Source organism: Lathamus discolor, chromosome 12, assembly GCF_037157495.1.
Source record: "Lathamus discolor isolate bLatDis1 chromosome 12, bLatDis1.hap1, whole genome shotgun sequence".
Lineage (NCBI taxonomy): Eukaryota > Metazoa > Chordata > Aves > Psittaciformes > Psittacidae > Lathamus > Lathamus discolor.
In genome coordinates, this window is record NC_088895.1 from 11,608,868 (window position 1) to 12,096,454 (window position 487,587).

Sequence of the window (487,587 nt, forward strand, 5' to 3'; positions counted from 1 at the left end):
TCATTAAAGGCAATGAGAATCTTGGAATGAGATCGAGCTATCACTAAACACATGAGTACAAAACTGGTGAAATTGTTTCTTTTTAGCAGTATAGTTGTATAATGCATCTGTCCTGAAATGTGTTCTTAGTTGTGGGATTGTGGTTTGTCTTTGGTTGTGCTGTATATTTTTAAAGAGGAATTGAAGCCAATGGTATATACTTTGTCTCATGTGTATTCTGGATTTATGTGGAATGGATTTGAGAAAACATGACAGATGGGAAATGGATGGTTTTTTCCATGCAGGTTGGCAGTTCTTTTACCTAACAGCTTAAATAATGGAGTCTGGGTGTTGACCAGGCATTAACACTTTCTGGCGCTCTGAGTGCTTTCCAAGTAGTCAGTACTAGCATTCAGAATCTAAGTCCTAGCTCAGGTTAGTTTTGGTCAGCCATTTTCAGCCTACAGGCCATCTGCAGTCATGCTTCTTGATGATCCAGACCTAGTTTCTGCACACTGGTACATACAAGCTCTTCTGCTCTGTTTGTAAATGGAGCTGGGTTTTGATTTTTGGTCCACAATATGAGAGCAGTAAGTTCAGGTTCTAAGTGTGTCTGGAGTATTCGGGCAGTGGTTACTGTGTGTTAATGCTGTAGCTGAACATCAGGAACTGGAACCACTCTTGTAGCCCTACAAGATGTAGTGATAGGACAGGTTCAAACTTAAACAGGGGAAGTTTAGATTGGAGGTAAGGAAGAAGTTCTTTACCATTAGGGTGGTGAGGCACTGGAATGGGTTGCCCAGGGAAGTTGTGAATGCTCCATCCCTGGCAGTGTTCAAGGCCAGGTTGGACAGAGCCTTGGGTGGGATGGTTTACTGGGAGGTGTCCCTGCCCATGGCAGGGGGGTTGGAACTGGATGATCTTAAGGTCCTTTCCAACCCTAACTATTCTATGATTCTATGTATTTGGCCTCTGCATGGGAATGAGAACCTCTATTGCCCCAACAGACATGTGAGCTATTACAGGTGGGGCTAAATGAAGAGGGACTCGGACTCCTCTCCATCCACAGTGGACATAGGTCATTGGATGCTTTGAGGGGATCCAACTCGCTGGGAAATGCAGAATGATACAGATTTTATACAATTTCCCTGTTGAAATCTCCTGCCTTCTCCAGCCTCTTTCCAGGCCCCTGTGATGCGGCTGGAATTCTGTTCTGGGAGGCAGAGGAAGAAAGGAATTTCCAGAAATCTGACACCATCCTTTAAGGAGAAGAGAGAAGTTGGAGGTAACACTAGAACCTTCCAGTGCCCCAGCATGAGGCTTTCATCACAATCAAGGTAGGTTTTACAGAGCCACTGTACCTGCGGGACACTGGGGGGATACCATGGCAGCATCCTTGTTTGCATTTTATCTTGGCACCTCTTCCCAAGGATCCAGGTGCCCTGGAAATCTCCTACAATGTCTCTGGAGGCAGGTCTATACCATGTTTCGTGGTATTGTTTGCACAGCTGCACATGCAGGGCAGACAGTTACTGCTTATTGAGCAGTATGAACTGTATTGATAAGGCACATGATACACTGGGAGACATCTCCAAACAACCAGCAGCACAGGGGAGGAGTTCAAAGAGGAGGTCGTATGAATCCTGGACTGGTGCCTTTGTTGCATGCAAGATGTGCTGTTGAAAGACATGATGCTGACAGAGATGTCTGCAGTTCCCTGCATGCTTCCAGGATATTTGAGTTGAATTCTGCCAAGGAGGACTTTTCATCCTGCAAGCTTGGGCTCTTCTTGGGGCTGTTGGCAGTTATTAAAGCACAAACCCCTTCTTGCCTACAAATCCATGTGCTTGGTCTTTCCAGCCCAAATCCTACAAGTAACATGCACTTGTCCCCAGGGCAGCTTGCTCAAATAACCACAGCTCTGCCGGAAAAAGGGCTGTTTGAGCCTCAGGGAATTGGAAGGAGAGGTTGAATTATTCCCAGCATCCAAAGACCAAGAGGTTCCTCCTTCTTCAGCAAATGTTTTCAGTTCCCACTTGGTGAATTATTGCTAGGGATTTTTTTCCCTTCAGTGTTTCCATGAATGTGGTTGAGGCTCTGATCCAGGAAATGGGGTAGGGGTGTTGGGGGGGGGACCTCTGAAAAATGTATCGCACCATTTCAAAACTCAAGTGGAATTAATTAAATCCAAATTTCAACAGTGTGTCCAAAGCAGAGCTGGGCTCAAGACACACTTCAGAAGGTTTGATTTCAAAACAATCCCTTTGCACACAGGCACAGAATTTAGGGAGGTTTCTGTGTCTCCAGTACAAGGCAGGAACACGGAGCTGCTGGGTACCTGAGCTGAGAGGGAAAAGGTGGTATCTGCAGCCCAGCATGGAGAAAACCTTCCTCTGCCTGGTTCGGTGAATCCTAATCCTCTGCTCAGCAAGCTGCAGACTGGAAAAAGAGTCAGGAAATAGTGTTGCAGAAAGGAGAGCCAAACCATTTGAAATGGAGATGCTGTGGCTGGTACACTCACAGTTCTGCTTGCTGAAGTGAAATCAAGTCAAAAGAGCTAAAAGACAGTAGAGAAAGCATTCAGGACATCAGGCTTGGGCTGAAGCAAAATAGTTTGGCAATGAAAACTCTTCAGAACTGTGGGGGATGCAGGTCTTTTCCCAGTTCCACCAATGAAGTGGGGTTACCTTGGGGCTATGAGTGCTCCCATCCCTCCATCTGTTAAATGAAGATAATGTAATTTACTGCCCCAGGGAAAACCTGATGGATTTTAAAAACTAATGCTAGTAGGGTGGAGCTTTCTCAGATGTTTTTCAAAGCCCAAATGCCAAATTCTTTCCTCATTTTCATGCATGTGTCCCAGCTAGCTGTAGGAGAGTTACACATGGGTCAGTGAGGAGCAGAGCTGGCTCTTTTGTGTAGTAGTATTTAACAAATTCTTTCTGTCATGCCTGTTCCCTGGTTTGTCACTCCTTGGGGAGGAAATCAGCATCTTTCATTTGCTTTTGCCGTGTAGGAGTGACCTGGAAGGAAGTTGAGGGGAAGGACTCCTACGTGAAACATCAGCTGTGCTTATTCAGTTTCTGCAAATGGGTAGACTTTGCATTTAGAGCCTGGGAGCAGGGGTGGTTCTACCTCGTTTCTGCCCAGCAGCAGCACATGTTGCCAACATTTTTCCTGTGGATCTTCTGCCTGGGCAGGGATTCTGTGGGTGAAGGTTCCGATGTTGCTAGAGACCAAAATATCTCTTTTTCTATGGAAGCTCAGGTGCACTGTGAGATGATAAACTGTTGCAGGAGATGAGAGCTAAGGAACTTCTACCAGCCACTGTCTGAGAGAAGGGAAGCAGTAGATCTGTGCTGTGCAATCAGTTTTACAGCCTTTAACTTCCCCACTGCAAGAACAGCTTCATCTGTAAATATAAGTCATCGCTACACATACTGCACAGCAGCAGCTGTACCTTTGGGGTTTATTGGATGGGGATTACACATTGCCGGAGCAGGCTCAGCATCCCAAAGTCATGCTTGAACCTTGGAATTAAAAGGACTGAATTCAGGGCTCTGACAGGTCTGGGAATGTGTCTTGTTGAACTCAATAGCAGTGAGACCCTAGACAGGGATATTGAAGGATGAGATGAATGCACTTGTTCCAAAGGCCTCCCAGCCAGATGTTACCTCTGCTATATTGCAAGTGGCTTTCTTCAGGCAGAGTTAAAACTAAACACGAGCCAATTGATTACAAGGGCAGGCAAGTGCTAGCTGGGTCTGGGTGGCATTACCCATCCCCTTTTCCGGGCAGCTTCAACACTGGGAACATGTGACTGTGGTTCAGTAGAAGCTAAGGAGCTCTTTTCCCTCTGAAATGGCGACTGACAGCCCGTTTGATGCTCCAAGCCTTTGGTGGGTGATTAACATATCAGAAATTCATTTCCTCCCACTTCCTTCTGTACTGCATCAGCAGTGTTGCAAGTCATGTTGCCTGATACCACAGCTTGACCTGTAACAGCATGATGAAATTGCCTGGACACTTTGTTTTCAAGCTGAAGAAAACTACTTTCTTCCAGCTCTTTCATCAATAGCTCAGGGAGATTAGGCTTTGATTTCATAGTGTGGACTTCTCTGGAGTGGGACCCTACAGCACCCTGGCACACAAACGTGTCAGCACCTGCAGCCAAACCCAGGCTGCACGTCTCCCAGCTGAGCCAGTGCCATTGGCCAGGTAGGAGGGAGCAGAGAGCTTTTGCCAAGGTGGATAGGCAGGGAGGGCTGTGCAGGTCGCTGCTGGGGCCAGTGGTGTGGAGTAAGATGCCTGTCTTTCGTCTCCCTTTTCTGTGCCTCTCAACAGAGCTGAAATGGCCCAGCATTTCCTAGAAAACCCTGAGTGTCTTGTCCACATCTCCCCTCCAGCTCTGTTTGTGGAGGGCACAATTCAGTTGCAAACCACATTATCCTGTTCTTCTTCTCTTTTTTGCCTCTTATCAAACAAGTATCGCTTCCTTCCTCATCCCCAGAGGAGAGCATGTGCTGGTATTACCTCAGGAGCAAACGCAATGTCAGCTCTTGCTCTCCCCACCAAGTCACTTCAAGGCACTGCCATGTCCCCTGGCACAGCTGCTACCCCTGCTTTCCATTGGGACCTGCTGGGCTCCTAGTTGCTGAGGCCTCTCCTATCAGTCAGCTGGCATGTGTCCTCTTGTCACCCTGCCCATGTACCCTGCACCCTGTTTCCTTGCAGGTTTTTACTGGTTTTCAGAGGTAAAAAGGAAAGGGAGGAAATTATATTAGTATAAAAATACAATAGCTTCATCTTACTGTTTGACTGCTCCTGGGATGCTTTCACATGTGGCAAACATACCCAGACAATTAATCTTGTGCACCCACGGGGTGTAACTGTAAAACAGTGCATGACAGATAAAGATGTATCTTCCTTCTCTATTGTGCTGTGTTTTGGGGATTTTTTGGAACTCCTGCTTTTGCTGTGTCAGGGCCAGTTTCCCCACCTGGACCCCCAGGCATACTCTAATAAAAGCAGATGCTCTATATCTTATAAAAGTTACATATTAGGATCTTCTTTTTCCCTGCTGTTCCTCTTTGGAGCATGGAGGTGGCCAAAGTCAACAGAAACTCATAGACATGGAAGAAGGGTGGGAAAGAAATGGCTCCCAGCACACTTGTTCTAACAGAGCCTAAGCTGAAGTGGATCAGGCTATGTGTCACAAGGTGTGAGCAAGCAGGGAACAACCAGCCCCTGTGAGAGTGCTCTCTGAAGCAGGGCTGCTCAACAGGTCCTGCTTTCTGCGAGTAGAAGGTGGGGAGCACTGTGGAAAACTCCTATAACCAGCACAGGCTGCTGCTTCAAGAGCTGGTGGCAGGAAACCTTTAAGTCTAGGAGAAGTGACTGCTCCTTTATGGGTGTCTCTCACTACTGCCCTGCAGTTCTGGAATCTTGTTATCCAGCTCAGGGACTCCCTGTCCTCTCTGCCATTCTTTGTGCATCTTGCATCTTTCTTCATTCTTTCCATTATCCTCTATTTCTCTGTGCCAGCTTTCTGTTATGAGCCCATATGCTTCTTTCCATGCTTATTATTTACATGGATGGGGTTCAGCCTCTATGCAAAAGCTCTTATGGACATTAATCCTTAGGGACCTTCAAGAGGACACACTAGACAGTCACTCCAATATGCTGGGCACAGCAGCTCACTTTCGCTCAAGCTGCTTTACACAGTTTCATAGACCTGTAACATGGGGTACATTAGCTGTGTAGGGGCTGTGGGCAAAGGAAGGGAGCAACCTGATGGGTTGGGGTTTGTTTAACATGTCTGTCCATATGGTTGTAGTTAAGTTTATGCCCAGTGCAGTCCATGTATGTGTGCAGTCCCCCAGCATTTGTATCTTTCTCACACACGTGCACACTGATCTAGGGTCTTCCAGACCTACCTCCCTAATGCACAGCCAGCCTGAGAGGAAGGACCTCAGCATGCAGTGAGGATCCAGGCACTTCTGCTTATGCAATAGGCAAACATTGTAGTAAATAACATGTGTAGCTTTGTTATTAAGCATGATCTTGTGAGGGGGGCAATAAATGTTCTCTGTGATCATTTGTCTTGTAGAATATCAACACAGGATAAAATAGTGGCTCTGGCTTTGCTCTTCCTGCGCATTAGAACTCCATGCTGCTCCATGCCATGGCCTCAATGTGTTGCTGTTTGCCATGACAGCTGCATGACCCCCACTTCCTTCAGACTCATTTTGCACATGATACGTGCTGGCAGTTCTTGGGGTTTTCTTGTCCCTTCTCCCCTTCCCCTTCTCACTTTTACAAAACTAACTTTGCAGCAAATTGTGTTTAATTTAAAAGATACCTGTTTGCTGGAAAGCAGAGTCAGGGACATCTGGCATTCATTGACTTTTAAAGTCAGAGAAATGACACAACTAGAATGCAGATACAGAGGATTTCCGACTACTTGGGGGTGGCGTTATTTTAGTAAATTGAACTCTGATAGATTTGTTCTACTCACTCCTAGCCATAGCTCTGGATGTAGTCTGGACTGAGCCTCTTGTTTAATTATATACCACTAACAAACCAGCTTTGCTTCACAGAAAACTTGTTTGTTTGGCGTTTCTTGTCTCTGTTTGTCCGCTTTTGTCTTCTCTGCACAGGATGGCTGCTTTACAGCCTGAAGACACTTCTAGAACCCTCCTGAGTCACCAATCTCCATGTTTCTGACAGACAAAGCTGTTGTATCACATCCAGAGACAGGTATGTACACTGTGCCTGGGGGAAGTTGAGCTGGGGACAGAAAAGCATACACCTAACCCCCAGTTTCTAGGCTGATTTACAACAGGTAGCCCAGTGAATCACTTGTCTGGTTATCTAGGCATACAGGTGGGAGTGAGAGAGATGCTTCCCAGAGCTGTCCTTGCTGTGAGATGCAGAGTTGGGTGATGCCCTCATAGCCTGGAGTTGTGAGGCAGCTCAAGCAATCCCATCTAATCAGTAGTTCTAGAACAAAAGCCAGCCCTTTCTAACACTTCACAACAGTGGAGCTTTATTTAAACTTAAAGAGAATAAATGAGTCTTTGGCATTATGTAGGGAGAGGAGACTGCTTCTAGCTGCCAGTAGCACATACTTTATAATTCAAGAAGGCAGATCCCATCGGCAGCATCAGGCACAAACCCAAAAAATCCTGGCTTTGCCCATGGAGAGACTGAGAAGTTGGATCCTCTAAAACAGAGGCTACTTTATGAGTAGTCAAACTCGGCCACACACAAACTGGGTAGTGAGGGTAGGAGGGCACTGCTCTACTTCTTCTGCTGAAGGATCTCCAGGCAGGACAGCCTGGGCCATAACAAACCTCTGCCCCAGCAAGCAATAGATCACTCTACAATGACTCCCTCATCCGTGTACAACAGGTTTCATGTCAGCTGCCTTAAACTTCCCAGTTCCCCCCACTGCTGGCAGTGGTGGAGTCCAGATGATAGTGAAACTGGAATGTTATGCAGGGCAGAATAACCCCTCCATGTTCCTCTGACTCCTGCCATTTCTGGCTGAATCCTTCACTCCGGCTGGATCTTCCCCTGGGAACTGACTGAAAGAGCCTTAATAGTTTAATCCAAATTGCCCTCCAGTTCCCTGGTGATGCAATTAATTGAAAGCAGGATTTTTACCTCTGTGTTCTGCTTAAAAATACCCCTGGCCATCAGGCTTTCCTGCTATGAGATTTAAAAGTCACTGTGCAGGCAGCCGATGGGCTGTATTAGCTTGGCTATCTAAGGGGATAATCCCGCATGACATCAGCTACCCCAGTGTGGCAGCCCCAGCCTCAAGCAGTCTCTCACAGTCATGGGCTATTGCAGTTTAGGATCAGGAGTTGTTTCCTCCAGCACTGAAGCTTGAAGTAGCAAACTTAAATGGCTTTTCCCCACAGTAATCTGCAGTGGGAGAGGCCCAAGTGCCTCCCCATGACAGATCTTCTGTTGAGAATGTCTATGGATCTGCTCTCCTTGCCACAGAATTAATCGAAATTAGAGGTAGAAGAGAGTCAGGGCTTTTGTAGAGGCTTTTGTCCAATTTACTCAAATGTGCTCAAATGCAGTGAATTCCATGTGAAAATAATACACAGCCAAAGTAAGTCTGAGGAGACAAAACTTGAGCTGACAAAATTCTGAGAGCTGGGTGAACTAGGCAGAACAGTGTGAGCCTGGGATGAAGAGTGAGAAAGACTATGGCATAGTGCACCTCAATTTACCCCTTTGCCAGATAAGTAAGGCGAGGACAAAGGCTGGAGAGCTTAGGGCTCTGATTCCTGTTCCCTGTCAGAGTTAGTTGTGAACAAAACAGGGAGAGGTTTTAAGAATTAGGTGCTGTTGCCATAAGTTCTGCCTGACAGCCTCTCTCTGTGATCTGTGACAGGTGCCAGCCCCTTCCAATGCCTTTTCCCAGGGAGCTGAATAACTCTACTTCCTTCAACCTGTCTCTCAAAGTAGCATTCTCAGGTATGACAGGGCATATTCTGCTGCCCTGCTGTCTGCTGCAGACAGTCTCATCTTTCTGCTTATCCCTGCTCCAATTTATACATAGCCTTTGGGACATTAGAGATGCCACAGGGACCTGGGGATAAGAAGAAACAACTCTTGCTGAGAGCATTGGAGTCTATTACAGAGTTGTAATTCCCACAGCACTAGGATGCATCTCAGACGGCTCCTAGGCACATTAATTTAATTTAGCTTCCAAACTTTCCTTGGTATTGGAGCACAGCACGTGCCATAGCCAGGTTTTACCTGAGGTGGGAGACCCCATCCTTTTAGACTCCCTGAAAATGGTGAATTTATGCAGGCTCTGAAGCAGATGTCATCACAGACCTTCCTTCTCTGTTTAGCTGCTGACTCCTAGCAAAGCAGCCTCCTGAGCATGAGTGCATTAGCCCATTGGAATGGTGCTTCCTTAGCTCCTGACTCCCCTCCAAGGCTCTGGCAGCCAGACACCACCTCTGTTGCCAAGCTAAACCTTGCCATGCTGTATGATGGGACAGGCTGCTCAGTGCACAGCCAGAGATGGGCCTGTTCTCACTCAGCTATTGAGCATCCCTGCAGACACACTGGTTATGCCAGCCTCCATCCTACACAGCCTTCTGTACAGGCTCATATTTCCCTTCTAGAACTATTTCACCCTTTCATCCACACTCTCTCCCTATAAAAAGAGGCAAACCCTTTTTTTCCCCATCCTTCCCTTCCAAAAAGATGTGTCTGGACTGCTGATGCCCTATAGAGAAATTTGACCCGTTGAAGAGCCTGGCTGCTGGGTAAACAACCTGGCTCAGTCCAATGTAGAGCAAATTTGGCTGGTTTGGCCTCTTGCAGACTCTCCAAAAGACATCTCCCCCTCCCTCCTTTGTGCTCCTGCCAAGTGAGCTCTGCTGCACTGCATCCCTGATCTGTCCTGACATTAATTACCCTTTCCTGGCTCTGACTGCCCTGTCTGTGGCCAGGAAACCAAACTCACTTGCGCCTGGAATGAAAGCAAGCGCTGGAATTAGGAGGGAAGAGAGGGTGTCTGCCTCCTTGGATGACCGACTAGAATAAGCAGGTGCCTCTGAGCCCTTCCTGCCCTGGGGAAAGCTCCTAGAAGGCTTTGCCCATTGCAGCCTAGGCTGTATCCAGCCAACTGCTGAGCACCTGCTATGCCTGCTGGAGTGGCCAGCTTTGAATCTGTGCCCAGCATCTTCAGAAATGTACCAAACAGACCCAGCACAAGTGTGATTAGAAGCAATGATAGGAGTAAACCCTGGCGGTAGCCCATCTCCTTTCACATGTGACTTTTTAGGCCACTAATTTCAAAGGTTTCTGCCTTCACCTGATGCTCACCTTCTTGTCACTTCTGAACAGCCACAGGGCAAGTGACAATGCTTCCAGCAGGGAGTTATGGGGGCCCAGCACCTCACATCATGCAGCCTGTGGGCAGTGTGACAATCCAATGGATGCTACTCTAAAAGCACCACTGAAGTCTTTACTGGCACCAACTATATGCCCAGTGCCACCCACTTCCCCAGAGTGAGAGTGCTCCTGTGGAGGCCAGAGCTTTGCTGGCAGAGTTGAATACTCTGAGCCTATATTGAGGGAGCAGTTTTGCTGCTGGGCATTTGGGGAAAGAGGGTAAATCAGAGAAGGATAAACATGGACACAGCATTGTTCCTGACACTGTTTTTACGGCGCCCTGAAGTTCCCATCACACACCCAAGGAAAACAGCAGCACTTGGAGAGTTTAACTGGGAAACCATCAGTTACAAATCCATATTCTGTATTAACTCCTATGTTATAAACACACAGAAAGGAAAATCCATACCTTCCTTGGAGGGAGCAGTGATGTTTCTTAAAAGGAGCATCTGTGTTTGCTACATCTCTGAGCCTGCATTCAATAGAAAAGGAGCCAGGATCCAATATAACGGCTGTTATTTCTAAAATACAGCACCATCTAGTGCTGCATTGCAGCACCTCACACAGGCAGCCTCATGTCCCCTCCTCAGCACCCCACAGCACTGGGGGTCCACTTCTCACTTTCCCTCCCTGGTGTAAGCCTATGTGCCTTTTGGAGTGGGCTTTGATTTGGTTCATGTGTCAGATGGCAGTGTGTTGTCTGAAGGCTGCTTGAACAAGTCTCTTTGTGCCTCTGTGTACTTGCAGCGTTCCAGCAGCCTCTTGCATAATTCATGGAGAAATTCTGTCAAAACCTCATCCAAACCCCAAATCATATGTGAAATGCAGCTGCAAACCATCTTTGTGGATTAGAGCCATTGCAAACATCCCTTCCCCCTGCTCCACCACACCTTGTGTTCCTTTGTTAAAGGCACGGAAAAGTCCTAGCTGTGCAGAAATCCTGGTGACACAAATACAGCCAGTTATCTGAGCAGTGGCTGTATCCCTGTGCTCTGGAGAAGCACAGGAGGTGATGGACTATTGCTGGGGGTCTGTGAGAGGTAAGAAAATATCAGCAGGTCAAATTTCACAATTTAAAGCCTTGTGTTTGCGCTGGAGGGTTGAAAACTGCTGATCTGAAGTAACTGTGAAACAGGGATTAAAAGTGCTGCAAACACCGCTTACTAGGTATAGAGGTCATTTAGCCAACAGAAGAACTGGCTGATTATTATAGTTAATTTCATCTACCTTTCCACCATCCCATCATAAAAAACAACCTGAAAATGCATGGCTGTTTTCCATATACAAAATTCAAGGTTTCAGATTAAACCCCAGTTCTCTTGAAGTTATATCCAAGATTCATGCACTTGGTTAAGCTGCGTAACATGGTGCTAAGAGCCCCTGTAAATCAGAGCAATCTTTAAATCAAAGCAACTTTACACTCCTCTCCCCTTCCAAGCCCAGGCGCTATGAGGTGAAACCCTTAAGTTGTGGGAGCACAGAAGGAGAAACTAGTAGGCCAGGAAATGCTTGCAGTGGTGCTATGTGATTGACTCTTGCTGTATAGGCAGGTTTCCTCCTGCTTTTCCAGGGAGAAGGAATGTTGTGTGAAGACAACATAGTCCAGCAGTAGCTTTGTCTGATGTAATTATGGGTAGTTTTGGGGATGGAAGAAGTTTGTTCTGTGGAAACCAGTGCTACAATATGGAAGAGGATGATGTCTGAGAAAACTGTTTCTTCCACAAGCAAGTCCATGACACCTTTTCCCACATCTATTTGACCATTTAGCCTGAAGGAAAACATATTATTTCTTGGCACCAGGCTTTGTTATTTTCCTTTCTTCAAGCAGATGAGGCCAATATCAGCATGAAGGTGTGAGAATGTGGAAGCAGAACTGCTTGCTGTGTGCAAAAGGGGACATTTTCTTTGTGATACCAACAAAATCAAAACTACAATATTTATATTTTGGAGTTAGCCCCAGTGGTAGTAAAAGTTAAATTGTCCATTTAGATTCTTTTGTTTACTGAGACACAAAAGCCAGCAGTGCAGGAACTTGCTCTCCATGGCTCACAGCAAAGGTAGGGTTGGAAGACTGGTATGAGCTAATGCTCAGACACAGCTGTGCCTGAGACCCCACGAGGTTCTCCTCCAGAGACCTAGGCCACAGTCACAAATGGTGCTGCCTTGTAAATCCAGCTAACCAAAGTGTTCTGCTACTCAGCCATCAGGAAAGACGTTTTGTAGGTGCTATGACACATGCATGTCTCTTTGGTCTCACCTCCACATAGCAAATGGGCCTTTTTTTGCTGATGTTTTCATCTGCACCAGAGCAGATTGGACTTTAGTGTCTTATGAACGCGGTGTCTGCCCTGCAATATCCTGCCCTGAAGGAAAGAAGTTTCTGAGCCCTACCAAACACCAAGAACGTGTCCCATGGAGACAAGGCCACACAGCAGCTTCTATGTGCAGGTGCTCCCATTGACTCCTTCCTACAAGCAGTCAGAATTCAGCTGTTCACACACACAGAGTTGTTGTAAGCTAATATTCCAATAAAAAGCATTGGTAAGGCGTACCTCTATGTCCCTCCCCTTAGCACTGCCTTGGCCTTTCCTGGTTCAGCAGGGATTATTCCTGTGTTTGCCCCTAGAGCTTTCATTTCTACCCCTGCCAGCCTAATTATGAATGTCCTAGCTGAGAGAGAGGGCTTTCCATTTCCTTCACTTGCTAGGCAACCAAATGTCTGCACGTTTCCATAGGGGTCTGTAACTACCCCATGGTACATTCTCCTAATTAGAAAACAATGTCTGTGGTTGTGTTTACATTGCTATGCTTATTAGGAATTAAAATGCCAGGTTGGATTTGTGCTATGTGCAACCTGAGATTGTCCATTTGTGTGCTGTTTGGAGGAGGTTTTAATTGGTTTTTGAAGAAATGTATCTTGGGGGTTTCTTGGTTTCTGAATCAACACAGACAGAGGGTTTACAGCTAGCTATTGTATGAAGTTACAGATCACATGTTCCCTGTGAACTTTGCCTATGTTTATTCAACTCCAAAAATGCAAGTTGAGTTAAAGAGGAAAAAAATTGCATGGGTTCAGCAATGAACCACCACCTTGGGAGGCATTACTGGGATCAGGCAGTAAATTTCAGGTCAGGCAGGCAGAGCTAGTAACAAGTATCTTAAAGTCAATGAATATCTGTAATAAAGGGGAATCAGGTTTCCCACACTTCTAGGAATATTCATGGTATTCTAGAAGCATAAAGGGAATCCTTGAGTTCATCAGTTCTCATCTTTCATATAATGCAGACCATAGTAATCAAAATCAATTCCAGATCAATGTCTTTTGAACTGAATATGAGAAACTGAACTTGAGAGAGGAGTCCAACCTTACTTCAAAGGTTTACAGTAGTGAAGAGTTGATTGGTACCCGAGTAAATTGTTCCAGTTGTTAGAAATACTCACTTTACTGCTACTCTAAATTCTCACTTCAGTCCCCAGCCACCAAATCTCATTATACCTTTTGTCTGCCAGAATGAAAAGCCTATGGTCAGTTTTGTTCCCATATTGCTGCTTCTACAGAATGCAAGATCACTATGTAACAAAGAGAATAAATTGCAGTATTGGATGCTTCTGCTTAAAATCTGTTTTGTAACCTTTTAATTCAACTCATGGATCTTGTCTGAACCTTTTCCAGTCTATCAACGTGCTGTGAATGGAGACCCCAGGCCCAGGCACTGTATACCGCCAAATGCATCAGTACCAAACGCAAAGGTGGTGGAGCTGCTCTTCATTACTGAATTACTGATGTTCTGCCACAAAATCACACACATGTTGGTTGGAAGCACCATCTGTTGTCTTACAGAGTAAGGCAGATCTTAACTCCTTTTGACAATCTGGATCTGGCTTCTTTCTTTACTCTCCACCCTAACAAAAGGCTGAAGGCTGTAGCATGGAGGATCAGCAGTACCACAAGGTCTTTAGGAGTCCCCATGGTTTTAGTCAAGGCTGCAGACATACAACCTCTCTGCCTGGCTGCAACAGAAAGAGCCCAATTCAGTGCTAACCCTTAAGGAAACAGTGTGCTGACCTCCCAGTTAATAGAGCAGCCCTTCTTGCTTATTTTATTCCTGGTATTTGAACTGCAGCGCATTCCAGTCGGGTAAAAAGACTTTGCTGTTTGGAGTATGCTGGAGTCAGGTGGTGAGCATACCAACAGCCAGACAGGATACTGTGCTTCCTGTGAGAGTAAATACTGAAAGTCATGCAAAGCATCTTTCATTCTCCCTTGGCTGCAACAGCCAGTATAGCCGCTGGAAAGGAAGGGACTTCACAGAGACAGATTATTCTCTTCTGGCTTAGAGACTACCTGGCCTGTTAATCATATTTGAAAGCCTTATTCTTAAAGGCTGCTCATTCTGTTGGTAGAATGTGTGCCCCCAAATCTCCATCTGCTGGGAGCTGTCAGTGTCACTTGGGGATCTGCCGTGCAGGAATACAACCCGCGTGTGGGTGCTCTGTACCTCTTTAAGTTGTGTCTAAGGCTACAGAATGGGATGACTGAGGGAGCTCTTGGACTTAACCCTAAGTCTGTGTTCAAATATAAACTGAGAGAGGAATGTGCAATTAAGAAACAGGCAAGATTTGCCTTGAATAATCATACCTCTGGATAGTCTCTATGAAGGTCTGTAAGCACTATGATGAACAGGAGAGTGACACTGGGTTTGTCTTGAGGTGTTTGTTCTTTTTAAAGAGCAATCCAGAAAGCCATCAAGGGAATGTCCAAATGTTTCAGCAAGCTCCATACAGAGCAGAGGGAGAGCTCCTTTGGCAGAAACTCCCTATTCTATTAAGTTATCTTCCAAGTTCACAAGGACTAACCTAATAAGCTAGATTCCTCCCCAAAACTACACAGAAACCATTTGCTAGACACTAAAGACACCTTCCCATGTGGTGTGGCTGCTGACACATGAATGGACTGGAGCAGATGTTGATGGCATCCTTATTGTTGCATTTTACAAGCTGCATTGTTCAGTCTGGAGGCCAGAGTGAATTGCAGCCGTTCTACGCAGTTAGCTGATGACTCCAGATCACAGTGAGGATGAGCACAGCAAAGCCATTGCGATCACAGTAGCCAGCAGATTCTACAATACATCATTCTAACCTTTCATCATAACATTCAGGTGTTGCATTTTATGCTGTTTAGGAGCCTCCCATTGGAGTGAGCTGGAAGGAAATCAGACCCTGTCTAGGCATGTTTGAGCTGTGTTTCAACAAATCCTTTAATTTCCATAAACAAGTGCAGTTAGAAATCTGGCCGTTTCCTCTGCCTTTGTTCCCATCTGTACAATAGAAATGGCAGCACAGTCTGGCTCACAGGGGTATCTGAGGAGAAGAATATCAGTTGAAAGAAGTCACAAGAGCAAATCAATCCCAGTATCCATAGCTAGGTCCCAACAGGGTTTTTTCATCACTTTGGAAGGAACTTTTCAGTTTTCTGACAATCAGTAAAAATGAGATTATATCCTTAAAAAATCTTGCCCTTCATCCTGATATCCACAAAGTTCATGGTGTTCAAAGAGATTTTCCCAAGCTGGTCTATTATATGTGTTTTCCTAATGGAGAACTCAATATTTCACTTTTACTTGCACAACTGTATTCACATCAAACTTTGTTTTGATTTTATAGACTCTAACACTATTTTTAGGGGTTATGTTATTCATTGAGGCTTAAAGCCAGTGGAGTCATCTTGGTATGTCAGACTGTATGGTTATTTTCATGAGATCAGATGTAACATCAGTGGGCTTGTGGAAGGAAATGGCTTTCAGGGCTGCCAGTCAACTTGTGAAAAGATACTGCAAGATATTTTCTTCCCATTGTGTGTTTCTTCCCTAATAAAACTACGGCATGTTCTAATACTTGAATGTCTGAAAGGGTTTTAATATCTCTTCCCTTTTGTCTAGCAGCATTTTAGGTAAAAAGGCAGATATGATTACTTTCTAACAGGAAACACAATAGCTTAAAAGCACTGTGATTTTTGCGGGGAGTGTTTCCAGCTGATGTGTTGGTCTGTACATTGGCAGTTGGCTTTAGTTATTGACCATGCAGCATTTACAAAGTATTTTATTGCTTCTACATCATCAGCAGAGACTTTAGGAGAAAAGGAGGCTTGATGGGGATGTTCTAAGGATTGTCCCCTTCAATGTAAGCTCTGCCTACTGAGGTTTTCATCATACATCCTGATGATACAACTCCGTTCATTAGAAATGTTCTTCTGCAGATTCAGAGGGGTTTTAACAACATCACTTGTCTTCAGTATCCCAGTGAGAAGTGTATTCACATGGCAGTTTCAGCATGGGAAAATGGGGTCCTGGAGGAAGGCTGACATGCACACAGTCTATAAGGCATCAGTAATAGACACAGATTTTCCTGAAGTGATTCCTTCAGGAAGAAGGACTCACAAATGGGTTGGTTCTAGCATCTTAGATGCTGGTTTGTGTTCTTTTTTTCTTTTGCAGCATACTCCGTTTTCCAGGATCTTCCACCTTTTTTCCCTGAGGCAGTAGACTTGTAGTGATGGTCCCACCTCCTCTACAGCACACTTGTAAGTTAGATTTGTCATGCACCCCTATGAAACACCAACAGCTGTAGCACAGCTACAGCTCCCCCCCCCCCGATCTCCTATTTTGGCAAGCCCCTCACTTCACAGATCTGACCATTCCTTGCAGGCTGTTTCATTTTCCAACTTGGCCTGATGTTCTTCCCATGGTGCCTAAGCTGGACTGAAGATCTGGAGAAATTCAGAGTCTTACATGGTCAGCTGTGCCAGTAACAACTGATACTGCCTGAGCTGGTTTTGACATCTATTCCAAAATGCAAAGCTGTTTTTCCTTCAGAATCTATCACATTACTCCAAGTAGCCACATCCTGTCAAAACATGCTCCTGTGTTGTTCATACCCTTCTCTGGAAAACACTCTGCTCAACTGCTATTTTTCATGGTCATAGGCAATTTTCCACTTCCTGATTTCTACTTGCTCACAGCTGTTGTCCTCTTCCACAGCAGGAAAATGACCAGCAGCTTCATACTTTATATACATCACCTGCAAGATAGCCATGGAGCTGTACAGAAATGGGATAGCTGCTGTTCTGTCAGGAATATCTGCAGAGAACAACCATTCCTCCAAGGAAACCCACCTATATCATTGTTGTGCAACGGATGACATGTTTAAGAATATGGATGGAGGCCGAAGGGATTCCAAGGTTACACTCTACCCTATGCAAAAGGTACCCACAGGATCTTGGATAAAGCTTTGAACCTCCGTTACACTTCACCTCATGAAATGCAAAGATTGCTTCTGCCTTTCGTCCTTTTGTCTGTAAGGACAGTAAAAGCTTTAGTGCAAGCACTCTATGGAGAGGCCCCAGTTGTGTTTGGGATTTCTATTACACCAACATTTATTGAAAAGATAATTAGAAAGGTGAGTCTTAAAAAGTCACAAAATACACTTTTGAACCCCATTCTTCTCGTTTGAAGGACAAACCAAGGAATGTAATCAAGCATTTGGTAGAAGCAGTAATAAATGCATGCTCAACAACTTCTGAATCCTATTCTCTTTATACCATACTGAGAAAAAAGCCTTCTAAACACTGCAAAAATTCAAGGACTAGAAGTTTTACTTTCTTATAAATTACAGTGCTATCATAACACAGATTTATGTTAATGTTTCTTTAGTGCTTCAAAAAACCCTACCTGTCCTCAAATGAAACATGTGAAATTAATCTATTACAATTCCTTTTGCATTATTCTCTCTATAAGCTGGAAACCTAGCTTATCTGTATCTGATCAAGTGCCAATAATGATAGTCCTTAAGCAAAAACTTACCCAAATTCCTCTGGTGGTTTAGTTTCTAGATAACCAAGTACAGATCTCCAGGGTGTTTCTGTAACTAATTTTGTATTGCGTGTGTATTTACAGGAGATTTCTGTCGTATGAGAGAAGATAGGGTCATTCAGAGTTTGCCTTTGCAACCTGAGTTACTGGTGTTGCTATTTACTTCCTAATCATTTTCTTCCAGTTATGGGAAGATTCATTAGCAGTCTATTACAAGCACTTGGACAAGCATCATACCTGGAAACAAGGACATTCCCATGTCTTGGTTCTGTATGGAATTAAACTACATGTAGTGTACATTAGGGTGTGCATTACTGTATGACAGTATTCCCTACTGCTATGCTTGGGGCTCTTGCCCCTTTGCAGTCAAAGGATTTCCAGGCTCAGCACCACGGAACGACTCTCACATCAGCCTTGCCAGGCAGGCGTGTGTTTCCTGTCCACAAAGCACATGGGTGACATGTCCATGCCAAAGCCAGAAATGCAAGTCCAGATCAGAGACTGGAACTCTTACGATCTCTGTCTGTGTTATTGCACTGAAGCACCTTCCAGCAATGTGAATGACAGTTCAGAACTGTCCTTTACAAGTGCAGATCAGAAAGGTTATTATTGCCCCCAAAAAAATTCACTCCATGCGCAGCTTGAGAGAGGCTGGTGCACACCAAGTAGTATGGAAAAGAGCTGGATCATGCCCAGTAAGGAAATCTTAAGGCCCACATACCTTCGTGCTGGCACATCTGTACAAGGATTTGCTGTGCCCTTCAGCCCTTCCCACCATGGCCTGGATTCAGCCATTTATACTTTCATCTTGCTCATTTCTTTTTCTTTTGGGTCAATCCTAAAATGAAACTTGCCCAAAACTCAATGAAACTGACTATTTTCTAGACAGCTGCCATGTCCAATCACACTTATTTGGGTTTAAATTTTGACGTATGGATCCCATTTCTGGGACAACATCATGCCATCTGATGGACACATCATTACTTTAAATCTGTGGACCTAGGCAGAAATGCTGCTTGACATTAGAGTGATTCTGAAATAAGGTAACCCTATTTAGAGTTAATTATGACCCCTTGAGGGGAGCTGGCATAAGAAGCCATGAGAACGTTTACACAATTGGGATGTTAGTCTGAGGAACATTTATTGGGCTTGAAATAAGCCCACAACTTTTTTTCTCTCTTTTCTCTTTATTTTTTTCAGTTTGAGAGGAACAAGTATAATTGAATTGGCAAAGCGTTCCCTTTGACATTGATTTTTACAACAACTTCACCTTTTAGACAAAGCCTCACATGTTATTCATTTGAAAATTCATTGTGAATATTTTAAGATCTGGTTTCTGTCTGCTCTGGGGAGGAGAAAGAACAACACGCAAAATAGTGCAGTGTAAAGTATAGGTCAGAAGCAGAACAATCCAGGTGAGAGTTTCCTGCTTATAAACCCAGCGTTTGGCTGTGTGTGTTTCCAGAGTTGTTTGTTCCTGTTGCCTTATTTCTCTCTGCAACTATAACAGTTACAACAGGGGCACAAGTACCTCTAGACTATGTGTGTGCCTGTGTAGAGCTCTGCACTTTAGATGTCAGATAACTCTCTTAAGGGAGGAAAAATAGCAAGTTGTCATTGGAAAATATTCTCTTTTGGTTTTAATTGGTGGTGCTCAATCACGCAAGGGCATTTTCATTGTATCAGCAGAAAGACCCCCTCTGACTCTTTTGAGGTCTCGAGTATCACCTTGTGCCAGGGGAAACCACATCTATGTGGCAGCAATCTTTCCCAAGAGACTAAGAGCACTTGGCTGTCAGAGATTTACACTTTGTCTCTCTTGTGTATTTCTTACCTGTGGTGCCTTATTTCTCCTCTGTGTTTTTTTTTTCCCCCAGGCAATGTTAGATGGCACAGGGCTGGATATAGAGCTGGTATATACATTGGACAGATACTGTTCAGGTAAGCATTAGGATATGGCCTGCATGCTATGCAGTAATTCCTGAATTTAATTCATTCATAACACGTCTCTATGCAGTGAATCATTTGTGAGTCTACCATTGCGACTGGGACCTCAGGATGGACCAACTCAGAGATGCTACAGCCTACTCAGACCTTCCTAAGTAACCCAGGCTAGTCACATTCCCATTGCCTCCCTATTCATATTTGTGGTATCTCACAGCTCTGTTATATTGTGGTGGCAATCAAGGGACAATGCAATCGAAAATGAGTCTTTGTGCATTGAAGAGGTGTGACATTATGAGATAGTTTTTCCAATATAGAGCAAGAATTGATCAGCACATGTGGATACTGGAAGGAGACACCTGAGCTTGGAGAAATCCCTTCAGGCTATATGTATACAAAGGCAATGCCATGCAATTGCCAGGCCTCTCAGGGTTCACATTGTATGGCATTTATACATACATCCCAAGTTTATTCACATTCTGGAAAGCTGCCCCAGGAATGTCTGCAGTCTGGCATGTAGCATATTGCAGCCGCGTTGCTGAAGTGCTCTTCAGCCAGCAAATCCCACCTCATTCCTGTACAGACTCCTCTCTGTAGCTGCAGGCTCAGTTGGGGCATAGTGTCCTGCAGTTCAGATGTTTGCTCACCCTGTGTCTTCATCCCAGCAAGAGTAGCATCGGGCAGGCTCTGCAGTTTGTTAGACTGGGGGTGTTTGGACCCCACCTGCATCACCTCCAGCATCCTCTGTGATGGAGCAAAGACCCAGCAGATGAAGAGCTCATCTCAACACTCCATAGGAATCCTTCTTTCCCTCTGTTCCTTAGGCTCTCTTGGGAAATAGGAGAGCTGGTAGCTAGTACTCAAAGCTGATATGAAGCCAGACCACGTTTCCTAGGTGACTCTTTGAAAGGAGGACCTGGTGCACTGACCTGCCTCAGTTGGCAGTGTCCCTAAGAAGTATAGTGGAAACAAACTGAACAATGAGAAGAAACAGAGGAAAATGGAGTAATGCAGCCTTCCTAATTCACACATCTGCCCAGATGCCCAGAAGCTAACTTAAGTCCAAAGGCCTGCAGTGGTTTATTTAAGCTGAATAGTTCTTCTCATTAGAGACCAAGGTAATTAATTGCCTCAGTGAAGAATGACATGTACCGCACCGCATTGCTTGCAGAAGTTGCTGATGCCCAGAAGCAAAGATAATACCACATTCCCCCTACACTCCAGCTTCTCCCCTGAGAATTCACATCAGTAACAACCCATTAGATCTTAACGCTGTTTCCAAGAAATGTGGCTAAACCAGCATTTCTTTGGAGGTAACAAAAATAAATGGGACTCAAAAGAAAAGCAATTTACCCAGGAAACTCTGAGAGCGCCAAACATCAGCTTATCTCAGCTTTCTTGGGATATTTTATTTTCATTCTGCATTTTTGCAATGGCATGGATTCAGTCCCTGTAGATGGGCCGTGACGGTGCACATCTGGTTTTATGGTTAAGGAAATAGCTGATGGAATCGATACACTCAACACAGCTGACTTGAGTAAATAAAAGAGGATTTGAAGGAAGCCTTGTTTTCCCCTAGATGGATGAGTCTTCCTTCAGTGCTGTTGCAGTTGCCCTGGAGTCAGTGGAGTGACACAAGGGGGTAAGAGTGGTCAGTGATTTCTTCATGAACTGACCTTGCTGCTTCTCTGTCGATCATAACTTTGGGTTTGTGGGAACATAGCCCTTAAAATCAGCCACATTTTCTGCCCAACTCATCACAGTCAGTCGTAGAGAAAGCCTGCAGGCTGAGCACTGCAGAGAAGTGGGACTGACCCATTGGGTGCATTGTTTCTATCACTGGACTCCACCATCTCACCTAGTGAATCTGCAAGGAGCAATTGTCAGACATGAGCTGCTTTGTTCTCACAAGCCCAAGGGAAAGGATGGAGGAAATGTTAGGAGAAAGCTGCATGTCCAAAATGGTTGGGGGTTCAAACCTTGCAGCAAATCCTGCCTCAGTATAAATTTGCTGTGAAGCCCCAGGGTTTTGGAGGCCACTGGTTCATGTTTCTCTGCTCCAACCTTTCAGGCATAATACAACTGTAAAAATTCTCTATGAGGCCATTTTGGCCACAGAAAAAGCCCAAATCACCTTTTGAGTGAAGGGGCAGCCAGAGAATGGCACCTGAAGAGTTTGGAATGCACGGTGGACCCGACCTGCAAGCATGATCCCTTGAGTGAGCAAAAGACTACAAGCATCTGTTTACGGCTCCCTGTGTTTGCCAAGTGTGTATGAGATTCCCACAGAGCAATTGGGTGGCTGTAACCATTCCAGCAATTTCTCTTTAAGCTGATAATTGAAGGTAAGACACAGACCTTTAAAAACAACCTCAGTTTTATTTGTTGTCTTTGTTCTCTTTGTTCAGACCATACAGAGTCTTTCAGGCCCCTGTTTTCTTTCAAAGCCTGTATTGATCCCAGCTGTGAAGTTATCATCTTAGGAGTGGGTTTTCCCAGGCAGTGGGAAAGTTATTTTCTTAGGCACTTCATTGTCACTTCATATTCTTGGGAACTACTTAAGAATGGGATCTGTTCGCTTTATGACAAATCCCTTTATTTACATGGAGGGATGGCAGGTTTCAGTTTATCCCACTAAAACATTGTGAAGAACAGGCCTGAAAACATAAATGTTGGTGCAAGGTTCACTCCAAGCCATCCCCAGGGCTGTTTATCTCCCAGCTCTCAATCTGGACCACTTCCTACAGATGCAACTTGCACCTTGGGTTTTATCTTCTTTCTTTTCTGCAGCCAGGTCACTGTCTCACTATAAAATCCAATCAAAGACAAGGTAGGTGGGGTGTTTTCATTAATGCCTATGAGCTGTTGTTGTTCTGTGGCCCTAAACTAGCACAGCTGGGCCTCATTTATCTAAATTAGACCTCTCTAGAGAGGCTTCTTGAACAGTCTCTCATAGGTAATTCTAGTGCAAAGCTGTAGGTGCTCTCCACAGTCAGGAAGAGCAAGAGCTTCCTCACGTGTATAATTACACTCCATTTACAAAGAAGAAATGAAGATACAACTTGGTTTGGACACATAATGATGTCTCTAGCTTCTGCTTGAAGAGCTTTTGGCTTGCACATCATTTAAATCTGTGTCACCTGAAGCTCCTGGCAGTCCCCCAGCAAAGAAAACATCTACCTGCCTGATAAAGGCAGCTGTGCTCCACTCTGAGAGCTTATGTTCTGCAGGTGTGAAGCAAAGGTGTTGTTGGGAGTTGGGCTCCTGTGTGGAAGGTACTTGCTGTGTGCTCTTTGGGTTTGAAGGTGAATCTCTTAGGTATTGCTTTTAAGGCTTACATTTAATAGCTGAGTGTTTAGGGGGGGGTGATAGAGATTATCTGGAAGCTCAGCAGAAGAGGATTTTGTGCCTTGTGGCTGCCTCAGGTAAGAGTCCCCCTGGAACATGTGCTTTTTGGTAGTAATCAGACTGGTTTGTTTTCTCTCAGCTCCACCAGCCCTAGAGACTGGGCTTAATTAGACCTCATCTCTGGGACTGTGAGAGGGGTAAATAATGTTCTTAAAGAGTATTAAAAACTCCAGAAATAATGGACCTAATAATCTAAAAAAGAAAGGATGGGCCTGAGCAATGGGCTGCCATTCCTTCTGGAGGAGTCAGGATTGTATGGAAGTGTGCAGTTTGCTGTATAATGTCTGAGAAAACAAGACTGACTTGATGCCATTTAACAGTACTTTTTCTCCTCTGGAAGATATTTGGCTCTGGGAAGAGATGTGGAAGAAATGTCTGACAGATTTGCACCACGGAGAGCACTTTGCTGCTTGGTAAGTGAACTCAGCAAGGGAAGAGTGATGGGTGTCCCCATTGTGGCTGGTTTTGAGGAGGTTAATTTCTCTTTGCTTCCTATGGCTTACTTGCTACTGAGTTTGCTCTCTTCTGTGAGCATTTGGCCCAGCATTAAGAGAATGTATCTGCTGTTACTGGAAGTCGTGTTTCTGAGTGACTACCGAGGAGGGATAAGGAAGGAGTTTTCCAAACTCTCCTAGTATTTCAGTGCGTGATCTGGAGCAAACCAGACTGCCTCTCCCTGCTTCAATTGATTACTCTTGAACAAAGTGGACTCTTGATGCCTGTCCACAGGGGCGTTAAAAAATGTAAAGAGTATTTGTAAATGAAAATGCTTGAATGAAAGGCTCTGGTATGTGTAATCACAGAGTATCATGTTAAATAGGAAGGCAAACTGTCAGGGGAGTTCCTGGCGTTACATGCAGCCTAGCTTGTCTCACTCAAATAGATTTAATAAGCTCTGCTAGAATTGAAGAAAGGTTGCATTTAAAAATATGTATTTGAATTTACATAAGCATACATCAAAGAGAAAATAATCCAGGCTCTTGGTTACTTCAGTCTAGTTTTTGATAGTTAATACTTCATCCCTTCCAGCATATCATAAAGTTTCTTTTCATGGTCTCAAAAGAGCATAAGGAGTTGAGTGAAAGGAGCTGAGCCTGTTACTCTGTATGACTGTCTGGAAGCTCAAGGTAGACCTCTGTCTGTGTTTCATTGGTTTTTCCATGTTCATGTTATGTCTAGCTCTCCAGTACCCTTCGTAAGACAAATGACAAAGCCTAACATAACAGCAATACATTACTTGGCCTCCCCCTTAAGAACTTGAAGTATCAAGCAGTAACATTGATGAAGGTGGAGGAAACTGACACTTTCAGAATAGGTGATTATTCAGTGGTCAGTGTGGGGCTAACTGACCATCCTGCCCCTTTGAGCTGCATTTTATGCTCTTGGTATGTTTGAGAGGAGAAGACGTGTTATGTACTCAAGGAGCTGGGAGGTATTAATGAGCAGGAGATGATGTAGGCTTCCTAGTGTCTGAGGGAACCTGGGTGCCAAACTGACCCTGGAGCGCAGATATCTGTACGATTACCATCCTCAACAGCACGAGATTCAGTCCAACAGCCTTGCCTGGTTGGACTTACTGTGCTGATGAGTGGTGTGTAAATAAGGCTTGCATATTGGCCTGCTTTAATTAGAGCGTTTCCCTCAGAAAGGCATATGTGTGTGTCTTTCTTTCACTTGGAAATGGCCAGAGGCCAATAATTTAATCTTCTTGTTTCAGTTTCCCAGCTAATAAAATGGGGCTGCTCATCCTGTTCCCCTCAACTTACACAAGCTTTATCCCTCCTGACAGCAAGCCTTATACTACAAGAACCAACTGTTAACACAGCCAACTTGTACATCTTCGACTTATGAGACCACATCACCGAAGAAGAGCCTTTGGCAGTCACAGTCAGAACTTAAAGGCCAGTCTGTGGTCAGAAACAAGAGTGTGTTTTGTTAATACAAGCTACAGCCAACTCTGCCAGCTGTTTCCATGCTTTAGCAAGTGTTTCCTACTCAAATAGAGAGAATGGTTGGTGGGAACTGAACCAGATACAGCCATTGTAGCTAATAGTGAAGAGTTACACCCACAGAGAAGTTGAAAAAGACACTAGATGTCTCCAATGCAGTATGAACCAAACTGCCAGATGTTTAGGATCCCTTAAGTCATCTAACAGGCCTTTACAAGGCGATGTTACTCTTGAGTATCCTGACTCTCCTGAAAAAGCACTAAAGTGAGCTAATTTTAGCTTTGAGTTATGAGGTTTTGCTCCAACAGAAGGTGTCCCTGAGGACATGAGGGTAGATTTTTATATCCAAAACGTTGCCTTTGTATGTTTTGAACGGATCATCTGGATGAAGTTCTAATGGTTGGTTCAGACTGTCTGATTTATAGCAACAGCTGTTCACCTTTGGAGATGGGGAGATGCTTGGAGATACAGAGCACATTTATGAACTTGTTATTCTACACCAAGGCTTGGGTTTTCTTGCCTCATTTTTACACAGGTGTAAATCCAAATAGGCTCCTGTGAAGTCAATGAAATTGTTCCATGAAAGGCATGGAAATCAGAGTTGCAGGAAGTGGCAGATGGGTTATTTCTTTCTCCAGCAGACCAAATGTTGGAACCCACAGCAACTGGAGGTGATTAAGGTTGAGAAATGTGTGTAAGTAGTTGATAGGGTGTTCCTGCTGAGTGATGGGGAAAATGCTGCTTCTTGCATGGTGCCTGGGAGGCTGCTTCTTCATATGGCTATAAAAGATGGCAGTCAGAGAGCCCAAAATTAGGAAGCAGAAAAATGAAAGAGTAATGAGGGGGGAGATACCTTGGGTGTCCTATTGTAGCTCTTCAATATTTTAACCCTGTATTTCAAAAGGTAGAGTTCCTACTGCTGAAACTGCAAATATTCCTGTAATTTTCAGTGTTAAGCATGGAAAAAGAGTTGACCACTCTAAAAATCCAAACTGATTTCAGACACTTGTATCAGCATTTTTTTAATCTTCAGATCTTTTTATTACTTATTTAAACTTTGAAGGAATAGAGAGCTTCGGAATTCCTCGTGACATTTTCTTGTTTTAGTTGAACAGATCCTTTTTTTCCTAAATAATAAATACTTTACAAAAGGAAAAGAAGTGCCTCCAGATTCTACACAAGCTCCAACCCAAGCTTATCTTTGGAGACTTACTTATTATGCTTTCTTAAGACAAAGTGCTGCTGGAGAGTTAGTATCCAAAGAACAATCGAGGCCATTTAACTTTATTATCACCAAATCTGCTATATTTCACACATTCACACTCTCTTCTCTTCCAACTACTCAGTCCACCTCTGTTTTCCATAAAATGCTCTTAGAGCTGAGCTGTTGGTGCTAGCTCTGATCTTAAATGCTTCAATGATTAAGTGTTCTCCATACTCCACTAAATGGAATAAATAACATTATTAATTCAGTATGTGATTGTCTGGCTTACTACCCTGAGCTTAATATTTAATGTAAGGGAGCTTTATTTGCAGCTACTGCAGACCTTCCTTTAACTTGCCTCCTCAGTCATCAGGCTGCAATACCTTTGCTTAAAATGTTGTTCCACTTGAAGTGCAGAGAGGAAATTCCCCACTAAAACTGAGGCAGAGATTAGACACAAGCAGCTGGTTTGGGCTCCCAAGGGAGGCTCACAGGACTCCAGACTGTGTTAAGAATACAGGTGTGGACTGTGCTGATGTCGAATTATAACTATGGTAGCTCAGGCTTGCTCCTGAGTGTGTTGTAAAGTGGTGTTGTTCATTTGCCTCATGGTGGCCACGTGCTCCTGGAGGAGAAACAAGGACAGAAGGTGCTTGAACTCCACTGACATTAATGAAAACTCCCAAAGGATCTGCTAGAGGTAATGCTGTTGTTTTGGATGGTATTTGTCTGGCAGAGTTACAATGTGCAATCAAAAAATGGAGATCAATCGGAGACCTGGGATTCTTCCCAAACAAAAATCAATGGGATGAATTCACCCTGGTATCTCTTAAGCGGTCTGGATACAAAGCAAATTGTTTGGAGCTGGCTACTGCCTGCCAAAACCTGCAGCTTTATTCATCTCAAATATTCCAGCATAAGAAAAGGCAGTTTAGGACTGTTCTCTGCTTTGTCTGGTTTAGATCTTAAACTCCTGAGGACAGGGTCTGCCTTGCGAGACCTGACACTGGGGCTTTAATGTTGACCCAACCTATTCAGTGCAGTGATAATGAAGTGAGGTCCTTGCAGTAGTTTTGTCTTGTTCTGTAGGTCTGGGCAATAAGCAGTCATTTTGTATAAGGTTTCAGAGATTTGGCTCACAAAGAACCTGATGATGGAGTTTTATAGCCAGTTTTACAGCTAGTGAGCTGCTGTTAGCAGGGAGCTAATCTGAATGCATGTATATGTGGAAAACATAGTTTGTGTCACCTGGCAAATGCATGTTTGAGCTTCTTATCCAATCCAGGGCTAGAAGAAGGATGATTTTGTATGATCTCCCTGGCCAGTCACAAGCATTTTATTGGAAAGCTTCACAATTCCATCTAAAATCACCATGAAATGCTATTAAAAATGCCAGGAAGTTATTTTCAGAGTTGACCTGGATTGGCACAGAACTAGTAATGCAAAGGCAAAAACCAGCTGGAAGTGTAAGTGGGAAAAGAACAGAGAAGGTTTCTCAAGGGGATTTTTGTCTTGGAAACAGAAGAGGAATGAGATGATGTTGCTTCAAATACCTGATGAACAAAGAAGGAAAGCATGAACCTGGGAGCTGGCAAGACAGCCAGGTCAAGTGTCTGCTGGCATTAGTGTGATCCAAACCACTGGGCCTGCTGCAAAAAGGATTTTGTCACTGATTATCCTGGGACCAGGTTGTAATTAAATGTCCTAGGTAAAGTTCTTTATGATCAAACCCCAATTCCTAGAGAAATCTATAGGTTCAGTAGGATTGTTCATGGACTATCCCTGAGCAGAATGCTTAAGGCTACTTCAGACTAGCCCTTGATTCTGCTACACAGAGAATAGAAAGATCATAACAAGATGCATGTTCACAGCCATATCCTTTCCATAAAGTGAAATAGTTCCTTGAAAATTGTTATGTTTTTAATTGTGCCAGAGACTGTGTTTCCTGCTGCTGTATTGCAAGGTATCTTAATAACGCTATTCTCTCAGAAGGTGAGAGAACTGCTGTTCTCTACAAATAGAAGAAAACCTGCCCTGCAACCAGCACTAAGGGGCACTAAAATCCATTTGAATTTCAATCCAGGGCATACACTGGAAGTGTGAGCATGATGCAGTGTTCCTTGTGCATGGCTTGTTCCTTGTAGCAGCTACATTGGACTCTGGAAAAAATAGCATCCCTCATTACTGCCAGCTTTCCCCTACTCTTCTCATGTACCCTTCTCTACTCTGTCTGCATTTATAGCCCCAAAATGAAACTGGAGCCAGAATTGTTCCAGAAGTACAATATGTTCGTGTATTGCTTTGGAAGAGGGATGATAGAATGGTGCCACTATTTTCCCAAGTATTGAGAGCTTTCCAGCAAGTTCTGGCTGGTTGCTGTGGCAAGGTCAAAGCATTGGCAGAGACAAACTCGGCGATGTCTTGCGCTGTGTCTCAGTGAGTGTGGTTGGTAGGTTGTCTTCAAAGTATCAGCACTTCCTGCAGAAAGGAAGCAACAAGGTTTTGTCTACAGAACATCCAAATGCCTTTTCATTTCAGCCTTTGTGAAACCTTTTGAAGTCTTCCAGCTGAAAAAAGAGTCCCCCAGGCTTGATTGTGTGTATTTGTCATTACTTCACAACTGAGGGCTAAAGTGTAAAAGAAAGTCTTGGGATCTGTGCTAGGAGGATGCAGTTTTAGCTGAACGTGCAGCAGCACGTTGCTTTGAGCCCTCCCAAAGAACTTGGTTGCAAATTTGTCTTTCCAGCCACAAGAGAAAATGCACTGCTTCGTGTTGCCTGTACTTCATAGGAATTTCACTGTAGCTGGTCAGGTTAATTCATCTTGGTCTTTAGTGCTGCCGGGCACATATTCTTCTCAGAGGAAGAATTACCTGTTCTTCTGATCTGCTCCTATCTCTATATTTGAAGAGAGGGGAGCATCATATAAAGTCCTGCTCCTGTTCTGAATTGCCCCCTATACCAGGATGCCAGTTTTGTACCATGTTCCAACCAGCTCATTTCTCTTATGGACAGAAACTACAAGAAAGTCCCTTGAGTGGCCGTTTGGTGAGAGCTTTTCTACTACGAGGGTTCCATTATAAGGCATTTGTACACTGCTTTTGTCTGCGCTCATAGTGATCCCCATGGAAAGCTGGAAAAGGGAAAATCCCAGGCCAGCTGGGCTGAAGGAGCTTTTTGTACCTGCAAGGCTAAACAGGAGGGAGGGAAGAACTGGATGAACTGGAACTGAGGTTGTGCTTTAAAGACTTTCTCGCGTAATAAAAGCTTTCAGACCTAATTGGAGGGCAGGACACAGCACCATGAGATGTGCTCCTAGTACATTGTGGCTTGGCCTTTTTGAAAGGCAGCAAGAGCAAGTTACTTTGGGTCTCAGGGTATTCCTAGACATGTGGAGCTCTTTAACTCCACACAAGCAGCTGCTTTGAAGTTTGCTGCCTAACAGACTGCACATGACAAGGCAGTTCCATTGGCCTGTGGTGCTACTGGGTTCCTAGGCCATTTTATGAGCCACAGGAACAAAAAGCTCTGTGCCACACAGGTCACTGGAGTTGATTGTGTCAGCTACCTATCTCAAATAAGAGCAGGAACAGATGACATTCCAGAGGAAACTTCTTTGCAAGGAAATACTTCAGATTCCAGATCTTTGGGATTTTTTTTTTTTTGCCTGCATATTTTAACATTAAAACGGTCCTTTAGGATTTGGTCAGCATCATTATCAGTACTAGATTTTAGCTCTTAAACCGTATTTGAAGTGTTGTGAATGCTGTGTGACTTGTGTGCTAGTTGGTCATTCTCTGCACCACAGCCCAGAAGCCCTTGCCAGTGACAGGAGAAACTGAACAAGGCAATCTGAGAATGTGTTGGTAGCAGTTTAAGTGATTTGTGTACTACTATTAACCCAGTGACAGAGCCAGTATTTCTCTTCCCCTGCCCTCCAACTGAATCATAGCTTACACTGAAAAACTTGACTGTTTTGCCCCTGAGCTGGCTGGAAAAAAGGGTTTGTGCGTCTGCTTGCTAATTGGGAAAAGGTTTTTTATGTGGCTCCTTGAACTTGCTGTCCTTATTACATGGGTTATTCTCTAGATTTGAGAGCATCCTCTGAGCAGTGAGTCAGAACGCACATGAGACTTCCCTGGGGAGCCAGATACAGACAGCCTTATCCAAAGCATCAGCTGTGCCTTCTCATTCCACAGTCAAAGCAAAGGCCCAAAGGGGCATCATGCCTCTCTGCAACGAACAAGCTTTGCCTTCCGAGATCCTTTCTTCCTGCAGACCCTGTCCATTTCTGACTTAAAGCAATTGCTGGTACTCCACTGCATGACCTAAAGCTTTACTGTCCATTTCAGCAGACAGTTCCCCGTCTCCTTTTCTGTCTATGGTACCAATATCCAACTTCTACACTTTGTTGCTTTGGTAGGTGCTGTGAGTCTGCCCTGGTGGACAAGTGGTGCATAGTGCAGAGTCTGAGGGGCTGGAGAAATTTGAGCAGCACCAGAACTCAGACATCCTTTCTCTTGGCTTAGTACGTTTGCCAGGGTACAGCAGCCAGACACAACTTCTTCCTGCACACAGACCCAGAGCATTAGCACAAACATGTCAGGAAATCTCATTCCTTGCACAGCAGTTCAAAAGTATCCTTAATGCTACGGGAAATTGGCCCTTCATGTGTCCAGAAGGGGATGGTTCAGCCTAGATCGCACATTCAGCCCTTGGATTTACTCATCTGTGCTGGCTTCAGATGGGCTTTGTTAAGCTGCTCAGTTCCCACCCTCACAGCGCCCTTCTCTTGGGCTGGGGGGACAACAGGATTAGGAGAGACTGGTTCCTTTGGGGTGGGCTGGAGTTCAAAATGAACAGCCCATACCCCCTCCTGACCAGAAGTACTGCATTCAGGAAGGCTTCTCTCTCCACAGGAGCTGGTCTGCTCTCTTTATCCACCCTCTGACACGATCCTATATCCAGGCACTTAAGAAGAAGAAAAAAGAAACAAAACTGAAAGCTGCTATTTTTAAACTCTGCCTTTGGCTCTCTGCGGCACTCTGCTTTCCTCCCTGTGATTCAGTGTTCTTTTGAGAACTAGGCACCAGGGCCCTGCGGTTTCCTGGTACTTGGCACATAAACTATCCTAATTCTTCTCTCGCAGCAAGCTTCAGAGGCTGGGGAGTGACTGATATTTTCTATCGCTTCATTAATAGTCACGGCACAGTAGTTTCCCAATCTGTTTTTGCACTGCTTTTTACTTTGAATAGTTTGTCTCCCAAAGTTCCTCAGCCCTCTATGTCACACAAAGCTAATGCTGTCTGCTTCCCTCCTGCCTTTTTAACCAGTGGGTTGGGACCTTCAGGAGGTGGTAAGGCAGAGGTGGGAAGTGGGGGACCTGCCTCAAGGGGCTTCCTCCTGTTTGTTTTAACAAGCTTGACAAATACCCTGAGGGTATGCCCCAAAGAATGATTTATTGCTGGGATAAAGTGGGAGTAACTACTGCAAGGGGAAGTCTCCTCCGATTGCTCTGCTGGCTGATGTTGGCGCCCATGGTGTAAGTGTCAGAATGCTGTCTTGAACACCAGAAGGTAAAAGATAAGCCATACCCAAGAGAACCTGAAATCTGTGCAGGCAAATGGGAAGAGAAGTGAAGGCAGAAGGTATTTGAGTCTCAGATACCACTACAGTAGGCACCTATCACCAGTAGGGACCTACCGCAGCCCCACTGTGAAATTAGGGATGCTGATTTTGGAGGTGATGAAGGGCCTGGAAAATGCTCTGGATCCTGAAAGAGCAGTGGGGCATTGAAGTCTAGTACACTTCTCTGCAATGGTGACAGCCACTCGGAGCTACGCAGCAACTTGGAAGACCACTGCTTCAGGCCCTGCTGTTTGTTCTTTTTGGTTCATGTGGTTTTTAAGCAGCATTTTCCACTCTTGCATGTAAAATGTGAGGAAATGAATTTGTCTCAGCTGGTAACCCACAACGGTAATTCCCCTGCAGGCTGAGGGCTGTGTGTTGCTGTGTATGTACTAAGTGGATAGCACTCTGGGTGCGTTCCACAACTCGGTGTGGAGGGTACATGGGGCTGTGGGCTGGAGGTCTGCAACAGCCAAACTAAAATGAAATCAAACTGCTGGGGTCTTTTGGGGAAAGGAGAACTCACTGGGCCAGTGAGAAAGCTTGTGCCAGAGTCCATTTTTCCAGCTTCATGTCCACCCTTGGCTCTCCCCTTCTCCAAATAGGACCTGCTTTGGAGTCCTTAAAAGACAACTGCCTCGCCCATTAAGGGCAACAGGATTAAGCTACTTGGCAACCAGTGTGGAGAATCTGCAGTGTCCCAACTGTTTCCCCATGCCCCTTGCACAGCTCCACCTATCAATTCCAGTCCAGGGGATTATGAGTTTAAAACCTCAATATTAGACCTATTTCTGGTGGTAAATGAGGTGATGAGGGCACAGGAACTAAGCAAATCCCTGGCGGAGAAACGGGGCCAGGGAAAACCTGGGATGTCTCCTGCTGACCATGACCTTCCCCATCATGTCTTCAGGGATAAAGCTATCCCAGACAAAGGCAGTGTGGATCCATCTGCCAAGAGGCTTGGGTATCAGCACATGAGATGGGGGCAAACAGTGCTAAGGGCTAGCTGTTGTGAGCCCCAACTCCTTGCTACTGCAGTGTTCAAGCTATGGGTCCTCATTGCCTTGTAAACACCTGGACCCTTTACCTGTAATTGAGCTGGCTTTCCCAGGTTAAACAGCTTGCTGTGCAGCTGAGACTCTGGCATGTCTGCAGGAATCCTGAACTCTCTGTAAACTGCTTTTTCGTTCAACCCAACTTGGAAAAAGGCAGACACGCTGTAGTCTAAACACCCCAAGAGTCTGTATTTGCTTTGTTCCTTATGTGTTCCAGCACACTCTGCTCCCCTGTGATTTTAAACAATGTGCCTTTGTGCTTATCTTCTGGGTTTGGCAAGGCAGTTTTTACCTCTTGGTTTTTGTCTCAACAGGAGAAATTGCTGTCTAACTGATCCTTTGTGGACTTCCGACCAAAACCATTCAGTGCAACATATGGTATGTCATTCAATGTTTCATAACTGAGACCCTCAACTGTAGCTATTTATGGGTGGAAACTGGCATATCAGTAGTTTCTTTTTGGTTACAAGGGTAATGAATTCTGGCTTATGTTATTATGACATCTCAGTTTGGGTTTCTTCAGCCTTTTCTTAGATTATAATGCCTTTGACTTTACGTTTGTTGCTTCTGGTGCCTGCTGCAGCAGTTTAGCACTGCGGTGTGTCAGCAAGGGAAGAATCTCAGCCACATCCCCCTTGCTCCAAAAAGTACAGACCTTTATTACTTACGTTAAAGGAGATTTGTGCCCTGATGTTACACGTGGCAGCAGGGTGTGAGGACGTGCCTTTGGATGATCCTATCTGTTACTGCAGTGTCATACCATCCTCTGAAGAAATAAAGGGGTGAGACAGAAGATAAATGAGAGTGACTTGTGGGATGGCTTTGTTTCAGTTCTCTTGACTCCAGCCATCAGCAATTGACTGAGGAGAGTAGTTGGGACTTATTGCAACCTCAGCAAGCATGAGAGATACACTGCAGTGGTGGAGAGAAACTGTGCTGGCAACGTCCATGCTAGTGCAGAGAGCAGGACTGGGTTTCCTACACCAGCATATTTCTGTCACTGCAGTTAGGCAGCTTTCAGCCTGTGCTGTTGCTCTGTGCTAGCATCATTTAAGGCATTTATGTGCCCTGATTCCAGCCGGTTTAGGAGGTAAAACCTTTCATAGTTGTTTGGATCATATGGATTTCCTCTGTGTATCTACTTCTGGCATCTCAGAAATGGTTGTCATGCATTGCAGGGGTCAGCTGGAAACTGGGTTGACTCTGAAAGGTGAAACAATGCCTGTGCTTAGGAGACTGTACCTTCTTCCCTGAGAAGGTCCTTCCAGGCCACTACTGGGAGAGGATTTCTGGGTTTGAACTCACATTGACAAAAGCTCCCAGCCTGTTGGACTTGTCCAGCACCTCCTGCTAGCACTGAATGCACCATGCATGTTATGCAAATGGTTTTTATTACTTCCAGACATGAGCTCTTCTTGAGTTTCCTTTGTGGTTAATGCAGCCCATCTGTAGTTTAAAAAAAGCAATGTTCAACTCTCTCGCTTTTGGTATTTAGTATAATGCTACACTAAGGTAATTGTAGTAAATGTGTTGCTCTTGCTTTGCACCTGATTTTTTTCAAAGTCTGGAACTTTGGACCCTCTTAGTTGTTCCAATATGCACTTACTTACCCAAGGGTCTTCACTTTGGGTGCAGGGAGAAAGAATGAATAGAAGAGATTCAAAGGGAAGGAGTAAGATGGAGCGGAACAGTCTATACAAGTAGCAGTGTGGCTTGGAGCAATTCTGACTTCAAGGGCCACCTGCTGCAGGGACACAGAAGGAACTCTGGACCAGGTGAAGTGAGGAGGGCTCACTTCCAAGGAGGCTGATGTGTTACACTGTGTTAAAATGCATCAAATGTCAGTCTAATAGCCATCTTTACAAATGCTTCCTCACTCCAGCCAAGAACAGATCTAGAGGGAGATGTCCAAATGCGGCTGCTATGGCTGATAGTTTTCCTTGTTTAGATACAGCTTTTTGCAGGAATAACTCTAAAGAGCGATTGCTTTTCACCCCAGGATTTCTTATACAGTGAGGAGCTATAAGGAACTAAGTAATTCTTACCCCACCATTACACCCTGCAATGGGCTGGAGAGCTCAGAGCCAGCTCGGAGGAGGAATGCCAGGACAGGAGCAAGAAAGATGGTCCCTTGCTCCTTGACCAGCTTTCTGACTTTGTTTCCGGTGTAGTATTCTGTGTGCATCTCTGTGAAGTATGATGGCAAAAGCCACAAAGCTTAAAGTGTGCAGCCCAATCTCAAGAATTACCATCTTCAATGAACGTGACAGTGATAGAAAAGTCTGCTCCCCCTCCTTCCCTTTTCTTGGAGGGTCAGAATATGCCAGGTCAGCATTTAGCCTTAAATACTGACACACTAACATCAAACATGAGCTGTCTCTTAAAAGCAGAATGTGGAATTATCAGAGACAAAACAAGACTCGGACACTGACAAGGAAGCTCTCTCCATGCCAGTCTGAGCTAACGTTTCCTAATTGCAACCAGAGAGCTTACTCTGTGTAAGAGATTAAAAACTTCACCTTTTTTACAAATCAGAGTGGTTTGCCCCTGTGAAAGCCATTTCCCTTATTGTTCATTTTTCAGAATAATCACCAACCAGCAGCATTTAACGTTTCTCCTCCTCTTTTTTTTTTTCTTTTCTGCTTTTTCTTTTTGGATGTGTGTCACCATTTCAGCTCTGCAGCCATCCTGCTCTCGGGTTAACCAAGCAGAGATGGCCAGAATTCTGCAGTGCCAGGGAGAAGGGGGTTACCCTGGCCTGGAGTTGCCTTTAACGTGTGGCCTTCATCTTTTCTGTTGGTCTTTGGGCTTTGACTCCCACAGCCAAAGAAATGTGTACTGGAGTCCAGATTTAGTGTTTCACATCTGGGACAAAACCCTTGCCTCTAACTTTCACATTCTTGCATTTCTGAGTTCTGCCTAGGAACAGAATTAGAATGAGCAAAATACCACAGGAAAGAGGATGCCGAAAGAAGTATTTATTAACTGTCTTACCAGATGCAGAATGGTAGAGAGCAAATCCAGCCCAGAAATATCTAGCAAACTCAACTGAAGGACATGAATCTGCAGAAGTCCAGCAGAGCTTTTCTAACTACCTCCCCAACAGACATGCTCTTGCTTGACCATATCCTGCCAAGCTGCACTTTGGGACATGCAGTGGTCTACAGTCCAAAGTCAAACTCTCCTGGATGTGTGTGGCAATTTGCCCAAGAACAGGGATGTGCAGCTTCTCAGGCCTATGATTTCAAAAGGTAGCAAAACCAGCATGACCAGATTAAGAGTATGTCACATCCCACTGGTCTGTGTGCGTGCTTATCTTTAATGATGTGCTTCCAAAGGATCTTGGATAAGAACCAAATGGATAGCTTTGAAAAGTCACTCATGCAGAATAATTGTATTTAACCTCTGCTGTCAGTTCACACTGTATCATCTTTAAGAATAATAAATAAGCAGTCAGCATTCTTACAGCAACCTTTCCCTGCTCAGTACCAGGAGGTGAGGGGACATGTGCCTTCCCAGACATCAGGTATGCCGTGGTGTGGTGGGAGTGTTTAGCTTTGCTTTTAAACTTGACAGTAACAGTGGGGGGATGAAGTTAAAATGTCATCATTCCGAGTCAGACTGTAAGGCCTAGGAAAACAGATGTGGGGTGTGTGCCATGAGCCAAGATCAACTTCACAAAACTCAAAAGATTAGTTCTACAAAAACTGGGGAGGGGGGGGAAATACCCAGTCAGTGTTGTGATAGATGGGAGCAAGGAAATAGCTCAAAAAAAGTCGAACAAAACTAGAGCTTTCTGCACAAAAATGTTATCATTTCTGGTGCCATCGAATTCTCTCCATAGTACCTGAAGGGTATTCATTGCTATCTTCCTCTGACATGAAACTGGGGGACAGAGGCTTTTATTTCTCCAACTTCTTCTGCACTCATCTTCAGGCAGAATCACCCCCCTGTTTAAAATCCTGAGCATATTGGGCTAATCTTCGTCTCCTCTTTTCCTGGGACTTTTTGTTGTTGTAGCAACTTTTGCTTGGAGCAGTTTTTTTAAGGCTTCCTCAAGCTAAACCAAGACAAAGGTTCCCTGGCTGAAAATCATCAATAACATTGAGCTGCTGCTCACACTCTGCTGTCCTTAGATGATTTGACAGCTCTTCCCTTCCGGGGAAGATAACATCTTTGCTCTAAAAAGATGAGGTTTGGTCTTCCTGCCTTTTTGATGATTTTCAGAGAAGCGAGGGAAGGTGCTGGTATATTGTCCTGAGTCATTAACACAGCATGTGATTTGGAGCTTCTTTTTTATCAATTGTATATCGCTCCTTTCAGTTTTCTTGTACTTAGATGTCATCATCCCACAAAGCTTGTGTTTGCTGCAGTGCAGGACTAGAGAGAAAGCTTCTAGGGGACTGAAACTAGAATTTAGACCCGATTTGGTCTTTGCAGCTGGTCACTAGCACCAACCAGTGCTTGTAGGGTTGTTATAGGAGTAAGTACCACCATGATAGAACTTGGCCTTGCAGCTCTGAGGAAGGACTTTCACAGATGCCATGGAGATAAAGCTCTTCCCAGCCTCAGCCATAAGCACACAATCCTGGTTGCTGCATCTTCTTGTCCTGGGTGAGATCCCTGTGCATCTCTAAGCCTTGTGCTGACAGGGCTTCAGGCAACAGGCTCAGAATGAGTCTTGCCTCCTCTCATGAGCTTTTACCCCACAGAGAAGAGCAGCTAAACCCTGGAGCCTAGAAATCATCTGGTCTTTGCTGTAGGCTGCAAAGCAGGCTGGAGAGACGCTTGCCTCTAGTTGTTTGTCTGCAGAGGTAAACCACTGCTCATGTAGTCCCAGCCTCTAGTTCTAAGCATGAAATTCCTTTTCCGTGCCAGAAAAGCAGCAGCTCCAGCCTCCGGAAAACTCATTTGCCATGCTTGTGCTGTGCGCTTCTTTTCCTCCACAGCAGCACCCAGCATCTGACTGCAAAGCATGGCAGATGATGCTTGGCAGGCTCAGTCCCTCACCAGGATGGAGGGAGCTGCATCTCTAATGGAGGGCTCAGGCTCATATCTCTCTCTGAGGAGAACCATTACAAAAATATTTCCCAGATATTTGGCTGGGCATCTCACAAAACTATCCAGTTTCATGATGCTCATTTTCCCATTGTCTAGACAGCTGCAAATCCAGACAGCATTATCAGTATGAATCTATTGCACACACACACAAAACCCCATTTTTCTGCCCATGTGTTTACAGGTATGTTCTTACCCATGAGCTGCCTTCTGAATTGCTCTGAAGTGCCTGTATAAATCTCTTGGGGTTCCCATTCCCTTGGCAGGGCTCACATTTGATGCAAGCAACACTGAACTGTGTAGCTGCTCTGAACTGGAGGATCTAGCCCCTCACTGCCTACCTTCTCCTGCACCCAAAAGGAAAACAAGCTGAACAGAGTTGAACACCACTGAGAGCCAAGCCCGGATGTCCCTCCTCGGGACAGAGCCTCCTGCCACAGTGGTGTTCCAAGGATGAAAATGTTCTTTAGCGGTTTGCATGCTGGAAATGTTCATGGAAAGGTACTCTGGGGCTGTAGGCATGCAGATGAGGTCCTGCCAGTCTCTCCTGATGGTCTGTGGGCATTTTTTTCCCTCTGTCTGGCTTGAAATGTTAAGACCTGTGTGGAGGAACAGCACATTCTTGTTCTGCACATCAGGGTTGCCAGCCCACATTTTAAGACAGGCTGTAGCACCTTCCCCAGTCTTTGGCACGATCAATAGCTTTTCTGTGATGCCAAGGGGCACAAATACAGTAAGAGCAGGAGCTGTATTTACAAAGTAATAACTTCTGAATGAAGATATGTGGCCAGCAGCAGCATTTCCCCTCTTTTGTGTTCTCTAACTTGACAAATCCTCTGCTTTATTCCCAGAACCTCTTTCCATATGTGCATGGCTTTGCTGTCCCACTACGATGTGAATCATGCCAAGCAGCTCTTGGTTCTGCACAGGATTATCTGAGTGAATCCCTGTAACCAAGGCAGCAATATTGTTCTCCTAATGAGAGTCCAGGACTTGTGGTGGTGGAACAACAACCCACTTTGGTCTTTCCCTAGTGAGGACCAGGCTGGGTGAGCTGTTTCCAGGAGCCTCTACTGGCTCCTGGAGGCAAACAAAAGGGAAGGAACTGAAATAACCACAATGTGGAGGGTTCATCTGCCTCAGAGATATCTGTTACCAGAGCCTGGGAGTTGTGGGCAAAGAGAACCTAGTGGGACCTGAGCTGAGATAATGTCCCAGACAGGCAGTCCACGTGGGAATGGAGGAGGAAGGAGGCAGTTCTAGTCCAAAATCTGTGAGGCTTTGCAGTGAAAGTGCTGGGAGGGGAGAGCTGGAAAAGTTCTCTCTTCCTCCAAGATAACTGTGGTCTGTTCACCAGCTGGACTCTCACTTTGCTCTAATCCACATCTTCCCTCTACCACCCGGGTTTGTTTTGCAAACTCAGGTCTGATCTCCTTAGCTTGTCCTGTGTCTTGCTCAGTTTCAGAACTCCAAGTTTCTGCCATATTATCTTTACCGTAAAGCATCCTACTTGCCTTCCTGTAACTGAAAAATGGAAAGGGGAAGTACTGTAGCTCTAGTAATAGCAGACAGTCCCCAAAAGCCTTCAAGTACAAAGTATTTTGCAGGAGGCTGGATATCAACGACTTCATTGCCACAAGTCTCATTGTGAGATTTGACTCAATAAAAACTGAAAGGTTTAGCCCTATTAAAGTTTTATGTCCATGAAACACACCCAGCTCTAAGGAGGTGGCCATGTCTGTCAGAATGATATGTAATATGAAAGGAGAGGGTGTCTCTGAAGCTCCACACGTTAGATTTGATATGCCCTTTCATAGTTTGCTTAAATGTTAACTCTGGATCCATCCTCACTCACTCACAGAGCCAGAAGCTAGTGAAGAATGAACATAAGAGAATAAAACCCCCTGGAAACTAAAGGAATGTGATTCTTTACACTGACTGAAATGTAGGACCCTTTTAGGGTAAGCCAATGTACAAAGGATACAAACACAGGCAAAGTGAGTTCATATTTTGAATTGGGTGTGCTCGGGTATTCAGTCTTTCAAATCACACAATGCAGAGGTGCAGAAAGTGACAAGGTTGGTTATAACAACCTAATCATTAAGTGTGATGTCTAGGAAATGCACATACTTGGTTATTCTGTGCTTTTCTAATACACATAATGAGAGCAGACAGCTACTTAAATTTCCCTGAAACAGGATTCTGTAGATGAGTCTCTGATGCAGTTCTGTGCTGTGGGGTTATGAGCAGACACTTGCTTCAGTCTGTACACTTGACAGCACTACCACCTGCTGATGGACACATCTGAGCACAGATGTGCTTTGATCTGCACAAAGTCATTCCCAGGTAGGTCTCCCTGCCTGTGGATACATTTACTCAACAAGGAACTCTGTGCACAGAGCTGCTAAGAAAGAGCTATTGCCCTTTAATCCCATGATTGAATCCACTTGAAACCACACTAGCATCACTCCATAGGCGCAATATCAAGCCCTGAGGTTTGTGGTGGTTATCCTACTCCAGTGACATCTCTCCTGTACGCTGTTTCTTTGGCTTCAGTGGAGTGAGGAATTACCCAAGACTGGCTGCGTTGGGAAGATGTGAACCTGACCAGTGTTTAACTAACAGGTGCCCAACAAAGGCCATCAGAAAGACAGGTCCAAGGAAGGCAAAGGCAAGGCTTTAGCAGGTGTGTAGGACCACTGTTGAAAGACATTGTAATAACCATTTTTAAGGCTATGAAGATCCCTGTGGAAAACCCATTTTGGCAGCAGCCTGGCCTTCTGTTTCCCATCAATTTAGCTTTGTCTCTTTTGAAGCTCCCTGCTGCAAATGAGCAAACACCTGGCTGAGAAAAGATGAATGGAAAACACTGCCTGTGCTAGAGATGTAATGGCAAATCCCATGCCAGAAGGAATAATAAACAGGAGATTATTGGTATAACTGTGCTAGTCTCCAATAGGTTTTCCACCAGGCACGTAGAAGTACCTACAAAAGAGGCATTGTCTCTACTGTCATTGCAAGAGAAATGGGAGAAATGAGTTGTGCCTTGCCTCAAGCCCAGTGCAGGAAGGATGCGTTTGTGTCTGGTGAACAGGATTGATCAGTATCAGCAGAACAGGGAAGGAGGGGTAAGAAATCACGGGGCTGTGAGTTCTGAGGATCAAAAGGTAGTGTCCAACAGGCTGTTGTTAGTTAGCCAGTCTCCTGCTCTAAATCCCAGGTGATAGGCTGGGAATTGAACTGCAGGTTTGAGTCTGATGGCAGGAGGAATCTGTATCAAGATGTTGTAAGGATATAAGGAAGAAGTCTGGATATGAGGAAGAAGTTCTTTACTGTAAGGGTGGTGAGGCACTGGAATGGGTTGCCCAGGGAATTAGTGAATGCTCCATCCCTGGCAGTGTTCAAGGCCAGGTTGGACAGAGCCTTGGGTGGGATGGTTTAGTGTGAGGTGTCCTTGCCCATGGCAGGGGGGTTGGAACTGGATGATCTTAAGGTCCTTTCCAACCCTAACTATTCTATGATTCTGTGGTTGGTACAGCTCAGGCATGCAGAGATTTTAAGAGCATTGCACTGATTGAATGTGTTTCTAACAGGAACACAGAGTTAGGTCTGTATTTGAGTGCTGTTGCAAATGTCCAGCTCTGCAAGTGGTACAATGCAGAAGAGATTCCTTGAGGGCAGGTCACTGTGCTCCTTCCCTGAGATCTTTCTGTGACATTATTAGGGAAGAAGGCAGGGCAGCTTCCATGGGTATGAACATACTGTCTCTAAGGATTTCACAGAAGCTTCTTCTGACACCCTATTTGCAATCTCAACCTGATCAAAAGGACAGAGAAAAGTGTGTCTCACCAATACATACACTAAAGTTTTGAGCAATTGCAGACAGGAACACCTCTTCTCCAGCCTTTCTTGCTTCCCTTCCTTGGTTGCAGATAACTGGAACACTTTGGTTCCAGTTTGACTGCCTGATTCTTGGAAACCTGAGGCAGACAGCAGACTGCTCTTCCAATGTGCTGCAGAAAAAAGAAAGGTGGGTGGGAGGGAGAACAACTATTTCCTGCAGTGAAACTCAATCCTTTTCAACTTAAAAATAGGAGGAAAGCAAATTCCTGTGGGACCAGCTATAAAAGGGTTTGACAGTTGCCTACTCTCCACCCCACCTCCCAGAGCTCCCTGTTTGTCTGATGCTTTGGTAAGAGCCCTCTTGAACACAAACACAGATGTCTCCTGCAGTCCCGCTGCTGGGGAAGGCAGCTCTGCTGCATGCTGGGGGTCAGCTGAAGGGGAGTGCAATGCACTGTGATAGGTAGCAAGCCCAGGATTAACTGTTCGTTGTGTGGACCTACCACACAAACAGGTTTTCCTGGGCCTTTTTGCTGTAAATTTTGTCGAGGTCATTATAAAGGTGCTTGCGATTTCTGAGCATTTTTGCAGGCTCTGTCAAGGCAGGAGCCCCACAGGAGGAGAGATCACACAAATAGCAGCTAGAGCCCCTATATGTGTTTGCATCCCCTCATGGTGGTCCTCTCAGCTGTAAGCCACAGCTTGTGTGTGTGGCACTAGAAGGAGGGGAAGCTCTGGGCACAGCTTAATCAGGCTTGACTGCATGATCAGGCTTAACTGTCTTGTAGCCACAACCATCTCCTTGCTCAGCACTGCTGCTGGACTCTGATCTCCTCTCTCTTCCCACCTATCCTCTTCTTGCTGCATCAGTGCCTGATTTCAGTGCTGAGCATTGGTGCTGCAGACGCCAGCATAGCAGCCCAATTGCTCTCTTCCCTTTAAGTCCTGCTTCTTTGCTTTGCTTTCTCTCTCCTGCTCTCTTCTCCCTTTCTCCTTTCCACATCCTCCCTCTGTCAAAACTCAGCATTGACAGGGCAGGGTTGAAGGCAGCTGGACAGGCAGGTTTTCAAGAAGCTTCTGTTCCTCTGTAGGGAAGAGAAAATAAAGCTTTAGGAGGCAGAAGAAACGGCCAGAAAGACCGTTTAAGTAATGAGCAAACAACATTGGCAATGGCAGCCTCAGCAAGAATGCTGCTGCCTGCAGTTCTCCTGCCCTGGGGGTGCTATCAGACCTGATGTGGCCTGGCCCCATGACAGGCATTGATTAGGGCTGTGCCATCCTCTGTCTGTCTCCCACCATCAGCTGATGCTGCTACCATGAGTCACTTCAGCTCTTGGCTGCAGTCACTGCTCAAAGAGGGAACCGCTCCTAACAGGAGTGATTCACCATGCCTGGCCAGTCTCCTTTAATCTGCTTCCAGTCACATCACCTCGGGGTTGGTGAAGCAGCTCCAGTGCTTTCCCATGGCCTCACTGCAGAGCTGCTGTCCTCCTTGCTGACCTCCTGCAGACCTCCCAGGTTTGTGCTGTTAACGATTCACTGCGTTCTTACCATTCTTCCCTCCTGAGTCAGTAATAAACTGCTTCTGGTGCAGAAGGAGGGACTGTGCTGTTGATGGAGGTTCAGAGCTTGCTGGAACAGGACTGCACGTCTGAGTCAGGAGCCACCCTCAGTCCTCATGGAGGAAGATCACTGTGCTCTGGAGCCAGATAAGCTGTTACAGCCAACCTGCCGGAGCCAATTAACATGACTAGGTACATTTCCAAAAGTAAAGACGTTTTAACCTATGGGTTCAGGCCAGCTTCTGCTCTGGGTAACCACATTATGCCTCACTGTGCTTGAAATTAGCCGTGAGCTAGCACATTGTACTTTGTGTGTCCGACAGGCAGAGTCAGTTACCACAGCTCCGCTGACGAGCAAGTAATTCATTAAGCCTCTGTAACTCAATCACTGCAATCATCTTTCCCGTCTTAACAAGGCCAAACATATTCCCACTGTGATGTCACAAGAGTACAAAACTCCTAAAGACAACACTGTCTACTGTTGCTCAGCCCTGATAAAGCTCCAGCTCTTTGTCATCTATCTAGGCCAGCAACCTACCTTTCCAAAGGCTGATTCCACCTGCATAGCCCAGAGTTGTACCTACATAAGGAAAACAGGTGACTTAGATTCTCTCTTGTACAGACATGTGATCAAATGCAATTAAATTATGATTGCTCAACAAGTAATTGCCCTTCAGCTGAAGCATCACCGTTGTGTACATGCTCATGACTTGCCCAGCTCTTTCACTTAACTTATGCAATGTGATAGCCTTAGTAAGAAACTGATGCCTGCTGAACTAATCTAAACCAGCTAGAGCTCCTGAGCCTCTGCTTGGACAACTGCTGCTGGGCAGTTCGATGTCTTACTTGTACTGCATCTTCTTTCCTCCTCTGTATCCAAAATGTCAGCTTAGTTCATTTCTTGCAGGCTGTTTAAGTGTAATCCTCTGGCTTTGCCCTGGCATGGTCAAAGCACATGCACTGGACCCCTTTAACCAGCTCTTTCTCATCCCAAGCAGCAGCCCTTTTTGTAGCAAACTAACTTTAACTGCTGTAAATGTGCATGTACAATGACCTATGTGGATGTGTTGCAAGAAACCCTGCAGAAGGCAAGCAATCCATACCTTTGATACAGGAAGCATGCATGCTTTATGGCAGGCTGTGATCCAACTGCATGGAAGGCTTTAGAGAGAAATGTGTTGGGTTTGCTGGTTCTTTTTTCTTTTCTGTTGAGTTGGCATGGAAGAAAAGAGAGGATATTTTCCAACAGGGAGGATAAAACAGTACAAATTAAATCCATTCTCTGGCCAGTGTAACAATTGCAATTTCCTGCTATTCCTTGGAAGCTATACAGCCCAAGAGAGAGATATTTCAAGACCGGTGTGTCAGGGATAGAAGCACATGCATCTGGTTATTTTTAATGGCAGCTCTGTCCCTAATTTTCAGTGCTGGCCTTGATGAAATGCCAGCTCTGTTTCATTAACCTTTTGTCAGCATGGCAAAGAATAAAAGGTAGCTCACACCTAGCTCCTGAGTTAAAGCTCCTTTCCCCAACAAGCTATGGGAGCTCATCCTTAGCTATACCAGGCAGAGTCTTGGGTAGAGAAGGGAAAGAAGAAGGAAAAAAGCCCTCTGTGAAGGTTTGTGTAAAAGTTTGTGTACAAGTCTCATATCTGCAGTCTTCATTACTGTCTGAAACGTGTGTTTGAACCAAGTTTCAATCAAGGTAACCATTTCCCTCTATAATCCAAGAAAAATATTGGGTTTCTTTTCAGATCATTAGGAATAGTCTCTCGGAACAGCCCTGGTCTCCCTACTTCATATGGGCTGCTTGAAATAGGAAAAGAAAGGAAAGAAAAAGCACAATTTCACAACCATGGCAGCTGTGAGCTGCACATGGGTTAGACCCTGGCAAACACCATTTTCACTGTGCCTTGGAAAAGCTTGCTCAGGGCCCGAGACTTAATCCACTGCCACAGCCAAAAGATTAGTGCTCCAGTGGTAGAGCTGGGCAAGAGATAAGGGTTTTGTTCTGTGAGAAATGCTGAGAGTGGGAAGGAGGGGGAAAACAAAGCCCAATTTCCTCCAAAGCTCTGGTTTTCAGGGGTGTCAGCCCTGATGAAGCAGTACAATGAAGCTCCAGCCCTCTCCTCCCTCCAACCCCTGCTTTGCAGCTATGACCAGTTTACCAACCACAGTCACAGCTGCCACCTCCTCCGTCAGCTTTTTATAAAGCATCATCCATCACTGTAAGCCCTGATGTGAGGCAGCAGTCTGAACAATGCATTCAGTCTGGCTGGTGGCTGCTGGTTATGGGAAGTCTTGGTTATGCTGTAGCTGTTGCATAGCTCAGCACAGCACTTGTACACCCAGAAGGCTGCTTTCAGAGCCTCAGTTTCCAAGTGGTGAAAGACGAAGCTGTTTGCTCTCTGGGCTGCAGCCTCAGGAGGTTTGGGTTTAGCTTATCATGCAAGATCAGGATCGCTGCTCTTAAAATGTCAGCAGTGAGCTGTGGAGCAAGAAGAGAAGGGGGAGGAACCTTGCCTAAAATTCAGGCTATGCTGGTAAATGTCAGGTATTTGCACAGAAGAAAGTCTTGGGGCTGGGAGATTTGCCGAGGGGTGGCCTCTCTCTGAAAGCATCTCAGTTCTCTGCTAGGTCCCTGTCATCTTGTGCTGTGGTCCCTGAGGCCTCTTGCCAAGGCTCACCCAAGGCAGTGCTGGGGGGGCTAAGGGGCTGCCACAGTATCTCCTGCAGGCTGGTACCACCAGAGCAGGAGGTGCAGGTAGAGCCATGCCTGCCATCAGGCAAGATAGAGCATCATTCCTGGAAGCCTGTAGTCTCCAGCAGCTTCACTTTGTTGGTGTGGTTGAGGCAAATCAGGGATGAATATCACTGGTGAGAGGCCACCATACAGCAGGACCTTCATCTGAGGGGAGAATTTATGCTCTATAACCACAGGGGAGAAGTGAGGGCAGAGATCTCCAAAGCCTTTGCTGGTCAGGGTGAGCAGGGGCACAGGCCTGGTGCGCTCCTGAGCCAGACTTGCAATGTGAAGCAGAGCTCTGCCAGGCTGAGGGCTGGCTCATCAGGGCATGCACCCAGATGGCCAGAAGAAAGGGCTCTTCTTTCCAGGCAGTGATTGTGACTCTTTGCAGGGGATGGAGCCCCATTTGCTCCAGGCACTTCCAGCACATACAGAGCAGCTCAGGACAGCACAGCCCCTTTGGCAGAGGGCTCTGGTTTGGTACCTCCCCAGGGCTGTGGCACTGCAGCACACATGATTGCCAGGCCACCAGCTCCAAGCCACTTGCAGAGAGCATCCCAGGAACAGCATAGCAGTGAGCTGAGCCGTAGGCTGCTTTCACAGCTAGACAGAGGGCTTGTTAGAAATAAGCCAAGCGTTTTCGCAAAGGAGGCAATTCAGGGGAAAGTGAATTGCATTAAGAGCTAAGACTGGAGATGCTGGATTCTCAAAGCAGTGGTACAATCCTAAATTCAGCTTCTGGCATGTTCCACATCTAAACGCTCCCACGCTAACTGCAGGAAGCAGCTCTGCTGCATGCCCAGGTCAGGGTAGACAGAACAAATGGCTTCCACTTAAGTGCTGTCACCTCCAGAAGGAGCTCTGGGGTGCCCAGTACTTTGCATAGGAATAAGTATCCCGACTGGTGTCTGGTATGCCTAGGAGGGAGCCTGGGAAAATCCTTGGAGTCCCATCTGCTTGCACCATAGCTCAGTGCATACAGTTCTTGTGATTTGTCTTGTCACACTGAAACAGGGACAAGTGCAGAGGTGGGTACTGATTTATTAGATGATCCACAAAGTAACTGGCTGGAAGCTTTATAGCAAACCAGAACACTTCTTGTCTACAGTGTTTAGCACATTCAAAGGCAATGCCACACAAAAGGCAGAAACTAGAGACCTGTAATTTGCCTTTGCCATCTCTGGGTTACTGGGGTTGAGTGAATGTTTCATAAGTTTCATTATGGTCTCAAAGTGCAGGCCAGGCTCTCCAGGACATCCACTGCAGGCAGTGATTTGGGCAAGGGGAAAGAGAGAGAAGGTCTCGTTTGCAGCCTGGTCTGGGTCTTGGGTTGAGGATTGAGTGAACCTGGGCCATTTGGGTGGGACCCACTGAAGCTAACAGGCTGTGTGTGGTGTGGAATCAAACCCTGGCTAAATTAAGCTCCAGCCTGAAGAGCACATCTTGCTCCATGAGCCTGGAGAACCTTCCTGAAGAAACACTGCGCAGTACAGTGAAGGGATGGTCAATGAGGGGAAGCCATGGCTGTTGTTCCAAGCTCGCCTTTCCTTATGCTTGTGGCAGATATCGGCTTAGGAAGTTATACGCAGAAATGTGGGATTATTCTCACAGAGATACGGGGTTTCTTCCCAGCTCCTAGAGAGGGAATAGTTTCTTCCTACTCAATGTACACCAAGGCAGCAAACTTGGGCTTCTGTGTGGGGTGGGATTTAATCACAAGGGTGGATCATGGTGTTACCTTGCAGCAAAACGCTAAAGCTGCAGCAACAGGGTCTCATCAGAGCTGGCACATTAGGGCAGACAGAGACATAACAGTAAATGTGGGATTATACAAACCATGGCAAGCTCCCACCAGAGCATTCTTCAAGGCTGAAATGACCAGCTGCAAAAAGCATCCATCTAGCAAGGGATGCACATGTGAAGATGTGCACATCAGTTTGGCTTGGGATAGGCTGGAGGGATGTTTTTCTCATAGGTTGAGAGTAACAAAAAGGATTAATCTTTGAAAAAAATATAAATGGGGCACTCTGTTGAAGTGGGTTTTCATCAGCCTTGTGCTATTGTGTGTGTATCTCGGGTTTGTTAATGATTCGAATGAGAAGTAATCAGGAGAAGTACTTGGAGAAGGAGATTTTCCTGTATTTATTTTGGATGCATGTCCAGTGGAAAAATATCTTCCCAAGCATTTAGCTTGGCGATGTGGTGTGTTTCGTTTGGAGAACAATTGATGGCGATGATGAGTGGTGTTGGATGTGATGGCTGTTCGACAGCTTTTTGACTTGCTTGCGAGTCAAAGCAGCAAATTCCATGTGACTGCACACGTGTGCTCAGGGTAGGGTGGGGAGACAGGGGCCATGGACAAGCTGCTTGACGTGTTCAATCAGGTCTTCGCCAAGCTCTTTACCAGGCACAGCACAGCTTGTTTAACCCATCGTCTGTTTCTGCAGTGTCTTGCTGTGCTAATCCTAAGTGATTTGTTGGCTGTGTACTCTGCGATTTGGTGAGATACCACTGGATAAACACTGTCCTCACGTTGAGGGTGCACTGCAGAGATTGGTTTAACCTGATAGTAGAGAATTTGCCAGTGCATGGTGCATTACATGTTTATATCCTAGGACCACCATATTCACCCCTTCCCAATTGTACCAGCCATAGCCCTGCCCATCCCTCTCCTCCTTCAGGTCCAGAAAGGATGAAGGGAGTGATGCACACAAAACCATCCTCTCCTTACATTCCCTGCATTGGCCACTGGCAATTCAGCAGAGGGGCCAGAGCAAGGTTAAATCAGTGAATACCATTTGTCTGTCTTAATTTCTGTAAAAGGAACATCCATCTCTTGCATTCATTCCTTCCCTTCTTGTCTTCCTCAAGCAATGGAGGCACAAGGGATAAATCCAAAGCAACTTTGCCAAAGCCTTCAGAATTGCTCGCAGGATAACTGAGAGCAGAGCAGGGGCCCCGAGAGTTTCCTAAGCTTCACAGCCATCGCCGCAAGGCAAATGAAATGAGATTAACCAATTACAATTAAAATGAGAGAGAACTGCTTTTGACAGTGATTTTGAATTTCCCCTAAAAGCACTTCCAGCTGTGACCTCTGCCTCGCGCAGCGCTCGCCCGAGAGCTGCCCCTGGTTGTTTGTTATAACTGGAGCTTTCAAGGACGTTCAGCCCGGTCTAACAGGAGGTTTCCTAAGCAAAAAAAAAAAGTGGAAAATGGAAGAGGAACTAACACAGGGCATCCCTGCAGCGAGGCCCAGACACAAGAGCCCTTCTAGCAGGCAGACAAGAACAGCCAGGCAGTCCCCAGGGTCCCCCCCCTCCCATACTGCTGTGTTGATATCATGAAACTGGGAATATCCTAATTCATATCAGTGGAAAACAGATCTCTGGTCCCACAAAGAAGCTGGCTGTGTGTGCCCTTGCTTTTGGAAGAGAGCAAAGCTGTATCTACAAGATTGGAATTATCATTATTCTGATCTAGAGATTTCAAAAGGTTTGTTATGCAGCAGTGCTACACAACCAGCTCTCATCTTCAGAGCATCCAATCCTTTCAGACTGCTTAATTCATTCAAATGAGTGTTTTTGACTCAGTCTTTGGCCTGTGATACCATCCTCTAGCACAATTTCTCCAGGTGCTGTTCAAAAAACAACCCTGGAGGAGACTTTGGAGGGAGGAATAATGTAACTGGGTGTGGGGTTTCACCTGAATACTATCAGCAACCCGCAATCTTCTCTCAGCCAAAATGCTGCTGCTTCTTCCCATCAGGAAACTGGAACTTCCCTTTGGACACAATCAGAGAACAGCACTTCCAGCAAATCCTCTTCTCATTTCAAAACGACTCTGCCAACAGAACTCATAAGATTCAAGGCTGGCTCTCTGGGCAAAGATGTCTGTATTTAATAAGAGATGGGGTGTTGCAAAAGGAGTTGGGTTGTTTGTTAGGAGATGCCTGCAGATTTCTGCATGGGCTGATAAGTGAATAGCCTGTCGCTTGTGTCTGCAGACACATTCACTGGCCATGAACCATCTATATTGTGCCATTCCAGCATTTCTACACCCAGTCCAGGAGGAGGTGGTGCCTTGCAGGAGGTGGATGGAATGTGAGGTTACACACTTGAACTGTCACCATCCTGCAGTGCAGCAGGATCGATTTCCCATCCTGCACGGAGACAGGGCTGCGAGAGCAGTGACTTGGGCCAGTGATTAGAAGTGTAAAAATACATATAAAGTTGCTATTTTTACTTGTCAGGCACAGAAGGTGAGAGGAAGAACAGACAGAGATGAAGTGCATCCACTTAAGGCTGCATTACCTGAGTCAGACTATGTGTTAGACTATTTATACTGTGATCTGCTAGCTTTGACAGCCTTCCAGTGCTGTGCAACTCTATTGTTGAGGTCAGTGTCACAGCCACCTTTCTTTGTCATTTCCTTTGTCATTTGTGCTTTTTAAGAAATGCAGGTTTGGAGACAGAAGCTGTTTGTTACCCCCACACCAGTTCTATTTATTTCATTTGGAATTAATCCCCTGGCATTCAGTGCTGTCACACCTGGGTGACTTTCAAAACAGGTTTGTGTAAGCAGCAGTCTGCCCACACTCCACCTGTCTGGTATCTGCATCTGCAAACACCATTGTTTGTTTTGTAAAGTACCTAAGTTTGCATCTCAATGGCTATAGTCTGTTCTTAAAACTTTCCCACAATGGACATTTCCCATTTCCCATCCCAGAGCTTTTTAGTTGTGCTTGGCTTTTCCTACAGTGCTGTCTAAAACTTCCTTGCTATATATTAAGCTGATTTTTTCTTGCTCTTCCCAAGATTCAGGAGAACAGTTGCTATCCCTTTTGCAAATATCGGAAAATCATTATCGTGTTCCCCTCATTCTTCGCTCTTCCAGACTAAACAAATCCACTTCCTTCCACCTTTCCTTACAGGTCATGTTTTCAAAGCCTCTTTATCATTCACTTTATTCTCGTTGCACACATTCCAGTTAATTTATTATCTTCCTTAAGATGTATGGCCCCAAACTGGGTGGATGGAGTCTCGCACTACAGGACAAATGTTTTCTGAACCCTTATCAACTTTGTGGCATCCTACTTGGAGTTGTAACCTACACAGCGAAAGCATTCCCAAAATCATTTACTTTTTCAGCTCTGTCTTCTTTGGTGATACCCAGGCCAAATCTTAGCACACCAATAGATGTGCTCTTTGTCTTCGGTTCAGAGTCCCTCCACTAAGTCACAGTCAGGGGTATTGAAGGTACTCTTGGTTTAGTTTTCACTAAGCAAATCAGCATGGCTGAAACCAAACCAAAAAAGGCCATGTATCTTAGTCCCTCTGTCTGACTGAGTTATTCCCATCTGTGGGAAAAAAATATATATCCTGGATGTACTAAACAGCCCCATACCTGCCTTATAAGATCTTACAGCCCTTCAAAATATTTGCTTAATCTCCCAGTATCTTGGCAGGGTACACAGGTATTAGCACTCCCAGGTGTTCTTATCCATTGATCTCAAAATATTCTCCTCCTTGTTTTAAACATGGGGAGACTGAAGTGTTTGGAGGCTCAGTTTTCATAGGCAACAACAATCCCCTGCTCCATTTAAAGTCAGTGGAAAATGTAGGGTGCAAGCCAAGTGGAGAATTGGGCTTTAAGTGACATGCTGAGGTCTCCTTGAAAGCTAATACCACAGCCAGGTGTTAGAGCCCAGGTTTCCTGAGTCTGTCTAAAGCACAACCAGGCTGGCTCCCACTCAGTCCTATGACCAGACCTAGCACAGCCACATGGTCAAACCAGGCTGTAATTCCCTAAGTGAAACCCACCTGGTCATGGCAAACATCAGAGCATTCTAGAGAAGAGTCAGGTTGATCACAACGTCCTCACTAACTACAAATCTCCTTGTTCATCCAGTACTTGGTTGCAAGTTACACAGCTCAGAAGCCTGTTAAAGAAAGCAAATAGCACCTGCGCCAAGCCCTGCCATCCTCCAGCAGTAAAAGATATTAATAGTTTCCAGCTCTGCAGTTTGCATGGTGGCTTGCCAAAGCTCACCTGCTCTGTGTGAAACGGGAGGCTGCTCACTGCTGGTCACTGAATAAAAGGCTGGTTTGTAAGAGACAAATCTGGGGGAATTTTTTGAATTCCAAAAATAGACAAGGTGGGGGGGGGGGGAAGTGTGCCAGCAAGATGGATCTCATTTCACTTCCCAAATCCCTCTGGTCTCCAGTGTTCATTCTTTGCTCTTAATGTTTCATGCTATGGCTTATTTTAGTCTCCTTAGTGGAAAGTTGAAAACATTTACTTAAAGGCAAAGCTTCAGCTGGCATAAAGTGTCACAGCTCCCTTGGCTTTGGTTGCCCTCTGCAGATGAGCTGCCCTTTAGCATTTAAATTGCTTATTAGAAAGTGGAAAACTGCTTTACTTGAAATCATCTGCAGAGACTGAGGAGAAAGGAATACAAAGGAAGGGCCCTCAGTGTGGATTTCCCCATAGACACATACAAGTACACAGCGCTCCTGGCACACACACTGCTCTTCAAGTCTTTCCTCAGATACCCTCCAAAGCAGCCCTGAGGGGCTGGTAATGCCCTGTCTTGCTGGGCAGAAGGAATGGAGGCTGCAAGCATCTCTTGCAGGGCAGTACAGGCTGCTGAGCACCAGCAGTCTGGAACCACATTAAATGGCCGTGCCCAAATGATGCTCCTTTGTACCAGATTCCTGCTTTGCTGCGTTGTTTTCTTGGCCTTCAGAAAAACTTCACGTTAGGGCATGGTGGGGTGGTCCAGGTCTCAAAAGTATCAGTGGTCCCTAACATGCAAGTCCCTCTTCCTCTTCTTGCCTTGCACAGCAGATTTAGCTCTTGTGCTTCGGACCTCCTGCTCTAGCACAGCCCTGGCATCACACAGGGGTAAAACAATGCTGTCACAGCTGCTATTCAGCTCAGTGTTTTTACAAGGAACATCTGCAGCCTCTTCTTTTTATTCAGCACATCCTGAAGGGGGAAAAAGAAATCGGCAAAGGTGCAATGTGTTTTTCTTTACTGTCAAGTTTAACAAACAACAGTCATCTGAGCTTCCACCAGTTTACGATGTTGGGTTCCTGCACTCGTCCCTCTGTCTTGTATGTCCTGACTTAAATGGAACCAACCTCACTCACTCTCCGGTAAACCACTTCAGCAGGGCTTTTCCAGATTGACACCAGCCTGACTAAGACCAGAAGAGACTGCCAGAGCCCAAAGGATGGGAACAGTTATTTTGCCAGCACCCTGGCTGGATCTGTGTCCCCGTAGGAATGCGTACACTTCCCTTCGCTGTTGCAATGGCACCAGCGTGTTGATGAACTGCAGTGCTGGTATTTATCCCTTAATTACTCCCATGACTCTCATTAAAGTAACAATTTTCCATGGAAACAAACACAAGCAAAGCTGACACCACTCAAACTGCTTTTACTCTGAAACACATCCTGAACTTTGGGGTTTGAGGGTGGCAACTCTGGAGGCTGCTCCACGTTCCTGGTGCCAAGGGTTGCCAGAGTTAGGAGGAATAAGACTCACTGGGCACTTGCTTGGTCTGGCATAGGGAGGAAGGGTTCTAGTTGCCTGTGTGGGGCTGAGGATCACTCAGCACACTGTGATTTTGGGGGAGATGGATGCTAAGCATAGCTCAGGACAGGGCAGTTCCTGTCCGTGACAGTTCCTGGTTGTTCTTATGACATGTTCACCTGTGGATGTTCTTGCCAGGACACTCCCTCTGTTTGATTCCCCATGGGCATCTCAAGCTGGGCTGCTGCTCGCTGTTTTTACTTGTCTCAAGAGGCTCAGTCAGGGAGAGCAGCATGAGTACCATTCCTGGATCTTATCTGGAGGCATTCATCCTGTTCCATGCATCGTATCAATTGCAGGTGTCACGGTTGGGTGGGATCATCCTTGGCTGAGTCAGTTGTTTAAATAACTAACAAAATAATTAGCTGGCAGGTCTCAGCTGCATCCTTGAGGCTAACCTGGCATCGGTTCTTACATGGAGTCCTCATGAACATCAATCCTCTGAAGCTCTTTCACTGTCCTTTACCCTCATAAAGCAGTATCCATATGGATGACCACTGGATGGTCAGGAGGCAATTTTTAATTTCACAAACCTGCACTGCCTTGCACTGGATTTGTCAACAATCACCCTGGTTTTGTTCATCTGTGGAGCCAAGAGAAACCAGGCAGAGAAAAAGCTCTTTGTCTGATTCCTCTGCTTGCAGATGCCATTATTCACAGCAATGAGATGTCTTTGGTGATGGCATCCCAGTGCCTTCTCATCCTGCAGAGTAGGAGCAGGAATTCCTCATTCCTCAGAGCTGTATTAAACCCATCCAGCAAGGGGAGTCCTTCCCAAGGCTTTGCCATAGGCAGTGCCCCAGTGGCAAAGCGAATGCATCCGCATTGGAAGCTATTGCTTAGCCTGCCCACAGCCTAAGGAGAGGGAGAATGGCCACGCACTATCTCTTCCCAGGGCAGAGAATTGCTGTGTCCAGTACAGATGTAGATACAGGAGTGTTCGGAGCCCTCAGCCAGGAAACTGCTACACAGTCATGTAACCCAGACCATTCCTGCTCCAAGCAGATGGATGGAGAGAGGAAGGATGTGGAAGTACAAGGTGATGAGAGCAGTGGCACTGTCACAGCACCCAGGGCCAGGAGGCACCTGCTTTGCTTTGCTCTGGGTTTCGCTTCACACCATGCGGAAAGCACAGGATGATGGAGCTGAGGGAGCAGAGCTGTGGGAAGCTTGAGCAAGCCTGGCCGCAGACAGGCAGTGTGATGCTACTGCCGCTGCATGTTTTAGAGGGCTGTATGATTTGATGTGGAGTCTGATAGAGCTGGCTGGTAACTTGCTTACACTTTGTGCAGACAAAGTTGCCTCTGTATTATACTTCTGCGCTCCCCAAACACCCCCCTTTGATTCTGCAAAGTGGTGTAAATAGTATAAAAAATGCAACTTTGCCTGTGCAGCATTCCCAGGAAATGCCTACAGAGACTGTGTCTGCACAGGAAACATCGGCAAAGGGAAGACAGGGAGGGAGGCGAACCCAACAGACCTGGATTCCTCGAGCCCATGTGCAGCTTCTTCCTCTCCAGTTCCTCGGGGCTGTTGGCTGGCTCTTCCCAGGCCCCACACATTACAAATAGCTTTCATGAGGGCTTGTCAGCCTCCCACCATGCCGGAGCCCCATCAGGCTCCTCTCCTCTGAAGAAACTTGTAAAGGCTCAGTAGCCACGACTGAAGCCAGAAACAGGGCCAGCACTCAGTAACTGCTGGGCTTTTCTGACAGCCAGGCCCTGAGGAAACCCTTTTCCTTTTTTCTTTTTGCCCTACACAGCGTAGTAGAACTAGGACTGAGTCAGCGATATAATATTAGGCTGAATAGGCTGCATATTTCTTCCCTAGAGGACTTCTGTCTGTGTCTGCCTTCTTTATCTCTGCCAAGGTGCTGATAACCAATGTGTGCCTCGTGGAACTGTCTCCCATAGGATTGATGGAACCTCATTCCACAGGGATTTTCAACCCAGGCTGCAGAAAAGACTGGGGGGGAGAGAGTCAGAAACAAGCCTTCCCTGGCAGAGAAAGAGTTCTTCCAGCAGGCAGGGCTACTACCTTGGACAGACTGCAGCCTCCCTTGTACCAGGAGGTGGCTCTGCCCAATGTCCTTGTCCTCCCAGGATGCAGAAACATCAGCTAACTAACACCTACCTAAGTTTTCTTTTCCCTGCAGGTTGGTGAGTGGTGACACCAGCAAGTGACTTGTGTTTTCACAGGCAGGGGCTCCAATCTTGCTCCAGAAAAAGAGCTTAATTGCCTCTTGCTTCTCCTGAATCAGGGACATCTCTTGAGCCCAGCAGCTTCAAAGACACGTCCCCCACACTCTATCATAATAACATTTAGAAAGCAGTTTGAATGTCTTCCAGCTGGTCTCATGTTACAGAGATCCGTATCAGCACCCGGGAGGAAAGAATTAGCAAGAAAAACAAGTGTGTCTTTAAACTTCAGAAGGAAAAAGAAAGCGGTAAAGAGAAAGGCCACGTGAAAAGCACTGATGGAGCCCAGCGCCTTCCAGACAATGTGCTCTTTTCTGAGGGTTGTTTGAGGTAGAAAAGAGTCTAATTATTGGGTTTTCTTGTGTCAGCTTAGGGCTTTGAACACTAATGGCAGATTGTATCAAAGCCAGATGAATTTGCACAGGTACTGTCTACATGACCTCCCTCCTGGCCATTGGAAATGAGCACCTAATGTGAGCATTAATAGGTAGGAGCATGTGCCTGTGGAAGCAAGGAGTTCCCAGAGCAGGCAAGCCAACACACATGGAGCTTCAAACGTATCTGCTTAGCTCTTCATGGCAAACTCCTCTCATGCCCCTCCCAAGGGATTTGTGTGACTCCCTCTTTCTCCAGAAAAGCAGCACAGTTGCAGCCTTTTCCCTTTTACCAGGAGATCAAGTCAGGCTCGGGTAAGCAGTGGGAACGCTTGGAGCAGGCAGCTCCCTTGGTAGCACAGAGCTTCCCATACCCAAGGCACTCCTCAAATCTCAGCCAGTCCTTTTTGTTGTGGTTATTGCTGAGCTGCCTCCCCTGGTGTCACTGTCCTGCACCCCAGCCCAAGCCCTGCAGCCATCCTCAGCATCTTCCCTTTGGTACACAGGCCGACTTGCTGACATGTGAGCAGCTTCTTTTCAAGAACAGATATCCTCCGTTTCAAAGAGCAAAGTCCCTAGGGCAGCTGGGGAAAACTGGCAAAGGACACAGACTCAATTTGGTTTTGCTTTGCGATCCCTGTGGTTCTTCACATGAAAAAGCCAGTGGCATGAGACGAGCCTTGGGGACCAGAAGTTGGTGTCTTTGCATGTTAGAAACCATTTCCGTTAGCAAGCCTTACAAGCACTGTCTGTTCCTGTATTTGTGATTCCCACAGTGCTGTTTTTCTGCCTTTCCCAATACTTTCTCTTCCTTTGTATTTGAGTCTGCTGATGGGCCCAGACTCTTAGCTGGCTCTCATCAAAGGAGGGCATTATGTGATGCCAGCACTTCTCACACAGTTCTTTTCTCCATGAAATTTCCATTATGACTGGAAAAAAGCCTGGCAGCTACTCCCTCAGCTCTCTGATGGCCTTTGGTTGGTTATCGAGCTATTAATCATAATTTAATTGTCTTTGCTTGCTCTAAGTGAAAAGATGGATAGATACATAGCAAGATATAAGTATGAAAAGGGGGGAACAATTTGTGCTGATTATTGGCCCAAGGCGAGTTGGAAGGGGTGGGAAATTGCATTGAGCTGCACCGATTTACACCTTCCAAGATACTGACTTGCTCTGTCAGTGAAACATTTCTCACTACCAGAACCTAGTCTATTGTCTGCCTGGGCTGAGTGTGCAGCTAAAGGAAAGTTCACAAGATGCAATTAGAGCAAAAGTTACAGATAGATGTTTCAGCATCTAAGAGTCAAAAAAGAAGCGAACTTGAGCATATGTAACTTCAGAGACCAACTTAATCTTCCCCTCTTGCCAAGAAGATTCACATAGCAACAGTGAATGGGGCTTTCTTCAATTTGCTTTATCCTGTGTGTATTTAAGATAACCTTTTTTTTCCCCAGAATTTCATTTAGCTACTCATACTACAAACACAAGGACAGATGGTCACCAGATCAACCTTAATCAGCATTCTGTATGCTGGATTTGGAGCTTAGAAATTCATCTGGTTCTAGTAAAGCATAGTCTGAAACCTGCCCGATGTTTAACTGAACCACAGAATTGTATTACATTTCTAAGCCTCCCCATCCTCACAAGAGATTGAGAAGGGAACCACTGGCCATTTTTAAAAGGGGTTGATTAAGAGTTTAATTATGAGAGATCAAAATCTGCTGTTACTTGTGCTTCAGTGGAGAACAGTGTTTTTACCAGCAGACTGCAGCCCAGTCTTACCCATTTGTTTCTTCCTGAAATTCACCACAGGGCTAAATCCAGCCCTGGGATAAGAGGATACAGGATAAGAATAAGGATAAGAGGATGCAGTTGTGTTTACATCCCCATACACCAAGCTGAATTCAAGGTCTAGACCTTGGCAGTGCACCCTCAGTCAAGGCAATTTGAACTATTTTCCCATGGCTTCTTCTCATTCCTCTTCTCTTCAAGCTCTTCCTTTTTCTGCCTCTCATTGCTGTTAATTGTTACCCACATGTCTGAATTCCACGAGTGCCTCCATGCCAAGGAGTTGATGTTACATAGACAGGACATGCAACCAGCTCCCCAAGGCCTGCAGAGAAGGGCTTTCAGGCTTCATCAGCCTTTTAGGCTTCTACACGCTCATGAGCACAAAGGTATCCAGGTGCATCAAAAGCCTCTTTTGCCTGAAGTGAACACAAGGTTTGACCCCATGTCCTTAAATCCTCTGTCCTTGAAGCTGCTGTGGTGATCCTTTTGTCCTCTTCAAAAACACTCGGCTATTTTATCCCTCATTGCCACAGTCTGTTAGAGATGTGTATACCGCTGCATTGAACTTTGCTGCTTTTATTTGCATAACTGTGGCATGGGGCTGACTGGCTAGAAACCAAAACCCACTCCAAACGGCACAGAGGCGACAGCCATCTGTGTCTTTTTCACGTTGGGTTTCATTGTTTTAGGATCAAATCCAACCGCTGCAACCTACAGTAACTCTAGACTTTGCCGAGCTTTCCATACAGCACGGTCTGCGGTTTCACTGTGGAGAAGCAAACCTGGAAAAAAACTTGTTGGACTGGATCAGAGGTATTTTAGTTAGTGCTGCAGGAGCTGCCAGTGGTGAACATAGCACTCCCAGAGCATGAATGACCGAGTGGTGTTTCATTCTGCGCACGTTAGACTGTTTAATCCTAACTCGGCGTTATGGTTGCGCTGGGCAATTTGCTGCTGAGATGTATTTCCATTGCCGTGTAATAAATAGGAATGTTCTTTATGAGCTACTCGTGGATGGAAGGCATCTAGTGGTTGCTAAAGGTTATTCTGGTGATGTATATTCAAAGCCCTCTTGTTTGGCATTAATTAGCACAATGTACTATTTTGCAATTTCCCAGCACAGACACATCCAGATTCCTGTTAGGAATTGGAAGCAGCATCACCCACCACCCATTCCTCCACCCAAACCAGACAGATACAATCCCTCCCTCACATGAAGCTTGTGTATCCCCCACAACCCTATGGCAGGGAGCATTGAGCAGTGGTTTGGAGAATGCAGGGGATTTTTGCATCATAAAAGCCAACCATTTCCAACAGGCCTGAGGCTGGGATCTTCCTGAAGGTCTCTCTTATGGGTCCCAAAAGCCCAGTGCCCTTAGCTGGGGGCAAGCAGAAGCCCTTGATTTGCCATGTGGGCTGGTGTATTGCTGATGTCCAGGTTGAAGATTGCTGGTTGCAGGAAGTTGATGCCCACAGGAGCTCAAACCCCTTAAAGGACTGATGGGAGCTGGTGACCCACACACTGACTTGAACTCTATGTCACAGCACTGGGAGGAACTGGTGTAAACCTTATGTGTTTCCCATTTCTCTGGGCTTCATTGCTCCAAGCCTACTACAGCTCCTTCCTAATGCAATACATAAGAGGCAAATGCATAAGAAATATTACGGGGCTGGATTCTGCCCTTGCTAAAGGCCAAGAGAGAACGGGATACTTGCACTTCTACTTATTTTATCCCTGTTAGGTATCTGAAAAGCATCTGCTGCCAGCCCCAAGCTGCAGGGATAATTAAATGCTGCACCAGCCAAGCTGCCAAAAGATGAAAACATAGCTATAAGCAGATGCTGTAATTAGGAAAGTACCAACTCATATCCTCCTTCTGCTTAGGCATCCCACCACGGGTAGGCTGCCCTGCTGTTCATAGATTCTGAGTTCCTTGCCCTAAGCTGAGGGTTCTTTTTCCCCTGTCTTTGATGCACTGCTATTCTGTGTCCTCAGTACAAAGGCTCTTTTTTGCTTCTTTCTCATTAGTGGTTGTATCTTGCCTCATGTAAGGAGTACTGGCCTTAGAGTACTCCTGGAGTACTGTTTCTTCTCCCTTAATCTCTTACACAAGAGCCATTCTCTCTACACGGTGTGAAGTAGGTCCTTTCCTGAACTAATGAATAGCTGGGACAGCTTGAAGCACTGATGGAGCAGTTATAGTCCTGCAGCTATAACCCACTGCACCCACTGTAAGGAACAGCCACTGTTGGAGCCTGCCTCCAGCATCACCATCCCCATGACATCAAAGCTTAACTGCAACTCAGCCTTGCTCAGCACCATGGTTTCTGCACACTTTCCCCAGTGCTGTAACAGGCAGGCTTCTATGCACCAGTTAATTCTGTTTCTGACGCCTCCAGCCTCCCTCCAGATACATTTATTTAACTCAGACATGCTGCAAGTCGGATGCCAACAGCTCCCAAGCCAAGAAGATGCAGCACTCCTTCTGCTTGCTCTGTTATCCTGTGAACTTTGTCAGTTTTTGCTTGTTTCTCTGTGACCTTTGGATCCTGTTCAAAGTCATCTGCCTTTTGCTTTGATTTAATTTCAGCCTAGTGCACGTTGCCAGCTGATTTGTTGCCTGCTTTTACACATCGCCAGCAAATCACCACCTCTTCATATTGTTTAGGCAGTCATCAAATCTCGGCTTGCCAGCTCCTTTTGTTAATGGGCTAGGAGGGATTGTTACATCTAGCTGATGTGACCAGGAAGGGACCAGAAAGCTGCTTAATTCCAGCTAACAAATCTTTAAAGCCCAGTGTGGGTCTTTTATGGTTGGAGCAGGGTCTGGCCTATGCTATGGACCCTGGCCTATATATATATCTGCTCTACCTCATCCTCCCAGTGGTAAGCAGGGAACTTCAGCTTGCTTCAGTGGAGCAAGCACTGGCTCCATTGTGCTGGAAATGTTGCACCAAAGATTTGGCTTGTGCTGGTTCTGGGATGGAGGCAGTTTTATTGTGGACCTCCTGGGTCATCTCCTACAGTAGATCCTGGTTACAGGCAGTCTGGGATCAATGGGAGGTGAAGGAGCCTGATGGCTTACAGCTATGGTTACTCCTGCAATGTCAGCAAGAGCTGGGGTGGACATGGGAGCCTCAGGTGAGGTGTAGAGTCCACAGGCCATGTTCAGGCTCAGCTCCAGCACCACACAGCCCACAAAGTGCTGCTTCCACACCTGGAAGGCTCTACCTTTTTCATGTGATCCTCAGGAGAGCTATACTGAGCCTCATTTGTGGTGAAAGGCAAGAGTACTGTATGTTTTTCTGCACAGTTGTCTGTGTTGCCTTTACAGCTCCAGGTATTGTGCTCAATGGCTCATTTAAGACCAAGATTTCCTTTGTGGTCCAGGAGTAAAATCCGTATTTCCCTCCAATACAGAGGATAGCCAGAAGGGGAAATGAGAGCACAGCTGACCAAAACACAGACTCATCTGGGCACCATGGGCATCTACAACTGCATCATTCGGGACCTGTGGTATGTATTCATAGACACAGTGTACATAGCTTTAAGCTATTCTGACTCCATTTTCTCTGTATGGGTCCCCAAGTCCCTAAATAGGTGATTTAAAGAAGTAAGTGCTTACTGGTTAGATGTAACTGTGATGATTTTACACAGCGTAGTGGGTCTGTGGGCCACGTGGGCTCCCTTGAGAAGGGCTAAGCTGCACTGGGTGCTTCTCATCCTGCTGATCCACTGCCACGAAACTGCTCACAGCCTATGTGTTAGCAACAGTGGGGCTGTGGGCTCCAACCCTGCCTTGTTCTGCATGGCTCAGTCACCCCAGGTGTGCACAGCCAAATAGCGAGGGGACTTTAATGTTCCTCCAGGCCATCAGCACAGCCAGTGAGGCTGCAGAGGTCAGGGATTAGTCCTGGCTTGGCTTCGCTGTGCTCTCTTGAGCTCAATCTGAATCTCAAATGTGCCATGCCTGCAGTTACACATCTGATCCAGACTGAATCTCATTTGCTTGCACGCCCTTGCAACAGCGAGCTCAGTTCAAGCTTGGTAACCTCATGTTTGCCAAAGTTTTGCCTTTCGCACTGAGATCTCGGCTGCTACCATTGCCCATGACACCAAGCCAGCCCATATGTCCTCCAGCCGCTCATGGAGTCATGCACTCCAAAGCAATACATCTGGGGGGTCACAGGTTCCACTGAGGACAGCCACTTACCCGTCCCAGGGACCCCAGCACAGCCAGCCTGCAGGATTTACAGCGTGTTGCAGGCATATCCCAAACATCTCAGGAAAGGCCAAGGAAAAAGGCACCACCAGAGAGCCCTGGGGCTAGAAAGCAGCGTGGGACAGGCCCATCTCTTGCTGCTCCAGTGCCCACGTGTGGCCAAGCCCTGAATCTTTCCCTCTTTGGCTTTGATGCATCCAAATGCAACGCAAGCTCTTTACAAAGAAAGCAAGTGTCCTCTGCTGGCTGCAAGCACAAAATGCATGTGGTGATACCCTGGCTAGGGATAGTATTGGAGCAGGGATGTGTTCTGTGGAGTTTGTGACCTGAATTTGTTTTAAAGGTGCACGATAAACCAGCTGTGAGATGGAGCTACAAGCTGGCTGCTTGCAGCATGGACAAAGGAAGAGGGTTAGGGTCTGTGTGCCTTTGGGATGTGGATGTAGGGCAGGGTGCAGCCCTTCTCCCTCACAGCCCCATTTCTGGGGTGGGAACCCCAAATAGGTCCCCAGGTAAGGTGTGAGATGGTGGAGGCTGGAAGGGGGCTGCCCACTAGAGGGGCAGGAGATCAGAGGTGCCCAAGGCAAAGGAGCAGAGGAATCCTTGATCAGCACAAGCACATTTTGGGCAGTGCCTGCAGAAAAGACGTAAGAGCAGGGGCCAGAATCCAGCTTGAGTTTGTTCTCTGTGTTTCTGAAATAATCCCTCAGAGATCAACGGGGTTTCACGTCTTTCCCCATCTGTTCTTAATCTGTTCACTTGACAGATGCCAAACCACCATACCCCGTATGGAAAAACACAAAACAAAATACAAAGCCTTCTATCTCCTCTGGTTTTATTCAGAAATGTTCCCCGCAGCCTGGCTCTGTTCATGCCCCAGACATATGTGGAGGCCCAAGGAAGAGCCTGCACCAGGGACAGATCTGCTGTCAGCAGGGTATTCACAGGAAGGGGTGGTCAGGGCAGAGACTGTATCTGATGGAGCAGCTTTGTGTTCATGCAAACCTGATGACTCAGGTTGGTGACTATCTGCTACTGGCATCTCCCTGCTGCCAAGAAGCCTCTACCAGCATCCTGGTCCTGCTGTTCCAGGCACTGCAGACTTGTACAGCTGGAGAGTCCTGGCCAGGCTGGAGTTGGGCAGAGAGAAGGGAACTGCCCTGCTAAAGGTCACAGAGCAGACAGGCCCAGAAAGAAAATCAGTACCCCAAACCCCCCAAAGGCTCCAGTCAGTTGGTCAAGCAGCCTCTCATGCCAGTGTTATATCAGAGTTCATCCCTGCAAAATCCATTGAGGATGTGAGTAACAGCCTTTTAATGGTACCCATGAATACTTTATTTAAAGCTGAGACTGAGTGACTACAGCACTGTCATTACCAGTGCTTGAACCAAGTCATCTCTGATAATAAATAATACAGGATAACTCCCAACATCTAAAATTATTCTATCCTAAGCTGTTCCCATCCTCATCCTATCGATCAGAAGGTCTGAGTGTTTGCAACAGCTCATACAGGAAATGGTCTTTAACTGTCTTCTTTCCAGATACTGAAACTGGCTCTTTTCAGGACACTACCATGTAATTTACAGCTCTATCACTAGTTCCTTAATAGTTCCCAGGTTCTTTGGAGTCCTTTGAAAGTGAACATGATAAAAAGATATGAGCTGAGACTGACCACAAGTTTCTCGTCTGCAGGTTCCTACGTGCCTTTTCTGGTCTTTTCAGCAAGCTAATGGAAACAATTCTGCATCTTCAAGGCAAGATGATGAAGTTTTCAAGTTTCCCTGACTAGTAACAACAGAGAACTGACACAGCTCTACAGCAGCCAAATGCCAGGCATCTCCACATCTCAGCTTTACCATTAGCCTCAGGTAAGAGAGGGGAAAGATTTCCTCTTCGCATATCATTTGCTTAATCAATCTGAAACACAGTCCTGCCAGTCTGAAACCAGGTTTGAAACAGTGACAGCTAAACATCTGCGCAATCTGTCCATCACCCCAAGGATGGGGTATTTCATAAGGTTTGGATGAGCAAACAGGAAGGATGGGAAAAGATTCAGCAGCTCTGATAGGAAAGGGAAAAAGGCACTGGTGTGGGCTGTTCACATCACAGCACACCCTGCTCTATTCAGATACTGCTTCACACCAACACAAACTTATGTTAATTTAATAAATGAAAACATCCTGTGTCTCCCCAGTTTGGCAAAGGTAGGATGTGGGGTGAAGGAGATCTCCTTTGCTTACTCTGCATGTTTTACCAGTTATCCCCAAACTCCCTGAAATGTCAAGAGAAAGATCAACAGAACGAAACATAATCTCAAAGAGAAACATGATCTTTTCTAAAATGTCCTCACAGCAGCAATCGTCATAAAAACACGAACCCGAGGTTTGTAAAAATCTAGCGATAAAACCACAGACATCTTTACAACTCCTAGACAGACAAGCAGAAAACCCCTCCCAGATACAGGGAGAAAAACTGTAACTGGGGAACATCTAATTGGCTTACAGCATGCAGAAAGGAAAAGAAGCCACACGTGACACCAATTTGCAGGCCATTAACAATCACCATCAGGGAAGATAAAATCAAATCCCTTCATTTTTCTTCACATAGAGACCGTGGAGGAGCTGAGCTGTACGGAGGTGGAATGCTGCACTGAGGGGTAACTATGTGATTAAGGTTCATAAAGCAAGCTCAGGTCTTTGTGCTGCTTCCTGGTCATTTAAAGGCTTTTTCTTTGCAAGACAATTATAGGCATCTGTACTTCCCTAGCTAACAGCATGTTCTGTTCCACAGGAGTAGAGATCATCTCTCTTAAAATATGAGGCAGGCCCTCAGGCAATGTAGCTCAGCATCCCAGTGTGCTCTGGCAGGTTATTTAATATTTTCATGCCTTGACTCTTCCATCAGCAAAAGGAATCTTGTATTTCTCCACTCTGTTCAACCAGGTTTAAAGCTCTTCACATGAGTACTGCTTATTATTAGGAGGCACTAGAGGACCTGTGGCAGTGGAGGTCTGGTTGTGTGCAAGGTAATCAGACTCATCTGAGTATAGAGCAGGATTATAAAGCACAGCTGGTTTGGTGGAGGACTTTCTGCAACCCTGCAATCATTTAGCCTGGTACTTTCTTACGTGCTTGACTTTACTCTTTGGTACATTTGAATTGCCCCCCTGTTTGCCTGGAGCAGGCAGGCATTAGCTTGCTGAGATTATGATACTGATCCAGCTATTGACAACTGCAGTGACTTGTCTTTTCCTCTTGTCTGCCATGGAAATAAACCTACATGATAGCAATGATGGGAAATTACTCAGAGGAAAAAGAAGTTCAATGTAGGCAGAGTAAACACAGCCTCAGCCTAGTACCATACAACTGTCAACTCACATTGCAGTAGGCTTCTTGATGCTGATAATTTAACGATTCTTTGGCCCAAGGGTACATCTCCCAGTGCAAATCTGCTTCTCCAAAGCCGCTTTATCACTGACCTGAAAGGAAGCAGTCATGGCTCGGGTGTACATGTATGTGACGAGACCTAATGCACGGTAACAGCTACAGCACATCTAGCAGGTCTGACAAAACAGACAAGGCTCTGTAGGAGTATTTTGCTCCCTGAACATAAAGGTCACTGGCCTTTTTCTTGATGATACTGGATGCAATACAGTAGGCAGAGCCTGGGTATACATATATAAACCTGTCAGTGATTACTTACATACATTAGATTTTTATTTATATATATATATATACACATATAAATCCTTATAAATAAAACAAAATGCAGATGTCAGGTCTTCTTTCACCCTAGAAAAAAAATAGGCTATTTACAACTTGCACTTTTTCCTTTGTGGACTGATAGTCTATGTTCAGCTGCCTAGTTGAAGAGCTTTTTGAAAGCTGTTCTGGGCCTTGATCACACCCTTTCTGATTGAAATGGGAACCCTTACTCCCCAGGTTCCTGGGAAAGGCCCATATATGATTGAAAGGTCGGGACTGCTTTTGCCCTTGTTTGTACAATCTAAGAATTCTGGCTAACAGCCATCTCATGAATTAATGCTGAAAAATAATGGATTTTCTAAGAGACTGGTTGGTAAAGTGGAGATAAGGGAGCTGAGTAAGGGGCTGATGCCTTCTCCCAGCCAGCAGCTGTAGCAATGTTTTAGTTTAGGGACTAGGGCAATTCGCTTGCACATTTAATGGATGAGATAAGAACAGCTTGCACTAAATTAGCTTTCTGGGCAATGTATGATATCAGGGATGCAAAACCCTTCTGGCTGCCTGCCTCCTGTGCTGAAAACACCCACTGATGCTCCTGAGCATCCCACTATAAAGTAAATGACCACTAAGGCAATGCAGGCCAAAGTGTCACCTTTGGGATACAGCTGACCACGCTCTGCTCAGCACTGCAGCATTAAAGGTCAACCACACTGCAGCAGAGTTGCAAGGAGGTTCTTTGTGTTCTGCACTCCAAGTGCAGAGACCTGTACATCTCTTAACAGCCTGCTCCTACCTTCTGTTCCTCCAGCCATGGATGTCAGGCTGGATCAGGCATCTCCTGGATCCTGACCAGCCTCCTCCAGTTCTGCTCCTGAATAGAAGTCTGAGCCTCAGTTTCAGCACTTGTCATCAGATGTTACTTGTTCTGCAGCAGGAGGCCTCCTCTTGTACCAGCAACCCCACTGGCCTAAGTTTTGTGCAAACAAAGGGAAAACAATAAATAAACCCAGTCTCTGCCTTAAGGAGCTGACAGCATCTCCCTTATTTCTCCCAGCTTCTGTAAATAAATCTTTGGTAATGTCACTGTTTTTCAGAGGACGATAACAGGAACTGTCGTCACTCCCTGACACTGATTTTTCCTGCCATTCACTGAGCTCTCCCCTCCCTCTCCAGTGCAGGGAGAAGTTTGTTAAGAACTAGGTCTCATCTGATGGCTGCTAATTATCCTAGAGCTTGTTGGTAAGATGCAGTGAAGGGACCAAAGAGAGCACTCAGGAACAGCCCTATGGGAGGAACGCTGGCTTGGCCCATGCCACTGAGCAGAATTAGGCCTTGAGTATTTTAACTGATGCTTTTCCAATCGGGTATCTGATAGCAGAGGTACTCAAGAAGGATCAGTATAGAAGTCTCTATATACACACGTATGTACATTTGGTTCCCATCACCCTTCAGATTTTAACATTTTGGTTGAATTTCATCCTGGCTGTTGCCCACTCTGTGCCGAGCTCTGGGAAAGACTCTGCACTGTAACTTTCCCTTGCCCAGCCCTCAGCACACTGCTATCAGGGCAGAGGACTTCCACAACAACCTGCAGGCTGCCTGCTTGCAAGGAGAGACAGCCACTCCCGCCCTGTCTCCTTCCTGATGGGGTCAATGAGAAGGTAATCCCAGATTCTCATCTCAGCCACACTGATCTAATTAATAGTAACTCTTTGGGCTTTATGGAATGGAGGGTGTCTGCATTTAGACCTGCATTACCAGAAACAAAACCACGCCAGCTGTGCATGTTGATATTGCGGATGCACGGCAAAGAGGAATAACATCCATGTGCAGTGACACAGAAAGGTGATTAAACTTTTCTATTCTCAGCTCTGCAGCTCTTTTCTGTCCCCTTAATCTGTGCTCTTTAACAAACAAAACAAGCAAAGGAGCCTTAAAAGCAAAGAGCCAGCAAGAGTGGGAAGATGCACTGCCTCTAATATGCTGGAAAATCCCTCTCCCAGCTCCTAGCAGAGCCTGGGAGCACACCCAATACCACATAAAGAAGGGGTAGGAGGCAGGTCATCCGAGACAGACAGGACAGGATCAGCCTTGCCCTAACCTCTTCCTGACATCTTCCTGCATGCATCTCCTATTAACTAATTAGCATGGGCCTTTTAAAATATATGGCCCCTACACCAAGTACACACCAACTGCCACTCATCCTCTTACCTGGTCCCTTTCTCCATCCCCTGGTGGCACAGAAAGCAGAAGAGCCAGAGCTGGTGCTGCTGCTGTCAGCGCTGCTGGGAGCCCTCATTCCTCCACGCTGGGTCACACTGTCTGCCCAGGCTTTGCAGGCATTTGATTTATTCCTATATATAAACTCTGGAGATTCTTCGTGCCAGCAACGTGGCACATTTCCAGTGCAGCCAGGCCAGCCTGTGGATGGCATGGAGGGCTGTGCAGCAGGGATCAGAGCAGGTCCTGAGACAGACTGGCCAACCTGCGACTCTCCGCTTAGCAACGAGGTCCTGGCAGTCCCTGCAGATGATATCATCCCATCAAATCCAGGCAAATCCACCTGTGTAAGGTGTTCCCCACTCTGCAGAGCTTGACCATATGGCTGAAGAACAAGATGTGAAGGGACAGAGTCTCTGAACTGAAGTCCAGGGCTCAGGTCCTCAGATCTGGAGCTTCCTTGCTGGATTTTCTGCCTTATCCTGTCAAATCACAGGAGTCAAGAAATCTGGATTTTATCTCGGTTTCTCCATGGATTTTCTGTCTGACCCTGGGATGGTTGCTTAGGGCCAGTCTTTGACAGGATGCCTGCACTTTGACAGGAATTTGTAACTGCATGAAGCATTGATAATTCCCCTATGGAAGTACAACCCACAGCAACATAGGGCCTAAGGACTGCTACATGTAATGGTACAGCTTTTTGTGATCTCTGATTCTGGTGGAGCAGAAACAATGTGAGATTTTACTGCAAAATGCTCGTATCTCAGAGCCCTTCATTTGTACTTTGATGGACTGGGGATTTGAAATTCTGGGGGAAATCCCTTGGCCATCTCCAGAGGAGTTGTGGTTGGGGCCTTCCTCCAGCCCCACTCTTTGCACAGAGGAGATGCTGAGTTATAATCAACTGCATTACACAGCACCCTCCAGGACTTCTAAAGAGTTTTGCAGATACTGATGACACATAATTACCATGCTCGCAGCACCCTGCAACACCAAGATACTCCCATTTTAAACATGAAGGAACTGGGTCAGATCAGTGGGCCACTCACCTGGAGAGGGGCAGCAGATGCTGCTGCTGAAATGGAGCAGGCTTGGAAAGGGTGACAGACGGGGGTGGCATTTGCAGGCTGAAACATCACAGAACTGAAAACTTCAGAGAAATCGGGGGGACATGGAAAAATGCTTAGGGACTATTTCAATTTATTTCTGAATGAATATATTTCCACCCCTTTGTTTCCAACACATTTTCCTTACATGAGGTACAGGGATGTGTTTCTGTTGTAAGAATGTCACATCTTATGCCCTGTTAATATAAAGCACTTTGTTTCCAACAACAGTGGGGGTTTTCCTTCATCTGTGTGATGTTATTAGGGATCCATATTGAATGTAACATCCTCCTGTGATTCAATGGCAAATGCATTTCTCTTTTGACACAGGTCCTCACTGAATCAACTTCTCAGTCTGGTTCATGACCTAATGGGATCACACGATCCTGAATTAAGAGTCCACATTTTATATAATAAGGTGGAGAGATAAAATGCAAGGAAAACCACGAACAGGAGGTGGTTTGTTCTCTGGGTCTGTGTCTGCCTGGTGCTGCAAACCAGCATGTGAGTTCAGCCTGGCTTTGGCCAGCTCCTGTATAGAGACATCCCAAGGGTGGGAATCACAGCACTGGGAATTGCCAAGGACCACTGCATCCCAGGCTGAGGGCACTGCTCACATCACCACTGTGGTGAAACAGAGCAGCAGGCTCCTTCACACCATAGGACCTTTCTCCATCACTGTAAGTACGCTTGAATCTCATTTTCACTTCCAAATGCCCATTCAAAACCGGACATCTTTGGTTTTAGCTTTGACTAAGAACTAATAAGCTTTCTTTAAAACATTTCCCTCTAGGCTACGTTGTGCTTCATCTTCCCTGGCTCGAGGTGGGAAGCATGTGTGGATCCATCCTCCAGTTTCCTCACAACAGCATCACTTTGAAGGTAGGCAGAGCCACAGCTCGCAGCTTAGCACTGAATTTGATTGTGGTGAAGGTGTGAAATAGTTATCTGTGTTGTGGATGATACTTTCCTTTCCTGGGAAAATTATTATCTCTAACTTTTAGAACCTTTAATCAGCTTTTTCTGTTGGCTGCTTGAAGAAATCAAGCTTCTCTCAATTTTGAAGTCTTTCATAATGAAGCATTTTCTTTCTGTTATAAACACAGAAAAGACACTGTGTGCAAATCTGCATGCAGTTGGGCTGTTCTTATGTGTGCAATGTCCTTGTGATGGGCAAATCCCAACTGTACCAACCCTTCTGTGCTCATTAGCAGTATGGGAATTCCTGTGCATGTCAGGCAGCACACACACTGTTCATCTGAACTTGTGTGCGCCTGCCAGCACTATAATCGCAGTGACTAGGGTATGTGGCATAATCTTCCACGTGGTTTTATGCAGAAAATACAGATGTGCAAGGAGTATCTGGTATCATATGGCTCCACATTCAGGGCTTAACCTAGCTGATGTGCAGTCTAAGGTCGCATGCATGTGTTCATGCAGAAATGATATTGCAGAGCCAAAGTGAATAGAATCATGGAATGTTTTGTGTTGGAAGGGACCTCAAAGCCATGGGCAGGGACACCTTCCACTAGAGCAGCTTGCCCCAAGCCCCTGTGTCCAACCTGGCCTTGAGCACGGCCAGGGATGGGGCAGCCACAGCTTCTCTGGGCACCCTGTGCCACGTGCAGAGATGGGCACACCACGAATTGCCGCCCTTGGCAGCTTGCTCCACTTGGACCTGCCCTCATTTCACAGAGCTTGCAGCGGGGTTAGAACTAAACGTTCTTAAGGTCCTCTCCATTCTATGATTTTACATATGTACCAGTTTCCAGGCACTGGAGCAGGCTGCCAGGGAAGTGCTGGACTCACCATCCCTGGAAGTGTTCAAATAATGCATAGAAGAGGCCCTTGGTGACACGGTTTAGTGATGGCCTTGGCAGTGCTGGGGAATGCTTGGAGCTGACGAGCTTAATGGTGTTTCCAACCTGGCTGATTCTGTGCGGCCACTCTGCACATGACACGACCCTGCACATGACTGTGCACACCACCATGCACATGACATGACTGTGCACATGACAAGATAGTGCACACGATAGTGCACAGTGTTGTGCACACAACACGACAGTGCATGACATAGCGCACATGATGCAATTGTGCACGATAGTGCACACCATAGTGCACAACACAATAGCACACATCATAGTGCACGACACAATAGCACACATCATAGTGCACGACACAATAGCACACATCATAGTGCACACAACACGATAGCGCACACCATAGTGCACCCTATAGCACGCACTGTTGTGCACACGACACAACTGTGCACACGGTAGTGCACAGTGTTGTGCACACAACAGTGCACACCATAGTGCACGACACAGTTGTGCACACAATTGTTGCACACGATAGCGCACACCATAGTGCACACTATAGCGCACACTGTTGTGCACACGACACGACTGCACACGATAGTGCACACGATAGTGCACACAGTGCACACGACACGACTGTGCACACTATAGCGCACACCGTTGTGCACACGACACGACTGTGCACACTATAGCACACACTGTTGTGCACACGACACGACTATGCACACGATAGTGCACACGACACGACTGTGCACACTATAGCGCACACCGTTGTGCACACGACACGCTACTCCCCTCCCCCGTGCACCACACCGTGCCCGCGCCGGCCGGTGTCCGCGCGCGCCCCGCCCTTGGGCGGGGACAAGGCCGCTACCGGTGACAGCGCTGACACCCCCCGTTGCCATAGCGACGGGCCGGGCTGCCGCAGCCGTACCTGCGCCTGCGCCGCCGCCCCCGGTCCCCGCCGCGGCCGGTAAGTGCGGCCCCGCGGGGCTGCTGCGCGCTGGTGGCGGCGGCGGCGGCGGCGACTCGGCACGGCCGCGGAGCGCCGAGCAGGTGAGGCGCGGCCCCGGGGCCCGGGCGGCGCACGGCAGCCTCCGCTCCCCTCCGCTCCCCTCCCCGCCCCTCCCCGCCGCGCCGCGTCAGCCCCGCGGCGGTAGCGGCACCGCGACCCCCGGGGCTGGGCGCGGGGCAGGAGGGGGCTGAGGCCTCACCTCCTCACGCACCCGCCGCCCGTCTCCTGCGCGGCCCCGAGGGGGATCGGGCAAGGGATCGGGGTCCCCGCCGGCCCCTCTCCGCGGTCGGTCGCGGTGCTGGCTCGTAGAGGGGAAGAGCGGCCGGTGCGGCGGGGCGGGGCGGGGGCAGCCCGGGCGGGCCGCCCGCGGTACTGCAGCGGCTGAGATGCGGGCCGGGCTGCTGCTGCCCGCGGCGCGCTGGCGCTGCACCAGAGTGCCTCCTTCCCTCTTCTGACAGCATCACGGGCCCTTTCTCTGGTCGCTGAAGCCCCACAGGAGGAAAGGGGTTATCCCCTTCTCTTCGCCCGCACCCGCCCGTTGTGCCGGCTCAGGGCGTTCCTTTGGGCTCTGGTTGTGAATGTTTGCCCGCTCAGGAGGGAGCGCTCCGCCCGGCCGCCTCCCTCCCGCGGCCGTCTGCGCAGGCAGGCGGGCGGGCATCAGCATCGCTGCTGACCCCACCACACCCGCTGGGGCAGGGTGAGCATCGCATCCTTCACCGCTGCCTTCTGTAGGGTACGTGTTCACTCGAGAAAGTGACAACAGTGCTGTTTGCATGAGCTGGTCTGCATCTCTCTGCAAGAGAAGGGTGGATGGATGGGTTTTGTACGTTTTGGGGTGGGTAGGGAGTAGTCCTCATTTGAGACGAGGTTTTTCCTTCTGAGGAGAATGTCGCTTGGGGCTATGGCAGCAAAGAAGTGCAGGGCGTCCTCAGACATGGAGGTTCTTCCAGCCGCATAGATGTTCTGTTTCCGTACGCAGGACTTGGGGTGGGACAGCAAGGAGGAAGGAGGGGCCGTTCCCACTGTGGACAGCAGTGGTATGCGGTTTTGCCTTATTAAATCCTGTAAAGCTGAGACAGTGAAGGTGAATAAAGCACAGGAGCTGAGGCAGTGCTGAGGTTGGAATTGTCTGTTTTGATCTGCATTGCAGGTGCATAAGAAGCATCCAGTGTACTTGTTGGCTTTGTCTACATGGGAAGGTGCTTAAGCTTAAAAAGCTTTATTGATGCTTTTGAAATACAAATTATGAAATTAAATTTAAAAAGACAAAAGGACGTGACTGTAAATGCAGTCCCTTTTTCCATGTAACTTACTCATTAGTGAACGTAATTTTGTGGTGCTTTATTATGACTGAACCTGTGGGAGACATTTATGCTCTTAAACTGCACCTTGCCTTTTGATTTGTTCTATTTAAAGCAAGTGCTTTGTAAGCAGATACTGGCAGACTTGTGATGTTGGGTTTTTTTCAGGCTTTTGGTTGTACTGATGTTCCAGCAGTTATTTTCAGTGAAACAACAAAGATCAGGCGGTCACAACAGGTACGCGTCAGCTGCTTCAATAGGAAAGATGAATATTGGCTAAACAAGCCTATTTGCTTGTTTTCATCCTATTACCATACTTCTCCTTAGTGTAACTGTAAAGTTTCCTTTCCCCATCCCTCTAGGAAAGATGGAAGTCTCATGACCAATCCAAATGCTATATGTAGTTTTCAGTCCAGAAGTTGTTTCAGACTCTAGAACAGCATCTTATTTCATTCCTTGAGGCTGTTTTCCCTTAGTGCAGCTTTCAGGTATAACTGCACACTGTCAGGGCTTTTAAATTCTTTCTGTAAATGTATTTTTGTCATTTATAAATAAAAAAATACATTTGTCACTTGTAAATCAAACTGTTCCTCTGTGTGCCCTAATTTAGGAGGCTGTAGGTATTAAATACAATATGTTTGTTCATCCAGATCTACTACATTAGTCAATCCTTTAACAGCAATTGGCAGGAGAAAAGCTTCCCAATGCTATTATTCCAGAATGTGCACTGTAATGTAAAGTAAAATATCTTTTACCATTATTAACAGTATAACAGAAGGAATACAGTTATGATAAACTGGTTTGCAAGTTTACTTTTGCTACTGTCTCATTTTGAAGTGTCTCATTCCTTTTCTATGGCTTAAAAAATGGTGTTTTAAAATGGCAAAACTTTGAAGGATTGCTTTTATAGCCTCAGGATTCACAATGCGTTGGAATACTTGGGTAAACAGAACACTGTCATGGAATTCATCTTCTTACTCATCTTGAACCTCGCTTCTCATAGTGAAGTTTGAAGAAATGTAGCAAATTGTGATTTACTTTGCACAGGGAACAAACACGTTCATCTTTCTGAAACTGTGTATAATGCTTAAGAATTGGTTTTGCTGGTGAGAGACACTTTCTGTGTATATTTGTGCATCTGTATGTATCTGTGTGTCTGTTAGTAACTAACAGTGGTGGCTTTTGATGAGCAGTGATTTACCAAAAAATGAGCATTTCGGATAACCTGATGCTGTCAGGGAAAATAAGTATGTTCTTACTAACCAAGGACATGGCTTTTCCTAGTGCTGGCTTAGGAAACAAAGCAACATATGAGGAAAGGAAAAAAATCTAAGGATATTTGTGTTGAATGAAGATAGTTGCATGAAAGGTCTCAGCTCTGGCTTTCTGCAGCCTCTTTGCTGTCTGCTGCAGCACAATAAAACATTGTGAGTAGCTGTGAAACAAGAGAAGCACAGACCTAAGTCCATGTCTTACTGCAGCTTCCACACTGTTGTTACTGGTAGGAATATGCTGCAATAAGCTGTTATCGTGTAACCATAAGCAGCATTGTCAGAACAGTCTCTGGCAGAGCCTGTGTGTCCCTGGGAAGAAGGTACCAAGTGCTGCTGCCCAGAGCCCGTGGAGCTGCGGTGGGGAGGGTGCCCTTTGTTCAGGCAGAAATGTTACCACCACAGCTCTGGTTTCCTTTGCATCTGCAGCAGCCGAAACAATCTCTCTGCTCCCTTCTGGTGCACTAATGCGATATCTGGAAAAGGAAATTAGGATCATGAATAGTGAGCCAAGTCTGAATGTAACCCCTTACCCCACTTCCTCCCTGCTGTACCTCGCCTCTGATTCCTTCACTCACTTGTGAAGGGCCTGGTATCCTTTATATATCCTGTGTATACCCTATGGTTGTAGCATCTTCCATGGATGTGTGCCTGATTAGTCTCTGCTTGTTGTTAAGTGATACAAAAATTGGCTTCCTGTAAACAGGGATGTCTGGCAGTGTGATGATGGGTGTTATTCAGTATCTCCATGTGATCAGTGAATAATTGCATCTAATAGTGTTTTATGGTGATCTACCAACTCATTTCTTATTGTATTAAAGGGCATGGTACTACAAATGGAAGCAATGCATTTGTTTGCTACTATGACAAAATACCGGTGGAAACAATGTCCTCGGAGTGCCTCAGATCTTCCCAAGCTGTTTGTGCAGGTGCTTTTAAATAACCCTTGGAAAAAAAAGGCCTTTTATTTCGATCGCTGTTTCTTGCCTGCTGTTGAGAAGCGTGTTTGCTCTCATTTCACTCCCAGAAAACCTTTGGTTTATGCTTAATGTTAAAATATGTTGCTGCTTGTTGGTCTTAATTATTTGGATGAGACAGGATTTCAAATCAATGTTATTTAATGACATTGCTTGGCTGAAAACTGTTAAACTTTATGCTTCTCCCTGAACAGAACAATAGGTGCCTCTAGAAAGGCTGGAAAGGCGCCAGGAACAGTAGCTCCCCGTAATCTGAGTCAGTGCCCCGAGGGAGGGCACAAAAGGCGCAGAGTATTGTGGTTTTGTGGAGCAGAGGTGTGGAGCTCAGGAAGTGTCCATCTGCCTGGAAAAATTCGTGTGAGTGATGCCATTAGCAGCAGGTTGCTGAGTAATAAAGTACCTGTGCTGGTTTGCTTTGCAAAGCTTGATTCAAGCTGTGTACAGTTCTGTTGTCTCCATCTGAGGTACCTGGGTTATGTAAGTAAGAGTACAAAGAGCCTCCTTGAAATTCTTTGTCTTGGCATCCTATTTACTTAAAAAATATGTTACATTTGCTTAAGGAAGGACTTAACCATAGGTCATCACCACTACTACATTTCCTCTGTCGTCAGCTCTCAGAACATTTACTTTAGCAAAGTGGAGAGCAATTTTTCTATGTTTGATTGTAGTTGCTGTTCTAAAATCAATGGCTTATGAAACAGCAGCACAGAATAATGCGTTAGAGAAAAGCGTACTCCTCAGCCTGGTAAACTTGCCTGCAGAACCGTTGTGCTGCTCTGCAGAGCTGCTGTTACAGTAGCTGTTCTCTGTAGATGGCTCTCTCCTAGGAGAACAGATGTATTTAGCTGTAAGGCTTTGGTGCCTTTTGCTGTGTTTCACAAGTACTCCAGGTAAGCTCTGGAAGTCACCTCTCCCGCAGGAGCTGCAGCTCAGGTGAGCCTGGTGCTGGTGCAGGGAGCAGTTCTGCCTCTTCCTCCCCTGCCCACCTTACAGTCATTATTTATTGGTTTTCCACTTTTTTCCTAGTGCTGCCTGAGCCCAGCACCTGAAAAACAGCCAGTGGGAAAACGGGTTCGCTTTCAGCAGCACCCACTTCCCTGACCTGGCTCACTGAGTGACCAGGAAGGTGGTTTTGGAGCATTTCAGGAATGCAACAGTAAGTTCATGCTCAGAGCATGCAAGTGGAATGGGTGAGACAAAGTCACATCTAGGCTGGCTGGCTGAATGTGTGCTCGCAGGTTATTTGCCTGTTATGGGGGAAAGAAATGCTCAAGGCTCTCATGTGAAAGCAGTGTAGTAGTTTGCTTGGTTTGTGTTTCAGCAAGCCTGCAGAACTGGCAATTGGTTTTACTCAACTCACATGTTACTCATCATAGAGAATAAAATTAAAAGAGAACATGAAGTGTTCATCGTGAATATTTGATATCTGATAAAAACTCTGGGACTTTTCCATAGTGTAGCATATGTGTAAGCATGCCTTTGGAGTTACACTTAACATACCCTCATACAAAACCCTCTCACAGCCACCTTACTAGCTTAAGTCCTGATTCAGCTTTAGCTGAAGCTGGAGAACTTTCTTAATGACTTTGAAAAATACATAGTCAGGCTCGGTTAGTTTTGTATGTAACACTGATGCTGTGCTAGTCAGGGAACTGAATATTATTCTGACAAAAGCAGTTGGCTTCGCCAAAAAGACTAAATATGCCTTTGCAATAGTGTAACCGACTGGATGTTACTGGGGCGTAGTCTGTGTTCTATGTCTTTGATGGAGGTTTGTATTAAAATATTAACCTATTTTATCTTCAGAATGGAGGAGCGAATAAAATAAAGGCCATTCATGAGGACTGTGTATGAGAAAGCAGAAGAGAACCAGCCTGTTCCTCTAAATTACGAAGTAGCCTCGCCCATGAGGGTCAGAGTAACTGCCTCTGTGTAAGGTGCCACTGCAGGACCATCTGATTTGCTTCTCAGAAGTCTCCATCCCAGTAGTGATCTTAGCATCTCAAGCCTGGCGTTGGGTGGTCTCAAGGACAGGGAAAACTCCATGTGAATCATTCCTGTTAGTCCTTGTGATTTCAGGTAGACAAACAGTAAGTGAACAGCAATTTCAGTGCAAAGTACCAGCATGTTCATTTAGAGCATCTAGAAGAATTAATCACTGCTACCAGGAGTGTCCACTTAATTGTTCTTCCTGCTGCCATGTCAATTGCTGGAGGAGTAACAAAAAGTAGTTTTCTTTCTAAAATACTAAACCCTGTGCTTCCGCAGGGACATTCCGAGATTAACTGTGAAGAGTCTGCAGGATCCCTGAGCAGAAAACAAAGGGGAAGCCAGGCAGAGAAACAAGGGAGTAAAATAGCATCAAAAAGGAGCTGAGAAAGCAAAATCATCCCCTTCCTCTGGGAGGAGAGTGGCACGTTTCCTTTTCCCCTCAGCTGTCTCCAGGAAAGAACTGCTAATTTTGCTTGGCTTAAAACACACAAACTAAAAGAATATGAAAACAGTAATTACACAATCACTCCACGTCAGCATTGTTATACTTGAACACTGAAGGCGGGGAAAGAGGGGGTAGTGCTGTTGCTGGAAGATGTACTCATTTATGGTAAGGGAGCACTGGAGGAGGGGAAAGACCTTGTGAAGGTGGTTGTGTAGGCCTAGCACACACTAAAGCGTGACTTCAAGAAATACTGAACTAGTTTAAGTGGTTTAGTCTAATGCACAGATGCATGAGGGGGGAACATAAATCTGTGGCTGTGATTAAACTGTGGTGTTGCTGGATCGACAGCAGTAGAAGTATAATGGTGTGAGGTTGAGGGAACTGAGAGCAAATGTCTGAGCAGAAGGGTAGCAAAGCCCTCGAGTTGGTGTGGAGGCTACAGGGTTTCCTTTACTGTGTCCTTTGGAATAAACTGAACCCGCACTTCGGGGATGGCATGCCTCTGGAGGTGGAGAGCTGATCTAAGCAAAGAACAGCCATGTGTCCGTCAGATGGGCATTTTATTATCAGAGCTACGTTATTTGGAAGCTTTTGGTCAGTTCAGTGACAGCCATTAAAACAGGGACTGGCTGAAACCTTGAAGGTTTTTGTATTTTGTATGGCATGCAGAAATCATTTGGGCAGCTTTTGACATATTTTGAGGGGACACTGCCTAAATACCAGTCGAGAGGAAAATGCCTGCCTGCCCGTACATGTTTCAAGAAGACTTGGATATGTGTTAGCAGGGAGGTAACGCAGCTTCTCAGGTGATAGTCACCCCATCCATGTAAAAGGAGGCTATTCTGTTTTGTTGAGTGCATACCAAGCAGGAATGAAAATGTTAAATAACTGTGGTTGTCTGGGCTTTGTTCCAGTAGCTTCCTTTGGACTGTCTCTAAAGTCATAGATTAGCATCTCCCTGCTCTTCTCTCGCAGTGGGTTACAGAGATGCTCTGATTCTGTGCAAAGGCACCTAACACACAGCCAGATGCTCACTGCCTTGGAATATTTTGAACTCTCTCCAAGCACTTAGGATCAGAACAGGCCTGGGGCCTGCACATCCTCTGCAAGGCGAAATTTGGTGTTAAAATGGTGGCAGCTTTTTACGGTGAGCATGAAATGAAGTTGCATTTTGGGAACACTTGTTCAGTATTTTTCATTTTCAATTTAAGATTGATTTTTGTTCCCTTCTTAACGGAATAATGCACTTTTAGAGGAGACTGAGCAGTTCCTTTTTAAAGTGAGCTTGCAAGAATGTTCTGTTACTTTCTCCGCTTCACTGGAAGATGAGGGCTTAGGTAGGTGCAGCAAGGATTAAAGTGTTGCATTTAATGTTCCCAAGAGAATGCTCTTTAACTCACTCCATTTGTTCTTCCTAGACTATATTAAAGAGAGATTTTGAATCCGTTGTTTGGAGGACTCAAGGCTCAGTCTTTGAGCTATATCTAGAAACATTTGGTGGTGGTGAAATGAGAAGGTTTGCATGTTGTAGGGGTTGAATGCAGCATCCCATCAGGATAAAACGTGAGTAGCTGCTTGGACGCTGCTGGTGTTCAGCACAAGTCTTCCTGCAGAAGAGGAGGTGTGTTACCGTCATGGCACTGAAGAGTGCACGTCCATTTTAATGTTTTATCATGCTTATCAAATACCATCTGCATTCCTCGTGGGAGTGTGCCAGCTTGGCATTGCACAGTTCCTGTTGTGTGAGCAGAGCAAACTTTGGATTTGGATTTTGATTTTTAAAGTTGCTTTGGAGACAAGGGAGAAAGGAGGGTGGAGCCATAGTGATCCAACTGCTCTGTGGTCTATGCAGTTACAGCTTGCTTCCCAGCATTGGCTTAATTTATCTGTAGGAATCCAGCCAGAGACTGGTTGCTTGGAGAGCTGTCCCATGGATTTCCATAGTGAGGGAGCAAAGATTGCTCATCGAGGCTGTTAAGGGCTACTTGACTTCTGCATTTTGCTCTTTCTCTTGCACTTTTGGCTGCACGTTCTGCCTTGTTTCCGAGAGCAGGAGGTGAAATCAATTCAGCGCAATCCCAGAACTGTTTTATGGGCAGCTTTAGATACAATCTGTGGCTGTGCATGCTACACACCAAAAACCAGCAGGTTAGGGATTGTTAAGGAGCTTGGAGTAGCTGTAAATCCCACTAAGCAGCCTTCCTGGAACTAAGTCAAAGCATCTGCGTAGGGAAGTGGTGGGGAAATGTTCACTGACTTGTATTGAAAGCAACTATTATTTCATTTTAATTATATTTGGGTTTGGGGTTTACTGCTGAGTCTTCCCATTTGAGAACTTATGAGACTGTGGGTCAGTAGGTCTCATCGTATCCTATGAGCTGTGGACAGATTTGAGACTGACGTTAGACGGTTTCTGTAATTCATAGCTTTCACTAATGGTCTACTTGAGGATGCAGAATTAAAGGGTGGCTGTTAATCTAGAATGGCTTTTTCAAGTCCCAGTGCATGGTTTAACTTTGTGACAGTTGTGAATGTTTTGGCTTTAAAAACTAGGTTGTAGTTTTTCCATGGCGTCTTTGATCTTCACCCGACCTAAATAAACAAGGAAGACGATCCTAGGTTTAATTTTGTGGTTCAAGATTTGATGTAAAATAGGTATAAATTGACTTGGGGCTGGGAATGTGTTATTGTTAATACTGATTTGTGCAGTTCTAAGCAGGTTTTGTAGCAGAAGCATCTGTCTACGTAAGACAATTTCCCCTTTCCCTGTGTTTATGGCAGATGGTTTTGGCTGTTCCCCAGAGCACACATGCAGGGATTACACAGTGCTCATATGGCCTCATAAAAAGGATGTAACATATAAAAAGGTATAAAAAGCCATGGCTGGGCAGGGTAGAGTCAGTGTGAACTGAAGCTGCTGCCTGCAAACTGTGGAAGCTGTGACCTCCTTCCCTTGAAGGAAAGGCAGGAGGTGGGCAGACAACGAGGCTGCAGCAGCACAGGGAGCTGCGGGAGACTTGTGGCAAAGTCAGCCCCTGATCCTGTATCCTCAGAGGAGAGAAACTGCGTGATGCAGAGGGGCTGCAGGTAGAATTCCTAGTGAGCTGATTTAGTTGCTCTCACTCATTAACCTACCGGATGCTCTGGTGCTGGTAGTTCTTGTTTTCTTCCTAAGCCTGGAAAACCAGCCTGGTTCTGATTGTTTCCTTCTTTTTCCCTTCGGAGCAGGCTGTTCCTAGTGTGCTCTTTGAGATGCAAGAGATCACAGTGAAGTACCAATAGAGGAGATTCACAGTGACAGCCTTGGTTTGCTTTTTCTAACACTTAGAAACTGGTTTTTAAACAACACTTTTATTTGCAAGGACTGAGTTGCAAACACTGCTTGTTGCTGGTGGTGAAGCCTTTATCTGCTCAGATGATAGTTACAGGCATAAAGCCACCGTTAGTAACCACTGTGAGCGTAAAGGCTTTGGCATACCAGGCATAGGCTGTTCTTTCACCTGGCACTGCCAGTGCTCAGAGTTTCATGTGGCAAATACATTTCTTGATGAAACCTCCCCTCGGAGCCTCATTGTGCCCGACAGTGTGAGCTCAGCAATGGGGGCGGGCATGGCCTCCTGCGGGGTTTACTCTGCTCTCGTACTCAGCGGGTAAGAGTAGAACGATCACGTAAGAAAAGTGGATGATTCAGTAAAGCTTGTGTCTGAAATCAGCTTTGGGAACAAGGTGATGTCACTTTGAGAATGTAACACAGTTAAAATAGCGCCAGTACTTACAGTTAATGGTGCCCCGCAGTAATTGCTACGGACTCTGAGGTCCATCTTCAGGTGGTCCTTAATGTATGGGCAGTGAGGGGGTACCACAGTGGCAGTGATGGAGCCGCTCTCAACAAGTCATAGAGCGGAAGCCTGTGGCACAACTCGTTTATTGCTGATTTAGCCAGAAACCTCCTTTGAGAATATTTCAAGGCCAGGTTGGATGAAGCCTTGTGTGGGATGGTTTAGTGTGAGGTGTCCCTGCCCATGGCAGGGGGGCTGGAACTGGATGATCTTGAGGTCCTTTCCAACCCGAACTATTCTATGATTCTATGGTTCTATGATTTTTGCTTGTTTGCGAACGATGGTGACTGCAAAGTGATGTGTTCCACGTGACAAAGCACACGTTGGCACCGGTGCCCTCATTCTTCTTGAGCACTGGATTTAATCTTTGATCTCTGTTATAAAGTAACTGAGTGCTCTGGTTCGCCCCTTGTGCACAAGCGGATTCCTTGAAAGTCTCTTACACCTTCACTTGGTTTTTTTACAGTTCAATACATGTAGGGATAAGTCTGGTGTTGTTTTGGGGGTAGAAAGTATGAACACAGCACTGAGAGCAGTGTGTTACTGTGAGTGTGCGCTCTACCCATTTTAAACTGGTAGAATCAGACGCTTGTCATAAAACTAGGTACCAGAAAGAGCCCAAAGGATAACACTTGTCATGGTGAGACGAGCCTGTTAAGGGCAGCCATGGGACAGAATTAAGCTCTCTTATGCACAACGCGTGGTCCCATGGTTACAGACCATGGCTGCAATGCCATCACAGACGGTTGCCCAGGCAACAGGAGTCCTGATTCTTATCTGTGTAACCTAAATACTGTGATTGTTCTTACAGAACTACAGTGGTAACTGAATTTAGCCTTTCCACCCTAGCCATAGGTGCCTTATCAGGAGCAGCAGAGGCCTTGCAGCACAGAGACCCCTCAGCATCCTGCACTTTACCATTCCTGTCTTTATATGAGTGCGAGCCCTGCCTTAGCCAAGGCCCAGTTTTATAAGGCTGTTCTGCAAGGAAACTCCTCTGGCCTGGAGTATAAATGAGGCTCTCTATGAACTTAGAGCACTTTTAATTGTAATAGTCATGCAAGAGAAAAACCTTTCGTGGTATTTGCTTGATTGCCTCCCAGTGCATTAATAGTGGAGTGCAGCTATTCCTGCTGACCCTGGCAATAGAGAGAGGATCTTCATATATGCAAGATGACCCACTGATGCAGTTCTGCATCTGTTCACTGGCAGGGTGACTGCATGTCAGGATGGCGACTTCCAACCTGGAGAACCAGCTGCAGAGCGCCCAGAAGAACCTGCTGTTTCTCCAGCGAGAACACGCCAACACACTGAAGGGCCTCCACGCCGAGATCCGGCGCCTGCAGCAGCACTGCACAGGTACCGGGGAGAGGACTCAGCCCATTCAGTGCTTAATTCTGCTCACAGGAATGGGGTGACTGCTCCCTCCTCCAGCTGTGACACCTCAGCAACAGCACCCACCACCAGCATGCGTTTAGGGTGATGGGCGTGTATCTCGAGAATGATCATGATCGTGAAGTAAAGATTTATGTATTTATTTTCAAAGCTGGTAGTTCCACTTGTTCGACAGACTTGATGAAGTGCAGTGGCTCTCCTGCTGTTGCTTCAAGTGGGGGGAAGAGTTTCCTGTGTTTTTATTGAAGTGTGCCGTTGTAAATGTGCTCTCCAGGTGGTGCATGGGGTAATGATGATGTTCTAATGAAAAACCCCAACTTTTCTCCTCAGATTTAACCTATGAGCTGACTGTAAAGAGTGCAGACCTGTCAGGTAAGGAACACACAGCACTTTTCTTCTAATGTTCGTGTTAAACTTCCTCCTCTTCTTCAGTGTCTGTATTTTCTCCATCACAAGTAGGTGAGAATACTTTGCGCTTGGGATGTTGACTGTATAAATTCCAAAGGTATAACAGTAGTTTTCTACTTTCCAGACTTACTGTTATTTATGAAGTAAATGTCACAAGTTCTTTACCAAGGTCACACAGGAAATCTTTGAGAGAGCCAGGAACAGAGTGTAGAACTGCTGACTCCCCTCTCTTACCAGACTAGTGAGCTCCCTGCATGCTGTATGGGAACCTAGGATGTTCATTTAGGGGCAGAAGAGGGATACCGTTATTAGCTGGTACTGTAACTACACCCTGTGTGTCAGCCTGCCTGTTCCTGATGTGTCCTCAGTGTCAGCCTGAGTGAGAAGTCTTAGCCTTAGAGTCACAGCTTGCAGCTGCCTGTGGAGAGGTGGAGCCAAAGCCTGAGCTCCTCTTCCTGGTGAGCCGTGGCCGCAGCTCCACCACCCTTTCCAGCCAGTCTGACACTGGCAGGGGCAGAGGTTCCTCTTTAATAAGCAAAGGATTTGCAAAATAGCTCAGATTTTGATCAAGCTCAGGCATGGTTTCTGTAATCCCTGTTCCCCAGAACACGTGCAGCATCTCCACTTGGTATCAACGCCGTTAAACCGTGGTGAGTGGCACCATTTCCTTAAAAGCTGTCCTGTTGCCTCTGAAGAGGCAGTATTTTCAGAGCGTTAGCTGAAGTTACTCTTTGGGATGGCAAAAGGAACCCTACTGCACTGTTTTTCCTGTTCCTGTGGCTGTTGTTAACTGGAAACACTTCTGCTTTTCCTGTTCCTCTAGAAAATGGCAGTTCAAGAAGCGATGAACTCAAAAGTAAGTGCAAAGATTTGGAAGCCCAGCTGAAAGCCAAAGAGGCTGAAAACAGTGAATTACTGAAAGAACTCGAACAAAAGAACGCGATGATAATGGTGCTGGAAAACACCATTAAAGAGAGAGAAAAGAAGTATTTGGAAGAGTTGAAAATGAAAAGCCATAAGCTCAATATGTTGTCGAGTGAACTAGAGCAGAGAGCCAGCACTATTGCCTACTTAACTTCCCAGCTGCATGCGACTAAGAAGAAGCTGATGAGCTCAAGTGGGACTTCAGAGGGGACCCCTTCTGGCAGTCCCGTGCTGTCCAGCTATAAGCCGTCCCCTCCCAAAGACAAACTGCCGGAGACCCCGCGGCGCAGAATGAAGAAGAGTCTGTCGACACCACTGAACCCTGAGTTCGAAGAGGCCTACAGAATAGGGTCGGATAGCCGGAAGCTGCTGTTGAGAGAGCCCGTGGATGCCATGCCGGATCCCACCCCGTTCCTGTTGGCCAGGGAGACGGCAGAGGTGCATCTCATCAAGGAGAGGCCCTTGGTTATTCCACCCATCGCTTCAGACCGTGCGCCGGGTGAGTCGCACAGCCCAGCCCGAGAGAAGCCGCACAAGGCCCACATTGGGGTGGCACATCGCATCCACCACGCCGCGCCAGCCCAGCCCCAGCCGGAGGTGGAAACACTGGCCGTGGATCAGGTCCATGGAAGCAAAGTGGTCAGGAAGCACTCAGGGACAGACAGAACTGTTTGAGTAAAACCACTGCAATGCTCTGTTCTGTTGCTGTTTATGCACTGTGATCCTGTAGGATAATTAGCACCTGCAGTAAAGTTTCTTTTGATGCCCCATGCATGCCAAACTTCTTCCAGATCCATCATTAATAGATTACTGTCCTCTAATGAAACCTAATAGAACTGTGTTCACATGGCAAGGTGTATAACTACTACATGCTGTGGCCAAATCAGGGGTACCTGACCGCTTGCTTCTGCGCACCGCTCCATCTGTTGTAACCACTCGTGTGGACGAAGGCGCGGGCTGCGCTGTGAATCACTATTAGTGCAAACAAACCTAACTAGAACGGCTGCCAGCGTTCCAGCTGCCGGGGGCTCCTTTGGCTTCACATAAACACTTCGCACCAACCTCCATGACAAAGCCTTTCTCACACGAGTGTTGAAGAGAGTGCAGAAGCACATTAAAGTGAGCGAAGGACATCGTCTTCTTCACGTGCACCTGGCTGCAAACTGTGTTCTTAGTTTCTCTGTCTCAAAGTCCTGAGTGTCCCAGTGAGCATTACTTGATTAATCCCAAATACTTTGGTTTGTGGCTTTGTTTAACACTGGGGGGGTGAGGGTAAAGCACTCTTTTAAAGGGTTAATGATCTCAGAGTATGAACACGGGGTGTTTGGGGGGCGTTTTTGGTTTGTTTCAGTTTTTAACTGAATGGCTCCATTCACATTTCACACTGTCAGCACACTGCACTTGTAGCACCTTCCATACTGGCTCAGAGCTCCTTTTCCAGGGAGAGAACGTACCTGGCTGTCCAATATGGAAATGGGTCTTGATGCTCTAACCTGCACTTTTTTTCTAAAGGGATGATTTTTGTTTCCCAAAAACCTGAGTCTTGTTTGGGCAATGTCAGCCAGTGCTGGCTTCTGCCAGCCTGGAAACTGAGCTGTCCCCCTTGAACGTGTGTCTTAATTTTAACAGTTAAGTGATGTATCCAGTTCCTACAGGAGGAGAACCGGCCATCCTGCAGTTCTGTCCTTGTGGATTGGGATGGACTTGCCTTGCACTTGCCCCCATTCCCCTACTCCTTTCTAGTGAGCAACAGGTAGACCCAGTGGCTGTTAAGACTACTTGATTCTTTTTTATCACGTATTTCCTAGGAAAGAAAGGCATAGCGGGAGCTGTGGAGCTGTGGTTTGAGGAAAGGAGCACAAATGACCATTCTTCTTAAATTGTGATCAGCACCTCCAGCTCACCTCTGCTTCACTCTTGTCTGCAGCCTCTGAGCAGGAGCAGCAGGAAACGATGGCTCCCAAATGCTGCTAAGCTTATGATGTGCCTTTAAATATTTGGAACGCATAATCCCAGTGAAAGCTGATGAAGGATCCCTGCCTGCCCTCTGTCCTTCCCCGTCCCAGCTCTAGTCTGCCCCTGTAAGCTTTCCTGCAGCTGTGTGTTGGTGTGTGTCCCTCAGGAGCTGTGGATCCCTGCCTGTCGGCTCTCCAAAGGCACGAGCAGGATGACAGTGGCGCTGTCCATGAGCCCGCGCAGGCAGAGGTGGAGCCCCAGGCCTCCTGGGCCCACCCCACGCTCCCTTGTGACTTGGGCTCTTGCTGTTCTGAAGCCCGAGAGACTCCTCAGTGTTGTGCCTGGCTGGTTGTGTGGCGGGAATTGTTCTGGGAGTGGTGGGGAGGGATAGGGAAAAGCAGTGTCACTGGAAAAGGGTTGGTTCAGGAGTGGTGCTCTGTGTTACTATTGTGCGTGTATTGCGTTGCCCAGCAGTGGGGTTGGGTTTTCTGGCTGTTGTTGCCGTATTTTTATGGCCGTGTCTTGTATGACTGATCTACCCTGCTGCTTGTTCAAGGATGATGGACGGCACCGCTTCGAAGCACAGCAGAAGTGATGCTTTGGGCAATTAAAAACATTTCTTACAACCCTACAGGCCTTTGTGTGTGCGAGACTGAACTCATTACCTCTCCTGGACACAGCCCAGCGTGGAGCCTTTCTGAAAGGAAATGCAAATGGTGAAAATCACTTTCCTCTTCAAATGCATTTATTGACAGTAAGAGCCCTTTTCTGTTGTACTAAAGTCATGTGGGCTGAACACACACACACACCGTGGGGAGGAACCTCTGCCTCGTTTCATAATTACCTTTTCTGGCCCCCTAAGGGACTGGATGCTGTGGGGACGATCTCGTGCCGCTTCGTGCTGTCAGTCTGCGTTCAGGGTGAGACAGACGCCCTGCAGCACCCAGTGGGAAATGTGCCTTGTGGTGTAAAGGTCGGCTTCAAAAACCAGGCCGAAGCCCATGGCGTTCCGTCTCAGGGAGGTTGTGTACACGGGGGTCCGGAGCGTGTTCTGAAAGAGCATGGAGGGAGGAGGGCACTGAGCAGGGTGTGAAGTCCAGGGTGAGCCTGGGCACGAGGAGGGCATCAGGGGAAGGCGACTGTCCTCAGAAATTCGTTCTTTTTGGTTTAAGCCGTAAACAGCTGACAGGCAGGTCATGGCCTCTGTGTCACTGACAGGGACCGGGGAATAATGAAGAGCACAGTGGGGGTCCCAGTCCCTGAGAGCCTGAATGGAAAAAAGGCAGCAAATGTAGGAACCCCCTTGAGTGTGACTAAGAAAAGACAACCAGTGACAGCTAACACAGGGAGATGTGTTCGGCTGTGTGCGAAGGACAAGCTACGGCTGCCTGTGCTAAGGGGGAGGGAAGGGAAGGCACTGCCCATCAGCCATTGTGCCCCTGGAGGAAGGCACCTGGAGCCGGAGCCTGTGAGCTTCCGTGGGGATGATCTTCAGAATGGGCAGCTCCACCACCAGGACTCGGGGCTTGCTCTTGACAAGGCAGCCGTGCTCCATGTCCCAGTCCGCTCCCTCCAGGAACAGCCCAGAAACAAAGCAGCCTGCAAGGACAGAAGTGCAACACCTTGTGTAAATGGAACCAGGTGCCTTTAACTGACAGTGTGGGGGTTGCTTTGGCTCAAACTATCAGGTTGGGATTTTTAACTCCTCTGTTCCAATCAGGTCTAGCACCCAGCAGCAGTGCCTGGTTGGCCTCGTTAGCCAGAGTTTGTTATAGTTAGCAATTAGAGCATTGCTAGTCATAGAGGTTTCATAAAGATATATTTATGCATGTCATACCTAATTGTGTTTGCATTCTGTTTAAACACATTTCAATACATTATTTGTGGTGTAACTAGAACTTTGTACACCTGCTATGGCTGGTGATGTCCTAGCCCTTACAAAGAAAGAGACAGAGAGCAAGGAAGGGAGAGGTTGCAGGTTCAGATACCTGCACATGGGTGGAAAGAGTTGGGAAGGGAAACAGTGCTGGGTGCCTGCAGAGGCCCTGCAGGAAAATGGAAACCAGAGCCCAGCTTGTGAGATGTAAACCCAAGAGTATTGTCTGGGGAGGTGTGAGCTGAGTGACTCAGTGGGCCAAGCAAGTTCTATCTCACCTATCAACTACTTTATTATGTTTGCCAAATAATCATAACAACACCAACCTTGAGTAGGCCCTTCACTGATGTCCTGTGCACTCTTGTACTTGGTTACCTCGGTGTAGAGGGTGGAGTGATCCAAGGGCCACTTGTTTTTCCTGCAGGTAGCTTGAACAAGAGCGGTCAGGTAGGATTCAGGAACGTGCAGGCCAGAGAGCCACATCACCTTTGGCTCACACTCGTTAACCTGCAATCACAGAGACAATCTGTGGTCCTCCCACCACAACTCATGCCCAGCGCAGGGGCCGAGGCTCTCACAGGCCAGTCTGTGCTGAAACAATTCACTATGGTGCTTGGCGGTGACTGCCATTAGTTCAGGTAACTTACCTAAAGCAGTGTGTACAGCTTATCATGCAGATGAACACAACAAAAGGCTTTCTGCAGGCGCTCACTTACCCAGGTGCTGTACTGCTTATACCGATCTATACAGAAAATAATCCAGTTTCCAAGTGTTTTGAGTGTCTCCGGGGCCAGCCGCCGCCAGATGCCAGGAATCTGCCCATTAAAGAGAGCCCGAGCCACATCATCCAGTTCACTGCTCATCCCAACTTCCCCAGCCAAGGCCTGGAAAGACAGGGAGAGGCTGAGGCCTGACTGACTGCAGCTGCTGTGTGCAGCAGTAGCTGTGTCCTTACTTACACGCTGTAGCTCAGCCAGCGACTTTGCCATGCAAACAATCAGCTTATTAAAACGTTCCAGCTCCTGCAGCAGCACCACGGTCGTAGGGGAAAGGTCTCGTCCAAAATGTCTCCGTATGCAGTCAAGATCGAACACTTGTGGCATTTTGTTCTCTATATCCTTAGCAACATTTGCAATGTATTCATCTCGACTGATTCCCCTACCAGTTTCACCTGAAACCACAACGGTTCAGTGAGACTAAACCTGCACAGGCTCCCCCTCCCGCTGTTAACTCCCTAGGGGAACTTTGAGAGCTGACTCCCCTTCTGGCATTCAGAGCTTCACGCTCTGCTGCAGCAGCCTCCCTTGGGCATGCTGTGACCTGCTCCTGTGCCAGACCTTCCCTCCGTGCCCCCATGATCCTCCCCATGGAGGGTGCACCCTGAGGCGGGCTCTGACACGCTGGCACCAGCCCCCTCCTGTTTCTCGGTTACACAACCACTCATAGAGAACTCACCCGTTTGAGGCTGCAGCTCAAGGAGGTGACTCCACATATCCCGCACTGCTTGTGTGTAGTACCCAATCTCGGCATTGGCATGAAGACCAAACACCTCCGGAGTGTTGGCCAGTGGCAGCGATTCGATTGCCTCTGCAAGACAAAGACATGCTCCTAAAGACATGATAATTAAACCACAGGACCAGGCAAGAGAACAGTGCAGGGACTTCTGTTGCTGCTCTGCCTGGGGAAGTGTTACAGCTGGGACTGAAGCACTGCAAGGATCAAATAAACATTTTTAACCCTTTGGAAGGGTATCAAACAAAATTAACCTGCTGTTAATTGGGGGTTTTATTTCTTTTAAAGACACGAGGAGCTCACTGGTAAGCTCGCATTATAGGGGCTGCTCACATAAAGCAAGAACAGTCTCACCAGTGGGCTAGAACACCACAACACGTACACACGCACTGCCTGAAGTTCCTTCAGCTTCTCATAGGCAGCAATGTCATACGGAGAGAATGTATAGTGGAAATAGACTTTATGGTTTTATTTATGCTAACGGATGTGGCAGAAAAAGCATTTCTTACCAACAAAGTCATCCTTCACAGTCCCTTGCGGAATCTTATAACCAACCTGGTCGTTTTTATAAAAATGGAACACTTGGAATGTGTCAAATATGAAGTCCCCGAGGTACTCGTCCATGTAGACGGTCAGAATGCGGCGATCGAAGCTGTCGATTGCGCGCCCACCGTACATCACCTAGAGATGAATCGCAGCAGTGTTCCAGTGCTGGCTTTTGGAGCAGCAAATACAGTTAAAGCCCAAAATGCTCCCTGCCTTTGCAGCGACTGCATGGTGTGACGCTGTGTCCCCCATAGGACACCAAGTACATCTCCTCTACCCCCTGTCAAGTTTTTGGTCTTAGTCCGGAGAGCACAGCTCCAGGCACTTCTGATGGCCCTTCTCTGAGCTTTATGTGCAGTGGCACCTTCCTCGGGTGCTGGCTCACACTCAGCTGTGACAGAAAGTGACTAAAATAACAGCTTTCTGCAGGATTTCACGTACATGAACCAACACTGCATATACAATACACAATACAGTCACACAGTGCATGGCAAGAGCTTTGGGAACACATGTACAGCTCCCATCAGCAGCACACACTGAACTAATACACTGGGAGGCTGTGCTGTTCGGTGCCTTTCAGTAGGATCCCAAGGGCTCTCTCATTCAAAATTAATTAAGTGCCAGAAGTCCCCTGGGGTGCAGCTACACACAGTGGCCCTTTTTCATTGAGGCAATGAGATTAAGTGCCTTGCTCAGGGCTACACGGGAGTTTCAACACTGCCCAGGAGGGATGCTCAGCTTTACTTGAGGATACAGCACCTGCAGAAAGGAAACGTCATTTATTTGCATTCTTTCACCATCAAGTGCTCCTCGGTGACAGTGCAGGCACTCACCTCACCAATGAGGTATTTGAGACTGCTCCAGGGGATTTTGTCGTCATTTTGCTGGAAAGCTTTTGTCAAGTATGTGTTAAGAATTTCCATGCAGACCTAAGGAAGTTGTTGGAATACGCAAGACAAGAAGATTCATAAATGTATAGGTATGTAAATGTATACCCGTATATAGGTTTTATTTAACACAGTGCTTGTTTTAAAACTAACTAACTTCTCAACTCATTAAAAAGCATAAATACTCTTAAGAAAAGAGTCCCATGAGAGAGGTAATATAAATCTGAGGGATTTGGAATCTGATGGATTTTTAGTGGCCAAAACTGGTATTACAGAACATCAGGTGTCTGCATAACTCCACAGCAGCAGAAAAAAACATGAAGCAAAATGTTCCTGTGAGAAGGGGTCAGAGCTGGACAGATTCCGTGTCTGCAGAAGCAATCGGAGCAACTCAAAGAGTGTAAGAACCATTGTAATCATTGTCTTACCTGGAAATCAGATTCATTAAAATCATACGGAACGTTCCAGCCAACTTTCCCAAACTTCCTTCTCTCCTGAACCACAGCGTGGAAAAACGCCAAGACGTAGACTAAGGATTTAAAGGCAGGATGTGGGCACTGCTGTAAGGCATCCTCAGGAATTCTGAAGTAGGTGGCTCTCATATTCAGCTTCAGACCATTCGGTGGTTCTGTCACAACCTAGCAGAATGATTCGGGAAGCCGTCAATCCCTGGAGAGCCTCAGGAAAATGAGCTGTAAATGCACCATGCTCCCCAAGCTCTGCAGTGCAAGGGTGGAAATTTTGAGCAGCTTCCCAAAGTAGTATCAATATGGGTATTTTTTAACTACAGACATGAAATAGAACCCTCTATAATCACAGAATCTGTTAACAGAATTTATCAAGGAAAACACACATCTGTAAAGAGAAACTCACTACTGTTTTAGAACTACTCATGCTATTGGAAAGACCTTATTATTTATCATAGTCCAGGATCTAATTTACTGTCATATCAGTACTTTACACATTCTGCTGTCTCCTACCTGCCACTAACAGTCTGTAACAGGGCTTTGCTGATGATCAAACTGAGGCAGAGCCAGCTTCCTGGCAGCCTTTTTCTAAGTGCTATGAAACCTTTGTTCTCACTGCTCACAGTGAGACCTACAAAGTGTGCATATGCAGTCTTGAAAGAGAGGTTCATGCTCACTCCTCCCCACTGCAGCACTAAGCACTGCTGGAGGTGAACATTCCAGTACACTCCGCTGACACACAGAGCACGTACTGGCTGGATCTCTCATGCCACTGCTTTCAAACCTGTGAAATAAAGTAATGGTGTTTCCAGGACTGGTTCACCGCAACAGAGTCGAAGCAGCCACAGAACTGAGCATTAGGACAGCATCATGGCTTGGGCCTTCAAAGTAATCAGCTCAGCTGCTTGTGATGAATGCTGCAGCCTGGAGGAGCAGCTGGAAACCATTATCCTATTAGAACGTCTGCTCCACTGGCACTATTGCCAGGCGAGACAGAGCTCAGCTGCACTTCAGCATCAGGGCTGACGGGGCTGTTTCTGTCTCTCCACGTATTTCTCACTTGTGGCAGCAGTTGACCCTAAAGAGCATTTGTCACATTTCCAGGTTTACTCACAAACCTCTACTCTGAAACAACTGCTTCAGAATAAACCTGCCGAGCAGCCTTCACCCAAAGGAAAGATCACCATAAGATAAAGAGGATGGTGAAAAAGGATTTGGCTTATAAACAGCCAGTGTAAATACAGCCCAAGTCAACATGCTGCATTCAGGTCATACACCTCCCAAAACCACTCTGTTTTGCTCAGTAAGAGCAGCAGACATGTCCTCCTGCCCATGGTTTTCCCACTGCACTGTACCTTCAAGGACTTCTGCAGTATTCCAATCGGGAAGCCCTCGGTGGGGTCAGTAGTCAGCCAGAGGCGAAAGTCATTGTGAGGTTTTGTAATGTTTTCCAGGGCCTTTTCCAGATTGACGAGCCACTTCACCAAGAGGTGACAGTTCTGCAACATCAGCCACTCTCCACTGACCACTGCATCCTCCAGCATCTGCAAAGCAATCTGAAGAGGGGGAAAGAATCACCTGTGAGTAACCCTCCCTTTATCCTGTGAGCAGACTGACTCTGATGGGTGAGTGGATTTCTTCCAGCTAGCAAGCACTCAGCCTTTCAGTTAGCTTTAGCAGATGTACCAGAATGCTCCTTGCTGAGAACAGGCCTTTTGCAACACCACAAGAAGTTGCTCTGAGATGCTTTCTTTATTTCATTAATTAAGTTTGAAATTAAAAGTCATGCAGAGCATTGAAGCATTTCACAACAGTGCAGGAGGGTGCATGGCCCAGAAGAGGGTGAAGATCAGAGCCCAGGAAGCAATGACTTAAATGAGTCTAACAGAGTTCTCCCACTGACAAAATCACAGCAAATTCAGTCAGCTGCTACGCTAAGACCATCCCTGCTGTAGTGTCCATGGCAAAAAGGAAAAGCTACAGGCAAGACAGAAAAGCAGCAGGATATCTTTCTGGTACCAAACACTGACTTCCAGTCAGCTAACTCATGTCCCTACAGAGACACAAGGTCACTGAGTAACCTCTGAAAGGCTGCACAGTAACACCTCCTCAGCAAACCTGTTTTTTAACAGACAACAATATCATTTGGAATCTATCCTTACCCAAACCGTAAAATCAGCCAACCAGCCAAATGCCCCCTTTCACATTGCAGGGAAGCATTATTCCCAGGCAGGCAAATCATACAGTGTCTGAACCACAAAGTAATTCCCTTTAAAATGGAGCAGACCCCTTTGGAAAGGAGATGTGAGCAGGCCCACAACATTAAGAGCAGGATTTGCAACTCAGAGACCAGCCTCCTGCACGCAGCATGGCCCTACCCTCTTGCTGAGGTTACCTTTTCTTGGCCTTGTCCCATGGCCAGGAATTTGAGTCTATCCCCTCCAAATCCTGTCCTCTCGGCCAGTTTCATGAGGTCACTGATAGGATCAGAGCCAGGACTTAAGATAAAAACAACTGGTGAGGAAGGACTGCTCTGCTCAAAGATAGCTTCAAAGCTGATCACTGGGGGCTGCACGTACCTGATAGGAAAAGAAGCTCAATAAACTGAGGATTTGGATGAGAGCAGCAGTGACTTTAACACAAACATCAAAGCTCATTGCAAACTGTGCGTGGAAACAATACAGAGATCACCCATGCTCTGTTGCTTAGGGAGATTACAGAATCATTTACAGTTTCTGTGTGAAATACCTGACCAGTGTGATCTGGATGTGGAAGAAGAGAGTGACTTACTTCTCACCCATTGTCAGAGTAACGTAGTCCGTGACTGCCCGATAGAGCCGGTCCACCCGGAAACACCGTAAAAGTAGGAGCTTCTGGAAGTCTGAGAGCTCATCCTGGTACTGCATGGGGAATGGGATCTGCTCCACAGCATTTGTGTCATACCACTGGCAAGAAAAGACAGGATACAATGCAAATGAATCCAGTGGCTTTATCAATGAAAGCACCAGGAAAGTGGAGAAAAGCAGTTTGATGAATGAGAAACAAGAGACATGAGGTCAAAGAAGAAAGTCAGTCAGCTGCAAAGAAATATTAAAAGATAAAGTGAATATAAAAAGCATTAAGTGAATATAACGTTAAACATTTTCAGTACAAAACATTCAAGTCCAGAAACACATCTGTCCTTCCCCTTTATGTTAAATAATTCTCTTAAGATACAAAAAAAGAGTATCGAAAGCAAAAAACATTACCAGGTTGCTCACAGAAAGACTTCTTGTAAAACAAGAAGACATGAAATGAAACTAAAGGTAGAACAAAGGCAAGTCTGTGTTTGTAACCAGCCTATAGAACTCACTGCCACGAGATCAAAGTACACTTCTGCAGCACAAAAATGAGTGAAATGTTGACTGTTGAAATCAACAGCAAAAATTCCACTGACTTCAATAGCACAAACAACTAAGGCATTTGACTGGAAAATAAAACATCTCCAGTGTACCAGGGAAGATTTTTGGGGGCTGTTTTTGAAATAATAAGGGCCTTAATTCTTCTGGAAATAAATCAATCACTAACTGAGGTCAAGAAGAAAAGCAAGGCCTTAACAGCAAAAGCCAGTGGTGATATGCCTCCTGCTGAGTGCAATGGCACATTGCATCATACTTGCACATTTAATACCAGACAAAAAACAAGAGAAGAGGATTGCAAAAAAAGCACGTACATTTTTCCATACATCTGCATTGTCTTCCACATCATCTGGAAGAGATTCAAATTTCTCAGGAAACAGTTCAGACAAGCGCATTAGGTCTTCCCAGCCTTGATCTGGGAGCCAAGCATACGGCTTCTTCCGCTCATTCTTCTCCAGGGAAACACTGCCTAGTCACATGCAGAAACCAGAGTGAATGCCCATGTCATAAATCCTCCACTGCATGACCACACATACAGTCCCACTGCACGGAGGAGCCAACTGGGAATTTGTTTCTGGAAGCACTGTAAGATGAAACTGATCTGCTGAAGAAAAGATGGCATCGTACAAGTGCTTGCAAAAGCCAGAGTTTTAGCTCTGCAGATGTTTCTAAAATGATTTATACATAGTCAGAAAATAACTAAAGATTATATTCTCAGGTAACATCCTAATAATTAACTAATGTGAGATTTGTCAGCATCTGCAAAGAAAGATGAGCCTCTCTGCTGATTAACAAAGTGAACAAAATATAAGTAGTAGAATGCAGAATTTGTGTAAACCAACACAGTTCTCGCTGGTTTCTCTAGGTGCTATAGCTCTTAACAGCAAACCGTATCTACTCAAAACCCCATCATCTTCAAAAGATCTTTTAGCTGTTGCTCCACATAGCTCTAGATTTATATATAAATATTGACTTTACCTTTCAAAAAGAACTCAAATTCTTCTTGTGGAACTCTGCCATCGGCTTGTTCTATCTTGACAGTCATATTAAAGGAGAACAGTAACTTGTGCCTCTCAAACAAGCCTATGTTAAAAGGACAACATTTTCAGAAATCAGATGCTAAAACTTGTGGAATTGGAGCAATCTTTAAATACACATCAGGGTGATCAAACACAGGGCTTTGGATCAGGCTTACAGAGTCAAAACAGCATCTGTGAGCTACATCCAGGGATGTAAGATCCATAGCAGTGATTTACTATAACTGTATTAAGAAAAACACTTCTTTACAAGTTACATGGTAATATGTAGAGTCAAACAGTAAATAGCAGGGAGCAAAGTGCATAACTGAGAACTAAACATTTGTGAATTCACTGTTTGGTAACTTGCCTCTAACATAAATCATCTGAAGAGATGGCTTTTAAGAAGCATTTTCACAACACATTATCAGCCCATCACTAAATCATACTAACCTGTGCAGACATAGTTATAGGTGTTGAAAGTCAGTGTATCCATGATGTTTTTTAACCTCTCTGGGAGAGCAGGACTGGGCATGGATTTCCGAAGAGAGAATCCAAAAACCTCCAAGAAGGAGGCCAGTGAGTACTGATACATTATGTTGACAAGTGCCATTTCGGACAAAACAGAGAATAAAATGGCCCCTCTCCTGGCAGCCGGTCTGTAGCCATCGCGAAGACAATCAATATCCGCTGCTGTTGTCTCAGCCAGACTCAGTTTTTCAATCACCTAGCCATACATTGATTTTATACACACGGAATTACTGCACTCATATACAGTATGTATATTATAACAAGCAGTACTATTCAGTGCCTGCCTCTCTATGTGGCCTATATAGGGAATCTGGACAGGTAACCCAAAAGAAGCAGTATGAATTGTAAAAATAGAAAGTTGGATAAAATTAATCCCACTCTGCATATCTAAGGCAAAGATTTACACATAATCAAGGAAATAGTGTGGGAAGGGTCCTCTGGGGTTCTTTAGTTCAAACTTCCACCCAAAGCTGGACTATGACCACCACTAGATCAGGTCAGCCATGGCTTTGCCCACCTACAGCCTGAAAACCTCCAAGGATGGAGGTTCAACATCCTCCAAGTAACAAACACCTTAATTTTTCATTTCAGATCTAATACAAGACAAAGATTCTTTCAGAAATGAAATAAATGTATCATATGCTCTTTGCTTTAGAACTGAAAACATCCACTACTTTGCTCCTGATCAGGACTTTCCTGCTTTGGTTTGGTTCTTTGTCCAGGACTGAAAGATGCAACATACTCATGAGAAAACTCTCAATTTCCTTTCAAACTAATTCCTAGCTTCAAAGGTGAAAGATGGAACACAATTAAAAAGGAAAGACAGCACTCTATTAACAGATAGCCTTTCAAGAAGCCTAGAGCTGGTACCTCGGTAGCTTTGGTTTTTGTCTCTTCCAGGGTTTGCACTAAGTCAAAGTTGTCCAACATGTTTCCTGTGGAAGATGTCAGTTCCCGAAGGAGAGAGTCTTCGAGAAACTGCAGCAAGTTTTTGTTGTCACTTGTCTCCTGGATGAGCTGTTCTCTCTGTTCTTCCAGTTCCTTTCTTTCAAAACTCGTAATGACGCTGAGCAACTGATCCTCCAGACCCTTTAGTGTAACTGCAGACACAACACACACACAGACAAGCTTTCGTCTCGATCACCCCATAAAACTACAGCAATGCAACAGAGTGACTTGGTTAACAACTCTGTATCTTAATTATACCAAAGCATCCTAACCTGACTGGTGCAAGAAGAGATATTTGGCTCATGTTCAGATTAGAAGAGAGGAGTGAGAAGGATTTTCTATTAAATCAGATGCTAAGGTAGACTTATCAATTCTTTACTTTCATTTTGTTTCAGACAACCACCTAGGCCCTCAATTTGCACTACAGCATAATCACTACTTTGTTACTAAATGCACACTTTTGCTTACCTGTGTAATTGATAACCATAGCTTTGCCAAACACAGAGGGAGAGTATTTTGGGTTCGATAATTTCGTGTTCAGGTAGAATCTAAAATTACTGTCATAGTCAACCTCTTTGTCACCCAGGACAACGAATGTCCGCCCCTGTACAACTTTGATATTCTTCTCTAAGACATTGTCTATCACAGGATCAATGTATTCATCGACACCATGCAACAAGAAAGGATGCCCATACTTTATGGCCAGTTCTAGTTGTTTAAGGAAATCTGGGTCACTAAAGGAAGCCATCTGCAAGAGAATAATAGGAAGATATGAAAAGAGAACTGATATTCAATTTGATGAACATTATTATTTTAACGAGAGTTGCCAGCGCTAATAAAGTTTGCTCTTTGTTGCTTTTAGTCTTTCCTTTTACAGATGATACAAACTGCACTGGTACCAAAGAGCAGAGGTGCTTTTTTATCCTGATTAGTCCAGAATCGTAGAATAGTTAGGGTTGGAAAGGACCTTAAGATCATCTAATTCCAACCCCCCTGTCATGGGCAGGAAAATAATTTCCAGCTGGAGAACTATTCTTCAAAGTTCCAACTGTGCCTCTGCCTGTGTTAATTGTCCTACAAGAAAACTCCATCCTGGAGCTGAGATAAAACAAAATTTGCACCAGGCTTTTGGTTATACTAATGTATAGTATATATAGTGTATAGCAATGTATAGCATGTAGTAAGGCTAATCAAGATCCCCCAAAAAACATCCATCCCACAGAACTGAAGGTTGCGTGAACAGTGATGCTCACTATCTGGTTTAGAGACACAACAAACAGCACATTTGTCAGTACATCATCAGTTCCCCACTCAAGGTGACATTTATGCAGCTTTTAGAACAACCAGTAGAGGCAAAATGATCATTTATCTTTACCCTCAGGTTATTCTTTTCTTCTTTCTTCTTAATCCAATGCAATGCCTGTTGTTGTGGGTCAATACAGAGTGGGAAGCGGCTTGCATATGTAGTCAGGATGCCATTCTGGACAGAGAGCTCATCTGGAGGCAATCCTTGGGAAACCCATCTGGGAACGGAATGGATCAAAGATCGGGCTGGGATGAATGGATGAATTTGATGACAGAGAAGCACATTTCATTTATGAGTAAAATTATGCTATTCATTGAGCACACTATTAGACACACAAGGAAGCATATAGTGTATGTGATTGTGAGAACACTGTCAAAGCTCAGACTTAAGACACTGTCTTAGTCATTTGTAACTACACTACTCAAAACACTTGCATTTGGTGAGTACCCCTGAAGTAGTTGAAATTTGGGCTATTTGGGCATGCATTTAATTACAAATTCATTGAAGTCAATCAAAAGACTCCTGCTTGGCTGTGGGAACACGTATTTTAGATAACTCCTTAAAAGTTTCCTAAAAAGGGATTATATGTGTCTAAGTTCAGTCCATGTCCTTGGGGTGCAAAGTACAACAGTTTGTTATAACAGATACCTCTGTTAACCAGAAGAAGAATCATTTGTCTCCTTGCCATCTTTGAGACACAAACACAAAAGGGGCTCTCTCTGTGCACCTCCACCCACAATGCCAAGTCTATGCTACAGATTCAGAGTCAAACTCCCACTTCACAGTGTCACATGCAGTGGTCAGTGGGTTTCTTGTCAGGACGTACCTGCTAACCTCCACCTCGTTAGTCAGGAGGCTTTCTAACTTAAATGGCTGACTGAGTGGAATCTCTCGTGAGCGAATATCTTCTTGCCACACTTGATACACCATTTCATTACGAAAATCCCAGCTAAACGCTCCTTCGTAGCTCAGAAAGGCAGCACAGAGTAGACAGTCTCCAAGCAACTTCACCTTACGTATTTCATAGTCCTCATATTCCTTTTTCCACCTGAATTATAAGGAATTCTGGGTCAGTCTGTACCTGGGAGATAGGGTTTATGTGCAGAACGTGCAGCTGCTGCCTCTTTAGATGTAGGTTGAGACAGACCCCAAAATTTACAGTCAATTGTTCTCTCACTGTTATGATGACCACAGATACTGAATTAATCTGAACCATCTTCCTTTTAATCTGAATTAATCCTTTTCTTCCACACCAAATACTGTTACTACTTTTCAAGAGCTAATTGAGTTTAGCTTAGAACAGATATTAGCTGTTCTCAGAAACAAACATCTCAGTCTGAGTCAGTTTTATCCCTGGCATATGATCCTCTGATGTCAAAATATTCCTCTCTGAATCCAGACTTACCTCTCGTTCTCAGATCCCAAGCCAGAGATGAGCTTGCCAGCAGCATATAATCTTCTCTGCATAATCTCTGCCTCTTCTTGTAACTGTTGCTTTTCAGTTATTGCCGCTTGGTATTTGTCCCCCAAAGTTTTAAGTTCCTCCTGAATTCTGGTCAGCTCTGCCTTTATCCTTTCCAGTTCCCGCTTACTTAAGAAATAGTTTCGTTCTAGTCTAGCCACCTACATTACATGAGGAAGGAACATAAGAGTATCAGAGGAAAGAAGGGCTTTGGAGAGAAGTCTGAAGTTCTCAGCTTTCTTTTGCCTATTTCATGTATTTCAAAGTGTCCTGGTAGTAAAGAGTGTAAACCGAAATAACTGGCACTGTCTCTCACTCACCTCTCCCTATCACAAATATATACATCAAGGTCTGATACTACAGTTCCAAAGCAGATAAATCTCTTAGAGTTTTGTGCCCACAAGGTTTATTAAAGCATGTGACAGTCCTGTTGACATTGGAGGTCAGTGGGACTGTCATCCTGTGACAAAAGGGGAGGTTTGTCTGCTTAATAACGACAGTATTAAGGCCTCAAAAAATAGTCAGGCTCATCATCTAGTGAATATACTTTCTCAGCAGTCAGTTGTATGTAACAACCTTTTCTTGAAGAAAGTTTCCCAGCATCATCTGTTGCACATTAGATTTCCTCTAACAATACAGCTGACTTCCCAGTCAGTCTAAAAAATCAAACAGTCTGCTTAAGGGACATGGATGTTGTATACTACTGAGCTCTGCTCTCTTCAAATGCCATGTGTTTTCAAGTCTATTTTCAATAGGCAGCTCTAAACTGTGCTTTTGTAAGCACGTTAAATTATGAAATTCCAAATGAACATGTTCTTCCCTCCTCCTTCAAGCAGTGGCATGGACAGGAAACCACGTCCCAGCATCATGACACAACAAACACAGCAATTTATAACTGAGTACCTGCCTCACTCCTACTGCAATAGCTCTCCTAAACACCTCTTTTTAAGCACTTCAAAGAAAAAGCAGTCTGAGAACTGGTATTATTTTTCTCATGAGCATCATGCTTCATTCTCCTCTGAGTCTGACTCCACACTTTACCTTTTCTCTCTTTGGCTTGACTTCTTTAACTACATCACAGTAGCTCATCACAGCATCAACAAACTTTAACATCCCCAGTCCTGCTCTGCTAACTTGTTCCATGTCATTGAAGGTAGTATTAAGACTCTTTAACACACCTAAAACCACAAAAATACTGCAAGTGAGTTGAATTATAGTGTCGAAATCCTCAGAGAATCCACTTTCCCTATGAGTGATATCAAGCAATGCTGTAACAGACAATAAGAAATACTTGTTAGAATATTAGAGACTCTGACCTTAAGATAAAGCTACAGGGCTGTGGCAATACAAGCACAAAATTGCTAGTGATTGCTCAAGTTCTTTCTCCATGAAGGGAGTGCATCCAGGAGTTGTTCAGCAAGTCTGAGGATCGTGGGGTTTTTAATCTGCAGCAGTCAGATGCAATATTTTCCAAAGAAAGAGCAAAATGCCCTTCTCTGTAGAACTACTCTGGATTAGACCCTTGTGAGCACATGCAAAGTCTGCCCCATAAGCTTTAGATAGAGCTGATCTTCTTTCCGCTCTGTATTTACCACATTTTAACTGCCACCACATAGATGAAGTCACAATTCTACTAAACCTACTAAGTCAGACAGCAGGCCTGCTCAGCTACCCATCCTGTTTGTTTCTTGCCTGCTGTAAAACCAGAGTGTGTAAGACCCTAGCTAAGGTATAAACTGGATGTAACCACAACAGAAGGTCTTCGACCTCTGAGAAGTGCAGTCATCCCAACAGCGCAACACCTGCAGCATCGCAGACAGTGCTGTCCCTTTACACAAAGTGAATCCCACCCTCCCAAACAACACTGGAAGGATTGCCACTGACATAGCTAATCATATGAACAAGATCCAAAGTTCATTCCAAGTCTACAGATCAGTAATTCACCTCGGACAGCTTTCACTTGGCTCTGTGTAATTCCATCAAAATCAATCTCCATCAGGGATCGCAGGAAATTTGCCTCAGACATCATTCCTTTGGCTGTTTTCCAGTTTAATTCTTTGTAACCTCTTATTATAAGAACACATTCCAAAACAGCCTGCACCTGGACAGGAGGTTTTGCAAAGGATCTAGAAAACAGATGAAAGAGACAGTGGAAGAGAAAAAGGAGACAAAGCATCTGATGCCAGATACGGGTACTTCCAGTTAAGAGAGTCATTGCAATACAGGAGCTATACGTAAGACAACCCACACAACATGAAAAAGATAACCCAGGCCACACAAGAAATTATTACCCAGTCAAAAGCTCAGAACAGATTCCTGTATTCAGACAATTTGATCAATGAAATTCTAAAGGATTTCAACAGTGGAAGGCCTAAAATCCCGAGCCATTATATTCTTCCCCAGGGTGGTGAAGCAGCTCTCCACCAGGAGAAGCAGTACAGGAAGAATCCAGAGCTCTAAGAGAGAAATAAAGCTAAACAAATGTGACAGGGAAGGAAGAGTTGCTGCTATTTCAGGGAGAGCCAGGTACTGGATGTGCTTTTACATCTATCCCCAAATACCAGCTTCATTATAGGGAGAAGTTAATTCAGCATAGAAATACATTTTAATGCTATCAAAGCATCCCTGAAAAGTAACTGGTATATGTTCCTATTCACACAGAATAAACACAGAGGATAAATGAGGGGGGTTGGCAGCCACTGCTCAGGCAAAAGCCATAGCAGTTTCTAGTGCCTCAGACACTGCGTACAGAAATATGGGAAATACACCAAAGAACTGGAAGAACAGGCTTGAGGGGAAGTCCTGGGCTAGGAATCAGAGGATTATGTTGTGACCTCAGCACCTGGACAACTGATGTCCCGACCTTCACATGCAGGTGACAAACATGAGGCCAATGCTCAGACCCTGCAAATAAGGGTCTCTCAGTGTATTTCCAGGAACTTATGCTACTGTACATCCAAATGAGTCACCTGATCTCAGTAACATCAGACTTGTCAAGCTTCTGAAGCTCCAGTTTGGCAGCATCTAAAATAGGTATGACTTCAGCCAAAGCTGACTCAGCAGCTGCCTTTTCCACAGCAATAATCTTATTCTGTTCTTCCATCTCCACAGCTTTCTCTTCAGCCTGTTTTTTCTTCTCCTCAGCTAGGAATTGTAAAGGCAGGACCATAAATGGATTATTCAGATACATATATACAGAACATATACTAATATACCAATATAGATTTGCTTTTGGCTGAAAATCAGGAATCGCCATCAACTCAGTCCCTTTTTGTGCTAGCTTGCCAATATCTACAACTCCATTATGGGGTCAGGAACACAGCATACACATCTCTTTTCTCCCATGCTCCCCTCTGTTTTTCCTTTAATAGTAATTTTCAGAATCAGAAGGTCCTTCTTTCCCATGTTATACCCGACACCTTGGAAAGGGAACAGAAGGCAAACATAGTACTGAGTTGTGTAAAGTCCTGTAGAGCAAATATACAGCAAAGATGGCAACCTGAGCAAGACAGGGGACCTACTCTTCTAGCATGACATGAGATCAGCACAGAGAGAACAAAAGTATTACCTCTAAAAGCAGCTGGAGCTCACAGAGGGTTTTCCAACCCAACTAAACCCAGATTAGGAGAGTCTTGCTTAGCCTGTGAAACACTGCAGTAGTTGTAAACCACCTACCTATTTCTGTGTTTTCTGATATCTCCCGTAACAAAGCCTCACAAGCAGCTGATTTTTCTGCTAGCACAATCTCTTGCTCAGCAAGTTTCTTGTTCAGCTCAACCAGCTGTACACTAGCTTCCTTCAGTTTAATTAATCCCCCATCCAGCCGTTTACAATGTGCTAGGTAGGAAAAAAGGAAAGAATTATAGTGATTCATTGATTATGTACTAGCACACAGCAACAGACAAGGAAAATATGCTTAAAGGTGCATTCTGCAGCAAGGCAAACCTTGGTTATGAAAGGAAAATGACTCTTGGAGATCTTTCCTTTCCTAAGCCTCCCACACAAGATGTTGTTAATGTCTCTTAAGCTGCCACACAGTGGCCCTGTGCCACAGGTCGCTTTCCATATTGCACTGTTCATGTTTTATCCTCTTCAGATATTTCAGTGCCCACTGAAGTATGAATAAGAACTGCTGCTTGAGGAAGAATGTCAAGCTTTGAGCTAGGCTGAGCTGGTATTAGATTTAACCAGACTCCTCCCCAGGCAGAGGACTGTCTGGTTTGCGGATTCTGGCTCAGGTTCACGCATAGAAGAATCTGAGGAGAACCCACCATTTGACAGAGTCTGAACACTCACATTCAGGATATTGGTCCAATGTCAAAGCTAGATGCCAGCACAGCATTTGAGATAGTACTGAGAAAACAATTTTTGCATGATGTGGGTCATATGTGGGGTTCTCACCCCAATTTCTTTTCTTGCTTAAGTATTTCAATCAATCACTTGATAAAGAGCAGAAAACATCTACCTAACCTTACCTGAAATGAACTCGTTTTTCTCCTCCAGCAATTTTGCGTAAGTATTGATAAAATCAAGGTAATTCTTTGGTGTAACATGGTTCGTACGTCTGAGTTTCTGCAGAAACCTCTTGCTGAAATCCCCTACAGATTCATGCACCAGAACCATGTGCTCAATCACTGCCTTGGAGCAACCTGATGGGATGCGTGAGCTATTTCCTACAGTGGAGCAGAATAAATAACAAATTTCAAAGGTTTGTTTGGGGTTTGGTTTGGTATTCTTTTACGAGTATGCCAATTACCATCTTTCTTATCTACATCTAAGCTAAGCAAAAAAAAGTCGGCTTTTAGGGGCAAAAAGCACAATCACAGCAGAGTCAGAAGTGAACGTGGTCCTCCTGGTAGGCCACACTGTCTGCAGTGCTGGGAACTTGAAGGTTAAGCAAGTGAGAAACTAACCCAAAAGCACTTTTTGCCTGGGATTTTGCACGTAGCCAATTAGACTCAGGGTAACAGGCACAACGGGAAATCAAATCATGAAATCTACAATAACTGCAAAGTAAAGAATCTCTTTCTTAGGCTATCCAAAGGGTTAATGGCTTAAAATACTGACGTTTTACATACCAACAAAGGATTGTGCAACTGCATGCAAGGCCTGTGGGGGCCAGGGCAAGAACCAGTCAATACCAGTGTTGTTGACAAGGCCTTAAAATAAAAGGATAGTGTTATGACAAAAACTCCTTTGTAAATCTGGACTCTAATAGGCAGTCCTGTTCCTAACTTTATTTGCATCAAGAATCTACAGGATCTATCTTATTTGATTCCTGCTTAGCAAGAAAATTTACCACAAAGTCAATACTTTGATAGTAAACAACCAACTTTTCACCTGTGTCCTTCCAACCCCATTGTATTATTCCTTAGGCTGTACCATCCTACAGGATGCAGTCAAGAGCTGCAACAAGGTATTTTAATGGCTTCCCACCCATACCCTTTCATGTGTCTTCAGTTTCCCAGGCCTCCTTTCAGCCACCTGCTGAAGTGCACCTCAGGTCGCTCAGGTGTTTTTGCTCTCAGTGAGTGTCCCTCTCACCATTCCCTTTTCTTGGCTTTCTGTAATGTTTCTCTTACCACCATCCTCGCTTCACAAGGATTTAATGCCACACGTTCTTCTGTAAACTGCAGAAGAAAGGCTGCAGACTTAGGCTGTGTATTTCCAGTTCAGAGGATGACCAATTGATTTCTAGCTGTTCAGCTGGAAAATGAACTGATCTGGTAAATGCTAATCAATAATGCTTACTGGTATGTGGTAATTAACTGGAAAAAAAACCAGGCAGTGCTAATCCTTATTCATGGAACATGCTCTGCTTAGCTTTATCTGCCAGGCATCTCCCAGTGTCCACTGAAGATTTGCTCTTGCCTGCAAACCTGAATTTCACAGGGAAGGGACTAAGCAGTGTGTACAATTCATACCTGGGAAATTCCTGCACCATGTTCTCAGACTTTCCCCAACTGGGGACATTCCCAGGACAATGTGAAGGTTGTTTGCACATTTGTTTAGGAAATATTGCCAGACACTCTCTTTAGCTGGGCTCGCGCCAGCTTTAGCAGCTTCATCTCCAATCTGATTTAGTATGCTGTCTTTTTCATCATCTGGAAAAAGGGCTGGCACCATTCCTGCAACGTAAGGACAAGAGAATGCTTGTGAGAACAACCAGTAAGAGAAAACCGTATGGCTGGCCAGAGTCACAAATTTTAAACCTAGCTCTGCAAAAATGATTCTGGGAGTCTGAATGACCCTATTAATTGCTCTATGATTCTCCCCCTCCCTTAAGCTCCCATGGAAAATAGTGAGATAGTATTTAGGATTATGCAAGGCAATTTAGAGGAATTCATTCATTTATGTTTGGGCTTCAGGAACATACACCAAGTGTCACAAGAAACTAGAGTGCTTTTAACTCCCCAAACCATCAGTTCACATTTTCTTTCTCTCAATCATGTGGCAAATATTGTGTAAGTTACTTTATGATAGACATAAGCAAACCAGGAACAGGAAAAACTAGTCTAAGGAAATGGATGAGATTTAACACAGCTGTTCTCAAATCAGACTGTGTAGGAACTTCTGGAGAGAGGGTGGTCACACACTGCCAGCTGCTGCTCATTTCAGCTGCTGCATGCAGTAAAAGCTACCAAAGTACGTTTTAGGACATATATATAAATAGTAGCTAGAGTTCAGGTGAAAGCTATTCAAAAGCCAATAGGACAAAAGGGTGCAGCTGAAGCTATACCTAAGTCTTAGAAGAAATTTGACTCCTGCAACATCATGATCAGCACGAATTAACCCTATCACCTTCCCAGACACATATTAATGACTGTAAGAAGATGCCCAAAAGCCATTCTTAAGGCTAAGATCACTTCAGGTAGTACTGAAAAGTGAAACTAAAGCAGCAGAGGACACTGGGTGAAACAGTAATAGCTGGATCGAAAGTACATTTGAGATTACGAGTCACAAGCAGATACTGATGGAGAGTAATTGAGGCTGCTTGAGTCACCTGAGGTTAACATGTTGTTGATGAGTTCCAGGAAGCTCTCTTCTGCTACATGACCATCTGTGAACAAGAAGACCACTGACTTGTTCTCAGTACCCAGCTTCTGGTACAAACTCTTCAAATCTTCTCGGAAATTACTTTCTCCATATCCTCGACTCAAGGTGATCTCAAATACCTACAAATGCAATATCTACTGAGAAGAATCAGATGGACCCAAGATATGATGCTAACTGAATTTCAATTGGACTGGCTCAGGGATTTGGGTTTTGCCCCTATCACCAGAAAATGTAGAAGTATCAGAAAAATAAAGCAGTACATTAAAAATTATATTTGTGCATCCCTGCAGGATTGCATTTTCAAAGTTGCTTTGTGTCCAGACTCCTTTTTTGTCCTTCCCTTCCAAGCCTCTGTAATATACTGAAAGTATCTCTGAGAGAGGAACATTTCCTATCTAAAACATTACAGCACAAATCATGACAAGGTTCCTCAAGCAGCACTGGAGTGCTGCTCTAATACAAGTAAGTAGCAAAAGCAGTAGTTAGGGACTATTATTCAGTAGGGACTATAATATTCAGGGACTATTATTATTCTAAATAAAAAATTCAGTGCCAGACCCATCCTTGTTTTCTGCCCCAGTGCCAATACCCAGATTCAGGCATTGATAGGTTCCTGCCCAGATCACCCACACTCATCAGTTTAGACATCCTGGCAATCATCTCCCCCTGTTTTTTTTCTCCAAAGGGAAGAGACGCCAGCCTGGTCTTATCTTGATTGACTTCCATCCTCCCAGCCAATTAAATCTTGATCACACCATTGCTTTCCTTATCTTCTTTCACTGCAGAGATGCAGGGTCACTAACCTCACATCCAGCTGTATAGGCGGCCAGTCTCGTCAGAGACTGCTTTCCTGAGCCTCCGACTCCTATGAGCAGGGCATGTCCCTGATCCATCCGTATGATGCGATGTACATGGATTAAATGCTCCAAAGCATCATCAAAAAGAACCAGATTCATGTGAACATTAACTTCATTATATTCCTCCAAAATCTCCTGCAGAGAAAGGTGGACAGAATGTTACTAGGAGACCAATGAACCAGTAACATTAATAAAATAAGAACCCATTTAGCAGAATCATTCCTTTCCCCTTCCTCAGGGAAAATAAACTATTGGAAAACACTGCTGACTCTGCAGCTGATTTTCAATTTTCGTTACTGCAGACCCCTAATGGGTAACAGTGCACATAAAATACTATGTGCACACAGAAAGTGAACAGGTTTCCTACAGCTTAAGGCAGGCTTGTGTCCATTCCTCAGGCACAGAGACAGAATGAGGCACAGTTCCAAGCTGATGCATACTACCTGAAAGAGAGCTTTTGCTGCATCATAGTCTTGGATATCTTCATAAATACGAGGTTCTTCTTCACTCAGGGCCATTCTGAAATCTCCAAAAAGAACGGGATCCCTCATGGCTTGCTCCAAGGAATCTTTGAAATGCTCTTCAATCAGGTTTTTTATATGACCTTGTACCTTCAAGGATATGAAATGAGTCAGGCAACATGATAAAGCAGATGATTCTGAATCCAGTAACACTTGAAGGTGATAATGCAGATTCTTGCCCAAATACTGACTGATTTCAAGAAGATACTTGTCACTAAAAGATCTAAAGACCACAGCCTCCTATTGTGTTCTATGTATGATTTCTAAAACTATCTAATAGGCAGTTCAAGAGCCATTCAAGCCAAGAGTCTGCAGAAGTTTCCGACAGAAAAAGAGAAGCCTGTCAAAAAAAACCACCAACTTCTCATATATTGGTGTAAAAATTATATTAATAAACCTTCCTTCTCAGCATTCAAGGATGTCTCACCACCAAGATTTGTCACAAATCTTGTAAGATTGAATGAATGTACAAATACAGAAAAGTTGCAATATATTCTGAGCTGTGAGAATTGAGCTGGAAATGTATCTTTATTAAAGAAGAAAGCATTTAGCAGAAAAACCTGCAGCCATCTTAATCTACCTCTTTTCATCTAAGCAACTTGTGAAGAAACTTGCTTCCATATAGGTAAACTTTACCCCAATTCCTCCCCTAATTCCCAAGGTATAAACCTGGCATCATTCTCTCTTGTGTTTTTAGATACAATTCAGAGCATTTTCCAATTTGCCCAACAGTCAAAACTGAATCCACTGTTCAAGGACTCAGCTCTTCTCCCTCTTATTCCTACTTCATTGTAGAGTCACATTCTGATATAACCTTCCTAAAGTAAAATACTGACTTGAAGTGATTTCCTTAGTTTTCCCCTACACTGCTCTCTCTCACTTGTGCCACTGCTAACCGCTTTCCCTGGACAGGCAAGCTGAGTGACATTTTCCATTCCTTCAGCAGATCTACTTGCTTAGTCTGCCATAGTCACTTTATTTTAGAAAAGAGAACTCCATGAGCCATGTTTTAGATTAATGGAGCAACACAGTGGTTGGACTAGTCTGCAGTCTGACTGGAGACTCGAGTCCAACAGTTGGTAATGTTGCTGTTGCAAATCAGTTGCCATAGTAATAGCCAGAGTCTACTGAAAACTAAATGAAATTACTCACCAATTCTTTGTCTGCTTCATTAATCAGCCTGTCATGGAAAACCCTGAGGCACTCGTTTCTCCAGACTCTCACCATCTGGGTCACTGTTTGAAACCTGAATTAACATTGAAATATCAGACTGCACCAAATGAGCTGACATGATTCCTAAGGCCATATGGTTAATCATACTGACCAAACTCTGGATCGACTTTATTACTCTCTTCCTGGGGGTTGTGCTTTTCATAATAACTTATTTGCTTGCATTTTTACCTTTGAATATCTTATTTAAGAAAGTGTTTATCTAAAAGCAAGATCACGATTTAAGATGTTTCTGAACATTTTCTTATTGTGGCAAAGGTATAATGAAAAGTGACTAAATGTGACTGATCTCATGTACCAAATTACCTCATCTTAGCTCTTAGTCACCCAATGTAAATAGGTTTAAGACCACTGAAGACAATTTTTCTCTTCTTACCTCTCTGGAGTCATAAGAACGAGTCCATTATAGACCCTGGAGAGATCCCGCAGGTTAAAAATATAATGGAATTTGGAAGGAGTAGGAGGTAGGTCACGGATAATCATTTTATAAAGCTCCAAAGTACATGCAGTAATCTTGTCAGAGATGCTTGATATAGATTCATTAAATACCTGCAAACATGAAAAAAAAAGAGGTGTTTTCATGAGACTGCCGGGAGAGAACTCAGTGCTATTAAACATATTCTGCTTTCCAGCTTTTAAACCTGCTTGGTGTATGGCAAACTGAGGGCAAACATTCACAGATTCATATTCCTGTATACTTCGAACATTCTGCAGTTCAATGTTTTGGGCAGCCTCCATCTTCATTCCCAAGCTTGCACAGTGCTGAAGAGAATATCAATGACTGGAATTTCCACAGTACTTCTAGAGCAAAAGATAAACTGCTCTTTTCTAACTGTTGCAAACTATTTGCTAGTAATGCAGTGTGCTGCATTACACTACATTTTTCCCTGTCATTCAGGGCAGAGTTTGCTGACCTTTGCATATTTGGTTACAAGAGCCATAGCCAAATCATTCACAGGTTTCAACCTATGAAAATCACCAGGTTTATAAATCATCAAGTGACTTTAATGTTTAGATATTACTCAAGAATTCATCAAAACAGTGTAAACCTTGAGCAAGAGAAGAGGAAAGGGAAAGTTTGCATGAAGTTCTAAATATAAGAAAGTCTGATAACGGAAGATTTCAGGTCTTGTGAAACCACAGAAATACCTGTCTATTTAAAACCAGAAAACCTGTTGAGCAATACTTTAAAAACAGTGAAATTACCGCAGTGTGGCCTTTCAGGATGGAGGCATAGATCAGATTCAGCGATTGCTCAGAAGGAAAAGTTATGTTAAAAACACTGAAGAGTGAGATGAATCGAGGGTCAACTTCATTCCGACCACCTCCAGCTTTCCCCATGGCAGCAATAAAACCCAGGTCTCGAAGAAATTTACAGTTCATCTCCTTACCACGGTCATACATGTAACCTTTTTCTAGCAGCAGCTTCAACAGGGCAATGGGTTGCTGTGTGCCATACTCATCAACCTTCATGATACAAAAGAGTCAAGATATTTAGAGCGGAGTGCATCAGCATGCCAATTACTGCTATAAATGTAGAAATATAGTGCTCCATACTCAGGAGAACATTACAAGGACACTTTGAAAAGCTCTAGCACTGATTGTGAACTTTCATTCCAATGTCTCATACGGGCAAAGCACCTCCAAGGTAAACTAAATGTGCGTCTACTCTTTCACCACATTTGTAAAGAGAAAAGCATAGTTTCTACAATACATAACTTGCAGCCAGTATCAGGCCACAGAAACATGATTTTAATGGCATAAACAAATGACCCAACAGTATCTCTCTTTCATACGGGACAAATATTGTTACAGACAGAAACACCCCCTACTGCACACAAATCCAACTGTTCTGAAGGTCCTAAGCTGAAATTCAGGTATGTACATACCACGAATCTCATCTGATCTGAGTATGAAGGGACCATGTCAATGCCACCCCAAGTGTCTCTACACTTCCTTGCAAACTACTGGCAGCTTACCCTTGGCATATTCATATCATCCATGAAAACAATGAGACGTTTTCCCATTGGAGGGCCATAAGTGTCTTTAGTTCGTTTCTCTACATTTGTCTCCAGGTTTCTCTGAATGTCCAATGATGATGTACGAGAAGAGAAGTTAATTGTTAGCAGTAGCTGCAAAGGGGGGGAAATGGATAAGAATGGATTTTTTTCCTGTTCTTTTCTTTTTAGCTAGAGCATTCAAAAATATTCTTTATATTACACAGGAAACACTTGTCCGTTTATTCACTTGAATTATGGATGACAAGGAAAAGTAATTCCAATCTTAGCACTTCAGTAATGTACATTTCCTTTCTAAAACTGAATCTGTATGTGTTAGAAGAGAATAAAGCATCTTTGTTCCTGAAGGATTCTCAAATGAATCATGTACTTTGGGTCTGGAGCTTGCAGTCATGTTACCAAAGTCAATATTGCTACCCACAGATTCAGGCCTTCCAATGCAAATGTAACACACAAAGAATGAAAAGGAAGCTTTACAAACAAGACAAACTGCCTCATACATACATAAAGGTCTTTGTCCAGATTGCTTAGGAAGTTTTGTGTAGTTGCTGTTTTAGATGTACCCGATTCACCTACAAGAACAACTGGGCATTTTATTTTTACCATCTGTTCTAGTAACCAAGTAGTGCGTGTTGTATCCACTGTAGGCACTGAAAAAGATCATGAATAGGGCACCAGGTTAAATTAAAATGCAGTACAGCTGGGGGATTTATATTTATAGAATAGTGCTGGATGAGACTCTCAAGTTATTAACATGCAGTTGCACAAAGACATGATCTGAAATATCAACTCACTAACAATGTGGAAAGAAATTTTTAATTGCTCATCCATCTTTTCATCTTTTATCGTTGGGATCTTTTCTCCTATAGATATATTAAAAAAGAAGTTACCTTCCATAAAGGAGGGTTATGGATTGGTTAAGCTACATTTAATCCCTATTTCAAGGATATAATCAGGATTTATATGGATCATAAGCATTTTCCCAGAACTCCACCGAGATTAATTTCTTTCTATGTGAATAGCCTGCCATTTGGAGCAACTTCAGAGATCACGTAATTATTTGTGTCAGTGAAGTTAACCTGATCTTACTGAAGTATTACGATAAAGTAACTTGCCTCAATTTGTCTTTAACTGTGAAAAGCAACTGTCACCATTATACATTGCTTGAAGTAACAACCAATAATAGGCTTATGAATGTAATTTTTATCTACTTGAACCATGGAGCTGACATTTTTCCAAGAGTTTCTGCTAGCTCAGACTGTGAATCTGGTGCTATTCATGCTTGTAAAAGGCATTGATAGCTCCTAATAAGCCTTATTAACTGAAACAAGTTTTTTATTCTTTCCTCATTTCTTCATTACACAGTGCTGTAAATATCAACTCTATTCCTGCTGAACTACTATTGCAAGATCATTAAAGAAATTGATTTGTGTCATCACGAGAAACTGAACCTGAGCAGATGACCTTCACTACAGAAAGAGGGTGTCTCATGTTAAGTGCCATGCACTCAGTGGGAGCACATAATAAATTACAGGCATATCTTCAGTGTATTTTATCTTACACTCACCTAGAATGTCACGAAATCTCACTTCAGGGTTATGAATATATTCAGGAACAAGATTCATCCACGGTACCCATTGCTTTTTAGATGCATCAAAATGAAAGTCATACAAAGTTGGCAGCTGACCTGCAAACCATTAAGCAACTGGAAGTTTTCTAGGACACTGAAATATTTCATAAGAAAATAATGTGATTGAGATAAAAGTGCAGGGTAAGATTCTGGACCAAGCTGGGTAACACTGTGTTCTGTTTACTTGTCATTTAACTCAGTAAAACATCAACCAAAATTCTCCTAGTCCAGCACTTGGATCATGCTACTGCTTTTTAAGCATCTTCCACTGGCTTTCCTTTCACATTTTATTTTTCCTATCAGTGTTTATTTTTTCAGCTTGGCATAGAAAATTACTGTTCTGTGAGGACAGATGAGTAACTGAGATGCATCTAGCATCAGTATCTCTATGTAGTTTTCACTGATAGTCCTTCAGAAAGCATATTTTGCAGCCAGGATAACTTAGCTGGAAGGAAGAACGATGTTCTGCCTCCATGGAAACTAATACTTTTCTAATGTAAGTAATCACTGGGATTCAGAATAAATTATGACAAGATCCTACCTGGCAGCTCCCCTGGCTTAGCCAGGGTGTTGTCATCATTAACAGTAGACAAGCAGGAAATACGTTTAACGTTTTCATCAAACTTAATTCTCCCAGCTTCAAGAAGAGAAGCACCTAAGGAGGAGTACAAAGCTTCCAAGAAAAAACATTCCAGAACATCAGGATCATCATGCTGTACCACAATTAGAGCTTCAAGCATCATAACCAGCTGCACCACCTGTCGTAAAACAAGACAAAACTCTAAATAGAATTGTCACTTAGATGCATGAAAACTCTTGATATGTTTTCAGCTGTTTGAGTGTTTGCTGATCATTTCTCCCTGCAGGTGGATCTATTGATATGCTTATTAATGTCAGTAGAAAAGCACTGGTAGGAACTGACTGCTTCTTTAGTCTCTCGGTTATTACTGCTTATCACTAGCAAATGACATATCACCAGAGACACTCCTGTACTTTCTTTGGGAGATTTTTACTCTATCCATCTTTCCATTTCTCTGTTTAGATAAACTTTTTCAACCTTTATTCTCTCTTCCTCACCATATTTAAATCTGTTTGAGGAACAATGGTCTTCAGCTTTGCTCCTGGTCTGCCGTCCACAATTCCCTCTATAATCATATCAATAAGGCAGGGCACGTATTTTTCAAAGAGATGATTCAAATAATTTTTCTCTTGCTGAGGAACAAAAAGGACAATAATTCAGCACACAGAAACCTCGAAAGCAGATTTTTGACAGAAGAGCTTCCCATCAATACCTGGCTGATCAAGTATGACTGTTCTTGAAGGGATCACTTCTACCAAAGACAGGGTTTGGTCACATGAAGAAATGTGACAATGTTGTATGGGCTGGGTTTTCAGCAGGTGAGGATCTGCATTCATCAGGTGCTAGCAACTAAGCTGTCTTCAATTCCCTTTGGACTTGAGTTTTTAAACCAAATTTAAGAAACAGGGACTTAAGCAATCTCACTGTTAGCTCTTGGGCAAGCAGGTAAACTGTTTTCTTGGTTCTCAGAAACAATCAGAAGTTATAAAGGCTGGGAACTGTCTTCAGCCCTCTGCTGCATTCCTAGTGATTAGATTTGTTGTCAGAAAATCAGACTGCCTTTACAAAGGTTTTCTTTCACAGCTGTCTACAGTTCAGTATTTAATTCTTTCTGAACAAGGATAGAAATTCTCACCTCATTTTCTCTTTTTTGGACCCACTTCTGCCAGTAGGGCATGTATCTTAGATTTTTTGGATCTACAAAGACCATTCCACAGCGGGATACCGTGGCAGGAGATGCATACTGCAAGTCACCAACCTAGAAAATAATCGTACAAAATAATCATACACTTAAACAAAGAAGAGCTACAGTACCAGCTTGTCAGGCTTTGTAGACCCATCTGTTTCTAACCCTTCCCGTGTATTAAGCAGTACAGTCATTACTTACCTCAAACAACAAAGCACAGTGTGACTGAAGTCTAATCCGCTCCCCATTTGCCAGGGTCAATAACTTGTTGTCATCCATGACAGAATTCATGTTTTCAACCCAGAGAGCATCCACATCTCCATCAAACAGGATGTACCTGTGGATACAGGAGCCAAGAGGCACTGACTAATCTCTGATTTTACTAACATGTTTCAGAATTCAGATGTGCCATCAGTGGTGACAATGTCAGTCCAGCTGTTTTGAAGCCTCCCATATGTTTTTTATAAGCCATCTCACTGAGGAACTCACAGAAGGCAGAAAGAACCCTGGATACTTACTATTTATTTAGCATTTGCTTTTTAAATAGTGGTATCAAATATTTAAAAAATAAAATAAAAGCTTTAAAATTCAGTATCTAAAACCCATCACTCCGGTTTCCAGCTGCTCACCTTCGCTCTTTCTTGTCAGTAGGCCTGTTGATCTCCCGAAATATGTTTGACAGGACTCCGTCTTTCCAGTCTCGGGTGGTAGGGTCAAGGATCCCATAAAGCTCAATCACACTCATAGCTTTAGGGTTCAGTGTGTAAAGCTTTGTCAATAATCCCAGCCTAAAGATACAGCAAGAAAAGCAATATTAAAATGACAAAATACCATGTTGTATTCTTAACCCAAGTAAATATTATGGTCAGCTACTGATCCTGTCATGACTACACAGGGCTGAATAATGCAGTCTATACCATCTTAGAACCTGATTTCCATGCACCAAATTCTATACTCACTTGTTTTGGGCCTGGCACAAAGCATTGATGACAACTGACTTGCCACCTCCAGTAGGTCCAACTACCATTGTAGTGTGACGAGTTAACATTGTCTCATACATCTGAACTACTTTATCCACCTGAAAAATAAATATGGGTTCAATAGACTGCTGTCCATAATTCTTCTATGGACAAGATCAGCAGGTCTACACCAGACAAGCTTTCCTGGAGCCATTCCAGCAGTGCATATGCAGCTTAATGCTTACAACAAAAACTCAAGCAATTAATACTTCTTGTACCTGGACTGGTAAAACAATATAACCCCCTTCCTCCAGCACTTGTTCTACAGCATCATTAAAGTTAGGGTAGCGGACTCGAGGGCAATCCAGGCCAGGAAACAGGTCAGAGATTAGGCCAAGGAAGAGAGGTACATCTTCAAATACAAATTTAGGAAGATTCATATCTCGTAGAGCTCTCATCAATACAACTTCCTAGACAAAACATAGCAAAATCAATTTTTACTAAATAGCTAACCAATTAGCTAATAAGTAGTAACATCAAACAGCTCTTACAACTATTGCCTGATTACTTCAGTACAGCTTTGAGAATGTTTTCTTGGCATCAGTTACTAGTGGAAACACTGGTTATTTCATGAGGATTAAGCAGACCAATAGCAAAGAGTAATACACTGCCTTTTTCTACCATATTAACTAAATGCCAAATGGCTGGAGTGACTCAGACCACAGATTCCCTGATTTGATGTTTAAATAACATTAAATGTTATTGAGTGTGAATATACCCAAATTCTGTGGTCCTCTTGAGAGCATCATTTAGACCCCAATTTCCTGCCAACCTGCAATGTGCATCTGTACATAGTTTTACAGAGGAGTTTCCTTCATCTGTCTCCAAGTTTTGAAGAAATTTGAGTTAAAAATTTCCCTAGGCATCTGGGTGTCTCAACCATACATATAGAAATAGCACATAGGGAAAGCCATAAAAAGCAATGAAGTAGTGAAAACCTTTCATTTATAAGTTTACTGTACTACTTGAGCTTCATAGTTAACAACTGGAGCACTCACTGCTCAAAAACCAGCTTTTGCTATTCATCCAGAAATACTCATCTGGCTATTTGCATCCTGGACTTAACAGGAAATAAAATACTTCTTTTTCTATAGATTTCCCTACTTTGAGTTCTGATGGTATCTTGCTGGCAGAGGGCATAATAAAACTCAGTAAGAACAGAGAAATAAGATGACACCACCAATGTGCCTCTTTCCAATGCAAACAAACTGCAGCCGATGTGTAAACACATCCTCTTCCTAATGAAAAGGACGATCTGCCCAGGGCACCTAAAGCAGCAAATCTACCTCACTGAGGTCTCCTGATCCTCTTTTCAGTTCTCCAGCCATCACCAATACTGACTTAAGGGCCCGCAGTCCAAAATCATAATGATGTTGTTTAGAAAGCTGTTCCCTTGCTAGCTTGTATAGCACTGTCATCTTTTTGGCAAGGACCTGTTTGAGATTAAAGTCAGATAATCACAAGTGTGTAAGTGACAGCCAAACAATGCATACCTTGATGTGTACATGGGTATGGGTAGCAATAAAATCTTCCTACCTTCGCCATAAGGAACCCCTCAGAAAAGAGCATGATTTCACAGATTTGCTGAAGATCTGGTACAATAACAACCACAGGCCTGAACAAAGCTTTTACAGACTCAGGGAGCTCGGTCCGACCAGCATAACCAGGATTCATAGTAATGAAAATGCCCACGTGGCTATCAAGGCTAATTTCTTGTCCTTCAAACTAAAGGCACAAGATAATGTTAGAACAAATTTATTTGGAATAAAATAAATAGTTCTATTTGCCTAAAGAGAAAACCAGCAATTCTCATGCACCCACTTAGAACAGTATGTTAAAGTATTTAGTTTGAGATAGTCATCCAGATAGAAACAGTGGGATGAATGTATCTTCCATATAAACTTCAAGACATTTCACACTTCTCAGTCCAATTTTCTGTTTGAGAGTTCTGAATTCCAATAAACATCAAATTCAGTTACTCCTCTCCCTAATTACTAGTATACCATTACCCCATTTACTTCCTATTATCCTGTTTATCTTACTTTTATCCCACTACCTAAGGAAGAACCTAGCAAAGGACTAGGAAATCAGCAAGGATTTAACGTCTCTGAAACAGAGAGTACACACTCTGGAGTTTGACATGTCCAGCACAAAAGAATTACAGAAGCAGCAACCCTTTGATCTAATGATGGGGTCTAAGCCTGAATCTTGGCCTCAAAAACAAGATCAGCCTTCACAGTTACTCTTCTCTGTTAATGTTTACCTGAAATATTTTTGACTGATTCATTAAAGCATTTCGAATAGTCTGAATCTGAGAAGAAATGACTGAAAGCACGGAAGCATCGATACGATTGAATTCATCAAAGCAGCCCCATGCTCCACACTGGGCGAGACCAGACAAAATTTTACCAACTGCCTAAACAAGAGCAACAAGACAAAATTCTCAGCAATGAATATAGAAAACATTCAGCATCAACAAGTATGATAAAACTCTAATGACTAGGTAATGATTCTGGATATTTATACATGCAGCAATCTGTTACAATATCTTCCAATAATTATTTGCCAACTGCAGATTGCCTGTGATGAGATTAAACACATACCATCTAGTCATTGTTCCCCTGCTTGAAAGCACTTGAAGCTCCTTCAGGAATTTATTAAAAACAGACAATTTTTATTTCGTATTATTTTATTATTAAGCAGCATGGTATCAGTAAGGGAGGTACTTATGCTGAAGTTCAGAATATGCCCTTATCCTGGGCACTGAAAAAAAGCAGTAACTGGCACCTTATCAGAGAACACAGATCTTTAACTCTTACTTTGAAATCCATGCCTTCTCCACAGTTTGTCACTACACACAGCAAGCCCAGTGCTTTGGCCAGATCCTTGGTTGTTTCTGTTTTCCCTGTACCTGCTGGCCCTGCTGGTGCTCCTCCCAGATACATTGACAATGCCTTTGGAAACAGATTACATTTATATTAGGTTGGCTGCAAAATCACAAATGAACCCTTAGGTACAAGAAGCCTTAAATTTTACCTATGAAGGCATTCTACGTTATCTTTGAATAACCCAAAATAATGAGAACTCAAATCTGTTTAGAAGGATATCACAATTGATTTCAAACACATTAGCATTCAGGTTGGAGAAAATCAGAAGTGGCAATAAAACAGTTACAGAATTGCCTAGAAGTACATTTTAAAAGGGCTTCCTGGTAAAAACTCTTCTCTAGAAATATACCTGTGTGAGTGTGAGATAAATACGGTCTGTAAGTGGGGTGATCACAAGACGTCCATTCAAACCCATATATTCATAGCCATAGGAAAACGTGCCGGTGCACTGCCGCACGTTGAGCTCATCTGGCTCCCGGTCCCAGTAAAAACGCAGCTGGCTTTCCCACTCAAACTCCTGAGCCTGCAGGATGCTACACAAGAGAGACTTGCTCACATGAGGTTAAAGGATGGGACTACAATTCATGCCTTTCGTATTTTCTCAGTAGGTAGGGGAGTGTTTACCTGTCTCTTACGAACGTATCGACAATGTCTCTGGCATGAACATCAATAATGAGAACAGTGTTGTATTTTTTCCTGTCATTTTTGCTCAAAGGCATTGTAATGCGGGCAACCAGCTCATCAATCTGCTTGTGCATTTTTTGAGCATAAAGTTTCATCGCCTGTTTTTCTCCCCTCTTCACTTTCCGAAACACATCCTCTACTTCCCAAGTCCACCACACCTGATTAGCAGCCAGCACCATCATGCCTTGGAAGAGCAACATCCAATCAACTCTATGGAAAATACATGGAGAGAGGCAGTTGAGCTACTGTTTATTCTAAGCAACTCATTGGGACATCAAAAAACACCTCTAAGGACTACAACACGAGCCAAACTTTAGAGGTATGTACACAATGCTGTCAAGGTTTACTGTAGTATTTCAAAAGCCTAGGAAATGCTCTAATAGAAAAGTTGCCTATTCCATGTGCAAAGATGGCCAAGTGGAATTCATCGTGAGAAAAACATACTGTGCACACAACACCAAAAATAACTCAAGACTTAGGAAATCATATAAGACAGATACCACAGTTCTTTCTGGTCAGCTAAAATACTGCATTTGCATGTATCCATCCCCCTCCACACACAGAAATACAGGCTAAATTGTTTAAACATTGAAAAATTAAGTCTTGATTCTTCTTGATTGCTACAGGCTCATAGTAACACAATGTATTTGCGTTATTCTTACTGATTGTTTCACCTGCTTCTGTCTTCACAGTATCGAAAAATTAAGTCTTGATTCTTCTTTATTGCTACAGGCTCATAGTAACACAATGTATTTGCGCTATTCTTACTGATTGCTTCACCTGCTTCTGTCTTCACAGTATCGAAAAATAGCTTCCTTAGTCAGGCGTTTGTTCGTTCGTCTCATCTCTTCCAGCACTGCTGTCATCCAGTTCTCCACTCTGCCTTCAGCAGGTACAACCTTCCAGAACTCCATCACCTCCCCCTCAGCAGAAATCATGGCTGCTGCAATTTTCTTATCATTATCACCATCCTCAAACCTCAGAGAGGCTATGTTATCGTACATCTGAAATGTACCAACAAAGAAATTCACTGGCATTTTAGAAACAAAGCTTCAAAGATGTGTGTCTAGTCCATGTTCCATTGTGAAAGAAAATTTCCATGGACTCTAAAGAGAAATGACTCCTAAGTAATCAAATATAAATGCTGATATATCAACTGCAGAGTAAACAAGATGGCTTGGCCCGTTGATTTTTTTCCCCAGGAAGGTTCTATAATGACTGATCATTTGGGTGCATCTTGAATGCACCTCTACCAACGTTCCTCTTCCATAACTGCTACTGTGCATTATCAGAGCAAGAAGAGTCAATCAATCACATTTGATTCAGCTACTCAAAACCTCATTCAAGATGCTGCCAGGATGCTCAGCCACGAGGATGATGAGAGACTGGAGTACCTCCTGTATGAAGATAGGCTGAGAAAGTTGGGGCTGTTCAGCCTGGAGATGAAAAGGCTGCGTGGAGACCTCATAGCAGCCTTCCAGTATCTGAAGGGGGCCTATAGGGATGCTAGGGAGGGACTCTTCATTAGGGACTGTAGTGACAGGACAAGAGCAACAGGTTAAAACTTAAACAGGGAAAGTTTGGATTGGATATAAGGAGGAAGCTCTTTCCCGTTAGGGTGGTGAGGCACTGGAATAGGTTGCCCAGGGAGGTTGTGAATGCTCCATCCCTGGCAGTGTTCAAGGCCAGGTTGGACAGAGCCTTGGGTGGGATGGTTTAGTGTGAGGTGTCCCTGCCCGTGGCAGGGGGGTTGGAACTGGATGATCTTAAGGTCTTTTCCAACCCTAACTATTCTATGATTCTACTCTACGATTCTATGCTCTCTGTATTCAATAAATATTAGCACACCCTTAACAGCATGGACAGTATAGTTTGTTAAACTTTTTAAAGCACCACAAGGCACTGTGAGCAGACAGACTTTGTACCTTTATCATGTGTTCCTGGACACAAAGCGGGTTACTGCTGCCAAGGATACTAAGCAACTCCTCATCAGATATAAAGAAAAATCTTGGGAAAGCATTTCGCTTGGAATCCAAATAATCGTTCAAGCCTTTCTGACATTTTTCCAGCACATCATTTATATGATAGAGGTCTGACAGACGATCTGGGGCTTCACAGCATGTTTTTATTGTTGGGTCTTTTACAGTTTCATCCATTATCTACATAGAGAGAAAAGAAAGTTTAGAAAATACTGAACAGCAACAGATTATACTAAATCATATTTAACTAGTGAAAAAGGACACAAGCTGCACAAGCAGTGTAGGTTCTTACAGAAGTGAAATAGAGTTTTAAACATGTTTTCCCATTGCTGCTCTGTTGCATGCAAACATGGCGATAGTATGCTTTCAAAGCTGAGAGCATGGAGATGCTACTGTAAAAGCAACAGCCTCTATCCCAAGTCATGCAAGCATAAGCCTATATCTGAGTTCCCCAAACTCATATTCAATTCATTATAACATACCATTCTCAGTGTTACAAATGACACAGAAGACTACAGCAAACTATGGAAGTGGAAGCAAAATGCACTAAATAGTAATGCTGATCACAAGTCAAGTCAGTTACTTGCCTTTTTAAACAGGCTGTCTACGCTGTCAAATATTTTGGATTCCTCTTGAAGCTGTGATCTGATATCGCCACCAATAAAGATGCTCTCCAGGTACATCCATTTTCTCTGAATCACTGTCCAGATCTAAGAATCAAATGTTGCCATCAGAGAAGAAAATGCAGTAGAAAACCCTGATTATAAGTAACACACATCCCTTACTTAGTCCATCATTTTCTTCCCTACCTCAATTACTTCACCAATCAATGATAGAGTTTTTTCCCAGCGGTGAATGGTTGAAAAAAAAGGAGCCACAAATCGACTGCCCAAAATACTCTGAAGATTGACATTGTTGTCATCAAGAGTCTCTAAAATTTCCTCTACAGAGCCCAGAATAAAGCCTCGCTTCTCCGTGCCTTTGAAGTACTCTTGTACAGTGAATTTCATGTTTTCCCATGTTTCTGTTATTTCCTTCACACCCTGCATGTGAGCATAAAAAGACGCATGTTTCAGTCTCCAAAACCTACAGAAGTTTAATCTTAGCATAAAAATTAAACGATTCAGCAACACTTTCACCCAGATTTTCTAACTCTGATTTATAAAAAGAAGGGTCTATTTCAAAACATGATGGTGGCAACAGAATGGATCCTTCTTCAGATCCTTTTTCACAAGCCAAACTTGCTTATTGTGATAACAGAAATCAGATATACTGGTGCCAAAGGCAAGACAGCTACAAGTCTGTGCCATATGGGAGCTTACTAACAGAGCTATTGATCTTAGTTGTCATCAGTTACATCATAGCAGCTCCCTGAAGATAGCTGAACATGCTGCCATGTCAATATAAAAATCTCAAAGATTTTTGAGGCTGTTGTCATCTATGTCTTTTTCAGTTTTATTCTCGTTTCTCACATTACCTTCTCAATGCCAAGTTCCTTAACAGCAGTTCCGACTATTTCACTGATAACATCTGAGTATCTGTGAAGTTCCATAGCAAACATGTTCTCCAAAGTGAATGTTTCTGTTGTCATTTCAAAATGTATTCCTGTTTGCTCCATAAGTTCTTGCCAATGCCTGTTTTAAATTGACACATCAACAACTGTACCAACCACCATGATACAGCAAAAATGAAAAAAAATGTAATTTAATATAGAATAATGAAACCACGTTTAGCACACTGCTGTTTAAACAAGAACCAGTATCTTGAATACACAAAGAATCTTAGTCATTGTAGTCACTTTGCATGCTATGACACAAGTTCATAATGCAGGAAGTGAAGTTTCAAGCTACAGGACATGGTATGACCACAGTGACTGAAATTAAAAGTTCTAACAGAAGAAAAAAATATTCCTATATATACAAAATGAGTTAAATAAATCAAAGCAAACCTTTCTCTTAAGGCTTCATTTTTCAAATCAAGCAACAAAGGAACAGAGTCTCGAAATGCCTTCATTCTGGTTTCCAAGTGAAAGGCCACTGGCATACCACGTACTTGTCTGGGCAGCTTTCGAAAGGCTTTAAGAAATCCTTCAATTCCTTCCTGAAGAATCTGGACATTGAGATCTACCCAGAGTGTCTGAGACCATTCATCTTTAGCTGCCTGGGAACAAGGTCATTAGGAGTTAAAAAATTGTATTTCCTTTTAGTTCTGACCAGAAAAAATAGTCTTTCCACTACAGTAAGATCTAGAGTCCACAGTCAGGATGTAGATGTAATTGCATTAACATTTATAGAGGAAGAGACAGGTTCCTGTCCAAGACAGATTCATAGCCAAACACACCCAGTTGTATAAGAAACAATCAAAAGGAGATACAGAGAAGAGGAAAAGCATACTTAAGAGCACACTTTAGAGGGCATTTTAATTTTGGAAAAATAAAACTCATTAGAAATAGTTAAGATGAGTTAAAGCCTGAGGTACCCACTGTCACCTGTACACATCCTGTATCCAAATGTAGTTCCACTGAAATGATGAGGAGACTCATGCACCCAACAATTATTAGGGGCAGGGGGAGGTCTGTTCCTATCTGATAAGAGTCTGTGTTTGATCCACTATGAGACATTATTAGTCCTGTACTAACATCATCACAATCATTTCATGGTGACAGTCAATTACAGGTCACAGCTAATTTCGTGCAAAGGCTTAGGACAAGGTTGATCAAAAATAGAGGACAATGCAGCCTCTTCTTCTCTTCCCCACCTTTTCTGTATGTTTGCTCCTGTCTGCACCTGTGTATTCAGAGTGCAATACTTACTTTTTGTAATGCATAAATTTCATAGATCTGCTTTAGACCTTTCACATCATTCTGTGCTTTCATTAGCTCAGGGTACATTGTAACTGGCAAGTCAAAAAGTTTCTCGATACTGCCCAGTTCCTGACATCTATCTTCCAGTTTTTCCAGTTCTTTTTCAAAACTGGCCATGAGTTCCAATCCTGGGAAAGCAGAGGAATTTTTTTAGACAAACAATCCCATGGATCATGAGGAATAAATAAGACAGGATTTGAATATAGTCTGTACAAGTTATAGCACTAAAGATTACACATTCCTGGTTGATCAGTTTGTACATTAATCAGGAAAGCACAATTTCCTCGATTTAGATAACATTTGAAGAATTGTCTGAAGACTAGTAGTATCTTTAAGACACCACTTTTCACACATTAATCAATTTACCTTTATCAAGATCTTCCCCAACAGAACCAGGCCCCTCAGTCACGAATTTATGGAAGAAATCTTCTGTCTCTTTGCTGAAGTCCTCAACTTGTTGCTGTGTAATCTGAAGAGAAAGGTGTTTAAATGGTTTTCCTTTCCATTTCTAAATTTCCTCAAGATTAATTACAAAAGTTACCTTTGTGAATGCTTTTTTTATGCCTCCAAGGTTGTGATCAACTACTGATGATTCATAGAAGAGGGTATCCCACTTTTCCTTAATCTCGTTGGCCATGTCTTGCTCTTCTTTAGCTACCTAAAACAAAACAGGTAACATATCTCACAAGAAATACTTTGCCACCAAAAACAGAGGAATAGGTGGTCACATTATAAATGTGCAAAACACAAAATCAGCATTGAAGTGATCTGAATCAGATTTAAACTCATGCAATGTGTCCATTTTACAGTGGAGATACTGTTTGGAGAAGGAGAACTGGACCGGACATTCTCCAGACATCCCTTCTAACCTCAACAATACTGTGATTCTGTGACATGTCTTTAGAGGAAAACAATTATTCATTCACATGAGAGGCATCTGTGCCTCTAGCTCACATCTGAAACGGTTTAACAGACATGCGCTTACTGGAATATTGTACATTGCAAGAGTTCGGTATCTCTCCCAGATGTCCAAATATTTCACTTCCACTTTGAAGGACATGCTTTTGATGTTGGCAATCGCACCAAGGACAATTTTGAAATCTTCCAGGGAATCAGGAGGTCTCTGAAGATTCTCTGTTAATCTCTGCAAAAAGTAAAAACAGTTTCCAGAAGCAACACTGACAAAGCAATTAGGCAGAATCATAACGATGAGTCAAATACAAGTAAATAACTTGCAGATTCATTTTCAGTCCATGTGATAAAGATAATAAAACCAAGCTGAAAACGCCTACCTGAATCTCCTCCTGAAGACTGAAGAGTTCCTGTCTTGCAGACTCATTAAGCAACTTTCCAAGTGACATCACCCAGCCTCTAGCATTCTCCTCCACTGCGCAGGCCAAAGGAGCCAGCTGAAGCCTGATGCATTGTTCATCTTTATTCATGGGCTGTTGAGTCACTTCTTGAGCTATCTTCAAATAGTACTGAAAATGGTCATCAAAGGTGACACAAGCAGCCTTTTCTGCAGCTAACTTCTCCATGGCTACATCTTTGTCCACCTTCCACAACAGGTGGTACCTCTTCCATTGGTTCAAATACTTGTTGAGAGAAGACAGGAGTTTGCGGACATTCTGAATTATGAGAACAGCCTGTTCAATTATCAGAGGGTTCTGGGAGATGTCGGTGTAAAAGCTAAAAGTGATAACTTCATCTTCCTCAACGTGCTGAGGAGGGCATTCAATACATGTACCATGCATCCATCGTACAAAGTGCTGGAGTTTTCAAGACAGGGTTGAAAAAAAGTTACTTTGTAAGGAGTCATTTTTATCAATCACCCATAGAGTCACAGAATCCTTTACATTGGAAAAGACCTTTTAAAATCATTGAATCCAACAGTAAACCTAACACTGCCAAGTCTACCATTAAATCATGTCCCTGCGTGCCACATCACTCAACCACTTTCCTGGGCAGGCTGTCCCAATGCTTGACAACCTTTTCAGTGAAGAAATTCACCATTATTTAAGAGACTACGTAGGAAGTGGTGTAAATGATTTCCCAAATCAACTGTTTTTCTGGCAGCGAAAAAAGAGATTACATTTCCCATAAACTTAAGAGTTAATTTAATCCTAACAAAACCTTTCCATGCATTACTCAGTCTGCTTTTAAAATCTCTGCAGAGCAGCAAGATAGCATGACACAGAGAAATAGGTATTAGATTAAAAAGGCTGGATGCAACAGTGGAGCAGGACAGCAAATTTGAGCATAGGAGAGACACTTAAATCTAAATTTACTGGTTTCAGATGACATGTGGAATCATTTCTCCATCAGCACAAGGCAGGAACACTGCCACAATATTTGGCTTCTTTTCTGGAAAGCAGTTCAATGTGAACATATTTATGCAGGCGAATACTGCTACATCTTTGCCAGCAAGCCAGATATTTCATCTGTTGTAAACCTGCTGTCCCAGCTGTGTCCTGGATGCCCTTCTCCCAACACTTCTGATTTGGTTTTCTGCTGCTTTCGAGAAGAGCTGTGATATACTGAAGGCTACTCACATTCCTTATTCCACCATCTTATACATACACCAGAAAGAAACACTAGATTCAGACTGCAGTGCAATCTGAAAAGTATTTCCTTCTGATGTATGCTGATTTATAGAACCAAATCATGCCCTTACAGTGGCAAAACTGCTGCAAAGTAACAAATAATCTTGCCTGAGTAAAAATTGCACTTACGGCAATTTTTTTTCCTTTGTCATCAGTTTGCAAAATTAGGACAGTCTGTAAATTAGAACAATGTACCGGATCTCAAGATAAAGCGATATGAATCTTCCCTTGACATTTATGCTTGCCCAAACATAAAGCAAGATTAATTCATTTCACAAGCAAACTCTGGCAACAAGTAAATCTTTGTCAAAAATCACCTTAGTGACCTCAACACAGTCTCGGATACACTTTATGGTTATTTTGTCAATCTCACTGGCATTAGGTTCTAAGGTTATCTCAGGAACAGATAAAATAGCTTCTGTTTGGAACAGTGGCACATTTGCAAGAACAGCTGCATTGAAAGATTGCAGATTCCTGGGAAAAGAAAAGAAAGATCATGTCGAAGTCTGTAATAACCAGGTGCTGCCCCCAGTGGAAATGCTCAACACAGACTGCAATTACCAGGTATGGGCTTAGATATGTAAGCAGAACTGTCTGAAGTCAGTTACCACTGATTTCAGCTGGAAACACTGATATGTATCGTAGCAAAATTGTCCCACTAATACTGATTTAACGCAAAAGCTGGACTAGTTAAATGAAGCTATTGGAAGGAAGGAATGAGGATACCCTGGTGCAAAAGGACCCTGAGACTATGGTCAACTCTATTGGAAGAGCCAGCTAACAAAGCACAGTGAAGTCAGCTGAGCATGGACCAGATTATAAAGACACAGATCATAAGAAGAAATGGTTGAAAGCTTTAGGTTTCTCCTCTACCTTGTTATCAGTTCTACATTCTTCACAGGGGAAAACAATACAAATACAAATCTATCTCCAACTGCAAATCACAGAGGTGTTCAAACAGAGTTATCAATATACATACTGATCAACACATCCAGAAAAACCTGAAGATGGAAGACTGAAAATCCATTAAAGCAAACGACTGACTTACTTCACAATTAACTGTGTCAACGCCTGATAAATCCTGTTTTCCCAGTACGCATAATAGGAAGTTAATTTTGGAGATTTGCCACTGTTTGTGTTGGTGACTCGTCCTTCCACTTTTATTAGCAATTGTGAGATTGCAGAATACTTTCTAACCATGTGTGCCACATCTTTTGCTCTTTCACACATAACATACTCAAAAAATTCTCTTGCTTCTGCAAAAGATACAAAAAATAGCTTTATTAACTGCAAAAGACCTAAGTGACATGCATGCTGGAATAATGAGCTGGGCTTGACTTGTGAATAGGAAAGTGATCTTGTATACTAATAAAAAATATTTTCACTTATTAATGCTTAATTTATTAATATTTCAGCCCTCTGATTTAAAATAGATTCAATCATTTAATAACAGCCACTAGATGTGAAAGTAACCTTTGTAAGACTTAAAAACCATTGAAAGAAATCTGAATCATCACCTGCTCACTCAAGTGACAGAGAGACCTGGGGGGCAATCAGGTCACTGCAATTTCCATCTGAAGAACTCAGTTTGGTTCAGACAGCCCAGAGGGAGCTGGCACTCCATGCACATTGCAGCTCTAAGACTACACTACTGCATACAAGAAGGATATGAAATCAAAGGAAAACTAAGGGGGAAGTGACCAAAAGCAAGGGAGACACAAATCAAATTATCTTACTTTATACTCATCTTTACATTTCTCTCATTGACACCATCAGCTTTAGGGTACTGAAGCTCTGCTTGCGCTTCCCCTGTCACACTATGAAATGCTGCTGTAACTAGTTTTGGCAACACTTAAAAAAGGTTCATTGTAGCAACTAAAAATACAAATTAGCTGACAGCAAAACGGAGCTTGGAAATGAAAATAGAAAGACTTACCAGGAAGCTTATCACCATTTTTTGGAAGTGGGAACTTAAAAAGACTGGTTGATTCTATGAACAGAAGTCTGCTGCTTATGTCTTCAGAAATATTATGAATCTGATGGACAAGTGATTCAAACATCCTGACAGCTTGTGTACATCGGAAAATAAAGTCGCCAATCCCTTGAAATAAATCACAACCTTTCTTTTAACAAATATTTCACCAATGCATCAAAATTGTCACAACCTGATGTGGTTTTATGTCTAAGAATGGACTGATGCTCTGCAGAAACATAGATTAGATGATCTCTCATCTAATCCTTCATCTAGATCCCTTACAGCTATTACCTAAGGGTCTCTGTCCCTTTCCACTCAGGTTTTTAAATACAATAAAAACGTAAGAAGGAGGGTTTGTCTAACCTACTATTCTGACTCTGACCGTGGCAATAGGATGCATCATTTAGGGATACACTGCTGTCACACAGCATAAAGAATAGACTGCAGAACTGAAGAGATTTTTAAACTGAAAATCAGTACCCACAGCCATTTAAAAATAGTATCTCCATTACCTAAGGAGTTCCAATTGAGTCTGCTGTGCCCTGATTTGAATACTTCCCAGAGTTTTTTAATATGGTCATCAAGCAGCTCAATTTCTGCTTCGTTCAGTGTTTCCATTAATTTGTGATACTGATCCAGCACGTTTTGCAATCTGTCTGTACACCTAAGGAGTGCAGCAACAACAACAAAACAAAAATCATGATTTTCTGGAAATACAGCTCTGAATTCAGATCAAAGAGCAGATCACTTCCATCATTCCAGACTCCACATGGAGCAAAATCTGCAGAAATAAACACTGAACATGTATTGACTATAAATGCAATTAATTTTCTATTAAGAACAAAAGGAAAATTTCATATGGCTCCTATGGCAACCAGACAAACCTCTCCTGCACCAACTCAGAAGAAGCTTTTAAGACAGCTTCACTTTGAAGCACAGAAGTGAACTCAATAGGTGAACTTTAAAATCCAGTTAGGGCTCTTATCAGCACACCTGTGTGCTAACTGCCTGTAAGAATGGGGACAAAAGTGACTTATCTAAGGCTATACAAGAAGAAAGCAGCAGTAAATTTATGTGGGAGCTGAAATCAAAATTATGTTAACAATTCATCACAAAACAAATTACTTTCCTTGGTTTTCCTCTGATTTTGATGAGAGGTTAATTTGTATAACATAGTCCTGCAGGGTAAAGGATGCAGACAGTGCCGGAGAAAAGCTTATTAGTCTAACATGCTCATTAGTAATTTTACCCTTTAAAAAGTCACTAAGAGCTCTCATAGTTCCAAACTTGAAGTCTCAGAGCCCATTCGGATTTGGAGTAAAATCACTTGAAACACTGCCATAAGTCTGCATGTGAGCAAATTCTCTGTAAAAGCCTTACCTAAGGTACTTGTCTTCCTGTAATGCCACGTATCTTGCTGTTTCTGGGACTGGAAGCCCTAGTTGTTCCATGTACTTTGTTTCAATGATAATCTCTTGGATTAACGGAGAAAAATTCACTATGAAGCGGACACTTTTCTTTGTGACAGGCTCCTCTTTTACAGAGCTCTGCAATACAAGAAAAAGCAGCAGAAAGGAGAGGAACACCAAACTGTTACAACGCAAGAAGAAGATCAGCTCTTGGAGACATCCGATAAGGTGGTATGTAAAAGTCACCATGGCTGACATTCAGAGCTTGTGGAAATGCCTTTATGTTTCAATAGCAGCCTTAGCATTCTAGTTTCAGAAACAGTACACAGCTACCTCTTAAGTGAAAGCTCACCACAAGAAAGAAACCAAATCACCTGTTTACGTACTGCTGCAACCAGCTACAACAGAAATCCCAGTGGAAGTTCATAGTCAGACAGAAGTTTGAACAGGATTCTGCATGATCTCTGCTGGGAAACTACCACTACCTACCTACCTACCTCTGACTAACTTCGGTCCCAAGTTTTGTTGTAATGTCCCAAAGATGTTGCACCAAACCCCAAAATTAACAGTAATTACAGCACAAAAGAGCACATAGGGAAACAACATCATCCATTTGCCAGGTCATTCAGCGACTACGTCTTATAAAGGACCACACATAATTTTGAGCTCAGGACTTTTGAGGTTTTCCTTTCAAAAACTGTATTTAAAACATTATTCTTAGAACAATCTCACTGACCATCAGACAAGTTTCAGTTCTCCCCTGCAGAGAAGTCTGGTTTACTGTCTTCCTGTATCTCACCTGCTCAGAAGTCTCTGGATTAATATTGGTTGCAGCTCCATCAATGCTGACAGTCAGCAGAGAACTTTTTAGTAAGGGTGGGAGTACATGTTGTATCCCATCTCTCCACTGACTGTATTTTTGATCTTCATACTCTTTCATTTTCTTGGCCACTCGAAGATATATTTGTTTCACCTAGAAAGGAAAGACTCATTTTAAAGACCAAGAGAAATGTTCAAGTAAACTGTCTTAATATGGTGTCTCAAGATGGTTTCTACTTTTTATTAAATAAGAGGGCAAGTAATGTTGGTAATTAATGCTGGCAATGGAGAATTTAGGCTCTTGAATTCTGTCACTGTCTCTCTGGGAAACAGTGGGAAGGTCCCAATCATCTTTCCACATCCAACATGTCTTGCTGTGTGCAAAGATATTCTTGAAACTCCACCCCACTAAGAGCACTTTCACATCTTTAGAAGAAATGTATGAAGAAAGGATTTCTTCCTTCATTAAATCTCAAAAGAACCAACATACCTCCTTCCCATGTTCACTAGCAAGCAACTCCTCTACTTCTTGAAATCGAATAATAGTGTGTTTGATTCGATAGAAAAGGGACCGGGACCAGTATATTGCTCCAGCCACTGGAGGATGATTCTTGTACAAAGGTGGGTCCTTGAGGTTCTCAACAAAGATTCGGTTAATGCTTTCAACCTAGAAGAGAATAAAACACTGCAAAGAATCATTTCTCCACTTGCTTGTCCATGGTCAGTACACAATCTGCACAAGCTGCTAATTCCAGCAGCAGGATAAAAACAATTCCTTTTTCTTTCTTTTCATGCATCTCTTGTTTGTATTAATTGTATTACCGAGAATGTCTTCCTTTCTGCACCTTGTGGAACTGCTATTGTGGCAGTGTTTTCTGTAAGATTATATTTTATTAACTCCATGTTCTTTGAAATATCAAGAAAAACGGTATGACATGAAAAGCTTTCCAACATACAGGCTTCAACATGACTTAAATGATTTCTGCCTTCATGGTTATCGCTGACACCTTTTGGTCATGCTATGGACTTGTCCATCACAAGAAAACTGTAGGGTGTAAAAGATCTGTTTCCTCAGGAAGGACAACTGTGGAACTGCTGTGCACAAGTAAGGGAAGAGCCCCAAGCCTTGCTGCATTCAGAGTAATGTACATATCTCTTGGCTCCCATACACAGATATGCACATCCATTTCAGCAAATTAACCACACTGTTTCTCCAACAGGCTCCCAAAAGTGAAAGCAATTACGTTTCTTTTGTAAACCTTTCAGTCTTTCTGATAGTAAATGACACTATACAGTTACTTAGACATATACACAGATTTCTCATTTTCACTAGGTAAAAGGCTGAATGTACTACATAAGAAATCTTCAAATTCAATACCTCTTTACAGTATTGGTCCAAAATATCATTGAACTTCATCATCATCTGCTTACTGATGGCTTCACGAGACCGGATGTGTTTCAAGTTTAACAGTACGTCAAATGCAGCTTCTGCTGATCGAAGGGTCTTAAAAGATTCATCAATAAAGTATTTAGTCTCTTCTTCAATAACCTAAACAAGAAGGCCAAGAAATCCTATTACATAGAGATTCTTCTTGCAAAACCAAGAAAGGAAGGCAAAATAAAAATACGTGTCTATAAGAGTGGTCAAGCATATCATTACTATGTTTTGTTTTATAAATTACTAATAAACTGATGGCTTTCCAGTAAGCTGCAGGAAATGAATGTTAATCAGTGTGTTTGCTGGGAAGGTATATAAATCACAAAAAACAATGTAATAATTTATACACTGTGGGTATTCCTGGCTGAGGGGTGAAGGACTGAATGAATCCAGAAAAGAAAGTTTTACTTCTTTGTAGGACATGACTGAGAACACGTCAGCATATGAATAAAGGGGGTCATATGGAGCCTCTGTTCATGCTGCAGCAACTCTGCCAATAAACAGACGTCTCCTTCACCATTTTCAAGATGAAGTGAAACTATAAACAAAACTACTTTGGAAACAGGACACTGACTTAAAAAATCGGGCAAATTCCTCACATTTTCACCTATGCATGAGTCTTTTCCCTTGCAAACTTACATTCTCTTTAAATGAAAATGTTGCTATTCTAGAAGGAATGTGTAGATAGGAATTAACGGGGGGAACCACAGTACATGGTACTTACTGTAACTTCTTCTCTAAAATCTTCCATAACTGATTTCCAGCCACGTGCACTTTTGATGCTAAAAGGGTCAAAAGACAGTTCTTCAATAGGCCTAGTTAGCTCATTTACCCTCATCAGCAGATCATCAACATGGTTTGGATTCCCTGTGGCAGCTTTCAGTTCAGGACCAAATACATTGTAAAACTCTTCAGTGACCTGTTAATTCAGAAGAACATACCAGAAAGGTTCTCTTTAATGGTGGTGGTTTTTCTGCCATTTAATACATCTTTCTGATACTATTTCCCTAAAATAAACCAAACCAGCTCAGAGAATGATCAATTCCTGCTGTGACCTACATTTCGTAAAGACTTAAATGACCCTAAACATGGCAGCTCTCCATTCATATGTTATCCTGCAACTGATGTACTGATTCATATAGGTCAAATTTTATATTGTAGTATATATAAATGCTTATTTTATCTAAAATTATACCATTAAACCAGCACACCATCAAAACTGCGAATCTGTGAAACAATTGTTACAAGTCTCTATGTCAGTAACAGCAACATACACAGTAGCATCTTTCCTCAACCAGTAGCTTGAGAAGAGTTATTCTGACTCAAGCATTAAGCACAGCTTTGCTGGAATCTAAGGCACTGCTCAGGTCTTAATCACAAAACTAAAGGCCGTTAAAATTTCAACAACTACAGTACAAAAGAATCTCCTCTACAGAGTAAGACAGTGATCACACAATCTCTATTGTCTATATTACTACCTGCAAAATATCAATCAGATCTTGACAGACTGAAGCCATATAATCTGTTTTTCCAAATAAACGTTTCTGGTCAAACTCCCAGTGTGGTTCTCTTCCTGACGCTTCAATTTGGGCACGAACAGCAAAATAACATTTCCTCCATTGTTGAAGAGTGCTTTTGGCATCTGCTATTTTCTTTTTTGCAGCAGCTATATCTTCTCTATTAATCAAATCAGAACAGTTAAGATACTATAGATAGAAAGACTATAGATAGAAAATGGTAACTCTACTGGATGAATATACCCTGGTTTAGCAGCTTCTAATTATATAAGATCCAGGAAAAACTTACAACTGTGAGGTCTTAATTTTCAGTGTGACTGATTTTGAAAGGAGGTATTATTTCAGGACTGATTTTGATGACATTTATGCCACTTTTTTACCACTGTAATTCTACTGGGTTTATTGACTTATCTATCTCCTTTTGAAACAAAGGAGGACAAGCACCTATTTCTTCAGGGATGATTCAGTAATTTAGGAAAATTACAAAATAAATCCACTTTTGATCTTCTAATACAACTTCAGATAGTGAAAAACACTGAGACCTATTTGATGAAAGTGTTATCTACTGCACTTTGTGTAGAACAGGCAAAGCTTTTAATAAATACCTCCTAGCTAAACAGGAATCCAGTACTTACTTAAACAGTGTGTGTAAATCCACAGCTCTGTTCACTCTTTCTGCAATTTCCCATGCAATTCGCTCCATGAAGGAAACCATATGCTCATCCTTGCTGTAATGCCGTGAGATAATCCACACTGCTCTCAGGCCACTCATCAGGGAAGGAATTGTGTCCAAGACAATATTAAAACCAGTGCCATATGTTAAGTTCTGTTAAATGCATTATCAATACTGTGAATAAGATGTCATGAAAATATACAAATCCATATTCAATAAACAACATTTATTCTACAGATACCTGAAGTCAGGAAAGTGGGACATTATTAAATGAACAACCCAGTCAAGGAAACACCCTGGTGCCTAAGTAACACACATGGTTAAGGATGCGCAAATTTGCATTTATTGCTCTAAATGCTTTTTAGATCCTGTCTCATTAATACTCTCTTCTCTGTAAAAGATGTCCCAAAATCAGTTTTGGCTCAACTCTTCATTTAGATGTTTGGATTATCTTCAATTAAACTTAAAAACTGAGACACCAGCTGTAATCCATGACAAATGCTACCTCAAAAATGGAGCAGAGAAATCTTTGTTCTACCCAGTTCAGCTACGCTATCAAATTCTCCCAAGGCTTTGATTTACAAACCAAGCTGCTCACAGCTCTGGGATTCAAATATTAGATCAACTGTAACTCAAACACAACAAGCAAGCTTTTTTTCTATTAAATATAAAAAGCTAGAGTGTATCTTTATTGCTGATAAACAGTAAAAATTAAACAAGAGGTGATCATATCATCAGAGAAACCAAACTCAGGTAATTACACTTAAATTCCACGAAGTTTTCTTCAGGGTACATACCTTCAAATGGCGTTCAAGAGTTGCAAGGAACTTAAAGTTATCTAGAGCTTCTGTATGATATTTTCTGAGGTCACTTAAGACTATCTGTAAATCTCCAATATGCTCAGACTCAGCTTCCTGTAACACTTGCAAGGCTTTTTGCATTTCTGGAAGCTTTGTCTGTTCACCAAGAGCTCTTAGAGTATCATTTCTTTCACGCCAGAAGTCAACTTCTGCAAGAGGACCATTGCCCTAAAAGTAATGTGAAATAAAATATAAATTCTAAATCACCATTACGTCAGAGTGAAATCCTCTAACCAGGACTTTTGTTCCTTCTTTTCAATATGCTGTATGATGAGAAAAAAACTGACATGATTCAACCATGCAAAAAACACAGACCAAAGATCCTTGAAATCAAGAGTCAGAAGGGAAATGCTCATGGGAGGTGTATCCGTGAGTTGGAGCTGGAGAGTCCATGCCTGCAAAAAGCTTATGCACAAGTAACTTTGTAGACATAAAATCCCTGAGTATTTGTAATGGCATTAGTCATAAGTGTTTGTAGAATCAGAACCTCACAACTGGAATTTTTTTTGAGGGATATGATTTTTTTCCAAGCAAAAATATAGTTGTCTATTTAAAAAACTAATAATCACTGCAGATCTTAATATTTCATGGCTCTTTAGAAGAGTGCAGATAGAAGTGCTTTTACCTACAGTTACCCTGTATGGGTAGGATCTGCCTTGAGTTACTTCATATTCTATTTATATTCTATTTCCCAGAGTCACACAGTTCCTCACTAGTTTTGTTCCACTTCACATCAATTAGAAAATGGCTTCCTAACAGACATAAAGATGGATAAGAAATAAGCACCAATCATTCAAAGAGATTATGATGGGGAAATGAAGTAATGACTCTGGGAATAAAGGAAGCTTGGTGTTATAGGCAATATTACAATGCTATAGGCAACATTACCTGCGGAACCTTTGCCAGCTGTTCCTCCAGAGCTGCAGATATTAATTTCTGCCAGGTCACTGCACAACTTTCTAGAGATCTAACAACTTCTGGAATTGTGGCAAGGACAGTCACTTCCCTAGTCAGATTTACAGTTGGCATCTCCAGTTTCATAGCTCCTACTGGAAGAAAAGGCACATAGATTTAACTGTCTTGTTCTGTCAGCATTGATAAAGTAACAGTACTGAAACCATTTATGCCTTCCATTTTGTTGGCTAATTGAGGATAGGTAACATACCTCCTGCTCTGCCTCCTTCAGAATATAGTAAAATACAGCCAATTGCTTGACAGTTAACACAGAGCAAGCTAAAATATATTTCTCAAAATACATGAAAAGCTCTCAGCTTTCAAACCTTAAGCCATTTTCTAACTCTTAAGAACCAAGATTAGCATTTTGCTGAAGATTATCAATCTGCCTATTGTTGGCCACTACTCTCCTTAATGGCATGACAGTAGCCCCTGTCAGAGAGGGGATGATAAACAACATGTGAAGGTCTCATTCTCTCCAACTTTTTGTACCCTGCTATGGCCTGAGTTCCTGCAACATTGGTAAGCAATGAGGCATATTTACCCTCTCTACTATTCTACTCCAGACTGTTTGGAAAATTATCACTGACTTCATCCACTTCTCCATACTGCATGCTATTCTTGAGGGCAGTAAAAATATTGCTGTTATCAGCAAAAAGAAACTTTAATCAGGTCTGGAGCTTCCCCAGAAACTGTAGGTATTTGTTATTCTCTGTAAAGCCATTCCTAAGTGAACCTCTTTCTACTGTCTTGTACTCTGAAGACCAGAGTGCTGGCACAGGCAGAACACTCACCTGCAATATGTTGTATAGTCTGCTGCTCATCCATTTGAATCTTGTTCCTCATCTGAGTTTTATAGTATTCCATAGCCTGCTCTTTCTTTTCTGCAAACTCAGTCTCATGTAAATGCCTTTTTTCAGAATCTGTGTTTTCACTATCTGGACGAAATGAAGTTTCCCCAGTCTGCTGCTGACCATAGGAGAGAGCTGCTGAAAACATCTATAATTCAAACAGGTAACACAGATTAGATGGTTCATATTAAAAAATACTCTTAAATGTTTCTCATATAGGACCAGGCAATGAAATAATGCCCATCTCCACATTTTTACAAAAATTTGGGAACAAAATATCAAACAAGGATTAACAAAAACTATCTGGCATATGAGAGTCACTCATTAAATGTTCGTATTTCTTATGCATAGTTCATCTGGTCTGCAGAATAATAAACAGGCAAATCACTCAGAAACACTCCATATATAAAAGCTGTAACACACTTACCTGTGGGACTACATTCTTTAGCATCAAAAGAGAATCACTGGTCAATACACCAAACTGTATCACTTCAGGGAGAACTTCATTAGCTTCAGACAGGTCACTAGGTTCAGTAACACTTTCTAAACAGTATACAAACAATTAGCATAAATCTGATTACTTGATACAGAAAGCATAATGTCCTTTCCATAGCCTCAAACCACTCATACTGCTGCTTGGTGAGCCCCCTTAAATGTTTATGCTGGAACCAGTCACCAGCACTACATTAAAGTTAACATACTGTTGAGAGTTCCCGGAGATAGGTGTGGAAATGCCTGTTTGCTTTAGCGTAGAAGCTGTTTCCTATGGGGCTGGAGCTAGATACTGAGGTCTGACTGAGACCAGAAACAGAGCTACTCCAGATGCTGGAATAACTATTGTCATTCAGTTTATGAACTACCAGAACAGAACACACTGCTGCTGTGTATCAGAATTTGAGTCAGGCACATACCATTTGTGTTCCTCAGAAAATACACACTAGAATCAGACACAAATTCTTCAGGAATTTCATCAAGAGCCACAAAAAAACGCACTTTGCCATCCTTTTTTAGCTGAAACAGAAAATAAAAAGGAATTCTGGCTATTCCTGTTCGCTGCCACATTTCTTAACAGTAAGAAGTTGTTTGCCTGCTGTAAGCCAAAGGACAGAATCATTAGTTTAAATCATCAGCTTTAGAAACAATGTTGACTTCCAAACCAAGAGAACTAAAAGCTTTAGTGCTTGAAACATAGGAAACCAAAAAGCACTTAAATGCTTGCCCCTCCATACCTTCCTGAGAATGTACAAGCACTTATTCCCCTTCCACCTGCATCTCAGTCATACACCAAACCTAGTTACAAACTCCATCCTGACCAGCTAATTGCATAAAAGAGGTAAAAAAGTTTCCATTCACAGTTCCTTACATGCTCCTCTCATGATGTCTTTATCTAGCAGTAATTTTAACTGAAACTTTTCTTTTACAAGCAGCTCTGGGAATAGCAAATGTGACACCTGAATAATTCACTGCTGCATTTTCTCACCAAAAGTCTGACTTTGGCTAAGTAAATTACCTTTGCAACACCTTGTCAGCCATGTCAGAGGTTACCTTACAGGGTATTGGTTTTGAATGGAAATTCCTGTTCTTTCAAAATGTTCTGTTCTGCACTGAGTTGCTCTGCACTGCACCTCCAGTACAACGTGCCCACCAGTTTCATTTGTGTCAGAAAGCCAGCATCTTACCCACAAAGGAACAGAGTGAAATGCAACACTTACTTGAGGTGCATGCTCCACACTGTCAGTTGTAGATCTTTGCTCCAGTTCAGACTCATTAGAGACAGCTGATCCACTTTCTTTGCCTGTAGATTGCAGAGATGCCTTGCCTTTCCGAGTCACCTCTAACAAAGAATAGCATGAGAGAATTGTTTAAGAACAGATATTCCACACATACAAGATGAATCCTTCCAATTTCCTTCTCAAACTGACAGCATTTTCTTCCATCTTCGGCATCAGCTTTCAACAACCAGCCATCCAAACTTGGTGTTAATTGTACATTTTACCACAGGACAGCACTTTTGCTGAAGAACTGAATCCAAATAAGCAAGTGACTCTACTGCATTCCACAGGTAATTGGTCTTTATTTAGAATATCCCTACCAGCATTTTCCAACACAAATTTGATCGTTTATGACCAAATAAGTAGATTAACACATTTCAAAACCACTTTGCAAAAGGAAATACAAATAATTATGGGGTTTGTCATGCCAGATCTATGATGTAGAAAACGCGTATAGTTAAGTCATGCCTAAGGAGTGACAGTGAAGACGCTGTAACACAGGAGCGCCAGCATGAATCCCAGAGCCAGTCAAGAATTTTGAACTTTATTTTATGCTCTTTCAGAAGATGCATCATGTCTTCCTCCCCTTTCAGCACAGGCTTCTGGATACTGAAGAGAAGTGGAAAAGGCATAACTGCATCCCCAACTGGATCCTTTGTGTGCTGATACCATTATCAAGCAATAAATAATTCTCCCTGTCTTACTGCTTTTGCGTGTTAAGCTGCAGCATTGCAGCTGCCTCCATTCAGAGGTGCAGAGGAGGAAGTTGAACTGTACCATTCTTTCAGTCTACTTACACCCACCCCAGGCTTCAGCAGCTCATTTCTGCAGTCCTACCCTTTCGGCACAGTACGAACAAAATGATTTTATGGCTGTAAAATACAAGGCCATGCCTCTTTGCTTCTGCAAGTACCAAGTTTCAGAAGCTTGCGGGAGTTACACCAGGTACAGCAGAACACTGAATCTCTCAGCCACAGAACATCTCCTGACACCCTTTCTACCCCTTTGCCTTTATTCTTTTCCAGTTTTTTGTGAGAGGCTTATCTGCAATACTGTGGTTACAGCACTGGACCAACCTTCATGCTTTACAGGATGACCACTTTCAACTGCATCAGAGGAAAGAAGAGCTTGCAGCTCTCAAGCAAGGGGGATTAATTCATTCCTACTAAAGGCAATGTATTCATTCTAGTTATTTAAATAAAACTAATCTCTAAAACTCTTGAAATTCTAAAGCCAGTAAAAGAGGTCACAGACAACGACTGGATGGGAGATGTGTCTTTGTGAGTTGACTTGGTTCTTCCCAACCAGCCTCTTTCTCCCCATCTGTTTGGAAAGAGCCAAACCAGGATAGCATTCTTTCAAAGGAGCATCCTGAGGCAGAAACCTTAGAAAACACAAAGTCAGATCTGCTGCCTAGCACAAGGAGCTGTTTACGTTACAGATACGGCCAGATCTGCCTTAGAGAGCCACATTAGCTACTCGCATTCAGCCCCTGTGGCAACATGGCCGCCAACAACTGCGCCCTGGCTGCTCAAAACACCCATTTCCTTCCAGCACCACTGAGGACGCCATTTCAGCGACCTGCTCAGGAACGAGGTGACCTGAGCCTTCCTCCTGCAAAGCGGTCTGTGTCCCCCGTACTGCGCGCACACAAAACGGGGGGAAGGCAGGATAAAACTGCTCTGCAGCGGGGATGGCGCAAATCCCACCAGGGCACAAACAGAAAGGTCTGGAAAAGGGTGGAATGCGAGATCGGGCCTGGACGCAGCCCAAGGGATGGAAAGCGGTGAGGACAAGGATAATGTCTCCATTATGTGCTGGGGGCTCAGCACACGGGACAAACAGGGGCCCAAGGGGGGCCATGGAGCTGGGCAGGGAAGGACAGGTACCTCACCCGCTCCCTCCTCACCGGCCCCGCCGCGCCGCTCGGCCCGCAGCAGCAGCAGCGCCGCGCCCGCCTCCCTCTCCTCGTCCCTGCGCTCGGGGGTGCCCCGGTCGAAAAACCGCAGCACCGTGCGCGCCTCCTCGCCACGGCCGCGGCTCAGCAGCTCCTCGAACGGCGCCGGATGGGTCAGCCCCAGGGCGGCGAGCGCTCGGTCCCGCACCCACTGCAGCCGCACATCGTCCGCGCTCATGGCGGCGACCCCCGGGGCCCTGCCGACGCCTCCCGGTAGCCACAGCAACAGGGCAGGGAGGAGCGATGGCAGCGCCCGCCCGCCCGCCCGCCTCAGGAGGCCGCCCCGCGAGGGCGCCCGTTTACCTCAGGCGTGGCGGCCGAGCGGGCGGCCCGGGACACGTTTGCTCATGGCAGCGCTGCCCGGCGCAGGGGACAGGCAAGGCGCAGAGAGCGCAGATGGGGTTTTATTCGGAATTCGTGTGGAGCAAACGGCTGTTGGTATGGCACAGGCACCGTGGAAACACCCCCACGCTCACAGTGGTACAAATACTACAGAATGAGTCCTTGCCACCTACTCGGTATAAACTTTGGTTCAACAGCACGAGGTAACGCTGAAAGTACGTCCTTACATGGGGGAGAGGCTCATCCTTCAGTCGGTGCACAAAAGTTAGTCCTAGGAGTAGGAATGCTGCATGGGACCCACTAAAGATACAACCTGGGATAAAAATTCCTAGTGGGCAGCGGGATTCTTTTATTCGGGCCCACAGCTGACAGTTTAAAAGCCTTGGTCCGTGCCTTTTAACCACCAAGGGCACTGCAAGTGATGCACTGCACACAACGGGCTTTGGGGAACAGCATGTAAGAGCTTCTCTACCCAGGGAAGTAAGGGTTTTGCTTCCAGCCTCCACTTCCAATCCTGCCTTCTTCCACAACACATTGCTGTGAGGTTATTAAAGTAAGAACTGGGCAGAACTCAGAACAAAAGTTAACATTTTCAGTGTAATTTTAAATAGGGGCAGAGGGCAGTGTGTGTATAAATTTGCGTTCCATAATCCTGATACTGAAAACACGGCGTTGTTCCTTAAGTATATGAGATGGCATCTTGCTTAAATAAGCGAGTAGCAACGAATGTTTAATGTGATGAAGAGTATGTCAGATAATGTAAAAGTAGCCATTTGAGAAAACAGCCTCAACAAAAAAAAAGACACATCCACACTGGGTTTAGGACAAGCAGTAACAACTTTTCTTTTTTTCCAAGAATAAAATTAATTTACAACATTAGTTTATCAAGAAAAATGTACATTTTATATCTATATACTTTACAAGATGCTCCAGCTCTGCTATGTATTCCTATGGGAGGTATGTATTACCGAAGTATTTGGCTGCATTATAAGGCAATCAGTGGAAAAACACTTTGTCCTACAAGAAACCATTCAGAGGTGAGATCCAATCACATGATTATTTGCAGACAATTCCAACCATTTCTGCTGACAGCAGCCAAACTATGCCGTATCATCTTTATTAAAATGTGAAGAAATGTGCTTGAAAGAGAAAGGCGTAAACTTGTATCCTCCACCAGAGTAGAATTTGTTCTGAAATTCCACCCTGAAACGAGAAAAAAAGCCTCTGATTAATCCAAAAAGACTGGTTGTCAAGGGACAGAACTGCAACGCAAGAAGCTGAACAAAACCAATCCTAATCCTGTCACTTACACTTTCTGTGCAGCTACTTAAGCTTCCTAGCACAGTCCCAGGCAAATTTCAGCTTGCTCAGAGACCCAAACACACCAACATTGTGCTGTAACAGTTTGTTTCTTATTTCTTACTAATTTGTATTCTAGTTAACTGCAGCTAAGTGCTTTACAAATACACAGTATCATTAGGACAATACTCAATAATGCATATAGCTCTGCTTTTTCCCATCCCGTAGATTTCATTAGGTTTCAAACTAAATATTCTCTGAATCCACTCGGATGTGCAGCTCATGAATTTAAGACCAAGAAAGGATTAAAACACTTAAGGATTGGCAGGCCCACTTTGGCAAAAGTCTTGCTGACTAATATATGTAAGTGTTCTGTTGAACCAAATGAAACGGACTGAAGCCATTCTGTGATATAAGCAAACTGAAATTAAAAATACCCACATTACTAATATTCTGTAGTGCAAAAAACTGCAATAGTATATATCAAATGCACTCACAGTTTGCACCAAAATGAACTCTAAATGTGGTTGGGGTTAATATGCATCATAAGCCAATATAATATTTGAATTTACTGAAAATATTCCAGAGGAACGATCATATTGAACTAACAAGCTGTTTATTTAATATAATTAAACAAACATATTACAATAGCATGAGGCTGTTCAAATTTATGTTTTTATTTTTAACAAGGCCCCTAATATTGACACAAAAATCCCTCCTAAACAAGCCAGTATATGCTAAAGTGGTATAAGCAGAAAATGAACTTACCAGTGAAGTCGTATAGCATGGAGAAAAGCAGAAAGCCCCTCCATGACCAGAAGAATAAAAACTGTTAGCACAGCAAAAAAGGCCAGAACAGGGACTAGCAGTAAGACACCATAGGTCGTATCCACACGGAGACCCACTCTCATCACCATCTGCCATAGAACTTCTGATAACTCTATAAAATAAAAGATTTCCTAGCTAGTGTTGATACTGGATACACACACACAGTGAGCTACTCTGACCTGCACTCTAGTTCAAACAGTACTACAGGATCTGTTGAACATGGAACTGCAAGCACGTCATCCCCTTTTCCCCACAGCCAAGTTAGTTGCCCCTCTCTTTCCCTCCCCTGAAATACTTAAAGGTACATCTCAGTTTCAAAATGAGATTCACTGCTGGCAACATTTTAAACCATGACACTAAGACACCATAAATACTTCCAAGCTAGTCAATCAGTGGAAAACAGGAAATCGTACTGTGACTACTGGTTCACCATTATGTGAGGAAACACTGTGCTCTGATAATGGGCCTCTTGACAACACAGAGCAATAAATGAAGAAAATCACTGCATTCCAAACAGTGTCACAAATATAGCTTGGGGGCTTTCCATAGATCATTATTAGTTTAAAGAGGGAATATTTATAAATTAAGAAAAAGATAATGTTATAGATAATTTCACTTGAACAGGCCAGCCTCCCTGCAACCAGCATTAAAAATCAAGACGTGAAAAAACCCCAACCAACTACCAAGCAACCAAAATAATAAAGCCCCCAACTTACGTGCATGAGCAAGACTTAATGCCCAGAGTCTCAGATATGAGGCTGTATTAGAAATACATCCTAGACAGTATTCAATGGTATGAATTGCTTGATTCATAAAAATATCTGCAAAATTAAACTAAAACATAAAAATACATTTATACCCATTTAAACAACATCGTACAACATGACAGAACAAAAACACTGATCTGCAAATCTTAATATACATGGAAGAAAATTTCCATTACGGGGTAATACACTGATTTCATATCAAGTAAAAAAAGATCAGCTATGTTTGAGATGCCAACTACCCAAGCAACATTAAAAAATTACATGCTATGGTTTTCCAGTTAGTTTCCCCAGTAACTTTATGAACAGACAAAATGAATGCAATTTATGTTTTTCACTAGGAATATGATCTAATACTTGAAAACTCTAAATAGTAAAACCAGCCATGGTTCTAATTCCCATTCTATTGAGATCGTAAGTTTACCATGTCAATTTTGGCATCTTTAAAACCAGGATTAATCATTAGCAGTGCTACTGACAGAAAAATAACTACAAATAGTACTGTAAACTCATACTTGTTCGAGTATGAACAAGTATATTCAATACTTGGTGCTAACAAAGAGTTCCAAGATTAATAATACTGCAAATTTCAATGCTTACTTTGTAGGGAACAATGACACGTTTTATTTAAGCAAACTGTTCTTGTATTTTCTATAATAAGAAGCACAAGCTTACTACCCCAGTGAAGCAAGTCCCATACATAGTCTGCATATTGGGAAACTGAAGCCATTTTTTGTCCTTCAGTTCACATGGACTCAGTGGAATCAGTTAAGACCTTTAAAACTTTGCTCAAACTAAACAACAGCAATAGCTGTGGAATGTCACCCATGTCTCCCAATCCCCTGGAGCAGTAATCCTCATCACAAGATGTTATTTGCAGACATAGAAAGACTTTTGTCTGGATGAAAAGCCAAGATTAATTAACAGGGAGCTGGGCAGCCGTCCTCTTGCCTTACTTTTAAGAACCCATAAAACCATACAAACCCCATGATTTTTACCCCACTCTTTAAGTTAAGAAAAGGGGCCTTAGATGCAAAGCCTACAGATACAAATAAACCACTCCTCTGTTCTCCACTTCAGACAGATTGTGGTTTACTGTAGCAATCTGAATATACCACGAAATAATGAGAAAACAGCACACACAAAACAAAATAAATTGCATTCAGGCATTAAGGTCTTTGTAAAAGCTCAGCTGATTTTCTTGAAAACTTCCAGGGACTCAGTATACAGGTTATCTTCTTGATTTCCCACTTCTAATTTGCTTTTAAGGACACACAAAATAGAGATTCAGTAAAAACATTACCTCCTCTCCTTCCACCTCTCTGTGCCCACTGTCTGAATGACTGCTTCCTTCTTCTACATCGTGACATCTCAACAGAGAAAGTTCTTCTTCGCTTTCTTTACGAACGAGCTTGTAGCCACTCTACAAAATGGAAACGTGTCATGTCTTCAAATGGACTGCCAGTGTTGTGTTTGAAATTTAAAGTAGTTATGGGCAAAGGCAAAAAGAGAGCTAAAGGACTAAAGTTGTATTATTTGTTACAGTCAAAAACTTTCCAAGTTGAGTAGAACTATATCTATTAAGGACATCCCATGCAATACAACACCAGCTGAATTCTTCTACACTGAAGAAACGCCAAGTGTCTCTCAATACTTACCCTGTACATTCTAATGCCTCGGCCTCCACTGTGCAACCAATATAAATAAAGTGGTTTGCCAAAAAGCATTACAGGAACAGAAAGAAAAGCAACAGTAAGTAAAAACCTCTGCAGAGCAACCTGTTGGAGGGGGGAAAGAAAAAATGAGATTAGATCACAGATTCAAAAGTTGGAAAAGCCTTCCCATTTTCCTTTAAAGGCCTGTTTGAACATAAGAAAATGCTACTGATTTCAGTGAGCATGTGCTCCAAACTGAACATGCATGTAAATGTTTTACTTAATCAGACTCTTTAATTAGGGTACTCTTCAGGACTGGGTTCTATATTAAGGCATTACTCATATTCAGTTTAGTAAGATTATTTACAGCAAATAGAAAAGCAACAGAATTACAAGTGTGAGACTCTGTTCTCTAACCTTAATTTTAACCTGGAAGATTTTGTTCTAGAAACAGATGTTTTCACAAATCACTATATAAAATTGTACAATCAGTTAAAGAGTATAAATATGTTGCTGAATCATAATGTGTATTCAATTTCCCCTTAGGCTGATAACACTCCCCTTCCCAGGAGACACTCAGCCTTTCATAACTGGCAAAGTGTTATCTGCACAGGGGACATGCAGTCTTCAGAAGCTTGTAATAACACTGCTAACCTGTCCAGTGTAGAAGGGCTCTGTTTCACCACCAGTAAACAGGAACATGTTAATAAATTGAATTAGAATACTAGGAGCAGATGTAGAGTTCTCTGCAGAGTATGCCAACCATTTGAAGAAGATCATAAACACAAGGTAGCCAAAGATGCACATCATGAATAAAAGTTCAGGAAGAAAAACCAAATAAATATTATACTTCTTCTCAAAATGCCTGCAATGATAAATGGGGATGGGGGGAATGAAAAATGAGTTTTACAAACATGATTTCAATAAAACAGAAGAGTACCCAGCACTTTTAAACAGCAGGACTGAAATTACAATCCAGAACTGATTTCTTCATATTCAGTGAAATTTTAATCAAGTATTTCAGTGGAAATCAAGACCACCAGAGGCATGGATCTCAATTTAGCAATAAGTGAAATAGAATCTTGTATTAGTTAATGTCTTCAGATTCTCTGGCATAACACTGACCCATCATCTTATTTATGTGAAGGACGACATCATAAATACTATTATGCCAGCTTTAAAGTTGTTTCAGTTTCTCTTACCAGATCAACTGTTATAATCCAAGACTTGACAAAAACTACAATGTTAATATCTTAACTTCGTGTACTTACAAGTGGTTAAATACCCCCAATACAACTCCAAACGTCATGTGAGTAACTCCAAAAATCACAGACATTTTCATCTTGAAAGAGTTTAAAAAACTGAGACGGTTGCTTGCCAAATTCCAGATCTGAGGAAGAGAAGACAAAACCAGCACTAAAGAACAGTGTAATAGGAGGAATAAAACTGTGTCCTTTCTCTATTGGACACCAGAATTCTACCTCAAATGGGGATCACAACTGAGATTTAAGTTTTGTGAAAGCAGTTACATCTTGGACTTGTGAAAGGAAAAGCTCTTTTGGACTGCAGAATGCAAGCAGAAATGTATGTTTTCCATAGTTTGATTTATCCTCCTCATACACATAACACAGCCTAATTTACAAATGGCTGATCACCACAGATGGATAATTTAAATAAACAGAACTAACCGGATCAATTCCAAAGGGATAAGCTCCATTGTATACACCAGAAACATTTGGATCCAGTGCCAAATAATGATTAGACTTCAGATCCTCAAGACTGCAGAGAAAGAAAAACACCATCAGACCTGACATGTTTCAACATAGTGACGACATGTACTTTCAGTCAGCACGACACTGCTCCTGCTTTCCTTGATATGACTTGCTCACCCACTGTAAGACTTTCAAGAGAATAAAAGGATTTCTAGGCACAGAGGGCCCAGCTAATAAAAACAATAGATTCTAGAAATCCTTAGAAACTCACAGTCTGGGCTTAATTCCCACTAACTGTCTTTGAAAGGGAAGTTTCTGGATTTTGTTCCTCATTCCCCTAGAATGGAAAGTTTCATTTAAAAAGCTCACAATTTAGTTTCATATAAAATTCACTAACACTCAAAAATAATTGGCATCTTCTTTCCCTTTCCATTTGGATGCGTTTCCACTCTAATAACAAAGCACTCACGACCTGTTCACATTTTAACCAAAGTTGGCGGTTTTGAACCACTTCCTGGTTTTGAGGCAAAATGAGATGCAAGCTGTGAACACTTAAATACCAAAGGGTCATGATACCTCACAACGCTGAGGTTATCCTACTTCATGAAAAAGGAGGTTTGAAAATTCACATAGCCTACTTTCTTCTTAACTATCAAGAAAAACTGCAGAGATTAATGATTGATGGGTAATTTCATTATGAATTGTTGATTTCTTTACAGTAAATGCTAAAGCTGTTCGGTTGCTTATTCAAGAAACACGACCTAGGATAAACTTCTCCAAAACTAGCCCTGTGTCTTCTATTCCTTTCACAGTCTGATACATACAAACCTCTCCTGGAAAATACAGGTTTTGTTTTGGAAACAGAACCATCAGCATAAAGACAAACCATAGGGCAGGAGGCAGTGCACTTTTTATGAATAAAAAGAATAACAAAACAAAGTCTTATTGCCTTCTGTTAGGATTTTTCAATACTACTGAAGTGTGCAGCCATTCATACGAACACCTTTGTGAGACCACAAAAAACAAGATGCAAAACACACCCAAGATGATTTAGAGACTAAAAAACCCACAAAATACCACTTCATAAAGTAAGCTGCAAGTTCTTACTACCCATTAAAAGATCCCGTCCCAGCTGCAGTTTTTAATCACTATATAGCTAGCATATAACATTATTTGTTCCAGAGAAGACTTATTGTCAGGTATACTAAATGATAATACCCTAGAAAATGTTCCAGGTGACATGTAAATGCAGTAAAGCAGCACTGATAAATACAAGACTGACCCAATACACTGACTGAATTAAATATTCAAATTCTAATACTGGTTTTTGCAAGAAATTGTGCTCTCTATGGACTGCCCAATTTAAAATAATGGGAAATTTGATTTTTTTTAAATGACTATTCCTGCCTTTTTTTATTCGAAGCTCAGATCTATCACTTGGCCCTTAATGCACAAAAACTCGCTACCTTACTACTCACAATATAAGGATGGTTAAAATGGTTGAGTCTAAGGATTAAACTGTTGCAGGAAGTACATTTTTGGTTTAATGGTACAGCACACAGAGGCTGCTACTCACCGCCAAACCCTCTGTTCAAACATCGCAGAAACATTCCATCCAGAACCAAATAGATTTACTGACTTTGAAAAACAGTCATTATAGATCAATCCAGTGTATACAGAAAACAGACCCATCAATAAAAGAACGTATCGGCCTTCAAATAACATTCTCATTATCTGTAAGTATTGGAAAGAAGATAAAAGGAGAGATCATCATCTGCCATGTGAACAACTGTTATCTGAACATTTCTAAAAGAAACACATTTTTGCCATAGAAAGACTTCTAAAAACTCTTGTGAACAGTCATTAAGGAATATGAAGAGGCCAACCAAAATGTAACACAGAATTCTGCTTTATGCACATGAATATGCAATTTACAATGTCAGCCACCAAATGAGCACACTTCAGCTCCCCACATTCACAGCTTTTTATGACAGTGATTTACACATAAAGGTTTACATGTGTTAGAAAACAGAACAAGCAGCAAGTATATTCTGAAAGACAATTGTGGTTAAATTGAATGCAGAGAACTGAAGTCCCCAGGCAAGCTCCCATGACAAACTGAGACTTTCCTCATTGGCACCATTACACTTTTTAATCCATGTTTCCTCCCTGGAAAGTGTTTTCGCTGGAAACTAGTTTTCAAGAAGTTAAGACATCTGCAGCCATTCTTAATTAAATATAATTCTAACGAGAGATGCAGGTGCTCCTCCATTCCAACCCCGTATGATTCAAAAATTACTTAAATATATTTCAAACTACAACAAAAAAATGAAATTTGAATAATTATTTTATCCTCAGGATTAGTCACTGTAATCACATGCTATAAAACACACACATCACTGAGCAGCCCTAACAGAAGGAAAGATAAGCCCAACAGTATCTACTAATCTTTGTCAGTCTTTCATTGCAACTTGATTATTACTGCCCTTTCAAAGAAAAGTGAATAGTTTGTTAAGGTATCACACTGATCTTGAGCAATCAAACACAGGAAATCCTGCAACAAAGGAAAAACCAGTCTAATACATGTGCTATAAACAGTATTTTTCAAAAACACAGTAACTATTCAGTTGAAGTTATCTTGCTGGATGGGAAGTAAATTATTTGTAATTCCTTTTACCTCATCTTGTGATCTTTGTAATCGAGGGTGGTTTTCATATAGTATTGTCAGGAGTGCAAATATGAACATTAGCAGGCCATGCCCAAAGTCTCCAAACATAACAGCAAACAGGAAGGGAAAAGTGATGATAGTGTAGAGAGCTGGAATGACAAAAGAACAGATTTCAGGTGTATAGCACAGCAGATGACATTGCTCTCTGAATTATGCCCAAGCAATTCAACTACTTCAACCTCACAAACACCTCTCAGCTTTAAGTTTGAAAGAGATTTCACCCTCTACTAATAGACCTTTTCTCACACTATAAATATAACTCGGTTTAAAGCTTACTTATTGTGTATCCCTTAGTAACAGGAACTCTGCAGTGGAGCATTAGCTGGCAATTCTGAGGACGGCAATATGAGCCCAGGAAATAAGCCCCAAACAAACAGCTCTGTATTATAATGTACATTCTTGTACAGTATGACAGAGTCAACATAGCTACAAAATTACATAAGGACATTAAACTAACTGGGCTGTATAAGTTGCATCTTTTCAAGCGATAAGCTCCATGCTTCAGTAAGATCAAAAGCCATTACCAACGCTTTTTTTCCTCCTAAGTAGCTTATCTCACCCCAAGTAAAATATATAAAGGAACACTATACAGCTATTACCAGTACCTTTAGTGCTAAAATAACTAATCAAAATAGAATCCTGTCTAACTTTTTAGAGGACCATTTGTACTTCTGATGAGCCACTTTCATTTTAAAACAGCTACTCATAAGTAGCATGGTGGTCACCATTTTGCCTTTACTAGTGTCTAACTCAGCAAGGTATTTAAACACTTAACAAGGGGAGCAGTTCCCATTTCAGAAGGACTAACCTGGATTAACTTCCCCATAGTTTCCAACTCCATAAGCATCAACAATGTTTTGGAACCCTGAGGTGAATTTATTGGTGCGTATCAAAGTTGGAGGAGGCTGTGTCGTTGGGATGGTATTCATGAATGAAGAAACTGTAGCTCCACTCTTCCTCTAGTTACAGACAGAAAGAAGATACTTATATAAAAGCTCAGTGGATGCTTAATCTAACCAAAATGAACACACTTCCTCTATCAGCAGTTGCACTGATCCTGTAACATCCTTAAATTAAGCCCCAAGTTTAACATTTATATCTTTGTGCCTAAAAACTTATCTTAATCTTTTCCTCTGATAACACTGTTTATGCAGTTCTAATCCTTACTTTATATGAAACATCAGATGGGACTCATCACTCAGTATTATAAAACAAAGATTTGTTACTAAAAATTCTCTCCTATAAAACAAGACAACAGAGGTTGCACTCAACACAAGGGAATTTGCACCTCTGACTTGACTCCAAATAGCACTGCAAGCCCAGTCACACTTGGTTCCAACACAGAAGTTATTCAAGGGAAAAAAATACTAAAACCACACGCCACTCCCAACCCCTATGACTTACTTTTAGCCCATTTTAAGTAACTCTACAGATAGGGAAAGAAAATAAATTCGTTCAAGCCAACAGTTTTAACACCAGCAAGCATTCAGCTGACTTACTGAGCCTTCCTCCAATGCATGTCGCAGACTTTGCAGATCAGCCACTGGACACCAAACCTCAGCAATTAAACATTTATTTGTGACATCAAAACTGCACAGGTTGAGTACATGATATATGGCTTTCATCTTCTTCACTTGGATAACCCATGTATAGACGGATTCAGATGCTTTACACAGGACTTGGCGTAAGTAATCCTCAGTTTTATGCAGCACCTTTGTCCAAGAAAAAAACAAAAGGATTTAACTGAAAATATAACAGTGGTTTTGTGAAAGGTGCACAGAAAGAGCACCTACTATTTGTCCAGTGACAGATTACGTTTGTAAAAGAACACACTAACCACTGCTTAAAACAGAAGGCAAGGTCAAGTACCCTGAACTTCAACAGATACATGCAACACCAGACCAGGGACATGACATAGAGTCATATGCAGACCCAAAGCCGATGTATTTTAGAACCATATTCATATATTTAATGAATATATTATTTTCTGTGTTGCAGTAAGTACAGCAAAAGGAACACTTATTTACTCACAATATGAAGATCCTGAATACGAACATTTAGTCCCTCAATAACTGCCCCGCGCTCCTCCATGCTGTTTGGGTAGGGGTACACATGACAGTGATAGCTACAGGAAAACAAGATTGTGTTAAATAACCAGACTAAACCAGAACAAATCACCCAGCCCCTTGCCCTAATCAAATCTACAACATGCCACTTAATAACCATGGAACAGATTCCACTGAGAGAGTCAGTATTTTGCCTGTGCTTAATAAGGACTGCAGCTAAAATGAGTCATGCATTTATTTCTACATTGCATAATGATAAAGCTAGATACAAGGAAAGGGGCAACGAATTTAACTTCAGAAAGTTTGCCTAAAAATCAACACTAAAAATCAAGGAAGGGGAGAAACTAAAAAGAAAGTAATTCAGGTATAAAGAAATTACACATATGAAGTTTCACTTCTTACCAGTCACAAATCTTCTTAACTTTCTGGCCAATCTGTTCACCCCAATAGGATACTAAAAAAACAAACCATTTTGTGGTTTCACCCTAAAAAAACCCAAAGAAGTTGTTTTGATGAGGTTTGTATTTAACCAACTCTAACGTCATACAGAGCAAAATAACCAATGTGAATAATTAGAAAAAGTTGTGTAAGTAGCATTAACTTTCCACCAAGTTACTGAAGATCAAGATAAAAAATTGGAAGTGTGCAAACATCTTGGGTTTTGCTATATCAAAGAAAAACAGAAACCGTTTTCAGGGAAAATAAGAGATTATATTTTATCATCTCAGAATTATTAGCAACAGAAAAGTCTTTAAAAGTTAAAATGTTACAAATTAGGCTTGAAGTGTTTAGAAGTGTCAGATTAGGCAGCCCTAACTGCTGCCTCACAGAAAGCAAATTCCTGAAGTTCAGAGAGGAAACTTCATAGAAGACCAAATCTACTCAACCTTTTTTCCTGAACTACTGAATGAACAAGTAAAATGACTATTAAAAGGTCTGTACAGACCTAGTTAATAAATATCCAAGCAGCCATTTTTGCCATGTATTTTGATCAAGGTAGCCAGCCATAAAGTCACTTCTATTCCACGGTAAAGTTCTGCACTCATCAAGCCGAACCTTGATAAATTTAATTGCCATTCCAATAGTTATGGTGGCATCAAGACCTCTAATTTTGAGGTCTGACAAGTTCTAATACTTCAAAATAGTTTTCCCTCCAAGGGCACTGGGAAATAATTCACATTCAGTACAGGCAAAGCTGAGCACAGCTCTCCCAAATCTTATGAAAAGCACAAACAAAATAATACTGGTAGTTGTAACATTTACTCACGGTATCTGGATCTTCCAGACACTCATCCAACTCTGCGTATGTAAGAATAGTGTAGCCTTTACAGACTCTCCACAGCATTTTTTCGAATGCTTCCACTTTTGCCATGTGAACTAAGCCAGATATGAACCTATGGAAAAAGAAAATTGGAAAATAACCTAAAACCCACAAGAAGAATAAAAAACCCAAGAGTATACGGTCACTCAGGATCATATAGTCACTAGTTTAACATCTGCCATCTCTAGGGAAGGAAGCATCACCTTAAACGGGAAGCAACTCGTATATAAAATAGACTCAATTTCTATTTGGAAACAGACTGTAAAACTGAGCACAGAACTAGAATCATATTTATTTCTTTCTGTGATAGTCAGGTTCTTAAATTTTTCTGGGTAAGATACTCTCTCAACAGTGCTGTAGACAGCAGTATCCATACATCATTTTAAAGGCAAGTAGGCAATACCATTAATCATGAAATCATAGAATAGTTAGGGTTGGAAAGGACCTTAAGAACATCCAGTTCCAACCCTCCTGCCATGGGCAGGGACACCTCACACTGCACTATGCCACCCAGGGCTCTGTCCAACCTGGTCTTGAACACTGCCAGGGATGGATAACATTACATTTACAGCTGCCACTGCAAAGTGATTAAAACACTGTTTTTTATAGAACAGAGTTTGAACAGCAGCAGAACTGACTTAGGTATTTTCCTTATCAAACATACTTGGTTTGATGGAAGTTTTGTGACAGTGTTTTTGGCGCTCTCCTATACTAATCTCTTCAAATAATCCAATTTTGTTACAGAAGTACATTTGGGTCAGATTTTTACCCTGTCTAAAATGGTCTGGCTCATGTGAAATCACAACACTCACACTACAGTCCATCTTTTAGAAAACAGCCCATTATTTCCAGCAGCGCATCAAGCAGGTTTGGAACAGCCCACACTGACAACCTGCTGTATGCAGCCTGGCCCGTACCTACCCCAGCTTTGCACCCAGTCTGTGCATGCAGTTGTAATCCACCAATGGCTCATTCTCCACAGAGGGAAATTCTTCATAATTGATATGTAACTGGGATTCATACTAGCAAAAGAAAGAAAGATCATTCATAGCTTTCAGAAAGAAAACAAGCAACAACTTCATTCATTTATTATTCCAAAGGAGAAAAGAAGTAAGTTATTTCAATTAAGAAAAAACATAAAACTCTTTCCTGTGTTCAGTTTAGACAACAGAGAGATTTTGGGATCTCAAGTGCACTGCTCTTAGCAATGATAGAGCTGCAGAAGTTACATGGTTAATTTCTTAGCACAGCTTATGCAGCAAAATAACACAAATACACTTTCATATGCAATTGGCATCAGCAGGAACATTCAGATGATTCATCAGAGAAATGACAAAGCCCCTCTGCTTCGCTATGTACATGAGCACATTGTAACCCAGGAGCTTGTCATCTCTAGGTACTGAGCACAAATAACAAATGAGGTAGACCATTGTAAAGCCCCACATCAAGCCACACAATTAGCTACTAACAGTAGGCAACAGAAATGCCACGACACACGATCCTTGCCAAACAGGAGCAGTACCTCAGATGTTCTCCTGACAAACCGCTGTGTGACCTCTAACATGCACATGTATTCTGTCAGTTCGAGCAGGTTTTTCCTCAACTTTTCTTTGTTTTTAGTCACTTCCCTCAATTCTGTCTCCAGTTTCTGCAACTGTTCCTAAGACATGGACAAAAAATGACACAGAATCAGTTCCACTGTTTTGGAAATTGGGGGAGAATTAATTTTAAGTACATGTTAATTTGTCTCAATGATGGGTGTTTAAGCTCCATAGGTTTTATTCCTCAATCTGCCAAAGACTGCTTCGTATTGAGTACAGTTAATCCTCCACTGGCATCTGTTAAGTCTTCTCTTCTGCCCCTAATTTGTGTCTACGCTCAGTAATTCAGACTTGGAGTTAGAACTTCAGATAGTACAGGGTGGAAGACACCTAACTATTATTTTAATGGAAATACAGCAAAAGAAGAATATCAGTTGAAATTATATCTGCTTTTTACAAGCTTCTACTTCTAACATAATACCAGAAAAAGCACTCAGAGAAAACAGCCCCAGGTTTTGCAATGCAGCAGAACATGCAGAGCCCTGGATACACAGACCTCCCACACACCCTGGAAATTCTGGATGCATGAAAAAAGTCTTAGGTAAGTCCCAGAGCAATAAATGAGGCGGAAGGACTGCATCTACAGACAGCAACAGTGTGATACACCAATCCATCAAAAAGAGACACAACTGCAAACCCCCCAAGTCAGCTTTGACCCTTTCACAGGAGCTTTGTGTCAGCATCAAACCCTCACTGGTAGTCTTTGCAGTAACACTGGCAGAAAGAAAGGAAATTGGACAAAGAGGAAAGCAAATGCTCCTGTACCCCCCCTTTAACTTAAGTTGTAAGATAGAAAGCAATTAAGTTTGAAATAAAGTTCCAAGATGCAGAGCTACACTTTTGGCATCTGTTGCGTGGAAAAGTTACCTGGATTTCTAGAATGTGCTTCAGCAAAGGGGCAGGAGGAGCAACATCTCCTTCAGGAAGTGGTATATCCGCTTTTTTAATTTCTTGTACTAAATAGCCTGGAGCAAGAAGAAAAACAGAATCAGAAAGGAAACTGTACTGCCCTGTGCTACCTAGAATGCTGCAGAGCTGACCTTCAGCTGTTCTCAATGGTGCTGATGGTACTGCAGCATCAGGAGCAAGCTATTTAATTCATTTATTTTAGCAACAACGCACACTGTGGTCTTCAAAAGAAAGGGGCCAAGAATAAAACACACAGCACATCTCTGTCTTGGAAGTCTGCAGAAGTAAGCAATCTTCAGAGTCTTCTGACTGAAGTTTTCCAACCACAAGTACTTTTTAAGAAGCTTTTACCATTTCAGTGTCTTTTTTGCTGCAAGATAGCACTTTCTGTTAACCACCTGCCAGAGACTGACATTTTGCTCATTGAACCATGTTTGGAATAAAAAGCGATCAAACAAGGCAGCTTAAGCAACCTTGACAACAAATGCAGCTCCCACTGGGCATGTAGCAACTAGCTACTGGGATGGTTTGGCGTGACCAGCACATGCCTCTGACGAGAGATTCCAACAAAAAGAATCCTTCAGTGGTAACTTTTCCTCAGGATATATTAAAGAAATCTGCATCTTGGCTGTAATGTTCCACATCCTCTTCTCTATTCATTAACTACCATGTGAATGCAATCATTAATAACTTTTGAGGGTGCTTGGAAGTTCAACAGTATTGTGTTACAGAACATGAAAACCAGACTTTATCTTATAGTCAAGGAAATATCCACAGTAAAGCTTCCCTTTTCCCAGTAGAGTTTTAAGCAGTCAATACTGAAATGGTCTCAATTATTTATTAGCAGCACTATTAGCACCTCTTCTTCACCTCTGAGCTTAAAAATCACCCCAGTCTGTATTCAGCACATGCATGCTGTGCTGTAAATCAGTTTTACAGCTCACAAACCCAAAAAACAGGGATCAGTGGGAAAACATTGGAACAGGCTGCCCAGAGCTGTGGGGTCTCCATGTTCAAAATCCCACCAGACATAGCCCTGAACAACCTGCTCCAGCTGGAGGTTCATGAAGTGATCCCAAGAGATCACTTCCAACCTAAACAACTCGAGATACACTCAAAACTGCTGCAGCAGATCAAGACAAGTTAAGGAATATATTGTCATGTTCTGATCCAATTCAGTATTACAGACAAGTCATCTCCAGCTCCAAAAAGCTACATAAAGGCTATATTTGAGCATAGTTTATGTATTTTTTCATACACATGAAAACTTGATCAGATTCTAGAGTATGCAGATCATGAATACTGGGAAGATTAAAAACCTGTAGCTGAAACCTTCACTGTAGTTCCACTCTAGTAACGTAAACTTTAATAATGCCAGAGATGAGAAAGGGCAGACATGGAAATCAAGCTCACCAAGTATTCTTTCCATTTCTTCACACTTCTTTACTTCATTCACAAATTTTCTCTGAAATACACTTACATTTGGATTAAGCTGAAGGAGAAGGAAAAAATGCTTATTAGGTATTAAAACCCCACAGCTATTTCTGTGGCTTTGTGGAGCCAATTCTGCAGGTATTCTATGTGCTCTGTGTCTACAGGGTGCTTTTCAGCTAAGAAGGTATGATAACCTAAAAAGATTAAGAAGCCTCCAAGTAGCCAGGTTGGTTTTATCAAAGCAGAATTATCAATGCCTTTGCTAGCTTTACTCAAATATGAGAGTAATGAGATCTACTGCAAACACCATTCCTAATCTTCTCCCTGCAGTTTTAAAATACCATTTGACAACTTCGAAGTAACAAAACACCTTTCTACAAGCAAATTTTACAACATATTTCCACAGAATCTATTTGAAATGTTAAGTTTTATAAGCCTCTTTCTATGCACATTCCCCATATCACAAGCATGGAATGTCCCCAACTACTTATTTAGCTTGTAAATCAGAACCACTAATAAATACATTATTTCTGGAATAAACGTTGTATCAGGTACCTGAAATAGCATCAAAATCTTACACGTAACCCCCACGTAACGAGTCTTACACATCCATCTCTTCCTACCTGCCATATTTACTAACTAGCTGGTTCTCCCTGCTTTCCCTACAATGATTTTGCAACCTATTCTGAAGATAACTTGTATGAAATTCCAAAGTCTCAGTCAGCAGGCAAAGATCATATAATTACGATGAGACAATGCAGTAACAATAACTACCCGACCCAATTTTATGTTAGTCAGGCACGTAGTTTCCTCCCAGGTGAATTGCTCCTCCGGGAACAGACATGGTTTACAAACCAGCAACCTGCGATGTTGAATTAAAACCTACAGAGAGCCAAGATACCTCTATCGAGCTGTCAGTGGGGTGGACGTATCTATTGGCTGTGCACACACACATGCAGCCTAAAGTCAGCTGTGGCTTCAAGTGGGTAATGGGGTCTCCCATGGGATCCTACTGCAAAAACCCACCCAAGTTTAAGCTACTTCTGGGAGAAAGGTGCGATCCAGCATGCCCAAACAACCCTGTCTACAGCCTCCGGGCGGCTGGGGCTCCACGTTGACTTTCCATCACCCGAATGCAGTACCAGGATTAGCCCCAACGCCTGCAAGTCAGACGGGAACGGAGCATCGGGCCACGGGAATGAGACCTTCACCGACCCAACCGCGCCTCTCCCGGCTCGGCTTCCCCCGCACCGCTGGGCCCTTCAGCGCCCTTTTACCCCCCTCATCCACCCAGAGAGCCCCGCCGGGCGCCCGGGCCGCGCCGCGCCGCCGGTACTCACGTCTCGGAACTCGGCCAGGCCACGCTCGCCCACCTCGCTGAGGCACTCGTAGGCCGAGCCGCTCTGCAGGAAGAGCTGCGCCAGGCACATCGGCTCCCCGCGGAACAGCGAGCCCATGGCGGGCTGCGGCGGGGGCCGGGGGCCCCGGGGCTCGGCTCGGCTCAGCGCGGCGGCGCGGAGCGGCGTGGGGCGGCAGCCCGCGGCCCGGCGGCCATGGCGGAGCGCAGCGGCCCTGCCCGCCGCCGGCAGCGCGGACAGCTGCTTCCGGGGGGCGGGGCCGCCGCGGCGGCCAACCGGCGGCGGGGCTGGGGCGGCCGGAGCCCGGCCTCCTGCCGTACAGGAGGAGGGAAGGTGGTGGGGTGAAAGCGGGCTTGGGGCAGGGGCTCCTCCCCGTGAGGGTGCTGGGGCGCTGGGACAGGGTGCCCAGAGCAGCTGTGGCTGCCCCATCCCTGGCAGTGCTCAAGGCCGGGCTGGACACAGGGGCTCCAGTGGAAGGGGTCCCTGCCCATGGAAAGGGAATGGAACTGGGTGAGCTTGGAGGTCCCCTCCGACCCAAACCTGTCTGTGATTCTGAGATGTTTTCTTACCCTGTATAGCCCAGATCACACAAGGATTGCCAATGCAAAGCACTAACTGGAACAGAGAGTTACAGATCAATACATGAAAACATCTAAGACATTATTACTCTTCAGAAGTGTAAACAATCCGTCCACTGCTCCCAAACCAGGTGGCACGAGGGGTTTACTGTGGAAGGGACTGCCACCTTGACCCACTAACACCCACAGAAGAGAACAAGCTTGAGCGGACAGAGATCCACGCGTGAGGAGGACCCTGGACTCTGAGCTCACCGTGCTGCTGTCACCACCACTGTCCTCCAGACTTGGAGTCTAGAGCTTAAACATCATCCTGTGACTTTTTGTTTTAAATAACACATCCATCTTCTGTACCCCGTACGAGTATTCATTTTATGTATCTTTACATATTTATATGAAATGTCTACAACATTCAAGAATATTTCTCCATAAATTTTACCCAGAAGTACTTAAAATATTAACAAAAGTGGTTCTCTTTACATCAACATTTTTAAACCAAGCAACTGTTACAAAATCGTGAAAACCAAGGGTTACTCGTAATTGCTGCAAGTAAAACAAGGAATGCCAATGACAGGCCTTTAGCAAGACACTGGGAATATGGTTCTCCTGCAAAATAGAAAGGAAAAAGAAGTATGAACATAAGAGTGCTACATTTTAAACAACAACCCAAATGAAACAGGTTAAAGTATGTGTAGAACCTGAACACAATAATGCAGCATAAAGCAAGAAGTAAGACACTTCATACTTCTCAAACTTCCTACTTTGTGTAACTTTAGTCCCTAAAGTCATGCAGATAATAAGCATGTCAGTTGCCTCAATCCATGTAGCCCCCAGTACAGAGTCCACGTGCTTTGAGGCCCTTTGAAAGGCCAGACATTAAACCTACAGTCTCCCACAAGACACAATCCCAGCACAGTTTTACACTTCCAGTAATTACCTTTTCCAGGAGTCTAACTAAGAAATTAATGTGTTATCAAGGAAAAAATAAAACTGGCTTCTTGGACCATGCTTTCTAAAAGGGAAATTTTAACTCCCCGCCACAAAGCATCCTTTCAGACTGAACTCCACACATCTAGCAGCCAGTTCATGGCATTCCATATGGGTTATTATTTTTACCTGTGTAAAACCGTGTCACTGGATAAAAAAGTTGGGGCCAGCACACATCATCTCGATTGCAGTCAAATTCTGTCCAATAATTAGACTGAGATCTAGAAGAAAAAAACACCACCCGTAAAAGCACGTGTATTAACACCACCAACATAAAACCCAGCTGTATTAACTACAGCACCAAAGAACAGCACAAGTAGGGAAAACAAGAGAGAAAGTATCCAGGTTACAGGAAAAACAAAACTAAACCACAAACCTCTCGTTATTCTTTTGACTTTTCTCTAACAAAACCAGGAGCTTCCCTCTATTCCATTTCAGTCATTTTTAGTCATTTTGTGATGAGCATTTTCAGACAATGGATACTTTAGGAGCTGCACTCAGCACCCTTTTTCCCACTCAAGTAAACAGAAGAAGCAGAAGCTTTTCTGCTAAAACCAAACTGCAGCTTCCCAGAGTGATTTACAGCTCTTTATGTTCTTCATGTTCCTGGGGAAGACTGTCATTATCAGAAGTTTTATCTAATAAATCATTGAACCAGCCCTTCTTGCTCTCTTTATTCCACCCAGCCAAAGTAAGCAACCTTTTGATCGCTAATAACATTAAATCTGCTTAACGCAATGGGAAGTATCAGTGCTGTTACAGAAATTACCTTGTCATTGGAATGGGTGGTTGAGCTGGCACCTTAATAAACTGAACAGCAGCAGTGATGGGAAGAAGGCTGGTGTTTTCACAGGTAAGCCCACACTGGAATTGCCATATCACTGTTGAGTAACTGTAAGAATATGCATGACTATTACTTGAGGGCTGTAAATGGAAATTTAGAGCCTAAAAAGGACAAAATGAAAGGACAAAACACACAGTGTTTAAGAGGAGATTGATGATCTCTGGGTCTACATCACCATACAGGGGGAGAACTTGCCAAGTCTGGAAATGAAGTAAAATGGAACAAAGTCTTGTTTATTGGACTGGGGAGAAAGTGAAGTCTTTGTAAAGCAAAAATTGTCTGTTTCAGGAAAGAATAAAGCATTTACCACAGCCTCCAAGAGCTCTGCATTAGGGTAAGCCAGAACACAGGCCAATGCTGTCACTTCCAACATATGACAAGAAATTAAAATGTTCCGATGGAATGCCTTGCATGTATCTACTACTGGCAGGTTCTAGATTTTATTCAATACTTTGAGGTAGAAAGATTATCCACTTTGCAGTATTAATATTTTCTTCAATTTTCATTTCAGAGGAAGAAAGGCAAACCTGGTGTGATAAAGGAATCTGGGCTGCACAAATAAAAGGTGCGTAAAAAATCAGAGACAACAAAATAACGCTTTTGTTTCTAAAATTTAACCTGGATATGTGAGGCAAGCAAGGCTCAGAATGAAGCATTCACCTGTCAAATAGCCAGAGACATAACTCTACCTGATCTGCACAGCAAGAATCTCTTGCTGGGGAACCCCTTGCACTGCACCCACTTCAGCGAAGATTATGCGAATATTCAGGTTTGCAGGAATATCTGCACAAATGCCTTTGAAGATTCCAGTGCTCACATTGGTATCAGAATTAAATGGATCAAGACCTATGGAGGAGAATGGAGTTATTTAAATGCATGTATTATGGAAAACATATTTTCCATAATATTATTGCTATAGTCCAGTGAAATACTGGTAACTGTCAAACAGGAACACATACAGAAAATGTTTTCTCTCTGTAAAATGCACATAAAAGAGTATTTTATTAACAGAGAACAAAGTCATATGTGTACAGGTTCCTAGCAGAATACACATTAGTGCATTATCCGTGTACATACTGAGTTACATGTGTGCGTGTGTGCACATATATGGATGGATGAATGGATGCAGACACAAAAAAACAGTATCTTTAGGCATTTGAAGTTACAGTTTGGTTTTGAGATGCTCTATTCATCATGTGTACATATTTAGACTATCAAAAAACGCACAGACCTCACTTACGTATAATTTCCACCCAGTCATTTGGATCACTGTGACTTGAATTGTCTCTTTTTCCAATATGAGTAGCTTGTATTAATGAATTCAATTTCTCAGTCACATTTCCTCTGCGAAATGAGAATGTGAGATTAGACAAAAAAGCATATCTGTACTGTTGACCACTCTGTGTCCCAATATTATTGTACCATAAGGTCAGTTTCCTCTGAAAGATGTTATCATTCAACAAAACCAAACTTGAACTATTGAGTCATCTGTTAGGGGGAAGAAAGAGCAAAGCATTCCACCCCAACATAATCCTCATTTGAATACAGAGAGATCCAAATGAAGCCGTTATTATAATTTCCCTTTTAAAATGTGGAGAAAAACAATTCAACCTACATAGCTCACCTTAAAAGGCTGCAATCTTCATCAATTCCAACTTCTAGAGTGCACCCAGAGAGTGAATCCAGCCCAAATATAACTGGTGTATGAGTTGCTGATGTACATAAACCTCTGCCAGCTATGAAATGAAGACATCTTACTGAGCTTTCCTCTGTCAACCTTTCAATTTCTAGCTTTCAATTTTGTGCAAAAATATCAAGCAGGAGAATGCAAAACGCAGGTTGTATAATTCAAAGACGGACACAAGTTCAACTTAAACATCCCAAGAAAGCATTAGAGGCTTACCACTGACTTTCGAACAAAGGCTAGGGAATAGTCTAGAAGGAATAGTCCAGAAAAGTAATATTTGGCAGAGATTCTTAACTGAAATAAGTGAAAAAGAAAACAACCAAACAAAAAACCACGCAACAAACCAAAGCCAAAAGAAAACACCCACAACATTTTAGCATTAACTACAGCTGAAGTTGCAATCTCACAAGCCAGTACCTGGCTGCCAAATGTTTAGGCTTCCAGAAGTATCAGAAGCATTCAGATTTGCAGCTCTCACTGGCTTTCCAACTTGATAACCTAAACATAGAAGGGTAAATCCTGAGCACTGTATAAGAATCTATAAGCATTAGCATTGTTTTAATAATAAATGTCATTACTTCTGAAGTAGATGAACAGCCATTTCCATTACAGTAGAAATACGTTCACTTTAAGTAATCAATATCTATACAAAAAAAGCCTCAGAACCAACCCCAGTTATTACAATGACAATGCATTGAGACAGGAAGGTCAGGGCTAGCAACATAACATATAAACCAGATACAGCACAGTCACTGATAATAATCTGGACCGTATGAGTTCTTTTCACTTGTAAGAGGCAAAGTAAAATATCAATACCTGGATTCCCAGACAGTTCTGTTGTATTAGTGCTCTCTAAACTTAGAAATTGGACTGTGAATCTCTGGGTCAGTATTTCTGGTAAAACAAAAAATATTACTTTACTTTTAAATAAGTAAATAAGCAAAAATATGCAGTAACTTGGCATAAATTATGCTGTAAATTGGAGTAAAGTATGCTCTATGTAGGATGTAAACGTTCATCCTTCATTAGTAACACAAATAATACAAATTAATGAAAATCAGCCCCTTAAATTTTCTTTCCAGAGTCCAGGGGGAATCCTTTTGAAGTATTATAGTAAATAAGAGATTCTATCATAGAACTTTCATGCTGAAGAAAAATACCCATCAAAAACTCAGAGAAAGTTCATGATACCTCCATCACATAAGCTTCCGAGGAAGACTGTGACATTTACTTGCTCTATGTTCTTGTCTTTCCAAATGAATGCATAATGCTCCGCAAATGTTACATTTTGACATAAAACCTCAGCAGTAGGAAGACTTTCTGTCAGAAGAAAAGAAAAGGCCATAATGAAAAGCATAGAAAGCTGTGTTACTGGAGCTGAAAAAGAACATATTAAAAAGCTGCGGGAAAGCTTGGGAATTAAAATATTCCTCTTCTTGAGAATTTATTTCACTGTTAAAGTCCCATCTCATCAGGACAGTGCAACAGTACAATCCCTCAGCTTCTCAATGCTTTAACATCAGTGATTCCAGGTCCTTGTGTAGCTAAACCTCTCCAGAAGAGCCCAGCACTGGACTTCACCAGCTGATGCAGCTCTCTGCTCTCTCCCTGCTTTCATCTCATCCCTCCCAGGCAGCCCTCACTGCCCAGAAAAATGCATTAGCTTGGATTCCATTAGTTTAATTTGTGCTGCATTATCCTCCCACTGAGTGGGAACCACTGTTCTACATCAAATAATTGCTTCACTGGCTGACAAAGGCCCTTCAAAAGGCCTTTTTTGTAACAAGAGGTTACAAACCAGACACATGTCTATCTGCTTACACTGTCCATCCCACTTCTGTGTTATTCTTTGGGATTTTCTTTTTAAAGCTTTGTGTCTTTGGGGTTTTGTTTGTTTAGACTTTTTTCTTCTCAATAATTACTTTAATATAAGCTAAAGGATCTTATTTCTTAACCAACTTTAAATGAAGTTAGGGTAAATTAAGTACTTGCTGCTTCAGAGTAAGCAAAACAGTTTACTTCTTGAGTATACAATAACACATAAGATACCTCCTAATTGCAGCAGACATTCTAGGCATCAAAATAATCTATTTCTTACACAGTCCAGGTTAGGTAAGAAACATTAAATGGAAGACACATACCGCTTTCAGTGATGAATTTGCCAGTGTCAGTGATGTTCCTATAGACAACATTTTGTTGGATGAAGTCTGAGAATGAAAAACAAATGCTACAGTATTCCTGACTAATGAGACAGACACACTGTTTTCACATCCCAAGTGGAATCCTTGTTATAACAATGAGTAGAAAACTATCTAGAAAATTAATACTGGTAAAAGACCAAGGCAGCTCTGTATTTTGAGAGCACAGTTATCTCTGTGACTACAAAGGTAATAGAGATGAACAAAATCAGACAATGACATCAAATACATTATTTTCATGCTGGTAATCATCTCAAACTGCAGAATGACACTTCATAAGTATATGCTTTCATAATGTAGACAGTAACCACTTCTCACTAATTCTAAAATGATGATACTGCACCCTCTTGACAGGAAAAGGGCTCTGCAACAGTCTGAAAATAGCGGGAGGGATGCTGTTCTGTCACCTCAGACCATAACCAGTATGAGTCACCAGAAACAGATAAATGGAAAACAAAAGCCAATCCCACTATTTCTTATATCCTAAATCTTCAGAAACAGAGTGACAGCTGATAGATGGTCATCAGAAACAGACCATCCCCAAATGCTGAACTACAGCCACCAAGTAACAGAGATACGTAGCTACCATGTCAAGCCCTTGGGTTTGCTCTGTTCTAGCAGCTCTGAGAAACATAAACCCCATTTCTGTTCAGGTTTATGCAGCATACCTCCAGTACCACTGTTTATCCTCACGTCATGGGGCAGTCCTTCCTCATAAGATGCTAGACTGGTAAGGCATCTGACATCAAAGTCCTGGAGGTATGCCACAGGGGCATTTACAACACACTGTCCAGCCATGGATTGCTGCAGGTGGTTCAACAGAAATAAGGACATTGGACATTGCTCCAGCCTCTTGCTTTTCATTTGAAGACTGTTAGTGAAATGATAAGTCATAAACTATTAATTGGGATGCTAAGCTTGCTGTTACCTCTTGCAGTAATTAAGACATGATTTTGGGAGATGAACAGGGAGATCAGGAAGGATAATGTTTACTTTCAATAATGATTTTGGGCCTTTTTAGGTTTAAAGAAATATATTCCTCCACTTGAAACAGCAAGTTGCAGAATCTGGTTACAAAGCCATAAGGAGTGTGATATACAGAGAGTATCAAACAAAGAGAAATCAAAATATCATAAACACAAAGAGATTACCTGGGGAATGGTAAAATACTCATTTTCTTCTGCCATAATTGGATCTCCTTGACTGTAACCAGTGAAAAGTTTCCCAGGAGAAGTTTGCAACGGGATCTTAAATGAAGGAACTTTGGGTGCAGAACTGCAAGCAAGTTAAAAAATTAAACCTCTATCTCACACCAATAAATATACATCTGCTTTCATGTCCCATGTTTTCATACAGTACCAATGATATTTCTCCATTTGCATTTAAAGTTCACGTCCTAACATTCTAATTTCAAAGTAACTTTCATTATAAAACCAGCTTCTATTTTCAGTAACATGCTTAATGCATGTGTTGAGAAAATAAATTCCTTCAGACTTACACAGAGCCATGATAGAAGTAGCCAAGAAATGGTGTGTTGTTAAGAGAAGACTGTACACAAAGGAATGGAAACCAATCAGGGATGTATTCCATTGACTGAGAAGAGCACAGCTGATCAAAAGGTGGGTTTACATCCCCACCAAACACTCCAGTGAAACATGATTCACTGAATAACTGCTTCAAGTCTGGTGAACACTCCTGAAAGGGAAAAGGAAGGTCACTGTAGCACAGTAACTGCATTACCATAGGCACTATAGCCATACTTGAAGGTGAATCAAACCAATTTTGAAGAGAAAGGTCATATTTACTGTTAGAAACACTGGAATAGCCAAAACAAGCCCTCTAGCCCTATCTAGTCTGAATCCCATTCAGAACCTCTCTCCCCCCCCAGGCTATAGAAAGAACCTAGAAATTTTAAACACTTCAAAGTTTAATATGAAATAAGTACCAGGTCACAGCAACAACGAACATCACAAGCTCCAGCTGTCAAGTCACAAGGACAAGAGCCCAAGGGCTGGAACACCTGGTTTGGGATGATAATGGCATTTTCTGTAAAAGAATTAAAAAAGAAGAAGATAAAATCAGATTAGATGGACAGAAATCCAAATAGACCACGTGCACTGCAATTTATTCTGTGTACAAACCTTCTGTTGAATTCCATTGATGATTATTCACCATCTCTTACTGCCGCCCAAAATCAAATGTATTCTTTTTTTTTCATATTTAGAGGAAAAGAACAACCAAAATGCCATTTCTCCTTTAGCACATCTAAACACTCACCTGACACGCTTCCTGTAAAGGAAGAGTTGGCATATATTTCAGCTTGAACCAGGAGATGCGCCAATATCACTGAGTCACGGCAAGCTAAAACCTGGAGCGTTTCGACCACACAAAGAGGTGCTGTGCAGCAGTCAGTGGCATTTGGCAAACACAGCTGCAGATTTCTAGACAAGCTGATAGTCAGTTTGGAAATGCTCTGGAAGAAATGCAAAATCAGGTTTGACAGCTTTGGTGGCTTGTATTCAATTACTCTTATTTAGACCACTCTTTAGCTTCTGAAAGAGAAGTTTTCACTTCACTGGGGTTTGTCAGCACTACAACGCAATGATATGCTTCCTATACAAAATTGGATATTGAGAGCGGACTGACAAAGGGTCTGCTACTGAGATATGCAAATAGAGAGAGGATATGAACTGTGCACAGAACTTTGAGGCACGCACAGAGATTGTTACCACAGAAATCACATGTTCTAAAGAACAGAACAAATACTGAAAAGTGAGTTTCAGTTTTTACAGCCTCCTTCAGCTGAAAACTAGATAACTACAGAGCTGATAAAATCCCTACGGAATTATATACAACATAACACTGAAGACAAGCCTAATCAATACAGATGTTCCAGAGCTCATGCTGTTTAAAAGGATTGCTTTTTATTTCTATTATCTCTTTCCAGCAGATCTGAAACAGTCTCAAATGCTACAGACAACCAGGAAGTACAGGCAATTCCGGAGACAAGGAAGGCAAGAAGAAACCAGCACCAAAGCGGCACCTCAGCAAACTACAGGAAGGGCACACACACAGAGGCAAGACATTCAAACTGAGTTGTTGGTACGTTAACATTTTGCCAGTGGTTCATTAGCCCCTTACTATATAATAGTCCAGTCCTTCCCATTTTAGGCAAGAATCGGTATTTTACATACCATACCACGTGTTACGTTCAAATTCCAGTCACCAGCGCTTTCACTTCCATTGCAATTGGCGAGTTGCAATATTCCTATATCAAAATGAAAAGCATTCCACTGTCATTTTGACCAGGCTGGGCAATCAGTAGCACATTTAAACTCTTCTTGTGCCTTCAAGTAGGCAGATTCTCAGGCCCAGCTGACAAGGAGTCAACAGAAGACTAAGGGCTTCATCAGCAAAGTCCTTTGGAGTTCCTATTTCAGTAAGTATCAAAGCACTCAAGTGCATTTCTCCAGTAATTTTAGTGTCAGGAGATATGAATAAGTCAAACATTTATTTACACACTGCTGGGGGAGGGGTGTTCTTACCTGTCTCTTCATCTCTAGGGCTTAAATATATGGAAAAATTAACAGCTGAAGAATTTCCAAGAAATAACAAACTGACTCTGGGCCCTGACATATGGATAAATGAAGGCTGAAAGACTGAAAGAAGAGAGAGAGAAGCAAGTCTTTACACATGTTAAGTGAAAAAGGTAACATTTGCAAAACATATTTACATCTTACCTCCTATACTGTATATTGTCACAAATAGAACAAAACTATCTCGTGATGCTCAATGCAGGCCTGTATCTGCATTCATAGAACAAAACTATCTCGTGATGCTCAATGCAGGCCTGTATCTGCATTCATAGAACAAAACTATCTCGTGATGCTCAATGCAGGCCTGTATCTGCATTCACACAACAAAACTATCTCGTGCTGCCCAGTGCAGGCCTGTATCTGCATTCATGCAGTGCCAGAGCACTGGGCTCACTGTAGCTTTCTGTCCCACAAGTTCACAACTGCCAAGATGCTCAGTAAATCCTCATTAGAACAACTTTACGGCAGGAGGCTGCAGCTCTTCCCGGCCCACACAGATACACACGGGACAGACAACACTGTATTTAGCATTTCTTGCTGACTTCAGTTTACACTTTCGATCCTTGCAGCTATGAACGGTATGGGGGCTGTACCTCTATTAGGTGTGATGGGCTTGCTGCACACTAATGCCCTCCGCACGTGGGCAGTTTCACGCGCAGGGCTCCAAGCTGAGTTCCACTACAATCTCCTTTACAGGCCGTACCAGGGCTGACAGGGCCAGCATGAACGGCTCCATCTTCCCCCCCCCCCCGACCCCTTCCCCACACCCTGCCCGCCCTTTTACCCCCCTTCCCTCAGCAGTTCCGCGGCCCTGACGCGCTGCACCCACCGGGGTCCCCAGCGCGCTGCCCGGTGCGGGGCTCCGCCAGCAGCGCCAGCAGCGCCGAGAGCAAAGCAGCCTCCATGGCGCCTAAGGAGGGCCCCTCCACGGCGCCGGCTCCCTCCCGGCCGCCATCTTGCGGCGCCCGCGCGGCTCCATGGCAACGGACGGGGCGGGACGGGGCCACCGGCGGAGCGCATTGGGCGGGCGGGGGCACGGCTCGCCCCTCACGGCAGGGAATTTCTGGTAGAATGGCACCAGCTGGGAGTGGCTAAAAAACCTTCCCAGGGAGCGCGGCGAACAGAGCCGGCAAACAGAGAGCGTCGAGGCAGAGGGTCGAGGCAGTTTGCGCGGCAGTTCGAGCGGGCAGGCGAGCGGGCAGGGAAGCGTTCCAACCGCCTCATCGAGAGGACTCGCCTGGAGTACAGGAGGGGGAAGGAGTGCTGAGGGACGTAGACGGATTGATTGACCAGATAGATCATGGTTACAACACGATCGAAAGCTGTAGTGAGCACTAATGTGGGTATCCAGACTGAGCCTTCCTGCACACATGCAGCTGTGCAGGTCTCTGGCTGCAGCGAATGCCTGAGCCTGGCACTTGTATTGGAGGGAGCCAGTGACACTGCTTGTGTTCGCTGTGAGCAAATAAATGACCTGCTCAGGCAGGTGGCTGAACTGAGGGAGGAGGTAGAAAGGTTGAGAGCCATTAGAGAGTGTGAAAGTGAAATAGATTGGTGGAACCACACCCTAAGGCAAGGGCAGAGGGAAGTGGTTCAACAAGATATGGATCCCCTTCCCTCCTACCATCAGACAGAAGGAGAGAGCTTAATGGACAAGGATGGATGGAGGGAGGTTCCTCCTCGGAGAGGTAAGCGAAAACCCTCACAATCCCTTCCTCCCTCCCAGTTGCCCTTGAATAACAGGTATGAGGTCTTGGAAATTCAGGGCCAGGTGAATGGAGATGGTGAGGCAAATCTATCTAGTGAGTCACCCAGGGCTAGTCACTCACCCACATGCCTCAGAACTTCCCCAACCAAGAAGAAAAGAAGAGTAATTGTGGTGGGTGACTCCCTTCTGAGGGGAACAGAAGGGCCCATTTGTCGACCGGATCCACCACACAGGGAGGTCTGCTGCCTGCCTGGGGCTCGGATTAGAGATGTTAAAAAGAAGCTCTCTGAACTGGTGCAGCCGTCTGACTACTACCCACTGCTGGTTTTTCAGGTTGGCAGTGACGAAATTATTACGAGGAACGTAAGGGCAATGAAGAGAGACTACAGGGCCCTGGGACGGCTGGTTAAAGGGTCTGGAGCGCAAGTGGTGTTTGCCTCCATACCTGTTGCAAGCGAGGGTGAAGGGATATATAAGAAGACTCTGCAGGTTAATGTATGGCTACGTGACTGGTGCCAAAGGCAGGGGTTTGGGTTTTTCAGTCACGGGCTGCTGTATGGGACACCTGGTTTGCTGGTGACAGGCGGGATACACCAGTCCCAGAGAAAAAAAAGGGTTTTGGGGCAGGAGTTAGCAGGGCTTATTGACAGGGCTTTAAACTAGTTAGGAAGGGGGGAGGGGATTTAACTGGGCCTGTTGGGGACAAGCCCAAGAGGAACATGCTAGGGATTGAAGGATGGCGGGCTAAGGAGGACTATCAATCTCTTGTTTCACTTGTGGGAAAGGATAGCTCCTTAGACCCTGTCCCGCAGGGGAAAAAGAGTACTAGGACTGGCTCCCTGAAATGCCTGTACACCAATGCACGCAGCATGGGGAATAAACAGGAGGAGTTAGAAGTCTGTGTGCGGGCTAAAGGTTATGATCTAGTGGCGATTACAGAGACATGGTGGGACAGTTCACATGACTGGAATGTGGTCATGGATGGCTATGTCCTTTTTAGGAAAGATAGGTCAGCGAAGCGAGGTGGTGGAGTTGCTCTTTACGTGAGAGAGCAACTAGAATGTATTGAGTTCTGTCCGGGGTCGGATGAGGAGCAAGTGGAATGTCTGTGGGTACGAATCAAGGGGCTGACTGGCACGGGTGATACAGTTGTGGGGGTCTATTACAGACCTCCTGATCAGCACGAAGGAGTTGATGAGGCTTTCTACAGGCAACTGGAAGTAGCCTCGCGACTACATGCCTTAGTCGTCGTGGGGGACTTTAATTACCCCGATATTTGCTGGAAGACTCACACAGCCAGTCATTCACAGTCTAGGAGGTTCCTCGAGTGCATTGATGATAATTTCTTAATGCAAATGGTGGACGTACCAACTAGGGGAGCAGCGCTGCTAGATTTAGTACTCGCCAACAAGGAGGGTTTGGTCGAAGTGGTGACGGTCAATGGCAGCCTTGGCTGCAGTGACCATGAGATGGTGGAGTTTAGGATCCTGTGTGGGAGGAATAGAATACCTAGCAAAGCCACAGTTCTGGATTTCCGAAGGGCCAACTTTGGCCTCTTCAGTCAACTGCTAAGGGAAGTCTCATGGGAAAGTGTACTAGGCGGTAAAGGGGCTCAAGATAGTTGGTTAGCATTCAAGGACCGCTTCTTCCAAGCTCAGGATCGGAGCGTCCCAATGAGTAGGAAGTCAAGTAAGGGATCTAGGAGACCGGCGTGGTTAAACAAGGAGCTGCTGGGCAAACTCAAGTGGAAAAGGAGAATCTATGGATTATGGAAGGAGGGGCTGGCCGCTTGGGAGGAATATAGGACAGTTGTTAGAGGATGTAGGGAGGCAATTAGGACAGCTAAGGCCTCCTTGGAACTCAATCTTGCTAGTCGGGTTAAAGACAATAGAAAGGGCTTCTTCAAATACATAGCAAATAAAACTAAAACAAGAGGCAATATAGGCCCACTGCTGAACGAAGTGGGTACCCTGGAGACAGAGGATATAAAGAAGGCAGAGGTGCTGAATGCCTTCTTTGCCTCTGTCTTTACTCCTGCAGACTCTCCCCGAGGGCCCCGGATTTCTATAGCCCCAGAAGGAGTCAGGACAAAGGAGGAGTTTGCTTTGGTAGATGAGGATTGGGTTAGGGATCAGCTGTGCAAACTGGACATCTGTAAATCGATGGGTCCGGATGGAATGCACCCACGGGTGCTGAGGGAGCTGGCGGAGGTCATTGCTAGGCCACTTTCCATCATCTTTGGTAAGTCGTGGGAAATGGGCGAGGTGCCTGAGGATTGGCGGATGGCAAAGGTCACACCAATCTATAAGAAGGGCAAGAAGGAGGACCCGGGTAATTATAGACCGGTCAGCCTTACCTCCATCCCTGGAAAGATGATGGAACAACTTATTCTTGACTCCATCACTAGGCATATCAAGGATGAGGGGGTCATTAAGAACAGCCAACATGGTTTTATGAGGGGGAAGTCATGTATGACCAACCTTATAGCCTTCTATGAGGAAGTGACTAGGTGGAGGGATGATGGTAGAGCGGTAGATGTGGTTTTTCTTGATTTCAGTAAGGCATTTGATACTGTCTCCCACAGCATCCTCATAGATAAGCTAAGGAAGTGTGGGCTTGATGATCAAGTAGTGAGGTGGATCGAGAACTGGTTGAAAGGAAGAAGGCAGAGAGTTGTGGTCAATGGCGCAGAATCTAGCTGGAGGTCTGTGACTAGTGGAGTTCCTCAGGGGTCGGTGCTGGGACCGGTGCTGTTCAATATTTTCATCAATGACCTGGATGAGGGAACTGAGTGCACCCTCAGCAAGTTTGCTGATGACACAAAACTGGGAGGAGTGGCTGACACACCAGAGGACTGTGCTGCCATTCAGCGAGACCTGGACAGGCTGGAGAGTTGGGCGGGGAGAAACTTGATGAAATTTAACAAGGGCAAGTGTAGAGTCTTGCATCTGGGGAAGAACAACCCCATGTACCAGTACAGGTTGGGGGTTGACCTGCTGGAAAGTAGTGAAGGGGAAAGGGACCTGGGGGTCCTGGTGGATAGGAGGATGACCATGAGCCAGCAATGTGCTCTTGTGGCCAAGAAGGCAAATGGCATCTTAGGGTGCATTAGAAAGGGAGTGGTTAGTAGGTCAAGAGAGGTTCTCCTCCCCCTCTACTCAGCCTTGGTGAGGCCGCATCTGGAATATTGCGTCCAGTTCTGGGCCCCTCTGTTCAAGAAGGACAGGGAATTGCTTGAAGGAGTCCAGCGCAGAGCCACAAAGATGATTAAGGGAATGGAACATCTCCCTTATGAGGAGAGGCTGAGGGAGCTGGGTCTCTTTAGCTTGGAGAAGAGGAGACTGAGGGGTGACCTCATCAATGTTTACAAATATGTGAAGGGTAGGTGTCAGGATGATGGAGCTAGGCTTTTTTCAGTGATATCCAGTGATAGGACAAGGGGCAATGGGTGTAAACTGGAACATAGGAAGTTCCACGTTAACATCAGGAAGAACTTCTTTACTGTAAGAGTGACAGAGCACTGGAACAGGCTGCCCAGGGGGGTTGTGGAGTCTCCTACACTGGAGATATTCAAGGCCCGCCTGGACAAGTTCCTGTGTGATGTACTGTAGGTTACCCTGCTCTTGCAGGGGGGTTGGACTAGATGATCTTTTTAGGTCCCTTCCAACCCTTGGGATTCTGTGATTCTGTGATTCTGGTACAAAATGAATTATAATACAGCCGCCAACCAAAACAAGCCAGGAAAAGTCCGGCATGGCAGTCGTTACACTGATAAACACCGATGCAAGGATCAAGACATGACATAAATTCCTCTATAGACCTCAGGGGAAAAAAATATCTGTGGTTTTCAATGTAGGAAACAGTTACAGTGTTCCTTTATACAGGAATACAGCAGGAACAGTATTCCTTTCAGGAGAACATCAGTTGCAAGCAACAGGTTCAAACACCCAACCGTACAGTTGCTTTTTACACAGGGGGGAGAAAGTTTAAATCAAAGTCCAGTTTCAAAACACAACCTTAAAGACCAACCAGCCAGCCTGACGTTACTGCGGTTCCTTTAAACAAACGGAGGCCTTTTTATTCAGAAGAGATACCCAGTTAGGAAAGTCAATACCACAGAGACAGTACAGCCAAAGGAACGTGAGCACACGTCAGCGCACAGGTAGGGCAGGCCAAACGTTGCCAGCAAAACGCAGCAGGAGGTTGAAGTCCCTCAACAGCACAGTGCTCAGGGTCTGATCCTACGCACTAGAAATGGTCATTCTTATCTTCACACCAGTGCACAAAAAGAATCAAGTTTTCCTGTCTTTGAATATAACTTGGAGGAGTGAAACGCTGGCAATGGCCAGGATACCTTCTTCTTCCCAGGGTATGTGTCTTAACAGGCTGTAACTCCCAGCTCCTCTCACATTTAAACCAGCACAGGTTACGTGGCAATATAGTGATTTGTTACTTAGAGGGCTGTGTAGAACACACACGATTTGAGTATTCATCCCCTAAAAACCAAGCAATAGCTCAAATCTAGTACCACCAATTCCTCTCAAATCCAATATCACCAATTCCTCAAGTATGTTCCCTCTTACGCAATTCCTGGAGGAGGTAATGACGTCTTTACATAACGTAGTTACGCAGCCACCTTTAATTTCTTCTTCTTAGCTTTCATGACAGGCGGCAATGATATTTTGAAAGCAGTCCTGAAAAAAAGCATTAGAAAAAGGAGCTGTCAGATCCACTGAACGTATTTCCACACCCACCCTTGGGACAAGAGGAAGAAACACTTACTCGCATGTACTACAAATAGGACTGAAGTTGCAGAATACTGGAAAAGAAAAGAATGGGCTTTCACTAGAACAGTTCACTTGAATGTAAGGAATCAGACCCTTCACTATTTATAAGCTTACTTGACAAGCACACGGAGCACACGTAACCGATTTCAATGAGATTTCGGTGACAGAAGCATGCAGCTCTGTAGTCAACATGAACTGGAGGTGGAAGGACAAGCTGTGATCTTTGCTCTTGATCAGGGAGAAACACCCACTGCATGAAAAGAGAAGGTGCTGCTGTATTTCCTTGTCAATGAAGTCAGTAAGATTCACATCTGACACAGGAAAAAGCACTTAAGTGTTTTCTAAATGACTTACCAACAAATACTGCAGAAGGGATGGCATGTGGAGCACTTTCAGATACATGCCACCCGTAATGTCACAAGCCTGGAAAGCAGAGAATGATCAGCTTGCTTTGGTTTATAATTACCAGGATATTTAGAATACCCACACACTGCACAAGGCTTGCATGTTGGAACTGTCAGACCCACTGAACATATTTCCACACCCACTCTTGAAACAAATGAAAGAAGAGAGCTTAGGAACATCTCAAACTATCTAGCATCAAGTATCTGTGAATTAACATGAACAGCAAATGAGAATAGGGAGTGGAGTCTGTACCTGTTGTAGGAGACCTGAATCAGAGTCCAACACACAAGCATCAATCAAAACACTCTGCAAGAAAAGAGATGCAATGCATAAGAGAAATGAACAATCTTTTTTATCTGTGGATATTAATACAATATAATACATATGAGAAAGAAGCCAGCTTCACCTGTTTCTGTGCTGCAAAGATCACATTCATGAAGTTCATATATTGCAATGCACTGTTTTCCGCTGCTTTTATGACCTAAATAAAACAATTCAAACTTGTTGGCCTACATAATATCACTGGATTTCAAGACTGAAATAAAACTGTCAGCAAAAGTCCTTACCAAAATCCTTGATTTCATTTCTTGATTGCCTAAATATTAAAAAGAAACACATGAGCACATTGTTTCTATTGCCTGCAGTTTGCCCTTTTAATTCTGTAGCACCTAACATCCCAGTTACCTATCTAACATCCAAGATGTTAGATCTAACATCTCAATTAAAATACCTATAAGAAACTCTTTTATAGTCCCAGTGACAAGCATCTGTGGACTAATTCAGGCTTGTCATGAAAGCAGACCCATTTCACTTATTGTCCAAAAGCACCAAGATGTTGATCAGGGAAGGAGGTGGTCCCTGTGGAATGATCAGGATAAACATGTACCTAATCTTGCCAATTTTGGAAACGGGGACATGTCAAACCATATGTATATTTGTTTGTATGTACATATGTACTTAATGTCCGATTCAAATATTTACGTAAGTATTCAAAACAGGAGAAGAGGCTTTACCTTTCACATCTTTGCTCATCTTGTTGATATCTAATTAGCTGACATGAAGGAATCTACATTCAATTCTTGAAAATAACCCCAGTATCCATGCCACGTGCTCACCACCTTAACCAACGAGCATTTTAATAAGCCTGACCCACAGCTATTAGGCAAACGTTTCAGTTTTAAGTATTATTACAAGAAAGGAATAGTAAAACTTAACTAGTATTATAAGAAACAGTCTTGAAAACACACAAAAGCTTTGAAGATTCTGTTACTGAAAGGATACAACAAAGGGCTTTAGAGAGTGATCCTACTAACAGAGTTTCTGTTTGCTGGCCCCTCATGTCACCTGCAATACAGGGAAAGTTGCAGAAGTTACTTTTAGATATGAAAACAGTTGGTGAACCCGACCACAGCAAATACTACAAGTTTTATCTTTGGCAAATAGCATCGATGCAGAGGCCTGAAGTGTCACACATTATAAACTCATCTGCTTGAAACGTATTCAAATTCGCATGATAAAAATAAAGGAAACTCCCACAACTCCTTGGGAGTGCAAGTGTTTTGCAATTCTGCATATTAAGCCTAGAATTTTCTTTTCCTTACTTTTTGTCATGAGGTCTTTAATCTCTTCTGCAATTGCATCATTGATTGCTGTTAACAACTCATATTTTCCATCCTTGCTGCCAGAGCAATTAGATTCCATGGAACTACCACCATCTCCAGAGAGCTCTGCAGCAGCCCAACCCTTCCCAGGGTACAAGAAACGGCTGAAACACAGGAAAGTCAAAGTATATATGGTTTAACCTTGTAAGAAAAAAACCCATAAACTACTCAGCTGTAGACAACAATACTTTGCAGTATAATATCAATTAATCTTAATACTTTGGACACTAAAGCAGGTAATCCTTAAACTCAAAATGGAGTAAAACCCATTCACCTCCCTCCTTTTGAGGCCCCTCTTAAGAGAGATGGCAAATAGATGCCATGTCTGCACTTAGGGGCAGATCTTTAAGACAATGACGTATTATGCATTTTAAACCTGATTGCAATTATGTACTTCAGAAGAAAATCAGGAGATAGATACAGGCAAGCGTGCTCTAAATCTTCACCCTGTTAAGAAGCAACTCTACCTTTCTTGTGTGTGACTTGCTATCACAGCAAGTCTGTTGTTGCGGTTCATAAGTAAGTGTGAGTTTCCCAGCACCATGACTGCGTCGATGCATTTTGATAGGGTGAACTGCTGAAAAAAAGGAAGAAGAAAGCAGACACAGGGCAGTAACATTTACAGTGAAGTAATTTAGACGAAATCTCTCAAATCACTGCAGTTAAAAGAATTCGACGATGCCAAAAGTTTCCTAATAGGAAGATTTTAGAAAAAAGCTTTGACCACGCGATGCTGGATAGCTACTTTAAAGAATATTCTAATAATCATAAATTCTGTTCTAGCAGACAATGTCAACAGAGTTTAGAACTCAAAGACTTATCTGTTGCCTGCTTACTAACATTAAACAAGCAATATCCCCCGCCGAATGGCCCCCAGCAGCACCCACACCCAGCAGAACGTACCTCCGCTTCTCCTAGCGCCTTCTTCCCCCACCAGATGGGGTTGGTGTCAATGACTACCACCAGCAGCCTCAGGTCATCATCTGGAACAGAGAGAACACCGCAGCGTCACCCCAGGCTCCGCGCGGACGCCGAGCACAGCAGCGACCGAAGGCCCCCGAGCAGAGGGGGCTGCCCCAGCGCACGGGTGGCAACACCGCGACCCCCGCGCCCAGCCTCTCCCGGAGGAGCCCGGGCACCGGAGCCTCACCCGCGCTCATAGCGCCGGCCGCGGGCCCAGCTGCTCGCGGCGCACGGAGATGATGCCGCGGTACGGCATTACGTCACCCAAACGTGTGCCGTCATTCGGGCGGCGCCACGCCCAGGCGGGTAGGGGAACTGGAGCTGGGCGACCATGAGCACGGACGGTAACGGTAACGGGAGCGGGGTGCGGGCGGTGCGGGGCAGGGCAGGGCAAGGCGGGGGGGAATCACTGACGCGCCCCGCTCCCTGCAGACTTGATCGAGACCTTCAGGGCGCAGCTGAGGGACGACCCCGATGTCGCCTCGGCCGTGGCCGCCATCCGCGCACTGCTGGGCTTCCTCAAGCAGGACCGAGGTGGGTCCGGCTCCCCCCACCCCAGATCCGGGGCTCCCGCTCTGCCCCGAGTCTCCCCGCAGCGAGGCCCGTGTCGGTGGGGTTCTTACCGTGCATCTCTGCTTGTCCGCAGGGGAGACCATCCAGGGCCTGAGGAGCAGCCTCCTGGCTGCCATCGACACCCTGTCCCGGGTGGACTCCTCGGTCGCCGTGTCCTCCGGCGGGGAGCTCTTCCTGCGCTTCATCAGCCTCACCTCCTTGGAGTATTCGGTAAGGGCGGCTGCCGCCTGCCCCGCCGTGCTGCCTGCAGGGGGGACCGCAGCCCCGCAGCAGCCAGAGCTGTGTTTTCCAGGACTACTCCAAGTGCAAGGAAATCATGATCGAGCGCGGGGAGATCTTCCTGAGAAAAGTGTCTCTCTGTCGGAATAAAATCGCCAATCTGTGTCATCCTTTCATCAGAGACGGTGCTGTGAGTAGGCAGAGCCAGGGTCACTCTTGTTTTGGTGTTCTACTTCTTACAGCAATGGAAAACAAAAGGGGAGGGGAGTGAAGATTATTAATGTTCACAGCAGCATTGTCTAGTGGTGGCTTCTGCATATAGATAGGTGTGATATCATCCATCCCTGGCAGTGTCCCAGGTTGGACAGGGCTTGGAGCAACCTGGTTTAGTGAAAGGTGGCCCTGCTTGTGACAGGTGGTTGGAAATGGATGAGCTTTAAGGTCCCTTCCAACCTAAACACTGCTGTGATTCTATGATCTTTCCCCTGCCCCTTCCCTTTCCATGCAATCCAGGTCTATCTCATGTTCTACCTCTTAAGAGGTGCTGAGGAGTCACAGCTTCACGTTTCCATTTAAAACACTAAATCATCACCCCATCAGGGCTAGCCACATACAGTCCAGCTCATAGGGTAGTTTTCTATCCTATGACTTGTAGAATACACGCGACAGGCATTATTATTTAACACTGATGGACACCTGTGTGAAGTAAAAGCCATGCCACCGTTAGCACAAGTAACGGGCTTCTCAAAGCTCAACAGAAAGTGATGTCTTTGTGTTTTCTGACAGCGAATATTGACACATGCCTACTCCAGAGTGGTCCTCAGAGTGTTAGGAGCAGCTGTTGAGGCAAAGAAGCGATTCAGTGTTTATGTCACTGAATCACAGCCAGATCAAGCAGGGTGAGTACTCATTCTTTTGGGTTTTATCTTGGTTAACAGCTACCATCAAGTCTGCTAGACCTTAAGCTGCTAGGCCTGTTTGCAGCATTTTGAATGGTAACCATCACCAGTATCACATTAATCTGGATAAGTGAAAACAACCCCATACTAAATGTTCCAATTACATCATCTGGGTTTTCTTCAGAGGCTTGCAAACTTTCAGTCAATACCAGGCAACCTCCTTGGGAGATGGGAGACAACTGATTTCTAGTGGTCTGCTTCAAAAGTAGGCTAAAATAATCAGCATTATCATAGCAAAGTAAAACATTCAGCTAGCAATGTCATTTGAAGATCCTAAATAAAGTATATTACTGATAGCAAGAGAACAGGCCTTCCCTCTTCAAAGCACACATGGTTGTGTGAGTGAAGTAGTAAATCCTGCATGCTGGGTAATGCATGTTGCAAACAAGGATGTTCAGTCAAAGTACATATGACTCTCCGGCTTCACTGAAACAGCTCCTAGCACTGCAGCCCATGCTTTATTTCTTGTTTCTTAAATACCCTGTTGATGGACAAGCTGAGGCAGTTCAGGTACTCTTGTCATCTTAATAGCTCACTGACTCATCTTCCTGGAGCTGTAACTCCTGACTGGTAAAACAAACGTTCTTTACTTTTAGTGGGTTCGTTCTAATCTGTTTGTTTCAATTTCTACACAATAACTGATTTTTTGTTAGAAGGTACATCATAAACCAAAACTACCAGCAAGAGAACATGGGCAGTCAAGGGTTTCAGGCCTTCAGACAATATTTTTCTAGCATTGTCTTTAAAGAAAAGGCTTCTAAGCTTCAAACATGTCTTTTTCATAGGCAAAAAATGGCAAAAGCCCTGAGGAAGCTGAACATTCCCGTGACTGTGATTCTGGATGCTGCAGTTGGGTAAAGTCTGATCATTAAATCTTAGTATTTTTCAGCATAATTTTGAGACTGTTAGATGTAGGTTTCCTAGAAGCTTGTCCAAATCATAGAAGTGATGACTTGGTTTGTCACAGTCATCAAACAAGTTGAACAAGTTACACCTTTAGGTGCACCATTAGGAGAACGCGTCTGCTGCAAAACAAGCATCTGATGTTTGTATGTCAGAGTGACAAAAGGAGTCAGACCTGAGTGTAGAACTTGTGGACACTTGTAAAAAACAAACTGAGGTCCTACTTTTCCCCTCACTTATACACGTTATCATTTGAGGGTTTCTTAAGCTATTTGTTAAATGACCACTGCTCAGTATAAGTCCAAAACATAAGAAAGAACTACAATAAATCTGAAGGTCAATTCAGTGAGTCACTTGTCGTATTACCCAGTAAGTATTGGATTTCTTTCCTCCCTTTGAACAGCTACATTATGGAGAAAGTGGACCTGGTGTTAGTTGGTGCTGAAGGAGTAGTTGAAAGTGGTGGCATTATCAACAAGGTAGGAGGTTGTGGGTTTATTACATTGTTCTGTAAACTCCAGACTTTTAAAGTTTGATTTCTTTGAAGAATTCAGGGCTTTCTGAAAAAAAAAAAAAAACCAACAAAAAACCAACAAAAACTTCTGTTTGGACATTATCCAGAACCATCTATTTATGGGTGGAAACTGGGCACTATTATGTCACACTAGAACTGAGCCTGCAGTGTCATTTTCCCTCTGTCTCCACAGATTGGCACTAATCAAATTGCTGTGTGTGCCAAAGCACAGAATAAGCCGTTTTATGTGGTAGCTGAAAGTTTCAAGTTTGTGAGGCTTTTCCCTCTGAATCAGCAGGACGTCCCAGATAAGTTTAAGGTAAGAGAAATCCAAATTACTTCTTAGCCAAGGGGCTAAAAAACAGTTAACACTCTTCAGAACTACCAGTTGTTCTTTATACGTAAGATACAACAGCTGAGATCAAGGTGGCACCAGCCTGTACCTCATTTTAAAGCAACTGACTTCCTTCAGTTTTACCACAAACATCTGCTTGGGACTACAGCACCACTCTTGCCCCAGAGAGGTTTTAATTTCCAATTGTCTCCATTTCCTTCTAGTACAAAGCAGACACTCTGAAAACAAATCAGAATCTAACAGAGGAGCATCCCTGGATTGACTACACATCACCATCGCTCATTACATTACTGTTTACAGACCTCGGTGTGTTAACTCCCTCAGCTGTCAGTGATGAACTTATTAAACTCTATCTGTAACAAAGAGGACTCTGTGTACAGGATGCATCATCTTCAGTGACTGTCACAGGTGTAAGAACTGGGAGGATGATACAAGTTAAATGGACATGGTAAGGAGAGGACATCATAAGGAGTAATGTAATTATTGGCCTTCTTGAGTTTTTAAAGCAACATGTTATATACGGATGGACCACTGTTAAAAAAGAAAGTTACTACAGCTTCTAAAGATCTAAAATAAATTATTTTAAAGATGGGTGGAGTATTTTGATATTGTAAAATAAAACACCTTAAGGTGTATTCAGCCTCATTCTGAGGTGTGCTGCTGCTTACTGCTCTGGGGTACATACCTGAAAAAAGCAAAGTGAAAACAGGCACGAGGCTGCTAATGGCAACCTGCAGCTTTGGCCACACCATGGGAGAGCAGTTCTCTTAGCTGTGTTCTTAACTACAGGCTTCTCTGTTTGTCCTTGTGGGCTCCACGTCTCTTATGAAGAACTTAGATCAATTCTGTTCTCTGCATCATTGTTTTGTTATAAAAATCCAGTTTTATTGAAATAGGCAGTATTTTAATGTAAAAGCGTGGTTAGAGTAACTGTCAACCTTCAGACTCTAAGTCAGCAACAGTTCCTGCTTTGAGCCTACTCTGGCTGCTTGTTAGTCTCTTCTCAAATTCTTCTTCACTGATTTTTCCCTTTTTTAATCTTTTCAAGAGTCTTGTGTCATTCAGCAACTCTTCCATATCCTCATCTTCAATATCAGAGCCCTGTTGGCAGGTGAAAACAAATTAAGCACAACACTAATTAAACACACACCAAAAGGTTTTCATTCCATACAGCGGAACACAAGAGAAGTTTACAACTCTTGATATGCCAGAACTATCCAAGTCGGAAATAATACTTGATTTATACCTAGGAAACCACCTAACTCTCAGTTGTTCTTGTTGAGAATTGAAAAAAAACAAAACCCCAAACCAAGTACTGTCCACCATTGTGCCATACTGCTGGGCCTTACAGAAAGGAAAAGCTATGCTACCTCTGCAGGCAGCATTACTGATCGGCATCAGAGTGCTGAGAAGTTGTTTTAGTGTCTGGCTTTAAAAAGCTCTGGTTTTTTCAAGCTTTGCCTGTCAAGGTCCTAAAAAGTTACTTTACATTCTTCAGCTACATCAAACTAAGATCCCCGGGTGTTCTGCCATCAGAGGTATGTCCCTATGCAGCAGGAATCACAGGCAGTTCAATAGGATGGACACAGTTTACCTCTTCATGCTTCCTTTTAGCTGTTACTTTCTTTTTCTTCTCCTTCTTGGCTTTCTGCTTTGACCAGGCTTTGTTCTTTATGAATTTCTTTTTCCCTCCATTTTCCTCTCTGTCTTTTCTTTGTTGTTCTAATTGCTTTTGTCTCTGTTTTTCTCTGTTTTTATCCTTAAATGAAATGGAGTCTGTATTAACAGTGACTGGAGTAAAGTCTGGAAAACATTTTCCTCTTAGTTCAGGCATCTTTGGCATTTTTAACAATGCAAAACCTTTGGCAAGACTTGCGAAATCCAGATCTGTGAAAGTAAGGATTATAAAGTCAGTTTCCCACTGAATAAAAAGACAGTTTAACTTAGTAAGTCACAATTAGAAAACCCCAAACATTATCTTATTGTATTGTTGCTACTATCAAGTCTAGAACGCAAACAATACTAAATCACTTTTATTTATGCTTATGTCATAAATTATGTCTGTTTAAAAGAAGAGAAACAAGTTGCTTGGGAAAATGGGAGTTTTGCCAGAATCTGATGCTGCAGGAAGTAAATCTGACACCAGGAATCAAGAGCTGAGGCTTGTGGACAGTAACACTGTGTTCTTTCCCAAACCGAATACTGTTCTGAAAAGAGCAGGAGCAGATGCCAGCCCCTGATGGGAATTACCTTTTATTCGGAAGATGAGATTACATTCGTGTTTGGCATAAGCCTGAACGTACGACACAAACGCTTTCATCCCCTTCTCAAACACTGCCCTGTCAGCAAGAGCCATTGACTTCAGTTTTGGGAGAAGATCTAACACGTTTGTCTGTGGTTTCATTTCCTGCATGGGACACTGAAAATCAGACAAGAAACACAAAACCAAAGGAAGAGTTCAGTGGAATGATTTAAAATGTGCTGTGAAGCTTTGAACACATGCTTCTTCCCCTGCTGATCTTCAGTCAGCTCTAAGCCCCCTTCTATGTGGTCACTTCAACACAAGTTCAGCATTCAGCCCCACACCCCCTTGTCTTATCCTAGCAGGGCAGTTCACACACCACAGCTGGAGACAGCCCACAAGCTCATCTCACCCTTATCAAGCTCTGTTCTCATTAGCAAGCTCCAGAGAATGTTTACATCCCACAAACACATGAAATTATCAGAGTTAAACAGTGTGGAGGGTGCAGTGTATACACTGCTGGGGGCAGGAGTGTTTAACCAGTGCTGTCCTTCTGAAGTGCTCAATCTACACACCCTTTGAAATGAAAAGCCTTTTCTATCTATCCTACTTCTATGGTAACACTGGGAGCAGTCCTGTTCTAACAGGTATTTGACAATCTTCTATTGAACTAATTAACTTTGACAGAAAGAGAAAAGGGACATCAAAGCTTATTTGTTAAAGTGTTTTAAGCCATTCTCATGTGTAAATAATGATAATCTAGAATAGAGCATATGCTGAAATACATCAGAAAAGCAACTCTTGTCTTTTCTTAATTGTGTGTTACCTATGCATATCCCCCTAAGTTCTACAATTCTGAACCTAAACTCCTATCAGTGAGCCTGTCCCCTTGCTCTTTCCTGCCTTGGATTAGAATAAGTCTACTAACCTTTTGGTTGATTGAGAGGAAGTTAACATAAGACTCTTCCATGGGAAGCAAAAACACAAGCGCGCTGCCGACATTGCCGATCCGTGCTGTTCGACCACACCGATGCACGAAGGCACTGAAACAGCACAGAGAGGACTTTACAGGAGGGCCTCAGCCTGGTTTTGAAGTGATAGGCAGCAAAAAGGCAAATCTTGTGGAATTAAAATACAGAGTGCTGTATACTTTTGCCTTAAACCAAGAGGAAGAAGTAAAAAATGGTAAGAGAGACATGCAGCAGTCCCACTGGATTGTTAGGGCTAAAGCAAGGGGGATCTGCATTAGTGTCAAGCTTTAAGCATGTTGTAGGGAGAATTACGACAATGGAAGTTTAAATACGTGGAAAAGAGCCTTTTGTTGCATGTACCCAATTTATATCCAAACAAGACAGTAACATGACCACAAGATGAGTGAAGGTTCTTAAGACCCAAAGTTGTACCTTGCACTGCTAGGTGGGTCGTACTGTAAAACCCAGTGTACTTCTGGAATGTCTATGCCACGGGCCATCACGTCAGTGCACACTAAAATGCCGCTAGGAAGAAGAAAGAGCATGGTTTCATTAAACTGTCATTTGAAAAGAGCCAGCCCACCCCCAGCTGCGTGTTCTGCATCTGCACTGGAGAATGAGCAACCATACATGGGTTTTGAAGAGACAAAACATCTAAGGTATCTGCAGCTTTCACCAACTAGAATTCTACACAATGGTGTGAAAAGGAATGGGATTTACACCACCAGGAAAAATCAATGCGCTGTTACAAGTCCTATTATTAAATCACCATTGTGTCCACCACAGCTGAAAGTCATTTCAATAAAAGACTTCAGAGACTGACAGTTTCCACATGTTACTTGAAGCAGTTCTGCTGCTGCTGGGAATTACGTTTCTTGCTCATTTTCTTACCCCGGGAGCTTCCGGAACTCAGTAAAAATCTTGTTCCGTTTGTGCTTCATCTTCCCGTGAATGCTCATTATTTTCACTTGTTTAATTAAGGATTCCAAAGCCTTCCCATAGTATTCCACACAGGCACACGTGCTGTGTTGATACAGACAGATGTAAAGGTGAGAGATTATGCTGCATTTTCAAGGCTCAGAGACCTATATACTAATATATATTATATATTTTATATATATATATATATTATATATATACTACATACTATATATACTATGGCTTATTTTTATTTACAATATACATGCATTGCTTTTATAATCAACATATAATCATCTCTAATGCTTTCCTTTAAAAATGCATATCAAATTCATGTTTTGCTTAATAAAATTCAACCAAATCCTGACATGAAGCAATGATCAACCTCTTTTAAGGCACCATATTGTACAAGACAGCCATTAAAATTAATCACTTCTTAAACAGTTGTGTCCTTGCAAACACAAAGCACAGCTCTGGAATTTAAGTACTGAAACACCAAAGGGTTCTCACAATGAGACCCAGAATTACCTGAAAAAGACCAGATGTTTTTCCTGTTTGTGCTGCCGCAGAAAATGCACCAACTGATTAAATTTTTCATCTGCTTTGCAGATCTGCACAGGTCAAAAGAAAAAAGAGGTAAATAAATGGACTCGATACAAAGCAATCTGCCCATTTCGTCCATTCACTGTGCACTGATAGATGACTACAGGTGTAATTTCTTAACAGTGATTGTCTCTCCCATAGTTCCTCCTGCAGAATATTACTCTTACGTATCTTGTTCTAAATATATGCAGATACTTAGCTCCCAGTCTTCCCATCCCCAGCCACAACACCCCTTCCGCAGCAGTATCTCAAATATCCCTCAGCAATTGTCAAAATCTCTCCCCATTCCTTAGGAGTAGGTCAAGGAACTACAGTGCTGCAGCTAGTTTGGAGTTACAACAGCCAAACAAAACTCACAGAGCAGAAAACACCACAGTTGTTAATTTAGATCCTTCTCCTTAGCTTGGTGATTGATCTTTGGAGAACCTATAAAAGCTTTGTATCTTGGAGACTTCCAATTCCTCTACTAATGTGATCCTATCTGGGACAGACTTACAGATAGAGCCAGGAGAAAAAGAAAGGCACCAAGACACCATCACAAAGCAGAGGTTCGCACCATGTAGTAGTTCTCCAGGCGTGTTGGAGTTTTCTGTGTGTTGCTTGCTGCCACTCCCTTCTCCTTCACCGAGATGCGGACAGGATTCCGGAGACCTGCCCTCACCAGGTTCTCCACCTCTTGAGTCTGAGTTGCTGAGAACAGACCTGTCCGTCTCTGCTTGGGCAAAAAGTCCAGAATGGCATTTAAACTGCAAGTAAGCACACGTAGAACATAATTGTCCCAAGATTTCCCTCAAAAAAGAAGTTTAATCACTGGAAATAAGAGTTTACAAACAAAGTAAGATTTCCTTATCAAGTGCCAATCTTCTATTGAGCTAACTTTGAGAGAAGGATCAAAGGGACATCAAAGCTTACTTGTTAAAGCATTTTAAGGCATTCTGATGTGTAAGTAATGATAATCAAGCTAACATACATCAGAAAAGAACTTTTAAACTCTGTATTCATCAAAGATCTGCTCCTTCTGATTCTCTTTCCCCCCCAGCAATTGCTTTATGGTGTCTATGGAGCAAAGAGAGAGAAAAGAACAAAACTGAACATATTTAACTTTAGAGGTCATCACAGGCCATGCTCACATCAATCATATATGAACTCATCTAAAACTTCAAAAGCATTGCTGGAATGTATGATTTCAATACCTTGCTTCAAAGCCCATATCCAGAAGTCTGTCTGCTTCATCTAATACCAACACATCCAGAGACTTCACACAACTTGCTAGATCCAGCCCATCAGCTTTTCTTCTGAACAGATCCTCCAGGCGGCCCGGGGTAGCTACAATGATGTTCCCACTGTTGGTGAACAAGACACACAGCAGTTTTGTAACTTTGCAAGGCGAAGACTTTGGGGAGCTGCCAACAGCATTATCAATCACAGCACAAACCTGTGCAAAAGTTGACTGCATTCTTCAATAAAACAATTTCATTTGTCGCTTCTAACTGTATTCAGATGTCAGTGCCTTTCAGGCAGTAAGTTGAGAGGAAACAATGCTCAAGTGAAAGCAGACCATTTGTGGTAATAGAAGTTTAGAATATAACCAGTAACTATGGAAAGGAACCGTCAGCTAGGAGAAATCTTTGATTCCTCTGTGCAAAAAGCTTCATCATAGAAAATACAATTGCTCCAAAACATCTTCAGTATCAGCACCAGCTTCAGAAACATTCACCAGCAGAGACTCCCACCTCACCGGAGCCTACTGCTAGTATGACACTGACAGGAAAGAAGGAACTGAAATATTTAGTGAAGACAGTTTTCAGCTCACCACACTGCATGCTGTCCTTCACCCAAACAACACATAAATGGCCCTGATTTCACATACGAGCCTTTCCTATTGTCTCAGGATGGCACATCTCCTTCGAGGGAAAGAATCCATCATTTCCTCAGCATACTTAAGCAGTACCTTCAAATTTTAGCACCAGCAGGACCAAAACCCTAAATGAAAACCCTACAGACAAGGAGAAAGCCACATCTGCAAGGCAATGACAAAAATGACTGACAAGCAACTCACCCGTGTTCTTTAAACTTTTCAACATCCTCCATGGGATTCCTACCACCAATTAAAAGGATCTGACTAAAACAAGAAAACAGAAAGACTTTGGTAATTTTTCACTGGTTTATGAATGACAGAAGCCGAAAGGAAAAAGGAACAGTGGTTGTGACAAGCCTCAAGTTCACTCACCTGAACCTGGGGAAGTGCTTTGTGAAATGCGACAGCACCTCATCAATCTGAATAGCCAATTCTCGTGTTGGTGTGATAATTACAGCCCCAACCTGCACGTAAAACCAACAGGAATGCATGGAAAATAACAGCCGAGAAGAAAGTTTTAGGCAAAATTCTCCCTTTCAAGCAAACATGAGCCCCGATTATGATCCCAGTTTTAGACAAAACATTTTCATAGGAATACAATAAACTATTCAGAACAACACAAAATATACATGAAAAAGGCATTACAGCAATGTCCAAAATGCCTTTGCACCAAGAGCAGAATCCAGTACTGATATTTAACAGCAAACACCAGTGCAAGTTCTCTATACACTAAAATTAATGGACGCTCAAAAGCATTCAGACTTGCTTGCAGTACCTCGCTGTACTCGATATTTTAAGCCATTTTCCTAACGGCTCAGAAAAGTGTTTTGATAGTCATGTTGATGTTCTGATAATGTCAGATAAGCAGCGAAGTGCCAAGAAAGCAGCCCAATATTCAAGTTTTAAGCAGTTCATTGTTGCTGTTATACCCAGGTGCTGAACACACCATCACTTTACGTGCGTGCAGTCTTCCATAGTGATACCTTCCCTGAAAGCCTCCAGTCTTACTGGCACACCACTAAAACACACCCAGGACAGCGCACCTTCATCTTACCTGCATTTTCTTTAGCTTTTCTTCCCGTCTGAGGAGGATTTCCAGTATGGGGATTACAAACGCCAATGTTTTGCCACTGCCCGTGACCTGTGAGGGGGAAAGCAGTGTCAGTCTTCCCTCAGCCCAATGCAAGCTCCGACAAACAGCGAATCGACCAGGAAAAATCACCCACCGCTTCTGCAGCAACATCCTTATTGCTCATGAAGAGTGGAATGGTCGCGGACTGAAACAGAGAACGCAGAGGCGCCACATGAGCAGCTGAACGGCGGCAGTAGGTCTCGCAAGGCTGAATCCCCACAGCGCTACGGGTTACCTCAGCCGAGCCACAGGCGGGAAACCCGCGGCCGAACGCCCCTCCCTCAGGCCCTGCCGCCCGGTTTCCCCTTTCCCCGGGGGGAGCGGCCGCTCACCTGCACCGGGGTCATGCGGCCGAAGCCGAGCTCCCGCAGCGCCCGCAGCACGCCCGGGCTCAGCGCCACCGGCAGCGTCTCCCAGCTCCCCTCAGTCACCGCCTCCATCTTTGGCGGTCGCCGGCGCCGTGTCCGCCGCACGGCCGCTCCCTCTACAGCCCCGGGGGCCGGCTCTGCCGGGGCCGCCCGGAAACACGCTCCGCAGCGCCTTGGTTCCGCTGCCAGGCGCCTTAAGCGGCCGGGACAGGGGAGTTTTACCTCAGCGAGAGCCCCGTCCGAGCCAGGAGGGGATGGAGGGGATTCTCCCCTCTGCTGCGCTCTGGGCAGGTCCCGGTTGGACGTGGAGCTGCTGGAGTGAGGCCAGAGGAGGCCATGGAGCTGCTGCGAGGGCTGGAGCAGCTCTGCTCTGGAGCCAGGCTGAGAGGGCTGGGCTGGGGCAGCCTGGACAAGAGAAGGCTCCTGAAGGGGAGACCTGAGAGCAGCTCCAGTGCCTAAAGGGGCTGCAGGAAACCTGGAGAGGGGCTTGGGACAAGGGTGTGTAGGGACAGGCCAAGGGGAATGGCTTGAACCTGCCCGAGGGGAGACTGAGCTGAGCTCTTAGGCAGAAGCTCTTCCCTGTGAGGGTGCTGAGGCGCTGGCACAGGGTGCCCAGAGAAGCTGTGGCTGCCCCATCCCTGGCAGTGCTCAAGGCCAGGTTGGACACAGGGGCTTGGAGCAAGCTGCTCCAGTGGAAGGGGTCCCTGCCCGTGGCAGGGGTTGGAACTGGATGAGCATTAAAGCCCCTTCATCCCGAGCCAATCTGGGATGCTACGAATCGTTGCTGCCAGAGATCAGAAGGGCTGTGACAACAGCCTGAAGTCCAGCAGCAGAGCAGTTGATCCAGAATCAGCTGCCATTTCTTCTTCCTGCCCACAACACAGGATGGAATTTGACTGAATTCCTGATAACCTCAGAAATACTTAATAAAAGCTTTGTGGTAAAAAGGTACTTCTTTAAATGAAATTAAATTAAAAAAAGTTTTTTTTTAAAGAATTTGTTTATTCTCGAACCTGGGTCAGATTTCCCTTCACGAGCCATTTTTAAATGTACACCTTTGAATTCAATTTGACGCGTTCTACACAAAAAATATTGGCACACAACAGTCGCGCTAAGGTGTCAGAGCCACCTTCTCTGAGGAACTGCTGCAAGTGTTTGCCCGAGGTTGGAAAAGCTTTACCTGGAACATGAAAACCTGTAACAAATCTTAAATTAATCGTACAAAACTGCTGTGTGTTACTTGTAGAGGCTCCCCCCTGGAAAAGACCCCAGCCCGCCCCCCCCCAAAATGATTACAACTAATATACATCAGTCACAACGTAATCCTGGCTCAGCACCCACGGCAGACGCTGCTTTACGTTTGAAACCAATCATCAGATAACGAGGAAAGAAACTTTGTACAAAACCAAATCTACACGTGCCTGGAAAAGAAAACACGCCGGTAGTTATAGCATCAGAGTGAGAGAAGGGCAGAGGCTGCCTTAACTTAAAGACAAGGGCTGCATAGCATCGCAATAGACTCCCAGAATCATTAACCCTTTCGCACCAGGAATCCAGGTTTCCTGAACAAGAACGCGTTCCTCATTGGCGCCAACCATCTAAGCTTTGGGCCTGCAAAAACCAAAGGGTTAACCATGGTCTGCCAAGACACTGCACACAATTGGCTTTGACATAAAACCTGTGAAAGAGTAAAACAAAACCGTCTGATGAACATGTGATCATGAGAGGATAAAATATCTTTACATATTGACTAGTTAATTTAGAACTTTGGGAACAGCCTGATGTAATGATTACATCAAGAGTGGTTACTGAAGACTCTTTTAAATAGCAACTAGGCATGAATACTAGATTGAAGTGGTTATCCGTCCTCTATTCATTATCAGAATAAAGTTCCAATCACTCTTCTTGGCAGTTTACATAGGCAAAAAAGGGATTATTCCCATTTTTAACACCTATTACAGGGTTGGAGATGTCAAAATTGCAAAACAGTCATGTTAGGGCCTTGTACCGTTTCCTTAGAACTGCAAGTGCTCATGAAAACAGGGCAAAGAGTTAGAAAAGACATCAATGGTGCTTGTTACTACAGTGGATTACAGCATTTGCAGCTTGCTTGGACCTTGCTTAGCACACAGAGTAGGCAGATTTGAAGTGAAAAAAGTTATGCCAATTAAGTGACAAGATTTCAGCACAGCTTATGCTACAGAAGATATATAAAACCAATTCTTTTTTAACTAGGAAGGAACAAAAGCAAGTTTTACAGTTCAGTAAAGAGGGTTCAGAAAGTAAATGACTCTTTTTGTGACCAGGATGTTTGGTAGACAGTGAACTGAAATCCGGGACCAGAAAAGTACTCTTAAACAACCCTTCGGACTTCAAAAAACCTCTTCAGATAGTAGATTTGTCCCAGTGTCATGGCAACTAGTACAAGAGCTTCAAAGAATGACCAGAGAACCACTCTGCTGTTTGTGTTGTCATTAACTGTGGGGAGAAAAGAAAGAAAAAAAGCAGTAAGTAACAAAGCATTTAAAACAAATTTCAAACACATTTTGTCATCAGAACGCTGCACATAAACCACAGGTATTTGTATCACATCACTGCAAGTGGCCTAGAAAGACTCTGCAGACTTAGAGATGAGATTTGAAACTGAGGGTGTTTTTCCAAAGAGTTTACTATGCAAGCAGATGTTTTAACCAACCTCAGCTTTGGATACAGGCGGCAGCACCTCTACTCTGCCCACCTTCAAAGAGGTCAGACAGAAGCTTGTAGCTTCCAAACAGATATCTGTAGGTTCAAAAAGTTGAGGGGCCAACGCTTTAGGATAATGTCGTGTGTTCATATTACAAATATTTGCCCTTTATTCTCATTGGGCTTCCCCTAACGCGCCACTTGGTGCTCTCAGTCCCACTTTACAGCTGTATTTCAGACTGTGGGAGTTGTGACTGGAGTTCATCACACCTTACTTGGAAAGAACAGTAGCTCTGCTCTGCCTCAATGAAATATTTAACACAGATTTTGGCTCAGTTATTAAGCCACACCTACTTCAAGGATGAAGTAGTAGTTCAACCAAAGTCTATCCCTGGGAGCCAGCACTGCCCACATCTGCATGAACATGCCATTCAAAGAACCGGAGAACCTGCACTAATTAGGCAAAGATATTGTGCACAACAATCTTCATTACATGAGGGGTTAGCCAACTTACAGATGATTGCAACACCAGCTACATTCAGTATTGTAGGGGCAGGGCTTTCAGAACTTGGTCTAAGTGTTTTTCCTGGAACAGCTTTCATGGACTTGCTTTAAGCCACATTCTATAAATTCACTTGAGAGTGGAGAAAGCATTTAAATCAAAGACACGTACTTGCTCTATGTATTCTTTCACGAACTTCCATGTACTCCTGTTCATGCTTTACAGCCGTCATGGCCACTGCTAACTCATTAATCATCTCTTCTAGCTTGTTCTGATGAGCTGCAGAATAATTTCAGAAGCATCAGAAAATGTGTTACTGACACAGAAAAGCAGTTTGTTAGGATTTATGAACAGGTAATACTTCATTTCCTGTGGCAGAAAAATGCAGTCTGTACAGCTGAAACTTTTTATCCTTACAGCAAAGGAACAGTTTAGTTTTCATAGCATCACTTCTCCTAACGGGTCCCTATGGTATTTAGTAAGTGGGGAAGCATCTTCCTCCACATCTGACCAGAAAACACAAGACACGATTTAGAATCAGTACAGACCACTGATTTCCAGTATGGGCATACTCTTCCAAAAAAATGGAACACAAGAACACATAAAATCAATACCACACACTAGTATCAATTTTGCCAAGATTGTCCAACATATTCCAAGCAAATTATCTGAACATCACAGCTTTTCCTAGTTGTTAAGCTTGCAAAAAAAATGGAACGACAGAGTTTAGCTTAAGATCATGATGCTGGCAAAACGAGATCACTTTTTGAAGCAACATATCACATCTTGTGATCTTCCAGTCTAGCTGAAGCACAGCATTCAGCAGAAACGATGCCAAAGGGGCCTGGCAGAGGGCAGGACTGGCTTCAGGTTCTGGTGTGTTGTGAAAGCAGAAGAGGAGGAAAACATCAAACCGATAACAGAAAACTAGCTTGAGAGAAGCTCAGCAAATAGAAGGATCAGAGAGCTAGGATTTAGTGATTTGCCTGTCAATCACAGGATCTTTTAAGTACATTCATGCTCACAGAACTGTCCCCTTTTAAGTTATTCAAGTCACTTCCAAAGTTTTCTAGCACCAAGAGAAGTTCAAGATGTCATCCCACCAACATGCCCTGGGCCATCAGCTCTTAAAATGAAGTCACAAAACCCAACACGTTTCCCACTGAAGGGACATACCTGACTTTGAAGCTGCTTTATTACATTGTTAGTTATAAATTGTTTCAGATCACAATCTGAAAACAAAGCTCTTCAAAATACACACCTCATGGGGACCAGTCAAAAAGAGGAGCAGAAAACATCACCCATACAAGTTATAGTTAAACCCTAAATAGTTGTACGAACCACATTCACTTTGCTAACATCATCAACCCCTTATTTTCATGGTCATTGCAGTAAGTGCAGTTTATTAGTAAGAAAAAATTACACTCACAAGGACTGCTCAAACCCACTCTGAAAAATACACTCCAGAAGTGCCTTGAAAATGAAAGCTGCATTCATATTCTTTGCAACAGCTCAATCCAGACTCAGTAACAGCTATAACCGAGTCTTTAAAGGAATAAATCAAAAGTTAGGGATTTATTATTTTTTAAGTGATATCAAGCACTGACTGCACAGTTATTTACTTGCCAAAACAGACAACAGGACTTTACTGCCTTCCTAGCTAGTGATTGCTAAATAAACCCTTGTAACTTGTTACCCACATTCATTTCTTTTACAGCAAATGGCAAGTTTCAAGTGTTTCCCCTTGTAACGTTACTGATAATTCATAACCTAAAAGAAGGTTACTGCTTCCAGAAGTCCTTGATTACTCAACATCCACTTTTGCAACATAAAGCAAGCACAGTCTAAAATATCCAATGTTCTTGGATGTTCAGTGTCTAATTTCACCTAAAACTCCCACCTCCTTAAGACTTACTGTCAGAGACAGTTCAAGGACCTGATCCCAAGTGTTGCTAAGTATATAAACCTCTCGATGGAAGCTTGCAGGTGCTCAGCATTGCTCAGAATCAGACCTTCTATGTAGTTTATTAAAGACATTCTCATGCTACAAACCGATGTTACAGAGAAAAGCAAACGTTAGCTGTTAGTGAATAAACATATGCCAAAGACAAGATGCTAATGAGCTTTCAAAAAGCAGTACACATACCATCCCAGGTATCTCCACCACCTAGAGGAAAGTGTAAGAGATGAACACAAGTGCAGGACAAAAGGCTGCAGATAAAACACTCATTTATACAGCTAAGACAAAAAATTTATATTAGCACATTTATCAAAGAGCTCAACTAAGGCATGTAGGAGCCTATGTACTGCTGAGCAAACTAGAAACAGGAGAATGAAACTAATGAAAAGACTAAAGGAGGTGGGCATTAGTTTCTGCAGATGGCCAAGTGATTCTCTGGTGATTTTTTGCATTAAACCACGTAAAGAGGTCTAAAACCACCCAAATTTTAGCTGTGCAAGAGAACAGCTAACTAGAGAGTCTGAAGAAACAGCAATTCTGAGATTCGTACTCAAGTTCAGAAGCCATGCATGTAGGGAATAGCTCTCAAGCCAGAGCTAATTCCTTTCCAGAAGTCTTCCTCACCTTCTGTCTCCATGTCCTGCCCCTTTGGAGCTTCTCCAATATCAATAGTGAACATCACTATCTTGGGAGTCATGGTAGACATTCTGTTGCTAAAGCAAAACTTGTAAGTTCCATCCATGTGGGCAGCAAACGTGTATTTTCCACTGGACTCTCGATCACCTTTATAAATTCCTTTATTATCAGGCCCTGTGATCTGGGGAAAACAAAGTGTCATATGTTTGAATTGAAATACAGTGGGTTCAAATAGACCCTTACAACACTGCATGCATGTGCCAAAGTTATTCAGTCAGAATGACCAACACCATGTGTAATCTGGTTTGGCACTCTTCATACTTTCCCTCCCACAACTCAAAGGCAGTGATGTATTTTCCTGCACATAGATCTTTGTAATAAACTTCTTGGTAAAGAAAGTCACACAAAAGCCTCTCTCCTTGTCCAAGATTACACAGGCAAGATAAGAAGCATTCAGGAACAAGCAAACCACAAGTTACGTACAGCCCTGGCTGTTTGCTACATGAACAACTGCAGAAGGATCCTCACTGCTGATGTCTGAAGGAAAAGACGTTCTCCCACACATCAGTGCTACTTCAGGCACGCACCTGTGCACTGCTGCAGTGACCACTCCAAACGGGCTATCGCATTGAGTATCAGCGCTCAGCATCACTGTGATTCTGAGGCTTCCACTTCATCAGGCCAAACTCTGCTGCCGAGTTTCCACCGAAGCCATTTGAATGGGATTTCGGTTTCCTCTTCCCGACTGCCCCGTGTTAGAGCCATGTGTCGTTTTAAGTCATTATACTCACTCCCAGCAACAACTCTCTCAGGTTTAAGTTACCCCAAACGAACAACTCTCCGCTCCTCACCAAGACGAAAGGAATCCTTATTTACTCTTCTCCTGATCTGATGCCTCGCCGAGGAAAAGGCCTTACCTACACCTCTCAAGATGGCAATCACCCCGATTAAAGACAACGCCTTTCGACTCGAGGGGAGACACGCGGCTCCCGGAACAAGCAACGCACTTTTATACAGAGCAATCCTGCTCGTTCCTCCCGCCGCAGCGTTCAACGTGACAAGTCTACACCGAGCCGGGCAAGGCAGGAAACCTCCCGAGAACAGCCCTGGGGGCAGGAACGGCACAAGCGGCCGTAGGAAACGCATCCCGTCGAGGCGGCTCCTCTTCCGCTCCGAGACCGCCCGCACCACCGCGGGGGGGGCCCGGTCAGCACGCACGGAGCCCCCGCAACGAGCCGGGACCGCACGGAACTCCAACCCACACCGGGCACTGCCCCGGCCTCCCCACCTCACAGGCGGCGGGGAGCGAGCGCGGCCCAGCCGCGGCGCTCGGCCCTCACCTCCACGTCGATGTCCAGGAAGCCCCCCTCGGCCACCTCGAAGATGAGCCCCATCTTCGTGCCGGACGGCACCCGCTCCAGGAAGCACTCCTCGGCGTGCGCGTCGATGCTGACGAAGTAGGCGGCAGCCGGGGCCGCGATGGCGGCCAGCAGCGCCAGCACCGCCCGCACCGGCGACATGGCGGAGCCCAGCGGCAGCGGGCACCGAGCGGCGCGACGGCAGCGGCAGGGGAGGGGGAGCTTCCGGCTCTCGGCACGCCCCTTCCGGGGCACGGGGCCGCCGCTCATAGGCCAGCACAGCCCCGCTGCCACGTACGGGCTGTGCTACGGCGGCCGCTGAAGGACCAACCGCAGAGGGACCGCCTAACCCCTGAGGCACGCACGGCGCGGCGCGGGGGGCGGAGCCCCTGTAACGGAACAACCAATGAGCATGGAGCGGGGGCGGGGCCGTGAGGGCCTGAAGCCAATCAGAACGGGGTGGGGAGAGCTGGCCTCTCAGAGAGCGCGCCATTGGCTGCACGCTGTCTGTCAAGCGGGGCAGTGCCGGGTCCCGGCGGCAGCCGCCGCTGTCCTGTGCGGCCGGGCAGGGACTGGGGAAGGAGCTGACCATCGAGGGGGTGACGGGGAAGCCCAGCTTGTGGGTGCGCAGCGAACGCAGTCCGGGCTCAGGGCAGGCTCCTGCATCCCGGTGTGAAAGCCCTCTCTGCGTTGTCATGCTTAAATGCTGCTTGTCAGTTAACACTTGCAGTCGGCAGTACAGAAGGCAGTGCTGGAGCTGAAGAGAGTCTGTTTTCATGACTAGCTGGTTTAATTAAAGATTTAAAGACTCAAACACAGTCTGGCTTTCCGGTGCAATATTTATGCGCCTGAGCTTGCCAAGTGAGCGCCAGTTGTTGTAGTCCTGGTTATAATGCTCAGACGTTGTGTTTGTGTGACAAATGGAGTCCAATTACTTGATTAACATAAGTGAGTTTGCTCATCTCAAGCTGCTAGGTCCAAGCGGCAGAGCTGGATGTGCCAGTGCAGGCTCCGGGCATGGAAAGGAAAGATGCTGGCAAGAGGAAGGTGAACTTGAAGAGCTACAGGTCACGTATGCGAGTGGCAAGAGCCCTCTCCTGTCCAGGCGCTGAAAACTTCCATGGTTTCCAATGAGTCTGGATTGAGCCAAGCTTGAACCTGCTGCTTCCCACAGCATGAACTGCTGTGCTGGTTTTCCATCTGTCTCAGTAGGGATTTTACTCTTCCCACCAGCACATTCTCCGCGTCATTACTTTTTCCCTCTATGTACATTTACACTTAATGATGAGAACCCGTTTATACTGAAGTCTGGTGGTGTGAACTCTTTCTCTCATCTCTGACTTGGACAAAAGGATGATTTCACAGCGTATCTGTCCCCTGAGGTACTGCAGAGTGTTCTCCAGATGTTCTGCTCATGCTGCTGCCCCTTCCTGCGCTCCCATAAGTGCTGTTTGCCAGGGAAGGATAACTGTTACAGGGATGGATGGGCTGTTATTCATCCTACTGCTCTCTCTGGAACTTTGTGCAATACCCTGCAGCGATCAATTTTGGCAGTAAATTTCATGAGGGATGTTAGATACATGTGCACAGGCTGTCATTGATTATTATTAAAGTTAGGCAACTGAACATCAAACTCTGATGCTTGGAGGCTGGCGTGTCACTCTGGCTGCCCAGCTCCAGGAATGTGAGCACTGGGCAGTATGGGAGGAAGGCTGAAGTTTTGTAACCTGTGGCCTAAGGAGATGTTAACAGTATTGCCTGAGAAAGTTTGAGTGTCACAGTGTTGCATTTCCTGTCATTCGCTCCTCCCATTCCCTTGTATTGGTGTTTTGCCCTCCCTTGTGTGACAAACAGAGGATGAATGCCACATCCACAACATGCAGCACCTATCAGTCAAAGCTTGGCTTTTGCAACTTCAGTTTTATTTCTTCTGACTAGCTGTTATCCATAGTATCTTGTCCAAACTATAATGCATTGTTTCTATACTGCAGGCAGCAAGTGGCAGGATTGGAACCTACAATTATTTCGGGGTACATTTAATGTGTCCATAATGGCCCATCTGGAGCACCCGGTACTAAGCACCACGAAAACATTTAAGAATGCAGTCACACCTGAAGGAAAAATACTGAAATAAAACCCCTAGAAAAGATACATTTGGCTTTAGTTTAAATTCCCCTGTAAGTGGACCTGTGCAGCAAACCACTTGTATGCACCTCCACTGACACTCTAAACAGGCGTAAGGACTCTATTGCTCTGCTCTTGCAGAGCGAGTGCCTAAAAACCCCTAACGATGAGCGAGCTGCTGTGTGCAGGACCCATGCTTGTCCCGCAGAATGACTTCTTCCCCCCACGACGTTAGCCTGCAGCCATCTGTTTGCCTTCCTCCTCGTTTGGAGCTGGGGGCCATCTTCCCCGCTCCCGTCCTGGCAGCTCCGGTGCTGCGTCTGCCCTTGGGTGCCGCGGCACCACGGAACCCCGGTACATCCCTGTGCGCCCGCCCCAGGGACGGGTACCATCGATCCCGAACCCTCGATGACTTCTGCCCCGCTCAAACGCGTGGCTGCCGCCCCGCACGATGGAGCGGTACGAGAGCCCGGCACCACGGCTCATCCCGCGGCTGACGGAGCTCGGCGCAGGCACCAGCCGGCAGCACCCGCAGAGCCGCGGCTTCCACGCCGGCTCCTCCCGTCCAGAACCACCGCGGCCACCGGCGCGGCCGCACATCCCGCAGCCCGGCGAGGCACGGCGGTGGCCGCGGGCATGCGCGGGGCCTCCCCCGGCCCGGCCCGCCCGGTGCCTGCCATTGGCCCCGAGCGGCGGTGGCGGGGCGGCCGCGCCCGCCCTCCCTCGGTCCCTCCTTCCCGTCGCCCGGCCAAGTTTAAGCACCCCCCGCCCCGCAGGGCCAGCCCGAGTTCGCGGGAGTTGCGCGGGGCCGCGGCCCGGGTGCGGGGTTCGGCTGCCGGGGGGTGCCCCGCGACGAGGACGCCCCGGTGCTGCCTATGAGGGTGCCGCGGGGCCGGGCGAGCCATGGACGGCGGCGGCGGCGGGGTGCCGCCCGCCCTGGAGAAGAACGCGGCGGAGCTGACGGTCATGGACGTGTACGACATCGCCTCGGCCGTGGGGCAGGAGTTTGAGCGGGTGATCGACCAACACGGCTGCGAGGCCATCGCCCGCCTCATGCCCAAGGTGGTGCGGGTGCTGGAGATCCTGGAGGTGCTGGTGAGCCGCAACCACATCAACCCCGAGATGGAGGAGCTGCGCCTGGAGCTCGACCGCCTGCGCCTGGAGAGGATGGACCGCATCGAGAAGGAGCGGAAGCACCAGAAGGTGCGGGATAAGGCGGGGGGGGGACGGACGCGGCGGGGCAGGGCTGCAGCCGCTGGGGACAACAAAGCGGGCGGCTGGTGCGCGCCGGGATGCGCGGAGCCGCTGGGAGCAGGCGGGGCACGCGGTGGGCACGGCCGGGGCAGGCTCATGGCTCTGTGTGGATGCTGCCTTAGCGTCGCTGAGGGTTCGGGTGTGTTGTTGTTTTCCTTCCCTCCTGCAAGTTTTCTTCCTCCTTCCCTTTCTCCACCCTTTTCCCAACCTCTGCGCTTCCTTCCCCTTGAGCCTCCCTGATCAGGACTCCTGCGCCATCCCCCTCCCCTGATGAGCGGATAGTGCTGCTTCTGCTAGGCCAGGAAAAGTCACTGACCGTGACACACTTTTCCTAGAGCTGTGAATGATTTGGCAGTCCAGTTTTCCTGGCACACTCATCGGGTAGGCAAATCACAGGAGAGAGATGGAGGACCGAGTGATTTCAGAGCAGTGTTAAAGCTGAAGAATAGGGAAGAACACTCTCCCAGATTCCTGCTCCATCCTCTGATGCATTTTGTCCCTTGGCTTCATCCGAAGCGGTCACAGTGTTCCCTGACCCTATTCCTGTGAAAGCCCAAGATCATTTCCCATATCCTGTTACCCTCATGTGTCAGGACAGCATGAGCTGCTCCACTTACTGCAGGGAAAGTGTCAGATCTACTCCTTAAACCATCCAGAGAACTGATTTGAAGAAGTGGTTCTAGTAACTGTGCTAACTCGTCACTTCTGCCTCATGCCATTCCTGCTTGCACACGCAGATTCGGGATAAAGAGGAGATAGAGAATTGCTGGAAGAGAGACCTCAAACTTTGAGAGTTGGCTTTAACTTGAATCAAGTTGTATGTGTTTTAAAAAGAGCCAGCTGGGAGACTTTCATTTAGCATATGGGAAATCCAGGATAATTCCTGCAACATTTTGCAGAGGAAATCGCAGGGTAGTGTCTCTGAAAAGGATGGTAGAAGACCTTTAATGTAGAAGAACCTTCAGAGTATGAAGAGGAAAGGTCTGGAGAACAGGTACAAATACTTGTACCCAATCTGCCTTTGTCCTTCTGATGGATCTGACTTGGAGGCAAGTGGGTGTCTGTTGCGCTGGTCCCTTGCTGTGTCTGGAGTTAAATCAGCTCTTCCCAAGCCTTTGCTGCCAGGTTTTTTGAAGGCACTTCACCTCTGGGAAGAATCTCCCTGCTGAGATCTCTGCATTGCCAGTCAGCAGGAACTCTTTACCTCAGTTATTTACAGAATGCTGCATGGTGAAGTGGGTACCAACCTGCGTCCAGTAGCAACACCCAGTGTCATTGCACAGCTGATGTTCTACGTAGATGCTTCTGAAGTTCATTTATGTTTAAAAGTTTCCTGAGCACGTCAGCTGCATAATACTGTGCTCGCCAGCTTCAGCTGATCTCCCTGCAGTTAACCACCTCTACTCTGCCAGCTTCTCTGATAGCCCTGAAACAGCTCAAAGAGGGCTTAGACAACCCAGATGAAACTTTGGTGCCAACATATTTTAACAGGGAAGACCAAGTACATGATACATAGGTATTTTTTCAGTCAAGTTGATTCCCAGTGCACTAAGTCCCTATAGAGCAATAGCGTCACATCACCTGTGTTCCAGTGCGAGGGTTTGATGACTGACTCTTTTGCAGGGCATGTACTGGTAAGCAGAAAAAGCCAGAGAATGAGAAATAGCTGTGACCCAAAAGTCATCCAGACAAGCTTTTAGTGGTCCTTGCAGGCATCAGTTTATGAGGATTTTAGCACTTAAACTTTACCTGTAAATCTGTTTTGCCTATAAAACTGGCTTAGCACTCTCTGGAGTTTCCCGAGCTGCCTGGCACCTACTGGCCCATTGATCTGCCTTCTCTGCTTCACATTTCTACTAAAGAGGGATCAGAAGTGAATTTCTGCTCCAATTCATGGGCTCTTAAATAGCAAGAAACAGGAAAGCTTGCCCAGGCACACTGTTGTCTAGCTGTGTGTTTACATTGCAGCCACACATGAGCAATAGAAGTTTAGCTAGTTCGGGTTTCTGTGTTGGTTCTATTTTGGTTTTATCAGAATGCTCATAACTGATGAATGTGCTGTTTTCTTAGCTGAAGTAGGTCACTGCGTTATTCTAGCTACAGAGTTGTAATAGGCAGCAGCACGGTAAATAGCTATTTGGCAATATACATTTCCTTACAGATTTGCTTTTATATTCTGTAGATAGAGAGTTTGAAGTAAAATAAAGGTTTTCTTCTTGATAATTAAGCTGACAGCATATACAGTGCTACAGTGTTTTCTGCATAACTCTTAAAGAAGTGTTCTAAAATCACAGCAATGCAGTAATAAATGCCACAATAAAATGGCACTTGGACCCCAAAGTCAACAGGAACATGATTTCCCATTATCAGAGCATACATTCAGAGCAGAAAGCTACCCTTTAATCTCTCAGCAGAGCTTATTTTAGCTGAGAGCTGTGCCTGGCAGGGTTGTTGTCTGCATGTGTTTTGTTGTTAGGTAGGAGAGGACATGCTGGCTGGATGCACAAGTCAGCAAGTGACTCAGCCTGGCTCCAGTGATCTTCATGCAGCTTTTGTGTTTGAAGCACATACATGAAAATGGAGCAGAGAATGCCCCTCACTGCACAAGTATGATTTATAGCAAAGGCTTTTGGAACACGTAAAGCTCTAAATAGAACGCTTTTTCCTTGAGGACTGTATACTTTTTGTCCTTATTTGACCTTTACAGGGATTGGTGACAGCTGCTCTTGACACACAGTGTCCCGACACATGGGAGCTGTTTTGACTGGTCTCACTGCTGCTAACACAGATGCCACTCAAGGCATTCCATGTAGAACAGTTTACATAAGAAGCAGCAGCTTTGTGTTTATGATGTGGACTGGGAGCTCTGGGTTTGCTGCTCTCATTATTTTACACTTGTGTTTCATAACACAGCGCTAGAGTAGAGATGCAGCTCTTTCAAAAGGAGCAGCACTGGCTCTCCTGGGCCGTGCTGTGTGATGTTTCTGGGGCATTTATAACAGCTTTTGTGCTACTTCCTGGGATGCAGGAGGTAATGGTTGCTCACATTCAGTTACTTTTGTAACACAGCAGTCCCCTTAACCTGGCCCTCGCAGCAAAATGGGGCCTAAGAAATCATTCTGTGGGTAATGTGCATGTCAAAAATGTTTGCATGAGGAATTGTCTCCTCATGTGTGGATGCCTTGATGCTGGCATTAGAAAAGTAGATGTCTTCTAAGGAATTCTAGTCTCCTTTAACTGTTTTCTATATGAATCACAGTAGGACTGTGACTAGTTTGATCTGTAAATAGTCAAGTCAAAGACTATTCATGTGTTTAGAAGTATAAATGTGTTGTCCTGATCTACCCTTTAGGAATTAGAACTGGTGGAGGATGTCTGGAGAGGGGAGGCGCAGGACCTTCTTACCCAGATTGCGCAGCTGCAGGAGGAGAATAAACAACTGATGACAAACTTATCTCACAAAGACATTAATTTCACAGAAGAGGAATTTCAGAAGCATGAAGGCAAGTCTGACACTTCAAATGCAATACTTGCTTTTGTTATAAAAAGCAATACTTGATCAGAATGTTTTGACTGGATATTCTGGCTCTTTTGCTATAGATTAATGCAGGTCTGGGTTTGGGGGGGTTGTTTGGGTTTTTGGTTTGTAGTTTTGGGGTCTTTTTACCTAATAGAACATCTCTGATGACATGGTGACACCAAAGACATGATAAGAGGTGGAGATAGGAGGGAAAGAAAAGCCTGAACAAGTTTTTATTTGGCAGAGGAGCATCTCTGAAAATAAGTCTAGCTTCAGTTTTCAGTCTATCACTTTTTGTTTCTTTTTAGCTTATACTTTGCAAAACCCATTTTTAAGCCCTCCCTGTGATTTCTAATGCAAATGGAATAATCCATTCAGCAGTTCAGTTCACACCATTATACACAAAAGTGAGTGCAAATGTTGATCTATTCAGGGTAACTGTAAAGCAACAAATCAAGATTCTTAGTCTGAATTATGTCAGTCTTCCATAGGGAGATATTCTAGGACAATTCTCCTATAACAGGAGTGATTGGTTTTATTTGGTTTACCTGCCTTTAGTGTTCCATCACTTGTTTGGTACTTAAAGGCAATTTAGAGTAAGTGAAGAGATTTATAATTCTTCATCCTTTATAATGGATGAATCCAGAACAGTTGAAACAGCCACTTTGTGAGCGTCTTCTTTCTTGAGGCAGAATGAAGTTCAAGATACAAGATTCTGAGTTGGAAGTACAGGTAGAGTTCACTGCAGCAATTCAAGCTTCCACCCAGGTCAGCAAATAGCCCTTTCCCCAGAGCAGGTGAACAGATGTCTACTTGCTCCACAGTTCTTAGCACATAATTTAGGCTGCTAGATACCAAGTCTGTTTCATCATACTTTGCTGAGATTTAAGCTGAGGTGTTGTGCAGGTTTGGGGATGAGGCAGCCCTGAGCCCAGAGATGGGGCAGACAGCTGAGAATGCTAACAGCAAAACATGCTTGTGATGGTGAGTCAGTGTGGAAGTGGGTGTGCATGGACATGACCGTGGTCCATCGCTTCAAGCCACAGCTCCACTTTCAGTAGGTTCCGATGGTCAGTAAAGTCCTAGTTCCCTCCAAAGTGTAGCACCCTGTGTGTAGTGTGCAAAGTCGCTGGCTGGGCTGGAAACAAGAGCACACAGCTGAGCCATTGTAGCTCTCCAGTAAAGTGTTAGGAACAAAGTGTTAGGTGTCCTTGTCCGGATGCCAGAGGTTGGGATTAGATGGAGGCTTGCTGCAGGTGGATGAAACCCTATCCAGCACTGCAGAGGTTGCACTTGCTTTCTCCCAGAGGCTGAGCACTTGCCCTGGGGAGGAGTGTAATGGAATCTTCAAAAAGCTAAAATTGTCAAACCTCAAAATCTCCACTTTTTTTAAAAGCAAATGCAACACTTTGAATTTAGGAGTCGGTTATCGACAAAGAGCTCAGCATCAGCCTCACAAACTCCATGCAGCATTTTAGGATGGCAGCGTTGAGTCATGGAGCATGAAGACTGACATCTCATTATAAAGAACCAGCTTCCCCTTTGGTTTGTCTTTGGGTTTTTTTCCTTCCAGTGGGTATCTTGCTCACTGCAGCTCATGTGCTTGTATTTAAATATAGCCATACTCTTCACATCCAGCCAGCCAAGCAAATGCCAGGCATGCTTTTCCTGTTATTTTTACTGTCTACCCAAGTATGATAACACAAACAAAACCTATAAACCCATTCCAGAGATCATGTTCTGGGTTCACTGATATTCTTTGGACAACTTTATCAGTTTCAATCAAATCACATTAACTTATAGCAACCTCACGTTATTATTGGAGCCTGTGATATCAAACCCAACTGTTTTCCTTTTAGGCAATTTTGTCATTAATGAATGGGGATAATTTGTCCCAGGTGACTCGTTTGGATAATGTCAAAAGCAGTCACGCTGCCTTTTACAGTCTCCCTCATTTGATCTGATACACGTAGAGGCAGAGGCAGGCTTTCAAGCTAAATACTTTGCTAGCTGTGCTAACTGTGACCAGACTCCAGTCTTCCTATCTCAGCATGATTTAGTATTGTGATCATGTCTCCCCTCAGTGGCTAGCCCCTGGGATTAACAGCTTGCTGCTTACTCACCAGACAGCTAAAGGAGTTATTTTTAGCACAGGCAACAGAGGCCAGTGATTGAATGTGCAAGACTTTGAGATCCAATCTAGTGAATTAACAGTCACGTCAGTTCACAGAGCCTGGCTGTAGCATAATGAGGGTGTTTAGGAGAGAGGCAGAGGCAATCCTATCTAAACAGGAGTGTTCTGCACTGCGCAGAGCAGGGTTCGTGTGAAAGGACATGTAGCAGAATACAAAACACACAGCTGGGGTGAAAGATGAATCTGCAACCTCCATTAATGCTGCTCCTCCCAAGCTCAAACTGATGGTGCTGACTGATTGGAATATCCCAGTAAATTGCCACAAGTTAACTTGACCCAGTGTGTGCCAAACAGGACAAGCAGGCTGCTGTTCCACTGCAGCGAGGGGAGCTGCTGCCTCAGGCTGGCTGTGGCAGTGCAGACAGGCAGCAGGATGTCAATGGTTGCATGAACCTCTTGTGCTGGGCTGCTGAGGAACCTACAACTCCCTTTCAGAAGTGCAGGCAAGCTTCTAGTCTGAGTATTTAAGTAGTGGTACAGTGCCACAGGCCCTGACTGGCACTTTGGCCTGTTGGGATAGATGTGACACAACAGTAAATGGGTCTCTAAACATAAAAGATGTTATTTTTCCTTCTTTTTTTAGTCTTTTAACTTTTCCTCTCCCCCAGCTGCTTTCCTTTCTCTTGCTTGAACAATGCTGCGATCACAGCAGTGCACAGGAAGCTGCTCATGGGATATGCCAGAGGAAGCCAGCTGGGTGTGCCATTTCAGATCTTGCAGTTGCTAGAGTTTGAATCATTTAGAGATAATGACTTTACATTTAGGGCACTTAGTGATTTCCCTCCCTCTTACCCAGTGCCTGAGGAAATGGAAGAAGATGTGACTGATTCACAAACACTTCCCACCTTTCCTTTCCCCTCCTCTTGAAAGGAAAATGATAATGTAGTGATCCATGAACACAGTTGAAGGCTTTTGGGTTCACCAAATGTTAAGGAGAAAAAATGAGCACAGTGGGAGGAAAAGCAGGCAGCACTGAAACGGTACTTTATTCTTTAAATAGCACCTGCTCTCCAGAGATCTCAAAACATCTCCCAAGTACTAATGAATATAGCTGCACTCACTATTCCTAGCTCCTGCTGGGGTGACACCACCAGTCTAAAGTTTCACTGCAGTCCCTCTGTACTTCAAGGCAGAATTTTGGGGTCTTTATTTGTTTTTAAATACAGCTTTAGGCCCCAGCAGAGGGTGCATCCAGGAACCTGTAGGTGAGATTTGTGCATACAGTGAGATACCAGACCTGTGTTGAGTTAAGCAGCAGCAGTGTCAGTGTCTACTTGTCCTCCCTGGTGGCTATTGAGCTGTCACCACAATGAAGAACTAAATTTACCCTGCAAAGAACGAGAACCTAGAGCAGAGAGGTGATAAGGACCAGGGTCCCAAAACAGAGCACTCAAACTGGCCACTGAATTAAAAGAGATGAGAATGTAATACTAGCACATGAACAGCATGTCTCTCAACTAAGCTCTTTTCTGGGGTTCGAGAGCAACACTGAATTCCCAGCCATTGTGATCACCAGTTCTTTTTCCAGCAGTGGTTTCCTGTTCTCTGCTCTAACATAGCTCTGGTCCTTCAGCAGTGAGGGATCAGAGCTACTGTTCCCCTTGTTTGCAGTGCTGTGCTTTTTTTATGCCTGCATGGCAACCCACAGCTGGTGCAGGAGTGCACATCCACCGAAGAGTTACTGCCTTTCTCTCTCCTTCTCTCAAGTCTGTCTTGCTTTACTGTCTTATGCATCAGTTCCAGCTGTAGGTGATCTGTAAGCTGGAGTTCCTCAAGGCTTGCAGCCTACATTCTCTTAGGGAGCAATTTTTGATATCTCTGATGAAGGGAAGAACGTAACCAGAAAGTCTGAGGAGCTGATGTTAGAAAGCAGAGGCTTGACTGGCTGGATACATTTGATGTGTATGCAGCATATTTCTGAGGTGGGAACTGCTTTAATATATTAAAAAGAAAGTGGCTTTCCAGCCACCCCAGAGGGGTGAGCAAAGTCACCACCTGCAGTTCGTAAATGGAGGAAGCTGAGGACCCACATAACTAACTAGTTTGCCAAAGGTTATAGAATCAGACAGCAACAGACCCTGTATCTGAGCTCCTGCTTGGACTGAACTTAGGGCAGAGCCACCACACACTGCCCTGGTCACAGGCTTTCATTTTAAAGCCATCCTATGGGATGCTGTGGTACATGATTTTATGTGATAGTTTAGGACCACCAAACTGTGTGTCTGTGCAGGTATCAGGAAAGGTCAGCGTAGTACATTTATCATCTCACCAAGTTAAATCATCTGAGTTTGCTCTGAGGAGCCCATCACTGCAGTGCCAGTTCCCATAACAAATAACAGAAGAATTCAATAGTGTTGCGAAATATGAGGAGAAAATGTGCGACCATAATTCAGATTAAATGTCTGTTCTAGATTCAGGGTAGAGGTACGCTCTGAAGGTGCTGCTTCGTCTCCCTTTCACCCAACACAGAACTGGGTTTTAACATAGAATCATTCTAGTCCAGCACTCCTTAGCTGGTTTGGACCTAAGTGCAATCCACAGCTGTGACATGTTGGTTAGAGCTTGCTGAGGATCCAGACCATCCTTTTTACCACGTCAGGGTCCTGGCCAGCTGATTCTACAGATCATCACACAATAACCGAGCTCCTCGGGGCATAGTGCGAACACTGATGTCAAACTGCAGAGGCACAAGAGGTATCCGTGTCACTCCACTGTTATAAATATTTCTGAGGACTGTCAGTTCCTTCTTTAAGGACTTCCTGTGCAGTGGCTTTATGGATTGTGTTATCTGTGTTCCCTGTTACCCTTGAAGTAACCCTTAAAGCATCTTCCAGCAGCATCTCTGTAATTCTACCAGCAGGCAACTTCCAGGGTCTTTACCTAAATATTTCTCGCTATTGTTCCAGTCTCAGCAGCTCCTCGTTGTCCTCAGTTTTTTTCCTTTGTTCTTTTTTTAACCAGGAATGTCAGAGAGAGAGCGGCAAGTCATGAAGAAGCTGAAGGAAGTGGTAGATAAACAGAGGGATGAAATCAGAGCAAAGGACCGGGAACTCGGACTTAAAAATGAGGATGTAGAGGCTGTAAGTGGCTCTTAGTCTTCCTATTGCTCTTCTTTCTCACCCATACTTCCATAGCCTGGGTTTGGTTTTAAATCAGTGTAGGATTTGTAAGCAATGCCAGATGATTAGTCCAGTAACTGAAGTGTCCAGCATAACTATGGAGTGTCCAAAACCATTAGGCAGCAGACACACACCCTCTGCTGAGTCCAGAAGGACCAGTCACACTTGGAAGTGACTGGAACCAGTGTAACAAGAGAGGAAGACGGGGGAAGGACAGCTTGTTTTGTTTGTTTCCTTAAGGACCTCATAGCTCTCCCCTTCCATGGGAACAGGACAGGTAACCTACCCTGGTTTCTTGTACCTCTCTCTGCTTTGGCAGTGCAAACCTCCTCAGCACCACCAAGGCATCCCTGCTGAGGTGAGTGAGCTGCTGTATGTTTTACGCGTACTCTCTGCAGAGTTTGGCAGCTGGACTCCACACACACACACTCCCACACCAGGGCTGCAATGTGGATTACCTCTTTGCACAGGAAGGGAGAGGAGGAAGGGCCTGAGCCCAGCCCAGGTCACTTACTTTGGCCAGAAGGTCACTGAGAGAGGATGGATGTCCCTGGGGACCATAGCACAAGAGATCCGGCTTTAGTCTTGATGAATCACAGACTCCACTGTGACTGTGGGAATCACACGGCTCTTTCTGTGTCGGGAGGAATGACCTCCTTACCCATATTTTGCTTCCCATCCTCACGCTGCCTCATCTCCTGAGGCCATGGGACTTCTCCGTGCTAGTGAGGGCCAGACCTACACAATCCCTGTTCCAGCCAAGTGCCTCTGGCAAGTGCTGTGGCCTCTTGCACTGGTGCTGCCCATGCAGTGGCCCGCAGGTCATAGCCTGCCTTATGAGAGCCTAAGAGCAAAAAGCAAAGTTGGAGTATGAAGTACTCATATATTGAATATAAGGATTCCTCTGTTTTGTCTTTCTCTCTTGTACTCTGGGTTAAGATTTGATTCAGAATTCCATAATCCCTATAGCTGAACTTTGCTCTTTTGAAACATATTTATCAGAAGTGATGGATTAGCTGGAGGAAAATGCCTCTTTACTCTAGAAACCAGTTAAGTTTTGGTGACTGTAACTGTAGTAGATAATTAGATATTAAAAAGTAATGGGAGTAAGGAAGGAGGAGAATTTTCCAGATGAAATTCAACAGGAACCCACTAGTTTTCCTTTAACATGATGTTTGGGACTTGGCCATCATGAGTGAATAGATGCTGACTTATTGCATTCATATTTTGCAGCTTCAGCAGCAACAGAACAGGTTAATGAAGATCAACCACGACCTGCGGCACCGCATCACTGTTGTTGAGGCTCAGGGGAAGGCGCTGATCGAGCAGAAGGTGGAGTTAGAAGCTTATCTTCAAACGAAGGAGCAGGAGATGGGCAACCTGCGAGCAGAGCTGGGGAGACTGAGAGAAAAACTGCAGGGCGAGGACAGCCAGAATGGGGAGGAAGTGAAGGTAAGAGGCACTTTAAATCACTTTGTAAACAGCCTTTATAAAAGGTCTGGAATTCATCCCAAGTACATTGTTGAATAAATGTGATTGATGCACATCGGAGGCAATGGTGGGAGTTGAGGACAGCATCTTGTGATCAGGTGTGACATACAGAGAGCAGGAAAGGCCCCATAAGGTGGATGATGACCCCTCCTTCCTGCAGGAGGGAACCGGTCTCACAGAAGGCAGTGGGATGTCTGCATTAGAGAGTAGCTCTCCCCTTAGACTTGGCTACCCATCATACAGCCTTGGGAGTGCAGCGTTTCGGTCACGCATGAGGCTGCAGAATTCACCAAATATCAACAAATCATTGCTTCAAAAGAGAGTGTTCTATTAAAAACAACATGAATCAATCCCAAATCACTGGAGCATCAGCTGTTAGTTTGTACCGAAGGCAGACAGTGTTTTAGGAGTGCTAATGTTTGGTATGTTTGGCCTCATTTTGTTTGTACGTATCAACCCTTTCCTCCAAAGGAAAACAAACCTATTCCTTATAACAGTCTGGGGTTTCCAGAAGATAAGCAGCTGGCAAGTAGCTTAAACTCTGCTGAGCATGCAAACATGTGAGCCCTGATGGGTCCCACAGGAGCAGTGCACCGTGATGGCGGTGGCATGTGAACCACAGTAGAAAAGAAACTGTGCCAAAAGCAGTCCCAGAGGCAATGCAGAACCTGCACACTTGGTCCTCGCAGGGCTTATGGCACTTTTGATCTGTCAGGACGAAGCTGGTCTATTGCTACCAAATCAACACATAAGTATTTGAAGGCATCTTTTAGAGGAACCCAACTTTGGCCTTAGTTCTGCTTTTGCTTCCTGTTAGAATTTGTGCAGTGAAGTGTTACCAGTGCAAATGCCCATGAAAAGCAAATGTTACTGCTTGGGTACCCAAGTGTTTGCAGGAACAGGCAGAGGCAAATTTGCTAATCGATTTGGTGCTGAGGTCAGAGCAGCAGGGATGCAACTTAGAATCATTGAATAGTTAGGGTTGGAAAGCACCTTAACTATTCTTAATTCTAACTTGAGGGGAGCTTCCTGAGAAAAGGATGCATCTCTGATCTGTTGCATCCTTTTGTCTTCTTTATGGTTCCTACTATTTTTCCTCTGTGCATATGACACTGCTTCTGCCTTAGTAAACCAAATATGCTGTAATTTCCCTTCCTAATACTGCTCTTAGAAAAGTACAAAATAGGATAAGGGGCATCATATGAAAGAACTTAGAGGAGCACTATCATGCAGGCTGGATGCATTGGTGATTGCTCCAGTCCCAAGCAGTACCGTAAATGCCTGATAGACTGCAGCAGAGTGACACATCCAATTCACTTGTAGCAGGCAGGAATATACATTGAGAAGCGGCAGCAAAGGCTGGTTGGGTCCCCTGGTCCCTCCTGGAATGTGACAGCCAGTGGTGTGCTAACATGTCACTGCTGAATTGGGCAAGCACTGTATTAATAATGAAAAGGATTGTTTCATTGCTGTTAATTCAGCCAGGACACCCAGCTTTGTATATGGGGCTGCAGAGCCTCGGCCTGGAGCCAGCAGGAGTGAAAGTGTCTTCAGTCTCTGAGAGAAAGGATGCATTCTCTACCTCTCTGTAACTCATCAGTTCCATGGCAATGGCATCTCTTCTAATTAGAGCCCTTCCCCACTCTCTTTGGCAGGATGATGGTTAGACAGGAATAGCAGTGGCAAGCAGGAAGCTGGAATAGCTGCATGCTCTGGAATGGACATTGCTTGTTGGCTCTGTCAAGACATTTGCACTGGCTACAGGCTGCTCAGTCTGTGCTGATTTGAGCCAAATCTAGCAAAAATAGCTTATTTGGGCAAAGGTGTGGGGCAAACTGAAAGAAAAGGCATCAGCTCACACCCTAATCTAGAGGGGTGAAGAAAATGGGCAATTTCCATTGAGCCTCTTGTTAGGTTGCACCAATCTTTTAAAGTGTGTTTGGATGAATGGGGTGAATCAAACAAAAGGACAAGTGCACGTTGCTCTGCTGCTCTGTCTGCAGGACAAGGGCTGCAATTTCTGCTGTAGAAATTGATACTGCACCAACCTTAGCCTAGCCAAGGTTAACCTGAAGTCAGGTACCAATAGACAGAAAAACTGTTCCAAAAACACATGAGCTTAAAAGAGGGTAGGATCAGGCTTATAAAAAATGGGCTCTGCTTAAGAATTCCAGTACTCTGCTCCTCAGCTCACTGAGCTGTTCTTGCTGAGAGCCTGTCACAGGAAAAACTAATTCCTTCTTTACTTTTCCTCTTAAAACTGATGTGTTTCTCCTAAAAGAGGATTTAATAACGCTGAAAGGAAGTTGGGAACTAGACGGATAAACACTTCCAACTGCTCAGGCGTGCACTCGCATGGTGAATTTAAAGCCCACGTTTCACTTCCTAGGCAGAACCCAACAATGACGACTGCCTCTCCGACTCAGAAAAGATGGCATTGGACTTAAAAGATCCCAATCGTCCAAGATTCACCTTGCAGGAGCTCCGGGATGTCCTTCATGAGAGGAATGAATTGAAATCTAAAGTGTTTTTACTTCAGGAGGAGCTTTTATACTACAAAAGGTAGGTTAGATCTCCTTTCCTGTTGCATGCTAGACACAGAGGAGCCGTAGGGCAGGTCTAGAAGCAATAAATGTGCTCTGAAATAGTGTCCAACAAGCTTGTATATCTACAAAGGCTTAAAGTAGAGATTGCAAGCATATGGCTTTAGTTTGAATCTGTTTCCTCATAGTGGGAGAAAACGATGTCCTTCGCCAATTCCCAGGCTCCCCTGAACCTTAGAATGATTACAAATATTTAACACTTTTGAATGCAAACATGAGGACAAGAATGGGTCTAAAATGAAAACTTTACAACTTTTATTCAATGCATTCCTCTTCTCCCTCTCCTTGTCAGATGGAAAGACAAAATTGAAAGGAGACCCAGTTCTAGGTGCTGTCCCTTGGTTGATGGAAACATCTCCCATGGATTTCAATGAGCTTTGAACAGATCTTTTTGCATGTCTTCACCAACAGCACTATCTCAGATTTCATTTTAGAACTTAAGGTGCTTCCATGGCTTGGGAGGAGAACATTAATTGTTGTTTCTTTCTTTCAAGTGAGGAAACAGAAGAAGAAATGAGATCCCCTCAACCTACACCCATAATTCAGCCTAAACCCTCAACTCAGCCTGAATCTGGAATCAAGCGACTGTAAGTAGCCTATTTGCTAAGGATACTGGAAATAGTCTGCAAATAACAAGTGTTTCTTGTGGGTTTTAAAGTTTTAAAGAATTTAACAATGAAGACAACAACATCCCTAATGTATACGGGAGAGACGCTGAGGGAGCACATGACAGGTATCAGCAAACAGCAGTCAGCTTTGGCCAAAACTGTTGCCTATTTCTGGGACAACTTTTGTCTCAGATTATTTCCTATGGCACCTTTTGCTCCCTAAGTGCAGACAGCAGTGGGGAGTCCAGCAGTGCTCCATGTGCTTGTGTCTGTGGCCAGACTGCTGTGCCCGCCCCAGTTCTAATGATTCCTTCATAAGTACACTGTTCAGGCTAACCGAAAGAGCCTGTGTTGCAGTGTTTTGTTACAGCTGGTATGAGCTGATGAGCTGCTAAACACAGACACTGATCTTCCTAGAGAATCTTCTTGTCTGGGCCGCAGAGTCGTACTCCAAAGAGAGGTGCTACTGATGTGGTCTTTGCCAGACCACCGCTCAGCCTGTCCTGTGTGCCCAAAACTGAAGTCAGTGCTGGATCTCAGTGTGTGAGGACTGCAGGAACAATGCTCCTGTTCAAGTGCAAGTCCCAGTTCCTTAACACACTGATCCTAAGGTGATGGAGTGTCAGAAACCCACATCATGCTCGGAAGACATGTGAAGAGCATTGTTCACAAGTAAAGCCAGGGGCAGAACTGTGGCAGTTGGGTTTGCAGAACAAGGTTTCCTCACAACCTTGCTGTGCTTGTTTCCTTGTTGAACTAAGCCTTTAGAGCCTGACTTGCACTACGTGTCCAGCACAAAAACCTTTGTTTGCTGAACAGATTTGCCGCTGGAGATGATTCCAGCTTCCTTGGCTGTAAGAACCCCACCTTCTTCTGGTGAAGTATTTCATGTTGCTGCCCAAAACATAAGCTTACTGTCAGAGGTGTGCATTTACTTGTATCGATTATAAAATCAGTGTTAGCCAATCCATCTATCTGGTGAAACTCCCTCCTTGTACATTTATTTATTCCAAATTAAGTCATGTAACCTTGCAGCAAGTCTTTGGATTTTTGTGGGACTGGAAGCTTAACTTTTTTAACTGCATAAATGATCTTTGGAACAGCCCTTTGTTTCCACATAAAAAGCTCTTCCATCCTGCCCCCATGTCCATAACCTTCAGTCCTTGTTTAATAATAGCAGCAGCCTTGTGAGAATAAGTTCCATTGGAAGAGCTGCTCTGATCCAAAACACCATAAAGTCAGGAGGGTTCTTCTGATTATTTTTGCTGTGTTTGTTCAGAGAACCCTTCCCCTCACACGACTAGCAAAACCACTTTGAGTCTGGACTTTCATCCTGTGGCTGTGCCAATGATAATACTTCATTTCATGAGATTTCCACTGTAAAGCTTCTCTTCTAATATTTTAGTACTTTTTAAAGCTTATCCCATTGAGGGGGGTGGCTCGTTTCAGCTGACACAGTTTGAGTTGATGGCAGTTTCCATGCTTGATGTACGAAGCAAAGGCAGCATAAAAATGTAAACGGACATTGTAAGACAGAGCACACACCAAGGAGGTGTTAGCTTTGACTCTGCCCTCTACACACGTGTGGGCAACACAGGGAGCCATGGCAGGAGGCACGTGTGTTCAACCATTTATCTGAGTGCTTTCTTTCTCTCGGTTAACTTACTGGTGCGAACTGCTTCAGCATCAGTCAATGCACATTTTCAGACACCTGCCCAATCTTTCTGCTTCTCAGATTCTGTGTTAAATTCATAGAACTAAACCCACACACAATAAACCATAAAATCATGTTGGGTCCCTTTCAGAAAAGGCAAGAGTCCTTTCCTGCCAGGCAGAAGCACATACTGAGCCTGCTGTTAAGATGAAATTACTTTCTTTAGCTGTGATGCTCTGTCTCCGTCTACTCTCTCTTCATTTAGCCATCATATTAAATAAGGGAAGATAAAACTCTCTACTTAAGTAACCTGAAGGCTGGTGATAGTTGTCAGATTTGTCTTATTCTTGCAGCCTGTCTGGATAAGATTTGTCTGGTGTGGGTTTCTTTTCTTTCCCCCCTCCTCCCTGTGCGTGTTGTCAGCACTGTACTTGTACATGGGCTTTAAAAAGACAGGAAATTTCACTGCTGGAAAAACCAAAGAACCCAAGTGTAGCATCTGTCCTGTTACACACCCCTCCTGCTCCTCCTGCAGTCTGTGCCTGCTGTGAGCTGTCTCCTGAGCTCCCTTCCCCTCTCCCAGGCTGGGTGCTGTTAGCCCCTTGCCATACAACTACCTGGGTAACACTGGCACATAAATCCCCTCCAGACCTAATGATGCAATGAAAACCTGTAGTGCTGATATCTGCACACAGAGTGCCTTTACAAATGAAAGCAGGGTTGCTTTGCCCCTGCTTAAGACTTGTCGTGAACCCAGGACAAGACTTTTCCTCCTGATTAAACAAAAAGCTGAAGTACAAAAATAGGAGACACTGATGCTGTCCTCTCCAGAGAAGTTTTATGCTTGCCTGGGTAATGTGCCCCTTCTTCCTTCACCACACAGCATCTCGGGGGAATAAGACATATGTACATGTAGTCTGAGCCATCTAAGGGGTGCTCAGGTGACTCTGTGCAGAAATCAGCATTTGGGGGCAAACTCTGAGCTGTGATCTCAGACTGCCTGAGTTCTACGCTTGTCTCTACCACATCACATGGCAGAGTTTTGATGAAACAATGCAACCAGGGGGCTTCATTAAGGAGGAAGAGTACAAGGATTAAAAATGCTCCCTCTGTTTTGAGCAGAAAACACTGTTTTGTTTTCCCTTTTAAGTATACGTGCTTGTTTGCCACTGATGTAACGCCTGAAGCAGCCCTAAGTTTTCTTCCTATTCTTGCAGTCTACAAAAGCTGATGTGTCTGTGTCATTTCTGCAGCTCACAGACCGTGCCACGTGTAAAAATAGAAGTCCTAGTTACTGCTAATGATACAACAATGTTTGCTTGTTTGTGTTCATTTCCAATGTAAGAATAGCAGTTAAGAGTGACTGTGCTGGGGAGAGCTGCGTTTGGTCACAAAATGCCTCTTGTGATTTCAACTTAATCTTTAATTGACATTAGTCCACAGTTCAAAAAAATATTTGGCACAAGGGAGAAGCTCTGAGGAGAATCCTTAGGAAACAGAGGGTGTCCCAGGTATGGATGAAGGTGTGTTGGCAGGTTTGTGTGGGGCTGGCTGGGCGCAGAGCACCCCCCCAGCGTGCTCTCAACCTTGAAGCTGCATGGGTTGTATAATGCATAGTGAAAGTGCTGAATGACAAAGAAACAGCCTTGCTGTGGTCAGCTAGAAAGTGTTTCTGCCAGGGTAGCTGCAAGGTTTCAAATAAGTACTTAGTTGCCTGCAGTTGGCATCTGTCTGCATGTGAAGCAATAATACAGGTCCTCTTGGAACAGATACACAGGCCCATTAACCGAGTAGCTCACATAGGAGGTTACTTCAGTATTTCCCCTGCAATCCTGGTTTTTAACTGGAAACTATCAAGTGTAACCTTTGTAAAATGGTTAACTGTAATGCTGGTCCTGCCTAACCCTGTTTTCTGTGCAAATATCCAGTAGTCACAGCAGAGTCCTGTTTGGTATTTCTTAACATACACCTTCATCTTTCATCTCATTATGTTTGTGCCTGTTCGTCTCTTGGGAAGAACAATGTGCACTCTGCTCTGCATTGCTAGAGGTGGTAATACGTTGATGAAACCCAACCCAGATTGCAGGCTGCCTCACAACACAAAAGTGGTATCTTTTAGAAATTCAAAAGCAATTGAAATGGTTACAATGACTGCTTTTCCTAAATACGAGTTTTTCACTGAGGAGAGCTGTCTTGGGTGATGCAGATCCACCTCTCCCTGTAACATGTCCTGTGTGGTAATTCAAAGTAACCCTGTGTATCATGTTTGCCTCTTTTCTTTTTAATGGAATGCTTTTTCTTTCCCTTGCTCCAGTCTTACCTCTTCTGTGTCTGTACTTTCCTGACCAGGATCTTTACAGCCATAATGCCCATGGTAGCAGCTGGATTGATTCCAGACGATCCCACATTGCAGCCAATAAGAAGACTTGTGTCCCTTGTAGGAATTGTTTTGTAATACTGTTTGGTACTGTGGTTTCCTTTTGCATGACCCCGTGTTAACATGCACTGCTGGTTGCATTCTCATCGGCTGCCTGTGGGATCACAGAAGAACAAAGTGCCAATCAGAATGACCAGTCAGTACACAACCCATTGTAGTCCTCTCCATGCTAATCCTCCAGTACTGACATTTGAGCACTTTTGCCCTAATGTGCCATGCTAAACCAGTCATTACTCCTGAGGAAGTTGCTGCAATATGTGACTTTTAACCAGCATCTGTTAATTTTGCTTACTCAGCGTGTCTATTCACAATTCACAGCACTGCTGTTTAAGAAACCCCTGTCACTCTAATGACTTGTTACAAATCAGTTTGTTAGATTTACAGAGTATAATGGCTGGGATCTATATTATTTCCAGTGTTAATTATAGGCTGTTGCTTCCATGTCTTTCTATCTATGCGCTGTATATTTTGTCTCTAATTATGTATTTCAGAACAGTTTACACTCCCAATAATCAATTCTATTATTCCATCCTTGGCTGTCTCTGGAAGATGTACTGATAGCTGTTAACACACAATCTCTCTGCATTAGAACTGCTGCTTTAGTGATCTTTATATTGGCAGCAGCAACACAGTGTTTAAATTCCCTTCCTCTCCACATAGACATGCTTTTTCCAAACCTCCTCCATGAGAGTTTTCAAGGCATAATAACAATTTTCACTGTTTCAGAACGAATTGGAAAGCCTTCTGCTTCCTGCAGAGATTTTCAAGCATGTCTTACTCAACTTAATGATAAAGTGAAATATTACTGAACTTTGACATTTGAAACTTACTGCATTAATACAGCAGTCCTTTGTGTGGACATCACAAGAGCAAGGCTGAGCAGGCAGGACCAGACACGCTCAGCAGAAAGCCTCAGTGACTACACACTTCCTTTATCAGCTGGAATTGGATCTGGCCCTGAAAAGACATAGCATTGTGTGAATTTATAAACTCCAGTAATGAAGGTCGTAGAAAAGGATGAGGCTAATTAAGTGCAAAAGACTTATTTTACTATTAAGGCTGCATATTCGAAGCCAGGAAATGTCGAAGTTCAGGTCCTGCTAGCAACGTTAGTCATCGGGCATTCCACTTGCGTAGCTTTTAATATTGCTTTCTAGTAAAAAAATAATTAATATTCTTGATATTGCCATGCTTCCCTGCATGTATGATAGGGTATTTTTTCAGGAAAGCTGCCTCAAACCTCACCTGACACTCAAATACAGCCTCCTCTGTGCCTAGAGACACTGAAGGCAGAACTCCCTGGTCCACATGAGGTGGTTTGGATGGTCAGATCATGATACTTGAGGGGAGGCTTGGGGTGTGCAGGAAGGATGCTGAGGCTGGGGCCATCTTAATACCCTGTCAAAGCTGGGTTTATATTTGCATAGTCTCTTAGTTCAGAGGCATTTAGCAGTTTCTGTGTCATTCACAACTGCGTTTTGCTGGGTACTGTGCAACCCAACCAATATTTACCTCCTTAAGTGCCCTGTTAAACCCAAAGCGTTTGCAGCCAATTCAAACCTTTGCTAGCTGGGACCACAACTTCTGCATTTCTCAGCTGACCTAAACACCACACTAACACCTCTGGTACTGATGTCATGACAAACACTGAATTTGCCTGGTCAAGTAACTTCATCCTTTGCAAATAAACTGATACTAAGGATTTTGGGGCTGTATTTTCTTAGCTGTGTTGTCAGCTGGCAGTTTGTTGTTGTATTAAATGGCTGTTGGTTCATGTACGTCATTCTCTTAGAGCACCCAAGCTGTGTGACAGGAAATGACGTGCACACTCGTGTGCATTGGGTTCGAGCCTTCATCCTGCAAACTCTGGCGCACGCACGTGCGTTTACTCATTTGGGTTTGCAGGAACCAAGTCTATGTATCAGATTCTGTACACTTGGAAACAAAAAGTGGAGGCTGTATTTTCTCATCTTATGAACTTCCCTGCTGATACCCTTAAAAACACGATCTATTTCTGCTGTCTGGTAAATTATCCAGATTTAATGCCAAAGATACCACTTTCTTTATGCCAAGAAACTAACATGTATTGTGTCGCTTCTTTATCTTGCAGCTGGGGAAGGGGGAATATATATCGAAAATGATACCTGCACCTTGTAGAGTCAACAGCATTTAGAGCTTATTTGAAGCTTCCATAGCCAAACTGCTTGAGAGTGCAATGACTTCATTCTAATAACATTCTGACATGCACCCCATCAGGCTTCACTGCCTTGAGTTTTGCCGATGCAAACAGATTCTTTGCTCTGTTTTGTTGTGCTGTGTATAGGGGCAGGGGTTCGAAGTGGTTTCAAGATGGTAAACGGTGTTCTTTCTTTTCCCTCCCCTCCCTCCCTGGAAGGTTTAGTTTCTTCTATCGGGATAAGAAACGCATGCAGGCATCACAGAAAAATGTCCACTTCCAGGATACTTTTGGAGAATGGTCAAATTCACATAAAGATGACTCCTACACTGAGCAAGGACAAGAAGCCCTGCAGCACCTGTGACTAAAGCCTTGAGGGGTTCCGTTTACTGCAGTAGATCTCGACACTCTAGTAACAAGAAGCTTCTGTAAGCAAAATCTGGCAGCTCATCACTTTCATTTGCCTTGTGCACCCCAGCGTGTTTGAGATGGACTCTTCAAGAGGGACTCCTCACTGTTTGCTTGGTGACTGCTGGAAACAGAATCCAAGCTTTGTAGTGAACAGTTGCTGATGCCCTGGGACACCGAAGCTTCTACACGACTTGTTTTATGCTGAATAACAAGTCTATGGTCTTGGTCATGCATTAACTACAGTAACACAAGCTTCTTTAAACCAAAAAAGGACCTGTGCCATTATTAGAGGTTGTTTGCAGTGTACAGTATCTAGTGGCAAAGACTCTTTTACCCTGATTGTTAACACTATTGGTTGTTTCCTTTTTCTTTTGGTAAGAATCTTTTCAAGAGGGACACACGGCTGCCACTCCGCAGCAGGTCACGGCGCTGCTGGGTCCTGTCACGTTCAGCTGACATCTGCATTCTGCAGAGGAGCCGCCTGGAAATTCACCCAACACAAATAGATAAACTGGAGTAGCCCTGAGAGGGACAGTGCGTGTACATTGCCCTGCTGCTTATAGTGCCTAAAGCATGAAGAAACTGATGTAGGAGCTGAGCGTGCCTTGCGTTTTGCCATGAGGTCTGCAGTGGGAATGGAAAACAAGTTGTTCATAAGGAGGAATTCAAACACTTGAATTCTTTCCTTCTTACCAGGGACTTCCCCCTAGAGCAGCAGGCAGTTGCTGTCAAGGAATTAGATCTCTTTCCCACAGACAGGTTTTTAATGAAGTCACACTCCACTTCTCTATGTAGATAAGATTGCCTAACTTGAGAGTAAAAGACACCCTCAGCAAACTGACATGAGCTATTTTAACTGACTTAAAGACATGACCCCAGCTCAAAATGCTTTCTCTAACTAATCTCAACACTACTTCTGTATGTGCAGGCTGCTCTGCTGGTGGTGGCTGATGTCTGGGTAGCCTGAGGTTATAGGGCCTTAACTTGCCAGTAAAATCCCAGCACAGCTGAACTGCCGGGAGGTGGGATTTAGGTCCGCTTTGCAAATGAGCTTGTGGGACCCTTCGGTCTCACTGAGGTTGTACTTAGAAAAACCATGCCATTAGAGCCCCGTGTGGTGTAACTGTCAGGTACAGCTGGGTGTCAGCTCTCACCCTGCCTCTGCACCACACTCCATGAAGGCACCCAACCAGGCAGGAGAGGGCGAGCACATCCATGGCTGTGTGTGAGAGAGGTGCTGGGGTCATTCTGTGCCCTTGGCTGTGTGCTGGAGCACGTGCTGCTGGTGAGGAGCTGGCTGTAGGCAACTTCTGCGCATGTAGCTTAGTGTAGGGGGCTTCACCCCCAGCAATTACATCTGCTCTGTAAAGAGCCTCTTCTCAGGAGTGGCACTAACAACAGGAGACAATGCTCAGGCTGGAGTAAAGCTCCAACTACTCCAGGTACTGAATGTAGGAGGCAGTCCCAAAGGTCTCCTAGGTGACAGTGAGACAAGGGTTTAGCACATGCCACTTGTTTTTAATACAGGGTGATCCAAGACTCTGGATTCTTCAGTGTGTGTGAGCCCATCTGGAGTGAACTGTGCCAGGAAACCATGCTTTGTAAGGGTGGGCTGGATGCTGCTTCACTCCCAACTGTAATCCTGCTTCGTTTTGAACACAGACCTTCCTTATGTTTAGGTGAAGTGTCTCCTGTACCACCCTGGCATGACAGAGGATGTGTGGTCTTAATATGAAACACATCTGCTCCTAAAACAGTGTTGATAGCATCTCACACTAGGATTAGGCAGATAAGTTTTTGCCTGGTTATGTTTTCATAACATATCTTAAGTTTTATGCTTGCAGAAGATGTATCCATAAAACAGCAGCACTTCCTCCCTTGTGTGAAAAGCAGTTCTTAAGTGGGGGGAATGCCTTCGTTGCTCAGATCTCGATTTCACTTCCATATTAGAGAAAAAAATAAATACACTACAGTTATATCAGGCAGTTAAAGTAAATACTGAATGATTCCCATCAAGCCTCTCCCTAGCATAGTTCACAGTTGTTTGGCATACTTAGAATAGATGCAGTAATCAGAAACAATGCAAGAATGCAGCAGACACATGGCCTGAATAAGCACATTGTTTCTGCAATCAGCTGAGAGCAATGAGCTGCGGTAACAGAAACACACAGACTGAACTGGTGTCCCAGCACCTCAGCTGGTGCATTATACAGGACAACTCCTGGCCTCCTGCACGTAAAGCTCATCCCATACGCCACAGCACTGCTGTCACCTCAAACCTGCAGCCAGCTTCCAACAGCAGCATTGAGCAGGGCGACCTTCCCCCACTCATCTCCAGCCTGGTACCTCAGAATCAAAATCAGCTACTGCTGACCTGCTGCCGTTAACCACTTCGCTCCTCATCCTCATGTTTGAAATGCTGAGTTTATACACTCCAAGTGCCATCAGAAAGGATGGCAGGTAGGGAAGAGGATGTAAAGATTTCAGGCTCTGCTATGTATTGTTTCTCAAGTAAAATCTGCTTTTAGAGGAGGGGCCAGGACCTGTCGGGTGAGGGGTGCAGCAGTATCCCGTCTGCAGCGTGCAGGATCACTGACTTTTTTGGGTTGTTTTTTGGTTTTGGGTTTTGGTTTTTTTTTTTTTGGTTGGGCAGTAAATCATTTTAACAGTTTAATAAATATTTCTGAAAAACTGAGTATTTCTGCAACACCTGAATCCTTTTTTTTGGGGGGGGAAGTTAATATCATCTCTCCTTGGGGATGCAATATATGGGTTTGTTTTCCCTCCCCTGAAAAGGCTCATCCAACTCTTTGTGGAAATAAAGCCTCAAACTGGGCAAGGTTTAGGAGAGGTTTAGGACAGGGTCATTCAAAGGCTGACCAAAAAAATATAGTTTAAAATACATTAGCAAATACTTAGGAATGGCTCATGATGACAAACACCTTTACTGGAATGCACCATGCGCTTCTCAGTGGAAGATGGGTGTCTGTACAAACCCAGGCTCTGAAAAAGATGCTGCTTTGCCCTCTGCTTCCCCAATTCCACTACAGGCAGCAGCCAGCCCTGCTTCCAGAGCAGGATTTAAACCCTGTGCACGCAGGAAACCACTCGCAGTGGAGAGGTGCATGGACTGATTAGGAACCTGATCTGCTCATTGCTCTGCAGTGCACATTCCTCTGCAGAGCACATTCCTCTAATCAAAGGAAGTGCATTCTCCCATGATACAAAAAACCCAAATTCCTTGTTATATGCTTTCCCCTCACGTTGCAGATCTAGTTGAGGACATAGAACTACTCAAGATCTCACCTGTGCTCAAGAAAATAACATCACTTCTCAGCTTCTGGTTTGGGGCACATTTCTCAGAAGCTGAGTTTGTTGCTGTTCCATTACTATTTCTCCAACAAGTGACTGTTTCATCAGGAGCACGTCTCACTGAACGACTGTGGACATCTGGCACATAAATACTTAAAACAGGGAGCTCTCTCCTGAGCCCTAACAAGGCAGCCAGATGGGTATCAACTGGGGTGTGCACTCAGTTTCAGAGGGATGCCCACACATGTGGGGCCTTTCTGACAGCATTCACCAGTTCAAAAATATTACTGCAGAAGTTTATTTCCTCTGAAGAACAATTCAACACACACCGTAACTGCATCAGCAGCCAAACTACAGAGAGCTTCTAGCAGGGGAGTCTGGGAACACCGCTCACAGCCCCTGCAGCAGGCAACACAGCCCAGTGCCAAGGCACTGTCACCTACCGGTGCTTGTCATCATCTCTTTGTTTCTTGGAATCTCTTTCCCTGCTCCGGTCTCTATCCCTGTCCCTCCTGTCTCTGTCCTTCCTCTCCCTCCCTCTGCTCCTCTCCTCTTTAGAGTCCCTCTCGCTTTCACCCCAAGTCCACGACCGCTCCCTTTCTGGCCACCGCTTGTCTCTGCTCCTGTCGTGGTCTCGGTCCCTTGTTCTCCAGTCCCTTGATCCCTCACGAGACCAATTTCTTTTCTCTGCTGATCCTTCTCCATAGAAATCGCTTTTCATGTTTGGCAAATTGATGGGCTTTCGGAAAGGTCTGTCCCGTCCTCCGAACCGGAGCTGCCCGGATTCTTTTTTGCCTCCAAAACCACCTCCAAGCCTCCGAGGAATCCATCCTTTGAGAGTTCTTTCCAGTTCGAAGTCCACAAAGATCTCATGCTGATCGATAACCAGCCTGTTGGCGTCTCTGTGGGCCTTCATGAGGGCTCGCTCCTCCTTGTACTCAATAAATGCGTATCCCTTGGAAAACCCCGTGACCAGATCTCGAACCAGACGGAGCTTTCTGATGTCTCCATAGCGGGAAAACACCTCCTTTAACTTCTCTTCTGTTGTCTGAAGATTGAGCCTTGCTACAAACAGGGTGAGGTGAGGGTCTCCTGTAACTCCCTTGTTGGGTACATAGCGTGCCAGCATAGCCCTCCATATGGCACGGTCGTGGGGCTCCTCATCTGTGCCATCAATGCTCCCGGCTTTGAGCGGGTCATACTCCTTTGCAATGGGCGCCCAGTCATTCATCGTCTAGTGGGGGAAACCGCATAAAATACATAAAAATACAGACTCAGGTATCCTCATCCCAAAATCCCGAAAAGCGGGACCCACTTAAATAAACCAGCGATGCCGCTGGTGTTTGACTTCATCGCAGTCAACATGTCGGAGAGCCTGGAGCCGCCTCACGCTGAGGGAACCGGCCGCTGCGGCCTGGCCCTGCGGGCCCTACCCCGTACCCCGCTGAAGGAACCGGCGGCCCGCGGGCCCCTCGCCCGGCTGCCGCGGTCAGAGGCGGGGCAGCAGCGAGCCGGCTCTGTGCCCCCTTTCCCCGGCGCCGCCAACCCGAGCCGCTCCGCCATGGCGCCTGGCGAATGTGGCGTTACGGAGCCCGCGGTGCATTTACCTCCCTCCCTCCCCGCCCAGCTCGGTTCGGTGCCCACCCCGGCTCGGTGCCCACCCCGGTGCACAGCGACGGCTCGGCCGGCGGCACCGAAGCCGCCCGCGGCCCCTCACCGGCGGCGGAAGGCGGGGGAGCAGGCGGCGGCTCCTGAGGGGAAGGGGCAGGGCGGGAAGGGGCAGGGCGGGAAGCGCGGCCGGGCCGCGGCCTCCTCCATGGAAACCGCGGCCGGCGGGAGGGGCCGCTCTGCCCGCGGGGCCCGCCGGCAGCAGCGCCCGGCCCGGCCCGGCCGAGCCCCGGGGAGGAGGCTAGCGGGCGGGCATGCAGCAGGGCCGGGAGGAGGAGCTGCAGGAGGAGGAGGAGGAGGAGGATGGCGGCCCGGAGAGGGCTCTGGAGAAGAGCCCGTTCGAGCTGACGGCCGGCGATGTCTATGACATCTCCTCCGTGGTGGGCCGCGACCTGCTGCAGCTCAGCAGCGGCCCGCGGGTGCCCGCCGCCCTGGCCCGGCTGCAGTTCAGGATCGTGAGGGTGCTGGAGATGCTGGAAGCGCTGGTGAGCGAGAGCAGCCTCGCCGAGGAGCAGCTGCGCATGGAGCGGGACAGCCTGCGGCGGGAGCTGGAGCAGCTGCGGCGAGGGGCGGCCCGGGGGAGCGCCCCGCAGGTGGGTGCCCACCGTGCAACACCCGCCGTGCTGCACTGCATGGACGGGCGCCCGGCCCTGGGGCTGCGGCTTCGGGGCGGCACAACACGGTCGTGGCCTGTCCCCTCGGCCACATGCAGGTCCTGAACCCCATCCTAACACCCCATGGGGCAGACAATAGTGGTGCCGTTAACTGCCAGGCTCTTTACCGCAGCACAACAAGTCTCATAAAGTTCACTTCTGGTCTTTCTAGAAGGTCTTGAAGCCGTTTCCTGAGCAGAGACCTTCAGGGTTGTGGCAAGGCACAGCGCTGTGGATCCCTCACTTCTGTTTCCCTTTTGTGACTAACCGCTTGGTGCTGTGCTAGTGAAGTTCACACACACGGACATGTTTTCAGCACACAAATCCACCGTTGCTCAGCTCTCACACAGCACTGGTCCCATAAAAACAGCTTGCCATAGGTGCAAACACTAAAGCTTTGTTTCTCTCAAAGAGAAACTGGTGTCTGTGACCCAAAAAGCAATTGCCACAAAGGTCTTAAATGAGGAAAGGAGAATTCAGTTCTTACCTCTATCTGCCACAGAGTTTTGCTGTGATATTAGACAGATTGCTCAGCCTTTCTGGTCATCAGAAGAGCAGATAAAAGCAGCTTCTTGGCAAAGTAGATTGCAAATTCTTTGGGACAGAGGCTTTGGTTGCAGCCCGTCACAGTCAGGCCCTGTACTGGCTGGGAAATGCAGTCACCAAGGGAATACAAAAATAGTAAGAAAAGCTCTAATTAATTGCTTGGAAAAAAATCAGGATTCTGACGAAATCCTACTAGTTCTAAGAATTACTGCATATTCATAAAATTAAGAGGGTTTACTCTAGGAGTGCCTTGGGTTTGACAGGTCACAAGGTGATGACCACCACCGTTTGTTTTACAGCTCAGCCTTGGACCAGATAAAATAGTCATAGACCTCACAGACCCCAATCGCCCCCGGTTCACACTGCAGGAGCTGCGAGATGTGCTGCAGGAGCGTAACCAGCTGAAAGCTCAGCTTCTGGTGGTGCAAGAGGAGCTACAGTGCTATAAGAGGTCAGCAAAGAACTAATAACAACTCCTATAAGCTTATAAGATCAGAATGTTGCAGGTATGAGCACTTAGATTGGGCTGGGCACTGTCCAGATGGGATAAACATTGTACTCCCAAAACCCTACAAATGAGTAAAGGAAAACAGGGAAACGAAGTCTCTATGCATCATACTTTAAAAATCAGCTTGCTCTTACTCTGCACAGTTCACAGCCTGCTCCTGTAACCTATATAAATTACTCCCACTCCACACACAAGCTAGGTTCTCACGCACATGAATTCACCTCTGCAGTCACAGCAGCCGCATGCACACTCTTCCTGTCTAACGCCACATACCAGAAAGCACGGGGGTTTCCATCTCTTTAGTCAAAAATCTCCTTCTTCCTCCAGCTTGCCAAAGGGGACGTTAGCTTAGCTACTGTTCCTTTGCTCTTCCACTGGGTATGGATTGATCCAGAAAGAATATTAAGCTCTTTCATCATCATTTAAGATCAGCTGTGGAGTTTTTGTTTTAAGACCGCCACCGGAGGGTTGTGTGAGGTACCTGAACTGTGCCAAACAAGGACTTTTTTGGGCAGGGTTTTGGTCTAGAAATCCAAGTGAATCAGTTTGAGCCCAAGGACGGGATGCAAGAAGGACCTTGCTACAAATTTCCTTCACCCCTAAGGCTGCTCTGTTCCTCATCTGTATTATCAAGTCTTTGGGGCAAGAAGCTACTTCATCTAGACACAAAATGTCTGAGTGCATTGGATCTCAGTTGAGATGCCTCAGCAACACCCTGTTAGATACAGTAACCCACCCTTTGCCTTGTCTGTAACAGGCAGGTTAAGCCAGGAAGTTAATCTAAGTTTACAAACTGCTCAACAGGACTTCTCACAGCACGACACCACACTGCTCCCCCTGCTCCGCTGCCTGCCTTTCCTGTGTGCCCACTGCAATGTCTTCATGCTTTGACTTCCCAGCTGCGTTACACAGTGTGTTACAGGCCAAGTTAAACATTAACAGTATGAATGTTTCAGGTTTTGAGCGATGTAAGCCACAGTGCTGTGCACCTAAAGGCCTGCTTTTCAATTCAAGTAATTCTACATGGTTATCTCTGTGTACAAGATTACATCTTAAACCAAATAACCACCTTCCCTATAAAAATGCAGATAAAATCCTAATTACAGCTGTATGGCCATAAAGAGTAGCTGTGCAGTGGAAGAGCATAACTATATGTTCTAAAATGGCTTGTGTATATTGGAAATAAGTTGTACATAGCACAAGGTAACTGATGTCCTTACGCAGAACGACTGAAAATGACTGATGTTTGGGGATTGCACACAAATCATGATTTCTGAGTAGAAGCTGGATCTGCAGTCTCCGAACAGCTCATAGTCCATTTTCTCTAAGAGGAGAATCTGTCCCAGAATCATCCCATGCCTGATGTCACACCAGTTTCTAGATACTCTCCTGTATTTGTACTTCCAAGGTCCAGACGAGTGTTGCTTTGCTACTTCCAGCCTTCAGCTACTGCAGGCACACACTTTGGTCCTCTCAGCTCTCGAGATAAATGAGGTCGGCTCAGGACAGCAAACTGGCACGCTGTGAAAACAGTGTTGTGTGTCAGCTGGTAAAATCTATCCCCATTCCAAGCCAGGGGAACATCTCTTGGTAGAACTGAAGCTTTTGCCTAAAAGAGGTGGCTACAACCTTGCAGAGTGTAGCAGCAATGGAGTAAGATGATGGAATCTACTTTTCCTCTGTAGGATGGGCAGAAGAACAGGCAGATGTCCTGCAGGGAAGCTGGGAATCTCCCATCTGTTCCCTGCTGCACAGTGGGAGCTTTCATGGCTGCACCAAAGGTGCCACAGATCCACCCGTGCAGAAATTCACCATTTGCCTCTGCACCCTACTATTATCTTTGGGCTTTGTACAAATCCAACACGTAATTACACTTCCCTGTCACACCTATTCATGATATTTGATGATGATATTCACACTGTTTGCCATTCTGCCTATGTGGAGAAGTGAGCTCATTACCTTTATAGTGTTCTCATTAAAGCACAGCCTAAGCAAAATTATGTTACAGTACTTAGGGAAAATAAGAGTAATTCATTACAATAGGCCAGGCTGCTGCTCCCATCCTGTGAAGGGTTTTAGATGCACAAAAAGCCACAAAAAAAAAATAAAGCCACAAAAACTAAATAAATAAACCCACTTCTGTTCCCAGTGGGATCATCCAACAGAGAAAGGACCAAACTGAAGAACTGGCAAAAGAAGCTAGGGGCAGCAGCTCTGGCCCCAGCAAGGCCAGCGAGGAGAAGACAATCATCAAACGGCTGTAAGTTTGTGTCTGCTTGTTACTTTCAGGGAGAACATGGCAAGCTTTATGCTTGGTGAATCCAGGGATGAATTCTGAACTTTAGCCTACTTGGCTGCTTATTGTTTTCTCCTCCTCTCCCTGCAAAATTAAAACCCGATAGAGCAATCCTTTCCTGTGGAAAAAGCACTCCATAGGATGCAGCCTCCACCCAGGCCAGTGGGGCCTCACTATTTTTTTCTAGGAAAAATAAGCATTTCAGAGGAAAACTATGTGCCCCTGGCCTCCCCTGCTAGCACACACAGCCTGTGCTGTGGGAACACGCTGGCTGGCCCTGGAGGCTCCCACTGGACAAGGCAGCCGCACGCAGTACCCACACGCTCAGGCCGCATCCCTAAAGTTCCCCAAAATAGCAGAACACATTGACAGAGCCACCTTTTCCAGTTGTACATTGTTGTTGTTTCCTTTTTGTTGTTGTAGTTTTATTTCTCTTTTTTTAGGTTCTCTTTTAAACATAGAAAATGAGCATCCTCAAGAACTCAACCACTTCTGCGCAGAACTGGAGCTGCTGCGAGCCACCAGGGTGTTGGAGGGGTTGATGACTGGAAGCAAATCACTTACTGTAGAGAATAAGCAGTCTCATCAAAATCATGTTGTACAATATTCTCTCAGAATAGATTTTACTTGGCTTTTTTAGAAACTGTTTGACACGTTTTGTATTTATCTTAGATTCCTGCCAGATGTTTCACAGATGTAGAAAATAAATGTTTATACAACGGTGGTTTTTATTCTTATTAAAAGAGCCTGTGGTGACGACTTTTTACAAGGGCACATAGTGATAGGACAAGGGGGAATGGTTTTAAGCTGACAGAGGGGAGATTTAGGTTACACATTAAGAAGAAATTCTTCCCTAAGGCACTGGCACAGGGTGCCCAGAGAAGCTGTAGATACCCCATCTCTGGCAGTGTTTACGGCCAGGTTGGACGGGGCTTGGAGCAACCTGCTCTAGTGGAAGGTGTCCCTGCCCATGGCAGGGGGTTGGAACTGGATGAGCCTGCAGGAGGAAGATACTTGTTAAGAGACACACACCATTCACAGAGGAGCACTGGGAAAGAGGAACCCATTTGGGCTGCAGCCTCTACTGCTCTTATGCAGAAAGTTACCTTACACTAAGATAACCGCTTGAAGAAAACCCCAGTACTGCTTTTTGTTGTGTGTCTTTACATCAGATGGGCAATACACAGGCAGCAGATGCCTGTCACACCCCACCTCAAAAAATGAAGATGAAGTTGGGCTGCAACACAACCCCTGCCCAGGCAGGAGTGGCTTTTTGGGGTCAAGATGGAAGACAGCAGCAGAGAGCATAGTAAGGGAATAAATGCTCCTGCATCATGCTCTGCCCACAGGAAGCAGTGATGTCTTCTCAGAGGTGCAGACATGCTCAAACTGGAACAGATGCACCAAACACTCCATTTTTGACAGCTAAAGGGCCCCTATGGTACACAACTGTATTTTTCATAAGCTCTGTTCTTTTAATCAACTGTCACAAACAGTGTATTAGCCCCAGTAATGAGATTTATCCCTAGTGAAGCATATGGGACAAACAGAGGCATAGTAAAAGAAATGTGAAAGATACTGATTAGGTTCCACATTTAGAAGAGTAGAATTTCCAGAGCAGACAAGTCTGAACAGACATAAAAAGGGCAGTGACAGGTATCAAACCATGATCTGACTCCCTTCAGAAGTAAAAGTAGGCTCTGAAATCTTTTGATTCCCTCTCATACAAGAGCAGCATGAAAAATATAGGACACTTCATTGTGCATCTGCTCAGATGCACAGTGTGCACATGGCTTAGCAGAACTGTGGACTCTTCAAAAAACAATCTGTTAGCAACTGTACATTAGCAAAGCAACATCACAGATGTCTGACCTGAGCAAGCTGGATTAGCTGGGGCACACAACTGCTGAAGTCATTTTGCCATCTTCAGAATACTCATAAGCCTTGGCTGTGTCCCTGTGATGTATTTTCTAGAGCATGGAAGCAGGGAAGGAAGTTACTGTATATCCTTAGCACAGGCTTTGTGTTTAGAGAAAGAAAAGCAAAAAGACCCAGTCATGCATCAGCAACAGCCAGGATACACCCCCAAGCTGAAAAGAGATGTTTACCTATGCTCTGAGCTCCATCCTCTTCTGGGGTTTATCCAGGGATGCACTTTCTGATCTCCTTTAAAAGGGGAGGGGGAATTATGTCCCCAAACACGCCAATCACTCTACGAAGTCTTAATGAAACAACTTCGGGTAATAAACTGCACAAATTACACAGAGCTGTGCAAAAGTAACAGCCTTCTACAGAGGCACAGCACACTCTGCTGTAGCCTTAGGCCACTCTGCACTTAGGGGAAGGAGACAATAATGAAAGCTGAAATTATTCTTTACAGTTTACCACTTAAGATGTGTTTTATAAAAAAAGTGGGAGTATTTGATATATATATATGTGATCTCGATATATTAGTTTCTAAAAAAGTAAAGCATACATATGCAGTGCAACATCAGCTTTATTACCATCTTCCAATGCAGTGCTACTTGATTACCAGTTAAGCATTTCAGAGAAGACAATTTTCCTATTATATAAAACAGGGAGAAATCTTCCTCTTTCTTGTTTACAAAAGTGATGTGGAAGAACAGAGGTTTTAAGCTATTCAACCTGATAGAGAACAGGCAAATGCTTATATAAAATAAAGAGAAAAAAAAAACCAACCACATTTCATTCCAATTTTGACTAAAGGGAAGTGCTCTAGTACAGGAGGATCCTGTACACACTGCTGTAGTCTCTGCTACCAGAGACCGAGACCAGGGAAGAGTCAGTGCCAACTCAAATGAGTCTGCCAAGGAAGCTTATCTGTAACTCATATATGTAAGGTAACAGGTCTCCAGTTAATTCCTCAGAAATGGTGAACACACACAGGCCAGCCCTGACCTTGTATTAAGTAGTAAATAATATAAAGCATTTAATGGTTAATTTTCACAGCTTTCTTTCAAATGCTAATGATCTGCAATGGAGACAGGTACTATAGCAGCCACTTCATCAATAATAAATATATTCTTTATTTTACAGAGACATTGTCTTCAAGTTTTTAATTTAAAAAATACATCACTAAGCCACCTCTCTTGCTGCTGGAGCATACAACCAGGATGTTGTTGCTATCTGACCTATCACATAGGCAAGCATCTAAGATTGTCCTAGAGGGCATTAGCTGGAACAGCAGCAGCCTTCAAGACGTGAGGAATAGAAGACATTAACAGAGCCACAGATCCCTTGCTGACCCCTTCCAGCAGCAAGCGTGGCTGATGGCTCACAGCCATTTTCATCTACACACATGCCAAGCCTGCCTTGGCAAAAATTCCAACTGGTAAGAATTCATCTTTAACATAAAGGACCTGCATTGTATTGCCCGCCTATATCACAGATTTGGTTCTCCAACAGTAACGTTACAAACATCTGCAAGATGCTGAGCACTCAACTCCCATTTAAGACAGTGGGACCATGCTGACAGACCTACAGGACCAGGCAATAAGGAATCTACTTTCTTCATTGCATCAACTCCATCATTACAGTTTGAAGCTGCATATGAAGATGACTCCTATTTTTGGAAGCGCTATGCTCTACTTCAAGCATTCACAGTAAATAAATAGCTTCTGATGTGGCTAATTAGCATAGGAAGGTAATAAAAAAATTTTTGGAGAGAGCTTTTCCTCCTTAAAAATCGTCTGGAAGACACCTCCAAGAACCAGCCATCAGCTATAAAAAGGTACCTTCTTCAATGTAGAAAACAAGTCATGTCAAACATCGATTCTCACTGTGAAGATAGAACTTCACACTTCTATTCAGTATCAACCCAGCCTATCAAAATCCATCCTCCTTTGGCTTGGAGTCATTTCTCTAAAGAAAGCAGCCAATTTGACCATGGATTCCCCCTCAGCACCAGTGCATTTAAAGTTCACTGCCAACATGAGATACTGGAAGAACTGGGTCCCTATCACAACTTATTTGAGAACGATAGTAGCATCCATCTCAGAGAAGCCTGTCAGCACCAGGCTGTAAGAAGCAGTCTGACAAGCAGTGTAGCCACTGGATGTACGAGTCAGAGTACGAAAGTACATCTGCTGTCCTAGAGCTAATGCCAAATTCATCACCCCACAAAGTGGAGCACAAGATTTCATTGCAAAAGCAGAAGCACAACCCAAGTGGTTAAGTTTCTGCGGAAGTCTTTGACTGCATGCTCAAGTGGCACCGGTCACTATGCAGAAGTACTCAAATTTTAGGAAGGGTTTCCTTTTATAATATAAAAGGGTTTGGCAATCTAAGATCAATTATTCAAGCCTGCCTGGAAAACTGTAATAGGCATTTAAATACTGCAAAGCAAAAAGGTAGCCTTTTAGGAGCTCAGAACACCATAAGCAGTCCACTAAGAAAGCTGAAGGAAGTGAGGACGGGGGAAAAAAAAGCTATCCACTGACTCCTTGTAGAGCCAGTGGACCCACTCAGTCCAAAAAAAAAAAAACAAAAAAAAAAAACAAAAAAACCCAAACCAAGATGAAGAATTAGTGTTTCAGCCATGGATGAGCTTCTATGGAAGCTTTGCTTCTGTCTCCATAGTCGTACAACAGTTCTTCACCTGCTTTAATGTCTCTGGAAGCTATGAGTATGAGATGAGGCACGCCGTCAATGTCATGAAGCTTTGTTTGACAATTGCCACATTTGCTGTGATTAATCAGTCTTCCCAAGCGATTAGTTTCTTTTGTAGCATCAACACTGAAAGAACAAGAACAGAATGCAGGATTGCTGCATATCACACAGTCATGATGTGGCCAAAACCCAAAGTGCAAATCAGATAAAGAACGAGGAATCCACACAGGGCTTGAAACAATGAAGGAAAACCAGAATATATTCATATGATTAAACAGACTGCACATAATATGGCATGTAGATAAGCTCCCAGAAGTGTTTAAGTTGGCACAAAACCCTGGAAACGGAAAACTATGGACTGTGTCTTTGAGCTGCCTGTTTCCAAGCAGCTCTCAACTGTTCACAAGGAACAGCAGAATCCAGATGGAGAACACCACCAGAAACACCTTAAACACCCTCTCCTTAGGAAAGCTGTGTCCAAGCTGAGTCATACCCGCTGAGTAAGCCAGCAAGAGTCTCCACTCACAGAGAAGGCTGTGAATGTCTAAATACTAGATGCCCAGCTTCCAGGGATTGGATACTAAATCTTTAGTGCCCTTCTTTGCAGCTATCTTTATAGACTACAAGTCAGACACTTGGAGCATAGGGTACTGCCAAATAATTAATACACAGGTTTAGTGATGCACTCCAGTAGCATCAGACCAAGAAGAAAGAACAGTCCGAGTAGTTGCTTTGACAGAACTGGAGTTTGGGTCAAATGAAAGAGCAAGAGTGATAAAGCACACACATGGGATGGGTATCAGGCAATAGAGAAAGGAGAAGACTCAGTCACAAACAGCTCAAGGAGACCTTTCTCTTCCAGAGAGTTTGTCCATGCTGCTTTTCAAACAAGCTCCTTGCAACTCTGGAAAAGTAGTTAATTTTTCAGAGAATAAATTTAGGCAGAAGTCCATGGCAGAGCTGGAAGTCTCATCCAAGCAGATATAGCTCTCCCTATAGCTTGTGCTGTACTTCAGAGAATAGGCCTCTGAGTCACCTACCATTCCTTTTAGCCCAGAGGTACAGGATGCTCTTGGACCATGAAACAGCACGCAAAGGCTTCCTAATCCATGGTTCCCGTTAACTTTTTTTTGCATGAAACCAACAAGACTTCACAGCATTCAAAGCCTCTAATCACTCAGGTATCACACGTCAGGAAAGAGATGCTTACCAGTACGTTTTGCTGAGGTACTGAAAATAGTACATATAGCAGCCAGTGGATGGGTCTTGAGCATACACCGCTTCTCGCTTTTTAGCATCTGTGATCTCTATGAGATCCCCATGATATTCAACTACAAATTCTCCTCGATTAAATTCTTTAGTAGCAATTACTCCTCTCCCTTTGCCATCGATGTAATCAATCTGTCAAGTTGAAAAGAAAATCAGCTGGGAAATTAGAGAGTATTTACATGATTGCAAATAGGCTGTTTACTAGGGAGTCAGGGATTTGTCAGTCAAAATTGCTACCACAGGGTATTGCAGACAAAGCCACAGAAGCACAATGCACAGCACTGTGGAAGAAATTTGGGAATACAGGAAGAAAAATAGGAAATATAGGAAGAAATGTGTGCTTGGGGGACACACTGAGTTACCAAGCATTTTGATACAAAGTCTTCTAATCAAAGAAATAAGAGTTACTTTAAGTAAACCATATACAGAGTTACCTTATTTTTCTTTCAAACTAACCATTAGCTGAGGCAGCTTGTTTATTTCAGGGTCACCATCATCATAGACAGGTTAAGAAGTAAGAGGAACAGAAAGATCACCCACAAGTATACTTCACTATTTCTGCCCTTGCCATTATCCCAAGAGCCATAATGAGGACCCACAGCGACTGGCTGTCAATGCGCTAAGAGAATTTGTTACCATACAGAGTGTGTAGACATGACAATTAAGATCCTGTATCAAACCCATTTCTAGAAACAAACCCAAGAAATGGGATACCAAAGGCAGCAAGTGCATTTTCAGTAAAGACTATAAAGCCCTCTCAATGTATTTATGACTGAGGCTGCACATATTCTTCAGAGACAAGTATCACCCATCCAGAAAGGAAGGTGTGCTTCAGTTTTGCTGCACTTTCATCTCACTACCAAGGAAATGCAGCAGCTCTGAGACAAAGTTCTGCTATTTTCTGCTTAAACAGATTAACAGCAACATACTGTGGTTACCTTCATTCCTTCTTCCTTTCCACTTGTAATTAGCTCATCTATTTTCCTCCTCTCCTCAGTCTGCAGAAGAAACAAGAACAAACAAAACCATAGTGTAGTTGATAGCTTTTGTAGTTCATTCTAGAGCTGAAGAGACAGTATCCGCTAGTTTTTCCAAACCATCCCATATCTTTAGCAAAACTGAATAGTAAAGAGACATATTTCTGCCCCCCATAATACACAAGCAGCTAGATTCTGTCCTAGAAGAACTGGATCAACATTTCCACATTTTCTGTTCTCTACAATACTTTCACCACAACGCTGTTTGTATTTGGCCAGTGGATACCATTTACAGACAGTTACATCCTTTCTCAAGCGTCCCAGCAATATTATAAGCAATATACCAGCAATATTATAAGTAATATTATAAGTAATGTTACTTTAACAAGAAACACTACCTCCAATTCAGATTTGCTCTTCCTGGAACTTCTTCTAACTGGGTAATAATCTGTTACTTTTCGATTTGGTGTTCTTCCTTGTGTTCTAAGGGATGAGAGAAATAGAAAACACGTATTCAGGCTACTCGTGAAGTTACACCTCTAGGACAGAGGTAGCTGTAAGAAACTCTTATTTTCATTGGTATGTCGAAAGGTGATCAGTCAGTGTTTATCCAGAAGAAACTTGAAGTCAAAAGCTACATCCTCTTCTCTTCCCCACATTATTTTGCTACTCTAGTACTAAGTCTTTAATAATAAAAATGAAATGCTGCTGGAAACTACCCAATGGTCATGCTACAATCTGAAGCCCCTGTGCCATGCTTTGCCAGAAGGCACACTAAAATTTAGGTCATGAAAACTGCTTGGAAAGGAGCTTATTAATGTTAGGTCACATCACTCTGGTATAAGGAGAAAGCATCAGCCCAGCCAGGAGGCCCTCAACTGTTCTGTTTCTGTCCACAGAGAAGTAGGTCTTAATAGGTCATTAATTTCTTTTTCTGTAGGTGACCAGCAAGTATTTCACTGGAGATAAGATACACCAGCCCTGCCTTCTAGAAAACCGTAAGTCCTCTGCAAGATAGAGAAATACTTTGCGTGCTATTTCTATATTTCAAACATGTTATTCTTGAGAAACCAAAGAAGTCACCTTGAAGATTTCCTACCCCCAACAAAATCATTTGCTTTGATTACAAAAAGGCAACAAGAGTAACATTAATTATGGGTCCGACTGTAGTTCCTGAAGGAAAAACATAGATCAAAGCTTCCTGGTGCAAAAGGACACACAGAAGAAATGCATTTATAACTCCAGAAGTCACTTACTTTCTCCTTGGTCCACGTTTTGCTTTAACCATCTTTTTCTGAGCTGGCTTTGCATTTGCCTCATCAGCACAGTCTGACGGTAGAGGCGTTTTTTGAGTTTCTACAGTTCCTTGGTTTTGATCAGAGGAGTGCACTGAAGTATCGCACCCACCTTCTTTGTCCTTCTGGTCTTCTGGTTTCATAGCACCTTCAATTATATCGCCACTCTTCTTTCTTCCTGCTGATGGGAAAACAAAGTAAGGCTCTGAACTTGGGATCACTACACTAGAGCGCTTTAAATGAATTCCAGTATTTTCTAGTCCAAGTTTCTAGTTCCATCAAACAGGATAAGAGGAAGGGAATGATACAACCTCTTTCTTTAGAACACAGACAAGCTGTTACTCAACTTTTAACTAGTCATTGTTACAGCACATATAGTAGAGAGGGAGGAGGGGTAAGGAAAGAAAAAGTTAAACAGAACCCAGGTGCTTTGTCATGTTAAGTTTGCAACTCAATTTTCCAAACCCGAACATGCAGCACCTCCAGTGCAGTGCTTGAGACAACTGCAGTTTACCACCCAGTGCCTCTGGCATACTAAATGACAAGTTGCCATAAGCTAATCAATATCCTGCAGTGGAGAAGGAGAGGAAGCCTTTCTGGATCCCACACTATGGTGATCAATAGATGCAGATATTGGTACCAAGTGGCCAACACCACTCAGACAAAATACACCAGAGCTCAAGGGGTGGCACTTATAAGAAGTCTACCCCACAAACAACCAACATTTTCTTGGTTGCATGCATCCTACATTTATATGACCACATCCTCCTTCTCACTTAACTGATTTAGAGGTAGGTGAGCCTAGTTTAAAGCTAAATAAAGTTTTTATGTAAGGCAAATCCCCAGGTTTAACAGACACATCTGCTGAGACAGATGTTTCCATCTCCCTGGAGAAATGACACACAGCTACAAGGCCACAGCAGTGGGACAAGCTGTGTGAAGCCATCTTCACTTTCTTGTCAAAACTGGGGACCTAAATTTGGAGCTAAAGGCCTCAAGTTTCCAGAAAACCTCTCACTCACTGTGTGGAGTGGGACTTAAAATACCTGCTTGCTGAAAGTGCTTGCATCAAAATGCTTTGACAAATTACCAAGGTTATTAAATGTGCCTTTAAACACAAGCCAACTTTTTTCTTAGCTCCTCCATAATGTTATAGAATATTCCCATTTCTAGTCACTACAACGAGGCATCCCTAAAGCCTGTCACTCAGCATCCACAGTGTGTGCTCCTCATTCTTACTGACTTTATTTCATTCTAAAAATGTAAGCATTTTCTTTTGTAAGTGCCTCTACCTCATACCTGATGTGACTTTTAAATTGCCTTTATAAGAGTTAGTATAAAGTAGTTAAATGATTGAATAAACTGGTTTTAGGTAATAAAACACCAAAAAATATAGATAAGCTGCCAAACACTGACCTGAAGCAGCATAGTGATAGAACTGGAGATTAAGGCATATTGACAATGCAATCATAAGCTTTTTACAGCCACAGAGACAATACAAACACAGCCAGACAAAAGAGATGAAGAAAACTGCCTGATAAACCCCTGACCTAAGTTCTGAGAAGGATAAGGACAAACTCATCTTTGTAGAGTCCCAGTTTACTGACAGAGATGTAGGACTGGGAAAGCAACTGGGTCAGCAGAGCTGCGTGGCCTTCTTGACTGCATATTTAAGTTCTCCAATGGGGGGGTGGAGAGAGCACATTTAACAGGGTGAGCAATCCAAAAAAAAAAAATCAATCTTACCATTTCCTTTCCTGCAGGTTTTGTTTAGTGTTTTGCCCTGACATTTCACCTCGTGATACATGACAGAGTTCTCTTCTTGAAGCGGGGGGCGAGCACCAGGAGTTTTGGAAGGATTCAGGTAGCTGTAGATTTTGGATTGACCAATAAACACATTCTCCTAAAACAGACCCACACAAACATCATACGTCATAGAGATGTTGGGAACTTTGAGCTGGTATCCACAACACACTGCAGAGAGCTGATGTGTTGATATGTATTACACTGCTTTAATGCATCATCCTTGCTACTGTTGCTATTTCTACTAAGTGAAAACATAACAGTGTTAAACACTCAGAGCACTTTACTAATGCAAACTCCCAGTTCAAGAGGACTTTCACATGAGATGTGAAAGGATGGGGTAGTCACAACTAACTCCAGTCTCCACCCTGTGTTTCACAGTATGAACTCTGGTGATAAAAAACAACCCCAACCCAGAGCTCCTCAGGAAGAAGGCAGCCTCAAAGAGTGCAAGCCAAAAAAAATACACATAACACAGCAAAAATCACCGAAGCCTAGAACATACCTCTCATAGCCAGAGAGCTATGAGCTTACCAAAAGGCTCTCAAGAGGTGTCAGATGTTACAGCAGTTAATTATATGCTCTACTAGCACTGCAGAAGATGGGAATCAGTTTTATAGAGTCTACCTTGAGTGACACCTCCCAGTGAGGGCTGGGAGATCAACAGCACTTTTAATCTGTTGTATTGCACAAAATGAAGTGTAAAAGTTGCTCACAGCAAAAGAAGCTTTAGAGAGTCCTCACGCTTATGTCCAGCCAGGAGAATGGTAAAACCTGCTGGCATAGTCAAACACCTCAGAGAGCGGGGTTTGTGCACTGGCTCAGGCTTCAGGAGCACCAAGAAAGAGGGGTATCAAGTTAAGCACAGTGTATAGGAGTCATGTCACCTTTGCTCTTACAGTCCCCTGCCACCTCGCCTAATCTGGGTGTACAGCATATGGAGGTGACAGGGATTTCAACCATTAAATCTCAGCCTCTGCACAAGCAGATGTAACTTGGCCAGAATGAGTTTCTCTTGGCTATATTTTGATTCAACTAAAAGCAATTTTCGGACATTGCGAGCCAGTTAAAACAACAAAAACATGCATTCATGTATTTTAAAAAGCACACAAAGATTCCCATTAGTTAAAAAATAGCTCCAATATAGCCAGCTAAACAAGTGCTCCAGTATAGTCACATAAACACTAAAAAAGTAAACAAAGCACACCACAGAATATATGGGATCATTTTAATAATTAACATAATCATGTGCAACAAACAATTCACATGCAAAATAAGACCAGTTGGAAGCTCAAATCTTTGTCCACAAATGAACTTTACTAAAGGTTACAGTCACAGTAGAACAGCCTAGAAAAAGGCAAACTAGGTCACTCCCTGACCCCCAATATTTCTGAAAGGCCTACAAAAGACAAGAGATACTAAAAACTGGGGCTTTGAAGGAAGACACATTATGAAAACTCCAGTTTAACAACTGCAAGCAGCAAGCCCTGCACGGCCAAGTTGACAAGATTTAGCAAGGAGTTTAAATAAGGGCATTTTCCGAGAAATGCCAGAAGCATGAACTGCAGCAGTCCACCTGCCAGCACAGCCTTCTGGGTTTGCAAAGACCATGAACGGGAAACGAACAACTATTTTTTCAGCCTGGCTTTCTCTCGCGTTCCCAGCTCCCTGCCTGCTGTGCTCCTGGCGCTGAGACGAGGCTGCCACGTCTTTGTCTGTGCCAGCCTAGAGACCCTCGAGAGCAGAGGCTTTCCCAGCTCAGCACAGCATATAGGGACTGCTGAGGGGCTCTAGCATTAGATGCCATGGCCACAGTTACTTCCATAAAGAATTAAATCACAAGTGACGACCAACCTCCGGCCAGCCGACCGTAACAGAGGACGGGGGAGATGTCAAAGGGGAACTGCCAAGCCCGGGGCCTGGATGCTCGCAGCTACGAGGGGCCACGGGCAAACGCGGCAAGAGCCCGGTTCCATTGCGGGTTAAGCGATTTCTGAACGACGCGGGGAGCCCCCGCCGCCTGTGCCCAGAACCGCACAGTGCCGTGGGAGACCAGCACGCCCCGCGGAAGGAAGCGGAGAGCGCAGCCGACCGCCCCCCCCATGCTTACCCCACCGGCCCGGGGGCGGCCGGAGCCCTTCCTCTCGGCGCTCTCGGGTCTCGCCTCCTCCGCGCCGCCCGCCCGGGCCTTGGGCATGTTCCTCCCTAGGAGCAAGGGGGAAAGATCGGCGCCTGAGCCATGTCCGGCGCGGCCGCCCGCGGTCATCGCCCGTCCGCCGCGGCCTGCGCCATGTTTAAAGGGCTGGATGCGGCAGGGCGAGCCGCGGCGGCCCAGCCCCTTCCCGGCGAGCTGCGCACACTGCGCGGGGGAGGAGTCCCGCCGGCCCCGGCGCCCCGCACCTCCCGGGAGGAGCCTCCGCATCGCGGAGATTCCCCGCGCCGCCCGGCCCTAAGCCTAGCAGCGACAGCCCCTCCGCGCCCGGTTCCGTTCCGCTCCTCCGCGCACCTTTCGCCATGCCGGCGGCGGCGCGGCCCGGCGCCCTGCGGCCCTCCGCAGCCGGGCTGCCCCGCCGGTCCCCGAGGAGCTCCCCCGCCGAAGCCAACCGCTCCGCAGGGAGACGCCGCTCTCCCCTCGGCAACCCCATTGGCTTAACCACGTGCTGATCAGCGCCGCCGCGCCCCCTGATTGGCGTGCAGAGCCGCACCCCGCCCTCTCTCTGTCACACTGAGGTGGTCTCCGCTCCCGGGAACGGGGTTTAAATGTGCGTTCCCCGAGCGCCGATTGGCTCGTGCGAACAGCAACCGGCGCTCTGATTGGTAGCCCGGGAAGGAACCGCCCTTCCTCGGCAGGGCCCTGACACGTGGAGCGGGCGCCCCACTAGAGTGGGCTCTGCCGGCCCGGCCCGGAGCGGAGCGACGGCGGGCACCGGGGGTCCGCGGGGGGGCATCCCCGGGATGGGGTTTAAGTCTTAAGTCCATCCTTGCCTAGAGGACAAATGATGCTCAGGCCTGAGCCTCAACCCCTCCCGCTGTAACCCCGACGCGGTCCACAGGACGGCCCAGAAGCTCGGGGCAGGTCCAGCACATCTGCATGGAAATTAGCGCAGGACTCCAGAGAGTTAAGCAGCGTTATGGTGGGAGTGCACACAGCTTGTGACATGCTTGGTGTTCCTTCTCGGCCAGTGGATGTCATTGTGAGGTCACCCCACAGGACCTCCTCGATGTGCCATGTCAAGAACAACCATATTGAGCATCAGTGTATGAGTCGTCTCTTTTCTTATCTGTGTTAGCATTTTAGGGCTTCTCTGACTACCTGTGTGTGCCCAGGAGATGGATCCGTTGCATTGAGCTGACCCAGGGGCTACTGTCACAGGCGAACCACCTACTTCAGGATGGCAAAACGATGGAAAACTATGATTTTCCTTAACAACAATGCAAAAAGAGAAGAACCACTGTCAACTTCATCGAGGAATGCTCAGAAGGGACAGCCCTTGCAACCAGAGAGCGGGAGGCCACAGCTGCAGGGTTGGCAGCGGAAGCAGCCCCATGCTTCAGTCTGCCCTCTCCCCATGTCATGATAGCTCTCTGCTGAGACAGGCACTTTGGGAAAAGGAAAAAGAAACCCAGCTCTGCGTTGTCGCTGTAATTTACGATGTCTGTATCTTTGCTAACAAGGCGCATACAGTTTATGGCAAGGCAACATGTTGGTTTTGTGAACAACCTGTGCATCATGTCAATGAACTTCGTCCCTCAGGGCAGGTACCCTGAGCTCTCCAGAAGAGCATCAGAGCTATCAGGCAGACACTGGGCCTATTTTTCCATCCCAGTTCCCACTGTCCTTTTCACACAGCATGGATATGACTGGAAAAAATCCTCATAAATTACTAACTACGGTTTCCTTCTTGCAGTAATCACAGAATTGTAGAATAGTTAGGGCTGGAAAGGACCTCAAGATCCTCTAGTTCCAACCCCCCTGCCATGGGCAGGGACACCACACACTAAACCATAGAATCATAGAATAGTTAGGGTTGGAAAGGACCTCAAGATCATCTAGTTCCAACCCCCCCTGCCATGGGCAGGGACACCTCACACTAAACCAACCCACACAAGGCTTCATCCAACCTGGCCTTGAACACTGCCAGGGATGGAGCACTCACAACCTCCCTGGGCAACCCATTCCAGTGCCTCACCACCCTAACAGGAAAGAATTTCCTCCTTATATCCAATCTAAACTTCCCCTGTTTAAGTTTTAACCCGTTACCCCTTGTCCTGTCCCTACAGTCCCTGACGAAGAGTCCCTCCCCAGCATCCCTATAGGCCCCCTTCAGACACTGGAAGGCTGCTATTAGGTCCCCACGCAGCCTTCTCTTCTCCAGGCTGAACAGCCACAACTTCCTCAGCCTGTCTTCATACGGGAGAAAACCATGTCACCAAAGGGTCCATCCAACCTGGCCTTAAACACTACTAGGGATGGAGCATTTACCACTTCTCTGGGCAACCCATTCCAGTGCCTCACCACCTTCATAGTAAAGAACTTCTCCCTTACGTCTTAATATCTTGTATTTTAATGGAGGAATGCTGTTCCTAATGTCATGAGAAGGCTCTGGAAACACCCTTACTGTGGTTTTACTCACCTTTTGGGGATATTTTTAATAGCCATTTTATAGATGTGCATGAAACAAAAGCAATGGGGTTTGCAGCACTGAGGCCGTGCGGGTCGCCGCTAGAGGGCAAAGCCAGCGAAGTAATTCCCGGAGCAACAAAGGAAACAACGTCAGCTCTAACATCAGCTCCAACCGGCCTCTGCTGCCAGCGCATTGGGGTGACACCAGGAATGAACCCCCTTGGCTTGTTTCAGGGAGCTATGACCAAAAAGGCAGTACCAAGGGGAAGTTAAAATGCATAAACCCTGCCAAAAAAGGACGCATCCGGCTGTAGCTGCTGGTCACCATGACTCAGGACTGGCTCCCATGCTCTGGAGACAATGATTCCTACCGGCACAGGCTTTAAAACCCAGTGACCTAAATATTATCTCCCATAGTGCTGTAAGAGCAGCTCCAGAGGGCTCTGTGTTTTCATGTGGAAATGGGAAATTGGGGGGAAGGGAAGAAAAGCAAATGAGCAAAGTGCTGGTTTTGCTCAGAAAGCAAAGGAAATCTTCAGAGTAAATCCTTCAGTGAAATTAACACTTCACACCATTAAAATATATATATATATAAATTTTTAGAACTGGCTACCTTTGAATTCAAGAAAGTTCAATTTCTTTCAAACGGACCAACAAGCAGCTGGTTATGTATTCCCACCTGAGAGCAAGTTCTTGCTGTAGTTGTCCCACAGATCCTGTTACATTTTCAATTAAATAAATCATAAATCATAGAATCATAAATTGGTTTAGGTTGGAAGGGATCTTAAAACTCATCCAGTTCCATCCCCCTGTCATGGGCTGGGACACCTTCCGCTTAGAGCAGGTTGCTCCAAGTCCCGTCCAACCTGGCCTTGAACACTGCCAGGGATGGGGCAGCCACAAATATCACAATATTTACATAAATTTCTTATCAACAAGATGAAATCCTGACATTTTGCATTTCGGCCGCTGCACCTCGCCGTGAGAAAGCACATAAAACAATACCCTAAAGGTAAGACTTGAACATTGCATTAGGCAACCTATAAAGTCACATAGTAAACTTGCAATAGGGGCTAACACCATTTCACAGATTATAAAATATAATTACATTCACGGTAGTGTCTAATGATGATAAAAGGGAGCATCTCTGACTAAAAACATGGATCTCATTCACTAACATCATTAAATTACACACGAAGTCCTGTAGAAACAGCATCCTGCAGATAATACTGCATTTCACACCAGTGGGAAGTGTTGCTGCCACTCACCTCTCCCTGTAGAGGATGGTCATGAACTCTGCTCATAGGCCTGACAGGTTAACTCTCTTTTCAGCTCCAGATATCAAAAACATCACTTTCTTGTCCCGATTGTATAGAGCTGCTTATGTGCCTTTAATGTTAGCTATAGCGCACACAGACTGTGCTTTATTGTGCCTCTGTCTGAAGCACTAGAGGGTAATAACAAAGGTATCAGCCACCATTTGAACTGTTCTTCTCATCTCTGGCCAGGCTTCTCTCATCTTCTTCTAGCATCTAAAGCATCACTGATTAATCTGTATGACTTAAGTCAGTTTAATTAACATTGCTTTGTCTTTAAATAGCTTAGCCTAAATCCGTCTAATCTGCTACTGGTTATTTTAATCCTTTTTAGGTTTGCCTAACAAGAAAAGTAAACTTGCATAAAACTGAGCGAGCAGCACGGAGCGTTTTAAGCAGGTTTCGTGAGTGCCTACACCTCATTTGTGTGTGCTTCAATTTTATGCTAAAATTCTTACAAGTTTTCATATTCTCACACATCTGGGAAAATATTTTAATGGAATAATGTCTCTTTCAGCAAGAATCTGTCAGTCTGAGGGCCCGAAGTGCTAAAAAATCTCCCCAAATGTCAAAACAAGTGTAAGCAGTCATCGGGTTTTCAGGTAGAATTAGCTCTTTGCAGCAGCAAATGTCACGTTAGCCACTTTTAAGGTATTTGTGAGGGAAAACTCATGTGCCAGCACATCGCACGTGTGTGGCATTGCCAGGCTGCTCGGCAGGGATGGCCCTCAGCACCGCTGTCACCCGCTGCTCCCCTCAGGGAGCTGCCTCTGTGAGGGAAACACTGCCGAGTCGTGCGGCTACGAGGGAACGGGGGTCTGCAGGCATCCCGCAGACGGGGCGGCACCGAGAGCTCAGAGCCCTGCAGTGCTTTCACAAGGACGGCAGCGCCAGCCACGGCGGGGTGGAACCGAGGGGGGCCGCGTCCGGCGGCGGGAGCAGGCTCCGGCACCATCTCCTCTCCTCCGGCGCCGACAACAGCCCGCCACTGCCGCGCGCCACCTCAGGCGGATGGCGCAGTGCGCATGCGCCACCCCTTCCTCCTCCTTCCCCCGCGCCCCGCTGCACGCACACAAGGCGCGTCATCACGATACCCCGAGAAGAGCGAGCTCTCGCGAGAGCGTCGCCTGTCACGTCCTCGCGGCAGCCGCCATCTTGGAGGTGCCGGGGATCACGTGACCGCTCGCAGCCCCGTTCGCCTCCGCCTTCCCCTCCCCCACCCAACCGGGAACCGGGCCCAAGCCGCCAGCCTCGAGTCCGGTCCGCCGCCATCGGTCCCGGGGCAGCGCCCACCCGCGGGGGACGTCGCGCTCTGAGGACGGTGGATACGCCGGGTGTCGGGGCGGGGAGCTGTCGGTGGGGCAGGGAGGAACGAGGCGCGGCATGTCACGTGACGGGGTCGGGGGAAGCGTGCGCCACAGTCCGGTGGCGGCGGCAGCTGCGCGGGGGGGGGGGGGGGGCGGGGGGGGAGAAACGGGGAGAGAACGGAGGGGGGGGTTGGGCGCGAGACGGCGGCGGTGGCCACGTGATTGGGGAAGCCAGCGTGGAGGGGGCGCGCGTCACGTGGGGCGAAGCGCGCGCCAGCGGCGGGCGGTGGCCGGCATCACGTGGGGAGGGGTGCGGCGCGTCCTTCGGGGGGGGGGGGTGGGAGGAGAGGAGGAGGAGGAGGTGCGGCGCTGGTCACGTGGTGCGGCGCGGCGGGCGGCCTTCAGCTCCGCTCCCCCCCCCCCCCCCCCCCCTCCCTGTGAGAGGGGAGGGAGGGCAAAGATGGCGGCCGTGAGTTAGAAAGCGGCGGGCGGCGGCGCCAGCGGCGGACACTTCTAGGACCGGCCGCGGGAGGACCGGGAGCGACCGACAGAGAGTGAGTCCTGCTCCGCCCTGCCGCTTGGTCGCGGCTCTGCTCGGCCGCCTCGGGCCGCTCCCTGCGCCGCGGCTTCGCTGCGGCGCCCCCGGGGGTTCTCTCTCCTCAGACCCCGCCGCTCTCCGCGGCGCACCGGGCCCCGCGGGGTGTGTGTGTGTGTGACCGGGGTGTTGCGTGAAGGGGAAGCCGCCGTGTCGGCACTGGGCTCCGCGCCTCGCTTGGCCCCTCAGGCTGGGGCGGGCCGCGGGGCCGCCCCCGCCGGGGGTCCCCGGTGGGCCCGGTGCGGCGCGGTGAGGCGGGGGAAGGCGTCGCTGGCCCGGCTGGGCCGTCGCTTGCTTGGGAGTCGGATAAACTTTGTGCCCGAGGGCGTGTGGGGAGCGGTGGGGCCGCCTGCGCGGGCGGCGGAGCCCCCCTTGGCTGTGGGGAAGCGTTTCGGTAGCGGTTGTGCGGCGCGGGGGTGGGGGGCGGCGGTGGGGCTGGGCTCGCTCCCCCGCCCTGCTCGGGGAAAATGGCATCGGGACGGCGGCGTCTCCGCGCCGGGTCCGCGGCGCTCGCCTTTGTGCGGGCTTTCCGCGGCTGGGGTGATTGTTAACGTTTGAAATGGAGCCGCTCCGCTGAAACGAGGCGGGGTGTGTGTGTGTGTGTGTGTGTAGGGGGGTGATTTATGGTGCTGGAGTGGCTCTAAAGGCTGCCGTGAGCCTCAACCCCATCGCCCTTCTCCGGGATCCCAGCGTTGTTAAAGGGATCTTTAAAGAGATGAAGGTCTGAAAACAAAAAGTCGCGCATGGGACACAATTACGCAGCCAATTCTCGCCCAACCCGGAAGTTTATGTCGGTAACACGTGTTGGTGGGGAAGGTGGCGAGGCCGGGAACCGGGACCCTCCCGCTGCTTTCCCGCGGGGCTGGCGCGCCCGACCGGAGCCCCGCAGCTCCCGGTGGGGCTGAACGCCGCAGCGACAGACCCGGCCTCAAAGTCCAGTGACTCTTAACGAGCGCACCTCAAACAGAGGTTGCTAGGGTGAGTAATTGTTTAACATAAAAATGCCCTTACAGTCTGAAGGGGAAGAGGCCTTGTGGGTTTTCTGTCTATCTTTTCATCGGTTGTTTCATTATTATTTTTAGCTGAGCAGGTCCCACACTGTGTTTGGGGGTATAAATTACAACTCTTGGACTTTTTAGCAGGTATTCATAGCCTGTTTTAGGTGCTTGATACCTGCCAAAGATCAGGCCAATCATTTAAATGCTTAAAAAGGTTGAATTGATGAATTAGATAACTTCAGGTTGTGTTGTTTGTTCAAGCTAATAATTCTTTTAATTATGGGTTTTTTTACCATTGCTTGCTCTGGAGTTAAGAGTTAACTCAGTGTTGCACTGATTGGCTTTAGAGCGTGTAGGTTGTTTCTGGATTAAAATGAACTATATGCATGCATGAATGTTTTGCAAGCTTCCCCCCCACCCCAGATTGAAAAGCCATAGTTGATGGTGTAAAGCAAATAATTTGCTATGTCAGAAGTGGTGTAACAGCATGACATTTGAACTGGTTTCCTAGATCTTCCTTACTGGCATGATATGTTACTTCTGAATGCCATTATAGTCTTTAAAATGCAGGCAATTTGTCTTGTTGCTATCCAGACAAATTCTTTGATGTCAAAACTGACCAACAGCTGCTTGAAAAGCTATTGAAGTGGGCAGCAGTATGGTTAATGTGTTTCTTGTTCCTCGAGATACACCTAGAACTGGCTCCCAGGCCAAAATCAAGGGAGGGTAAAAGTGCTCAGATACTGCTGCTGCCTCTTCTGGCTTTTATTTCTTAAAAGCCTTCACTAGAGCCTAAATTTTGACCTCCAGCCATTTAGTATGAAGGCTGATTTTTAGCCAAATCATTGCATTTAACATGTAAAAGCTTCTCAATTTCCCGTTTTCAGTCCGTGTATCCTGACTGCGGTGAATTTCATAGAATAGTTGTAAGAGAGCTTTGAGGCAGAGCTGAGTCCTGCAGCATCCTGAAGTACCTCGTGTCCTTACAGCGTTGACTTCAGAGAGGTGGCCAGTGTGCGCAGAACTGCTATGTGTTTTACAGGGGTTTGTGTATCAAAAGTAAACTTTGTACATTCAAATGCCATGTTAACTATTAGGCTTGAGGGTAAGGCCTGTAAGCATGGGTGAGTTCAGTCATTAGTGCCTTACTCTATGGTTGGATGCTGACTTGGAAAGGGCCAGAAGGGAATGGCTTGGCTTTTTTCCTATTTTATTGTTTCCCAGGTTGCCTTCTGGAGCCAAAAGCTGCAAGATGAGCAGAACCCATCTGGATATCCAGAGAATCCTGTTGTGTGGGATTAGGGGTTAGCAGCCCTTACACCTCTGTTGTGAGAGGCTGTGAATGGAGATGGGGAATTTTTTAGGTCAATAGTAGCTTGTGGTTTAGGCAGAAAACCGATGGGGTCATATCTGTCTTTTCTCTACAACTTCAGTATTTGTGTGGTATTTTAAGTGGCTTCCAGTGTAGCTCAGGTGACATGTATTCCTCAGAAAGCCAGTGGGAAAATCCCTCCCAGTAAAAGGAGAAACAGGAGTTGCCAGACTGCATTGGTCCCATTCAAACCCACATTTGCAGGTTGGGTGTGCTGCAGAGGCCAGATGTCCAAAGGGTTTGGAAACAGCTGTGCCTGGTTGATTGTGATTGATCTGAGCTAAGCTGTGATATTAGAGTTGATGATTTTTAGATAAGCACTTTAGGTATCCGGTGTTACAACATGTAACTCTCACACCTAAAAATCAAAAGCCTTTTCACTGTTTAGGATTCTGCCCTTATTTTCCTTGGGGGAAATGGAGAGCGGGTTGCTTAGCATGTGCTTTAGAATCCCTTTTTTGTTTTGTTTTTTGCTGCTTTGTACCAAAGCTAAAATGGAGGGAGGGAGAGAGTCAGGTTGGCATGGATACATGACATACTATTAAACATGGCATTTTGGTTTTGTGTCTTTAAATCAGAAGTTTTTACATAACGTGCAGTGGTAGCAAAGCTGTCTTTATCAAAGTTTTAGGCTTTATTCTGCAGCAGAAGAGCACCTTATAGAAATGCTTGACGTGTTGTGATAGCCCTTCTTGAAATGGCAGCAGTTTATGTGACTGATACAAAAGAAACTGAAATATTGCTACTGCTGGAATTCTAGAAATACATATTTTTTTTTTAGCTTTATCTAACAGGTCGAATCTTGCTCAGTGACATTGGGCAGCCTGACTAAACATAGACAACCTTATCTGCAAGATTCTGCATGCTCACAACAGTCCTTGGATTGGTGAAATGCTTAGGGAACAGCTTGTAATATTCACAACTTTTTTATAAGTAATTTCTTTTGGAGATTTTAAAGATGTGGCAAACAGGTCCTTATATAGTATTGCCAAAGCTGAGCTGCAGAGCTTGATAAAGTCGCTTTCACTTGTGTTAACTGAGGAGCCTCCTACCTTGTAAGATTATGGAGCTGTTTCAGCTTGATAACACTTTAGGCTTGACTAGCATATGTCACAAAAACATAAACTGACCTATCACAGTGCAGCTTTGCCCGTATTTACTTATTTCTCTCCATTTAATTCCCTTACTGCATTAAAATTGGGGATAGGCAGCAGTGGGGCTTGGAAGTTTCACAAAGCCTAAAATTGGTGCGAAGTATTCAGTGACTTATAATGTAAAAATTCTAGAAGTCCCGAATTCCTTTTGTTCCAGTTTCAAACAATGCAGCTTTGTTCCTAGTGTACAGAGACAAAATAAGTGAAACAAGTCAAACTTCCATTGTCCAGACTGTGTGACACAAATAAACTATTGCTGCTGTTCTACTTGCTTTTTGCTGGATTGTTAGCAACTGCTAAGCTTAAAGACTGTTAAATTTGGGGTTAGTGTGAGGGATGCAGCTGGGGGATTTCTTACGTGAAAAGGGATGCTTCTAAACTGAAGATAGTCATTCTGGAATTGTAGGAATTCCTACACTAATTTCTGTCACTCAGTACCTTATGAAAGCTGAAATGAGCAATTAAATTATTACTGCTACAAGTTCGTTTTTTCTGAGCTTGGTGAAACAATCTCAGGTTATCCATGATCGTTTTAAAGGTTAAAAACGTAGAGTTCAGTATTACCATAGCTATGTTAAACTTGAAACACAGTTGCTGGGTTGTGGTGCTGTTTTAGGATGGTTAGGGAGGATGTGTTTTTGTGTGGTGTTGGTGTGTTTTTTTTCTAGCCTTGGTTTTGTTTTGAGTCTCAACTTCGTAGAAATGCCTTCACATATTGCAAGGGTAGACTAGAAGTTACCTCGAGTAATTCTTTTTGGTGCTAGCTCTCTTTAAAGTAAGCACCCCAAGTTTCTGTTTTTACATGCCTTTATTCAATAGAGCTGCTTATCTCTCAACCAAGTTTTAATCATACCTTCTTTTAGAGCTGGTGTCATCAAAACTACATATAGACTAAAACGCTTCATAACTGGCATTTTTTCCTTGGCACATTTAGGTTTGTTTATTTGACCATGTAGAGCAAAGGTGTTGCACTGTGTGGAAGAGTCCTCATGCCCCTTTCCCAAATGGACACTGTAGGGTTACGAATGTGAAGTGTTTTGGAGCTGCTGTTTTGAAGGGGTAACCTGTCTTAATTCACCTTTTGTGGACAAATTAATCTCAATGTTCTGCAGTTCCTAACACCAGAAGTACTGATGAGCTAAAACTCCATCTGCAGTCTTAATCTGTGTAAACTCACCTGTTTCTAATCAGCAAACAATGCTGTAAGCTTCTAAACTTAGCTATGAGCCTTGCTGTTAATATTTCAGTCTGAAAATTAAGGATTTGTCCTACCCAATTAATATATATGTGAGATCCCCTTGTTTTGAGATGAGGCACTTAATCCTTCTGCAAGGTAGAGCCGACAGTCTGTTCTTACTCATTTTTTATGACCCATTCAAGGTTCTAGGAGATAGACTAGTGGGAGGTGACATCCTTTGAAGGAGCTGCCATGTTAATTAAATCTGCTAGATGTCTTTATTTCTTAATATCTTCTGTGTCTGATAAATTGGCAGAATGGTCTGGTTTGTAATTATGTGATCACCTCAAATGCCTTAAAAAAAAGGAGGATCTAGTTTTGACACAGCAAGTGGTGTTCAGTGGGATTGCGTGTGGTCAGTAGCAGTCCCACCAATTACTGCTTGTTGCTTTGCTATTCTTTTGGGTAGTGCAGTCTTTTGATGCTTCAAAATATGTCTTCCCCTTATCCCAGTCCCTTACATCCACCGCTTCAATTGTGGTGCCACCATTTTGGTATTAGTCCACTGAAAGAAGGTTTCTTCCTACTATTGCACAGACTAAAACTAGAAAGAATAAGAATTATGTGCCTGAGGCTTAACTTAGCACATTTGGCAGAACAGGTAATTCTTGTAATGAGTTATGTGTGTGACCAAGCAGCTGGATGTGGCTTAGCTGTACATGTAAAGGAGGACGAGCAAGTGAATTCTGATTTGGAGTCTGTGAATGAGTGTGTCTAAAATGCCAGTAAATATTTTTGTCCTCTTGCCTCCTTTCAAATAGGTGTTCATCTTTGTTAGGTTTTGCTGTTTTGTTACTAGTGGATGTTACAGGGGGTGTAGAGGAGAAGGGAAGTAAATCTCTATTGAGGTATAGAATATATAAGCAACAGCTCAAGTTATGTGGTCTCATGTAATTTTTGTCTTAGTACTAACACAAATGGGCTTCCTTCTTAAGGAAGCAAAGTATGTTCTGTTCTGTCTTAATCTGAAAACAGAGTATTTGGCTTTTTTAACAAGGTTTTACGCTGTCTAGAATAGCTTTTGAAGTTAATTTTGCTCGTCCTACACATAAAGGAGTCTGTGACCTGATGTTAGTGTCCTATTTAATATGTAGTTAACATACTACAATAATGGAACATTGGTTCTTTCCACTATGCCAAACAAAATTTCTCCTATGAATGAATTACTACCCAATGTAATGGCAAGGAAGAAAGAAAAGCTTTCCTTATAAGCTTTTTATCGCTAACTTGTTGTTACAAGATAAACTAAATGAGTTTTAATTGTGCTTCCCTCGTGCAGTGTGTTTCACTGACAAAGACTCTGGCATTAGCATAGTAGAGTCTCACGGTTTCTGCCTCTTGTAGTTCTTGTAATGCTCAAAAGCATGCTGCAACAAAGACCAGAAAAGGCTTATTTTTTCTTTTTAAGTTTATGGGTATGATAGCATCTTCTGTAGTAAACTACTTAATTCTTCCTGCTCCTAAATATGGTGGGTATGTTGAAAAGATTTACGAAACAAAATAGAGGAAAAATCTACAAATGAACAAAAGAGCCAGGACGAATCTGGAAAGTGAAACTGTGTGTACAAGAGAGTGCATCATGTACGCCCTTAAATGCCGGAAGGGGAACTTCAATTGTGAGTATGTGTGTGTGCGCAAAGTCAGAACGAAACGTAACTGGTCTTTGTGGTTCTAATTCTTTTAGAGATGGTGGAGCCAGGACAAGATCTGTTGCTTGCTGCTTTGAGTGAGAGTGGAATCAGTCCAAATGACCTGTTTGATATTGACTCTCCAGACGTGGTTCTTGCAACTCCAGCACCAACTCCAGCTGTTCAGCAGGTTAAAACAAGAACATAGGTGTTTGCTGTAGGACAGAAGAGCTTCTACCTGATGTACTGAGGGGGGCTGGAGGGGGAGTATCCATGGCAAATAGTTGATGAATGTGGAGTTTTCGTAAACTTTTTGCTTCATAGGACTGAGATTGGAAAATGACTTGTTAATTAATTTTAAACTTTCATCCAAAAATGCAATCTGAAGTGCACTGTTTATGTCAGTATAAACATAAATATACTTAACTTCTGAGTGTTAAGGGGTGGCCTGCTGTCATGTATCCATGGAGAACTCTAACATCACTGGAGTCTAACTACTCTCCTATGAAATGTGTGAAAAAAGTGTAATACAACACAGTGTTTAAGCTCCATGACAGCATGCAGTTATTACATAATTGACTGTTTCAGCCATAGACTGGGAACAGCAGTATGCTTAACAGTGATATCACAAAACTAATTACATTTTTACCGCAGTTAACTAACAAAGTGTTGTACATTTAACTTCTCTGGATGTGAAATTGACCTCTTGCTGATCTTTATTTTGAGTGAAGCCTTTGTTAATGGGCACAGTTGAGAACTTCCCTGTTTTGTGGGTGGATATTTACTCTTAAGGTTTCTTTCCCTGCTAATATTAAAGTTCCCTGATGCTTACTTTCTTTCCTCTGCAGTCAGTGCCACTTAGTGCTTTAGAACTAGGCTTGGAGACTGAGGCCACAGCTGCTGTGAAGCAAGAACCAGAGACTGTATCGACTCCAGCCTTATTAAATGTTCGGGTAAGGACTGGTACTTCAAGGTTTTACATGTGTTATTGTGGTGGGTTAACCTTGGTGGGACATCAGGTGCTCTTTCACTCCCCCGTCCTCAGCTGGATGGGGGAAAAATGATGCAAGACTTGTGGGCCGAGAGAAGGACAGAGAGATCAGCAGTCAGTGTCACAGTCAAAACAGACCTGACTTGGGGGAATTAATTTATTGCCAGTTATCACTGGATAGGATAATGAGAGCTCCGTCTCTGCCGCTGCTTCCTCCTCATGCTCGTTCCCTGCTCCAGCAGCTCCTTCACAAACTTTTCCAACATGGACCATTCTCCCAGACTGCAGTTCTCCACAAACTGCCTGATTGTGGGCCCTTCCCATGGCGCACAGTCCTTCAGGAACAGACTGTTCCAATGTGGGTCCCTCCATGGCTGCAAGTCCTGCCAGAAAACCTGCCCCTCTCCATAGGGTCATGATGTGCCTGAAGGACGTGCATCTGCTCTGGCATGGGGCCCTGCATGAGCTGCAGGTGGACAGCCTGGAGCACCACCTCCCCTCCTTCCTCATTGACGGTGGAGCCTGCAGAGTTGTTTTCTTGCATACTCTCACTCCTTTCTCCCAGTTGTTGATTGCACTGTGTTCTTCCTCCCTTCTTAAATATGCATTGTGGTTTAGACCTAGCTGATAACTCGGCACCGTGCAGCCGCTCACTCACAACCCCCCTTCTTCCTTCTGGGCAGGAGGGGGAGAAGAATCAAAAGAATGTAAATCCCACGGGTTGAAATAACAATTTAATAGCTAAAGAGGTACATACTACTACTACTACTACTACTAAGTGAAGTAACAGGGGGAGAGAATATAAAACTAAAAGGGAAAAGTCAAAAAACCCAATAAACACAAGTGATGCACAATACAATTGCTCAGCACCCATTGATACCCAGCCGTAATCAGTCCCTTCTGAGTAACTCCCCCCAGTTTCTATATTGAGCATGACAAGCTATGGTATGGAATATCCCTCTGGCTAGTTTGGGTCAGGTCTCTGCTCCTTCTTGGCTTCTTCCTGCGCCTCCTCACTGGTAGAGCATGAGAGACTGAAAAGTCCTTGATGGGGATAAGCACTGTTCAGCAACAACTAAAACATGGGTGTCTTATCAGCATGTTCTCACACTAAAGCCAAAACACTGTACTAGCTATGATGGGCTCAGCCTTGACCAGCTGTGGGTTCATCTTACAGAAGGCTGGAACTGGCTCTATTGGATGTGGGGGAGGCTTCTGGCGTCTTCTCAGAGAAGCCACCCCTGCAGCCTAACCTTGCCACATAAACCCAATACAGTGTATTAGTAAAATGTAATGAGAGAGGTGGGGCTGTAAAGTGCCACTTGGCCATCATCTCAATTCTGCTTGTACTGAGTCCGTGAAAGCTTAGCAATTGTGCACAAGTGTACGTATTTGAAATTCTCAGCATAGGGTCCCTGTACCTGCAGTAGTCACGTCTTGTACCTAGGCAATGAATCCTTCATCCTATATTTCCTTTAAAATGTGAAAATACCATGCAAAACCACGTATGGCTGTGTATTGATAGACACTTCTTGCTCAGACTGTTGCACCACAAGATAATTACTCTTAACATCTTCAGCATGTTATATGAAGACATTTCTTATTACAAGTGTTTTAAAAACTGGTGACTCCTTATCCTGTAGATGGAAGGCTACGAAAGTCTGCTCTTTTTCACTGTCTTCTGAAAATTTCCCTGTATTTTGTTGCTAGCAACCACCATCCACCACAACCTTTGTGCTGAATCAAATAAATCAGCTTCCAACTTTGGGGACTACGCTAGTGATGACAAAAACAACACCTGTTACAACTACAAGGCAGACTATCACTGTAGCAAAAATCATCCAGACCAGCACAACTACTCGTCCCTCGGTTGCAGCACCAGCAGTTCGCAATGCCTTGACCACTGCACCTTCGAAGGACCAGATTCAGCTGAAAGATCTGCTAAAGAACAATAGTCTTAATGAACTCATGAAATTGAAGCCACCTCCTAATATTGCCCAGCCAGTAGCAACTGCAGCAAGTGAGTTTTCCTTTTGATTCTTATTTTTTTAGACAAATAGTGAAATAACAGAATGTGAAGGTCTTTGCACGTCTTGTATTTTCATTGATCAGTAGAATATCTCAGTAAAAATAAATGGTCCAGAAAACCTGATAAATTCTGGTCTAACTGGAATACTGTTAGCATTCAGGGTGAAGTAATACAGAAAGGCTTTTAAAAATAACTAAGCTCTTGATTTACTGTAAGGAATGAGGAAGATTTACATTTTTAGACTGCAGTTGGCAAATTGGTAAAATTAATTTGTGAACATTACTGAAGTTGATGTAGCTATCTTGAGTCTGCATCACTTTCTGTTCTACTGGATAGTTGCTGTGGAACTATGACAAATTAGTACTTTTTTCCACTGTCTCTAAGATATACTGATCTTATAGGCAGGATTGGAAGTAACCTATTTTTCCATATGCAGATAGAGCATGCAGTAGATGAAGCTGTCTGTTAGGACTGAAACAAAAAGAAGGATGTGCCTCTATTTCATTGCATGGTTGGCAAAATTGAGACACTGACTGAAGCTGGGGTGGGGGGTGAAGGAGTGAGGAAGAGGAGAGGGAGAAGGTTTTATAGGACTGATGCCTTGGTGCTTAATGAAAACTCACAGGAGAGATAAGTAGTAGGTAGCATCAATGCACAGTAGCTGTTGTAGTGGCACAGCTGCAGAAAGTAGTTGAATCTGTAGCTTCTGTATTAAGTGAAAAGGAGGTGTGGAACTTCTAGAACTGCATTTCTATTCTTTGTGCCCTTGTGTTTCTGGATCTTTCTTGGTGGTTATAAAACCCCAAATGTGTGTAGAAATTTCAAGGGCAGATGAGCTCTTGGAAGGCACCATGGTCTTTTCACATAATTCAGGCAGCAGGAGTTCTAGATTGTAAAATTTTAAGAAGTTAAATTATGCGGCTTCTTTGAGGGGATCTTTATTTGTGCAATTGTCTTAATTGTTTGTTAGGGACAATTATGCTGAATTTATTACACGCATTGACTCTCAGTGTGATGGAAATTTGACAGCTGCTCTCAATGTTTTACGTCTACCCTTGTGTAAATTGTTTCACTTCTGTATAAACCTTATTGCTGGATGCTTCCAAATGTGACAGAGGACAGGGAAGTTAATAAATCGTCTTCTTGAAAGATCCTGCTATAAACTTTAAACAACTGAGTCCAAAGCGTTGACTTTTTGTTTTACAGATATAACTGTAGTTTGTCCTGAGGTGGTAAATGCCACTAGATCAGGTAATCTCATTTCTGTTGAAACACTGGACTTTCTGGTTTGTTATGAAACTTCAAAGGCTCACAAGACAGAGTATTTCTAAATGTTATGTATAGATTTGGTCATGGTCAGAATTATTTCAGTATTGAAACTCACACACAACTGGTCACAATGTCACTGTTGGATGCAGCTGTGTTGCATGGGAAGCTTCTTCAGTCAAAGAAGTAACGGGATTTATCTCCTTGCTGAGATACTTTTTAATCTGGACAAAAATAGTAGCACACCGATGCTTTAAGAACACAATAGATGTTTTAAATTTCTCTTACTGTTTATTAATAGAGAAGAATGTGAATTGGAGTCAATGTTTGGAGGCAATTCCTATAAAACACAGCTTTTCTTTTGTAGCTGACCTGAGCAATGGTGCCGTGAAGAAGGAGGCTTCCACAAAAGAGGTAGCAAGAATATGGATAAATGATATTAAAATGAGAAGTTTTTCCCCTACTATGGTAAGTAGTACAAATAGTTAATTTGCCAAATGTATATTTTACTGGCCACAACCCCCTGTGACTAATTTTGGTAGTTACTCATATCTGCCTTTTCCGTGGTGAAGTTACTGAGTGCATCTGTTTGTTCATAAGGTTAGTTTCTCCATTGGATGAATACTTGGTTAAATGATAAAAACTAACAGCTGTGTAGAGCTGACTATCTGTATAATAAATGACAATTCCAAGAAATTACTGTCCTTAACCTCATTTTGTGGATTAAGGGTGTGCTCATTGTGAGCTGATAAGCATATCACTTTGTGGTTTAAGGCATTTTCTTTTAAAGTATCCCTGTTCATGTAACTAGAAATGATGAAGTCAGAAGACTTTCTCTAGCATGGCTGACCTGGTCAGTTTGATTTAAGATGTAATTTGAGTATGAATACTTTAAAATACTAACTTATTGATCGAGGTGATAATATAAAATGGATAACACTCAGATTTCAGAGAGTACTGGACAGAACTGGTTATTGTAACTATTCCCTGAAGTTGTGAAGTTATGTAATGAATGTAGAATGGGAGCACTTGAAAGCTGGGTTTTCGCTATTAACTGCTGTTTTTAAGGCAGTTTTCTTTAAGTCACTTTGGATTTAATATGCTGTAAAAAGTGTTTCTTTTCACTCTGCTTATGTGAGTTTGGAATACTTTCCTCTCCTTGTAAAGGAAAGGAAGTTCTCTGCCTGTGTGTCTTTAAATGGTTGTTCAGAGTGTGATATCTAGAATTGGGTCTGTAGTTTTCCCAGCTGCTCACTGGTTCACATAGTACATGTGTTAAAACATACACGTGCAAGTTTGTGGTCATTTCATATGTTAATTCCCAGAATATAGAGTATGAGCCATGTGCTGTTTGACTAATGCAGGTATTTCTCTACTGTAGAAAGTGCCAGCAGTAAAAGAAGAGGAGGAACCCGAGGAAGAAGATGAAGAAGAAATGGGCCATGCAGAAACTTACGCTGAGTATATGCCAATAAAACGTACGAGCTCATGGTTTTTTATGTCAAAAGGCTGAAATGTTTTGTGAGCTAATTTGTTGCTAACTCTTCTGTAATTACTAGCACCAAAAACCAGATAGGTTACTATCTGAATCAAATGAAAATGACCTGGATTTGTTGTGGGTTTTCCTAGGAGATTTTTCTCTTTTATAGTGCTTTGTTTTGGAAGGTATGCAAATTTAACAGAAAAGGCGTTCTTTAGCATATCTTTGAGCAGTACTTGCTTCCAAAACATGACTTGTGAGCTCCTTCTTTACTCCTGTAAAGGTGGTTTGTGCCTCAGCAGAGGAAATTTTGCAACGGGATTAAGTGGTCACTTAATCTAGTTTGACTTTTCTGGTGTAACACTACCCTAAGCACATTCTTCCTGCATTGTTCCTGACTGACTTCAGACCTGTTTAAAACAAAAAAGTGAATATTTTACTGCTGTTAATGGCCATCTCCTCTTTATTTTTCCTCCTCTTTATTGCAATCAGTGACAAAAAGCTGTTATCTTGTTTTGTGGGTGCATGGCTGACCTACTGTAAAAACAAGGCAAAAAAAAATTTGCATGGAGTTTGTAGCTAAGTGGTTAATTCTTATTGTCACTGGTGAGCTCTGTCAGCAATTAAACCATGTCTGGTCTAAATCTTTTCTCATACCGCTTAAAACCAGCGCTACATAAATAGTGTGAAGAATGTTGCTTTTGTGATTCTGGCATCTTGAGGCTGCCTCTGGCCTTTTGGGACGGCAAGGTTCAAACCATTTCTTCTCAAACACGTCAAGTACACAAATACTTTAATTTTCTATTAACTGAATTTTATCTAATCTCATAAAAATTGGGGGAAGGTGGTGAAAGTAGGAACAAATTAAGATAGCAGTTCTTCAGATTCAGGTTTGAGTATTCCTTTATGTGATGCAGCTTAACTCTTGACATACTGTTGCACCAAAATGTGGTGGTTCTTGCCTTTGCAACAGGCAGCTGTAATTTGTTTTGCTAAATATAATACCAGTACTATGTTTTCATCTTCTCCCTTCTTCCCTCTTCCTTTTCAACCAGTAAAAATTGGTCTACGTCACCCTGACCCAGTAGTGGAAACCAGCTCGTTATCCAGTGTAACTCCTCCTGATGTGTGGTACCAGACATCAATATCAGAAGAAACAATTGATAGTGGCTGGTTGTCAGCTCTGCAGCTTGAAGCAATCACTTACGCAGCCCAGGTATGGGAGACATTAGTACAGCTTAAAAGCTAACATAGAATTTAAGAAGAAAAACTATTCTCTGACAAGTGCAGCTATGTCAGTTTTATAAGGAGATAAAGTAAGAAGAGCTTAAAGGTTTGAGTTGTATTAGAAAGCATCAGGTAAGCTTCAGATAAATGTGAGGTGATACACCTAGAAAAGCTTTGCCTAAGCCACTTCCATGATGCTGATCTCAGACTGTCTTAAAACTCAGGAAGGACCTCTTAGTCATTCCTTTTATTTCTCTGAAGTAACTTAATGGCTGCAGTAGCAGCAGGTTAGGAAAGCAAACACTGGCATCACTGGGATGGGCATGGAGGACAAGATTGGGTGTTACTTTGCTGCCATATTAAACTTCAGTGGGCTCCCATGAGATGTTGTGCTTGCAGCACTGTCAGGGAGGAAGGTGGTGAAGTTAGAAGACAGCTAACAGGGTCGCAGAAGGGAATAAGTTGGCTCATGAGAAGACACTAATGAGGCTGGGGCACTTTGATCTAGAGAGGAGAAAAATTAAGAGGCATGAAATCCAGTTTTATATAACTAAGAAGGCAGTGGAATCCCACAAAACAAGAACAGAGCAGAACTTGGGGAAACTGCTAGGAAATAGATTTTAAAATGGATAGGAGAATACATCTTTACATAGGCAGTGGATGTCTGGGGTTTGGTGCCACAGAAGGCTGTGGAGGGGCATGTGAGTGGGTTAAAAAAAGACATTCAGTGTAGTAGTAGACACTAAAAGAATTACAGATGTATACAGCAATTTTACAGCAGTTGTAGGTGCTAAAGGGAATAATGGATCACATAAAGCAGTCCATAAGCTCGTATGCTCTCCCTAGAGAAAATCCCTTCTTTCTGCTGTCAGGAGGCCGCTTGGCTGGGTGGACCGCCGGTCACATCCAATAGGATGGTTCTTACGTTTGCTTATTTCTGACAATCCACAGTGATGTGTTCTGGAGAATGGGTACAAGTTTTTTGTTCTTTCTCCTACAGCAACATGAAACATTCCTGCCCAATGGAGACAGAGCTGGATTCTTGATAGGCGATGGTGCTGGTGTAGGAAAAGGAAGGACCATAGCTGGAATCATCTATGAAAATTACTTGTTAGGCAGAAAAAGAGCAGTCTGGTAAGTGTGTCAGGATTTGTCAGAGCAGACACTGTAGTGACTGTAGTACTTAAATTCAGTGTAATCTGTCTTCTGACATGTTCTAGCAAGTGCTTTCTGAACAACTGCTGTAACTTACAGAATATGTGCTTTGTTTTATATCTTCAGGTTTAGCGTGTCAAATGATCTGAAATACGATGCTGAAAGAGATTTGAGAGATATTGGAGCAAAAAACATATTGGTTCATTCATTAAACAAGGTGTGGAAACTTTTTACTATGTACAGTTGAGGCAAAACTTTAGGTACGCTTGTGTGACGAGTTGTGCATGTTGACTGTCCTAAGAGCAAGAATGTACTAATTTCAATACATTTGCTGTGTAGGTCTTGTTTGACAGGCTTTAATCTTGTGAAGAACCAAACAGTGCTTGAAGTTAATTGTGTAAATAGGCCCTATTGTAGGATTAAGTCTCAGCATGTGATGTTTTCTAAAATACTATAGAAGCCACTGTTGCTATTACTGGTATTTTCTGAAGTATTCATTAAATCTTTAGATTTTGCAGCATTTACATTTTTTTCCTTTCTGTCTCCCAGCACACATTTTATATGTACTACATTTTGTGTGTAATACTTGAATAATAGGCTTCCTCAGTAACTTATTAAAGCAGCAGTGGCATATGCAGTTATTTTTGGTGACTCTTCTCAGGATTAGCCACTTAAACTGTGAACTGGTTGAACTTACTGAACTTAAAGTTTGGTTTAAGTTAATATTTCTGCTTTGTAAAGTCTTAATTTCTAAAATACTACTAAATACTTTCTAAAATACTAAAAAGCTTCCGAAATTGTCATTTATGGTGGTAGCTATAAATACACTTGACCTATTAGCTCTAAAGCATGCATTGAAACTAAAATCTTCATTGTATTTAAGGAGACCATGTAGTCAAAGAATGTGGCTGTTAATCTTTTTGAGGCCGCAGATCTAGTCTTCCATAAGTACGTATTTAAGTATGGCCCTGCATAACCCATTAACCACATCACCATGTGCCAGCCATGCCATCATCATGATGTAGGGATACAGGTGGTTCAAAGTGTATACACCTTTCCATTAAGACCACCAGCACCCCTTAATCACGTAGTAGGTAGGATCTCTTCTGAATAATTCCTGTAATTCCTTTTTATTGCAGTTCAAGTATGGGAAAATTTCTTCCAAGCATAATGGAAGCGTGAAGAAAGGGGTCATCTTTGCTACCTACTCTTCTCTTATTGGTGAAAGTCAGTCTGGTGGTAAATACAAAACCAGATTAAAGCAGCTTCTTCACTGGTGCGGTGAAGACTTTGATGGAGTCGTATCCTTTATCTGGAGTTCAGTTGATTGTAACCAAACTGCTCTTTAAGCTCACGTCCTAAAGATACTCTTATACTTTTATTTGCTGGTATTTTTAAGTGGTGGTCTTTATTCCTGACAGTAGTTGACTGTGTGCGTGCTCCGACGTTAGACTTGAAGCTTTACAAACCTCGTGCCAAATCTACTACCATCGTACTGTTGCCACCCAACTCTGATACAAGAGTGAAGCTTCTGCTTTTTCTAGAAAAAGCACATAAAATACAAGTGTGATGTTCAAGAACCTTAAGCTTACACTGAAATTTTCTCCAGTGAGTTCATAAAATTCGGAGTATTGACCACATCTTAAAGTACTCGAGAGTTGGTAATTGTGCTCTTAAGTATTTCCTAGCTAAATATTTTTCCCAAGGCACTTAGTGAAAAATATGCCCAGCATCTTTCCGAGTTTATCATTTACTGCTGCCACCTCTTGTGATTACCAGATCTCTGGTTTAGCTGTGGGACCAAGTGTCTTCCTTAGTTACAGTTCAGATTGTATTTGATGAGTGTCATAAAGCAAAGAATCTGTGTCCTGTTGGTTCCTCCAAACCAACAAAAACAGGTCTGGCTGTATTGGAACTTCAGAATAAACTTCCGAAAGCCAGGGTTGTTTATGCCAGTGCCACAGGTATGTACTACTTGGTTTGCATTAAATGTCTCTGTATGCTTTTAATGGCACCGGTACTGAGTGTGTTCTTCTCCTAGGTGCATCTGAGCCAAGAAATATGGCATATATGAACCGTCTTGGAATATGGGGTGAAGGAACTCCCTTTAGGGAATTCAGTGATTTTATTCAGGCTGTTGAAAGAAGGTATTGTTTGAAAGAGCTATAGCAAGAACACGTATGGTTGACTATGCTTTCCGGTTCCTTTGTCTTCGCTCACTCCTAGTCCTCTGCACATTTGTCCTGTCAGCTTTACATTTCTGCTAGATTTAAACGCTAGAATCGATTTATGTAGTGAAAAATGGGGTGTTTCTCGTGCACTTAGAAAAGTTTGAGATCTTTAGAGGCTTGCTGGGAAAATAGCCCTCTTAAAATGGGGGTGTTATGCCATGAACCACATTGTATGTACTGAGTATGCTCAGTTGATGTTTCACTATGTGCAGAAGCCCTCTAATGCTTACACATTCAGCTTAGGCAGTTGAACAGGAAGTCTTGCTCTTATGTTTTCTGGCATAAGAACTTAGTTCAGGAAGATTGTGCATGCTGTTGCAAGGTGCTTTGTATTTCAGAGCTTATTAAAAGAACTAAATATGAGAGGTCAATAGAAAATGCAGCTGCTACATTCTTTTGTAGGTGAGCATCTTAATATATTTTTGCCTACTTAAAAAGAATTTTAAACACTTCAGAATGCTGCAGTAGAGCTTATTATGCATCTTCCTGCGTAGCATCTACCTGATGCATGACTTCTCTAGACTGCAAGTGTAGTCTCCACTTCATTACTGAGCGCGTATTAAATGAGCAATAATGAAATTACAGGCCCAAGCTTGTAAGTTAGCTCTGCAGTTGACTTTGTGCTCTCAAGGTATTGCTGAAGGTGTGTTGCTGTTGAAGAGGGTTTAAGTTACCTACTAGCTTAATTATTTTCATACCACCATAAATCTGAATAGCTTAATGCAGTTTATTATTTTAAGTCTTCACTGGAGTTTATAAAATTGCAATGCCAGATTTTGTTATATATAGATCTATATATTTAGACCAACAAAACTATCCAATTACAGTTTAAGGTACTGTCTCCTAATGCATGCTAGGGGAAAAGTAACTACTGAGTGTTTATACCTCTTGGGATACACTAAATAATCACAAGGCAGGGATATAGTTTTACATGAAGGCTAAATTTCAAGTCCCCCTGATTGGATGTGTTTAACAAAGCAGTACTAATGATTTTGGAGACATTCCTTCACATTTGTAAGCATGTTGTTTTCTTCTAAAGCACTTCAGTAATTTTGGTGGTTTTGTTTTGTTTTTTTAAATCCTTGCTCTTGACAATTCTAATACTGACTTAATTTATTCCTTTATTTTAGAGGTGTTGGTGCCATGGAAATAGTTGCTATGGATATGAAGCTGAGAGGAATGTACATAGCAAGACAGTTGAGTTTTTCAGGTGTAACTTTCAAAATTGATGAAGTTCTGCTTTCACAGGAATATGTTAAAATGTACAATAAATCTGTGAAACTGGTAAGCATACTCTTGAATTTGCTTTCTGTATTGAGTTCTGAGAGGTTGAAGTTACTTGGTTTAAACTTGATTGCTCCCGAAACAGCCTCTTGTGAGATAGGCATCGCATCTTCTTGTCTCAGTGTAAAGGTTTCTCCATTCAAGACTTGGCAAAAGCTGTTAATTCTTCTTCTGAGTTATGAAAGCTGCATCTTCTAGGATCTACCAAATCCACTGCCTTCTAGTAGTACTTCAGAGGTTGGTCACTGCAGCCTGAGATAAGGCTGCTCACCTATTAGTTGTATTTTTGTGCTCCAGTCCTCCCCCTTTATGCAGCTGAGCTGAGAACAAGCTGCAGGTTAGACAGGCTGCATGCTCTTCTTCATTGCAGTGGTATGGTGGAGTGGTGCTTGTAGTTAAACAGTGCCGGGTGATAGTTTTAATCACGTGGCAGATCAAATCTAAAGCAGTGAAGCTTTGATTCCCTTTTAATGTTTGTTCACGTGCAGGTTGTTTTCATGTTGTTCTTAATTGTTTTATCCATATGCTAAGCGGAATGTCTTTCTCTAGAGTGCACATTCATAGAATCATAGAATAAAAATAATTGTTCCTTGGACAAAGGTTAAAATAAGCAGGGTCTTTACCTGCTTTTAAGAGGTGCTTAAGCATAACTTAATTCATGTTGTATGGCTACCAGAATAGAACTTTATCTTTGACAGGTATATAACAGCTTTAAAACAGCACTTTCTTATGGATGTTGTTTAGAAGAATTGCTAAGCTTGTGTCCAAGGCTTAGTTTACCTAATCTGGAAACAATTGCTATAACACAGTGTTGTAGAAACGAAGGCAGTGGGGTTTTTCTCTTGGGATCTTGCTTTATGCTGAATTATGGGCAGTGTTCTTTGCTTCCTTAAGTAGAATGTATTCATGGAGAAACTGCGTAATTAGAAAATACTGTGTATGTTTGCACTGTTAGTAATGTAAATGTATCTGCTTTTCATTATGAGAGTAATTATCTTCTGAATTTACTAAGCTTAGCTATGTTTTTCATGAGCTCTGCTTGATCTATACGAAGTTTCCTTGTCTTTCAGTCCCATAGCACTGTAACTTTTAAACTCCTGTCTTTATTTGGCTGTTGAAAACGTTATCTATGTAGCCTTGAAATGTGACATACAAAGCCATTAATGTTTTCTTCCTCAGTGGGTCAGTGCTAGAGAGAGGTTTCAGCAAGCAGCCGACCTTATTGATGCAGAACAACGAATGAAAAAGTCCATGTGGGGTCAGTTTTGGTCAGCTCACCAGAGGTTCTTCAAGTACCTTTGCATAGCATCTAAAGTGAAGAGGGTGGTGCAGCTGGCTCGGGAAGAAATCAAGAATGGGAAGGTAAGTTGATCAAGGCCTGTATTTAAATACCTTTGTTTAATGTAAAGCTATTGGATTTTGTTGCTTATAATAACAAGTATCTTCAGACACAGTAGTAGACATAGTAGCATGGTTTTGTACTCTGTGGTATTGAAGCTATTTAATAAGCAGAAATTCAGGCAAAAGTAAACTTACAAGTCAGTGATCTTATTAACAATGTCTTGTGTTCACTTGTCCTTCAGTGTGTTGTCATTGGCCTGCAGTCAACAGGAGAAGCAAGAACCTTAGAAGCTTTGGAGGAAGGTGGTGGTGAACTGAATGACTTTGTTTCCACAGCAAAGTAAGCCTGAAGTCTTAGAACTGCTCTTTACAAAACTCACCTTAATCCAGTTTAGCGTTTGTCCTTTCTCGTGTAAAACATGCACCAGTGCGCAGAAACTTGGGGGTAGCTTTAGTACGGAAGCTCTTAAGCTGCCTGTACGTAAATCTGACAGTATTGCTCAAGTGGAACCATTGGTTAGTTCCTGGTTCTGCTGGCATTCTGAAATGGTGTTCTCAGGTGTGAACAGCTGGTCCTGTTCTACTCAAACTGCGAGGAGGGGAAGGCTTGCCAAGTGTACACTGCAAAATGAGTTACAATCATGTCTTCCCTCTTCTAGCAGATGAGCCAGCTCCAATCCTGAGACCACCTTGCTGAAGATCTTAATTTATTAAGTTAATCTGTCATTTAAACTTGAAGCAATAAAAAAATGGCAGTAGCAATACCACTTGATACCAAAAACTTATTTAACAAGCTATAAGTAACAGTGCTGTAGAATAAATGTCTCGTACTTTTAAGGTGACAGATACAGCAATATGGGTGATAATAGTACAGCCCCCTTGTGTAGTAGCATTCACAAGGAATAATTCTTCAGAGAAGCCAAGCAAGCTGTGAAACTTTGCAGGTTTCTACTTTAAGTAAATGCAAATTTGACTGAAGGATCCTTTTTTTCTTACGCAGAGGAGTATTCCAGTCTCTTATTGAAAAGCACTTTCCAGCTCCTGACAGGAAGAAGCTGTTTAGCTTGTTGGGAATTGATTTGACTGCTCAAAGTAATAACAATTCACCCAGAGACAGCCCTTGTAAGGAGAACAAAATAAAGAAACGGAAAGGTAATGCTTAAGTTCCTACACTAATGCCAGAAAATGGCAATTTTAGAGCTGCCTAAGAGTGAACTCTGGGGAAAATATGGGAGTGCAAATATGGGTATAATCATTCATGAAAGAGCATGTATTGCAAGTCTGCTACAAGAAACTTCCATTAATAGATTGTTTTAAACCTCTCTGAAGCGTTATAACCTGTAAATTCTGATTATTTCTTTGCTTAGAATTGGGTTGATCTGGTATGGGACTTTATCCCAATTGACTTGCATGTGTCAGACCACTTTCTGATGCAGTTACACAAATGATCACTTTCTTTGAGGCTCCCTAAAGGGATGCCTAAACCACCTCCCTTCCCAAACTGATTATGTTCTTACTGAAAAGGGGGTGATAATAAACAGAGAGGTCTTAAATCTTAGATTCAGCTTCTGAAAATAGAAATGTTTAAAAGAATATTTTTCTAGTGTGTTTGCAGTGTTGGTAAAACAGGTCTCAAAAATAAGCTACAAGGTCTAAACTAACTGAACTTTTCTTCTGGGGTGACGATGGAATTAGGTGAAGAAGTAAGCAGAGAAGCAAAAAAAGCTCGCAAAACAGGTGGCCTTGCAGGTAGCAGCTCTGATGAGAGTGAAAGTGAGTCTGATGCTTCAGACAATGAAGAAAGTGATAATGAGAGCTCCAGGTTTTTGAGTTCTGGAGATGATGATGATTTCAACCCGTTCAGAGATGAATCCAGTGAAGATGATGAAGATGGTAAGACAGTTTTAAGTGTCTCATCAAGCAAGTAGTTGTACTTGCAGATAGTAAGCATAAAATCTTGCCTAACCATTTCAATGAGCCGAAACAAAGTGCTTGATAAGCATGTAGTTTAATTCTAATGAGACTGGAACTGGTACTAGAATGTTGATTTGCATCTTCTGTAAGTAGATTTTACACACTGGAGTTCTGACTTCTGTAATGAGAATGGGCTTTTTCAAAGGAAAGGATGGGGTTTTTTTCCTGTAAAGGCTCAACTTCTTAAAAGTAACTTTATTTAACTTTAGATCCCTGGTTAATTAGAAAAGAGCATAAAAAGAATAAAGACAAGAAAAAGAAGAAAAGCATAGACCCAGATTCTATTCAAAGTGCCTTACTAGCTTCTGGTCTCGGATCAAAACGACCTAGCTGTTTTACTTCCACCGTTGGTACCACCACCTCTAGTACCAACACGTCAGGTAAGAATAAGTTTCTCTGACATTGATTCTCTTAGCAGTTAGGCAGTGACATTTCTAACTGCTAAAGAGTCTCTCTTAAAATTCCAGCCAACAGTAACACAAACAGCAGCTTTGTAACAAGCCAGGATGCTGTCGAAAGGGCTCAGCAAATGAAAAAAGAACTGCTTGATAAACTGGAAAAGCTGGCTGAAGATCTTCCACCAAATACACTGGATGAGCTTATAGATGAACTGGGTGGTCCTGAAAACGTTGCAGAGGTAGGCTGGTGTTCACATGCAGAAAAACTTGATGTTTTGCTTTCTACAGCCAGGCATACGTTATCTGGCTGCAGTAAATCCTCCTTCAAGGTTTCATGTGTCCTACATATCTATTAAAGAGAACTTGTTTATCAGTTTTAGTAATTTCACAGGACTAAGTATAGGTTGCTTTGAATGCCTCTGAATTAAAGAGAAACTTGAAGATTGTATTAGAATACAGAGAAGAGCTCTGAATAGGCTAACAGGTTGTTTCTGAGAGTGACAGTTTCTACTTGGGTAAATCATACTAGCTTCTTCTTTGCTTTAGAGTAGTGTATATCTCTAGTTGTAGTCAATTTGAAGCTGATGTATCTAACATAGAAGGCAGCTTTAGTTCATCTTCCTAGGCAATGCAGATTAAGAAGCTGTATAATAAAACTGTTAGTGAAAAGCCGTATGAATTACTGTCTTTCTCAATAACTTTAGAAACATGTCTTTAGTAAGCTGGCTGTCTATCATGCAGAAATATCACTGTGATTTAAAAGACCCTGTTAAAATCAATGACAATCTCAGCTGTCGGTTTAGTTTCTTAGTACTCTTGGTGAATCCCTTATAGACAGCAGTGTATACTGCTGTGTAATTTCTACATAGATACGCTTTAAGCTTTTGATTGCCTGAGTTACCTTTAAATAAATGTTCCATAAAGCACATAATGTCATCAACCAAAAATAATTGAGGTTCTCTAATGCAGTTTTGCACTTGGAGTAAATGAATCAATTTTAAGGCTGGTATATGAATCAATAGCATCATTTTTGAAGGTTTTGGTCACGTAATAATTTTGGTGTTGCCATAACAAGTTCCCTTTTATTTGTAAAGATGACGGGCCGCAAAGGGAGAGTCGTGAGCAATGATGATGGCAGCATATCTTATGAGTCGAGATCCGAACTTGATGTGCCTGTTGAGATTCTGAACATCACAGAGAAGCAGAGGTTCATGGATGGAGATAAGGTAATCCTTACATAGCGCTTAAAACCCTGCCAGATGCTGTAGTGACACTGATTAAGTTATTCAAGTTTTGGTTCCACCATTATCCCACAGTGATTTTTCTTCTGGTACCCTTAAGTACTAGAAAGCATTTTCTGTTCACTGTTGTGTATTTTGTTTTTCAATCAGTACATCGAGTAGCGCTAATACGTGGCTGCAGCATGCTTTAAAGGCCAGGCTATAGCTTGGGTGGCCACAAAAGCCTGTGCTTGGGGTGTGTACACATGTACCAAACTGAAAGCTTTAAGCTGGTCTTGTTAAACAGCCTATGTTTAAGAAGCAGATAAACCCTCCACATTTTTGTGATTCCTTTACCTGGAGTACTGCGTACCTCTGCTTTCAGGAGGAAATAATGAAATTGAGAAGTGGGGAAAACCACTGATTGACTTGATACGAGAGCCTTCAGTGAGGGGCTGGGGGCAGACATGGAGGTTGCTTAATTTAACAAGGATTGAGAAGTAATGCTGGGAAGAGGGACAGCTTTTGTCTTTGCATTGCACTCTGAAAGAAAACACTGACTGGAATAATGGTAGAAGTGAAGGATCGGGAGGGGGGAAAGCCACGAACCTTTCCTGTGCTTCATTTGGGATATGCTACCACAAGAGGGCAAATCAAGTAAATGTAGCTGTTGCATGGTATGGGCTGTTCTTACGCTTTAGAGTGAATACTCACGTTCTGTGACTTGTGCACAGTCCAAACCTGCACATTCTTCTAGGGCAAATGTGTTCAGGTACTAGAATGGCCATATCCTCTTTCTTTATAGTGTCAGCAGCGACATTTTTGTGTTGTCTGTTGCTTGCTTTCGCAGCACAGCTCCCCGTGTCCCTCCCCTTTTCTTTCTGAAGTGCAAGCCAGCATCAGAGGGACTTGCCCTTTGGAATGGCAGGACTGCAGCATGCGGCCTTTCTTCGTTTGCACAGAAAGGTGTTGCTGAAAAGTAAAGTGAAAACCACTCCTTTCACTCAAATTTGTTAGCATTTTGAACTGATAAGGGGAATCAGACTTCTCTCCTCCCCGTTCTTGCAATAGGAAGTTTGAATAACAGTGAAACCATTCCAGACCCATGTTAGTAGTGATTTTACAATTAACATATTTTAGACATTGAAAACTGAAGCTTGATTTTTGCATTTATTGCTAACTAACAACTCCTTTCTTGATAAAAGAACATCGCCATCATCTCAGAGGCTGCCAGCTCTGGTATATCGTTGCAAGCAGACCGCAGAGCTAAGAATCAGAGACGGAGGGTTCACATGACTCTGGAATTGCCATGGAGCGCGGATAGGGCCATACAGCAGTTTGGTAAATAACCTTTTTTGTCTCCTTTCCCTGGCAAACTCAGTGGCTGAATTCACTGCGAAATCGTAGAAAATAAGATTGACTTAAGGACCCTTCCAGTCTCCTTTACCCATGAACAGAATCGGCTTTACAGTCGTAGCTGATAGTCTTGAAAGCTTGGAAAGAAACTTAGCAAACAGACTTACACTGCAGCTCAGGGTTTTGTTAGGTATCACTGTCTTTATGAAAGCCGATACAACTGTAGAGTGTTTCTGTACAACCTGCTGTTGGCTGTTTTACAGCAGAAACTGACTTTCAGTGGGATTAAGGTCTGGCTTTTTTCTTTGCCCCTCGCAATTCATAGTTTATTAGAAATATGTAGTGAAGTGGAATTTCTCCAATGTGTGTGCTTCTACTTAATTATCCAGGAAGAACTCACCGATCCAACCAAGTGACTGCACCAGAGTACGTGTTCCTCATTTCTGAGTTGGCAGGAGAGCAGAGATTTGCATCTATCGTTGCAAAAAGACTGGAGAGTTTGGTAAGACTGTTTCAGGAAATCTGATCCTTCATTAGAGAAAAGAGAACTTGGGTTTCCTTTTCTTAACGCTTGATTTAATAACAAAGATGTGTCTTTACAGGGAGCCCTCACCCATGGGGACAGACGGGCTACAGAAACTCGAGACCTCAGCAGATTCAATTTTGACAACAAGGTGATGGTGGTTCCTCAGTCTGAAAGTTCATGCTGTGTTATTCCACACATGACAAATGACCTGTTGAGGAGGGATTCCTTTCATCTCCTGTGAAGTGTTTTACTTTAACTGTATTACTTTCTTGATAGGAGGCCTCTTTCTGGCATAGCAGTAAGCATTCTTAGTTCTGTTTGCAGAGGAATGGAACACAAATGTGTGTACATTTCTGTATTAACAATCCAGGTCTAATGGTCTGTCCTTTCAGTCACAACTCGAAGCAGTTCTAATTACAAATGAAGATTGGGCTGTTCATAGAGTGGAGTTTAAAACTGGGGAGCTATAATAACCAGTTCCTTTGCTGCTGCAGTGAAAGCAACATTGTGAATTACAATTACTTGTTAAACCGTGCGTGCTTGGGGCTGAGGCACAAACCCTGGGTCAGATTGTTAGAGCAACTTTCTTTTTCTTATGCAGTATGGCAGAAATGCTTTAGAGATTGTTATGAAATCCATTGTGAACTTGGACTCGCCAATGGTCTCACCTCCTCCTGATTTTCCTGGAGACTTCTTCAAAGGTAACTATAATTAACTGGGTGTAATTGCTCCCTTTTGATCTCCAGTATGCAGAAATGCAAATCATTCTAGAGATCAGCTGGCCCCAGGTAGGCTCTCACTGGATGTTATTCCTGTATGTGTTGTTTGAATATTGAAGTCATGTATGAAACAAGATATATGAGCTCTCGGTGTAAGGCATATTCTGTATCTGTTTGGCCAGAGTATTAAAGGCAGTTTGTTAGCTTCACTTTCTTCACTTTCCCATATCTGTTGCAGTATCTTGTTCTGTGGCCTCATGTACAGGGCCATTAGTACTTTTCCCTGCCTGTGCTTTCTGGAAGGGCAGAAGAAGAGCTCTGTCTTGCTTATTGGTGTATTGGGTAGAAATTGCATGTAATGGTTTTGAGGGGTGTCAGAAGTTTTGGACTTAGATCCTGAAACAAGATTGCTAACCAAGCTGCCCCTTCACTTCTGTACTCTTAGATGGCAAAGCAGCTGTGATTTAACATGTTTCTCTTCCTAGATGTCCGTCAGGGATTGATTGGCGTAGGCTTGATAAATGTAGAAGACAGATCTGGGATACTAACGCTTGATAAAGGTATTTGTGTGTTTAATGGATCTTTGGAGTGCTGCTAAGAATATCGTGTATCACAACAGTGGGTTCCCAGCAATAGAACTGAAGTTGTAACCATCTGAAAAGTGACTTTTTGGGACAACTTCAGAAGGTTTTTCTCCTTTCTGAACAAATGGATTTAATTCCTCTTTTTAAGGCTTTGAATACTGATGGAGAGCTTGTTGTCAGCAAACTTGATATCTGTTGACTAATATGTGTATTTCTTATTCTTTTTTTTTTTTAAGATTATAACAATATAGGCAAGTTTCTGAACAGAATTCTTGGCATGGAAGTCCATCAGCAGAATGCTTTATTCCAGTACTTTTCTGACACGTTAAGTGCAGTTATTCAAAATGCTAAAAAGAATGGAAGATACGACATGGGCATCTTGGGTGAGTAAATCAGTTTATCAGTACTCTTCTGTACTTGAGGAAGAGCAGAGAAACGGAATAACTCTGTCCTCTCCTTTTAAGATTTGGGCTCTGGGGATGAGAAAGTGAGAAAGGCAGATGTTAAGAAGTTTTTAACTCCCGGATATTCTACCTCTGGACATGTAGAACTATACACAGTAAGTTAAATCTGTGTCGTCTTTGTAGGAACTAATAACATTTGCTTGCCAATAGGGTTTTTAAAACATGGTAATTGGCTAAGAGGGGGAGGTTCCTGGCCTTTCACTGGGCAATATTTGGTTCTATAGTTCTCTAGTTCCTGTGTCTATGACTGTTTCAAAGTCTGTTCCTATTCAAATCCCCCTGCATGGCTTTCTTCTATAGATCAGTGTGGAGAGAGGAATGTCTTGGGATGAAGCAACTAAGATCTGGGCAGAACAGACAGGTCCAGATGATGGATTTTATTTATCACTACAGGTAAGATTCTTCCGTCTCTTGGATTATGTTTAGAGGTGTCTGGGGGCTAACCCAATACACTGTGTCTTCAGACTTAATTATTGCTCAGCTCTGCAGAATGCTTTCAGTGTTACATTAGAATTCATGTTAAGTTTGTTTCCAGCACTCATTGTTAAGTTTTCCTTTTTAGCTGCTCAGGGTGTTTCCTGATGGGAATGTGAGCCCAAATTAATAGCTTACTTAAACCTGCATAAAGAAACCAGATGCTTTCACTGCAAGGAAGAGTTGTGAGGCTAATGTAGATTTAGTGGTATTGTCTTCTAAAGGTGTCCTTATTATTACTGGTTGTCTTACTGAGCATGGACACATGTGCTATTACTCTGAAGAGCACAATATAGAATCACTTAAGGCAGATACTGTCAGCGTGTTAAAGTTGTTGGTTTTTTTCTTTCCAGATAAGAAATAACAAGAAAACTGCTATTCTAGTAAAAGAAGTGAATCCTAAAAAGAAGCTTTTTTTAGTATACAGACCAAATACTGGGAAACAACTCAAACTAGAAACATGTGCAGACCTGAAAAAGAAATATAAGAAGGTAACCATTAAAGTTATGTTGGTTTTAAACTTAAAGGTTGAAAAGAAATATAAGGACTTTCTTTTTCTGGTTTTTATGTATCCTTCTGGCAAGTCAAAAACTGGGCTTATTTTTCCAGAGCGGAGCTTGTAAATGGGTCTTTTTAAGCAGATTTATGTAGTTGCTGCATTCCTACATCCAAAGCATTCTGGATATAAATAATGTGTGGTGTAGTAATGGAAAATGAGGGGGGGGGGTTAGGGTCTAGTAAGGGGAAAAGCCTTACTTCTATGTAAGCTGTACAAACATGCTCCTAAATAAGCAGCTATGTACGGTGTATTCTAAGCAATGAATCTGAATCTTCACCTGATGTTTTAAGTACTCTAATGCATTATTAGAGGTGGCAAAGACACCTTAACACTTACACAGTTTTATGTGTGTGGTTTTTGTTTTGTCTGAGTTTTGATGTGTTTTACTTCATTGTGATTCCCCCTTTGAATGACTTTTCCAGGTACCTTCTGAAGATGCTCTGCCACACTGGTTGGAGCAGTACAACTCTTCTGCAGATACCTGCACTCATGCTTATTGGTTAGTATTTGTATGCACACAAATACTTAAACTGTTCACCTAAACTACCTCTGTCCTTCTATTACTCATGTGAAATGTTTTGTGTTTCTTGTCCTATGACCAGTCAAGTGACTCCACCTTTGAGTGGAACATAAAGCTTTGCACTTGCCCTTAGGGTCCTAATATATATATTAGATGAGTGTGATTTATACATTAGCATTCTAATAGAAGTATAATGAAATTGGCTTGTGCTGTAAGTATTATTGTGGTAGGATAGTTCAGATGTTATCTGGGGGAGGAAATATTTATACTTCCCATAGATATGAGCTATGTGTCAGAAACAGCTGCTCTTGTGCTACCTCTCCTGTGTCTGAATTCACTCAGCAGCTGATGCCTTAATTCCTAAGGAACAGTGTGTAACGGGTAGAAGTTTCAGGTTAGTATTGGAGTTTCTGAAATGTACTGATCAAACATTAGTTTCATAGCACTTGCCTGGACACTTTGAAGGTGTGGTCTCAGATTCTCAGAGCTTTACCATTAGAGGCATGCTGTAGATAAAGTACCCTTCCCTCATTGTGAACTTTCAGTCTTTGCTCAACTCTGAATACACGTTAAGTGACTTGAAGCATCATTTTGAAGTGAATTGGATGGTTTCTGTTTGCAGAATTCTTTTGAAAGGTTATTTTCCTCTCTCTACTGTAGGAGAGGCAATTGTAAGAAGGCAGGCTTGGGATTAGTTTGTGAAGTGGGACTCCGCTGTCGGACTTACTACGTCCTGTGTGGTTCAGTATTGAGTGTCTGGACAAAAGTAGAAGGCGTTCTAGCCTCTGTGAGTGGTACCAACGTGAAAATGCAAATCGTTCGTCTAAGAACAGAAGATGGGCAGAGGATTGTAGGTAAGTGGCTCACCTGCTCTTTGTATCCATCTGGGAATAGAAAGTAGTTGTAACTTACAAGTTGCTCCATGTTGAGAGTCAAGTAGGAGACGCTTATAAATATGCTTGTGAGAGGAGAAGGCACCTCAGTATGTTGGGGAGGGGGAGAAGCGCAGCTGTTGATATGTATGTTTGTAGTATAAACACGGTTTTCAGTCAGCTTAAAGAAGGAGGAAGTTGTTTGGGTGCTTTTCCTCCCCTTTGGAACACTTACTCTCCCAGTTCTGATTTACTAGGAACAAAAATGTCATATTTAGAGTGTTCCAGCCATGCTACCTTTGAAACCATGAGGGCTCCACTTCCCTCCCCCCCCTTCCTGGCAACGAACAGTAAGCCCTTAAAATGTTGGGTTTTTTTCTTGTGGTTTGAGCTACTGAACGTCACATTTAATGAATAGTTTAGGGTGACTTCAGGATTATTCTGCCTTGTCTCATTGCTTCACCTCTTAGTGAAGCCCTCACAGCAGGTACCTCAGAGGCTGAAATACTCTATTTGCTTAAATGTGGACTTAAGTGGATGTGCAGCATCATGGCAGCTCCTACTCCAACAGTTTCCTAAGTCCAGAGGAGGCCACAAGGATGATCAGGGACTGGAGCACCTCCTGTATGAAGACAGGCTGAGAAAATTGGGGCTCTTCAGCCTGGAGAAGAGAAGGCTGCGTGGAGACCTCAGAGCAGCCTTCCAGTACCTGAAGGGGGCCTATAGGGATGCTGGGGAGGGACTCTTCATTAGGGACTGCAGTGACAGGACAAGGGGTAACGGATTAAAACTTAAACAGGGGGAGTTTAGATTGGATATAAGGAGGAAATTCTTTCCTGTTAGGGTGGTGAGGCACTGGAATGGGTTGCCCGGGGAAGTTGTGAGTGCTCCATCCCTGGCAGTGTTCAAGGCCAGGGTGGACAGAGCCTTGGGTGCCATGGTTTAGTGGGAGGTGTCCCTGCCCATGGCAGGGGGGTTGCAACTGGATGATCTTAAGGTCCTTTCCAACCCTAACCATTATGATTCTATGTTGAAACTAGGTAGTTCATATTTAAATGTTCATGGTGGTAGAACTCCTGAGAGACAGGAAAGCAAAAAGAGCTGACTTGTCATTTTATGTGGCAGTGAGTGATGTAAGAGGAAACTGTCTTCAGGGGCAAAATGGCACCTTCTTTCTATGCTTTGTGACCTGAAGGATTGAGTGACTTCTGAAGGTAATTATTGAGGAGCAGAACTTGTAGGTGTGCTTCATCAGACGTTGGAAACTCGCTGGTGACTGTTGCACAAATGAAGTGGTGGAATCATCAGCCTGAGGTTTTAATGAACAAACTGTTTGCATGCTCACAAAACACTTGATCTGTTGCTGTTTCCAGGTTTGATCATTCCTGCAAATTGTGTATCACCCCTTGTAAACCTCCTGTCAACATCAGACCAGTCGCAGCAGCTTGCAGTACAACAGCAGCAGATCTGGCAGCAGCATCACCCGCAGAGCATCACCAATTTCAACAATGCATAAGAGGACAAACTACAGGTGTTGACTTTGGTGTTTTGAGGAAAAGGCTGTAAAAGCATATCACTTGCATAAAAATCAGGGACAGATTCCAAAGAAATATAACTTTTTCAGTTCAGTTGTGTGCTCTCAAATACTTTGGGAATAAAGAGATCTTAAAAGGTTGGTAGAACTGAAAGCCAGCAGTTGTTTATGGTGGTGCATCTGTCTTTCCTTATGCTCTCTGTAGTGCTTCCTGTTTGCTTTTACTTTTGGCCTTTTAAGCTACAAAACCACAATTTGTTTGAAAATGCTTGAAAATCCCCAAGCAGGCTTTATTTTTGTCATACAGTGCTCAGGGTTTAACGCAGTGCATCAATGCCATTGCTGTGGGAGATATCCTTGAATGCATGTATTGAGTATATATATAGAAAATATATATTGGGTTTTTTCTCTTCAATTTATAAGTTTCTAAAAGCATGAAACCTAGAGGTTGCACATCATGCATTCAGGTTCCTTCCCAGTTTCTGTTTGACAGTGCATGTCTTTGGAAACGGGCATGGACAGGATGAACACACAAGACAGCAATTCGGAGAGAAACACAATCTTAGTTGTACAGCATTGGTTATTGCATTTTTATAGTGTTTCTACCCAGGTGTGGCATTTTTTCTGGTTCTCTCCTGGGGGTTATATATTTGAGTCTACAACATGTTCTTTTTTGTGATAAAACATCTTAAATTAAACTTAGTTCCTTTTTAATGTATTAATGGTATTCCTACTGTGTACTGCAAAGGCGGCTGGATGCCTCTTTTCCTTCAATTGAAGCATTTCCTGACTCCGAGGTGGTTACAGAAACTGAAGTGCAAATTCACTTCCATCTCGCACACAATCTTCTCTTTTTTACTTCATTAACGTAATTTAATTTGTCACTTGTAAGATGAAACCTACTTGAGCTGTAAATTAGAGAATGGGAAACACTTGAGGGTTCCGCTGTATGTGCTGTTTCTGTTACCCAGTAACTTGAATACTGTTTAATATGTTGTAAGACATTGTAGAGTTTATCTGGAGCTGTTTAAAAGAAATTGTAATGTACAAATGTGAATAGTCACTTATCTATAATATGGGTAAGTTTTGTTTTGCCTATAATAGTAGATGTTTATAAGAAAGTGAAGGACAATGTTTGTCATTTCTTGCTTGCACAGGTTGCACTATTGAAAAATTGAGATTGTATAAACCTGTCCAAAAAAAAAAACCCCTACAAGATAATGATCTTGTAGATGTCAAATAAAAGTTATTGTACTAACAAGAAGTGGAGTCTTGTTTAGGCAATCGCTGTATTCCAAAAAGAACTAACAAGTCTGTACAATTGGAATTTGACAGGACTTGGCATGTTCCAGTCTGCTTGAACCAGGCTTCTGTCTCGCAGCCCTAATGTCTCAGCTGAACTCATTAATGAGGCAAGAAGTCAACTCTGCTTAAACCTGGATGCATGCTCTAAGTGAGGCTCACTTGACAGAGCAGCACATCTGCCACAGAGGTAGGGTATGTCCCTTGTGTAAGGGTGAGCCAGATCCAAGGGTCGTGAAGAGGGAATAAGGGAGCCAGAAGTTCCACAGCTTCAGGCTGAAGTGAGTCCTTTATGTGAATTACTGCACTTGAGGTTCTGTTCATGCTGCCTGGGCTGGCACCAAAGGGTGCTGTTACAGAGGGTCTGCCTGTTTATCTCAGCTTCCAGCCTGGAGTGCTGGAGGGGATGAATCCCAGCACATGCTGCTCACTAAATACAGATCTAGAATAAATCAGCATGCTCCTTGTTGCTGCAGCATCTGCTCCACCTCTGTACAGTGCTTGTACTGCAGGCAGTAGGTGTTGGGAAGGGTTTTAATCTTGGAGTAGGGAGGGGGAAGCTTGCCTGAGTGCTGTGTAAGGCCAGTAGGAGCCGACTGTGCCCTGGAAAACCCAGACCACAGAGAGGGCATGGGGGAGGACACTCATGGGTTTCATACTCCCCACTGGGTTTATTTGGCATCCAGTCCAGGAAGAGTGGTGGGATGTTGACAGATTGCTGTTGCAGCACAGAGTGAACCAGAGTGCTAGTAATGGTGAGCTCTGTGTGTGCTTTGCTGTCTCTCTTTAATTATTACTATTTGGTGTAGAAACTTTCCCCATCTGAGATGGTAATGTAACATTTAGGTCTTAAGCCTCAGTGAGATGGTTCTAGAAGTAGGTTCACAAACAGTGTTTTCCTGGTTTTAAGTAAGTCATTGTTTAAATACGCTTCAGTTCCTCAGTGCTCTTCCAGCCTGTTGTACTAACTTTGGTTGTTGGGATGAGCAAACAGTGAGTGGAATATCCTGTATGGATAACCAAGCCACACTCCTCTGGGTGCTGATAGCACATGCTCTTTGTTCACACCCACTTAAAACCCCATGGACTAGTGTCCCCTGGAAGGAAAAACCCAACAGCACTTAAGAGGATCCATAAGAACTATTCCCATTCCAGAGCTCTGTTCCCTTACTTGCTCTCTCCTTTGCCTGCTTTCTGCTACTTGCCACCATCCATGCCTTGGCTTTGTCATTCAGTTACTAACACAGCTGCACCCACAGCTCTGGAGTGTTCTAACAACTTTAAGGTTAACATCAAACAGAAAAGAGCCTCTAAGCTACAGAAACATTTTTCCTCTTGAAAATTCCTGCTCGGTGGTTGGGGTGTGGTTTCTGGGTAGTCGTTTGTTCCTTGTGTGAGCTCTGATAAAGCTTGGGGGAGAAAAGGGATATAAATAGCACTGGGGATGGGATAAGGAGCAGCTCTGCAGTATCCTGCAGCATTGCTCAGAAGACAAACATCCTCGGAGGAAAGAGGAGAGACTTGACTGTCACATCATGCAAATTATGGTCTCTCTTCTTCCTTCTTGTGGGGCATTGATCTGCTTTGTACAAATCACCACCTGAAATGGATTTCAAACTTACAAAGGGTAGATGTGTCCTAACGGGGGCAAAGCTAAATGTAAACCAGTAGTAATTTCTGTACTGCGTTGAGTTTTGGAACCGTGCTGTAGGAGGGGAAGGTGCAGATTGAAGTTAACTTGGGAACTGAAGGGATAAAATTTGGATTTCTCTTTGAAGCTGTCCCTTGACAGCAGCTAAACTTTGACTTGTTAAATCATTTCATACCTGAGCTGTGTCTGGCACAGTAACTGCAATTACAGCCCATTAAACCGCTCTCTGCGCAGCAAGTTTTCCCCATCTCTGTGCAGTCCATTGGGATCATACCTCTTGTAAGGACTTGGAGTTGTTGGCTTGTGGTATTTCCTTTGTAAATGAAGAAAAGCTCTGCAACCTGTAAACATTTGTCAAGTGAATTACCAAGGGGGGGGGGTTGTATCTTTCTGTTGCGTTTGGAATAACTTCATTCAGATCCCGTCGCAGTCTGTACATATATCGGGAGAGTATGTATGTATATAGAGATGTTAAAGGCTACTGAATTATTGAATGTAAATAACTCTTGGTTTCCTTTTGTGTTTGTTTTTCCTTCATGACCTTCCCAAGATGTATTCCTATTTTCTCAACCTGCCAAACAGGCGCTTTGTGTGTACTTGGAAATATATATAGAGCATATATAAACCTTCTGAGGGCTGTGTGCGTGCATTGTGGATGTTACGCGTTGTCATCATTTTTTCCCCAACTCTCAGTTGTCTGTCTCCCGTCACCCTTTGATGCAGTGTGGGTTTAGGATGTATTTTTAGTGTATAATGCATTTTCTTGAGAGAAATGGATTCCTGATGTCCTTCAGTGACCGGAGCATCCACTTCCTGTGCCTGTATTAGAAACATGTCATTTTTTCTTTAGTCTTTTCAGATACCGAGCTTTAATCCTATTTCTCTCACTTAGTATCTCCAGTGGTGTGTTCAGTGAGCCCCTACTGTACAAGTTCTAGGACTAAATGCACCAACAACAGGACCTGCCCACTCTCCTAACATTTAAAAGTATGATTGCTACATCCATATTAAACATTAACTCCCACCGGAAAGCCCCCTGGAAAGGTGGTGATTCAAGAGTAGGGAGGATGTGTATGCTGTTGAGAAGGTCCAAATGTGCAAAATGGCAGCAATGCAACTTTCTTACTCTTGAAGAAACAGAGCGTATTCTGAATTGTCCGATATAAACATACGTATTTGTATTGGAGTTAGAGACTAATGAGGAATCCCTTGCACTGCCTGCCTTAGTCCCTAAGCTTCCTGCCGTTGTCACGCAGGTTTTGCCCTTCCCCTCTCTCTGGGAAGGTCTGTGTCCATACAGTTATTCCCTGAATTAAGTGGTTGGTGAAGTCCATTGATGGGAGAGTCACCTCAAGAAGTGCCCAGCTGCAAACGGCACCCAATGCTTCTGGTAGCTGCTGTGGTCAGTGCAAACTTGAGCCATGAATGTGGAGAGCAACGGAGGTGTTCTGTCAGTGCCATGGGGGGTTCCCTGTCATGGGCTCTCATGGCAGAGATGGATGGGGTTGGCAGAAGGAGTAAAGTACCACAACCATGCCCGAGTGTGGAACAAGGTTTGGGAGACCTCAAGGGTGGACACCCCACTGCGGGCAGTGTTGGCCTCATCTGCTTGGAAATGAGCTTGGAAAGCACCAATTCTTTTTGACATGGAGGGAAGGAAAGACTGGAAATGCTGGAGTTTCTTAGCCACAGATCTTACAGCTGAGGGCAGATTGTCCCTAAAAGCTTATGCTAAAGAGTGCTAAATAAAAAGCAAGAATTTACTTGATGTACTTTGCTGTTTCTCAGTGGGTCCAGATGAGCAACTGAAGCTTGAGGCAGGTGTAAGATTCGAGAACAGGAACTGGACAGGTTTAAGCTGAAGCCAAATCTCATATACAGAGTCACTTAAAGATTTTTATTTAAGCAATGTCCTTGTTTATAACAGTCCTGGGGTGCTTAAACACCTGCATCAACCTCTGTTCAATTTTAATTTGCAACATCTAAATGTGGTTTGTGTTCTTGAACTTAGGGCATAACTTTAATATTAGAGACAGGTCACCTATGGGAGAGTAGTTCTGTACTTTATTTGCACTGGGAAGGGTAAAGAGACATTTCTACTGGCATTCCTGATTCCATACATACATGTTCATGTATCTGCTTCCTGATTTGGAGAGGATGACCAGGAATGTGCCAGGTTCACTGCAGGCACATAATGTCCTTATTTGCCAGGTCATTTGTTTCCTTTTTCAGTCACTAACATAGAGTCCCACTGCTGCTGGACTTTGAGGCAGGTGTTCACTACCTCAGCATCTCCCAGTGATGCTATGGAGGGGCTGTGCTGCATCCCCGCAACAGCTATTGCTGTGAGGCTTCCTCTGCGCAAAGGATATGCTCTATTGTAAAGTAGGATTTGGCTTTTAGGACTTTTTTAGCCCCTACCTTTAACAGTCCAACAGGCCAGAGTTCCAAAGCTGTGTAACATTGAAGATGAATTGTGTGTGTCCTTTTTGTTGCCAGCCCGAATCACAACCCTTTGCCAACCTTAAAGCCTTTGTTCTCCAGTGTGGGACTGCACTGGGTGTCCCCAGGCGCAGACAGTGATGGTGTGTGCCAACTGCTCCTACCAAGGGGCAGAACTTTGAGTGCCCAGCACTAAAATATTGCAGCAATATTCAGAAGGATTTATACTCTCACCAATGACAAACTGTGGGACACGACCAGTTCTGCACTGAGGGCTTTTTTGGGGTAAAAGAAATGTAAAATAAATCAACAACTACCTCGGGTAAATTTCTGCTGTAACATTTACCCCCACTGTTAATACTGTAATGTCTTCCAGCAAGACTTCTGCGTACATTAAACATCCTCATTGTTGCTCCATTTGAGGGTCCTTCACCCTGGTAGAAGTCATGTTGTAATAATCCAACCATCTTTCAATCCTCTTAAATACCTGGCACTTATCCTGGTTACTGCGACCAGTTGATTAAGCTGGCTTTGCTGGTAAAGAGCAGATCCACGATGGTCTCCAAATGCCAATTGAGATGAGCTTGAAAAAGGGAGGAGAGTTTATATTAAAAACTGTATCAAGATTGGAAAGCATCAACTGCTTCACAGTTCATGCAGAGCATGCAAATCTCTTCCCTTTATCTACAGAGTTAGTTTGGGATAAACAGACTAATCTCATCTTATTTTTGTAAATCATTTTCTATTGACTCTCAGTCTCATTTTCCCCAGATCTGGAGCAGAGAGGATGCCAAGTTCTCAGCACTAAATGGAGATGCCCAAACCTCAGCATTTAATTATTCATTTTCATAAAGCACTAGACTTTGTTCTGTGAGTAAGGGAGAGACGTCTTCAGAGAGGTTTTGGTTGGCTCCTGTCCAATCTGTAAATAATATACCTTAAAAATGCCAGCGAGGCAGCTCAGGAGCTGCTTTTGGAAGTCCATGTCTGGTTTATATGTTCCTTCCTTCTACATTTATAAGGTGGATGAATTGACTGCGCCTGCTAAACATACAATGAATTGAAGGGCATGAAACTGATCTGTATCAGCTCAGCCAGAGAGACGGGAGTTACATGATAAACCAGGGTGCAGGTGATTTAATTACTCCTGGGTAAGATCTCCCCTCAAGTTCCTTGGAGTGAATAAAAACATAGACATAAGCAATGGAACAGCAAAGCTCTGAGCCTGTGGCTGTGCCCCACACACCATCCCCAGCATTACCCTCTCCACGGCAGAGAACTGGGCTCTGGGAGCAGGCAGAGCTCGGGATTGGAATGCTCCTGGTGACAGCTCCTGCCTCTTTTGTGGGGAGCCCCCAGGCCTCAGCTCGGGGCTGCAAGAGCCATGTGTGTCCCACTGCCCCTTTGCTGCTACCTAGGGTGGATTCAAGCAGAACACTGGTGTTTCCTCATGCCCCAGCCCCACGTGCTCCAGGGAAGATGCCATGTCCCAGCCTCCTGAAAGCCCTTTTGGGCAGGAGAACCATGCTTCAGGCCTCGGGGCTCTGCGTTTGGCTCTGCCTCAGCTGTGCTGTGTTCCATTGCCTCAGACTGCAGTTTCAGTTACAGAGGATGTTATCTCCTGTGACCAGCATCTGCCAGGGCTGGAAATCCTCCACATCCGGATTGTCCCTCACTTTGCGTGCACACGTGGAGCCTCCAGGCAGAGTCCATCAGAGCAGCTGGCTGGCCACTGGCTCCATGGGGGAAACCCACAGTGTGTCTGCTCCATGTCTTCCCACTTTGCTTTTGTAGATGGTGAAGTCGGGGTCCATAGGAGTACTACAGGGTAGTAGGCTCCTGCTGTCACTCTTCAGGTAGACATTCAGGCAGAGTATGATTATTTGGCTGCCCAAAAATAGCATTTTCAAGCCCTGATGCTTTGAGCATCTACCTGTCCCCTGGGAGAGTGAAACCTCTGCCCTAGGTGAGGGAAGGAAGCACCGTGCCCGTGCCCAGCAGTGTCAGTATTGGCTGACCAGAAATCACGGAGGAGCTGCCTGTGCCTTGCCCTGCTCTCTGCCAGTCTGTGCTGCTGTGTCACTGGCATTTACCCTCGTCTCCTCCTTCTCCCTGCCCTGTGCTCTTCTCCCGCACCCACGCCATTGGTGAGAAGCTCCACATTCCTTTCCTCACAGTCATTTCCATTTTCCAGCCCTGCGCTTCGCTTCCACTCTCTCCTCCACTTCCTTTGCCTAAACGACCAGTGACAAACCAATTAGGGATGCTCCCACCAGGCTTTACAGCTGGTGTCGCAACGAGGCTGTGAGGGACAGGGGTGTTTGTGTCTCTCCATTATTTGTTCCAGGGGTATGTTGCTGCTCTGGTGATACTTGGTTTGCACTTGGAAAGTTTTCTGTGAGGCTTTACCCCATGTGCCCCTCCAAAATGAAACTCCATATGGCATGGACACGATTTGATGAGGGCATCTGAGCCTGTGTGTCAAGGAAAGCTCTTCACTGGAGCCAGCACTCAGCTCTGCTGTGATTCCTCGGCTCTGCTGCCATTCCTCTGCTCCCGGACACAGAGCAGGCTCAGGAGCCTTCCCAGACAGGGCTGGGATCAAAGCAATTCTCTGCCCCAGCCAAAGGGTGGGGTATCCCCTGCCCGGAGCCAGCGGCAGGGCTGGGCGCAGCGGTGCCAGCTCACTGTGCATGGGCCGCCCTCCTTGGCACAGCCTTCAAGGGCTCCGGAGTGGGAGGAAGCAGGAGTCCAGCCTGCAGGGCAAGAGGGAGAGTCCTTGCAGGCAAACTGAAGGGATCTGGCAGGGTGGAGCACTCGTTTGTCTGGAAAGACGATGCAGGGCAGCCCTGCAATGTGGGGATAATGCAATAATCCATCCCTGCGAGTGAGAGGGAGGAAGGAGAAGCCCCTTATCCCAAGCTCCTGGTTTCACCCCATGCTCAGCAGAACTATCCTGCTGGCCGAGGGGCACTCAGTAGCTTGATTTGTCTGTTCTTAACAAGCAAAATGAAGCTGTTTCCCTTCTGCTCTTATTTTCTTTGCTGGTTTTCATTGGAATCTGGGCTGGTTTTGATATTGGTGCCTGGTGCCTGCTTGCCTGGCAAACTGCAGAGAGGAAAACTCTCATTAGAGAGATTCCAGGCCTGTGCTTTTGTGGCTGAAGTCTTGGAAACTTCTCATTCACGCTCGGTGGTCCTCCAGGGAGACCTCCAGCCAGAGCAGGAGAGAGCCGGCTTGCTGCTCACGCTATCTCGAAGGTAAACCGAGAGTAGCATTTGGGCCTCTTTCTCTTAAACGTTCCCGGTCTCTTCAGACAGCTTTACAGGTGCTATTTGCTTTCCCTCCTTATGGTACACGCCATTTCCAAGGCAGAACGTCCCCCTCAAAGATGGAATGAGCCTGGAATCGGCTCCTCAGCCCATAGGGCAGCACCCGTGCGGCAATGCTGAGCAGCTGTCTGCCTGGCAGGGCTGTTCCACTTGGCAGCCAGACAAAGGACTCAGGAGTAGGAGGAAAACAAGGCTGGGAGGGAAAGTCGCTCCAGATAATACGGCATCTGGCCTGGGAGGAACCATCTCAAAGTGGGAAGCAGGGCTAGGCTGGGAGAAAAGTTTCTCTGGGAGAATTTAAGAGGAGAGCCCATCCGGAATAAGCATCCAAACTTCCATCTGAAATCACTGCAAGGCTGATGTGGGCCAGGCGCTGGGGCTTGGCTCATGGCTGCTGCTTCTGCCTCCTGCACGCTGTAGCGCAGCCCCCTCGCAGAGGGTCCAGAGGGATGTTTCCTGGGAAGGGGGGAGCAATCCACAGCTTCCAGGGGGAGTTTGAGGTGTGAGGAGATAAGGCAACAGGGTAGAGCTGGGGAATGTGTGTTTCTGTTCAGGACTGAGTGTTTCCAACGTGTGTTGGTGAGCTGGGGCAGTAACATCAGCCAAAAAGATGGTGGTGGAGGGACACCGAGGGAACAAAACGAGCAGGAGGGGAAACCTTGTACCCTCATCAGGAAGCAGTTATAGGGAGCAGAGACAGGAATGTAAGGAGCTGTAGCAATGGGATAAGAAGGGAGCACGAGTAGTGCCAAGAAGGATAAAATGCACAATCTTCCCTCTGTGCCAATGCCCCAGGAGCATGTGAGGTGTCCCTGGAGCAGGGCCCAGGAAAGGAAGCATGAGGAGGGGCTGGCTCCTTACGATCCCAGTGAGAAAGGTGCTCAGCTCTGCAAAGTACCTCTTGAAATGGTGTTTGTTAGAGCTGACACGAACCTCCCTCACTTGTGCTCCTCAGAGAGGCTGAGCTGCCTTCGCTCAGGACTTAAAAAGGTTCATTTTCAGCCTAGGCCTATCAGAGACTCCTCACTTCCATTTTGGATGATCTCTTAGTTTTAGCATGAGAGGGCAGTCTGTAGACCTGAAGATTAAATTGGAGCTCAGAAACCTGTAGATGCATCTCTCATTATTGTACATGTGATGCTGGGACCCCTACAAATGTGGGGTATTTGATATAACCTCCCTCTAGAAAAAGGAACAAAATTCCCCTTGCTACTCCACGTGTCTCTGTGGTAGGTAAAGGATATTTAGCACATCCCCAAGTCACCCAATTCATTAAGCCTGGCAACAATTAATTACATTGAAATGAATGCGCAAATGTAATGGTTTACACATGTCAAAAAGATGCCAGGAAAACCCTGGGTCTTGCTGTGCCACCTTTAATTCCTCTCACTGTTGATTTAATCCAAGATGATAAGGAACAAGCCTATTCTGCACTCTGCAGGAGGGTTACACACAGCTCTGCAGACACTGATGCCATTTTCCTTTACTTCCAGATAAAAGGGGACAAACAAGTTTGACTTAAGGCATGGCCCAAGGCCCCCAGCTCTGCTGGGGAGAGCAGTGCCTTCCAACACACTTTGCATGTGTATTCCTTACACCCTCGCCAGAGTACGGCATCCATCTGTGCCGACTTTTGGGAAAGGAAAACCTTGCTGAGATCCATCAGGGCTTTGGCTAAGCAGGGAATGGGAGACTCTGTGGGAACATTGAGTATTTGCAGTGGTTTGGGAGGCGCAGAGGTGAGGAAGTTGAACGAGGAAAGGGAACAGAAAGGAAAGAGGAGGGGAAGAGGGTGGATGTTGCAGATCTCACACATCCGAGAAGAGGTTCTGTACCTGGCAAATAACATGATCTGTGTCTGCAAGTGGCTGAAGAGACAGGCACCTCTTACTGACCTTGCTGGAAACCATAAGCACACACATTGATTTTGAAGTTATCTCTTAGTGTGGAGAAGGCTCATGTGTGATGAAACAGCTCTGCTGCTTTTCCTGCTCTATGACCTCGCCACTTGGTGATAAAGAGCTGCTTTTGCTGTCAGTAAACAAGCCTGTGCTATGGGTCTGCAGAGCCCGGACCTGTGACTTGAACAGCCTGGAGCGTGCACACTGCTGCGACCAGAGCTGTTAAATTCAGTGCAGGGTTTGCATGTGCAGAACACAACTCTCAGCAGTGCAAGCCATGCTTGTGACACAAAACCCATTCAAGGTGCAAGCAGTGCCTCCAAGGGAGCTCAAATCTCTGCTCACCCCACTAAGCACAGGCCAGGGCCCAAGCACAATGGTGGCTTTATTCTTGTGGCCGCACCTGGCTCAGAACAACTCAAGTGAATCCACAGAGATAGGAAGAACACAGAGGTACCTCTTATCCAAGCCCAGCACCCACAAAACACCCTAGCAGGCAGGTAGTCCAGCCAATTGAAGCTTACAGAGCACCTGAGGCCAGGCAGTGAGGTTGTCATTGAGGTTCTTGTGCTGAAGAAAGGATCATCTTTACAGGATCATTTCCTTATCCCCCCTTCCAGGAACACTGTGTATTTTGAAGCTGTCATTATAAAACCCAAGCAGAACATGGGGAATCTTGTTCTTCACCGTGTTGCTCTGAGCAGAGTTGTGTGGAGTTGGCGTAAAGCTGTGTTAAACAGAGAGGTTGAAACACTCCCATTTTGCACTCACTCAGTGTGACTGTAAACAAGGCAGTGGAAAATCCCCTCCCAGGGCATAATGGCCCTCTCCTGCAGGACTTCACTGGCCTCCCAGGGATCAACAGAAAGGCACTTACTTACAGATGTGGAAGGGAAGCTTTAAGGAAGCAGACTTCTCGCACAGCGCTGGAATTGGGGGTTTTACCAGTGAAATCCTTAGTAGATGAATGACAGTTAAAACCTCAAGCACCCATGTGAAAATACTGTCACTGACCATGTAATTCCATACCTGGAGCCGACAGGTCCCCTTGCTTAACAGGCAGGACGTGGAGCGGTTGTTGTACTGGGCTTTGCCACCATAGCACTTGGACTGGAGATAAAGCACAAAACCAGAACAAGATCAGGTATTTCATCCAGTACCAGCCATCATTTTGAGATGTTTCCTTCATGCAGTTGCTAGGGCAGGAGATGGGGGGGTCAAAGGCTGGCTCGGTTCTCCCACCCTGCTTCAATTGTCCTTTATGTGGAGGAAACCATCTAATTGCACCGTGTGTCTGCAATGGAGATGCTACCTGCCTCCTTCTGCAGAGCAGCCCAATGACAGTGATCCTACGGGCTTAAACCCGTGTCGCTTTACCCCTGACTTCCACGGAGCAGGATCAGGCTCCCTGTGTTCGCTGTCAGTGCATTAAGAGCAGTTGATTGCCTCGCACAGACATCTATTAGCATGTGCAATAAAACTACCGAGTACCTCACCCATCTCACAGTGGGAAGATCACACATTTGGGTCTCATCCTGTGGGTCTGGGGTTGAGCTGTGCACCAAAAGGGGTTGTGCAGGTCCCAAGCAGTTACATTGGAATCAATCTGGAGTAATTTAACGATTACAGAGGGTTAATTGACAAAAGGAGCAAACCTGAGTGCTTTGCATTGAAAAGGACGAGTTCTGAGGTGGCAGATGCAGGCTGGAAAGATTCATAATTTAATCTGTAAATTTGCATTTTTTCGCTTTTTTTTGGGGGGGGGGAGGAGAAGGAAGAAGAGGGGGAATTATTGATGCTTGCAAGCACAAATTGAATCGATAACCAACGAGATTCGTATTGTGTTTTTTAATCCCTCCGAAGCTGCGATCTACATTAACCTTCACCCTCCAAGCGGAGAGAAACAGCGGTTGGAAATAAATAAATAAATAAATATCAGATTTTTTTTTTTTTCCTTGGCGGCATCTAGGATAAAAAAAAAAAAATAAAAATAACGTTTTACCCTAATATTATCAACAGGTATTTTCCATCCAAATGGGCGCGGGGGGAGACGAGGAATAAACCGGAGGTGAACGGCGGCTCTGAGGTGAGGGGGAAGGCGGGAAGGCGGCGACACTCGGGCCACCCTGAGGGACGCGCCAGCCCTTCCCCTCGGGCAGGGGCCGCCGTCCGCGATCCCCCCCCCGGCCGTGCCTCGGGCAGAGCCGTTTATAAACGAGAAGTTGTGCCAAAACTTTCCGAAGTTCGATTAAAACAGCCCCCTCCCGCCGCCCGGCTCCCCGCCTGCCCGCCCTCCCTTCCCTTCCCCTCCTCTCCCCTCCCCGCCCGGCTCCTCTCACGGCGGCGTCCCTGAGGGGAGCTCCATTGTCTGTGAGGGGATGGCCGCGGCACCCCCCGCCGCCGCGCCCCCTCCGCGCCCCCTCCGCGCCGAGGTGCGCGGGGCGCCGGGCCGCCGCGGCGGGTGGCTGCTTCGTCTGCCCCAAAGTTTTTGGATCCGCGTCTCCTCATGATGTATGGATGATATATTGCATTGTGGGTGTCAATATAACTGACGGCCATATTTGCCGGTGCTGCTACTGCTGTAAACAACCCAAAGTGTCTGGGAGACACGGAGACGCTTCACTGAATTTCAGGACGCTTCTCCTCCTCCCGCTGGCCATGTCTCTGGGAATGTCTTACAAGCCCAACTTGAACGCCCACATCCCCGGGACTCCCCTCAACCCGGGTAAGTCCGCGCCGGTAACTGGGTGTTAAGTTTGGGAGGCGTGCGGCGGGGCCCCGCGGTGCCGCACCGGCACCTGGGGAGAGGGAGGGGGAGAAGCCCCGGACTCGAGTTTTTGCCCAGTCCGGTATGGCCGGGCAGCGGCTCCGCGCCGGCTCCGCGCCGCCATTAACCAGCGCCCGCCCGGCGCCGGTACCGCGCCCCGCGCCGCTCGCCCGCGGGGGTGCGGAGCCGGCCGCGCGCTGCCGCCACCGCCGCCGCCGCTCCGGGGCTCCGGCCGCCGGGTTTCCTCCATGCTCGGCTCCCCGGGGCGGCTGATTGATCTGGATCAGGAATATTCCGCCGGCGCCTCAGCGAGGACCGCTGCTGGCGGGACGCCGCAAGTGCCGCTCGCTCCGCGCCGTGCCTCGCCTCGCTTCGCCTCACGCGTGCGGCCGCCCAGCCGCTCTCCTCAGGCGGAGGGGCCGGCCCGGGCCGCTCTCCTCAGGCGAAACGGTCGCCAGGGACCCCGGTCCCGCGGCCGCCGCCGATGGGGCGGCCCGCAGGCGCCTCAAGGGGACCCTCGGTCCCCGCTTCCCCCTCAGAGTCTCCCGGCTCCGCGGAGCAGTCGGGGCAGGCGAGCCCGCTGCGCTCCCTGGTGATTTTTGGAAGGGGGGGGGGAGAAGCAAGAATTCCTCTTTATTTCTTCCAAAAGCCCTTTTAAAAACGACTCCTTTTCTTTGGATCTGTACAGGAATGTTTCCAACTTCTCACTACAAAGTTTCCTTGATGGCATTAACTTTTTTTTTTTTTACTACATTCCTCCCCCCGTTTTATTTTCCGTTCCCTAATTCCCGAAGGTAACAGCAGGCGAGTGTGCTTCCCTTGTGCTGAGGTGTTTTCTGTACAATTGGGTCTCCGTGGCGGGGACTCTGTGTGAATCGGTGCAGCCTGAACAAAGCCGCAGCAGCAATTGGCTTCGCTGTGGGATATTTGGAAGGGATCTCGCTAATCCGTGCGCGTCGGCTGGTATTAACCAGAACCAAAATGGAGAAGTTGGTTCCGACTTCAAAAATAACCCTTCCATCTCCCTTCCCCACAGCCCCAGCCTGCAGGCTTGGCATCAGAGCATCCACAGCCAGGAATCAGGCAGGTTTTTTTCTTTTCTTTCTGTTTTTTTTTTTTTTTTTCCCCTTTTGAGAAGAGAAAGTTTTGCAGTCGGGCTGAGGAGGGAGGGAAGAGTGCCCGGGTGATTTTTACAGTGCCCTTTGTGGTTGTAACCCTGGGAGATTGATGAGCGAAAGGGATCAACAAGATGCACCTTTACTCTAGCTACCAGGAGAGCAGCGGTCTTGTTTTACTGCAAGGAGCCGTTGCCAGCTGGTGGATGAACCGAGGTCCCTGTGCCTCAGACGCCGTGATCCTGCGTGGCGCTGAGCTCGGTGGGGCTGCGAGCGTGTGAAGGCACGGTGTGCCTGGGTTGCGTGTGGGGAGTGCCGCGGGCCCGGGCGCTGCTCTGCGAAAGGGGTCAGGAAGGAGGGGATGTGCTAAGGATTCCTGACAAAAAGCAGAAGTGTCACCGGAGGAAAAAGAGAAACAAAACAAAGCCCAGCAAAGGCAAAGCGTTCTCCTGCCGGCTCCCACGAGAACCTGTGCCTTGCTCTCCGGAACAGCCGTAAAATTGCAGGGAAAACAAAGGTGGTATTTTGCGGTGGTGGGTGAGGGGTGGGGATTAGGTCATGCTGTGGGGGGGTGCGGGGATCCGGGTCTGGCTGCTCCTCGAGCAAGGACTGCAGAATCCCGGCTCAGACATGCCGCTCACAATGCGAGCTGAGCAGTGAAGTTTCTGACTCGAGCCCTCTCGCTGCCGTGTCTGTGTGCTTTCTAACGCTCCGGCTGCGATCAGCGCTTTAGATTCTTTCATGCAGTTTTATCTCCCCCCCCCCCTTCCTCCTTCCCTTTTTTTTCCCCCTCGTAATGGTAAGTTAGCAGCAGTTCGCTGTCATGCTGGAACTATTCCTGTCTAAGTTGTCCTCTCTTCTGAGTTCGGATCATCCTCAACACCCCCAGAATCTTTTCAATGAAAGAACGTCCTCCTCTGAATCCAAAATGGGCTCTCTCTTCGCTCCCTGTCTTCTGCCATTATCCTCACGCACCAGCTCTTCCTCTAGCTAGTGGTATTGCCAGCACCGTGGCCTAAGGCCAAGGGAGTTAGACAAAGCAGTCCTTGCAGTTGCACATATCGCATTCAGAGTGATATGACTGCAAATGGCCCCCTCCTTTCTGGAGCTTAATTCTGAATTGAAGGAGATTGCTTCTATATTGTGCTTAAATTAAATGCCCTCCCAGCTATGAGGATAAATCCTAGGTTTGCTTCCAAACCTGGGGAGAAGGTCCGTCCCCCCCCCAAGCCCCGTCCTGCAGAGGAGAGGAAAAACAGGAAATCTGTCCCTTTTGGCCTGAAATCAGCCCTGCAGAAACCTCTCTGTATGAATGCTGAATATTTTGGTCTCGGCCGAAGGAGGGCTCTGGGCAGCTGTGGATCTTACAGGGATTTTCCTCTGGGAGGTAACGCTGCTTCCCTGCAGTGCAGGGCTTGTGGTGCAGGAGAATTTGGAAAGGCAGTGTCGACTCAGCTCCGGGAGCTGTGTCCTTGCTGCAGAGCCAACTCCTTTCAAGTTTAGGCTGACTGGCCACTCTGCAAAATCATGTTTAAACTGTGGTCAGTAAGTGGATCAGGGAGATGTAGCAGTTGTGGTTGATGGGTGGCTGCGCTCTGTTCTTGCATGGGAGCGTGTCTGGGGGCTCAGAAACCTGGACTGAAGTCCAGAGGGAGAGGAGCTGTCTGGCGGGAGGAAGTAAGGGAGGAAGCCTCTGTGGGTTGTCGGCAGCTCTAGGGATGACTGCGGGTGAGGAAAATGCAGCTGCTCTGCAAGTGACTCAGGATGCTGGAAGCATCCGGGTGCTGACTCCTCTGCCTCACACCAGGGTGAGGGAAGGAGAATGTGTTGTTACAGCAGAATTTGGTGCCTATTTCTTTTCCCCATTGCCCAGGGAAGGGGTGACGCTTGGCCTAGGGTGTCTGCAGCCCAGCTTACGGTTTTATCCGAATCATCAGTCACCTTATGGAGGGCCTGTGCTCTGGGAATTGGGTCCCGGTGCATAGCATCCAAGGATGTCACTTCCAGACTGTGTGTGCTTGGGGAGCCCTGTTTGATGTCCTGCACAAGCACCTTCTTTGTCTGGTCAGTAAAAAGGTGCTCTGTTGGGGACCTGACATTACCTCTGTTAGGGTGGTGGCTTTAAACTGGAGAGAGTAGATTTTGATCTTAGGCAGAATCTCTTCCCTGTGAGGGTGCTGAGGCGCTGGCACAGGGTGCCCAGAGAAGCTGTGGCTGCCCCATCCCTGGCAGTGTTCAAGGCCAGGTTGGACAGAGCTTGGAGCAACCTGGTCAAGTGGAAGGTGTCCCTGCCTGTGGCTGGGGGTTGGAACTATATAAGCTTGAAGATCCTTTCCAACCCAAACCCTTCTGTGAGTCTATGACAAGACCTGTCATGCTGTGGCTCTAGCTTCCCAGCCTCACCTGACCCTGCAGTGTCACAGGGGAACCTCTGTTACCCTTTCTAACAGCCACATTTTGATTTGTTTGTATTCGCTTGCTTATCTTATGAATCCTGCAAGTGCTGTTTCCTCCTCATCTGTCTTGTGTTTCATACTGTTTAACAATTTCTCTGTAAGAGGGCCAGCTGCTGCGCTGAGGTGTAGAGCATCATCTCCATTGACTTAAGTGGAACCAGAGAGGTTTACACCAGCTGTGAACTGGTTTGTAGTTTGTCTCCTTGTTTCCATGTGTTTCTAGCTCTGTGCATATTCAGCAGTATTCCTGTTTTGGTCAGAGTATGCACAGGTGAGAGAAAAGTTGTTTTAAGATACAGAAGCCATCAGAAACAGCTTGGGATTTTCCTTTGGTGTCCTTCTAAGTCTTGCAGAAATGTCAGGTTTCAAGACAAAATCCTGTTCCTGTAGCAAAGCGTAGAACCTGTTGTATGTAGGATCTGGAAAATACAAATCCCAGCAGGCTCTGACAGGGGAAGGAGCTGTGTCTTGGCATCGCTTAAGTAAGTGGTGACCTGTATAGCAGGTGCTGCTTAGTGAGGACCAGCAGGGCTGGTGTGCACCTGAGACACCTCCAGCAAGCACAAGTTTCCTGGTGAAAAGTGCAAATTCTAGTGGAGAGGTGAAAAGAAGATAGTTTTCGTGACTGGGGCTGTAGCTTGCAACTGGAGAGACCCATTCAATCAGTCCTGACAAATGACAGCCACTACACTAGGCCATTCCTTATGCGATTAAGACTGCAGTGCAGACTTGCATGAGCAAATGGCCTGCTTGTCGCCCTTTGCAGAGACAGCTTGTGTTTGATGTTGTTGTCCATATTGAGAGGTTGGTTTTGGAGTGGGAGTACTGGAAAGAGTACTGTTTGTAGGCAGACCAGAGAGCAAAGTGTTCGTGCCTTAGCAGAGGAGATAATTTCTAGGAAATAGACTCCCCCCACCTCCAGTTCAAACTGAAATTTGTTGCTTCCCTCATCTCCTGAAGACCATGTGAAGTTAGAAAAAAAAAAAAGCACATTGAGGGTGTTTCAGAATGAGCAATTTTCAGGTGGACTCCTTTGTACATTTAGAAAACTGGCATTCTTGGCTTTGTCTACCTGAGTGTTTGGCTTTAGAGCAAAGGGCTGGTTTTCACAGCCAGCAAGTCTCCTTATTGTCCTCACCCATCACATGGTGGTTGAGTTGCAGAGTGGCTTTGGTTCATGCTAACTCGGTTCCTTTTGGATGAAAGTAAACTAGGAGCTCTGTTCCGGTTGTGCAACGTTGATGTTCCATCCTTTTTAATGAGAACACAAGGTTCCAAATCAAAGGTTGGATGGCTTTGAACCATAGCCATGCTATGGACACTTGGTCTGGGGGACCAGACTAATCTGAAGTCATACCTCCCCGCACCCCAGCTATGTGTGGTGTACATGTACCAAATGCTTTCATCTTTGGATCCTTTTCTTGTGTCAAATAACTTGCTGGTCCTGTGTCTTAAGCTAGAAAAGAAGGGGATGTGACTGTTCTGGTTTTCTGATTAATAAAAAAGGCAGGGGAGTAGGAAGAAGAGACATAAGAAATGACCGTTATCCACATGGAAAGATAAAAAAGAACGAGAATACTAGAGGAAAAGTCCAGAGTGTGACAGATCAAAAGAGCAAGGCCTCTGGCTGTTAAGATAAAGAATGTCCTAGTTCTTGAGAACATATTTATGTGTGCGTGCACTGGACTTTTTTAAAAGGAAATAGTTTTATTCAAAGAAAGGTCTGTTTCTACCACAAGGGCTGTTTAAGGGGGAAATAGTGGGTGAAAATAGAACTTTCACAGGCACTGCTATAAGGAATGTGTTGTGCAAATGAGAACAGGGTCTGTTATTTTAAATTAAAACATTTATTGGAAGGTTGGGGAAAAGGGGGCTCTCTGTTTTCGCTCTGGGTTGGCAGCTCCTGTAGTGTGTGGCTTGGCTGTGCAGTAGATCTGCTTGTGTAGACATGCATGTGGTATCCCATGGATGGCAGGGAGTTCTTGTTGAACTTAAACCAAAGTGCATAGAGGGCTAAGGAATCAAACATTCTTGTAGTCAGCCAGAACACTGCAGCTGTGATTCAGGCTGTGTTCAGGTATTTGCTGCTAAAATGGCTGTGCTGGTTGAGGATGTTACCTCTCCCCTTGTGCTTGAAGATACCTCGTGATGTGTGTTGGCAGAGCAGCTTCTCAGGTGTTCTCTTGCAGAGCTGTCTGGTTTAGGACAGAGAAATTTGTATCCTCTCAGTTAAAATATTCCATCCTGGTTGTCTTGTACCATACGCTGTCAGGAATCGAGGTGCCATCATCTGAAGCAGATGAGGAGTGTCCTCCAGTTGTGTGGCAGAGGCAGTAACAGCATTGGGCTCTATATAAAGAGGTGATGACCGCTAGCCATCTAAAAGGCAAAAGGTTTATGTTGCAGGCAACCCCAGAGTGAAGAGACTGTGAAACAAGGTAGACTTTGTGAAAGAAGCCGTGGGCTTCCACAGACTACACCAGGTACCTTGGATAAACTCCAGGCTATAGGTGTCTCTTACATGCTGTCATGTTCATGTGTAGGAAGAGTTTGTAAAATGGCAGTTTACTTACAGAGTTTTACAGGACTTTAGGAAGTATAGGGTATAGAGAAACATGTATCTACTGAGGTTGGCTCTTGGCTTGTCTAAGTCAGTTCTATGTGAGTAATTTGATGAGTTAAGTAACTATTGCTTTGCTGTTTGTGAGAGAGACGGGGGCAGTTGAGCTGGGTGGAAGCCATGGGATCTGCTGGGAGTGGATCAGGTGAGTGTGCCCTGGTGTTCTGCTCCCTCTGCTTCCTTGCAGGGTGCACAGCAAACTGTCTCTTCAGGTACCTTACAGCAAGCAGCAGCAAGAGAATTAAGAATTAAAACTTAGATCAGCAAATTGGTATCATTGCTCAGGCTTGGAGACAGTAGCATAGGACCTGAAGGGATCCCTACAAACCTACCAGAAATTCATGAGAAGATTTTCCTGGTCAGTGGGAGTTTAGGCAAACAAAGATTGATGTGAGATCCTTTGTCTCCCAGGGTGTTAATTTGGGCTCAGAGAGACTGCTGGAAGGAAGAGATTTTGACACAGAAATCTCATTTCTGTTTTCTGTATTGTTACACCCTCCCACCCAATTAATACAGATTAATATTGATTAACAAGAAAATAGCTATATTTTTGGGGGGGGAAAACGCTTCTGGCAGTCTTCTGTTTGAATGCAGAAATGAAAGGCATTGTTGGCACAAGAATAAATGGGTAGAGAAAAGGATTTGTGTACATTTAATTAGGAAAGTGGAGGGAGGAAAGTGTGTCTATTAATTGAGGTTTTAAACAGCAGCAAGCACTAAGACAATCTGGGACGTGATACAGGATGTCTCTTAAATTCAGTACCAAGCACACTCCCTTTTCAATTGTGTCAATTCTTAACTGTCTTGTCTCCATTGTCATTTCACCGTGAGAGAGCCTCAGTTTAGCTCCCCCCTCCTTTTTTTCTCTCTAGTGAATACCTAATCATCACACTGCTTTTTGACTGGCTATTGACTGTGAGACTTTCTGGCCTAATTTTTCTTGCTCACTATAATAGCAATAGCTGGCGATCTTTATTTTGTGATTTTTTTGAATCTGAGCTATATGGGATACTCAGACATGCAGCTGGATTTTGGGTTAATTGAGTAATAGTCAGCCAGGGCTTCTCAGTGGTATTAACAGAGAAAGTGATAGGTCACAAAGCTCAAGGTTCGTTACCCTCTGAGATACTCATACCCCCACAATTAATTTCATTTTCGTGATTGCATCATCTTAAATTGAGGTGAAATCAAGGATTCCCCCCCCCCAGCTGAGTTTGACTGGCACAACTTCTGACATGGGTGTATGGAGGCTGGTACCATGGCCAAGTCAAATCCTTTTCTTTGTTCTCGGGGCCTGCTGCTGCTGATAAAGTGGTCGGCGCATGGCATTATGTCTTATTACATTTTTGATGCAGACTGCAAAGAAACGGGTAAACTCACCATGGTTACCACGATCTGTCATTTGGCAGGGCATGCCGTACTCAGCGATGGCCTCTAGTGTCTGCAGCACAGCTCTGCATATGTGTCGGGCACAGTAGACAATACAGCCCCCCTGGCTGCTGAAGGGATGAACTCTACCCATCTCACTGCTAATTCTCATCAGCAGCAGTGCTCCTGCAGCAGGTTCTTACTCGTGGTTGCCTCCTGAAAGTTCTTGTTTGGTTTTGTCATTCAGTGTTGACTGAGTCACTGCTGGATCCGAGCTTCCAGCTACTGTCCACTGCAGAGGCGTGTGGTATTGGCTTCCACACCTGTGGAACTTACTTGGTCAGCACCTAGATTCATTGCTTTGCCTTCTAATAGGGTTTCTTTCTTACCTAGACATAGCCTGCTGCATTATTTTGTACAGACCCAGCATGAGATATCGCTTAAATCAACATAATGTGAAACAATCACTGAACTGTCTGTAATATATTGTCATTAACCAACACGGTGGTGATAAGTTGTTGGTGTGTTGCAGCTGAGGTTTGCTCAGTGGGTAGGGCAGGATTCCTGAGCGCGGTCATCAGAGTCCTGGCCTAAATTCTGAACCACTTCGGAGCTCCCAGGTCTTCTATGTGGCTGCTTGCAGCAACAGTTCAGGAACAAGTCTTTGCAGGATGGCCCTTTCGTTTTATTGTATGAGAGGAAAAATCACTTTAGTCTTTCTCTGCTTAATTGAGGTAATTAAAGCTTCTTACCTTGCAGCACAAGGGGCTCATTAATGGTTTTGAAGCATTTTGAAGTCCTTGGAGGAAAGATGCGGTTTGCTGTTGTGTCATGTTTGATAACTGTTGAAACTCAGTCATCTGGACTTGAAATACTGAGTTACATACAGAAATCTTACCATTTTGAGCTAACAATGTGAAGAACTAATGGAGAACTAAGGGTGTTCTTCCCAGTGCCATACGTTGCTAAGTTTTCCTGGGTTTTGCTGTGCTTTAGCAAAATGTGACAATGGGCTCCATGGGAAACCTGGCCAGAAATGCAGGTTGTAATGCCGTAAGGTTTAGCAGCTTAGCTAAAGACAAAGAGAAATCTTGCCCTTTTGAGGTGACCTAGTGACCAGCTCAGTTTGCCTTTCTTAGGATTTCACATCCTGTTAACTAGTAAAAATTAAGAACGTGCTCTCTTCTTGTAATGGAGACACCACCACAATGATATCCAGTGATCAGTTCTGAAGTGGAAGGAGACTTCCCAACTGAGGGCAAGAGACTCTTCCACTGTCTTCAGCCTTGTTTTATACAGTGTAACTGCTGGCTCACCCTTTTCGCAGCAGGGGAAAACAGGAATGAAATCACTTGCAACTTTAAAACAAAGCCCAGAGATTTACATAGTTCTAAGCCCCAGTGACTTTTAGCATCGGTTTAATTTAGATTTAAATGAAGGCTGGTAAATGAGATCTGTTCCTCATAGGAAAGACAGTTGGGAATTTTCAGCAAAGAAGTGTTTTAAGGGGGAAGATTCTTCCAGACAGCAGGCAGTCTGTGTCTGTGCCTACAGGCAAAGACAGCAGCATCAGTGGATGCAGGGGCACTCTGGCTGTAAGAGCAAAGAAGTTGAATGGCGTAACATGCCCTTAGTCCTGAGGTACAGTCCGTAGCCAGGAGGTCCTCCAGCACTGGTGGGAAATGGGCAGCATAATTAAGCCCCCTAAGAAAAATCTGAAGGTTGTTTTTCAGCCCCCAGTACTTAGTGTTGTGACGTGAGGGGGAAGAAGTGTTGTGATGGTTCATTTCTGGAGCAGTTCATCAATGGTTGCACTAGAGTCTGTTTTTGGAAGTCCCAGCTGACTCAAAACCCTGTAGATCCAAACAGAATCCTTTATAACTTCAGAGAAAGTAACCATAACCCAGGGTGATGTTATTTTCCCTTTGGTTTTCTTACACAGCACAATTTGTCTGGCTAAAAATGTTTGATATCACACAAAGAGGAATAAAGATAGCAGTCCTCGCCTCCAGTGTCATACAATGAGCAGCAGATCTGATCTACCTCAACTGACTGTTCCCTATGAATAGTTTTGGCATTGGCTGAAAATAGTACTGAGGGTAACTTGCATTGACCATGTGATGACACTTTGAGTTGCAAAATTACTTTCAGATAACTTGCACTGAAAAAAGTAAAAATAGCACAGTACATTAGACTCATCTGTGTGGAATGTATATCTGCCAAAATAGGGCTCCTTAATATTTACAGTTTGTCTAGGCAGAACAACCTGTCATGCTACACTCTGTTTCACTTTTAGGCAAACAATTTGCACTCATAATGTTGCAGGCTGCGCTGTTTCCAAATGTACAGCAAACATAAGAGAAGCATTAATTTAACCATTCTCTTCCTAGCAAATACCATGCCTGTGAAATGTCATTAGTGAGCTCAGACAGAGGTGAGAGGTCAGAGCTTTAGCAAAAAGTGATTAAAATGTGTCCCAGTGTAACAGACTAATTAATCTTCAGATAATAACAGGGTGTTTTTTCCTCTTTTCTCTCTCCAGCTGGGAGCGTTCACTCTCCCTCCACAAGTATGGCAACATCCGCGCAATACAGACAGCTTATAAATGACTACGGACCCCCATCTCTAGGCTACACACAAGGGATGCAGGTACATCTCTGCTTGTTGTTTCTCTTTAATCGGATCACTGATCCTGCGTACTGGCCCGGATTGGGGCCTGTAATCTGAGGTGTTCCTCCCTCCCACCAAGATGTGAAATCAAACCCAAATGGCACACTGATTCATCACACATGTCTTGGGATCAAATTAGACTAAGCAGAGTGCTGAGTGAGATTGGTTACTAATTAACTGTTAGTCCCATCCCATCTGAGTCACTGTGAAACATGCCTTCAGTTATGTTGATACAAGAGCTCCTAACATATTTTATTTGTTAAAAAATGACTATTTCTGTAACGTTTCTCTTCAGTAAATTTATACCCTAAAACTTAGTACCATAAAATGTGTGTCACGCACAGTCCTGTGCGCTGCTCCAGGAATCCAGCTGTAAACTTTCCATTAGGTGTTCTTGACTTCATAGGATTTCCCTTATGATACAGGCAGTTTTGCTTTTTCTGCTTCTCACTCTCCTACCTTCCCCACAAAATGTACACCTAAACACTGAAGAAGCAAGACCAGAGTTAAATAAGCAATTCCCAGCTTGCAGTTCTTTTAGTTCTGTTTTAGCTTCAGTTTCACCCAAGGTTCCTCTCTTGCAGCTTCATGCTCCCATTTGAGCCTAATTTTTGAAGGGCATATAGCATTGTGTCCAGCTGTAGTGGCAACCACGAAAAGCAAATGATGTTTCTATAATAAACCTGAAATTTTAATGTCTTAAAAAGTGGCTTCAAGGTCTATTTCTCCCTGTGTTCCCAGTTGCTGTTTATTGTAATTGTTCTGTTTGTAGCAGTATTTGATTGAGATTAATCTGTTTTCAACTACAGGGGACCAGCAGCAGCCAAGTACCACAAAGCAAATATGCAGAACTTCTAGCTATCATAGAAGAACTAGGAAAAGAGATTAGACCCACGTACGCTGGGAGTAAAAGCGCGATGGAAAGGCTAAAAAGAGGTAATGTTTAAATCTGTTTGAAAAGAATCATGTCCCACACACTTGGAGCACTGATTGCTTGTGTACAGCTTCATGACAACTGGTTCTTTTGAAAGGAGACAGCTGCTTTGAGCTCATCATTAAACTGGGTGTATTAATGAGCAACTGAAACCTTGGGATACTCCACTTGTGCTGCATTTGATAGATAAACCAGTGACAAAATGGCTTTCATGTGCACAAAAGGAGTTTCAGTTAGTATTTCAGACCACCTTTTAGACCCATAAGGTGTCTAATGGATACGTGCTTTCAGGTTGCTGGTGACTGACTTGCCCCTTCAATTTTCCCTTTCTGGTCTCCAGAATACATGGCCAAGCATTGTTTACTTCTCCTCATGTACATCACCCATGTACTTAACCCAGGAGCCTTTACTAAAGTGCATTTTCACACCAAGGCCAATGGAGAGCTACAAAAAGGGAATAAAAGGTTGCCAGGGAGGGCCGTGCAGACTGAGATGTCAAACGTACACATTTGTTCCTCCACTCTGTTACCTGTTGTCAATGGATGTCATTAAGAGCCCACCAGGGAGGGACATAGAAGCTTTTAGGGCTGGCTGATAGGTCTTTCCAGCTTTGCTTTGTCAGCTAAAAGGGGTAATAAATGCCCTTTCCTTGCAGTGTAAAAGAAACCCCTGCATGCCCCACTGCTGACATCAGCTTGACATTGTCCTCTGCAGGGGACGTGAGAGGGATATTTCTGAAGGAGCAGTGGGACATTCCAGTGCCCCAGCTCCTGAAATTACCCTGAAAGGCCATGGACAACAGTTGTGCTGGCAGTCCTGTCCTTTGCCAGCATAATGTAATTACTGTTTCCTTGGTCCTTGTGCTGAGTTTGGCTCATGCTTTCAACCCAGAATGGGAATGTTACTATAGCAGACTAACTTCACCACCTTGCAAATCTCCCTTTCATTTACCCAAGACTACGAAGCTTTATTTAAGGCTCAACCATTATGGGAGGGTAATATATCTGCCATGACATGCAATAAAATGGCTAGTAGCCGTTCTGGGAAAGGATGCAATAAAGTCTGCTGATGAGTGGTAAGTGGAATCTGGCCCAGCTAAAATCAATGTTGCTGGAGTCTCTTTATTGCATTGCCTGAGTCAGTATTAATAGATCATGAATGGCAGTAGGCTAATGGGGACAAGCTGAGAGGGACCGGGAGAGATGTAGACATCCTCAGTTTGGTCAGAAGTTGTTTTGCTGCTGCTCATAGTGAGTATTCAGTTTGCTGCCTAAGGTGGGTTTCAGGTTCAGTGCTGGCACTGTGACTTGCCAGTGTTGCAAAGAATCACAAATACATACTTTTTGCTGCCATCTTTTGGCCACAGACATACCGCTCTTTCCATTTTGGGAGCCTGATGGTTGAAGGAGCATGTGCAAGTGTGAGAGCAAAAGTGACTACAGCCTCCCTGGCCGCGTCCCCAGCTCCACCTGGTCATAGGCACAGAGACTACTGACCTCTAAAACTGGCCAAATTCCCCACTGTTCTTCATCATTCAGGATAGATCTGCTGCATAAACTGGGCATCCTGCCACCAGATCCAGGTCTGATGCACAAATTCTGCATCCCACAGCTGCAGGATGCAGCTTTACTTGTCTGTGTCAATTTAACCCACTGCAAAGCCTTGTGCCTGTCAAGTCCCAAGTCAATACTCCTTGGATGTAAAGGCTGTTGCTGTGATATGGAATATCAGCCTTCCAGAAACAGAATCTATTATCTTTAAATAGAGTTTAAACTTCATCTCTTGTGTTATTGTCCTTTCTCCACCTTGTTAAGGAACATGACTGAGCAGAGAAATCACTTTCTATCTTGTCCTGTCAGTAAAAGATAGCCTCGTTTGTAGTAGAAAAACCTGTCTTGTCTCTCATCTCTAAAATCCATCTCCGGCTCTGTTCTTTCAGCAGCTCTGTGAACATGAATCTAGATTTAGTTCCAGGATTAAGAAGGGAGGTCCAGATTGCTGGAACTTAAGGCAACAGGCCTTGTAGTGAAAAATTCCACATGATGTCTATCAGATGAGAGTAGATGTGGCAGCATGTGAAGTGGTGATGACTTACACTGGGAGCTGAGCCAGTGTTAGGAGGGAACTTTTTGCACACACCATAAAAAAAATCCTTCTTACAAGAGACACAACTTGTGTTTAAGCAGTATTATGAGATCTTGGATTAGGTACATCCTCTCAGAGAACTGTCCCAAGGTATTATGACTCAGAGCTTGCTAAAATGACTCCCTGGATAACTTTGGATTTACTTTTCACTCCACTGTAGCAAAACACTCACAGGCAAGGTGGTTCCTCCCCCCCTTCTGTTGTGTCTTTGCTTTTTAACAGGCCTGCACTGCACATTAGGATATACCTGTCACTGCAGACCTGCAGATCTTACCATGCTTTCATTCCTGGTTTAGCCCCTTTTACATTTATAATGGCAGTTTGGGAAAGCAGCAGCTGATGTTTGGGAAGTGAGGGGTCTCCCCCCCTATTCTGTGGTAGCCTTGGCAATTTAGGACAGAAATACCTCAACCTTTCTCTGCAGTGCCATTGCAAGTGTGACCGGACTGAGATGATTGAAAATGTGTCCAATTCTTTTGCAGGCATTATCCATGCCAGAGGATTAGTTCGGGAATGCTTGGCTGAGACGGAACGAAATGCAAGATCCTAGCCCACTCATTCCATCTCTGAATGAAGAAAAAGTAACACTTATTCCTTTTGACTCTTGAAACATTCAGACAAATTCCTTTATTTTGAATGTTTTGCCTTTCTTGTTTCACCCTTACGAAAATGTATAGTTAAGAATGAGAAAACAAGGATTTTTTCAACTTCCTGAGGGTGTGCATTTTGTAAAGACATTAAAACTCCCTCCAAAATGTTTCTAAAACATGAAAACTGAACTGCATGCAGAGGAATGCTTTTTCTCTCCCAGGCTCTATTTCAGTTCTCTTCTTATCCAGCCACAGTCTCATTCTGTTTTTTTGGTTTTTTCCTTTGACTGTATTCACTTAACCCCAAACTGTCAGTCTTCCACAGCCTGACATAAGCTCTGAGGATTTTGTTTAATGAATGCAGAATAGCATGCTGTCCCCTGTAGTCTGCTAAGTCACACTTTGTCATACAGCATAGACCCTGCTTAGAAATAACCTTCCCCTTCTCTTATTTTCCCATTTTTGTTCGTTTTGCATAAACATTTGCATGACTGTTAGTGCTTTGAAGTCCATTTAAAGTGCATGAGTTATATGGAAAATAGGGAAACCTATTAAATAATAACAAGGTCCTGGAAAGCTAATTTCTACATTAAGGCTGGAGATTTCAGTTTAAAGTTTGCCAAAAAAAAAAAAAAAGAAAATTCTGGATAAATTACTAAAACTGTTATTTGCATCTTTGTATGTATTTATTACTTGACGTAATAAAGCTTATTTTCATTAACAGTTTGTATTAAAACTCTGTACAGTCACTTTAATTGGGTTCATACTCCATGAACAGGAACTCTCAACAGGTAAAAATGTAACTTTCATGCAGGAGGCTCAGGTTCAGGAACAGAGAAGGGAATTAGGGAAAAGCCCTGAACTGCTGGTGAGTTTCCATCCCTGCCACAGTGGGATGCAGTTGGAAGGTGGTTACAGTTGCCAGTAGTCTCCACTCCTTTCAAAACACATACTGTGGTCAGGCTTCCTGAAGCTTTCTCCTTTCAGTGCTGAAGGCCAAAACTTGGTGGCAATTAGTGATGAGGTGCTATCCAGCAATGAAAGGGAAGTTCTGGTTAAGCAGTTAAGAGTCGTGAATGGGATTAAAATGGGAAAGTATTCCTCACTAGTGCCTTCAGAGTGACAGTAACAAAGGACATGCAGCTGTATTTGCAGAACATTGCAAACTGCCTGAAATGAGGGAAGATACTCAAATGCCTGAGCTTAATGTAGTAAGTGACTGTAATTCTCTGTTATGCCATCTAAATCCTAAGGAAGTTGGGCTGTCTGGGCTGCCTAACACATAGAGCTATGGATACTTGCAGAAAATACAGTATATTAAGAGGCCAAGTTAATTACTTCACAGCTTGGATGAGCTGGATTCCATTGCCTTGGGAGGCAGTTTCTGTGACGTGTTCTTTAGCTGTAATAACCCAATTTTACCTTTGAACTGGAAGAACACAACTCACTTGCAGGAGGGAGTGTTGGTTTTAGGCTTGTTCTCCCCAAGTGTTTGAACTCTTACGAACCATCATGAGGTGTCATCCAGGCAGAAAGAAATCTATTGCACTTTTTGGTCTCCATTACCAATGGTGGAAGGTTTATAGTTCCTTTTTAACAAGGATTGCTTTAGCATCTTCTGAACTTGGCAGGAAAACTGATTGCTAAATGTGATTAATGAGATGATGGTGGGCAGAAGCAGAAATACAACTGCTTTTATCACCTCCCTCGGTTTTACAGTAATGGAAGGTCACTACTTGGTCTTTCAGCAGTGCTTAGGGAGCTCTACATCAAAGTAACTTCATCCGTTAGTTTGAAACCTGGGTTTAGGTATAATGATAAACGTTCCCCTTACCCTACACTCAGGCAAGTCCGTATTTCACACAGTTCATTTCTTATCCAGTTTTTGCATCTCTTTAAAAAGCTTTTTCCTTTCTAGATGTTCCCTTGCTCTTCTTTTTTTCTCCTGCTTTTTCTTCTCCAATGCTTTCTTCTCTTTAAAAACATCACTTTCTTCACCTTTATAGAAGAGGTCAACTTTTTCCTGCAGGATTTCTCTGGCTATCTTCCGGTTCTTCTCCACTGATCTTGTTTGATGACACTGAAGAAACACAATAGAATATTTTTACTGGAACTTTAATCTCTTTATCCTTCGGCTTTCCCTTTCAGTCTATGCATTCCTGCCATTACTGTAAAGAAACTCCTCTTTTGCTACTGTAACTCATTAGACTGGCTTTTGTATTAATCTTCAATGCTCCTATTTTACCTTGGAGAGCTGTTTTCTGAGTTTAACGTAATGTCTCCTCCTTATGATAAGGAAGCAAAGATTAATTTCAAAGTATTAATCCACAAGAAGTAGGCAAGAGGAATGCTTAAGAATCTGCAGAGTGGATCTGATCACCTTGTTAAGGAAGACATTCCAACTCACAAGAGGGACAGGCATGTGAGAGCTGCCACTGAAAGGCAGCTACAACAAGAGTGTATTTCTGATAGCCAAAACTTGCTTCTGGATGAGATTCTTTACATAAAACATTTCCTCCCTGACATCTGCACTGTGATGATGCAGTAATATTAAAGAAGACCTAGCAGTTATGCCGATTTGTGACTTAATGAAATAAACCAATTACCTTCACTACAATCCCAGATGGAACATGCTTCAAGACAACACAGTTGTTTGTCTTATTTGTGGCTTGGCCTCCTGGGCCATCACCTCTCACAAACTGTTCTTCTAATTCTGCCTCAGCTAGTCCAAGGAGATTGAGAGAGTTTTTCTTCCCTGCTGCCTGAAGTAAGGGCGCTCTGGGTAGAGAGAAACGCTTCTGCCCCAGAACCCATGGTCTCCAGCCTGGTGCTCGGACTTCTCTCAGTAAGGATGCAAAATGAAATAAACTTGGAACATTCATACAGAAACGAGGACACGGCTTCTCTGGAGCAAAACCTGAAACACAAGCGGGGAGCAGAGTTCACCACGAGAACCCGGGGTTAAAATCTAGATCCCACTTTCTCAACACGGATACAGGAGTGCTTGTTACCGGTGTCACTGGCAAGGCCACGGAGGACGATGCTTTATCCCGCTGACTAAACCGCCTTTTAACGCTATTGTACTGCTGAGAACCTCGCACGCACACCCAGTGCCGGTAACGGAGCGACCAGCACGGTGGCAGCAGAGCCGGGACCTACGGCTTCACGGTCACTGCGGCGCGGCCCTCCCGGAGCTACCAACCGGGCCCCGGGGGGGTCCCACAGCCCGGGACACGCCGCCCTCCCGCCGCCTCCTACCTTCAGGCACCTCGGGCCGCCCCCGCCTCCGCCCGCACAGCGCAGGCGCGCCCCGCTGCGCACGCGTACCGCACCCTCTGCGGCTCCGCACACCGCCGGCCCCCCCCGCGCTTGCGCAGCGCAGGGCTGATCGGCACTCGGCTGCGCAAGGGGCGGGCTACCAATCAGATCCTGGGAGCCCGCGCGGCGCGTAGCCACACTGACCAATCCCCTCGCGGAGCCGCGCGTACTTTTCCACGTAGCGAATCAGCGCGGAAGGCGCGGCCCAGCGCGCGGTCAAGGTGGCCAATCATCGAGCCGGGCTCTGCCTGGAGCGCCCTCTGCCCCACCGCGTTCGAAACTCGGCCGCCAATCGGTGGGAGGAGGGCGGCGGGCCGCGCCCGTTTATCGCCTAACGGGCACCGGAGGAGGCCTCCCCGCGGGCTCCCAGCGATGAGGGTAGGAACGGAGCGAGCCCGGGGCGGGGGGGCGGGGCAGTGCCCGCCGCGCCTCCGCACTTGGACGCGTCCCAGCACCGGCGATGCCGCCACCCTTACCCCGCCCCTTTCTCTGATGGGTGACAGGCGCGCCAGCCAATCGGAAGCGGCGGCGCTGTCAACATCCCGGAGCGCGAGGGGCAGCTGCCCAATGGGAGCGTAGGGGCGGGGCTTGACCTGAGGGGAGGGGGCGGTGGGGGCGGAGTCCGTGAGGGGGTGGGAGGGGGCCGCGCTGCTGAGGGGACGGGAGCGTGAGGGGGGAGCACGGAGGGTAAGGGGCGGCTCGGGAGGGGAGCCCGAGGGCCAGGAGGAGGGAGCGGGTCCGTTAGAAGGGGGCAGAGGAGGTCGCTAATGGAGGGGAGGCGGCCCTGAGGGGGGGGTCCCTTGTGAGGGGAGGGGGTCCCGTCATGGAGCTGAGCTTTCCGGGCGGAAGCGTTTCCTGAGGGGATTCAGAGCCCTGGGGCTCGTTGTTCCTCCTCATGGCCCCTCAGCAGGGCCTTGGGATGCCGGGGAAAGGGGGTCCCGGCGGCGGAAGGGGCAGCGGGGACCGAGGCGCCGCGTCCTCCCTGAGGGGTCTGCGGGGCGTCGCGGGCAGTCGGGTCGTGCTCAGGAGGAGCCGCAGAACCACGCGGGCTGCGCTGGCCCCGCTGTCCGCATCCACATCGCACTTAAGAGGCAGAATACCCCGCAGCCTGGTTTTTATCGTACTCCTTTATGTAGGGACTTGGCCGTATAAGGATTATTCTGTGCTATGGAAACAATAGCTGTCAGCTTAGTGCTCCTCAGCCCAGTTGCAGCTCACTTAATGTGCTTTCTTTTCATATTGTGAGCAGACTTCTAATGAGGTTATGAAACGAGCCTGTGTCACAGCGAAGTCCCACCCATCTGCTGTGCTGCTGAGATAGGCCACCCATGATTGCATCCTGGGGAGACTGAGGTAGCCCCCTCCACCGCCATCAGCTGCTCCAGAGACACTCGCAGCTCCTTTATCTGTCCCATTAGGTGCCTGATAACCTTCAAGTTTTCCACACTTTCCACTAGAGAAAGAAGAAAGGCTTTCCCCCCCCCCCCCCTTCATTTATCCCAAGAAGCTTTGCCAAAGGATATGTGCATCTGGGATAACTTCCTTCCCGTTCTTGCATTTTCAGCCCTGGCCGAAGGAGATAGTTTGAGTGAGTACCTGGAAAACATTCCTGCTAAAAGTCCGGTAGAACAGGCACAAATCAGGCGGTGTCCATCGGTTTTCCTTCTGATGGAAATAAATGTTTACGCTTCCAGACCTATCTGTTAGTGTGATATCTCTGTGTACTCACAAGTAGTGCTAAAGCCAATAGCATGTGATTGTAAGCCCTCTGAAGAGGAATGGTTGTGTTGAAGGTGTCATGCTTCTTTAAGGCAGCAGGGGTTTATTTTTAGTATTGTCACAGGATGTTATTTCTTAATGTCTCTTGTTCATCCGTGACATGATTGTAAGGTTTCTCTTCACTGTTAGAACACAGAGTGAATTCACCCCCTTGCCTCAGTGTAGAACACGCTGGAATAAGCACTATAGGAGGACTGAGCAATGTATTTCAACTATTTCTCAGTGAAACTATGGGAACTGGAGGAATATTTTAGTCTCTTTACAGCATTTCTTGTGAGCTGCTGCTTTGAGTGCTGTAAGAGCATCGCACAAGTGTTTGGTAGTTACTTATTTATGATGCTTTCAGTTAACCAGCTGCTGGGTTTAACAGCTCTGGGATTCCTGTTGGACTGCATGGGTTTTTGTTGTTAGCTGGTAAGAGGTGTAGCTCAAACCGGCTTTTTGAGTTAATATTATACAGTAACAGTAAAACAAGTGTTCTGTGAAGAAAGCAAGCCAAATATCACATACAGCAATGCCAGAATTGGTCAGCTGCAGTCTAACTCAGTGGGTCTTGGGTTTATTTTCTGGTAGGTGTGCTTCTTGCAGGGAAGGCACAGATTCCTGTTTAGCAGCTTTAAGTACATCGATAATAAGGCCCTTGCACAGAAGTCTGAGAGCCCAGATTTAAACCAACCAACCAAACCCCAACAACACTGTTCTACCTGGGTTTTTTTTGGATTCAGACACCACTTACAGCCTGGTCTAGATGTGATGCACAGCTGGGAATCTCTTTGATTTTTAGTGGTCCCAGCAACTAGAAAGCTGACTAAATAACCCCCTGTTTGCAAGCATAGTACAGGGCAAGAAGAGAGGTTGGTTGTGGAATGCCAGCACTTTCTGGGGTGGTTTGGCTTTTTAATCAATTTCTGATTCTTTAATCAAATGGCTTTTAAAAACCAGATGGTGGTGCTTATTATATTTTATATATTTATTTATCTTCAGGGTAACATCATACTTGGGACTAAGATATGGAAAACTGTGACGTGCTGAAAACTGCACAAGAAATCCCTTCATCATCTGCAGACTCTGATGTCAGAAATAGCCACAGCTCTGTCTGTCACTTGCATTGTAACAGGTAATGTGTTGAAGAAATTCCTGACAAATATTGTTATTATTTTCATTATGCTTCATTAGTATGCTGTTACAGTAGTGTTGTTACTCAGGTGAAATAATATGTAATACTCTGCAATGTATTTTGGGCTGTTTCGTATTTACAGGCGTGATACGTAATGAGAAAAGCTTTACTGAGAGAACTGTTAATTATTTCTGAAAAGCTTAGTAACTTCCATTGCCTTGTGTCTTGTAGAATTGGGGCTGGGAACCTGTCTTGCAGTAATTGTAAGAGCTCATTCTTTAGAATGATCATGCATTGTGCTGAGGCCAGCAGCTTAGAAATATAGAGTTGTTTTTCTGTTCAATGCCCAGGCTATTCTGAGTCTGAATAAGAAGGGCAAATATGGACTAATAGTCTAAGCGATAAGGAGAGGTTCTTCTTGATTGACCTATTAAGATGAGAGTTACAAGTTGCTTACTGCATGTGTAACTCCTCAGAAGGAGGCAGCACTCCTGGGCTTCATGAATCATTGTTACACAGCAGCTTATATTTGTGCACTTCCAACATCAGAATCTATAAGGAAGCACATGGGTTTGATGAAAAGCTGGATTTATTGACATTTGCACTAGTGAGCAGTAGTGTCTCTGCTGGTTATGCTGCCTCTCTTCTTGGAAAGCTGTGTTTTAATAGTATGTAAGATAAGAATGAGGAATCCTGTGGATTCTTGGACATTTTCTTGACAAACATATGAACAGATCAGTTGTTATTTTTCAGCATGATGAGGGTCACAGTGTAAATTAAGTGTGTAACTCTGTACAGCTTCATAGCATATGTAGTGTATTATTTTGGCCACTATATTGAACAACTGGCACAATAAATAATTGAAATCCTTTTCCTCGTGTTTCACTAGAAGTCCCTCATCCAATCCCAATGGAGTTTCTGGTTACTCAGGGAATACCAGGTCCTCATTAATACCTGGTTCTGTTGAGCTGCTTGCCTCCTTTGTGCAAGATCTCCAGAATGCTGGAAATGCTGACTCAGAAATTGTGAAGAGCTGTGAGGTATTTGATGTTAAGGTTTATTTTTAAAGTCATTTGTATTAATATATCAGCTTTGTATTTTGGAAGACAAATCTAATGATACAGTTTAGCAGTAAGGACTATGATGTATGTGTTTACTCCTCATGATGGGACAAATCCTTTTACAATGTATGAACTAATCGTGTGCATAGATTTTACTGCGATTTTCCCTTAGCTTTTAAGCTAAGGGAATGTGAATATTTTTTCCAGAGTTCCAATTGCAAGTTTTTGAGTGGAAAAAAATGTAAACCTTTAAAATTGTCTCACTTCAAACTAGCCTGAAGTGATCCTGGAAATCAGAAGTTTTCTCTTTAAAACTGGCTCGGTTTTAGTTTACTTACTTATTCCATTTGTAGCAATGTGATTAGTTTGTTTCTCCACTTAAAACAACCCTAAAGTCATGAAGTGGGTTCAATGAGTTAATTCTCTCAAATGCTTTTTAATGTTGTTTTTGTCTTTTTGTTACTTTAAATTTTATCATTATATTTAGTCCCCGTGATGAACATGAGGTTCCCACACCATGCCTTATTCTTGCGCAATGTTGGAGCTTTCTGGCTGTGGTCCATTGAACTGTCTTTTGGCAGATGCTTAATTTGGATGTGCTTTAACAGCTCCAAGGAAGGAACAGAGGTGTCTGTGCCGAGGCACATACGTTCTATGTCCCGTGTCCTGTGCTTCAAGTATCAGGCTCCATAAATATTAGCATAAAGTAGTTTTAAAATTCAGATTTTACCGTATTTTAGGAACCCTATAGATTTGACTTTACGTTCTCTTTTTGTTGTCACTAAACAGTTATGCATCATGGCCTTCAGCTACATTGCTGAAGGGAGAAAACAAATGGTTCACTGAACATAAGTATGTTTCATTACCACTTTTAAAATTGTCTATAATTTACTGAACTGGAATCAACCTTTCCAAAATTGGACTGTACTTCACTGCCAGCTGTTTCTATTTTTAAGTAATCTTTAATAGAATAACTCTCTTCTCTTTTTCATTTGTGTTTTGTAAACCAAACTTAAATTGTAGTGATGCGTTTTCTTGCTGTCTAGAAGGAGTTTGAGTGAATGTGTCCATAGTGAATTGTTCCCATTGATGGGGGCTGTGTGTGTCGTGGGGTGGAAACCACAGTGCTGCTATCAAACTTTGTATTATGTCAACACCTAAGTGTAAGACTGCAAAACTGTATTGTAGCTAGAGATGCAGTATGACTGTGCTTTAATTATTGTACTTTGTGATTTAATAGACAAGGTGGCTACAGTTATTGAGACTGGTAGAAAAACAATGTCAGGAACAAATAGTTGCCCAGCAAGAGCAGTTCCACCATCAAATCCAAGTAAGTAACAATTTGTTCATGTAGGTAGGTTAGACTGAACTTTTCTTCCCTTGTTCCAACCACATTTCCCTCCAAAACAATGCAGTACGGGCTCTGGCACCCTTGTCTTTTTCTGTAAGTATATTCAGACAGGCAGTTAATGGAAGTGGATAACTGGAATGCCGTTTACAGGATGCTTATTTGAGACAGTCTTGGGTAATTAACAAAGTAACTGTAAGAACCATTCCAGAAGTGAATATTCTGGGATTATTTGTTTTCAGTTGTTTTGTTTTCACAAACATTTAGTTCAGAATGCCCGTAGGTTAATTGGATTTTAGGGGTACAGGCTGGTTTTAACTAACTGTTAGACTGTATCATTTCTAATTTTGAGACATGGTAGTTTTCTCCTCATTCGAAGATGTTATGCATCTTGTCATTCACTCCTCTAGACAGTCTAGAGCGTAGGAAAGCATTCATTGTAAAACCTGAATGCTTATTTCACCCTTCAGTTGAACAGTCTCCTTCAAGGATGAAAAGATGACCCAGGGGAATATTCACATTTTTGCTGAACCATATTTATCCATTAAAACAAAAGAAATGTCTATGTATGTATGAGACAGTGATTCTATAGATATATAATGCTTAATATCTTCATCATTTTGGTTGCTGTTTTTCCCTTCCCTTTCCTGATGCCCTCTACACTAGTAGTAACCAACAGTTCCTGAGCTCAATTAACAAGAGGTACTGTCCTTTATCCTATCTCCTGTTTCTCCCCATTCACCTCTTCACCTTCCCTCCCATCTTGTTATTTTTGTCCCACCACTGTTTCCTTTCCCTTGTATTTCCTTCCTCCTACTGTAGTGGTTTGATTCACTTGTTGCTAATTGTAGTTTTGACTAAACCATTGTGTTGGCTTTGCCATTTTGTGTCTTAATAGGAAAGGCTACCTCTGGAAGAGTTGAGTTTGTGGTATCAGCAGGGAGTTACTAGCTGCACTAATTGCCACACTAAATATAAAATCAACAGCTGTAACTTGCTTTCAGTTATATGCGTGCATTATATAAAACAGAGGGAGCTATTCCAAACTTAAAACCAAGAAATACTGCAATCCAGGCAACTCACTATGCTCTAATAAGAATACTAAAGGATGCCCCATCCCTGGCAGTGTTCAAGGCCAGGTTGGATGGGGCTTGGAGCAACCTGTTCTAGTGGAAGATTACCCTGCCCGTGGCAGGGGGTTGGAACTGAATGAGCTTTAAGCTCCTTTCCAGCCCATACCAGTCTGTGATTCTGTAGCAAATAATAGTCTACTATTTGGGTAGAAAAACAAGATGCTGCATTAACATTGGTGTGACTCTGAGATAAGGCTTGCTCTATGCTGTGCTTCAAGAGCAATGTGCTTTAAAAATACATCTTAATCCATGTGAAAATAGGGATCAAAAGACCTGGAGTTCATTTTTGAATCAGTGGGGTCAGTCCTTCGCTTTGTGATCGGAAGCCAGGTGTGGTAATGGTAAACTGCCGCCACCTGTGGAACCCCCCCAGGATCAGACTTCATGGAAGAGATTTGAAAGGAAAAAAGGTTACCTGTATTCCCAAAATTATAAAAATATGATCTTATTTTCCCCAGGTTTTGTCTTCTCTTGGAATTATTTGTGACCATGCAAAGAGAAGTAAAAATGCTATTTAATTGGAATAGTAGCCTTTCACTTTTCCCACCCAAGGCATTAATGACAAAGATTAAATGTCAGCAGAGAATCTCATTAGTTTGGGTTTTTCTCCTGACAGTTCTGTTTCTTCCCTTTTGTTCTCCCTTCCCTCTTTTGGCAGAGTTGAGTCACACAATCACAAATTATTGTTGAAGTCATGGTTGAAATCATGAGCCGGTAACAAAGCTTATGGCAGAAAACTTTGACACTTGCGTGGCAGCATCAGGTTTTTTGGTGGTGTTTTGGGGGATGATTTGGGGAGATTTTGTTCCGGTTTTGGAGGGATGGGTTCTGTTGGGGGGAAGATTGGGGTAGTTTTAGGGGGTAGGTTTTTAAGAGTTTTTTTGGGGGGGAGTGAGAATCAATAGTTAATAAAACCTAGGGGCTGGTTCTGACCAGTGTACATGTAGGTTCCTCTGAAATTAAGCCTTACTTTTTATTTCTTACTTTAAGAGAACAAATGATTTTTGTCCAGTTTGTGCTTTCCACCTGCCATTCATATGAGTAATGCACTGCAGTTCTGTGAAAAACGTTAGTAGAGTTCCACATTCTTAAACCACTGTTAAATCTAGTGATGTAACTAGAGGCTTGCTCCACTCCATCAGATGCCAGAATAATTCAAATGCAGATCTCTATTATATGAATAAATAACATATTATCTAAATCTGATATTTTAAAGTCAGGTTTGATGCAAATAATCTTACAGAGGTACATTATTCCTATTAGCATCATAGAGGAATGGTTTATACTTCCATTAAGCATCCTTGCACTCTTTGAAACATATATCTAACTTATAGAATCTTTTACACCTAAATTTAGCAAAAGGCTTTTGTCCACTTCTAATGACATACCTGGATAGCTAATATTGCCTTAGCTGGTTGGTAGGTAACTCTAGTTCTGAAGGTATGTAGTGAATACATGCATGCATGTTTTTTACATTAATAAATGACTAATGAGACCTGTAATTCACTGCATGGATTTAAGAATTGTTGCCATGGACATCTTACTGTTACACATAGACCTACTTTATGCATGAGATGTCTACATATTGAAAAATCTGAGTCATTTCAGAGAAGTAGTCTAATTCTGTCACTAATACCATGAATTGAAGAGTCATCAAAGTTTAAATGTGCTCTGTGGTATCCTCTCTTAGGAATTTTGCCTTTTCTTTTCCCATAGCTCATTCAGGATGAGGTAAGGCAGTTGGCAAAACTGCAGAGCAGCAACTGGGGCACCGGCCAGAGCAGAAGTTTGCCCACCAAGCTCACAGACACTTTTTCATCACTAGGCAGTCAGATGGGGATGCATTCTGAAATCTTTAAAGAACATGAATGTGTTGTCAGTCAACTTGGATCTAATGAAGCAGTAAGCCAGCCGAATGCCTCTGACCTGCATCAGGAATGTTTTGGACGTGATGCTTCAATGAACAGTGGGTACGGTACACTTTCTGCCTCTGAACTGCACCCTGGCAGACTTGACAACACTACCAAGTGCACAGACTACATGGAGAAAACTTCCCAGGGACAGAGTGATGGAGCAATAGTGCAGAGTGATGCAGCTGTAGCCAGTGTTCAAAATAAAAGGGAACTTTCACCAAAAAAAAGAGAGGAAAATTGTTCATTGGGAAGGAATGATGCTTTAATTTTTCCTACTGATTTTGACCATAAAGTTGATGAAACTCAATGTGGAAAAAAAGCTAGGTAAGTGGTAAACTTTCCAAATACTTTATTTTAGGCAATCCCCGTTCAATAAACAGCTGTTGGTAACTGGAAACATTTCAGAATTGAATGGAACATTTTGATTGTAAAAAATACTAGCAAGAAAAGACCCTGCATTTGCGTTTTGGCTTAATTTTGTGGTTTTGGCTGGTATTGGCTTGAACAGACCGAAAAATAGTTGTCTGAAGCTCTTTGTTAGGACTTTTTTTAAAGGAAAGCTATTTTACTGGTGGGTGTGTTTCATTAGCACCTTTCAGTGATTTCTTTGTGTTTTGAGCAGTTTTTTTACCTTAAAACCCCCCAAACCAAAACCCTAAACCATTTCAGCATTCATCACTTCGTATTGTTTCTCAAAAGTGCATGAAGGCAGTGGAGTTTTAGTGCCTCTGTTCCACCTTGAAGAAGAAATTTCCTGTAGGGATCATGTCTCCACTGAAAAGGTCCTGTGTACTTAAGGTCTGTGTTTGTTCTTCTAGTAAATCTTTAACATCATGGGCGCAAAAACTGAAACAAAACCAACCAAAAAGAATAAATGCAGACGAAGTGTGTGTGAACTCTATGCAAGAAAATGAGCAAGCAAAGAAATTACCCCATCAGAATGTAAGTCTCTTTATGTTTTTCTAATTTGATTCTTGTTACTGGTATTTTTTCAGCATTGTAGTAGTTTCTGATTCAGCACATGCTTTCATACTTGCTTAAAGCATTTGAGTATGATGTTACCATTCATATGTTTAAAGTTCATGTGGGCAGAGTGTACTTGTTGTATCATTCTATACTTACATATTTTGGCTTATTTTATTCCTTACCTAATTTTTGTGTTCACTTACCTAGGTAGTACTTGTTCTTTCCTCATAGAGATAACAGTTACATTCTCAATTGAAGCTTCAGGTCGTGGTCATTTATTGTGCCCTATAATTTTTTCAAAGGATCTTAGATTTCAAGTTTGTGATGCCACTGCTTTAGAAGTGTTTGTAGTACCACCTATTGCCGTGGCTGCTGAAGCAGCTCAAAATGCCTCTTTTGAGTAGAATTTGATTTCTGCTTCCCCATATTTTTGAGTTAATAATTCTTTATGTCCACACACCTGATTATTTTGGGGAGGGAACCTTAATCACGTATTTCTGATCCAAAAGGTTGTTCTGCAACGTGATTGTGTGAGTAATCATCATACATGTAACTATGAAGTTTTAGCGTTCCTTCCAGTATATTGTCACAAACCTCTCTCCTTATGCTAATTTTAAGGAAATAATTGAAACTCTGCTAATGGCTCTACTTACAGGAGATTAGGAGAACTAGGAAATATGAATCAGTTGATTCAAGGCAGGGTTTGTTTTCTTTCCTGTGGTCACTCTGAGGGTGATCCAGAAAGAGTTAAGAGTAGCTTACTCTGTTGGGCTTGCTCTCTTTAATCTTCTTCCATTGTCAGTGGAAACAGTATGTTCCTCTAAGGGGATATTTCAAACCAGGAGTCACATTTATCTGCTGTGGATTGTTTCTTTTCTCTCTCTGCTACAGGAGGATGCATAAGGAAATTAGTGGCAAACTCAGATTTTGAAAAAGCCTTTATCTTTCTTTTCCTTTGTGAGAATTCAGTTGCTATTCCTTCATTTTCCTTTCTTCCTCCTTAGGCAAAGGAGAATACCTAAGTAAAACATTAAGAGGGACAAAATAGCCTTGAGGTGAGCTGGTGCTTCATGCAAAAACTTGAAAAGCTTTAGTTCCAATTCTTTTTTTCTTACTGACTTTTGTTAATTCAATGGTTTCTATCCTGGTTTAGTCCTCAGTTGTATGAGCTGTATAAATTTGCCGGGGAGTATGGCTGTTAAGCTTCTGTAATGGAACAAAAAGCCCTAAGTATGGTAGAAAAGAGCAATGTGATATGACTGAAAGCTAGCTGCACTTACTCAGTTGTTCTTGTATCACTATGTTGTGATTCCTTGATTAAGGAAGAGGAGAGCTGTGGCAAATCTTAAGTTATGTCCATTTTTATCCCCTGTGTTTGTCCCACTCTTTTCAAAGTGGTTTCTTTGATTACCTTTGGCGGTCACTTAGGAAGTTTGGAGTGATGAGAAGAAGAGTATGTCATCTCTTGTATGTCTCGGGTGCTGGTAGACAGCATTTACCTGTAGATTTGTGGTAGGTGGAGTCATAACAGCTCAGTATAAGCAATTCCAAACTTAGGAGGAGGAAAGAGTAATGCTTTACTGGTAGTCACCCCTCTATATACTTGCATCTGGAGCAAGGAAGTTTAGATGGTTGTACAAAATGTGTGTTTTTGTAACAGTTAATCTCAGAAATGCTCCCCAAGCAACAGGCAAATGACTTAGAAAACATCAGTGTCTTTTAATTGAGTGGCTTAGTTTAGTTCCCCTTTTGCCTGCAGTTCCTCTGAATATAAATGGCACAGGTTTGGATCATGCTGTAGAATGAAATATAATCCCTTTGCTTAAAAAGACTAACAACACTTCCATGCAATTTGAAACAGTTATACCCTTGCCTTTTTTTCCCCCTTGCTTTGTGACTTTCCTTATAAATTGTTCCTCCTTTGTGATTTTAGACAAACCTTTCTGATGCTGCTTTGCCACCTTACACTTTTTACCTCAATCAACCGAATGAAAGTCCAAATTCCTTAGTGTCTGAAGCTTCAGGTATAGTTAACTTCTTGTACTTAAATTTCCTTTTCTTTAAACTCTTGTTTTTTAAAACTCCTCCTAGAACGCATTTCTGATAACCTTGGGGAGGTGAGAAGGGTTTGTGCGCTGACAGGCTATTAAACTTTGATATAGTATAATCCTGCTTTTCTTCCTCTTGCGTTTTGAACTGATGGAGTTCCTGTGTGTCGCTGCTGGCGGATGTAGGATGTGCAGCAATTTTTACTCTTCAAATCCCTCAGTGTTTCAAAGCTGAGCTTTGTCTTTAAAACTGTTTCATAATTTAATTTCTATTAAAATTGTGGGGCATCAAATGATCTTTCAAATATTGGCATCGTTGGTCTATAGTAGTCACAGGAGTGCCTGGTGATAGAGCCAGAATTCCTGTAAGCCAAGGGTGTGATTGTGGAATTGTGTGAATAAACAAGAGCTAGATAATGCAGTGTGTAATGTGCTGATTCTTTAATGGAGGGAGGTTGCTTTTTTAGTGTTTTGATATGGTTTTAATTCCATTGTTTTGGGGTGGTTGGTGCTGGTTCTTTGTGGGTTTTTTGGGGACTCGTGTATTTTTGGGGGATGTGGGGGTTTTTGTTCTATTTTGGTTGTTTTTTTTGCGAAAGCAAACAACTAATTCACATATTTCAATTGTGACAGGGTGGATTCATTTGAGTAACAAACGGGCACAGGGATGCAGTGCTGCATACTGTATATTTATTGCTTCTGCACAGCCCATTGAGAGAGGGACACATATAAGAAACTGAAGTGGGGCTAAGACTGTATCTGTTCCTCGTGTGCCATCCCTCTTAGTCCTGGTAGTCCGTGTCTTTGCATGCTATAGAGTGCTGTTTAGTAGCAAACTGAAGTTTGTAGCATCAAGTGGCTGCCTGGGATTATTCCAGGGTAATACAAGTTTTAAATGCTATACTGGAAATCAGTAGAAATACTAAAGTTTATGGTAAATGAGGATTTGTCCCTTGAACATCAAAGAGTAAACCTATGTGCTTTCACTGATTGATAGCTGTGGTTACTGATGCTGTGTGATGTGATGCTGATCATGTTGCCTGTGCTTTGCACTGGGATTTTTCTAACTTCTGGTAACAAATGCTTTAGTGAGATCCTTAAGTAATAGATGCACATAATTAATACAGCATTTTTGCAAGCTGACACAGTAACATTTACTAATGGGTTTTGGGATTCCTGTTTTATAGCCATGAGCTTGGAATTTGTAGTTTTTGATTTATTATTTTCTTTCAATGTTTCTTTTTACCAGGACTTTCGTACTGGAAATTAGACGAGAAGGAGATGTATCACCCTTTACCAGAGAACTTCAGAAGTGAGTTCGCTGATATTTTCTCTACAAAAGCATCACCAGAGCAGGTAAACTTTGTGTGTTAATAGTGGGCTGATAGTTGTTTGTTGTCTTGGCTTTTTTCCCCTACAATATAAAGTATCAGCCCTCCAGAAGCCAGCTTCTCTGTGAAACTCTTCTGTTAACTCTGTCTTTCATGTTCTGTTACTTCATTATTCATTTAACCCCACTAACATCACTAGCAATTGACTGACCTTTTGTCACTAGCAAGAAATTGTGTGTATAGGAGTTGAAAAAAGACTGACTAGTACATTGAAGGGGTATGTCCCTCACTGAAGACCCTTTTTTAAACTGGGTATGCTGAATAAAGCATTTTCCTGTTCTGAACTGCTTTATTAGCTAAACCCACCTCAGAACTTGCTTATCTACCTTGGGGATGGAGGATTGCGTTCAGGAATAGTAATGTCGCAATTTTCCCTGTTGAAGTTGTCTTCTGCTGATGAAATGAAGTTGTCATCATTGAAGGATATTTATCATAAAAGACAAAGGGAAAACAAGCAGCTTCCAGGCCAGAATTTTATGCCTTCTTCCCAGTCAAGTCACCCACCAGAGGTAACATTGATTTCTTTACTTCGTGTATCAGTTTGCAAATAGGGTGAGTTAGGGGCTGGTTTCTCATTAATTGGCCCCTGCTGCCACCTCCAGTTTTATGCTGGAACAGCAATGTGTGCAGCCGTGATGAGCCAGAATGGGAAGGGATCCAGCTGACAAGACCTCCAGAAACACCCTGGGTAAACAAGCATCTTTGCTGCACAACCTTGAGAATGGTGCAAGGATGAACCTGCTTACGCCGAGGCTGCAGCTGATGAAATGCAGATGGAACTGCAGTCGCAGGAACAGGGTTTTCTTACTGCTTCCCACAGGACGAGTTCATTCCACCCATGAAACAGAAGAGGCAGAGGTTGTGTAATTGTTCTTTATCATATCTGTTTCTTTATACAGCTTTCAGTCTTGTACAAAATCCAGTAATGATGCTTCTCTGTGACTATCTTCTTTATATAATCCATGAAGTGATTTTTCATAACTATACAAAGTTATTGTTTCAACCTACAGGCAGACATCAGAGTCCTTCTGTTTACATAACTGAAAGGTCAAAGCATTTTTAGACAACTGCAGATGTTAGATATGTCTTTTATTCTTAATGGAAACTTAGAAACTCAAGTTGCAAACATTGGGAATATGCATCATCATCTAAGCTGTTACATGTCCCTTCATCTTGCTTGTCATACCAAATTACTGTAGTAATTGTAGTAAATGGTTGTGGTTATTCATAATAATTCCTGCAGTACGTTACATGGATTGCTGATGTCTTCAGATAAACTCCATTTACAAGAACAGAAGTTAAATCACAGGTTTTTTTAGCATTGTAACTTCTTTCCTAGATCTTGACGTTGGACCCAACCCTGCACATGAAACCAGGGCAGCAGAACCCAGGACCCCGTTTTATCAATATTCCTGAAGAGACTGCTCCTTTTTCTCCAGACTCTATGGCAGAGCCCGGATTTTCAAGTCATTGTGACACAGACTCTTTTTCACAGACAAGTAATTCATCTCAGTTAAATGATTCTCCAAAGCATCCTGCCAGCAGCAGAGCTGCATGTTTGGACCTCTGGAGAAATCACCCGTTCCAGAATGAAAACAAGAGCAGCTCTCCCTTTCCAGTGGCATATACGGATGCTGACAATGACAACTTAGTCAACACTGAGGAGGAAGAAACACGGACTCTCACTCCATCTTCTATTGCTCAGTGTGCTGACAGCAGTTTGCCAGAATACAGCCTTTCAGTGACATCTGTTGAAGATCCTGTGATAATGTCAAAGTAAGTAATATTGGCTGTAATGTAAGTAAGTAATGGTTGGTACCTTCACAGTACTTGTGAAATGACCAGAATATGAGTTCTGTTTGCTTAGAACATAGCTGCACATTGCTGCTGTTTTCCTTTTCGCCTCTGAAGTGCAGATGGCGTCATTTCCCACTTCTTACAGTTGTCTTTCTTTAGACTGTTCTATTTAACCTTCTTCAGACCGTACTATTTAATCCTAGGGCACAGCATTTGTATTCAGTCTTCCTTGGATGTCAAAGCCTTAACTGGAAGGCAAAACAATTTCCTATGTTTTATTTGGTTATGTCTTTTTATACCTTAAAATAAAAATCCATACTTCCCTCATAGGTTGTATGAGGGAGTTGATTCAGGCAGAGGATTTCCAAGTTCTGTGGGGGATGTATTTTTCTATCTTAGAGGCAAATGGTGGGAGAAGCACAGAATTACTGTGCTCAGGAAACATAAATATCCCTCATTCACCATTGAAGCTCTTGGGAGTTGCCCATGGACGAGCAGACATGGCATATTCTATGTCTCAGGGCTTATGTCAGCATCATGGTTCAAGATAGTTCAGTGTTTTGAGCTTTCCTGTTAAAATTTTACATGCAGTTTCTAGTACATAGCAAAGGAGGGAAGAGAGAGTAAAGCTTTGTATCGTATTTGTATATAATAATACTTGTATTAATGGGGAAACTTCTGTGCAAGCCTTGGGTGTCTGACACCACTGCCTTAGGTGATGAAGCTTTCCTTAATTTGAATGCAACAAATTTCTGTAAGAGAGATTTATATGCTCAGTTCATGATGTGCAAATGAATACAGCAGTGCATGGTCATGTGGATAGCTGGAAACCTTTACTGTTCTTACTTTTGAAACTAGGATTAGGCAGAACTTGAGGGAAAAACACGCTCGGCACATCGCTGATCTGCGAGCTTACTATGACGCTGAGATACACAGCTTAAAACAGCAGCTAGAGGCAAGCCATAAAACTGGTTCATCCGAAGACTTGAAGAAAATCAATCAAAACCTTGCTGACAGGTACTGTTTGTCCTTGCTTGTCCTCTTCCTCTGTGACATGGGGTTCCTTCCACTTCCAAACCTGAATATACTTGTTTAGAATAGCTTGAAAAGTTTGTCACTCTTCAATTCTGAAGATTATGTGCATCTATGATACTAATATTTTCCTATTAAGTATAAATCTTGTGCTATTTAATGAGCTGTTTTAAGATAACTTTAAAATCATTGTTAGGCACCAAGCATGATATTTTGACCAGAGGTCTTGTTTGACCTGATTTTTGCTGAAGCCAGCATAAGTTTTACTCAAGAGGGGCTGTCAGGCAGAGGTTGGCCTAAGCAATTTGTAATGGGACTATCTGTGTTGTAAAGTAGTTCTTGCCTGTCATGCTGGTGAACATTATCATCCTTTATCTTTCATGTTAAAACCAGTTTTGAATTCATTGGTAGCTTTATAAAGTCAATTTGCCAATCAGTGCTCTTTGACCAGATATTACTACTGTAGTCTGTGTGCCTCACCTAAATATTCCATTAGACATAGCTTGAATGTTTGCTATATAGAGAAGTTTTTATATAAATTATTTGCCAGTCAAAATAAATATTGTCAATTTAGATAGATAAAATACTTACAAAATCAATGCTCTTTAGTATAATTGAAGCAGTATCTGGGTAGCTGGGACTCTTTTGTACTTCCCTTCCAGCAGTAGTGTGTGCTAACTACTAGAAGTGACTCCTGAGCAGTCATTTATTGAGTTAAAGTAGCTCGCGGTATGATTGCAGCTATTAATTATCACACATCAGCAGCTAGCTGAAGTGCAGCTCTGCTCTGGTGCATCTCAGCTGCTTTTGGTCTGCAGCTCTTACGCTCCGAGCCCTGCTGAGTCTCTGCAGGTGTTCCCAAGTTGCTGCTTGCCCACCATGAGCAGAGACGCTGTGTGCTCACTGCAAAGTCTATGAGAGAAGGTCATAGGCTGAGCTCCGAAATTCATGGGGATGCTTGAAGAAGGAAAGAAAGCTATAAAATTTATATAAAAGTTTCAAGAGAGGTTTGTGATCTGTATATTCTGAATAGGTGTGACCAATTAGATGCAGCTCTGAACGAAGCAAGTGCTCGCATAAAAGACCTTGAAAATAAGAATGCTTTGCTGGAAAGGCAGGTGGTAAGTATGTGTTCTTAAATCAAGTTGGTTTTTTTAACTAAAAGGGTAAGAGAATGTACTTGTTCGTTACTAAGCTGATATGTATTTCTGTATCTTCATCTTTTTATTTTCAATCTTCCTCCTTAATATATGAATCAGCCAATATGTTCCACCAGTGACTTTCCTAGCTGAGTTTCTTAGACTTGAATCATCATTACTTTTGCTTATGAACAGCCTTTTCAGGTTAGCAGGGATCAAACAAAGCTTAACAGTGAAATGCTGTGATGTGTTCATGATGTCTTTCTTTAGATATTAGGGTTTTTTAATATATTTATTTTGCTTTAATTACTTTCTCTGATTTCTTAGAGCTGTGATAAAAATACATCTTATCTGCACTGAGGCAGAACTATTCTAAGGATATTTATACAGTTGTTCTGACCAGGTCAGACCAGTTTGCCGGCGGCTGCATAGCTGCATTTACTGGTCAAAGAACAGGGCACTTTGTCATCAAAGTTAGATGACACCTGGAGAGGCATTTTTGCATGCTGGGAAGCAAGAGGCCTAACCTCTAGATATTTTAATTCCTGTAAAATAAATAACATCTTTTGGGGGTTTTAGTCTTCATTTGCATTCTTTCTACATCACAGAAATGAGCAAAAATCTAAAGTTCATGTATAGATGTACCCTTGTTTTCTATTTGGATGAATTTAGATTATGCTTTGCACTGAAATGAAAACAAATCCTCCAGGAAGCATAATCGAGATCGTGTGTTTCCCTGCAGGCAGACTGGCGAGACCGCTTCTACACAGTCAGTCATAATTCCAAAGGTTTGCAGGAACGTATGGAAGAGATGTGCACAAACAATAAGGAGAAGGATAACACCATCAGTCGGCTAAAATCAAGGCTTCAAGATCTAGAGGAAGCATTTGAGAAAGCTTACAAGTTATCTGATAATAAAAACACGAGGCTAAAGGAAGAAAATAAAATGTTTCAAAATGTAAGTAAGCGAAGGGGCAGTGGTGGTCACAGTTACACAGTGGGTCAGGAGCACAGCATCTTCTGCTTTGGAAAGCTTCTCAGAGTTTACCATTGTGAAGGCTTAATGCGCAACTAAGAGAACAGAAATTATTCAGCTGGCTACTTAGTTGGCTAGGTGTTAGGTGATACTATGGATCTATAGATATTTCAGGTAACAAGGGTATACCTGGTAACACTTAGTCTCACTCTGTGTGCTATTAGTTCATTTTATTTTTAGAGGTATTGCAGGAAGTTGGTTTAGAAAGTTGTTTTTCCCTTTCAAGTTCAGTGAGGATGGACTGAATTTCTCATAAGTCACCACAACTTGCTAGAACTCTTTATTGTGTATGATTTTAGACTGAATCAAAGGAGTTGTTTTACTGATTCTTCAGTAATAGTTTTATGGAAAGTTTAAAAGGATTGGCAAAATGAGTGTTAGTTGGAAAAGCTACTTCATGCTTTAACTCCTTTTTTACAACTAAGATTGCAAAATACAAAGTCAGCTTTAAAGTTAGTGAATAATTTTACCAGTTCAGTCAGTTCCTCCAGGTTCTTTAGAGATAAATAATTTGAGCATTAGAAATATCTTGTGTAAGTAGTTCAGTTGTTCTGTCTGTAACTTTTTGTTCCAATTAGAAGATGCTAGAACTTAACAAACAGTATTGAAGTACATTCTCTGTCCCCTGGAGTGCTTCTGCATGGGGTAGACAAACAATTCAGATGACAGTAGTCAACAAAACTGTTAATTGTAAATGGTCTCAGTGTGGGTTTGTGTGTTCTTTTTGTTTTAGCTTTTAGGAGAATATGAGTCCCTTGGAAAAGAACATGAAAGAGTAAAGGTAAGTACACGCTAGTTAATTAGAGAACCACACATGTGAAATGTGAGATAATGTGCCATAGAATTAATCTAAGTACTTTGAGAAAGATCAAATGGAAAGATCCATATTTATTTTACCTGATAGTTTCTTACTACATCTTCAGAGCCCTGAAGGGAAAAGGAGGGAGTTTGGGATATATTGGTTTTCAGTGTTGTACAGCAAAAATACTGCAAAGTCGTCAAATTGAATGTGCCTCCCTTTCAAATAGGAAGGTGTATTTAATGTATGGTTTTCAACACTGATGTAGTTACTCAGGTGTTTTTCTTTTAATACACTCTGTACCTTCTAAGCTTATTACTTTTTTCCCTGTGTACTTGCAGGATACGTTAAATACAACTGAAAACAAATTGCTTGATGCAAACACGCAGATAACTGATTTGAAAAGGTAAATGTGAAACTGTCTTCTTACTGTTTTAACAATATGAAATGCAGGCAGTGGTCAAAATATTTACTCCTAGGTTATGAAGTCTGTAGATCTTGCAAGTTTAATTACATCTTATGAATCATTTCATGTTGTTTTATGTTACTTCATACATACTGTAAATATCTTATTATTTTAGGTACATGTGTTTTCTGCTTCCTTGATCACAATGGCTTCCCATGGGATGTAATTACTTGCTTCCTTTCTGATGGTTGTCACTCAGATAACCCAGCCAGGGTGCTGCTCAAGCCTTTACTCCTACAGTCGTATACTCAGGAGCCCTATCTTCAGCTAACCGATCACTGTTCTGGTTTTCAGGAGTGAGGGTGCTGACAGGAGTTTGCTAAGATTATGGCTCCTAGGCATTAATAAAGGACAGAAAGAATAAATAGGAAGAGTTTAAGAAAGGAATAGAAACAAGCCAAAACCACTCTGCTTTCAATTTTTATTGGGAGTGTTGAGGGAATAAAGGTAGTATGAAGGACAGCTGAAGTATTTCTGTTGGCACATCTATTTTCTTCTGCCTGATCCTCGGTGCTGCTATTTAGGAACCATTTCAGGTTGGGGAAATTTTAGTGGAAAAGGAGATTTTTATATCCTGCTCCAAAAACCTGTATTTCTGTTCTCCAAGAGGGAAATGCCTAAGACTTTGTTGCATTGCCAAGGGCTAGCTCAGTGAAGATGTGAGCTGCAGTATGTGGGGGAGATGAAAATCCTGTGAAGAGCCTGAGCAGCAGATTGGTGGAGTTACCTGAGTGACACAGGAGCCACTCATTAAATCCAGTCAGGGAGCCTCTTGTATAAGTACAGCATTTCAAGGAGGAAAAATGTTCTGGTTTTGTTTTCCCCAGCCTCTCCAAGGTGGATGTTTTGATCCAGAGCAGTATCTCCTGGTCCTGTCTTTCTAGCTAGGTTACCTACCTTAGAATTCAAATACATATTTATATGTGTATTTAGATAGATACAAAAATGTAGTAGTTGCTCTTGTTCTTCTGCTTCACCAAGGATATCTGATTGGAAAAGAGTAGACTCCAAGAAATATGATGTATCTTTTACGTCATTTAAATAATCTTATAATGCATCTTTTGCTACTTCCACATTAGGACCATTTCAAAACTTGAAGCTCAGCTCAAGCAGGTAGAACATGAAAACATGCTGAAACTTCGCCATGTTACTGAAAGTCATTTCAGAACCTCTTGTGCCAAGTAAGTGAATATTCCAACAGTGTGAAAGCAGACCATGTGGTTTAGACTACTTTTTAATGTGTTTTGGATAAAAATGGATCAAGATCACGTCAGTCCATAGGCCTAACTGGATTAAACACGTGACATAATCCAGAGGTTTTACATGCCAAGAAAGTATTAAAAACAAATACACACTTTGGATAATGTATGTGTGAGTTGGCAGACTGTTTCAAGTCTTCCCAGATGGGTGTTCGATAGGCCTCAGCTGAATAGGTATTCCCATGCTCACCAGGGATCTTGGGAATAGAATCTAATAGTTTAATTGGACACTGGGGGTTTTCCATATGTGTTTGTCACTGATTTGAAGGGCTGATTGCTACTTTTTATGTTTCTACATACAGCTTGTACAGGTATTTTGAGAGAATGGAAATTAGAATTAGGATTTGAGTGGACTTAGAATGCATACTGTAGTTTGAATTGTGGATTTATGTTAAGAAAAGTAAAGTTGGGTTGTGTCCTGTGGTGTGTTTATGTGTGGTTGTTGTTAGTTTGGGGTTTTTAAATGTTTTAAAGACCTGAAAAGCTTTGTCCCCTTTTGGTTTTTCTTTGTTACTTAGTTATAGCCTCTTTGGTGCCTCCCAGTTCAGCACTGATCATATGAAGCCCAAAAAGATAATGTAATATGTCTGTAGATGTCCACTTGTATATACTGAACAGCGGTATTTGGGGGGAGAACCTGATTTTTCATTAGTATGAAGATACAAGAAGGTTATGATATTACAGGACTGATTTCTGGGGAAAAAAGGAATAAAAACCTTCAAAACCTCTCCTAATTCTGAAGTGTTCTGTTCCCACAGCAAGTTGGCAACTCCTGATGTCAGCAGGCGGAAGTGGTTGATACCAGGAGCAGAGTATTCAATCTTCACTGGCCAGCCTTTGGAAGTCCAGGAAAGCTCCAAAGATAACAGACTAGAAGAAACCTATATTCCTTCTAGGTGAGTTGGTTTCCTTCGGTATCCAACACCTTTAGAAATGCATAATTGACTGGATTTGTATTTTTAGAGTTTTTTACTTGTTACATCAAACTTTCAAAAATGCTCCATGTCATAGATGTTCTACAATTCCTTAAGAACGAAATCACGTTTTCTCACCAACAGAACAAGGAGCAGCTTTCAGTACCGTTCTTGGAATATCAGAAAGCTTCAACTGCATCTTGTGTCACCTTCTCTACATGTTTTTGTCCAGCTCTACTCTGGGTTTGGACACAGTGTGCTCTGTTGCATTGGATGCCAGCTGCAGCAGCCGGTTATAGCTTTCCACCAGTGTGAAGCTTCAGGTGTAGTTTAGGATGTAGTGTACTAGTTTTCCTTTTTACTTAGAAGTTTCTAAAGCCTCTGTCAAGACATACTTATTTCTAAGAGCATATCAAATCACTGAATTTTAACTCACACCTGAACTTGGCTGTAACACAATCTTCTGAGGTCCTTGGCTAAAACTAAAAAGCAGTCTTAAAATTCTTGGTTTGATGACTGTAAATCTCAAACTAAATTCCTCCTTTTTTTTTGTTGTTTATTGAGCTACTGTTTGGATATATGAAATAAAGTAAAAATACTTGATCAGTTCTTTTCCTTTCCACTGCCTCATATTCTTTAAGGCACCATTCTCCTCCTGAGAAAGACTCCTCACAAGAAGACTCTTCAACAACCACATCAGAAAAGAAAGAAATGGAGATGTCAGAAGCACCAATTATAAAAGCCTTTAAAGAACTTGAAGAAGGAAAAGCGTTTAAAGATTGGGGTACACAGACAGAAAAAGAAGATGCATCAGCTAGTAACTTTAATTTTCATATTCCTGAACTTGTCTTTACTGGCTTTTCTTTGGTTGCATGTCTTTTGGGTTTGTTATTCTTGGCATTCAGGTCCATCAGGCTTAAGTGACGGGATCAAAACAGTTTTAGCATGCAGACTTCTGGAGTTTTCCTAAGAAAATTCAATATTACGCAGCTAAGTGACTTGTTTAACATAGAGGGAATGCAAAGGTTGCTGTTAAGTCTCAATCTGGAGAGTAGCTAATGTCCTTTTTCCAAGAATATCTCAGTATTTATAAACAGTTAATGGAGTCCTAGCAATGCCCTGGCTGGCTGTACATCCATTATAGTTTTGTTCTCATGGTGTTGTATCACAGTGTTACTAAGCAAGCTGGCATATGTACTGTAGCACTGCACTGAGCTGTTCTAACTACCTTGATTTAGAAAGCTTTGTAATTAGAAAACATGAGTTTGTCTCAAATCCTTATATTTTTGGTTCAGGCAGGTACTCCAACCCTCTTTCCCAAAAGATGTTTTTGTCCTTCGTTCCACTGTCTCTATTAAATCAGTGTTATTTAGCATTGTTTCCCCCTGCATGCTGCAAAACATCCTTTTTCGTAAGTTAATCCATCTTTCATGAGTACAATGAGCAGGGAGTAAGACTTGAGTAAAACATGTTGACGTCAGGCAGACTAAGTGCAGTCTTTGTACAGTCCAAGCTGCATACAGAATATTTGTTGGTTCTTGTATTAAAAAAGGTATTCTATTAATCAATCTTTTTCTTCTTTTTAATTAGAAACATCAAATCGACGTCAAACTGTTGGGTTTGTTGAATCTTCTTTAGTTGCTAACCGATCCCCAGAGAAAGGGAAAGACCAGCACAGACCAAAACGGTACAGCCCCACTTCTGGCCAGAGGTCATCGTCCCTTCCTCCTGCAAACAGGAAATCAAATACTCCAAGTCAGTGCTTTTCTGAAGTTTGGTTTATATTACTCAAAAGGTAGAATCAAATAATGAGAAGATGCTCTAGAAGAAAGAAAAATAAAGATAGAACTTCTGCATTACTCTAACAGTAAAAGCTTGATTGTAATTGTAGAAAACATGAGAGCTCTTAAATTTATTTTAACTTCTCTGTGTTGTGATGCACTTTTCATCTAATTTAAATAAACGTAGACAGCTTTGAAAAGCATTCATTTAAGATGTAAGCATCTGATCACATGAGTGGGAGATGCTGCACTGGGAGATGTTTGAGGTAGTTAAACATCCTCTGTCTTTTGCAGCAAGAAGAGAGATAATGTTGGCACCAGTGTCTGTGACATACAGCCCAAAACGATCTCCAAAAGAAAACCTCTCTCCTGGATTTAGCCATTTGCTTAGCAAAAATGAAAACACAGTGACAAGGTACGAGGCTTGTGAATACAGTTGTGTTCTGAACATTACTATAGCAGCAGTATGTTTATGCAGGCTTAATACTACTCGCTCTTGTTCATTAAAGTTAGAAAATGAGTCATGTGAAGATATCTGAATATACAGCTGAGTTTAACCTTGTCAAGAAAAATGGCAGCTTGGCCTGCTTCTGAAAGAAAGTCACACAAATGGGGTATTTTGGTGGTGCAAATAGGAGTATATTGAGCTATGGCACTATGAGCAGTAAGCAGAAGACTTGCAATGGTGTGGGATAGAAATTGTTTTTATTAAAAAGCTGCTTATTTAACCAAAAGGTGAAAAAGTAGAAAATAGTGTGTTGCTTTATACATGATTTCTAGCTAGTGATTTGTTTTGGGTTTCCTGCTCTGTAGATTTGATATACTTCTAGATGACCTGGAAGCTGGTCCTACATCTACTTTACAGCACAATAATACAAGAAAAAGGCTCCAGTTCCTCTCACTAGATGATACAGAAGGTAATCTATCAAAGCTGGGGGGGAGCTTTCTCTATTGGTAATAGCTGCTTAAATAGAAAGCTGTCACTTTTATCAAGTCGAACTTTTAAAAACCCTCTGAATCTTGTCTTATTCTGTAGACAGAGAAGTGCCATTCATATAGTATTTTATTTTTATGTATATGTGTGTATGCACAAACAAAATGGACCAACAGCAATAATGAAATGGAGAAAGAAGGGCGGTATGTTTTCCTATGCTTAACTCAGTTACACAATGCATATCTTAGTAGGATCTGTATAAGGATGTACATACTCAGGGATACTAATAACATTCTGTTGCTAAACATCACATTACAGATAGCAAAGAGTAACTATAATAAAAGCAGTTATTTCAGTTGTTTTAAATGATTGATTAAACCAAATCTTTTCTCACTTTTGTAAATCTTGTCACAATGTTCTGCCTTTGTTTTTATTAATGCATTGATTTAGATGAGTGTTTTCAAGACAACTATGATATTTAGTGATATTTAGAAACGTTGTAATAGTCAAAGTTATTCCTAATTGGCACAGTACAGTAATCTGTTTGCCAGCCAAAAAATGTGCTGTGTTATAAAGATCACTTGAAAGATCATCTGTACAAATGTTTTCCATTCTTCTGGGAAGCTTGCCTATGACAGGCTAACAAGGCTTTGCTAGTCACTCTCCTTACTTTATATACCTCAAATGTCACTCTGCTTTTCTTGTCATTAGCTTGTTTTTCTCTTCTATGTAATAATTTCACAGACAATTACAAAACGAATAAAAAGACCCCTATTTTGTTGATAGGAAGGCAACACTCAGGTGTCAGACACAGCTCTGGTGCTGAATCCATCAATAATGGAATGAAGAAAGCGACAGCCTGGGACGAGAGGAGTGTAGCACAGAAATACGAGCCAGTGCCGCCTGCTTGTGAGGGGGACTTCAAATACACAGCAAGGATTAGGACTCTGGCTGAAACAGAGAGGCTTTTTGATGAGCTGACTCAGGAAAAGCAACAGGCAAAGATTATTCTTATTTTAAATCTGTAATGAAACATAATAGTTGCATGAGAGGTGAGGGGTGTAGCTGTGCACCCTGCAATGCATGGCTGAAATTCATGCATAATTTCTAGTGTTACCCTGGGAATGGGCCATTATCAGTCCCTGCTCTACTTCCCATACTCCAATCCTTTTCTGTCCCTAACTTCCTTAAAGGAGAGTCACTTTAACATAAGCACAGGGTGAATGGAAGGGTTGAAGTGAATTTGGTTTTCTTCCTTAATGGCCAAATGGCCTTTCAAATAAGGAAGGTTATTCTGGCAAGTAGGAGTGCTCCCTTCATAGGATCCTAGAATGGTTTGGGTTAGAAGGGACCTTAAATCTCATCTAATTCCAATCCCACTGCCACAGGCAGGGACACCTTCCACTAAAGCAGGTTGCTCCAAACCCCATCCAGCCTGGCCTTGAACACTTCAAAGTGACTCTTGGGAGAGTCTGCTTATGAATGTTAACTTCTGTATCTGTTTGGTACAGCACAGTGTTATGGTAGCATACTTGCGTTTAAGAACAAGACTGAATGTGTCTCTGTAATCTATATACCTCACCTCTTTCTTTGTAAGATGAGTTAGGAAGGCTTATACTAGCTTTTGAAACTGTAATTTACAGCTGAAGTATTTTCTGTTACTAGATTGAGGCTGCATTGAGTCGAATACCTTGTTCTGGTGGAAGAATGACCTTGCAAGCAAGATTAAATCAGGTGAAAAAGCTTCTGCATCTGACTGTTCTCTTATATTGTTCTCCCACAATCTAAGAATATAGAGTGTAGATGAAAGTTCCACTATAGTAAGCTCAATTACTATGGGAACTTTTCCATACCACTGAGAAGTGTTCCTGAATATGGCATATAAGGAAAAAGTATGTGCGTGTGTACATGTATAAATAGTACATAGTGTATATTTTGCATAATAAGACTGTTGATATCTCCTGGGTTTGTACATGGGATGCATTTTCCAAATTACTGCAAGAATAGTCTGTTCTTGCTATAACACTAAGAGGCACATGAAGGCAATACATTGAGGCAGTAACTATGGAACAGATTCCTGCAGCTGTTGTGCTGTAGAGGAAAGTGTAAAGTTTAGGGGTTGGTTGGGTTTTGTTTGTCTACTTGAAAGCATAAAGAAGGAAGTAAGAAGGCAAAAGGAAGTAGTGTAGGTGGAATACAGGAGAAACCCTTCTTCAGAAACCTCTGCAGACTCTTCTAATGAAAACAAGCGTCTCCCAGTTGTGTTCTAGAGGTCTCTGCAAAGCCTACAACTGTAGCAGTTCCTAAATGGGGATCCTAGGGCTTGTAACCAATTTGAAAGTCAAAGTGCATTCCAGTGAATGAATGTTACCCCTCACTGCAGTGGTCAGCATTTCCTAAATGTGTCTCCCTCATTATCAACCTGGCCTAATTCTTGTCAAGTTTATCTAGAAGTCACATAAAATGTTAACAAACCTAAAATACCTAAACCAGTTTTAAAGAAGCCAAAGACCCACAAGTACACACACATACATAAAAATAATACAGGGTTTGTAGGTCTGCCTCTAGTTTGTGGGTGCTAACAGAATGCTAGTAAAGGATACCAGTGGAATATAGGAATAACAGTAGTTTCTTCATTTTAGAATGATCATTGCATTTTGGTTTATGTTATTAAATCCCTTTTTTTCCCCTTTCTTTAACTGTTTCCTTTAGGAAGCTCTGGAAGATCGCTTGGAAAGGATTAATAGAGATTTGGGGTCAATACGCATGACTCTGAAACGATTCCATGTTTTACATACCTCTGCAAACCTCTGACAATTCTCTCTTTGAATGCAAATATGCTTTTTTTCCCCCCTTGCACTAATATGTAATTATGCACTCAGTAAATGCAAATGGTTTTGTATTTTTCTAAACCCTCAATAGTAGTTTTACAACCATGTTACCCTTTACCAACAGCAATATTTTGTACTTGGAGCCACCTATATTTTGAACATATTTTTGTTACACTTGAGAAAATCAATGTTTATCCTGTATTGTAATATTTTTAGAAATATTAATTATTTTTAAATAGTGATATCGAATTTATAAGAAGAATATGAAACTAAAAGGCAGCTTGTTTTCAGAAAATGAGTGTTACTGGTTTGCACTTCGTTTTCCTCCCCGTTTTATAAGTATTTATGGTATGATGTAAATATTAGCCAATAGGAAATTTTGATCTTTAATACAAAAAGCAACCTGAATTACCTGTGTAAGAGAACTGTGTTATGTTGTAAATCCTTTTAATTTCAACCCTATAACACGAGTACCTTTCATTGTGATAAAACTGTGAGCAATACTTTCACTGTGGTTGGTTGGCTGCAGAATGAAGTGTGTGTTCTGCTGGTCTGGCTGCATTAGGAAAATATTGCTTTAAATGACTTGATGTCTCCCAACAGTTGCAGTGAGTAGTGTTTTGCTACTGCAGGTACCAGGATCCATGGGAGCCATCCCATATCGACTCTAGCCACCGCTCCAGGACTGTAACTGTCCATCCCAAGTTACTGTTTTAATGAAGCAGGCTGAGTTTTGTGCCATGCCAGTGTTCTGGTCACCTCCATTCCTGAATCAAATCCAAGCTGTATTTGTGAAGACACATGCATTTTTCCGGGTGAAAACAATACATATTTGCTAGTTGGCCTGTTGCTGAATGACTGTCCAACATTGAGAGTTTGTATTTTAATATCAAATAAAGGTTTAATTAGATTCTTTCCTCCTGCCCAAGAACATTAATAGGTTCTGGAATATTACATCAGCCATAATGTAGGTTGTAATCATATTGTGTGTTTCAACTTCTGTCCTTGTTCAAGATGGTTAGCCACCAGTGATGTGATTATCAGTCCAAAATAACTGTCATAAAGGAAGCTTGGGAAGATCTGATTCTAAACTTAGAGTCCTGTCATTTAAGGTATTTGATGAACTGTCCTACCCCAAAAATGATATTTTATTGCAGCCACTTCTGCCCTGCAGTTCCTTTAATACATAGAGTTGAGGGGAAGTCAAGGATGTTGGTTGCTGTTTTTACCCTTTAAAATATACAAATTGGACCTGAATACTTGGAGCTAACTCAAATATATTTGCAACTGCACCAGTAGCATTATTCCATAGTACTTGTAATTTTTACTTTGAAGGGGTTCAAGGAGGAAAACCAGATCTTCCCTCTGCAGCTCTACTGTTCAGCTGAAGAAGCTTCCCCACCATTTAAAGTTATTAACGGGTTCAGATTGAAAGTGTTCTTCAGAAGTATCAATTACCTAGCAGGATTTTTCCAAGGAGTCCATCACAGGACAATTCCAGGAGTCCACTGTTGTGCTGATGGAGGAAAACAACACCTACAGCACAAACAAGCACAGTTTTCCTGACAGATGTTAGAAAGAAGCAGGTAACTCAGTTCAGCTTCTGCTGCTATCTCCCCTCGTTCATTCCCGTGCTGTTCCTAGTCATGTCCTCTTTTTATTATTACAAATTGTGAGTCAGAATTTATTTTTTAATCAAAAGCCCTCCTCCATCTGTTGGAGCTCTTCAGGCTATTTCTGTTCTATTATAACACTGAAGGAGGAGGGGAAAAAAGCCCATCGAAGTGTTGCTCTTGGTGCACTTCTAGGCCAGCCTCTGCAGACGGGTCTGGTCGTGGGTTGACCTGCCGGCATGGTGCCTTTGGCTTGGTTCCTGAGGCAGAGCTGCAGTTCCAGCTGAGAGCAGTGGGAGGCCGGAATGCTCAGCGCTTCCCAACATCCGACCGCACGCATCAGAAGCGAGCGCAGAAGCGGGTGTTTGCCGTGGGAACGTGACTGCGCTTTGCTGGGCAGCTTATTAATCCCTTTAGCGATTCTTCCCCTTAACACCAGCAGATTGGGGACAAATAAGGGCTTTTAGAGGCCCAGAAGCTTATGCTTGCCCTGAGCAGGACTTTAATCATCTTCCTCTAGATTTCTTACACCTGCCACCTCCCAGCTCTGCAGGTGTTTATTACCTTTCCTAATCCATTGGGTTTTGCCTGGAGCCTCAGGCTTTGGTCTGCCTGACCGCTCTGATGAGACACGTGTTGTTTCCTCTGCTAATGACAAACATTACAGCTCCTTCACCGAGAGATTTAACCTTTGGAAAAGAGCATTTCCATTAGTCCGCATCTCTAAAATGCAAGTTATAAATGGGGCCTCTGTCGCTGATGCTTCAGGTGCAGGAGCTTGAGCCATCAGCCGGTGAGTTTGGAATTACCCTGCTCTATCCAGGAGCTGGAGTGGACGAGGAGCTCTGAGGTGATGTACCCTTAACGAAAGGAAAATCCGCAAACTGGCACATTTTATGGCTTTTTTCCCCTCTAATACCCTTTAGTGACTGTTCTCCACCCCTTGCAGAGTGCACTCAGACGGCAAAAGGTGCCGGGGCACAGCTGGGCCGGGCCTTTGCCCGTTGGGGCCGCTCGGACGCGGTAGCCGCTGTTACCGTCCCTCCTGCGCGCACGGCTCCGGCCGGGCCCCCCCACCCCACCCCACCCCGCCGCGGCCGGCAGGCGGCGCTCCGGTCCCACCCGCCGCACGGGAGCGCCGGCCCGGCCCGGCGCGGCGCGGGGAAGGAAGTGGCGGCTCGGCGGCGGTGGGCACGGCTCGGGCGGGCGGATAAAGCCGCCCGGGCGGCGCGGCGCGGCAGGAGCGGGGTAGAGCCGGTGCCGGGGCTCTTCGCCTTCCCCGCTCCTCCGCCCCCCCTCCTCCCCGTTCCCGCAGCGGCCCGCCCGCCTCACCTCCCCCCGCCTCCGCCGTCCCCGCGCCGCGGCAGAGCCGGCGGGTGAGGAGCTGCCTGCGCCCGGCCCGCCCTCGCCGGGGATTATGCCAGCGGAGCGCGGGCATGTCGGCAGGCAGCCCCCCGTAGGCAGCGGCAGCCGCCGGGCCGCCGCGGCATCAGCAGCACCAGCAGCAGCGGGAGCCGCGGCCGCTGCGCCGGGAGCAGCCGGTGCGTGGCAGGGGGACGCGGGGGGCGGCGGGGCGGGCAGCCCGGGCCGGGCCCGCTGTGCCCCAGCGCGGGCCTGAGGGGAGCGTGAGGTGGAAGGGGAAAGGGGGGGGGGGGGTAAGGCCGGGCCCGCGGGGCGGCCTCAGCCTCCCCTGAGGGGCCGGGGCGGCTCGGCGGGGCCTCGGCGGGCCGCTGCGGGCGGGCTGAGGGATGCGGCGGTGGTAAAAGTTTCCCGAATAGAGGAGTGAATGCCAGCGAGGGACGGGTCTGCGGGCGCCGCAGCCATAGCCGCGGGTGCGCGGCTCCTCGCCGCTGCACGGGCAGTAACGGGCGGTTGGTTCTCTGTAAGGCACCCCGCGGTGAGGTGGAGGGGTTTGGCTGTGGTGCACCCCCCCCCGGCGCTCCCTTCTCTCCGGGCTGGGGCGCTGGAGGCGGCGGCCGCCTTTCCCCTCCGCCCTCGGTGGCGGTTCGAGTGCCGGGCTTGATGGAGCCCCTCCGCACCGCGCTCCCGGCGCGGCGGAGGGAGCGGCTCTCGGTCTGTGGTGGCCGGAGGTGCACGAAGCCGGGCTGGATGTCGGGGAGCGGTGCCGGCTGCCTTCGGGCGCCGCCGTACGTGTGAGGCCGGAGCGAGCCCAGCCCGAGGGAGAGCCTTCATCTGACCGCGACCCTCCTCATCCTCCTTCCTCCCTTACCGCATCTCGCAGGGTTGAATTCCAATGGGTTCCTCTATGGCAGAGGCACCGGGATGAGGCCTGTGCTGTGGTGGGCGCCCTGGGAGGAGGCCTGCGCTGGGAGGAGGGCAGGAAGGCGCTGGCCTCCCCGCCTGTGGTAGGGGAAGAGGGGTGAGCCCTGCCGTGGCCTCATGGAAGGAGTAATTTGGCTGATGATGGCTAAGGAAGAACCGTGTGGGGTTCTGGGCCTTGGGGCTCCCCTGCGGTCAGTGAGCATCACTGGAAATCAGCCGTGACCCCCTCGCGAGGGCAGGAGCAGGAATTTCCCCTTCAGAAAGAGCAGGTTGCCCATTCCTTAGCTGGATGATGGGCTGTAAGAGGGGATCCTCTCCTCTGGGCCTGGTTTCCCTATCACTTGACAGACAAGGCCCTGTCTGGTGTTCCCAAACGACCCTGGGCTCCATTCTGTAGAATGCCGCTGCCCCATGACAGCAGGCATCAGCATGAGCAACTCCAGCTTGTCCTCCGTCTGGGGGAGGGTTAAATCCCTTCCTTCACCTGCTCCCCAACCCCTTTTGCTCCACTGAAGGAGCCCAGAGGAGTGCACTCGACGTGGGGCTAGAGCATCATTAGCAGAGCCCCTCAGCGTAGTGCCCTGCTCAGTCAGCCACGCCATTCAAACCTGTCACATTTCATGTTAAAACACCACGACTGAGGCAAAGATTATTTAAATAGTGTATTGAAGCAAAAAGAAAAAGTTTCTTCTTCTGGGAGTACCTGCTCTGAAGTGGAAGCTTCCATCTTCTATGGGCTCTGTGTGTCTGGAAGCAGCTAAATGTGTAATATGATGCCAAAACCCATCTTTGAAGACATAATCTGCATGTGCTCAGCTCTGTACATGACACCGGTTCAGCAGGACAATGGCACTAGATTAGTCTTTGCAGACATCAGGATTTAAACAGGAGATGGCTTGATTGCACGTCGCAATATCTATGGCCTGTAGGATTCCTTATCCTCCTATTCCATACTAATTCCCTCTCCCTGCCCACATCTTTCTCCTCGCGCTGTATTTTTATCACGTAGTTTATTTTTGTCGTGACTGCGTTGTGCTCCTGAGTAACACAAGAAGACTGACTGCGTTACAGAGTTCAGCACTGCCTTCTGAGTGATATTTTCCACTGGTGAACAGGAGATGGCTGTTTGCAGGGCAGCCTTTCTCCCGGCCTTTGGCAGACCTCATGCCTGCAATGGTCAATAGATCGCTGCATGCCTGCTTATTCTGACAGGTAACCACCTCGTTGTTTTGACCCTGTGCTGCTGCTCGGTAATTGAAATGCCTCCTCGGGATATACGGAATAAAGCATGGCCAAGCATGAAAGCACAGCTGCAGACTTGTCCTGGCTTGCTGTTTCTCACAGGAACGCTGCTCTGTGGTCCTGGCAATGTGTTCTGATTGTGGCAGCATCTCCGAGAGGGAAAGCGAAAGGAGCAAGCAAGGGCTGGAAATGCAGCTCGTTGTGCTCCTTGCTTTGCTAGAGCAGGCTGCTGGTAGGTTGCTAGGTTTCATTAATCATATTTAAGTTTCTGTCACTAACTTTTAATTAAAAACATGGTTGATACCACTTTAATGAATGTACGGATGTTAGCCGTCTTCATGCATAAAAATGCTTTTTAATTCCCTTACTATTCCCTTTATGGCCCTTAGATGCTTTTGTTACCATTTAAACAGCATACAGTAGCAGCTGTTTATCTTCTTAATACAACTTTTTCTTGCATCTGCGTTGAGGAAACAGTAATGGTTTGAGTAAACAATTCCCTGGTATCCTTTAACAATATATTTTAAGTAACTTGGCAGAAAGGATTACAAGTATGTCAAAAGAGTGAACTCTGAGGCTCTTGTTGCTAGTGGCCCTATACCTAACCTAGCTGCCTGAACTGTTAGCTGTTCCTCGTGCTTACGTGGGGTGAGGAAAGTAAGACGCTCTCAATGCGCGACTTTTGATTCTGAGGAGCTTAACAAGGATCTTTCCCCCCAGATGATAACTTCTTATTAAAATACCCTTTCTATTCTAGGTTTGCTTCTGATGGTGTATTTCAATGCATTTGTTGCCTGTTGTGCATCTAACAGCCCGAGCATTTATTGTGATTTGCCATCTGGCACGTGGGAGTTTTATCTAACTTCTCATTTGAGTTGACAGCAACCAGTTTGGAAAGACCTTGTCCTGATGTGTTTTATAAGAGGAATTCTCAAAACTTACAACTGACAGTGGTGCTGAGGGGTTTTGAATTGAAATAAATAGTCTCCTTCTAGTCTCAGTTTCTTACTGCTTCTGTGAGTTGGCCAAACAGAGAAGCAGCACATTGAAAGAAGCTAATTTAAGGTTCCTCCAATTAATCCAAACCAACATTAATCTCTCCCCCCCCCCCAGTCAAACAAAAATCCTGTCATTCAGTTGCTGTCTTGGCAGCCTGACTGGAAGGTTTCAGCAAACGGCAAGCGAAAGCTGGTGCTTACTCCTGGGTGTAGTTTGACTCATGCCATTCATGCATATTCATAATAATGTCCTGTTCTAGGACCAGCATGATCCATTGAGAAACAGGTTTTTTTCACACGATGTTCTTTTAGGCTTCCTCTTATCCGAGACTCGTGCCTTGTTTCAGGGAGAGGGGAGGAACAGCCGTCGGTGCCTGTCTGCTCTTTGTTTTCTTCGAAGGAAAAAGCAACATCTAAAAGCCATGGTTTTTGTAATAGCCGATTGCTCTAAATGGTGAAGATACTTCTTAATTTATGAATGCTGACATAGGGGATGATGTGACTAGCATTTTGTTTTGTCTCCCCAAATTAGTAGGATATTTCTAGTTTTAATTTTGAGCCTGAAAGCATCTTGTAGAGAGAAATGTTGTGTGGTATTCAGTGTGAATGGAAATGGAGGGATTAATGGGGGCAAGGAGAGAATAAATAAAACACTTTATTTTTGTTTCCTGGGCATTGGAGGAAATCCAAGTGCCACAATGTCGTACGGGGGCAGAGGAGGCTGTGTGAACTCAAGGGGAATGTGGCTTCTCTGATCATGGTGTCCTTGCCAAGACTCCTATGAAATTTTAAATGAACAAAGTAATGAATGTTATTTAGATGCTCTTAATGTGAGGAGAACAAAACGATTGAGCTCGGGGCTAAGTCAGATCCTATCGCTTCATGGAGCTTGAATCAGCACGATGCCAAGTCAATATGTGGAGCTCCTGAAGTCATCCTTGTGTGTTTTCCATAGGAAGGGGCTTTGCCAGTGTGACTGTATTGGTGGTGTTTTTCTTCTTTTAAATATGGATATCTATCTCTTTAGAAGCTCACAGCAAAACGCTTTGTTACATCCCACTGGAGAGCTTAGAAACCAATTGCGAAAAAGGCATCTTTCTTTTTGAAGGGTGGCTGTGGGGATCAAAGGATGCTCCTGAGAGGTGGCAGTATCTACAGACAGAGCTGCTTCCCACTTTCCTGAGTGTGTTTGATGTAGGGTCAAGCTTCAATGGGGAGAAGAAATAAGAGGTTGCTTAGGCAAGTGGAGAGAAATAGTTACTGAGCATATGTGGGTGCAGGGACCTGCATGATTTGCCATGAAAGAGCAGGAAGTAACAGAGTTAAAACCTGCCCTGGAGAGCTTGGGCACATCTGAGGAGGTCCCAGCTGCCTGAATTGTCTTTCATTGCAAAGCCAGGAGGTGCAAGGAAAGACCAGCCAGGAGGGGAAATGAGCATCTCCTCCCGCATTTGGGCTCCCATATGCAAGGATATAAGAAGGATCTGGTTATCCTAGGTTTGGTGGTTAGCACAGCCCAGGTCAGTAAATGGTGTGGAAATCTACAGCGAAGCTGCCAGCCCTGTCAGGGTGCTCCTGAGTTCGGGAGCAAAGGTGTCAGGGTCGTTGCTCCTGCGTCCTCCAGGCTGCTGCCTGGCAGGAGGGCACATACCAGTGCTCTGAGTCTGCAGCCGCAGTGCCACGGAGGGCAGGGACAGAAAGTAAACACCTCTGCTGGTTAAGCTGTGTGCTGGGCAGAAGGAACATGAGCACCCTGAGAAACGGCCGCTCTTCCAGCAACCCTTTGTAGGAGAGGCTGATCCTTGCCTTCTCCTCGCTGAGCTGGTGCTTGAGGACTCCAAATTAGAATGGGTTTATTCTGCTGGCTTTTAAGCAGCCTCTAGAAAATCCCGCTCAGGCTGATTTGTAGAGATGCAATATCCAGAAATGGGCGTCCTCGTGCACTTCAGAGTGTTCTCACAAAAATCCCAACCCTGAGCACTGGGTGTCTTGGATAGTGAGGGCTCTGCATGGCTTTTACAGCCCTGACTTTGTTGTGTTTGGACAGCTGAGGTTGGTGAGTGCTGTGACGTTGTAAGCAGGAACCTTCAGACTCCTCTGCAGGAAAGCAGTTGAGATTAGGTGAATAGGAGAGACTCCCTTGATGTGATGAGGAAAAGTGAGTGCCACTCATCGTTCTACGTGCCTTTAAACAGCAAAGTCTCCTGTTGGAGACCAGATACTGGGATTTCTGCTTGGGCTTTTCTAAGAGTTTCTATAGTCTCGTCGTGGACAGGGGAGCAATGGTCTGAACTCAGGTGGTTGTTTGCCATGGGCTGGGAAGGCACATCTGATCCTTGCAGTGCAACTGGGGGGATTTGGGAAAGATAACAGTGAATGAGCAGCTGGAAGTTTCATAATCTGGCATCGGGGCAGGATTCCTGTAAGGGACAGGGAAGTTAACTCTGATTTGTTTGGATTGCTGGCACTTACATAAGGATCCCTGAGCTTCGGGACACTAATTCAAGCCCATTAACAGCCTTAACCCACAGAGCAATGACCTGAGAAGGCGTTTCATGATAACTAGAGTGGAGGGTAGGAGTGTGTGTAATCACATCAGCACCTTGAGCCCTTTGGCGTATCTTGGAACTCCCAGGGCATGGCCGCGTTATCTCCAGCTCTAAAGAAGTTTGATGTTTGCATGACTTAACTCTGGATGTGTAGTGGGGCCTTAATTCCATTATGTGCTTTGAAAGGTTACGGAAGGACTGCAGGTTTTTATAGTACAGCCGTGGTAAACAGCAGCCCAGCTTCTGCTGTGCCTTGAATGGGTTACTTGTAAAGAATCTGGTTTGGGACTCGGTGGATTGCTCTGGGCTGTTCTTAGATGATTTGGGTTGGAGTCAGAGTTACCGCTCCATAGGGAACCCTGAAGGGCCATGAGCGTTTCTTTAGAGGTAAAATAATGGGCTGCCATCAGTCACTCATGTTCGGGGCGAACAGCAAAACAATTTTATGTATGTATTTATATATTGATGTGATTTATGTTTTATATACATAAGAAGACAATTCAATGGGAATAACTTCACTTGTGATTGTAATTTGCTTCAAGATCAATACCTTAACTTAAATATCCTCCTTCTAAAGGTAGAAACACTGCAGAATCACTTTCTCTCTGTGGGTGGCTTACCTATTTTAATGTTATGGGGTTTTTTTCCTTGAAGAAGGAAATAGACATTTTATATTTATCATCTCAGATGAAATGGAAATCTAAATATTTACATCTTTTCACTGGATCTGAGGTTGAGCACCAGCTGTAGGCGTTGCCAAGCTGTTTCGTTGTCTGCTTCGCTGGGTAGGTTGATTTCTTCAGGGCAGTGGGGAGATGGAACCTCATATTTCTGTCTGTTATCTTCTATTCAGGCTCTGCATCTGGAAGGACTTCCCCCTGTGGCTTTGGAGACCTGGCCTTACGTTCGGAGGGTGTTCTAGTCTAAACATGCTGGAAGCTAAACATGTGTTATCTGCAGCAGAATGCAGAGTTAACTGCAAACTGTGAAACCGGAGGGGGAGTTCAGGATGCGAGTATGTAAATAGCTCGGAGATATTTTGTGAACAAGAACAGAAGGGGGAGGAAGGCCTCTCGCTTGCTTTTTCTCTGCCATCCTCATCTCCTCAGTACCACTCACCGTGGCTGACTTTCAGTGCTCTTTACAAGCAAAGGTGGAGGATCACTTCTGGTTTAAACAAGGGTAAACTAGTAGCAGGCACCTGAAATGTTGCAGATCATGGCTCGGTAGAAGAGACAGTAAAAGTCCAGGAGTTTCCTGTCTCCAGTGTTGCTCTGTCTTCTTTATCTCCAGGTGGGCTGCTAGTTTTTTTGACCATGGTGCTCTTAGACTTCAGATCCACCAAAGCAAACTGATGGAGAAGCAGAGCGAACAGCTTTTGTTTTCTCTCTCTCCTTTATTCTTAAGTGTTGTTTACCCAGACTCTCGGGACCCATTATTTGTCTAACCTGCATCTGGAGTGTAAAATATTGTTTCAAGTTTTAACTTCAACAGATGGTAAACATCTTCCATCAAATACCCCCAAAGATGTGTTTAGCACGGACACAGTGTGTCTTTTGTCTGTTTGGGGAGGACACAATAATTCTTGATGCTGCCCTGTAGTTACATTTAATGCCTATAAATAGGGTTTTCAGAAAGGCACATTTATCTAACACATTACCTCTGTGAGAGAGAAGAGCAGATTTGGGCAAGCTACCTGATAGAGCAGGCTTTTTACTACAGCTTCCGTGTGGTGGTCTGCCTTCCTGGTTTTAATCTGTCGTTATGTTTAGGAGAGCAGGAGATGGTTTGACGTGACTGCTGTGGGTGCGCACTCTGATACCTCTGCCTGATGCTCTGCTTAGAGAAATAGTAGTATTGGAAATACAGCATCACTATGTTGGGGTGAGAAGACTCTGGATAAGGAAACTTCTCAGAGTTGCAGGTTCTTATGAACTGTTTTCTAACAGCAATAACTATTTATGCAAAGCTGTAAGGAAAGCTGCTCCTTACGTTTTGTAGGTGCTTTTCTTTCTGTGCCTGATGCTCAGTGGACCTCATCAGGTCAAGAGCTAGATCACATCTACAGACACATCTGTGTGAAGAGGGTGGAGGGGAAGGGCCACCTTCTATTATCCTGTCCTTCTCTCCTTCATACAGTTGCCCTAGCAGAAAAATGAGCTTGACAAAAAAGGAGATTTCATTGTATAATGGAACATCTGTGTTATCAAAGACGGATATGTTGGAGCACTTCTTTGTTTCCCCCCGCTCTGTACTGTGTTGTCTGTAAGTCATTTTGCTGACAGAACTTATGGTTTGTTCCTTATCAGAGTAGAACTGAAAAACGAGGTGATGTTTTATCTTAAACATCGTTACCAAAATCAGCGAAACTGTGTTGAGAGTATTCTTATTCCTGGTTTAAAGGCTGGGAATAATCTGACTTTTAGACCTCCTGTTCTTCCTAAATGAAGTTAATAGCAGCAGCAGCTAGGAGAGGCAGTTTCTGATTATAAAGAGGTTTGGAGCCACTGAAAAAGCTCCTTTCTCTGTTTGAGAACCATCTTTTTAATAGTCCTATCAAGTATTCTACAAGCAGTTCTAGCAGCAAACTTGTAGATTGTGTAGATGTCAGTCTTCCCTGTATATTTTATTCAACTTGCTCTTAAACTTCCTAGAAGCATGCATACAGATCAGCTTTTCAAAGCTTTTTAATATGGTTTTATGTGGAAACATGGGATCGAGGATGCAAAAGTTGTCTGGAACTGCTTGTGCTGGGGGAGTGCAGCGTGTTGGTGCTCAGAGCAGCTCGCAGAGAGGTGCTTTTTGCTGTTGTTTGGGGTTTCTGGAGGTTAAATCCTTGTTGCCCAGCCCAGGTGGGTACCTCAGGGCCTGCTGAATGTCTGAGGTTCAGCCAGGTGAGGTGAACCTGCTGTGAGTGATGGCTGGGTGAGTCTCTGGGTGCACTGGTGCAAGGGGACTCACTGATGTTTATTTAAGCTTTATCCTTGCAGTCTGTAGGGCAGCAGCTGACCTGAACTGTGGGTAACTTGAGCAGGTCACCTCTTCTCCTATGGAGCCAGGCCGAGAGAGCTGGGCTGGTTCAGCCTGGAGAAGAGAAGGCTCCGGGGAGACCTCAGAGCAGCTTCCAATGCCTAAAGGGGCTACAGGAAACCTGGAAAGGGCCTTTTAATGAGGGCATGTAGTAACAGGACAAAGGGGGAATGGCTTTAAACCTACAGAGGGGAGGTTTAGATTAGATACTATGAAAAGGTCCTTCCCTGTGAAGGTGCAAGGCAATGGCGCAGGGTGTCCAGAGAAGCTGTGGCTGCCCCATCCCTGGCAGCGCTCAAGGCCAGGTTGGACACAGGGGCTTGGAGCAAGCTGCTGTAGTGGAAGGGGTCCCTGCCTGTGGCAGGGGGTTGGAAGTGGATGAGCTTTAAGGTGCCTTCCAACCCAAACCAGTCTGCCGTTATTATAACTTGAGTAGTTACTGAAGGCAATATGAACACGGGCATGCACTACAGAGCCCAGGGGCTTAGCATTGTTGTTATCATAAGATATTCCATCTGGAGGTGGGAAAAAAAGCCCTTTTGGGTTTCTTTACCTCAAGGCTGGCAACGAGTGCAGAGTGAGTGACATATTGCCATTTGACTCATCTGTTGTCAAAATGATGACACCCTTGAGTCACATTAAAAATGAGACCTTGTAGGTGAGTTGGCTCTTGGTTCTGGTGAGCAGGGAGCAGCTGTGTGTTGGCTTTTTGATTTTGTCCTTGCTAAGGAAAAGCCTTTTTTCCTCTCCCTGCAATGGGATGAAATTGATTAATGCTACAGCTGATGTTCTGGATGAGAAGTAAACAGGAGAGCCTGTTTCAGGTGGAATGCTGGATGGTAGCCATAAAGATATTCAAATAACCTGCTTTATAGCTATTTAAAGCCCTAAAACCAAAAGCAAATTAAAGAGTGCCCAGTAGGCAGATGGTTGGGAAAGGAACACCCCACGATCAATGAGGCAATATGTAAATATTTTCAATCATTACCACAGTACTGCTGTGTTGACACTGAAATTCCGAGTGCTATTCCATGGGACTCCTCATTGATCAGCAGATGAGCTCGGATAGAACAGAGGGTAAAAGCCCAGTACTGAGCATTATTATGGATTGTGGGTTTTGTTGACAAGAACAGGCTTCCATCGAGGTCTGTGAATGGATTTCAAACCCTCTTTGAGCATGTTCCTGACACACTGTGCTTCTTCCCTGGCTGTCAAGCACCAATTGTATTATTTCTTGAGCTTTATTTCAGGTGAAATGCTGCGTAGTTGACTAATTCTTCCCTGCTAATTGCCACATTTATATGGGAAAGGGCAAGGTGGAAGTGATGTGGTGTTCTCTGCTGGAAATACACCTGGTTATAAATGGCTGGAAAGGAAGAGAAATCAAATGGGTGAATTAAAGTGAAATTTGGGAAAAGGTGCTCCTATAAGCAGGCTGTAGGGACTTTGTCGGGCTGATTCACTTAGGAATCCTCGCAGGGGTGATAACACTCTCATGCATAAAACATGAAGTGCCTTTAGCACACACAGGTGCTGAACCCACCAAGAGGCTTTTGCTATTTTTGTCCCTCTCCTCCTCCACTTTTGTGCTCCTGGAGGAAAACATCGTGTAGTTTTTACTTCTCTCAGAGGGCAGTTGGAACTTGCCTCTAAATAGGTGTTATAAAAGCTGCTTTTTGAGATCTGAACCTCAAACTTACTTATACAAAGCGTAACTGCCTACCTCAAACCAATACCATGCCAGCGTGGAGCAGATGCTGCTGTGTGCAGTTCCTGGGATCCCACCATGGAGGCAGGATGCTCTGTCTGGGGAGGTGAGGTGTCCTGGAGGCTGTAGGGAACGTTGCCACTGTCGGTGTGTGATGTTAAATGTGAACTCTTCCCTCTTTACATAGGCTGGTGTGAGGTTCATAACAATCGTGGGTGTTACAACATATATATATATATATATATAAACAAACCACCCAATGTATTTTTCTCGCAGCCTAATGAGAGCAATGGTTTGGAACACCTCACACCCCAGTCCCCCATTTCATACGAGGGAATAATGACTTTTAAGAGAGGAGGGAGAGTGCTTTGCAAAGGAAAAGCTCATTATTGGTACAGCAAGCTCCAGAGCCCAGGCAGCTTTGTGGAAACATTTTGCTGTTTGCTTTCTCTCCCTTTCCCCTGGGTCTGGCTGCTTCCAGTGAGCTCAGGATGCTGTGCTCCTTGGGGAATGTAACCCCAGAGGCACTTTGGAGAGTCCAGATGTTACAAGCATCAGACAGAGGAAAATGGTTTAGGAGCCTTTTCGAGCTGCTCCTATTTTCTAGTTAACTGCTGCATGTATTTTGCATGTTGATTGATTTCCTGGCACGTCCTGGAGCCTGTTCCTCTGATTACAGAGTTCTGCAGGGTTTTGAATCTCTTTCTCTCTGGTTTGTTGCTTTTCAGTTGCTCACTTAAATTCCCTTTATGTTTTTAGGTGGCTAACAGAGAACAGAACAAAAAACACCTCCTCTGTGGATAAGGACTCCTGTGCCTATTTGTGGTCTGAAGCTGATGCTTCCAAACCACGGGCATGCAGTGTTTGACCACAGCTGACACTCGTTCAGGCTTAGTATTTGTTAATGCAGCTTGTGCAAAAGCAGTAGGCTGAGCTAAAGCAGTTGTGGTGTTCTCCAGGAGCAATGTTGCCTGTTCATTTATCCCTGCAAGGTAGTGCTGTCTGTGTCTCTGACTCTGCAGAAGCAGCATGTGAGTCTTGCTTTCTATTGCCTTTGCTCGGCAGGACTGTGCTCTTGGGTGTGAGAGACCAGAACACTCACCAGTGTATTCTAGTCTGCCGTTATCACCAAGTGTCTGTTCTGGTAATCATGAGGGGGGAGCTCTGTTGTGCCACCAGAGTGTTTTAGTGGTGGCAGTGATGGTACCTCTTAGGAGCAAGGAATGAAAAGAGGACTATAACACGAGTTAAGCAGAGAAGCCTTCAGAAGCCAGCAGAAAGTATCTTGTGATTAATCATCCTGCATGGAAAGGTAACTGCTAGTTCTGTTAGGGTAATGTAGTGGTTTCAGTGTGCTGAATATGAGCCACTTTCCGCTTGCAGGGTGGCACCTCTTCCTCCTTGCAAAATGTATTTGCATGTCAGTCTGTGTAGTAATAAGTGTGGGGTGCTGCTGTGTGCCTTGTGTGATGAACTGGTTGCTGCTCCAAAGCCAAAAGTGGTTTGGGTTTCTGAGCTGCTCCGATGCCCAGAGACCTCTTTGGAGAGATCCCACCTTCCTCGAAGGGCTTTGAGGGAAGCAAGTTTGTATCGTTCACCTTTGCAAATCACCCATAATAAAAGCGTTCCTCTAGCCTTTTGGGAGCTCTTGCGTTAACTCCTGTTTTGTTGGGTGGCCTTTTCCTGGTGGCTTGGTTTGGACAAGTGTGTCCCTTGATGAATAATGCTGAAGGCTCCTGCCTTTCAGTAGCATAAATTTAAAATAGCAGCAGTTTTAGCTGTGTATTTGATTGCCACTTATCACAAAATGTTTCTGAAATGCAGATAGGGTTAATTATTACCAATCTAAAAGAGGCTTAAAACTGACAAGTTTTGAGTTTGAATTTTGCATTGGTAATCTGTTCTCACACCTTAAAAATAAGTAAATTAAGAATAGCATCAGTGAGGCCTCTGCAAACTGCAGTGATTTTAGAAAGCTCTGACTTGGGAATGCAGTCGAGGTGAATTGTATATTAGTATGGCAGAGAACAGGTTTTATAAATATGTCAGGGAGTCCTAGACTCCATTAATGATCTGCTTCTTTCAGTTAGGGAAGACGCTGGCGTTTACATTTCCCAAGGCAATACTTTCAGTTTCTGTTGTTCAGAAGTGCTTTTGCTTTTAACCACTTTTGATTTCAGTACTGTTAGCAAGCATATAGAGAGCTCCATCTGTTTGGAGTAATTGTTTCAGACTTGCTGTCACTGAAGAGAAGTTGTTTTGTCACCCATCCCAGCCTGGAAACACAGGGAGAAAAACCCCAACCCTGAAACAGAAAAGGAGAAAGCTGGTAGGAAGCTTGAAGGTTGGTTTTCTTAAACTGAGGAGGCTTTGTGTCTGCTCTCTGGGTTTGCACAGCTGCCCAGTGAGGCTTTTGAGATTGCTCCCACAATGGGTCAACCGAACACTAGGACACTTTATGGGTCCAGCCCTGCTAATTCTGGGAACTGTGTTGAGCTCCTCAAAACCAAAGGAATGGAGTCAGCCTGCGTTTATGTGCTTAGGTTGTGGTGGATATTCCAGCATCTATAGAAACTGGGCTAGCTTGTGAAAACAAATGTAGACTGGATAGTGACAAATCCCAGGGCCTTGATGAGTGAATTTTTGTATGGCGTGTAAAAAATACTAGAACTTAACCAGACCATCTATATATTGATTTAAAAACATACATATATATAATCCTTTTAAAAAAGAAATGTAATGTGAGGGCTCTTGTTTACTGGGAGCTCAGTGTGGTAGAATGGCTAAAAGACTAATGAGGCCCTCCTGGAAAAGCCTTTAGAAGTTGAAATGCAAAGCAAGATTAAAATGTTCTCTTTGAATGTATTTCCATCGTACAGATTTGAATAGGTGATTTAGAGAGAAAATCCTTTGGGCTTCAAATCATCACATTGTGTGGAACAGCAGGGGAAGAAATGCTTTACATTTCCCTCTCTGGAAAGAATTTCTTCTTAAAGGATTCCTTAGGAATTTAGTGGGTTAATTCTGCCCCAAAGCCCACCCCCAAACTCTTGGCACAGGTTTATATCTCTGAAATAATCAGATATTTTCCTTTGATTGATGTCAAGATGTAATTTTAAAAACAGTGATGATTTTCACTGTTAATTTTGTTGTGGGCTTGCAGTGTCCATTTTATTTATGATCTGGTCTTGACTCTAGTAATAGTCGGAACAAGAATGATAGTCAACGAATGAAAACAAAACTAAGCTTTGGCTTTGTAGCACATGGCAGTCATTTGGGTGATAGCAAGGAATGGCATCTAGTGAGTCTGAAAGACAACTGCCTGTATGCATGTGTGTTGCAAATACTGGTTTGTAGCTTGTCCTGGGTAGCTAGATCAGGTTGGTTCTTCATACGTGGTGCTTTCACCTCTCGAAGTGCCCAGCAAAGCTAAGGAAATGCTCTAATACCATTGTCTGGCTAGAGTGTTTCCTCCGCGTGGTGCACATGAGGAGGCAGACGTGTGGCGGCTGCTGTGAGACCGCAGTGGAAAGTTGTACGTGAGCCAGATCTGGCACGTGGGAATCCCTCATCTTTAAGACTCAGCTCAGACTCCATAGGACTACAGACTGGACCTGTGGTTTCCAGCTCAGCTTAGACCCACATCTCATAGTTGCATCACAGGAGGTTTTGAGGTACGTTGAGCAACTTGATACCCAGCACTTGTTGTTGTAAACCCAGGCTGGGAAAGCAGAAGTGGCATTTGTGCTCCATGCGAGTGGCTCAGCTCTGAATCAGCCGCTGACGTTAATAAGCATTTGTGGACTAAATATATTTTTAAGCTGTCCGGCTGCTTGCTCCTGGTGAGGTCTCTGAGATTAATGGTCCTGAAATGTTACTCACGTTTGCTCTTCCTCCAGGATCAGTCTGAGCTGTGCCAGCACTGTTATTGTTTTAAATGGCTGTGCAAGAAGGCACAGAAGTAGAGTGGTCACTTTTCATTAAACTGTGTGTCAGACATAAATCTGTCTGTTAACTGGAGCAGTGTATCACAGCTGAAGATACAAGTGGTTTTCCAAGCATGGAGCAGAGTATTTTGGTGTATTCTTATAACCCTTTGCTTGTAGATGCTGGTCTTAAGGGTTGAATGCAGGTCCCAGTTGAGGAGATGATTTTTCTGGTGTGGATGTGGACCCAAATTTGTGTGTTCTGGTGCAAAACACAGTTCCTTTCCTGACCTGAAGGGAAGGGGAATATTTCTGCAGCCTTGGAGTTCAGTGAGTTAAAGGCAGCTTTACTCTGAGTGGGTGGCTCTCTGGAGTGTGTGGGAGATGCTGAGGCCCAGTCCCCCTTGCATGCACGTGTGGCCAAGTTATCTACTGATCTCTGTTGACTTCCTGAAGCCGTCTGCCTGTCCTGGGTGACTTGGCAGGGGAAGGGCTGCACATACTCCATCCAGCTTTCCCTTCTTCATCCACGCGGTCAGACCTTGCGCTGCTGAGAGCTGTTCTGTTTTGGCTTTTGCTTGGAGGACAGCAGGGGCAGACAGAGGATAAGCCAAGAAATTAAGGAAGACGTAAAAGAACTTGAATATACTCAGGGATGTCTAAGAATCACAGAACAGTTTGAGTTAAAGCTCATCTAGTTCCACGCCCCTGCCATAGGGGCTTCCACTAGACCAGGTTGCTCAAAGCCCCATTCAACCATGAACATGTCAAGAAGAGAGGGGAGTGATGGCTGGGGTGGGGGATATAGCATATGTGTGTGCCCTGAAGTGCAAACCAGGTGCTTTAAAGGTAGCATTAAAAACAGTTTCCAGAGATTGGAGGTAATGATGAGTCTGTGCCTGAAGAAATCTCTTAGAAAGGCAATGTGCTGCTTGGCATAACGAAGCAAACCACATAAGCTGCTTGGCAGGTAACACTGTGTTGCCTGCTCTCAGTTCCTTCTGCTCTCAGCCCTCCTGACAAAAATCAGCCTTGGAGGAAAGCAGGTATCTGCTGGCTGGGAAATGAACTGTAAATGGGCTGCCTGGGGTTGACATTTCCTGAGCTGTGTGGGAAGGGAGCTGGGTCTGCCCTCCTGGGTGCTGCTGGTTCACCAGCCCATCTCTGCCATCCCTCAGGCCTGGCTGCTCCATCCTCTGCAGCAGCCATGGGAGGTGCCTTCTCTTCACTCCTCCTCCAGGTGTGGAAGGACTTGTGGGGTTTATAAAGGCAGCTCCAGTTTGTTTCCACCCTCAAATGTGGGATCCTGCTTGGTCTCCAGGGAGCTAACTGGAGGAACGCTGCGATGTGATGGGTTTTGTGTGTGATGAGGGAAATACTTGAGGGGAGAGTTACGGTATTTACAGAGGGCAGATGAGGGTGGTCAGTGCAACGCATGCGAGTGGGTTTACTTCTTTCTCTTTTTTGCTTTGTTTTGGTTTTGTTTTAATTTCCATGAGTTGGAGATGCCGATGACTCAGGGCTTGGAACGCACTTTAAATCCCCGAGGTGCTCACTGCCGCCTACTATCACGTATTGAATTTCTGACATACCGGAGGGATGTCTGCAGAGAAACTCTGATGTGCAATTAGAAAACGTTGTAGCTTTATGTTGTTTGCATAGGAGCCATTAGCATGGTGTAGCTGTGAAAAGAATGCAGCTTTATTCTCGCTGTTGATTTCCCATGGCAGTTAAGTTACTGTGTTTTATCTTCCTCTAGGATGTTGACACATGTGGACCAACAGTGACATCCTTTTCCAGCAATGCTGTCTTTACTCCCTCCTGCATTCGGAAGCATCTAGAGAGATATTTTGCAGAAGGTAGGTCCTGGCATTTCAGCTGGGTGGCTGTTCTTTTTCTTCTACGGTAGGGAAAAAACATTTAGATGTTACTAGGGAGAATGGTAATGAGATTGATGGATGCTGCTGCTGGTGAGAGAGGGGATTAACCTTACCTTGGGTTCCACTTGAATAGATGCTCAGGGGGAAACATGATAAAATGGAGTCTGGAAGAATGGCTGGATGAGGCTTGGCAGTCAAAGGACATGGTTTGCTTAAACTGCACAGATGTGTGTGTTGGTAATAAACCTCTTTATAACGAAAACTCAAGCTCTTTGCTTGCTTCTGCGTAGTCAGCACCCTTGTTTATCTAAAATCTTTCAAATAAATAAGTTAAAAGGGAGAATGGCTGCGCAGATGTGCAATTAACATAAATTCTTTGTGTATATTTAAATCTAATGTGGGCCTTTTCCCCCAAAAAAATCTTAACCTTGTTGCATGTTATTTGTGTTGAAATAAGCAGTGTGCAGTCTCTGGTGCCACCATAAAATTGTGGTTAATTTCTACCTTTTTTCCTCCCTCTGAACTTTTAATTTGCTTTGCATTGCCAAAAGGATTGACGTGCAATATAGAATGTAGCTGATGAAGCAAGTACCCTGGGGTGTTCTTTAACAAGTAAATATGAAGAGATTTTATGCTCATAATGAATATATGTACCTGCTACTCCCTTGTGCTGTTACCTGTGGAGTGTTGCTTGTGGGTTCATTGCGTATGTTTCCAGCTCTCATCAGACCTCTTCTGTGTGGATTCTAGGAATGTACAGCATAGTGTCAAACCTGCCTCCAAAATTAGTGGCTGAGCAGGGGGTTTTCTGTAGATGGGGTGTCAGCTTTAGGCTGAATGTGTAGTTTTGCATCATCTTATTTCCCCCAGTACATCCCTCACCATTCCCATGTTTTTTCTTATATCAGAAAGGGTGTTTTTAACTTTCAACTCCACCAGATTTTTCCCTTTGCGGTGATACTGTGGTATAGCAGCTTTGCATTTCTCCTGCTGGATGCTAAAACTCCAATTGCTGGTTTTTGCTTTAAGAGCAACAGATTTGTGGGAAGAACAGAAAGTATAAATGAGTTTGGATCTGAGGCTGTGCACTTAATCAGACTGAAACATCTTTTCAGTTTCTCTGGGTTTATACCTCAGGGTCGCAGCAGTTGCACTGAAGCTGCAATGACACCAGCTCTGTGTTAACATGCAATATCTTGACCAGAAATCCTTGAAAACTAAGGGCGATTTGAATACCTTAATAACCTCGTGTCACAAAATTGGCTCCCAGTGAATACATTGCCATTCACCATGTCGATTCCCTTCCTGAAGCCCCTTGCTTCAGGATTAGCAGAGCCAAAGGCCATCCTGGGTAGGCTGCTCCCAGTGCTGCAGCTTGTCCCACTGTGGGACACTTGATTTCTTCAGGAGAGAGCCCGACGGCTTCTGCCCACTGCAGCTCTCTGAAGGAGCTGTGGACAGGTCTCTCTGGGAACAAAAGCTGCTGTCAGCAGCTCTAACAGAGGAGAAGCATTAATTGCCATGTGGATTTGTGCTCCTGTGCTGAGGGAGAACATCTATGTCCCAAGAGCTTTGACTCCCTTGCTTTAGGTCACGCACTCCCCCTTTGCTCCCTCCGTAAGCTGTTGTAGAGGAGAGTGTGTTTCTCTGAATTAGTGGTAACAGCAAAGAAGAAATGCAATCCTTAGCAATATTTAGGGTTTGCTTTGCCCCTAGGCTGTGGCTCTACTCATTTCACTTGCCTGAAGGACTTAACAGGGCTGAGATCTCAGTAAGAGAGGTGCCCAAGTGGTCATTAATTTCCTGAGCTGGTGAGGGAAAACTGCCTTCAGAATTGTATTCACACAAATGAATCTGTGCAGCTTGCGTCACTGGAGAGCCAGTAATGTCTGTGGATTGACAGGTAAGGAATGGAGGGAGAAAAAATGGGTTTTAAACCTTGTCAGGGAATGCAGCCTTCATGAAAACAGAAAAAGCTGAATAGCAATGTCCAGGAAAACGCTGTAGGCACAGGGTAATTTTCCCCTCTGTTCTACCAGCTTCCCTGTGCAGCCTTTTGCTTTTCCAAACCTGGAGGGTTTGAATCCAAACTGCTGGACAGAGTGCAAATGATGGGAGGATGGTCCTCTGCAAGTCGTACCCAGCACTGTTTTGCATAGAATCGTTTCAAAATCTAGGGAAGTGTTCTCAGTCTCTGCTGGGAGCAGAATGTGAGGGATGTGTGTGCACACAAGCCCTGAGTGCCTGTGATGTTTGCAGCAAGGGACCTTGGCCAAAAGCCACTGGGAGAAGAAGTGTGATGGGGGAGATGGGGGATGCAGAATGAGGAGGCATCTGCTGCTCGGTCCTTGAGCATCCTCATTTCCAGCTGCCCAGGGGCACTGCACTGCCTTTGTGTGTTTCCACCAGTCCTGCAACTGCAGGAATCTGGGTGGGATGAGGAGTGAGGGTTTCTGTAAGAAGAGTCAGAGACTGACGTTGGGCAGCAGGCTAATATATGTGCGAAAGGAAAGTAGATGAGGTGAAAGCAGGTGGAATTACAGGGTGCCTTAGCTAAGATCTGAGGAAGGCTGGGGACAGAGGTCTTGTGCTGTCCCCTCTAAACAATTTGTGCTCCTCACTGAAGGAATGTATGGTGTCTTGTCACAAGGAAGCACAGGTTTGCTTTGCATCTGGGTCCATCTAATGCCCTTCCAGCACTCCCCGCCTTGCCTGTAGCACCTGACTTTGTGCCTGTGTCACGCTGTGCTGTGATTTTCCACCCCTGGCTGTGTAATGTGACAAGGTTTTCCCCTTCCAGAGCCTTGTGTCCTTTTGTATGGACACAAATTGGGGCTGACTCTTAATTTTCTGTGTCCTGTGCTTACCAGGGGACTTGCTGTGTGACCCCATGATGTGAGAATTGTACCCCTTGTGTGGGTAAATCTATGGAAACAGACTGAATGCAGAGGAATCTATCCCTGCTGTTGGCTCCTTCAGAGCCTATATTGCAAAACACTTTACAGTGAGTTAGATCAGGTTGATAACACTTTAGAGAGCTGGGTGATGGCTGCATTTGTACTGGCAAGGAGAGGAACCCTGTTTGGTAGCGTAATGGAGCAGTAGAATTGTGGCTTTCCCCTATCTTGATGGGTAAAGGTTGTGGGTTAATGTGGCACTTGTGACAGTGCCAGGCAGGGAGAAGGGGAAGCTGCTAATAGATAAGGGAGGGGAAATGGGGTCTTGTAAAGGTAGGAGATAGTTGCAGGTAAACTGAGTTAGACCTGACAGTCTGGGGCGTAAGTGTTTGGAAAGGTACAGAAGGATCCCCTTTCAAAAGAGGGAGTTTCCTGTATAGCCTGGCGCTATGGAATTTCTAGTGGAAGTATGGGCAGGTTTTTCTTCCTGTTGTTTTCCTCCTTATACCATAGAAACACTAGACATGAAGAACTGTTTGGTCATATATATTTAACTGGGAGGAAAGAGCTGTGACACTGGTGTGGTTGTAACCACAAACTAACTGACAGTTTCCTGCTGCAAGTAGCTTTCTGTAGATCTAAACCTTGCTCATTTGTGTTCCTCTGTGCTGTTTAAATGTCTGAGGAAGATTCCATTGCTTCTGGCTGCTTGTTTTTAACAGTCTGTTGTAATTTGGGGGATGGCGGCATGAAGAGAGATCACTACAGCACTAATACAAATTCAGGTGAAAGTCCAGAAGGCTTCTCTATTTTACAGTCTTGTATAATGTAAAAGTCAAGAAGTAACCCCATTAAATATGTGTCAGGCTGGTTTTGCAATTACATTTGCATGTACCTCTGTTTATTTCTCGGGAGAAAAGACCTAATCACATGAACCTACCTGCATAGCTGATACTGCCATGGCATCGTTACTTGCTTGTACCTCTCCTACCTCCTCCCCATTCCATCTCTTCTGTGATGTGTTAAATATCACGGCTGCAAAAACGAGGGCACGTTTTTTCCCTGCTGTTCCCATTCCAGCTGGAAAGCTTGGACAGATCCTTCCCTTGTGGTTTCTGATACTGTAAATAAAGGCTTGGGAGGTCACACGTTTTCCATCTCAAGTTATTTTGATTCCAGTGCTGGAATGGGGGGGAGGGAGGAGAGAAATAAAAATAAGGCAACAAACCCAAACTGTTCTGGCTTGTTGTGGGAAACAGAACCCATTAATGCAAAGGGAAAACCATTGTTAAAAAGCCTTTCCAAGAAGACTCAGTCTTTGACTAAAGCTGAGACTTGGAGAATTGAAGATTTCAAAGGACTCTTCCATTAAGCTTTGAAATCAAAGTTACGTACAGAGGAGAGGCCCTGAACAGCAAACTCCTGTGATCTGATGCTGTTCCTGGACCACTCTGAGAAATCAGCTGTCTAGCTTCAAAGGCATATTGCTGTGACTCTACAAGCATATTGGTGAGTAATTTTACCTATGTTCGTGTGAATACAGTTACTCAGATGCTTAAATGTCAGTTAAGTGGGCTTTTAAGGATGGAGTTGAGATATTCTGGCTGTAGGTGTCAGTGGCTGTGATGTATCTTGTGGTTTGGCTGTAGTCGCTGCCTGCAGCCCAGGGCAGCACTTCATGGTCTGGGGCACTCAAGATAAGTGATAGGGTTCTGAAAATCAGCACAGGATCACAGTGTGTTGTGGTGGCTTTTACTGCTGCTGTTCACAGCTGGTGTCCTACATCTGGCAGGTTTGATCTCAGTTACGTCCCTTTCCGTGTTGGTGTTTGAGGCTTTGACTGTTGACAACAGACACTGCCTAGGTTTAAACTTAGATTTCATACTTTGATATTTGTATAATCATGGTTTGGATTTACTAAGAAGTGAGCTCAGAACAAGGTCCATTGGGCTTCCATTGGGCTTCCATTGGGCTTTACTGCTGGGTGGTGATATGCAGAGTATGATTAATCCTGGTTTACAGTGGAGAAACTTAACGGGTACTGGCAACTCTGTGCCTTACTTCTGAGTTTTGAAGAGACCTTTTCCTGGTAAAGACTTCTTGGTTATTTTTCATCAAAACAGGATACAAAAAGTAGTTATAATTTGTCACTGCAGAACTCTCGTTGTACTTTGACACTGCAGAAGTATTTCTTTTTCCGTAAACTGTTATATTTATAAGTGTACAGCAGGAACAAGAGAGTAACATTCCACATCTAGATGTTAATCTCTGCACAGGATAGTCTTCGATTCAATAACTTTTCTTTTCTTCCTTGATCTTCTTTTGCATTTTTTCCCTTTAATGGGTACATGACATATGGACATAAAAAATAATGGCCCAATTTCACCCCTGCTGTAGCTCATTGACGTCATTAAAGCTACAGCAGGGATGACTTGGCCCAGATTCTTTAAAAATAAGACCTGATGAGCAACCCCTCCTGGAAAAGCTCTATCGAGAAGGTTGTCCTGAGCGTAGCATAGAGCAGATGCTGTGCAATTCACTGTGACATTCAATAAGATTCCCATTGGTGCCCTTCCTGTGAAATGGGAATTTCACCCTTCCTGGAGGGGAGACCAAAAGGCTTGTGCTTGTGGACCTGCTTTTACCATACCTCAATGGTGGGATGGAAAGGGGCAACTAATGAAGTGAGAGGCCACTTAAAGGCAGATCTGGATGGAGACCTGGCTTGCTTGGAAGTTGTTAGAGATGTTTTCTCTGTCTGAGGACTGAGAGCCAAAAGATGGGAATCATGGCAGAAATGTTCTATTGCCTTGAGCATATTTTTAGGAGGACTGTCTCTGTTTTGTCTCTTTGTGCTTTTCTCTAGCTGCTCCCCAGAGGTAGTGTTCTCTGCAATGTCAAAGTATTGTCAGACAAGGATTAGCCATCTGAACACGGCAGCTCTCTCTTCCCTCACATAAAAGGGGCACTCCTGGGTTCAGTATCTCAAAGTAGGTCTAAGGTGGAGCTGCTTTTGCAGGCCATATTGCCCTTTTTATAACGTGGCATAGAAATAGAAATTACAGGGAATATAGGTGAAAGAAAGCAGCGAAAATCATGGTGAAAATAGAAGATTTGACCTTGGCTCAGCCTGAATTAAGCTGAAATGTACTTTCAGATCTGAACAAGCTGAAAACGGAGACAAATGTGAAAGGTTCTCAAGAGCTGTTGACTTTCCATTTACTAAAATAGTGGTGGTGATTCGTGGATGGCAGTTCTGAAAACCTTTATGCTAACTCACAAAGCATCTTGCTCACAGTTATTTATAACTGCAGGAAGAAACACCTTTAAAGAGCGAAGCCCCAAAGCTCTATGTGTGGTGTGTAAATGCTTGATCACCATTTGTACAGCCAATATTCATTGCCTAGAGCATCTTTAATTTAACCGAGTTCTTGGTGGTAATAACTGTATCTGGCCAACACAGGTTCTCTTGCAGTGAGTCCAAGAAATCAGGTAGTTCTTTTTCCAATGCCAGACTCTTCTGGTCCACTGAATATAACTGCAAGAACACATAGTTCTTCAGAAGGAAAATGCTTACTGTGTTTTTGGTGACAGCTGAAGCTAACTTGGGCTAAGGAAGGATGGAGCAAATAGCACTGTTGTCTGCTCATGAGAGCATGTTCGTTTTAAGGCAATTGAAGTTGGAAAGTTTCTTGCAGGCGGAAGCCAGAATGGTGTCAAAGTGACATTCACTAGTATAAATAGTGAAGGGAGAATTAGATCTTTAAAATATATTCAGTCTTTTGATTAGTCATCCAAAACTCTGCTGGTGAGAAATCTGGGCTTAGCCTGATAAATGTCCTTCTAACAGTGGAAAAAGTCAGCAAACCCGAGACTTTGTGATATCCAGAGAGACCGTGCAGGGGCTGGCAGCAGACTTCTGAGGAAGAGCATTAACGCCAGTGGAAATAGAGGGAGAAAAGGTAACTGAAAGCTCTGCAGCCTTGAGGGCTTTTGGAAGCAAGAGGTATTTGATGTAATGCAGATAAGGGTGATGTTAGCTTCTTTTTATTGCATAGAATACACCCTTATCTGATGAAACTATCCTGCTCTGAGATTCTTTCCTATAGGACTAAAGGTGGAACCCTCACTGTCCCTCTCCAACCAGACTGATGAGCAGCATGCGTTGAATAGTTATGACAGATCCAGTAAATGCTTTATTGTTGGAGGGAAGGGTTGAAGAGTAGATTCTGCCTGAGTGAAAGGATCATAAATTGTATACCTTTTTGACTGATCCAAGCAGTTAATTTTGCAGAGGCAGGCTATGTAGCACATCAATATGCTACGATGGGTGTTAGTGGAGTGTGGGAATGATTAAATTCTGGGGTATATGGCATAGAGATTCTTGTCTTAACAATCAGAAGTGTTTCTTTTGGCTGAAAATACGATTTTTTCAGGAAGACTTAACAATTGTCAACGGGCAGTAGCACACTGTTATGTATGCACTTACACGAAGCACATACAGCCCTCTAAATGAAGGGCAGCTTTCTTTCTGCAGGCTGAGTGGAGCACAGCTCACACAGTGTTCTGAGGCAGTGCTGGGGAATTACGTGCTACAGGCAAGTCTGGGTTTATGTCCTTTGGAACATCCATGTGTGGCTGTGCACATTGCACGGATGTCCCCAGGGTGGCTGTGGGTTATCAGTGAGATAACCTCGCCTCAGCCCTAGCACTAAAAGTGTGACGGGTGCAGCTGCCTGGTTGTGACCACTTTTGGTTGCATCTCAGCTTCAAAGCTTCAAGTGAAAACTGTCCAAAAAGTACCACTGCTCACTGAGGCAGGATGTTCTGCAGGACAGGTCCGTGCTCATCGCTGTGCGTGGGCTTGCTGGCCGGGAGCAGAGAAAGATGCCCCAGAGGTTGTATTGACACACTGTCTTGTGTATCCGTTTTGTTTGTGAAGAATCGTGAGTTGAAATCAGTATGCAGATGAGGAGTATCCAAAGAGAATACTTTGCTGTTTCTGCATCATCCCAGTGGTTGTGTTTATTAAAAATAAGTAAGAAAAACCAAAAGGGGGAGGGCGGGGAGATGCAAATACTGTATTTATTCAGATTAGACAGGAATGTGGGGATGGAACCCTGGAGAAAATGGGAACTCTTCAATACTGAAGGAGAACTTTCAATTTATGTGATTGGAAGTTTTAATCTCTTCTGGATGATTTAACTGTTAAGATCTACAGTAATAGGCTCACTTCAGCTCATCGCCTACTAAGTGCTTAGGTTCCACTGGATGCTCTTAAATCCTAGAGAGGTCTGTAAGTTTCAGCTGTATTCTCAAGAGCTCATAGAAAGTAACAAGGAATGAAGAAAGGGAAACTTTCTGACAGAACTGGTCAAGAGGATGCCTCAAATTAATTTCAAGGTTATTTGCTTAGTTCTCTGTTCTTTGCTAGAACACAACCTACCAAGAAAAGTTGTTCCTTTTTTTCCTATTTTGAGGTTTATTTTGATGGATTATGTTTCGAAGTATCTGGTGAAGGTTATTTGTGAGAAATGCTGCCAGAACGCTTATTAATATGTGACAAGGCCCAGGTAGAGTCCCTTTTGAGAATTTGGCTGCTCTGTGCATCCTCAGCAAGGGGCAGTGCCTGTGCTGAAGTCTCTGAGTCCTCCCAGTTCCCTGCCCACGCTGGGCCTGGAAATAACTCTGTCAATAGTAGAAATGTCACAGCAGGAATGACTCGCTGGATGTGCCCAATTCCATTTATCTAAATGAGCTGTGATCTTGGATTTAACATGCTGTTCCATAGCTAAGATAAGAGGCCCATGAATTAGATTATTGTTGGAAAAAAATAGAGGGGTGCCTATATAAATACTTCTGTGAGAAGTTTAGCAGAGCATTAGCGAGTCTTTTTTACATTTATGAACAGCAGCGGTCAAAGTAGTATCCTGCAAAAGATGCTTTCCACATGATAGGAACTCCAGGCATTAAAAAAGCATGAATCAGACTAAGAACTGTAGGGTTCTTTTTTTATTTGGCTTTGAGTCTTCAGATGTCAGTGCAAAGCTTTAATCAGGAGCTGTGCTGGCGAGAAACTACCACGTGAAATGGAAGGGGAGGATGTGGGCTGAGATGCTCCTGTCTGAGTGGTCGAGGTGCTCCCCAGCACCCCAAGGAGGTTCCTGCCCCACAGGTATCCCCCTCTCGAGGGTTCTATGAGTGCTGTTGTCTCTTTTGTGGCCACATCAGCACACAGCAGCCAAGGGGTGTTTTCTGCAGGTTGTGCTCTGGGACAAAGGCGTATTCCCTGGACGGGATGGCAGGAAGTTCATAAGGTGGGTCAGCAGGAAGCAGTTGCGTGATCCCAACTGCTGCTGGTGGAAAAACTGCCCTAGCTTTTCAGTCTGCTGTTGTTCTGTGTTGGTGATGCTCATGTTTTTGGGGTATACTCAGTGCAGTACCTGCCATCTCTATAGACACCTGTATTTAGTCTTACTGTTGTCACCATGGCTAGTGATGAAGGACAAGATGAAGAGGGCTGGGATCTTGATACTTGGGAACCGTGCAACACTTTCATTTGGGTTTGTCTCTTGTAACAGGGAGAGTCGAGGCAGTATTCTGCATCTGCTCCCTTGAAGACCTAAAATATGCTTTTATTGACTCTTTGGGTTTTGTGAAATCATGATGGAAGAATGTAGCAAATCCATTGGGAAAGCTTCCCCTCCCCACTTCTTAGTGTCGTCTTAATAGCTGCTGCTTGCAAATTAAGTAGCTGCCTGTGATACTGTATTGCTTTTGAATATAAGCTAGCCTATATTATGAATAAGTATTCTAACTTTATAGTGTAGTTGCTTTATATCAAGTGGCTCTGCTGTTGCCAAACCTCCTGTTGCTGGTAGCTCTGGGAGATGCTCTGCCCAGCAGAGACCAGTCGATGTGCTGCAGCCATCAGACATAGGTCTTGCTCTCATAGAAAAGCAGGATTTGGGTAACTTACCTCGCAATAACGGCCCTTCACAACTCCGCATGCCATGCTGATTTAAAGGAAAGCGTCAACTCTCCAGCTTCTGTCAGGAATGCCACCATAAACACCCTGAACTGTGCCTCCTACCAGCTTTTCTTGCCTTCAGATCTGCCTCCTTCCCTCTTTCATATAGAATCATGGCATAGAAGTGGGGCTGGGTTTTGACAGCCTGGAGTCTGAGTGAGTGCTGAGGTGTCGCCTGGGCTGTTCTCCACTAACCCCTGGGCTAATGGATGCTGCTTCCTGACGTAAAAACAGACGAGAAACTCTGGCCAGGGGCTAAGCTACATCAAGCTGTGCTTTCAGAGGTTAAGCTGATTGCAGATCTCTCATAAATAAATCTTTCTGTATTAATAAATAAACGCTCGCAATAGTTGCTTTATTATAGTGCACGGAAGCTTTCAGAAAGAAGACTTTCCCGACTGAGCCATTTCTGCAGTCTCTGCTGACTTTTAAAGGTTGGTGTCATGAATTGAATTTTGCCTCTTCCATTAGAATGGAGAGCGTGCTCTTCACTTGCACATATGGTTGATGCACTTGGAAGAGTGTGGGAAGAGCTAAGATATTCAGAGCTGCTTGCCTTGCTGCTGTGGCAGTCAGGTTACTGGGTTGTTTGGGGAGAGTGGGCAGCCTTTCAACGTGACTGTCTAATACTTGGGTCTTGGAGAGTGGGGAGGTTTCCCCTCTGAAGCTTAGGTAGTTGTTGGTTGGCTGTAGAGACCTGGCTGGGTGTCTGCTGCTGACTCATTCTTCCTGCAAAATACCTCTGAGAAGAAAAATACATTGTCTATATTGCAAATAGCCATATTCTTCTTTCCAAAGGGAATGATCCTTGTTGGAAGTTGATGTCACCTAATGTAAAGCATTGCAAATGTAAGATCAAGATGTACTTAATGTTCACACTCGGTTGGTGGGGAAGCAGTAGCTTGCTCCTTGAGATTATGCTTTGCCTCGAAATAATCTTACCAGTGTTAGATAAATGCAGGGCTGCAGCCGCCCTTATTAGCCACTGATTAGAGGGTCCTTTGTGAAGTGTTGTCTGTTTCTGCCATAAATTAATTAATATGGAACCAGTAAAATTCCTATGGAAACAAAACAGGAGCAAATTTAATAGCAGATAAATGTGTGGTCTGGGCTATGAAAGTGAACACAAAACTAATTCCTTAATGGGACCACTAGAAGAACAAACAAATCTAGAGAGACGTGGTTGTGTGCCTCAGCTAGAAATGTATGTTTGTGGATATAATTAAACTTGAGTTAATAACACATTGTCGTCAGTCTTGGCGAAGAGCTCGGCTTGGGCTGTGGCTACGTGTCCAAAGCATTTTTACTAGATTAACTTCTCCGTACAGCGTGGTCTGGAGCTTTCAAAGCACTTGCAGCTCTTGGGTGGCTGCCTTGCATATCAGCTCATTCCTCACATAGCTCAGAGAGCACCACGAAGCCTTTCCTACAGCCTGGTGATGGAGAAATGGGCGACTGTCCCTGTCACTGACCTGCTGTAGGAGGCAGTGGGTGAGTTGGAGAGACGGTGTTCAACAGCGCTGCATGAGGAGGGGTGAAGGTGATGCTTCATGATTCACGTTTTGCATTGCAAATCCTGCTTCGTAAGCTGTTTCCACCGATACGATAAATGATTTATTGTCTCTCGGAGCTTTTCTTCACCCTGGAAAAAAGCAAAAGATGATCAGTGGTTTTTAAAGCTCCGTGTCGAATATTGACTGATTAAGTTATAATTTCGAAGTGACGCATTTGGGCATGTAATTTTCAAGCCCATCTTTGGTTCCAAGGATCATAAATACCAGTGCCAGCTGTAATGAAGTGCTGTGCTACTTACCATGTTCCTATCACTGTGTGTGTGTCTTTTGTTTTAATTATTAAATCGCGGTGGCTATGGCCATAATAACGTGGTTGTTTTATGTCTTGGAACAGGGGGAAATAATTCTATTTCGTTGAAATAAAGCAATTGTAACATGCCTCTGGGCTTGAGTTAAAGGGAGAGGTGGTGCAGGTGGCTGGCAAGGCAGTGCTGTTCTCTTGATGGTTTTCCGCAGCAAATTCCGCTGCCATGGAGTGGCAGCGTATTTGTTTTTAATGGAACAACTTGTAAGCAAACACGGGGCTGTTTATGGTGACAAGGAAAGCACTAGAAAAACAGGCTATAAAATCCCACTCGTTAAGGGTAGCAGTTGGCTCAAGTGCATCTCGGGGGAGGAGGTGTAGAGCTGAGATCTGGCTGTGGGACTGCCCAAGCCATTACGGGCAAAACACTTCACTTCTGTGCACCTCTGAAGGCCATCTGTAGGGTAAGCAGCTATCTGCCTGGGTGGTTTTATGAGGCAAAGTGCCAGGGGAGGACTCGAGATCCTCTGGTGCAAAATGCTTTACAGATGAAGTATTTATTTCCCCTTTTGAAGGGAAAAGATGCGTGATGATTTCTCAAATCAGGATGACTGCACCAATTCAGATATAATTTGATAAATGAGGTATAAAGACACAGTGAGTGACCTTCGCTAAAATACAAGACTGCCTGAACCATTTGTCCTTTAAATCTTGCTCCGCATCTCTGTATTTCCTGCTCATGCTGTTCATTAGTCTCCTGTGCCCTGTTGGTCTTGGGCTGATAATGGCCAGCTAAGTGGTGCACACTGAAAAGAAAATCTCTGTATAAGTAAAGCAGGGTGCTTTTCTCTGCATAAAGTGTCTTGTAGGGCAGAAAACCTTCTATTTGCTCCTCTTTTGTGTCATAGCTGAGCCCTAAAATGTGCAAGTGCTCTTTACGTATCCCCTCAAAGTCCGGTTTACACAGGCATCCTTTCTTCCATGGGAATCCTTACACTGGTATGGCTGCAGCACTGGCTGTGGTTTCTTTCCAAATGAATCATGAGGGTTTTACAAGCTGTAAAACTTCTCTGGAGAGCTTAAGGGTGTGAGCAGCTTACAGGCATGGATGACTTTTCCTGACTCGGAGCTGGATGTCCTGAGTATCTGCATGGTGCTTTAGCTTGCCAGCAGGGATTTTTTCCGCCCTTCAGATGGGACGCAGCACAATCCCAGGCTCCTCCTGCGGCTGCCTGCAGAGCTTTGCTGGGACATCCCTTGAGGATGGGGTATAGGAAGTGATAAAACTTTATTGGTGTTAATTCCTTTATGTAAACTTTTTATGAGGAATAAGTTTATGCATTTGGAGGACAAAAGCATCTCCTCTCTGTGGCTGGGCTTTCCTTAAGGATAATGAATCTTGCTCCCTGCCTTAGCAGCTCTTTGCCCAGCCCTGTGGAGGTTGTTTTGACCAGTCCAGCTTAGTCCAAGCCACTTCTCTGCAGACCGGTTTGACCCCCTGGTGTTCCCTGTTCAGGAATGCAGTGCAAGAGCCCTGCAAAGGGGGGACAGTGGTTTGGGCAGTGCCTGTTCCCTCAGGTTCCTCACTGTGAGCAGTTCAGGCTCTGGGCTCTTACAGCTGGGAGGCTTTGCATGCTGCTGTGTGCTTGCCCTGCTGCAAATGCAGTGCCATGGTATGTGGCATGGGGTCCTGCTCTGTCACAACCTGCGCTTGGAACGTGTGAGCAGTCCTGGGGGGAGCTGGTACATCCTCTCTTGTCTCCGGCGTGTGTGCTGGGCAGGCAAAGGCTGGAAATCAGGGCTGTTTGCAGTAGTACTGAGCTCTGAGTAGGAGCCTGTTGGGTGCACTCCTTGCACAGTGTCACTGGTAGCTCTTCCTGAGGTTCTGCAGCCAGTCCCTTTGCTCTGACCCAACTAGAGAGCAAGTTGGCTGCCCCAGAGTGAGACAGGCTTTGAAGTAGGGCACTGGGCAAGAAATATGGAGCTGGCAGTGGCATGGAGCTGGCAGAGGACAAACCAAGCAGGTAGGAACTGTCAGGAGCTCTGGAAATTAGCAGGGAATTTTTCTTCTTTTTCCTTGCCTTTTTTCTGGCATATGCCAAGAGTAGGTGTTTCAGAAGGGGATACCTGGCACCACGGGATGGCAGCTTACCCAGCTGCCCTAATGGGATGCTTTTGCCAGGAGCTTTGGACCTATTCTTCTTGGTATAAATAAAATCAAATAAATAAAATACTTGTTCCTATAAATAAAACTGAATGAGTGTGGTTCCCTCGAGTCTCTGGGTACCCATTACATGGTCAGTATTTGTTCTTTTCTCCCTCTGCAGGCAACTGATGGAGGGAGGACCATCAGTGTGCACAGATGTCAGCCAAGCACGTGAAGGCTCGCAGTAACTTTCTTCTATGATAAAAGAGATATTTTTATGGTCCGGATTCTTTATTTTACTTTTTCCCTGGTGGGAGAGAATTGCTGGTGATAATAGCTGGCGGCCCAGCTCCTCTTGGGAAGCACTGAATGGAGAAAGGATTTATTGAAGGAAATGTGTGGCAAATTCCTTCATAATGCACTTTTTTTCCCCTATTTAAAAACGTTGTTTATAACTAAGAGCCCATTAGCACCCAGGAGGTAATTTTGTTGTAGCAGTTCCTTATTGAATGAGGGCTTGATAGTCTGTTTCTGGATGGGGACCTCACTAACAGCTCTTGGATAATACTGCACCTAAGCTTTTTTTTTCCCCTCTTCTTTCTTCTTTAAATAGAGGTTGGTGCAGCTCCTTCCCATGTAGTTTGAACAGCAGCTTTGTGAAGTACATGTCAGCATTTGAATTATGCTTTTTATTTATTGTAACCAATTCTAGTGCTCTCCTTTCATCCCCAGGGTTTCTGGAAGGTTTCTTGACATCTCTTCCTCATCACCCCCTGCAACCCAGACACAAAAACCCAAGAGCTCCTTTGAATGCTGCCTGGTGCTTTGCCTGTCTCTCTGTTAGATGCCGTTAGAGAAATGCTGTGATTTTGGAAAGAAAACTGAACCTGGTAGAGGGAGAACTCTGCTGTAAAGAGTCCTGATCAGGTTATTGCCCACAGCTCTCCTTGTACTAAGGAGTAGTCAGAACTCATCAGTGTAAAACCTTCCACACAAGGAGTAAACACAGGCTCACTGGTAAGGGATGCTGAGCACTCTACATCCTTTATGTGAAGTGCTACTTCTGGCTTGAATACTGATCAAATACTAATAATTCTATACTTAAACGGCCAACTTTTCCCTATGGCAGTGGTTCAGAGATAGGAGGGAGAAGTGCATAGCAAAAGCAGAATATGGCAAACACTGATGATCATTGTTAGAGCAGAGAACCTATTTGGTTTAAAATAAGCTTCCATGTGCTCAAGAAATGGCGATGTGTTCCAAGTTATCTCCACCCTAAAACCTTCAGAGCTGTTGCTGCAGGATGGCTAATGCAAAACCTCTCTTGGTGGAACAAACGGTGAGGAAGGTCATGTGTATTTTGCATCTTCCCCTTTTCACTCTTCTTCCAGTAAAAGCATGTTTGGGCTGGAGTGCACCGAGCTACCCAGGTGCGGAGGATATTATGGGCTCTCCATATTGCTGGCCCTAATTTTAGCTACGCTCTGCAGTGTTCATGCCAATACTCACCCACTTGCATTTGCACTTCTGGTAGAGTCATTACACAGTGTGAGCTTCACACATGTGCAGCTCCTCCTGGAGCTCAGCTGGCAGCAGCAATTTGTATTCCCAATCAAGTAGTGGGGTTTGTGTGGGAGAGGGACCAGTGGGAAGATGCTCATCTGTGAACGCGTCCCTGCGGAGTGCTGCTGGGCTGTGCTTGTTGCAGCCTGTTGTCGGCAATTGGATGGGAGGGAGAGAGCTCTGTAATTCCCTCCTGCTTTGCACTGAAGTGGAGAGACGGCTCTGCGTTGCATGCTATGTTTTCTCATGCACTTCCACTGTGAAAGGACTCCCAGTCCAATTTGTCAAGGCAGAGACTTGATGTGAGTCCAAATGCACTTGACAATAGTCTCTCTGCTGTCAAAACCTCTCCTCCTTCTGTGATAAAAACAAAGCTCCCAAATAACACTCCTTCCTTCCTGTAGCTCTTAAGAAAGACTTGGCATCCCGGAGCTGTTCTCGGAAGGAAGTTTTTTACTGCATCCAAAGCACTTACCCATTTTTCCATTTAAAACATTGACAGAGCAGTGCATTCAACACAAGACAGCCACAGTGAAATGATCTGGATTTATGCTTGCTTTAATTGGACCACATAAGATTTTATTTTCTGATAGTGTCCAAAGGGAGCTGTCGGAACACTGCAGAAAGAGTGAATGTGTCCATTGTGGTAATGTGCTCTTGATAAATGCATTACGGCATAGTTATGAAGTCAGGAAGAAGCCTTAATTACTGTTATGAAGCCATTAGAGTCTAAAGCAGCAGTCTGAGCTCTTGTTGCAGTTGTGTTTTATATTTCTTCACCAGAGACTTTAGCACAAAAAAAAAGTGCTTGTTTTAGAAGATAATTTCTGCCTTTTATTTCCTTTGCCTTTTTAAAATGATGTAGAAGTGAATGTAATAACTGTGAGCTCCATGGATTCCTGTGGATAAAGAAACACAACGTTTACACTGAGCATGTACAGCTCCCACTGGCAGGGAAGCCTGTGCCGTATGATCTGCTCACTGTTGTCTCCTGTTAGCCTTGCCCATAGAGCATAAGAAATTGCTGAACTTAAAAAAGGGGGAAGGAGAGGGCAGGATTGGTCTCCCTGAGTCTTGTGTAAAGCTTCCTCTGGGGCTGGGGAAGGAGAAGGACTGGTCTTGGAAACCTTTTATTAATGCAAATTGCTTGGGGAGATGAGTGTTATAACCTACACATGGGGTCAACACACTGTCTGCCCATGGAAGACAGTGGAAGCTTTCCACATCAGCAGCACAGCAAAGAGCATGCACCATCTTGCTCAGGCCTCTCTTGACAGCAACCACAACAAATGATTTGAAGCTGAGTATTCTTATACCAGAAATGTTTGCAAAGAAAGAGGTTAGTTTTCAGGTGTTTATTACCCTTTTTATCTTTTTCCAAAGGAAGACTGTTTGATGCTCAGTCACCTGGTTTTAGCGCTTTGTAAATGTTCTTTTGACTCTCTGGCAGCGCATTATTTATACCAGATGTTAATTTAATAGAGTGAACTTTGTTACCCTTCAGGATGTAAGTATCTTAATTTAAAAAACAAAACTGACACAACCACTGTTGTAAATCAAAGGTTAACAGGCATGGCAACGTGAAGGTATTGTTTGCTCAGTTGCTAAATTGATACTGTGCTGCTTTCTTAAATGGAATATGTCTTTAGTGACAGGAAGGTTAAGTAGAATTTGTCCTGTTATGAGAAAGGAAGAAAGAGCCTCACTTATTATTAGTGTTTTTCTAAGGCTGATTGCTTAAAGTAATTGCAGGTGCAGCACAGGAACATAGATGCTTTTTACAGCAGCTGCGGGAAGTGGCTGGTTCCTTCTGGCCCCATCACACTGCTGTTGGCTGCCACTGGCCACTTCACTTCCATACAGGGTTCAAGCTGGCTCTTGCTTGTCCTCAGTTTGGGCTCTGACCCTTGGCTGTTTCTAGAAGCCCCAAGGCCCCTTGCTTATAAGCTTTTGGTTAAGAAAACATAAGCTGAAAGAGCCCTTCCCAAGAGTAGGTGCATTCTTGATGTACCAAACCTCCCAGTGCGGCCAGGCTGGGGGGGTGGTGGACTTAGGGACTTCATGGCTTACACTGTGGGGTGTCTGAGCGTTGGGCCAAGCTGTTCATATTGAGCCTGGGATTCAGCGTCTTCAGCTTTAGATATCTCAGGAATGTCTGCTTAATATGTTGGAGTAGTTTTGTCCTTTTGTAAGTGTGTTGCTCCTTGCTCCTTCTCACCAAAGCCTGGTGTGATTTACAAAGGCTGTGCTCTTAGAGGGCTTTTCTGCTTTGATTCACTTATCAGTAGTTAAATAACGCAACAAAAAAGCTCCCAAACCAAACACACATACCCTGAAACACTTAACTATTCCAGGACTGTGTGGTTTTCATTCTCTGTGTGCTTTCAGCATACTGAGCTGGGGAAGGTGATGATGATAAATATTACCGCCTTGTTTCCGAAAGCTGTTGGGTAAGATCTCTCACTGCAGCATCTGAAGCATTACTGGAAATACTCTGAACTGTTATAACAACATCTCTGGCGTAATTTTTCTTTTCCAAAAGCTTTTCCCTTCCCCCTATTTCTGGGTAGAAGACACGTATTAGCAGAGATTCAGGTGTCAGCAAACGTGCCAGGCTCTTGAATCATGCAGCGCGTAGCGAGTGCTGAGATGTTACCATCTGAAGGGAAGGGGAACATTAATCCTCAGAGTGCACTGGTAGCGCTGCTGCAGTTTTCATCATGTTTGTGTATTTCCAAACTTAAAATGCTTCCAGTTGTGATGTTTGTCCTGACTGACTGTTACAGGCTTCCGTGTGCTGAAGTTTGGGTTGACTTGAAGTCTGCCATTAGAATTCTTGGAGTGCTACATCTCCGTAGAGTGACAAGCACTGCTGCTCCCAGGGAGATAGGGTACGTCTTTTTTCCTCTCCAGAGTACTCTACTCTGAATAGCTCTACAATTAGAATTGATATATCTGTATTTGGTTGGTCTACTGCCTGTTATTTCCGCTTTGTTTCAAATTTGAGCTGTTTGGGCCAGTTCGTGCTTCAGAGATCTAATTTAAATGAAGCTGTTCACAGCTGTAAGCTTGTCGATGTATTCATCGGTTACTATGAGGCTCTGAAGAACTGCTTGAAGAGTCCAGAGAAATTTAACAAGTGACTCCCTGCTTTCCATGTCTGTTCCTGCCCAGACACAGTTCTGTTGGGTTGTCATCATTCCAACTGGTCTCGCCAGCCTTCAGCACAGCCCATCCAAAAGTGTGAGTGTATTTCTTTATTCAACGGATTTGGAGTTGATGTCTAACTTGCAGTCTGGTGCTGTTCCGTGGCTTTCTGGTTCATTAAAACCTTCACCAGAAGGTGCCTGGAGTGACTGCAGTGGTGCTGCTGGATTTGCATTGCCATTGGTAGGTTTGAGGACAGGTACATGGGAGCTGCCTGGCTTGTCACTGCCCCACTGCCACTTCAGCCCTGTCCCTTGCAGAGTTTCACCCCAGCTACACAAGTTAGATACTGAAACCAACCATTTGTCTTCAGGCATTTGAGGCAAATGCCGGCAGAAAATGGCACAGAGGACGAAAAGTAAATGGGCCTTCTAAAATCCTTTCAGCTTTAAGTATTACAGATATAATTAGAAACACAGGCAAGGTTTATTATCCTGTAAGTGCCTTTCTAGTCTGTTCTGCTTTTGTAACCTTTCTTTCTTCATCTGTCATTCTGTCTTGCTGCATTGTTTCTCCTTGCAGCCTGGCGTCTCCATCACCATGTCCCGTTGCTGCCTTAACGCTTTGCATTGAGTCTGTTTGCTTTTCCCCTCTATTTACATCATAGCTGGCATCTTTTTGGCTCTGCAGTGGTGTTCCCATGAAGCCACCATCGTTCAAACAAATAGGTGGTTCTTACTGCCGCAAGAAGAGGAAGAGCTGCCCTCTGCAGCCACTCTCTCCTCAGGCTGCACATCTTCCCCCTCTGCTATTTAGGAGGTTAAGATAATTTTTAGTTATTTTTTTAATTGCTTTGGAAGTGGAAATTTGAAGCTTTGTGTAAATTGGTCCCTGCAAGGTCCTGATGTGGGAAGCAGAATGGGTCTCTTAGAGCAGGGGTACAGCTCCATGCTGGGAAACCGACTGCCTGGACATGATGAGGAGCGCTACTGCTTGCCTCTAAGGACACACTCTAGTTTGCCCAGGGACTGCTGTCAGTCATCTTCAGGTTCTTTCACATGCATTAAGGTCCCTCCTGTGGGACTTTAAAGTTCAGGGTGGGGAATATTGTGGAGTGTTTTGTAGCTGCTTTTATCCCTGATCAATCTGTAACCTGTTGTAGGCAACACTTTGAGGCCTGGTCTACTTGGGAAAGCTTTTTGGCAGAGCCATCTCACTTTGGTGGAAAGAAGGCTTCCCTCCTTTCACAGTTACCTGCATTAGGGGTGTACAGTTCTGGTTGTGAGATTGCATCTCACTAACCTGACCAAACCCACTCCAAACCAGATGCCTAAGAGCCCCTGTGCAGGAAGGGGATATTCCAGTATGGACTGCGAGCGGGAGCTGCTCTCTGTAGTGTCATTATAAATGCACTTCATTATGCTTGTGTCAGTGTTTGGTGGCGATTGAGGATGCTCAGCAGCTCCAAGACTGGGGTATAAGGCATGTTGGCTTGAGCACCTGGAAAGGAATGGCAGCTGCTTGTAAAACAAACCAACCATCCCCCTTAAAATAGTCTCTGTTTCTCAGATACAACTGAGATGCTCAGCCTGAAGGGAAATCGATTGTGTGTTTGGCCTCCCTGTTGCTTATACGTGTACGTGAGTGTGTTTGTTTTATTTAAGGAGTTGGTACATAATCAGTCTTAAAATTAACTGACTGCCTGTTGACTTGTCACCCTGTGAATGAAAACACATTGCTTGTAATTTGTTTGACATTATTCTGTCCTGTTGTCAGGCTTCTAATTACATTTAGAACATAACCCAGATGTCTGTCTGCCTCCTTCTGTCTCTTTGTTATTATTATTTTTATCATTATTATTTATTTATTATCATCTATCTTTTTATTGCAAAACATGGAAGGAAATATTTCCCTGAAGTGATGGAAGTCTGCTTGCTCTTCTGTCTTCTCAGAGACAAGTAGGTGGTTGCAGGTTTACCCCCTTAAACTGTGTTCCTTTTGAAAGGTGTTGCTTTGGTCATCCAAAATTGCTCATCCTTTATGACTGTGGATGGACCTTCTTTATGCTTTAAAGGTATTGAAATACGTTTGTAGCTACATTAAAATGTTTCTCTAGATTCTGCTTCCTCAAAATGATCCCATTCCCCACCTTATGTATTTTTAAAGAAGAGAGAAATTGCTTGTGCTTTTAGAAGATTAAAATATTAATGTATTTAAATATAACAATGAGAGAGGAGAGGCAGAAGGGGTTGCCCTTTCAAAATGTGCACAAATGAGCAATCTTCTATTGAATCCATTGGATAAGCATCTCGTATTCCTTGCCAACATTGGCTTTTTGGTAATTAGCAAAGGAAAACTCAAGCTGCTCAGTGTGAGGTTTTATTGCTCAAAACCTATCGTGTCACTTGAATTTTCCTAGAGCCACAAGCTTTTAAGCAGCAGAAACACAGTTTTCCGATAGCGTATGATGTACCCAGCTCCTGTTTTCCAAAAGCATTAAGTCACTTAAGCATCAAAAGGCTGCTGCTTTGTTAATGTGACTTTTGAATGCTTTACCTCTGATCCCACTTGGAGAGAGCCGTGTTGGCCACTGAACAAGCTCCACTTCCCTTGTGGGGGTTCTTTTTTAGCTGTTCTAAATTTGCAAGGCAACGGGGGTGTGTGGAAGCTGTTTTTAGGGATAAGAAACTTGTCTCTTGGTCCCTGCTGACTTGAGTTTTTTGGTCTTGTCAGCTATCCTCGCTCTGAGCTGTGGACGGTTACTGTTATAGTTAAATGCTGACAAAAGAGTCTGAGCTGGGTGGCTTCAGCAGGGAACAGATTTGATTGTTCTGCAGAACTTTGTTCCAACAGAGCTCATGGTAGGGGAGAACGTGAAAGTATAGGAAGGGCACAGTGGGTCACCATAGGAAAGCAAAACTGGAAAGTGAGAATAAAGGAAATAAAGCATGTATTCATTACAGGTGATATCTGTGACACTTGGGCATAGAGACTGCAAATTATTACATGGTCCCTGCCATTAAATACAAATACATCCCTGAGTTTTCCCCTCTGCAGCCCAGCCAATAGGATCTTAATGAAGCACAGACAAATCCCCTGAACCACTTCAAGAGGTTTGTGTCACCTCTGTTGTTCCATGTCAGTGCAGTGGGCTTTTCTGATCTACTGCTCTTGTTACTTGGGGTCTGGGCATCTGCTAGACCCGTGACCAGGCTTCTGGCTGAGCAATGCTTGACATTCGATGAATCTGGAATAAAACTGCACCAGGGGCCATAATAAACCGTGGGGTTTTGTGATGGAAAAGCTGTTTCCCTGGGACAGAACTGACTGGCAGGGTTGGGTTTGGCTAAAATACTGCTGGGGTTTGTGTACTGAGCGTCTCATCATGGAGTCTGCAGTTGGGAGAGAAGCGGGAGGGAAGGATGTTGTCACTTGAAGTTCCTCTCTGATCCCTTCCTGCTTTTGTTGGTGGTTAACAGCTAAAGGGGGGGAAAAGGCATTTCTGGCTCTGGGCATCCTGGTGCAAGCCTGGCTTCATCTCCGTCAAGGGTCTGCTGGCCTCAGCTGCATTTGAAGATCTTGGCTGTTACAGGAGCTGACAAACAGGCATTAATTGATGACTCACCAGCACAGCAATGTCAGAAATGCTGGGTTTAGTTTGCTGTCCCTGAATGTTCTTCAACCTGTAACTATTCTGTGCAGTTTTTAGCCTCAGGAGAGGTTATCTTGTCCATGTACAGCAAAGGATGAAATTGAGAGTGGGCGCTTTGGGATGAAAAGTGGCTGTGGTGCAGTGCAACGCTGCAGGTGGATCTGTTTGCTTCATGTAAAAGAAGGATTGACAAAGCCTGGTTTTGAGAAGCTGATTTCAGTCCAAGTGGTTGGTGGAGCAAGAAAACATTTCTCTAAAGGTTTGGTGTTTGGTTTCCACTCTTGTTGTTCTTCTCCTTAAGCAGCACAGAATAGGATCGTGCTCCCTACCTACGTTTGTAGCCTCACGTACAGGAAAGCTGTCTGTTCGTGTGTGTTTTCACAGGTTTGGGGCTTAAAGTGGCAAGTTAATTCTTAGCTGTGAGTGGGGGGGAATCCTTGAAACAGCAATGAAGCAATAGTGCTATATGCCCCTTTGGGGGGGGGGGGGGAGGATCTTAAGAATAAACCTACCAGTTTATAGCTTATCTGATGAGGTAAGGAGTAAAGATAGAACAACATAAATGTCTTGAGTTGTCTTGGTATTTATTAGTTGCTGTGCTCACTAAGTGTGCTTTCCAGGGGGTAGAGCTTTTTTCCTGTGATAAGTTCCCTTAATAAAGGGATTTATTAGCAGAAGCTGTGTGTCTTCCACCCCTTCTCTTTGAGCGCACAGGAGTACAGAGTGAAATGGGCATTGCTCCTTGGTGTGAGCACACTGCACGGGTCCCTCCTCAGCTCTGTGCCCTTTGTTCTGGGCAATCTGTCTCTTGTGACGATACGTTTAATATCTCAACTCCATGGATTGGGTGCATGGGGTCTTGTTGTGTGGGGGGTTCTTTTTCAAGTTTGACTTTTCTGCTCCTTTTAGTCATACTTTTCTTGTTCCACAGTAAGCTTGGGTATTAATTGTATGGTATTCAGCCTCTCCCTACCCTTTTCCTCTCCCACTGTGCCAATAACAGCTGCTTGATCATTTTTGGTAAAAATTTTACCTTTGCAACTGTAGCCTTAAATAATCAACCAAAGAAACCCCCCAAGCCATAAAAAAACCCAATGAGGCTTTGAAGAAATGTCAATGTCATTTAAATATGTAGCACTCATCCTCAGGCTTTCTCTCTGTACCTTCCATCTAATTTCCCTTCTCTCAATAGCTCTGACTAATGCTGGGATCTTTCTCTGTTTGAGCCCTGCTATTTATGAATAGAGCAAGTCTTATCTGAAGGCTTGTGAATGCTTACAAGTGTGAGGCGGGCTGGGATGAACAATGTGCATAAATAGCAAATAGTTGAAGGACCGAGTCCTTGGAATAACAATTGAGGAGAGATGACCCTGTTGAATATGTGATGAAGCAAACAGCTCTCCTGCTCGTCAGCTCCTCGCTTGCTGGCCCAGGTGAGTGTATTTCTATTGCAGGGCTTGCTGTGCAGGATGAAGTTCATCAAGGCACTAAGAGGTGGTCTCATCCTCCTGAACCCTGCTGTTCCCACCAGCCTGAAGAGGTGCTTTCAGTAGGGAAATCTTATGAAATGCAATAGGAATGATGATTTATTTTCCTTTATAATCAGTGTTGCTGACTGTGTTACCCTTCTGCTGCCCTGCTTACTTCCCTACAGCAGGCTGGTGTTTCAGGAGTAATCTTTAGCTCGCTGTCTTGCAAAAGGCTCATAGGACTGGCTCTTTCTTTGGTACGATTATTTCTAATGCTCTTCCTCCTCTTATTGCAGCACTCCTGTGTGTGCTCGCTAAGCCAGATGTTCACATCACACTTCGTGTTCCTCTATGCATCTAAGCTATAAAGGAAAAAACAAGAGTGCTTGTTCCCCTATGGAGTGCTCCTCTGGAAATGGAGTGCTGCCTCCCTATCCTCATTGAGAGGAAAGAGCAAAGCTGCACTTACATCATTGCATGACAAAAGTGCTTTCCAGTCCTTCAATGAAAAATTCCTGAGAGCACAACATTGTTGCTTATTTAATTACCGTTAGCAGTGTATTTAGGGCAGCATTTCAAGCGTAACTGGCATAAGGGTTTTGGTAAACTCATTACTTGCTCTGCTTGTAATAATTTCTGGGTCTTCCTGGGCCTACCTGGGGAAAATAATCCATTTACAATGGTGTGCAAAAAGGGCTGGAGAGAGCTTGTTGAGGCCAGGCAATTCAAAATACGTGATGCTCTTGTTTCTGATGGGTGTTTGGAACTTCTGGTAGCATAAAACATTTGATGCAGTGGTTTCGGTGCAGAATAAGCATGAAAGTGCCCTTAGCTGTGTTTCCAGGAGGCAGCAAACACCACACGTTATCTCTGTAACATTTCAATGATGATAAGGTATCTGTAGCTCTTTCCGTGACACGGTTTAGTAAATCCAGCAACAGCCCTTTGCCTTTACTGAGCTTGCAGAGAAGCTGTGGAGCTTGTTTTTGCCTTGGCTGCAGAAAGTGGTGTGCAATGAGCACTGTAACACCTGGTTGATGGTGTATGAAGCATGAACTCTGTCATTTCAGGCTTGTTGGGCTCTGGCTTCTCAGGTTCAGTCCTCTTTGGTCATCCCTGTGCTATGCACCTGCCCCACATCAAGGGCATGGGCTTTTGGTTCTCCCTTTTCACATCCCTTGTGTGTTGTGTAGATACTCTATCCTCTCTCTGGGGGAAGAGAAATGTGCTTATGGTGTGCACAGGGCTACAGTGCTGCCAAGGAAATTAAAGACTGATTGGGAGCAGCAGCGGCTCGGTTTGGACCGGGGTGAGCGTGGGCTGTTTTGATGCATATGGGGATCACACTGTAGTAAAGATCCGTATTTCTCCATGGTATTTTTGGTACTGTCAGGAATGAGTAAAGCTTCATTATGAACATTGACCTTTTCCCTGCCCAGTGAGACATTCATCTGCAGCACCCACTGGAAAGGTTTGGGAGAACACTACCCTGATGCCTGTTGTCAAAACCAGCCCTTTTTCCCCTTGTCATACACTGTCTCTTGCGATGTTTTCCAAATGAGAGCCTGAAGTATGTAAAGATTCATGTGTTTTCTGTGAACACAGCTGCTGCTCTTGACCCATCTGCCAGGAATTCTGCTCTTCAGACACAGCTTGCTTCCTCCCGATGTCTGCCTCCCTGTTCCATCAGAAACAAACACTGTAACACAGCTTTGCTTCATGCAAAAGAACAACAAACCCTCCTTTTAAGGGCATGTTTCAGAGCATGAATGAATTCAAGGATGAACAGAATCTGCTGTCAAATGGGTATTTTAGTTTGGACAACCGTGTAAAGTGTTGTCGCTGTGGAAAATCCCTTCTTCCACTGCATAAAAATTCCTTAAGCAAGCGTGTCTGGGCAGTGCCAAACCTGGTTAACGTAGGGTGAAGCTTCTTTAGAGCCTCTGTCCTTCCTGTTCGAAGGAAAACTGAGTCCTTGCTACTTCTTTGAGTATTGCTGTGGTACGAGGGCTTTCTCAGCAGCGCTGGTAAAGGAGAAAGAACAGCAATTCATTTTATTACCTTAGAGAAATAAAAGTTGGGTGTAAAGCAAAAAACCAGACCAAACCAAACCCCAGAAATACAAAACACAAACTTAGGAGCGATCTGCTTTAAACACACCTGCCTCTCACCTCTGAAAGGGGCATGTAACTGAATTACAGAGGGCCTGGATCATGCAGTCAGGAGCCTTCCCACATCGCAGTCCTCTTGCTGCCAAGGGCGTGCTCACAAGATGTCCCTAATTCAGTTAGAAGTGCTCTTCCAGGAACCGTATCATTATAGAGCTTGAAATTGTGCAAACGGAGTGGATGCAGTCACAGAGGATAGCTACCGCTCTCTGCTTCTGAGCGCTGAGAATGTCTCTGGAATGAGCTGTGTCCTGGGCTGGCTGCTGCTCCTGTCAGCTGGGGACAGCAGCCTCCAAAGGGTCCCAGCTCTGAGATGATGCCCTCGTCTGTCCTGCTGCACCTCTCTTCTCTTGAGGACATGCTTCACCTTCCTGATGAAACAATTCCATATTCTTCACTGACCACCCATAGGGGCCTTGTGATCTTTTCCTCCTAGAGGTTAAATTTCTGACATACACAGGTTCTGCTGGACAGATGAAGCTGCTTTGGTTCATAGGCAGTATTGCTTGTGCCTGCATCTTAACAAAGAGGGTATCTGATCTCTGATTGTGATTGGGCTTTTTGCCTTCTGGGACTGTACTTTGTTGGGAAATAGGGATAGACACGGGGAAAATGAGCTCTTAGCACCTCTTAACTGTGCTGTAGGTATTTTGGGGTGATTTTTCCTTTGCATGGGCTGTGGTTGGGACAGTGTGCATAACCGGTTCTGCCATATGGTAAGAGTGTGGTCTGTTAGAGAGGAGTGTGTTTGAAACTGGAAGAAGAGCTTCCTAAATTCCTCTTCTGCAGCAGTCCTTCCAGCAAAGGAGCAGCATTGGTGACTCCAGGGAATCATCCCTTGCTCCGTTGGAAGACAGCTTCCTTGGAGTGTGCTTTCTGCAGTATGATGTTGTATCTGATGCTGCTGTGTCCAGAAGGTATCTGGGCCTCTTTATGTAATCATGTTTGTGCGTTCAGACCAATTTTGATGGTTATGAAGGTTCAACAAAATCCCAGAGATCTCAATAAGCTAATTTGGTAACTGTTTGTTGCTTTTGTTGTTCCTCTTTGTTGTGAGGACAGAGCTGGTTCATGCTGATGAGTGCTGCATGAAAATTGTATTATTAGTAATTACTGGTAATTTCTTGTCTGGAAGCTTCAAGTTTGTGGGAGCACTTAAATCCATTTGCTTCTGTATTCCCTCTGGGTTTGCTGTCATGTCTCTCGGTACCATGTACCTCAAGGCACTTCAGCAGTTCCCTTTTCTCCATGGCAACTTCTCACAGTGGTTCCTGTATGGCAGAGAGGCAGTTCTGTTTCCTTCTTTCTGCCTTAATGTAGCTTTTCCGTCTGGTCCATGGGCATCCTTGCACTGCAGAGGCTGCCCCAAAGCAAAGGGAGCAGCACCAGCCCTGAGTCAGGAAGGGTGTTGGTGCTGGGTGATGCTCAGGGATGAGGGGGAAGGCAGAGGGACTGGTGTGTGCTTCACATTTTCTCCTCCCCCAAAGATAAATTGTAGTTGTCTCTTTATTTTAACCATGGTGTGGTGATGCAGTGGTTTTTGTCAGCTGGCAAAGCTGAGCATTAGTCACAGAGGCTTGTTTTGTGTTCTTCTAAGGAAGCTGGCAGAAAGGTGAAAAGCAGAAGTGTGCCATTAAACAAAAACCCCTGGAAAAAACCAACCCAAAACCCCCAGCTTCTCAAAGAGAATTAGAGGATTGCTGCATTTTCTCTTCAAGGGGAGCATCTTCTGTCTACAGTGTCTCAAATCCCTCTTTTAGATTTAAATTATAGGGGTATTTCTGATTTTTGAGTCATGTGTGCAAACGTGCGCTGAAGGTGATCCTACCTTCCATAGCTAAGGAAATGGAAATAGATGGAAGAAATGCTTACTTGGTTGAGAGTTGGTTTTATTTCCCCTGTACTGAGTTTTTTCTTCAGAGATCATCATTAGAAGTGAAACATTTTTCCTGTCCTCTCAGGTGGATTCCTTAAAACCTCTATCATCTGTTTTGATTGGATTTCTGGCATGTTCACTACTTCTACTTGTATCAATGCCTCTCTGTCTCCTTTCCTTTCATCTTCCCAAGTCCGATAGAAAGTAGCCTCAGACCAGAGGAGCTGAATGAAGGAAATCTTTGCTGCAGGTGAGATAAGCAGCATTTTAGAGGAGGGCAGCCAGTGCCCAGCACCTTGCACAGGACCCGTGTTTGCTGCACCACATGGTGTTGGCCTCGCTTGGGGTTTCAGCCCAAAGGTGGGCAGCCACAGGGTGATGTTCCCAGCCAGCTCTGGCAAAGGGTGGTGTTTGAAGTTTGCCTGGGAGAAACAGTAAGTATGCTCTGGGATATACTGAGGCAGTTCCTGTGGATGTTCCAGGCTTTCCAAGTGAAACGAGCAAGCAGAAAAAGCCTTGGCGCTTTCTCCTTTTTATTCATTTATTTACTTAAGCTGTATAAAGTTTATCTAAATTTGCAGCTTATTTGGTTTTGCTTAACATGGACTCCTAATGACCGCATATTAATAAATGTTGGATTCCTTCCTGGTTGGGGAGGATGAAGAGGGTGGGCTATGAGCTCCTTACTCCAGGTACCAAGGTGGCAGCAACTTTGATTCCACGTCTCAGCATCTTCTAATGACTTCTTGTTCAGGAGGGTAAGCAAAGCTAAAGGACAGACAGGTTGTTCCCTGCACAGCAGGCTCCCAGTCCAGGTTGGGTTTATATTTGTAGCTTGCTTTTGCGTTTTGTTTTTACTGGCTATAGAAATGCTTACGCTCCTGTGTGAGCTGAGCTGCTGTGCCCTTCAGTGTACCCGGAGAGGGAGGAATGTGTGTTATTCTGTGCAATGGAAGTGCCCGTCTGTTTTCAGAGCCTTAAACTCCCAGATGTGCAGAACCTTTAAATGCCAAAATATCAACAAAGTGATGCAAAACTTTCTTCTGGTCCAGATAAGGAATGTGAGAATTGTACAAGAACCGTTTCTCACTGGTTACCCATGTAAACACTGATGGGGTTTTATGAATTGATTCTCCTCCCTGCTTGCTTCTGCTCCAGTGCATGGAAAATGGGACTGACCCTTAAAGGTCAGATTCTAGCCTGCCATTGCGCTTTATTATCCTGCTTGTCAGAGAACACAACGTGTTTGCTCTCTCCTATCCAGATTTGCTTTTTTTGTGTATATCTCCCCCCCCCTCATGTGAATTTTAGATAGGATTTCTATAAGATATGGTAGCAGTAAAGCTGTTCTGAGAATGTCATTTACTGTATTTTTTAGCTTCTGCTGGTCTTTTTTTAGTTCCTTGCTAATGATGGTGTTGGTTGGAGCGTGGCATTTTTATGCATCTGAAAGGAAAAGTTATGCAATTACACAGATCTTATTTTATTTAGAGACTTACAATAATAAACATATTCAGGCAGCAGTTACCAGAACTCAGTATTAAGTAGCTGTAAAACCCCTAATGAGATAAACCATTTAATGTATTGACTTGTTAGTGTCTTTAGCTCTGCTTTTGATGGAGTGGTAGGTAGAGTATATATTTAGAAACTAATTCCAGCAAAAACATATCCATCAGACTAAAGTATTTTTCAAGACCCAAAAAGCAATCATGGCTTTTTTTCTCCTAAGCAGAAAGTCATGTGCTATGGATGAAAGATGCCAGTGGTGAAAGTCTGGCTTACCAAAGGGAAAAACAGGGGCAATCAACTCATAAACCCACAACCATAATAGGAGAGCAAGATGCACACGTTGCATTCTTGCTCCTGTAGCTCCCGATTTGATGACCCGCACTGTTCGTAGGCTGGGATAAGCTGAGCAGAGGGAACAGCAAAGATTCAGCAGTGTGAGCTGCTGGGTGTAACTTCCACGTGCTTTGAGTGTGTGCGCTCCTGGAGCTGATTTGTGGTGGGCTGTTAGAGCAGAACAGCTTCTAAGTGCTGCAGCAGCTTCCTGTTGTGCCACTGTGTGCAAGTTTGCTTTTCATTGTGTGAAGACAGCGTTGGTTATGGGAGGTTTTGTACAGCCCCGGTGGCAGTCACACTGAAAGTTGTTCTTTGAGCTGTGAACCTGAGCCAGGCATCTCTGACCTTTTGAAAAGTGTTTGTGTCCAGATTTGCTTCCAAACCTCTGGAATTTGGCTCGGCTTTTATTTCTGGTGTTTATAGAGAGGTGCTGTAGTGGGTAGTCAATTGAGCTTAGCACCGAGCAAGCTGTGGATGCTATTCCTCTATCTGGAAAGGGTTTGGAGATCAGGCATCTCACTGAATGGTTCAGTTTGTAGCAAACAGCCTCCTTCGGTGCATGTTTGTGCCTCTGCCAAGCTCTGGAATATGACCAGTTTTCCCGAACAAGAGCAGAGCATCCCAAATTACTGGAAAGCTGTTGCTTAGCATTCTTGCTTATCTTCTTTTCTCTTTCTTTGATGTCACACAAAACCACATCTCTGGAGTAGGCAAGTGTGTAATGGAACACATTTAAGGTCTTTTACTGGGGGTGGCTTATTAGTTTACAGTGGAAAATGTGTGTTACTGGTGGTAATGTGGTTTTTGTTGGGTGTTTTTTCTCTAAAGGGAGGTTTGTTTAACCAAAAGAATTACTTCTCTTGCACATTTCCACTGCTGATTTGTTTAAATGATCCTGCTAATGAGGACAATGTTATGTTCTGGAAGGCTAAGGAAAAGTTAAGAAAGTTCCTTTTTTGTTTAGTGACACCAACAGCAAGAACACCCCCGTAAGTAACAGGGAAGCAAGCTGCTTATAATGCCAAACAAGTTTGTCCTCTGAAATAGCACTGCTGGGAAAGTATGGATGCTCCTATCAGGCAGCCTGAGAGATCTGACAGAGAGTTTTGTTGGCATCACTTTGGTGTGAACTGTGCTACCTCTGAATGCCCAAGCTGCTGGAAGGAAGGCTGGGGAGGATCTTGCACATGTCTCTCTTTCCCACCAGAGTTACTTCTTTCACCATGTGTGTTTTAACTTGTCAGCTCTTTGAGGCTTTTCTCTTTCCCACTGTGGTTTCTATGGAAATGTCATGGGTGGTGTGTAGTAACCCTCCTGACTGCAGCACAGTCACTCTCTGTTGTTTAGCTTGTGCTAATTTTGTGTCTGGTTTGTGCTGCGGGAAGGGGGCAGAGGGTGTTTGACATGAGGGGGACCAGTTATAGAAACTACAATCCAAGAGATGCCTTCTCCATCCCCTGGAGTTGAGATGATCAAGCCAGAAGCTGACATTATGAGGCAGGTTTGAGGATGGACCTTACAGTCACCACTTCCTGGTGTGTGTGGCAATAGCAGTCCTAGGGATGGGGCTGTTGGTTTGAGAAGTGGAGGAAGGAAAGGGGCTTCTGTGGTTGACCCCAAGGAGGACTCTTCTGTTGAGTGAGTGAAAGGTTTGTTCTACCACCTTCTCCAGAAGAACAGGTACCATGCTAAAACCCCTAAAGAGACTGGGACTGTTCCTAGCTCTGTGTGCAAAGCTACATGCATTCTCAGATAAAAACTGCTGACACTTCTTTCAGCTGTCCTTACTGTGAATCAAAGCACTCCGTTTCCCAGTATTTCTCAACTCAGAGAACACCAGGCTGGGCAGCAGAGAGATTTTAGCGCTGCATACAAGATTCGTGGCGTCTTAAGGGGAAAAAGTAGGCACCTTGTGTTCCAGCAAGCCAGCATCTTGCCATTCACAAGATAAAAAAGCATGTGGTATTGTCTTGCTGATGGTTCTGTGTTGAGCAAGGCTTTTAGTCTGGAAATCCTGTCAATCACCTTCACAGTTGAAGAGCTTTAAGTGGGTTGTGCTGCTTGTTACCATAACTTCGTGCATGCTCATCTGCCATAGCGGCTTAGAGACCTGCTTCCAAAGAAGTGTTCGGTACAGATGGCAGATGCTGTAAGTGTCTTTGGGTACAGGAGCTGAACTCTAAAGGTATAAATGCATTTAGTTATCTAATCCCCTTCCACTTTGAGTAGGACTTCTAAGTGATAAGCATTGGTCCTAAGGCACCTCAAACCATAGACAAGGCGCTGAGATGGGATTTCAGCCTTTGGTGCAAATAATGCACCTTGCAGTTCACTCCCTTCTCTTGAGCCGGACCTTTACAACCTCCTCCTGTTCATTAGCTTTATTCCTGGATGCTTCTGTTGCCCTTGGTCTGGCAGCATTCCTGAAGTAAGAGGTGCTGAGCCTCTCAGAGTGAAAGATGTGAGTGGAACACCAGCAAATCATCCTCTTTGCACTTGTAATCCCCCCGTGTGCTGCACGTGATGAATATTGGCTTGGGTGAGGAGAGTGGAAGAGCCTCTCCCTGGGGACTTTCTGTGGCTATTCACAAGGATGCTCTTTGAGGACTATAGTGAAGGTGTGGGTGAAAGTAGAGGTATTACTGCATGCTTTTACCATGTCATTTTAGCAGATCATTTTCTCCAATAAATATGACAGGTTAATTTAGGGTTTCCAGAGGGGCTGAAGGAATTTGTCCCTGAATGCCAGAGGAGCTCAGTACTGTGTCTGGGAGGTTGATACCGTTATGATTGCTAGACAGAGGAATATGAGAAAATTAATTCCTTCTCCTTCAGATATGGTCAGTTTATTATGGTTTGGCTAATCTGGTTATCTCACCTTGCCTGGGATGGCAGATGGGATAGGTAACAGTGCTCTGCTTATTTGGATTCTTTTCAGCTAAAGGAGCACAGGACCTCATTATGGAAGTGTAAAAACTTTTCCAGGGACAAATAGTGTAAAGAGGACGATTCAGCTTTCTCTGCTTTCCCCTGTGACGGGCCTTGGAAACGCAGTCATTCTGCTGTAACACAGCGTAGTTACAATCCTGTCTGTCAGCATGAAACTGGAAAATGTTTTCAGCTCAAAATAAACTCCACAAAGGGAATAGTTTCCATGTGATCCCCTACTTGGAGGAAAGCTACTGGACTTTAGTCCTAAATAAAGATTCCAGCCGACTTTAGTGCTTTAAGAAGCAGTAGCTGTTGTCCTAAATTTGACCTCTGGCTTAGCAAGACTGCATTGACCAAGACAGTGGAGCAAGCTTCACACTGGCTTCTCGGTGTTGCTGGTGCTTTCAATCACTTTGAATGGCTTCAGTTGTGTAAAATATAAGGAAAACTTTCCACATTGCGTGTATTGAGCCATCACTTCACTGACCAGTCGTTTTCCAAAGCTTGCCATTGTACTAAAGAGGAAAAAAGGACCACTGGGGAGAAAAAAATGCATTAACCTGTGCTTGAGAAGGCAGTGATTTGCTTGGTTTGATGCAATTAGACCTATTTATTGTGCGAGTGGGAGATGCTTCTAATGTATTTAGCAGTAAATCATCCTGGAAGCCAGCCCCCTGAGCAGTGCTTGCTCATGTTCTTTCTCCTGATAGGGCTATTGGGATCTTGTTGCTGAATTTGCAGAAGAGAATGATCCATCTCCTCAAGATTTTTCTCTTCTAATTTCAGTGGTCAACAGGGATCAAGTGCATCAATCACTTGTGCTGTATTTTTAGAAGCAGCAATTCTGGTTAGTTTGGAGCTTGGATGTTTTCTCTCCCATTAGCTAATTACGGCTATTATGCTCTATTGTCATTATTGTCACTCAGGGTATTTTTGAAAATTAAGGGTGGAAAGTGACTGCATAACAATGAAACTCATCAGCGAGGCTCCCCCAGCCCATTGTGAGTCACCCAGGCTCATTTTAGTCACACAAATAAGTTCTCTTTTACAACTGTTGACTCCTGCAGCCGCTGCAGTTACTCAGTCAGCGCAGGAGCAGGAGCTGGTTTGTGCTCTGGCTCATGCCATGGGGAGAACCACTGGCCCATGGAAGCATCTCATCCATTCATCCAGTTTCCCACCTCTCCACCTCTAGCATGGAGTGAGGTTAAGTTTTTCACTGGCTTTTGGATGGTTTTGATCTTTATAAATGATATTAAAATGCTGAAGCTAAATACTGCTGTCCTGAGGAAGGAGGGGTAGCTTGGTCTTGGCTTGTCTTTTAGTGGGAGAACAGAGAGGATAAGGTCCTGGATTTACATAATTGTTGATCCTGTTGGGGGTGGTTTCTTTGCCTTATGTTTCAGGTTACCTTTTTCTGCCCCTTCTTGCCTTGGTTTTGCAAGGAACTACCTCCAATAAAGGTCAGGGACATTGGCCAGCTTCTGATGTGAGCTGCATCCCAGTGGAGCTGTCAGTCTGGGAGAGCTGATGGCCTGTCCTCAGATCCAAAATCCTTCTGTTCCCAAATAATGATGCTCTGATTTGCTTTCCTTCTAGCTGCCTTGCTCTTCCTTGGAGAGCATTCTTACTCCTGGTAGGAAACAGAGCTTTATATAGTGTGTTATGCTGAGGTAACCTAAGCCTGCCTCTGGCAGGTTGGGCTTTGGATGCTTCCTACATGGACAGGTATGGTATAACTGCTTGTGAAAGTTATGGGCGTCCTTTGAAGCACTTGTGTCACAGCTCCCAGACACCACACCAGATGAGATGGACCATGGAGCTGATGCACAATGGCAGTTTGTCTTTGTTTCCATAATCTCTCTCCAAGATTTCTCCAGCCGGTCATGATTTGGTGCCCTGCTTGCTCTGTGAGTGTTATGAATATGTCTGTTGAGTGCAATGGACTTCCACAGTTTGGACTCTCCATAGTATTGTGCTGAAGAGAGGTGAAGGGTGATAATTACATTAGTAAATCACACGGATGAAGCCATAAGGCATCAGTGTGGAACAAGCTTGGCTTGTATCCTAATTGCATGACATGAAACTGAACACACAAATCACACACCTGAGCAACAGAGTCAGTCTTTAGCAGTGGTGTATGTAATAAAAAATGCTAGCAGGATGCCACTGCAAGTCTGGATTGTTACTGCAGCCATTGCTTAGGCTTTGCTTCTCTTTCTTTTAATTACCATGACTGGTATTTTTGGGTAGATTTGCAGCTTGTCTGGTTTCTGCCAACTTGGCCAAAAATGTTGATCTTGTGTGACGTGACAGATATTCTCTTGGAAACTGATCTGTGTATATCCTGAACTTCCCCTTCTACTGATGCCTGGATTCATTCCTTACAATTGCAAGAGCAGGATCTGGAGGAAAGGTGTCCCTTTCTATTAAAGCCTGTGCGTATTGCTGTTATGGTCTTGTGAGTAGCTTGAATAACTCTTTGCAGATAGAGCTGATGGGCTGGAATGTTTTTGTTTGCTTTAGCTTTTGGGTGGTATTAGCTTTAGTTGTAACCTCTTTCGGTTTCTGTTATCTTTTCTATGGACTTCCTAGAGCTCTGGTCCTTTGCTGAAATCCATGTAGAGTCCTTCTGTGCTGAGGTCTGAGGTTGCTCCAGTGAGGCCAGACACTGCTGCCGCACTGCTCTCGTGTGGTGTCTCTGTGCTTGGTAATGCCCAGCCTTTCCTATTGAAGTCACAGGGCTTTCCTGGGTTTATTCACTTATTTTCAGGTTGCCCTTAAGGAGTTTTTATCTTCTAAGTGTCTCCTGTCTTCGTAAGGCATCTTAGGTGGATGTTTCATCAGAGGTGTTGAGGACTGCATGTTGCTGGTGCCCTACCCCAGAGCTTGCCCCTTCTGTCCTGCCTCTACCCTGGGCTGCAGTAGCTATCTTGTGGTCAGCTGGCCCCACTCTGAGGTCTGCAGAGCATCAGCATGAGTTGAATTTAGCCACAAAACAACGTTTCTGCTTGTGAAGGTCATGCTTAACCTGAAAGACCTTGAGTTTTCAGGTGGGAACCTTCTGGTAAGAGTAGAAATTCCTGTTTATCTTCTTTTCAAGGACACCCTCCAATTCCAGGTGGACTATGAGTTGCTGAGTAAGTAGTACTTGGGTGGAAAAGCTGTTGGGAAAAGGCATCATTTGTGTGCTCTGCTTGATGATGTGCAGCTCATGGACAAGCCTTTGCCTTGTGTGTTTGGGAGCATTGTGTAGGTAGACCCAAGGGTTTCCTGTGTGGCTTCTACAGCGATGGACTGTATATGCTGCTGCAGTTGGCATCGCTGGGAATGCTGCATCCAAATCCCATTTAGAGCTTGTGAAAGACTACTGCACTATTTGTGTTATTGATTTCTGGACTTTGCTGTCATTCCGGATTTTAGCTTAGTGATACAAACAAAATAAAAGCAAAGCTGTGGAAAAGCAGGGACTGAACTTTAGGCTAATGAAGCTGTATTGTGTCTGATAAATGGGCAAGTAATCTGCTGGAAAAGGGGGAAAGTTGACTTTTAATGAGCAGTTATTAGATGTTGAATAGCTGTTCAACTGCTGTATTAATAAAATGGACAATCCCCTTTAGCTTGTCTCCTTAAAGCATTCCATTAGCTGAGAACCCCCCTTAATCCATTCTTTGAAGAATTAATTAACATGCTGAAAAACACTGCTTTGACTGCAGCGACCTGACTCGGATTCAACTGGGGCTATGTCATCACTGCTTCCTCTATGTACTTCAGCTGCAATTTGTGGACTCTGTTGATAATATGACCTTCATCTGTAAGAGCTGAAGACTTCTAAGAACAAGTCTAATGGGCTGGCTTTTTGTTACAGCATTTTGAGTTGGCAGCAACTAGAAAAATAGAAATGAGATGAGAAAACAGGGTCTGGTGCCTGCTGTGAGAACTTGGATGTTCATTTCAGTTCAGCTGCTGCTTTCTGGTATGACTCTGAGCCAGCTTTTGCAGAGAATTTTGGACTAAACTATCCCAACTTATCTGTCCCTCAGACACTTGTATTACCTGTAGGCACTTGTATTACGTGTAGGATGCAGGTATCTTTTATCACTTAGAATAATTGTCCTTTTCTTCATGTTGTGTTGTGGTCAGGTTCAAGCCTTTTGACTCCTTTACCTACCCCTTTCTGGATATGCCAAAACCTGCAGCTTTTGGTGGTTCTGGGGTTTCTACCTGCCAGTTCTAGAAGCTTTAGATGCAGCAGACAAAGAAGGCGAGCATCACCTCTCGTAATCAGGCAGGTCTGGTGCTGCCATTAGGGGCCAGCACACATGTGTTGCCATCTAAGAAAGTCCAGATCCTGAATCAGGTCACTGTTTATAAAGCAGATTTATGTCTGATACAAACACAGCTGTAATGCCCTTTAATGAAGGGCATGTGTGGCTCTTGCTAAGGCTGTGCAGCACTGCTGCTATCTGATAGCTGACAGGTGAAGCCAGAACAGTGAGGATGGAGAAGCTCTCGAGGTGTGAAACAACTGGCCAGACCATAGTGAGAATCGTAAAGCCAGGCCAGGAAACTGCACCACTTGGTCAGGGCCTTAAGAGCTCTCCCTGAAATGTGCACTGATGGGGTCTGACACTTTCTGCTCCGTGTTTTGCTTCCTCAGCTGTGGTCAGGCTGGAACGAGATTTCCATCCGATGGCGCATCTTATGAAAGGAAAATGTGCTGTAGCCCTTTGTGGATTTGCTTTTGTGACACTCTTTATAAGGGACACTTCAAGAAAGGTACAGTTTGGATATTTGATGGCAACAGAGGAGAAAAGCTTATCTGAATGGGCCTCGGATGTCCCAAACCATTTTGTTTCTTTTCTTTTGATCCTCATTGAATTGCTTTTCTTTTGTCCCCTATGTGCAGAATGACACCTTGTTGTAGGACACCCTGATTGGCTTGGGAAGTTTGATTTGTAGTTGAAGACAGTTGAAATCCCATTTAATTTGAGGGATAAAAATACACAGAATTCACACGAGTCCTCAGGCAACATGAGAAATCTGCCCTTGGGGATGCTCTCTGCTTGCCTTGTTGGGCTGAAACCACAGTATGTGGTTTATGGCTGTTGAATGCTTTATTACATCCAGAAATGCTCTATAGGATAAAGAGTAGTTTCCTGGATAGGAGTGGAGTGGAGCCGGATCCTGGCATTTTGAACCCAGTGGGGAGAGGCTATGGGAGGGGTTCAACAGCAAAATGAGTTGAAACAAAAGGCCAAAGCAATTGCTTCAGAGTTTTGTCATGTGGATTTGACAGCTGAAAAATGAGTTTGTTTTGCGATTCCCAAGATATTAATGGCACTACTGGGTTCACAGCACAACTTAATTACATTTAATAATGTAATCCACAGCAAGGATTATTTGCACAGGGCTTTGAGGATACTGCTTGAAGTGAGGGTTTGAGCATCTTTTGTTCTTGACTAGTTTCTTCCACTGTCATCTATGGAAACAGTCCGTAGATGTGTACCCCCTCTAGAAGAGGGAGGGCTGAGTATTTGGTTGTGGCTGTGCTTATCCCAAGTGTTGTGAAGCTGCCCATGGTGGCAGGCTGCCTGAGCAGCTCTGCCAGCCTTCATTCAAGTTACTGAGTCAGGCAAACCCGGATCTACCCAGACTTACACAAAACAGGAAAGTTCTTGAAGCTTCTACATCTTTTCCTGCAGGAGAAGTTGGACCCAGAATCTCCTGAATCTGCTCTGTCACTAATTCCCTCTTGGATATTGGACTAGATTAATTCTTCTCTCTGTACCTCAGTTTCCCTGCAGATGAGGTGCCCCAGCTCCTGAGGCCAGGGCAGAGCTTTAATGCATCTACCAAGAGCATCAATGCGGTGGCTGGAATGAGTGCTGCTCGGCACCAGCTGGACACCACTGCTGTTGCAGGTCTGGAGCAGCCACCCTGTGTGTGCTTACCCAGGTTGGGTGACTCACTTTAGTAGCGTTGTTTCTTCTTTTCTTGCCAGACACTGCTCCTGCCCTTGGCTTGCGGTAAAGTCATCATTGACTACTATTTTATTCAGAGCCTGCCCTGGTGGGACTTGCAGGTTTTGACTGAGGGTGTCCAGGAGGTGCTCATGTTCCTTTCACTGTGCCATTTTCTTTCCCAGTTCTATCACATCTTGTTTCACCACAAAATGATGGAGATGGTAATTGAATTGCTTGTCAAGAAAACCAAGCAAACACAAGACTATACAGCTGGCCCTGACTTCAATTCAGAGAGGGGTTTATAAGTGCTATGTGGAAACACGCTGTACTTGTGTTCAGAAAAGCTTGTAGAGAAGTTAAATATACAAAGGTGCAGCTTCCCTCCTGGGAGTGACAGTGTCACTGTCTGCGGTGTCATCAACCTCCTCCAGTCGGATTCTGTCTCAGCACCTGCGTGTTGTGCCTTATGATGATTGATTTTACTGCAGGTCTTCTCTGCCTTGAGGTTCCTGAAGGTTTCTCTGTGTTGTGGGAGATCCAGAGATGGATGGCCGTGGTGGCAGAGCAGCACCAGGGCTGTTGAGAAGGTGGTTGGTATATTCGAAGGAGGAATTGAAGATGTGATTAAAAAAGACACAAAATAGCAGGAAGGTGAAGCCAAATGTGTGTGTGGTTTCTGTTTGCTGTTTTGGGGGTTTATTTAATAGCACTTGAAATGCTTCGCAGGTATCTGTTGTGGATGTTCTTGAAACTTCATTTCTAGAGTTTGCTTCCGTTGAAGGTGTAGATGTGATCTGACTTCTATTTTCCTTCCAATACTATATGTCAGGGCATCCTAAGTTTTGTGTCTTTTTGTCTCTCCAGCCTGTACCTAACTGCAAAATACATGTTCAATTTGTCTCCTTCATTGTGTCTATGTACCAGAGTGTCCAGCTCCATTCCTTTGCCTTGAGAACTTGATTATTTAGGAAAAAGAAAAAGAAGGCACCAATAGATACTGTGTTTTTTCCAAGTTTCTGGCTGAATTGAAGTCAAGATCTTAAGGGAGTTTGGGGATAACAGTGGGGATTCTGATTTCTTGGGCAGATTCCAATTCAGCTCCACTCTGTAATTAAAAGGTTTTGATTTTTCTGAGAGAGAATTGCCTCTGTATAGTAGCTGCTTTTCCTCTGTTTATGCTCTTGGAATGAGCATGGTTTGATGGATTCATCCATTTGCGTTTCTCCTTCCCAAGTCCTGGATTCAATTTCCAGCTTTGGCTACATTTTAAGTAATCATAGCCTGTCCTTTAGGGTTTTTTTGGGAGCGTGTGTGTTTTCCCAGGGGAGGTGGGAGTTGGGGATGTGGATTAACACTTGATAGTATCCATGGGGTATCTCATTGCCCTAACTGGCCATTGCATCCTAGTTTGGAAGAAGCATGTGAGACATTCCCCAGCTGCAAAGGGGCTCTTTAACTTGGTGCAGGGAAGTAAAAATGGAGCTTCAGGCTTTCATCTTGCTTCAGGGCTTCTCATCTTGCCAAGCACAGTGGTGACAGCAGCTTCCAGGATGATGGTGCTGGTCCTGGACGTGTCACCCCTGGGGATGACTGGGCAGTAGCATAGGGAAACATTGGCAGCCACGCTCCAGTGAGTCACTGTGTTGTTAGAGGAAGAATTACCACCAGGAATTGTCTTTGTCATTATGCAAACCCTGTGGGAAATGTGCCAAGTTGTATATCCCTCCTGGATGCACAATGGAAAGATAACTCTAGCAGCATTGGGGTTCGGCTGCTTGGGCCACTCTTGGGTTTTGGTAGTTACATGAACCAATATTGTATAGTTCTTGAGAAAAGCTACTCTCCTTCAGGGCTTTAAAACCACTGCAGCCCCACTTGTTTTGCAAATGTGCATTCTCCAGTGAGAAGGCAGAGGCAGATGGTATCCTCATCCAAGGAGGACTCTTCTGCTTCCAGAAGGCTCCTGATTTAATCGTCGTATGTCTGGTACCTCCTCTTCTAGCAGCACATGGAAATGTTTCTGTCCTTGGTCAGAGCCACCATGGCACTGTTCAGTCCTTACCACTAGCAATACAATGGCATGAATACATTGCCTCAGGTCCTGGAAAACCTGCAATGGTCCTGAGAGTTAGAGGTGCAGCAGCTGGATGTGGGGCAAAGCAAAGGACCTGGCCCCATCAGCAGTGCCAGCTCCATGTAAGTTCAGTTTGACCTCCTCTGCTCAGTGTGCAATGTGCTCAGCTGAACCCCCCTGGAAACCTATGAATTCTGGAGGTGTTATTAGAGGCTGGGTGTTCACATTGTGGTTGCCATTAAGGGTGATTTGCAAAAGCAAGAGATCTGATGGTTTAAAAGTGCTACATCACTCTGTGTGCGGGATACGGAGTGGTAGAGGGGAAGGAATGAAAGCAGCCCCAAATGTGCTGAATAATGAACCGAAAATTGTTATTGATTATCTGTGCACTTTCATTATCTTGCTGCATTCCAAGAGCCATTCTTTTTCCTTTATTAAAAAGGAAACAAAACTTTCAAAGGCACTTATAAAATATTTAGTGTAATCATTTCCAAGATCAAAACTCCAAAGGAATTGCCCAGGCACGCAAACCTGGTTAATCTGTTGGTGTTACGGATGGAAGACGAAACAGTGATATTAAACATGTACTGCTCTTGTGCAAAATGGCCTCTTCCTTTCGATCTCAACTGCATTATTATTCATCAACCTTCACTGCTGCTTCCTGTGCAAGAATTTTAGGTGTCATTACAAGTTTCTTCTGCTGCAGAAGGACTTATTTTCTCTATCGCTATTTTGCCTTTGGGCAAGGCGAATCTCAGCCTAATGAAACCGATGTGAATTATTACAGTGCTACAACACTGACTTTACAATCATACAGTGTTTCCCTCTTTGAAATAGTCTTTTTAATCCAGCTCTGAATGTTCATTTCCTTTTCCACGTGTTTGCATAAATGAGGTAATAAAATGTTATTTCCATCTAGAATGTAACTACTGAAAGAGTAGAGTAACTGTTGATGTCCCCTTTCATTTGGAATAGGGAGTTACTGAGGGAAGCAATCCAGAGTCTGTCCAATGTTGCTGCAATCCCAAAATAACATTTTTTCTGTCTCAGAACCAGGTTTAGTGCATCTGCAAGTATTTGGAGATAAAAATCAAAATAACCTTGAGAAATAGTCTGCAGTGGGCTGTAATTTGGAAAAGATGAGTGCAGAGACCCAGGAATAAGCTGTAAGATGGGGAATGACTGGTGTGGTTCCCATTCTGTGGGAGCTGCAATGAGTTTCAGACTGAGCGGCCATCAGCTGCCTGTATCATGCAGAGGAACATGAACAAGAGCCATAGGAATGAAGTTATCCTTGTTCTCTAGGACTCCCGTGGTTCTCACCAGTCTTAGAGGTGTGGATCGATGGGAGAAGGGGTGAAGAACAAAGCCAAGGGAGAGAGGCTTCGCATGTGTCTTTGAACATGAAAAAGAGGAATTGCGGAAGGAGGTGGTTAATGAACCACTTTCTGCTTCTCCTGAGATTAGCACAAGAAGAGCGGGGTTTGAACTGTAGTGAGGATAACTGAGGTTAGACAGCAAAAGCCTTTTATATCTGCAAACAATCTGCAGGCTCCAAGATTCCTTGTTCCTGCAGCTTGAAGTGTTTGTCTTCATTCCTAAGTTTTTCTCTAAAAAGAAAAATAAATAGTCCTGTTTCCTGAGCAGTTTTTAGCTTTAAGGCTGTTTGTCTTCAAAGTCAGTCTGAGCATGGTAGGTCTGGGCTGGGTTTGTGCTCAGCTGGGTGCTCCCACACCTCAGTCTCTTCATGCATAGTTACTGGTAAGATTAAAGAGTGGAGCTCTCATGACTTCCTGCTCTTGTTGTCGTAATGAAAACCACTAATTTCCAGTGCAGGAACTAAAGGGGAGGGGGAAGAGGGATGGTGTGAAGGGATGGAGAAGAGGGTCTTGCGTTACATAGGTGAGGTCATCCTTGACTCTGGTTCACTCTTGGCCTTTCTTGGTCTTTCTCCCATGCCTTTTTTTGCTATGAGCTATGTAAAAGGATTCTTCCACACTGGGACAACCCAGCATGGTTGTGTTTCTTGTTGCCTTTTTACTACTTAATACAAACAAAGCCTTGAGTAATGGATGGGGACTGCACTAAGCATGCTTCTGCTCACTCTCCTCCTGAATCCAATCAGGAAGGGCGATTGGAGATGTGAAGTGTCAATGCAACCCTGGAAATTGGGTATGTTTGTTTTGCTTTATAAACTTGGCCAGCATCCCATCTCCCTGCCACGGCTGCCCAGAGTGTGCAGGCTTCTGTATAGCAGTGGCCTTCAGCTAATGGATGTGCCAGGAATGAAAGGAAAACACTGTCCATTGCTGCAGGCTGCAGCATTACATAGATTTGTCTTTACTTGCCCAGCAGCAATTTTCAGTCTGTTTTCAGCTAATGTGCTGCACTTTGTCAATTCTGCTTTTATTTTTGTTTCCTTGTGTATGTGTATATATATCTATATATGTGTCTATAAAATATGTATGACACATCTATACATATTTATATGTGTGCATGTAACGTCTGCCTGTTTCCAGCCTGTAATGCTGAGACATTTGAACCTGTTAAAAGCCAGGTCTGCCCAGTTCCTTTATCTCAGCTCAACATTGGTGCCTGGCTCTGTGGCAAGGCCACAGGACACTGGGTTTTGTGGCTGCTCTTTTCATGCAGACTACTTGGAAACGTTTAACCTTTCATTTCAGAGGTGTTCTTATTAATATTCAGCCTGATCCCCACCATCAGGGAAAGGATTAGAGCCTGGTTCGTCTTTCCCTCTGAACTCATCAGTGACTTCAGTCTGCATATTAGTTCTTTTAATGGCTTCTTTATTAGTTCATTATTGCATAACCTCCAGGCATGGCAGGACTTGAAATGTTAATTTTCCAGCCAAAGTTCAGCTGAGGGACTTCACCTGGTCCCCATGGAGTCAGCATGTGAATAGAGAGGACTGGCTTGCTTTGCACGACAGCATCCCTTATAAAGCAGAAAGAAGTAAAGTTCTCTCCCCAGATGTCAAAGGAGTAATAGGAAACTATGGAAAAACATGGAATTTTCAAGGAGAAAAGGTGCTGTATGTGTGCATGCTTTGGTGTGGTGTTACTTTTTCTCTTCCTCACCCCCCCTTCCCTCTCCTTGCTTCAAGCTAGTATTTGGCTGCCCAGTGAACTATAACAAGATTTAATAGCTCCAGTGTAGCTATATTGCATTTGGACTGATTCCATTCTTCTGTTGTAATAAACGTCTGCTTTACAATGAGCTCTTAAATTCTATAAGTGACGTCAAATTGTGTCTAATAATGGAAAAAGATCAAGTACTGTAAATGCAACTCGCTCGCTCTGCGTCTGCCTTTACCGAGCAGTGTTTCATCCTCAGCCCATTGCAGTGCTGTCTGCCTCTGAGAGATCCCTTCAGTTTGCCCTGAGGTTTGCACCCGAGAAAGCTGATTTCCATGCATGTTGCGTTTTCCCCTTCCTCCCCTTCCTTTATCCCTGACCACGTTGCAGCCTGTAGGTATGGACAGGGATTCCCAGCTCGGCTGCCAGCCTCGGCCGTAGGCTTCAGCTACTCCAGCATGGGGAGGACTCTGTGGCTTTGCAGGCAGGGCAGATTCACTGTCAGATGCCATCTAAGCTCAGTCGTGAAACATGGATATGTGAAAGCATCTGCATGAAAGCTTCCATTTGAGAAAGGTGTGACAGATGAGATGTACGATTAAGCTGTACGGTTACAATGAACATCGCTTACTGACACAGGAGCCTTTGAGTAGTGAGTGTGTGAACTGTGAGCTTTTAAGGAGTTTTGGTTATTTGTTTTGCCAAGCCTGATGGGTTTATAAATATGTTCAGCTGCCATTCAGAAAGCATGACCCTGAAAACTACTGGGTTTAAAAGCTCATTCTGTCTCTTCAGCTTCATGCACACACACATGTATGAGAGAGGCAGTTTTGAGTGTAGTGTCAAGTGTTATGGCAAATAATGGTAGCCACAAAGTTACTGAATAAGGATGTTGGGGTTTTTTAACCTTTCAACGTGAACACTGTTTGAAAGAGTCCCACTGCCTGCACAGGATCACTTTGGTGGGGTTGGGAGGAGAGAGGAGGGAAGGGAATGGTAAAATACAAGCATTCAATATGCATCTGATTGGAAAATACTCATAAATTACGTTTTCCCCTTGACCTTTATGTAGTGACAGTCGTTCATGTGATCAGAGGAGACTTGTGCTCCAGCTGATACTGTGCTAAGTGTCATGCATTCACAAGACAAGAAGTTCCTCTCTGTTCTGTGGTGCTTCCCAGTGTAGACAGCAGCAGGATGTGGGCAGCAGTTACAAGGCCGCACGGGTCCGTGTGTTGGATCTCAGGCTACGTGTGCTGCAGCCTTTGCCAAGGGTCAGGTAGGCACTGCTGGGGAGCAGGGTCTGAGGAGGCTTCCACAGTGATGTTTTGCAGGTGCTGATGGAAAGCTTCTCCTGAGAGCTGGGGGCACAGTGGACAATGGGATCTGAGTGACAGAGAAAGGGAATGGTCTTTGCAGCTGTGATATTCTGGGGAGATGAAGCTGAGCAAGGCTTCTGGGCCAGCAGAAATGCCGCATTAATCAAGGTGTGAGTGTCGAGGCTGCCTTTAGAAATGCTGACTTAGGACCTAGGGATCTGCTTCGCATTTATGATGCTGCTCCCAATGGCATAAATAAATCCAAGCGCGCTCTCTATGCGGTGCTTCCAGTTGGGGGGGGCCCATATCCGCCTTCAGGGAACTCTGCAGGTGAGAGGGAAGGCAGCTGGGCTGCTAAGCCTGGTGTCGCTTCCAAAGCCCAAGTGTTTGATACACCTGGGACCAATGCTCATGTCTCTTTCTTCAAGGAGGCACATTCTAGGGGGATAAAGGAGATGTAAAGGACCCAAGGAAAGTGTTTTAGGGAGGTAGGTGAGGTCTGCAGGTAATGCCTTTGCTCATCCTTTCGCCACTGCATGTTTGACTCGGTTTTCTTACGGTTGTTTTTGGTAATTGTCCTTATTTCTCACTTATGTGCAAATATTGCAAAGAAGATTGTTCAGAAGCTGAGCCAAAGGTATTGATCTTCAGCTCATGAGTTTGATCTTTCATAGAGGAGATTTTCCTCAACTTCAAAAGGCAGCAGAGCCTTGAACAGGCAGTGGTTGATAAAAACCTGAGGCTGGTACCTGCCTCTGCTACTGCCTGCTCTGCCCACCTCCATGATGGGTTTTTTTCCTTCCCAGGGTGAGTCTTTTAACTTTATAATAGTGTAAAATGAACCTCCTGTGAGGCTAGAAAAAGCTCATTATAACTGTTCTCTATTTCTAGGGCTTTTCTTCCCTCTTGAAAATGGAAACTAGCAGCTGTGACACAGGGTGGGCTGTTGCTGCCATGGTACAGCTCATTTCAGAGCCTTAAAAAGCCTGTGCTCAGCAGCCTGGACACAGGAAACGTGAGCTGGTGAGAAATGAGGTGTTGAAGTGACAGCTATAACAGCACAGCTTGGAACAGGGTGGGAACAGCCCTTTATAGCCTGAACCCACCAGTGTGAGTGGTTCTCCTGCACTGGACCCAAATGATGTGTCAAGGAGCCAGGATTGTTGCTGTAATACTCTTCTGGGCTAGCCTGTGGGGCCTGGCCAGGGTTTCACCTCCAGGACTCCAGTGGCACAGGTTAGACACCCTTCATGCTTAACTCTTAGTCGTTAATTACAAGCTGTCAGTTGTCATCAGTCCTCTGCTACCTCGTTTGGTACTGGGGAGGCTGGCCCTGGTGTTCATAAAGTGAGAACCCAACCAACCACCAAGCTCATGGAGAGACTTTGCTGGGTCTCTTAGAGTCATAGAATAGTTCGGGTTGGAAAGGACCTCAAGATCATCCAGTTCCAACCCCCCTGCCATGGGCAGGGACACCTCACACTAAACCATCCCACCCAAGGCTTCATCTAACTTGGCCTTGAACACTGCCAGGATCTATTCAGTCTCTGCAGCTCCTGATGCCCCCCCCACTTTAAAGAAAAGGCACTTTCTTAAAGTTGTTGAGAGGGAAACTGTTGAAATCAGAAGTAAATGCAGCACACTGTGTGTTTGCCTTCAGAGAGCCTGCAGCAATAGCTCAGAGGTGGACCTGACTCATCGCAGCAGGATATTGACTCTGGAGCGTAATTATGATGCTTTGAGAACCTGATTTTGAGATAATTGAGGTATAAAATCCTGTGCCTGGCTCTCATGGTTACTACAGCCCTGAGCAGGGATTGAATAACGGCCTCTACAAATGTGCCACTTGGCTGTAGCAGGAACGGCAGCGAGTCTGGAAATGTCCTGCATCACCATTGTTTTCCTCTTGCTGGGAGAAGCCGGCTGCATGCTGGGGTTTGCAAACAGCCCCGGACTGCCACTGGGCCTGGTTGTGTGGCCACAGGGGTTTGGCAAACCCATTGGGCACCAAGCTGAACTTCCAGCCCCAAATCCAGCCTCCTGTCGAAATGGATGCTTGCTAATCCCGGCACATCGAGTATCCCTGTTCAAACACCTCTGGCTGCCTGTAGCAATGGGCTGGATGTGTGTAAGTGCCAGGGCCACAGCTGGTGTTTTGACACCCATATTCCAAAGCTGTGTCGTGGCTCTATTGCTTTGGAAAGGCTTTCTCTTCTCTCCATGGCAGCCATCATGTCTGCAGGCAAACTTCAGTGTGGTGTTTGAACAATGCAGCAAACAGCCTCAGTGAGCTTTGAGCCTCCATCAAGTCCCAAGACGGTGGAAAGAGGCCACTGTCCTCAGTGAGTTGTCTGAAGGGGTGATTTTGTCACCTCTGTCTCACTTGGCATGGTGTCCCCTAGGATCTGAATGTGGTGAAACCTTGTGTTCATCCTTCATGGTTTGCCAGCTGGGTTCCACTGCTCTTGGAAGGGTTGGGGCAGGTTATTTCAGCTCAATGGCAGCCCAAGCTGCAACTTTATCATTATCGGATTTTTTAACCAGTCCAGTTTAAAAAGTTCCTCCTTCAGGGTCAGGGCTGCTGATCCCAGGTGCCTTTTCCTGCTGCCCCCTTTGGTTTAAGGTTATGATTTGGTTCTTGCTATTGCCCAGTGTGTTTCCCAGGTTGTTTTCTACCCAACTTTTTTTGGGGCCTGGTTGCAGTAGTGGGCAGCTGCCCTTGGAGTTCTTGGGAGCATCACCTTTCCAATGGGCACATCATCAGGACCTGCTCCTGCCTGGGGACCTGCAGGCTGAGCCAAAACACTGCTCTTAAGCGTTGACCACAGGGAAGTAGAAACCTGAAGGGAACTTCACAGCAAAACCTCAGCTCCTGTAAAAGCCAAGCAGGAAGCTGGACCAGGAGCCACAGCTGTGGCCAGACAAGCTCTGCATGCCAGGCACTTCCAGGCTGCTCTGTGCTTGCTCAGGGCTGAAATGGTTGGGTTTTGAGTCTGTAATAAAAGAAACCCTCTTGTGTCTTGGCTGTCTGAATTACTGCCTGCCTGGCACTTCATTATAAACACATTTTTTCCCATCTTAGTACTGGTTTCCTGCCATTTTGTTGCTTTTAAGGTTCTATTTTTTGTTTTATTCATCTCTTGCAATCGATAGGAATATCCTGTTTTTAGCAAGCAGCGAAGGCAGATGTGACTGATGTCCTTATGGCGGGAGCAGAATCACTTTCAGAGCTTTTAAATCTAATCTTCAAAGGTCTTTGAAGCATAACGAACTGCTCAAGACGTGTGGCTGCGTCTCCCACTGCCATTACCTCCAGAGATTGGGATCCTAAGCATTGTATCAGTGCAGATCTGGAGCCAGTGCTTGAGATCATCCTCTGGTGGTTACTGTTGTTCTTTGCCATGACACTCATTAAAACCCACCTAATGAGATTATCTCTACCTGTTGTGGAGAATTAGCTTGATGGAGGAAATCCTGCACGTGGGTGTGGATGCACATAAGCATGGCAGTGTCAGGAAGTGCAGTCTTCCCACAATTATGCCAGGGATTGCCATGGCAAAATTTCTTTAACCCCCCCCCCCCCTTACACACAGAGATTGTTCTGACAGCATAAAATGAAACAGAGAATTGAATTTGAGAATAGATTGATGTAGCACCAGAGCAATTGCTGTTCCAGAAGAGTCAGTCTGGGATGGATCGGCTTTACAGCAGGACTAAGGGAGTGATTGACCCCCTGCACTGGGTATTGGTGGTGCTGCACCTCGAATCCTGTGTTCAGTTCTGGGCCCCGCATTACAAGAGAGACATTGAGGTGCTAGAGCAGGTCCAGAGAAGGGTTGGTCTGTGACCATGGGCATGTGTTTTAACCTCTCCAAACCTTGTTAAAGGTTGATGAAGTGTTGTGGAAACCCTGAGTAGTGCTGAGTCCTGTTGAGAGCAGTGGCTTCCTGGTTCCCAGACCGTGGTTGAATCCACTAGCTAAGTTGGTTGCTTGTATTCTATTTTTCCTTTCCCCAGGCTTAGGGTCTGGGGCTGTGTTCACTCCAGCAGCTGCGTCTGAAGACCTCCAATAAGCAGGCACAGCACAAAGGTAGATTTTGGCGATGAGGAGGAACCAGGCAAGCACTTTGTGTGCCAGGAGAGCTCATCGGATCCTGCTGAGGCTGATTTAGCATGGTGGTAGACAGCTTTACTCCTTGTGTCCTCTCTTCCTCATCAGTCTTCTTCCTCCCTACCTCCCTTCCTTAATGATTGTATTGTCTTTATCACCAGCCCATCGGGAGCCTTAAGAATATTTGCGAAGTTACTGCTTTCACTGTTGGTGCAGTAAATGCTGTATTTCCCGTATTCTTGAGTAATAATTCTATTACATTGCTTTGAGCTGAGGTATGGTGGGATTTTTGATGTTGCAGTTTGATCTTCGGCTGTATTCTTATGCAGCGGGAGGGCAAAAATGAGTCTGGCATCGACATCGATGGCAGCAGGATTTTGCCTGTGGAATACTTTGGAGGTGAAAGAGAGGGGATCCTACCAAGACAGTAATCCAGAATAAAGCAGGGAAGAAAAGTACATTTCTGCTGTCTTTATTGTTAGAATTCAAATTACTTTATTCATCACAGTGTTCCTGAGGACCGAGGAAGTCTAATTATTGCCTTTTCTTGCTGCTGAATGAAGGCAAGAAGATAAAACCTGATACCTTTGAGTGGATGCAACTCTGGTGCGTTGCTGACATTGGAGAGATACTTCATTGTCTGGCAACAGAAGGTCTGCCTATTCATTTTGAGCTTTTGTCCCATCTCTTCCATGGAGATGCTATTGCATATGAAAGTCTGATTGGTACAGTGGCAGAGGTCAGGAAGGTAATAGCTTTGATGGTATCCCCTGAAGCAAATAAATATTATACTAAAAGATTCTGCTCAATTTGATACCAAGGGGCTGGGAGCACTCCAGGGATTCTCCTTTCTGCTGTTATGCTTATAGCTATTACAGAAATTAATGTTTGCCTCTTGTTTGCTCTTTTTTTTTGTCCTAATAGGATGTTCTGCAATAAGGATGGAAAATAACTGCTTCTCTCCTTCCCACCCCCACTCTGTTTCAGGGATCCTCAATGCATTTCCTTGCCATTATTTAAGGAGCCTTTACTAAAAACTGGATTGTGTTTCTGAGCGGACAAAGGATTTTTGTATTCAAAATGCTCATAAAGGAATATCGTATTCCTCTGCCCATGAGCGTGGACGAATATCGAATCGCACAGCTCTACATGATACAGGTCAGTAATGTTTCAGCCCATGTGGATGAGTGCAGGGGAACATGGGGCTTCATGTGGAAGAGTGGAGCATTGCTGCAGGTTTGGATGTGTTATATCTGAGTTTTGCTGGGTGCTTTTAAAAGAACAGGGGGAGAAAGTGATACAAACTTCCTGATGTGCCTCCTCTTATCCTTAAATTAGAGCCTCTGTTTGGCTTACCTGAGGAAACAATGGCTTGTGGAAGGATGCACTGAGCCCAGGTGTGTGTGGGCACCTACCTGGAAGTCACCAAGCTATAGGGCTTAAGCAGCTACTGCATCCCACTTAGACTATGGTTACTGCTCATCCCAGTTCCAGCTGCAAACTAAAGGCTTGGGAAGAAACAGCCTAATATGAATTTGAGAGAGTAAGGCAAAGGCATAGTTTTGAATCTGGGGGGGGAGTGTGTGTGGTATTTGGATGTAATATTTCTTCAGTTATGTACCACTATGAAATAGATACTAATCAGTTTAGGCATAAAACTGAGATTATTTTAATAGGCTTCTGAATACTGGTGGGAATTGTTGTTGAATTCCCTGTCTGCAATAAAGCAGTTAATTAAAATGTTGGGGTTTCTGTAACTCAAATCCTCTGTGCCCACATTCTCTCGGTGTTTGATATCCAAGCAGGAGCATTTATAAAAGGAAATGAATCTGAAGAGTTATTTCATTGTCCCACGCTTTAAATAAAAGTCAATTTTGCTCATCCAGCAGCGCACGCGTTTGATACTGAGTTTGCAGAAGTGCTTTCTGTGGCAGGATGAAGTGATGTAGAAAGATCTACTTCGGCTTAAAACCTAAAATGAGTAAAGGGAGAAAAAACCAAACTCCCTAAACTAAAGCAAAAGCATTTCCCCATTTCATCCCTGACCATCCAACTGTGTTTCTTTAAGGACTCATGCACTTGGACTTGACTAGTAACACAGCCTATGGGGTGTGTTTTCCAGTAATAACAACCAAATTCATTTTTCTGACACAAATGTATCATCTTTCTGTGTTTAATCTAAGCGTTAGCATAAATGAGTAAACCTTTTTCTTAGGTGGCTTCGTTTTTGTGTATTTTTCCCTGACACTTCAGTTGCTTTGAACAAAGCAGGTTGATGGAAGCAGTATGTTAGCTATGCAGAAGCTGTCGGCAAGCAGCAGAGCTTACAGGGGAATGATCTGATTGAGAAGGAGGAGCCCACCTGATTTAATGGAGGATGAGTATTTAACTGGGCAGTGTGAGTTGTGGAGGACTTGGTCAGGGGCTGAATTTGCTGTTCACTTTCAGAGTTAAAATACTTCTTTTTGTTTCATTTATGCAGCACACTGGATTCCACTTTGTTCACTTGACAGTGATTTTAGCAGTATCTTAATGTCAAAGGACGTGGTAAGCCATTAGGGTGTCATTCAAGAGGAAGTTCCCTGGCCCAGGAAACTACTCGAGTAATTACTCATTGGAATGGAGCCATCCACCCCTGCTCTAATTTTCTGGTACACTGAGATGCAGCAAAGTAAGGTTTCCTCATAGATCAGGTGCAATAGCTGGTGTCAAGTCAGGTCTCTGATCTCCCTCAGAGAGTTCCAGGCTAAGCTAGGAGCACTGCGTGTGGCCCAAGATCCGGGTGAGCTGGAGAAGTGCATGTCAAGCAATTGACTTGGCTGCATTATGTGTACAAGTAGAGCAAGAGGAAAAGTTTAGCTGTGCATTATACTGAAAATACTTGTCTCACATTTGAAAAGATGAAATAATAAACCCAGAAAACCCGCTTAGGAGTAGAATGTGGAGTTTCTATTCTGTTTGCTAATGTTGGGTAGCAATCTGCTCTAGCTCTTCCTGAAACTGGTGGAAAGGTCCCTGCTGACTTCAGTGGGAGCTTTCCCTGGGCCATGATTATCAAATGTCTTTTCCTTCAGTTTGATTTAAAAGTGGAGGTTTTGTCTTTGAGGCAGGCACTGGGGCGAGAGCAGTGGGGAGCATGACTTCCATTCGTACCAGAGAATGAGGAAGGGTTTTATGTCTCTGTTTCTCCTGTGAAGCACATAAGGGGGGCGCAGAAAAAGCAAGTTCTGCATGTTGAACCCCCTTAGGGGAACAAGCTGAGAGATCTGTGTAGAGCAGCGGTGTTGAGGCATTTCTGAAGTCTTTTGACTGAAACATGGAACAGAATGATTTCGAGTAGCTCCTGGGGAGAGGAGCGATTCTTAAAAGCAAAAGGTTCATTTCAAAGGCATTGGTTGGGTACGGTGTCATTATTGCTGGAGATGCTCGTCAGCCTGGTTGTGTAAGAAGCAGTTTTCCAGCAGTGTAAGAAGGAGATGTCACAATTACTCCTCAAGGGTTTTTGAGAGCCTTAAGCGTATGCTTGGAAGTTGATCATTGATGTAACTTCAAGCTCATGAGTGAAGATCCCCATTAAACTCCAAACCAGTTGGTATAAAGTTGCTCTGCAGGGAGCAATCCAATAATTTTCCTAGATTTCAGCATCCTCCAAATCAAAGTTTTCTAAAAGGACCTTCTCACCTGGGGGATGAAGCCCATGGAATTGCTCTGGGAACCCTTTCTGTGGAAGTAGTGCTTCAAAGCCATGCAGTTAGGGATGTTCAGTCTCAAGCTGCATGCTATGGTCATTGTTCAAAAGTCCTTTTGTCTCCTTTCAGAAGAGAACAATCCCTCCTTAGAAATCTTCACAAAGATTTCCACCAGATTTGATGATCACATCCAGGTAGCAAAGGTTCCTTCCATTAAACTGGGACAGGCTGTACTCATACTTACTGTATGTATTGGCTGGGAGAATTAACATTGTGCAGTGTACAATCCAGCCTCTCTTGGTTCTCTGCTCCACTAGGCAGGCCAGACACGCAATAAATCACTGTGTGCGTGCCCATGTTGCTTTGTAATTCCTCTTAAAGTTCTCCAGGCTGGTGTATAAAGTTGTGAAAACTGAGGTGAGTGGCTGCTGCTTTGCATCAGCATTATTATTATTATTATCATCATCATTATTAATAATAATATTATTTGAGAGTGAGGGAAGTGGAGCAGCAGATCTCTTAAGTGTTGCTTTCTGCTACCTTCTGAAATACTATCTACAAAGACAGTGGTTTCAGTACTTCAAGTAGCACTTAAATTCTTCCATAAATAAGTTAATCTTACATTAAAGCAAAGGACTTAATGTACCCTTCACTTGCAGCCCAGCAGATCTGAACTGAATTGGTTTTCTCTATTAAATTTTAGCCTATCAGTATCTGTATTTTCATGGGAAACCTCTCATGTGGTGCTGTCAGTGTCTTCAGGTTGGAAGCTCTTGCTGCATTAAACACACAGCACTTAGGTCTTAGCTTTTCCATGTTGCATCATTAGCTTTTCCATATTGCTTCATAGAAAAAGAGTTTTAGTCTCTTTTTCTATCCAAATTAAGATACCAATCTTCATATATCTAAGCTCGGAACCAGTGATCTGCCTTCCTGCTGTGACCTGATTTTATTCTGGTGCATAAAATGGGCAAAATATTTCAAAGCAGTGAAATACTTCATCATACTGCTTTTCTAGGCAACAGTTTTGTGGTATAACTCTTTCCTAGGGATCAGTACACCCATTTCAGATCCCGTCCTGCTTCCAAGGGTGAGAGATCTCTGTATATACTCAACCTTGAGAGTTGCCCATAGGGCTGGGAGAGCTGCAGCTTGACCTGGGGAAACTGCAGGCTCCTCTCCTAACATAAGTAAAAAGCAGGTGGAGATGAGCACTGAAGGGAGTTTCATGAAACACAAACCAGTTATGGAGGGGACAGCTGTAAACATCTCTAGGATTTTCTTTCTTCCTGCAGGAATGCTGGGCCCAGGACTCTGTCCTGGATGTCCTCTCTGTCTCTGCACATCAATCCCATCAAAGGCATGTGCAATGTTTCTGTCTCTGTGAGGACTTTGAAGCCTGTTGTGCACAAAGGATTGGACCATTCTGTGTTAGAATGTCTCTTATTAAAAAGTCCTTTAATTCTTCCTCTTCTAAGTGAGCTGCACATTTGTGTCTCAATAACTTTCCTGTAACACTTGCTTCCTTTTCTTGTGTGTTCAGGGAACCTACCTTTAGATACACCTCCACTCAGCCCAGAAACAGCCCACACTTTAAAGTCTCTATTTCACAGAGGCTTGTGTTCCAAGATCTGAATGCGCTTGTCAGAGAGATCAGTGTGGTATTAGCCAAAGGTCAGTCCATTTACCATCTTAATAACGTTCATTACTGTGTTTCCATATGCCATAAGATTCCGAGAGACTGTTGCCCTTCTGACCCTTATATAAGATGAGAGAATTCCTCTTGTTATTAAATGTTATTTTTGTATCAGCGTCCATAGCTTGCAATCTCTGCTGTAAATAACTCCGGTCCTCATTTTCTCCACACAGTTTTCTCCAAGTACTTGTGATCTTCCTCCAAAAATGGTGTACTTTAAAAGTATTCTTCTGGACCTAGCGATTGCCTTTTGAGGATTAGACTTATTTTAAGGTGCTGTGTCATCCTTATAAGCTAATAACACTTAATATGTTATTCAGCACTTCAGGGGTCCATGACTGAAGAAGGATTGGCCCCTGTTTGAGGCAATCTGTTAAAGAGAACCCATCTGCTCAGCACTGTCTGCTGATCTCGGGCAGGATCCTGGGAATTGAGGGCTCTTCTCATCTTTTAACATGAGCCTCTCCTCTGCATTCCCTCAGGGCTTTGTGTTTATTGCCTTCCCTGAAAAATCAGAGCGTGTTTCCAGGCGTGATGATGCTGGGATGCTGATGGAGTACCCTGAGTCACTTCCCTCTTTGCAGAAGGATAATGGTTTATCCGTCATTTCAGTTTCCAGACCCCTGCACTGTCCTGTTTTATCCTTCATTTGCATGTAGCTCTCAGGTACCACCTCTGAGAACAGATGTAAATGTGTGCTTGGTGGTGGTAATTCTTGAGGCCATGTCCTGATACCTAGGTGCAAAAGCCGTATCCCTTAAACTGTTAGCTACGCTTGGCAACTGCCAGCAGGCTCAGCAGATGGTGAAAGATTGATTGAGTGGGGGAAAACAAACTAACCCTTCATCTCTGGACACTGAAGAGCTGGATGGCTGATTATTTTTGTTTCATTTGCAGATGCCTTGGCCATCTGGACAGATAGACATATATGCTTTGATTTTAAAAGCAAGTGACACTGCTGACAGCTCCTGAGACCCTGGAATCACAAGTCTAAAAGCAAAAGCCTGGTTCAAAGTTTTTCTGCCAAATTCTATGCTGCAGTATTAAAAAGCTGTGACTTCTATGTTCTCCTTCCTTCCTTTGGTTTTCATAACCTTTTCTGTGTGATCATGAGGGCCTGCATCCTTCTGAAAGAAGAGCGAGACACTTAGCTTTGAGAACAGGGGCGGTACCGATGCGTTCAGTGCAGTCTGATTTGCACAGGTGACAGTGATAGGTTATCATTTGGGAAAACAGACAAAAATAGCAAACATCTTTTCTGCATTTACTTCTTTATTTTGAAGTCATTATCCTAAAGCAGTTCTTCAACTGGCTGTAACTGGTGAAAACGAGATTGATTTTAGAGTTGTGAACTGTGTTGCCTTGACAGTTCACATGTGCTTTCTTTCTCTAGCAAAACTGAGTGAAGCTAGAAAGATTATACCACAACAATTAATTCAAACCTTAGACTGGTACTAGTTTGAATAAAGGATGCAGCGCTGATAATCCCACTGAGCTTGTGACTCTCAAAAATCCTTTTTCCTTTTTTATTCCTATGGAAGAAGATTTCCGACATGTGGACAAAGTCTTGGCTGTTGACGCAGATTAGGTTCTCACTTCTTCAAATACCTGAAGGCAAATAATGATTTAAGTATTAGGAAAACCGTGAGGATTTATTTAAGCCAGTCCTCCAGTATTGTAGCATACAGCCTATTGTTAGTGAATAATTGCACTAGGTTCCTAAAATCTAAGGGATATAGCCAGAGAATTGATCCAAAACACCCTGAGTTGCAATTTCATCTCTGGCTTGCAATACAATAATGGACAACTTGCTTTGCCTCCCTCAAGCTGGGGACAGTAATTCTCATAGAGAGTGCCTGTGGAATAGTTAATACAGTGAAAAATCTGTTTAAAGCCAGGGAAGGAAATAATCAAGGGAAGATGAAACACTGAGCTGGAAGTGTAGTAGACGTTTTGAAAGATGGAGCATGTGGGGTAAACAAGTTTGAGGTATCTTCATAATAAAGTGATCCCTAATTCATGTGCCTCTGGCACATCCAGCCCTGGCTCCGTAGGAGTGTAACTTTGTAAGGGTGTCTTTGTAAGACAAAGTGATTAATGAGTGGCCATGGGAATGGTTCTCTTAATGCCGTAAATTTTTTATGGTCCTGCACAATTGATCGTCCCCGAAATGTCCTGGTTTTGTACAAACAGCTTCATTAATATCTAGACCTGATTCTAAATAACGCAGTGCATACAGCATCTGTACAGATTGATGCTGCCCATATTTCTGCTCTGTCTTGTGCGAGTCTGCTGCTGACAACCTGTCCTGCCTTTAACTTTTAGGGCTTTTTCTTAGGGATGTGTTTTACATTATGAGAAAAGCAGCCAAGAGTAATGGTGCTGCAGATGAAGATAACCTGCACTTGCTTGGGTGAGAATTGTCCCTTCTTCAGGGCCTTTTGCATGCTCAGCTTTGCTCTGCTTCTGGTGGCTGAGAGTCTTGCAGTATTTGAAGCTGGAAACCCAGAAGGAGGAGGTTCTTACAGCTGCAAAGAGCTGTGACCCTCACCTCATACAGCTCTTGGGAGAGTGAAGGGGTGGCAGGAACAGGCCTGTTATCTTCCGGACACTAATGTACCTCCCGTCAGAAAGCAGCTCTACATGTGCTTCTCTCTGACAAGATCCTTCATGAGTGACATCTTCATCTTTCTCCTTATGTGCTTAATATCTCCTTAAAGGTAGAATTACATAGTGATTGTATAATGGGATAAGCATGCAGCAAAAAGGTCAGCAATTCCTGTGTGATAGTCCCAATTCTTGCTTGGTAAACTTGAGGGAAGAGCCCCATAATATCCCTGCTGCAGGCAGAGGGATGATCAGATGGCAGCTCCTTGCAGACCTTCCAAACGCAGTGTCAGGCTGGGATGCGAAGGTGGGTCCTTGATCTGTAAAGTGAGTGGATGTTGATGAGGCTGCGTTCATGGTCAGCAAAGTTTTAGGGCTCTGTGAAATGTTAAATATCTCTATATTGATCGAGCTGCACTCCTTGGCCACCTGATACAGCAGCCTGGAAAGGGGCAGTCTTTTCATAGCATCGGGACCACGTTTCTGCTAGGATGGGGATTCTTCTAATTTCCCTCTACCCTTTACAACTCTCTCTCATTTTAGGACTCCTTTTGTTTGTTTTCAACTAGATGTTAGGAACACTTAAGACTGGGTTTTATGTTCTGCTGGTGAAGCACCGGCGTTTGGGGAAGGAGTATTGCCTAGGTGGAATGAAACACTGCACGTTGTACACTATTCAAACCTAGAAAGAGGATGTTTAGGATGGCTGCTTTTTTGCCTTTATTAATGAAGCCGTTGATGAGGAACAGATTTCTTTCCCCTCTCCCCAAGGTTTCAGGTCATTCCAATGTGTACATCACAATGAGGCTTGGAGTCAAAGGGCTGTTGTAAAGCCTCATGTTCTGATCATTATCTTGTTGACTCAACTGAACCTCCCTTTGCTAAAGAAGTATTGACACTGGCCCTTCATGTGTTATTTTTCTTTAACAGCATTAATTGGATTAAAATCATTGTCATGCGTGAAAGAGGTGTGTTGGAGCACAAAGGGCATGTGGAAACCTCTGCTATGGGCACCATGGTTACTAGTGACATCACTTGCATTGCTGTTAAGAGCAATGATTTGTGTGCAGCATTCAAGCCTGAGTGAAGATGGCCTAAACTAAACCCGGTGGATTGCTGATGCAGTCCCATCGCCATGGAAACAGATGCTTTGGTTTGAAGCTGCCTGTATTTGTAATGTGATGCACATGGTGTAAACAGAAATGTGGTCCCGTGGTGTCCGCAACTCCTAGAAGGGCAGGAAAAGTGTTACTGGAGAGAGTGGGAAGCCCTGTTGCGTTTGGACTTGGTTCCCTGTTAATGTAGTGCCAACCTAGTTGTGCACGATGAGATGCGGAAAGCTTTGCTTTAAGTTAACAAGAACAAGCCCCAAAAGTCCTTTACTGTCCTCCAGCAATTTTGCTGTTGAAGGACTGTCAGTCCAGCTTGATGTGGATCATTTCTTACTTGTACCTTACAAAGTGCAGGCTCAAGAGTACCATAAAACCCACCCCTGGGGTAACAGGGTTCCTAGCTCCTGGCTACCTTTTACACTGTCTTTCCAATATAATCATTAGGACTGTGCTTAACTCTTGCAAAATCGGAGTAGAAAAGGTTCTACATCTTTCCTGTTTGAGGACTGTTTTGCTGTATTTTGGTAAAGGTCCCTACTCAAGCTCAGTGGGAGAAGACTGCCGCATCATGGTTAGGATGCTGAAAAGAAGCTTAAAAGATCTGGGTACTTGACTTGCCCTGCCAGCAGCTCTGTGTATTCAGGTTACTTTCCCCCGCTTCAGAATAGTGATCTCTTGTTCATTCCATCATCCTTAACGTGAGAGGACTCGGCTATTCTGAGTGTGGCTGTTGACAGCACGAAGTTGTGTGTGATGTTCCGTTTCAGCTCTCTACTGCATTAATAACTGTAAGCCTGGTTTTTATGTTTAATTTAATTCATGTAACTTCCTGTTTGCTTTTAGAGCATCTTATGCACTGACTAAATTATGTTGGATTTGATCTGATCAGAAGTTCTCCTTCTTGGCTTCTGTAAGTGGAATAGTGCCATCCCCTCTGCTCCCTTCTTTCACACTAAAAAAAGCTTCTCACTTAGGTATTACCCTGATTATGGTGATATGATTTTAACTGAGTGTTTCAGGTCTTTGACACACACATTTTTAAAAGATGAAACCAATAAGGACCAGCTTGGGAAGTAGGACTTCATGGTGCTTTTAGGGTAAGGCAACATTTTGTTGGCAAAGACCCGATTTTTGGTTACCTGCAGTAAATACTGACCATGAATGGTGCCTAGTATATCAGATATCTGTATCAGCAGGCAGGTGGTTACCAGTGGTGAAAGCAGATTGCTCGTAATGAATTAGATGTCAGTTTGAATGCTCAGAAAGGAGTGGTTAACAGAACCCAGAGCTGAGTCATACCGCAGCAAGAGGCAGCTGAAGATAGAACGGATACACCCAGGTGCATGCACATCATCACTGTACATGTTATCCATGTACAGAAATCCTGCACGGGAAAATGTGTTAAGAATAAACCATGCTTTAGTTTCAGTATCCTTTGGTGTTTTCCACTATCTCTGTGTCTGGCTTTCTGTTTTTTTAGGTGCTGTTTAATTCTGGCTTGCAGCAGCTATGGCTGAAACTGTGCATCTGTTGTCATGCTGGTTTATTTCTGGTGTTTGAATGCTAGCATCACCACAATAAGCCCAGAGACATGGCTGAGGCTAACGGGCTGCTTCGCTTATAGCCTCTCGAGCATTTCTGTAGAAGGCTCAGGTCATCATCTAACTGGTACCTTCTTAGTAATGCAGCTTCTGCTCTTGCACAGTGCCTGCAGGTAGGAGATGATGAGGGCTGGCAGGCTGCTGCCTGTAGCACGTCAAGGAAGGCAGTTGGTGATGGGAAGAAGGCAGCACTTTGAAAAATGAATTGAAGAGTGAAATGTCTGTCAATAATGTCCAGCTGGAGATAGCTGGGAGTATTTTTCCCTTAATATATGCAAGAGGTTGAAAACAGGTCGTTTATTCCTCTCCAAGCCTAAACTTTGTAACTCAACCTTTACCTTTGTACTTCTAAAACTGAATATAAAAAGGTTTAAAAATGGGTCTGATTAGTGAAACCAGGTCTTAATAACCTATCCGACGATGGCAGAAGTCATCTGTCCTAAGCAGCTTCAGGCCTTTTTGTTGTCTGGTGGATTGCATGAGGCAATTTAGGCTTTCTCTGGTTCCCAAAGGACAGGTCTGTTTCTGGGAACTTAATTGGCATTTGTGGTAGCCTTAATATCCAAACCAATAAAGAAGTAGTAATTGGTCAAAGAGAGTGTTTTCTTGGCCTTTCTTGCCACAACAGCATGAGCAAGTATGTTAGCAGGATCCTCTGGGGATATTTGCTGTCATGTTCTTGTTCAGTGGTTACATAGATGCCTTTGTTTGCTGTCATCATTAACTGAAACCATCAACCGCTTGTGAACTTCTTGTATCTATATCTGTGTCTAACTGGGATAAAAAAATATCCCAAGACTTGAGTGTTATTTTAATAGCTTTTCCCAGAAGAATTTGTCTGGACTATCAAAATACCCTGTTGCCAAATGGGAGCTGGAGGGAAAAAAAGATCTATCTTCATATCTTCTGGTTGTTGTTTACAGACAGTGATTTGTGTCTTTGTTATCCATGGACAATAGGTCTACCAAGCATAATGCTGTCAGTCTTCATAATTTGAATAATCTCAAATCAAAACTCACATGGATTATCAAAGTAGGCCAGTGGTACTGTGTAAATACATTGCTGTCATGCACCAGTAAACTTCATCATGAAGCTAAAGCAAGTCAACCCCTTGTAATCACTCTCTAACTTACTTAGGTTGAGGGGTTGTACTGTAAACAATAATTGGTGGTAAACAAGGTAAGATTATAGCTATAATCTATTTGATAAGCTAGAACAATGCCTGGCTCGCCTACGACCACCATGCAACCTACCCTCTCTTCACTGCTCTCTGCAGTACCATTGCACTGCTCAGAGTAGTAAGGTACAATAAAAAACCCCCAAACTTTAGGAGAAACTAAACCCCAGAGCCACGTGCAGTGCTGCAAAACGCTACAAGGCAAATGTCATTTCCAGAGCCTGACTTCTGTATTTCTCCAGCCAGTCCAATAAAGCACATCTTAGCTGTTTTATCCAGCATTATGCATTCTTGTTGTGGAAATGCTGTTCCTCCAGCTGTAGTGAGACTCCTCACGTTATGGGGCTTTCTATTGCCGTCAGCCATCATTCCTTTACTGAGCTCTACCCACATACAAGTGGCATTTAGTCACTTGGTCCCACTCATCTGAGCCAGATGAAGTTTGCTGGACTAAGGCTTTGCAAGATGTGCTCCATGTTGTTAACTGATAGGGATCTCATTCTGACTGGGAAAGGGGATGGAATCTGAGAACTGCTCAACCTGTCTTTGCTAGTGGAAGGCTTTGTTTACAGCCTTTGTCTCCTGTTGTGAAGGGCAGATGAGAAATGGGGTTAGGCTAGCCCAGTGTTTACATGACATTCACAGGAATTATTCATCTGTGATTGTTATGGTGAGGTCATGTGCTGTGTCCCATGCTATGCTGCTGTGCCAGGAGATTTATTTTAATAGAACCCTTTAAGTAACTGGCATTCTTGCTAATCATGGTGCATCTGCTTCTCTGGGTTCCCTGTTATGAGTGATTTAATGCTATTACTTTAGCTGGAAGGGATCTGTGTCACCATCTGTCCTGGAAAGCTATTGATGGGGCTGTGCAGAACATGGAGTGTCATCAGCAGAAGAGAGGGACTTCTAAAGGATGGCTGGATTTCCTGTTGTAATACAATATAAGAAGGTTTACTGTGATTACAGCTTAGATAACTTGCATATAAAGGCTGTTAGCTACTCTTTGATTTTGTTGGGGACCGTTCCTCAGGTATTTATAGAGAGAGAAGATACTGTTGTCAGTTAACAGCAAGTAGTAACAACAGGGGTAATCTGCTAAATAAAGCATTTCTCACAGGGGCATAGGTCTATGAGGCTGAAACATTCAAGACTGACCCTAAAATGCCTGCACACTTGCCCCTCCCAGCAGACAAATACCTTTGGAGAGGGTTTGCACACGCTGCTCAAGCCAAATGCTTTCCTAATAGATGGTTGTTTTTTAATTGTTGTTTACAGACCAGTTCCTTGTAATAAGCTCTCTCCATGCCGTAGCTGAGTCACAGTAGACGTGAAGCGGCTATATGGTTGGAAAGCAAATTGCTCTTTGCTTCCATAAGTGGCGTACTTTCATGGTACCACTTATACACAGAGTATCATCCTGGTCTCTCAAGTGTGTGTGGTGGATGTCTTGATTTCTGTTGTCTGAGAAATGCATCTTCTTATTGTCTTTGTGACTGGTTAGTAATTGTTTACCATCTAGCCTGACTTTTTGGTCCTTCCTGACCTCACTGCGGCTTGTTGCCTTCCCAGCAAGCTAACTGGTAAGTATGAGAGCAGGCAGGACTGGGAAACGGCTTTGTGTGGGTTTCATAGAATCATAGAATAGTTAGGGTTGGAAAGGACCTCAAGGTCATCTAGTTCCAACCCCCCTGCCATGGGCAGGGACACCTCTCACTAAACCATCCCACACAAGGCTTCATCCAACCTGGCCTTGAACACTGCCAGGGATGGAGCACTCACAACCTCCCTGGGCAACCGATTCCAGTGTCTCACCACCCTAACAGGAAAGAATTTCCTCCTTATAGCCAATTTAAACTTCCCCTGTTTAAGTTTTAACCCGTTACCCCTTGTCCTGTCACTATTGTGACCCAGTCCTGTCACTGGGTTTATTGTGTGGAGTTTTTTCTTTGCTCATACACTCCTTCCCACAAGAAGTTATATTGTGTTTTGAGTATAAATTGGCCTGACTCACAAGTCCTGGCTCAAAAGATAGGTTGAGATATAAACTTTGCAGCTCTAATTCTAATTTCACATTCATCAGTTAAATGTTTTTGCTGTTCCTTGTCGTATCTTACATAGATCATTTGCCTAAAGCTTTCAGCTGGGTGAAAGAGACTGAGGGCTGGAGTTGGTCATCTGGAAAGGCTGAAGGAGGAAGCATGCCCTGCTCTCAGAATAGGGTTCATGGTCTCCTGCAGGTGCATAGAAGTGAATAAAATAACCAGAAATGAGAAGTAGGACATGGACTGACTTCCACAAAGAGTCTCAGTTAATTTGGGTTTTTCCCTCCTTCCTTCCTCGCGAAGTGTTGGGCCCATAACACCGTGCCACCCATCACATCTCCCACGATCAGACAGCTCTGAGAAGCTGAGTGTTGTTAGCATTGCCAGGTCGTGTAGAAAACCTGCTTGTGGAAGTACTCATCTAAAGAGAAAACTGGCCGATCCTGTGGGTTCAGCAGGGTTCTGGCTGTAGGATGAGAGCCCACCTTCATGCGGAGAGATTTTCGTCCAAACCGCCTAAATGAGGGAGCCTGGCTTTGCTGTGAATCCTTGTCTTTCGTGTTCTCAAATGGATCAAGTTGGGGAGAAACCTCTTGCTTTGATCCATCTTCAATCCAGCAGGTAACAGAGGAAAAAAAAGCTTTTTGGGAAGTGTATTAAGCAAGGATGACATGGCATTGCAGGGTGGGCTTCAGTAAAAGGGAACATAACGCAGAAGAGCTCCCTGGCTGCTGCTTATCCGTTTAATGGGAGCTGAAGTCAGAATCAGCAGCAAAGGATCTTGAACCTTCAGACTTATGGTTATGGAAGCACTGGTCCCTTGCATGGCCCTCTGGAGAGCTTCAAGAGGTGGAGAGCTATAAGAGGAAGGCAAGGCATAAGGCGTATCTCAGATGTAGCTCTGACAGGAAGAGTATGAAATTGCATTCTGAGAAAGAAAGCCTAGAGGGTATTTTTATCTATTTTCATATCAACTGTGGCCATTAAATCTTCAGTGTTTTGCTTTTCTGATTCAGTGCAAGTGTTTCTAAATCTGGGGACCCAGTTCTGTGTAGGTCCTGCTTGGCACAGCCCTGGAACATGCTGAGTCCTCTTGGTGCTGTGGATTTCTTTTGCAAAACCTCCTCAATAGGTTTTTGTCCCAAATGAGGACTTGCAGATTTGACTGGAATTGCTGGTAACCGTGCAACCCGAATGGAGTTTTACATCCAGCTGGTGCACGACTCTCCATGTGATAACTTGGCACGAAGAGAACCCGTCTTTCCCCTCGTTATGATTTCCACGTGCTTCTGCTGTATAATAAAGCTCTAGATCTCCATAATTTGTATCAACTCTTGGGAGCAGATGCTGTGCTATTATTCTGTCTGACACATTCACTGTGCCTGCTGGGTTCCTGCCTTTGCCGAGACCTTTGAATTAACCAGAGTTTTTTGGGTCATCAAGATTATTTAATGTTATTGTCATAAATATTTGCACAGGACTTGGTCAGTGCTTATATAAGGACTGCAAGGCAGTAATTTGTTTTAAGAGGATGTGTGTTTTAATGAAGTGCCAGCTGAATGGTAGAAATCAGCTGTAAAAACCAGTGCTTTTCTTTCGCAGGGCTATTGCAGTTTGTGGGGTGGGAAAAATGCCTATTTAGGTTGTCAGTTACTGAGATTTGTTGGTTATGGCTGTTTAAACTTCAAATTGCTTGAAAGCTCTTTAAAAAGAGGGCTGTTTACTTCTAAATAGCTGTGTTAGTTTATCAGCCTGCGCTCAAAAGATGAGAAGCTGATCTCTTGCATCTTATTAATCGTTTTCTGCTAAACCATGTTATCCTTTGTATTGTTTGCATGCCAAAACTGAGGAGCTGTTATTGTGTTCTACTTCGCAGTTGCTTCTTGCATCAAATCCCTTTGATTTGTTCTGAATTTTGAAAGTCCTGTGCTCTCAAGTAACAACAATAAACCCAAAATACTAACAATGGTAATCTGTTGTTTGGAAATGGAGGAGGTTCCACATCATCCAGTCTGCTGAGATGTGTTAGAAATGAATAAATGTTTGCTTTGCCTTTAGCTCCTCTTAGAAGCACTGAAATCAGTATTTATTATTGAAGGAATTTTTGCCAGCTTTCTCAATGAGGGACAATACTACAAAGAAGCCAAAATCTGGAGGCTGCCAGGGGGTGCTGTGTGCATTCTGGCAAACTTGGGTTGTTTCTTCTAAATATCTTAATTAGCAAAGCATAGCATCCAAGCTGTTCTTGGAGAGCTGCTGCCATGCCAGACCACAAGCAATAAGCCCCCAGGTCCTGGGGGTTTAGGTCATGAAGCAGTCTTCTCTACTGTGATGTTATACCACGTGCGTGTGTGATCATTCACGCTGATACCACACCACAAGAGTGTGCCAGGTTGGACAAACTCCCTTTTGCCATGTCACCTGCTGATGCAAAAGGTTTTTGTGCTGTTGGGTGGTTCATAGCCGGAGCCGAGGTTTGGTGTTGTCTGGGGAAGGGCGATGTGTAACCTGTTACAGGTGCTGGAACTGATGTGTCATTAGGTCTCCTCTCAAACTGTCTCTTTGTGTCCAAATCCAGTTTCTTTACAGGATCCATAATAAATCAAATCTCTGTTCTTGTGTTGGCCAGAGGAGCTTTTGAATCTTTTCCTTTACAGTCTCTAGGTTTGGTAGTCTTACAGCCAGGGTGCCGCTGCAATTACGCTGTCTCTATGAAGCTCTGCTCAAAAGGAGTCCTAGAAACCATCCCCAGCGTTCAGGGGCTTTGTAATCTTGGTACCTAAGATGCACTGAAAGGATTAACTTCCTGATATATTTTCCCTTTCAGAAAAAGAGCAGAGAGGAGACATGTGGGGAAGGCAGTGGAGTGGAGATCCTGGAGAACAGGCCATACGTGGATGGACCTGGAGGCAATGGGCAGTATACTCACAAAGTGTACCACATTGGTATGCACATACCCAGCTGGTTTCGGTCAATATTGCCCAAGGCAGCTCTGCGAGTCGAAGAGGAATCATGGAATGCGTATCCTTATACAAGGACAAGGTAAGCTTAGCAAAATGTCCAGAGCTGTTTCCCTATTTTAGAGAGATTTGATGTCACTCTGTGCAGCAGTGGCATCTCTTCCATCTGCAGTAATGTCCTTTAGAGAAAGTGGGCTCGAGTCCTGAATTCTTACACAGTGCTTAATGTCAGGAGTGTGAGTGTTCCCTGGGATGACTGTGTATGTGCTTGAGGCTCCTGTGGCTGGTAGCTCTAAAATGTGAGCTGTTTTGTCCATCAAAGCGTGGGAAATCTTGAATGGTTTTTATTTAGGCTTGTATCCTGCACTGCATGTTCTCCTTAACACTGCAGATATCTGCTAGCTCAGTGAAGTTATAAATGTGCACGGTAATGGGACAGTTGTCATGTTGAACAGTGTCGAGAAAGACAGGATTCTTTTGCTCAAGGTGGGGGAAAGTGTGAGAGGAGAAAGCTTAATAAATAAATTTGGTGCTTCTTTTCTGGGAGCTGTCTTTACTGTCATTTAGCTAGAAAATAACAAACCTACATCTTACGGTTTTCACCCCAAGAAGGGAAGAGAGCCAGAGGCTCTGCAGAGTCCCCTGGGACCTGTTCATTTCAGCTGATTTTGCCTGGAAGGGCTTCAGATACCATGGAATAAATAGCATTTATGCCAATTACTGTGGTTTAGAGCATTTGCTCTTTTCTAGGTTTAGAAACCTCATATTGCTGTCAACTTGCATAATAAAAAGGCTCTCATGGATATTTTGTTTTTAATCAGGTTTCATAGTTGTGTTTTAGCTGGTTTCTACAAGTAACATTAGTCTGGGGAAGGGTGGGGAGACAGTGTCTGCATGTGGGCAGTTGCTCGTGACTAAACATAATGGAGCTATCTGACTTTCAAGTGATTAAAGTCCACTTCCAGTCTGCTTTTTATCTATTCTCTTGAAATGCCCATGAGTCAATCAGTTGGCCAGGAAACCTGGCGCTGCAACAGTGCCATAGATTCCAAGCAAGAGCTCTGCTTTTCTCTGGGTAGAGGTGTATTTCCAGGGTGTCTTTGTATTAGTAGCTGTGTCATAACTTGTTAGTAATAATAGACCCAAAAGTTATCTCCTTGCTGCAAAGTGGTCCTTTAAAAGCAATCTGTCCTGGTACAGTATCCTGGAGGAGACATTGCAGGGGTTTGTCAGTGTCTCTGCAAAGTGACACAACTTGGTGGTCCCCTGGGGCTTTCTACTTGCCTGTTACCAGCCTGTTTCTTGGTCAACGAGGGTGCCCAGTCTGCAGTAACTGTGTGGGACACACTGGTATCTTCTCACCTGTAATCCATGTAACATCTCATGGGGAGCACACCCCTTTGCTGTGGGCTTGGGGTTATGCTAAGCCAGAGCTATTCCAGTGAAGCCACATGTCTGAGGCGAGCTCCTGTCTTAAAGGAGTTATTAAAGAAAATCTCTTGAATCTCTACCGTCAGTATTTTAAGCATATCAGAAGTAAAACATGAGTGAGGGCTGGCTTGGATTTGAGGTTGATTTTGTACTTCTTAGGAAAGCATTTTCTCTGCTTGCCAAATCAAGCAGGATTTACTCTAAGCTGTATTGTTCTCGCTTTCAGGTATACGTGTCCTTTTGTGGAGAAGTTCTCTATTGATATTGAGACCTACTACAAAACTGATCCAGGAGACCATGTCAACGTGTTCAACCTTTCTCCTGCCGAAAAAAGACAAACCATTCTAGGTGAATAGCCTTTTTTTTTTATGTTTGCCTTTATTCTGCTCTTTTTTTGCTCAGTATATCCCATCCATCCCCCCCCCCAACATACATCTGCACCACTGTTGATGTCAGACTGGGGGGTAGGGTTATATCAAGTGGAGTGAGGACACCTGAGTTCTCTTCTAGACTTGATGTAAATCACATGGAAATAATTTGAATCCCCATCTGTAAATTGAAGCTGATGCTTTCCTGTCTTATTTGTGCAGTTCCTGAGGGAAGTAAGTCATCTAATGATCTTGAGGATAATAAGTAGAAATAACCTCAGAAGAGGAAAATATTGCTGTATAACGGTGTAGCTCCTTTGCCTATATGAAAATCATTCCTATCTGCACTTTTGAAACATGAAGGTGTATTTCATTTTTGCATCCTCCCCTTTTAGTCTTGCCCTCATGCAGGTCAATGCTTCAGCTTCGCAACTGTCTTTAGAAGATTCAGTTAATGAGCTTTATATATGTAAGGATTTAATGAGAAAAGGCAAAAGGAGACATCTCATAAAAAGGCAGAGAATGGCAAGAGTCAGCTCTTCCTCTTTCTTGTTCCATCATGGTCCATGCCTGTGGCATTCCCTGGAGACCTGGCTGCATGGCAGTGACAGCCACGCAGGACTAAAAGCATCCCTTGCTCTGAAGCTGCTGAGGCTGGAGAAGTGTTGAGCTCAGGCTGGCTTCTGGCAGTCCTGTGCTGTGCCTGAGCCCTGGGGAATGACATCTAGTGGCTGCTCTGGATTCTCGAGCGCTGTTGATGTGCGGGACATGGCAGTAACCCCATGCAGTCCTACCTGAGTGTTAAGTGATTTCAACTTTGATTTGAACTTCAGTTTGACTGTCCTTGTTCCTCAGCCGATCTGATTGGGCTTTCAGTACTGAACAAATAGGTTTGAGTCATGCTGCCTCACTGAGAAGTGTCAGAAGAGCTGTTGTTTCTTGGGAAGTGTGATCCTGCCCTTCAATCCAAACTTCAGGTGCTTCTCCTGAGGTCTGGGGTGGGGGTTGCAGGTCTTTAAACTATGTTCATTCACTCTGCTCCCATTGCAGTTTCCACTTCTCCATCATTGAAGTGTTAATTAGCACTGAAGTTAAACTTTCTGCCTCCCATAGTACATCTGGTCTAACAGCGGCGTGTGAGAAGTTATCAGTAACCTCACTTGGTGGACTCCAAAGATAAGATGTGCAGTGGGGAATGTCTTTTCCATAACAGGCCTAAGACAGGGCAGGTTTATTCAACCATCTCCGCCGAGACAGAGCTGTAGCGCTGTGAGTGGTATTAGAAAAGCTGAAAGATGGAATGTGAAAAAGATCTTTTTGGAGCTGGAAAGATGGAGTGTGTTGATCTGCTAGGGTGCTGGAGATCTGCTGTCACTGTGGGCAAACACATTTAATAGGAGCAAAGCCTCTGTTTGCTGTAACTGCATGATAGTTCCTCTGCTAGAGCTGATCACTGCCCAGCAGCAATGTATAAACAATTTAAATATCAGATGTTCAAGTGTAATTAAAATGAAACGAAGTTGCTGCAATGCTTCTGGTGCTTACTGAAACAGAAAGAACTCCTTAAAAATGGTATTTTGTTCAGGAAAAAGAAATGTCTAACTCTATTTTTTCTCTTTCTATAGACCCTATTGATATTGTTAAAGATCCTATCCCTCCTCATGAATATAAAGTCGAGGAGGATCCCAAGCTGTATAAATCAATGAAGACTAAAAGAGGCCCCCTTTCAGAAGACTGGATTCAAGAGTACAAGAACAACCCTGGGAAATACCCCATCATGTGTGCATATAAACTGTGTAAAGTCGAGTTCAGATACTGGGGGATGCAGTCGAAAATCGAGCGGTTTATCCATGATGTTGGTGAGCATTTATAGTCTTGCACTGTTCACTGTCAACTTCTTAATGCTGTTTCTGACCTGAAACACAAAGGTGAGGTCTGTGCAGTGTCTCATATCCCAAGAGATGGCTGTGAAGAGATTCTTAACTCCTTTGCAGAGCTGTGGGTCAGTTCAGAAAAAACCCATGTTATTTTATTACTTGTGGCATGTATGAATCCAAACCAGATGTAGCCAGTGGAGGGGTTTCAAGTCCTGTGTAGGCAATATCTTGCATTCTCTAAATCTGTTACCTAAATCCTTTCTAGATAAGGATTTTTCTGTTAAATTTTGCCAGATCACTCTCAAAATCTGACAGTTTTCCTTATTTTAAGCAAAATCCCGAAGGGCTGCTTAAAGAAAGAAGCTTCATTTCTAAGTCCTGAGTGGTTCCAGAAACCATTCCCTGGAGTATCCCCAGTTTCTACCTGCCTTGTGACATGACTGGTGTGGCCATGCCTCTCTGTCCCCAAGTTGCAGTGTTCAGGGCTCCCTCACTGTGCTGTGACCCACCATGGGTCACTGACAGCTCTCAGTTGTGAGTAAATGTGCTGTTGTGAGACGTCATTCTTGGGTCAGTGCTTTTAAGGAGGTATTGTTTGTGTCCCAGAAGTAACTCAGTGGAGACGGTGCAGGTGTGGCAGTGCTGACAGCAATTTGTTCCTTGCAGAAAAATCTATAACACAACTGATGTAGTTTCTGAGCCTTGCCGCAAGAGACAGGATCTGTGGCTGGGTGGAAAACCTAAAGAATGAGTTAAAAAGTCATTCCCATCTCTGAAAAAGTGCAGAGCTTTGGCTGGCCTCTGGCAAAGAACAGGCCAAAGAAAGGTTGTGTAAAGGATACTACCTGCTTTCTGTACACAGTAAATCCTCCTACATGACCTCTACAGCTGTCCTTCATATACACAGATCTTCCTTGAAGTGCCTGATGCTGGCGTACGTAATTTTATAGCTCCTTTCAGTCATACCATGCTCCTGAGCGCTAATGTGGAAAACACTGATAGAGCAGTGAAGAAAGAATAGCATGTTCACCACTGAATAATCACAAGTTGCTTTCTTACAGCTCCCTTGGTTTTATCTTGCCCACAGATGGGAGTTTTTACCTCTTATAGACTGTGTTACAATTAGCTCTCTTCAGTGAGCTCCCTTGGTGCTTCGGTGACATGGGTTAACTTAGTGTGTACTGCAAAACATGGGGCCAGAATAACAACTCCATTGTATCTGTTAAATTAAAAAGAAGCATGTGACTCTTCAGTTGTTCAGAGGTGTTTGGCATAGATTAAACTGTGGTCCCTTAGAAATGTTTCTTTTGTATTTCATGAAAGATTGCCTGCCATTTTCCTCTTGAGTGAGGCTGTGCGGAGATTCGAGCCAGCTCATTGTCTGCCTTTCAAAAGCCTTTCCACTCTGTTATAATGATGGCAAATACTGTTTTTCAAAGTGGTTAAGATGCATAAAACCAGAAAAGTCTTTAAGGCAAGACAAAGTTGACCGAGTGAAAAATGAAAGCAAAAGCTTTGGGTATCTACAGAAGATGTGTAGCTTCCCCGTGCAATGGGATAGCCACAGGAAAGCCATTAGTGAGTTGGAGAAGTGCCATAGCGCATGTACCAAAGACAGCGAGGTGTGAGGATGTTGAAGTTGAAAAGATGTGGGCTGCAACATGACTGCCCAGGCTTACATGCTGATCCAAGTCTGGGGATTTCAACTCATGGCTGAAAGCAGATGGAGAAGTTTGTGCATTGTGCCACCCGTGGCTCTCAGGTGCCAGGGATGTTCTTGGCATTCCCAGCCTCTCCTTGGCATTTTCCTTCTGGTTCCTCTGTTCCCAGCTCCTGCAAATTGTTTCCTAGGGAATTAGCACACTCTGTGCAGGGTCACTAAGCCAGCAAGAAAACAAAGGCAGAAACCAAGAGCAGGATCCAGACTCTGCCCAAGGCGGGGAAGCAGTACTTATAGCGCAAACTAAAATTAGCGAATGGGTAGAACGAAGAACGCGTCTGAGTTAAGTGATGGATGGATGGCGATATGGAGAAAGGCTACTGAGCACATAGGGAGTAACTCTGGGGGATGGTGTTGAAACATTCTCAGTCTTACTGAATGCAAGAGCCATTTTTTCTGATGACTAATTGGACAGTTACTCAGTGCTGTGACAGCCTGAGACACAGACTGAAATTGTGGGCTATTAGTCTGCTTGGCTGTAATATTTGTATGCTTTTTTACTCCTTTCCCATAGAGTTTAAGTTTAATTGGACTGGCACTGCATAATGTTCTGCTCCCACTTGCTTCCTAATGGCACACGTGGGCTATGGTTCTTTTGTTGTTACACAAGTGTGTTGACTATGTATGGATTATTGATTATACACTATGGCAAAGTGTGTTCCCATCCCAGTAGCCAGAGCTTTGTCTAAGCCTCTGTGTCTTAGGCTAAATATGCCCAAACTGTTGCACAGTGATGAAGTGGAAGTGGATTCAGAAAGCTTTATTGCAGAACTTTTGCTTCACTAAAGCTCTAATGAGAAAGTTCATCAAGAAGGGCACTGCCCATTGGGGCCTGCAGGTAGAGTTTTGTCTTTTCAAGGGTAGGCAGGTTGCAATTAGCATGATGTGGATGTGACCACAGGCTTTTCTCTGTGAGTGGGCTGAGCAAGGGAGGGTAGGGAAGCAAGCAGCTGTAACTGCAGGTTGTCTTTGATCAGATATACTCAGATAACCAGAACTGTACTGACAAGGTGACTGATGGGGTCTGTAATAGCCATCAGTGAAAAAGTGTTGCACAGGGAAAATCAGGCATCGTTTATCTGCCAGGGAATTGTAAGAGTGTGTTAAAAAATGCTTTGGGATGTTACTACTGGGTACATAGTTGATGGGTATTGTAACAGTTGATTTATATGAATAGTTGAGGGAATTTGGGAAGGATTTGGTGGTGGGGTTTTCAATTTGGTTTGGCTTTTTTTGCATCAAGTTTTTGTTACATTTACTGGTTTTACTTCATGTTAAAAACACAAACCTGAACTATAGACAAAAGCTGTTTAAATTCAGCTAAAGAGTCCTCTCTGTCCTGGTTTGTCTCGTGGTCATTTACACTTCCTTCTGTAAGATTAAGTTCAACACCCCAGCCTGCAGCAAATTATTTACAAGAGTCATCACCTCACGGATTCAAGCACTCCAAGTTGTTGAGGTGCTGAGTTGGAAGGCAAGTGATTTAAATGTTTGCACCCTGCTAGACTCCTCGGGGGTGATCCTTCTGCACAACGCAGTGGGAATGGTATAATTAAATCAATGCCACAATCAAGGGTACTTCTGAACCCAATCTGCACTTGCACATTTGTGCATGTGTGGTTTCCTTGGCTTTCTTCTTTGAAACCGAAGCGTTGTGTACTCCAGAGAAATAATAGTCTTGTTAACTACTGATATTACTGAAATCAGCTGGTACCTGCATCCTGATAAAAAACCTCTGCTCATTATTTCTGATTGACCTCAGTGTGTGACTTGCCTGCTGAGACTGTGTGGTTATCCTCCCGTTCTGGGAAAGAAGGCTCAGATGAGCGTGGTGCAGGCTGTGTGGAGGGGGAACAAAGCCTACTCTAAAATCCTCTCTGATGTCCCCTCCTTCACACCAGAGATACCTCTTTATGAGACCAAACTGCTGGGTTTATTTTGCTCCATGGGTGAGAAGGGAGCACCCATCCCACTGCAGGAGGTGGCAGAGGGGGGATGGAGCCCCAAGCCTCACCTTCACTGGGCTTGTTGCATTCTGTCCAACCTGGGCTAAGGTGACCAGTGTGATGCTGTACCCACCCTGTCCTCCCCAGCCAGCTCCCACAGCCGAATGGGCTGCAGGCAGCCATGAGGCATGGCTCAGAAGCACAGTGTGTGGGATAGGGACTTCTTGGGCTGAGCAGGAGACATGTGCATCTCTCCTCACTCCAGAGAGAATATTGAAAGCGATCTGGACCACAGATGCCTTCAGCACTGTCGCAGTGAGCATCTCTAATCTGTTAAAAAGAGATTTTTTCCCAATTACTCTGTTTCCTGGGCCTGATCTGCCTTCTCCTTTTCACTTTTCAAATAAAAAGCTTGTTTTTCTATAACATTTTGATTTAACGATGCTGTAAAACTTGATTTTTTTTCCCCATTGCACAAGGGGGGGAAGCAGTGTCTGGACAGGTGAGGTCAGTCATTTGTAGCAGGGTCTTGAATCCATATAGCTGCGTGGGGGCACTCAGTGTGTCCTCTTGGGTCTCTGCTGCCTAGTAGAAGGCTTCAGCACTGCAGGCTGAAGGTTATTAATTCAGTGCTATACTCACTGCTGGGCACTGAGGGACTGCTCAAGTTTTCCATCCCTATCAGTAAAGGGTTTCTTTCTGCAAGCCATGACTTTTATTTTTCAATTTCTTTTGTACCTGGACAGCCTCTTTCTCTTCCAGGCTTTTTCCCTGTGTTAAAGAGAGATGCAGCATCTCTAACACATCCCAGGTGAAGGCCAGAGGCTAGGAAAACAGTCTGTCTTTTTGACTCTGTACCTAGTCTGGAGTGATAGAGGCACAACAGTCATGAAGCCCTGTAATGCCATCCTGTTTTCAGACAAACAGGGCTTTAAGGAAGGATAATTTGGGATGTGTAATCCAAGTGATGTGAGCAGTGCAGATGGGGAGGTCTGAGGGCTGGGAGGAAGCAATACAGGTGATTTTTTTGGATTAAGTGGAAGAAGGCAGAGGGGAACTTCAGGATAGTTTTACCCTCAACTGGTTTTCATGTTCCCTGTGATTTAGTCCATTAAAGCAAAGATGTGCAGTCAGTGGCATCTGTGCCTTTACACAGAGAATTTTGGAGTAGCTGCTGCATTGGTATACATCAAGGCTGGATCCAGGAGCACAAGCAGAGGCTGCTGAACCCTGGAATGGAGAAAGCCTTGAGATGAGAGCGAGGGGAGCATTTCCTCCTGTGTCTGATCACAGATTGTTTCTAAGCTGTTTCAAGGCAGGTAGAAGTGGGCATTGGTTATGTGGAAGCCCAAAGGGCAGTTGCGGTGTTGGGCGCTGAATTACAGCAAGGGAAATGTTTTCTTGGCTTTTCAGTTTGGATGTGATTGGAGGTTTAATCTTCGTCTTTCAGCTCTGCTGATTGTCTGTCATAACAGGAGGTGAAGAGGCTAAAAGATTCTGCTGTAGCTCTGCAAAAAGTAATCTGGTGGAGGAAATAACTCTGAATCTCGACTAAGTTTGAGCAGAATTGAGTTGACGAGACACCTTCTGCCCCCAGAAGGTCACAGTCTGCTGGCTCAAACTTGCCTCTCCTACATGGAGCTCCCTTCTGAAAACCAGGCAGAGAAATGCATAAAATATTGATAGATTTAATTTCACTGTGCAAATGAAGTTCAGGTTCAGCTGGTCCATTGCATTAGCTGCTGATCTCCATGGCTATATCCTCCTGGCTTGTGATGGCTGGTGGCATTAAGAACAAACCAAGGAGCAGAGCAGGCAGTAAAGTGCTCAGACCTGGAAGGAAATAAATGTGTAAAAATAAGCTTTTGTATGTTTTAAAATAAGGGTGAATGCTAAAAACAAACGGGGTATTCAGGCTGAACGTCATAGAAACCATGACAGCGGTGAGATCTAATGTTTCTGTACAACAGGGAAGCACATGCTGCTGGAAATACCTTAGAAACTCTGCATGCAGTGGGACCATCCAGCTTTGGCCATGCTAGAGAGCTTGATCTACGGCTCCCAGCACCTAAATGGTTTTAATGTAGGCTGTTAATTCCTCTGTCCTGCAATAGCAGTGGTGGCGGTGTGACCTGTGGTCTTTGGCTGGGGTCTTCATTAGAGTGAGAGGATGGGTACCCTGCCTGCCAGCTTTTTGACTGTGTATTTCTGCTCCAGACTTAGCATCAGAGGATCCGTAATCCCACCGCTGTGTTTGGCACATCCTTCAGCCCATCTCTGCCTCAGTTTTCCAGTCATTAAAGATAGGACAATAGTGATTTTTGTTGTTGTTGTTTCCAGAAGGGCTCCTGAGGATTAGTTTGTCAGCGTTTATAGAAGCTTTTAAAAACACCATTGCTGCTCTGTGCTCCCATCAGTAATAAATATCAGTTTGAAGCTTTGACCTGTCGTGTGCTTTTCTGCAATAATATTGGTTGAAAATCCCGAGCTGACTACTCTGAAAAGCCTTGGTCATACAATGATGTTAGTCAATAAGTTTAAGTCTTGGTGGAAAGTTTCTGTGCCCAGTCAGGAGCATTGGATGTTGATACTGAGACAGTTCTTCCTTTCAGAGATGTGATACATTGAAGGTTTTTAAATTGGCTTTGCCAGCTCCATTTTTCTCATGCAGGAGAAGACAGATGCTATCTGCAAAATAAAGCATCTCTATTCCCTCCCTTGCTTTGCTTCCCATCCCATTATCTCAGAAGCTCGTATTTGTGATGCTGTTTTGCTGATATATAGAAACCAGGTGCAGAAACCAGGTTTCTAAGGGGTTTTAGGCTTATCACTGCTCATGTGGGATGTGCTTCCGTCATGTAACAATTGTAGTGAACTATGCAGTGAACTACGCAGTGTTCATCAAGGAATACTTGAAACTCTCATGGATAATAAGAATTAAGAATAAGAATTAATAAAATAAGAATTAAGCTAAAGTACATGAAGTGACTGATTTGCCATCCTGGCACTTGGTGTAAGAAGGTCCTATACTGCAGTTTATAGCACTGTGGTTTTGATGCTGCTGCCACAATGTCTTGAGGTTTTGGGAAGGGACAGATCAGTTCCTGCTGTTCCTAGCACTGATGACAGGCGTTTTGGCTTTGCAGGCTTGCGGAAGGTCATGGTCCGTGCCCATCGGCAGGCATGGTGCTGGCAGGATGAATGGTATGGGCTCACCATTGAGGATATCCGGCAGCTGGAGAAGGAGGCACAGTTGATGCTGGCTCAGAAGATGGCCCAGTTCTGCAGTGAAAATGATGCTGAGCAGCACGGTGTCAAAGAAGCTTCTGGTGAGAAGGATGCTGAAGCCAACACAGTTTCACCTGCTGATGCAGAGGATGCTGCTGGTAACAGTGAAACAGCCTCTGGGAGATCACTCACCAAGCAGTGGTCAACCTCTTCCAAGTCCTCACGATCTTCAAAGAGGGGAGGTAAGATGCTGCTGGTGACTTGCTTTTCTAACTGCATAGAGATTAGGCTTTGTGAAGTAGGAGTATGTCTCCTTGTGTCTGGCTTCCTTGGGACAATGCATGTTTCTCTTGTGAGTCCTTTTAACTCAGAGGCCTTCTCTGCTGGTGTTGCAAGCTCAGTCTTCTCAGGTGACCCCATTACAGGTTTGGCAGTGTTTCTAGGCATCCCATTCTTGCTAATCTCAGGAGCAGAGGAACTGTATAAAAAAGCAGTAGAAGAGCAAGCAGCAGCTTGCTAGCAGCGTTGGGTCTCAGAAGACAAAACAGTGGCATAAAGAGAGCTTGTCCTTGTTACCCAAGAGCCACTGGTGGCTTTTATAAGGCTTGGTCCTTCAGTGGTGTTCCCTTTCTGGATGTCTGCTGTGTCAGAACTAGCCAGGCTGTGGGTCCCTGTTAACTGCCTCTGGTTTTCCAGGAGGCAGCTACAACAGGAATTCCATGCTCCTTGGCCAGACTTATGCATTACTACATGCTGTTCATTTCAAATGCAAGTGCTTGGCTCCAGGGGTGCTGTGGTGTAGCTCACACAGCAAAGCCCCCCCATTAGCTACTAGGGCGATTAAGGCAGGTACCCCCAAAAAGGTGGATGAAGGTACCTGCTGTGATGATGTGCGGAGCTGTTCATAAACCAAACCTCACAGCCTGGGATTAGGTGAGACCATGGATCATGGATCATGGATTTCCTTTTGAACACCATTCAGGAAGCTTTTGGGATTTTGCTGTTAAAGCTGCCTCTATGGATGCGCTGTGAGGACTCAGCTTTGACTCCTGAATGTTGTCATTCACCTCTCCCTGTCAGTTACCTTTTTTGCTAGAATAAACTCTTCCCTTCCTCAGACCATTCTGTACAAAGGGGTGAATCCCCAGTGAGGTACAGACAGAAGGCTTGAATCTCAGCAGTTCCCCCTTCTCTTACAGCAGGATCACAGCTCTCAACAGTAAGAGGGCAAAACCATCTTGACTTTTCTGAAAGCCCCAAGGGGCAGCATTTCCTGCAGTGCTGGTGGAGTGGGACACTTGGGTGATTGAAGCTTCTCCATCTCTCATGTGCACTAAATACTGAGAGCTGAGTCTTCATTTTTATTTACCACTCCATTACCGATTCCATGGCGGGGTGAATGAGAGATGAGCAGTAGTTTTACCTTGCAATGACTCACTGGAGTGAGCCCCAGGGAAGAACCTACCAAATGCTTCATAAATCAGTGTATAAAGATACAAATGCCAGCTCCTTTCCTTGCATCAGGATTTTATATTGATGTGCCCATCTCTTATTATGCTTTTTGTTACGAACCCCTTTTTCCAGTGCTGATGTGTTCATTGGAAGCTGCAGTTTTCAGACCTCTTAGGATTTCGCTCAAAGGCTTTCACTGGCAGCAAAGCATGAATTTTCTTTCACATGTCTCGGTTTTTGCAAGAAGTAATGAAAGAAATTAATTGTGATGTGCTGGGAAGTACGTCACACGGATATTTTAATCCTCCTTCATGCTGGCAGCATATTAACACATGGAAGCAAGGAGGGCTGCCTCGGCTCACCACTACCTCCAGCTGAAAACAGCAACCACCAAGAGCTTGGTTCTTTCCATCCCACATGAGACCTGTGGTGACAGCACGACCCTTGTCGCCATCCCATATGTTATTACGTGCTCTATTTTTAGCAGCTATTATACGAGTGCCTTGACGTCACTCCAGCGTGAGGGAGCTCTGCGCTGCCAACCTCCTTGCTTGCTGCTCCCTCAGAGGTAGCTGCTGGGGTGGCTGGGGGCTGCTGAGCTGCATGTAGATGTCTCTGCACAAGGGGCTCCAGCCTCTTTCCATGTGACAGCCGGGTGGCAAAATCAGGATTTCACTTAATATACTTAATGCCGTTGCAACAATAGCATGAAATGGCTCATGCAGCTGTCACAGCAACCAGAGCCTTCCAGCATCTTTGTATATGCTAAAGGAGAATTTGTCAGTCTCCTCAGGGCTCTGCTGTGTTTAGGTTTGGTGGCTGCTGCAAGTGCTCTGTGTATGCTGTGTGATCGAGGGGAGAAACTGTCACTCTCCTTGTGCTCCGGCCAGTGCTCCCTTCAGCACTTGGCTGTTCTGTACCAAGTTCAGCCAAGAAGAGTTCAGGCTCATTCCTGAAGTAGCTGAAATAAAATAAAAGAGAAAAAGCGAAAAGCCGTAATAGGTTTATATTTAGTGAGGATAAAATGAGAGGGAGCAAGTAGGTGTGAGAGCAGGAGGGCAAACACGAATCAAAAGGACCATTGGGTTTTCTCCTCTCTCCATCAGGACAGCCGCTCTGACAGCTCCCTATGAAGGAGTTGGATAGCATGTTGTTTAAATCATTCAAGTTTAAAGTTTAAATAGATCTCTAATCCAATTTGCGTGGAAGCAATTTCCTTCCAGAAAACAGATTATTTCTAGCCAGGCTGCTCTGCTGAGCTCCCCACCCAAAAGTTAGTGAAGCAGAGGCATGGCTTGTGTGCTGCTCAGAGGCACGGAGAAAGCTTCCAGCCAGCTTGCAGCCTTCCTAATTGCAAACTTTAGAACCCAGCTGATTTTTGCACGTCCTGCTAACAATTATAAATAACTGCCATTCAGAATAGCATCAGAGTGGTACAAACAGCTTGCTTTAATGTAGCATCTCGCTGTCAGGTTCTCACAACAGTAAACAAACAGGATCTGTAAAGCAGTACACTGACATCACACCAGCATCATCAGGGTTTTGTGTTTTTAACATCGCAGCAGCCAATTTTCATAGAGAGCACAGGACTTCCTCCAGCAAGGATCATGTTGGGAACTCTCCGTCTTGTCGGTGTGGCGTATCGCATAAGGCTTGTTTGTTTTCTGCAGCGAGTCCCTCACGCCATAGTATCTCGGAGTGGAGGATGCAGAGCATTGCCAGAGATTCAGATGACAGCTCTGATGATGAATTCTTTGATGCACATGGTATGTGGACCCTAAACCAGCGTTTGTTTCCTGATATGGTGGGGTAAGAGAACGGAGGCATGAGAGTGGGGGGTGAGAGGGGAAGGAAGCGAGACCTTTTTGCTTTGCTTGAGGTCTTTTCCTTTCTCACCAAGATACGTGCAGCATCAGTGCAGCTTCTTCAGGCATCCTCAGCATCACCCAGCAGATTCTTACATGTAACACAGCAACATTTCAGATTCGGTGTGATCTATTTGAAGGAATCTTGAACAGTCTTAACCTTTGGAGCTGGGTTCTGTTTGGTGCACATGAATGTGGGTAAAATCCAGCAATAATGGTTGTGCTGTGGGTGTGTCCTGTGATTCTGATTCCTTATGACTGGTTAATTTTCTAATTTATTTCTTAATCAGTAGGGCGTGTGATTAATTGTCCTGTCTGGGCCTGAAGAGACCCAAGTTTGCCTTTCTTAACTCCTTATTCTCCCGTTCCAAGAAATACAATAGTGAGTGTAACAAGGTACCAAAATTAGTCAGTGTTGACTCCAGAATTCTCAAAGCAATGTTGAATATCTGTGTTAGGAGAAAGCTCTGGTTTTTCTTTCTTTCTCTGTGCATGTATGTGAGAAGAAGCTGTGTGCCACTGCACTCATTTTATATGTTGTACTTAATGCGTACTTAAGCCTGAAGGGCTCTGTCTCTACTGACAACAGATGGACTCTTCTCTGGGCTTCTAATGCTAATCTAAGTTAGATGCGTAACGTGTGCTGATGAAGTTGGTGACCTTTCTGTGAAATGCAGTTGTTAGAAGATGACGCCCCAGTTTTGCCAGGCAGAATTTCGCTGACATTCAGCTAAAGTTCAGTCTCAGAAAACGTACAGTATCGTGTTCCACAAGAGTTCTCACATCCAGTAGTTAGGTATGCATTGTGGGGCAGCAAGCAGCATGCTGTTGTGGAGTAGTGACTTGTACAATAACAGCTTAAAGGGCTGCGTGCAAGTCAGGGGATGAATGTGTCTCTTGCCTGCAAGGGAGAAGGGCCAACTTAGTTTATGTGTTTCTTATGTATTAACTTACGTCGCACCTACAAAACCCGTGTAAGGGATTTATTGCTGCAATATATATACAAGAAAAGAGGAGTGAGTCATCAAAACAGCATCATTTCTATCCACCCACTTTTTTGCCTTTTTAATTACTCAGTAATAAAATTGAGAAAGAGACAGCTCTGCCTGGGATCCAGGGAGACCCTGACATGCTCCTACCAGGCCTAGGAAGGAGGATTAGCAGAAACGAGCCTTGTACCACAGTTCATATCAACATCTCTGTTGCAATACTTCTAGGAGCTTGCTAGCAGAAAAAGCAGCTCCTCTTCTGGTGGCACACAGCATCTCCATCCATTTACATACGGCTTGTCCTCTGCAATCCACACAGTTGGGTTTGAAAATCTGCCTATCCTGCTGGGATTTTGGCTTCTGAGTCAAATCCTTGATGTGTGTGCTGTTCAACACAGCCCTTTCTTTGGGAGTGACCTCTTGTTGCCCCTTGGCCTGCAGATGAAACGTCCCAGCTCCAGGTCTGTGAGCAGGGATGAAGCCACTGCTTGCTGCTCATCCTGCCGGAGAGGCTTCTGGGGTCGGTACCATGGGAACTGGCACAGATCAGGATGTGAGTCAACACCAAGCAGAGTTCCTCAGAAGTGCTTCCATACACACACACACATTTCCTCCCAAAGCAGTGGGAGTAACCTGGGCCCGAGAACATGTCTTGTCACTGGCTTCCCACTCGTCCTCATTCACTGGCATACTCTGGTAAAGAGAGCGACAAATACAGTAATATCTAATATCTATCCTGTAATAAATGCTAATAACGGGAGTAATATCCCGTTCAGTGATCCCTTGAGCAGCAATAAGGGCTGTAATTAAACCTCTCAAGGAAATAAGTTTAATATTTAGATTAAGTTGCTGGAGGAGCTTTGAGTGCAATCTTCTTCTTAATTCTCTGCCAGCATGTGTGTTGCTTGCTTGTGCTTTCCACTTGCTCCAAACAGGTAGCTCCACACTCCTTTGTGCAGGGAAATGCAGATCGACTCAGTTTTTGCTGTAGCTGAAAAAGGAAATGGCATGCTGATGTAAAGTCAGTCCCCTTCATATATATATATTTAAAGCTATTGCTTGTGTCTGCTGAAAAGATGAATACATTTCATAATCTTTTTGTTCCCCACCCTAGGATTCTTCCAACTAATTCTTTTCTTAGCAACGGTACAGCAGCAAGAAAGGGGGAATCCTAGTCTGGGACTCTGAGGACTGTAGCTTTTAGATCTTCAAGACATCTGTAATTACTGCTGTTATTATTATGTTTATAGCTCTTTATTAAATCTACAAGCCCAGAATTTTCAGGAGAGAAATACTAAGCACGGAACAATAAACAAACCTGTCACAAATCCTCTGATGTCTGCTGTAGAGCAAGGCTATTAATCATGCTTATGTTTGGATACTACTGTAGGGTGTTTTATAGGGTCTCTCCTTTATACATCCCTTTAATTACACTTCTAGGAACGTAATATTTTGGGGACCCTTATTCTTTATCAGCTGTGGTTGAGCTGAGCCAGGGGATTCAGAAGATCCTGAGGTAGGAGGAAAAGGGCAGCCACACGCACTCAGTGCGATCAAACAAGTCTCATCTCCTAAGGAAATCAGGCTAAAGATAGCCTGGGGAGTTCACATTTCCTTTATTACTCATGCCTTTTTAGGTATTCAGCCCTATTAACAATAGCGATTCTTGTCACTACCTCCCCCAAAGACATACTACAACTTTCAAATGGAACTGGGAGGATCCCAGCAGCAAATGGTGCTTTGTCCTCTCCTGTCCAGGAGCATTCTGGCTGCATTAGCATCATCAGGAAATCTGGCAAGGAAAATATCAAACTTGGTACCTGAAATGGTAGCATTAGAATCCATGTTATTTTTAATCTGCTTTGGGAGTTTTCTTTGTTAGAAACATACAACTAAAACATTTCGCGTACTCTGCAAAAGGTGCTTTGGTTTCTGTATCACAAAAGCTGGCAAAATACCTGGTTTATTATGACATGAGCCATCCAAATGTTCCTAAGACCACATAGGGTTACGGGGCCTTACTTTTGTTTAAAACCCTGTTCTGTGCTCTTGCCTGTATATTTGTGTGTGTGACTCCAAAAAATCTGTTCTGTTTTAAAGAGGACTTGTCTGACAATGAGGAAATGTTCCCGAAAGAAATAACCAAGTGGAGTTCCAATGATCTGATGGATAAAATTGAAACCGCTGAATGCGATGATGTCCAAGGTAACTTTCTTTTAAATCAAAACTGCATGCGCTATTTCACAGTGTTTCCAAGCAATTGTTACAGCCACATTCTGACAAAGGTAAAACTTGTTATCCTCATTTCACAAAAGGAGAAGCTGAGACAGAGCATGAAAATGCCTGCCCAGTGCTGCTGAAAAAGAATTGCCCAGTTGGAATTGGGATGGAGAGCTCTTGATTCTCTTTTATTGTCCATGTTGGTTAGGCTCCTTTGTGCGACAGCCAGGATTTGCTCGTGTAATGATGAAATATTCTGTCTTGAATTCCTCCTCGCTTTTCTTTCCTCTTGCTCCATCCTTTGTTCTTGTCTGTATCTGCCTTGGGTTTATTTTCTGCTCATTGTTACTACATTTGGAAAGGAAGGTAGCTCCTCAGGCGTGTAGCAACGCAGTGGAAGATGACACTTTCCGGTACAAAGTCTTTCTGTGTAGGCACAGACGTGTGAGCGCATCAGATCTCTGCTCCCCCAGCACAGTTCAAGCAATTCCTTTTATTTTCCCACAAACCAATCACTTCTGACAACTGTGCAGGGATTTCCCATTGTTGCCATCCTTATTAAAGCAATGATACTGGGTTGCTGTGATGAGAGAAGAGCTCGCTAATGTCCTCAGCGCTTACCAAGCAAATGAGAAACTGCTGGAAAGTAAGTGACCCATCATTGCTCAGGCTTCTTGGGGGGAAGGAGGAGGGAGGGGAGGGCAATTTGGGGAAATAATTAAGGAGATGTGAGGCAGAAGAGGCTAAGAGGCACTGGCACAAGCAGTGTCTTTATGGAAGAGTGTCTGCCAAGTAGCATCTTGCAGCGCTGATGTTTTAAACCTCTGTGCTTCCAGGTGACTTGTATCATGAGACATCAACAGAGTACCACGTTGGCTCCAGTGTGGAGAGGCTCAGCATCATTGAAGTAAGTGCTTCAGTTTCTTGTAATGAGAACCTTTGTTGCTGGAATATGTCTGTGTGGGGTAAACGGCTCCCTTTGCTGTGAGCCCTGTCTTGTCTTTGTGTGTCATTCCGAGCTGCACCAGCACGCTGTGTACTTCATGGCTAGGTTGAAGGGATTATTTCCCCTGTCTTTTGAACATCATATAGAAAATGCTCTGTAGTTTGCAGGCAGCATCAAGTATCCAGCTGGAAAAAAAGACTAATCCTGTGGGGATAAACTGCAGGCTGAGGCATTGCTGGATAGAGCTATCCTGCTAATGCTGAATGAGCTAGCATGGATGTGGAAGCAGAAGAGCCACGTTACTGCAACACCAAGGTGCAGGCTGCAGTGGTACAAGTTACATAGCTTGGCTGTAGCCCTCTCTATGGAGCTGCTCGGGTTCTTGTCCAGAAGCCAGTTATAGTGTAGCCTATATCAGCACTCTGGATAACATAATAAATAATAACACACAAACACCCTGGCTTTCTAGACTTGCATATAAAGGCTTTGGCCATTCAGTGTCCTAGTGAGACAATGCATCTAGGAATGGCTGTACTCATCCTACCTTTAAAGTATCTGCCTGTCTGTGCTGTGGAGATGATGCAGCTGTTTGCAGAGAGCGTGGTTGTGGTATTACTCTGTGTCAGGTTGTAAGGTTGTGGTGGGTTGGCTTTTTTGTAAGAGACTAAGAGCTCAAGGGCCACGGGGAGAGGATGGGATGGGAACAGCTGTAGCCACCTCAAGATAAGCAAGTCACAGCTCTAAGATTTCTCTTAGAGCTCAAGATGATGTGGAGAACTTCTTGTCTTCTTCAGAGGGCTGTACAAACTCAACCCTTCTGCCTTCATTTTAGAAAAAGAACAGACTTCCAACTAAGGTAAGAAAGACAGAAAGACCCATACTTGTAGCTGTTCAGTCTCCTAAAATAGTATGAAATTCCTAGCCACCAGTGCACTGATTTTCGGGTTGAGAGGCTCCATTGCTACAGGGTAGTTCAGGAATCAGGTGTCTTATGGGACTCCAGATCGTACAAGAAAGTTCTAAATGGCCACCTCCACCCCTAAACTAACCAGCAGCTCCTTGCATATTCCCCACTTCCTTCTAGAGCAGAAGTTAATGAACTGACTGAGGGGGGCCTCCAAATGACTGCTGATAAACTTCTGGATGACCTGAGCTTGGTGACTCACATTGTTCTTCACATGAGCACTTAAAACATTTGAAAGCAAAAGCGGTGCTGAGATGCTGAGAGTGCTCCTCCCATGCCTCCAGCTGGGCAAAAGTTCACTTTGCAGGCGCTGTAAACTGACATCAGAGGAGGTTTAAAGAGCAGGCGTTAATACACTGTAATGGTACTAAATAATTAAAGGCCATTCTCATGCAGGAGGTCTGGAAAATCCTTATTACAGACTTGAATGTGAATTTTAATACTTGTGGTGGGCTGTGTATTAAGACATGCTTTAACAGTATCTGGTAAAAATGTAAGCTAGTTGTTAGGTTGCTAATGTGTGCCTGGGCATGCTTTCCTCCCACCAGCAGGTTTGTCTGGGACTCAGTTACTGCTCAAAGGACAACAGGTGACTAAAGATGCTAAAATTAGAAGAATTTGCCAAATGGAAAATGCTGGTGCCCTCCACCCCTTCCACACCCCTTCCCAATGGCTGTTTCTCTGCCTCAGCAGGGAGTTGCTTGTGATATTCTCAACCGTTATCTCTGCTAGCACAAGGGATAAGGCGCAGGAGGAAAGACCGGTACCTGCTTTCACATATCTCAGAGGTGTTAGGGTGAGGGATTTGAGTCCATATGGGAGCTGTAAACACTGAAAGCCCTGGTAGGGAATAGATATTTAGAACAGTTATTGCTCTGTTGTGTTATAATATGCAACCAATACGAATGGATGCTCTTGTGCCTCCTCCTGGGGTGTCAGGATTGGGTTTAGAGCTGTTCTGGCAGTCACTAATGATAACCCATTCTGGAGTTTAGATGCATTTCCCTCTTTCCCCCATACTATAGCTTGTTTAGTTAAGGAATTGACTCAACAGAAAAAGCAAATGACCTGGACAGACAAAATAAACCTTTCCTGTGTCCATGCAGCAGTCTCCCAACCAGATGTTGGCCAGTCCTTGGGTCACAGGGTCTTGAAAGACTGAACTCAGAGGAACTGGGTAGAAAAAGCTTTTCAGTTCCTCTTTTGCAACAGCATAAGCAAATCTGAACTCTTTTTTATAACTTCTGCCATAGGCAGACAAATGCAATGACTGATCTCTTCCTACGACTTCTTTCCCCAGCAACCGGCCACTTGCTGACCTGTTACTTCTGCTGAATGTGTTTTACTGCTGCAGCTGAGCTCAGCACCCCAACAGAGAGCAACACCCATCTTTTATTTCTTTACTTTTCCCCTCTGACACACACAGCTCTTGTCTTCAGTGCTGCCACGTTTCACCTGCTTACAGTTTTATGGGAGTTTTTGTTTTACTTTCAGAATTCCTTCTGCTTAGGACAGTCATCACACTGAGGCTGTGTGTGTGCATTTGTGCATGAAGGAGTAGTCAGCTTCTCAGCTGTTGTGTCCAGGTGTATCTAATGCCCATTTCCATGAATTAAGCACATTCCTTCTTGAAGACAGTTCAGCTTCTTGGCAACAAATCTGAAGGTGTTACTCTAAAAACTCATCTCTCCTGTGTTTAGAAACCTGATTTTCAGTCTATGCTTCATTTAGGATCAGTTTAGGCTCTTGTGCTTGTGCCTGCGCTGTCCTTTGCCTTAAGTGCTTCTCTTCCCTCCCTTACTTTCTTCACTCCTCTCCACTGTGTTTGAAAGCAGGCATTTCATTCTAGGGTAGCTTTGTAAAGCAAATCAAGCTGAACTCTTTCGGTCTCTGTTCAAAAGGGCTCCATGCTTCTGGTCCTTTGGCACTGGTCCTCCTCACACTGCAACCACCTTTGTGTGTAGATCGCCCAAACTGAGCTTGGCATTCTAGATGTGGGCTTGCCAAGGCCTTGTATCATGGCTGATACCATTTCTCCTGGAAATATATTGCTTCACACATGTTTTTGCCTCATCCATGACAGGACTTGATGTGGATAGTGCATTGTGCAACCATGTGTGAGCTTGGGGAGAAAAAGGTGATAAAATTTGCCTAAAATGCACTTGGACCAAGTAAAACCTCTTTGGAAAATAAGCCTTTCTGCTGTGCTCTCTTTCTTTTCCATCTAGGATGAATCAGCACAGCCATTAATGCAGCCAAGTAAAATCCATGTCCTCCTCTTGGTACTCCATGGAGGGAACATCCTGGACTCAGGAAGCGGTGACCAGAGCTCTAAGCAAGGGGATGTCAACACCATCACGACAGTGTTTGACACAGTGATGAGGGTACATTACCCAGCTGCTCTTGGACGCATTGCCATCAGATTAGTCCCTTGTCCAGCCATCTGCTCAGAAGCATTTTCACTGGTGTCCAGGTAAGTTGATGCTGCTTTATCACAGACACTCTTTTCAATCTTGGCTTTGTTTTCCTTATTTGATTTATTTATTTGCTTCCCTGAAATGTTCTGCATATTGTACTGAAAGCTCTGACCATGCTTTGAGAGCGCACTTATTAATGTACTAGCGAGGCATTCAATCTCGATTTCATACTTAGCTGTAGTGAATACAGTAATCATGCAGCAAGAGTTCTGAGATTGATCTATTTTAATTAATCCAATAAATACTAAGGCTTTAATTCCTTGTCTGAGGGTTGTTCTGTTAATGTAAGTATGTTGTCCTTGAAGATTTACGTTTGATGTGAGGGAAAGATTTATTAAGCTCTCACCCATTCACGGTGGAATAAATGGCCTTTCTGTCTTGAGGCTTTCTTTAATGAACTACAGTAGTGACTGTACTTCTGCAGATGGTTTTACCCACTTTGTATGTAAGGCTGAATATTTCCAATGTCTCTTGCTCTCTCCAGCCTCAGCCCATATAGTTATGATGAAGGCTGCCTGTCCAACAGCCAGGATCACATTCCCCTCGCTGCACTCCCTCTGCTAGCAACATCATCCCCACAGTACCAAGAAGCAGTGGCCGCAGTCATCGTCAGAGCCAACCAGGCCTACAGCGAGTTCATCAGATCCCAGGAAGGCATGTCATTCAATGGCCAGGTGAGCCAGAGGCTGTTTATATAGCCACAATGAAAGGAAGAACAAGTGAAGCAATTTCCTTCTGAAGCTGTCTTTTCCATTAATCTCTCAGGAGGGATGGAAACATGACAGTGTTGAGCTGCAATAAGAAAGTGTTGTGCTTCCATTTCTTTCTTTCTGAGAGAGATTATTGCTTATGCTCTGTCTTGAACCTTTGGGATTCCAAGCAAAGCCTGCGCTTGTGTTCAGAAATGAAGCTACAAAGCTGTGAAGTTAATCAGTTTTCAGCATGACACACCTTTCCAAATCGGGAACGCTACCTTTGTTAGTAAACACGATCTCTCCTCCTGTTGCAAACAAGGCTGTTTAAAGATTCGTGCCTTTAAAGTACCTTCAGCAGCTCGTGCTGGAGATGTCACAGAAGTGGGTTTCTTTTTTGAGATTCTGCAGGTGCTGCACCCCATAAAAGACCATGACTGAGAGTAGCATTGTGGGCAGAGTGACTCTCTAGCCCCTCATGGGTTTGAGCTATTGGACTAGCCATCACATGGCACTGCTGTAGTGTGATTTATTCACCTTGAGCTTCTTCACAGCCAACTATATATGCCGGGGGACCCAGACAGCCCTCTCCTACCCAGGGGTCTCAGGGCTTTATTGTGGCTATCTGCGCAATACCCTTGGAGTCAGGACAGTGTTACCTCCTCAGGGTACAAACCGGGGGCAGAACACAGAGAATCTTGCCTGAAGTAACATGGAGAGCTGGCAAGGAGGGAATCAAGCTTGGTTTTCTGAGGCTGGAGTTAATGCTGTGACCAGTGCTCTGTGCTGCTTTCACTGCACTCCAGTCAGCTGGTGGGGACAGCCAGAACACATTAGCTGTGTTAGATAACGTGAGTCTGCAGGGTAGGTGTGGATGTTCATTGACTGAACAGTGTTACTGATGAAAGCACTGGGCATCCTGTTACTGCAGCTTTCCTAGGTATAATCCATCACTGTTCAACTGTTAGCTCTGAACTGAACATAAGGAGCTTTTTTTGCTTCCCCTGACCCACTTATGTTGCCTTTCTCAGGTCTGCTTGGTCGGGGACTGTGTTGGAGGAATCCTGGGATTTGATGCCTTATGCTACAGCAATCAAACTGTGTCTGAGAGCCAGAACAGCAGCCGGCGAGGGAGTGTTGTGAGTGTTCAGGTAATGGTGGCTCCCAGTGTCTACTGGGAATAGGTCTTCTGGCCACAGCATCTCCGTGGCCCCTGTTTTTCTAGGGATCCTTCCATGAAACAACAAAGTCTCTACTCCTTATTAATGGCAAACACGTGTCTTAAGATTCGTATGTGTCTCAGTTTGGGTGCATTTGCTCTGAACAGGGATACTTCACCCTCTGGTGTGAAGCATCACTCACACCTGCTTCACCCACACTCTTAGGAAGTGTTTGGTCTGAGATGCTGCATTGACCTCAACTGGATCTAGGGGTAGGTGGGGGAAAGAGGATGGAAGAAGAAGGTTATAATGTGGGTGTATTCCTGATTCAGCTGCTAGAGTGCTAAATCCGTATATTTCAAATCCTAGGACACCGACCTCCTGTCTCCTGGAATAACGGTGAATAACAGCTATTGTTCCAGTGGCTCTAATCTGGAAGCCAGCAGACACCTCAGTAGGAGCAACATTGATATTCCCCGTAGCAACGGAGAAGATCCAAAGAAGCAGCTGCCACGGAAAAGGAGTGATTCATCAACCTACGAACTGGACACGATAAAGCAGCATCAGGCCTTTCTTTCAAGGTAGGATGTTGAAAGAACAGAGCCAGCAATAGTCTGGAGCTGAGATTGGTGCATCTGTGAAACCCAAATGTTGCTTTGTCATTATGTGATAAGCAAGGTGGAGGAAAGTGTTCAGTTGAGATTAGAGGGATATAGATTTCAGTGTGTTGTATAGGCAGAAATAAAAAGAACAGCTCCCTTGTTGAGTGGCAGTGAGAGACTCCAGCTGCTCTCCTGCATCTGTATTACAATGGCAAGAAGCCCTTGACTTGACAGTTAAGGCAGTCAGGTAACTGCTTTTTTGCTGCAAGTGTGACATGGAGGTCATAAAGCAAATGTAGAAATCATGCAAGGGAAGATGGTGAAGCAGAGCTGGGAATCTAGTGTTGTATTAATCCCAAAGCATCTCTGAAAGCTGAGTTTTGAGTTGGCTGGCCTGTTCCTGGGAAAGGCAGGTGTAAGCTGAGTATCATTTAATTTTGGCCTATTTCAAGTGCGAGATTGAATCTCAGTGCCTTTTCCTGTTGCAGGAGCAGGTTTCTGCTGTCAAGGTGGCAGGATGCTCTGGATGAGACATCCTGAACCTGAGCTGGTTCATGGAGCAACCTCCAACTGTGCATGGGGATTGTTCTGTCTGTGTGACTATTTGCCAAAGCAATCCAAGTCCCCCATATGGAGCCGGGAGCCGGGATTGTATTCTGTCCCCTGCCAGGTCTGCTCCATGGCACCAAGGTCGTGTTTCAGATTCGTTACTGACTATCAAAGCCCCCAGTATCACCTTCCTGAGCTTCTTCAGGTGGACTTTCAGAAACACATTTGTTAACTGGTGCAGTTTTCAGAGCAGTCTTTCCATTGCTGCTGCTGGTTCAGCAGTGGTCCTGACACAGATGATGGATTGCAGTTTGTCATTTCAAATAGCTTTATCCTGGTCCTTCCTGCTCTGTCTCCAAAGGATTGTGCCTGCTCCCACCAGCACTTGGGGGTCCCTGGTGCTGTTCAGTGCACTGATGGATTGGTTCATCTTCTAGAGTTTCACTTTTTGTTAAATCTACCTTTAGATCTTAGGTCAGAAGTAAGTCTCTTCCTATAGCTCAAGAGCAAGATTCCCTTAGGAAAAGGGGCAGGTTGAAGCTGCTGTATGAGCTCTCTCTGCACCTCTTCCCCCCACTCCCTGGTGCAGGGGAGGCTTGGGTGCAGTGATTCACCCCTTTCCCTCCTGCATGACAGCAGAGCATTGCACCCAGACCTGTCCCTGGACCTTGTGCTTGCAGCCATCGTTACTGAGCAGCACAGCCATCAGCAGAACACCCCTTTGACCTCTCTGTCACCAAGTAATGATTTTCCCATATAAAACCCAAGCCTTGGTGTGCTGCGCTTTCATGAAGGAGACTGGCAGAGCAGAGCCAAGTTTTCCTAATGGGCTCAGACACAGAGGCCTTCCTGTCCATACCAATTGCAGATTTCAGCTTGTGCCAAAGACACTCAGTTTTATTGCTGTATCAGACCTACCCGCTGCTCTGGGGTAGTGCCCAGCGAGCCAGAGCAGCATCTGGAGATCACAATCGCACATTTATTTTTAAATTCAGTTCTTCTGCACAACTACATTATTTCTGGCTGTGCTGTACTTGTATTATTGTAAATGAGTTGATTTGCTTCTGAAATCCATAAGCTCTTGTTTAATTAATGTGCACAGTACATCTGCTGCTTTTTAAAGGGAGAATGGGGCACTGTAGGTTGCTTGGAGCATGACAGATTCAGAGTTCCCCTTGACTCTCATTTCTTTTGATTGCTTAAAAAGACCATCAAGCTCCCAGTAAAAGCAGAGAAGCTGTCCAAATTGCTTAGCAGTATGAGTGCTCTCGTTCTTTTCCGTTCCCCATGAAGAGATGCTATGGAAAGATGTGTGGAATACTCCAAACCCCCTTTGCATCCATCCTACCACCACACATCTGCCTTTCCTTTTGTGCCTGCGTTTGAAGCACACTGCTGTTGCCCTGTCTTTGGCAAAACTGAACATGTTCTGAATAACTTTGTATTCCTTCAACACAGCGAACTTAATGTATTGGAGTCTCGTCAGCTAAAATAATTGTAGCTCCCCTGAAGGTGTCTTGTTTTTAAACGTGTTTCAGAGTTGGGTGTCTTGGCAGTGTGATCTCAGGGAAGCTCGTTCACATCACACAAATGGGAACATGCTCGTTTTAGCTGTCACTGCTGTAACCTCCTGTTCCTCTCCCTTTTGACATCACTGTTTTGACTCTCCCTGATATCTGTGTCTGGCATAAGTAAGCTTGTCATTTCCCTGGGGTTGGTAATGGGGAGAATAGTGCCGTGCATGTGCATACGTGCACCTTTAGAGAATGCACAGCAGTGCGGCATGAGCAGAGAGTGTGTGAGCATCCGTTGGGAGGGGTGCTCATCAGAGGTGCTGTCTCTGGGAGTGGTGCATTATTTGCCAAAGCAGGAAAACAAAGTCTGAGTGAAACCCATTTTTCTTCTCAAATGTATGAGTATTTGCAGCTGCTCATTTATTGACTGGCTATCCCAGAGGAGTGTGTGTGAGCAACTGCTCCAGTGCTACACATTGTAGGGACTGAGCAGCCCTGTTTCCATGAGCGCAGCAGCGCTCGGACATCGCTGCTTTCAGAGGTGGCCTTGATGAGCAAGTGCTATTGCACACAGAGACATGGCAAGTGCTGGTGATCACCTGGGGGCGAGATGTGGGGCCACAGAGCTGTCAGATTTGCATCATTCCTGACTCCAGGCGAGTAAGCCCTTTATCCAGCCCAACTGCTGTCGTATCCATTGATCCTACATATTTCGTAGAACCTGTTCAGGTGCTTTTTAAAGTGTCTCCAAACACCCTGTTCAGGCACTGCTGGTACTCTGCCTTCAGCTACCACTTCTAATTATAACAAGAACCCAGCAGGGATGCTTCTGAATCTGTAGAACCTGGAGACTAAATGAAACTACAGCTTATTGCTTTTGGGTGGTAACAGGCGAATCTCAGAAACCCTTTTGTGAACCAGGTTATCAGTGTTACACGTCTGTCATTCGCTGTCTAATCCCAGATCTAGATTGCAAAGAAGCACCTCTTCCCTAACGTGGGGATGGATTCCCAGGATTTTCACCTAAGAGTTCTGCTGCTTCTTCCTCAGTGTCCAAGGGATGTGAATTTAAGTCTTTGTTAAGCCTGTGTTGAACTGCACAGCGCACAGGTTGAATTTTGCCAGCAGATTTGACACCTGAAAGAGGTGGGGAAAGCCAGACATGTTTTAATTAACTGTGTTAATTACCCCAAATTCCCATTCCCAGTGAATGCCATACACATGCACAGAAGCTGTTGTGAAAACTTGGTGCACAAAGATATTAGAAACACTGTTGCAGATTTTCATCTTTTTCCCTTTCTATTTTCTTTTTCCTTTTCAATCCTATAACATTTGTCCAACTACTTCCAAAAGGAGAAGTGGGTAAGCGCAGCTTTCCGTAACATTTGAGAATAAGGTGATGGAAGGAACTCAAATGTTGACAACCAGAAGGCATAGCAGTAATGTGTGTAATGGAGTGAATCACTGTAAGCCTGCTTTTTTCCCCTGCTACTCTAGTTATTTTGGCTTGCTGGTTATTTTATCTTGCAAATAGCTATGCTAGTAGCAGATTCTGACTAGAAGATTAGAGATTTTGACTCCTCAAAGAACAAGCATTTTGAGGAGATAGAACTGTGTAAATGAACCCACTTGAAGCTTGGATTTTACAGCCTGAATTGTGCACTAGCATAATGGGTAATGGGGTAATTGGGGGGACAGTTTACTGGCTAGTAAAACTACAGTACCGAGGCATGGTGGATTGATTGGCACAGTTTCTTCACTGAAGAGACGGAGATTATATTCACTGTCAATCACTAATCCAGCCTTCAATTATGAAACCACAGCCTGAATAAAAGGTTGACTTTCTTTCCTGTTCTTGTCCCAGTTTACATTCTAGTGTTCTGAGGAATGACCCGGGATCCAGGCGATCCAGTAGCTCTACTATGTTGGATGGAGGAAATATTGGAAAGTTTGAATTTGACATCACTGATTTCTTCCTCTTTGGTTCTCCCTTGGGTCTGGTTCTTGCACTGCGAAAAACTGTCATTCCAGCTCTTGACAGTAAGTCCTGATGTAAACTGCTGAGCTCACTGAGTGGATGGGGAAAGCGTCACCTGCTACAAATGCAGGATTTGATGAGACAAACTGGTAAAGACCAAACTTTATGTATGATATTTATTGCACCTTAAGGAAGCAGATCACGAAGTGCTCCAGCCAGTACCGATTGTACAGTTTAGTTAAAATGTGCTTCCAAATGTCACAAATACGGGGCAATGCTTGAGTCTGTAAATACTGTAGTAAATTGTTTCAATTGACTAAACTGAAAGATGATAAATCCTTTGCACTGTTTGTTCAACAAAATAGTCGTCCTTTTTACAGACAAATATTTGCTATACTCTAACAAATAACCTACTGATACTTGAAGGCTTTTTTTCTTCATCTTTTCAGTCTTTCAGCTCAGACCAGCTTGTCAGCAGGTCTATAACCTGTTCCACCCTGCAGACCCATCTGCTTCACGCCTCGAACCTCTTTTGGAGAAGAAGTTCTACCTTTTGCCACCCTTTAATATTCCCCGTTACCAGAGGTTCCCGCTGGGTGATGGCAATTCTGCTGTGCTGGGTAAGTCACTTTGGATGCTTACTAGCTGTCTAAAGGGTTATGACTACGTTTTATATGAAATTATCAAAGCAATTGGGAATGACAAGAAAGAGAATTGGCCTTATAATGTTAGCCTTATTCCTGAGTTACCAGAAAAGGTAGTTTTCTTCCAACAAAATCAGTGCCCTGTGAGCCGTATGCCCTTGATTTCTCACAGAAAGGCCATCAGCTGCTGAGAGTCATGATGTGGTGACCTCTCTGTGAAGTTTTACACCTAAGCTGGTGCTTGTGATTGGGACTGAATGAAACCTGATTAACTTGGTAAAGTTTAGGACTTTAATGGAGGGCCAGTGAAGACTGGAAGCAGCAGAGTCAACAGTGAAGATGAGATGATTTACTTGGTTGCAACTTGTGCTTTTTCATTGGACAGGCTACTGCAGATTAGTGGGCTGGTGTCAGTGCCTTGCCCATGCCACCTTGCCCATGAGGCACTGTCTTGTAAGATACCTAGGATTCCTCTCCCATCAGTGGCCTCTTCACTTGCTCTACCCCAATTGCAGCAGTAACAAAGTCTGAAATGGCTGTGTGCATGCCCTTTTTGCATTCGAAACAGTTAACTGTGTCCTGACCATGCCCTGCCTCAGCTCCCATTACATCAGTGGATCTAATAAACTAAATTCTATTTCCTGCCATCTTCACCTCACTCCTGTGCCTGGACTCTCATGGTCTGTTGCCATTTCAGTGCAGGCTCTCATTGCAAGGAGCTCTCGGGGAAGCTCACCACTGTGCAGAACTAAATTTGACCTTTCTGCTTCACCTAAAGCTTTCCTTCCCTGCAGGGTCAGGCCTTTGGGGCAGGAAGAATAATTGCACTGTAATTTTTCCCTTGCTAGAGGTTGTTAGTCAATGGCTAGTTAAAGTCAACGTTATAACTGAGAGTCACTACTATAAAACCAGACTTACAACACACAAGAAATCATGCTGGCAAACCAGAGAGTATCAAAGCCACCAGCTAGAAAGATGGGAATTTGGTGGTTGGTTTTTTTCCCCAAAGCTCTGGTAGCTTTCCATTTGTTTAGTATTTGAATCATGCAGGACTAAATGAAGAGGAATATATATCTAGAGTGGAATCATTCTGGTGATGCTCTGCACCATTTTAGAATTGAAAATCCAAAGCAGTGCTCTCCTATGTATCAGCGTCTTTAAAGCTTGTCTTGTGATTGCTGAATCTGGAGGTCTGATTTGTTAAATGGGCATAAACTAAACCCCATGTTCAAGAAAGTGAATAAGATACTTTCTGCAGGCCCCACTCACTAGTCAAATTTAGCAAAGATCTTGCTGCAACACCACTTAAAAATGGAACCACCCACAAGTGCATTTGTACAACAGCTCAGGGAATCTATAGCAACTCGAAAAGCAGTTTGCTTTTTGGGTGTATTCTAGGTATTAGCAGCAAGTGGCTCCTTAAAAATAAATATAAAAAATAATCCTAAACATCTTACCTTCTTCCTTTTAAATACCTTTCAAAGCCCCTGTTCTCACTGAAACCAGAGGTAGAAGCCCCGTTGACACCGTGTTCTGGTTATCAGTCTATGCAACAGCAGGGATCTTACTAGTTTGCTGTGCTTCCCCAGACCTTTGAGTTGTCTATGTGTAGAGAGATGCTTGCTACGTAGTGGAGAGGAGTTAAACAGCAATTAGCTCAACTATGAGAAGAGTAGAGTGATTTCAAAACTCTCTCCAGATTTGAGCCTTGTTACTTTAAGAGGAGATGCTGCTCTGCTTCATGAATAAAACTGGCAAAAAGCAACTCTAAACTCTTCTTGTGTAAGACAAAACCTCTTCGTTTGCTTATTCCAAAGTAACAGGCTCTTCCTTTCCTTTAGAGCCAGAATTTCACTGTTGATTTCCACATTACCCACAAGGACTGTTCTAACCACGATTTGCAAAGCCTCTACTGCAGGGCGCTCCAGGAAAGTTAATTGCTGCTATAATTAAGCTATATGATTTGATCATCGCGTAAAATTCAGGTGCTCAGTTATAATTAGTTATGTACAAAGCCTCCTGTAACACTGTCTGTGCATATTTCCTCATGCAGATAGCTGGCTTTTTACAGTCCACGATTCAGAAAGCCTCTTAGACATTGTATATTTTGTTCATTTTCCCATCTGTACTAAATGTTGGGTCTCTGTTTCATTACAACCGACTTGCAGAGTAAAATGAAATTCACATCCCTGCTTACTCCTGTGCTTTGCACTGTGTAGGATGTGAGTCTGAGTCAAGTAAATCTCCCCTTACAGCATACTTTTTTTCCCCTCGTAGTAAAAAGATCTCTCTGGATCTGCTGGGTATTTATGGATTCGACTCATTGGAGAAGCTGGTTAAGAGGACTCCCTTTTCTTTTGTTGTTGAAATGCCATCGTTGTGCTCTCCTCTGCTACCAGTTAAACTCTCTGATGTGGGTCTATTTGGAAAGTCACCCATGTCTTTTTTCTTTCATGCTATTTGAAGGTTGTCTTTTCATTGAAGACTCATAGTTGAAGTGCTCAGTTGCAACTGTTTGTATGTTAACACGTTGTGGCCACATGTCTGTTGTTCTTTGTCCTTCTGGTTTTGTTTTGTTTTGTTTTTTTTCCCCATCTACTTCTAGTTGAGACAATCCAGAACAATCCCATCCTCCTCATGGAAAGTAGCCCTCTGGGTGCTCTCCAGCACCAGGACAGCTTCATGGAAACAAGTATCCCCGTTCCCGTACTGAATTGGCAAGATGTTTCCAATAAAAGTGCTGGTTTTGCTGAGTGTGTGTAATCTACACTTTTGTATTGTCTGTGGTGTTGGGTACTTGGGGTGTTATTTGGAGATCATACTGTTTGCCTCCTGGAGTTGAAATCTTCATGCTGTGTCTCAGGCTGTGCCACATGAAATAACCACTTGGGATCATGCTTGGGTCTGGGAGTAAAGAACAAGTTGGGGTTAAAACCTCTGCCCCATCCTAGAAGGGGGAGCTTCTGCCATTTCATTACTTTGTTCCCTCTGTGGTGGCTGTGCTGCTGGAAAGAGGCTTTGGCACAGAGATTCCTGGGGTATCCCTGCTCGTGTGGTACATACAGCAGGATCCCCTGGGAAAGGGTTGACTCCCCAGCAGTCAGCCACACTGCTCCATGGCCAAAAGCCCACTTAACATCTCTGTCATACCAGATTTTGTCCATTTGAGTGTTTTATGTTTGGAAATCCTTGTGGCTCTGCCAAATACAGTGACTGAGGCTTTCAGACCCCAGGGTGGTTCTACGTGTTGGCTCTTTAAAATTCATTTCTTGACTTCAAAGCAAAGTTCGGTGCATTTGTTTTGCCTTATTTTCCACCATAATTGCTGCATGGCCTCATTTATCCTGGTTGTGGCTGGTGCTACATCTGTGATTTCAATGAGATTTGACTTCATTTTAGTTTCTTCCTCCCCGTGTGTCTTCCTTGCCCGTTCTCACCCCTTTCACAGTGTTGTGCATTGAGAGCTTGGTTCTGCTTCCTTGTCTTTAACAAGCTGACTGCTCATGAGCAGCCTGGTACGTTTTGTGGTCATACAGGATGGCAACATCGCTGACTATTCTGGATAGTCTCTCCCTTTGTCTTTAGAAGATGGAGATGATCTTTAGGTATGCAGTTGCCATGTTGCCTGTGCTGTGATGTTCTGTAACAACGCAGAGGGAAAGGATCTGGTCCTATTAATTAATCACTTTGGAGGTCACTGATGAAATGCCATTTAAGTGTCATCTGACACTTTCCTGCTCTCAAGATGGAGCTTTTAGAAGCTTCTCTGCTTTTTACCTTGTGTGTCAAGAACCACAGTGTGGCCAAGCAGTGCTTGGCTTGACTGTAGCTGGTGCTGAATCCCAATTGTGGGAAATTTCCAGTGCCCAGTGCTGACCAGTGACTCCAGTGCAAGCAGGGTTTGGCCTGTGCTGAGCAGCTGGCTGCCTTTCCTGTTTTGTTATTTTCTTATTTTTATTGAACTTGACACATTTTTGATGCTTTCAGTATTTCCTGCTTTGGTGCCACAGCTCAGCCTGCAAATAGCACATACTGAAATCTGCCATTCAGATACCCCAAGGACTTAAGGCAGAGCCAGCAGTACATTAAGAGGATGGCCTGGTGTTGTTCACTTAGTGGGAAACAGTTAGTATACTCTTACTGAGTATGGACAAATGAGTCCCTAAATGAAAAGGCACAGCACTGAAATGAGTATTAAAGATCCATAGGCAGGCAAAAAAGAGGTGATTTTTCTTCTTATGTCACCGCTTCTGCAGGTGCAGTTCAATCTCAGCTCGTTGCAGTGGCCTGACCTGTGTGTGCTGCTGAGCAGTGGCAGGTCCTGTGCTGGGAGAGAGGGTGCTCAGGGCTCTGCTCAAGCCAGGTCTCCTCTTCCTGAAGCTTCCTTGTTCTGATAAAGTCTGCCCGCAGACACAGTCCGAAGTACACTTCAGCCAGTGCAGTAAACCAGGAGCACCTCTGTCCTTATCTAGTGCCATAAAGGAACAGCCAATCTTGATGAAAGTCTTGTTACTGCTTGGCCTGGTCCAGCCATCTGACTTCACCCTGGGCTCAAAGTGCTGCCTGAAAAACATCCCTGTGATTGTCATCCCACTGGGGCTGGGGATGCCGCCTCTGCTGTGCAGAAGATTTCCCTTTAGGAGCATTTGCAAGTGCTGGGGTCAGTTTGTGCCGATGTGGCAGCATCTGTGACATCCCACCCTGGTCACTGCACTCCGCAGGAAAGCCCCCTTGGCTTCAAAATGGCAAGAGCAATGCTGCACAAGGGATTTGGTGCAAACAATACACAGAGCTTAGGATCTATGTTGTATGGGTTCTGGTTTTTCTGCAGGTCAGGTCCTGGGGTTTTATCTGGAAGTCACTGCAGCTTTGGGGGGCGGAAGCTTGGATGAAGGGGCAGTAATGCATAAACCAGATTTTCTGTCCACACTTCCTGCCCTGCCTTTTCCTGGCCCTCATGTTTTCTTAGAAACTGGCCTTTTTCCAGCATAGAGGGTATGTAGCTTAGGAAAAGGGAGAAACACAAGAACAACCCCAGTGGTCTGGAGCACGGGAGCGCTGCTGTGGGGTTACACTTCATCCCCTGCAGAGCAGATTCCTGCCACCAACATGAGCAATACTAAACTGAACAGTTCAGTTTAAAGCCTAAAACAGTTTAGGCTTTAATAGGAGTGAATATTACTCCTCTGGTGGCATTAGCCATGATAGTGTTGGAAGGGCTGTTGTGGCTGGGTGGTTTTGCTTCAAACTCATTGTACTCAAAAAATCCCCAGTCAAGCCCAGGAAAGCAAGACTGGCTAAAAAGAGCAAGCCCAAAATGCGCATTTTGTCCTTAAATCACTCTATTTTTTGGGATCTCAAAACAGGAGGTAAAATTCAGGCAGAGCTAAGTGAAGACATGCTAATGGAGCTGAAACCATGATCATCCCAGGCAGCACCACATTTGGCCCAGCCTTTTCTCCTGGGTAGTATTGCTGTTGTAGAAGACTAGACTCTAGTGTGTCTTCCAGCTGCTTCCTCATTCGAGCCACAGATGTTTTATGTTTAGGGGAGAGGAAGACGTTCAGGCTTTGCTGGTAAGTGTTAGTTAAACCTGAACCTGGAATTCTCCCTAGCACAGACAAAGACAAACCTCTCCTTGCATCTGACCAAGTTCAGGAAAGCTGATGGTCATTATCTGCATTACAGCTGTGTTGGGGTACCCATTTGATGTGACATAAGTGCAGAAGGATCTCACCATCTATACAGGCAAGGTAAAGGAAAGGAAGGGATAACTAAGGAGGAGATGAAAGGGTGGTCCCAGGTCATATAGCAGTGGGAATGAGACCTTTTACCCTTGAGATCTTCAAGGGGTTGAATGCAGCTCCTGGCTTGGCTCATGTTCTCAGAGTGCACCCTCTGCTTGAATTGTCTCCTCTTGCTTGTACTTGCAGCAGTAAGAAAGCTGTACCGGCCTGGTGGGGCTGGCTGGATTGCGGATGCTGGTAGCACCCTTGACAGCCAGCAGCTCAAGGCAAGGTGAAAAGAGGAAGAAAGTGCTGAGAAAGTGATCCTGGTAATGGCCTTTCAGGCACAACGTGTGTGCAGCTCATGGTCAAGTCAGGCTCCTGCTAAGGCTCAGATCTTGCAGTCCATGAAGCTTTTACACAGAGCAGCTTGTGGCCTGATTTTCCCTGCAGAGAACAGACCTCTTTTCTCGACACTTTAGCCTCAAATTTTCTGCTTCATACGTCCCCTTTCCCTCTGCTGCAGCAGTATTTACGTGGGCACACGCTGCTGCTGCAATCCAAGAGGTCAGAGGCAGCAAATCAGTAGCCCCAAGCAAAAAAGATGGATGCTAAAATAAACCAGTTGCCGAAACAACACCCTGTGTCAGCCGCATACTTGGGATTAAATCCAGGGATATCTAAACTGGCTGAAATAGGTGGAAGATGTTGGTGTGTGGAAGTAATGTACCTGCATTCCATGTGGCATCTACTGCCTGGCTGATCCCTGGGAATAAAGTTCAGATGCTGCTCCTCAGGTACAGCAGAGATGGGCAACATTAGATAGTTAGCTTTGCTTTTGCATGTTAGTGTCATGCTGGTGCTGCCTGCTGTTGAGTACTTGGCATTGGCATTACAAACCCTCAGCAGTGTAGGATCTTGGGGTATCCCAGAGACACTCAATTCAGCCTTGCAGCATCTACAGAGGAGTGAATGAATGCTCTTACCACTGTTACAGAGAGACAAGTGAAATGCAGATTTTATGTGACTTTCAGCAACTCACGGTTTGCTAGTCCTGAGCATTTGAGGTCCATTTCCCTCCAGTACGTATGTAAGGCCTATGTGAGCATGACTTCAAATCCTCCCTTTGTGTATTTGTGTACTAAAGGGATAGGCCACACTTGGTAAACCTCAGGTTGGGATCTATATATCTAGACTTGCACATTGTACAAAAGAAGCTCTGTTTTCACAGAGGCCGAGCACTCCCCAGTCCACCAACACTGACTGGAGATGTAAGTGCTCAGCACCAGGCTCCTTTCTTTCAATAGCCCTTCCTTTAGTTTCATGAGCATTGGCTGTATCCATTAGCAGTAAAATAAGAGTTCAAGTTTAGTCCCTGCCAGGCATGGAAATGTTTTCTTGGTTTTATTTTTCCTTTTTAGCATTAATGCTTCTATCTTGGAGATGTTCCTTTAAGTTTAAACTCTTCGAGAATACAAATATCCCCTCTCTAAGGCTGTTTCTTGTTGTTCTCCTTACCTCAGTTATTTTGTCTCAGTGTGAATATATGAAGTTGTGTATATTCACATCTGTATGTATGACACACGCTTGTTATTGCTGCTTGAGTACGTCTGCCTGGATTTTTCTTTGGGGTTTTGGATTTGCTTTTTGAGCTCCTTATTTTGCTTCTCTCGATCAAAGACTGCTCCTCCAGCCACGTCTCTTTGCCTGCTGCGGTGTTTGCTTTCTTTCCAAACCAGAGCTCTGATGAAATGTTTTTTGTGGGGTTTTTTTTTTTTCATTCCAATCAGTTCTGAAAGGGTTTTTGCACCTTACCAGCCTTGTTTGCCTTCTTCCTCCCCTCGAGTTCATCTTGCCCAGCCTCTGTCTGTTGGTCTAACATTTTGATTTCCCTGTTTCAACTTTGTAGCAGATGTTGTTCAGTCTCATGGTGCCGTCTTCATGGAAAGCACGTCCCTGTCCACCCCCATTTCAGCCCCTCAGTTCAGGGGCTTCCGGAGAGCCAGTGAGATCAGCATTGCCAGCCAGGTCTCAGGAATGGCAGACAGTTACACTGCTTCCAACATAGCCAACAGTAAGTGTTTCACCCCCTCCGAGACTCTCGCATCGCTCCTGCAGCACCACGCACTGGGCCAGAGCCACACAGCTTCTGTCTGTCTGTCTGTCTGTCCGGGTTATGCTTTCCATTATTAACAAAGAGTTGGAATTATTCCGCCTTCTCCTGGATTTGCCATAGTCAGTGCCATGTGTTACCGTATCTCCTGGAGGAACAGATGATGTATTTGATTATGATACAGGGGCTACCGCTGTGTTATGCATGTTGGACTGTGCTGGTGATGTTTTTCAAAGAGATGTAATGATTGATAACTCTGAGCACCATTTGGCTGCTGTGCGTGATGAGGGTTAATCCAAAGGGATGTTTCCGTGCTGCCATTGGTAAGTCGTGCAGAACTGGTAGGGATCAGCACTACCAGATTGATAATGGAGGGGCTGGCATGTGGCTTGATGTAGATCATTAAATGTGGCTCATAGAAATGGGGATGAGTAAGAAAGACAAGAACAGGTTTAGATTATTTCTCTGCATTAGAAATTTAGCTCTTTGGTAGCCAACAGCGAGGCTCAGAGTCAGCCAGTCATGACCCATATCCCCGAGCCAAATGAGGAATAAAAGGAGGGGGGTTTATTGTTACTTTTCCCAAGACCTGTATAACTTCCCAGCTGATACAGTGGAGAACAGCCTTTGTTAACAGTTCAGCCCCTTCTTCATTCCAGCTGAGGTGTAAGATGAACAGTCTGTGTCTTCAGGGACCTCTGATAACTGCTGAAAACCAAACAAATTAAATAAACCCCAAACTTCAGCCCAAACTCTTGTTCCAGGATGCAGCAGAAATTCAGAGAATCTCCATTCCTGGCACATCAGACTGCAGGGCCAGGAATGACTTAACTTCACAATTGCTGAGGTTAATAACACTCCCTGAGACAAGTGTTAGTTCCTGTGGGTGCTGCTCAGGGGCTACTGTAACTTCTTGCCCTGTTTGAGGCAGCACTTGGCAGCGGGAATAAACTCCCTGTGCTCTGACACATGAGGTTTTTCTCTTCCAAAGCACATCCAAGAGCTGACGCTGCGCTCCCTGTGTGCGTTCTTACGTGTGTCCTGGTAAGACATCTTACCAAGTGCTTGCTAATACTAATCTGCTTGGGGAAGAAGGCTCCTGGGGGGAGAAGGTGTTTGTTTTGTGCTGTTTCACACCTACAGAGAGCGGCCAGGATGAGAAATGCTGGGGGGGGGGGGGGGGGGGGGTGTGGTTGTTCCTTATGAAGTGTTTATACCAGAGTGATACCTAAAGGCCTGCGTGATGCAATGGAGGGATCCTTCCTCTGGCAGGTGATGCAGGATCAGGCCCACATGATGCTCATGTCTCTCTGCTTTCCTCATGCTCTCACCAATTATTTAGCTCCTGGTTGTGTAATTTATTCCTTCATGCACTTCACAGCCATCAAAACCTGTTTCTGAGATCAGAGAGGAAGAGTCCAGCCTTGACTCCATGTGCAGCATGCCCCGAGGCTGTCACAGCCCCTTCCTTCACCTCCTGAGTGCTGACATGTCCTCTGAGCCCTTGCTCTGGCTTTGCAGCTCTTGCGCTCAACCTTATTAGCACGGTGGTAATGTGAAGCCATGGCATTGAGGGCTGGATGTGTTCCCTGCTGTCGCACGGGGAGAGCCGGAGGAAGTGCAGAGGGCCACCACAGAACCATGGCTCCCTCTCAATGCAGTTCCTTTCCACTATGAATCTCTGCAGGATGAAAGATGTGTTGCCTGCATCATGTGTGTGCTGTAATAATAAGTGTTATTTCTACTTCTTTTCATTTTATTCTTTTTAGAAACCAAACACCACCTTAATCATTGCAGAGGGCTTAGCCTTCTGTCCCAACTTGCCCTCCCTCACAAATCCCCTACTCAAACCTCATCCAAGAAACATAGGCAGCATAAACACGAAACCCCTTCGAAGGGAAGAAAGCTCAAAGGGCTGTGGAGTCAGGCTGCAGACTGCATTCTTCGGATACCCGACCTGGACATCAAGACAGGTATTCTGGAGGCATCCGCTCTGGTCGACCTCTTCTCTCATTCAGTAGTCACAGAACTCCACAGCAAATCTGCGCGCTTTCACTGAGGCACTTGCAATTTCTGATTGCATTTTAACAAGTGTTTCTGTCACTTTGCTCTGAAGATCCATCATAACACAGCTAACAGCTTGGCAAGAGCAGGTCTTCTTCCGAGCAGAGCTGTGGGGACAGCGCTTCTGCCTCCACCACTGTCTTTTAAGCATGGAAGAGTAAATCCTCTTTGCTTCCTATGAAGAATCTGAAATTACCTAAGCTGGGGACTTGCATGAGAAATGAAAGGTTGGGACACGACCAGGAGCTGCCACTTTGGAAGACAGAGAGTCAAAAATGGCTCTGGTGCCTATGTGCTCTGGAAAAGCCATGTTGGTCCATCAGTGCCTTTCTGCTCCTTCCCATGGCTCTTGGGAAACACAAGAGCTGTTAGGGCCTGGGCTGGGCCATAGGGATGTGCTGATGCAATAACCCTCTGCATGTTCCTATGGTGGGAGCTTTGTACAGGTCTCTGGAAAGAGCTGGTAGGACCATTTTTTCGGTTCAGGACTTGTGCTCATTACCAGCTCATTGCCCTTAACAAGAGGGGTTTGTTGGATCATACCTTATACCTGCAGCTTTCCTGGAAGTCCATAAAAAGGAACATTGTCACAGTAAAAAAAGAAGCTTGAGAAAGCCCCATCTTGCAACCTGCATGCAAACACAGCTCCTCTTTTACTCTCTTGCTCTGATCCATCTTCTCTTTCCATGGCTGCTTTTCCAGGCCGGAGCACACAGGGGTTGAGGACTCCTCACTGCTGGGAAAGAAGCCTTATCTTTGGGATGTGAGGCTTTGGACTGAGCCATGCTCATTGCTAGGAGGTCGGACAGGATGTGTGCATGGGCAGAGTTGAAGTGTGGTGGTGTCCCATGGGTGAACAGTGGCTGTTGGACACTTGCGTGCAGGTCATTGACTCCCTGAGGGAGGAACTCTTCTGTCTTGTCTATAACCTTCCCCCTCCAAAATCCCATTGAATAAAGTCCCGGCTCTCCCAGATCCTTTTCTTGTTGGCCACTGCAGAGGCTGGGCTGGATGTCTCAGCTGCCTGCAGTGTGGTAACCCAGGATGGTAACAAGGACTTGCTGGGGACTGCCAATCCTGGCAGCATGTGCCATATATCCTGCCTTTTGGTGCCTTTTAGCGCCTTTCAGCATCTCACATGGGCTCCCACTGTTCAGATTCTCTTTAGTGTGACCAGTATCTGGGTGCTATTCCTTGGTGAAAGCTAAAGGAGTTGGAAAGTGGGGCTGGAGAGAGCCTGGGCATGTCTTGTGGTGGGCAGAGCACACACGTCCTTCCTCCCACAGCTCCAGGGAGATGCACTTCTGCCTTATATTTTGCCATGTGGATTCCCATTGCACATGAGCCTTTGACCCCTTCTCCATGGTCTGGACTAACAGCTAATTAATACCTGCCCTCCAGTGCCTTCCTGTTTGTTTAAATAAAGGAGAGCTCAAGTGTTGGTGCCCCTCTATGTTCCTCCCTTGGTTTGAGCAAACACAGCCCTGGGTTGATTGTTCCCTCTTAGCAGTGCAACCAGCCAGGGAGCAGCCTCCCAGTGTACCTGGAGTGAGGAGCCAGAGCCTTGCAGTACCATTTGTGATGGAGACTGCGCACGCATGTGAACCCCCTTTGTCTGAACAAGGCTTTTTTGCTTCTAGTTGCTGCCAGGTGGTGGGGAACCAAGAGGATTGACTACGCTCTCTACTGTCCTGATGCTCTGACGGCTTTCCCGACAGTCGCTTTGCCACATCTCTTCCATGCGAGCTACTGGGAGTCCACAGACGTTGTCTCTTTCCTGCTGAGACAGGTACAGTTGTCCTCCCTCCCTGCTCTCCGTTGGGCTGAACAATATTTCAGGCTGTTTTTCCCACTGCATCTTCCATAACTCTCATTGATGCTTAGAAATGAACAAAACCCCTTTGCGACTGCAGATCCATTTTCTTCCCCTTCTTTTTGTTCCTCACCTGTGTTGTTAATGGAGCCGCACATGTGCAAACCTCATGGACATGTGCTGTTATACCTGGTTAGTTTGGGCCTGGGTTTTATCTTCAGAGGACGTTTCAGATGGGCTCAGCAGGTAGCCATGGAGTGAGCCCAGGGCTGTTTCCCATCACATCACAGTGGCATCACTTGTTTCTTGAAGTGAGTGGTTCTCTGTGTGTGCACATTTGGATCTCATGTCTGAAACTTAAAGGAAACTTCTCAATGTAGACATAAAATTAGCACTAAATACAGTAAAACTAAAAGAGAAGTTTTGCAGGAATTTGACATGAGGTGATCAGCACAGTTTGGGTCTCCATTTTTGCCTTATAACTTACTGTGGTCTCTAGGAACTCAGCTCATCGTCAGTGCATTGGGATTTAGTCCTCAGTCCTCCAGTACAAAGCGGTTCTCCTGAGGCTATAGGTAAATGGGGATTGCTGGTGTCTGGAGTCTGACACCTCAGATTGGTACCATCTCTGTTTGGCCTGAGATTTGAATTTACTGTTTAAAGTGAGGTTTTCCTAAAAGGAATATTCTTCCTTCAGTTCCTTGGGAATGAGGAGTTATTTTCCTTACAAAGTATAAACCCCTCCAGAGAAGGGTATTTTGAGTACAGAAATGGAAAAGACGAAACTAAAAGCAACCCTGTGGATTGTGCTGCCCACTTTGGTGCTTGGCTTTGCTTTGTGTTAGCTCAGCTGTTGAGCTGTCCCTGCTCCTTTCCAGCCTCCTCGACTGCAGCTCTCAATTATTTATGATTCTGTTGGCAAACTTGCTTTCAGTGCTGCCTTCCAAACGGTGTGAGAACCATAAACAAGAGATGTCAGTGCTGGTGGCAGCTGAGCAGTGGTGATAATCCAGGGAGACCCTTTCTTCCCAATAGTATCTAGCCCAGCAAGACACCTGTGAGCTTGCACAGACCTCGATGTGAAACCCCACACCTGCATCTAACTCAGCCTAAATTGTGCATGAGTGGGAAGAGTCACAACAGTCTCATACAGAGAGTGCTCCATTCAAGAAATAGGCAATTATTCAGGATTCAGCCCAAACCTGGGTCTGTAGCTTCCTATCTTGGAGCTTGAGGTACCTCTCCATCCATTCAAAGCTTGCTGGTGGCTGTCTGAGTAATCTGGCCCACTCCCATTCTCCAGTGCCTGACTCTGCTAACTTATCTCTGCCTTGAGACCAGGGTCTTTCTCATCCCCTGTCTTCTTGCTGTCCTTCCAGAGCACCACAGTACTTCTTCCCCTATTAAGGACTTGTTTCTAATTACCTTTGAAAGTCATCTCTGGGCAAGAGCAGTCCAAAATGTGTTTAAATAGAAATAAGAAATGAGCCGAAAGAACAGCGTCTGTCAGCATGAGGCCGGGCAGAGCAGCTGGTGCTTGGTCTGTTACAAGAATGGCAGAAAACTCATGTTCAAAGGAGACCAGTCCCTTGCAGACCAAGGGGAAGGAACTAAAGAAAGCCTGGAGGAAGGGCAGATATCTAAGTGCAGAACTCATCCTGCTGTGTTTGAGTCAGTTTCGTACCTCCTGACAATCTAAATAACCTGCATCCCAGCTGGGGTTAAGTCAGTGCTGGCCACAGGCTTTGCTAGCTCAGAAGAAACCCCTTGTCCTTGCAATTAAGGGAGCAGCCTGTAAACCCTGCAAGCTGAGAAGGCAAACACCCAGCAGGCAAACCCAGGCCCTCCTCGTATGACCCTGGCTTGGGAGATGCAGCACAGTGTGGGCAGGAGGAGGGGGGGTCACTGCACGAGTGGCTGATGTCTCAGTGGAACCCGTCCTCCTGCAGGTGATGAGGCACGAGAACTCGAGTGTCCTGGAGCTGGACGGGAAGGAGGTGTCTGTCTTCACCCCCTCCAAGCCCCGTGAGAAGTGGCTTCGCAAGAGGACGCACGTGAAGCTCCGGGTAAGGGTGGTTTTGGGGTTGCCTCCGTGGCAGGAGGGAGAGCTGTGGTGTAGAGGGAGTTTGGTCTGAGCTGTAAGAAAGCACTGAGGGTGGTGAGCGTGGGCATGACTGTGTCTGTCCACAGTAGGGACGGAGGATCATGTTGTACTGCTGGTATACATTAGTGATTATATGCTACCTGTAGTTGTGAAGGAGTGACCTGAAAGATCTTTACCAGCAAGGTCTCCTCTTGGCTTGAGTCTGTGTAAAACACAGAAAGCGTTGTCTGGGGACAGAGAAAGAGATGGAATGTCTTTCCACACGACCAGTGATGCAAGTTCTTTACTCAGTAAATGCCCTTTGCTCCCAGAAAAGTCTGATTCCTGCAAAAGGACAATTCTCTGCTCGAGCTGAAACAATGTGAGCCGATTTCCCTGGCAGATGTTTGTATCGCCTCTTAAACCCAAAGTGTAAGAGCTAATAGACAGATGAGAATTGCAGCTGCCATTGAAATTGACTCTTCAGCCACGTACTCTCAAATCCACCCCATCAGTGGAGGGCAAGGAGCATCCCCTCTGCCACAGGTCAAATTCCTCTCTAAAGCTGAGAGCTGTGAGTGTGATAGAGGCAGAAAGGCACTCTAATTTGTCTGGTTGCGTTTGGTGTTTTCCTGTGAGGCTGTTCATTACTGCAGACCTTTTTCTTTGTTGGTTTGTGTTCCTCTTTCCCTCTTGACTTGTGCAGAACGTCACAGCCAACCACAGGATAAATGACACCATTGCCAATGAAGATGGGCCCCAGACCTTAACTGGAAGGTTTATGTATGGTCCATTAGATATGGTCACACTCACAGGAGAAAAGGTACTGTGTCTGGTATGGGATTGTGCACCATGTGGGGGACTGGGACAGAAGCGGTGCTGTTTGGTGCTCCCTTGGTCCTGATGGGGTTTGTTACCTTTGCATCTTGGCCATGTTCCCCTGCTCAGACTTGCGTGGTGCCTCCTACCAGGAACAGTGTTCCATCATGGGGGTCTTCACCACCGAGGCTGGGTTTCATTCCAGCCTGATGGAATGAAACCAAAACTGATGTTTTGGTGCTTCTCAGCTCAGATCTGTGAAGTGCAGAGGGTGGAAGCAGGACCCAGCCCTGCTGCTGACCAAAGGGGCTTGGGTGAAGGTCCCCATGCTTATCCTGCTCTACTTGTCTGTGCCTTTGATGCTGTTGCTGACCCAGCCTTGCTGCCTTCCCAGGTGGACATTCACATCATGACCCAGCCACCATCAGGAGAGTGGGTTTACTTTGACACCGAGATCAGCAACAGCAGTGGCAGGATTTCCTATGTCATCCCTGAGAACCGGCGCCTGGGCATCGGCGTGTACCCCGTCAAGATGGTGGTCAGGTACCTTGGGGTGCTGGGGCTTAGTTTGCAAGAGAAACAAACCAGGAATTTGATGGCTGTAGAATATGGTCCCTCCTTGTGGGGCACCTCTGCTTGTTAGGTGGGTTGGGAGCCTGGCTTGCCAGCAATAGGGATGAAGCCATTTGTATTTTACAGCTGTAAGAGGAAGATCCATGTTTTATTCCAACTCCCGCATCATCAACAGCATGGTGACTGAGCTCCTGTTACAGGAGCAGGCCTTCTGCACCACACATCTATGGCCTCATGGTCTTCTGCAAAACCGCACAGCTGGGTGTATTTTAAAGACCATAAAGTTGCCCTTGAAGGACAGAACTTTGTACTGGTGGTAATTCACAGCCCAGGGGCTCCAGCTCAGCTCCAGTTTTTGGTGTTGAGCTCTGGGAGGGGGAGGAAGGGAGCATCTTTGCAGTGGTGAAGCCAGCAATGGTTTTCTGCAGGTGTTTTTGAGTCACTGACACCATGGCTCCAGAGTACTATTTCCATCCCCACTTTAACACAGAGGCCTCACGCAGTGCCATTCACTGGTGGTGGCATCGCTGTTACATCCCTTGGGCCAGATTTGGTTGCTGCTTTGGGCTCGCGGTGCACTGCAGGATATCTTGATGCCTATAAGTGCCTCTATCCCTCTCAGGGGTGACCACACGTACGCAGACAGCTACATCACAGTCCTGCCAAAGGGGACAGAGTTTGTGGTGTTCAGCATCGACGGCTCCTTTGCAGCCAGTGTATCCATCATGGGCAGCGACCCCAAAGTCCGCGCTGGAGCCGTCGACGTTGTAAGGTCAGCAGCAGGGCTGTGGGACAGTCAGTGTGGTTTACACTGGCTTTACTCAAGGTTTGCAAGCCATTGACTTGTGCCTTTCCTTCTAGGCACTGGCAAGACCTCGGCTACCTCATTATCTATGTCACGGGCCGCCCCGACATGCAGAAGCAGAGGGTGGTAGCGTGGTTAGCACAGCACAACTTCCCCCATGGCATCGTCTCCTTCTGCGATGGGCTCGTCCACGACCCGCTGCGGCACAAGGCCAACTTCCTGAAATCCCTCATCACCGACGTAAGCCACAGATGGGCTCTGCTGAAACGTGATCACAGCACAGGGTTTAGATTGCTCCTCGTCCAATTGCCCCTGTCAGCACCAGTCTCTTGGCAGCGATGTGACCTACAGTAGAAGATTAATCTGTTCATTTTATTTTCAGCCTTTTATTGCTCTACAGAAGCGTCTACGCTGTCAAATTGTGTCATCTCTGCTCAGCACTGCTCCATTTCATGCTCCACCGGTCCTTCCAACACCAAATGTCTGATGAAACAGAGGCTGCAGTGCCTTCCTTACCCATATGTGCACTTTTTTCACCTGTATGGTGGCTTTCTGGCTGCCCATGGTGTACCCAGCAGCTCTGAGAGCACATGGAGCTGCTGCAGACGTGGCCTTGCACCACGCAGCCATGATGGGAGGCTCCACAGAGCATCTTCCCAAGCGTTTGACCCCTGGGAGTTCTTAACATCACTCAGCCCAGAGCCTCAGAAAAGCTCCAGATATAACAAAGGGGTTTTTCTGCCTGGCAATTGAAGGAAGTGCCAGTGTCCTGAGCACTTGTTCCTGGCCTGGAATAGCAGGGAAAGCCCCTCATTAACTCTCTTGGGCCCTTGTTTCCGCCTGAGACAGTGGTAGGGGAAGCTGGCCCTTGCTGCCTGCTCTCCCTTATGCTCCAGAAGAACAAGTCTGTGACCAGGGTCAGAGATTTCCTTTCCATCTCCTTGGCCTGCCTGTGGCTTTGGGGGCAAAGCTGGCTGGTCCATGGTGGCACCAGTGTCCACTTTCCCCTCCAGCTCCTAAGCCCACTAAGGAAACCTTAGGAGCTGCTCTCTGCTCAGAGTGGAGGCAGGCAAATCCCTGGAAAGCAGCATGTTTTCCTGCCTGTCCCTTCTTAAACAGCAGTGTCCATGCAGCAGCATGGCTGCTGGAGGGGAACACTCCCCACTAATGAGTACTGCAGGGGGTTGCAGGCTGCTCCTCTCCCCCCTGACAAGTCAGCAGTGAAGTGTGTGGTGTCTCTGCCCCCCACAGACATCAAGGCAAGGCCGTGGATCAGGAAGCAGAGAGCTGCTTTTGTATCGCTGTTACTCCTCTTGTTCTGGCCTGTGAACATCCCCAGCTCTGTTAATTAGTGCTTTGCACAGTGGTGCCTTCTCCAGCTGGGAACTTACATAAGTCACTGACCTGAGATTCCCACAAACGCTATTAAAAACCAAAGCCCTGCCTGTTGAGCAGCATGGGGCTCCTGCATGTTCTGACCACGTGTTGCTTTCTCTCCCTGCAGCTCCACATGAGGATCCATGCAGCATATGGATCCACTAAGGACATCTCCGTGTACAGCTCCATCAGCCTCCCGCCCACCCACATCTACATCGTTGGCCGACCCACCAAGAAGCTGCAGAGTCAGTGTCAGGTAGGAGCCAGCTTGTCTGAGTTGCCAAGGGTCTCCCATGGGAGGGCGATGGGAATTTGGTCATCATTGGTGACTGAGGTCGTGTTTGCCAGGAGGATGGAACTGTCCCACGTACCAGGGCCACACAGATCTGTCTGAGCGGTTCCATGCCTTGCTGGAGAACCTGACATGGCAAAGGTGTTTGGTTGTCAGTGGAGATGTGCCTAACGCCTGCCCTCATCCCTCTTACCCCGCAGTTCATCACGGAGGGGTATGCAGCCCACTTGGCTCAGCTGGAGTACAACCACCGCGCGCGCCCTGCCAAGAACACCACGCGCATGGCGCTGCGGAAGGGCAGCTTTGGGCTGCCCAGCCAGGCCGAGTTCCTGCGCAAGAGGAACCACCTCCTGCGGACCATCTCCTCCCAGCCTTCGGCCACCAGCGCCGGCCACCGCCCCGAGCGCACCCAGAGCCAGTCCGACAGCGACAGGGAGAGGGACAGGGAACGCAGCCAAAGAAGCATGAGCATCGCCACAGGGTGCTGGGGCCGGAGCGCAGCATCCCGGCTGGAGTCTGGCCTCTTGGGGCAGAAGTAGCCAGGCCGGAGCCAGCGACTGTCGGCTGCAGCCACCGGAGGAGAAAACAAAAGGAAAAGAGGGATGAGGCCGGTGTTACGGGCTGGAAGGGTAAATATGGTGCTACTCTAATAACATCATGGTATTCTGGGAAGAGATGGGATGGTTCCCATGCAGAACGTGCAGGCCTTACAGCGGGAGCGTCAGGTTTGTGCAGCATGAGCCCAAGGAACAGCTGGAAACTGGGGGGGGGGGGAAGTCTCCAGGTCAAGATCGCACTCTCTTCTGCCTCCTTCTCTTATCCAGGTTTAGTGACTGTAAATACGTGCCTCCTCGCCTTGTTAGCCATCGCTCCGATACGCGTGACCGAGTGCTGTCCTCAGAGCCACAGGAACAGGGGATGAGGCTGGGGAACTTCTTGGTTGTCCCAGGAGTCAGACTGCTCTGCTGGTACCAGCACAGGGTGGGCTGGGGGTTCGATAACGCTGTTTCCTGGCACAGACGTCCCCAAGCAAGGGATTTATCATGGGCTGTGCCAGGCAGAGCAACCGAGAGCTTTACCTGTACAAAGAGCTTCAAGTGCAGCCACTTTCTCAAGGAGAACGTGCAGTGGCAAAGCATAAAGATGTGTGGATGCTGTTGGTAGGGGCAGAATGTCGACAGATTCACGCCCAAAAAGTGGGGTCGTTACTGCTAGTACTGTTATTTTTTAAAGAGACCTTTTAGAAGCCGATGGAATTCAATGCATTGACCTATTAAAAGAGGAATCCAAGCTATCTTGTTTGAGCTGTTACAAACCTCAGACACTTACTTTGCTGTTAAAGTCTCCAGATATTCTCGCTATATATCCTTTCCGAAAGTAACCACCATGTATTGGGAAGCAGCTGAAGGCACTCAGCAGCTACATCGCGTTGCAGTTCTGCTCATCCAAATGCAGGGTTTGACTCTCTCAACACCCACCTCTGAGACGATTTCTTCTTCCCAGGTTCTCTCCAAGTTCAGTAGCAGCTTTCATGGGAAAACAGATCTGCTTCTTTTACCTGTAGTTACTGAACTGTAAAACCTCATTGTTTTTTGCACTGATGATTTTTAGAATGGAAACCTGTTACCATCTCATGTAGCTACACCCAACTGTTTGTAGTGCATGACAATGAACTATTGCTAAGCCAGGGTGTGTGTGTATATATTATATACATAATGTGCATATACATATGCACACACACACATATATATATGTATATATTTATACAGGATAAAACCAATCCGTGCAGAAGTTTTCCCAGCAGTAAGGAGACTGTAAGGAAGTGTGCCAACGTCAGGCAACCTTAAGAAAAGGCCATACCTTAAAATTTCCTGGTGTGTTTCTCAGTGGATGTCCCTGAGCTGATGGTTTGTGTGCTGCTGGAGCGAGCCAGGGCTGGGTGCATGGCAGAGGGGAGCCGTGGGTGTGCAGGGTGAGCGGCACAGAACAGCAGCAGTGGAAGAGAACAGTGCCTAGAGTGAGGGCTCACCAGAAGCCCCTTAGTCCTGTCCCTCCCGGCTCAGCCTGGCCCGAGGGATGGATCCAGTTCCCTCCTCGCACACACCTCTCGGGGCAGAGGGGCACTCACCCCGTGGTGCCCATTTACAGACTCCAGTTGGCCTCTTCCCATGGAGATTTTATAGTCCTACCAAGCTCCCCGACTGCGTGTAACCAGCCCCGCTTTCCCCTCCACACTTCCCTGTCTTTGTATCACTTTCTACTTCTGAGGATCTTATTTGTAACAGAGAATTTTGTAGACTGGCTGCTTCATTTTATTACCTGTTTCGATCCGAAGTGCAGGACGGCCGCACTGAGATACACAGCACTGTGAACGCTGCTCTGCTCACTGGCTCTGCGCCACAGTAGGCAAATCTTACCCCATCAGACACCCGAGGCAGATCTCGTGTTCATGGCACTGCAGGGTCGAAGCGGAGGCAGAGGGGGGATAGGAACCCACTGCCCACCCGCTGCCCAGTGCAGCTCCCACGTCCTGCAGCCTTGACTGCAAACTGTTTAAGCACTTCTCTTTGATAATGATTCAAGTGCAGAATGTATCTGATGACTTTTGTTACCGAAAACTGACTTTCCTTCCTGCCGACTCGGTTCAGCTCTCTCTGAATGTACATCCAGAGCTTGACTGGGTTGAAAAACCAATGTGAGTTGTCCCAGCTTTTTGCTAGCCAAACGTTCTATCCAACAGATGCCATCTGAGTAGGAAGCCAAGCCACAATCCATCCTGTGAAGTCACCAACCCACATCACACAATAATTCCTGCAAATTTGGATATGGCCTTTGCAAAATTCAACTGCCCTCCAAGCCCACAACCGAGGCATGGTCTGTACATTACAAGATGTTCACATTTTCTTATGTGTAGATAGTGTAAAACAGAGGCGAATGTAAATGTTCAACATAAAAAGTGGATATATAAAATTGAAAGTTATTTATTTATGTAGAGGAAAAAACCACAAATGTCTGGAGGGACTGGAACCTTCAGGGTTTATTAATATTTAAAAATGTAGCTTTTTTGTTTCAGGCATTATGTACAAAGCAATTATTTTATGGACCAAGTTCAATGTAACGTCAATGAATGCAGAAGTGCAATATTATACTCACCTCTCCATCACTCCATGTTTTAAATGGCTACTAACCAGTTAGACTGACAATCATAGCACCTCCGTCCTCATCCTTTGTTGAGCTTCTTGAAACTTGCCCGGGTCCTTTCCCTGGCCCCCCATCCGTTGCCATTGTATGGATCCAACACGGAGAAGCAATTGTAGAGCAGGACCTTTATTGCTGCAATAATACCAGAGGAGGTGGGTGTAGTTACCAGGAAACACGCCAGTAAGTTTTCCTCCACCGATTCAGTCCATCACAGTCTACATCAATCTATCCTCAGCCGCCCCCATCTGGCACTCATCTATCTGAAGCAAAGATCAACATGCTACTCACTCAAAGAACAATAGCAATAGTTTAACTCTGTGTTTATAACCTGTTTGTTCCGAGCTGTTTTGGAGAGCAATGCATGTGACCCGATGCCTTTCCACCTGTATGGAAGAGGATCCGTCTGGATGCAGTGAGGGAGAAGATGACTGTATATTCCATAAAGGGGCACTGTCAGGTTAAAGACCTAATCTTACCTTTTGTTACAAACCACTTGTTCGCGATGAAAAGAATCTGAAGTTTCTTGTACTCCTTCCTCCCTTCACCGTTGTCTGGGCAGCCCTGGGTGCGACCAGCGACGGCCGCGCTGCTCCTGCTGCAGCCCACGTCGTGTTCTCACACACGCGCTCAACGCAGCCCGCGCTGCACAGGCTGCCTCAGCCTTTCCTTGTTCTCCATTGTTTCCATGGGAATCAAACTTTGCTGCGGAGCTCAGAGGTTTTATAACGAAAAGCAGCTTTTTGTATTACTGCACTCTCGGGCCACACTTTCTACCTGATGCTGTCCCTTTAAAGTCTTTTAGGAATAAAAGGAGCCCATGCCTGGGTCCCCACATCCCTCCATCACGATGAGGCGAAATCCGAATACCAAAAACGTTTACAGTGTCCGATACGCGAGCCGAGAGCAGGAACCTAGCCAAAGGGTGACAACCGCCGTGCTTGCTGCAGCAGCCCCTTCTTCAGGTATCGCCACTGTTTGCTGCATTTCCTATTAGTTCTAGAAGCCTTACGGTCCCCTTCCCTGTCCTCCTCAGCACCCTCTCTGCCTGTTGATACCCCTCGACCGTCGATTTTATATTCCAAGGATGTTAGTTCTATTTTTCTTTATAAAAACTTGCTTTAGGGGTAACAGAGGCGAGTGGGGAACGCCGGAGGCCATGCCCGAGGGCGCTGGGTACGCCCCTGGGTGTACAGCACCGTGCCGATGACTCGCTTGTGTGTGACAAACCCTTCTGTACAACTTCCTTCTCCTCCTTGCTGTTAGTGCATCGTTCCAATGCCTGGGTGTGCTTTGTGTACAGTAGCATTGTGAGTTACACAGATTAAAGAAATGGGAAGGCTCTTCTCTGTCTGCTTTTTTTAATGGGGGGGTGGGGGGGGAAGACTCTAGAAACAGACAAGTCGCAAAACCCAAGTGAGCAGGCGCCAGTTTAATGGGGTTACAGCCATGAACAGAACATGGAAACCGTGCAGATCAGTCCTGCAGGACCCGTTTGTCCTTTAATCCTTTTGTCCTTTCTGGGTGTTTTACAATGGGTAGGTTTATGGAGTTCACAGTGCGGGGAAGGCTGGCTGTTTGCTTCACAGTGCTCATGGGCCTAAAGAAACCCAAAGCCCCAGTGCTGCCCAGGCCTTGTGCTGTGGGGAAGGGACACAAGTTGCATGCAGGGACAACAAGGCAAAGCCACCCCTCTGCGAAGCACCCCAGATGAAGCTGCAAAGGCTGAGTAAAGCCTTGGGGACACAGCAAAGGGCGGCACGTGAAGGTGCCTGAGCAGAGCCATGCAGCAGCACGGCTGCTCCTCTCCGAGCAGGGTTGGCTGAGTGCCTACAAGCCTGCAGCACCAGGTAAGCACAGGCCATGCGGATGCAGCAAGGGAGGAGCCATGAGCAGCCCTTGAAGGTAAAAAGCAGCAGCCAGCTGCGTATTTTGTGGCCCTGGAGCACACCTTGTCCTGGCCACAGCACTGGCTCCCACCCACCAAAGCCCAGAGCTGAGGGGCAGCAGCACCTTGAGGTGCTCAGCACCAGCAAGCCTATCCCCTGGCTGCTGCTGAGCTCCAGCCTCAAAAGGGCAAGCAGAGCTCAAGGGCATTACAGCCACGCTGGTGGCCTCAGTCAGGAAAGGGAGGGGAGACGCTGTGTACTGGGAGACGCACCATTAAAGTCGCTCTCCTTCCCAGTCAGTAACTTACAGAGCGGCCGGAAATGCTCATGGGGAAGCATCTTGACGTGGTGCTGCCTGCGTGGTCCAGAGGCAGAGGCTCACACTGGGGCTGGCCCCGGCAGCAGGACGGGCTCCCAGCACTGCTGGTGCTTGTGGGCTCACTGCAGCATCCCCGTCCTCGCCTGGAAGGTCAGCCCGTCCCCGCGGGTGGCTTGCTGCAAAGGGAGACACGGGTGCTCACCGCATCCCCTGCCCCAGGAGGAAGGACCAAGAGCACCCACCCGCTGCCAGGGCTCAAGTTTGTCCTGGTAGAGCCAGGGAGGAAAGACACCACCTCCGGGGGCAGCAGCCCCCGGCTGCCCCGACCCTCAGCTCATTGGCAGCACGTTCCCATTACCTTGTTAATCTCCTTGTGTCTCTCCTTGCTGACGATTTCTTCCAGTACTTCTCCATCTCCCTTAATAAGCCTGGAAGACAAGCACAGGCCCACGGACCATGAGGACCACCGCCAGCCACGCCGTTTCCCAGATGGTGCTGACCCCCCTGCGGGCTGTGTTTTGCCACCAGCTCCTTCATAGAGGTACATGCCCAGGACCAAGTGCTGAGCTGCTGCACCTGCAGGTAAGGCCAGTGATGACCTATCCCTGAACTTCTATTATGTGACTTCCGTTGCTTCAACAGTATGTCAGGCTCTTCCATTGCTCTTGAGGGACTGATGTCACCACACTGCACCAAGGATAGATGTGGTCCCATAGAAATCAGCCTCCCCCTGCGCAGGGCACCCATCCCTGCCCCAGGCTTCACTGTCACCAGCAGCAACCCCAACCCCCACAAAACCTCTTCTTTTCTCACACGGGTTCAGGTCTGGTCCTGGCGGCCCCAGGGACGTGCTGAGCCATTCAGAATGAGGAGCCAGGTTGAGCCTGAAAGGCAGCCAGGCCAGACCGGAGAGCATCTCGCTGAGCAAACCCCAAGCAGCTCACACCTCCAGCCATGAGCAGAAACTTAATTGTCTTCATTACACGCCTTCCAGGGAACTGACCTTTCCACACCTCCCTGAGCCCCGCAGGCTGCCTTCTATTTAAAGACTGGACTTGTCATTCCCAATTCTCTTCAGCGCGGTGTTTGCTGCTTGCTGGGAAGATGCAGTTTACTAAAAACTGGGTCATTTCTATTTGGCAGCCAAATGCACTTGGGTTCATTGTTGTCTGCAATCCCAAGGGGGGCAACTCCCTCCTCACCTGCACCTCGGTGCTAACTGGGGCCAAGTGCTTCGGAGCTGAAAGGCAGTGGCGTGAGGAGGTGTCAGTCACCCCCTGCTTCCTTTTCTGCCCCCGTTGCACAGTCCCATTTAATAGGGACAAGCTGAACTTGTCACAGCACAAGGAACAAACCTGCCTCCAGGAGCAGGGTGCTCTGTGCCTGCATCCCACAGCTCCTGGCTGGGACAAGGCCTGGTACTCCTTGCATGGAGCCGCAGCGCAATTTGGTGTCAAACACATCACTTTTGGGGAAGTTACACCAGGTCTGACTGGAGGGGATCTGTGAGGGATCAGCCTTTGCTGCTCAAAGGGACCTGGGTCCATGCATGGTACTGCAGTGCCATGGATGGGCATCCTCCAGGACTCAACCCACGCAACACGGATGTGTATGGAGAACCCGTCTTCCTTTTCCCCAGGGATCATACCTGGTTCTCCCTGTTTCAGGATCCACCACTCTCCTTATGACGCTCTGCCTCGCATCCCACTCTTCCTTTGTCATTGGCTTCATAGCCTGGATTCGGGACTTTTGTTCATCTGTCAAAACTGGAATACATCAGTTAGAGCCATGACAGGGGCCAGCTCCTGCTGACGGGCACAGCACCACGCCTGAACAGTCACACATGCACCAGTTTCTTGGTGGTCCTCAGGGTTCAGTGATGAACCATGCAGAGGAAGGGCCACTTCACATCCCAGAGCCAGTGGGTTAGTGCTGACTGTCCTTCCATTTGGCACCTTTGTCCCCCGCTCACATCTATAAATGACATCTAAACACAAATCAGTCTCTGAATGTGGCCCCTTAGGTTTGCTTGACGTGGCCTGAAGGTGGCCACGGTTCATAGGAGGGAGGAGAGCCTGGAGCTCCTCCCTGTGCACAGCCCTGCTTCCTCAGACACCCCAGGCAGGTCCCAGGAAGGGCGCTGTGTGAGCATCCTTCCCCAGCAGGATGCCTGTGTGCACTGGCTTCAGCAGGAGGGAAACACCATCATTACCTGGTCCAGCATCCACCAGAGATTCCTTCTGCCACTGCTCCAGCGAGGGGCCGGGCACCACTTCTCCCTTGGCTTTCTCCTCCTTAGCCTTTTCCTTTGACTTCTTTTTTGACTTCTTCTTTATTCTCTTCTTCTTCTTCCTCCTCTTGTCTTTGTCTTTCGCTCGCTTTTTTTTGCTGTGTCGACTCTTCTTTGTTTTGGAGTCACTGTCACTGGAGCCACCAGAAGAGGAGCTGGAGGAAGAGGAAGACGAGGAGGAGCTGGTGGATGAAGATGCTGGCTCAGAGGAAGAGGTACTTGCCTTCCTCTTCTTTTTGTTCTTTCCTTCCTTCTTCTTTTCTGCAGTACGTAAGAAGAGGTTGAGTGGCCTGGCCCTGCAGCAGCAGGGATGCTGCTTATCCCCCTCCCAGCTTGGTTCCTGTCATGCCTGAACAGCAAAGCCCCCAGACACCCTGATCACGTCACAGCGTGTGGAGCCACACTGCCAGACCACCATAAGAGGGGCTGCAGGGCTCTGTACTTGTCAGAACCAGACTAAAATGGGCACAAAGTGCACAGCAAGGTGGCAGACACCAAGGTGGCTAAAACCAAACCCCTCTTTTCCCACCCAGGCCCTTTCTGCACCCAGAAAAAGGGGGTGAAAGCAGGGGGTTACGGGCCTCTCCCCCACCTTCCTTAGCTGCTGCTGAGCTCGACTTGTGCCTGTGACACCCAGACGTCCGCTTCCTCGCAGGGGAGCTGCTGCCCTGCTGCGAGTCCTTGCTGCTCTTCCTCCGTTTCTTCTCCTTCCTCTCCTGTCTGCTCCGTGAATTGCTTTTGCTCCTGCTCCGTGATCGCTTCCGAGACTGGCTGTGAGCCATGGCGCACCAGCCCCTGGGGGAACAGAGCGATTCAGTGCCATGGGGAGACCACCCTCGCCCAGCAGCAACACATCGACAGCCCCATACACCTTAAAACCCAACCCTGAACCAAGCAGCCCTGAAGCCCTGCTCCTGCTCCACTCCCTCTGTGCTCTTGCTGGGCAGCAATAGCTCGGGTCACCCATCACACAGCTGTGGCCAAAATGAGTTTCACCAACCCACAAAACAGAGCCCTCAGCGGAGAGCTGGGGCTGCACAGGGACAGCACTGACACCCCCAGGCAGCCCTCGCCTGCCTTGGGACAACCATCCCCCTGCAGGTTTCCCCCGTGCTTCTCGTGTTTGTCCCTAGATGGGATGAATAAGAATGAATCGGGCTGAGTCCCACCGAGGGGGCTAAGCCCAGTGTTTGCAGTGCTGTGCCCTATGGATGACCCACAGCAGCCACGGGCTGCCCCATAGGGCTGGGAGCTGTGGGGAGGACTCAGCACCCACAGACGGGCAGCTCAAGGTATGATGGATGCTGTGGTGACAGGCAGGAGAACGAAGCGTCCTGCCCACACTGAACACTGACTCAATCCCCCATTATTGAAGGCACAAGCCAAGGGCAGGGATGAATTTTTATCAGCCCAATTTGCTTTTAGAAAGCACGTTACCCACGGAGCTGGCACCCCCATCCATCAGCCCACCTGCTGGCAGCAGCCACAGGCCAGAGATGGTGTGATGGATGCCACCACGCTTAACTAACTGCATGTTTACCACCTCAGCATTCCCAAGGAGCGATTTGCTCCCAAGTGACTCACACCTTGGACTGATTTCCAAATGGAAATCTCAACCACAAAGCAGAAGCCCAAAACAATCAAGGATAAGCAAGGAAGCGTCGAGGATGAGCTGTTCACTGACACGCAGCCGGGAGCCATCCCTCGCACCAGGATCTCGCTGGTGGGATGCTGTCTGGGTTTCAGGTCTGCTCCAACCATGGCCATGGTGACAGGACCCGCTTTGATACGATGGATGTGGAGCTGGGTGCAGATGCAGCATCCCAGGGTGATGCCACGGGAAGGGGATGAGCCCAGCAACACGGGTTGGTCATGGCCCGAAACCGGGGTCCTGCCTCTGCCCTTCCACCAGGTTCATGGCCATAGCGAGCAGCTCCTCCTGCCCCAAAAGCTTCACCCGGCCCCAGCGCTTGGCTGGGAGCTGGGAGCCCGGCTGCTGCAATGGGAGAAGCAGCCCCTTCCCTCTGGCTCCAACACAAGGAGCCTGCTGCGTGCTGGCCCTTTAAGAGCTCAGCACCAGGTGTGCTGGCCCTTCAGGACTCAGCACAAGATGCACTGGCCCTTTAAGAGCTCAGCACCAGGTGTGCTGACCCTTCGAGAACGCGGCTCAAGGCGCGACCCCTTTAAGAGCGCAGCTCTTTAACAGCCCCCCCCACCGCAGCGAGCGAGCGGCTCTCCCGCTCATTGCCCCCGTCCCCCGGTGCCCTCGGCCGCGTTGGGCGCCCCGGCCCCGCCGCACGGAAGAGGAGGGCGATCGGCAGCAGGTAAGGGACGGAGCGCGCAGGGAGCAGGGACTCACCACGGCCGGGCCGGGCCGGGCCGGGCCCCGCCGGCACCGAGCGGAGCACCAGCCACCGGCTCCGCGCTGGCTCCCCCCACACACTTCCGGTCGCCGTGAGCGGGTCCGACCGGCAGCCGCGCCGCGCTCTTTGGTTCCGGGGCCCGCTGGGGCCGGGCTGGTCTCAGCTTTTCGGTTCATTTTTGAGCCCAATTCGGGCGGGTTGAGAACCGATGACGTTTTCTGCTGAGGGATACGAAGACTTCGTGTCCGGGTGCCTCGAGGCCAGCCCTTTGGTTCCAGGCACGAACGCAGCAGCTGGTTCCCTTCCCCAGATGCAAATGCAATGGGTTTTGTTAATGAAAAGCTCATCAGCGCTCTGCGCTAACGGCATCCCCTTCAAAACACAGCGGGAAGGTTCAAACCAGCACCTTTTGTGTGAGCTCACATTCAGCCTTTCACAGTTACCAGCGATGCAAAGCCCAGGCGCTGTAGTTATTGCAGGTGAATAAATGAAAGAGCAGGGTGTGTGTACAGCAAGTGTATTCCATTAATGTCCCATAGAGCCAAAAGGTACCTGACTCCTTTAATTTGGTCTGTAGAGGCCATGATTTCAGCAGTTAAAAAGGAAAGCACTTGACCCTAATATAGAGCTGTCAGAGAGGCTTGATCCCATAAAGAAGCCTCAGGCTGCAGCCAGGTTGAGTTATTTTACACCTCCACTTGCTCATGTAACGGAAGCAAGAGATCTAAATGTATGCTCCTGCCTTCCTCCAGCAAGTTCTGCTGTGTCGCAGGTGGCTGCCAAAGCTGTCTCCAAAGCCCATTTGTAAGGTTCACACAAGCTTTGGAAGGGCGGTTTCAGTTCAAAAGAGCTCATGGAGGCCTTGAGATCCTCTTGGTCACCCTGCGGGATCAGCGCTCCCCGCATTGCTCCCGAGGGATTGATTTGTCTGGCTCAGGTAAACCCCTGGTGAGGACAATTCCACGCTGTTCCCAGCAGCCCATTGTGAATCGCCCGTATCTCGCTTCTGAGCAGCTCCTTTGCTGTCACTTAGCAACTAAAAGCTCTTCCCCTGGATGGTAAGGACAGGGCTTTATTGCACTGCTCTTTCCCACTTACAGTGGGACCCGCGATGCTGGTGTTAGCACTGAGGTCTTCACAGGGGCCAAACAGCTTTGGGTGCTCTCCTTGTACACCTGAAAATAACTTACAGAGCCCCTGCAGTGAATGCGTGTCAGGTCTTTCTGTGTCTCTCAAACAGTCCTCCAGCCTGAGTGTGAGCCAAGCACCAGCTCCTTCGGCTCGCCAAGCAGGTGAGGCTTCCCTAACCCAGCAGGACTGGGTTTGCACCGCTTCCCAAGGTGGGGAAGTGCTCCTTACATGACTTGTGCATCCATCAAAGAGTCTGAGAGGTCAGAAGGGAGCTTCAGGCAACTTGGTCTGAAGAATTCAGGCTCTACCATTTGCTACCCCAAGGAACAGAGATCCACAGTTCCGGGCACTTCGTCTTTAAGGGTCTCTGTGAACCCATCTCCAAACCCCTCTGCTTCCACCAGCTCAGGTTTCTTGTTGCACATGGGGCAGAGCTGGTTGCGGATGGCAGACGATCTCATCCAAACAATGAGGTTCCAGCGTTCCCCGGAGGCAATGGGAAGCGCCCCATGGATCTGCCCTCCTCGGTGTAACAGCCCCTGGGCTCCCACGTGTTCGATCTCTATGTACTTTGGCACGGGGGTAGGATCCTGGAACAGGAAAGGGAGGTGGATACAGCATTACGCCAGAAAGTCCCTAGCAAAACAATGCTCAAACAGTTGGAACTTGCACTTGTGACCCCTTCACCCTCAGCACCCAGTGAGCAACACGAAGAGGACTCCCTGCACCTCTGGAACGCAGCCACTGCAGTGGGGGCTTGGCAGCAGTTTAATACAGTTGTTTTCCCAGAAGGAATGTAAAGAGAGAGTTTCAACCAAAAACCTGTTTCACCAGTGTATGGGAGCTTTCACCCCTCTATTGCCAGGAGTCCTCTGGAAATAGGGGCTACAGATTTAGGTTTAAGTCTCATCTGAAATAGATTCCTGCTTGCTCTCTCAGCACCTCCCTGCTCACTACTGCAGCTGTGAAAGGATGGGCTGGTTTGTTCCACCCCAGTTTCTGTACAATTGCTGTCCTCTCTTTGAAGCTTGAATCACAGAATCATAGAATAGTTAGGGTTGGAAAGGACCTTAAGATCATCCAGTTCCAGCCCCCTGCCATGGGCAGGGACACCTCCCACTAAACCATGCAATACTTGTAATGTGCTTGTAGGAGAACAAGGGCTCCTCTACAACCAACATGTTTCTAAACAGGGGGAAGGAACAGAGCAGGTTCGACTGTCAGAAATTAAGAACTGTTTTATAGCACACACTTAATGCCTTGAAACTGGGGGCATGAGGAGATAGAGGGAAACAGAACCAGAGTCCGGACCAGGAATATACCCAGTACCTGGCTGAGATCCCCGAAGTACAAGTTGCCTTCTGTGAAGTCTTTGCCCAGTGAAACGTTTAAGGTGACCTCTGCATTGTCATAGTGAGAGCTCAGATCCAGATCTTCGTGTAGTGAGTACTTGACAACAAAGGCCTTGTGGCTGTCCAGGCAGGCACCCCCCAGGTCGGGATAGAGCAGTGCTGTTATGGGCCGCAGGTACTTCTCACGCAGGGGTGTGATGAAGGTTTCATCCATCCCAAGCTCATTTAGCAAAACCTGTCCCGAAGAAAGGAGATGGGAGGAGCTGATCAGCTACATTGGCTGCTTCATCAGAGCTGTCTTGTTCTCTCCTAACCCTGCTGCTTGCTCAGATAAAGAACTTTAGAGCAAAGGCTCCAGCTACAGGCAAAAGGAGGAGGATCAAGGTGGAAAGTGATGGGGAAAAGACAGTCGAAGATCAAAAGTTGAGTGTTCTTTAAAAACGGACTCCTTGATTTAAATGTGTATTGCTTTGATACAAGGTGCTCTTTGCTCTGAGATACCAACTCCCATCCCCTTTCCCTGCACGCCCCTGTCCTTTTCTCTGTGTGACACATTCCCTCAACCCCTTCACTTCAAGGGGGCTGTATTCAAACTGCACTGTGCTCAAATTACAGGCATTTGGAAGGGAAAGGAGCACAGAGTGAGGAGGTGAACAGAGTCTGCTTGTGAGCACTCCCCCTAAAGAAGCACAAGAGACAGCGAGTCCTACCCCATAGTTATTCATAGTGTTGGGCCTGCCTTTAGGCATATCCGACTGCTCAAAGTTCTCCAGCTCATCCACAAAAGCTTGGCAGAACTCCTCTGTGAACACTGGGAGCCGATAGATCCTCTTCTCTGCCAAGAGAAAGGAGACACAGGTTGCTGGGGAAAATAACAGGCGAGAGTGTTCTTGGCTGTCGTGCTGCCTGACAGGGAGAACGCAGGACCCATGTGCTTTGCTTTGTGCTCAGCCTGCTCAAAGGGCTGGAACCATTCCCTGGGATCAGCTCTGGGATGTGCTTCTGGTTTTTCATGTTGGGCCCTCATTTCCAGGCTTCCCCATCCAGCCAGGATGATCCAAATGCTTGCTCTGTGCACCAAGGAAACGCTTTGAGAGAGTCCAGCGGGAGGGCAGTGAATCAGTGGCTCACCACAGGCACCCAAATGCAGCCTCATGGAAGGAGGAGGCTGCTCAAGGTCATTTGGGGGATGTGGGATTCCCTCATCCAGTGCCAGCCTTCTGGGAAAACCAAGCTTTCTGATCTGCCTTTCAGGGCAGAGCCCTAAAGGTCTGTGTAAGGGGAACTCGGTATTGAGGATACAGAAGCTGAGATAAGGACAGCATGGAAAGGCTGCGTGAAGTCGTGCCTTGGACAAATCCAGCATCCCTGCACATACACAACATTTGTGTCTTTCTTTTTTGTCTGGAGAAAAGGAAGCAACTTTGCAACTTTCCAACTTCCCATCACAATTTGTCAGCTCTTCTGGCACAGAGGGAGCTTCACAGATGCCTCCAGGGAAGCTTAAAACCCAGATCCCTTTCTAAAAGCATGAAATCTAGACAGAAACAGCTTCAGCTCAGACTAACCAACAGGGAATGTCTGAAATGGTAAAGCACTTGGGGAGGGAAAACCAAGCTCCTGGCGCTGACTGTTCCTTCAGCAGGCTCCCCTGTGAGGCAGAACCCCAGCCCTGCTGCAGGCTGCAGCCTCTGATGAGGCATCAGCAGACTGGGACTGGAAAAGCAGAGAACAGCATCTTACCCAGAGCAGAACCATGCACAAAGCTGCCTCTCCAGAGGTGCTCATCAAGCAGAAAACAACATCCTGTTTGTCTCGCCTGTGTATCACACCTGAGCTATTACAGACAGGACCTGAAACCAGCTGTAAGCACTGCAGCTGCAGTGTCACACAGGGGGATCATAGAATCACAGAATGGTTTGGGTTGGAAAGGACCTTAAGATCATCCAGTTCCAACTCCCCTGCCATGGGCAGGGACACCTCACACTAAACCATCCCACCCAAGGCTCTGTCCAGCCTGGCCTTGAACACTGCCAGGGATGGAGCATTCACAACTTCCCTGGGCAACCCATTCCAGTGCTCACCACCCTCACAGTAAAGAACTTCTCCCTTATATCCAATTTAAACCTACCCTGTTTAAGTTTGAACCCGTTACCCCTTGTCCTATCACTACAGTCCCTGACAAAGAGTCCCTTTGTGGCTTTGTGTTGTTTTCTTTACCTGAGAAGGACTCGAGGTAGCGCAGGAGGCCATGGAGATGAGCATCCGGTGACGTGCAGTATCTCACGATTTCCAGAAAGTCAGGGGACAGGAATGAATCCTGGCATCAAGGGAAGGATGAAAATACACAGAAACACAATTAGTGTGTAGAGTAGTTTATAGCCCATCAGGGACACAGACTGCCAGGCACATAAAGAGGTAGAGTCTAGGGAGCAAGGCTGATGACAGTCACACCTGGGTTACTTCTGTGGCAGGATGTTACTGGTGTTTTTCTTAATGCTTTAGGTAAGTTGCTGCTTGCTCCGGTTCCTGGGTTTTGAAGTGTAACTGACCAGATGTATTCTTGGTGTGACAGAAAAGAGCCTGGCTCGCGTTATGGACTCCTGGTAAGTAAATGTAAAGTCACTCCTAGTAGATTTAGCATCTTGTCATGGCCTCAGCACACCAGTGACTATGCTCTGTGTTAAGCACTTCCCCACACAGATCATGAGAGACAACGACAGAACAATGTCAGAACTTGTTACTAAAGGGTCACGGGGCAGGAAACGTGCACGGACTTGTCTGTGCATTGCTGTTGATCTGTGGTAATTATCCAGCTGGGAAGCCTTGCGCCTGGCAAACATGAGGATATGCAAAGCAGAGACGGGCTACTCTGCCTTTGTGGTGGGGTGCATAAGTGCAAGCAGCCTGCTGTCCCCCCCTTCAGCTGACAGTCACAGGTAACGTGCGTGTTCAGCCCATAAAGGCTCATTTCTGTGGCTGTTCATTAGACCCCACTGACCCTGTTTGCTGCAATGGTACTTTAAATTACTAATGGTACTCTGAGTACAGCTGGTAGTCTGGTGCAGCTTCAGTGCAGAATGACCCTTATCTGGCTATAGCCCAGGTGGAATCTCGCCTGGAGAACACGCTGTCCAATGAAAGCTTTAAATTCAGTCTTAATATGCTAGAGTTCAGTTTTAATTCAGCCCAGCTTTAGCACTGCGTGCAGTGCTGAGGAGAAGAGGGCTTCCTGCAGCAAAAATAAACTCCTTTGGGCGCAAACCAGACCCCAAACACGCTGCCTACCTGCAGAGTGTACACTTCTGGGTGTTTTCTCTCGTAGCACTGTGAGATGATGGCTTTGCGTTTCACTGACTGATGAATTAACCCTTTTCTTCTGGTCACTTCTGCCTCGATCTACAAGTGAGCAGCAGAGGATACTGTTAGAAAATCAAAAGGGACAACTAAAACAGTACCAGGAACTTACTCATTGCGTTAAACCAGTTATTTTTGTTCCGGGCACCTCTGGGACACAGGGTTTGCCTTTGCTTTGCTGTAGTCAAGACACGGCCAATAAACAGCTGAAAAGCCAAATGCCTCAGAGGCATTGGAGACAAGTTCTCATTACAGATGGCTTTAAAAAGATAACTGAAGTCTGTCTCTGGATGTGTCACATGGAGCTGTGAGCTTTCAGGCCTTTCAGGCACTCAGATACCTCCTGGAACGCCAGCTTAAGAACCTGGCTTATGTTCTGACAATACAAGCGTTGTCCAAAACAAAGGCGTTTGCTGGGAGGAAGACAGGAGCTGTCATGAAGGGATTACTGCGAAGTGTTGTGTGGACACGCTGCTCTGTCACTGCAGGGGAAACAGCGGTAGCAGCAGCTGATTCAGACAGCTCTCCCTATTTAATAACCCTCTGTGAGATTAGTTTATAACGTTCCTTGGGGGGAAAAACAAGGAAGGAGGTTGTGCTCCAGACCCCTGGTAATGTGGTTAGAATAACACCATTTTATAAGGGAAGCAGCCATTCTCTGTCACCGGGAGGTTCGCATATTCACAGAACAGGCTCACATGTCCATTCCCTTTCCCTCATCATCAGCCCCTGAAGGTCCTGGGAACCAAGCAGACAAGCCAAACAGATTTCTTCTTCCCCTCCCTACCAGCCTTAAGGTTCCTGGGCACCAGGATTGCTCCGTTCCTTATTGGCCTTGAGGGTGCCAGGCACCCATGTGCTGCCGCTGATCTCATCCCAGAACAGGGAGGTCTAACAGCACCCACAGCAGTGCCCATACGTCAGCAGCTACATGCCCTCAATGGGGAAGTTAGGCTGGAATTGCTGCTGGACGGTGAGGGCTGTGACCCTTCCATGGCCAGGGATACCCCCATTGTTGTCTGCTTCCTCTGTGGACTGAGTGACTTGCATTGATTTATATGACATTTGAGTCTACGTTACGATGGTTATAGTGAGACACAAAGCCATGCGCTAATATCGGACCTGATCTGCAGAGGGTCTGGGTGATCAGAAAGTTAAGTTAGAAAGCATCATTTACGATCCAGAAACCCAAAGTTCGGCTGTATTATAAATTGTGCTTATTGCGCGGCACTGATTCTGCCTGTAAGAATTCCGTGCCGTTCTAATGATGAATTCCTTACTAATCATAGCATCCTGTTAAGAAAATGACACTTTAATTGCAGCTATGACTTAGCGCCGTCATCATTCTGCCCAGAACCCCTAATGCCCGTCCCCTGAGCGTCGCTGGACTTAGAGCCGGTTCTTCGGAAGGAAAGAGATTCCTCCCTAAAGAGCGCCTCGGGGGAAGACTTCTTCCCGTAACCTCCTTCCGCAGACCCGGCGTGAGCCCTGCCGCTGCGATCCCACCTCAAGACGCCCGTTAAGCAGCGGTTAACAACAGGCGGGATGCGCTAAACCGGACCCGCACTAAACTGGGAGCGGCCCGGGAGGACTCTCCGGTAACGAGCTGTATTTACCTTCAGGGCGCTGCCAGCGCAAACACGGCCCGACCGCGGCCAGACGCCGGCGGGGAATGCGCTCCCTCCGGCGCCTGCCCATGCCGGCTGGCTGCGGACAAGGCTCCGGGGCCCACGGCTCGGGCAGGCCGAGGAGCCCCGGCCCGCTCTGGTGGTGCGGGGCGGGGGGGGGGTTAAGGCCGAACCGCACTCACCTCCCTCAGCGCGGCCCCGAAGTCCTCCTGGCTCCGGCAGCCCCGCTCCCGCAGCGCCTGCAACACACGCGGCCCGTCAGCCCCTGCCCGGCCTCGGCCGCCGCGCCCGGGGGGAGGCTGCCCGCTGCCCCGCCCGCCCTTACCCGCCCGTAGTCGCGGCGGAGCTGCCGCTCGTCCCGGTACCGGACGTGCAGGCCGTAGCGCCCCACGAAGATGTTGTCGGAGAAGAAGCAGGCGCAGGCCAGGAACGGGCGGCCCGCGGACATGTTTCCCACCGGCGGATGGCGGCGGCGGCACCACCAAGTGTGGGTCCAGGCGTCAAACGGCTCCGCCGGGCAGCGCCGCTTCCGGCCGGGAGGAGGGTGCGTCGGCAAATTCCGACCTGAGAGCTAAACGAAAGGAGATGAAACTTGCCCGTTTTCTCCCTTTTTATGCTGGTTTTTGTGTCATTTCGCTGGCGTCACGCCTGCGATCGTGCCGCGTCACCCCCACCCCCACCCACCCCTTCGTTGTGGGACGGGACCGCACTTCCACACCGTGTCGCCCGTCACTGCTGACCCGCTGGCAGAGCCGCCCGAGCGGCGCTGGCACCACAGCGGCACTTTCTGAACGCGGAGGGGAGGATGCGCTGAGCGGCGGGGCTGAGCGCTGCGTTCGCAGGGTTGCCATTTGCAGACGGTCCCTTAGGGGAGCCACCGGCTCTCCACGCCCCCCCGACGGGGCGCTGTGCGAGCGCGGCGGGGCTCGGCCCGGCCCGGCCGGCCCATGGTGTCGATGGAGGCGGCGCTGGCGGTGGCCGAGGAGGAGGAGGTGGTGTCGGCCGAGCCCTGCGGCCACGGCAGCAAGTTCGAGGACATCTACCGGCTGCTGGCCGAGGGCTGCTTCCCGCCCAGCTTCTGCTCCATCAAGAGAAAGAACCTGAAGCGCTACGCGCAGAAGTTCGTCGTTGACGGTGGGGGCACCGCGGGACAGCCCCGGGGGGGGGGGCACGGACATGGCAGCGGCCTCGACGTGACCGTGAGGAGAGCGCGGCCGCGGGGAGGGCCGTGGTGGCCGCACAGGGGTGGGAGGGCAGAGGGAAGGCCCCCAGAGCATGGGGAGGACGCGGAACCGCAGGCTGGGTGGGGTTGGAGGGACCGAAAAGCTCGCCCAGCCCCAGCCCCTGCCCTGGGCAGGGGCCCCTTCCGCTGGAGCAGCTTGCTCCAAGCCCCTGTGTCCTTGAGCACTGCCAGGGATGGGGCACCCTGTGCTATCTCTGCGCGCTTTTGGGGTGCAGAATGGGCATTGCGGCAACCTGGCTGAGCCATAGCCGGCCCGGGAGGACCATGGCAGCAGAGGAGTTTGCTCAGACCTGGGTGCAGAAAAGAGGTCCCTGGGCTTATTTGGGGGTGATCCCAGTGTAACAGCCTCTCCAGTGGTGCAGCAGAAGGTCCCAAAGCACCAGCCCCGCTTTGTTGGGTCTCACCTGCTTGTCCCGCTGTAGAAAATGACCCTTTCCCTGGGACTGAGTAGGTGGAATGGCGGTGAGAGGATCTCGTTTCACATAAACCTCCCCCATCGGCAGGTGGCTGCCTCTACTATGTGGGACCCAAGAAGGAGGAGAAGCGGGAGGTGATCGTGGATCCCGAACGGAGGCGCCAGGTCTTCCTGGAAAGCCACTTCACCGACATCGGGAACCATCTGGGACAGAAAAAGACAGTGCACCGGATTCAGAGCCGGTATTACTGGCTGGGGATTGTGAAAGATGTCGTGGACTGGGTAAGTTGAGAGCACTGACTGTGTCAGCGACACCAGGACGTTCAGGCAGTCCCCAGTGAGCAGCTAGAAGAGCCCT

The 487,587-nt window shown here is 44.8% G+C and overlaps 19 protein-coding genes and 4 long non-coding RNA genes across 70 annotated transcripts; 10 read left to right on the plus strand and 13 right to left on the minus strand.

Moving 5' to 3' along the window:
* Window positions 1-70,196: 70,196 nt before the first annotated feature.
* Window positions 70,197-87,622, plus strand: CCDC92 (coiled-coil domain containing 92). Of its 5 annotated transcripts, none has more exons than XM_065692120.1 (4): window positions 70,197-70,270; window positions 83,258-83,404; window positions 83,771-83,812; window positions 84,672-87,622. In XM_065692120.1, the coding sequence occupies exons 2-4, from the start codon at window positions 83,275-83,277 to the stop codon at window positions 85,445-85,447; spliced, it is 948 nt and encodes a 315-aa protein (XP_065548192.1). In that variant the 5' UTR covers window positions 70,197-70,270; window positions 83,258-83,274; the 3' UTR covers window positions 85,448-87,622. The 5 variants fall into 5 exon arrangements, with proteins under 5 accessions (XP_065548192.1, XP_065548194.1, XP_065548190.1 ...); XM_065692122.1 differs by lacking the exon at window positions 70,197-70,270 and adding an exon at window positions 72,045-72,178; XM_065692118.1 differs by lacking the exon at window positions 70,197-70,270 and adding an exon at window positions 72,046-72,261.
* DNAH10 (dynein axonemal heavy chain 10) lies at window positions 87,456-142,194 on the minus strand. The gene is made up of 78 exons (XM_065692887.1): window positions 141,954-142,194; window positions 140,000-140,121; window positions 139,199-139,298; window positions 138,715-138,830; window positions 138,231-138,435; window positions 137,371-137,531; window positions 136,420-136,650; window positions 135,585-135,775; window positions 134,911-135,109; window positions 134,157-134,351; window positions 133,373-133,543; window positions 132,485-132,661; window positions 132,026-132,148; window positions 131,147-131,313; window positions 130,279-130,430; window positions 129,728-129,892; window positions 128,840-129,047; window positions 128,109-128,265; window positions 126,481-126,957; window positions 126,174-126,332; window positions 125,730-125,846; window positions 125,555-125,657; window positions 125,138-125,316; window positions 124,274-124,485; window positions 123,803-123,959; window positions 123,135-123,368; window positions 122,913-123,035; window positions 122,272-122,505; window positions 121,127-121,350; window positions 120,287-120,556; window positions 120,012-120,195; window positions 119,594-119,728; window positions 119,038-119,190; window positions 118,311-118,499; window positions 118,061-118,207; window positions 116,993-117,184; window positions 116,715-116,833; window positions 116,385-116,543; window positions 115,957-116,092; window positions 115,705-115,827; window positions 115,067-115,201; window positions 114,531-114,747; window positions 113,927-114,046; window positions 112,864-113,009; window positions 112,321-112,473; window positions 111,548-111,808; window positions 110,718-110,890; window positions 110,264-110,357; window positions 109,034-109,201; window positions 108,537-108,725; window positions 107,681-107,852; window positions 106,602-106,805; window positions 105,756-105,836; window positions 105,153-105,350; window positions 104,353-104,514; window positions 103,647-103,821; window positions 102,622-102,803; window positions 101,719-101,855; window positions 100,621-100,838; window positions 100,042-100,263; window positions 99,285-99,432; window positions 98,378-98,657; window positions 97,832-98,061; window positions 96,884-97,157; window positions 96,393-96,497; window positions 95,729-95,883; window positions 94,807-94,961; window positions 94,412-94,595; window positions 93,372-93,572; window positions 91,978-92,187; window positions 91,496-91,591; window positions 90,626-90,797; window positions 90,060-90,191; window positions 89,564-89,775; window positions 89,321-89,488; window positions 88,931-89,111; window positions 88,182-88,327; window positions 87,456-87,779 (listed from the first exon to the last, which is right to left on the minus strand). Exons 1-78 carry the CDS (start codon window positions 142,192-142,194, stop codon window positions 87,633-87,635), a joined length of 13,710 nt encoding a protein of 4,569 aa, XP_065548959.1. The 3' UTR covers window positions 87,456-87,632.
* Window positions 142,195-143,176: 982 nt separating this feature from the next.
* Window positions 143,177-160,233, minus strand: ATP6V0A2 (ATPase H+ transporting V0 subunit a2). Its single transcript, XM_065692391.1, has 20 exons — window positions 160,016-160,233; window positions 158,655-158,733; window positions 157,200-157,297; window positions 156,254-156,391; window positions 155,653-155,753; window positions 154,678-154,804; window positions 153,813-153,895; window positions 153,376-153,469; window positions 152,844-153,056; window positions 152,153-152,303; window positions 151,294-151,433; window positions 150,193-150,350; window positions 148,593-148,683; window positions 148,176-148,294; window positions 147,559-147,769; window positions 146,908-147,027; window positions 146,553-146,672; window positions 145,202-145,319; window positions 144,426-144,597; window positions 143,177-143,561 (listed from the first exon to the last, which is right to left on the minus strand). Exons 1-20 carry the CDS (start codon window positions 160,130-160,132, stop codon window positions 143,459-143,461), a joined length of 2,553 nt encoding a protein of 850 aa, XP_065548463.1. The 5' UTR covers window positions 160,133-160,233; the 3' UTR covers window positions 143,177-143,458.
* Window positions 160,234-160,954: 721 nt separating this feature from the next.
* TCTN2 (tectonic family member 2) lies at window positions 160,955-170,960 on the minus strand. Its single transcript, XM_065692744.1, has 18 exons — window positions 170,750-170,960; window positions 169,870-169,983; window positions 169,519-169,592; window positions 168,602-168,797; window positions 168,270-168,370; window positions 167,823-168,019; window positions 167,476-167,599; window positions 166,993-167,128; window positions 166,268-166,333; window positions 165,318-165,446; window positions 164,943-165,020; window positions 164,544-164,624; window positions 164,064-164,175; window positions 163,680-163,783; window positions 163,129-163,285; window positions 162,365-162,487; window positions 161,725-161,816; window positions 160,955-161,214 (listed from the first exon to the last, which is right to left on the minus strand). The coding sequence occupies exons 1-18, from the start codon at window positions 170,823-170,825 to the stop codon at window positions 161,099-161,101; spliced, it is 2,076 nt and encodes a 691-aa protein (XP_065548816.1). The 5' UTR covers window positions 170,826-170,960; the 3' UTR covers window positions 160,955-161,098.
* LOC136021007 (uncharacterized) lies at window positions 169,113-170,061 on the plus strand. Its single transcript, XR_010615632.1, has 3 exons — window positions 169,113-169,426; window positions 169,679-169,763; window positions 169,888-170,061. It is a non-coding gene; the product is annotated as an uncharacterized LOC136021007 (long non-coding RNA).
* Window positions 170,961-175,680: 4,720 nt separating the features above from the next.
* Window positions 175,681-179,722, minus strand: GTF2H3 (general transcription factor IIH subunit 3). 2 transcript variants are annotated; one of them, XM_065693077.1, is made up of 13 exons: window positions 179,632-179,722; window positions 179,385-179,464; window positions 178,949-179,055; window positions 178,422-178,585; window positions 178,102-178,164; window positions 177,834-177,863; window positions 177,387-177,415; window positions 177,227-177,301; window positions 177,073-177,126; window positions 176,770-176,838; window positions 176,530-176,665; window positions 176,411-176,447; window positions 175,681-176,322 (listed from the first exon to the last, which is right to left on the minus strand). In XM_065693077.1, exons 1-13 carry the CDS (start codon window positions 179,639-179,641, stop codon window positions 176,253-176,255), a joined length of 924 nt encoding a protein of 307 aa, XP_065549149.1. In that variant the 5' UTR covers window positions 179,642-179,722; the 3' UTR covers window positions 175,681-176,252. The 2 variants fall into 2 exon arrangements, with proteins under 2 accessions (XP_065549149.1, XP_065549148.1); XM_065693076.1 differs by having other exon boundaries at window positions 178,949-179,058.
* On the plus strand, window positions 179,699-183,558 carry EIF2B1 (eukaryotic translation initiation factor 2B subunit alpha). Its single transcript, XM_065693078.1, has 9 exons — window positions 179,699-179,788; window positions 179,877-179,978; window positions 180,091-180,227; window positions 180,310-180,426; window positions 181,023-181,135; window positions 181,981-182,049; window positions 182,502-182,577; window positions 182,806-182,931; window positions 183,171-183,558. Exons 1-9 carry the CDS (start codon window positions 179,776-179,778, stop codon window positions 183,324-183,326), a joined length of 909 nt encoding a protein of 302 aa, XP_065549150.1. The 5' UTR covers window positions 179,699-179,775; the 3' UTR covers window positions 183,327-183,558.
* Window positions 183,124-191,353, minus strand: DDX55 (DEAD-box helicase 55). Its single transcript, XM_065693074.1, has 14 exons — window positions 191,024-191,353; window positions 190,786-190,836; window positions 190,614-190,700; window positions 189,932-190,023; window positions 189,761-189,823; window positions 188,895-189,044; window positions 188,258-188,447; window positions 187,627-187,709; window positions 187,072-187,203; window positions 186,613-186,705; window positions 186,138-186,252; window positions 185,218-185,386; window positions 184,562-184,854; window positions 183,124-184,068 (listed from the first exon to the last, which is right to left on the minus strand). The coding sequence occupies exons 1-14, from the start codon at window positions 191,129-191,131 to the stop codon at window positions 183,901-183,903; spliced, it is 1,794 nt and encodes a 597-aa protein (XP_065549146.1). The 5' UTR covers window positions 191,132-191,353; the 3' UTR covers window positions 183,124-183,900.
* Window positions 191,354-192,040: 687 nt separating this feature from the next.
* TMED2 (transmembrane p24 trafficking protein 2) lies at window positions 192,041-198,441 on the minus strand. The gene is made up of 4 exons (XM_065693079.1): window positions 198,183-198,441; window positions 196,831-197,023; window positions 194,418-194,525; window positions 192,041-193,537 (listed from the first exon to the last, which is right to left on the minus strand). The coding sequence occupies exons 1-4, from the start codon at window positions 198,360-198,362 to the stop codon at window positions 193,413-193,415; spliced, it is 606 nt and encodes a 201-aa protein (XP_065549151.1). The 5' UTR covers window positions 198,363-198,441; the 3' UTR covers window positions 192,041-193,412.
* A 2,602-nt stretch (window positions 198,442-201,043) lies between these two features.
* RILPL1 (Rab interacting lysosomal protein like 1) lies at window positions 201,044-224,486 on the plus strand. Of its 3 annotated transcripts, none has more exons than XM_065692873.1 (8): window positions 201,044-201,527; window positions 204,931-205,081; window positions 210,254-210,372; window positions 211,645-211,863; window positions 214,292-214,464; window positions 215,000-215,092; window positions 219,117-219,204; window positions 221,600-221,687. In XM_065692873.1, exons 1-8 carry the CDS (start codon window positions 201,228-201,230, stop codon window positions 221,603-221,605), a joined length of 1,149 nt encoding a protein of 382 aa, XP_065548945.1. In that variant the 5' UTR covers window positions 201,044-201,227; the 3' UTR covers window positions 221,606-221,687. The 3 variants fall into 3 exon arrangements, with proteins under 3 accessions (XP_065548945.1, XP_065548946.1, XP_065548943.1); XM_065692874.1 differs by lacking the exon at window positions 221,600-221,687 and adding an exon at window positions 221,110-221,591; XM_065692871.1 differs by lacking the exon at window positions 219,117-219,204 and having other exon boundaries at window positions 201,046-201,527; window positions 221,600-224,486.
* Window positions 224,487-225,385: 899 nt separating this feature from the next.
* On the minus strand, window positions 225,386-227,929 carry SNRNP35 (small nuclear ribonucleoprotein U11/U12 subunit 35). 4 transcript variants are annotated; one of them, XM_065692878.1, is made up of 2 exons: window positions 227,912-227,929; window positions 225,386-226,337 (listed from the first exon to the last, which is right to left on the minus strand). In XM_065692878.1, exon 2 carries the CDS (start codon window positions 226,332-226,334, stop codon window positions 225,543-225,545), a length of 792 nt encoding a protein of 263 aa, XP_065548950.1. In that variant the 5' UTR covers window positions 226,335-226,337; window positions 227,912-227,929; the 3' UTR covers window positions 225,386-225,542. The 4 variants fall into 4 exon arrangements, with proteins under 4 accessions (XP_065548950.1, XP_065548948.1, XP_065548947.1 ...); XM_065692876.1 differs by lacking the exon at window positions 227,912-227,929 and adding an exon at window positions 226,821-227,093; XM_065692875.1 differs by lacking the exon at window positions 227,912-227,929 and adding an exon at window positions 226,748-227,093.
* RILPL2 (Rab interacting lysosomal protein like 2) lies at window positions 226,903-231,493 on the plus strand. The gene is made up of 4 exons (XM_065692879.1): window positions 226,903-227,364; window positions 228,270-228,421; window positions 230,628-230,738; window positions 231,218-231,493. The coding sequence occupies exons 1-4, from the start codon at window positions 227,026-227,028 to the stop codon at window positions 231,240-231,242; spliced, it is 627 nt and encodes a 208-aa protein (XP_065548951.1). The 5' UTR covers window positions 226,903-227,025; the 3' UTR covers window positions 231,243-231,493.
* On the minus strand, window positions 229,816-243,461 carry KMT5A (lysine methyltransferase 5A). Of its 10 annotated transcripts, none has more exons than XM_065692869.1 (10): window positions 243,254-243,461; window positions 242,858-242,952; window positions 240,691-240,847; window positions 238,906-239,125; window positions 238,048-238,132; window positions 237,611-237,670; window positions 236,614-236,804; window positions 235,393-235,529; window positions 232,883-232,940; window positions 231,180-232,744 (listed from the first exon to the last, which is right to left on the minus strand). In XM_065692869.1, exons 1-10 carry the CDS (start codon window positions 243,390-243,392, stop codon window positions 232,687-232,689), a joined length of 1,200 nt encoding a protein of 399 aa, XP_065548941.1. In that variant the 5' UTR covers window positions 243,393-243,461; the 3' UTR covers window positions 231,180-232,686. The 10 variants fall into 10 exon arrangements, 8 of the variants coding, with proteins under 8 accessions (XP_065548938.1, XP_065548941.1, XP_065548936.1 ...); XM_065692864.1 differs by lacking the exon at window positions 243,254-243,461 and having other exon boundaries at window positions 231,180-231,771; window positions 232,647-232,744; window positions 242,858-243,230; XR_010615662.1 differs by lacking the exons at window positions 232,883-232,940; window positions 243,254-243,461 and adding an exon at window positions 229,978-229,999 and having other exon boundaries at window positions 232,647-232,744; window positions 242,858-243,228.
* Window positions 243,462-248,419: 4,958 nt separating this feature from the next.
* SBNO1 (strawberry notch homolog 1) lies at window positions 248,420-282,765 on the plus strand. Of its 2 annotated transcripts, none has more exons than XM_065692155.1 (32): window positions 248,420-248,548; window positions 255,035-255,168; window positions 255,827-255,931; window positions 257,680-257,989; window positions 259,632-259,732; window positions 260,646-260,742; window positions 261,800-261,960; window positions 262,972-263,105; window positions 263,253-263,343; window positions 264,266-264,427; window positions 264,955-265,090; window positions 265,168-265,273; window positions 266,488-266,641; window positions 267,821-268,003; window positions 268,225-268,322; window positions 268,983-269,134; window positions 269,678-269,875; window positions 270,166-270,336; window positions 270,424-270,593; window positions 271,449-271,580; window positions 272,780-272,915; window positions 273,320-273,432; window positions 273,533-273,604; window positions 274,058-274,157; window positions 274,661-274,735; window positions 274,996-275,142; window positions 275,224-275,318; window positions 275,524-275,616; window positions 276,051-276,188; window positions 276,679-276,755; window positions 277,437-277,630; window positions 279,022-282,765. In XM_065692155.1, exons 2-32 carry the CDS (start codon window positions 255,037-255,039, stop codon window positions 279,162-279,164), a joined length of 4,176 nt encoding a protein of 1,391 aa, XP_065548227.1. In that variant the 5' UTR covers window positions 248,420-248,548; window positions 255,035-255,036; the 3' UTR covers window positions 279,165-282,765. The 2 variants fall into 2 exon arrangements, with proteins under 2 accessions (XP_065548227.1, XP_065548228.1); XM_065692156.1 differs by lacking the exon at window positions 248,420-248,548 and adding an exon at window positions 248,597-249,567.
* Window positions 282,766-290,160: 7,395 nt separating this feature from the next.
* On the minus strand, window positions 290,161-291,799 carry LOC136020870 (uncharacterized). 2 transcript variants are annotated; one of them, XR_010615533.1, is made up of 4 exons: window positions 291,307-291,799; window positions 290,840-290,920; window positions 290,688-290,765; window positions 290,161-290,537 (listed from the first exon to the last, which is right to left on the minus strand). It is a non-coding gene; the product is annotated as an uncharacterized LOC136020870 (long non-coding RNA). The 2 variants fall into 2 exon arrangements; XR_010615534.1 differs by lacking the exon at window positions 291,307-291,799 and adding an exon at window positions 291,123-291,285.
* Window positions 291,800-292,167: 368 nt separating this feature from the next.
* Window positions 292,168-307,196, plus strand: CDK2AP1 (cyclin dependent kinase 2 associated protein 1). 4 transcript variants are annotated; one of them, XM_065692493.1, is made up of 5 exons: window positions 293,151-293,169; window positions 293,614-293,660; window positions 302,679-302,785; window positions 303,616-303,742; window positions 306,368-307,196. In XM_065692493.1, the coding sequence occupies exons 3-5, from the start codon at window positions 302,708-302,710 to the stop codon at window positions 306,433-306,435; spliced, it is 273 nt and encodes a 90-aa protein (XP_065548565.1). In that variant the 5' UTR covers window positions 293,151-293,169; window positions 293,614-293,660; window positions 302,679-302,707; the 3' UTR covers window positions 306,436-307,196. The 4 variants fall into 4 exon arrangements, with proteins under 4 accessions (XP_065548562.1, XP_065548565.1, XP_065548563.1 ...); XM_065692490.1 differs by lacking the exons at window positions 293,151-293,169; window positions 293,614-293,660 and adding an exon at window positions 292,168-292,535; XM_065692491.1 differs by lacking the exons at window positions 293,151-293,169; window positions 293,614-293,660 and adding an exon at window positions 293,882-293,980.
* Window positions 307,140-309,838, minus strand: MTRFR (mitochondrial translation release factor in rescue). Of its 2 annotated transcripts, none has more exons than XM_065692495.1 (3): window positions 309,734-309,838; window positions 309,082-309,392; window positions 307,140-308,555 (listed from the first exon to the last, which is right to left on the minus strand). In XM_065692495.1, exons 2-3 carry the CDS (start codon window positions 309,355-309,357, stop codon window positions 308,343-308,345), a joined length of 489 nt encoding a protein of 162 aa, XP_065548567.1. In that variant the 5' UTR covers window positions 309,358-309,392; window positions 309,734-309,838; the 3' UTR covers window positions 307,140-308,342. The 2 variants fall into 2 exon arrangements, with proteins under 2 accessions (XP_065548567.1, XP_065548566.1); XM_065692494.1 differs by having other exon boundaries at window positions 309,487-309,794.
* A 174-nt stretch (window positions 309,839-310,012) lies between these two features.
* Window positions 310,013-337,447, plus strand: MPHOSPH9 (M-phase phosphoprotein 9). Of its 5 annotated transcripts, none has more exons than XM_065692342.1 (24): window positions 310,013-310,171; window positions 312,557-312,689; window positions 313,579-313,729; window positions 314,991-315,080; window positions 317,948-318,468; window positions 318,963-319,086; window positions 321,044-321,134; window positions 322,408-322,514; window positions 322,933-323,058; window positions 323,889-324,325; window positions 325,205-325,363; window positions 326,412-326,499; window positions 327,260-327,475; window positions 328,287-328,334; window positions 328,694-328,758; window positions 329,898-329,999; window positions 330,836-330,973; window positions 331,633-331,808; window positions 332,582-332,746; window positions 333,067-333,187; window positions 333,586-333,689; window positions 334,493-334,704; window positions 335,372-335,440; window positions 336,419-337,447. In XM_065692342.1, the coding sequence occupies exons 2-24, from the start codon at window positions 312,583-312,585 to the stop codon at window positions 336,518-336,520; spliced, it is 3,519 nt and encodes a 1,172-aa protein (XP_065548414.1). In that variant the 5' UTR covers window positions 310,013-310,171; window positions 312,557-312,582; the 3' UTR covers window positions 336,521-337,447. The 5 variants fall into 5 exon arrangements, with proteins under 5 accessions (XP_065548414.1, XP_065548416.1, XP_065548415.1 ...); XM_065692343.1 differs by lacking the exon at window positions 310,013-310,171 and adding an exon at window positions 310,949-311,381; XM_065692344.1 differs by lacking the exon at window positions 322,933-323,058.
* On the minus strand, window positions 310,902-311,553 carry LOC136020814 (uncharacterized). Its single transcript, XR_010615501.1, has 2 exons — window positions 311,390-311,553; window positions 310,902-311,246 (listed from the first exon to the last, which is right to left on the minus strand). It is a non-coding gene; the product is annotated as an uncharacterized LOC136020814 (long non-coding RNA).
* Window positions 337,448-339,303: 1,856 nt separating the features above from the next.
* PITPNM2 (phosphatidylinositol transfer protein membrane associated 2) lies at window positions 339,304-472,586 on the plus strand. Of its 17 annotated transcripts, none has more exons than XM_065692422.1 (27): window positions 339,304-339,691; window positions 355,646-355,745; window positions 405,858-406,028; window positions 421,625-421,839; window positions 423,415-423,536; window positions 425,182-425,415; window positions 432,246-432,569; window positions 435,450-435,545; window positions 438,734-438,838; window positions 439,690-439,760; window positions 442,992-443,236; window positions 443,725-443,914; window positions 444,964-445,083; window positions 445,462-445,673; window positions 449,622-449,797; window positions 450,185-450,355; window positions 452,985-453,134; window positions 458,015-458,179; window positions 459,988-460,191; window positions 461,923-462,071; window positions 464,045-464,161; window positions 464,885-465,001; window positions 465,392-465,540; window positions 466,193-466,342; window positions 466,432-466,615; window positions 467,880-468,008; window positions 468,245-472,586. In XM_065692422.1, exons 3-27 carry the CDS (start codon window positions 405,951-405,953, stop codon window positions 468,581-468,583), a joined length of 4,212 nt encoding a protein of 1,403 aa, XP_065548494.1. In that variant the 5' UTR covers window positions 339,304-339,691; window positions 355,646-355,745; window positions 405,858-405,950; the 3' UTR covers window positions 468,584-472,586. The 17 variants fall into 17 exon arrangements, 16 of the variants coding, with proteins under 16 accessions (XP_065548494.1, XP_065548506.1, XP_065548504.1 ...); XM_065692425.1 differs by lacking the exon at window positions 339,304-339,691 and adding an exon at window positions 339,948-340,032; XM_065692423.1 differs by lacking the exon at window positions 339,304-339,691 and adding an exon at window positions 350,903-350,991.
* On the plus strand, window positions 410,244-411,318 carry LOC136020847 (uncharacterized). Its single transcript, XR_010615519.1, has 2 exons — window positions 410,244-410,528; window positions 411,153-411,318. It is a non-coding gene; the product is annotated as an uncharacterized LOC136020847 (long non-coding RNA).
* A 73-nt stretch (window positions 472,587-472,659) lies between the features above and the next one.
* Window positions 472,660-478,276, minus strand: ARL6IP4 (ADP ribosylation factor like GTPase 6 interacting protein 4). 3 transcript variants are annotated; one of them, XR_010615518.1, is made up of 7 exons: window positions 478,100-478,276; window positions 476,333-476,535; window positions 475,663-476,001; window positions 475,099-475,216; window positions 473,809-473,878; window positions 473,440-473,626; window positions 472,660-472,882 (listed from the first exon to the last, which is right to left on the minus strand). XR_010615518.1 is itself a non-coding variant. In XM_065692441.1 (6 exons), the coding sequence occupies exons 2-6, from the start codon at window positions 476,520-476,522 to the stop codon at window positions 473,570-473,572; spliced, it is 765 nt and encodes a 254-aa protein (XP_065548513.1). In that variant the 5' UTR covers window positions 476,523-476,535; window positions 478,100-478,276; the 3' UTR covers window positions 472,660-473,569. The 3 variants fall into 3 exon arrangements, 2 of the variants coding, with proteins under 2 accessions (XP_065548513.1, XP_065548512.1); XM_065692441.1 differs by having other exon boundaries at window positions 472,660-473,626; window positions 475,099-475,207; XM_065692440.1 differs by having other exon boundaries at window positions 472,660-473,626.
* Window positions 478,277-479,155: 879 nt separating this feature from the next.
* Window positions 479,156-486,090, minus strand: OGFOD2 (2-oxoglutarate and iron dependent oxygenase domain containing 2). Its single transcript, XM_065692438.1, has 7 exons — window positions 485,897-486,090; window positions 485,754-485,810; window positions 483,875-483,985; window positions 482,807-482,906; window positions 481,297-481,421; window positions 480,564-480,821; window positions 479,156-479,824 (listed from the first exon to the last, which is right to left on the minus strand). Exons 1-7 carry the CDS (start codon window positions 486,017-486,019, stop codon window positions 479,549-479,551), a joined length of 1,050 nt encoding a protein of 349 aa, XP_065548510.1. The 5' UTR covers window positions 486,020-486,090; the 3' UTR covers window positions 479,156-479,548.
* Between the last annotated feature and the right edge of the window lie 1,497 nt (window positions 486,091-487,587).

What these genes read in the sequence shown, in the direction of transcription:
- MPHOSPH9 (XM_065692342.1), top strand. Translation starts at nt 312,583, where the DNA reads ATGGAAAACTGTGACGTGCTGAAAACTGCACAAGAAATCCCTTCATCA. An exon ending in AAGAACATGAAAGAGTAAAG is followed by an intron (nt 328,335 to 328,693) that starts GTAAGTACACGC and finishes GTGTACTTGCAG; the next exon opens with GATACGTTAAATACAACTGA. An exon ending in TGACTCAGGAAAAGCAACAG is followed by an intron (nt 334,705 to 335,371) that starts GCAAAGATTATT and finishes TTCTGTTACTAG; the next exon opens with ATTGAGGCTGCATTGAGTCG.
- DNAH10 (XM_065692887.1), bottom strand. Translation starts at nt 142,194, where the DNA reads ATGAGCGCGGACGATGTGCGGCTGCAGTGGGTGCGGGACCGAGCGCTC. An exon ending in CTCTTGAACGCCATTTGAAG is followed by an intron (nt 135,776 to 136,419) that starts GTATGTACCCTG and finishes TGCATTTAACAG; the next exon opens with AACTTAACATATGGCACTGG. An exon ending in TGGGACAAGGCCAAGAAAAG is followed by an intron (nt 93,573 to 94,411) that starts GTAACCTCAGCA and finishes CCCCCTCTTCAG; the next exon opens with ATTGCTTTGCAGATGCTGGA.
- OGFOD2 (XM_065692438.1), bottom strand. Translation starts at nt 486,019, where the DNA reads ATGTCCGCGGGCCGCCCGTTCCTGGCCTGCGCCTGCTTCTTCTCCGAC. An exon ending in CAGAAGTGTACACTCTGCAG is followed by an intron (nt 482,907 to 483,874) that starts GTAGGCAGCGTG and finishes CCTTGATGCCAG; the next exon opens with GATTCATTCCTGTCCCCTGA. An exon ending in ACTTCGGGGATCTCAGCCAG is followed by an intron (nt 479,825 to 480,563) that starts GTACTGGGTATA and finishes TTCCTGTTCCAG; the next exon opens with GATCCTACCCCCGTGCCAAA.
- RILPL1 (XM_065692874.1), top strand. Translation starts at nt 201,228, where the DNA reads ATGGACGGCGGCGGCGGCGGGGTGCCGCCCGCCCTGGAGAAGAACGCG. An exon ending in AGAATGGGGAGGAAGTGAAG is followed by an intron (nt 211,864 to 214,291) that starts GTAAGAGGCACT and finishes TTCACTTCCTAG; the next exon opens with GCAGAACCCAACAATGACGA. An exon ending in TAAGAAGACTTGTGTCCCTT is followed by an intron (nt 219,205 to 221,109) that starts GTAGGAATTGTT and finishes TTGGGTTTGCAG; the next exon opens with GAACCAAGTCTATGTATCAG.
- MTRFR (XM_065692495.1), bottom strand. Translation starts at nt 309,357, where the DNA reads ATGAATGTTCCAAGTTTATTTCATTTTGCATCCTTACTGAGAGAAGTC. An exon ending in CATCTGGGATTGTAGTGAAG is followed by an intron (nt 308,556 to 309,081) that starts GTAATTGGTTTA and finishes GTGTTTCTTCAG; the next exon opens with TGTCATCAAACAAGATCAGT.
- DDX55 (XM_065693074.1), bottom strand. Translation starts at nt 191,131, where the DNA reads ATGGAGGCGGTGACTGAGGGGAGCTGGGAGACGCTGCCGGTGGCGCTG. An exon ending in AAGCACTTCCCCAGGTTCAG is followed by an intron (nt 189,824 to 189,931) that starts GTGAGTGAACTT and finishes TTCTTGTTTTAG; the next exon opens with TCAGATCCTTTTAATTGGTG. An exon ending in GAAAAGTTTAAAGAACACGG is followed by an intron (nt 189,045 to 189,760) that starts GTGAGTTGCTTG and finishes GTTCACCAACAG; the next exon opens with TGGGAACATCATTGTAGCTA.
- RILPL2 (XM_065692879.1), top strand. Translation starts at nt 227,026, where the DNA reads ATGCAGCAGGGCCGGGAGGAGGAGCTGCAGGAGGAGGAGGAGGAGGAG. An exon ending in CCCGGGGGAGCGCCCCGCAG is followed by an intron (nt 227,365 to 228,269) that starts GTGGGTGCCCAC and finishes TTTGTTTTACAG; the next exon opens with CTCAGCCTTGGACCAGATAA. An exon ending in AAGACAATCATCAAACGGCT is followed by an intron (nt 230,739 to 231,217) that starts GTAAGTTTGTGT and finishes CTCTTTTTTTAG; the next exon opens with GTTCTCTTTTAAACATAGAA.
- TCTN2 (XM_065692744.1), bottom strand. Translation starts at nt 170,825, where the DNA reads ATGGAGGCTGCTTTGCTCTCGGCGCTGCTGGCGCTGCTGGCGGAGCCC. An exon ending in CGGAAGCTTATGTGATGGAG is followed by an intron (nt 165,021 to 165,317) that starts GTATCATGAACT and finishes TTGTTTTACCAG; the next exon opens with AAATACTGACCCAGAGATTC. An exon ending in AGAACTGTCTGGGAATCCAG is followed by an intron (nt 164,625 to 164,942) that starts GTATTGATATTT and finishes TTCTATGTTTAG; the next exon opens with GTTATCAAGTTGGAAAGCCA.
- CDK2AP1 (XM_065692490.1), top strand. Translation starts at nt 292,328, where the DNA reads ATGATATATTGCATTGTGGGTGTCAATATAACTGACGGCCATATTTGC. An exon ending in CGGGACTCCCCTCAACCCGG is followed by an intron (nt 292,536 to 302,678) that starts GTAAGTCCGCGC and finishes TTCTCTCTCCAG; the next exon opens with CTGGGAGCGTTCACTCTCCC. An exon ending in GCTACACACAAGGGATGCAG is followed by an intron (nt 302,786 to 303,615) that starts GTACATCTCTGC and finishes TTTCAACTACAG; the next exon opens with GGGACCAGCAGCAGCCAAGT.
- SBNO1 (XM_065692155.1), top strand. Translation starts at nt 255,037, where the DNA reads ATGGTGGAGCCAGGACAAGATCTGTTGCTTGCTGCTTTGAGTGAGAGT. An exon ending in CAAAATAAAGAAACGGAAAG is followed by an intron (nt 269,135 to 269,677) that starts GTAATGCTTAAG and finishes CGATGGAATTAG; the next exon opens with GTGAAGAAGTAAGCAGAGAA. An exon ending in CAGTGAAGATGATGAAGATG is followed by an intron (nt 269,876 to 270,165) that starts GTAAGACAGTTT and finishes ATTTAACTTTAG; the next exon opens with ATCCCTGGTTAATTAGAAAA.
- ATP6V0A2 (XM_065692391.1), bottom strand. Translation starts at nt 160,132, where the DNA reads ATGGGCTCGCTGTTCCGCGGGGAGCCGATGTGCCTGGCGCAGCTCTTC. An exon ending in TACAAAGATCACAAGATGAG is followed by an intron (nt 150,351 to 151,293) that starts GTAAAAGGAATT and finishes CAATACTTACAG; the next exon opens with ATAATGAGAATGTTATTTGA. An exon ending in TTGGGGGTATTTAACCACTT is followed by an intron (nt 147,770 to 148,175) that starts GTAAGTACACGA and finishes TTATCATTGCAG; the next exon opens with GCATTTTGAGAAGAAGTATA.
- CCDC92 (XM_065692120.1), top strand. Translation starts at nt 83,275, where the DNA reads ATGGCGACTTCCAACCTGGAGAACCAGCTGCAGAGCGCCCAGAAGAAC. An exon ending in CCTGCAGCAGCACTGCACAG is followed by an intron (nt 83,405 to 83,770) that starts GTACCGGGGAGA and finishes TTTTCTCCTCAG; the next exon opens with ATTTAACCTATGAGCTGACT. An exon ending in AAAGAGTGCAGACCTGTCAG is followed by an intron (nt 83,813 to 84,671) that starts GTAAGGAACACA and finishes CTGTTCCTCTAG; the next exon opens with AAAATGGCAGTTCAAGAAGC.
- SNRNP35 (XM_065692878.1), bottom strand. Translation starts at nt 226,334, where the DNA reads ATGAATGACTGGGCGCCCATTGCAAAGGAGTATGACCCGCTCAAAGCC.
- KMT5A (XM_065692864.1), bottom strand. Translation starts at nt 243,169, where the DNA reads ATGCGGAGGCTCCTCCCGGGAGGTGCGGGGCGCCGGGGCCGGCGGGAC. An exon ending in GCCGCCCCCGGGCCGGTGGG is followed by an intron (nt 240,848 to 242,857) that starts GTAAGCATGGGG and finishes GGTCTGTTTTAG; the next exon opens with GAGAATGTGTTTATTGGTCA. An exon ending in AACCTGCAGGAAAGGAAATG is followed by an intron (nt 239,126 to 240,690) that starts GTAAGATTGATT and finishes TTTTCCCATCAG; the next exon opens with CAGGAAGAAAGAAGAGTGGC.
- GTF2H3 (XM_065693076.1), bottom strand. An exon ending in ACTCTCTAAAGCCCTTTGTT is followed by an intron (nt 177,864 to 178,101) that starts GTATCCTTTCAG and finishes TCAGCTAATTAG; the next exon opens with ATATCAACAAGATGAGCAAA. An exon ending in GATGAGCAAAGATGTGAAAG is followed by an intron (nt 177,416 to 177,833) that starts GTAAAGCCTCTT and finishes TTTAATATTTAG; the next exon opens with GCAATCAAGAAATGAAATCA.
- ARL6IP4 (XM_065692440.1), bottom strand. Translation starts at nt 476,522, where the DNA reads ATGGCTCACAGCCAGTCTCGGAAGCGATCACGGAGCAGGAGCAAAAGC. An exon ending in CCTGAAACAGGGAGAACCAG is followed by an intron (nt 473,879 to 475,098) that starts GTATGATCCCTG and finishes CTTGTCTTCCAG; the next exon opens with GCTTATTAAGGGAGATGGAG. An exon ending in GACACAAGGAGATTAACAAG is followed by an intron (nt 473,627 to 473,808) that starts GTAATGGGAACG and finishes CTCCCTTTGCAG; the next exon opens with CAAGCCACCCGCGGGGACGG.
- TMED2 (XM_065693079.1), bottom strand. Translation starts at nt 198,362, where the DNA reads ATGTCGCCGGTGCGGGCGGTGCTGGCGCTGCTGGCCGCCATCGCGGCC. An exon ending in TCCTGGACATCGACGTGGAG is followed by an intron (nt 197,024 to 198,182) that starts GTGAGGGCCGAG and finishes TGTTTTCCCCAG; the next exon opens with ATCACAGGGCCTGATAATAA. An exon ending in GCAGGACATGGAGACAGAAG is followed by an intron (nt 194,526 to 196,830) that starts GTGAGGAAGACT and finishes ATTATTCTGCAG; the next exon opens with CTCATCAGAACAAGCTAGAA.
- PITPNM2 (XM_065692421.1), top strand. Translation starts at nt 419,287, where the DNA reads ATGCGGAGAGATTTTCGTCCAAACCGCCTAAATGAGGGAGCCTGGCTT. An exon ending in ATCCATCTTCAATCCAGCAG is followed by an intron (nt 419,419 to 421,624) that starts GTAACAGAGGAA and finishes TTTCCCTTTCAG; the next exon opens with AAAAAGAGCAGAGAGGAGAC. An exon ending in ACGATCTTCAAAGAGGGGAG is followed by an intron (nt 432,570 to 435,449) that starts GTAAGATGCTGC and finishes TGTTTTCTGCAG; the next exon opens with CGAGTCCCTCACGCCATAGT.
- EIF2B1 (XM_065693078.1), top strand. An exon ending in TCACAGCCAGATCAAGCAGG is followed by an intron (nt 181,136 to 181,980) that starts GTGAGTACTCAT and finishes TCTTTTTCATAG; the next exon opens with GCAAAAAATGGCAAAAGCCC. An exon ending in ATTCTGGATGCTGCAGTTGG is followed by an intron (nt 182,050 to 182,501) that starts GTAAAGTCTGAT and finishes CCCTTTGAACAG; the next exon opens with CTACATTATGGAGAAAGTGG.